Source organism: Camelina sativa, chromosome 16, assembly GCF_030686135.1.
Source record: "Camelina sativa cultivar CO46 ecotype springtype chromosome 16, ASM3068613v1".
Classification (NCBI taxonomy): domain Eukaryota; kingdom Viridiplantae; phylum Streptophyta; class Magnoliopsida; order Brassicales; family Brassicaceae; genus Camelina; species Camelina sativa.
In genome coordinates this window covers 24,423,374-24,948,611 of record NC_141895.1, presented here as the reverse complement: position 1 = coordinate 24,948,611, position 525,238 = coordinate 24,423,374, and the positions used below count along the sequence as shown (strand labels likewise).

General features: G+C 36.6%; 114 protein-coding genes, 5 long non-coding RNA genes, 8 other non-coding genes and 23 pseudogenes across 240 annotated transcripts; 78 read left to right on the top strand and 72 right to left on the bottom strand.

Moving 5' to 3' along the window:
- The first annotated feature begins 1,069 nt into the window (after positions 1 to 1,069).
- On the top strand, positions 1,070 to 3,658 carry LOC104751839 (putative ATP synthase 24 kDa subunit, mitochondrial). The gene is made up of 7 exons (XM_010473884.3): positions 1,070 to 1,351; positions 1,757 to 1,850; positions 2,153 to 2,297; positions 2,458 to 2,568; positions 2,852 to 2,998; positions 3,113 to 3,235; positions 3,328 to 3,658. Exons 1-7 carry the CDS (start codon positions 1,313 to 1,315, stop codon positions 3,389 to 3,391), a joined length of 723 nt encoding a protein of 240 aa, XP_010472186.1. The 5' UTR covers positions 1,070 to 1,312; the 3' UTR covers positions 3,392 to 3,658.
- A 133-nt stretch (positions 3,659 to 3,791) lies between these two features.
- LOC104751838 (uncharacterized) lies at positions 3,792 to 5,667 on the top strand. The gene is made up of 2 exons (XM_010473883.2): positions 3,792 to 4,136; positions 4,235 to 5,667. The coding sequence occupies exons 1-2, from the start codon at positions 3,831 to 3,833 to the stop codon at positions 5,510 to 5,512; spliced, it is 1,584 nt and encodes a 527-aa protein (XP_010472185.1). The 5' UTR covers positions 3,792 to 3,830; the 3' UTR covers positions 5,513 to 5,667.
- Positions 5,668 to 6,854: 1,187 nt separating this feature from the next.
- Positions 6,855 to 7,117, top strand: LOC104751836 (uncharacterized). Its single transcript, XM_010473882.3, has one exon. It carries the CDS (start codon positions 6,856 to 6,858, stop codon positions 7,090 to 7,092), a length of 237 nt encoding a protein of 78 aa, XP_010472184.1. The 5' UTR covers position 6,855; the 3' UTR covers positions 7,093 to 7,117.
- Positions 7,118 to 7,878: 761 nt separating this feature from the next.
- Positions 7,879 to 11,121, bottom strand: LOC104751835 (uncharacterized). Its single transcript, XM_010473881.3, has 4 exons — positions 9,986 to 11,121; positions 9,793 to 9,903; positions 8,075 to 9,220; positions 7,879 to 7,977 (listed from the first exon to the last, which is right to left on the bottom strand). Exons 1-4 carry the CDS (start codon positions 11,030 to 11,032, stop codon positions 7,879 to 7,881), a joined length of 2,403 nt encoding a protein of 800 aa, XP_010472183.2. The 5' UTR covers positions 11,033 to 11,121.
- Positions 11,122 to 12,319: 1,198 nt separating this feature from the next.
- Positions 12,320 to 15,532, top strand: LOC104751834 (uncharacterized). Its single transcript, XM_010473877.3, has 5 exons — positions 12,320 to 13,495; positions 13,604 to 13,720; positions 13,803 to 14,825; positions 14,924 to 15,030; positions 15,118 to 15,532. Exons 1-4 carry the CDS (start codon positions 12,419 to 12,421, stop codon positions 15,017 to 15,019), a joined length of 2,313 nt encoding a protein of 770 aa, XP_010472179.1. The 5' UTR covers positions 12,320 to 12,418; the 3' UTR covers positions 15,020 to 15,030; positions 15,118 to 15,532.
- A 66-nt stretch (positions 15,533 to 15,598) lies between these two features.
- Positions 15,599 to 21,259, bottom strand: LOC104751833 (crossover junction endonuclease EME1A-like). Of its 16 annotated transcripts, none has more exons than XM_087492380.1 (13): positions 20,106 to 21,259; positions 19,750 to 19,896; positions 19,525 to 19,589; positions 19,108 to 19,275; positions 18,876 to 19,023; positions 18,663 to 18,772; positions 18,028 to 18,203; positions 17,890 to 17,953; positions 17,683 to 17,801; positions 17,394 to 17,483; positions 17,193 to 17,307; positions 16,900 to 17,090; positions 15,599 to 16,554 (listed from the first exon to the last, which is right to left on the bottom strand). In XM_087492380.1, exons 1-12 carry the CDS (start codon positions 20,365 to 20,367, stop codon positions 16,902 to 16,904), a joined length of 1,653 nt encoding a protein of 550 aa, XP_087348506.1. In that variant the 5' UTR covers positions 20,368 to 21,259; the 3' UTR covers positions 15,599 to 16,554; positions 16,900 to 16,901. The 16 variants fall into 16 exon arrangements, 6 of the variants coding, with proteins under 6 accessions (XP_087348506.1, XP_010472176.1, XP_010472177.1 ...); XR_015584960.1 differs by having other exon boundaries at positions 16,327 to 16,554; positions 17,683 to 17,757; positions 18,014 to 18,203; XR_015584957.1 differs by having other exon boundaries at positions 16,519 to 16,554; positions 18,014 to 18,203; positions 18,663 to 18,781; positions 20,106 to 20,512.
- Positions 16,159 to 16,477, top strand: LOC104751832 (uncharacterized). Its single transcript, XM_010473871.3, has one exon. The coding sequence runs from the start codon at positions 16,159 to 16,161 to the stop codon at positions 16,393 to 16,395; it is 237 nt and encodes a 78-aa protein (XP_010472173.1). The 3' UTR covers positions 16,396 to 16,477.
- On the bottom strand, positions 20,818 to 20,942 carry LOC147925928 (small nucleolar RNA SNORD14). The gene has a single exon (XR_015585620.1). It is a non-coding gene; the product is annotated as a small nucleolar RNA SNORD14 (small nucleolar RNA).
- Positions 21,012 to 21,137, bottom strand: LOC147925927 (small nucleolar RNA SNORD14). Its single transcript, XR_015585609.1, has one exon. It is a non-coding gene; the product is annotated as a small nucleolar RNA SNORD14 (small nucleolar RNA).
- A 401-nt stretch (positions 21,260 to 21,660) lies between the features above and the next one.
- On the bottom strand, positions 21,661 to 26,341 carry LOC104751830 (ribonucleoside-diphosphate reductase large subunit). The gene is given in 18 exon segments (XM_010473869.3): positions 21,661 to 21,944; positions 21,947 to 22,004; positions 22,103 to 22,186; positions 22,307 to 22,454; positions 22,543 to 22,692; positions 22,771 to 22,973; positions 23,067 to 23,186; positions 23,268 to 23,432; positions 23,550 to 23,636; positions 23,734 to 23,883; positions 23,976 to 24,068; positions 24,160 to 24,330; positions 24,430 to 24,506; positions 24,592 to 24,832; positions 24,932 to 25,195; positions 25,298 to 25,385; positions 25,486 to 25,547; positions 25,786 to 26,341. Coding segments are annotated over 18 exon segments (2,424 nt in total). The 5' UTR covers positions 26,014 to 26,341; the 3' UTR covers positions 21,661 to 21,909.
- A 1,543-nt stretch (positions 26,342 to 27,884) lies between these two features.
- On the bottom strand, positions 27,885 to 28,662 carry LOC104751829 (uncharacterized). Its single transcript, XM_010473868.3, has one exon. It carries the CDS (start codon positions 28,477 to 28,479, stop codon positions 28,117 to 28,119), a length of 363 nt encoding a protein of 120 aa, XP_010472170.1. The 5' UTR covers positions 28,480 to 28,662; the 3' UTR covers positions 27,885 to 28,116.
- Positions 28,663 to 31,561: 2,899 nt separating this feature from the next.
- On the top strand, positions 31,562 to 31,951 carry LOC104753918 (egg cell-secreted protein 1.3 pseudogene; annotated as a pseudogene).
- Positions 31,952 to 36,112: 4,161 nt separating this feature from the next.
- LOC104751827 (egg cell-secreted protein 1.2 pseudogene) lies at positions 36,113 to 36,533 on the top strand (annotated as a pseudogene).
- Positions 36,534 to 36,703: 170 nt separating this feature from the next.
- LOC104751826 (cinnamyl alcohol dehydrogenase 3) lies at positions 36,704 to 38,722 on the bottom strand. Of its 2 annotated transcripts, XM_010473865.3 has the most exons (4): positions 38,480 to 38,722; positions 38,277 to 38,390; positions 37,252 to 37,913; positions 36,704 to 37,146 (listed from the first exon to the last, which is right to left on the bottom strand). In XM_010473865.3, the coding sequence occupies exons 1-4, from the start codon at positions 38,560 to 38,562 to the stop codon at positions 36,881 to 36,883; spliced, it is 1,125 nt and encodes a 374-aa protein (XP_010472167.1). In that variant the 5' UTR covers positions 38,563 to 38,722; the 3' UTR covers positions 36,704 to 36,880. The 2 variants fall into 2 exon arrangements, with proteins under 2 accessions (XP_010472167.1, XP_010472168.1); XM_010473866.3 differs by lacking the exon at positions 38,277 to 38,390 and having other exon boundaries at positions 38,480 to 38,719.
- A 1,029-nt stretch (positions 38,723 to 39,751) lies between these two features.
- LOC104751825 (protein DOWN-REGULATED IN DIF1 11-like) lies at positions 39,752 to 40,256 on the top strand. Its single transcript, XM_010473864.2, has one exon. The coding sequence runs from the start codon at positions 39,768 to 39,770 to the stop codon at positions 40,254 to 40,256; it is 489 nt and encodes a 162-aa protein (XP_010472166.1). The 5' UTR covers positions 39,752 to 39,767.
- A 2,029-nt stretch (positions 40,257 to 42,285) lies between these two features.
- Positions 42,286 to 47,026, bottom strand: LOC109129542 (putative defensin-like protein 79 pseudogene; annotated as a pseudogene).
- A 704-nt stretch (positions 47,027 to 47,730) lies between these two features.
- Positions 47,731 to 51,396, bottom strand: LOC104753917 (uncharacterized). Of its 2 annotated transcripts, none has more exons than XM_019237480.2 (10): positions 51,203 to 51,396; positions 50,793 to 51,030; positions 50,595 to 50,696; positions 50,336 to 50,505; positions 50,107 to 50,240; positions 49,812 to 49,989; positions 48,906 to 49,470; positions 48,554 to 48,666; positions 48,225 to 48,471; positions 47,731 to 48,130 (listed from the first exon to the last, which is right to left on the bottom strand). In XM_019237480.2, coding segments are annotated over exons 1-10 (1,968 nt in total). In that variant the 5' UTR covers positions 51,205 to 51,396; the 3' UTR covers positions 47,731 to 47,911. The 2 variants fall into 2 exon arrangements, with proteins under 2 accessions (XP_019093025.2, XP_019093024.2); XM_019237479.2 differs by having other exon boundaries at positions 51,232 to 51,387.
- Positions 51,397 to 51,663: 267 nt separating this feature from the next.
- Positions 51,664 to 55,614, top strand: LOC104751823 (phenylalanine--tRNA ligase alpha subunit, cytoplasmic-like; annotated as a pseudogene). The gene is made up of 18 exons (XR_015584950.1): positions 51,664 to 51,903; positions 52,164 to 52,289; positions 52,427 to 52,516; positions 52,750 to 52,806; positions 52,897 to 52,952; positions 53,027 to 53,119; positions 53,206 to 53,290; positions 53,452 to 53,489; positions 53,571 to 53,609; positions 53,807 to 53,883; positions 53,997 to 54,081; positions 54,169 to 54,265; positions 54,351 to 54,447; positions 54,548 to 54,619; positions 54,717 to 54,782; positions 54,862 to 54,987; positions 55,072 to 55,126; positions 55,208 to 55,614. The product of XR_015584950.1 is annotated as a phenylalanine--tRNA ligase alpha subunit, cytoplasmic-like (transcript).
- On the bottom strand, positions 55,475 to 58,354 carry LOC104751824 (transcription termination factor MTERF2, chloroplastic). 2 transcript variants are annotated; one of them, XM_010473863.3, is made up of 6 exons: positions 57,627 to 58,354; positions 56,971 to 57,379; positions 56,552 to 56,767; positions 56,349 to 56,456; positions 55,958 to 56,232; positions 55,475 to 55,866 (listed from the first exon to the last, which is right to left on the bottom strand). In XM_010473863.3, exons 1-6 carry the CDS (start codon positions 58,262 to 58,264, stop codon positions 55,605 to 55,607), a joined length of 1,908 nt encoding a protein of 635 aa, XP_010472165.1. In that variant the 5' UTR covers positions 58,265 to 58,354; the 3' UTR covers positions 55,475 to 55,604. The 2 variants fall into 2 exon arrangements, with proteins under 2 accessions (XP_010472165.1, XP_087348503.1); XM_087492377.1 differs by having other exon boundaries at positions 57,632 to 58,325.
- Positions 58,355 to 58,398: 44 nt separating this feature from the next.
- TRNAQ-CUG (transfer RNA glutamine (anticodon CUG)) lies at positions 58,399 to 58,470 on the top strand. Its single transcript has one exon. It is a non-coding gene; the product is annotated as a tRNA-Gln (tRNA).
- A 3,566-nt stretch (positions 58,471 to 62,036) lies between these two features.
- Positions 62,037 to 62,522, bottom strand: LOC147925926 (putative F-box/kelch-repeat protein At2g29800 pseudogene; annotated as a pseudogene).
- A 497-nt stretch (positions 62,523 to 63,019) lies between these two features.
- On the bottom strand, positions 63,020 to 63,521 carry LOC104753916 (putative F-box/kelch-repeat protein At2g21680 pseudogene; annotated as a pseudogene).
- Positions 63,522 to 66,881: 3,360 nt separating this feature from the next.
- Positions 66,882 to 66,962, top strand: TRNAL-AAG (transfer RNA leucine (anticodon AAG)). The gene has a single exon. It is a non-coding gene; the product is annotated as a tRNA-Leu (tRNA).
- Positions 66,963 to 67,413: 451 nt separating this feature from the next.
- LOC104751822 (glycine-rich RNA-binding protein GRP1A) lies at positions 67,414 to 68,536 on the top strand. Of its 2 annotated transcripts, none has more exons than XM_010473862.2 (2): positions 67,414 to 67,595; positions 67,901 to 68,536. In XM_010473862.2, the coding sequence occupies exons 1-2, from the start codon at positions 67,482 to 67,484 to the stop codon at positions 68,306 to 68,308; spliced, it is 522 nt and encodes a 173-aa protein (XP_010472164.1). In that variant the 5' UTR covers positions 67,414 to 67,481; the 3' UTR covers positions 68,309 to 68,536. The 2 variants fall into 2 exon arrangements, with proteins under 2 accessions (XP_010472164.1, XP_087348504.1); XM_087492378.1 differs by having other exon boundaries at positions 67,414 to 67,746.
- A 10,295-nt stretch (positions 68,537 to 78,831) lies between these two features.
- On the bottom strand, positions 78,832 to 79,602 carry LOC147925925 (uncharacterized). Its single transcript, XR_015583653.1, has 2 exons — positions 79,476 to 79,602; positions 78,832 to 79,127 (listed from the first exon to the last, which is right to left on the bottom strand). It is a non-coding gene; the product is annotated as an uncharacterized LOC147925925 (long non-coding RNA).
- A 1,444-nt stretch (positions 79,603 to 81,046) lies between these two features.
- Positions 81,047 to 82,186, top strand: LOC104751821 (protein RADIALIS-like 2). The gene is made up of 2 exons (XM_010473861.3): positions 81,047 to 81,421; positions 81,938 to 82,186. Exons 1-2 carry the CDS (start codon positions 81,135 to 81,137, stop codon positions 81,960 to 81,962), a joined length of 312 nt encoding a protein of 103 aa, XP_010472163.2. The 5' UTR covers positions 81,047 to 81,134; the 3' UTR covers positions 81,963 to 82,186.
- A 1,535-nt stretch (positions 82,187 to 83,721) lies between these two features.
- On the bottom strand, positions 83,722 to 84,921 carry LOC104751820 (uncharacterized). Its single transcript, XM_010473860.3, has 3 exons — positions 84,792 to 84,921; positions 84,220 to 84,437; positions 83,722 to 84,023 (listed from the first exon to the last, which is right to left on the bottom strand). The coding sequence occupies exons 2-3, from the start codon at positions 84,424 to 84,426 to the stop codon at positions 83,937 to 83,939; spliced, it is 294 nt and encodes a 97-aa protein (XP_010472162.1). The 5' UTR covers positions 84,427 to 84,437; positions 84,792 to 84,921; the 3' UTR covers positions 83,722 to 83,936.
- Positions 84,922 to 85,308: 387 nt separating this feature from the next.
- Positions 85,309 to 89,320, bottom strand: LOC104751818 (protein transport protein SEC23 C). Of its 4 annotated transcripts, none has more exons than XR_015584947.1 (11): positions 88,017 to 88,931; positions 87,777 to 87,938; positions 87,581 to 87,695; positions 87,364 to 87,439; positions 87,113 to 87,288; positions 86,947 to 87,028; positions 86,526 to 86,603; positions 86,280 to 86,441; positions 85,921 to 86,184; positions 85,725 to 85,829; positions 85,309 to 85,551 (listed from the first exon to the last, which is right to left on the bottom strand). XR_015584947.1 is itself a non-coding variant. In XM_010473858.3 (11 exons), exons 1-11 carry the CDS (start codon positions 88,929 to 88,931, stop codon positions 85,417 to 85,419), a joined length of 2,298 nt encoding a protein of 765 aa, XP_010472160.1. In that variant the 5' UTR covers positions 88,932 to 89,320; the 3' UTR covers positions 85,309 to 85,416. The 4 variants fall into 4 exon arrangements, 1 of the variants encoding a protein (XP_010472160.1); XR_015584948.1 differs by having other exon boundaries at positions 87,553 to 87,691; XR_015584949.1 differs by having other exon boundaries at positions 87,581 to 87,691.
- Positions 89,043 to 90,885, bottom strand: LOC104751819 (universal stress protein PHOS32). Its single transcript, XM_010473859.3, has 5 exons — positions 90,260 to 90,885; positions 90,085 to 90,164; positions 89,614 to 89,732; positions 89,428 to 89,504; positions 89,043 to 89,324 (listed from the first exon to the last, which is right to left on the bottom strand). Exons 1-5 carry the CDS (start codon positions 90,489 to 90,491, stop codon positions 89,269 to 89,271), a joined length of 564 nt encoding a protein of 187 aa, XP_010472161.1. The 5' UTR covers positions 90,492 to 90,885; the 3' UTR covers positions 89,043 to 89,268.
- Positions 90,886 to 92,006: 1,121 nt separating this feature from the next.
- On the top strand, positions 92,007 to 94,405 carry LOC104751817 (putative pectinesterase 11). Its single transcript, XM_010473857.2, has 5 exons — positions 92,007 to 92,428; positions 92,865 to 93,024; positions 93,347 to 93,535; positions 93,680 to 93,915; positions 94,008 to 94,405. The coding sequence occupies exons 1-5, from the start codon at positions 92,142 to 92,144 to the stop codon at positions 94,183 to 94,185; spliced, it is 1,050 nt and encodes a 349-aa protein (XP_010472159.1). The 5' UTR covers positions 92,007 to 92,141; the 3' UTR covers positions 94,186 to 94,405.
- An 89-nt stretch (positions 94,406 to 94,494) lies between these two features.
- On the bottom strand, positions 94,495 to 96,863 carry LOC104751816 (protein RER1B). Its single transcript, XM_087492376.1, has 4 exons — positions 96,631 to 96,863; positions 95,613 to 95,978; positions 95,067 to 95,247; positions 94,495 to 94,886 (listed from the first exon to the last, which is right to left on the bottom strand). Exons 2-4 carry the CDS (start codon positions 95,960 to 95,962, stop codon positions 94,830 to 94,832), a joined length of 588 nt encoding a protein of 195 aa, XP_087348502.1. The 5' UTR covers positions 95,963 to 95,978; positions 96,631 to 96,863; the 3' UTR covers positions 94,495 to 94,829.
- A 344-nt stretch (positions 96,864 to 97,207) lies between these two features.
- Positions 97,208 to 101,750, bottom strand: LOC104751815 (putative glucose-1-phosphate adenylyltransferase large subunit, chloroplastic). 4 transcript variants are annotated; one of them, XR_015584946.1, is made up of 15 exons: positions 101,379 to 101,633; positions 100,139 to 100,371; positions 99,854 to 99,976; positions 99,541 to 99,711; positions 99,366 to 99,458; positions 99,185 to 99,268; positions 99,046 to 99,101; positions 98,873 to 98,966; positions 98,597 to 98,745; positions 98,428 to 98,508; positions 98,263 to 98,349; positions 98,054 to 98,158; positions 97,860 to 97,966; positions 97,706 to 97,766; positions 97,208 to 97,610 (listed from the first exon to the last, which is right to left on the bottom strand). XR_015584946.1 is itself a non-coding variant. In XM_010473855.3 (15 exons), exons 2-15 carry the CDS (start codon positions 100,361 to 100,363, stop codon positions 97,509 to 97,511), a joined length of 1,575 nt encoding a protein of 524 aa, XP_010472157.1. In that variant the 5' UTR covers positions 100,364 to 100,371; positions 101,379 to 101,750; the 3' UTR covers positions 97,208 to 97,508. The 4 variants fall into 4 exon arrangements, 2 of the variants coding, with proteins under 2 accessions (XP_010472157.1, XP_010472156.1); XR_015584945.1 differs by lacking the exon at positions 101,379 to 101,633 and adding an exon at positions 100,644 to 101,073; XM_010473855.3 differs by having other exon boundaries at positions 98,597 to 98,782; positions 101,379 to 101,750.
- An 809-nt stretch (positions 101,751 to 102,559) lies between these two features.
- On the bottom strand, positions 102,560 to 103,782 carry LOC104751814 (small ribosomal subunit protein eS25y). Its single transcript, XM_010473853.3, has 4 exons — positions 103,631 to 103,782; positions 103,456 to 103,530; positions 102,991 to 103,125; positions 102,560 to 102,860 (listed from the first exon to the last, which is right to left on the bottom strand). The coding sequence occupies exons 1-4, from the start codon at positions 103,631 to 103,633 to the stop codon at positions 102,747 to 102,749; spliced, it is 327 nt and encodes a 108-aa protein (XP_010472155.1). The 5' UTR covers positions 103,634 to 103,782; the 3' UTR covers positions 102,560 to 102,746.
- A 3,006-nt stretch (positions 103,783 to 106,788) lies between these two features.
- TRNAY-GUA (transfer RNA tyrosine (anticodon GUA)) lies at positions 106,789 to 106,872 on the top strand. Its single transcript is given in 2 exon segments — positions 106,789 to 106,825; positions 106,837 to 106,872. It is a non-coding gene; the product is annotated as a tRNA-Tyr (tRNA).
- A 2,891-nt stretch (positions 106,873 to 109,763) lies between these two features.
- LOC104751813 (bifunctional dihydrofolate reductase-thymidylate synthase-like) lies at positions 109,764 to 114,172 on the bottom strand. Its single transcript, XM_010473850.3, has 11 exons — positions 113,514 to 114,172; positions 112,997 to 113,427; positions 112,428 to 112,791; positions 112,288 to 112,332; positions 112,111 to 112,176; positions 111,971 to 112,026; positions 111,834 to 111,899; positions 111,618 to 111,750; positions 111,362 to 111,485; positions 111,164 to 111,270; positions 109,764 to 111,052 (listed from the first exon to the last, which is right to left on the bottom strand). The coding sequence occupies exons 2-11, from the start codon at positions 113,422 to 113,424 to the stop codon at positions 110,978 to 110,980; spliced, it is 1,464 nt and encodes a 487-aa protein (XP_010472152.1). The 5' UTR covers positions 113,425 to 113,427; positions 113,514 to 114,172; the 3' UTR covers positions 109,764 to 110,977.
- On the top strand, positions 109,903 to 110,939 carry LOC104751812 (uncharacterized). Its single transcript, XM_010473848.3, has one exon. It carries the CDS (start codon positions 109,903 to 109,905, stop codon positions 110,728 to 110,730), a length of 828 nt encoding a protein of 275 aa, XP_010472150.2. The 3' UTR covers positions 110,731 to 110,939.
- A 2,732-nt stretch (positions 114,173 to 116,904) lies between the features above and the next one.
- On the top strand, positions 116,905 to 120,359 carry LOC104751811 (phosphatidylinositol/phosphatidylcholine transfer protein SFH3-like; annotated as a pseudogene). Its single transcript, XR_015584944.1, has 13 exons — positions 116,905 to 117,228; positions 117,567 to 117,629; positions 117,715 to 118,061; positions 118,147 to 118,413; positions 118,507 to 118,584; positions 118,679 to 118,780; positions 118,868 to 118,917; positions 119,010 to 119,109; positions 119,194 to 119,283; positions 119,386 to 119,403; positions 119,501 to 119,612; positions 119,774 to 120,123; positions 120,241 to 120,359. The product of XR_015584944.1 is annotated as a phosphatidylinositol/phosphatidylcholine transfer protein SFH3-like (transcript).
- On the bottom strand, positions 120,205 to 122,019 carry LOC104751808 (zeaxanthin epoxidase, chloroplastic). Of its 2 annotated transcripts, XM_087492375.1 has the most exons (6): positions 121,590 to 122,019; positions 121,430 to 121,494; positions 121,293 to 121,353; positions 120,969 to 121,115; positions 120,806 to 120,881; positions 120,205 to 120,280 (listed from the first exon to the last, which is right to left on the bottom strand). In XM_087492375.1, exons 1-6 carry the CDS (start codon positions 121,855 to 121,857, stop codon positions 120,220 to 120,222), a joined length of 678 nt encoding a protein of 225 aa, XP_087348501.1. In that variant the 5' UTR covers positions 121,858 to 122,019; the 3' UTR covers positions 120,205 to 120,219. The 2 variants fall into 2 exon arrangements, with proteins under 2 accessions (XP_087348501.1, XP_010472149.1); XM_010473847.3 differs by lacking the exon at positions 120,205 to 120,280 and having other exon boundaries at positions 120,652 to 120,881.
- An 85-nt stretch (positions 122,020 to 122,104) lies between these two features.
- LOC104751807 (phosphatidylinositol/phosphatidylcholine transfer protein SFH8) lies at positions 122,105 to 125,797 on the bottom strand. Of its 2 annotated transcripts, none has more exons than XM_010473846.3 (11): positions 125,366 to 125,797; positions 124,685 to 125,100; positions 124,332 to 124,598; positions 124,169 to 124,246; positions 123,964 to 124,065; positions 123,833 to 123,882; positions 123,634 to 123,733; positions 123,437 to 123,535; positions 123,237 to 123,350; positions 123,016 to 123,148; positions 122,105 to 122,841 (listed from the first exon to the last, which is right to left on the bottom strand). In XM_010473846.3, exons 1-11 carry the CDS (start codon positions 125,397 to 125,399, stop codon positions 122,300 to 122,302), a joined length of 1,935 nt encoding a protein of 644 aa, XP_010472148.2. In that variant the 5' UTR covers positions 125,400 to 125,797; the 3' UTR covers positions 122,105 to 122,299. The 2 variants fall into 2 exon arrangements, with proteins under 2 accessions (XP_010472148.2, XP_087348500.1); XM_087492374.1 differs by having other exon boundaries at positions 124,685 to 125,088; positions 125,366 to 125,740.
- Positions 125,798 to 129,331: 3,534 nt separating this feature from the next.
- Positions 129,332 to 131,892, top strand: LOC104751806 (chaperone protein dnaJ 10). Of its 4 annotated transcripts, none has more exons than XM_010473845.3 (10): positions 129,332 to 129,517; positions 129,791 to 129,888; positions 129,983 to 130,042; positions 130,190 to 130,272; positions 130,344 to 130,509; positions 130,609 to 130,738; positions 130,877 to 131,035; positions 131,143 to 131,321; positions 131,442 to 131,522; positions 131,652 to 131,892. In XM_010473845.3, exons 2-10 carry the CDS (start codon positions 129,802 to 129,804, stop codon positions 131,742 to 131,744), a joined length of 1,038 nt encoding a protein of 345 aa, XP_010472147.1. In that variant the 5' UTR covers positions 129,332 to 129,517; positions 129,791 to 129,801; the 3' UTR covers positions 131,745 to 131,892. The 4 variants fall into 4 exon arrangements, with proteins under 4 accessions (XP_010472147.1, XP_010472146.1, XP_087348499.1 ...); XM_010473844.3 differs by having other exon boundaries at positions 131,442 to 131,540; XM_087492373.1 differs by having other exon boundaries at positions 129,388 to 129,517; positions 129,678 to 129,888.
- A 942-nt stretch (positions 131,893 to 132,834) lies between these two features.
- Positions 132,835 to 136,118, top strand: LOC104702693 (uncharacterized). Of its 3 annotated transcripts, none has more exons than XM_019238586.2 (5): positions 133,243 to 133,446; positions 133,983 to 134,372; positions 134,642 to 134,688; positions 134,778 to 135,708; positions 135,815 to 136,118. In XM_019238586.2, the coding sequence occupies exons 2-4, from the start codon at positions 134,084 to 134,086 to the stop codon at positions 135,702 to 135,704; spliced, it is 1,263 nt and encodes a 420-aa protein (XP_019094131.1). In that variant the 5' UTR covers positions 133,243 to 133,446; positions 133,983 to 134,083; the 3' UTR covers positions 135,705 to 135,708; positions 135,815 to 136,118. The 3 variants fall into 3 exon arrangements, with proteins under 3 accessions (XP_019094132.1, XP_019094131.1, XP_087348497.1); XM_087492371.1 differs by having other exon boundaries at positions 133,276 to 133,446; positions 134,082 to 134,372; XM_019238587.2 differs by having other exon boundaries at positions 132,835 to 133,446; positions 134,082 to 134,372; positions 134,778 to 136,118.
- Positions 136,119 to 136,694: 576 nt separating this feature from the next.
- On the top strand, positions 136,695 to 137,883 carry LOC104751804 (putative dehydrin LEA). The gene is made up of 2 exons (XM_010473840.3): positions 136,695 to 137,204; positions 137,476 to 137,883. Exons 1-2 carry the CDS (start codon positions 136,809 to 136,811, stop codon positions 137,695 to 137,697), a joined length of 618 nt encoding a protein of 205 aa, XP_010472142.1. The 5' UTR covers positions 136,695 to 136,808; the 3' UTR covers positions 137,698 to 137,883.
- A 396-nt stretch (positions 137,884 to 138,279) lies between these two features.
- LOC104753915 (putative receptor-like protein kinase At2g21480 pseudogene) lies at positions 138,280 to 141,204 on the top strand (annotated as a pseudogene). Its single transcript, XR_015584943.1, has one exon. The product of XR_015584943.1 is annotated as a putative receptor-like protein kinase At2g21480 pseudogene (transcript).
- A 67-nt stretch (positions 141,205 to 141,271) lies between these two features.
- LOC104751803 (SUMO-activating enzyme subunit 2) lies at positions 141,272 to 145,303 on the bottom strand. Its single transcript, XM_087492370.1, has 11 exons — positions 145,049 to 145,303; positions 144,858 to 144,947; positions 144,219 to 144,302; positions 143,928 to 144,146; positions 143,673 to 143,774; positions 143,079 to 143,537; positions 142,758 to 142,987; positions 142,571 to 142,664; positions 142,306 to 142,488; positions 142,123 to 142,220; positions 141,272 to 141,907 (listed from the first exon to the last, which is right to left on the bottom strand). The coding sequence occupies exons 1-11, from the start codon at positions 145,079 to 145,081 to the stop codon at positions 141,622 to 141,624; spliced, it is 1,878 nt and encodes a 625-aa protein (XP_087348496.1). The 5' UTR covers positions 145,082 to 145,303; the 3' UTR covers positions 141,272 to 141,621.
- A 458-nt stretch (positions 145,304 to 145,761) lies between these two features.
- Positions 145,762 to 149,452, top strand: LOC104751802 (protein CHROMATIN REMODELING 35-like). Of its 2 annotated transcripts, XM_087492369.1 has the most exons (6): positions 145,801 to 146,031; positions 146,421 to 146,701; positions 146,819 to 147,130; positions 147,271 to 147,423; positions 147,512 to 148,040; positions 148,144 to 149,452. In XM_087492369.1, coding segments are annotated over exons 1-6 (1,323 nt in total). In that variant the 5' UTR covers positions 145,801 to 145,985; the 3' UTR covers positions 148,146 to 149,452. The 2 variants fall into 2 exon arrangements, with proteins under 2 accessions (XP_010472140.1, XP_087348495.1); XM_010473838.2 differs by having other exon boundaries at positions 145,762 to 146,031; positions 147,512 to 149,452.
- A 109-nt stretch (positions 149,453 to 149,561) lies between these two features.
- On the top strand, positions 149,562 to 155,302 carry LOC104751800 (uncharacterized). The gene is made up of 18 exons (XM_010473836.3): positions 149,562 to 149,822; positions 149,963 to 150,023; positions 150,112 to 150,148; positions 150,240 to 150,370; positions 150,464 to 150,535; positions 150,620 to 150,857; positions 151,032 to 151,165; positions 151,827 to 151,966; positions 152,066 to 152,116; positions 152,201 to 152,283; positions 152,367 to 152,421; positions 152,502 to 152,616; positions 152,786 to 153,311; positions 153,430 to 153,661; positions 153,767 to 153,837; positions 153,926 to 154,094; positions 154,171 to 154,300; positions 154,438 to 155,302. Exons 1-18 carry the CDS (start codon positions 149,715 to 149,717, stop codon positions 155,109 to 155,111), a joined length of 3,027 nt encoding a protein of 1,008 aa, XP_010472138.2. The 5' UTR covers positions 149,562 to 149,714; the 3' UTR covers positions 155,112 to 155,302.
- A 143-nt stretch (positions 155,303 to 155,445) lies between these two features.
- LOC104751801 (putative cysteine protease RD19B) lies at positions 155,446 to 156,245 on the top strand (annotated as a pseudogene). Its single transcript, XR_015584942.1, has 2 exons — positions 155,446 to 155,988; positions 156,091 to 156,245. The product of XR_015584942.1 is annotated as a putative cysteine protease RD19B (transcript).
- Positions 156,246 to 156,298: 53 nt separating this feature from the next.
- On the top strand, positions 156,299 to 156,706 carry LOC147925924 (putative cysteine protease RD19B pseudogene; annotated as a pseudogene). The gene has a single exon (XR_015584941.1). The product of XR_015584941.1 is annotated as a putative cysteine protease RD19B pseudogene (transcript).
- Positions 156,695 to 158,869, bottom strand: LOC104753914 (E3 ubiquitin-protein ligase RSL1-like). Its single transcript, XM_019237979.2, has 3 exons — positions 158,386 to 158,869; positions 157,225 to 157,973; positions 156,695 to 157,117 (listed from the first exon to the last, which is right to left on the bottom strand). The coding sequence occupies exons 1-2, from the start codon at positions 158,788 to 158,790 to the stop codon at positions 157,284 to 157,286; spliced, it is 1,095 nt and encodes a 364-aa protein (XP_019093524.1). The 5' UTR covers positions 158,791 to 158,869; the 3' UTR covers positions 156,695 to 157,117; positions 157,225 to 157,283.
- Positions 158,870 to 162,274: 3,405 nt separating this feature from the next.
- LOC104751799 (V-type proton ATPase subunit a2) lies at positions 162,275 to 168,998 on the bottom strand. Its single transcript, XM_087492368.1, has 19 exons — positions 168,623 to 168,998; positions 168,350 to 168,394; positions 168,077 to 168,199; positions 167,866 to 167,973; positions 167,464 to 167,571; positions 167,213 to 167,386; positions 166,796 to 166,933; positions 166,100 to 166,207; positions 165,887 to 165,994; positions 165,656 to 165,804; positions 165,135 to 165,288; positions 164,740 to 164,900; positions 164,448 to 164,654; positions 164,147 to 164,330; positions 163,980 to 164,063; positions 163,694 to 163,887; positions 163,426 to 163,485; positions 162,642 to 162,725; positions 162,275 to 162,470 (listed from the first exon to the last, which is right to left on the bottom strand). The coding sequence occupies exons 1-19, from the start codon at positions 168,767 to 168,769 to the stop codon at positions 162,347 to 162,349; spliced, it is 2,460 nt and encodes an 819-aa protein (XP_087348494.1). The 5' UTR covers positions 168,770 to 168,998; the 3' UTR covers positions 162,275 to 162,346.
- A 1,831-nt stretch (positions 168,999 to 170,829) lies between these two features.
- Positions 170,830 to 172,196, bottom strand: LOC104751797 (protein SHI RELATED SEQUENCE 3-like). Its single transcript, XM_010473828.3, has 2 exons — positions 171,924 to 172,196; positions 170,830 to 171,306 (listed from the first exon to the last, which is right to left on the bottom strand). Exons 1-2 carry the CDS (start codon positions 172,192 to 172,194, stop codon positions 170,975 to 170,977), a joined length of 603 nt encoding a protein of 200 aa, XP_010472130.1. The 5' UTR covers positions 172,195 to 172,196; the 3' UTR covers positions 170,830 to 170,974.
- A 730-nt stretch (positions 172,197 to 172,926) lies between these two features.
- On the bottom strand, positions 172,927 to 174,368 carry LOC147925923 (coatomer subunit alpha-2 pseudogene; annotated as a pseudogene). The gene has a single exon (XR_015583721.1). The product of XR_015583721.1 is annotated as a coatomer subunit alpha-2 pseudogene (transcript).
- Positions 172,927 to 177,423, bottom strand: LOC147925922 (coatomer subunit alpha-2-like). 2 transcript variants are annotated; one of them, XM_087490360.1, is made up of 4 exons: positions 177,348 to 177,423; positions 176,929 to 177,165; positions 176,195 to 176,647; positions 172,927 to 176,056 (listed from the first exon to the last, which is right to left on the bottom strand). In XM_087490360.1, the coding sequence occupies exons 2-4, from the start codon at positions 177,134 to 177,136 to the stop codon at positions 174,555 to 174,557; spliced, it is 2,163 nt and encodes a 720-aa protein (XP_087346486.1). In that variant the 5' UTR covers positions 177,137 to 177,165; positions 177,348 to 177,423; the 3' UTR covers positions 172,927 to 174,554. The 2 variants fall into 2 exon arrangements, with proteins under 2 accessions (XP_087346486.1, XP_087346487.1); XM_087490361.1 differs by having other exon boundaries at positions 176,929 to 177,139; positions 177,348 to 177,419.
- A 3,820-nt stretch (positions 177,424 to 181,243) lies between these two features.
- On the bottom strand, positions 181,244 to 185,226 carry LOC147925921 (coatomer subunit alpha-2 pseudogene; annotated as a pseudogene). Its single transcript, XR_015585046.1, has 3 exons — positions 185,217 to 185,226; positions 184,595 to 185,089; positions 181,244 to 184,509 (listed from the first exon to the last, which is right to left on the bottom strand). The product of XR_015585046.1 is annotated as a coatomer subunit alpha-2 pseudogene (transcript).
- A 2,599-nt stretch (positions 185,227 to 187,825) lies between these two features.
- On the top strand, positions 187,826 to 188,699 carry LOC147925920 (uncharacterized). The gene is made up of 3 exons (XR_015583730.1): positions 187,826 to 188,198; positions 188,280 to 188,366; positions 188,445 to 188,699. It is a non-coding gene; the product is annotated as an uncharacterized LOC147925920 (long non-coding RNA).
- A 1,766-nt stretch (positions 188,700 to 190,465) lies between these two features.
- Positions 190,466 to 195,441, bottom strand: LOC104751796 (coatomer subunit alpha-2). Its single transcript, XM_087492366.1, has 4 exons — positions 195,048 to 195,441; positions 194,613 to 194,852; positions 193,823 to 194,317; positions 190,466 to 193,737 (listed from the first exon to the last, which is right to left on the bottom strand). The coding sequence occupies exons 2-4, from the start codon at positions 194,818 to 194,820 to the stop codon at positions 190,775 to 190,777; spliced, it is 3,666 nt and encodes a 1,221-aa protein (XP_087348492.1). The 5' UTR covers positions 194,821 to 194,852; positions 195,048 to 195,441; the 3' UTR covers positions 190,466 to 190,774.
- Positions 195,442 to 195,979: 538 nt separating this feature from the next.
- LOC104751794 (uncharacterized) lies at positions 195,980 to 198,522 on the bottom strand. Of its 6 annotated transcripts, none has more exons than XR_015584940.1 (11): positions 198,362 to 198,522; positions 198,174 to 198,268; positions 197,918 to 198,023; positions 197,699 to 197,797; positions 197,553 to 197,618; positions 197,347 to 197,463; positions 197,088 to 197,162; positions 196,821 to 196,934; positions 196,652 to 196,699; positions 196,445 to 196,566; positions 195,980 to 196,317 (listed from the first exon to the last, which is right to left on the bottom strand). XR_015584940.1 is itself a non-coding variant. In XM_010473824.3 (11 exons), the coding sequence occupies exons 1-11, from the start codon at positions 198,428 to 198,430 to the stop codon at positions 196,291 to 196,293; spliced, it is 927 nt and encodes a 308-aa protein (XP_010472126.1). In that variant the 5' UTR covers positions 198,431 to 198,522; the 3' UTR covers positions 195,980 to 196,290. The 6 variants fall into 6 exon arrangements, 4 of the variants coding, with proteins under 4 accessions (XP_010472126.1, XP_010472124.1, XP_087348491.1 ...); XR_015584939.1 differs by having other exon boundaries at positions 195,980 to 196,202; XM_010473824.3 differs by having other exon boundaries at positions 196,821 to 196,923.
- Positions 198,523 to 198,891: 369 nt separating this feature from the next.
- On the bottom strand, positions 198,892 to 206,694 carry LOC104751793 (kinesin-like protein KIN-7M, chloroplastic). 8 transcript variants are annotated; one of them, XM_087492359.1, is made up of 25 exons: positions 205,842 to 206,694; positions 205,610 to 205,707; positions 205,408 to 205,497; positions 205,275 to 205,327; positions 204,989 to 205,054; positions 204,822 to 204,875; positions 204,577 to 204,636; positions 204,290 to 204,368; positions 204,138 to 204,205; positions 203,950 to 204,006; positions 203,764 to 203,868; positions 203,258 to 203,362; positions 202,941 to 203,048; positions 202,711 to 202,842; positions 202,439 to 202,621; positions 202,173 to 202,313; positions 201,837 to 201,974; positions 201,544 to 201,663; positions 201,383 to 201,433; positions 201,240 to 201,287; positions 200,985 to 201,122; positions 200,091 to 200,801; positions 199,502 to 199,631; positions 199,302 to 199,403; positions 198,892 to 199,191 (listed from the first exon to the last, which is right to left on the bottom strand). In XM_087492359.1, the coding sequence occupies exons 1-24, from the start codon at positions 206,186 to 206,188 to the stop codon at positions 199,318 to 199,320; spliced, it is 3,168 nt and encodes a 1,055-aa protein (XP_087348485.1). In that variant the 5' UTR covers positions 206,189 to 206,694; the 3' UTR covers positions 198,892 to 199,191; positions 199,302 to 199,317. The 8 variants fall into 8 exon arrangements, with proteins under 8 accessions (XP_087348485.1, XP_010472122.1, XP_010472123.1 ...); XM_010473820.3 differs by having other exon boundaries at positions 199,490 to 199,631; positions 205,842 to 206,688; XM_010473821.3 differs by having other exon boundaries at positions 199,490 to 199,631; positions 202,173 to 202,310; positions 205,842 to 206,631.
- Positions 206,695 to 207,746: 1,052 nt separating this feature from the next.
- On the top strand, positions 207,747 to 210,896 carry LOC104751792 (D-ribulose kinase). Of its 4 annotated transcripts, none has more exons than XM_010473816.3 (9): positions 207,747 to 208,053; positions 208,145 to 208,374; positions 208,721 to 208,860; positions 209,018 to 209,270; positions 209,365 to 209,497; positions 209,592 to 209,680; positions 209,805 to 210,082; positions 210,205 to 210,274; positions 210,512 to 210,896. In XM_010473816.3, the coding sequence occupies exons 1-9, from the start codon at positions 207,990 to 207,992 to the stop codon at positions 210,716 to 210,718; spliced, it is 1,464 nt and encodes a 487-aa protein (XP_010472118.1). In that variant the 5' UTR covers positions 207,747 to 207,989; the 3' UTR covers positions 210,719 to 210,896. The 4 variants fall into 4 exon arrangements, with proteins under 4 accessions (XP_010472118.1, XP_087348484.1, XP_010472117.1 ...); XM_087492358.1 differs by having other exon boundaries at positions 207,791 to 208,053; positions 208,717 to 208,860; XM_010473815.3 differs by having other exon boundaries at positions 207,842 to 208,053; positions 209,015 to 209,270.
- A 10-nt stretch (positions 210,897 to 210,906) lies between these two features.
- Positions 210,907 to 210,978, bottom strand: TRNAP-CGG (transfer RNA proline (anticodon CGG)). Its single transcript has one exon. It is a non-coding gene; the product is annotated as a tRNA-Pro (tRNA).
- Positions 210,979 to 210,984: 6 nt separating this feature from the next.
- LOC104751790 (uncharacterized) lies at positions 210,985 to 212,182 on the top strand. The gene is made up of 2 exons (XM_010473814.3): positions 210,985 to 211,644; positions 211,835 to 212,182. Exons 1-2 carry the CDS (start codon positions 211,078 to 211,080, stop codon positions 211,994 to 211,996), a joined length of 729 nt encoding a protein of 242 aa, XP_010472116.1. The 5' UTR covers positions 210,985 to 211,077; the 3' UTR covers positions 211,997 to 212,182.
- LOC104751789 (protein DETOXIFICATION 46, chloroplastic) lies at positions 212,059 to 216,334 on the bottom strand. Its single transcript, XM_010473813.3, has 14 exons — positions 215,480 to 216,334; positions 214,688 to 214,782; positions 214,448 to 214,556; positions 214,305 to 214,360; positions 213,986 to 214,041; positions 213,754 to 213,892; positions 213,491 to 213,628; positions 213,336 to 213,404; positions 213,137 to 213,247; positions 212,919 to 213,047; positions 212,734 to 212,811; positions 212,559 to 212,630; positions 212,406 to 212,468; positions 212,059 to 212,315 (listed from the first exon to the last, which is right to left on the bottom strand). The coding sequence occupies exons 1-14, from the start codon at positions 215,955 to 215,957 to the stop codon at positions 212,217 to 212,219; spliced, it is 1,692 nt and encodes a 563-aa protein (XP_010472115.1). The 5' UTR covers positions 215,958 to 216,334; the 3' UTR covers positions 212,059 to 212,216.
- An 856-nt stretch (positions 216,335 to 217,190) lies between these two features.
- LOC104751788 (fructose-bisphosphate aldolase 1, chloroplastic-like) lies at positions 217,191 to 219,315 on the top strand. Its single transcript, XM_010473812.2, has 6 exons — positions 217,191 to 217,481; positions 217,579 to 217,848; positions 218,097 to 218,206; positions 218,314 to 218,404; positions 218,497 to 218,766; positions 218,862 to 219,315. Exons 1-6 carry the CDS (start codon positions 217,302 to 217,304, stop codon positions 219,138 to 219,140), a joined length of 1,200 nt encoding a protein of 399 aa, XP_010472114.1. The 5' UTR covers positions 217,191 to 217,301; the 3' UTR covers positions 219,141 to 219,315.
- A 395-nt stretch (positions 219,316 to 219,710) lies between these two features.
- On the bottom strand, positions 219,711 to 221,494 carry LOC104751787 (B-box zinc finger protein 18). Its single transcript, XM_010473810.3, has 5 exons — positions 221,099 to 221,494; positions 220,598 to 220,694; positions 220,385 to 220,500; positions 220,132 to 220,296; positions 219,711 to 220,048 (listed from the first exon to the last, which is right to left on the bottom strand). The coding sequence occupies exons 1-5, from the start codon at positions 221,189 to 221,191 to the stop codon at positions 219,998 to 220,000; spliced, it is 522 nt and encodes a 173-aa protein (XP_010472112.2). The 5' UTR covers positions 221,192 to 221,494; the 3' UTR covers positions 219,711 to 219,997.
- A 3,569-nt stretch (positions 221,495 to 225,063) lies between these two features.
- On the bottom strand, positions 225,064 to 227,538 carry LOC109129573 (uncharacterized). The gene is made up of 3 exons (XR_015584025.1): positions 227,325 to 227,538; positions 226,590 to 226,651; positions 225,064 to 225,129 (listed from the first exon to the last, which is right to left on the bottom strand). It is a non-coding gene; the product is annotated as an uncharacterized LOC109129573 (long non-coding RNA).
- Positions 227,539 to 229,496: 1,958 nt separating this feature from the next.
- LOC109124795 (kinesin-like protein KIN-7E) lies at positions 229,497 to 235,497 on the top strand. Of its 4 annotated transcripts, XM_010473808.3 has the most exons (15): positions 229,497 to 229,773; positions 230,253 to 230,328; positions 231,402 to 231,627; positions 231,803 to 231,890; positions 231,972 to 232,072; positions 232,158 to 232,271; positions 232,364 to 232,445; positions 232,604 to 232,671; positions 232,755 to 232,820; positions 232,910 to 233,034; positions 233,192 to 233,528; positions 233,641 to 233,739; positions 233,839 to 234,489; positions 234,561 to 234,871; positions 234,936 to 235,497. In XM_010473808.3, the coding sequence occupies exons 3-15, from the start codon at positions 231,532 to 231,534 to the stop codon at positions 234,940 to 234,942; spliced, it is 2,145 nt and encodes a 714-aa protein (XP_010472110.2). In that variant the 5' UTR covers positions 229,497 to 229,773; positions 230,253 to 230,328; positions 231,402 to 231,531; the 3' UTR covers positions 234,943 to 235,497. The 4 variants fall into 4 exon arrangements, with proteins under 4 accessions (XP_010472110.2, XP_019093849.2, XP_010472111.2 ...); XM_019238304.2 differs by lacking the exons at positions 229,497 to 229,773; positions 230,253 to 230,328 and adding an exon at positions 230,847 to 231,014; XM_010473809.2 differs by lacking the exons at positions 229,497 to 229,773; positions 230,253 to 230,328 and adding an exon at positions 230,857 to 231,107.
- A 781-nt stretch (positions 235,498 to 236,278) lies between these two features.
- Positions 236,279 to 236,883, bottom strand: LOC104751785 (small ribosomal subunit protein bTHXm). Its single transcript, XM_010473806.2, has one exon. It carries the CDS (start codon positions 236,821 to 236,823, stop codon positions 236,524 to 236,526), a length of 300 nt encoding a protein of 99 aa, XP_010472108.1. The 5' UTR covers positions 236,824 to 236,883; the 3' UTR covers positions 236,279 to 236,523.
- An 89-nt stretch (positions 236,884 to 236,972) lies between these two features.
- On the top strand, positions 236,973 to 239,333 carry LOC104751784 (epimerase family protein SDR39U1 homolog, chloroplastic). Its single transcript, XM_010473805.3, has 12 exons — positions 236,973 to 237,091; positions 237,184 to 237,237; positions 237,323 to 237,389; positions 237,480 to 237,539; positions 237,652 to 237,770; positions 237,849 to 237,893; positions 238,000 to 238,078; positions 238,168 to 238,229; positions 238,385 to 238,487; positions 238,582 to 238,642; positions 238,731 to 238,801; positions 238,926 to 239,333. Exons 1-12 carry the CDS (start codon positions 237,008 to 237,010, stop codon positions 239,165 to 239,167), a joined length of 1,047 nt encoding a protein of 348 aa, XP_010472107.1. The 5' UTR covers positions 236,973 to 237,007; the 3' UTR covers positions 239,168 to 239,333.
- A 169-nt stretch (positions 239,334 to 239,502) lies between these two features.
- Positions 239,503 to 242,221, bottom strand: LOC104751783 (ubiquitin fusion degradation protein 1 B). Of its 3 annotated transcripts, none has more exons than XM_010473804.2 (10): positions 242,103 to 242,221; positions 241,568 to 241,620; positions 241,390 to 241,467; positions 241,178 to 241,202; positions 241,060 to 241,092; positions 240,847 to 240,968; positions 240,623 to 240,753; positions 240,199 to 240,419; positions 239,852 to 240,105; positions 239,503 to 239,764 (listed from the first exon to the last, which is right to left on the bottom strand). In XM_010473804.2, the coding sequence occupies exons 2-10, from the start codon at positions 241,568 to 241,570 to the stop codon at positions 239,666 to 239,668; spliced, it is 966 nt and encodes a 321-aa protein (XP_010472106.1). In that variant the 5' UTR covers positions 241,571 to 241,620; positions 242,103 to 242,221; the 3' UTR covers positions 239,503 to 239,665. The 3 variants fall into 3 exon arrangements, with proteins under 3 accessions (XP_010472106.1, XP_087348482.1, XP_087348481.1); XM_087492356.1 differs by having other exon boundaries at positions 241,938 to 242,148; XM_087492355.1 differs by lacking the exons at positions 241,568 to 241,620; positions 242,103 to 242,221 and having other exon boundaries at positions 241,390 to 241,473.
- Positions 242,222 to 242,264: 43 nt separating this feature from the next.
- On the top strand, positions 242,265 to 244,408 carry LOC104751780 (NADP-dependent D-sorbitol-6-phosphate dehydrogenase). The gene is made up of 6 exons (XM_010473803.3): positions 242,265 to 242,536; positions 242,957 to 243,051; positions 243,156 to 243,273; positions 243,467 to 243,599; positions 243,685 to 243,904; positions 244,009 to 244,408. Exons 1-6 carry the CDS (start codon positions 242,404 to 242,406, stop codon positions 244,237 to 244,239), a joined length of 930 nt encoding a protein of 309 aa, XP_010472105.1. The 5' UTR covers positions 242,265 to 242,403; the 3' UTR covers positions 244,240 to 244,408.
- Positions 244,409 to 244,556: 148 nt separating this feature from the next.
- LOC104751779 (protein BASIC PENTACYSTEINE4) lies at positions 244,557 to 246,455 on the top strand. Of its 2 annotated transcripts, XM_010473802.3 has the most exons (3): positions 244,557 to 244,684; positions 245,252 to 245,350; positions 245,446 to 246,455. In XM_010473802.3, the coding sequence occupies exons 2-3, from the start codon at positions 245,282 to 245,284 to the stop codon at positions 246,262 to 246,264; spliced, it is 888 nt and encodes a 295-aa protein (XP_010472104.1). In that variant the 5' UTR covers positions 244,557 to 244,684; positions 245,252 to 245,281; the 3' UTR covers positions 246,265 to 246,455. The 2 variants fall into 2 exon arrangements, with proteins under 2 accessions (XP_010472104.1, XP_019094018.1); XM_019238473.2 differs by lacking the exon at positions 245,252 to 245,350 and having other exon boundaries at positions 244,610 to 244,684; positions 245,410 to 246,455.
- Positions 246,456 to 246,499: 44 nt separating this feature from the next.
- Positions 246,500 to 247,310, top strand: LOC104751778 (uncharacterized). Its single transcript, XM_010473801.3, has one exon. It carries the CDS (start codon positions 246,645 to 246,647, stop codon positions 247,170 to 247,172), a length of 528 nt encoding a protein of 175 aa, XP_010472103.1. The 5' UTR covers positions 246,500 to 246,644; the 3' UTR covers positions 247,173 to 247,310.
- Positions 247,311 to 248,147: 837 nt separating this feature from the next.
- LOC147925919 (uncharacterized) lies at positions 248,148 to 251,980 on the top strand. Its single transcript, XM_087492352.1, has 5 exons — positions 248,148 to 248,294; positions 248,525 to 250,549; positions 250,649 to 250,781; positions 250,892 to 250,976; positions 251,208 to 251,980. The coding sequence occupies exons 2-5, from the start codon at positions 248,526 to 248,528 to the stop codon at positions 251,642 to 251,644; spliced, it is 2,679 nt and encodes an 892-aa protein (XP_087348478.1). The 5' UTR covers positions 248,148 to 248,294; position 248,525; the 3' UTR covers positions 251,645 to 251,980.
- Positions 251,961 to 254,835, top strand: LOC104751777 (bZIP transcription factor 30). The gene is made up of 5 exons (XM_010473800.3): positions 251,961 to 252,326; positions 252,439 to 253,573; positions 253,664 to 253,796; positions 253,870 to 253,954; positions 254,341 to 254,835. The coding sequence occupies exons 2-5, from the start codon at positions 252,456 to 252,458 to the stop codon at positions 254,562 to 254,564; spliced, it is 1,560 nt and encodes a 519-aa protein (XP_010472102.1). The 5' UTR covers positions 251,961 to 252,326; positions 252,439 to 252,455; the 3' UTR covers positions 254,565 to 254,835.
- A 1,368-nt stretch (positions 254,836 to 256,203) lies between these two features.
- On the bottom strand, positions 256,204 to 257,214 carry LOC147925918 (protein SMALL AUXIN UP-REGULATED RNA 12). Its single transcript, XM_087492351.1, has one exon. It carries the CDS (start codon positions 256,881 to 256,883, stop codon positions 256,566 to 256,568), a length of 318 nt encoding a protein of 105 aa, XP_087348477.1. The 5' UTR covers positions 256,884 to 257,214; the 3' UTR covers positions 256,204 to 256,565.
- Positions 257,215 to 260,154: 2,940 nt separating this feature from the next.
- Positions 260,155 to 260,731, top strand: LOC109129712 (auxin-responsive protein SAUR21-like). Its single transcript, XM_019238496.2, has one exon. The coding sequence runs from the start codon at positions 260,238 to 260,240 to the stop codon at positions 260,526 to 260,528; it is 291 nt and encodes a 96-aa protein (XP_019094041.1). The 5' UTR covers positions 260,155 to 260,237; the 3' UTR covers positions 260,529 to 260,731.
- A 1,545-nt stretch (positions 260,732 to 262,276) lies between these two features.
- Positions 262,277 to 263,138, bottom strand: LOC109129711 (uncharacterized). The gene is made up of 4 exons (XM_019238495.2): positions 262,991 to 263,138; positions 262,850 to 262,903; positions 262,727 to 262,778; positions 262,277 to 262,607 (listed from the first exon to the last, which is right to left on the bottom strand). Exons 1-4 carry the CDS (start codon positions 263,059 to 263,061, stop codon positions 262,494 to 262,496), a joined length of 291 nt encoding a protein of 96 aa, XP_019094040.1. The 5' UTR covers positions 263,062 to 263,138; the 3' UTR covers positions 262,277 to 262,493.
- Positions 263,139 to 263,333: 195 nt separating this feature from the next.
- LOC104751775 (uncharacterized) lies at positions 263,334 to 266,116 on the bottom strand. Its single transcript, XM_010473798.3, has 6 exons — positions 265,103 to 266,116; positions 264,686 to 264,885; positions 264,232 to 264,372; positions 264,070 to 264,150; positions 263,725 to 263,849; positions 263,334 to 263,643 (listed from the first exon to the last, which is right to left on the bottom strand). Exons 1-6 carry the CDS (start codon positions 265,323 to 265,325, stop codon positions 263,595 to 263,597), a joined length of 819 nt encoding a protein of 272 aa, XP_010472100.1. The 5' UTR covers positions 265,326 to 266,116; the 3' UTR covers positions 263,334 to 263,594.
- Positions 266,117 to 266,284: 168 nt separating this feature from the next.
- Positions 266,285 to 266,566, top strand: LOC104751773 (uncharacterized). The gene has a single exon (XM_087492350.1). The coding sequence runs from the start codon at positions 266,285 to 266,287 to the stop codon at positions 266,564 to 266,566; it is 282 nt and encodes a 93-aa protein (XP_087348476.1).
- Positions 266,567 to 267,848: 1,282 nt separating this feature from the next.
- On the top strand, positions 267,849 to 268,364 carry LOC104751774 (uncharacterized). Its single transcript, XM_010473796.3, has one exon. It carries the CDS (start codon positions 267,849 to 267,851, stop codon positions 268,248 to 268,250), a length of 402 nt encoding a protein of 133 aa, XP_010472098.1. The 3' UTR covers positions 268,251 to 268,364.
- A 421-nt stretch (positions 268,365 to 268,785) lies between these two features.
- LOC104751772 (triosephosphate isomerase, chloroplastic) lies at positions 268,786 to 272,807 on the top strand. The gene is made up of 9 exons (XM_087492349.1): positions 268,786 to 270,754; positions 271,143 to 271,169; positions 271,259 to 271,328; positions 271,453 to 271,576; positions 271,745 to 271,829; positions 271,922 to 272,054; positions 272,136 to 272,309; positions 272,377 to 272,459; positions 272,543 to 272,807. Exons 1-9 carry the CDS (start codon positions 270,563 to 270,565, stop codon positions 272,597 to 272,599), a joined length of 945 nt encoding a protein of 314 aa, XP_087348475.1. The 5' UTR covers positions 268,786 to 270,562; the 3' UTR covers positions 272,600 to 272,807.
- A 379-nt stretch (positions 272,808 to 273,186) lies between these two features.
- Positions 273,187 to 275,367, bottom strand: LOC104751771 (translocon-associated protein subunit alpha). Its single transcript, XM_010473792.3, has 8 exons — positions 275,098 to 275,367; positions 274,507 to 274,671; positions 274,363 to 274,413; positions 274,187 to 274,275; positions 274,020 to 274,097; positions 273,708 to 273,911; positions 273,555 to 273,626; positions 273,187 to 273,455 (listed from the first exon to the last, which is right to left on the bottom strand). Exons 1-8 carry the CDS (start codon positions 275,156 to 275,158, stop codon positions 273,402 to 273,404), a joined length of 774 nt encoding a protein of 257 aa, XP_010472094.1. The 5' UTR covers positions 275,159 to 275,367; the 3' UTR covers positions 273,187 to 273,401.
- A 174-nt stretch (positions 275,368 to 275,541) lies between these two features.
- LOC104751770 (protein XAP5 CIRCADIAN TIMEKEEPER) lies at positions 275,542 to 278,699 on the bottom strand. 2 transcript variants are annotated; one of them, XR_015584938.1, is made up of 12 exons: positions 278,216 to 278,699; positions 277,807 to 277,872; positions 277,661 to 277,725; positions 277,453 to 277,568; positions 276,902 to 276,980; positions 276,730 to 276,819; positions 276,580 to 276,641; positions 276,366 to 276,497; positions 276,224 to 276,277; positions 276,070 to 276,135; positions 275,895 to 275,969; positions 275,542 to 275,802 (listed from the first exon to the last, which is right to left on the bottom strand). XR_015584938.1 is itself a non-coding variant. In XM_010473791.3 (12 exons), the coding sequence occupies exons 1-12, from the start codon at positions 278,384 to 278,386 to the stop codon at positions 275,752 to 275,754; spliced, it is 1,014 nt and encodes a 337-aa protein (XP_010472093.1). In that variant the 5' UTR covers positions 278,387 to 278,699; the 3' UTR covers positions 275,542 to 275,751. The 2 variants fall into 2 exon arrangements, 1 of the variants encoding a protein (XP_010472093.1); XM_010473791.3 differs by having other exon boundaries at positions 276,730 to 276,806.
- Positions 278,700 to 280,698: 1,999 nt separating this feature from the next.
- Positions 280,699 to 282,344, top strand: LOC104751769 (proline-rich protein 2). Its single transcript, XM_010473790.3, has 2 exons — positions 280,699 to 281,086; positions 281,313 to 282,344. The coding sequence occupies exons 1-2, from the start codon at positions 280,924 to 280,926 to the stop codon at positions 282,134 to 282,136; spliced, it is 987 nt and encodes a 328-aa protein (XP_010472092.1). The 5' UTR covers positions 280,699 to 280,923; the 3' UTR covers positions 282,137 to 282,344.
- A 308-nt stretch (positions 282,345 to 282,652) lies between these two features.
- Positions 282,653 to 283,713, top strand: LOC104751768 (peptidyl-prolyl cis-trans isomerase CYP19-2). Its single transcript, XM_010473789.3, has one exon. The coding sequence runs from the start codon at positions 283,059 to 283,061 to the stop codon at positions 283,581 to 283,583; it is 525 nt and encodes a 174-aa protein (XP_010472091.1). The 5' UTR covers positions 282,653 to 283,058; the 3' UTR covers positions 283,584 to 283,713.
- Positions 283,714 to 284,516: 803 nt separating this feature from the next.
- On the top strand, positions 284,517 to 287,560 carry LOC104751767 (putative magnesium transporter NIPA6). 4 transcript variants are annotated; one of them, XM_010473787.3, is made up of 10 exons: positions 284,517 to 284,841; positions 285,107 to 285,248; positions 285,455 to 285,511; positions 285,607 to 285,697; positions 285,819 to 285,979; positions 286,078 to 286,205; positions 286,298 to 286,435; positions 286,770 to 286,862; positions 286,944 to 287,061; positions 287,154 to 287,560. In XM_010473787.3, exons 2-10 carry the CDS (start codon positions 285,128 to 285,130, stop codon positions 287,228 to 287,230), a joined length of 984 nt encoding a protein of 327 aa, XP_010472089.1. In that variant the 5' UTR covers positions 284,517 to 284,841; positions 285,107 to 285,127; the 3' UTR covers positions 287,231 to 287,560. The 4 variants fall into 4 exon arrangements, 2 of the variants coding, with proteins under 2 accessions (XP_010472089.1, XP_087348473.1); XM_087492347.1 differs by having other exon boundaries at positions 284,607 to 285,011; XR_015584936.1 differs by having other exon boundaries at positions 284,608 to 285,011; positions 286,298 to 286,504.
- A 324-nt stretch (positions 287,561 to 287,884) lies between these two features.
- LOC104753909 (dirigent protein 23) lies at positions 287,885 to 288,747 on the top strand. Its single transcript, XM_010476092.2, has 2 exons — positions 287,885 to 288,290; positions 288,387 to 288,747. The coding sequence occupies exons 1-2, from the start codon at positions 287,969 to 287,971 to the stop codon at positions 288,626 to 288,628; spliced, it is 564 nt and encodes a 187-aa protein (XP_010474394.2). The 5' UTR covers positions 287,885 to 287,968; the 3' UTR covers positions 288,629 to 288,747.
- Positions 288,748 to 288,876: 129 nt separating this feature from the next.
- Positions 288,877 to 291,180, top strand: LOC104751765 (pentatricopeptide repeat-containing protein At2g21090). The gene has a single exon (XM_087492891.1). It carries the CDS (start codon positions 289,153 to 289,155, stop codon positions 290,947 to 290,949), a length of 1,797 nt encoding a protein of 598 aa, XP_087349017.1. The 5' UTR covers positions 288,877 to 289,152; the 3' UTR covers positions 290,950 to 291,180.
- On the bottom strand, positions 291,181 to 292,940 carry LOC104751763 (uncharacterized; annotated as a pseudogene). The gene is made up of 3 exons (XR_015585055.1): positions 292,076 to 292,940; positions 291,760 to 291,990; positions 291,181 to 291,681 (listed from the first exon to the last, which is right to left on the bottom strand). The product of XR_015585055.1 is annotated as an uncharacterized LOC104751763 (transcript).
- A 23-nt stretch (positions 292,941 to 292,963) lies between these two features.
- On the bottom strand, positions 292,964 to 295,970 carry LOC104751764 (uncharacterized). 2 transcript variants are annotated; one of them, XM_010473783.3, is made up of 8 exons: positions 295,434 to 295,970; positions 295,134 to 295,336; positions 294,660 to 295,035; positions 294,380 to 294,587; positions 294,154 to 294,261; positions 293,866 to 294,015; positions 293,709 to 293,778; positions 292,964 to 293,536 (listed from the first exon to the last, which is right to left on the bottom strand). In XM_010473783.3, exons 1-8 carry the CDS (start codon positions 295,775 to 295,777, stop codon positions 293,475 to 293,477), a joined length of 1,521 nt encoding a protein of 506 aa, XP_010472085.2. In that variant the 5' UTR covers positions 295,778 to 295,970; the 3' UTR covers positions 292,964 to 293,474. The 2 variants fall into 2 exon arrangements, with proteins under 2 accessions (XP_010472085.2, XP_010472086.2); XM_010473784.3 differs by lacking the exon at positions 294,154 to 294,261.
- Positions 295,971 to 298,552: 2,582 nt separating this feature from the next.
- LOC147925917 (uncharacterized) lies at positions 298,553 to 300,222 on the top strand. The gene is made up of 2 exons (XR_015585367.1): positions 298,553 to 298,698; positions 299,891 to 300,222. It is a non-coding gene; the product is annotated as an uncharacterized LOC147925917 (long non-coding RNA).
- A 1,534-nt stretch (positions 300,223 to 301,756) lies between these two features.
- LOC104751762 (cold shock protein 2) lies at positions 301,757 to 302,774 on the top strand. The gene has a single exon (XM_010473782.3). The coding sequence runs from the start codon at positions 301,986 to 301,988 to the stop codon at positions 302,550 to 302,552; it is 567 nt and encodes a 188-aa protein (XP_010472084.1). The 5' UTR covers positions 301,757 to 301,985; the 3' UTR covers positions 302,553 to 302,774.
- Positions 302,775 to 303,981: 1,207 nt separating this feature from the next.
- LOC104751761 (auxin transporter-like protein 2) lies at positions 303,982 to 306,803 on the bottom strand. The gene is made up of 6 exons (XM_010473780.3): positions 306,251 to 306,803; positions 305,973 to 306,158; positions 305,772 to 305,884; positions 305,494 to 305,677; positions 305,110 to 305,207; positions 303,982 to 304,969 (listed from the first exon to the last, which is right to left on the bottom strand). Exons 1-6 carry the CDS (start codon positions 306,407 to 306,409, stop codon positions 304,249 to 304,251), a joined length of 1,461 nt encoding a protein of 486 aa, XP_010472082.1. The 5' UTR covers positions 306,410 to 306,803; the 3' UTR covers positions 303,982 to 304,248.
- Positions 306,804 to 310,382: 3,579 nt separating this feature from the next.
- LOC104751759 (protein HIGH ARSENIC CONTENT 1, mitochondrial-like) lies at positions 310,383 to 311,698 on the bottom strand. 2 transcript variants are annotated; one of them, XM_010473778.2, is made up of 6 exons: positions 311,548 to 311,698; positions 311,358 to 311,435; positions 311,191 to 311,264; positions 311,033 to 311,103; positions 310,846 to 310,899; positions 310,383 to 310,746 (listed from the first exon to the last, which is right to left on the bottom strand). In XM_010473778.2, the coding sequence occupies exons 1-6, from the start codon at positions 311,568 to 311,570 to the stop codon at positions 310,624 to 310,626; spliced, it is 423 nt and encodes a 140-aa protein (XP_010472080.2). In that variant the 5' UTR covers positions 311,571 to 311,698; the 3' UTR covers positions 310,383 to 310,623. The 2 variants fall into 2 exon arrangements, with proteins under 2 accessions (XP_010472080.2, XP_087345904.1); XM_087489778.1 differs by lacking the exon at positions 310,846 to 310,899 and having other exon boundaries at positions 310,445 to 310,768; positions 311,008 to 311,103.
- Positions 311,699 to 312,190: 492 nt separating this feature from the next.
- LOC104751758 (synaptotagmin-1) lies at positions 312,191 to 315,726 on the bottom strand. Its single transcript, XM_010473777.3, has 11 exons — positions 315,184 to 315,726; positions 314,832 to 314,930; positions 314,703 to 314,753; positions 314,471 to 314,594; positions 314,206 to 314,324; positions 313,998 to 314,099; positions 313,822 to 313,896; positions 313,431 to 313,507; positions 313,093 to 313,339; positions 312,531 to 313,016; positions 312,191 to 312,447 (listed from the first exon to the last, which is right to left on the bottom strand). The coding sequence occupies exons 1-11, from the start codon at positions 315,292 to 315,294 to the stop codon at positions 312,316 to 312,318; spliced, it is 1,623 nt and encodes a 540-aa protein (XP_010472079.2). The 5' UTR covers positions 315,295 to 315,726; the 3' UTR covers positions 312,191 to 312,315.
- Positions 315,727 to 317,267: 1,541 nt separating this feature from the next.
- Positions 317,268 to 319,890, top strand: LOC104751757 (uncharacterized; annotated as a pseudogene). The gene is made up of 11 exons (XR_015584935.1): positions 317,268 to 317,458; positions 317,703 to 317,889; positions 317,998 to 318,072; positions 318,161 to 318,398; positions 318,504 to 318,628; positions 318,710 to 318,743; positions 318,831 to 318,895; positions 318,968 to 319,105; positions 319,193 to 319,257; positions 319,337 to 319,397; positions 319,489 to 319,890. The product of XR_015584935.1 is annotated as an uncharacterized LOC104751757 (transcript).
- A 313-nt stretch (positions 319,891 to 320,203) lies between these two features.
- Positions 320,204 to 322,237, bottom strand: LOC104751756 (uncharacterized). The gene is made up of 3 exons (XM_010473776.3): positions 321,331 to 322,237; positions 321,014 to 321,239; positions 320,204 to 320,922 (listed from the first exon to the last, which is right to left on the bottom strand). The coding sequence occupies exons 1-3, from the start codon at positions 321,535 to 321,537 to the stop codon at positions 320,303 to 320,305; spliced, it is 1,053 nt and encodes a 350-aa protein (XP_010472078.2). The 5' UTR covers positions 321,538 to 322,237; the 3' UTR covers positions 320,204 to 320,302.
- A 105-nt stretch (positions 322,238 to 322,342) lies between these two features.
- Positions 322,343 to 323,021, top strand: LOC104751755 (transmembrane protein, putative (DUF1279)). The gene has a single exon (XM_010473775.3). The coding sequence runs from the start codon at positions 322,412 to 322,414 to the stop codon at positions 322,805 to 322,807; it is 396 nt and encodes a 131-aa protein (XP_010472077.1). The 5' UTR covers positions 322,343 to 322,411; the 3' UTR covers positions 322,808 to 323,021.
- Positions 323,022 to 323,222: 201 nt separating this feature from the next.
- Positions 323,223 to 324,611, top strand: LOC104751754 (uncharacterized). Its single transcript, XM_010473773.3, has 5 exons — positions 323,223 to 323,467; positions 323,547 to 323,643; positions 323,824 to 323,902; positions 323,988 to 324,069; positions 324,261 to 324,611. Exons 1-5 carry the CDS (start codon positions 323,297 to 323,299, stop codon positions 324,390 to 324,392), a joined length of 561 nt encoding a protein of 186 aa, XP_010472075.2. The 5' UTR covers positions 323,223 to 323,296; the 3' UTR covers positions 324,393 to 324,611.
- A 679-nt stretch (positions 324,612 to 325,290) lies between these two features.
- LOC104751753 (protein CHAPERONE-LIKE PROTEIN OF POR1, chloroplastic) lies at positions 325,291 to 326,935 on the bottom strand. Its single transcript, XM_010473772.2, has 3 exons — positions 326,284 to 326,935; positions 325,711 to 326,065; positions 325,291 to 325,618 (listed from the first exon to the last, which is right to left on the bottom strand). Exons 1-3 carry the CDS (start codon positions 326,620 to 326,622, stop codon positions 325,443 to 325,445), a joined length of 870 nt encoding a protein of 289 aa, XP_010472074.1. The 5' UTR covers positions 326,623 to 326,935; the 3' UTR covers positions 325,291 to 325,442.
- A 1,509-nt stretch (positions 326,936 to 328,444) lies between these two features.
- Positions 328,445 to 329,493, top strand: LOC147925916 (uncharacterized; annotated as a pseudogene).
- Positions 329,494 to 330,512: 1,019 nt separating this feature from the next.
- On the top strand, positions 330,513 to 333,081 carry LOC104751752 (V-type proton ATPase subunit B 2-like). Of its 3 annotated transcripts, none has more exons than XM_087492343.1 (9): positions 330,513 to 330,734; positions 330,980 to 331,108; positions 331,197 to 331,334; positions 331,408 to 331,557; positions 331,669 to 331,751; positions 331,827 to 331,874; positions 331,950 to 332,087; positions 332,197 to 332,472; positions 332,673 to 333,081. In XM_087492343.1, the coding sequence occupies exons 1-4, from the start codon at positions 330,567 to 330,569 to the stop codon at positions 331,540 to 331,542; spliced, it is 570 nt and encodes a 189-aa protein (XP_087348469.1). In that variant the 5' UTR covers positions 330,513 to 330,566; the 3' UTR covers positions 331,543 to 331,557; positions 331,669 to 331,751; positions 331,827 to 331,874; positions 331,950 to 332,087; positions 332,197 to 332,472; positions 332,673 to 333,081. The 3 variants fall into 3 exon arrangements, with proteins under 3 accessions (XP_087348469.1, XP_087348471.1, XP_087348472.1); XM_087492345.1 differs by having other exon boundaries at positions 330,514 to 330,734; positions 331,408 to 331,506; XM_087492346.1 differs by lacking the exon at positions 330,513 to 330,734 and having other exon boundaries at positions 330,986 to 331,108.
- A 133-nt stretch (positions 333,082 to 333,214) lies between these two features.
- LOC104753908 (serine/threonine-protein kinase ATR-like) lies at positions 333,215 to 344,034 on the bottom strand. 2 transcript variants are annotated; one of them, XM_087492342.1, is made up of 16 exons: positions 343,773 to 344,034; positions 343,378 to 343,522; positions 343,142 to 343,254; positions 342,566 to 342,897; positions 342,306 to 342,482; positions 341,930 to 342,074; positions 341,243 to 341,797; positions 341,088 to 341,163; positions 340,667 to 340,970; positions 339,300 to 340,544; positions 335,706 to 339,078; positions 335,052 to 335,621; positions 334,243 to 334,863; positions 333,955 to 334,149; positions 333,629 to 333,848; positions 333,215 to 333,441 (listed from the first exon to the last, which is right to left on the bottom strand). In XM_087492342.1, the coding sequence occupies exons 4-15, from the start codon at positions 342,574 to 342,576 to the stop codon at positions 333,699 to 333,701; spliced, it is 7,422 nt and encodes a 2,473-aa protein (XP_087348468.1). In that variant the 5' UTR covers positions 342,577 to 342,897; positions 343,142 to 343,254; positions 343,378 to 343,522; positions 343,773 to 344,034; the 3' UTR covers positions 333,215 to 333,441; positions 333,629 to 333,698. The 2 variants fall into 2 exon arrangements, with proteins under 2 accessions (XP_087348468.1, XP_087348467.1); XM_087492341.1 differs by having other exon boundaries at positions 342,306 to 342,430; positions 343,773 to 344,030.
- Positions 344,035 to 346,062: 2,028 nt separating this feature from the next.
- Positions 346,063 to 351,843, top strand: LOC147925914 (receptor-like serine/threonine-protein kinase At1g78530; annotated as a pseudogene). Its single transcript, XR_015584934.1, has 6 exons — positions 346,063 to 346,191; positions 350,256 to 350,421; positions 350,524 to 350,868; positions 350,962 to 351,218; positions 351,336 to 351,469; positions 351,558 to 351,843. The product of XR_015584934.1 is annotated as a receptor-like serine/threonine-protein kinase At1g78530 (transcript).
- LOC104704140 (uncharacterized) lies at positions 346,357 to 349,525 on the bottom strand. The gene is made up of 6 exons (XM_087492340.1): positions 349,463 to 349,525; positions 349,174 to 349,230; positions 347,004 to 349,076; positions 346,885 to 346,923; positions 346,497 to 346,796; positions 346,357 to 346,400 (listed from the first exon to the last, which is right to left on the bottom strand). The coding sequence occupies exons 2-3, from the start codon at positions 349,203 to 349,205 to the stop codon at positions 347,147 to 347,149; spliced, it is 1,962 nt and encodes a 653-aa protein (XP_087348466.1). The 5' UTR covers positions 349,206 to 349,230; positions 349,463 to 349,525; the 3' UTR covers positions 346,357 to 346,400; positions 346,497 to 346,796; positions 346,885 to 346,923; positions 347,004 to 347,146.
- LOC147925915 (receptor-like serine/threonine-protein kinase At1g78530 pseudogene) lies at positions 350,289 to 350,747 on the top strand (annotated as a pseudogene).
- Positions 351,844 to 352,639: 796 nt separating the features above from the next.
- On the top strand, positions 352,640 to 353,632 carry LOC104702635 (glucan endo-1,3-beta-glucosidase-like). Its single transcript, XM_010418528.3, has 4 exons — positions 352,640 to 352,814; positions 352,978 to 353,006; positions 353,095 to 353,332; positions 353,429 to 353,632. The coding sequence occupies exons 1-4, from the start codon at positions 352,760 to 352,762 to the stop codon at positions 353,458 to 353,460; spliced, it is 354 nt and encodes a 117-aa protein (XP_010416830.1). The 5' UTR covers positions 352,640 to 352,759; the 3' UTR covers positions 353,461 to 353,632.
- Positions 353,633 to 353,961: 329 nt separating this feature from the next.
- LOC104751747 (solanesyl diphosphate synthase 1, chloroplastic) lies at positions 353,962 to 356,319 on the top strand. 6 transcript variants are annotated; one of them, XM_087492334.1, is made up of 7 exons: positions 353,963 to 354,232; positions 354,323 to 354,513; positions 354,742 to 354,866; positions 354,956 to 355,083; positions 355,188 to 355,291; positions 355,378 to 355,505; positions 355,592 to 356,319. In XM_087492334.1, exons 2-7 carry the CDS (start codon positions 354,324 to 354,326, stop codon positions 356,138 to 356,140), a joined length of 1,224 nt encoding a protein of 407 aa, XP_087348460.1. In that variant the 5' UTR covers positions 353,963 to 354,232; position 354,323; the 3' UTR covers positions 356,141 to 356,319. The 6 variants fall into 6 exon arrangements, with proteins under 6 accessions (XP_087348463.1, XP_087348460.1, XP_087348461.1 ...); XM_087492338.1 differs by having other exon boundaries at positions 353,968 to 354,232; positions 355,170 to 355,291; XM_087492336.1 differs by having other exon boundaries at positions 353,971 to 354,232; positions 354,969 to 355,083.
- On the bottom strand, positions 356,152 to 360,321 carry LOC104751748 (seco-amyrin synthase). The gene is made up of 14 exons (XM_010473768.3): positions 360,082 to 360,321; positions 359,625 to 359,810; positions 359,427 to 359,516; positions 359,066 to 359,272; positions 358,875 to 358,959; positions 358,548 to 358,714; positions 358,273 to 358,464; positions 358,050 to 358,163; positions 357,690 to 357,944; positions 357,499 to 357,597; positions 357,369 to 357,425; positions 357,245 to 357,291; positions 356,648 to 357,134; positions 356,152 to 356,568 (listed from the first exon to the last, which is right to left on the bottom strand). The coding sequence occupies exons 1-14, from the start codon at positions 360,283 to 360,285 to the stop codon at positions 356,455 to 356,457; spliced, it is 2,304 nt and encodes a 767-aa protein (XP_010472070.1). The 5' UTR covers positions 360,286 to 360,321; the 3' UTR covers positions 356,152 to 356,454.
- A 4,072-nt stretch (positions 360,322 to 364,393) lies between these two features.
- Positions 364,394 to 367,190, top strand: LOC104751746 (cytochrome P450 708A2-like). The gene is made up of 7 exons (XM_010473764.3): positions 364,394 to 365,117; positions 365,217 to 365,544; positions 365,666 to 365,818; positions 365,901 to 366,149; positions 366,236 to 366,328; positions 366,456 to 366,534; positions 366,629 to 367,190. The coding sequence occupies exons 1-7, from the start codon at positions 364,909 to 364,911 to the stop codon at positions 366,952 to 366,954; spliced, it is 1,437 nt and encodes a 478-aa protein (XP_010472066.1). The 5' UTR covers positions 364,394 to 364,908; the 3' UTR covers positions 366,955 to 367,190.
- A 343-nt stretch (positions 367,191 to 367,533) lies between these two features.
- LOC104751745 (uncharacterized) lies at positions 367,534 to 368,697 on the top strand (annotated as a pseudogene). Its single transcript, XR_015584933.1, has 2 exons — positions 367,534 to 367,844; positions 368,057 to 368,697. The product of XR_015584933.1 is annotated as an uncharacterized LOC104751745 (transcript).
- Positions 368,698 to 369,314: 617 nt separating this feature from the next.
- Positions 369,315 to 371,300, top strand: LOC104753906 (F-box/LRR-repeat protein At5g38396-like; annotated as a pseudogene). The gene is made up of 3 exons (XR_015584932.1): positions 369,315 to 370,469; positions 370,611 to 370,754; positions 370,850 to 371,300. The product of XR_015584932.1 is annotated as an F-box/LRR-repeat protein At5g38396-like (transcript).
- Positions 371,301 to 373,022: 1,722 nt separating this feature from the next.
- LOC147925913 (5S ribosomal RNA) lies at positions 373,023 to 373,142 on the bottom strand (annotated as a pseudogene).
- An 8,310-nt stretch (positions 373,143 to 381,452) lies between these two features.
- LOC104751744 (gibberellin 2-beta-dioxygenase 1-like) lies at positions 381,453 to 382,985 on the top strand. Its single transcript, XM_010473763.3, has 3 exons — positions 381,453 to 381,919; positions 382,112 to 382,466; positions 382,562 to 382,985. Exons 1-3 carry the CDS (start codon positions 381,549 to 381,551, stop codon positions 382,838 to 382,840), a joined length of 1,005 nt encoding a protein of 334 aa, XP_010472065.1. The 5' UTR covers positions 381,453 to 381,548; the 3' UTR covers positions 382,841 to 382,985.
- Positions 382,986 to 384,383: 1,398 nt separating this feature from the next.
- LOC104751741 (interactor of constitutive active ROPs 4) lies at positions 384,384 to 386,481 on the bottom strand. Of its 2 annotated transcripts, XM_010473759.3 has the most exons (3): positions 386,042 to 386,469; positions 385,646 to 385,800; positions 384,384 to 385,533 (listed from the first exon to the last, which is right to left on the bottom strand). In XM_010473759.3, the coding sequence occupies exons 2-3, from the start codon at positions 385,657 to 385,659 to the stop codon at positions 384,564 to 384,566; spliced, it is 984 nt and encodes a 327-aa protein (XP_010472061.2). In that variant the 5' UTR covers positions 385,660 to 385,800; positions 386,042 to 386,469; the 3' UTR covers positions 384,384 to 384,563. The 2 variants fall into 2 exon arrangements, with proteins under 2 accessions (XP_010472061.2, XP_087348459.1); XM_087492333.1 differs by having other exon boundaries at positions 385,646 to 386,481.
- Positions 386,482 to 387,578: 1,097 nt separating this feature from the next.
- LOC104751740 (E3 ubiquitin-protein ligase DA2) lies at positions 387,579 to 390,853 on the bottom strand. Its single transcript, XM_010473756.3, has 9 exons — positions 390,367 to 390,853; positions 389,699 to 390,102; positions 389,550 to 389,601; positions 389,415 to 389,460; positions 389,216 to 389,297; positions 388,974 to 389,118; positions 388,784 to 388,877; positions 388,365 to 388,431; positions 387,579 to 388,282 (listed from the first exon to the last, which is right to left on the bottom strand). Exons 2-9 carry the CDS (start codon positions 389,888 to 389,890, stop codon positions 387,728 to 387,730), a joined length of 1,233 nt encoding a protein of 410 aa, XP_010472058.1. The 5' UTR covers positions 389,891 to 390,102; positions 390,367 to 390,853; the 3' UTR covers positions 387,579 to 387,727.
- Positions 390,854 to 391,843: 990 nt separating this feature from the next.
- On the bottom strand, positions 391,844 to 392,708 carry LOC104751739 (VQ motif-containing protein 10 pseudogene; annotated as a pseudogene). The gene has a single exon (XR_015585349.1). The product of XR_015585349.1 is annotated as a VQ motif-containing protein 10 pseudogene (transcript).
- Positions 392,709 to 395,315: 2,607 nt separating this feature from the next.
- On the top strand, positions 395,316 to 396,739 carry LOC104751738 (exopolygalacturonase-like). The gene is made up of 3 exons (XM_010473754.2): positions 395,316 to 395,474; positions 395,589 to 396,416; positions 396,496 to 396,739. Exons 1-3 carry the CDS (start codon positions 395,316 to 395,318, stop codon positions 396,724 to 396,726), a joined length of 1,218 nt encoding a protein of 405 aa, XP_010472056.1. The 3' UTR covers positions 396,727 to 396,739.
- A 7,660-nt stretch (positions 396,740 to 404,399) lies between these two features.
- On the top strand, positions 404,400 to 406,714 carry LOC104751736 (9-cis-epoxycarotenoid dioxygenase NCED9, chloroplastic). Its single transcript, XM_010473753.3, has one exon. It carries the CDS (start codon positions 404,592 to 404,594, stop codon positions 406,410 to 406,412), a length of 1,821 nt encoding a protein of 606 aa, XP_010472055.2. The 5' UTR covers positions 404,400 to 404,591; the 3' UTR covers positions 406,413 to 406,714.
- A 2,060-nt stretch (positions 406,715 to 408,774) lies between these two features.
- LOC104751735 (glycolate oxidase 1) lies at positions 408,775 to 411,445 on the bottom strand. Its single transcript, XM_010473752.3, has 11 exons — positions 411,101 to 411,445; positions 410,798 to 410,987; positions 410,563 to 410,687; positions 410,374 to 410,420; positions 410,225 to 410,302; positions 409,963 to 410,154; positions 409,829 to 409,891; positions 409,679 to 409,748; positions 409,448 to 409,548; positions 409,250 to 409,354; positions 408,775 to 409,139 (listed from the first exon to the last, which is right to left on the bottom strand). Exons 2-11 carry the CDS (start codon positions 410,932 to 410,934, stop codon positions 408,948 to 408,950), a joined length of 1,110 nt encoding a protein of 369 aa, XP_010472054.1. The 5' UTR covers positions 410,935 to 410,987; positions 411,101 to 411,445; the 3' UTR covers positions 408,775 to 408,947.
- A 1,922-nt stretch (positions 411,446 to 413,367) lies between these two features.
- LOC104751734 (glutathione S-transferase U19) lies at positions 413,368 to 414,756 on the top strand. Its single transcript, XM_010473751.2, has 2 exons — positions 413,368 to 413,903; positions 414,170 to 414,756. Exons 1-2 carry the CDS (start codon positions 413,589 to 413,591, stop codon positions 414,512 to 414,514), a joined length of 660 nt encoding a protein of 219 aa, XP_010472053.2. The 5' UTR covers positions 413,368 to 413,588; the 3' UTR covers positions 414,515 to 414,756.
- Positions 414,757 to 417,235: 2,479 nt separating this feature from the next.
- Positions 417,236 to 418,469, top strand: LOC104702623 (glutathione S-transferase U20). The gene is made up of 2 exons (XM_010473750.3): positions 417,236 to 417,737; positions 417,936 to 418,469. The coding sequence occupies exons 1-2, from the start codon at positions 417,423 to 417,425 to the stop codon at positions 418,281 to 418,283; spliced, it is 663 nt and encodes a 220-aa protein (XP_010472052.1). The 5' UTR covers positions 417,236 to 417,422; the 3' UTR covers positions 418,284 to 418,469.
- A 4,429-nt stretch (positions 418,470 to 422,898) lies between these two features.
- Positions 422,899 to 423,957, bottom strand: LOC147925912 (uncharacterized; annotated as a pseudogene).
- A 257-nt stretch (positions 423,958 to 424,214) lies between these two features.
- Positions 424,215 to 425,395, top strand: LOC104751732 (glutathione S-transferase U21-like). The gene is made up of 2 exons (XM_010473749.3): positions 424,215 to 424,790; positions 424,919 to 425,395. Exons 1-2 carry the CDS (start codon positions 424,470 to 424,472, stop codon positions 425,261 to 425,263), a joined length of 666 nt encoding a protein of 221 aa, XP_010472051.1. The 5' UTR covers positions 424,215 to 424,469; the 3' UTR covers positions 425,264 to 425,395.
- A 1,393-nt stretch (positions 425,396 to 426,788) lies between these two features.
- On the top strand, positions 426,789 to 427,832 carry LOC104751731 (glutathione S-transferase U22). The gene is made up of 2 exons (XM_010473748.2): positions 426,789 to 427,252; positions 427,346 to 427,832. Exons 1-2 carry the CDS (start codon positions 426,938 to 426,940, stop codon positions 427,685 to 427,687), a joined length of 657 nt encoding a protein of 218 aa, XP_010472050.1. The 5' UTR covers positions 426,789 to 426,937; the 3' UTR covers positions 427,688 to 427,832.
- A 301-nt stretch (positions 427,833 to 428,133) lies between these two features.
- Positions 428,134 to 429,254, top strand: LOC104751730 (glutathione S-transferase U23). Its single transcript, XM_010473747.2, has 2 exons — positions 428,134 to 428,582; positions 428,683 to 429,254. Exons 1-2 carry the CDS (start codon positions 428,268 to 428,270, stop codon positions 429,028 to 429,030), a joined length of 663 nt encoding a protein of 220 aa, XP_010472049.1. The 5' UTR covers positions 428,134 to 428,267; the 3' UTR covers positions 429,031 to 429,254.
- A 4,279-nt stretch (positions 429,255 to 433,533) lies between these two features.
- LOC104751728 (VQ motif-containing protein 9) lies at positions 433,534 to 435,067 on the top strand. The gene has a single exon (XM_087492330.1). The coding sequence runs from the start codon at positions 433,827 to 433,829 to the stop codon at positions 434,790 to 434,792; it is 966 nt and encodes a 321-aa protein (XP_087348456.1). The 5' UTR covers positions 433,534 to 433,826; the 3' UTR covers positions 434,793 to 435,067.
- Positions 435,068 to 435,453: 386 nt separating this feature from the next.
- On the bottom strand, positions 435,454 to 437,418 carry LOC104751729 (14-3-3-like protein GF14 omega). The gene is made up of 4 exons (XM_087492331.1): positions 436,488 to 437,418; positions 436,187 to 436,309; positions 435,909 to 436,025; positions 435,454 to 435,799 (listed from the first exon to the last, which is right to left on the bottom strand). Exons 1-4 carry the CDS (start codon positions 436,965 to 436,967, stop codon positions 435,731 to 435,733), a joined length of 789 nt encoding a protein of 262 aa, XP_087348457.1. The 5' UTR covers positions 436,968 to 437,418; the 3' UTR covers positions 435,454 to 435,730.
- A 3,231-nt stretch (positions 437,419 to 440,649) lies between these two features.
- LOC104751726 (serine/threonine-protein kinase SRK2C) lies at positions 440,650 to 444,518 on the top strand. 14 transcript variants are annotated; one of them, XM_010473738.3, is made up of 11 exons: positions 440,650 to 441,008; positions 441,422 to 441,486; positions 441,567 to 441,680; positions 441,767 to 441,840; positions 441,955 to 442,023; positions 442,849 to 442,972; positions 443,083 to 443,157; positions 443,250 to 443,351; positions 443,474 to 443,527; positions 443,631 to 444,020; positions 444,109 to 444,518. In XM_010473738.3, the coding sequence occupies exons 4-11, from the start codon at positions 441,815 to 441,817 to the stop codon at positions 444,385 to 444,387; spliced, it is 1,119 nt and encodes a 372-aa protein (XP_010472040.1). In that variant the 5' UTR covers positions 440,650 to 441,008; positions 441,422 to 441,486; positions 441,567 to 441,680; positions 441,767 to 441,814; the 3' UTR covers positions 444,388 to 444,518. The 14 variants fall into 14 exon arrangements, with proteins under 14 accessions (XP_010472040.1, XP_010472041.1, XP_087348447.1 ...); XM_010473739.3 differs by having other exon boundaries at positions 441,262 to 441,486; XM_087492321.1 differs by having other exon boundaries at positions 440,681 to 441,008; positions 441,571 to 441,680.
- A 132-nt stretch (positions 444,519 to 444,650) lies between these two features.
- LOC104751725 (lysine-specific demethylase JMJ21) lies at positions 444,651 to 449,634 on the bottom strand. Its single transcript, XM_010473737.3, has 16 exons — positions 449,043 to 449,634; positions 448,809 to 448,919; positions 448,628 to 448,680; positions 448,396 to 448,538; positions 448,060 to 448,257; positions 447,733 to 447,932; positions 447,458 to 447,557; positions 446,798 to 447,376; positions 446,584 to 446,706; positions 446,400 to 446,480; positions 445,989 to 446,320; positions 445,685 to 445,903; positions 445,506 to 445,593; positions 445,259 to 445,418; positions 444,976 to 445,162; positions 444,651 to 444,886 (listed from the first exon to the last, which is right to left on the bottom strand). The coding sequence occupies exons 1-16, from the start codon at positions 449,174 to 449,176 to the stop codon at positions 444,760 to 444,762; spliced, it is 2,835 nt and encodes a 944-aa protein (XP_010472039.2). The 5' UTR covers positions 449,177 to 449,634; the 3' UTR covers positions 444,651 to 444,759.
- Positions 449,635 to 450,591: 957 nt separating this feature from the next.
- Positions 450,592 to 453,951, top strand: LOC104751724 (methylthioalkylmalate synthase 1-2, chloroplastic). The gene is made up of 10 exons (XM_010473736.3): positions 450,592 to 451,120; positions 451,207 to 451,466; positions 451,670 to 451,883; positions 452,016 to 452,096; positions 452,625 to 452,717; positions 452,839 to 452,925; positions 453,028 to 453,128; positions 453,299 to 453,332; positions 453,448 to 453,522; positions 453,635 to 453,951. The coding sequence occupies exons 1-10, from the start codon at positions 450,698 to 450,700 to the stop codon at positions 453,671 to 453,673; spliced, it is 1,407 nt and encodes a 468-aa protein (XP_010472038.1). The 5' UTR covers positions 450,592 to 450,697; the 3' UTR covers positions 453,674 to 453,951.
- Positions 453,952 to 455,920: 1,969 nt separating this feature from the next.
- On the bottom strand, positions 455,921 to 459,641 carry LOC104751723 (uncharacterized). Of its 4 annotated transcripts, none has more exons than XM_010473734.3 (7): positions 458,912 to 459,641; positions 458,687 to 458,810; positions 458,277 to 458,394; positions 457,810 to 457,846; positions 457,306 to 457,591; positions 456,231 to 456,341; positions 455,921 to 456,121 (listed from the first exon to the last, which is right to left on the bottom strand). In XM_010473734.3, exons 1-7 carry the CDS (start codon positions 459,095 to 459,097, stop codon positions 456,114 to 456,116), a joined length of 870 nt encoding a protein of 289 aa, XP_010472036.2. In that variant the 5' UTR covers positions 459,098 to 459,641; the 3' UTR covers positions 455,921 to 456,113. The 4 variants fall into 4 exon arrangements, with proteins under 4 accessions (XP_010472036.2, XP_087348446.1, XP_010472035.2 ...); XM_087492320.1 differs by having other exon boundaries at positions 457,306 to 457,588; XM_010473733.3 differs by having other exon boundaries at positions 455,991 to 456,341.
- A 2,943-nt stretch (positions 459,642 to 462,584) lies between these two features.
- Positions 462,585 to 462,669, top strand: TRNAM-CAU (transfer RNA methionine (anticodon CAU)). Its single transcript is given in 2 exon segments — positions 462,585 to 462,622; positions 462,634 to 462,669. It is a non-coding gene; the product is annotated as a tRNA-Met (tRNA).
- Positions 462,670 to 467,587: 4,918 nt separating this feature from the next.
- On the top strand, positions 467,588 to 468,484 carry LOC104751722 (uncharacterized). The gene is made up of 2 exons (XR_761864.3): positions 467,588 to 467,912; positions 468,125 to 468,484. It is a non-coding gene; the product is annotated as an uncharacterized LOC104751722 (long non-coding RNA).
- A 2,693-nt stretch (positions 468,485 to 471,177) lies between these two features.
- Positions 471,178 to 475,349, top strand: LOC104751721 (putative pectin methyltransferase QUA2). 3 transcript variants are annotated; one of them, XM_010473732.3, is made up of 9 exons: positions 471,178 to 471,857; positions 472,283 to 473,015; positions 473,110 to 473,239; positions 473,333 to 473,573; positions 473,653 to 473,866; positions 473,982 to 474,157; positions 474,238 to 474,541; positions 474,630 to 474,774; positions 474,857 to 475,349. In XM_010473732.3, exons 2-9 carry the CDS (start codon positions 472,321 to 472,323, stop codon positions 475,016 to 475,018), a joined length of 2,067 nt encoding a protein of 688 aa, XP_010472034.2. In that variant the 5' UTR covers positions 471,178 to 471,857; positions 472,283 to 472,320; the 3' UTR covers positions 475,019 to 475,349. The 3 variants fall into 3 exon arrangements, with proteins under 3 accessions (XP_010472034.2, XP_087348443.1, XP_087348444.1); XM_087492317.1 differs by having other exon boundaries at positions 471,230 to 471,438; XM_087492318.1 differs by having other exon boundaries at positions 471,362 to 472,166.
- A 319-nt stretch (positions 475,350 to 475,668) lies between these two features.
- LOC104751720 (uncharacterized) lies at positions 475,669 to 478,658 on the bottom strand. The gene is made up of 4 exons (XM_010473731.3): positions 477,707 to 478,658; positions 476,548 to 477,622; positions 476,316 to 476,462; positions 475,669 to 476,238 (listed from the first exon to the last, which is right to left on the bottom strand). The coding sequence occupies exons 1-4, from the start codon at positions 477,755 to 477,757 to the stop codon at positions 475,727 to 475,729; spliced, it is 1,785 nt and encodes a 594-aa protein (XP_010472033.1). The 5' UTR covers positions 477,758 to 478,658; the 3' UTR covers positions 475,669 to 475,726.
- A 1,540-nt stretch (positions 478,659 to 480,198) lies between these two features.
- LOC104751719 (14-3-3-like protein GF14 epsilon) lies at positions 480,199 to 481,998 on the top strand. The gene is made up of 6 exons (XM_019238063.2): positions 480,199 to 480,453; positions 480,626 to 480,932; positions 481,021 to 481,108; positions 481,202 to 481,311; positions 481,479 to 481,627; positions 481,716 to 481,998. The coding sequence occupies exons 1-5, from the start codon at positions 480,387 to 480,389 to the stop codon at positions 481,561 to 481,563; spliced, it is 657 nt and encodes a 218-aa protein (XP_019093608.2). The 5' UTR covers positions 480,199 to 480,386; the 3' UTR covers positions 481,564 to 481,627; positions 481,716 to 481,998.
- A 970-nt stretch (positions 481,999 to 482,968) lies between these two features.
- On the top strand, positions 482,969 to 485,055 carry LOC104751718 (uncharacterized). Its single transcript, XM_010473729.3, has 3 exons — positions 482,969 to 484,090; positions 484,515 to 484,607; positions 484,703 to 485,055. Exons 1-3 carry the CDS (start codon positions 483,452 to 483,454, stop codon positions 484,916 to 484,918), a joined length of 948 nt encoding a protein of 315 aa, XP_010472031.2. The 5' UTR covers positions 482,969 to 483,451; the 3' UTR covers positions 484,919 to 485,055.
- Positions 485,056 to 485,820: 765 nt separating this feature from the next.
- LOC104751717 (putative protein phosphatase 2C 17) lies at positions 485,821 to 487,982 on the bottom strand. 4 transcript variants are annotated; one of them, XM_010473727.3, is made up of 6 exons: positions 487,663 to 487,982; positions 487,238 to 487,307; positions 486,882 to 487,118; positions 486,495 to 486,780; positions 486,244 to 486,398; positions 485,821 to 486,146 (listed from the first exon to the last, which is right to left on the bottom strand). In XM_010473727.3, exons 2-6 carry the CDS (start codon positions 487,271 to 487,273, stop codon positions 485,982 to 485,984), a joined length of 879 nt encoding a protein of 292 aa, XP_010472029.1. In that variant the 5' UTR covers positions 487,274 to 487,307; positions 487,663 to 487,982; the 3' UTR covers positions 485,821 to 485,981. The 4 variants fall into 4 exon arrangements, with proteins under 4 accessions (XP_010472029.1, XP_010472030.1, XP_010472028.1 ...); XM_010473728.3 differs by lacking the exon at positions 487,663 to 487,982 and adding an exon at positions 487,382 to 487,559; XM_010473726.3 differs by lacking the exon at positions 487,238 to 487,307.
- Positions 487,983 to 489,225: 1,243 nt separating this feature from the next.
- LOC104751715 (multifunctional methyltransferase subunit TRM112 homolog B pseudogene) lies at positions 489,226 to 489,734 on the top strand (annotated as a pseudogene). The gene has a single exon (XR_015584931.1). The product of XR_015584931.1 is annotated as a multifunctional methyltransferase subunit TRM112 homolog B pseudogene (transcript).
- LOC104751713 (putative mitochondrial adenine nucleotide transporter BTL2) lies at positions 489,683 to 491,511 on the bottom strand. The gene is made up of 4 exons (XM_010473723.3): positions 490,916 to 491,511; positions 490,481 to 490,784; positions 489,877 to 490,344; positions 489,683 to 489,789 (listed from the first exon to the last, which is right to left on the bottom strand). Exons 1-4 carry the CDS (start codon positions 491,323 to 491,325, stop codon positions 489,721 to 489,723), a joined length of 1,251 nt encoding a protein of 416 aa, XP_010472025.2. The 5' UTR covers positions 491,326 to 491,511; the 3' UTR covers positions 489,683 to 489,720.
- Positions 491,512 to 492,478: 967 nt separating this feature from the next.
- On the bottom strand, positions 492,479 to 493,522 carry LOC104751714 (uncharacterized). The gene is made up of 3 exons (XM_019237526.2): positions 493,431 to 493,522; positions 492,917 to 493,110; positions 492,479 to 492,808 (listed from the first exon to the last, which is right to left on the bottom strand). Exons 2-3 carry the CDS (start codon positions 493,025 to 493,027, stop codon positions 492,626 to 492,628), a joined length of 294 nt encoding a protein of 97 aa, XP_019093071.1. The 5' UTR covers positions 493,028 to 493,110; positions 493,431 to 493,522; the 3' UTR covers positions 492,479 to 492,625.
- A 600-nt stretch (positions 493,523 to 494,122) lies between these two features.
- LOC104751712 (uncharacterized) lies at positions 494,123 to 495,681 on the bottom strand. Its single transcript, XM_010473722.3, has 2 exons — positions 494,839 to 495,681; positions 494,123 to 494,717 (listed from the first exon to the last, which is right to left on the bottom strand). Exons 1-2 carry the CDS (start codon positions 495,055 to 495,057, stop codon positions 494,265 to 494,267), a joined length of 672 nt encoding a protein of 223 aa, XP_010472024.1. The 5' UTR covers positions 495,058 to 495,681; the 3' UTR covers positions 494,123 to 494,264.
- A 3,021-nt stretch (positions 495,682 to 498,702) lies between these two features.
- On the bottom strand, positions 498,703 to 501,677 carry LOC104751711 (putative pumilio homolog 7, chloroplastic). The gene is made up of 6 exons (XM_019238024.2): positions 501,474 to 501,677; positions 499,998 to 501,344; positions 499,763 to 499,925; positions 499,511 to 499,674; positions 499,179 to 499,434; positions 498,703 to 499,080 (listed from the first exon to the last, which is right to left on the bottom strand). Exons 2-6 carry the CDS (start codon positions 501,314 to 501,316, stop codon positions 498,976 to 498,978), a joined length of 2,007 nt encoding a protein of 668 aa, XP_019093569.1. The 5' UTR covers positions 501,317 to 501,344; positions 501,474 to 501,677; the 3' UTR covers positions 498,703 to 498,975.
- Positions 501,678 to 502,860: 1,183 nt separating this feature from the next.
- LOC104751710 (uncharacterized) lies at positions 502,861 to 504,517 on the bottom strand. Its single transcript, XM_010473720.2, has 5 exons — positions 504,241 to 504,517; positions 504,083 to 504,156; positions 503,809 to 503,908; positions 503,427 to 503,705; positions 502,861 to 503,345 (listed from the first exon to the last, which is right to left on the bottom strand). Exons 1-5 carry the CDS (start codon positions 504,361 to 504,363, stop codon positions 503,097 to 503,099), a joined length of 825 nt encoding a protein of 274 aa, XP_010472022.1. The 5' UTR covers positions 504,364 to 504,517; the 3' UTR covers positions 502,861 to 503,096.
- A 626-nt stretch (positions 504,518 to 505,143) lies between these two features.
- On the top strand, positions 505,144 to 507,297 carry LOC104751708 (putative methyltransferase At1g78140, chloroplastic). Of its 4 annotated transcripts, none has more exons than XR_015584930.1 (8): positions 505,144 to 505,422; positions 505,590 to 505,699; positions 505,810 to 505,956; positions 506,056 to 506,137; positions 506,275 to 506,502; positions 506,594 to 506,705; positions 506,793 to 506,900; positions 507,020 to 507,297. XR_015584930.1 is itself a non-coding variant. In XM_010473718.3 (8 exons), exons 1-8 carry the CDS (start codon positions 505,249 to 505,251, stop codon positions 507,158 to 507,160), a joined length of 1,071 nt encoding a protein of 356 aa, XP_010472020.1. In that variant the 5' UTR covers positions 505,144 to 505,248; the 3' UTR covers positions 507,161 to 507,297. The 4 variants fall into 4 exon arrangements, 2 of the variants coding, with proteins under 2 accessions (XP_010472020.1, XP_010472019.1); XM_010473718.3 differs by having other exon boundaries at positions 506,306 to 506,502; XM_010473717.3 differs by having other exon boundaries at positions 505,587 to 505,699; positions 506,306 to 506,502.
- On the bottom strand, positions 507,211 to 509,303 carry LOC104751709 (uncharacterized). Its single transcript, XR_015584928.1, has 3 exons — positions 508,660 to 509,303; positions 507,821 to 508,568; positions 507,211 to 507,732 (listed from the first exon to the last, which is right to left on the bottom strand). It is a non-coding gene; the product is annotated as an uncharacterized LOC104751709 (transcript).
- Positions 509,304 to 513,614: 4,311 nt separating this feature from the next.
- Positions 513,615 to 516,081, top strand: LOC104751707 (inactive TPR repeat-containing thioredoxin TTL3). 6 transcript variants are annotated; one of them, XR_015584927.1, is made up of 5 exons: positions 513,615 to 514,452; positions 514,574 to 514,769; positions 514,927 to 515,082; positions 515,234 to 515,567; positions 515,699 to 516,081. XR_015584927.1 is itself a non-coding variant. In XM_010473714.3 (5 exons), the coding sequence occupies exons 1-5, from the start codon at positions 513,737 to 513,739 to the stop codon at positions 515,783 to 515,785; spliced, it is 1,509 nt and encodes a 502-aa protein (XP_010472016.1). In that variant the 5' UTR covers positions 513,615 to 513,736; the 3' UTR covers positions 515,786 to 516,081. The 6 variants fall into 6 exon arrangements, 4 of the variants coding, with proteins under 4 accessions (XP_010472016.1, XP_010472018.1, XP_087348440.1 ...); XR_015584926.1 differs by having other exon boundaries at positions 515,684 to 516,081; XM_010473714.3 differs by having other exon boundaries at positions 514,927 to 515,102.
- Positions 516,082 to 516,820: 739 nt separating this feature from the next.
- LOC104751706 (uncharacterized) lies at positions 516,821 to 518,648 on the bottom strand. Its single transcript, XM_087492315.1, has one exon. The coding sequence runs from the start codon at positions 518,165 to 518,167 to the stop codon at positions 517,118 to 517,120; it is 1,050 nt and encodes a 349-aa protein (XP_087348441.1). The 5' UTR covers positions 518,168 to 518,648; the 3' UTR covers positions 516,821 to 517,117.
- A 2,851-nt stretch (positions 518,649 to 521,499) lies between these two features.
- LOC104751705 (F-box protein AUF1) lies at positions 521,500 to 523,231 on the bottom strand. The gene has a single exon (XM_010473709.3). It carries the CDS (start codon positions 522,676 to 522,678, stop codon positions 521,680 to 521,682), a length of 999 nt encoding a protein of 332 aa, XP_010472011.1. The 5' UTR covers positions 522,679 to 523,231; the 3' UTR covers positions 521,500 to 521,679.
- Positions 523,232 to 525,238: the final 2,007 nt, after the last annotated feature.

Below are 525,238 nucleotides of genomic sequence, written 5' to 3'. Positions count from 1 at the left end.
TAGAGGGCTAGACGACCAGAATATGTCTAATCATGGGTTCAATAATAATGATTACTAGAGAAAAAAAAATCCTTCTCCATAAAGAAGGGTTCGGATTTATAGAAAATATGTGCAGGTTCTCTAGTCAGATCAAGATTTAATTCAAATGGAAATGTGACACTTGAGTATTATCACATTTTTGTTATAGTTCGGCAGCTAGTTGGTAAACGAATATGAAAGTAAGTGCTTTAACAAAAATAGAATCATACGTAAGAATAATAACAATTGTTTACAAGGATGATATAATTGGTTGCATACTACTGTACTAATCAACTTTATGTTTCTATCCTTTCTAAAACTATGAGTTACTTGAGTAGATCGTATTTGTTTGTAACATAGTAACATGTGTGAAAGAACTAGATGATGTCCAATTCCTAAACACGAGACCTTACCTTTTTTAGGATTACCTTTGGTTCATTAGAGGACCATTTTAGGAGTAAACAGGATAGGCATTTGTCGTATATTTAAAGTTAAATTTTAAATATTTCTTAAAATAAAAGAACCCAATTTTAGGAAAAAATAATTTTATCAAGAGGTCTTACATTTTATTTTATTTTTAGTTTTGCCGAAGACCCTCCCCATACATTATAAAATATGTCTCTAGAGAGTGAGTTAATTTGGGGTAATAAAAAAAAATCTGAGTCTATTTGTATAGGTCATTGACCATTCTTATTTTGGATGTGAATAGTTGCAGCGGACAAATTCGTCGATAGATTAGACTACTATCTATTTACCATTTATCAAGCATAGTCTAAAAAACTGAAACAAAACCGCAGCAAGCCAACTGCATATCGTTTTTGCATACAAATAGAGTTGATCTGCATCAGTTTGTTGTCCGCCTTAAAAATAGAACGGTCCAGACAGATTTGGCCGTTTTGACCGCAGTTACCATTCAGACCCTTTATGTGTATATTCTATTTTTCTTTTACAACATCATATTAAAATATTTTTCTTGTTTTATTATTTTGAAAACAAATTAGCTATACAACTTTTTTTATAAGTATTATTACTACAAAAACTCAACAAAACTGAATTCAAATAATATATTTGTGAAGTGTTTGTAAATAATAATAAGACTACAACAATTCAGATATCCGGAATAAATCTGAGCCGTTGATGGTAATCAACGCTACAGAATGAAGCTGGACTCCGTAAAAGAGCGAGCGACTGGACTAGTTGTTACTTTCTTCTGCTCCGTCTCAGATAGGGATCTCAAAACACACCTCAAACCCTAATTTCGTCAACTCTTCACAGATTCGATTCGATCGAGCAAATGGCGTACGCTTCTCGCTTCCTCTCCAGATCTAAGCAGGTATTCATACTTTCTCCCTCGATTCTTCTCTTCTATCATCCAAATCCAAATGCGAACATCTGCTTATCTTTTCTTTTTGATTCTCCCTTCTTCGGTTTTTGTTTGATTTCTTCTGGGTTCTATACGCGTCTTCGATGCGATTATGTGATTTGTGTGAGATTATGGATTTTACGGTATCGATATCACCGAATCACATCTTATGGTGTCCCATTTCAATGTCATTGTCGAAACTTTTGTTATCTTCTAGAGTACAATCTCGCTCGATCGGAGAGTTTGTTTAATCGAATGATTAAGTTCCCAATAACGATGAGATGATTTGCAATTGCGAGAAGTCTGGTCATTTTGCAGCATCAGAATATCCTATTCCATTGATTAGCTGCAACTTATCTAACTCTCATTATGCAGCTACAGGGAAGTCTGGTCATTTTCCAGCAGCAGCATGCTATTCCAGTCAGAGCCTTTGCCAAGGAAGCTGCTCGTCCAACATTTAAAGGAGATGGTATTGTGATAAAACTGATATCTTTTGAGTTTAGCATCTCGAGATGAAATTGTGTAGAAAAACTATATTGGTCAATGTAATATAATCTTGTGAAACCCAGGCCGTGATTGGTAGGACTGTTGTTCTGCTTAGTTGTCTTGTGAAGAAGTTGATTTATCTCTTCCCTTCTCTGTTGAATTTATATGTATCTAGTTTTTATGATGGGTTATTTTCAATGTGTTACTGAAATTTGTAGTATGTGTTTAGAGTGGACAAGCACTTCTGTGTACTATTATTGACTCGAGTTTTACACTTTTTGACAGAGATGTTGAAGGGTGTCTTCTTTGATATCAAGAACAAATTCCAGGCTGCAGTTGATATTCTCCGAAAGGAAAAGATCACCCTTGCTCCAGAGGACCCAGCTGCGGTAAAACAGTACGCAAATGTTATGAAGACCATCAGGCAAAAGTAAGCCTCTTGCTGCTCCTTTCTTGGATGTTTGTTATTTAGCTTGGATGTATGTTGATGGGATTTTCCTGGTTTTACCTCTCTTATTTCGCTGAAGCGAATTTCACATATGTTTCAACCTTGTTAATTTGGTTCCTTTTCCTGTGTTTTTGGTATGCAGGGCAGACATGTTCTCAGAATCCCAACGCATTAAACATGACATTGATACCGAGACTCAAGATATTCCAGATGCTCGCGCATACTTGTTGAAGTTGCAGGACATCCGCACCAGGTTGGTGTTAGACTTCGAATTTGTTTCAGTCATTCTTTTGGTTGGTTTGCCCTCACCCGTAAAGTTGCACTTCTTGTGTTAATCAAAGTAATTCTATTATATTGGAAGAACAGAAGTATGATCCTCTAATATCTTCAATGTGATTGTTCAGCAAATTACTTTAAAATTGCGTCATCGTAACTATCTTCCTGTTTCCCTCTTTGTCCTGCTATTGTTTGCAACGTAATGAAAATTGCTAATAACAGTCTTTGAGTTATTCTTCTGCTTGTAATATATCTTGCAGGAGGGGGCTTACTGATGAGCTTGGTGCTGAGGCCATGATGTTCGAGGCTTTGGAGAAAGTTGAAAAGGACATAAAGAAGCCTCTCCTGAGAAGCGACAAGAAAGGAATGGATCTTTTGGTTGCAGAGTTTGAGAAAGGCAACAAAAAGTATGTAAACATTCGTCAACGACCCATACAAAACAAGAACAAATCTCAAGGCTCATTGTATTGATTTGCATATTATAACTAATGTGCATGTTTGCATCTCATTGATCTGAACAGGCTTGGGATTAGGAAAGAAGACCTTCCTAAATACGAGGAAAATTTGGAGATCAGCATGGCCAAAGCACAGTTGGATGAGCTGAAGAGTGATGCTGTTGAAGCTATGGAATCTCAGAAAAAGAAGTAAGTTTTCCTATTTGTTTCTCATTTATCAAATCTTTTTGATCTCAATCTATGTCATCATAACATGATGTGGGATTTGTGGAAATATTCAGGGAGGAATTCAAGGATGAGGAAATGCCCGATGTGAAGTCTTTGGACATCCGTAACTTCATCTAAGGTTTGAACCTGAGAAACATTTGATTTGTTGTAAGAAAAGGCAGAAGAAGATGTTTGCCTAGAAAGAGAAGATATCGTTCCCCTTACTGCTTCTGTTTTTGGTTTGGCAAAATTAATAAGGTCACACCATGGATTTGAATACCAAATACCTGTGGTTATATTTACGCTTTGAGATTTTTAGACACAAACGTGGTTTCATGTTTTTGATAATGGTGATAAATGATACTTTTTGAGAGATGCTTAAATAAAACAAAGTTTTATGACAAACCGAATCAAAAGTGTAATTTTGCTTAAACCAAGATTGGGATTTCTCTACTACTTTCTAAAATCTGGTTGAAGGAACACAAATTTTCAAACCAATCATAAGTAAACACGTGGCTTGTTTATGTATAATTAATAAAAGGGTGAGAGAGAGAGAGACCGTTAGTGTGTATTCGCCATGGCGATTTCTCTCCGAGCAACTTCTTTTCCCCGGACGAGAGAGTCTTCTCCTTTCCTCAACCGGTTTGTCACTCGTCGAGCTGCGTTCTTTAAAGTTAATTTCTTCCGGAAGTCTCATCCTTTGGGTTTAGATGACGCACCAGTGGGTTCCCGTTCGAAAACCATTGTTCGTTCGGTTTTGGAGACGGAGAAGAGTACGAAGACAGAGAAGTCTGAGCCTCCGGTGAAATTGATTGCTCTCGTCGGTAAAGGAGCAGTGAGCCCACTCAAATCCACCTCTTGGGAAGAAGTTATGCTCCACACTGTAAGTAATTTGTCTTCTTCTCTCCCTCGCTTAACAATTTGTGGTCAATTTGGTATAATTTTGATTACAATCTTTTTTTTTTTATCTTTCATTAATAGGCAAGAAGACTGAAATGGGTTGATGAAGGATATGAAATGCTTGTCTTTGATGATGAAATCTTGAGTTCAAATGATCAGAGAGCTTTGACTCTGAAACAGGAACTGAATCAGACTGATATCTTGGTTTTAGTTGCTGTTACTAACTCGGAATCTGTGAATTGGGTTAAGGAAAACTCTAAAAGCATAAACAACATGATTTGCTTTGAGTCTTCTTCAGATTTGATGAACAGGCTTGGAGGGACTGATATTGGAAGCGTTAACAATAAAGATAAAGAAGCAACAGAGGTAGTGAAGACGGTGGGAGATGCTTGGGAACGTCGTAACTCTGATGATATAAGATTCTGTCTGCTTGTCATCATCAACGCTTACATAAGACCAGTTCCTGTGTTGCAAAACTTGAGGTCTAAAGGGTTCTCGACGCTTACTTGTATGGTTAAAAACTGTGGACCTCAGATTTTGAACTGTCTTTTGGATCCGAATTGTCGGAAAGCGCTGCAGTGTTTGAACCAATGTAGTCCTGTGGATCAGGTGTGTAGCTACAGATGTATTGCTTCTTACGAGAGTCCATACTTTGAAGCTTTCTCTCTTTGTGTGCTACAGAAACACAATTGTCTCGAATTGGATGCAAAAATCCCTGATAAGCCTTATGTGCCTCCCATGAAGAGTTTCCGAGGGAAGGAGTTATGTCATGAGACCGCAGAAGACTTGTTTGTTGGATGGTTAGGGGAATTGGATTGGAGCTGGCGTGTCGTGGCTGGACAAAACCCGGCTTATGATCAGTTTCCATGTCAGTACCAGCTTTTCTACAGAGGGAAAGGGAAGTTGTCGTTTTGGTATGAGCCCGTGTTTCAGGTGAGGACACTTGAAGAGAAGCTAGTGTGGAGAAGGAGGAGATACTCGGTGAAGAGAGGAAAGGTCCCTGCAACATTTCGTTTCAGCGTTTTGGACAATGGTGTGGTGTCAAATGAGTTTTGGACTATAGTGGATGTGTGTGATGATCTAAGTTGGGGGCTGTTCCATTACAATGGAGCAGCTCGTGTAGCGGGACAGTCTTACACAGGGGCTGTGCTCGTGACACCGGATGGTTCGTACCCGGCAGAGAAAGAAAAAGAGAGATTGCAGTCAGCATTGGAGAAATGTGGGATTAAGGAGTGGGAACTCTTTTCTGTTGATAACTGTTCTTGTGAAAATGCGCCATTGGGGATTCCACAAGGTTCTAGACTACATTCAGAAATCAGCATCACTAAGGAACCAGACTCGCAAGAAAAATTGAACTAATTTTGCACTGTTTTTCTTGTAAATTCATGTGTCCTTAAGAATATCATCGAATCCAATATTGAGTTATGACGAAGATAGTAAGAAATCCGTGTTAAAAAAAATGCAAACGTTTTCGCAAAGTAGTAAACTGTATAAACAACTTAGAGAAAAACAGTGGTACAGGCACACCAGCATCAAACTTGGCAGTTGGCACTCTGACAAAAGTAAACACAAATCAAATAAAAAGACATAACCTCTTCAGATAAGGAAAGAGCCTTACTTAGTAGTTCATAGAGAGAGGGGTGCAGTCAAAACTAAAACGAATACCGTTTGTTTTCGGTCATCTTCTGTTGGAACAAAGATAAAAATTAAATGAGAAGAAGTTGATTTTCATAATTAACTTGAGAATAAACAGATGTTGCGTTACCAAACTAAGACTCACCTCCTATGTTTTAACCGCCTCAAGAGATCACGCTCAATGTACATAAGATAGATGTCTCCTAATTGATCCTCTTCTGTTGCAGCTTCACGGTCATCCTGTATGACACGGAAGAAAACATTAATTTTGAAAGTTGAAAATAAAACGGAAAGAAAAAGACACGGAAGAAAACAAGATGACTAATTAAATTTTACCGTGGACATTATGCATTTGAGGTGAAACACGCCCCTGCAGTGTTTGCATGAATAGTGCACATTGGAGTAGTTATCTCCTGATTTTCTCCTAATCCCAATACTTTCCCCACAAAGGACGCATGAATCATCCCCGGAAATACGACGATGTTCTTCCACGAGAGTATGCTGATGTTTTTGGCCCTTCACATGTGATGGAAACCCAATACATTCTGCATGGACGTTGCTCTGTATTACTCAAACCAGTAATGGGCCTGCTATAGTTGAGCTCAACAAGGGAAGAGAAGTGGGCCTTACGACCAAACCAGAGCCCACTAAGTCTGTCCCACAAACTCTGCATCAAGACAGAGGATCTCTGCAGAACTGTGACGCAAATACTGCTCCTCAAATCAAGCTGAACAACACGGTCAAGCCTGCTCCCCTAATCAAGCTGAACAACCGTTATGATTGTCTCCTATCGCAAGATGCCTTCAGCAACTAGTCATATGTGTTTTATGACAACTCATCAATTATGCTTTATGCTTTCTGTCTATATAAAACGAGTGTAAATGTAATCCTTCTTCCTCAAGTTGAATAAAGGTTTTTACCATTATCTTCTTCATCAAGCTTTTCTCAAGATCTTCAAAGATCTTTCACAAGGTAGGTCTAAACTTCTGAACGACTGCCACGTCTTGGCCAGGTAGCTTGAGGGTATAATTTAGTTATGGTGTGGAAAAAAGGGGAAAATGGTAACAATGTCGGGAGCACAAGGAGCAGAGCCTATGGGGTCAAGAACGGCGACAACGTATGAGTCGGTGGAAGGAGGACAGAACAAGACGAAGCTTGATATAAAGTCGAAGGAAGACGAAGGTGGGATTCTAGTTGACAAGCTTCATGAAAAGGTCTCTGATGCTGCTGGTCTTGGCGGACCTGTCTTTGGTGCTGGTAAAGATGGCAAGAAGCAGGATCTTGGTGTTACCGGTACCGGCTAGATCTCCGTAAAATATGTGCATATGCGGTCCCTTCTAGTAATGTAATGGTAAGACATGTTTCAAGTAAAAACTAATCAATAAAAGTCTTTTTGGGAAAACTAATCAGGTCACGACGCTTGAAGAGAAGTTGGTGTGGAGAAGGACGAGATAATCGGTTAAGAGAGGAAAGGTCCCTGCAACCTTTTTGTAGCGTTTCAGACAATGGTGTGGTGTCAAATGAGTTTTGAACTATAGTGGATGTGTGCGATGATCTAAGTTGGGTACTGTTCCATTACAATGAAGCAGGTCGAGTAGCGGGACAGTCTTACACTAAAGTCTTGGCCACGTCATATTTTTCCTCACGTTTGTGTCTCATCAGGTACCAGACTCGGAAGACAAATTCAACTAATTTTGCACTGTTTTTCTTTTAAACTCATGTGCCTTTAAGAATATCATCGAATCCAATATTGAGATATGACGAAGATTGTAAGAAATTGGTGTTAAAAATGCAAACGTTTTCGCAAAGTAGTAAACTGTAAAAACAACTTAGAGTAAAAAAGTGGTCAGGCACACCAGCATCAAACTTGGCAGTTGGCACTCTAACAAAAGTAAACACAAATCAAATAAAAGAGACATAACCTCAGATAAGGGAGGAAGTAGCGTTTCTTAGTTCATACAGGGAGGGGTAAAGGACAATACTACTACGAATACTGTCTTCAGTCATCATCTGTTGAAACAAAGATAAAAATAAAATGAGAAAAAGTTGATTTGCATAACTTGTGAATAGACGGATGTTGCGTTACCAAACTAAGACTCACCTTCTAGCAGCTCCACGAGATGACGCTCAAGATACATAAGATAGATATCTCCTAATTGATCCTCTACTGTTGCAGCTTCACGGTCATCCTGTATGACACAGAAGAAAACATTAATTTTGAAAGTTGAAATTAAAACGGAAAAAGACAATGGATAAAGTTCAACAGGATAACTAATTAAATTTTACCGTAGACATTATGCATTTGAGGTGAAACACGTCCCTACAGTGTGCGCATGAATAATTCACATTGAAGTAATTACTTCCTGATATTCTCCTAATCCCAATACTTTCTCCACAAAGGACACAGGAATTATTCCCGAAACGACGATGATGTTCTACCACGAGAGTATGCTGATGTTTTTGGTTCTTCACATTTGATGGAAACCCAATACACTCTGCATGGACATTGAAGTAACAACTAATACATCCGTAGAATGACACACCACAAGGTTTAGCGCACACACGACAAGTCTGAGTGATCGTCGAGTCAGAAATCCAAAATTCATAAAAATAGTGGCGGTGAGGCTTAGGCTTGATATTTGCTAGGGATCTCACCGCTTTGATGCATTTGATATGGAAACTGATTTCGCAAGTGGAACAATGATAGCCATTCTTTTTAATTTCCAGCTTGCAGACTCTGCACTTGGATCCACTTACAAATGAAACTCTAAGGTCGTGATCAGGGTGTATTGGAGGATAGAAGCTTTTTTGCCTTTCAACTTCAACACACAGAGGATGGTATACATCTTCACACTTCATACATGAAACAAGTGTGTTTTGAATGATCACACGCTCATCAAATGTTGAAAGATTAAGCGATGACATGTGCATGGCCTTTTCTTTTCCACACACCTTATCTTCACAGAGAGCACAATCCTTCGAATATGACTTTGAGAACATAATTAGATCCAAATAATGCGTTTTTTGAATGCATTCAGCCCCTTGCCATAAGATTCCTATGATTTTTTGCCCTCTTTGTGCCTCTGTAAATAAATGTTTACCCCTAAATATGCAATTGGTATGGATGACAAAATTGCATAGCCGACAAAAGAGATTGAACCCTTCTATTCCTTCTGTGCAAATGTTACATTTCATAGTGACCCCTGCACCTGCAGGGGCATTTGGCAAGAGTGTCAAAGGATGCTTATGAACCCGATGTTGTAATGGTCTCCCTAGCTCTGCGCAGAAATTATGAGCCTGGAAGCTGCATGTCTCGCATTTACATGGGCTACCAAGTATTTTTGTATTGCATATTTCGCAATTTGCACTTTCACCAAGTTCACTGAAATCAACCAATCTCATCACATGTATATGCCCCTTCATACTATTAACCTGAATCAATCAAGTGTAGAAACTAGGTTTCCACAATGAATTTGTTTAAGGGGGGAAACAAATTCAATAGAGTTATCTCTCTAGAAAGTAGATCTAAGCCTTGGAATTAAAAGTAAAGAAGTAGAACTCAAAAGAATTAGGGTTTATTGCTAAGAACAAGAGGAGAACTCGATTATTGTATTCGATTCTGGATGCCTTACAATGGAGAAGTCTCCCCTTATTTATACATGTTCTTAGATTGCACAATATATTAACTTTCCTTATCGGACGAAGTGAGATATGGAAAACTGCCTTATTGCTGGAGTCGGCCGCCGTGCCGAAGTAGAGGTCGGTTTCTTCTTCTTCAAGGCTACGCTTTGGCCGAACTGACTTCTTGTTGACCTAATCAAGCCCTTAACCGGTTTTCCGGTTAACTAATCAATTAGTATTTCTGGTTTAGCTCGGTATGTTGGGGGTGCTGAATCCCGCACCAACATCAAGTCAAGGGCAGTCAAAACCATTGAATGAAAAGAATTATTTGCACTTGTTGTGTTTCTTTCACTAGTCTATGAATTATAATGAAAAATCTTTACCATAAGTTTTTGTTTCAGTTCATTGGTACCATGGTCATCTTGCTCTATTGAACTTGTGTTGTCTTTACTCTTGCAGTAAAGATCTTTCAAGTATAATGGGGAAGGCGCTTGCTGTAGATTATAAGAATTAAGGAGTATATATCATTAGGGAAAAGAGAAAATAAAAACATAAGTGTAATGACATGTTAATTACCTTGCGTAAAATGCATTCAATGTGGCCTAGAAAATCACATTCTTCACAGGAATAAGCATGATGTCCCGCGGATACCATTGTCTCGCAAACGCCACAATACTCCAAAAAATCATCCTCATATGGGAGCAATTTGCATACAAGTGGGTGAATGTGATGGAATTTCTCGACCACAAACTCCGGTATCTCAAGACACTCGAAATGGAAAACCATACCACATTCCATGCAGAAAAAAGAGTAAAGAGATATATCATTACATCCTCTACATATTCCACACTGATGATCCTTTGTGAAACTTATGTGAGATTTAGTTCTATAAACCAACTTGTGCGGATGAGACTTGTGCATAAAACCTCGCAAAAAGGAATCTAAACACCTCAAATGAGCGTCAAAATTGCATTCTTGACAACCAAACGGGACACTGGCAATAATCTTCGTGCATATTTTACAATAACTAGTTCGGGTGTAATCAAGGCGTTTGAGAGGGTGTGCGGGATGCACAGGATGTACAATCTCTCTCGGAAATTCAATACAGTGTTCGTGAACGAATGAGTAACAATGAACGCAACCATAACATAATGAAGAGGGAGAGAGGGGAAGCTCACAGAGAAGGCAAGAACCGCTAGCGTCTGGTCCCGGTCTAGACCTCTTAAGCGAGTGGCAATGGCTGTAATGGAGCAGTTCTTTGTCATCCCATCCTCTGAAGATGTTCTCACTGAGCGCACAGCCCATGTCCAAGTAGATCTCACACTCTTGACACTTGTAGAAAGAACCAGAAGACATGTTGCCACACCCGTAGCAGAGGATGTGTCCAGGTTTCTGATTGTACTGATGTAGACAAAACTCTAGAGAATGATCCGGATGGAAATCGTGTGACACCTTCTGCGGCAGATGAGAGCAAGCTTTACAGAGATTAAAATCGCAAGGGCTACATGCCAACTCGACAAGTTCATCTTTGTAGCAAATGCTGCAAATGGCGTATGCGACGATCTTAGGCGAAGTCAACGGGCATTCATGGGAGAAATGCGGAGGCTCTGCAGCCTCTGCCATCCAAGTCAACGAGAGAAACGGGAGATGATGAGATCCAAAGTTTGTTTTTGTTAAAATTTAAGATAGTCACGAATCAAGAGTATTACTATTTTTTTTTTTGGACAAAAGTATTACATGTTTGTAATAATATTAACGGGAGTAGTAGTCACGAATTAGGAAGTACGTATTTGTAATAATACCTTTTCCTATTTCACTTATAAAAAATGTTTTTATGTTGTTCATTTTCAAAAATATCCTTCTACAACTTAAAAACTGAACTCTAAATCTTCAATAAAACTATATCTAAATGTAAAATATAAAACCTAAAATTTAAAAAAAAACTCTAAAAATTAATTTAGCATATTGTAATTGTATACAAAAAGATAAAAATGATAAAAAATGGATATTTTTGAAAAAAAATATCCAAAAGGGATATTTTTAACAAATTCTCTTTTAACATAATATGTAAGTGTAAACAACATGTAAGATGTAATTAATATTTATAATAACCACTATATATCTATTAAATAAACAGAAATTATCAAGTTTTATAATAATACCTAATTTCATCCATCTCAGAAAATATAATAATTTTTAATACATAAAAATGATTAGTTTTGAAGTATTTTTGGACAACCGAAGTGCAGGATTTTGTGAGAATTTTCCTTTCAAAAATGTTTTTAGTTAAATCTTAAAAGTTAATAAAGTTTTATATGATTTCAAAAATTACTTCTGGATCTATTACTCCAAGACACAATCTAAAATACTTCTAAAATTTTATAAGGTATTTTATAAAATTTTACAATGTAAATTATTAGATATTCATAAGATAGTTATAATGCTTTATACACACATAAATGTAGTTTGTGTATTGTCTTCAAAAGTTAAATACGTAAAGTTCAAAAGTAATGTTTGTTATACACACATAAATGTAGTGAAGTGACCTTAGTGCAGTGGCAGGAGATAATTTTATTTGTAGAAGGCACCATCACACCCGGGATCGAGTCCCGGCTTCTACGAATATAGAAATTTGCCTAATGGGCCGACCAGTTGTGGTACAATCGTTGACATAAAAAAAAGTTAAATACGTATTTGACTTTTAAGGATATTTTTGATTAAAAGAATTAGGACATTTTCAGAAATTGTATTTTTAAACCAAATTGAGATGGGAAAGCTCCAACATGGATCCCATCAATAAAATTCTTTACCGTTTTCTTGGTTGACTTTTACATTGGGATGGGAAAGCTCCAACATGGATCCCATGAATGCGATCTACTAAACTAAAACTGGAAAGTTGGAAATCGTTTTATTCTACTAAAGTTGGAAAATTGGAAAGTATGAAAAAAAAAAACAAAAAAAATTCTTCACGTATTCGTGTGTTGACTTTCTTGCTCTCTCCATATTGCCATGGGAAAGATCCAACATGGATCCCATGAATGCGAGTTGGCATCGCCGAAGATCGTCGGAAATGGGATCTGCAACATCTGCTTCAAAGATGAACCTGTCGAATTCGCCTGCGACCCTTGTAACTTCGATCTCTGCAAAGCGTGCTCGGATCTTCCCCTAAAGATGTCACACCATCTCCACCCGGAGCACCCTCTAGAGTTTCGTATTGGCGAGGATGACCGTAAAACCAAATACATGGTTTGCGTCGGGTGCGGGAACATGTCCTCTGGAACATACTACTACGAGTGTGACAAGTGTGAGGTGTATCTTGATTTGGGCTGTGCACTTCGGAAGAGCATAACAACGGGTTGGGAAGCCAAAGAAATGCTCCATTACAGCCATGAACACTTGCTCAAAAGGTGTAGGCCAGGACCAGATTCCAAAGGCTCTTGCCTTCTCTGTGAGCAACCTCTCTCTTTCACTGCAATATGTTACGGTTGCGTTCACTGTTACATGTTTCTTCACGAGCGCTGCCTTGATCTACCCACAGAGATTCAACATCCCATTCATTCTATCCACTCTCTCAAACGCCTTGATTATATACAAACTTTTGACTGGAAGAAAGTTTGTAATGCATGTCTTCGTCGATTTGTTGGTGTCCCATTTGGTTGCTTAGAATGTGAGTTTTACCTTCATCTGAGTTGTGCAGATGCCTTGTTGCGGGGTTTTTTGTACAAGTCTCATGAACACAGGCTGTTTTATGTAGAAAGTACTCGTCGTGTCGCTAATGAGAGAATAAAATCCCCATGTCTAATATGCAAGGAAACTGTTACCTATAACAAATTCTATTATTTGTGCGTCGTATGTGATTTAAAATGTCATACTGAATGTCTTGAGATACCTGAATATGTGGTCAAGAAAACCTATCACATCCATCAACTTAGATATAAAAGAGTCGGAGCCAGGGACGGGGACGAGGACGAGGACGATTTTTTGGAGTATTGTGGTGTTTGTGAGACGATGTTAATATTAGGATATCCTGCATACTCTTGTGAAGAATGTGATTTTCTCGGCCACATTGAATGCATTCTACGCGAGGTAATTAATATTTTATCACAACTATGTTTTTTTTCCTTATAATGTGATATGATGGTATATATATATTCACAAAAACGATGAGCCACTACTCTTACTCATAACCAACAGGAAGAGCCTTCCCCATTGTACTTGAAAGATTTGTACTCTTGCAGCAAATTAGGCTACACAAGATCCCAAAATCTCAATGACCTTGTAGGAACTAGTGAATTTGAAGATAGATTACTGGTATGACTATTTTTTATTAGTAATAATCAATAAACTAGTGAAACAATGTCTTCCCCTAAAAATTTTCAAATATATGCTCCAGGTTAATAGCTTCAATCATATTCATGTGATGAAACTGATCCACATGTGTGAGCTTGAGGAAGAAGGAAACTGCAACATGTGTGGTACAAAGATACATGATAATCCTTGCAAATGTGAGACATGTAGCTTCCAATCACATGATTTCTGTGCAGAGCTGGGGCGGCCATCTACGCATCAATTTCATCTGAACCATGCTTTGACCCTTCTACCAATTTCCCCAAGATGGATTCAAAGAAAGTGTGAGTCATGCAAAAAGGATGTAGAAGGGTTCAATCTCTTCTGTCGTACATGCAATTTTATCATCCACATCAAGTGCGTTTTGAAAGATAAAAAGATGCATGGTGCATTACGCATGGGTCAAAAAACCATTGGATCATTGGTAGGAATTTGCATACAAGGCATACATAACTTGTTTCAAGTTATGGTCTCAAGGTCAAATCCTATCGCTTGTTCTATTTGTGATGAGAAGTTGTCTGGAAAATCTTTGTCATGTGTGACGTGTGGAGATATATGTCACCCTCTCTGTGTCCAAGTTGGGAGAATAAAACTACTTGGTCATCCATTTCACTCTCATCACATACTAGCAATTTCACTTCAAGGCGGATCCAAGTGCACCGCCTGCCAACTAGATATTACAAAGTATGGCTATCATTGTTCCATTTGCGAAGTCGTTTTCCATATTGGTTGCATCAAAGCAGTGACACTCCCAAGCATGATCAAGTCTCATAGTCACTATCTCTATAACTTTTGGAACAATGATTTGAGGGTGGCTCGAGCTTGCAGTGTATGTACTAGGCCATGTGGTGTGTCGTTCTACGGATGTATTGACTGTATGTACAGTGCTCATGCAGAGTGTGTGGGGTTTCCATCTAATGTGAAGAATCAAAGACATCAGCATACTCTCACACAAATACACACTTCTGACTGGTATAATTGTTTTATCTGTAAATCACCCACCTATGGTGTATTATACACATGCTATCATTGCAAGGTCATATTTGAAAAAGAATGTTTCATGTCTACGGTAAAGAGTTAACCGATTATCTTATAGAACATAAACTATTTATTATTATTTTTTCTTTGCAGTTCCATCAATTAATTAATTTTTCTGGATTCATATAGGACGACCGTGAGGAAGCAACAGAAGAGGAACAACTTCAAGACATCTATCTTATGTACCTTGAGCGTGATCTCCTTGACCTTTTAAGAATACAATGAGTCTTTGTGAGGTTCTGCCTCTCTCTCTCTCTCTGAATTGACCACAAGTTCCATCATATTATGCTATGCCTCAAAATCCTCTCATTTTCTTCTTGTAGTATTATAACAGCAGAGGATGATCCAATTTAATCGAAGCCAGTGAGTCTTATCAGTTGTGTGTTCTCCTTCCCCTCTTTGGAATTGAATACTGAAAAACTTCTCATTTTCGAAACGTGTATACAATAGAAAGTCGGCAATTGAAAGACTACTCTGATGAAATCTTAATTTAGTATGCCTGCCTCTCTAAAATGCAACTTCAGTGAACTTAAGTTATGTTTTAAAATTCTGTCATCTTCTCCTTATGTTTATGATCCACCATTGTGTGGATTGAGTTCGCAACATGTTTATTTGTTCGATCTTGGATTTGTGGTTTTCATTATTCTGATTGTCAAGTTTGATTTCTCCTTGTACTGTATACCTGAATTAATGGTGATTTCTCCAATTGTTGGTATGGAATATATACAGTTGTTTTAATGTTGTTTTTTATTTTTACTCTTTCATTTCAAAATATAAAATGTTTTGAATAAAGTACGCAGATTAAAAAATTACTATTTTTAAAAAGTTTAAAAAATCACAAAAAAACTGCATAATATAAAGTGTTAAACTAATTTAAAAATTACTTAGAGAAAAACTTACATATCGCTACAACTTCGATTTTGAAGCAAATGTTGCATATGCCTTCAGCTACAGTCTCCAGCGAGGTTAGAGGGCATGAATGGAAGAAATGATCGAGTTTTCCCATCGTGATATGCTAGGTTGAAATCTTGACTAACCAGCTGAATTTGATCAATACTAGCATTAAATCAAAGAACCTCCATGATTCAAAACTAAAGCCCATAAGCAAGATAACTGGTGAGAGACAGATTAGTAAAGAAGAGTAATTCATGAACAAATCAAGAAGCGTAATTTAAACAGACGATAAGGGTCAAAGCCGAGTCCTTTTGAGTCACTTACGACACGTGACCAGCAAGATAGGGCTAAACTTCTGAAGAACTGCCACGTATTGGCCAGATGGCAGATTTCAAGACAATGGCTTGAGGGTATAAATTAGTTTTGGTGTGGAACAAAAGGGGAAATTGAGTTTGAGAGATCGGGTAACAATGTCGGGAGCACAAGGAGCAGAACCGATGGGGTCAAGAACTGTTACAACGTATGAGTCGGTGGAAGGAGGACAGAACAAGACGAAGCTTGATATAAAGTCAAAGGATGACGAAGGTGGGATTCAAGTTGACAAGCTTCAAGACAAGGTCTCTGATGCTGCTGGTCTTGGCGGACCTGTCTTTGGTGCTGGTAAAGATGACAAAAAGCAGGATCTAGGTGTCACCGGTACCGGCTAGATCTCTGTAAAATATGTGCATATGCGGTCCTTTCTAGTCATGTAATGTTAAAACTAATCAATAAAAGCGTTTTTTGAGACAACGATGAAACCTGACATATTCTGTGACTCTTTCTTGCGAATCAACTCAAATTGTGTCCTCTTACAAAGCTAAAAGGATCTGTGTATCAAGATACAGAGAAGCAAGATCAAATATGAGCTTCACAAAACCAAGAGTGGAACACCAAAACTTATAAAAACACCCGCAAAAGAAATAACACTCTTCCAACACTAATAGGCTGTTCGAGAAAACTAAGATGTGCAACATCAGAGACGGAACCAACAATACCTTTCTTTACTAACAAAATCAAGATATATAAAACGACTCAGGACACACACATTAAGGACTTCAGATAATACATAATGAACTTGCATACATATACAAAAGGAAAACAAATCTCAGACGCAATCATTCTTCTGTTTTGTCTGACAGAGAAAGTTATGAGACTTTTTAATGTTCTCTTACTTCTAGTCTAAGTCATATGGAGGAAGTGTGAAGGAAGCAGCACCATCTACGACGTCATCAGTCTTAAGGGTTCCATCTTTAGACATAAGCACTCTGTATATCCGCTTCGAACAGGCCTCACCTACCTTTCTGTCTTCTCCTACTAAATTTTCCACTTTCAAGTCTTTTAGTATAAACTCCTTGTCATGAACCTATTCCCCAATTGTTTTAACCAACAACACCACACAATTTGCATCAGAAGCCATAATTAGAAACAAACTGAGAAGTCAAACCCCTAGTACGTGTTTACTCACCGACATGTTAGGATTCATATAAACCTCAAGAAGAGACTTCAAGTATGGGTATCTCTTTGACACTGCTAAAGCGTGTCTTGGCGGTACCTTTGGTATTGCTACCAACACTTTTAACCTATTGACCCAATGCATACTTACTGATTAAACAAAGCAGGTGATTTAACAAATATTAAAATTGATAATGCATTTAGATTACTCTACCATAGGCTCTCTCTAATCAAGTGCTTATCAGCTCCCTTCTGGGACATTAATGTACTATCAGCGCATACTGACCACCGAGTTAACTTATCCCTGCGCATTAGACAGTTTACTTCAGAATCAAGGACGTCAGCACAGAGATAGTTTTTAGTTAATGTTGAGCTTCCGTATCTTCCATTTCGGTTTACATCAAGAGATTTTTTGTTGGATTTGTATGATAGGAGGAAAGGAAACGGAACTTTCAATGGGCATCATATCGAATCAAAACTGAAAATAGCATAGATATTAGCACCTGACTTGGTAATAGGCCAGATTACTTGTTAAACGAACAACATGTTCAGCCACCTCAGCCTCATCTACACAATGCCTGGAATGTATTCCAATATAGTGAGTAGTTAATTTTGCAATTGCCTGTAACACATCAGATCTTTTATTAAGGACATAGAAGGAGAGTTAAGGAGTTTTCCTCTAAACACATTTTGATTAGGAGCTGTAGTACCTCATCAATAGGAGGCTTACTCCAACCACTGCGATTTGCACGGTCATTGTAGTCAATCCTCTCCCTAGAAAATAGATTTTTCAGCTTCAGTCAGGATGGAAACATTAATGCAACAAAAAGTTACCTTCTCAAACGCACTTTTTGTTTACGTAGGACATTAACTTATTGGTGAGGTAGCATATTGTATAAGATGGGTATTCATCACGAACTCTGGAGACGTTTTCTAGAAGTTCTTTATTAGCAACAAGATTACAAAAGTCTTCAGCCTCATACACAAGTAAAACGTATGGAATCTTGGACCCTAGGGGCAAACTCTGCAATAGATAAAAGAAGATAAGAGAATAAGAAAATACTGATTCACATAATAATCTTCTAAGGCACAAGGGATTCATTTCTTTACTTAATTTATAATCTGTAACCCATCCATTTCAGGTTTTATGAAGTCATCTTTGATCAATAACTTTCTACACATGTCTCATTATTAAAGATGGAAGTTTATATTAAAAAAAAAGTTACAGGAAGAATAATTTGACAAACAATGCCCATATGCCTACATTTTAAACACACAGACCAGTTCACATTGAACTTTAAAGTTTAAATGTGTCATTTCAAACCTCATGACATTTGAAGAGAATTAAGAGGGCAAGAATCATAGCTCGACTTCCATCGCCAAGAGTAAGATGAAATGAAATTCTCAACACAGAAGAGTATGGTGCATAAGTCAGAGAAACAACATTGGCACATACAACAATTTTCCTGAGCTTTTATCATACCTGAGCAATATCCTCTGGAAGTGTAATTTCCCACACAATGGATCTCTCAATTGGATTAGAGGTTACACGGTATGTAATGCCTTTCTCTTGCAACCCCGAAACGAGACGTCCTGTATCAACTGAAGGAACTGAGTCTCCATACTTTAGTGATGAATTAGCCAAACCTTGAGGTATATGTTGAAGAATGATACGTAGAATGGAGAAAGTCCTTACCTCCAAAAGATTCTTCAATCAGTTTATTGTCAATCAAGGCGACAATAGATTTAAGGGCTTTGTCCTTTTCCCATTTCTTCTTTTCCTTCTCCAACTTTTTATGCTCAGCATCTTCAGCTTTCATGGCAGCTTTTTGTAATTTCTCTTGCTGAATGATTGTAAGCTAATTAACTATTATAGATCCAAGGAATACAAAATATATAAATTATGTTAAAATAAACATAAAGCTCACTTCATTTCTTAACTTCTTTTCCTCTGCCGCGCTTATCTTTTCATCTTTAGACATCTTCTTTTTAGGCAACGCATCAACAGAAAGATAGGTACTTTTGTAACTTTCAGCCTGCTTCTGTCGACCCATTTTCTCATCGCTTGTATCTTCTTTCTCATGGTCAGAATCGACCTGGTTTTTGCAAGTAAAGCAAAATAACAAAAGGTAAGCGATTTATATATTATACTGCTTGTAAAATTTAGTAGTAAGATCAAACAAAAGACAAAGGTAACCAGCAATGCCCAAAATAAACAAATAAAAATACTCCCAATCCTCTAAAAGAAAGCATTAGGAATCACAAATAGAGCCAACAAGTCCTTAATCATATACACCCATCACGAAGAATTTGGTATGAATGCAGAATGTTTTGCAGATAAGTACCTCAATAGCATCTTTAGACATTGTAGATCGAAAACCAGCGCTCTGCATCCAGCTAGTATCATCATCTGAAAGTAAACAGACACAAACCATTTATAAGTGAAGAAGAGACTACCCTTTTCAAATCACACACATGTTTTATAGTACATAACTAGTTAACTTGGTAAGCATAACTGCTTCAAATACTTGGCATAAATATTCTTGTATTCAGGTCATAGTTAGCCTCACCAGAATCAGCATCACTAGATCCAGATTCCAATCCACAACGTTGCTTCCAAGAATCATCAGCACCATGCACAGGTTCATACAACTTCTTTGCAGTTCCAGGTTCGGAATTGTCTTCAGAATCCGACTCAAGAGATATTACTCGTTTACCTAATCCGGTTTCGGAAAGAAAAAAAAAAACAAACTCAGCGGAAACAGTAAAACCCTAACAAAGAACTGAAAGATTCATCAGTAATCCCAAAAATTGAAAAAATAGAACAGTCTCCCCAATTATCAATTCCCCCTATAAATACGAAACCATTTCAGCATAACCGTCGGAGACGAACCGTACATACTCGATTCCGGAACGGTAAACTTACCGGAGAACGTGTGAGACTCACGGTGTGAAGAAACTCCGATTCCGGAAACAAAGGAAGAAGACTTGACAACAGTGACATCGTCAAAGAGAGGTGCCTCGTCGACGAGGACCAATGGAGTAGAAGCAGACCCCGGCGGTTGTTTCTGCGGTGAAGGATCGGTATCCAAGTTCAAAACCGTAGCAGTAGGATTCTTTCGAGCCCTTTTAGACGGTGGTGGAGTAGTTTCATCCTCGCTGTCAGATATCTGAATGAAATCGCTCATCCCTTGAAGAGAAATCGAATTTGAAATTCGGCTATGAAGGGCGGGACTATCGATAGAGAAAGAAGTCAGTGTCGTAAACGATTCGTCAGGGCTTTTTTTTTTTTTTTTTATGTATGATCCTCCTTAGTTTGGTTTTTAAAAAACTTGGGTGTGCTAAGTAAGTATTGTTGGGTTTAATATCACCTTGGCATCCTTTCATATTCTACTAAAACTTAATTGTGGGATTAATGTTAACAAATCATGTTCCAAAGCTTCGAAGTTGTCGTCACTCGTCAGGGTCATCCAAACTCTTCGCAACTGGTTCTAGATATTGTAGCAGTAACAACGTAATCTTCGAACCTTTTAAACACTTTCTCGTTCTTTTTTTGTGACACATTAAAAATTAACCAAGAAGGGTCGTTAAAAACAAACAAGACAGATCAAAAACAAAAGTAAAGAGAGAATAAGAGGGATCTCAGACATCCAAGGAAGGATAAAGAAGCAGCATGAGCTCTCAAGCCCGGCGAAAGGCGAAAGCTTTAGGCGGCCACTGCGAATGTTTTGAGAAACAAGCCTTGGTTTTACCCTCATCGATCCTAGTCCTAATCAATAGCAATTACACACAACTAACAAACCATAATAATAAACTGTATAGTATAGTAGAGAGTCTCAGACATCCAAGGAAGGATAAAAGAACAGCATTGGCTCTCAAGCCCGGCGAAAGGCGAAAGCCTTAGGCGGCCACTGCGAATGTTTTGAGAAACAAGCCTTCTCTTCTATCATCATCGACAACTACCACTAACTCTATCCTCTACAGTTTCAAACAATTTTACAAAAGCATTCAACGGTTTCTAATCAAAAACAAGAAACGTATGCAAGCAAAACATACTTGGATTAATAATTGGCGATTAACATGAACAATAAGAAAGAATGTTTTGGATACTACTAATATAGTCGGAGAAAGAGGCGGCGTTGGATGATGAGTTGTACACACTAGGGTTTATGTTTCCGATTACACACACGATGAACGGCTGAGATTTGTTTCATTTTTCCAAATGGGCTCTTCTTTAAAGTTAGCTCAGCCCGTTATTACGGCCCTACCCTACAATAGCAACAAAAACATGTCAAGTTTGAACTTTGAAGATTCACACATAAGCTAAAGGTGTGAGATGAACCCGGTAAGGACTAAGTAAAAATCTTGATGGTTAAGTTTCAATATTTGTACGAGTAATAATAACCTTTGAAGGACACCTTCCTAACCAAATGTGTAAAGCTCCCTTGTGAGTATATTATTTCAACTTTGAGATTAAAATCTACTTTAAGATTATATATATTTTCTCGTTATAAACCCATTGTTTCAAGGAAAAGGAAAAAACGAAATTGGATTACACAAAACTCGAAGCAACGTTAAGCATTCGGAAACTATTAACAACATACACACAGATCATCAACAAGCAAGTATATAGAAAAGACCCAAAGTCCACGACACATGCTTTTGCTTTCTTGCTTTTGAAAACCAAACTATATAGCAAAGAGCTTCAACTTCCGCAGGCTAAACATTCGTCAGGGTTTGTCAAGGAACATACCATCTGCGCCAACTTAGTTTCATTATCCTCTTCTTCTACTTCTTTACCTCCTTCTGCTACACTCGGCTTCTCCTACATCAAGTCCAACGACAACAACTCACAGGTAAAATGTCTGAATTCACTAGAAGAATCATTGCAAAGATTGTTGCATTGTTTTTTTTTTTTTTTACCTTGAGCATGGCTGTGTCAACTGTGAACTTTATCGCATCAGCTGCAGCACGAGATCGCAGGTAATACATCCCGGTTTTCAAGCCCTAAAGAGTGAGATTATGAGTATGAGTACTTACAAGATGATTGAGGACCAGATACTCTTTATAATCTCAAAACTATTTCACATTGAATATAAAAAGAGTTCAGATGTTTAAGGTTTGTACCTTTTTCCAAGCATAGAAGTGTAAGGAAGTGAGTTTTGCAAAGTTGGGTTTGTCCATGTGTATGTTTAAGCTTTGGCTTTGATCTATGTAGCATCCACGATCAACAGCCATGTCCACCACTGTCCTCTGTTTAATTTCCCAGACGGTTCTGTGTTTTATTGCAAGGGAAACAAATCAAATATCGGTACTAGACATAGTAGTAGTTAGTGGGATCACAAAATTAATGGGAGCTATACCTGTAAATAGCCTTCAAGTCGTCAGGTATCTCCGCAACATTTACTATAGAACCATTCTCATTAATTAATTTGTTCTTCAACGTTGGTGTCCAAAGTCCCATATCAGTTAAGTCATGGAGAAGATGCTTATTCACCACTACGAACTCACCACTGCACAACCCGACCCAATGAGTAAGCAGTATGTGGGAAAACCAGAAACATACTTTGTCAGATGATTTAATCACATACCTCAAGACTCTGCGGCTGTAGATGTTTGATGTGTATGGCTCAAAACATTCATTGTTCCCGAGAATCTGACTGGTTGAAGCAGTTGGCATAGGTGCTACTAAAAGAGAGTTCCTCACTCCATTCTTTGATATCATAGCTCTAAGATCAGCCCAGTCCCAGCGGTTTGATGGAATTACATTCCACATGTCAGGTTGAAGGATTCCCTAGAGATGGGATAAAGTCAGCCTAACAATTCACCATAATACCTTATGAAGTTGGAAGAAATTTTTTTAATAATTGATGGCTGAGATGCATACCTTACTCACAGGACTTCCTGCGTATGTTTCATAGGGGCCAACTCTTGCAGCAAGCTCTGCAGATGCTTTGAGTGCATGGTAGTATATGGTTTCAAATATATCCTTATTCAATTGTTGGGCCTGAGTAAGAAATTAAACTGCTTAAGAACAGAGAACAAAATTATTTTCCAAGGTTGATCATATAATGCAAAACAAGTCTACCTCTGGAGAATCAAATGGCATTCCAAGGAGGATAAATGCATCTGCAAGACCTTGTACACCGATACCAATAGGTCTGTGACGCATGTTTGAAGTTTTTGCAGTCTCCACAGGATAGTAATTCACATCTATTATCTTGTTGAGATTGATAGTAACAGTAGCAGTCACCTGGCCACACAGAAAATTAAAAAGTCAACATCGCATCAAAGACAGGGAAACTTCTCAAGAGATAATTCCTTCAGAGTCAGATTTTAGGTCAAATGAGGCAAGTACTTAGTATCTGACCTCTGCTAACTTGTCAAAATCAAAGTAACGATTCTTTGAGCCCAGACTGCCAGCAAGCTTAGATGGATGAGAGTCTAACGGGATGTCCTGTAGTGAGAGGAAGAAAGTTAGAGCTCTATGCATCGAGTGACAAAGTTAAAGAAAATTAAGAGAACACAGCTCTATGAATCAGTCTCCTACTCACCTTCTCCCTTACAAATCTGGGTAAAGCAATAGATGCAAGATTGCACACAGCAGTTTCTGTAGGACTAGTGTACTCAATGATTTCAGTGCATAAATTGGATGACTTTATTGTTCCCAGATTTTGCTGATTACTTTTTCTGTTACATGAATCCTACAGTAGAGTAACAAAAGTTACAGTAAGAACCGGTGGTTATAGGTCTATAACGTGTAGCCACAGAATTAGGACTGTTACTAGGTACTAACCTTGAAAAGCATGTATGGTGTTCCTGTTTCTACCTGGGATGTCAATATTTCATACCAAAGCTGCTGCGCCTGAACAACCTTCTTGGCTTTTCCCTAAAGATTTGAACAAACATAACTGATATTGAGATAACAGGAATTTAAGTTTCTAACGAAGCAGCATATACATAGATGAATAGGGATTCACCTCTCTTTCATACTTCGTGTACAGTGTCTCAAATTCAGCGCCCCAGCAATCTGCCAAACCCGGAGCTTCGTTTGGACAAAACAGTGACCACTTCCCATCGCTCTGGACCCTCTCCATGAAGAGATCTGGAATCCAGAGAGCATAGAACAAGTCTCTAGCCCTGTGTTCTTCCTATAATGGGAAAAATGTGTATTTAGAGGTTGCATCAGCCTGAATTGAAATTTACATATGAGGGGAATACATGGTGAAATATAGAGGTTGTAACTTTACCTTCCCATGGTTCTTACGCAGCTCCAGAAACTCAAAGACATCAGCATGCCATGGCTCCAGGTATACAGCAAAGGCTCCTTCACCAATGACAAAATATACATCAGATACACTAGAGACCATCTACTGCACAGATAATGATATCAAAGTAGGTGCTGAATGTACCCTTTCTCTTGCCTCCTCCTTGATCAACATAACGAGCAGTATCATTGAATACACGCAGCATTGGAACAATACCATTAGATGTTCCATTTGTGCCACGAATGTAACTTCCAGTTGCACGAATATTATGAATTGAAACACCAATACCCCCAGCTGATTTGCTTATAACAGCACACTCTTTGAGTGTTTCATATATGCCGTCAATGCTATCATCTTTCATGCACACCAGAAAGCAGCTGCTTAACTGCCATGTCAATTATTTTCGATAGCAGATCAGCACAGGCACATTTAAAAGTATTTCCCTTTTATAGATATAATAAAATATCAAACTACAGGTATTTACTTGAGGCCTAGGCGTTCCTGCATTGAAGAGTGTAGGAGATGCATGAGTGAACCATCTCTGAGACATCAGATGGTAAGTTTGGATTGCGGAATCAATATCATCCTTGTGAATGCCAACAGCTACCCTCATCAGCATGTGTTGAGGCCTTTCAACAACTTTCCCTTCGACTTTTAAGAGGTATGATCTCTCAAGAGTTTTAAATCCAAAGAAATCGTATTCAAAATCACGATCATAGATTATTTCACTGTCCAGACGAGCAGCGTTCTGAAGAAACCAGAGAAAAACCCTAGTCAGTAATCTACAAGTTACATATGTATCACACCAAGAAACATAATTGAATTGAGATCATAACAGAAGCTTTCATACCTGCATAATTATGTCAAATACATCATCAGCTAATAACGGGGACTTTAGTCCAGATCTCTCACTGACATGATTGAACATGTCCTTAACCCTGCAAAGTACCACACAGTACATCCAAGTCAAATCATATGAAACTTAAACTCAAATCAATTATATATACCAACTAGTAAAGAGTTCTTGATAACACGCACGTCTCAGAAAACGATTTCTTAGTGTTCTTGTGAAGATTTGAGACAGCAATCCTAGCAGCAAGCTGACATACAAACACAGAAAAAAAAAACATGTAAATCATACAGATCATGTCATCAAGAATCAAATCGATATTTAGAAGTACCTAATAATAGTACACAGTTCGAAACATCGCAATTGGCAAGGCACAGTTCAATTCAATTCTATCAAATGAAATACCAATCCAATCAGAGAGATGAAAGTCTCTGACTTTATCAAAATCAAGGAGTACCCAGAAAGAAAATGGAAGAGAAATAACTCACAGATGCATAATCAGGATGGTTACAGGTCATAGCAGCAGCAGTCTCAGCGGCCAACTCATCGAGTTGACTTGTGGTGACTCCCTTGTAGACACCAGCACAGACCTTCTGAGCAACGAGGACAGGGTCACAATGGTCACTGCTAAGCCCATAGCTAAGCTTCTTAAGCCGGGCAGTAATCTTATCGAAATGAACAGTTTCCTGCCTTCCGTCACGCTTCACCACATACATGTTTTTTTTTTGGTCAGAGGAGAAAGAAGAAAATTTTTTTAAAAGGGCTCAGAGGAATTTTATCGAACAGGTGATGGGCGTCTGATGATATAAGCAACGGTGTTGCAGGAAAGAAATGGTTTTTATAAAGAGATAAGAAGGAGGCTTAAAAGGGGATGCTTCGGTTTCGAAATATCTCTAGGGTTTCTACTTTCTTGTGATTTTGTCCTTTAATGGCCGAAATTTTTAATCCATTTTCCCGGGAAAAGATTTGGGATTTTCCCGCCAGCTTGTAAGAGAAGGTCAGAAGGAGCCATTGGGCTTTTTCACGTGGCGGGTTCATTCTTTCAAAATTTTTAATGGTTGAATGTGGACCTGGCCCATGAAGTTAATGTGTATAGTAATGGGGCCCAGCTCTTTTTTTTTAAAGAGGATTATTTAAGCTATGAATTTATTCATATTCTTTTATTGTTTAAACATTATAAATTTTTACTTAATACTAATGAATAAATTCATGCCAAGAGAATTTTTCCCAATTGGATATTGTAATGCTTTCAAAGTGGACAGCCTTTTGTAAATATTGTACAATACTTGAATGAATCTTTTTAACATAATTTCTATACTTTCAAACCTTTTAACAACTTTGACATTATTTTTTTATTTAATTTAAAGTTCCACCAATCACAACTAATACATCTTGAACAATAATTTCTAAAATGTGAGTTAACATCTAAACAGAAAAAAAAAACATTCTACATTACAAATTAAATCTTATTTTTTATAATACTTTAGTTGTGTATGTTATCAATTGGAACAACATTGTTTGGAAAGTAAGTAAGATTGTTTGTGATGAAAATAAATCAATTTTTGTAATATTATTTTTAGAGTTCGAACATGCGACCTTCGGCTTACTATGTGAGAGATCATTTTTTCTCTAATCAATACTTATTCATCAACATAATGAAAGTAATATCAATAATAATAACAAAATATGAACAATGAAAATTAATAAAATATGATATTATTGTTTTAAAATTTTAATTAGCTATTCATCAACAACATCGACAGTGGAACCAGCTACACGGTTGAGGTGGAACAATTCTAAAGCTCAAGGAGTAGATTCACAAAGCTTCCGACATTCCTCAAGCAATGAAGTAGTTGAGCTTTGGCGGGAAGGTACTCTCGGTCAACATGGATAAAACCATTTACGACTATAGCATATGGGATAAAGCGACTATCAAGATGAAGAAGCAGATGACGGGCGGGTAGGTAATGAAAGAGCGGCAAGTTGACAATTCCTAATAATAATCTCGATATAATAATGGTGTTTCTTGCTCGTCAAACAATCTCTCTAGTTTTTAATATTTTTATCGGGTTTCTTGTTAAAAGGAAAAAATTCCAATTAGCATCAATGTTGTGGGCTGTAAACTCTTTATATTTTTCCAAAAAATTGGTGGTCATGCATGCAAACTCTATTGGAATTATCAGTCAAGATTTTATCTAAGAAAACGTTGTATAATTTATCAAGGTACTAGCTAGAAAATTCTGATGAAAAAACTCCAAGAACAAAATAAAAGAGTGACCTGATTTTTATTGCAATAATAAGTAAAAACATTTATCACCAAAATTCAAAGATATATTACCAATTTACCATTATAAAACTTTTGAAAAGGTAAAAAATAGCAATGTTAGTTGGCACATCATAGAACTCAAATTTTTAAAATTCAAAACAAAATCATTTGCAAGTACGTTAAAAGATTTTTTTTAAAATTAAGGGAAAAAAATGAATGTACGATCAGATCCAAAAACACATATCAACAACACTTCTCCTTTCATCAACCCAAAGTTAAAATTTTATAATGTTTGTCAAGAATTGTCTAAGGAAAACAAAATTATAATAATAGATAGGATACCACACGTCTCATATCGGAACCAAAATGTTTACAATTTCCATCTGAAGATCTTCAAAAACTATTAGTATCACAGATTCTCAAGCTCCAACGTTAGATTAAGGACTAAACATATACACACAACAACAAAAACCATGGAACAGGTTACTAAACAAACGATTAACAAACGTAATTAACAAGCGATCGATATAATTAACCAGCTACGATCCATTAATTAACCCCTTATCTCTTTCGTCGCTCTGTAAATACTCTCGAGAGAACGAAACTTCTTCTCCTTCATCTTCGCCATCTCCCTCTTCCTCTTCAGGCCAAGATTAGAATAACAGCGTACGCCGTCGTTTTGCTCGTTTCCGATTCTCGAGCTAACAACATCTTCATGCCTTGTCTTATCTCCGCCTCCGCCTCCTCCTCTTCCGCCGCCATAATCTCCACCGGTGCTGCTGCTACAGCTCACCGTTTCTTCCTCGCTTAGCTGCATAAGCTGTTCCGCTGCCGCCATCTCCGTCTCAGAGAGCACGATCTCTGGCGCCGCCGATGATTCTCTAGAGAATCCTGTTTCCCCCATTCGATCGTTCATGTAGAAGAATGAATTAATCTGTAAGAAAAGAAAAAAAATAAACAAGAAGTTAAACAAATGCGAGAATCGATTTATTTATAAAAATTTTAAGTTTTTATTATTTTTTGTTTTTGTCTTGTCGTTTTTTCGTATTTGTGTAATGGAAAAAAGGAAGAAACTACAAAGTCGGTTTCGTAAGAAGAAGAACGTGTCTCCTGATATTATTTTTTAATTTTTTTTTAACTAAAGAGAGCGGGTAATGATCAAGTGCGATCGTGTGTATCGTATCTCTAGAATCTGATCAGTCGCAAGTTTTGGAACCTCAGATGAAGTTTTGCCTCGTTGATCCAACGGCTACGAAAGCTTTAGTATGTTACTTCTGCTATGAGGTTTACTTAAAGCTTGTATAGAGTCATAGAGAGAGAGATGCATGCGTTTGACTTATATTACACGATTTTGTTGGGTTCCACGTAAGCTAATTCCGATTCCAAATATGGGATTGTCACCTTTGTGGGCCCTTCATCCACGTGCTCAAGTTTTATTCGTTGGAGGATATTATTTTCCGGAATCTGTATTTTTTATTTGGCGATATTTGAGCGTAATGTATCTTCGTAATTAATGAATAATGATGATCATGATCACAACGAAGGATTCTGCAAACAAGTTTACAATAGAACAACAATAAAAAGTTTATGCATGTTGTGTCTCCTAATTTTTGGTGGTTTATGTAGCTTTTGGTCTTTACTCTTTCTTGTATTTTCTGTCAAAACAATTTGTGAAAAATAGTATAAACCTATAAATACCTAACAAGTAAAAAAAAAAACCACAAAAAAAAAATGTTTGCACCATATGTACTTAATTTCACTTGTTACCCATATAAATTACTATATAATAGTTTCTTTCATCAATAAGCTAAAATGATTTGTAACCAAACGTGTATATTAATTTATGTGGAAACAGTGGAATTCAACCAACAAATCTGATATTGATCCAGTAAAACATAAAAACGAAGGAATAGAAATAAACTTAAATTAAACTTTAGTAATCTAATTTTAGACAAACTTGATAACGGCGGTCGATAAATCTATTTACAGATTAAACTATTTTTTTTATTTATCATTCATCAAATATAGTCTATAGTTATGTCATCTAAAGGTGTGACAAAAAAAAAAAAAAATTATGCCATCTAAAGAAAATAATAACTACTCTTACAAATAGAAGTGGTCTACAACGGTTTGTTATCTACTCAAAAAATAAAACAAATTGAACCGCTAATGAATTTGACCGTATTGATCACCGTTACCATTCTTATATACCCTTATTATAATTAATTGATTATCATCTACAAAAATGCCATAACTGGTAACACTAAGAAAGAAAATGAAAAACACTAACTATGTATTACTTTTTAAAAAATTAAAAAATAAGGAAGAAAAGAGTTAAAAGAAAACGTAACACGTAAAACTGCACAGAGCTCTTTATGTCTACACATTACGTCATTACCCACAACCAAAAGAGCACACATCACCATCATCATCAATACATCATTATCATCATCACATGGCTTCATTCAATCGTTAAAACTCCGAGAGGAGATTCAAATCTCCGATCTTTCACCATGTTGACTGCAGCTTTCTTTCTTCTTATAGAAAAGGAACCCTTGTTTCTTTTTTATAAACAAAAGGATACCCTTGTTCTCATCAGTTTTTATCAGTCGAGACATTAGATCTCCAGGACTGGTCCGTCTGTGGACACAAACGGATTGACTCTAACCCACAAAAGAGCCAAGATCGAAGCAAGAAGAATCGCGAGCCAAAATAATGATTGGTACTCTATCTTGCTTCCAAGCAACGCCCCTTTGAGGAACAAATGAACACTTAACCCAAATTAGCGCAAAGAATAATCTCCCAAAAGGCAGTCCCCAAGATTCATATCCGTTATCAATCCCATGCGAAACGCCAAGAATGACTTCATGTCTCCAACGATGTTAATGATCAATAGAGTAGTAAGAGGAATCAACAAAGATATCCATTTAAAAATGTAAAGTTCTTAGCTCCATCATCTGCTACTTATATGTGACTGTAAAATTTGTGTTGAGTCCTGCAAGAACTTTAAGAGTTAAACCATGAAACAGAGCGCAAATATATGCGATGAGACTCCTTCGACGACCCAAAACTTCTTGGTTCTCCACCAATCATCGATTCCCACTTTGCCCCATTGCATTTGTATTATACATGTTACCGTAGACATGAACATTGCATGAAGAGTATAGAGTATAGACTGTATAGTTACTGATTTGTCAATATTGTAACAAACTAAAGAAACAACGTTACAGTTTTGATTTATCTATTTCATGATTTGCATATTTTGATTTTACACTATAACGACTCGATATTTTGATCCCCAAAAAAAAAAAGATTAGATCTTTTTGGTTCCAATATTATTATCTACATGCAACTAATTAATAATGATAATGGCTTGTTTACCTCACGGATGATAAATTTGCCAATGAGTATAGATCAAATGGCTGAAAGTGAGCAAATACGGGAAAGGATATCCAATGATAAACAACATAGTTCATGCATGTACCGGAATCTTTCTAACCAAATCAGATGATGCCTAAAAGTATACGTTTGAGTGTGAGTATGTACGTGCAAAAAATAAACGACGCATAAGACCTGGGATTCAAGCCCAGGTCTCCACGGCCACAACGTGGAATTCTAACCACTAAACTACAGCTACTTTGATGTTTTTTACTCCTTAATGTTTATATTTATCGAAGTAAAATAATTGACTCTTCGCTTGTAACTTTGCATAATTAAGATCGTTACAAATTACAGTAACGCCTATTATGGAGATTGTAACTTTCCTAATCGTTCGTTCTCTAAGTTCAATGATTTATTGAGATTAAGTATATTCATTAACTCTCAGCCCTCTCCCACTTCCCCCACTAAAACAACCTTTAATCTCAATTAAACCTCAAACTACTCTCACTAGACTACTAGAGTACTATATATATATATATATATATATATTGCAACAAGTCTTAGCAAGACCCCATCATCATCTCACAACACAACACAAAATCTATAAGGAAAACACAATGGCGTCTAACACAAGTTTCCTCTTCGTCACCGTCACTCTTCTCCTCATCCTCAACGTCTCCTGCAGGACACTGCCAGCAGCGTTGGCAGGCTCCACCAGCATTGCGGCGAGGCTTACGGGAGGAGGACTGATGCAGTGTTGGGATGCACTCTACGAGCTGAATCTTGCACTAACGAGATCGTTCTCTTCTTCCTCAACGGGGAGACCAAACTTGGCACCGGTTGCTGTAACGCCGTTGACGTCATTACCAACGATTGCTGGCCGGCGATGCTTACTTCTCTTGGCTTTACATCTGAGGAAACCAATGTCCTCCGTGGTTTCTGTCAATCTCCGACTTCCGGCGGTTCTTCTCCGGCTCCTTCCCCTGTCAACGTTTGATACATTTTCCTCCCTGATGTATGCGGACATTAGTAATGGTTTAATATGTAGTTTTTTGTTTAATGGTATGATGAGAATATGTCATTGTCAGTTGACTGATTTTGAGTTTGGAATAAAAACGTTTGCGTTAATTGGGATTACCATTGTCTTTTTACAGTGATAAAGATCCACCGAACTGGAAATAGCTTCAAACCGTTAAGAATCATAGCATATTAAACAACAGAAACAACCTCAGAGAAGTAAATTGTTGAATAAGATAATTACTTTATGCGTTTGGGCAACCTACCTTATATAAGTTATAATCTCTGTTTAGAACCATAATCGTTTGTAAGACACATTCGACACAAGCAAACTACTAGAAAACAACACATTCGTTATATTTGTATCGGAGTTTGCGAAGATTTGACCATATGCAACGATATATGTTTTAGACTATGGTATAGAATAGACAATGGCATACGTTTTGGACCCGGATAGTTTACACAATATATGATGGATAGTGATATTACCCTAGCAAAGAAGTTCAACTATATAATGTAATTAAGTTATTAAAAGTACATATTTTTACAAGAATACAATATTAAAAAAAGCAGGGACATATATATCGCCTGACACATTCCATTAAGTAATAACGCTTAACGAGTAGTAACAAAGTTCAATGAGTAGTAAAAGGACTGACGTACTATTTTCCCATCAGAATTATCATATTGGAACTATCATATTTTGCCAGTTCTCCATCGATCTTTGATATCTTACCAGTTCTCCTTTGGACTTATATGTTCGGTCTATATCCCCTCGAATTCATACTTCTCTGATTATTTTCCCATCGGATTGGGTTTACACGGTTTTGGTACAAAACCCGATAGAAATCTATGTTAAACCGATGTGAAACCAATTTAGAACCCGGGTAATACATACAACCCGGCCCGAGTTCTTCTTCTTCTATTTTAAAACGAAAACCCCCAAATTGGCAAATAAGAACCCTAAAAATCGAAATTGAAAAAGAAAACTCTCTCTATTTCTCTCAAAATCATGAGCAATATCTCTGGATCTTCGAGCTGTTCGACAAATGTCCGCGAAAGAGGAAGAGTTGTTGGTGTACCTAAGAGATGTTGGTGTGGAGAAGCAATTGTGGCCAAAACTTCCAAATCCGACCATAACCCAAATCGACGATACCTTCGGTGTGTGTATGCAGCTGGAAATAAGGTAATGATAATCACATTTATGGTGTAGCTTCTTATTATCTCGGTTCTAAACAATAACCAAATCAATTGTCTATGGTCTAGATTATGAATGACAATCACGTTTTTAAATGGGTCGATGAGGCTTTGTTGGATGAGGTGGATTCAATGAAAGAGTTGATATCAGAGACAATGAAGGTTGAGAAGAAGATGCAAATGGAGCTTGAGAAGAAGATGATAATGGAGCTTGAGAAAGAGATATTTGAGAGGATTGAAGATGTAAAAGCTGAATTCAAATCAAGGATGAATAGGATGATAATTGTTTTAGTATTTGGTTGTATGATCATCTTTGGTCTAGTTAAGCTAATATGATGACATTGTTAAGTTGTTAAGGTTCAATGTTAAGCTAATATGATGACATATTTGGTTTTTTATGAGACAAAATAATTCAAAAGAAGAGATGTTAGAATTGTTCAAAAGAGACCATACAAATTTGTTCAAAAGAGTAGAACATCAAGGATTAATAATAAGGTTCAAAAGACACATAGACCATACTAAGGCAGAACAACATATGTTCTGAAACAGGTCATAATACCAAAAAAAAAAAAAAAAACTTTGCCTTGTGCTAATCCTCCACAATCATCCATCAATTACTTCTCTTGAGTAAGACAACCTTGAGTAGATTCCACTTGAGTTCCACCCTACAAATTTAATCAAATATCAGAATCAATTGAATGAAACAAAGAACAACCATCACATTAGAAAGTATAACTAACCTGTGTTGTATTCTTCTTATTCTTCTTCTGGTGGTACCTACAATTATGATCAGTTGCACCACATATCCCACAATGCATGATTCTCTTCTTTTGTTTTGGTTTCTTCTTGGTAGGTGACTCATGAAGACATTTCTTCCTCTTCTTGTCTACCTTTTCATCATCCGGCCTTGGTGGTGGATGCACACTTTCACCTCCAGTGCAAGGCCAATAGCGTGGACCTCTTTGTGGAACAATCCCCTCCGTGTAATTTTCCTTCCACTTAAAAGTTCGGAACCATTCACACACGTAGTCTTCAGCTTCCAATTTCTTCTTGAGTATCAGTCCATAAGCATGTTCGCAGGGGATTCCACATATCTGAAACTTCATGCATTTACAAGTCCTTTCATTTAAATTGACTATGTGTTTGTCATATCCTAGGTAAACTTCATAAGCTCCATTTGTGTTGGGATGTACAAAGCACAGAGAAGCTGCCTTATGCTCTTCAGCCAAGAAACGTTTCACATATGGAGTGCATATCCCTGACAAATACATGAATACACATTAAACTTTAGAATTCAATACAAAATAAATGAAAGATAGAAGAAGTGTAATGTTACTAACCTTCGTGTGAATGAGAAAGTGCAGACCGCTTAGCAATTCGAACCATTGCAAGCCTTCGAACAGCCTCCAACATGGCCACAAATGGCTTCTCTCTTGCCTTGTTAATTGTACTGTTGAAGGACTCGACAAAGTTGTTTTCAACATCCTCACAGTAGCTACACTGGGGTCTTAAACATCTCACACTCTCCATTAGGTACACAAATATGCTTGTTCGTGTACAGGGTAATCCTCCACATCGACTCATTGTGAAGAGATGCAGCATATACCTTCCACATACATTTCCCCTTAGCACCAATACACTTAAAACCGATTCTATCTCTATCGTACTTGTACTGCTTCAGGTTACAACCGCATACCAGCGCATAGTCGAGAACACACTCCTTAAAAGCGATTCCATTGTAGAAGCTTTGGTCTTAAACACTTTCAACATCCTCACAGTAGCTACACTGGGGTCTTAAACATCTCACACTTTCCATTAGGTACACAAATATGCTTGTTCGTGTACAGGGTAATCCTCCACATCGACTCATTGTGAAGAGATGCAGCATATACCTTCCACATACATTTCCCCTTAGCACCAATACACTTAAAACCGATTCTATCTCTATCGTACCTGTACTGCTTCAGGTTACAACCGCTTACCAGCGCATAGTCGAGAACACACTCCTTAAAAGCGATTCCATTGTAGAAGCTTTGCCCTTTGAACATTGAACCGTCACCACAAACGATGGGTGTCCCCCTTCTCGCAGCACCACTACGAACATGTTCCTCAGCCTCATCGTCACTTTCTGGATACACGTTGTGACGAATCGATTCCTCCGCATCCGTGAAATCTGTCGCAAACTGGTTGATATGAAATTCATCTCGATCCTCAGCTTCTGCGTCGAAATCAAATCCAAGAGGCGGATTAATAGGCGGATTGGTAAAGAGAATTAACGCCATCGCAACCGGCAAGAGAGAAGAAACGAGAAGAAGAAATGTGAAAAAAATCTAGGGTTCGTCGAGGCTCGAGAGAGAAAAGGGGAAAAATCGATTTGGGGATTTTTTGATTTTTAGGTTTAGTTAGGTTTAATTATGTAATCGGGTTGTCATTCGGTTTAATTTGGTTTCATTTGGTTAATAAGGTCCGATTGTTGGGTTTGTTTGAACAGTAAACCATAAAAACCAAAACGATGGGAAAATAGACGAATAAGTTAAAGTCTGATGGGAAAATAAGCAGAGAAGTATAGATTCGGAAGAATATAAACCGAACATATAAGTCCGAAGGAGAACTGGTAAAATATCAAAGATCGATGGGGAAATAGTACGTCGGTCCGTAGTAAAAAATAATCTGTAACACGACGTTAAACCTTCATCTCCGATAGACCCGTTACTCACTTCCATTCAAGCCAATATTAAATACGTTTCCTCTCATCATGCTTTAAATTAAGTTCTATGCATGATCAAGTAAAACCATTCACCGTCGATCCTTTGACCTTTCCCATTCCTCCCACTAATCTACCTTTTAATTTACTCTTAAATCACCACTAAGATTTATATCCATACAAAAACCACACTATAATAACCGAACTATAACTCAACCATCACAACACGCCAAAACTCAAGATAAGAATAATGGCTTTTAATAAAAGTTTCCTCTTCGTCATCGTCACTCTTCTCCTTGTTCTCAACATCTCCGGCAGAACACTCCCTGAGACGGTGGATTCCACCAACATAGCGGCAAGGCTCAACGGAGGAGGACTAATGGAGTGTTGGGACGCACTGTATGAACTCAAATCATGCACCAACGAGATCGTTCTCTTCTTCCTTAACGTTGAGACCAAACTCGGCGTTGATTGCTGTCACGCCGTCGAAGTCATCACCACCGATTGTTGGCCGGCGATGCTAACTTCTCTTGGCTTCACCTCTGATGAAACCAACGTTCTTCGCGGTTTCTGTCAATCTCCAAATTCCAATGGTTCTTCTCCGGCGCCTTCCTCTGTGAAACTTTGATGTATACAAACTCCATTAATGGTTATAATACATAGTTTTATTATATGATGATATAATTAGCATCTGCATATCCCTTTGATATAATTTGTTTTTTTGTGTGTCCAGAACCGCGTTTATACCATTATTACAAAGAACCATCAAATTGAATTATTTTAGAACAAAACAGGGTTTGTCAAGAAAGAGAGCATAATAAGAAGTTAAGAACAAACAAAGTTTCTCAAACAAGTAGTAGATTCATGTTTTTGCAAAACCCTAATATGTACTATTATTAGGGTTTTGTAACAATTGTCTGACAAAACCATGAAACTGAGCATAGAAATAAAAGACAAGTAACAAGTCCAACAAGAAAGCGGGCGGATTCATGATTTTGTAACCATACACAGAATAGTCTCAGAATCTAGACATGACTGAGACTTCATGGTCTACATGTTCCTTTATATCACAGCTGATGACTGAAGCAGGACTCAAGGAGTTAGCCACATCGATCACGAATCGGTACCTGACATCAGATCTAGCCAAACGGTCCATAGCAGAGTTGATATCACTCATCTTTATGAGCTCAATATCCGAAACAATATTATGCTTAGCACAAAACTCAAGCATCTCTTGTGTCTCCTTCATCCCTCCAATCTGACTTCCTCCCACCATTTTCCTTCCTATATAAAAAAACACCAAAACCCTAACAGTTACCTCCACAACACGTAAAACATAGAATTACAGCTTATAAACCTAACATAAAAGGGTCATCATCTTTTCTTTACCGCTAACTAGAGGGAAGATTGGTAGCTCGAGTGGCTTCTCCGGTAAGCCTAACATCACAAGCTTTCCATTCACATTAAGCAAACTAAACAACGGTAATAGAGAATGTTCTGCAGACACCGTATCCATAATGAAATCCATAGTCCCAACTGCATCCTTCATCTTTTGAGAATCCGTTGTGACGAGAAACGCATCAGCACCGAGTCGATCGATTGCTTCTCTCTCTTTCTCCGATGACCTACTAATCACAGTAACTCTTAAACCAAAGGCTTTGCCAATCTTCACAGCTATATGACCAAGTCCACTCACACCTAAATGTTTCCCTGAATCTTCAGTCATACCGTAATACTTCATTGGACTGTACACAGTGATCCCAGCACAGAGCAGAGGCGCGCCTGCATCGCTTGGTAAACCATCGGGAAAGCGTAGCACAAAGCGGTGATCGACAACAATTACGTCGGAGTAACCACCTTGGTTTCTGGTTCCGTCAGAGGAACGAGAGTTGTATGTGAAAACGAGTTTAGAGCAGTAGTTTTCTAAGTCTTGGTTACATGATTCACATGATTGGCATGAACCGATTATTACGCCTACTCCTACTCGGTCTCCTTCTTTGAACTTTGTCACGTTCTTACCAACTTTTGTTGCGATTCCAACGATTTCATGCCTAGCAAATTAGCAAAATACATTAGCGGAAACATAACCAGTAAATCATAGTCGAATCCATTGTTCAAAAGTCAAAACTGCTAACCGTAATAGTAAGATTGTTAATATAATTTTCTTTTTGGATGAATGTAAAAATTGAAAATATGATGTTAAATCATTTTAGTATATCTATAGTTTTCCATTTAAAATATATTAATTTTAAAATTGAAAAGCCTAAACATTTTTTTATTCTATTATTATAGTATTATGTAATAAAATCTCCAGAATATTTTTCTTTATTTGCAATTCACCAAGATCTCCTACAAAGAAAAAAGAATATTTGGGACGATGAATACACGAAACGGTAACTAAGTAATGCGTATACCCAGGAACAATGGGGTAACGAGATATTCCCCAGTGGTTCTTGATGGTATGAAGATCAGAGTGGCAAACACCACAGAACAAGATCTTCACTGTTACATCGTTCTCACCATTTTCTCTGCAAAATAATAATATGATACCAAAACATACAAAAGTTGTGAAAGAGAAGAAGAGACGAGTGTGTCACAAGGTGAAAGGGAAAGGAACCTTCTAGAGAAATGAAATGGAGAGAGGACGCCGGATTCGTTTTTGGCCGCCCAACCAAATGCTTTATGTCCTCCATCTACCATATTTGTTTCTTCCCTCTCTCTCTCTCTCTCTCTCTCTCTCTCTCTCTCTCTCTCTCTCTCTCTCTCTCTCTCTCTCTGCTTCTGTGAATGATTGATTCGGTTCTGTTTTATGCCTGCATTGATAGGGTGGGCGACATAGTCACATAAAGATATGGTCAAAATAGTGGGGGAAAAAGTAAGTTACATTATTTGAAGATGATAAAATGAAGGATTTGTGGACGTAATTTAAAGAATTGTTGAAATATTTATAAGTTTTCTATCCAAGGTGATTTCTTTTTATATTTGCCCTACATATTGTCCCTGACTCAACAAATGTATAAATAAAAATTAGTTTTTTTTGTTTATATAATATTCATGAGAACATTTGCTTTAATTGAATAATTGATACAGTATATAATTAAAAAAAAAATTAATAACTTTTGGTTTGTTTGTTTGTTTGTTTGTTTTTGAACGAAGGTTTGTTTGTTTAGATATACTATAAAATCGGTTCAGCTCATAATATTTTAGATTCAGTTTTCATTTTTTTTTTTTTTTTGGAGTTAACAATTTATATAATTAAAACGATTGAGAGATCCAAACACTACGAGGAATAAAGTAATTCCATTACTTCTCGCAAACTCCTCCAACTGTGACGTGAATGAGAGTGTAGATCAATGTTTTCTGCTAGTTGATCATACATTGCCAGCTGGCCAGATCAATGTTTTCAGTTCGGAGTGTAGCGGCGAAAGACTTTTACTTAAGATTACGAGCTTTCGTAAGGTTTTTTAGTTATTTATTTACTTTTTAATTCTTTTTCTTCATCAATTTATTTACAGATTTCGTTCGAATACAAACAGTTTAATATATTATTTACTAATGAAGCTTAAAATGAAAATATGTAAAGAATTAAAGCCCAGTTTTCTATCAATGATATACGATTAGGACTTTTTATGCAACTTATTATAACTTATTTTCATAAACTGAAATGCATTAAACGAGCCATATTCTGAATGATTTAAAACGTCAAAACATATAAATTATGTTGATAACTGATAATATATCGTTGGGGAGAGATAAATAAACAAAGACGTTATTATCATTATTTGATAAAATGTAACTAATAATAACATTAATGAACATTCGACACTATAAATACGTACAAAATCCTCGTTTAGTGGCATAAAAACTAAGAGAACCCAGTTAAGAAGTATTCAATATATTTTAAAATGGAGAATAAAACTATTTTCATGATATTTTCTGTAGTCATGGTTTTGGTATTGCTTTCTCATCCAACTTTGGCTGTTGAAGAGGATAATGACGAGCTACCACTCATATCAAATGACGAGTTTGATACAGCGTTATATGCAACTTCACCAAGTTCGATCGAATATAATAACAATATCTATGGAAAAACTTCAGAAGAGGATATAAATAAACTTATGAAGTGCGGTAAAAAAACGGGATACAAAACTCGAAATTTCGCCTTTCTATGTTTTGAAGAAATGATAGCTGAAATTCTTGTGAACAAACGTGCTTCAAGGGATTTTTGTGTGGGGGTAGTGAAAGCTGGAAAGCAATGTCTAATGGAATTTATGAAATTATTTTTTCAAAGCTATTCACTCAAACGTTATAATTATAAAAGGTTTTCTAGAACTAATAAAGTATGGAACAGATGTTCTACTGAAATTGGTGCTCCTTCATCATATTCTGGTTAAAAAAATGTAACTAAACTTATTATTATTATTATTCTTATTATTATTATTATTATTATTATTATTATTATTATTATTATTATATAATGGTTTAAATTGCCTATATTATACCAACAATTTAAAATATTTGAAAAAAATACTACCTAATTCTATTAGATATTTTTTCAAACAAATAAAAATAATAAGAAAACAATTCGATTCATTGCTTAACGCTATCATTTGTTGTCGCATGCCCAAGAAATGTTTCATGCTAGATCTTGCAAAAATTCGGCTTCAGTTCAATTTGGCAGATTTTTTTGCGATTCAAAAACCGAGAACCGACGCGACTGAATGCTAACCACCAATCCAAAAACCCCAATTTACCAAAATACCCAACTCATTTAACTCGATTAACCCGTAATCGCATGCGTAATTTGACATGCCTAGCTAGCTAATGGAAATATGAGGAGTTTTGGAACACTTTAACATATAGGTACAAAGCATAATTTGGTAAAACAGCGGAAAACATGTGCGTAAACTCTATATAGAATCGTAAAATTATGATTTAATATTAAATGTGATTCGCTGAAAAAATACCTTAATATCAGATGGATCCCCTCTCGGCCTCTCCTAATGTCCACTCTTGGCATGCAAGACCACAAATTTTCTTATGATTGGTAGACCACTCTTGGCTCAGAATTTTTATCGATTGGCCAAGCATATCTCTACACAAAAAGTATTTATACTGTTTGTATACACACTCACATGATATTGGAATTAACTTTTTATAATAGATATGCTAATCAAATGTTAATTGTTAACGTATTAGTGAAATACATAGTGCTGGACACTAAAAAGTAGAACATTACTTGGGTTCACCCTCTTCTAGAATAAAGAAATAAAATCTGTATATATTATTATAAAATATACAACTTAAACCTTTTTTGTAAACCCAAACCGACATATAATTTCATTCTAATTGTAAAACTTAAACTCTAACCATCTCATTTGTAAACCCAAACTGACATATAATTTCATTCTAATTGTAAAATCTAAAACCTAACCATCTCATTTGTAAACTCAAACCGACATATAATTGCATTCTAATCGTAAAATCTAAACTCTAACCATCTCATTTGTAAACCCAAACCGACATATAGTTTCGTTTTAATTGTAAAATATAAACCCTAACCAACTCATTTGTAAACTCAAACTGACATATAGTTTCGTTCTAATTGTAAAATATAAACTTTAACCAACTCATTTGTAAATCCAAACCGACATATAATTTTGTTTTAATTGTAAAATCTAAACTCTAACCACCTCATTTGTAAACTCAAACCGATATATAATTTTGTTCTAATTGTGAAATCTTAACCCTAACCACCTCATTTGTAAACTCAAAACGACATATAGTTTTATTTTAATTGTAAATTCTAAACTCTAATTCTTATTTATAAACCCAAACAGATATATAACCTTGTTTAATTGTAAAATCTAAACTAAACTAATATTTAATTTTTTCTTAAATAAAAGTATACAGAATTTGTTTTGTTTTTTAATTTAATTTTGATTTATTTTTTAAATGAAATATTAGATATGACATTCTGATTGGTAATAGGGTAGGAGGTGAATACCAGTGAACCTTATTTTTCTAAAAAGTATATAATTTGACAGTAACATTTAGCGTTAATCTTTTTTTGACTCATGTTAAGGGAGTTTCTATGTACAATATGATTCATGCAAGATTACGTGGTGGAAGCGTGGTGGACCCATAACCCACATGTCCCAAGAACATAAACATTTTTCATCCTTATTAGTTAGATACAACGAACATAAACATTTTTCATCCTTATCTCTCCTTCTCCAACGTTCATCATCTTCACCATCTTCTTCGTTTCTGTTCGTTGACTCCAACTAATAACAAATACGATGGAAACAACTTTATTTTGTTGATTTTTCCCCTTTTAAAGGTAAAATCTGATATGCTGAACAAATATTCCAATATGATATTTCCACACATATGACATATTCAAGCATATGATATGAATGGTTATATTGAAGAAGGAGGGCTAGAATCATAATTTGATGGCGGAGGACTTTTTTTGCAACAACAAGTTTCATTTTTGAGACCTTCGTTTAAACATATCCCTCCATAACTTGTCTCGTCGCACTATTTTCTGCACTCGGCACATGATATATTTAAATCTAGACATTTTTTTTTGATAACTATGTGAATTTTCATTAACTTGAAGTTGCAGAAAGATTACAAAAGCCTTGATACATCCCTCATTCCTTGCCAAAAAAAATAAAAACAAGAGAGGAAAAGCTGAAGAAGTTGAGTAGGAATCTAGTCAAACTTTAACCAGACCAAAAGCAGATCCTTAAATTTCTTTCTCCTCTTTTTTGCCATAATGGCATCTCTGATTTGCCTGTCTAGACCATTGAATAAGATCTGAGCCTCCGTTGCAGAGTTGTTGTGATATCGGTTGTTTCGTTCCCTCCATATAGCGTACAGAGTTGCTTGGACCGCTAGACGATGCAAACATCGTGGTACAGTGTGATCGTTTATATCCAGCCAGGCGGTGAATGCTTCCCAGGTGTGAAAAGAAAACGGCCTGTAACCAAGCCTCCTAGTCACTGCAGACCAAATTTCCTCACTGACTTCACACCGAAGGAACAAATGCTCTCTTGTTTCTCGGTACAACCCACATAAGTAGCAGTTAGGCTCGATTTGAAGTCCCCATCTAACCAATCTATCTCTAGTTGGTAGCCTATCCTCGTGCGTTAGCCACATCATGAAAGCATGTCGAGTAATACCTCCTTTGAACCAAACCTGCTTAGTCCAATGAGGTGGATCCTGTCTTGATCGCAAAATTTCCCATGACTTTTTGGTAGAGAAAACTGAGAGTTCCTCTGTGCCGCAGACCCAAAAGTACCTGTCTGGTTCATCAGTGTCAGGTGGAACATTTATTGTTGTAAGAAAAATATGTAGTTCCTCAGCCCTTGGTGATCTTGCTGGTCTGAGATTACATCCCATCAGAGACCAAGCCTGCGCAACTTTTGCATGGATTGGAATTCCTGTTTGAGCAGGACCCGTGGGACCTAGATAATCAATTAGCGAGCCATATGGTGTCCAAGAGTCGTACCAGAAGCTAAGTGTCGAGCCATTACCCAGTCTCGCCTTTAAGAACTTTCCTGCAATGTGCCTGAGATTCAAGAGGGTCTTCCACGTCCAGGATGTAGTATTTCTTGCATCGATGGACCAGAAACTGACATCTTTTATTTTTGTGTTTCTCATCCATATAGCCCACAAAGAGTCTATTGCTGTAAAAAGTCTCCAGATCAATTTTAGACACAATCTTATTCCACTGGGATAAGCTTCGAAGCCCTAGACCATCTTCTTGCTTAGGGAGAGTAAGTTTGCACCAGGCGACTCTTGTTGTACCTTTTTTAGTTGCGTCCCCACCCCACAGGAAATTTATACAAAGACTTTCTATCTTCTTTATACAACCCTTAGGTAAGATGAAGGCAGACATCCAGAAGTTTAGGGTTCCATATATCACTGAAGAGAGGAGTTGGAGTCTACCCGCATAAGACAGAGCTCTGGCAGACCAGGAGGTGATGCGTTGCGTGATATTCTTAATCAGTTGCCTATATTCCGCAATTCTGAGCCTTCTGTGCATAAGTGGAAGCCCGAGATACCTGATAGGGAGTGAGCCAATGTTGAAACCAAGAGAACTCATCTGAGTGGTTTCAGCGTAGCTCACACCCGCTAAGTAGAGGTCAGTCTTGGACTTGTTCATTGTTAAACCTGAGGCGTCTGAGAACTTCTGTAAGACTGAAGCAATGTTTTCAAGCAAGGGTGTCTTACCATCGAAAAACACCATGATGTCATCCACGAATGCAAGGTGAGAGATCAACGGTTCTGAGGCATTAGGGTGAGCTCCAATCTGATTATTGATGTAGTCTTGCGATAACAACCGAGAAAACCCTTCCATGGCCAGTACAAAGAGGTATGGGGAGATAGAATCCCCTTGTCTCAGCCCCTTTTCCCCTCTAAAGTAGCCACATAATTCCCCATTGATGCATAAAGAGAAACTTGCAGTGGATATGCACTGCTCAATCAAACCGATGAATTGAGCCGGAAACTCCATCGTTGTGAGAACATTTAGTAGATAATCCCACTGAACCGAGTCAAAGGCTTTCCTGAGGACTACCTTGAGCATTCCCCTTGCAGATATGTTCTTCTGGTTATAGCCTTGGACCAGCTCTGTAGAAAGTAAGACATTTTCCACAAGAAGTCTTCCTTGAATGAACGCATACTGATTATTTGATATTAGCTCAGGGATCACCTTTTTAAGCTTGTTAGCTAAAATCTTGGAGAAAATCTTATACAGGGTGTTGCAGCAAGCTATTGGCCTGAAATCACCGATTTTCTGAGCATTCGGAGTCTTGGGGATCAAGGAGAGAATAGTCGCATTCCATTGCTTCAGCAACTTGCCAGATTGGAAGAATTCGAGCACTGCTTCCGTGACTTCCTGCCCTACTGTTACCCAATGAGATATGAAAAACTCTGCACAATAACCATCTGGACCCGGTGATTTGTTTCTGGGCAGGTTGAGCACAACATTTTTAATTTCCGCGGGTGTGACAGGTGCGTTAAGGATCTGCAGAGCAGTGATGGAGCACCTTTGCGGGATGAGTTCTGCTAGTTCAACAACAGTCGCTGCTGAAGAGGAACCCAAGTTTCCAAACAACTTTTTATAAAAATCCAGTGCAAGATCCAGGATACCTTTCTTTGTGTCCACCACCTGGCCATAATCATCAATGAGGAAGATCACTTCATTTTGGGATTGTCTGGAGAGCACCGCCATATGAAAGAATATGGAGTTCTTGTCCCCTTCTTCAAGCCAACAAATTCTAGATTTCTGCCTTAGAAACGACTCTTCTGCCAGTGCGAGAGTGCACCATGCCTGATGAGCTTCCTTTTCTTTGAGACACAACGAAGCAGAAGGATCTGCAAGGAGGTCTTGTTGGCACTGGAGAAGCATTGCATAAGCCTCCTGAGCCCTCTTCTCAATGCCTGAGTAGTTTTCCTTGCTAAACTCACGAATTACCGCTTTAAGAAATTTCAGCTTCTTTGATATTGCAAACATCTTGGTCCCATCAAATCGGAGAGCCTCCCACCACTGTTTGATTAAGGGTGCAAAATCAGGATGTTGATTCAGTAGCGATAAGAACTTGAATGGCTTCTTAGACTTTTGTTTGGTAGAGTCAAGAAACAGGCATCTCGGGTTGTGGTCTGAGAATGCAGGTTCACCAAAGACCGCCAGAGAGTCAGGGAACTCTATCCGCCAGAGGTCATTCACGACTATTCTGTCTAGCTTCTTAGCAGCAAGACCGATTGAGTGCTTATTCGTCCATGTGTATGTGTTCCCACAATAGGGAAGATCACATAAAGCAGTCAAGTCAAGACATTGTTGAAGATCACGCATACCAGGCTGAGAGGGATTAGCGAGCGGTGTGGAGTGTTCATGGGGGTAAAGTATTTGATTGAAGTCTCCTATGACAGCCCACGGTAAGCTCGCAACTGTCGCACTAGTTGCTAGACTCACAATTTCATTCCATAACAACTTTCTCGATGCACAACAGGTGGAGGATGCGTAAACAACTGAGATGACAATCTGCTGAGTAACATATGGTAACTTAAGGAGGCAAGTGATCATTTGCAACGATTTGCTTAAGATAGATACATGTACAGTAGGATGCCAGAGGATCCATATCTTACCGAGGTCGGAAAACTCGCAATTCCCTTCAAAATTCCAGCCTGGGAACCCGCGAGATACTATAGTTTGCGAGTTCTGTTGGCTGACATGGGTCTCTATAAGCCCACCAAAAAGCGGTTGATTTAGCTTCAACCATTTCCGAAAACTTCTTCTCTTTATTTTATCGTTAAACCCTCTTACATTCCAACAAAAAATATCCATAAAGGAATGAGGTTATTAGAGGTTTAAAGGGCCTCCCGCCCTGAACTGTCGCAGGTTCTTTCTCTGCATTCGCTTGGAGATAAATTTCAAAAAAAGATCTTCTTCCTCTTCTGGATTATCATCCTCCTCCGAGAGATTATCAGAAGCATTGTCTGAAGACAGCTCACCTACTGCAACTTGATTTGGAGATAGTTGAGCAAACATATTTTCCCGAAAGTCGATACAAAGCTCTCCGTCATCAAAACCAATAGCTTGTGTCCTTTTGACCGAAGAGACAGAAGGGTTCTTTGGGACCAAAGATTGAATCAAAGAGCCTCCTTCCCTAGTATTGGAAACCTGATCCCGAGTTACCTCAGCCACGAGAAGAACTTCTCCTATCTTAGATGGGTAAATGCTCTGCACTTGGGGTAACTTCTTTGGTACAACTGCCTCTTGAGCATCCGACGAATGGGCCTTGAGTGAAGGGACAAAGCTAATAGGGACATTGGAATCAGGTGCATCCACTAAAGGAAGTTGGCTTTCAATGGGACGTTTTCCTTGACTTTTTTCTTTTTTAGATCTAGACATATGAGCTTTTGGTACGAATTTGCTTGTTCTGTAATTGATTTAACAAAAAAGAAAAACAAAAATTAACCATACATTCAAAGATCACCATCATCACAAACAAAATAAAATAAAATAATTGGTTTTTGTATTTACAATTTATAAACCAGATGATGACTTACGTGAGAGGAAAAGCAAGAAAATGGTTGATATCAGAAGAAAATATGTTCCATAAGCATGTGAAGATTTTTTGCTTTCCATTTTCTGTAGAAACCTAACCTTTTTTTGGATGTTTTTGCTCACTTGGTCTTTACATAAGATCAGCCTCGTTATTTATACTCTCTAATGGGTGTCTTAACTTTCAATTAATAGTTGTCAAAAAAAAAAAGTAATTAATTTTAAAGTTAATACTAATTTAATATAAAAACTTCCACTAAATATTTAAACTAATCCTATACTGACGCATAAGGTGTCTCAATAGATTAAAATGTCTTTGGGAAGACATTGATCTTTACTTTAGATAAAAAAGATTCCATGTTTTCAATCTTTTAATAGTTAAAAATGCCACCATTTGTTCACTACTGTTGTTGGTATAAGCGTTATGATGATAGTCAAACTTAACAATTAATGAAACAACAGTCAAAACACACAAATTTCTTTCCTTACAAGAATAGTATTACGTAGTGATCTGACAAAATGTTGACTACAACCAACAATAAAACAAAGGTGCCAGTTGGTCAAAATAATTTAAGTTTAGTTATATATGTGTTTACATTTCAACCATTGAAGACTCTCTTAATAGAATTTGAGATTTTTCAAATTAACTTACCTCCAGATTCAATTCAACAATTTTATTTTGAGAACACTACTTTTTTTTTGTCCCAAAGCAGAAGAATATAAAACTGACGAGTAACTAGATCAACATGTTTATAACTTTTACTAGTTTCTAGAATAAGAATAAAATAAGTATATTAATACAATGTTTTATTTATTATCATAATAGCAGTAACGTATGCTTGAAATATTTTACAGAAGAAAACTGTTTTAAAAAAAACATTCTTTAATTCTCTATTAGCTTTTGATATAGGTAAAAGAAAAGGAGAAAAAAAGACTCGTCTTAGTAGTACCTCACACTAGGTGAAGAAACTACTTGGACGAAGCGTTAAGTACACGAACGGGGACAATGGGTATGGAATCCCACCACTCTTTCATTCTCCGGTTACTCTGATCGTTGCTCATGTATCTCCCCACACTTGATGTCATTACGAAGCAATATATTGTACTAAATATTATGAACAACTTGAACGGCACTACCGCGAAGAAGCTTGCCAACACTAGCATCGATGCCATCACCATGCTTGCATGCTACGACCAAGAGTTAGAGAGAACTCATTTTTTAAAACAGTAGACACTTCCCAATATAACTAAAACAATTTTTGCAAGAAGTGATGTAGGCTACCTTGCTAGCCTTGGAGGTATATATGGACTGCAACTTCATGATGGTGACATTAACATGTTGCATCAACTGGTGAAGTCTTATTAAGCCATACTGAGCCGACACAATACTCTCGGTCATTGTTTGGTCAGATTCTGTGCTCACTGTTACCTCATCCTCACTTTTTGTGTGGACAATCTTATGCCTAGTCTGAGCCATTTTAGCCACCATCCCTATTAAGCAAGCAGCTATAGCCTTACCAATCCACTCCCTGTGACGTGATAAAAAATTAGTTTATTGATTAATGGTATATATACCATAAAATTTACTCACATATGTTACTTTAAACTCACATGTAGACAGTTAAGATAGTAATGGCTAGAATGAACAGTGTACGAGACGGCCTTTCCCAATAAAGCACTTGTTGGAACCATGGTAATGCATCTTGCAACGGCCTCAGCAACTCCTGCAAGATAACCTCATCGTTGTCAGTTAGATAGACCAGTAATTAAATAAGCAATCACTTCTAGCATGGGCAGTCTAAAATAGCAATGGACCACATATTGAATCTCTAGGTGATCCAAGAAATTGGTTTTTTTTTTCCATGCATGTAAAACTGAACTTGAGACTATCCGATTTCTCAGTCTTACCTAAAGTTTATCCTACCACACTAGCCCAACAACACATCATAAAAAAACTTCTTACCATAAGAACTGCTACACTTTCACTAATCCCTTCTTCTTGGAGCTCCGTTGTTGTGGCTTTAGCCTTCTCAATCACCTTTCCCTCTTCTCTTGATTGATTCACTACACTTTCAAGAGATGCAAGCATTTCTTTTTTATCAGCCACTCCCCCCTTCTCCTTGCATGTATCGCCTCCTTCTTCTTTTACCATGTTACCAAGCTGATCCATGTTCATATTCTTCAATATGGAACTAGCACTACACGGGTTTCTAGTAGTGCCCACCTTTAGACTAATCTCTGCTAGCTCTTCCAGTACGTAGTCTCCCTTTGGAACTTCCTCAAATAAGCTAAATATTAAAAACTTTTTTGGATCCGGGGGAGATATTCTCAGCATTTTGCGGGCTGCGTGCAACCGTACTATTCCCAAGATTGTTCTCGATTGGACTTCCCATGCTTGCAAGGGAGATTCAACATTGAATTTTCTCAAGAACTTGTGCATTAATGTTATCTCCTTCACAAGCATAAGCCAATGATCTCGTCTTGTTGAGCTTGTCATCTCTGGAAACTCTATGACAATTCCATCCTCACTAATTATGCATAGAACAAAAATGTACACATAAATGAGGCATCATGTTCCATAAGTTTTGTGTTTCTACTTTCTACCAAGCAAAATTGATTTCAAATTAAGGAAATATGTACGCCAACTTCACAAAATACTGCCCCATCCGAGAAATGCCATATAGTCAATGGCACTATGGCAAAATGAAAGATTTGAAATATTAATCATCATATTATGGTATTATGATTCACTTTAAGAATTCTAAAGTAAAACTGTAGAAGAAACAAATTTAAGGGAATCAATATAGATATTTTAAACTAAAAGTAGTCAAACAGTGCATATCATCCTCAGTTATGCATAAATTCTTACAATTCTGGAGACTCGTAGACAATGGCCTTGTCGAAAAGAGGGGCACCCAATGGACCAGTTGACATAGGCTTTGCAGAGTTTTCACTGTCCTTGGAAAGATCTATCTTAATAGCATCTTCATAGTTTATAATTCCTGCGGCTTCGAAGTATAGTGCATAGTTTGTTAAAGTAAGTCTACCTACAAAAATTCAAGAAATTCCGATGAGAAATTAGTAGCCAATTAGTCCATGACTATGAATCAAACTTGACAAAAATATGCATATAATATTATTTCTTATGAATAGTGAAACCAAACCTGGCCAGCTTGTTTCTTTAATGTGGCGAACCACTCTCTGTGACGCCATTGTTCCTTCAACATGCAATATAATTTCATCTTCCGCCAATTCGATCCCTTTAGGTTTCGCTTGCTTTTGCAAATGCTTCATACACCTTGATCATACGAAAAAATAAGTTAGAAAGAAAAGACATGATTTACACTAAGCCTAGCTAGTAAACCAACTATTGGTATATATAAGAATAACTACTTGTGTATTTCTTTGACAAACATATCGTAAGCAGGAAAGTGAAGTTGGTGGCCGGTCGGAGCAGTTAGAGTCTCAAATGTGTATCTTCCGTTGATGACATCCACAGGGAGAGGAATGATTGAGCCTAAATAGACAAAGGCATCTTCACCCACACTTGGTTCATGATCAACCTAATTAATTCACATATAATAATTTAGACATATGATTAGTTAACCGGTGTCACATGCATACCTCAAACAACAGAAGCTAATTTGCTTACGAGAAGCGGCATCATGTCCGAATAAAAAAGAGAGATGTCATCTTGCTCTGGGGATAGGGTTGCTTGGATCCTCTTGTCTTCACTCTCTTTACCTACTGCTTCCTTTGAGCACAAGTAAAAAGTATGTATATATAAACGACTTGGTCAGAAGCAAGAAATTAAGAGATCATCATATCAAGTTTCAATTTAAGTACGTACCCTATAAGATTCCTTGTCATCTGCGTCAGGTTGTTGCCAGGCAAGCATCATATCGAACGTGAGACGGCTGAAAGAACCATCTTTTATTCTCTCAAGTATGTTTTCACAAACTCGACTTGTCACCTTTGAGTTGCAAAACTCCACAAACTTCTTCGAGTAAGTACCTCCGGAGGTAGTTCCTGGCTTCCATTGAAATTCAAACTCCTCCACCAATTTATCAATGGTTGTCTCTAGTTCCCTACAACATCATAAATCATCATTCATAAACGATGCTATATAACTGATTTTGCTATTCTTTTGGGCTATCAAGGAAACGAAATCCCATAGAACTGCACACAATTTTTGTAATGATCAACGTTTCAATTTCACTGTTAACATCTTAATTACACCTTCTTTAAATTAAAACATACATATATCAAGGGACAGAGAAGAAAAATACTGGGAACATCTCTGAACGACGTCGTTGGCAACGGTGGACAAGTGCTTCATCTTCCTCATCGTCTTCTTCCTCTCGTTATCTCTTTTGATTTTTTTCTTCTTTTCGGTTTCTGTTTTTAGTGCGGTTGAGGTGAAGAGAAGAACTCGTTACACTGGCAACTTCTCCACATGCCACGTAGCACTCCCATGCAAATAGCCGAAAACTGAGAATCTCATAACAAAACGGTGTCGTTACAATGAAACGGTAAAGGGAATAATATTTGCAATTCGAGGACACCGAATTTACCGTCATTGATTAGAAAAGCCCAATACTTTTAAAAGCTTTTAATTAGACATCACTTCTGGTTAACCCTAAACCGAAAATCTCTGTTTCAAACCACGGGTTCTTCGACCACATCTACTATATATATTTTCACTTTTTTCAGTTATACTTATTTCTCCGAGTGGAGTAGGGCAAAAATTGAAACTCGGAGCTCTTTAAAATTCACGGCGGACCTGGGGAGATACGAGCACCGGAAGAGAAAAAATGGCGGAGGAGGCGATTCTAGGTTTCCTGCAGAACAACGAAAATATCGCAGATTCCGGTCAATTCGCCGCCGAACATAACCTTAACCACGACGAACTCGTCAATGTCGTCAAGAGCTTACAAGCTTTTCGTTACATCGAGACTCAGGTACCACCACCAATTGCCACGTTCTATTCAAGTTGAATTTGGTCTGCGGAGAAGAAGAATTATGAATATATATGAGGATTTAGCTTTTTGTGTGAGGTTTAGATTGTAGGGTCTTAGTAGTGATTGATCTTATGGGAGATCATGAATGGCTAATTGGCTATGGACAATCACCTTATTGAGTCTCTGTTTTTCAGGGTTTAATGGTTGCATTGGTTACATAAGCATTATTGCAATGTGGTGTTTCATTGTTTTTTATGCAGGACATTAGACGAGAATCATTGGTTTTGACTGAGGAAGGGAAGAAATATGCTGTGGAAGGATCGCCCGAGGTACAGCTTTTCTTGGCTGTTCCTGCGGAAGGTAGCATATCGATGGATGAACTCAAGGTGTTTTTTTCTAATGGAAACAACATTCCCATACCTTGTGTTTCTTGATTCCTCTAATTTCCTTTATCATGATGACTTGTTGAGTCATGGATTCGATGTCATGTTGAAATGACGGGTGTGAAATTTTACTGTTTCAGAGAAAACTAGATCCTTCTGTCTTCAAGATTGGCCGTTCACAAGTTGGAAAACACAACTGGGTGCAACTGGGAAAGCAAGTTTCTAGGAAGGTAATTACAAGGCATCCTGTGCATATTTGGTTATGCAGTGCTTCTTGTTCGTTATGGTACTGAATTGGAATGGTTACTGTTGAATCTGCCAAGGATTTTAATATTATGGGTTGTTTTTCACTTTTTATTCGTACCTCCCTGCTTTGAAATGGCGTATTGAAATTGTATTATATGCAGTTTTAATTCTGCATCTATTTAGTCTGCATCGTTAGCTCTGAACCATTTTGTTGTAGGTTCAACACGTTGAAGATAAAGTGAAGAATTTGCTTTTACAAATACAGGAAGGAATGGTTTGTATTCATCTTCATTCAAAAGATTTTTGTAGAATTTGTATGCAGCTTTGTAATTCATATGACTAAGTTGATCTTTTTCCCCTCTAGGAACTTGACGAAGCAAGTCTCAATTCTCTCAAAACCCGAAGCCTTATAGAATCAAAGTAAATATCTGCGCTTTTCATATGTAGATTATTTCTTTTAGGGAATTAGTTCAACCTTCTCTCTTTCTTCTTAGGGAATGGAAGGGCTATTCCGTAAAGAAAGGTCCTAACTATGCTCCCAAAAGAAAGAAATTAGCCACCGACTTGACGCGAGAAAATCTACAAACGTATGTACTACTCCTTTCTTTTGCAACTTATTAATGATATTGGTGAGATAGAGCAAATAAGAGAGGAAATTGGTACTCCCCTGCAGCTGGAAAGAGCTACAATTCAAGGAGTATAATTTCAATGCTAAAGGACAGCCTCTTGATGCTGGGCATCTTCATCCCCTTCTCAAGGTACTCAAACGTTAACAAATTGTTGAATGCCTTTACTTTAAGCTCAACATGTCTTCGCGTTTTTGCATAACTCACACTGAAATATATTTTACGTGATAGTTATCTTTTCTGTCGCACAAAATGGATATACTATTAATTTTAAAATTTGTTATATGTTTCAGGTACGGAAGCAGTTGAAAGACATATTCCGCCAGATGGGGTGAGACTTTTACCAAGTTTCTAGTATTTCCATTTTTCTGCTATGGGGGAAAAAATGATTTTTAGCCTTATGTGGTCACAGATTTGAAGAGATGCCAACAAACAACTTTGTGGAGAGCAGGTATTTTATCACTTAGATGCGTATATCTCTTTTGATACTAGACAGCGAAGCACCTCATGCAATTCCATCGATCTTTTTCACAATCCATCTAGTTATCAAGGAATCATGTTTGGAGGCCTTCAGCTTTTCGTGATTAAAAAGATTATCCTCCTTTCTGTACATTAGTTGATCTTAACCTTTTTTCCTATGCCTTGTAGCTTCTGGAATTTTGATGCACTGTTCCAGCCTCAGCAGCATCCTGCTCGTGACTCTCATGACACCTTCTTTCTAAAAGGTTCGTTGTTTGAATGCTCAGTCACTGAGTTTATCTTTGGGACAGTTCTTCCCAGCTACTTAATGACATCTCAATGAAACTGTTAAGTTTAATCTGTGAATGTTTGACTGTAGCTCCTTCAACTACAAGGGAATTGCCAGAAGATTATGTTGAGAAGGTGAAACAAGTTCATGAGTCTGGTGGATATGGATCGAGAGGGTACCAACTCGTTTTGATGCTTACTACCTCTGATAGTCATAGTACTAAAATAATTTGCGATCTCTCATCATATTTTCCATTGTACAGGTATAACTATGATTGGAAAAGAGAGGAAGCAAACAAAAATCTCCTTCGTACCCACACAACGGCGGTCTCATCTAGGATGCTATATGCACTCGCAAAGGTCTGACTCAATATGACTTTGGCTTTCCATTTCTCAAAAGCTGTAGAATTATCCGGAGTTAATTTACTTTTATCCTTTTTCGTAGAAACCTTTCACTCCCAAGAAGTACTTTTCTATAGACCGTGTCTTCAGAAACGAGGCTGTTGACCGAACCCATCTGGCAGAGTTCCATCAGATTGAAGGTAATTGCCCTAGCTAATTAGTTTTGACATATGGGTTTGAAAGTTAGAAGGATGAAAATGCACCAAAACTTGCCATCAAATATTTCCCTCTTTTGCTCAGGTTTGGTCTGTGACCGTGGCCTTACGTTGGGTGATCTCATCGGTGTATTACATGACTTCTTCTCACGCTTAGGTAAATGCTTTATCACTTCTCCTTCTTTCACGTAATTTATGCTTCAAAAGTCGCTTAAGAAAAAACAAAGGGTTAAACTTAACTTTATGCTTTACAGGGATGTCCAAGCTGCGTTTCAAGCCTGCCTACAACCCTTCACCGAACCAAGCATGGAGATTTTCGGGTAAATTGGAACAAACCATCATCTCTTAAATACGAAAAAAATATACAGACACTAATATTGTATCTGTTGTCATTTCCAGCTACCATGAAGGTTTAGGGAAATGGGTAGAAGTGGGAAACTCTGGCATGTTCAGACCAGAGATGTTGCTACCTATGGGTCTCCCAGAGGATGTTAGAGTCATTGCATGGGGTGTCTCTCTTGAAAGGTACAGTAATAGATGGTATTAGATCAGGGACACATTTTGATTACGAACGAAAGTGCTGACTCTTCGAGTTTTGTTTCATAACAGACCAACAATGATTTTATACGACATCGACAACATCCGTGATCTGTTTGGACACAAGGTACAAGATCTTACTCTTGTTTATACTACAGTGGTTTTTGAGAAGTAATGTCTTATTGTTTTATTGTCATTTGTTATGCAGGTGGATCTTGATCTCATTGAACGGAATGCCATCTGCCGCATTGGAATCGAGTGAGATGGATTTGGATTGTGTTCGTGACGGTTTCTTTGATTCAGTTCTGCTCTGGGGGAGTAAACTTACTCAGCATGACATACAACATGGAATACACAAATCTAAGAACATGTAATTTCATACTATGACGTATTCTTGCGTGCCGACGTTGTGGACAAAGCAAAGACGGAGCCCATCTTTTTTTTTTTTTGAACAAAAAAAAAAAAAAAAAAAAAATTGAAAAATGAACTGTTTATTATATTAATATTTCTAAATTAAGACTAATTCAATTCACACATGTTATATCGTTTATATTGTGTTAAATGTACACTGACTATATACAGCTTTCATGGTACAAAACTAATCATTATGCTAAATCCTCTTCTTCCAAAGAGTCTGTCAAATCAAACTCCTCATCGGAGATGTTCTCATCCAAAAGTTGAGAATCCTCAGAGTCAGAGCCAAGACCAGCTTCGAACCTTTCTCTTCTCTCCACTTTCTCTTTTACTCTTCTCTCAAACTCTTCATCCGTACAAGCCAACATGTACCTGAGCTTGAAGTTAACTCTGTTCTGAACCATAATGGTATGCCTTGGGATTATCCGACGCTTCAATGAGTAGCTAAAGAATCTGTTAAAAAGTATCATGTCACTTCATGGATACTTAAAAGCTATATCTTGCAAGTCTTATATCATTTCATGTAAAAGTCTCTTAATGTTACCTGGGAAACTCAATGAGATCCTGAAGCGGACGGATCATTGTTCTTCGCAAGTAACGGTACTTTGGACGCAGATTATCAACGTTATATCGAAGTAGCATCGGGAAATCAGCAATCATTTCGCCTAGTTGATGAAATCGGATTCCCAATGATACATAGTATCTCATGTTGGGTTCTAGCTTCGTCCCTATGCTGCATCCAAGTAGAGCTGGATCCATTGCGATAACTTTACCGATATTCTTTTGGGTTACTCCGGCTCTGGTCAAGAGAAAAATCACCTGTAGAATCACAACTTATACAATATCAGATGCAGTTCCGGGATCATCATATGCTATGAGTAACACTAACATCACACTCTATGGAACATCTTTGGTTCAGAGGAAACAATACTAACCACAGGTCGGATTTTCTTGTAGAGGCTGTTTGTTAGGAAAGAAGGAAACTTTACTAACATGTTTCCAATGGCCTCATTAGGAATACCCATCTCCTGTAGAAATCTTACCTTTAAAAAATACAAGAGAAGCTGAGTTAATGAAATCTGCTGTGTATACGTATAGGGAGTTCAAACTTCATAGCATATTACTAAGTTTAAATTACTTTTGGTGCGATTGTCTTCTCCAAGTCAATGCAGTAAAGAATTGGTTTCACGACAAGAATTCTTCTCATTCCTTCTTTGGGGATTCCAAGGTAGTAGAAATATTTGACTAGAGGCTTCCATCGTTCTTCAATACTGCATCCCATGAGGTGTGGCTTGAAGGCTAATAGTCTCCCAACTTCTTCTGTGCTAAGGCCAAACTCTTTCAGGTAATTGATCTGGTTTAAGAGAAGCAACACATTTATGAATTCAAAAGACAATCCCTAACATTGGCGCATCAAAAGAAATATATATATATATATTTTTTTCGAAATATATATATATATATATATATTTTTTTTTTTCGAAATATATATATATATATATATATATATATATAACTTTCAGTACCTTTGGAAAAAGAAAATATAACTTTCAGTACCTTTTTCTCCATCTCTTCGAATGAGAAGTACCCAATTATCTTTGGATAATCATAGACCATCGTGCCAAAGTCATTCTGATTCATACCCATTTTCAAGAAGAAATCAACACGGCTTTTCACTTCATCCATGCTGAAAGACAGTAGTTCAGGACATCTTCCAACCACATATCCCATCCAATCCCTCCTGACACCATTACTCTCTAGATACTCAACAACCTCATCAAGCTCTTCACGACTACGTTGCAAAATGTTGTCCCCAGATCTCAAGAATGCAACTCCTATGAATTCACCCTTCACATGAATGGTCTTCAGCCATTCGATCATGATCCTTATGGAGTCAAGATTCCCCTTTGACATGCATATGATCTTGGCAATTCTATTATATGAAAACTCATGGTGCTTCAACCACCTGCACGGTTTAGAATCATAATGAAAAAACACTACTACTTTTCGAACTCCCCAAATAAAGCCAACAACATTGTAACTCACGTACCACAACACAAAGCATAAACAATTCTGGTATAAGCTTCCATAGAATTCAGTTTCGACTGAATTTATAATCTTAGATATACTCAAATCTCAGAAAGAGTTAAATTTTTATTTCTCAGAGACCAATCATCGAACACCTTGTGCACTAAAAAAAAAAGGAGCTTGACCTTACAAGAGGCACGAAATTGGAGTCTTCTATAACAGTCCTGACGCGAAGGTTAAACCTCGACTCTGAAAATTCCGGCAACTGCTTCAACGCGGCAGCTTCAATCATCACATGATCAACAAAATCACCCAAACGATCAGTCACATTAGTCGCATACGTAATCCCAAATCTACCTTTCCTCACCAAAGACTCTTTAATAATCTCTTTCGTCACTTTCCTTCTAATCTCAAGCGCCTTAACTATCATCTCCATCTCGCTCTCTCCTTCGTCATCAGAGCCGAGAAACTTACGAAGCGAAGGAAGAGAGGAAGCAACATCAGCATCAGAAGCAGATTGAGCGTAGATTGAACCAGGGAACTGCGGAGTTCTTCTGGTTACAAGAGAGAGCTCGAGCAGCTTCGATCGGTCATCACCGTCAACATCACGCCGCGGAGGAGGAGCGAAGGATTCTTGAGATTCGTTAGGGTTTTTGTTGAGCTTTGGGTCTCGATTATGACGGATGTATATAGAAAGGGATCTAGCATTGTGCCGGCGACGGATTACTGTGTCTTGTGATTCATCTGGATGGTCTTGACGGCGGAGAGAGGAGGAGATGACGGAGAACGATGAGGTGTAGCTAATGTTGCAGTGGAGAAGCATTAGAGCAGGTCGGAGAAGAACTGTGAGATTTACAGCGAACGGTGAAGTAAATGAGAAAAGAGATAGATAGAGCAACGGCTCGGTGAAGATGAAAGTGATGATAAATAACACAATATTTTAGATGTATAACAAATGGTTCTATGGTCTAGCGGTTAGGACATTGGACTCTGAATCCAGTAACCCGAGTTCAATTCTCGGTAGAACTTTTACTTTTTGTTTTTATTTATGAATAACTAGGTTTTTATTATTATTTATGAATAATAATATATTTGATATATTTTAACGAAAACTATATATGATTGATGAAGGTAATAAATATTATCTTATAAAAAAATTAAATTAGTATTAAGGAAAAATAAATAAAAACTATATATGATTGATGAAGGTAATAAATATTATCTTATAAAAAAATTAAATTAGTATTAAGGAAAAATATAGAAATCAGTTGTATTATAAAATCAAATCTGATAAAAAAAATCATGAATTTAACTCGACATCCAGGCGAGGCGAATTAAACTGATGACCTCACATATCCTAAACTATTTCTTTGACCACCAGAAAAACAAAACAATTTTATCATCATGAATTTAACTCGTTTTCATATTTAATTGATCACTACCACCTATGTTTTCGTGTTTTTATTCAATGTTTTCTTATTCTTCATATTCTTTCTTGTCATTTCTATTGTCAAATTTTGTGGTAATCGTCATCATTACTTTTACCATCTGGTTCTTGGCTGTACTCTTTTTCTTCTTCATCCTCGTCAACTTCTTCACATTCTTCCACTAAAAAACCTTTTTTTAGACTACCACACAACTTGTTAATCCATCAAACTCCAAGAACAAAATCATTTCTTTTCTCATAAAAATAAACATAAGATAAAAAAAAAAAAGTTAATGAAAGAATATCAACTCATCTATAAAATCATACACAAAAATATGTTTTACAGCTCATAAGAAATAAAAGGCACAAACGTAGATAAATAAGATAATTTATGTTTTACATAAATACTTATAATATTTTAAACTTTTAAAAGGTTTCGAAATATAATTTTTGAACCTTTTAAAAACTTTTTAAAAGCTAAGAACTTATAAAAGTTTCAATATTTATAATATTTAAACTTTTAAAAAGTTTCAATATTTATAATATTTTAAACTTTTAAAATTTATAAATTATAATATTTAAAAACTTTTTAAAAGCTAAAATTTTTTTAAAGTTTCAATATTTATAATATTAAAACTTTTAAAAATTTTAAATATTGTAATATATTTTTTTGAAACTTTTTAAAGTTTTAATTTGATTAAATAAAAACTTGGATCAAACCGAATATAATTTTAAACTTGGACGCCTGATAAATCAAGCTTTCCTGCTCATTCGTTGTTGGAAGCATATTAATCTTATTTATACTGGTTCTGAATCATTGTTTAAAAATTTTATAGCCGATGTGGGATATTGTACATAGTTCTTTTATTTCCATAAATTTAAAATTTTCCTTTTTCTAAAAAATTCTGGAAATTTAAAAAATGTTAATGAATGACATGTCAAATCCTGATAGGTTGTTTAAAATAATTTTTAATATAGAAAATTCTGGAAATTTTAAAAAGTTAATTAGTGAAGTGTCTAATCCCTATTGGTGGTTTAAAATCCTAGGTGGACGCCTTTAGAAGCTTATAATATTTAAACTTTTAAAAATTTTAAATATTGTAATATATTTTTTTGATCAAATAAAAAACTGGATCAAACCGAATAAAACTTATAATCTTGGACGCCTGATAAATCAAGTTTTCCTGCTCATTCATTGTTAGAAGCATATTAATCTTATTTATACTGGTTCTGAACCATTGTCTAAAAAAAATTCTAGCCGATGTGGGATATTGTATATAGTTCTTTTATTTTCATAAATTTTAAAGTTTTCTTTTTCTAAAAAATTCTGTAAATTTAAAAAATGTTAATGAATGACATATCAAATCCTTATAGGCTCTTTAAAACAATTCTTAATATAGAAAATTCTGGAGATATTTAAAAATGTTAATTAGTGAGGTGGCTAATCACTATTGGTGGTTTTAAAGCTTAGGTAAACGCCTTAAGAAGCTTATAACTTCTACTTTCTATTAGTATAGATTGTTTGGGCTGGGCCTTGTTTTGGTCTATGAAGAATCATCTTCTAAAGTTTATTGCTCCCACACATCTCTGAACCAAGACGCTTAGTATTATAATGTCTTCTCTTTGGACATAGATATAGCTTTAGGGCTTTGTATCAACTTGTCTCTATATCTTCTCAATTGGATATTGTAGAAGCACAGTTTTTAACTAAGTAATCCGGCTTGCTGATCTACATATCCTTAATTAAACCCAAAAATTCATATTTGCTGATATAGTAGAAGAAGCACATGAAGTTCTGTTATGTTTGTTTGTGATCACTACTAGCAAGGGATCATTAAATCTAAAAGCAAACGGAAAGAACTTGCAATAGTGAGACTCACAATCTCAAAAACATAGCTGACCAAAAGATGCATTTCAGCAAATTATTTTAGAAAGGCTAATAGAGAATGTAGCCTAATCAATCCTTTCTACAGCTTTAAGAATTCTATTAAAGGCTAATTGCGTGAAAAGACGAGTTACTCTTGAGGTGTCATCTTCTTAGCCAATTTGCTTCATACTTGCTGCTCAAAAGGTATAATATGTAAATAAAGATCCTTCCCTTGCAAAGTGTTATTAAAGCCATGAAGGTGTGTTTGGACGGTTGTGCTTATGTCAACTAATCTTCTTTGTATTTTGTCCACCATAACATCAAAACCACTGGTTAACTTAACCGGTTTGATTTGCTCACCTTTAAACCAAGAGTTTCATACTGCTCATATAATAGAAGCACATTGGGTTTTGTTATACCTACTCCTACATCTTCATCCTCTGTTTTGAGTCTTACACTTTCAATATCTGATTGTGACTACATGCAAAAGGAATTATTCATCTAAAAGCAAATAAAAAAAAATTGATATTAAAACGTAGATAAACTTGTTAGAACTCAAGAGATTTGTGGATAGAGAGACGTGAAGTACTTCTGTAGCTACAAACCAGGAACAGAGAATCAACTTAGTTATCTAGGGAAAACCCTGAAATGAAAAGAAGAAAACTAAAGACATTGACTTGGTCTTTAATTTAAATCGTGGCTTCCTCACACGAATTGCATTTCTACAAGTTTCGTGAAAAGCATTATATAAAGGCTAAAAGAGAAGATTGAGCCTTATTATAAATAGCTTCTCAAAAACACAGCTAACTTCAGATGCATGTGTTCATCTGTCTTCTTTTTCATATATCCTCTGTTTCTTGTGTTCTGTTTTGAGTCCTACACTTCCAATATCTGATTGTAATTACTTTTAGAGGAAGTCTATATCTAGAAGCAAACCGGAAGAAACTTGACACAATGTTACTCCAGAAAACTCTTAAGAAAAAATGGCTAACTAAAGTTGCATTTCAACAAATTTAGTAAGCATATTGTGCATAAAAGGCCAAAAGAATGGCGCCCTAACCCTTTTTACAACTTATTCTACAGAAGACTTATTCCGTAAGAGTAAAGATTACTCTTGAGCCTTCAGATAACAAGCTGTTATCATACCAACAAGCTTCTCAAACAGTAGATGTGATAAATCACAGATCCATCAGTACCTCCTGCAAGTTACATGAAAATCTAACTAAGCCTTTGAAGCTAGGAGAAGACTAAAAGAAGTAAAAGCAGAGTTATCACAGATCCATACCTGCATGCATGTTATCATCAAAGTGTAACAGTTCGACAAAGCTGAATGGAAGGAGTGTTGTTAAAGGTCGTAAGCACAACAGCAGCTGATTCAACATTCCCCCAAATCTCACCTATCCCCCGTATTTCAAAAGAGATCTCTACGCACCAAATCTCTTTTTTACCTTTATACTCACTAAACCAACTCTGATCAGAACCCAAAATCACCAAGTTCCCATCAAAATTCTCCATTCTAGACTCGCTGAGATTCATATTACCAGGAAAACCCTGTAAACCATTTACATGTCTCAACATATCCTGCTTTAGCTCATATAAGGCTATTGGACCTCCAACCAAAGGCAGTGTTGGATTAATACAAACCAACAAATCATCTACCACACAATACGACATGTGCCACACAGGACGCAAGTAATCCAATCCCAGTCCCTGATGGAACCATCTCATGTTTATGGGGTCGAAAGCACAACATAATACACCATCCATGAGGTAAATCTTCTTCTCCATCACCGCATACTTCCCAAACTCTTTATACGTATCAGGTAGGTTTGGAAACTCCAATCCACTCCAAGTCTGTTCCTTTATATTGAACACTTCTATCCAGTCATGTTGATGTATGAAATCGACAATATAATAATACGAATATCAAATGGGGATAAATCGGAACTGGTTCTTTACAGAAAATGACAATTAAGGAGCTAAGCGCAGTTAATACGAATATAAAAGCTCTTCTCTCTCTAATTGCCCCGAAAAATGGATTCAGAGCTCTGACAATGACCTCTGGTATTTATAGTGGGCCATTGACCTAGGGTTCCCTCTGCCTCTTCTGTAAAATGACGATTTTGCTCCTGCGGCCAGATGGGCCAGATCCAAGACTTCAGGCTCAAAACTCCCTAAGATCTTCTGTTTGGACTTCTGTAAATGTTGGGGGCAAAGCCCATATCCAACAAGTCACACAACTGCATCGAACAGCCTCCGATAACATAAATAAATCTTTCCGTCGATCAGGCGCGGAAGCGAGACATACGCATTCTCGGGAGCAAGCGACACCTGCTAGATTTGCAATCCATGAGAATCAAATTTGACGTTGGTCTTCCGCCGACGAGTCCACCGATTACGTAGATATCAGATCCGTTCGTGACGACAGCAGCTCCAAAAGGCATGGGAGGGAGTGATTCGATTAGGGTCAATCTCCAAGAAAGCGTGCTGGGCAAGTTTCGATAGGGTACACGTTGCAGAACGTACCAACTAGGCTTTTCTAACGGAATTAATCTGATCACGCGACCTGATGATATCTCGGAAGTTACTGCAGACGAGGGATAGTTTCTGGTAGTGACATCTCCGAACTAGCGCGAAGCAACTTAGCGTGAGATCGTATGGGATCGGTAGAGAATACGACAACTTTCCTTTCAGTTTCTTGTTTCGTCTATTCTCTTCTTCATCTTTACGTTTCTTGTTTGGATCGCCGCCATTAGAGCCGCCGGAAGTTTCAGAGATTATAACCATTGTGCCGTTTGTTTGAAGTCAGTCAGCACAACGAATTGATTCAAATCAAGTTCAAGTTTTTATGCAACAACGAAAATTGTTTGTATTTACTATTTATAACCCATAACCCATCAAATGTATCATTATTTTACTAATTAATTATTATAACGACCGGTTAAAAGTAAAGCAACTTGGTTTTACTCCCAGACTATTTTCACATATCTGAACCAAGATTTCATTAATTTGTTCATATTCAAGAAGCACAATAGGTCTTGTTAAGTCAGAATGTGATATTTAAACTTCGTTAAACGTACCTATAACTGAAGATTGCATTAGAACTATTTTACAGTTAACCCAGTTCGTTATCTTTTTTCTTTATTCATTTCATGATCTTGATTATAGATAAATTCAGGTTGCAGAGCTCTGCTTTTGTATCAACTTGATCTATGGTATAAAGTCACAAACACCGGTTAACTAAACCGATTTGTTCATCTGCAGATCCCTAAACCATGATTTCATATTTGCTAGAGCTACCACTGGGATCTGTTATGTTTGTTTGTGATCACTTGTAGAGGAGGATAATATATCTAAAAGCCAAGAAACAGTTGCCAAACCTAACCAAGCCTCTTTTACAGCTTAAGAGTTCTATAGAAGACTAATTCTGTAAGAGTATTTTTTATAAAAATGGTACCTTACATTGTGCAAAATGCAGAAAACTAGACCGAAGCAAATTACAATAGTTAGCCCAAAAAAACAAACCAAAATTCAATTGTAATATACATGTGGTTGAATAACTTGGGTGTGTGTAGGAGTCGTCATCATGACATGACGATTAAAGTTGATAAGATTACTTGGGTAGTTAATTAAGAAAAGTGTTGCTAAATATGAATATAATACCATCTATAGATATTATCATTACATGGTCGTCTGGGTTGTTTTGTTGTGCACAACCAATTTTACACCATACAATTTTACAACATCAAATTTGCATCATAAGACACTATGGTAGCAATCTGTGATCCGGCTAATGCACAACGACATCAAAGTTAAGAAGTTAACAACGACATCCAAGTCAGAGATCAAAATGATTTTGGAGAATGATATCTTATTGCAGTTGCATGCATCATATCTAGTTATGTAAAACTAAAACTACGTACGTGATGTGTTTAGCATTTTAAATGTGTTGTTCTCAGGACAAAAACAAGACCAAAACTGAAAGCATATAAAGAAACCTATGTAGGGCTAAGAGCTTACTCACATAACAAATTCATGTTAGAGGAAAAAGAAAAAAAAAAAAGACCATGGATCAGGAGCTTTGTGTTATGAGGATTGACGTAATAGTGGACGCAGCTGAAATGATCAAACAAGACAGATGGTTTGTTGGTGGAACCGAACAAACCACCAGCTGTTTCATGAGGTTGTGTCCGCTATTACCTCAATCTCATAACACAAAGCTCCTCATCCATGGCCTTCACCTTCGCCTTCCAGGCAGAATCTTCACGTGAGTAGGTTTGGTGGTTGTCTTCAAACCAGAAAGCTTGGTCACGACAACACTTGTTTCAGCTGGCTTTTCTCTCTTTGATGCTACAACAGGTTGGGGTTCCTCATCGGAAGAAGAGTCAGACTCTTCACCAGAAGAAGAACCAGATTCGTTTTCAGTGGAACCACACTCAACTTCTTCTTCTTCGGATGATGAAGAGTCAGAATCTTCACTAGAAGAAGAACCATATTCGTTTTCAGTGAAACCAGATTCTTTTTCTTCTTCATCTTCGGATGAAGAGTCAGACTCTTCACTAGAAAAAGAACCATATTCGTTTTCAGTGGAACCAAACTCTTCTTCTTCTTCGGATGAAGAAGCCATCGGAGGGTTCTCAATTTTTTCGGACTGCAAGACTCTTCCACTCCTCTCTTTGTCTCTATCAATTTTAGTTTGCTCTCTTGAGATCTTTTATAAAATGCGAGTGACGCTTTAGGATTCTTCTAATTATATATATATATATATATATATATATATTTTTTTTTTTTCTAGTGGTATTTTTAATTTGTTTAGTTGTATCCTTAGCCGTAAATCTAACCTTGAAAACAGAATTAACATTGATTAGCAAACAATTTTGAAAATGAAATTTTTTTAACGGCTGGGATTAAATCTAATTTTTTGTGTAAAAATTTTAAGGTTAGGATTAGATATCTTTTAATTAGCCTCTTCGGCTCCCTTCTTTATAGTTGACATTTATTTCCACTAAAATTTTGAAAATAAAGAAAGAAAAATCAAAAGCTTCGACCATCGTCATCGCCTTTCCGTCTACCACACCATATATCCAAAAGCAAGTTACAATTTTGTTTTTAATATATCTTTGCATGTCTTTATTGTCGTAGACCTCAATTTAATTGGTTTAGTTGTATATCCTTATTTCTTAGCCGTAAATCTAAACCATGGAAACAGAATTGACAATATTAGCAAACAATTTCGAAAATGAAAATTTATAAACAGCTGGGATTAAATATTGTTTTTGTGTAAGAATTTTAAGGGTTAAGATTAAGTATCTTTTAGCCTCTTTGGCATTTATTAGATTTTTTTTGTTATTCAATTTTATTTCCATTAAAATTTTGAAAAAATAAAGAAAAAATCACAAGCTTGCAGTCGTGCACCATCATAACATCATCATCCTCTTTCCGTCTACCATCACCATATCCAAAAGCTTGGACTTCCCAAAAGATCTTTCACCGGCAAGCAAGTTCACCGTACAATTTTATTTTATTTTATTTTAAAATCTTTGCATGTATTTATTGTCGTAGACCTCATGAATTTGATATTTGGCACAAATCTTTATATGGAGAAATTGGCTATTCATACTTTTTTGTTTTCAATATTTAAATAAAACGCACACATGCATCAACGTTATGATTACAAAGAGTGAGTTAATAACTGTTGTCGATATTTTTGGAATTGCTCATATACTTTGAATGTATTTTTATTCTTAGTGGAAACATACATTAAAACGTTCGACAAGATTTTGTGATTACGATATTGCAAAATGCAACTGTAAGTCCAACACACATTTGTATTAAAGATGCACTGCTCTTATAAAGAATGTTTTATGTTTTATTGTCGTTGTTTACCACGAACAGTTACAATATCATGTAACACTTTTGTATATATATATATATATATATAATTTGGTAGTCATATATGACATAATCATAGTAAACTAACGAAGATCAAAATTTTGTTTGCTTTAAATTTCTGGTAGGCAAAAAGACTTGAGTATTCAGAACACTTAGCAGAAAAATCAAAAATGGAACTATGTACAGGGTAGTTCTTTTAGAATTAGGGAATTTATTTTTATTCTAATATCATGCACATGATTCATGATCACAAAAGTTGATATGGCCGAGTTGGTCTAAGGCGCAGGATTAAGGTTCCTGTCCGAAAGGGCGTGGGATCAAATCCCACTGTCAACATTAATTTTTTTGTTTTTTAGTTTGCCTTTACTTTTTCTGGTCAATTATACCGACCCACTTCTACAAAGCCCACTTGTTCCGGCCCAGTGTGATGATGATGAATCATATATTCAACTTGAGACTTAAGGGGGGTAAAGTGTCATTTCCTGACATGAGATATTTTGCCTCTCCTCCACTGAGATATTTTTCTTTTCCTTGGGACAAAGAAAAATATCTTTTCTCGCATTGTCGTCGTCGTCGTCTTTTCCATTATTTTGCGCATTAAAACAAAAATGTGTCACGTGATATGTTCCCCAACCACTACGATTTTTTTTGTGTGTAAACCACACATTTAACCATGGTTAAACCAACATTTCATTAAACCCTAGAAAATATCTTAACCTTGGGTTAGTCATCATCTCAGCCTCCCTCCTCCCATTATAAAATGGAGACTTCGTCTTCTTCAATCTTCGCTCTTCACAAACCTCTTTCGTCCCTCACTGTTAAACCCTAGATCTTCTTCTTTCTCAAAGACTTTCAATGGCGTCCGCAGATGTTGAGTTCCGGTGCTTCGTTGGAGGTCTAGCCTGGGCCACCGATGACAGAGCTCTTGAGACAGCCTTCTCTCAATACGGCGACGTTGTTGATTCCAAGGTCTGTTACACGCCGAGATCGGACTCCGAGTGATCATCCTCGACGGATCTGTTCCGATCTTGTGTTTCTCTGTTACTTGATTCGATTACTCTGTTACTATTCGTTCGTTCTTTGTTACTACTACTACTGTTACTTGTTTTTTCTCTAATCGGTACGTTCATCTTCCTGCTTATATGAGCCCGGAGATCGATCGGTTTTTTAAATCTGTTTCTTCTGTAGATCTCATTTCTTTTTTTTTTCTGATGAACTTTGTTGGATTGTGTTGCTGATTTTGATTTTGTTTACTGTTGTGTTGAACTAAACAGATCATTAACGATCGTGAGACCGGAAGATCAAGGGGATTCGGATTCGTTACCTTCAAGGATGAGAAATCCATGAAGGATGCGATCGAGGGAATGAACGGACAAGAGCTCGATGGCCGTAGCATCACTGTCAACGAGGCTCAGTCTCGAGGAAGCGGTGGCGGAGGCGGCCGTGGTGGTGGTGGCGGTGGATACCGCAGCGGAGGCGGTGGTGGTTACAACAGCGGAGGTGGTGGCGGAGGATACGGTGGAGGAAGACGCGAGGGAGGATACAGCGGCGGTGGTGGCGGTGGATCTTACTCGAGAGGAGGTGGTGGCGGAGGTTACGGTGGTGGAAGACGTGAAGGTGGAGGAGGTTACGGTGGTGGTGAAGGAGGAAGTTACGGAGGAAGCGGTGGAGGAGGATGGTAATTCCTTTAATTAGATCGGGGATTATTCTGAAAACTCTCTTTATCACTCTCTCTCTCTCTCTTGTTATGCTTCTCTTTCGTTGAGTTTTGGTTTCTATCGTCTCCTTCGGTTCTCTGTTTCAGCTGCTTGGATTTGATGTAACAGTTTCGTGATTTAGGTATTTTGGTATCTGGAAGCGCAATGTTAAGTCACTCTTTGGTTCTCTAAATAACAAAATTTTCTCCGCTAGTTTATATCTTTTGGTCTGTGGTTAAATCCAAATCCATCTTTTGGGTTAATTCATAATGTTTTTGTTACGCTTGAGTACCCAATCATGTTTAAGTATATGTATAACCTTCAAGATCTTACAATTTCAAGTATCCTAGAATTCACCAAATAGACTAGAAATGCCCTTCATCGCCAATCTGTACATTCGTATATCTCTACTAGATTTAGCCACTTGTGTTCGAGCTATGACTCTAGCTATCATAATTACATTTATATATCTCGCTCATCTCTCTTAACACCCTATGAATCTCTCTGTTCTACAACTATAACGCGTGGAACTGTTAATGGAGAACTGTGTACCATCAAGTTCAGTCGTATACTCCTTGATAAGTTAATATCGTTACTGAAGATCCAGTTTAGACCAGTCACAAGAGAATTCTACTCCTTTCATTAAGAGGGTAAACAAATCCAATGAGATCTTTCCTTTTTTCCTCTACTATGTATGGTTTTATTCGATTTTTTGTCATTTTAGGTATTAGATCTCGAAAAAAAAGGAAGTAATAGATCTCGTCAACAAAGAGATTCAATACCATAAAAAAGAAAACGTTGATGAAATAAGAAGGAAGCCCAATTTGAAGTGGACCATTTTAGAAGCCTGCCAACCACCTTAGGAAGTCGAGGTGATCTGGGCCAGTGATTCATACAAATTCGGTTCATACATCCATAAATAATCATCTTAGTATTTGTAATCATCTTAGTATGTAGTTGATTGATTTACACGTTATCAACAATATTGTTCTAAAATTACTGAATACATACACTAGGACTTCTCAACATGTTATAAGAACTACTTTCGTGATTATTACTATTAAAAAAGAAAAGAAACAAGTATAACATTTGTTTGTTTTTGTGTGCATCTTCTTAATCTTAGAGCATAGCCATTGCACAACCTCAAATCAGTGTCTCTATCTTTTAATAATATTAAAAATAATATTAATCTCTTCACACACTTGTTTTTGATTTTTGTCCTCCTATTAGTCATCTTTGGGTGTCTAATTTTTTTTATTAAAAATGTGTTTAAAGTATATTTTATCAAACAGTCATTTGAATGGGAGGACAAAACACACATTAATTAGCCACAAGTTTCAGCACAAAGTTCCATCTGATCAGGTTTCGGACCGATCCTGCATCAGGTTGGTGGCACTAATCTTGATCTTGTTTTCAGTTTAGAGACTACTTCTCCCTCCCAAACAGACACAAATCCTGAAACCAACGGTTAGCAAAAAAAGGGACTGCAGCTTTTTTTATAGAGCTTGAGAAACAAAGAGCCATCAAGGTTGAAACAGGCTTTAACTTTATCATTCCTAAACAGAAACAATATCAAGATTTAGCATCAAGATTATACTCTGACAGTTCAAGATTTGCATGGACAGGTTTTTGGTAAAAGCACAATAATTGGACTGGTGTTAACATTCTTTGCTGGCGTATGTATCTCTTTAATCTCACCAGCAGTTAGTTTAGCGACAAATGATCAGTGGCACACTTTGAAAAATGGGGTTCCAAAACTTAATGTTTATACAGCCTATTTCTACTTCTCAGTTTCTGCATTTGTGATTGCTCTGATACTAAACATCAGATTTCTATATCAGTTTCGGTGTTTACGTAGATCAAACTCAGTGGTTTGTTCAAGGTTATGTTTAAGTCCTTCTATGTGTTTTTGCTTTGACATTCGTAAGCTTTTATCATCACTCTTCAATATCCCAAATCTTACTTATTATCATTAATCTTAAAACACATCAAGTTGTTTCACTATAGGTTAAGCCTAAGCTCAGTTGTTTTTGAAACTGCAAAAGTCATTAGTTGTTCATATATCTACAATAGAAGAAGCTCCATGGGTCTTATTCTTCTTCTCTAACACAAGAAAGAACAATCATTTAAAGCCCTTACCAGTACAATCAGCTTCTCTTTGTTAGACTCCAAAACAGATGTACCGGTAGCATCAGGCCTTCGCTGGTTCATCTTCTTTGATAATGGATTGTTGGATCGAATCTGGCCCCAGACGTAGGCTTTGTCACATCGACTTAGCTGAACTGGGTAAACAAACCTGTGTGTTCTTTGTTTCTCGTTTCTTGCTTTATCATTCGAATTCGTTCTGTTTCTCAAATCAATCGAGAACAGCAAGTACAAGAATAAGATTTCACAAAGGATTGGAGTTTGTTTGCAACAAATTGGTATCAGAGCCGTGGTTCTTAATCAGCGGTTTCGATGGCAATGACGACGAAGGTGGAGATTAAAGCGTTCAATGGAGATAGCGACTTTTCGCTATGGAAGATCAGGATAATGGCTCAGCTCGGAGTTCTTGGATTGAAGAATAGTCTACTCGATCCGTCTCTAACAAAGATCGTACCGCTTACCAAAGGAGAGTTGAAAAAACCATCTGGTGATGAAAGCGAGGGTACTGAGTTGCCGCAAACTAAAGAAGTTCCCGATCATATCAAGATTGATCAATCAGAGCAAGCTCTAAACATCATCATAAACCATATCGGCGACAAGGTAGTGAGAAAGGTGAATCACTGTAAATCCGCTGCGGAGATATGGTCTTTGTTGAACAAGTTATACATGGAAACGTCATTACCAAATCAAATCTATGTACAGCTTAAGTTTTACTCCTTCAAGATGGTTGATACACAATCTATAGATCAGAACGTTGATGATTTCTTAAAGATTGTTGATGAGTTAGGAAGCTTGGAGATAGAAGTCGTTGAGGAGGTTCAAGCTATCTTGATACTCAACTCTTTGCCTATTGGTTATAGTCAGTTGAAGCACACTCTGAAATATGGAAACAAGACTCTATATGTTCAAGATGTAGTTTCCTCTGCAAAGTCATTGGAGAGAGAGTTAGCTGAACTGAGGGAGTCGAAGAAAGGATCAGTCACAGCTTTGTATACATCTGACAGAGGAAGGCCTCAAGAACGGACTCAGAACAAGGGGTCTAAAGGCAAAAGTCGGAGCAGATCAACCTCCAAGACTCGAGTGACTTGCTGGTTCTGCAAGAAAGAAGGTCATGTTAAAAAGGACTGTTTTGCTAGGAAGAGAAAGCTAGAGAGTGAAGGTCAAGCCGAGGCAGGGGTCATTACAGAGAAGCTGCTGTTCTCAGAAGCACTAAACATACATGAGCAGAAAGCAAAAGATAAATGGGTAATTGATTCAGGATGCACATATCACATGACTTCACGCATGGATTGGTTTTCAGATTTTCAAGATAAGGATGCAACTATGATATTGTTGGGTGATGATCATACTGTGGAGTCGAAAGGATGTGGAACTATCAAGGTTAATACGCATGGTGGATCTATTAGGATGCTTAAAAATGTCAGGTATGTTCCGAATCTAAGGAGAAACTTGATCTCCACTGGTACACTTGACAGTCTCGGCTACAAACATGAAGGTGGAGATGGAAAACTACGTTTCTACAAGAATGGTAAGACAACTCTACAGGGAAGTCTTGAAAATGGTTTGTACGTGCTTGATGGTCATACTGTTGTTAATGAAATCTGCAATGTTGAAGACAGTCGGGACAAAACCGTTTGGTGGCATAGCAGACTCGCTCACATGAGCATTAACAATATGAGGATTCTATCTGGAAAAGGGTTGCTTGATAAGAAAGATGTCCAGGATCTGGAATTTTGTGAACATTGTGTGATGGGGAAATCTAAGAAATTGAGTTTTAATGTGGGAAAACATACCACAGAGGATATTCTTGGATATGTTCATGTTGATCTCTGGGGGTCTCCAAACGTGACACAATCCATCTTTGGGAAACAATATTTTCTCTCCATCATTGATGACAAGACAAGAAAAGTCTGGTTGATGTTTCTGAAGTCTAAGGATGAAACATTTGACAGGTTTTGTGAATGGAAAGAGCTGGTGGAAAATCAGATGGGTAAAAAGGTTAAGGTTTTAAGGACTGATAATGGACTTGAGTTTTGTAACTCAAGGTTCAATGATTTCTATGCAAAGAATGGTATTGAAAGGCATAGAACTTGCACATACACACCTCAACAGAATGGTGTTGTAGAGAGGATGAACAGAACAATGATGGAGAAAGTTCGCTGCATGTTAAATGAATCTGGTCTTAGAGAAGAATTTTGGGCTGAGGCAGCTGCTACTGCAACTTACTTGATCAACAGATCACCTGCCTCTACAATAGATCATAATGTGCCTAAGCAATTATGGTTGGGAAGAAAACCTGGTTACAGTCACTTGAGGAGGTTCGACTCAGTTGCTTATGTTCATCTAGATCAAGGTAAACTGAAGCCACATGCATTGAAAGGTGTATTTCTGGGTTATCCACAAGGTACTAAAGGTTTTAAGATTTGGTTGATTGAAGAACAGAAATGTGTTGTGAGTAGAAATGTTGTGTTTAATGAACAACAAGTATTCAAGGACTTATGTCCAGAAAAAGAGTCCACCGAAAAGGAGCAGATTACTCCACTTGTTGAAACGGTTACTAAGCTAAACAACGCTGGTGTTGAGGTTATCAAAACAACACAAGAAGGTGGAGCTGCAACAATGGAGTTGAGTGATTCTGAAGATGAGTATTTTGAGCCTAAAGGAAGTGTTCCTGACAATATTGGTTTGGGGAATTACAAACTGGCAAGGGATAGAGCCAGGAGAGTTATTAAGCCACCGGTTAGACTTTCTGATTACAGTCAATTTGCATTTGCATTATGTGTTGCTGAAGATATAGAGACAGAAGAACCAGGGTGTTATTACGATGCAATGTTGAGCAAAGACTGGAGAAGTGGAATGGTGGTATGTCTGAAGAGATGCAGTCTCAAATTAAAAGTGGAACTTGGGATATTGTTGACAGACCTAAGGATGAGAAGGTTCTAGGTTGTAGATGGTTATATAGGAAGAAGCCTGGAATTCCTAGAGTTGAACCAGAAAGATACAAGGCAAGATTGGTTGCTAGAGGTTTTACACAGAGAGAAGGCATTGATTACCAGGAGGTATTTGCACTAGTTGTCAAGCATATCTCCATTAGAGTACTGATGTCTTTGGTGGTTAAAGAAGATATGGAGTTGGAGCAGATGGATGTGAAACAGCTTTTCTGCATGGAGAGCTTGATCAACCTCTATACATGGAGCAACCAGAAGGTTTTGAGGTAAATCCTGGTAAAGATCAAGTTTGTCTGTTTAAGAAGTCTCTTTATGGGTTGAAGCAAGCCCCTAAACAGTGGAATAATAGGTTCAATGATTTCATGATCAGTCAGAAGTTTGATAGGAGCTTGTATGATTCGTGTGTCTATGTTAAGGAGGCAAATCCTGGTGAGTACGTCTATCTACTGTTATATGTAGATGATATGTTGATAGCAGCTAAGAACTTGTGCGAAGTTGATAAGGTGAAAGAGGTTCTTAGCTCTGAATTTGAAATGAAGGATTTAGGGGCAGCTAGCAGGATCCTAGGAATTGATATTAAGAGGGATAAAAAGAATGGAATTCTATATTTTTGTCTCAGTCCAGTTACTTAGAGAAGGTGTTACGTCGGTTCAACATGAGCGAAGCTCATTCCGTGGATACACCTAATGGAGGACATTTCAAGCTTTCTTCTGTTAAGTCAGTTCGAGAGTGTGTTGATACAGAGAAGACTCCATATGCTAGTGCTGTTGGCAGTATAATGTATGCCATGGTTGGTACACGACCTGACATAGCCTATGCTATTGGCTTGTTAAGTCGGTTTATGAGCAAACCTGGAGAAATGCATTGGGAAGCCATTAAGTGGCTTATGCGGTACTTGAAGGGATCTCCAGATTTGAATTTGGTTTACTCAAAAGGTAAGGACTTCAGAGTACAAGGGTTTTGTGACTCAGATTATGGAGGAGATCTCGATCGTAGAAGATCTCTAAATGGTTATGTGTTCACTGTGGGTGGAAATACGGTTAGTTGGAAGTCAAGTTTGCAGCAAGTAGTGGTTATGTCTTCTACAGAAGTAGAGTACATGGCGCTTACTGAAGCTGTTAAAGAAGCTTTATGGATCAAAGGTTTGCTCGAGGATATGAGACTTGGTCCTAAGGAAGCTACGGTATGGTGTGACTCTCAGTCAGCCATTTGTTTGTCAAAGAATAATGTGTTTCATGAGAGGACGAAGAACATCGCGGTCAAGCATTATTTCATCCGAGATGTTATTGAAGCAGAAGAAGTTGAGGTACATAAAATTCACACTTCTGTTAACCCTGCTGATATGCTTACCAAGGTTATTCAGGTGAACAAGTTTGAGGAAGCTTTAGACTTCCTTAAGCTTCTTCGGTGATCGTTGAAGTCACCATTGCCAGAGGTTACATCCATGTAGTGTAGTCCATTAGAAGAAGAGGAAAACTTGAATCAAGGTGGAGTGTTGAGGTTCTTAATTGTGATTCAGTTTTCTGGTTTGGTTTAAATCAGTTGGAATTGATTATGGTTGAGTTCCGGTTATCTCTGGTTATTGGATTGGGAGAAGATAAGAAGAAAAGGCAGAGACTCTAGTCGCGAAAGAGGTTATACCGTTATAAGCAACAAACTCTTCTTCGTCTTCTCTAGATTCTATTTTTCAAACTTTTGTAAAAAAAAAAAAGAGAGAGCGAGGGAAGCTATGAGACTCCATTGTTGTACAAGCTCGATCTTGAGCTGATTCATCTTCTTTTATAGTGGATTGCTGGATCGAATATGGCCCCAGACGTAGGCTTTGTCACATCGACTTAACTGAACTGGGTAAACAAACATGTGTGTTCTTTGTTTTTCGTTTCTTGCTTTATCATTCGAATTTGTTCTGTTTCTCAAATCAATCGAGAACAGCAAGTACAAGAATAAGATTTCACAAAGGATTGGAGTTTGTTTGCAACACATCTAAGCGTAATCGGAGAAGAAGAAGACGATGAGGAGAGATCAATTTGTCTGGAACCGATGAGAACTTCAATTGGGTTGTTCCAAAATCGATTCATGCTTTCGTTGTTTCCTTTGTCCTTCGAAAGAGAGAAGCAAATGAAGAAAAAACAAAAAAAAAAACAAAACGCAACCAATGGACTTTTGACATATGAAGGATTTCTTAGTATCTAAAATTATATGGGCAGAGACACAGATCTGTGCAAAATAACGATTAAAACTTTATTTTTTCTGATTTTATTATTAAAAAACACAAAGACATCCCAAGGGTATGACCGATAGGAATGCTCTTACACAAAATGTTTATGTATTAATTCACAAAAGATATGCAAAACTAGTAGTAACTCGAGAACTTTATAGATGAAATGAAGTTGTTTTGAGACGAGGTGTTTTGTTTGCAAGATATAGGTTTGTTATGATAGACATTCAAAATCTTCATCCATTCTGATATTTTCGTTGTAAAAACCAGGAAAAACACAATACTATTTCGAGAATTAGAACAAATCCAACAACTAAATATATGTTTTCGCGTTACCGTTTTACGGTTTGTTTGATTATATTGCCTGAGGTGCAAGTTGGTAATGGTAATGACTCCATGAGACTATTCGATTTTTTTGTCAAACGATATATCTTTGTCTATTGTTTGGGGACCTAACTTGTCTTAATTGGTCGACCACTCGTGGTTGAATCAAAGACCAAACAAGGGGATTTGGACTTTGTTGGTACCACGATCGGCTACTTCCGGATGTGGGCCCCAGCCCACATTCGACAAAAGATATGGGCCGAAGCCGCAACCAGGACCGGCCCATTAAGCGCCACCAGGAGAAGCGAAGTGGAGGAGAACGGCAAAACAAGTCACTTTGGAGCTCCGGAGGTGGTCAAAAATTCCTTTAATCGATTGTATTAAATAACGCGAGATTTGCGGGACAAATGGATACAACATTAATTGTAATTTAGCAGTACAAGTACGAGTGACGAGGAGATTGTAAAAGGGGTCGAAAAAATTATATGCAAGCAATAACACTAATTTTCACTTAGCAATAAGCAATCATATTTTACTTCAGTTCGGAACTAAACGGTGCTAAGCACCCTCGTTCAGAAAACACTCAGGAAAGAGAAGTTCTTCTACAGTTCTCACAAACTTGATTACTAAGAAAGAAATTGCTGAGTTTTACAATCCGTAGGCTCTTCAAGCCATGACCACAATTCGAGAAACAACCATTACGTACTGATTAACAAAAGAAAAGTATGAATATGTTTTGTGGTTTCTGCACGGTCGTCTTCTCATCTTCACTTAGAAGACAAACGATGGCATGACTGTTTCTCCCTTGAGATCTCCTTACCGCACCGGTACGAGAAAAGTGATGATGTTACTAGCTAATATAATGTGACTTTTTTTTTTCTGGTATCAATGTGAAACATATACAATGTTATATATCCATATAGTTGATTACATTTAACAGGAATTTTTTTTTTAAGACATTAATGTAAATGTATAAAAAAGCACAACAGTCTGATTTACACTTGGACCGCCAAGCGAATGCTTTTCTATTCAATTTAATTAACAAAATGTATCTTTTACAATTATACAATTTGTCTCTACCCTTACTCAATCTATTCCTCCAAATAGAATTGATTCCGACTAAGAATGAATCTAACCCTCTCTTTTTCAATCTAAACATACACCAATGTAAATCTAAGAGAATGAGAAAAATTCACTGTGCACTGAATCACCTCCCTGATTAACGTCACAAAGAACTGGGAACACCTTCTAAGCCTTATTTTTGTGGCTTCAACGTTTACAAACGTATCAATATTCTAGAGTGTTCAAATTGGCTCCTGGCCTATTCCTAAAATATATATACACGAGTTGAGAAACCCTAGAAAGCGAATCTCCAAGTATCAAGAGATTAAGAAACTGTTTGCTGCTCAACTCAAGTTTATCCTTTTCTTATTTGTTGTAGAGAATATTCTTTTATCTCTACCCAATCGTGTTTCTATCTTCAATGCCAAGTCAGCAACCTTCCTCGACACATCATCACATCCACTCATGTCTTGTCATGTCAGCTCACGCATCCCCGTCTGTGATATGATGTATCTTCCTGATCGGCACAAACTATTCAGTACATCGATTTATTCCTCACAGTGAGCTGTTCTAGAATCTGCATTTACAATTAACAGGGATTTAACTATATCCAAACATACGTTCTTTTTATGTAAGATTTGTAGCAATCAAATACATAGTTAATATTCACTAGTAGTTAATTAACTAATGTATACACCCACATTGTTGTTAACTTGTTATATTACCAAATGTAGTTAACTACATATAGCTACTACAATTTTTTGTTTCCCTTAATTTTTTGTCATTTTCGACAACTTATATATCTTGTTGTAATGAGTTTTAAGATCTTATTAATTGTAAACAGAGCAAAAGAAACAAGCTTTGTTCGTCAGAGAAGGTATTGAATTAATAGTTAGCAACAGAAGCAGGTTATTCAAGAACTTAGAGCAACAGTTTTATGTATACGATATATTGCTACAAACCTTACACAAAAAGAAATCATCACAAGAACACAGTTCTATGAATAAAGCTTGCTTCCATTTACACCGACTCAAAATATTAACATCAATTATTATGTTGAAAGCAAATATGTATAAATATTTATGTCCTTGCATGTTCTTTCATCAACCAATGAAAACCCCTGATCATGGAGATTCCCCATTTCCTAAGTTCTTTAATCAAATATTCCAAGAAACAACCAAAAGAGTATCTCTACTGTTATCGGCTACTATGACTGATGGCTGATTTAGGACCAGGCTTGTGTCTGTGGATACTTTTTTCCCTCAAATAGGAATGCCTCTTATGGATTCCTGGTGATAAAATGCCATTTCCTTCTTTTGTGTAAAGTTTGCCCGAATCCAATTTTGTAAAAGGGATCATTCTTTTGGTGATAATAATATCTCACCACTAGCCTCAAAAAAATCCTTGAAAACATAATATTGAGCTACAGAAACTTCCATTACAGTGATTACTTCAGGTTCGGGTTCTTCTCCAAGTTGCAAAAGCAGCAACCACTAGGAGAGGAATCAGAATACTTACTTCTTGTTTTTTTTGCAAGATTGAGGATAAGGATTCCATATATATATATCGACAGAGAATTTTGTTACAATATAATGCTTACTCTTTACTTTCCTTTTCATCCTGATTCCTTGTAAGCTACTCCGGGTAAATTCTCATCAATGATCACTTGGGCTAGAATCAAGCAAGACTATCACTTGGTATAGTATTGGAATCAAACCCTCGAGCCTTTACGGATGTTACTATCATCAGGGCTGGCTACCACAGTGAGAAAGTAAAAAAAAAAAAAGAATCTTACTATAATAAACAACCAATTGACCTTATGAACTCAAGATTATCGTTTTCACATTTAAAGATTTTACATCAACTTGAGACCTAAATGTGAGGAAAGTGTTTCTTTTTTACCATTTCAATAGCTAGGCAAAGAGAGTCGGTTTGAAGAATCGTGACGATGATGAGAATATAGGTAGTGCAATGCCTACTAGCAGAATTTCTTGGCAACTTGCAATCTATTATCTCGGGGATATATTGTGCCAAAAGTCTCTTAATTATTATTAAGATTCTTTTTCTGTTTAAAGTTTTCCTTCTTGAGAAGAAGTTTCGCCCCTACCTTGTAACCAAACCATGACATCTCAGCAACAGAACCACCCATATCATAAGTCATAACTAGAATCAAAATATCTACAATTTCAGATAATTTGGTGAAAGTATATATATACGTATTTTCATTTGGCTCGCAAAAAGAAAAATATCTTATATAAGTGCTTATATTGGCATATATCAAACAACAGGGCAGACTATAGCTAAGTATCATACGACCTCAAAAAGGGAATATCATCATATACTTTGCAAAGCTAATACCGTTTAGTGAATGGATAAACACTCTAACCAAGAAAGATCCAAGAAGACTATGTAGACACTAACTTTACATACTACTTGGGGTCTTTTGATAACTTACCTGAATAAGACTATGAGTATGGTCTTCCATCTCCCAAAGCACCTTGAATCACCTGTGTTTCCGAGAGAGGAAACTCTTGAGACTTTAAATGATCAATGAGTCAACTTTATTATGAGTAAAATCAAACAACAAGTGGATCACTAATGAACAAACCTTTGTTGCAGGACAAGAAAATCTGTAAAGAATGATATAACTATGAAACGAAATGCTCACTTTCTGAGTTAGAATCAAACAAGAACAAGTGGACTATTTACGTTTGTTTGTCTTTTTGCCAAGTATGTATATATCCCTATTGTGCATTATTTGGTGTTATCATTTTCGCAACCTAATTTAGTTACAAGACAATAATCTATATGCCCATCCCAACCCTGGATTCTTACCAAACAAGGTAATTAATTGATCATTTGAAAACATATATATATACAAGTGGTGATAATACGACAAACACACACACCATCATAACATGTGAATATTTAAGTCATGGGCTAGCTTTCTTAAAGAGTGGGTACAATCTCACCAACATCAACAATAACAACAACAAGAAAACTTACAGCTTAATGAAATTATTATAAAATCACATCAAGACTATAAGACAGCTGTAAAAATCTTTGGCTTGCCCATATTCAATAATTCAAACAACCAAAGAAGAGTTAACAAGAAAAAAAAAACAATTTGAATATCCCACCAAGAAAAGTGACTATTTAACAAATTAACCACCAAGAATCCATATTAGACAATATATGACCAAGAAAAACACAGTTGCCTAACTTCAAGGGAGATGGACCCAACAAGCCTAGAACCAAAAAAAAAAAAAAAAAAGGTAGGTAAACAATGTTGACCTTCTTTTTTCAACAACAAAATGTCGATGATTGTACGGATCAAAGATCTAATACAGCTAGGATAACTTGATATGGTGGTTTATATATGGCAGAGAATCTTAAGGTAAAGACCACATGAGAATATATGGTTTATGGTGAACACACGAAAAGCTAACTCTCTAATTCTTTTTTGTTTGTGGCTACAAATTGATCCTCACAATGTTTCAAAGATTTTTGATAAGAAGAAATCTGAATAGTCAGTGAAAAATAATCTGTTAAATAGACATGTCCCTAACTTTTAATCCATCCAAAAGACTTATAATTTTCCTCAGTTCCACGAGCACGTGAGCTTTGCGTTGTGATTAGAGACCAGACTGTTCCATGACTTATAATATATCATAGGCCTAACTAATTTACCTAAACTGTTTCTTTTGATAACAAGAGCTTAATCTATAGAGAATGACGTAAGAACCACTAATTTGGAAAGAAAAGTAAACATATTAGTTATAACATTTATAGAAAAGTGTCTCTACGGGATGTGGATGTGGATGGAGAAACGCAATCTTTAGGTGATTAGTATTGGATCTTTGATACTGATCTCTCCACAAATTTTTTTCCTCATATTCTCTTCTAGCTATAGCGACAAAGACTTTAAATTCTCTTTGTTTTTGGCAAAATATATTTTTCTTTTTAATTACTACTGGTCCTACCCCTACCTCAATCTCTTTATAAAGAGCAAGGACTCGACGACATCTGTGCAACACATCATTTCCTCAGAATCTCTCTTTCCTATAGGGTTTATAATTATTATTATTACACACACAAGTTTTAAACACTCACAATGGCGTCAGGCTCAATGTCTTCTTATGGCTCATCAGGCTCGTGGACTGTTAAGCAGAACAAAGCCTTTGAGCGTGCTCTAGCGGTCTACGACCAAGACACTCCTGACCGTTGGTACAATATTGCTAGAGCCGTTGGTGGTAAAACACCAGAGGAAGCTAAGAGACAATATGAACTTCTCGTGCGTGACATCGAAAGCATCGAGAATGGTCATGTCCCGTTCCCTGACTACAAGACTGCTGGAGCTACCAACAGAGGCGGCGGCAGGCTGCGTGATGAGGAAAAGAGGTATTGTTTTTGCAATCTAAATTGTACTAATTATGACTAATCAACTTAGTTTATCCATAATAATAGCCCACACTATAAGATACTTCTATAGACAAGTTATATTCCTGTGCCATGACAATATAACACAAGAAAGGGCATTGTCTGTTTCAGCATAAAGCTATTGTGTTACTTTACAAAGATTCTATTGACTTCTCTCTCTCTCTCTCTCTCTCTCTCTCTCTCTCTCTCTCTGTCCCTCATATTAAGTTATGAGAGGCTCTAAATCAGCCAAGTGTTCTTTAGACTTTATCACAACCAAACTTAATTTTGCTCCCACAAAAACATATGCCTAGAATTATTCCACAAAAAAAAAAAAAAAAAAAAAAAACTGATTGCCAAATCTTTCCCCTAAAGAAACTTCCAAAAACAAAAAAAAATCCTCATCATGGAAATAAATTTTATTTGACATGCAAAATTAAACCAAACAAATATGATTTTAATCTGTATATTAAGAACTTTTTTTTGTTGTTGTTGCAGGATGAGAAGCATGAAGCTGCAGTGAAAACAAGAAGAAGCAACCAAAGACCTAAAGTACTACGTAAGAAAATAAAAGAGAAGCAACGCCGAGAGATGTGTTTGTTTTTTTGTTTTTTCAATTAATGTTTTTAATTGGTATTTTCACGAAGCTTAGAAAGTTAAGCAATCTGTATTATATGTTTAGGGTTTCTTCGTAATGGAAAATCCTATGTCTCTGAATCAATTATAATGTTGATCATATTATTATCATTATTTATGCTTAATTAAACAAATCATTCGGTCACGGATCAGCAAAAAAACATAAAAATAAAATAATAACATCGAAATCAACGAACCAATCAACCAAACTGAATCTATATGCATGGTGCTTCGTAATGGAAAAATCCAAAGTCAGTTTATAATATTTTTGATTAGACTTAATAATTAATGGAGAATCCAATCCAATAATGCAAAATGATATGAGAACCGGACAAAGAAGAAGGTCTCGAAATCAACGCAACCAATGAATCTCTCTATATATGTATAGGGTTACGGTGGAAAAATTATCAAAATATTCAGAACGTTTTGATAATTGGTGAATCACTGTTTTTTTTTTGTTTGTCGTGGTGAATCACTGTTTTTAATGAGAAACTATAATAATGTCACGTGATCAAGAGAGAGGAAGAACTCACACCTCGAAATATCTGCAATATTTTCTGATTCGCAACCTTTCAAATTCCATCGAAATCAAAAGATCGAGAGTTAAGAGTTTCAAAGATTTTGGAATTTCATAGAAAAATACAAAAAATGGGCGGGGAAGGCTGATGCTTGGAAAAAGTATGTCACGTGAAATTATATGTTAATAATATAGACAGAATCACAGATAATATACTGTACAGATACAAATTTGTGCCCACGTATACGATATACGAATACATGCATGCATATGTCTCACCGTAAGCTTCTTTTTTTTTATCAACGTTTTTCCTTTCTGTAGAATGAAGTTGTTAAAACAAAAAATATGAAAAAGAATGAAGTAAATTAGCAACTAGAAACAAAAAAAAATTCAATGTCTAAAGTTGTCATACTGATCAACAAAAAAATATATTCTTGAGGGACAAGTATAAATCTGTTATGTTCTCAAAAAAATTTACCCTTTGATAACTAGATAATTTTTTTTTTACCAAAGGGAAATCGTTTCTCCGGTTCCCTATTCGACGGTTTTGTTCGTCGTTGCTGTGTTACCTTCGCATTTCTTGCTGAAGAGTTTGGTTCGAAGGGCTCTTTAATTAGAAGCCAAGGATGGGATCTGTTTTAGCTTGTTGTTAATTTAGTGACCTTTCGGCTTTGTTTAATTACTACTAAGGTTCCTAATACTAGTCTTTTGTTATTAATGATCCCTGTAGAGACAATTAATTCTCGTTTAATCTTTAAATGAAAGCGTAGCTTGATCAAATAGAGTCGGTTTCTATTGCAAAGACGACAAGTTTGTGCGAAATCCACATCAAGAGAGTTGCAGGTTCGTATACTTAGGTGATATTGAATATGATGACTAGATATGATTCTGAGCCTCATCAGGAGATATAGAGGTATATTTGTATCCAACATTGAAAAAAGTACCATTCTAACCGGATTTGGATAGGATATATGCAAATTGCTGCTAATTAAGATCTTATACATCTTTTCCCCTCAAGGTAAAATTTGTGTCTAGGATCCGCAGATTTCGAAGTCTTACAAAATAATTTACTTGGTAAGTTTGGTTGTCCATGGTCATGTGTTCATAAAAGTGTAATCATGATAAAGACTTGCATACTAAATGAAATTAGTATAGATAGATGATTAATGCAATTAATTGTCTAGAAACAAGTTATATGGTTTAGAAAGGATTAAAAAGATAGAAGCGGGTGCTAAGAGTATATCAACACCCACAGAAAAGTTAAAACAGCAAAAAAAAAAAAAAAACACTTCATAATCTTCATCTGAGCTCACTAGCTGTGAGTCTCTCTCTCTCTCTCTATACTTAGTTAGGGCTGCCCTGAAGAGGAGCGACGACTTCCTTAGCCTCAACTTGCTTCTCATCCGTCTTCCAAAAGGTCGTCTCGAATATCTAACAACAGATCCAACCACATAACACAAAATTGTATATTAGCATCCTTGAAGATAATAATCATCATGCATTCTAGTCAAATTATGAACAAAAGCATCCTTGAACATGTATCAGAACACACAAGGAGAGTTCCAGATTTTCAATATGAGTTTGTTAGTAGACTAAAGGTGATATAAATAGATAGAGAGGAAAGAACCTTGATCATGGTCTCTTTGAAACAAGTCTTGTGTTCATCCATAGAGGCATGGATGAATTCATCCATGTGATCCTTGAGGTTCTCAAAGAAAGTGGCACTCTCATCCTTCACCCTCTTCCTGCATGATGATAATGGCTCTTGAGGCTTCGGTGGGTTCTCTGTTTCCATGTTCTTCGTCTCCACGGTTTGATTTGTCTGTGAAGCCATTATTAGTTCTCCTGTTCCATAAACAAAGTTATGTTGTTAATCCAAAATAATCAAAAACCCTAAAGTCTCACAAACATAACATCAAACCAAAACCCATTCGAATTCTCAATCTCAACAACAACAATTCGAATCCATCACCCGCAATAAAAAGTAAAAACAAGATCATCAAAGATAAACAAACTTCACAAAAAAAAAAAAAGCAAAATACCCACCAAGTGTTCGACCAAATTCCTAACAGAGATTCAAAACAAATTTCTCTCTAAATTTTTTGCAGAGCGATGAATCTCGTAAAACAGAACTCACCACCAGCATCGTTATAAGCAGATAAATTAATGGAAGAAGAGATTCGAAACTAAGAAATTTACCTGAATCTCTTTGCTTTCTCTGCAAGTTCTTTCTCCTTCTCTCTTCTTCTTCTTCTTCTTCTTCTTCTGTTGTTCTTTTTTTGCTTTCTCTGCAAGCACAGAGCCTATGTATATATGTATAGAGAGTTTCTCGGTTAAGATCATGTGCGGATAGAACACGGTAGATGCCCTTGATGCGCAAGCAACCAAACGCAGCGTTTTAAGAAGCAATTTTTGTATCTTATTTTTACCCGTTTCTTCAGATTTGACCCCTTTCTTTTTAATTGTGCACAATGTATCCCTTGTTGTACACTGTATAAACATTCTTCTAAATTAAGTTTTGACCCTTTAACTTTTATGAATCTTTTATTTGTCGCTCATATAATTATTTTTCGATATGAATGACACCGAGTATGGTTTTTATTGCTTTTCCCTTTTTGAAATGTTAAGTTTGTTTTTGGTGATTTTCCTTATTGATTTAGGAGGTTTTAAACCTTTAAAGTACCTTTACTTTTCGGTTTAGGACACTCTTATGATCAATGTAAAAAGGTAACTTGCCTATAATTTTTTCTCACTTTCTCACGCAAACAACAATATCTATTACGAGTATGCAAAGTCGTTAGCTAAAATGGCGGGCTCATTATTATCACTGAACAATGAGTCGTCTAAGATGATCAAGAAACACAGACAAGCTAACATCATCTGTGAAAATATTACTTTCCCCAGAAAAGGGAGCATCGCCACCATCAGAAGGATTCAGTTTTGCTAGAAGGAACCGAGCCTGCAAAAAAATACACACAGGAAAAGAACGAATCAAAACAACAATAATAACCAACCAATGGACCAGTTGCTACATATAATTTGGTCAGGATATTGGCCCAAGGGAACCTCTAGCTCGGAACTAAAACCAACTTTGGTCGGAAAATGGAGGGATGTGCAAAGAAGGAGAGGCACCTGTGAACCATACTGATCACATATGACAAGACGCGGAGAGGGAAACCTTTCACTGATGATTGTGTCTGTGTAGTCACGAGGTGATTGCAACAGATGCTTAAATGCCTGGCACAAAGGAGACAAGTTTTTTGAACATCACACTATCAAAGACATCTTTTTCTCATATTCTCTTCTAAGGTGATAAATATGACAATACCTGGTGTTCAGGTTGATTATGGTATCCAGCTTTTCGCCATTGGGCGATGGCAGAACCGTGAAATATTACAAGGGTGAAGTATGAATCCAACAGTAGGATTCTGTCAGCTGCAATGGATGCTACATCTAGAAGAATTGGTTCTGGCTGTGAATGGAGTGAGAACGCAACCAGTGAAGGTTGAATCATTACGATTGAGTTAGAAACGTTCTCTCGGTACAGCAGCATTCGGAAATATGCCGTCTCATCTGGGCTGTTGTTAAAGACCTACAAAAGGGAAAGCCAATTGAGCTCAGAAGATAAATTTGTGTGTTTAAACTATATCACTCTATCATGCATATACGAGCAGTGCAAACGAGTACCTGGACAAACTGAGATCGACGCAAGTGAAACACAAACTGCGGGAAAAGTGATAACTGAGCAGACAAGCTAAAGGAAGAAGGATCTCCTTTCTGGTAATCTCCAAACCAGGTGCATAGATTTATCAAAGCTTTGTCAACCCACCTTTGGGGATTAAACTCAAGCTGCAACAGATAAAAAACCTAAGAAACACTAGAACATAATATCATCTAGCTTAAGAAATCTAACTAGCTCTCATCACCGAGTACCTGAGTCTCCATTTTGAAGGAAAGAAGTCGTGTTATGACTACAGCAGCTGCTTCTTGGTCAAAGCCATTGCTCAACTCCTATACTTCAGAAAGCAATTTCAAAGGAATAAATAGAGACCATAGTTTAATGAAGAGAGAAACAGGAACAGTCTAGCCATGTACCAAACAGCTGAAGATTTCTCAAACCTGGCTTCGTTTCACTACCTAGAATGGATTACTAAGAGCATAAGAAGAAGTAAACCTTAAAGTTCTACAATATAACAGGTGTGGCACCTCGTCGCTCATATATATATTATTACACCCACCAATCATACTGGAGTGGCAATATAAATATTGTCCTCTAAACGTTATAAGAATCTCTTTCCCCACTTCATCCAATTGACTCCCTATTTAAGACTGTAATATACTATGTGAAACTTGCCTGTAAGCTTTCGGTTCCCATTACCCATCTTCTTGAAAGAGTTGTTACCCGGAGTCTTGTTTGACCATTTGAGTGCTGATAGCTGCAGAAACATTAGTATTGTAAGCAGAAAGTGCATCCATAACTTGCAATAGTAATTTTAGATGGAAAACTTGAAATCCCTTACTATGTTAAAAATTGAAAGTAAAACTGATTGCTTTGCGATTGCAAAACAATTTCAGCTGTATCCCTTTTAGCAATTTCAAAAACCAAACATATGGAAGTGTTTTTGTCGAGGCCACACATCTTCCATGCACTTGTGTGTCCCTGACCGATGGCAATGTCAGAGCACAATGGTCCTTTCTGCCAACAATCATCAGAAAGTGATCACAAAAAGCTCAAGGAAAAAGGTAAACCTTTGACAGTTTCTTTTGATACCTTCTCAAGAGATGCGCATGGGCCAATAATTCCCTGAACTTTGATATCCTTTGAACAGTTAATTTCAAATATACCACTGTAAGAGAGAAACATATCATCAGAATCAACTCGCTGAAGATGAGTACAGCAGACAATAGGTTGTTTATTTTCGATAACGAAAACATGCATGAAAGTTAGGTAAGCCATTACCATGAGGACAAGCCTAGATCATTTTCACCTGACTGAAACACGCGTTTGAGAGAATCCCTAAAAACTGAGTGGCCAAAACTTTCAGCAAGCACGACAAATCCACCAGTCTGCTCAACTGCAACTTTGAGCTCAGCAATGCCTACCTAAGAGATACACATATAAAATAAAAATGGTAGCTGCGAGACAAGAAAGACTATTACCAACTATTTTCTCCACCCAATCACCTGATCAACGGAACATGCAAAAACATCAAGAACATGTCCCTGATGAACAAGTTGTTTCGCAAGCGTCTCATAGAACTCCACCGCTTTGTGGTAATACAAAGCAGAATCTTTATCAATGTCCTTATGAGAACGAATTGGATCAGAAACCTCCCGAGAAACAATCTACAGAACAAAGATCATCAGCTAACTTCGAGTTTCCCACCAAAGGGAGATGATAATAAAAGACAGGACGAGACTTACAGCTCCAGGGCCTTGAGTGGAAGGTCCTCCTATAAAAGCCATGATTCTAGCAGCAGAGCCAGGAAAGCAAGCTCCTAAGAGACCAGCAGCGATTCTGAGAGCAGCACCAGTGCACCTGACAGGGCGGTGATCAGCTGCAACGAGCCAAGGACTGCTTCCCAGCTCCTCAATAACAGAGTGAAGAGCAAACTGGCAATCCGAAACGGGTAACAGAAACCGTGCGATGTCGTCGGAAGAGAGACCATCTCTAACACCGGCGATAACACCTGAAGAAGGTTTAGGGTTCTTGACAAAGAAACTCAGCTGATCCAAGAGCTGATCTTTGGTAAAATCTTTCTTTCCATGGAAGAAGTAAGATTTAGTGCAGTGTGGGAACCCAAGCTCGTAAACACGGACTAACGAATCGAAGGTAACGAGACCGACGACGGAGTTGTCAGGAAGAAGATCAAGAGCTTGGAGGAGAGACGATTTGAGGAAATCGAGTTCTTCATAGATCAAGCAAGTATCAACGACGAAGACGTACACAGGAGGAGGAGGAGGAGGAGAAGAGAAGGAGTCGCAGAGATACTCAACAGTTGTGGCGTTAGGAAAAAGCTCCGGCGGGAGACTGTTATCGGCGATTGAAGAGTAGTTTCGCGGGAAAGGATTCCGATTAAAGCAGAAAGGACAACCCCAGATAGAGGCGGAGAAATCGACGACGGAGTAAGGGTTTAGAACGGAGCGACAGGTTCGGCAACGAAGAGGAGAGTAAGGTAAGAGAAGGGAGTGAGATCGAAGAGGTTTCAAGAGTGTGTAAATGGCGGAAACTGGAACTTCGGAGTCGATGGCTTGTTGTTCCTTCTTTGTTGCGACGGGGATGATGTTCCATGGCATTCGAACACCATCTTGAGCTTCGAGCTCTCCAAACTCCGCCATGGTTTGACCCTATCAAATCTCTCTATTGTTTTACAAAAGACGCACACCAAGTGTTCGATGAAATGCGTCAAAGAATTCCACAACAGATAATAATTTATACTAGAAGAAACGTAAAAGAAGCTTCGTTTACTTAAAACACATAACACACCATTACATACAATAATCTCATTCCTGAGCAAATGTTTTAATACACAAAACTTGAAACTACAAAACCCCAAATCAACACACACACACACACAAGAACCAAAAAACAACATACAAAGACTGCAACATACACTGAAAGATGGAAAACAAAACAGTCTTCGGTGGAAATACTTGTACGATCATCTTTATGGTTTTAGTCTTTTAGATCCCCTGATCGTTTCCAGTCTACAATCGACTCATCTCCAGCTTCTGCTTGATACAAAATAAGGTTATATAGTTATATACGAGAACGATTTGCGAAAATCACTCGGATGTTACGTTGATGGATTGAAAGATATATTAATGTATGTACCTGTCCCAGGAACAATAATGACGGGAGCGGATTTGCAATTGTGGAAACAATACTCGCTAACGCTTCCTTGTAGCACGCTGCAGACGAATTACAAAAGAGAATCATGGAATCAAGAAACTATAAGAAAAAAAACTCAAAAGATATATATAGATCACAACTAGTATTTTGGTCTTGTATATCTCTAACCTTCTTACTAAGCTCCGGCCTCGTGTACCCAAAATCACAGCCGCAGGCTTAAGTCTCTCTGCTTCCTTGCAAATTACTTTACCAGCATCGCCTTCAATGACACGAGCCACACACTTCACCTATAACATAACAAACCAGTATCAAGCCAAGTCAGTGTATGAAATGCATACATGGACACATGTATGTCCAATCTTATTATTCTCTTATCACAATGTCTTAAAGCAAAACCGCGCCAGAGATTTTGTATCTAAGCAAGAAACGACAACACTAAGCTGCCTACACAGCAACAACATATGACTACTACCATATTGATTCTAAGGTCCAAGTTAACATATTGTTTCTATAGCCAGCCACCTATTTTATTGGATTGTAATTCTCAGACCCTAACTTAGCAATCAAGAAACTGTTTCTCTTCTCCAAATATTATAGAGCAACGCAAAAAGAGAAACATTAGGTAAAGTAAGCTATAACCATGGCGACTTGATAAGCCTCAACAGCGAGTTTCTCCAGCAGCGCTTGGCTCGTCTCATACACAACATCGTTCTTAACACCTACGAAGAAAAAAAAACAGAGTTGGATCAAATCTCCAATTTCAGATCTGGAACACGAAACCGAACTATCAACAAGATTAAGAAAGAGGACGAACTTGAGACAGCGTGAACAAGGTGAAGGGTATCGGCGAGACGACAGAAATGAACAAGAGCCCAGTCAAAGGCGTGTTTGCTATTGGGACCATGATCAACGGATACGATTACATCTCTTCCTCTTCTCCTCTCTCCGCTCTCTCTCTCTAACTCCGGTTCGGGCACCACAGGAATCAACGACGGCAACACCACTTCCCTGAAAGTGTACTCTTCACCCTCCGGCAAAGCCTCCATTTCTAAAGAGGCAAACAAGAAAAAAATAAAGACTCAAACTTTCTAAAAATATCGATTAATGGGTTTGGTTGAGTTTTCGATTTTTAGGTCTCCTTATGGTCTTTGGCGGATTTAGAGAGTCTTTTTATATTTTGGTTTTGGGGGAGTTGGATGTTTTGGTTGCTTTTTGACGCATCGTGAGCCCACAGTTCTCTGTCGGCGGCTTTCCAGAAGTAATTAATACTTTAATTCAATTAAAGTCATAAATAATTTCGCTTATTTTGTTTGTTGTTAAGAGATTCACTCCATATTATTAGACCCAAAACCCTTCATGTGACTAGGAATGTTACAATACTGATGTTAAAGAACATGAGAGAATTCATCATATCATATTCATATGCATACAAACTAATTCAAGACCTAATATGCGATCAAAGCATATAAATTCAATTAGTAAAACAAAAATTCGTTGACTTTGGACAATGTTTCGTTTACCATTTTACCAATCGTGTCGTGTTCTACTTTGGTTTCTTCGTGTTACAGTGACACGCTCTAGAAAGTATACTATACGTGCATTGTTTATTTTGTATTCTTGTAGTTGCAATATAGACATGTATAGCTTAATAATATAGACCATGGGGTTTGATTGTCAAAAAAAAATAATGGAGGAGCATTTGCCATTTGTGATTGACAAAACTATTGTGAGTAAATATGTAAATAAAGAGAAGTATTGAGTCCATCTATAATTTTCTATAGAAGTGGTTTATATTATGGGCCTTTATTAGTTTTTTTTTTTTTTGCCCATTACTGTTTTTCAGTATCTATATTTGGTCTTTGACCTTAATCATACACATTTTTGTTTGGTTATTAGTTATTTACCCACTACAGTTTTCAATATATATTTGGCCTTTGACCTTAATCAGACACATTTTTGTTTTCTTACTTTTTAAACAATTCATAAGTACGCATTATGGATCTCTTTTTGATTGCTAATAGCCTAATACTAATGCAAGAAGCATGCAAGCCGCCAACCCAACACGTAAAGTATATCTCAAGTATTATCTAGCTTAGCTAGTTACTTCAGTTTTAAAAGATCTGGTAATCATTAATGATAACAACTTTTGTATTGAACCAAAACGTGTAATTTGTAACTAAGTGGTTTATTCAAATGGACTGAGGATTCATTTGTGGGTCAAGTTTAAAGATCGAACTTCAGTCCACCATTGTCGAACTGGTCACTATAGACATTGTACATGACAAGAAAATCCGGTTTATTCAAGTTTATGAGAGTAGATTAGGTTTCAACTTAGATGGAATATACCATAATACGATCTAGTGTGTATAGAATTTGTGTCCTAAGAGTTGAAAGTTTGAATCTGTTAATATAAAAATCTCTTTGGCAAAACGAAATGCAATCTTTCAACTTCGATCATAAGAATTCGGCCGCTAGCCAATCCCACCACGTCATCTAGACTTTTAGTTAGTCAACCCATTGGTATGTATATAAAAAGGCTCCTTTATGTGTAAACCAAACTTTTCCAAATTAAAATTTCTAATTCTCACACTCTTGCTTCACGAGTTGAATTGAATAGTTTTCGATTTTCGTTCTTGATTTCTATTTTCATTTGTTTTTTTTGTCATCTGCACAATCGCCAAGACGTGAAACCTCACATGGGTTATGCCAAGATGGCTCTTTATAAAACAAACTCCAAACGTTCAATTGCTAACTATTATCATATCATAATAATCACCAATATTTTCATTCTCTCTTCAATCATATCTTCATCCATGGCTTCTTCTTCTTCGTCTTCCATTGATTTTTCGACTGCTATTCTAATAAGGGTCGATCAATCTGGCAAAGGAGACTTCAATAAGATTCAAGAAGCAATTGAATCTATCCCTCCCAATCTAAACAACTCCCAACTCTATTACATATGGGTCAAGCCTGGAATTTACCGGTACGGTTAAAAATAAACTATGCTGTTAGATTTTATATATTTAATTCTTAAAGGTTAGGGTTTAAGACGTATGGTCAGGCTTTAGATTTCTAAACCTTAAGGTTTAGGATTCAGAATTGTTGTTTAGGGTTATTATTTATTATTTAAAAAGACTATTAACAGTTTAACTTTTACATAAAATTTGAGGGAATAGTCTTTTTAAATAAAAAAATAATAACATTTTAACTTTTTACATAAAATTATATGTTTGTGGATATGCTTCGACCTACTATTTATTATTTTTATGAATTCATTTTTGATACATATATGATATGATATATATTATTTAATAAATAGTTACAATTAAAATGTCTATGCTTGTTTAGATTTGGTGCTTACGTATATAGGTGCTTACGTATATAGGTATAATGCTAATAGGCGATTTAATTGAAAACAGAGAAAAAGTGGTGATTCCTGCGGATAAATCATACATAACATTGAGTGGAACACGAGCTTCCAACACATTTCTCATATGGAGCGATGGTGAAGACATTTTGGAATCACCCACTCTCACAATCTTCGCATCCGATTTCGTATGCCGATTTCTCACTATTCAGGTTAATCTTCATCATACATATATATATATATATATATATATATATATATGCATATTTTGTTTTCCAATTTCAATGTTATACGTTTTGTTTTATTGATAGGGTTTTTATGTTCTATTTTCGTTTCCACTTAAAATATGTTCTTACAATGCTCAAATATTAGTGGATTCATATACACAAAAAGTGTACGCACGTGTAAATGTATTGTAAGCCCAAACAAACAATATATAGAGACCAAAAGACCATATATAAAAATACGTAATTCATCTATAAGGAAAACTACAAGAGACTTATAGTGACGTGTTTTGTTTTGATGCAAGTATAGAATAAGTTTGGGACGGCCGGACGAGCGGTTGCGCTGCGCGTGGCCGCGGATAAAGCAGCATTCTACGGATGCGTGATAACGTCATACCAAGACACTCTCCTTGACGACAATGGAAACCATTACTTCAAGAACTGCTATATTGAAGGAGCCACCGATTTCATCTGTGGAAGCGCTTCTTCTCTCTATGAAGTACGTACTAACTACTAACTCATGTTCACAATTAATTATAATACAAACCATGCATGTACATAATAATTATACAATATATATATCCCATATATTAATCATTTTTTCTACTCTCATTAATTAATTTCTCTGTGTCCTCATGTGTAGAAGTGTCATTTGCACTCGTTGTCGCCTAATAATGGGTCGATAACGGCACAAATGAGAACGTCGGCAACGGAGAAATCAGGGTTTACATTCTTGGGATGCAAGATAACCGGATCAGGTTCCACTTTTTTGGGAAGACCCTGGGGAGCTTATTCTAGGGTTGTCTTTGCTTATTCCTTCTTCTCCAACGTCGTCGCACCTCAGGGATGGAACCAATGGGGAGACTCAACCAAACAAAAGTAACATTTTTATCTTTTTGGTTTATGATTAAGTTCTTATGATTTTTTTTGACTAATCTATACTAATATTGTTCTTTAACAATTTTGTTCAGTACTGTATATTATGGTGAATACAAATGTTATGGTCCCGGAGCAGACAGGGGACAAAGGGTGAAATGGTCGAAACAATTATCGGATGACGAAGCAACCGTCTTCTTGAGCAAGGACTTTATCGGCGGCAAAGACTGGCTCCGACCGGCGCCTTCTCACTTCAAAGTTGCAAATAAATAAATAAATTATTAATAATTCCATCATTTGATTGATATGTCTTCTTCCTTGTACAATTCCATTATAAATATCGCTTGTACAATTCCATTATAAATATCGCTTGTACAATTGTGTGTAGTATTGTGTATGTATAATTTATTTAAACCATATGAAAAACTCTTTGTAAATGAATTTCCATAACCACCAAATGGACTTTAAATCAGTAGAATATTTATTGTTCACAATATAGTTTTTTTTTTTTTTTGTTATAGAGCAACATAGTTTTGGGGACTCATCGAGAGACCGTCCCATGTAAATTCATAAGACTCGTTATAGCTCATTGTAAATGACTAAATTCAAGAGATTATCAAGTAGACAGAGACACAAATAAAAGGTTTTTTAAAAAAGAGAAAAGAAAAAGAATGAATCATATATACAGAAGAGGTACTTTGGGATTAAAGGGAACTAACAAAAAGAACAAATGTTCCTGCAACATATTAAAAACTAATCACCCTTTCTTTGTTTTTTTTTTTGTTTCCTTCTTCCACGTAGCTCTGCTTAACCATACTGGCAAATTGATTAAAATCATCACTACAAAACATTCCAAAATGGTTTAAAACCCATCTCTTTTCCCCCCCTTCTGCAGAGAACGTGGCTGACAGTCTAAATCAATCGGCACGAGAGCCGCCACCGCTGCTCGCAGAAGATCTCCGCCCGCTATATTTCTGTACCACAGATCATACGTATGAGATAAATTAGCAACTAATAACCTCAAACTCTACAACTAGAGATGTTAAAGACTTTGCAGGGATTCGATTAGACTCTAAGTAAGGAAATTCCAATGACTACTTATGTTACTTACTATATCGAAGACAACTAAAATCAAAGTTGTGAAAAACGGTTACCTGTTTTCCGATGCTGAAAGGAATGTACTTGTGCTTAATCATGTGGGCGATCTGGCGTCTCATGGTGAGGACAAAAAGAACAACCCAGTAGCAAAGTAATATGGGCCAGAAGACGGGAACGTCAAAGACCGAGAAGAACGTCATGAGAAAGGCTATGCAGAATGCCTTAGTCATGGAGTACCTGTCACAGATTCAATCATATCGTCACAAAAACGAAGCTACTGTGTACTTTACATGTGCAGTTGTTGAAAAGACAGATGTGTTTCCTTCCTATATGTATTATTCAGGATCGTATTAGAGTGACAAAAACTGAGCAATTTTACATCTAACTGCGATGGCATCACAATCACAACATGATTATGACACAGTGAATGCTCATTGCATTAGCAGCACACTTGGTTAGAAAATGTCATATAATGAAGCGCCTGAATGCTAAAAGATTTTGATGTCTTACTTATCAAGACGAACATGATATGCAATGAATATAATCCCACCACAAGTATTGATTTGCATAACCAGTTAGGAAACAGGCAATAGAGTAGTTACCAGAATTTGAACTCAGGCAGACGGCGGATAAATGGCTTGAACTCATCAGAACCTCGAGTAGGCAGAGTAGCTCCATCAGAGACCTCGAGCTCAGGGTCAACAAGAGGCGACAAGAATCCAATAAGCAGATTCAGGAGGTAGATTCCAAGACCATAGGAGATGATGTAGAAGCCCTGAATAGAGAAAACCCTCAAACAGTAGATAAGAAAGACAACAAGTGTTCCGATCCACCTGTAAGTTGAATGAGGTGTAGTCTTGTCCAGATAGTATTGGTAAACCCTCCATGCTTCATGTGCCTTTTTTTGTACAGGTGTAGCCAACGAACCACTCTCACCACCGCTTCCATCCATCGTGATTCTTGAAAACCTAAAAATGAGTAAAAACACAATACCGTCACATTACATTCTCTCAGACAATCAATGCCATGTTCTCAACCACATCTATTAAACCTCTGCAACTAACCTACCCAACTAATGCAAAGAAATTTTCAGCTTATAACATTTCAATACGCCCCAGATGTATAACCTTTGAACTCACATAGCTTCAACTTGTACCCAAACATTATAAGCAAAACCAAAGAAGAGTCTCCAAGAACATGAAACCATAACATTTCTCACGAAATCTTACTCATAAGACCCACACAACTCCAAGAAATAAAGAAAAAACAACCTAGCTACGATCTCTACAAGTGTTTCGCACAAATAATCTCGGCTAGTGAGTGAATCCAAAAACCCTAAGACTTATGAAATTCATATCTCTCTCTCTCTCTCTCTCTCTCTCTCTCTCTCTCTCTCTTTCTTTCGGATTTCAACAAATCGCGCAAAGGTAGATCTGGAATCGGAGAACTGAATCGTCCCCGGTGAATCGCAAATTCGTCGAAATCAGCATTAAATTAAACGAGAAGAGAAGTGTGAAAGGATTCTCGAGAATCTAAGAATCAATCGGAACAAGAAAAAGTTCGAAGATCAAAAGCATTAAGAGAAGCTTCTGGAAGAAGATGGAGAATCAAAAGACTTACGTATGGTGTGAGTTTAGGAATAGCTTCTTCTTCTTCTTCGTCTTGTTGCTGACCCAAATGAGAGAGACCTCGACGACGCAGCACACAGATCTGGCTAAGGACGACGAGACGACGCTACTCAACACCACCAATATCACAACTCACAAGACTCCGTTTTTCCCTTTTTTTTTTTTTTAATTAATTTAATTTAATTTCGTCGTGCGTTTTATATAATTACGCAAACACGCCACCAATAAAAAATTTGGTTTCGCTGTAAGTACCCCAACACTTATTTTACTTTTCACATTTCACCCCTTGATATTATTCTGTCATTTCTAAACCCAAACTTTTACGTTCATTTCATTAGTTGAAATTTTGGATTAACTGAAGGTTCCTATCTTAATTTATCTGAAGATTCAATCAACATAACACATTGGGTTACTGATTTTACCATTTGTATCAAGATCTTGTTTTAGTCATTCAATGGTTTAAGTATATTTAGTATTTGATTTCATAGTAAATTTTAACTAAAAGTTTGATTACTATTTTTGTAGTATGTAATGTAGGTGTGTGAATGTGGATTGTGACACAAGGACAGAAGATAAAATTGCTTATTTTCTTGGATAATAATCATCAAAAGATTCTAAATACAGAAGGTGTGAAAAGAGAAAGAGAGATCGAGTGATCAGACTTGAGCTCACTGTGTTCTCATTGTTCTCTACATTTCTATCTCTTATATAATAAAAAGTTTAGCTATAAGCTTGAAGCTCTTTCTAAATATACATACACTGCCGGAAAATAAGACCATAGCTGTTGGTCCTCTTTTGATCTCAGGCTTAACAGCCTCCGGCTTCATTGTTGCTCCGCGGTCTAAAAAGACTGCAACTTTGAAGCTTCGTTCATATGACAGTACCGTCTTGAATTGTCGCTTTTTCGACTATCACAGTGATTCCAGATCGAATGTAGAATCCTTCCTCTGGCCTATCCGCTTCTTGAACATCCTGAAAACATTAATATATTATATACTAATGTCTTAATGTTTCAGATCTGTCTTTTAACAGTCGACGAACCGAGAACAAATTCAAGAAAAGCTTACTCCTTTGTTCATGATGACCACGTTTTTACCGATCTTGGCATTCTTGTCAATGATGCATTTCCTACAAAAATCACACAAGTAAACTTTTTGTTTCACCACAAATCCATTCGAAGAGGATTTTGTTTTCTATGTTATGTGTTTTCTGAAAACTTACCTGATCTTTGTGTCTTTACCAATACCTATTGGAACCTTTCCTTCTGCTAATAGTGATGCAATCTCAGATTCAGTTTGGTAGTAATCTGCACCTAACATCAATGTATCCTTTGGAAAGAAGAAAATCAAACTCAGTTTGACTGCACATTGCCTAAAATCCCTAGGATTGTTTTAGATCAGAGATTGAAGATTCACCTGAAGCTCAACTCCATAGTCTAGACGTGACCTTTCACCAATGATGGAACGTTGAACGCTGCATTCTCGCAGGAAACATCCGTGTGAGATTATGGAATCTACCATCTACAAAATCATCAAACCGAAACATACCAAATCAGCAATCATAACCAAAGAAACAGCCACAACGAAATGGGAGTTTTCTCTTCGGAAAAGCTTGATATACATACACGGCATTTCTCAGTTTTGGTTGGTGGGAGGAACCGAGGAGATGTGTAGAATGGAGTGTCTGGATCATAGAACTCAAATTTTGGTCGCTGCGAAAACAAGAACAAAAGGTTGAGATGAAAACAAGAGACCATAATAAGGTGAAAAGGCTGGGAATATGCTTCTACCTCCTCAACAAGAGCTAAGTTAGCCTCATAGAATGTCTTTATAGTTCCAATATCCTCCCAGTAATCCCGGAATATGTATCCCTGACAAAAAGCAATAAAAAATTGTTAGAACACTCATTGTGTTAAACAGTTAAAAAGAGAAGTGGAAGCAAGTTTTCTAAAAGCTTACTTGAACATCATGATCTCTTATGGCTGCAGGAATAACTTCAGATCCAAAGTCATTGGAACTCGGATACTGTCTTGTTAGAAGGTTCAGCAAAGCTTCAGTTTTGAAACAATAAACTCCCATTGATGCTATGTATGGAGTATCTGTTGCTTCTTCATGGGACAGTCCAAGCATTGTTGTGTCAGTTTGCTATCAAAAGACAAGAAGAGAAGTTTTTGAAATGCTTTGTGACTTAATTGAGTTGATATGTAAAAAGAATCGTAAGAAAAAGAACTATACCATTGATTTTAGATCGATTCCTGTTGGTTTCTCGGAGAATTGGATAACACGCCCTCCTCTGCCCATCTTCACTAGACCAAAATTCGATGCACGGCTAACAAATTGACAAAAGACCTGTTTTTAGAACCAAAATTTCACATAGAAAAGGTGTAAAAGAGATTCAAGAAACTAACCTTTCACTGACTGGTGCGCACGAAAGAGTAACATCTGCGTTACTATCTACATGAGACTGTTTAACACATCGGGTTAACGAAACTATAAAGAGGTTTCATGATGAAAAAAAGATCTCTTTAGATTTAGATAAAGAAATACCTGAACAAAATCCATGTAGTTCATTCTATAGAGATGATCTCCAGACAAAATAAGTATGTTCTCAATGTTCCTGTTCTTGGCATCCTATTTAAGCCATCAATAGCTTTTAGACCACTTCAAAGATCACAATGGAACAGACTTGAATACAGATAAAGCATTAAAAGTGATCACAAGTTCATACCTCAAACACCCAGAGGAATTTTCTGACAGCATCAGCTGTTCCTTGAAACCACTTCTTCCCAGCTTCCCCTGGTGTTTGCGTAGCAGCAAGAACCTATTCAATAAGATTTTGCCATTTTCTTGTTCATCGAAAATCCAAAAAAGCTGAATTTTTTTTATTGTTATAGTGTTCATACCTCTACGAAACCACCTCCAAAGTTTATGCCATTCCCAAAATAAGTACGAGCTAAATGTCGATTGAGGGAAGCAGAGTTGAACTGTGTAAGCACAAAGATCTTGTTGATGCAGCTATTTATGCAGTTACTCATCGGGATATCAATCAACCTGTAACATCCACCAACAGGAACCTGCATAATTTGAAGTAGATATGAATCATAATCACATAAAAACATTGTTTATAGATAAGACCCTAGCTCGAGGTTCCTAATGTCCATAAATGTTGTTAACAGCTTTCTCGTAAAGAAAAAACAAAGAAAGATGAATACTTACAGCAGGTGTTGCGGCTCTCTTTGTAAGAGGGAAGAGTTTAGCTCCATTGCCTCCTCCTAGAATGATTGCAGCCACGTTTTTCGGGTCTGCCTTTCTTCTCTCAAACATCGAAGGCTTCACTACCTGAAATAACAAAGCAAACATTATCAAGAATTTTGGACTTTTGCAGGAAACCATTAAGCAGTCTGTTTGAGGCAAGTCTTAAGAAAAGTGTCTAAGGTACGATAAATCTGAGCGACAACACAAAGTAAGCCTAAAACTGAGTATAAAACTGATCAAACATACCATAGCCTCTTTTGGATTATTTGAAGTGGCAACAGCGTAAACAACACCGTGCTTGAACTTTCGATTCCCAAACTTCTTGGAGCCAAAATCTGATCTAAAACGTTTTAAAAAACCATTGTTGTTGTTGATCTTATCACCCCAAAATCTGTTTTCTACGTTCTTGAAACTGAGTTTTGGCAAAATAGAACTGCTTGTCCCCAAGGCAAAGGTGTAAGAAGAATCCATCTTTTTACCTGCAAAAACACACACAAAAATAAACAACAGAAACCTCGGAAAGTTAATAGCAGATACGATTTGCTCAGAAGAATAATAAAAGCTTCAAGTAAAGTGAATAACACACAAAGTGTTTCAGTTTCTATAACTTATTGATATAATCAAGATGGTAATAATAAAATAATCCAGAACCAATTGTTCAAATTTAAGCAAAGTGTTAAAGTGAAACCGACCAGAGAAAATTCTGAACAAAATTAAAAAAACTCAAATACAGTTCTTGAGAGGAGAGTACCCATTAGTTAAATCCTCGAAAGCTACGAACTTTCCACAAACCCAGATGTGAAATTTCTAAAATAGGCACGCAAACAAAAAAAACAAATTGGACTTCCCAGATGGTTCATCACAAACACAGATCTCCGAAATTCTCAAACACACAAAACTCTTGAAGTTTCAGGATACTTATATGCAGACAGCACAACTTTTATCAAAATCATTGTTGGGTTGGAAAGAAACATTCTATACAGAAAAAAGAACCAAATTTGGGATCATAAAGAGCTTGATCCTAAGACATATTGGTATATGCAAATCTCAAATTACTTTGATACTTTGAAACTTACATAGACCGAATTCATTTGAGTACTAATCTCCATTAGGCTTAAAAAGATCATTATACTATGAATGAAGTGGTACAAAGTTTCAATTTTTGTTTTCATCAGCAAACCAAAATAAAACATCCTAAAGGTTTGTTTTTTCTTTCTAGTGTACACTACACTGTGTTAAAAACCAAAACTTAAACACAGTGTTCATGTTGACAAGGCAAAATCGATAATGGGAATACCCAAAACATCGCAAGAGACAAACTTTATCATGTTCAGAAGCTAACAACAACGATCCAGATAGAAGAAGATCTAGAATATTTGAATTCGAAATTTGAAAACCGAGATAACCAAAAAAAAAAACACTAGTATGAAGGAACATTGAAAACATAAACAGCATTTATTAGCACTAGCAGAGTATAAAATCTCACCACTGCAAAGTTAAACTCTGTTTCTCTGATGTTTTGCTGTTCGTTTGAAATCGGAGGAGAAGAAGTCTGAATCAGTGAAGTGCGTGGTTGACGGAGGAAGCTGTTACTTTTTTCTTCTCTTTTTTGGTCCTCTCCTGTGATCGGCCCACGAGAAAGTAAACTTATTTTCTCCCCTCTTGAATCAATCTTTATAACCGAACCTTTCCATTCACATTAGTACATATCTGATTAGTTTGGTACAAGTTAAATATGCATATCATATCACATCAAATTTGTTACTCTTATAGTATAAATGTAGCATATATGTGTCGTTTTGTGCTAGAAAAATAAAATAAAAATGTATCATATTATTGAATTTTAATAAACATTTACAAAGAGGGAAAAAATGATTTGGCAATACATATTGATGTGAGTGAGTCACTCATGTGACTGTTACACTAAACGGACGGCTCTGGTTTGTCCCATATGCTCGCTCTAGTGTAACAACGACACGTTGAACTTGAACCCCCATACTCATCTACTACACGTTGTGTTGTGTTACACAGTCTTCTCACATTTGAATTGGTACCAATTGATGATTTTCAACGGCTATGGTTTCTACAAAGGGTACAATATAAAATATCTAAAACAGCTTTTTTCATGTGTTATGTCATGTGTAGGAAAGGGACGTTTTTTTGTAACCATTTGTATGACTCAAAAGTAGTTAAGCTTGATTGACGCTCAATGTGTTACATAGCTATTGTTTTTCTATTGGATGAATTAAGAAAATTTACAGCCGCACAATTGTCACAACACCATTTTCTATGAATCAAAAAGACCCTTTTAAGTTCATTTTTTTCTAACAAACAAAACTCCTATCATGATAATTAGCGAGAACCATTTAACTTAAACTATGATATTATAAACCGGATTTGTCCGCGCATTGGCAACTGCTTTTGGTGGTATCTAATCCAAAGTATCTATTGCAACTTCTAGATCAAAAGAACCTTGCACCGGAACAAAGTTTATCAAACGTTTTTTGATTTTGATGGATTTGATTCGTTAATCGAATTAATACGTTTAGCAGTTAAACAATTAAGTAACCACTTAATAATTCAGAATATTCACACTAGACCGCAAAAAGCAAAACCAAAACCGAATTGGATAACTCAATGTCATGTAAACGACTGTAAGAGGACAAAAATGAAACGCAAATTCGATTTTAAGTTCACATGATCATCTCAAAACAGCATTCTAAAGAGGTTCTCTGGAGGTACAAAAGAAACCCAAAAAAAAAAGAACTGTAAGAGCTCTGATGATTAATGTATACATCAAAGGACAAAACCCGAGAGGAGATTGGAGAACCAACCCATTAAAAAGTCAAGCTTTTTAAGTGTTGGTGGCACGAGTGTAGATCTGCTGGCTCGAGTGAGCAGAGACCATCCTGATCAAACCCTTAGCCATTAGCTCCCTTATTGCCCTCCTTGCTAGAGACCCATTAATCTGTATTTAGTTTCCCAACAATTCAGACCATAACAATATCAGAGACTTAACATTCAAATCATGTGGAAGTAAACAACACCAAACCATACGTTTCAAAGAATGCAACAGTGATAGAAGTATTGCAACATACCCTCATACGGTCAGAGAGAATCGATGGAGTAATGTGCTTGAACTTAGGTGCTTCAGTGAGAAGCTTGTCATAAGTGCCTTGATCAAACAAGACCATGTTGTTCACCTTCTCCTTTTGCTTTCCCTTGCTCCACTTCTGTTTTGGTTTAAACATAACATTCACAGGAAACAAAAAAAAAGATACACTTCAGCACAAAGATCATAAACAATGCAACATCAAACACAAAGAAAGACATTGTCTACAAAACCAGAGATGAATTACACCAGCTCCTTTTCAAGAAATGAATCTAAACATATACCCAAATCTACTAAAAATCTTCAGCAAATACATAAAATAAACCTTCATTTGCCCAAAAATCAGATAGATCAATCTCACAGGAGACGAAACCTAAATCAATTTCTCATTCTAACCGTAACTACACATTGATTAATCGTATAAAAATGGAGGAAACGAAACAAAACGAACCTTCTTCTTTTGCTTTCCACCTCCGGATTTAGCCGGCTTTGATGACGGCGGTGGAACCTTATCCTTCTTAGGCGCCTGGAAACACACAACATTTCAGATCAGATACTACAATCTCGCAAAGAGAAACAAGGCCACACAGATAATACAGAGACAGATAGAGGGAGAGTGAGTAAACCATGGTGGTGTCGACGGAGACGGAGTAACAATCGGCGGCGAGTAGAGAGTAGAGAGACGAAGACGAGGCTCAACGAGACGACAGTGAGAGCAAGGGTTTGGTTTTTGCGGTATATATATTAGGGTTTCTGAGTTCTCTGTGTTAACAGGCTCGAAAAAGCCCATTTCTGTTATATTTTTTTAACTCAAAAATCTTTTAGTTGAGCCCATACTAATATAATTATTATATAAAAAAAATATAATAATAATAAATAAAAAAAGTCAAAAACAAAACAAAAGCATATCTCTTAATTAATGTTTATGTTGTGATTATAAGTTTCGATCATCATCCCCATCGATCAGTTTCTTCTTCGTAAACAACCCTTTTGCTTTATAAATTGAAAACTCTCTCTTCTCAACCTATATATTATTAAGGTATGCCCAGTTTCATACCAGGCTACCAGCCGATAAGCTCCTTGACGGCGTCGAAGGAGAACACGACGATGGCTAAGGATCGGATGGATGCGAAAGCAGGAAAGAATAGAGTCAACTTGACCAAGGCTGCGGACATGCGGTGACATATTTTTTTTAATAAATATTTTAATCATTCTATGTTCTCAACTAAATTTTTTGAAATAATAAAATTATATTAACATAATTAAAAGAACTAAAATTACAACAAAAAAGTATGTAATAATTTATTATAATTTATCAATATAAGTATGTAACAAAAAAATAGTTTTCTATATTATAATTGATCCTAACTAGATATGATAAGATAAAAATCCCCAAAATCACAACGATCATTTACAATATAACAAGTTCTAAAAAAAAAAAAAAAAAAAAAAAAAAAAAAAAAAAAAACCAGTTGCCAAGCGTGATACACACTCTCATTAGTTAATGATACATGGCATGCGCGGACTCAAATTTTTTCCTTTCAATTTGTTGAATAAATTCAGCGTTACTTAATCCACATTGAATTTTTTTAGTTTTTTCAATCAATACAAAATACAATAAAACTTGTATGTTTTTCATATGACACATCAGTTTCAATATTCAAGCTGGTGTTGACACATCAGTTAACATCAATAGCCAATAAAAACATTTAAATTAATTATAGACCAATTAAAAAATTAGGTCTAATAAAAAAGAAAAAACATGGTCACTAAAGAAAAAAGGCCATTGGATCATTATTGTAAAAATCCATATGTGTGATAAAAATATTACAATAATAGACCATAAAAGATGTGTGATAAAAATATTTTCTGTTAGTCAAAAAACTTGTAGTTGAAACAACCGTTGCAAATGTCATCAAAATTTCCAACGGTACATCATTCACCACCTTCGGTTTGAGTTAGAAGCATATTATGATGTCGATATTGCATGACTCTCAACTTTAGAACGACATCATTACAATTTAGTTGGCAACAGATAAAATAATTATACTAAATTTAACTAGATAAATAAATAAAAAATAAGAATTCAAGAAGTGAAAATTACAAGTAAAGATAACTCATCAAATTCTAAAAAAAATATATGTTTTACAAATTATATTTATACTAAAAAAATATTCAAAATAGTATCCCGTTGTTTGTCATATTTTACATGTAAGAATGTAAAAATTTGTTGTCAAAAGAAAAAATGTAAAAATTTGATTTGTTTTTCTATTTTTTCTTTTAAGATGTTGCTAGATTAACATATATAGCTTGAAGAACTTAATCATAAGCTTGTCAAGTGACTAAGCTTCCAACATGATCCTAAGCTTTTCAAGTGATTAATGGTTTGTAATCACAAAATTTATTTGGTAATAAATTTAAAATATATTCAAAAACTAAATTTATGAAATAAAAAACTCAAGTATCATATGATGATTTAAATAATAATAACAAAAAAAATACTATTGAAATTATCAAAAACTTATGAATTGATGCTAAATAACATATTAAATTATTAAATCAAAAAAACAAACAAATATAAAAAAATAAAAATAAAAAATCAATTTCACGGCGTAGCACGGGTACCAACCTAGTACCCATAATAATGTGATGATTCAACTATTAGATTCAACAGCTGCAATGCAAATAGTCTAATAGGTGAACATTAGTGTATATGGTCTTTAATTCTATCTTTGTTATATAGAGTGTAAGTGTATGGTCTTTAATTCTCTCTTTGTTGGTGGTCTTTTTTCATCATACCCTTCTTGGGTTGGGGTCACATTCTCACATTCACCTTAAATTGCGTCATAATTACTATAAAATGTAAACAGCAATAAACACAAAAGTAAATACAACCTGCATGTTCTACTTTTCTATATCTAATTGCAATTGCAAACGAATAGATGAAGAGATATTTACAGCTCCTAAAACTATAAATATCTGGCTGTTCTTATCATAAGCTCAATCATACTATAATATCTAGATACTTATTTTACAAATACAAAGTTTTTTCCTAACAATAATATCTAAATATTTAAAATGTTTTTGTTTCTTTTATGTGCACACCAAGCTTATATTAAAATAACTCGAAAGTAATGATCATATTATTATAACTTTGTAATCATCAACGAAAAAAGAACTATATATATCTTTATTTCTCATACAATCTTGTACATCGATCAAACCCAAAAGTTACGATGATCCTTAGATCTTTTATTCTATAATTAAACAACAGACATTGATTTGACAATTAATACATTATTCATAATGGCATAATGCATGCAACGTAGATGGTCAGATAGCTAGTGCAAAAGCTACCGTTAAGGTATTCTTTGCAACCAATCTCCTTGCCTCCCATATCCTCATTTACTACATCCGTGAATGGCGATCGCAGTCGAACGTCTCTCTACACCTCCGCGGAAACATTCTGGTCATCAACTTCATGCATTTCTTAGCATCCACTTATGCATTTTTCAAAAGTTAGTTTATTCCACGAAGCCCACATCTTTTATCTTTGCATATCATCACAATCTTCTGAAAAAATCTTAGTTCGAGAAGCCACATTTTTTATGTCGAACTTTTCATCTGAAACCTTGTATTAAAAGAATTCGTAGACGATATATGATAGAAGTAGAACTTCATATGGATTATCCCTTCACTTAGTCCCATGATGGGCTATTGGGCTTGATATTTAATCTTAGTATTATAGGCTTTATATAAAATTATGATCATTAGGTTAGCAAACCCGACCTTAGCTCAGTTGGTAGAGCGGAAGACTGTAGTAGTTGCTGTAATCTTTAGGTCGCTGGTTCGATTCCGGCAGGTCGGATTTTTTGGAACAAAGTTAAAAAAAAAAAAAAAAATCTAAGGAAGGAGTATAGTACAGTAGTTCCTTGATAAATAAGCTCAGCTTAATTTGTGACACTGAATCAGCATGCACTCACATGCGAGGGGAGGAAATAAATGTTATAAAATGCACGTAAAAGATGTACACTACGAAAGTACGAATTTTAAACTAATCACTACAATCAACTTGAGAATTAATTATAGTATATATTAGGATACACAAAAGCCAGGTATGAATTATATATGAAACTCAGATTCTGGTTCTTTATAGATTTGCCACCATGAAAGGGGTCACACTAATTAATGAATAATATGAGATTTTGTTTTTTGGCTAAGGATACATTGTTTCTTCTCAGAATAACATATAAGAAGAATTTAATCAACTAATTTTATGAGTTAAGGTGTATATTATGTGTGCAGTAAAGCTCCATTATCTTTAAATCTAAGTTCAGATTATCGTTGATGATAAAAGAAAACAGTTCATAGATTTTAAAGTTCCCACATATACATTTTAATGTTAAAGAAGTGTTCTCTTGTGCCCCATGAGGTCCAATCATTTCTCTATATAAAGGGAATAATTATATTAAATTATCAATCAAATAACTCTAAAACGATTTCTGTTGTATTTATAGTTTCTAAAGTATTAATTATATACGTATGTATGTTGGCGTGATATTTCTTTCTACAAAACGAGATTTATTTACATTTGTGACAGTGAAAAACTTTTACTGTAATAGTTATGTTTTTGATGTGTTTGATCCAATAAATTAGAGCTTTTAGAGAGAAAAAATTGAATTTGATTTTTTAATTTGGTTGATATAGTCTTAGTATGATGTGTATCCACTTAGATAAAAAAAAAACTCAAACTATGACACATATTAATATGTACTACTACTGGAATTGGAACTGTAATAAACCAATTAATTTACATATAGTGTTAAACCATAAAACAGATTTACACGAACAGAAGTTATAGAATAATTGTAAATGACCATATCGGTCGGTCTTTCACAAATGAGAGTATGTGAATAACTGTTAGGTTCAGGTTCAGAAAACTTTTCGTTGACCATAACTCAAATTAAATTAGGATCTCTCGGTTGCTAATATGAAAATAAGTCGTAATTAAACAAATTATGGATAAGTGTCTAAGAACACGTAGACTATTGATACTTCACAATTTGCATATTGTTTGATTGAAGCATCGAATGACACGTTACACTTATAAGCAATTATGAAGATGTCTTTTAAAGAAACGAAAAAGAAGTGGGGCTTTAATTTTGTTCAAAGTGTATCCAATAACACAATTTGAAATTGAAATGAAACCACATATACATACTTTTTGGTTAGAAAGAGACAAGACATAAAGCAACACATTAACAAAGAGAAGTTGTGGAACTATAAGCCATTTCTCTCAATCTCTTAGTGAAGAAGTAATGGTTTCTTCTATACATTAAATTATGAATTTAAAATATGGGTGATTTGGAGAAGTAAGCATGTTTTAGGTGGAAAATAATTTTTTAAATTTCGTTAATATGCGATTATAATAGTATACTTTATATCCCACAGGCTACAGTACTATAATTTGGTACGATGGCCAAACTTTGTAAACTAACTAATCATTCAAGTCCTAAAAACTTTTGCAATAAAGTTTATTTAAATATGGTGATACGCATTATTTAAAGAGATTAATTCATTGTGATCGAAATCAAGAACATATTAAATGGACATATAAACCTAATGGCGTGCTGCTTTTATGACTCGGGTAAAATAATTACAAATGGATGAAGATAGTGCATGAAGCTAATTTACCAATGAAACTTAGTGAGAAATATCCCATAGACATACACAAAGTATCTATCGAATTTGCACCTACCTACTATAGAGAAAATTTTGCGTCATAAATTATAATGATGATACGTTTGTGTATATATTTTTTATAATTAAATTATTGAATATTGTTGCCTATAATATGACGACTTAGAGAGTTAATATTTATTCCTTCAATTTGTTTCATTTAAATGAAAAGTGTCATTTAACTTAGAAGTATAAAATATTTTATGTGGCATTGTTTGACAAGTGAGATTGTCTTTTTAGCTAACAAACCCTTTAGGAACTGCACACTTTCTAATTTCTATGATCAAATAGTATATATTCTAAGAAAGTAAGTATGTTACTTGTTTGATTGGCATACTATAAGACAGTGAACCAAAACTTTGAATCACCTACTAAATTATAAATAATTAATCATACATTATTTTCATAATTTTTTCCGGTTCAATCTCATTAGCTTCTCATCATCTGTTTTTTATTTTATATATGAATAAGTTTATTACTTTTGATTAGTGAAAGAGCTTCTCCATGTTTTAAACTTGATCTTTGTCCAAAAAGGATTATTTAGAAGTTTCTGTCAAAATTATGAATAGTAGTATATCATGAAAGATTACAGCACTATGCACTAATTGTTGTTTACAAGTTTTTTTTGTTTAAAACTTAAAAATGATCAAAATTGTAAACGCAAACAATACCATTTTGAGTTACATTCACAAATTCACCAAAAATATGACTAGACTATTCGAATTTTAATTGAAGATAAATTCTCTAACATATAAACGTAACTACAATCTCAAAGACAACAAGGAAATTGAGTCAAATGGAAGTATTATGACACAAGACTATGATTTTTATTGGGTTTGCAGTTGAAAGAGATTAATTTAGGGGTGAAAGCATAATTTTTTTTTTTTTCTCTTTGACATATAAGAACAAAGTATCTTTAATTCAATAGTTAAAAAAAAAAATGATTCCCTTTAAAATAAAGCAAATGCACTAATAAGTGACCCTTTATAAATACTCAACATTGTAATGTTACATTTTCTCAAGCTAAAACAAAACACACAAGAACAAAGAGAGAAAAACAGGCTCACTCACTCTCATCTGTTTTCTCTACAACATCTTTGTTCCATCATCAAAGACGATTTAGGCCAGAAGTTTCAAAACTCCACTCCTTTTAACGCCAATGGATCCGCCTAGTACTCAAAAGACTAAACCAAGAAAGATGAAGGTTGTTGTGAAGAAGTCTCGGGCTCAAATACTCTTAGATTTGTTATACCGGGTGATCGAGATAACTATAGTTATGGTAACTGTAGCCAAGCTCTTTTACCAACTAGTCATCACGTTCGAGGGCTCTGGTCTTGCGGGTTTACTCATCAACCGTCACCTTGCTTTCGTTTTGGGGAATGGGATAGTCATCGCCCTAGTCGCCAAGTGCGGTTTCTTTTTGAATCAAGAACCTGATGCTAGGAGAAACAGCAATGATTTTTACGATGAGTTTGTTCGGGAGAGCTCAAGAGGAGTTAGGAATTTGGAGACACAACTGGTATGCAGGGACAAACAGAGCGAATCAGAGACCGTGGCGAAACAGAGCATTGAAGAAAACAGAGCAAAGCAGAGCATTGAAGATAAGAAGAGACAAAGCAGAGCAAAACAGAGCATATCGGAGAAGAGGACGAAACAAAGCACTGAAGATAAGAGAGAGAAACAGAAGAAGACTGAGAACTGTTCAAAACAGAACACCGGTGAGGAGACAGAGAAGAAGGACATAACTGTGAAGAGACACAAAGAGATCATTGCTCAAAATCAGGAAAGCCCGAGGAAGAGTTACGAAAGGAGTCAGTCCGAGAATCTCGAGGGCTCAAAGAAGAGTACTTGTGGAAAACTGAAGAGATCGGAGACGGAGAGATCTGCTGATGTACTTGAATCCGACGATGAACTCCGATACAAGATTGAGTCTTTCATTGCGAGACAGAGGAGGAACCAAAAGGATGAAGAGTTTTGTATTATCTAAAAAAATACTAAAAAAAAAAAAGCAAAGAAAAAGAAAGAAAAACTTAAGTTTATGCAAAGCATTCACATATGTTTGTGAGTGTTTTTTTTGTATATATATACGGGCAAAAATATTTCAAAGCCCGAGCATAAAATGTTGTTTTTAGCTTTTCTTTGTATAATTTTGTTCATCTTATAAAATTTATGAAGTACTATATAAGCTTTCTGTAATATTGTTCTTATGATAAGCAATGAGAGTACAAGTAGAGTCACATCTCCAGGAGTTCCAAATCAGAAGCCTCAAAGTTATCGATCTTCTTTTTCTCAGGGTTGATTTTCAAAATCTGTTTTTTTTTTTTTTAACCATTAAGATACAAAAAAATGTAAATTTTGTTTCCTGAAATGAAAAAAAACAGAGGTAAATATATTGAACAAGTTAGTGTAGTACTACTGACCGGGAAGGGTGTTGGGGAGATTTGAAGCTGTTTTTGTATAGCCATGACGTGAGCTTTATTAACACGGGCTTGTCCAATCACATGGATGAAATCACCAGCTACGAGGTCTGTCAAACACAAGAAACATGAGCTAATGGTTCAAGTCTTATAGTCATCAAGACTCAAGATCTAATCAAAGTGTATAAAATGTATACGTACCGCAAACATGAGCGATGATGCGTGTCAAGAGAGAATATGCAGCGATACTGAAAGGAATCCAGAGGCTCGCTTCGGTTGAGTTCTGGTAGATTTGACAGGAAAGCTCACCATTTGCCACATAGAACTGGTGGTAACAACCAAGAAAACCAAAAACCATTTCAAATTTTATATATCATTATAGAACTTTGAAATGGTTTACAATGGAAATGTAACAAGTTTTCAGATGAGACCAAAACAGAATGAAACGCGTGCTAACCTGCGCGACTGTCTCACAAGGAGATACTGACAACTTGTAATCTAAGGGATTATAAGTTGAAAGCATGATCTTTTGATTATGAGGATTGTTCTTTATCTTGTTTATAACATCAGGGAGCTGATTGAATTCTTTGCTGGTAAATGTAAAACCAATCAGCCAAAGTAATAAAAAATATGAAGTTATGAACAATCATCAAAAGAAGAGGATATTACAAACCTAGCATCAGACCTTGTCCAGTGGAGTGGTTGGTTTCCATCTTCTTCTGTGGCATTCACTCCGAAGCTGGAAAACAAACATCAGTGTGAGTCTGGTTTCAGTACAACTACTTTCTAAATTCTCAATTCTATGCTTGCCTGTCAAGATATTCTTTAGCATCATCGCTGTCCCATATATGATTAGTGCCTTTTTCCTGAAAAAAAACATTATGAGATAATGTTGAACACAAGGATTTTGAACATGATCATTGTCTTGTGTCTGTCTCTTTTGGTATTACCTTAAGAATGGTTGAACCACGGATGAGTTGTAGGGTTTCCTCAACAACGCCTAGCCAGAACACTTTCTGCAAGACAACGGATTAACAGATAGACAAAATCAATCACTATAATCATCTAAATTAAGTTGGCTTCCTTGATAGAAGTTGTGACTTAAAGAAGATGATGAGAAGACATGCCTTGGTTGTGAGAAGCGGAAAAGTCTTGCGCAGATTGAACCGCATCTGTAAATGAACCAAGATAATTCCCAGGTCAACTACAAATACATGTAAGCTCAATTAAAGGAGAAAGACACTAACAAAGATGAAGCAAAGCTCACCTGACAGCCAAATGTAGAAAGAGTGTTATTGTCATTCATGTCCCCACTAGATATAATTTTTTGAACAAGATTCAAGTAACCAAACTCCTCATGCCTCTCGAAAACCATCTTAGGCAAGAACGAGTACTGTTTGAAATCTGACTCAGCAACACTTTTCTTTTCACCGGAACCAAAAATAGGATCTAATTTCCTTCGGACATAAGTGTTGAAGCTATACCGAATCGCATTTTCCACATTTGGAAATGATGAGTACCACGGATGGTATAGACATGTATCCACCCTCGGTGCAAATGCGTCGCATGGTACGCTTATTTCAATTTCGGTTAGGTGAATAGCATCACAGCCTGGTGCATTCATATAGTTCCTATAGAGAAACCACAAAACACATCAGCAGAAAGAGCCAAAATCTTGACATGTTACTAAACTTCAATAGTCTAACTTTAAGGCCACAAAAGAACTTCAACCATGGTACATCAATCACATCTAGACATCAAAACCTCAAGTTCTAAAGTCTCAACTATTATTAGAAAAAGAACAAAAGCCAATGTGGAAAGAGGCTGGATGCAAACCTTAGCAACTCGCCGCCTCCTATGACAAAGACCGTCTCAGTGGACAAAGAATAGGGTGCAGTGGCTAGAAGTTCAAGAGCCGATTCCATGCTACTACACACCAATACACTCTCATCAGCGGCAATGTCGAGACAGGTAGACTTTGTGAGAACAATGTTGAGGCGACCAGGAAAGGGACGAAACTCGAGAGGAGTAGAATCCCATGATTTTCTTCCCATAATAGTCGCATTCCTCTTCTTGGGATCGGATGTCCTAGTTGTTACACCCTGGAAAAACTCATATTCGAAAGGTAAATCCCAAGGAAGTTTCATGTCCATACCAAGACCCATGTCTCTAGTCGCTGCTATAACGACTTGGTAACTCCTTCTTGTAATTGAAGAAACTGTGCTTTCGGCATTGTTACACAGTGCTGCTTCACCAATAGCCATATGCTGAAACTTTCAAAATCCAATGAACTTTCAGAGAAAAAATGGAATGAGAAGATGAAAAATCAAAGATCCAAGAAAAGATTATGAACCTTGGATGGATCAAAAATCTGGAAATAAACTATAATAGTCAACGGCACGCATAGGAAGAAGAAGTCTAGAAGAAACAAGTGAATCTGATATCGAAGCGTTGTGTTTTTTCTATATTAGAAACAACTTGAATATTTTTTTTTTTGACCCCAAAAACAAATAACAACTTGAATAAGAAGCAACATTCTCTCAAGTCTGAACACAAAAAAGCATTGACCTTCCTTCCTCGAAAACTACTCGACAAGGAATTTCAAAATTTAATTAATAAACAAGCCAAAATCCATCTAGAACCAGATTAAAAACTGAATTATCAATGTATAGTGGTCCAAATCTCACTATAAGTAAATGTAAAAGGTGGTCCAAATATATAATTTTTTTAAAGTTTTGAAATATAAGACCAAAATTTTGATTGATGAACTGTAATTTTATGGAGTCATTAAGTGGATCCAACTAGTACATGGATTTTCCTTCTTCTATTATTATTTATATGACTCTTTTTTCCGGTAAAATCCAAAACATCAAACATCGAAAGTAAAATGAGTGAGAGAGAAACGTAGCTTTGTCTCTTTCCTACAAGTAGTCGATGCCAGAGAAGTCAACCTCCGCCGCCGTAGCCATCGGAATCGCCGTTATAGTACAAGTAACAAAGACAAAATAAAATAAAATAAGAATGTTTATTGAGCTATTTGATGCTTACATATGGGCCTTAACTAGGCCCGAAAGTTTTAAAATACTTAAAAACAATGAGTCCAAGGTAGTCGAACACATTTTTGGCCCAAATTGGTTCAATAACATAGTAATATTTAACTGGAACCCTATTTAACTTTCATTAGTTGACTTTTTTTTTTTTTTTTTTTTTTTTTTTTTTTTTATATATATATATATATATATCAAATCAAAGTTAACTTTTCTTAATTCGAATTTCTTTTCCTCCAATTAAGAAAATTTAGTACAATAATCATTCATGTCTCATAAATTCATAATATAAGATGTTTTCAAAAATTGTTAATTAATATTTTAAAATTTTAAACTTTGCGGTCTGTTTTTAATGATTGGTTGAATTATGCTTTTAACTAATTAAAAAAAAATTCTTAACTGCTATAAAAACATTCTTTATTTTTGTGTTTTTATCTAAAATATTCCCTCCGTTTCATAATATAGGATGTTTAGAGAAGTATTTTTGTTTCATAATATAGGATATTTTCAACTTTCTATGCAACTTTTAGATTAAATTTATATTTTATATTATGTACACTTGTTTATGATTAATTTAACTTTTTAAAAGTAACTATTTCTTAATATGCGTGTTTTCACTAAAATATCCTATATTTTGAAACGGAAGAAGTATTATTTAACAATAATGTTGCTTTGATTTGACAAACAATATATTTTTAAAAAATATATATTAGTCTTATAATTAATGTGAATATTATAAAGTCAATTAATATGGGAGCTGGAAGCTTGGGCAGATGATGATGATGGTCGGTCGGTCCATATAACAAGATTTTAAATACAGTTTATTGTTTTTCGCTGGATGAAATAAATGATACTATCTGTTTAATTTGATCAGTTCGCTTAATTTATTTGGGCAAAGCCTTTAAAGCCATCAGCCATCCCGTTCATAATTTATTATGTTGTCGGAAAATATGAAGAACCAGTAGAAAGAAACAACACAGCATGATTCTATTTCGTGATCGTATACTCTTTTTGTTTTTGTTTTTAATCTCATACTAGAACTTAACCCGTGGTACAATATTTTTAATTTTAAAATTTTAAAATTTATATTATATTTATTTATTATTTTATTAATTTTTTTAAAAATATAATATTTTACATGTATTTGATATAAGTATTCAAACTATAGGATTTTTATAGTGTTTTCAAGGTTTTAATCCGTGTGGTATATGTATAGTCTAGTAATATATTTATCTCCGGGTACACATCTAAAAGTGTTTAAATAAAAAACAATTCCACTTAACTCCCTATATGGGATTAATGCCAATCCGTCTCACCAAAATCAAAATAAGTTTTTGCGTAAAAATAAATAATCAAAATAAGTTTTTTATCAAGTTTAATTATGTTAATTATTTTACCAAATTAGCATACTTTTATAGTTTATAATTTTTCCATGTCAATATATATAGTTTATGATAATTAATAGAATTTTAATTTTTTGGTAATTCCTCAAAAGATAAAAAATAAACCAAATTATATGGGGGGTTTTTCAACATATTTCATGTGATATTTTATAATTGGATTTTCGGTTTAGGAAATTTATTAATGTTAATATAGTTATGGATATTAAAACTTTTGTTATGGAAAATCTGTTGTATATCAATTAAATTTGAGAGATTCTAGCATCCATAAAAATATTTTTGGAGATTTAATGGGTTAAAACTTTAATAGGTAGAGTTGTTTTTGGAAATATCGAATTGTATAGATGTTGTTAAGATTTTATGGCAATAAATGTAACAAATGTTGGTCAATTTAAGAAAGTTTAGAATTTGAGTTTTTCTGCAATATTATTTATGGAATTGTTTTAAGGGTTAATGTTGTAAAAAAAATTAAATAAGTAAAACTTAAAGGGCATAAACCAAAATGTACTCCAAAAATGTTAATATAGATACAAATATATAAAATTATTATTCTTATTAAATTATTGTTATAATTGCATCATACAACATATCAACAAAAATTCTACTCTTTGTCTAGTTAAAAGATAAAAGATCTTGAACTTCCTAAATCCTAATCCTAATCCTAATCAACCAATTTCTTTGTAGTTTTTATTTTCTTTTGTCATCAATTTTTTTTTGTTTTGTTCAATAAGGTTGGTTTTTGTTTGTTTCTTATTAATTGAAGTATCGTAGCATTTTATATTTAGATGTAATGAAAAGGACTATTAGTTAGTTAATTAACTCAAAAATATATTTATGAAGCTTTTAAATAGATGTTGCGAGTAAAACGTACTAATCAGTCAACAATTTACTTCACTCTAGTTTAAAAACAACGATGATCTACCATCAACAAAATTTATTTATAAGTAAAATCAGTATATTAATAAGAAAAAAATTTCTATTTTTTATCAGCATAATTATAAATTAAAATTTGATCGTTTTTTATTTATTATTCATCAAATATAGTTTCTAGTGATACGATCCAAAAAAAAATAAAAAAATAAAAACCACTCCAGACTAACTAAATAACACTTTTACATACAATCATAGTTGGTACACGATGATTTAGTTTCGTTGAATTTGTACATCCTAACCGCCATAACCATTCAAACCCGAAATCCAAACTAATTTTTCTACTCCAACCACCGTGGCCATTCTAACCCAACATTTTTCAGTTTGCTGACATAAATGGCAAAGCCCTCTTGAAAATACAAAAAATATAAAAATGACTTTTTTTTTTTTTTTTTTTCTCTCTCTCTCTCTCTCTGTTTCTACTCTTGTCTCTTAGAAATCACCACAATGTACTCCTCCTCCATTTATACTCATCATAATAATAAAAAGGTCAAACCTTTTTCAGAAACCCTTTTATTGGATTAAGCTAAAACTCTCTCTCTCTTGCTAGATTTGGTTCTCCTCTGAGATTTCGCATTCTAAATCTGGTGCCGTCCTTTATTTGGGGAGGGTAAAGATTGAGAGAGACTATATACACCTCTCTTTCTCTCTTCTTTCTCCTTTCCTTAGCTTTTTTTTGGATCTTGAATAGGTAAAGTAACAAAATCAACAAGAAGAACCCATTTTTTTTTATATATTTTCTTTCTCATTTGTTTCTATCCAACTTCATCCGCTAAATGTTTGATTTTTCCGATTGTTTCCAACCTCCTTGATTATTTTTTTCATCATCATCTGTTTCATCTTACAAACCAAAACAAAATATGTGGGTTTGATTTTGTTCTTTTGTCCCATGTTGTTACAGATTAGTATAATGCATTGAACCTGTTTGATCAAATGTCTAAACGAGAGTTCTTCTTTCTTTGATTGATTGTTTCCCAAGGAACAGAATATTTAATATTAGATTTGTGTTTTTGCTTTATGTGACCGCAGAGAAAAGCTTCAAAATCATGACGGATACCATGTCTGCTCATATGGATCGTAATAATAAGCTTGGTAAAGGGGATGCAACTTTTGTTCTATGGAGGAGAGATATATATCTTTCAGCGCAAAGGTTCTGAGGTTTTGTTTTGTTTTGCAGATACTGAGGGCTCAGAGGATGAAAAGAAGACAAAGCTTTGTTCCCTTAAGAAGAAAGCTATCAATGCCTCCAACAAATTCAAACACTCTTTCACCAAGAGAACTCGAAGGAACAGCCGTGTTATGTCTCTCTCCATCGTTGACGACATTGATCTTGAAGAGCTTCAGGCTGTTGACGCTTTCCGCCAGGCTCTTATCTTAGACGAGCTTCTTCCTTCCAAACACGATGACCATCACATGATGCTTAGGTTTCTCAGGGCTAGGAAGTTTGATATCGAGAAAGCTAAGCAAATGTGGTCTGATATGATTCATTGGAGGAAAGAGTTTGGTGTTGACACTATCATGGAGGTGAACAAAAAGATCATTCATCTCCTTTCTTTGTCTTCTCCTTTTTAATTAAAGTCTGATTCTTTCTTCTTCTTCTTTTTCAAAGGACTTTGATTTCAAGGAAATTGATGAAGTCCTCAAGTACTATCCTCAAGGTTACCATGGCGTTGACAAAGACGGAAGGCCTGTTTACATTGAGAGGCTAGGCCAAGTGGATGCCACAAAGCTCATGCAAGTCACTACCATCGATAGGTATGTCAAGTACCATGTGAGGGAGTTTGAGAAGACTTTCAATATCAAATTACCAGCTTGTTCCATTGCTGCCAAGAAGCATATTGATCAGAGCACCACCATTTTGGATGTGCAAGGCGTGGTATGCTCTCTTGCCACATTTCTTTCGGTTCATAAATCAAAGAAAAATAGAGAGAGAATGAGTTCATGATTTTGTTTTTATTTGGTTTCCTAGGGGTTGAAGAGCTTCAGTAAGGCTGCAAGGGATCTTCTTCAACGTATCCAGAAAATCGATAGTGATAACTACCCTGAGGTTACTATGATGTTTCTTAATGATTCTGACGTAGTTTGTTATCACTATCAATTCAAGACAGTACTGAACTGTGTTGTTTTTATGGATCATATAGACATTGAACCGTATGTTCATTATCAACGCTGGTTCTGGATTCAGGCTTCTGTGGAGCACTGTGAAATCTTTCCTTGACCCAAAGACCACCGCCAAGATTCACGTAAGCTTTTTTATCGTATCGTGCCACTCCAAAGATCCAAAATTTTAAGGTCAATTGTTATGGAAGTTTCATGTCCCTCATGTACAGGTTCTAGGCAACAAATACCAAAGCAAGCTGCTTGAGATTATCGACTCCAAGTAAGAGAGAAATAGAGCTCCACAACTCTGCATTTTAGCCACAAATTCATTATCTAAAGACTATCTATTCTTTTCTTTTTTTGTGTGCATAGTGAACTTCCAGAGTTCTTGGGTGGTAACTGCACTTGCGCAGACAAAGGTGGGTGCATGCGTTCAGACAAAGGTCCATGGAACGACCCTGACATCTTCAAGGTACTTTATAAAGTCATAGAGAATCTTTGAAACCCCGTTTAACGAAACGATGGACTGAGAAGCTGAATCTTAAACTATATACAGATGGTTCAGAACGGAGGAGGTAAGTGCCCAAGGAAGACATTGGCTAACATTGAAGAGAAGACAATCTCAGTGGACGAGAACACAACAATGGTAAAAAACAAAAAAAACTCATTAAGTATATTGGATCTTTGAATTTCAAAATCATAGATAAAATCTAACCTTTCTCTTATTTTTTTGCTTGAAACATTGAAGAAATGTGATTCCGTTGCTGTGAGTTTCTCCAATTGTCTAAAAAGATTACTTCTTTAGCTCTCTCTTTCTCTCCAAATTTTGTGTGTTTAACTGATTTAAAAATCCTATAATGCAGAAGAACAAATTGGATGTAGAGAACGCGAAATTAATACCAATTGTTGAGAAAGCTGTGAATGCTACTACTTGGCCTGCAAATCTCCACAAGTCAAACTTTCCTGAACCTGAAGGTACACTACACAGAAACATTGATTCTAAATTAAACATTTATTCGTGTTTTGAAAACATGATTCTGTTATATTTTGAAAAGTGTTTCCGCTATTTTACTATACCGCTACACTCTTCAACTAAACTTACCACTACTTACCTATATCTGTTTTCGCTTTCGAAGATATATACTCTGCCGTGAAGCCATCGTAGAGGAGGGGAGGAGAAGGATATTTGTTCGGCGGGGTGATGTCTCTGATGATGGGGTTAATGACAGTGGTGAGGCTAACGAAGAACATGCCACGGAAGCTTACTGAGGCGGCCATTTACGGCGGTGAAGGGGAGAAAGCAGAGACTACAATGGTGTCAAGCCAAGAGTATATGTCGATGGTGAAGAGAATGGCTGAGCTGGAGGAGAAATGCAGGTCTTTGGACAACCAGCCGGCGTCGTTCTCGCCTGAGAAAGAACAGATCCTCACAGCCGCTCTCAGCCGCGTCGACGAGCTTGAGCTTCAGTTGGCTCAGACCAAAAAGGTGCGGTTCAAGAGCCTCCATAACTAGCTTTCTTATTTATTTATCTAAATAATTGATCATATCTCAAAATTCTTTTAACATAAATAACTTAAGAGATCATTTGGTTAAATATATCAGACACTGGACGAAGCCATGGCTACGCAACATGAGATAATGGCTTATATCGAGAAGAGGAAAAAGAAGAAGAAGGTAACAAACCTACACAATTAAAACATACTCTTCGTCAAAGAGTACTATTCAAATTTGAGTTTACTTATATTTATACTTTTCTTTGGTTTTGTTTTCAGTTCTTTGGATTCTGAAAGACTTGATGATGCCCCAAGAATTTGAAGAACCCATGAAATATATAAATCCATATTTATTATATACATACAAATATAAATATATCTGTGAAGAGTATATAAAGATGATAAAAAAAAATGTGGAGATATGCTTTCTGTAAATGTTTTGTTGTTTTGTCTCTGGAAAAATCTGAAAGCTTATGTTTTTACCACTAATCTTTCTTTCACACCTAATTGTAACTACTAATAAAACAAAAATATCTATGTTATAAAAGTGCACAATTATATATAAAGTTATTGTTCATATATATATATATATATATACCCTCAAATCAACAATGTTGTAAACCAACTTAGGAATTGCAAAGCAAACATAAGCAATTTTCAGGTTTTGTGTTTACTCTGAGGTTGGTTTCTCGGTGGATACTTCACTATCTTGGAGCTTGAAAACACGGAAAATCGCAAGATTTGTGTCACCTACCAACACAGAAAGAGTTAATCTCATTGATGGATCCATCACATAGAAATGAAAAAATGTATAAGAAAAGATTGGTTGATTGTTACCAAAGGTGATTCGGGTTCCGGGAAAAGCAGGAGCAGCAACACCAGGAATCAGACGTTTGTCTTCGATGAATGTACCATTGGTGCTGTTCATATCTGTCACAAGAAGGTTGTCTTCATTTGTATTGATTGTCGCATGGACTCCTGACACTGAATAATACTAGGAGTGTTTAGTTTATCCATCCAAGACCAAGTAAATGAAACCAAGCAATAAACAATCTCAAAACCAAACTTAGTCCTAAACTGAAACCAAAGCTATACAAAGCTGATTCATATTAAATCCGTATATATATATCACTTTGTTTACAAACAAGAACAGAGAAGTACCGGTTGCCACAGGAATCACAACGTCAGCCTTTTCCGGTAGACGTCCAATGGTAACTTGGCCCTGCTCAAAACCCATTTTAATGATCAGCTCTTGAAAACAAAGATATAGCTAATGGGTCTGTTTGTTATTTTCTTACAGAGGAGATCTCAAAAGGAGCAGGCATTGCTACTTTGAAACCAATGTGTCTTGTGTCTCCATCACCTATTAAGTTTTCAGAACAAAATACTTTAAAGACTCAAAGAAAAGATTTAAGAGAAAGCTCAGTTATACTAATAACACTAAAGAAACAATCTGACCTACTGGTTGGAGAAGCCACCGTTCTCCTCCTGCACTGGGAGTTGGGGATTGATTCTCATCCGAGGAGGCGCGTGTTGTTCTCACCACCAGCGCGTGGCTTCTCGGTTTCTTTGCAGTGAAACTAACATTACTGATCTGTTTGATCTCTCTCAAGCAATTCACTGAAACAGCTCCAGTTAGATTCCTCTTCTTACTGTCTCCATTTAAACAGAACAGTGATGATGAAAACTTAACTGGAGAGCACAATTGGGATATTGTTATCTCCATTTTTTCTTCATACAAAAAGTATTGTGAAATTGATTGATCCTTAGAACAACAAAAAAAAAGAAGCAGCAGCTTTAGAGAAGCGTTAAGAGATAATCACTATATGGGATATGTGGTCACAATATCATGTATCTAGATTCTGGATAAAAAATAAAAATCCTGATTAATAAGTTCGATACTTTATATGATTTTGATTAACAAGTTTACGGTTTCAGATTTTAACGTTTTAAGGAGTAAAGGACTATTAAAATAGATAAAACATTCATAATTATAATGCGTGGCTCATAATCACAGAAGGAAACAGAGCTCTCTGTATTAACAGCTTTTAACATCAGAATCAGATAGAAGAGTTTCTTTGTTTTTTTTTTAACCTTAAAGAAGAACATCAAATTAAGAACGTGGTCTGAAGAAGAAGAGAGAGATTGTGATGCTGCATGGTGCTTAATTAAAAGCAAAAGAGATGTTTCTTCTTCTTCTTCTTCATCTTTTGGAATTGAGCTTCTTCTTGGCGATCAATGTAAGCAAGTAACTCTTCTTGTCTCATCAAAGCTTCGTAAAGCGCCTTTTTAGTAGCTATGAGCTCTGCTTCTAGTGCGTCTACTCTGCACACTGCTGCGTTCAACAGTTCTTCTTTCTCGTATGGCATCTCATTCGGCTTTGATTGGAGAGTTCCGATTTTACCTTCAAGCTCCGTCAGTTTCTTAGTCACAGAGTTCAGGAGATCGGTTTCCGTGATGTCTGGTACAGGAGAAGGAGGACGAAACTCCTCTTGTACTCCTTCACCATTAGTACTACCAAGTTCTATTGCGTTTCCTTGTGTTCCTGGTGGGGAAGTAGTAGTAGTAGTCGCTGGAAGAGTCTTGGTCACACGGTAAGATACTGTGCGGAAGAATGTGAAAACCGCCATCAAGATTGCCATGAACATGAATATACCTCTAGCTCGGATGCCTTCAGGATCGTTTGCAACGGTGGGAGACATTAAAGCCCCTGAAGGAAACAGATTGATAGAATTAGGATCGTCACACAAGGAAAACGAAAAGAAAAAAAAGCTTTGTTTTTATAACCCTAATAGAAAAAGAAATTGATACTCAATATTATTATATCAAACCCTAATAAAAGTCGGAGCCTACTTGTGCATAAAGTAAATTACAGGTAACTAACCTTTTGAGGCCACTCTTTGGATAGCGGGTTTCACCTTCCAGGTTGCGTCGACAGCTTTGTCAACCATTGGTACATACTCATCATACCCCGGAAAACTACCACCAGCCAAGCTTGTTTCACCAGCTATCTTTGCCTGCAAAGTCTCAAGAGAGCAAAAACGATAAACATCTGCACAGTTCAGACTCTGAATGTAACTAGACGGTGGAAAAACATAAGTTTACCTCTTCACGAACAGGTGTCAAGCGGAGATGAGAGAAACTCTTTATAGCCTTAGGAGACCCGATATCTTCGGCGTCAGATCCTGACTCTGCAGTGGAAGTGTCACTTCCCTTTATCTGTGTTTATGACACAGCCAGAGGTTTAGACACAATATGGTAAGTTACAAGTTATTGACTAGTTATAGGATTTAATAACTACATACCCATGGATATGACGGTTTTGCATAAGCAATGACCTTCCCCTCGCTGTTCAAAACTTTCACCACCTGCCTCGCTCGATGTGCTCCCCCATGAAGAACCATCTGAAATAATGTCAAGATAACCAACTTTCTCAGAATTCAACCTAATAGATGATTTATATAAAGTCCTAAAAAGAAAAGAGATGGGTCCTTTAAATGACCTTAACAATTTCAGGGTTTTTCCAAGGTCCCTTATCAGAAAGCATGCAACCACCTTGATCTGCGCAAGTACATGCACCTCCCAAGAACTCAGGCAACTCACTGTAAAAATGTGCAGACCAATTTATACATAAGCAAACGAACAATGCAGCTTTCGGTATAACAAACCAAACAGGAAAAAAAGGATCAAGGATCACATACTTGACATCAATGACTTCAAGCAATTTGGGTAGATACTTGTATCCAAGGACCTACACAACAATAAAATAGTCCATATAAAATAAATATTTCTTTTCAAAGAGATATAACCAGAGAACTTAAATCTCTCATACATGAATTTTAGCAGATGTTTTTGGGTCTAGAAAGCTCTTCACAGTGTTCCAGAGAAGCCTAAATCCAGGCCCTGCATTGATAATAAACATTTGGTGTAGAGTCTGCACGAAATAGCACAAAGCCAAGATTAGCATTTGATACCTGATGTCCCAGACACACAGAGGAGATCAACTAGTATTAGTAGAAGCTCCAACTAACTAATACCTCAGGATAATTGTCCCCATCGATCTTCTGCAATCGTGTGATAAGCTCTCGAGCAGACTTGGTAAAGTTTTTCAATCCCTGAATACAAAAATTATATAAGTACATGAGAAAAAACCCATTCCACAACACCCTGGAATGGAGAATCATAGAAAATAGTACTTACCACTCCCTGAACATCTAGAATAGTTGTACTGGAATCAATATGCCTCTTAGCAGCAATAGTACAGGAAGGAAACTTGATCATAAAGCACCTCTCAAACTCTTTTACATGATATCTTACATAACGATCCATGCTTGTTACTTGCATCAGTCTGTTAGGATCAACTTTCCCTAGTCTTTCAATGTAAATAGGTCTGCCTTCTTTGTCAACACCGTGATAACCGTGTGGGTAATGTCTCAAAACTTCATTAATCTCTTCGAAATCAAAATCCTATAATAGAGACAAATGAAACGTTTAAAAAGCAAGGGTTGACAGTAACAAACACTATCTTAGTGTTCAAAAAAGCTTTAACAAACCTGAATAATAGTGTCAGTACCAAACTCTTTCCTCCACTGAATCATATCAGCCCACATTTGCTTTGCTTTCTCAACATCGAATTTTCTCGCTTTCAAGAACCTCAACATCATGTGATAGTCGTCGTGTCTATCCGGAAGCAACTCGTCCATTAACAACGCTTGTCGGAACGCATCAACAGCTTGTAGCTCCTCGACATCTCTCACATCCTCAATGGATACAGAACTCACTCGACCATCACTCTTTCTTCTTCCGCTCTTCTTCTTAAGAGAATGCTTGAACTTGGTAGATGCATTGATGGCTTTCTTTTTCAAAGAACCAATCCTAGTTCTCCTCTCATCCTCAGAGTTCTCAAAATCTGACTTTCTTTCTTTTTTCTCATCACTGCTTAAGAATCCCTCAAAACCTGTAGTGAAAGCTGTTTTTGGATTTGAGATGAGACCTTATAAGATCATCTACTGAACTATTTGAATCTAAAGCAATTATGTTAAATCTAAGCTCAAGAACCTAAACTGAACAAACGAAAAAGCCAAAAAGACACAATTTTTTTTTTCTATTCTCAATTATTATATAAAGACCTCAAAGTTCATTCATTTCGAAGTTTAAGCTAAAGTAAACCCTAGAAAGAAAGAAAAGCTAGCCCAGAAACACAAAATTGTAGAGAAAGAGATCAGATCTCTTACATGGTCTGGCAAATCGATCAAGTGGACCTGACATGCTCTTCGACTAAAAAAACTCGAGTGATTCTTTTGATCTTTCCCCAAAATCTTTCGAGAAGGATGGCTGATCCACGAATCAAATGCACCAGCAAAAGAAAAAGCAAAAAAAAAAAAAAACCCTTTTTTCCCTGAGAATCTATCTATTTCTCACAATTACAAGAAACCCAGAAAAATCGCTAAAGAAAAATTGAAGGAGAGAGAAAAAAGAAAGAAAGAAACAAATTGAGAGAGAGAAAAGTGGAGTTGAATTCGGACCGAACACTATGGGACTTTCTCAGCTTCTTCTTACCTAAAATGCCTCTTTTTTAATCGTATTATTATAGTATTGTTTTGGTATATAAGTATAGAAGAAGGTTGTATTTAATGATAACCCAACTGTTACATTCGTTTTTCTTTGTGAACCCTACACTTTTTTTTGTCTTGCATTCTAACCCCAAAACTGACGGTGATATTTCGTGCCATGATTTTAGTTTTTTCAAAAATAAATTAAAACTCGGACGGATATTTCCAAATTATATATCATCAAACTGAATTTAAATACTATAATATTTTCGTATAAATCTATGAAATGTTGAATTTTTTTTTTGGTAAGGTATGAAATGTTGAATTAATAATATGATATATTGCATTTGACATAAAAGTAAAAAAAATTATAATTGAATATTAAGTTTAAGCATTGACAAAATATTTATAATCTGGGAAAATCGAATTGAAACTAATTTTAAAAAAAACAAAACTAAATTGAAGTTGTCAAAAAAAAACAAAACTAAATTGAACTCTGTCCTAGAAAAACTGATCTTAAACTTTTATATCTGAAGATATAAACCCAAACCAAACTTGAATATCTAAAATATCATACAATTTTATATCTAAGATAAACCTCTGGAAGCTGAAAGTAAAGCTCTCTTAACAGTGATGCAACAAACATGGATACAGGGAATAAAAAATGTTGTCTTTGAAGAGGATTGGGAGACATTAACTAAGATGCTGAACAAATCAGTATATATAGCTTTAATAGAAGGTGTCTATTAGAATATATTACACTGATCACAATTTTTTGAGTAAATCCAATTTGATTACACTCCAAGTACTTGTAATAATACAACTCATGTCTTAGCAAGGTTAGGATGCACAACAAACAATTTTTATTCTGCATGTTTTCATCCTTTTGTCTGGTTATCACATACTCTTTGTAAAGATTATAATTTATTATCAATATAATTTTTTTTGACGAAAAAAAGAAAAAAAAAACAATTGATAATTCCGCCAACAAAACAAAAAATATTAGTATTTAATGGGTTTTATTTTTGTTAGAAAAAAAAGAGACGACCAAAGAGAAGTAGAGAATGAAATATTCTTTTACATTATGACCCCACTTAATTTGGATCATTTTATAGATATTTCCAATTTTTATTTAGATTTGTTTTCTTTCAACATTGGTGCAAATATTATTTCGGAAGAGTGTGTCGTCCACTTCGACTAGATCGCTATGTTAAATATGGATTGATACAAAACCTAGATTGCATGGAAACAGAAACAGATACGCGGAAACGAAACATTTCGGAAACGAGAAACGGTTTTTTCAAAAATTAGGAAATGGAAACGTTTTAAAAACGTATGTACATATACATATATATATATATAGATTATATATTTATATCTATATCTATATATATAATAAAACACCAAACATAAAAACCATATCAAAAAGCTTCAAACAATAAAACTTCAAATATAAATATTAAATAGTTGAATTAAAACACTAATAATATTATATATTTATATCTATAATGAAGTTTTATATTTTTAAAATATTTATTTATTAAGTTTCAAATTAAAAAAGAAGTTTCCGTCGTGTTTCCAAAGCGGAAATGGAGTTTCCATCGTGTTTCCAAACAGAAATTTTGAGGAATCTTGTTTATGTGCCTTGTTTCCCAGTTTCCACGAGTTTCAGTTTCCGAAACGTTTCGAAAACGGGAAACGGACCTCGAAAAGAGTTTCCATGCAACATAGATACAAACAATGTGTGTTAATAATGTAATATAATTAGTAAATTTAAGTTTTAAATAATATTTTTATTATTCGAAAAGAATACCTTTTGAGAGTGTAAAGCTAAAATAAATTAGAATGCAATAACATACTGTTAGAAGATACTAATATTGAATATATATATATATATATATATATTTGTTTAACTTGTATGATTTTAATATTTTGATATGAGGCATGGGTTTTGTTAGCTTTGACAATTAGAAGAAGTTGGGAAATGTGAAATTTTCACAAAGTAAAGGGGGGGCAAAAGTAAATTTCCCATAACTGCCCGTATCGTGGACCCACACAACACGTGGCGAGTAGCGAAGGAGGATAGATTATTTCTTCAAATAAATACGGAGCAATTAAAGGAAGGGTGGTCAACGGTCGTTAGACCTTCCCAATTCTAGTTGGAATATTAATTAATTTTTTATACTATATATTTGTATACTTTGACAATAATAACACTGTATATACTTTCTAGAAACTAGAAAGATCATCATCTACAGAGAACTGAATTTTAATACAAAAATAAATTAATAATAATAGAAAATAGAGAAGGTTCATTAATTGAATAACAGCAAGAAATATTGACTTTCGGATTAGACTTCGTCGATCCAACAATGATCAGTTGAGTGATGATTGGTTAGTACGTTCTGGTTGAATTTTTACTCAATCATTGCTATTACAATTCCAACAACACACCAAATGTATTTAATTTTAATCAATAAAATTAAGTAACCACACAAGACACAATGCATCTAAAGTTCGGATAATAATTAAAAAAAAAATATGTATAGTAATGACTCTTTGATTCTCTTGGGTTATGAAGCTCATCGGGTCCATCCGAGTATAGAAGGGGCGTTCAAGAAACTGGCTACTCCATTCTTGTTTCCATCACTGCATATGGCGACCAAACATACATCCTTAATTATAATTGTGCGAGGGCTCTCTATCACTTTTATTTTCTAACCATTTGAGCAGATAATATGTTTAAACCTTTTATATACCTTGTCAAGCCGAAGTATTGTATTCATAAGCGTATTCGGTCTAATATGCTCAAATTTACCCTAGAACTACTCTTTTAAATAAGAGATCATTGTAGTATTTAGGGATCAAATCCACGTAGTTTATAGACTCACAAAATATATTTTTAAGTTCTTTAATTAAGTTAAACACGAATTGTTAATTAAAATATCAATGCAAAAGTTAAGAGTCTGATTTGTAACGTATAGAAAGCTATACAAAAAGTTGTAAGCTTTTCGGGAATAGTGCAAAATTGTAGTAAAAAAACTGCATATAAAAGCTGTAGAAAAAAGTTGAGAGTAAAGTTTTTGGTAAAGTTTTTAGTAAAGTTTTTATGATTGGTAAATATTAAAACTGAATATTTGTAAAGCTTTGTAAAGCTGTTATCAATCAAATTCTAAATAAAAAGCTTGTAAGATTTAGGTGGATAAAATGTTAGGCCTAGAAAATTATAGAAAATCAGATTAATTAATCAAACATGATTCAACAAGTTAAGCATCATTATTGAAGTTTAAATACAATTGTAAAATAAATCAGTTTTCATTGACAATATTATATAAGTTTAAAACCAGAAATCCAAATTTCTTTATAAAATCTAAGAATTAAATCAACAATAAAATCAAGTTTACATTCGGTAGACCCTCGCTTCAGGCAGGTGCGGGCAAACAATTGTAAGTGCTTTCGTATTAAACAGATTCCTCTAAGATTGACTCACAGCGTAGTGGTTTCGAATCTTTAGAGGCCGGGGTTCGACTCTCCATGGACTCATTTATTTATTTATCTTTTTCAAAATTATCCTCGAACGCGGTTCAGTCGGAGGATCCTCGGACACGTGTGCATTATTTATCGAGAGAGATGTGTGTGTACACGGTCACACGTTTCGAATATAAAAAAAAAGACCAAAACCGTAAACTCTGTCCACAAGGTTACACAGATCATTAGTATTCCTTTGCTTACTCGTCTCTTCGTCAGATAAAAAGACCAAACCTTTCTCAATTCCGCCAACTAGAATCGAGATATTATTGTCCCCTCTCTCTCATTTACATTTCTGCACGATCAGTAAGTTTCTGCCTTTTTTTCTCCTATGTTTTTTTTTTCTTATGTCTAGTTAGATTCATATGATCTCTCGCCACTCAAAAAATTGTTTCCCCAATTCTGGGTTTTTTTTTTCTTATAAGATCTGGAAGATCGATATTTATTCCCTTTCGAATGAATACAGGAAAATTGGGGAAATAAAAATCGTAAACAACATATTTCCGCATACATTTTGATATTGGGATGAAATTTAAAAACTTGGGGTCTTGATTTGTGTTTCGTTTCACATTTTTTTAGAAGAAAAAGGTATGGTGAAGGAGAATGAGTACTACGAGATCCTAGACGTCAAAACTGATGCTTCAGATGCTGACATTAAAAAGGCTTACTACTTAAAAGTACTGTCTTTTTTTTTTTTTTTTTTGTGTGTGTTTGGAAAAACTCTGCTTTTAGTTTGTTCGAATATCTCTTTGTTGTTCTTTTGCTCTTCAGGCGAGGAAAGTTCATCCGGACAAGAACCCTGGAGACCCTCAAGCTGCTAAAAACTTTCAGGTGAATCAAGACATTATAGAATAGTAGTGTTTTGTAAGATTGGTCTTTATCTGTTGTTTACTAGATATCTTGACAAAGTTTTCCCACAAATTGCTGGTGGGTGACTCTCATTTCTCATGTCTTTTGTTGCTTTCATGAATGCAAAAGGTTTTAGGCGAGGCTTATCAGGTTCTGAGCAATCCGGAGAAGCGAGCAGCTTATGACAAATATGGCAAAGAAGGGGTTCAACAGTATGTACTTATACAAACTTTATCATCTATTTGTGAACCATTGTAGCTTGATAACTTTTTCTTCTTTTCAGGGATACAATGGTTGATCCTGCAGCTGTATTTGGTATGCTTTTCGGAAGCGAAGTCTTTGAAGAATATATTGGGCAGCTTGCACTTGCTTATTTGGCATCAATCGAAGCTGACTTGGAATCATATGAGCCTGAAATCAGAAAGCAAATGCTTCAAGACAAGATCAAAGTACATTGTTTTTTTTTTTACCCTTCTATTCTATATAATTCGTCAATATGTTTAGTTACTTATCTCCATGTATTTAATTTATGTGGGAACTGTGTGCAGGCTCTACAAAAGGAGAGGGAAGACAAGCTCGCCGCTACATTGAAAAACAAACTTGAACCGTTTGTGGAAGGACGAACCGATGAATTTATCGAATGGGCTAACGAAGAGGCAAAGCGGCTGTCTTCTGCCGGTAAAAAAAAACAAATCCTTTTGCATTTTAGCTATGTAGGATAGAGTCTTTTGGCTGTTAAAAAACCAAGAAAGGTAGTGTTAGCTTTGTATAAACTGAAAATGATTTTTCATAAATCTTGCTTTGACACTGTTTAAGGTTTTGGAGAGGCGATGATGCATACAATTGGTTACATTTACACAAGAAAAGCTGCTAAAGAAATCGGTAAAGACAAGAGATTTATGAAAGTGCCGTTCTTAGCGGAATGGGTGCGTGACAAAGGCCACCATATGAAATCTCAAGTGATGGCTGCTTCTGGTATACAAAAAAATAGCAAATAAAGCAAAAAACCTCATGGTTTTCTAACCGAACAAAATCGTTATTTACTTACTCTGTCTGGATGACATTGTGTTTCGGATATGTAGGTGCGGTTTCGTTACTTCAGTTGCAGGATGAAGTGAATAGGTTGAATGAACACCAAGGAGAGAACAAAGAGGAGCATATTCAGAAAGCCATTGAAGCTAAAATGGATGCTTTGCTTCAATCTCTTTGGCAAATCAATGTCCTCGACATCGAATCCACTCTTTCTCGTGTTTGCAATTCTGTAAGATACTAAGATTCATCATATACTACATATATGACCATGTTTTTTTTAGGTAGTAATGATCAATTTCTCTTAAGTAATCATGTTATTTGTTTGTCTCTCTCTCACACACACATATAGGTGCTTAAAGATCCAAGTGTTTCCAAGGATGTTCTTCGAGCTCGTGCCATAGGATTGAAGAAACTTGGAACGATCTTCCAGGTGAGCAAGAACAAAAGGGTTCGTAACTTAACATAAAATAGAAACGATCATTGAGTTTATATATATATATATTTAAGATTCTGTGTTGCATTGAATCTTGAGACCCTACTCTATGTTTCTCTTTTAAAGGGTGCTAAGAAGCCGTACACGAGAGGAAGCAGCTTGCGTCGTGAACCCGCCGTGAAACAGGGCACCGGAGGTTCTTCAAAGGCGACGTCTTGAAACTATTACTTGAATACTCTGTTTCACTTATCTTTTTTATTTGGATGAAGTTGCATTTCTCCTTTCTTTTTTTACCTTCCCCAGTTTTGTAGAGATTGAATTGAACTTTTGCTTGTGTAGGTGAATTAATACATTGTTATTCTCATCAGATACTCGTTAAAATTATTAGTCCTGTCTAGGGCTAGGCATTCGGGTAACCCGTTCGGGTTCGGGTATTACCCATTCGGGTATAGGTAAACGGGTTTAGAAAAATAGAATTCATTGGATATTTTTAGATATATAGGTTCGATTCGGTTTGGGTACTATCGGGTTCGGGTAACAAATTTTAGAATCCGATTAATACCCGAACTACTGGTACCCGAAAAAATATAATTAAATTTAAATAAATTTAGTTAAATTTTGACTTACATAACAAAATATTTTAGATATTTTGATTATTTTTTATATTTAGGCATAAAACTAAATGAAATATTCAAAACTATAATCATAATTTTGAAGTAAAATGCATTATATTAATAATAAATATTATAAATATGTTTATATATTCGGGTTTAATGGATACCCAAACGGGTACTGGGTATTATCCGACCCTAACCCAAATCCACGGATATTAGAAAATAGAACCCAATAGAGTTTTATAGACAAACTCGTATCCAACCCGAACCCGATTTTTCGGATTGGGTTCCAAGTTAGATATTCGGGTATGGTTTTTATGCCGAGGCCTAGTTATGTCTCTTCTTTATTAATTATTTCCATATTGTTCACAACTCTCATAATTCAGATTCGAACTTAGCTATGACAAGATCTTAGAGGTGTTTGTTAGGTGATCTCATCAATCAAAAACCCCAACAACTTCTCCAAGATACAAAACTCGACATTTTAAAATTATTTTGTTTGTTGTTGGAACTTGGAACTGAGTGTTTTAGGCTTGACCGACAACAAAAGAGAGTATAAATAAGGCGTGTTTATGTGGACTTTTTATTCCCCTTTGATCCTTTACGTGTTGCCCTCACTAAGCTCCAAACGTACTTTTCTGTAAGAAAAACTCTAGATAAATCAATATCATACACTCTCTACAGAGGACTTTCATATATCTATTTTAGTCCTTCATAAAACTATAATGTTTCAATTTGGCAACCCAACCGTCCAAATTTACCGACGTCACTCCGTTAAAGTTGACGCCCCCTTCCAATTTTTTGTTGTCTTGCTAAAATGACGTGGCATCGTCTCTTACTTATGTTCCGCTAAAACTAACGGTTTCACAACAATAAGTCAAAACCATAAATGTTTGGTTAATTGGTTCTATCAAACCGAAGACCAATATCTAACTTGTCCTTTTTCCTAACCCAAAATTAAATACAAAATTGTACAAATGAAACTATAATGGAAAATTTTCCAAATTCACTAAAAAGCAAAGATTTAATCTAAACTAAAAAAGTAAATTACTCGATCTTTTAATTTGGTCCGGTTTACACGGGTCTAACCGGAATCAGACGGCGTTAATTAAAGACGTCAGAGAAGACTTGGAATCGTCTCTTTACCCTTCTCTCAATCAAGAGGGAGGGAGACAGAGAGAGAGAGAGCAGAACCTCGCAGTGCTTTAAGTTTTTTTCTCACTCTAAAAATTCCCACAGCACTCTCTCTCTCTAGCTATGTGAAATTGTATCTTCGTTTTTTTTTTCCCGGCGACTTCCGAGAGCAGGTTTGGTGTTCGTCACCTTTCTTCTCACATACTGAATTGTTTTTTTTTCTTTTTAGGGTTTTTGTTTCTATTTTAGGGTAATCTCAACTTGTTTTGCAAGTTCCTTGGCCCTAATCACGGATCTGTTTAGTTATGTGACTTGTTTGTTGATATTTTGCCCGATTCAATTGCTATTTTTTGTGTCCTGAGTAAAAAAATTTCCTTTTTTTTGGGAATTTTGTAGTGAAGGTAGTAGTAGTCATGTAAGCTCACTTACCTACAAGTTAGTGAGCAACGAATTTATCAATTTGATTTTATCTCAAACCTTGTATTTTGATTTGATGCTTCTTCTACTTCTAACTTTATATATCTTGGTCATGGGCCAGTTTTAAGTTACTGTGTGGATGAATGGTAAGCTCTTATCCATGGTGTGTTTTTGTGATTGGATTGATGTTTTGGGTTTTACTAGCTTTTCCTGTTAGACGTTTTAGGTTTTTAAGGATTTTATTAGTCATAATTGATTCTGATTGAGTTTCTTAAATTTTGTTTCTTGGAAGGTTTTGAGGTGGTTTTATGCACCAAAACATCTATCCGGGAGTGTCTTTTGTGCGGTGTGGTGCTTACTAGTTTTTTTTCTTTTCAACCATACGCTTCAGTTATGGGGAATGCTTGTTGTGTTGCTGCTCGAGACAAAATGGTGTTGCCTAATACATCAGCAGTTGAGAATTTGCAAAGAAACAATCTGAGGTATTCTCCTAACTGGAGCTTCCGGTGGGATAATAGAGGACGAGTGGCAGGTGAAGAGACCTCTGTCAGTTGGTTATCTGATGGGATCAGTCGTAACGATATGTCTGATGTCAAATCCGAATCTGCTTTCGTATCATCATCACAAGGCTCCCCTTTGGACAATTTTCAGGCGCAGTCATGGCAGAAATCTCCTGCTTCTGGTAAAAAAAGTTTCGACCCTTTAGACATGCTTATTGCGTTTGATTTGTCAAAAACTATAGACGACTTGAGAAGAAATTGTAGGCACCTTCTTGGAATTTAGGATTACTTTTCTACAGAAACTGTTAATGAGCGAAAAGGACATTGATGTTTTTGTTGACATAAAAAGTTCTCTTGTTTGCTTCTTCACTTGCTTTGATTGGTCTCCACCCATTTTTATCGTTAAGCTATGACATTTCCGTGTTATGACGTCATGTTATTGTTGTGGCAGATCAATCTTTTTCAGGAATTGCATCCATTGACACCGTCTCTGAACAGGTAAAAAACTAAAAGCCTTTGTTTCACTGCTAGCTATATATCATCTGCCATGTAGCTCTGTTAATATGACCTCTATTTTACTGTTGTAGACCACCCGGAAAAAAAATGATTCAACCAACCCTGCTTATTATCCATCTCCTGCAAAACGGTCTCTTTCATTGGCTTCTCAAGCATCATCCTTCTCAACGTCACCATTGTCATCCCAGAGCCACTTGTCAATGCCACCTCCTAGTTCATCGACATTAAAGCTGTCACCACGCCCTCATCTATCAAAGCAAGTCTCTGATGGTCAAATCCTTGGATTTACCTCACCGAGTAGAAGAAGCTCAGCAACTGAAGAGAGGCTGGGGAATGAATCTCAGTCTGATGGTTGGTCCATGCAAGCCTTTTCCGAAATGATGGCACATTCTCGCAGAGAGTCTTGCTCTTACGATAACGAGTTCTTTGGGCTTCGTCGTGACAAGATAGACCATCAAGGAAACAGAAAGTCCAGTGATCAGCAAAACTGTGGTGCTTGCTTGAGATCCTTGTCTGAAAAATCTTTGTTGAGTAGCCAGAAGATCTTTGCCACTAATGAGCTCTCTGTAGCTGCAATTCTAGCTTGTGGGCACGTCTATCATTCAGAGTGTTTAGAGCAGATGACACCTGAAGTTGACAAATTCGATCCTCATTGTCCCATTTGCACTCTGGGGGAGAAGAAAACATTCAAGTTGTCGGAAAAAGCGTTGAAGGCGGATTTGGATATGAAAGCTAGACAAAACAAGAGACTAAGGAACCGCGTTGTGGACAGCGATGACTTTGTCATGTTTGATCACAACCACAAGACGGTGGTGGCAGGATACAAAGGTAAAGCCCCAAAGCTAGTATCGAGTTCGAGCTTAAGAAACTATTCCCCAAAGCCTTTCCTTGCAAGACACTTCTCTTTCGGGTCCCGAAGTAACAGTGTTAAATCCCCAAAAGAGAATCAATCTCTCAGAAAGAAAGGCTTCTTCTGGACCAAATCTAGCAAACTTTGAAACTGTAAGCATCTCCCTACAAGCATCACCTTATGCACCTGAAGGTTATGGCTCAAACCAACGAGTCACACAAGTGAAAAAGCATTGATGATTGTTGAATCTTGTTGCAGATTCTAGGTGGTGTTTCTCTTCGTAAGCTAGGGCTATCAACGTTACGGATACTTTATCAAACGGTACACACTTGTTTGTGTGCACGTCATAGAATTTATCTTCCAAGTCTCAAGAAAAAACTTTCTTCTCCCTTTCTTTTTTGGTTTGGTGCATTCCCAAATTTTTACACATGTAAATATAATAATTATTATAGGATAAGGTAAAAGTTATCTGACTGTGGGTTAATTGGATCAAGGAATTCATATAATTATATATGCTGTATTATACGTTTTAAAAGAAGCAATACTATTCGTTAATGACTAACCGAATACTATTCCTCTGATTTTGTGGAAATGTTTGGTTACAATAAATTTTCTTCTAATGTAGTCTTCTTGTGTAGACCTTTTTTTTCTTTAATAGAAAAGTTTTAGTTTCCTAAAACTAAAAGTAGTTAGATAAAAAACAGAAAAACCTGGAACAAAATTTGTAGCAAAGCTAATATAATACGAAACTAAATGCGTATGATTGCATTGTGTATCCAAGGCTTTCCACCCATGTAGTAACATGTAACTGTAAGTCGGAAACTTGGAATCACCAATCAGCTAGCTCGTAACGTTTGGTCTTGAATATTTAAAACGCAGAACACCGACCTTCTTTAGCGGTACCAGGCCCGTGATCCAAATCATTTACATACCTGTCATTACAACATAGAAGACACGTACCTTACGAAGAAGATAACGTTGTTCTATCGAATTTATCAAAAAGAGAAGACGTTATTATGTCGGATTCGTGACGTATTCGAATTAAAGCACACACATGACACGTAGTACTCCTCTTCTAACCGTGCGTGTCAAAATATTTCACATTAAATACGCCACGTCTCATAACCACATGCAGGTTAACATTTTATATATATATGTACGCGCTTGTTCAACCGCAAACGTAGTATTCTAAGCAGCACTTGAGAATCTTGTAGTGCAAAATCACTTCAAAAGAAGGAACTACTTGTTGACAATGGCTGATTTGAGGGACGAAAGAGGAAACCCAATCCATCTAACCGACGAACATGGTAACCCGGTCCAGCTCACTGATGAGTTCGGTAACCCCATGCACCTAACCGGCGTTGCTACCTCCGCCCAACAACAACAGTATAAGGATAGTACCACCAGTGACATTGCAGAGCACCCTACTAGCACCGTTACCGGAACACATCCGGTCTCTACGGGAACGCACTCGGCAGTTGCTCCGGCAACTGCTGCCACTGCTGCCACCGCGACAGGAGTAGCCGCAGGTACCGGAGCAACCACCACAGGACAGCAACACCATGGCTCAACCACCACAGGGCAGCAACACCATGGCTCGCTTGAAGAGCATCTTCGTCGGTCTGGAAGTTCATCTAGCTCTAGCTCGGTGAGATTCTCATTCATATATCTATATGTAGATACTGATTTCCCGCACTCGTATTTGTATTCCCATCAGGGTTTTTAGTTTTGCTTTCCAAATATGTCATAATTGTTTTTGAAACACGAAAATATAGTACCAAAAGACCAAGTATGTACGTTAAGGGTTTTCATTTTTCAAACATTAAAAAGTGAACAAAAGCCTTCAAGCCTTTTCGTAAACACGGTTTCCTTTTCATGTATAAATAGTTAACGAGTTTATATACATGATGTTGGAATAGGAGGACGACGGGCAAGGAGGGAGGAGGAAGAAGAGCATAAAGGAGAAAATCAAAGAGAAATTTAGTAGCGGTAAGAACAAGGATGAACAGACATCGGCCACCGCCACGACCACCGGACCTACCACCACCACTACTACGACCACGGAACACCACGAGAAGAAGGGCATTCTCGAGAAGATCAAGGACAAACTTCCCGGCCACCACAACCACAACCACCCATGAACACCAATCCGATGAACTTAATTTTCATCATTTCATGAATAAAAAGGCCCATGGTCACTGGTCAGTCATATATATATATTATACATGTGGTCTAGTCAAGTTCAAATGTGTTTGCAGTTTGTGAATGTGACAATCGTATGATCATGTCTTTGTTTTATTTTATATAAAAGTGGATTGTATTTTGCATTTTTGCTTGCATTTTTCTCAATTGAAATGGGTCGAATCAAGATTCAAGAATTTTCAGAAAAAAAAAGAAAAACCCGTTCTGCCAAAAAAAAAATGCTATCTACAAGGACTTGGCAGTAGTCCCCTTGATATTACATGTGCAGTCTCATATACTGATGATATCTTTGCATGAGTTGCTCGATGATGGCCATGACCAAAAAGAACATCTACAAGGACTTGGCGATAGTCCCCTTGAAATCATAGTTTGTTTTGTATTGGCTTAATTGTGTTAACATCTTCATGAAGCCAATTTAACAGTTACCTAAAAATAAAACATTCACTAATTGTAACCAAAACACAAATAAGAAAACTAGCCACACATATAAACAACTACTCATCCTTTCTTTTTTCTCTCGCTCTTTCTTCAACCACAAGCATCCCAACAATCTCGTTTCCTTTCGTCGTTTCATTGTAGTCCTCATTCTTCTCTCTTCTCTTCTCTCTCTTCCCCCACGAAGGAGGGATAGAGGTAACAAAGAAACCAAATATACCAATGTGTCTTGTCTTAGATTCTTCTTCCAGGCCCTTCATGACTCTCCTGTTCACCGTCCTCCTATTCTTAACCGGCCTAGCTTCAGCGGCTCCCATCGGTGGTGGCCCAACCGCTAGTTTTAAACCGGCTGATGACATTCTCATTGATTGTGGGAGCAAGTCTTCAACCAAAACTCCTGAAGGTAGAGTCTTCAAGAGTGACTCAGAGACGGTTCAGTATATAGAAGCCAAAGATGATATTCAGGTCTCTGCCCCGCCTTCATATAAACTCACTTCTCATATCTACCTAACCGCTAGGATCTTTCGCGAAGAAGCAATTTACAAGTTCCATTTGACTAGACCTGGTTGGCATTGGGTTCGTCTCCATTTCTTTGCCTTTCCCAATGACAAGTTTGATCTCCAGCAGGCAACTTTCTCTGTTTTATCAGAGAAGTACGTCTTGCTTCACAACTTTAAACTTAGTAACAACAACAATAATGATAGCCAAGCCATTGTTCAGAAGGAGTACCTCGTAAACATGACCGATGCTCAGTTCGCCCTTAGGTTCAAACCTATGAAAGGTTCCGCAGCGTTCATCAACGGTATAGAACTTGTGTCAGCTCCAGACGAACTCATCTCTGATGCTGGCACTTCTCTTTTCCCTGTCAAGGGCTTTTCGGGTCTGTCTGAGTACGCGTACCAGTCGGTTTACAGGGTTAATGTTGGTGGTCCTTTGATTACACCACAGAATGACACACTAGGAAGAACCTGGACACCTGACAAAGACTACTTGAAAGATCCTAATCTGGCTCACGATGTCAAAACAACCCCTACAGCGATCAAGTATCCTCCTGAAGTTACACCTCTGATTGCGCCACAGACGGTTTACGCAACAGCTGCAGAGATGGCTGATTCTCAAACCATAGATCCTAACTTCAATGTCACATGGAACTTCCCATCAAACCCATCATTTCACTACTTCGTTCGTCTTCATTTCTGTGACATCATCAGCAAGTCACTTAATGACCTCTACTTCAACGTTTACATCAATGGAAAGACCGCCATCTCCGGGCTGGATTTGTCCACTCTAGCTGGCGATCTTTCTGCTCCTTACTACAAAGACATTGTGGTGAACTCGACTCTTATGAAATCTGAGCTTCAGGTCCAGATTGGTCCCATGGGAGAAGACACTGGGAGAAAGAACGCAATCTTGAACGGAGTCGAGGTCTTGAAGATGAGCAACTCCGTGAACAGTCTTGATGGAGAATTTGGAGTTGATGGTAAAAGAGCGAGTATGGGGAAGCAGGAAATGGTTGCAACTGCAGGTTTTGTGATGATGTTTGGAGCTTTCGTAGGTCTTGGAGCAATGGTTTACAAGTGGAAGAAGAAGCCACAAGATTGGCAGAAGAGAAACAGTTTCTCTTCTTGGTTACTACCAATACACTCCGGTGACAGTACCTTCATGACAAGCAAAACCGGTTCTCACAAATCCAACTTGTACAATTCCACGCTTGGCCTCGGACGCTTGTTCTCTCTCTCAGAGCTTCAAGAAGTAACAAAGAACTTCGATTCATCAGAGATCATCGGTGTTGGTGGATTTGGAAACGTTTACATCGGTACCATCGATGATGGAACTCAAGTCGCCATCAAACGAGGCAATCCACAGTCAGAGCAAGGGATCACAGAGTTCCACACAGAGATTCAAATGCTATCTAAGCTTAGACACAGACACTTAGTCTCCTTGATTGGATACTGCGACGAGAACTCAGAGATGATCCTCGTCTACGAATACATGTCCAATGGTCCTTTCAGAGACCATCTCTATGGGAAAAACCTTTCTCCTTTGACATGGAAACAACGACTAGAAATCTGCATAGGAGCTGCTCGAGGGCTTCACTATTTGCACACAGGAACTGCTCAAGGCATTATCCATCGTGACGTCAAATCCACTAACATTCTGCTTGATGAAGCTTTAGTTGCTAAAGTAGCTGACTTTGGTCTCTCCAAAGACGTTGCCTTTGGACAGAACCATGTCAGTACGGCCGTGAAAGGTAGTTTCGGGTATTTAGACCCGGAATACTTCAGGAGACAGCAACTCACAGACAAATCCGATGTTTATTCATTTGGTGTTGTTCTTCTAGAAGCTCTATGTGCAAGACCAGCCATTAATCCGCAGCTTCCAAGGGAACAGGTCAACTTAGCTGAATGGGCTATGCAATGGAAACAAAAAGGGTTGCTCGAAAAGATCATCGATCCTCATCTCCTTGGAACTGTGAATCCTGAATCTATGAAAAAGTTTGCAGAAGCTGCAGAGAAGTGTTTAGCAGATTACGGTGTTGATAGACCAACAATGGGAGATGTATTGTGGAACTTAGAATATGCTCTCCAGCTTCAGGAAGCTTTTTCTCAGGGAAAAGCTGAAGCTGAGGAGGTTGAGACCGCTAAGCCCATGGCTGCTGCTGCTACGCCGCCTTCACCTGCTGCCACCACCGCGGCAACAAGTGAACGTCCGGTTTCTCAGACTGAAGAGAAGGATGACTCAACAGTGGACCAACACTCTGGAACGGCCATGTTTACTCAGTTTGCTAGCCTCAACGGAAGATAAACTAAGCATTTCCACCAAACCAAACGGTGTGAAAAGTTAGAAAAAGAAAAAGGTAATCAGATTTGTTGAATGGTAATTTTTTAATTTTGTTTTGTAATTGAAATGTATTTAACGGTGGTGAATATGCATGTATCTACTCATGCTCCCATGTTATAGGCTGTTGATACTTAGGTTTCAAAATACAAAATTTTCAACGTTTTGTAAAACTGTATGCAAATCTCGTCTATTAGCATTTTATATTCGGAAGGTGCATGATAACAACAAAAGAGAGAATTGAAAAGTAGTTTTGAGATTTCTTCAGAGAAAAAGAAAAAAAAGAGAGAAAATTTGGTAAACAGAATTAAGATACAAGGGAGCTCTTACAGTTAGTGAAAACATTACAGAATCTCTGAAAGCAAAGATTGCTTCCTTATAGTGAGTTCCTGGGCTCCTCCTCCAAAGGATCCTGTCTTGTCCTAGTAAATATTTAACAATCTGAGTAGTTTCTTCTTCATCAAAGAATCCCTAAATCATACTTGTAATATTCTTGTGACATTTAATTCAAGAAGTAGAAAGTTAGATTGAAATCAAAAAGAAACTAAAAAGCAAGGATTTAGGGGTCGGATCTTAAGAAAAAGGCCGGCCTATTCAACTCTTATCTTCTTCTTGCTTGCTATCATGGGATTTTCAACCTCCATGATATCATCATCGTCACTCTCAACGTTCTCTGTTTCTTTCTTGTGATTACTGGGCTCGATCTCGGAGAGTCTTCTCTTCTTAGAAGCAGTCTCGGATCCTGAGGAACTCTCTGTGACATCCACGGGCTTCTCATTGTTTGATGTTGATGCGCTCTCGCCATTGGTAGCTGGAACTTGTGTCCATCCAGAGAGTACCATTCCTTCAGGTTCTTTTTCCTCATCAAATTCTTCCCTGTGAAAGAAACATAATAAGCAGAGAATGCATAAATCATCTGCCACTTCCAGCCATGGAAGTAACAATCTAAAGCTTCCAGGCAATACAAGAATCCTAGGATGATAGAGGAAAGCCTTTGTAATTTGAATGCAAAAGTTTAGGGGAAGTCGTTGGTAAGAATACCAGAAACCAAACTGTATTTGAAACAGGATTCAAAATGTAAGAAACAAAACCTGTGCTTGACATTTATCTTGCAAGATAGCTCTTGTTGAAGATCTTCGACTGTGAGAATGCTTCCGTTGACAATGGGTGAAGGAAGTTCTGATAAAGGCTGAAAATAAAACACGAGCATGTAAGAAATTGTGGTATCTAAACCTGTACTAAAAGTGCAGATGATAGAACAATCAAGACCAAACCTTCTCGAGATTCGCGTTGTAGTTTGCAACCATAATATCATCAAGATCATCACCAACTTCATAAAGAAGCGATGCCCCATGCATAATCAACGGTAGGTTCATTCCAAGCTTGGCTGTGACAATTCTATCAACTAGATCCCGCAGTTTCGATTTCCGAGTATTGATCTCAAGTACTAAAGGGGTCTGTTGAATAAAAAATGAACATCCAATGACTGGTAATACAAGACCGACAATGAAAGAAGGTTAGACAACAATAATGTTATACCTTGGAACAGACATAGCAAGCAGGATTAGGCTCATATGGCTCAATTGGCATAAGAAGCATCTTTCTGCTTGGGTGCTCTAAGCAATATGTCATTCTAGAGAGATTGAGAACAAAATTAATGTTAAAAAAATATCAAGGACAGTAAAATCTTATAAAATGAAGTGAATACAATTTCAAAGTTACAAACCTGTACTTGTCATCATCCTTTTTGAGCACTTTGATTGCTTCAATAACAATCAAACCAGCAATAATGGCATTTGTCGTAGCAACAGCATGAACAATGTTCCCAGCAATACCTTTCGCTTCAAAAAGGCTGTGCAAGGGAATTTCAAAAGACTCAGCACGGATATTTGCAGCAGCAGTGACAAATTCTACAGCTAACTGATCATCTTTGTCAAAAGTAAGGTGTCCTATTTCCTGTGGCAGCATATAGAAAACACCATGAATTAATCAGTACACCAAAACTTATATACACACAAGAAGAGTTTACAGAAAGGACTACACAGACCTTCTTTCTCTTGGCGAAGAACAACTTCAATGCTTCTATGAATACTAGAGAATTCTGCGTTAGACCCCACAATTCCTGTGGATTCTTCAGGCCAAGCGACGGCATGACAGAGATCGTTGAATCACCATCAGTAACAGAACAATTCTGAGTGCTTCCATTTTGTTGAGTCAGACTTTCAGGCAAGACGTCCTTACTGTATATAGGCCTTGGTCGTTTACGATTTTTCCATGTCTCTTCATTGGACAAAGCCGCTTCAATGTTAGAACCAAACACATGATCATATATCTTCCTACTATACTGCTCAATATCTTCATCTTCTGAACGTTCAAATACATCTTCTGTTTCTTTGGATGAGCTTGCAGCGTTGTTGGATCGCACATTAAGATCATTATCTTGATTCTTGTCGCCAAACAACTTTGCAAAGAGCAGGTCTTTTGCCCACACGATACAGTGCACAAACTGTAGAATCAATTCACAATTCATTGGCACATCAAAAACAAGCAATATGCTTAGGATAAGAATATACCAGCCAAGATAATTTAAAAGTTCCCCAAGGTTCACAAGAATTTGGAACAAAAAAGACACTGTTAATACCTTAGTTGGAGTGCTAGTTATTGTACACACAGGATAGGTCTTTGGAGCAGGTTTGGTTTGACACTCATAACATTCTGTTTTCCCCTTTATATGAACAGTTACCTGATTTGTACCATAAGCCAGTATTGCAAAGTGAGATAAGCTGGAAATGATAACAGTTACACCGTTCAAGCCTAACATTGTGGCGCATTGTAACTCAAGACTTTGCTTAGAGAAATAAAAAAAACTGCAAGACCAAAAGGCACGCAGAATAACCTGTCCTAGGAAGCCCGTTGTCCCGCTTTCTACAAGAGGAACATCAGCTGCAAGACAGAGACGATTCACATGACGCCTAGCGTCCAAGTTGTCCAGTCCATTCAGAACAACATCAAATTGCTTGAAAAAATCAACATCAAACTCGGGATTCTTCACATTTGCATGGTAGGAACTTATGTTAATGTGAGGTCTAAATCTCAAGACTGCATCTCTGGCAACCTGGCGATATGGTGAAAACATATTAACTATTATACACTGGGATCCCTTGGACTTTAGCTCAAGCAAAATTACCTTAGCCTTGGACTGCCCAACATGAGAACGACGGAATAGAAATTGCCTATTGAGGTTACTGACTTCAATAGTGTCCATGTCAATCTGTAACACAAAAGAACCAGTAACTCAATCACAGATACAAACTAATCTTATAAGTCACTGCTCAATTCCATTCCTGAATCCAGAAAACCAGAAGTACCTCAAGTAAAATCCGATGGTTTCTGATACAAAACATTAATCATGAATCTACAAAATCCCAAAATCAAAAGAGAAGAGTAGTTCATGCAAACGAAACTATACAATGTCTAACCAAAGTCTTTGAACTACACTGAACCTGGTAACAAAGACAGCTAAAGACAGAGTCCTCCTATAGACATCTAAGTCCATCTTCAACAAGTCAAACTTAACCCAGAGTTTGTGTTCAGTAGAATCCCGATGTGATCTATCTCATGAACCATGCAAATCAAATCAAAAAGCTGAAAGATGTAGAAACTACCTAAATCATCAATAACAGTAAAAAACCCTAAATCCCAAATCAAATCCTGTAACCTAACAGGGGATTAGAAATGCATGAACATTCGTCAGTGACCCCAGAATCTCAGAAGAGAAGAAGAAGAAGAAAAGTCAGGAATACTAAAAGTCCCAACAAAAACTTACAATATGAATGTCTTCAAACCCAGAAAGAGCAAGAGTCTTGAGTAACTCGCAGCCAATCCCACCAGCTCCAACCATAAGCACTTTCGCGCCCTAGAAAAAAAACCCAACACAGGGAAAATTTCAAAAGACTTCAATTTGAAAAACACCCCTCCAAAAAAGAAAGAAGCTTTAAGGGTACCTTGAGAGCTTACTTTAATGGCGGATTGTTGTTGCTGCGAAGCCATGGGGGCGGAGAAGTGACAATACGAAGCAATACGTTAAAACGACGGTTCAGAGCAGCAGATGGAGAAGTATGAGATTAGAGAAATGAAAGCTGTTTTCTCGGTTTAAGGAATTTGATATTCTAGGGTTTATGTGTGTGTGTGGAGGGATTTGGGGAAATTTTTGGAAGAAGAAAGGAGCGAAGAGTAAAGGAAAGAGACGGCTCCCTTGACAAAAAGTCACGTGGGGGGCTTTTTTTATTTATTATTTTATTTATTTTTGTGTATTACTGTTAATTAAATTAAATGACACTTTGGAATATTTTTAGTTTAGTTGACTTCATTATATATGTGCCGTATCAATTGGGTTTTTACTGTTGATGAAATTTTAGGTGATGTAAAGTTCTTTTGTGTAGATCATTAGATGTCGTTACACCTTCTTGGACAAATTAATTAGTAGTACATTGTACATATACATTAGATCTCCCGTTAAACGTTGATGATGTACAGAGAGACTTTATAATTGTAAGAGAGATGACATATACATTAGTCACATAACCATAAGCCCTTTGAAATCTTAGTAACATTTTTCGGATGCCATGGTATTGTTGTAGAGTGTAGTGTACGAGAGTGGGATGCTAGTTTAAAATGTATAGATATAATTATATGTATATATTGTTTTGTCGTATTGACATTCCCAAAACGTCCGTGTTCTTGTCTCTCTCCTTTGCCACTTTGCCACCATGACTAACTTCTATTATGGGAAACCAAAAAAATAAAAGCTTTTCAATTTTCGGAGCTGAAAAATCAAAAAGTAGATCTATTTCCTCTTCGTTTGCTTGAAATCTCTCTGTTTCCTGCATAAAAGCTTGCATCTTTGGGATTGTTTGTTGTCAATCAGTCATAGTTTTAACACTAAGGAGCTGACATGGTGGGTTCTGGTCACTTTCCGTTTTGGAAGCCGAGGGAGACGCGTACGTTTATTTTACTTACATCTCTTGTTGCTCCTTTTGTTTCTCAAAGTAATGGTGTGACTAACAAGGAGAAGAAGATTAGTCTCTGTTTATGAAAAGTTCAAAGATTCAGAATTTGAATGTGAAAAACTTAAAAAAGCCGTTTGCTTGATTTCTAGAGCTCACCCGAATCTGTTGATTGGGGTTTTTGCTTCAAAGATTTGTTTTTTTCTGTTTCCATGAGTTCATTTATGTCCGTAGCTTTCTTGCTGGATAAGACTGTGACCTAAAAATCGTTCCTTTTTTGGGTTTGTTTGAAGAAATTAAACTCCTTTTTAGTGAAAATGTTTGATTCCTTTTGTTTCTCCTTGTAATTCTTACTGGTGGTTTGGTTGATGATATATGTACAGCATGGAATTTGAGGTCGCGTACAAAAAGCATCACTCAAGAACAACTTGCCAAGCGTCCTGACCCATTCTCTCTACCATTTCTCCTTGATGGGCTTGATGAAGATGGTAAATACGGTTGGCTTTCTGATGATGTAAAGAGATTTTGTAAGCTGAGACAGTACTCTACGAATGGTTCTACCTCATTGGAAGATGCCGAAGCTAGAGGAGTGAAAAAAACAGCCAAGTCTGTTCAGATTCCTAACATTGATTCCGATGATGAGTTGCCTCAAGAATCAGTTACTGTAAGCTTTAATCGCAGATATTTAATGTTCATTGTTTGTTGAATGTTTGTGATAATCTCATATTCATCTTTTGTTGCCAAGTTAAAATCTTTATGATCTCGATTTGCATTTTTTCAGCTTCTAGATAAAAGGCAAAAGAAGCTCAAGGGAGTGGTTGTTGTGGATCATGATGATGGACGTCGGTTCTCTCCTACAGATAAGTTCACGAAGTGCTCAGATTCTTCACGCAATGCTCTTCGAAACAGTTCTAATGATGATGTTATGAGTGAGAATAGGTCAGGATCTGACACAAGTCTTCAAGGTTATGACGAGGAGGATTCATCGATGAATTCTATTGATAGTAGTGAAAATCAAAATCCTCTATATGTAGATGCAGAGGAAGAAGAAGAGCTTTGGAGGCAGATGGCATTTATTCAGGAATCAATTAAGGTTACTTCCAGTACATTTTCATTTAATCATAGAGCAAACTTTTCTCTAATCTGCATATATATATTCGAGTTCGGATCCAGTTATATGCTTCTCTTGCATTCTTATTTTTTTCAGCTGACTTTTGCCTTTCTTGGTTATAGGAAACGGTGGAGCATTCACAAATTAATGATCTCAAACAAGTCGAAGACTGTGACCATTCCTTCATCTGCAAGGACGATATTGGAGAAGTGTGTCGTGTTTGTGGACTCATCAAGAAACCAATTGAGAGCATGATCGAGGTTGTGTTCAACAAGGTTAGTGATCACTGATGAACTGTGTGTGGTGTGTCTTGACTTTGTTAGAGATATTCAGAACTTCAGTTTGCGTTCTTTCCTAATGTAGCCAAAGAGATCAAGACGAACTTATATGCATGAAAAAGAAAATGGGGAAACAAGCAGTACCTTCTCAATAAGCCGGCAGTCTTCTCAGACAAAAGTTTTGGGAGAAAAGATGTTCATCCACCCAAGACATGATCAGGCCATGAGACCTCACCAGACTGAAGGCTTCAGATTTTTATGCAACAACCTTGCAGCGGAAGAGCCAGGCGGATGCATATTAGCTCATGCACCGGGATCAGGCAAGACATTTCTGCTCATCAGCTTTCTACAGAGCTTCATGGCTATGGATCCGCAGGCTAGACCATTGATCGTCCTACCAAAGGGGATCATAGATTCATGGAAGAGAGAGTTTACTTCGTGGGCAGTTGAGAACGTCCCCCTTTTTGATTTCTACAGCGTGAAAGCAGAATCACGGAAACAACAGTTGAAGGTTTTGGGGCAATGGGTCGAACAGAGAAGCATTCTGTTTCTTGGGTACGAACAGTTTGCAAAGATCATCTGCGATGATAAATTTGAAGCAGCGTCAGAAAAATGTAAGCTGATATTGCTTGAGAAACCAACTTTGTTTATACTTGATGAAGGTCATACATCAAGGAATAAGGAGACAAACATGCTTATTTCGCTTGCTCGTGTCAGGACTCCTCGAAAGGTGGTTCTCACAGGTACTTTGTTCCAAAACAATGTTGAGGAAGTGTTTAACATTCTGAATCTTGTTCGTCCCAAGTTCTTGAAGCGTCCTGGAACTCGGGAGATTGTTAACCGTATCATGAGCAAGGCAGAGATACCGAGTGGCAAACAGATGAACCAGAGTAGTATTGAGGGAACTTTCTTCGCTGCAGTAGAGTTTACATTACAGAAGAGTACAAACTCTTCTGCCAAAGCCAGCTTGATAAAGGATCTACGCGAAATGACCCGTAACATCTTGCATTATCACAAAGCAGATTTCAGAGGCTTGCTCCCCGGACTTAGTGAGTTCACTATCATGCTCAACCTGAGCTCAATTCAGAGAGATGAAGTCGAGGGTCTGAGGAACATGGAACTGTTCAAGCAGATCTCTCTTGGTGCTGCTTTGTATATCCACCCAAAGCTCAAATCTTTCTTGGAGGAAAACCCGTCAAACAGTGAAAAGAGTTTTGATGATAACAATAACACAATGAGGAAGCTAGACAAGGTGCTGGAGAAGATCAATGTGAGAGACGGTGTGAAGATGAAGTTCTTTCTAAACCTCTTAGCTCTGTGTGAATCAACAGGAGAGAAGCTCTTGGTGTTCAGCCAATACATAGCTCCAATAAAGACTCTTGAGATACTCATGAGCTCAATGAAAGGATGGCATTTAGATAAAGAGATGTTCACAATCACAGGAGATTCGAGCAATGAGCAAAGAGAAAGTTCAATGGAGCGATTCAACAATTCTCCAGAGGCAAAAGTGTTTTTCGGATCGATAAGAGCTTGTGGGGAAGGAATATCACTGGTGGGAGCATCAAGGGTTCTGATACTTGATGTTCATCTGAACCCATCAGTGACTCAGCAAGCCGTGGCTCGAGCTTACAGGCCAGGACAGAAGAGGAAAGTGTATGCATACAGGCTCGTAGCTGCGGATTCACCAGAGGAAGAGAACTACAAAACAAGTACGCGCAAGGAGACGATGTCGAAGATGTGGTTCGAGTGGAATGTTGGATCGGTAAGAGAAGATTTTGGGTTTAGAGCCATTGATGTTGATCACTCCGGTGATGCGTTTCTTGAGACGCCCAAGTTAAAGGAAGACATCAAATGTTTATACACAAGGTAAACCGATTAGAGAACCGGTTCGAACCGGAAATAACATTGTAATATTTGCATTAATTTTATATTTTCTAGACATTTTGGTTTAAGTGATGAACCGAATTGAATTTGAATCTCTCTCATGGTTGTGTTTTTATTTATTTTGAAAGACTAAATTTGTTGATTACTGCTACTAAATAACACCATAGCCGAAAAACTGAACCGATCCAACCGGAATCGTACCATTCGGTTCGGCGTAATTTAATCTGATTTAGTCGGTTAACTTGGGTTTTAGTGGTTTAGTAAATAAAGTTAATAAACCCTAGATTTCTTCTTCTTCTTCAACAACATCCTCGGGCCTCTTCCTCAATCTCTTTAAGCTCTGCAAAACTCGAAAAAAACTGTGAAAAACCCTAATTTGAATCTCTCGTTCGCTAGAATCATCAATGGGGAAAAACTACAAGAAAGAGAGGAAAGATGGAGAAGAACAATCTCCACACTCTGTCGCCACTGTTTGCGTTTCAGGCTTGCCTTATTCCATCACCAATGCTCAGGTACCTTCTTCCTCGCTCTCTCTCTCTCTCTCTATATATATATATATATGTATTCATTGCCTTGGGTTTAGGTTTGAGTTTGTTAATTCGAGTTTTGATGTTCTTAGTAGTGAATTATTATTTTCTACGAATTGTTTCAGCTTGAAGAAGCCTTTAGTGAAGTTGGTCCCGTCAGGCGTTGCTTTCTCGTCACAAATAAAGGTGAGTGAATTTGAGGTCACAGTTGGAATTGAAGTTATCATGGCTTATATCTATCAAGGAGCTAACATGATCTTTTCTATTTATACAGGATCAAATGAACACCGAGGCTTTGCTTTTGTTATATTGTAAGCTTAGTCCACTTGTTGAAACTAAATTCTTACTGTACAAAGTTATATATTGGTTCTTACAATCCCAAGTTTCTTCTTCCCTTTGCAGTGCTTTACCAGAGGATGTTAAGCGTGCTATTGAGTTGAAGAACGGTTCTACTGTTGGAGGACGTAGGATTACTGTTAAACAGGCTACACCTCGCCCTTCTCTTCCAGAGCGTCGTATAAAAGCAGCTGAAGGTTGGTGTTTGGAATTTTAAGAGTTACGATTTTTATTCTTTGACATCAGTTTTCTTGTGCTAAATTTCTTGTATTATTCTTTTGTCGAATTAGGTACCTCTTTACCTGATAATTCCCAGGCACAGAGTGACAAGGGCACTTTGATCCCCGAGACTGACAAGAAAGGTATAAGCTTGCCTAGATTTGGTTTTGCAGTCTTGAGTAAGTTGGTTTGGTTATCGTTACTCATTAAGTTTGTATTTGCATCAGTTCTTCCACCCGAAGAAAAAGTAGATAAACCAATTGAGCGCAAAAAAGAAGCGAAGCCAATTAAGCGCAAGAAAGAAGAGAAACCAATTGAGCGCCAAAAAGAAGAGAAGCCAATTGAGCTCATGAAAGAAGAGAAGCCAATTGAGCGCCAAAAAGTAGAGAAGCCATTTGAGCGCAAAAGCAAAACAAAGCTTCATGTTGATTTACCAGATAAAGAAACATGTTCAGACAAGCAAAGGTATGATTTAATAACAATGTAGTGACTTTTTTTTATAGAGACATATACTGAATATTTATAAATTATAATAGCCTGTGTAAGGAAGACTAAACATAATATTTGCAATGCATAATCAAAACTGCGTCTCTCATTTTTTCTGCTTATATTTTTGTTCTCTTTTTCTATTTGTTGAAGAGTTGCAAGAACTGTAATCCTTGGTGGCCTTGTTAATCCTGAGATGGCAGAGGTAGTCCATAGTCGTGTCAAAGAGATTGGCACTGTGTGCTCTGTCAGATATCCCCTCCCTAAAGAGGAGCTCCAACAAAATGGTAAGAATAATGTTAAAAAAATTTGGGGACATGCCTGCTTGCATACCCCAACCAAAATTTTTTAGTTACATGGTTTTTTTTGGTAAATGATGTTAATATCTAAGTAAAGTGTCAAGTTATCGTTCAGAGCTGCTTGATCTATGAATCTTTGCATCAGAGAACGATATTGTTATTCTTGGCACGGCACAAAATGCCTAGTCTCAATGAGCACTATTGGGACATGAATCCCCATTGATTATGAGATGAAATTAGCTATAACAGGTTTCGTAAGATGTCTGGGAAGAGATTACGTATTAAGTGTAAACTGCATTGTTTGCTAGTCCAGGTTTATAGGGTTTACTTTTGAAATATTGCTGTAGGAATGAATCTACTGCTCATGGTTCCATTATAAAGTTTTTGTTTGGTGTTGGTTGCCTTACTTTTCTTTATCTTGAAGCTGAATTCTGGTTTGTTACTTGATATCTTTACCTAACTACATATAATTAAAGCCTGTGTGCGCATACCTTTTCTAGTATCTGAATAAATTTTGCAAGATGTTCCATCCACGTGTTAGTTACTTCTGTGGGCATGTAACTATTACCTTCTTTGGTTTCTTATAAGAACATGCCAGACTTTGTTCTCATGATGCATTTATTAAGCGTCAGAACTATAACTTTTCCAGGTCTTGCCCAAGACGGATGCAGGGAAGAAGCATCAGCTGTTCTCTTTACGAGTGTCAAATCTGCTTGTGCTGCGGTTGCAAAATTGCATCAAACTGAGATAAAGGGAAATTTCATTTGGGCTCGTCAGCTTGGTGGTGAGGTGAACATCATTTGCTTTTGACCATTGTATTTCTGTCGAGTAGTTAACTGATTAGCATGTGAATCAGGTCATAATTTATTCGTAATTTTTTGGATGCAGGGTTCAAAGGCTCAGAAGTGGAAACTAATTATCCGAAATCTTCCTTTCATGGTTTATAAGACCCGAATTTTTTTTTGTTAACTACAATCTCATATTAATTCGTTGCTCTTCTCATGGAGTTTTTGAAATTTGCAGGCTACACCTAGAGATATCAAGGAGGTCTTTTCAGCAGAAGGGTTTGTCTGGGATGTTTTTATTCCTATAAATTTTGATACTGGGTGTGTTCTAATTCGTCTGAGTGATTTTCTTGATTATGATAAGTCAATGTATATTATTCTCATTTGGTGTAATGTTTTGGCAGGCTATCTAAGGGTTTTGCATTTGTCAAGTTCACGTGTAAGAAAGATGCAGAGAGTGTAAGATCTTGAAACATGGGTATCTTAATTTGGTTATCCTCCATTTGGATCACTTGTCTTAATTATTTTTGCATCTTCAGGCGATTCAAAAGTTCAATGGGTACATGTTTAGTAAAAGGCCGATAGCTGTAGACTGGGCTGTACCTAAGAATCTTTACAACGGTGCTGCTGATGCCACTACTGCTTCAGCAAATGGTATGTTACCGTACATTTTGTTTTTACCGTTGGGTTTTTTAATAACTTGTTATTTATAAGAAACTTCTTGTACTCAACTTGTATATGAGGGAATCAGATGCAGTCAGTGGCGAATTTTTTTTATTATCTCCTCTTAACAGAGTCATGCTTTTTGACGCAACCTTGGCAGGTGACAAAGAAGGAAGTGACGGGGACAGTGATAACAGTAGTGTTGATTTGGAGGAGGTTGATGATGCTGTAGAAAGCCACCCACCTTCAGGAGATGATACTGATGATGATGATGAGGAGGACGGCAGTAGCAAACTGAGTGAATCAGATGCACTGGAGAGAGATGTTGGGACCGATGTGAATTTTGAAGAGGAAGCAGATGTTGCGAGAAAGGTTCTTAAGAACTTGCTTGCGTCTTCAAAAGATTCTATTGCTTCTCCTGATGGAGATACAGAGGACGCAGATAAAAGCAAACTTAAAAATTCAACAACTAAGGCAGTCGCTGACTCTTCTGGTGTCTCCGAACCTTTGAAATCTGGTAAAACGAAAGTGGTGGCCCCTAAAGAAAGGCAGGAAAATGAGGATTTTGAGAGAACGTTATTTATAAGAAACCTCCCATTTGATGTTACTAAGGAAGAAGTCAAACAGAGGTTTGCTGTATTTGGGGAAGTTGAATCTTTGTTCCTGGTTCTCCACAAAGTCACAAAGTATGCATCCTGATATGCTTTGAAATTCATTAAATCATAAAAAAAATCTTCAAGCTCTAATATCTCAATAAGCCCAAAGCCTCACATTTTTTTCTCTGTATGTGTTTTTGTTTCTCAGGCGGCCAGAAGGGACTGCTTTTCTCAAGTTCAAAACAGCAGATGCATCAGTTGCAGCCATTTCAGCTGCTAATACTCCCTCAGGTGCTAATACTCCCTCAGGTGTAGGTGTCCTTCTTAAAGGCAGGCAACTGAACATTATGAGAGCTGTGGGTAAGAAAGCTGCACAGGACATAGAGCTCAAAAAGACCGAGGAGAAGAATCTTGACCATCGGAATCTTTATCTTGCTAAGGTACACCACCGTACACACCTTTCTCAGTCCGCAAAAATCTCTGGAAATCGTAATCTCTGCATGCTATTCAAACATGCACTGATATTTCGGCTTTTAATTCCACAGGAAGGTCAGATCCTTGATGGTACACCTGCTGCTGAGGGTGTGTCTGCGGAAGATATGGACAGGCGACGAAGGTAAATAATTTCTTACCCTATCATATATGCATGGTACTGTTTAGTGATTTGGGATGAGAGAAGAGTGAGCATGTGATTATCCTCGCAGATTGCATGAAAACAAGATGAAAAAGCTTCAGTCTCCTAACTTCCATGTATCTCGAACAAGGCTTGTGATCTATAATTTGCCCAAGTCCATGAATAAAATGCAACTACACAAGCTCTTAGTTGATGCAGTTACCTCACGAGCTACAAAGCAGAAGCCATCTATTCGACAGGTCAGCTCTTCGCCGTTGTGCTACAATTCAAACACAGTTCTATAATCTGAACCTAGTTTCTTTGTTTTCTACGCAGATCAAGTTCTTACAGAATGAGAAGAAGGGTAAAGTTGATACTAAGAACTACTCCCGTGGTGTTGCCTTTGTCGAGTTCACGGAGCATGAACATGCTCTTGTAGCCCTGAGAGTACTTAACAACAATCCTGGTAATTGATCTTGCTGGAAGCCAACTTTCCATTAAACTTCAAGTACTTTTTTTGAACGGTTTGCAATTTGATGATGGTTATCGCACCTATCGGAAGTAAGATGAGACGAATATCATATTATTTTGTTATTTCTGCAGAGACATTTGGTCCTCAACACCGCCCTGTTATAGAATTTGCTGTTGATAACGTCCAGAAGCTTAAGATACGAGAAGCTAAGCAGCAGCAGTTTCAGCAACGGGATAAACACTACGAATCTGAACAGCAGCAACGCGATAAACACAACGAATCTGAGCAGCAGCAGTCGAATGGTGAAGCAGAGGCACCTGACAATAGATACAAAAGAAAAACGAGGGAATGGGATAACACTGGTCCAAGGAAAGAGAATGGAGCCAGGTTTAAGAAGGGACCTGTGCGCCCAAGTGAAGAGGGTAAAGAAGAAGCAAAATCCAATATAGCAGTAAAAGGTGATGCAGCAGAGAAGAATAGACCTAATATACGCACACAGGAAAAACAGTCTTCAAACCAGAAAGGGCAAAGGATGAGGGAGAAAGAGGCAAATGAGAAACCAAATCAGAAGAATTCCAAAGATATGAGCGATGATGTACCAAGAAAGAGGAAGCTTGAGGAGATGAGAGGTGAAGAGAGTAGAAATGGGCAGAGGAAGAAGAATAAGAAGCAAGGTGAAGGTCAAGGTGGTGCAGAGGAAGGTGACAAACTTGATATGTTGGTTGCGATATACAAGTCAAAGTTCTCCCAGAATTCAGCCAAAACGGGCCCACAAAAACCACTCAGGAGATGGTTCGAATCTTGAGACTTCTTGAATCATCAAATGTCAGTTTTGATCTTCTTAAGTTTCATCTGTACCTTTCTTTTTCTTTATTCTGTCTGAGAAATCTCCAAACACGTCCTTGTTATGTATTCGTATCCTTACAAACTAGACCGGATCAGAATCTTAAAGAGACCAGGATTTATTTTGTTGAACCGGATGGTTTGGTCAGCAAATTTATGGCATGTAGCCTTGTAACGACGGTTCATAACCTAACTCCCCAAGGTTTCGTGGGTGTGTGCCAACTAACATTCTGGGCTACAGCCCTACATTTATTCTTCTCTTATTCTTCTCTGTTAACCATAATTTGAAAAAACTGATGATGGATCATGTTAGGATTTTGTTCTGTGTTTCTCTTCTCTTTGCGTTCGTCTCTGTTTCTCTTTGCGTGGACGGAGAAGACGTATTGATCCGGCAAGTGGTTGACGATGCAGCGGAGGAGCCGAAAGTTTTGTCATCGGAGGACCATTTTACTCTATTCAAGAAGAGATTCGGAAAGGTCTACGCTTCTCACGAGGAGCATCAGTACAGGTTCTCTGTTTTTAAATCTAATCCACGGCGAGCGATGCGTCACCAGAAGTTGGATCCTGATGCTCGTCACGGCGTCACGCGGTTTTCTGATCTGACTCGTTCTGAGTTTTGGAGGAAGCATTTAGGGGTTAAAGGTGGGTTTAAGCTTCCTAAACACGCTAATGAAGCTCCCATTCTCCCCTACTCAGGATCTTCCAGAGGAGTTTGACTGGAGAGACCGCGGCGCCGTTACTCCCGTGAAAAATCAGGTATTTGATATCATGAATGGTTTTCTCAGTGGAACTAGACAATATATAATATGAACAAACAGCTCGTCGACTGTGATCACGAGGTATGAATGAGTCTTCTCTCTTGCTTATCTTTAGAAGAGTTACGTAGTGGAGTTCATAATCTCTCCTGTGTCTTATGAACTTGCTTGTTTGTTATCTTGCAGTGTGATCCAGAAGCAGCAGGTTCATGTAACTCTGGTTGCAACGGTGGGTTAATGAACAATGCCTTTGAGTACACGCTCAAAACGGGAGGGCTTATCCGCTTATGCGAGAGGAAGATTATCCTTACACCGGCACAGCACTGATGGAGGGAGGTGTCAGTTAGACAGGTCTAAGATCGTGGCCTCTGTCTCCAACTTCAGTGTTGTCTCTATGAACGAAGATCAAATAGCTGCAAACCTTGTCAAAAACGGTCCTCTAGCTGTGGGCATCAACGCAGCTTACATGCAAACCTACATTGGAGGAGTGTCGTGCCTTTACATATGCTGGTGGCAGCGGCTCAACCACGGTGTGCTATTGGTTGGTTATGGCTCGGCAAGGTTCAAGGCAAAACCGTATTGGATCATCAAGAACTCGTGGGGTGAATCTTGGGGTGAGAATTGTTTCTACAAGATTTGTAAAGGTCGAAACGTTTGCGGCGTTGACAGTTTGGTCTCCACCGTCACTGCTGCTGCCACTTGATGAGCTTTTTCATTATTCTGTTCTTACTCTCTCTACTGCAATGCTATATTAATTTTAAAATCTTTAAATAAAATTAATTAAAACACATTTCTTGGTGAATCCGAAACAGCTTAATAGTTCAAATAACATTACATGACTTATCTTATTATTTAAAATCCCAAAAGCAAAAGAAAAAGAAAAAGAAAAAAAAAAAACAGAGCAATTCAGTTTACTTCAGAAATGATCAGAGCAATTCAGTCTTTCTGCTCATTTGACATATTAAGGTAAATAGCCTAATAGGTTTGGTCGACACCAGACTCTTCGAAGTCGACATCACCATCCTCGCCACCATCCTCGTCCTCGTCCTCGTCCTCGCCACCATCCTCGTCCTCTTCCTCGTCATCGCCCTCGTCCTCGTCCTCGTCTTCAACATCAAAACCATCATAGTAACTCTCAACGCAACCAGAAGGGCATTTTCGTTGGAAAATCTTCCATTCGACCCCACAATCGAAGCAAAACTCATAGTGACATCTACAAAACAAAAACCAAAAAAAAAAAAAACCATTTTTAAATAATAGTAATATATATTCATATATATATGAAGTAGCTAATTAATCGGATTCGATTTATAGCTATACTTGCACTTGATTTTTATGCAGCCCCCAACGCGTTCAATAAAGAGCCTGCACTTGACGCATTAACGCCACATATTCTCCTTTGCCAGAGACGTGAGCTCCATCTCATCAACAAGAGTTTCAGGGGGAAGGTTCCTGTAATCAGCACAGGACAAACCAGAATGGGATGGTACTTTGCAATCAATGCAAAAGAGTCCACAGCATTTAACACAAGCATGGACATTGGACGGGTGGCCTTGAAGGGGAACAAGATTGGTTCTGGACATCACCGTTAAGCAGCTTGGGTATGGGCAACAGATTCTCTCTGCAGCGGGAATCAAGTCCTCTTTCATCCTTTGATTCCACAGCCCCTTCAGCTTTGGTGTGAACAACAAGAGCCAGCTTCCAAGGGTGAGCTTAGACATGCATCCATGCTCAATGCATGTGGGCAAGACTCCGCTGTGCAGCTTCACTTCCACATACCTTTTCACGCAGGTAAAGCAGTGACGGTGACCACAGTTGTTAGTAAATAACATGTGGTCGTCAGCATCGTCATAACAAATGGGACAAGTTACTACTCCCTGTGCTGCCTCCACATCAGCATTGCTGCTGATTTGAGAAGCTATCACATCTCTTGCAAGTCTATAAGCAAACTTAACAGCATTTGGTGCAACCAAGACAATCTCACTTGAAGCCAGTTTCTCTTTATAGTGTATGAATTCTCCCACCAGATCCTCCAACGTTTGCGTAGAAAAATCCCCTCTACCATTTATCTGCAATGAAAATAATTTAGTTCATTCTAGTTCTCATTTACAATCAAATTGTTTGGGACTATATATAAACTCTACCGATCTCTCCAAATGCAATTACTAAACGTAAGTCAGTGGTATGAAAGTTAGTTGTACAAAAAAACAAAATTGCATGGTAAAAGAGAATATGGTATTATAATAAATAAATAAAAGGGTCAATTGACCTCTGCCCATGCTATCAAATCAAACAAGTATTGAAACATATGGTAGATCAATTGATGAACTTTATTCAAACACTATATCTCTAAAGCAAGATTAATTAAAAAAAAAAAAAAAAAAAAAAAAAAGAAGCAAACAATAGCTACCATTCAGGATATTTTAGCCTCATTAATTCTTAAACTAACCAATAAAAATAACAGAGAAAAGAAGCACTTACCAATTGGTAAATTCGATAGTCATCACAATAAATCACCAAATTTTTAATCCCCAATTGAATTGAGTGATTTATGCCACAAATCGCTCCTAAAATCTCTACTCGGCTGAGAATCTTGGTGGCGTCCACCGATTCCTTCATTTCATACAACAAACTATCCGCATCATCGCAGATCGCAACTCCAATACCAGCAAATACCATCTTTTCATTATTCGTCGTCGTCTTATCACTCACCAAACCTTTGAAGTACAATCGGTAAATTGTACTATCAGCAAATTTTTTTGTCGTACAGATAGATTCGCCGACCTTAGAACTACCCTCGCCCTTAAGGTTTGAGATATCTTTGGTCATCGTATAATCTATCCGTCGTTTTTTTGAAATTGAAGAATCTAAATCACGTCTTTCCATGATTGTTTAGTCTCTGAATTTTCTCCACAAAATCTTCTTATATATATATAGGAAGAGAGTGGAATCCAGGCGGAGCTTGCAAAGTTGTGAAAGAATCTTTCATATATTGTTACCGTAGCTTTTACAAGGAAAGATTAAGCTGTGGGTCTGATCGGCGTGAATATTAATAAATGTATAGTTTGACTGAGATTTTTTATCATATTTAATTTTGTGAACATTAATTATTTTTAGTCTTTTATTATATTGTCAGCATTTATTTTTATAAAGCCGACAAAACAAAAATTTAAGGCAAATTTAACTTTAAGACTATTATTTTGTTTTCTTATAAAGTAATGCCTTTTTGCAAAATTAGTCATTTTGAAAAAAATTATTAAATATATAACATCATAGTGGGAAAATGAAATAAATAACACGTGTATATTAGAAAATGACTAATTAAGCCCTCTCTTAAAGGCATTAAAGAGAACTATATCCGTGAGTCAGAACTGATTGACCATTTCATCCTACCTCTAGCCCCCCTTTCTTCTCGTTAATTTCGCTAGACTCTTTCGCTAAAAACTCCATACAGAGACGTAGCTGATCGATTTTTAATAGGCTTAGAAAACATTGCAACTGTCGATCAGCGGAGACATAACTGGTGGATATCTTGCAAAATATGTTTTATATCCTTGTTCGAGATCGTGTAGCTCAACTTTAGTTTATGGTTCAACGCGTTCAATCCGTAGTCATCGAGAACCAACTTCATAAGCTTGTCATGCGTTTTTTCCGCATCAATCTCCATCACTCTACATGCTCTATCGTCGGTATTAAATACTTATTTTTTTTGTTTCTTTAACCAATTAACGGAAACAACAATTACTGGAACCGGATCCATCATATATCAGAGCAAGATGAACGAAAATGAAGAAGAATGAAGAATACGATAACAAATTGGATGTTCAAAAATAAAGTTCAGGATATCTCTATTGATATGAACAACAAGGTGAAGAACATGTAAATCCTTTTTGAACAAGGTGAAGAGCAAGACGAGTAGAAAAAAGACGTTTGTATTTCCTTTGATGATGATGACATGGAATGATGCATCCGACGTCATTTTTTAATTGATGAAATGGCAAGTAAGCCACCAAATTAAATCACCCTAATTAAACAAGCCCTCAAACAAAACTATAGTGCAATCGCAACATGAGTACTATTACAATAATTAAAAAACAAAAAAATAGCTGTCAAATTCAGCCGTTTCATGTCGTAACTCAACTGAAAATATTTAACTCAGTAGTACCGTTTAATAAGTCGGCCGTAATTCCATGCTATTCTGGTAATTAATCTTTTGCTAATAAGTCAGCCGTAAAATGACCGAGTTTTTTTTGTTATTCAGCTCTTTACGGCTGAATTATGACACTTAACCGTAAATCAGCTGTAACGATATCCCATAAGTAAGCGTCGTTAATAACTAAGCCAGCTTGAGAAAGTTAATTCAACCTTGTCGAAATCTTAACTCAGCCAAGTTTTTGATAGATTAACCATCAGATAAAAACTCAGCCGTAATTACGACTGAGTTATGCTCGAAACTCAGCCATTTTCTCATAATTTAGGCATATTTCATAAGTCAATGGTAACTCCAGGCTGGGTTATGGTCGTAATTCAGCCGTTTGCTCATAATTCAACCATTTTCCTTAAATTAGCCGCAACATACCGTAACTTAATCGTTATTGCCATTGTAGTGGTTTACAGCTGAACTTTTTTTTGTAAACCAAACAGTAATTAGAATACGACTCCACGATTAGTAGCCCAAACCAGAGGAAATAAATTTACAAAAGAAATTGCAGAAATTAACGATCTGGACGACCGAGCTTAACGTTCCCCCTTCAGATTCGAGGAGTGAGAAATCTTGGATATGGAGAAGAAAGGGAAGGAAGCCCGGAGCTGGTGAAAATTGTCTAGAGGAGTAGAGAATGCGGGCCAGTCTTCAAGGGCTTGAATCATCACGATTAGTTCTGCACTATTCGTCTCAAATTTCTAGCAGACGACTCCAGTGGAAAGAATACTCTCTATGGCCCAAAGCAGAGCTTCCAATTCCAAATGAAGTGGGGAAGGACTTCGTCTTAGACATCCAGCTCCCAACAATAAAGTATAAGCTTCATCATTACAACACCACCAACCCAAACCTAAATTGGGCTCATAAACTTTTCAAGATCCATCTATTTGACAACGGGGACCCTGACCCTGGCTCACCATAGGAACCAAAGAGTTCAATGGATTTAAGGAACCAGAAAAAGCCTCTGGCCGACACTGCACCTCTTTCCATAATTATTTTTTACTTACAGCCTGATTAACTGTGCCAACCGGCTCCAGCTGTGTGCCTTGAAAAACCTTCTTGTTCCTATCCTTCCAAAGCGACCATAATATCCAGGATAACTGATGAAGAGAATCTGGATATCCTGAAGGAGAAATTCCTCTCGAGTAGATACAATCCAAATTCGAATAGACTGACTCATAAAGAAAGCCTCCTGGTAATACTTGAATCAGAGACAAGTCCAAATTTGACGCGAGCTTGGACGCTCAAAAAGAGTCTGGTTAATTGTCTCACTCATTGAATTGCAGCTGAGTTAATTGTCTCACTCGATTTCTGACGTGGCTACGCGTTTTTTCTTATGTGGAATTAAAAAGTAATGACAGTCTTTGTAATTACGGTTTTTCCTATATCGTGTAACAAGGGCATACTGGTATGAAAAATATACCCAAAATGTGATAATGAAAAAAAAGAAATTTGTATGTAACTTGTAATATTATCTAATTTCTATAACATCTTAGTAAGTTCCCCATAATTAAATGAAAAAATATACCCTAGGGGTGAACCTTTGTATTCACCTCCTCCCCTCTCAACCAATCAAAATGTTTTATTTAAAAATAAATCAAAATTAAATTAAAAAACAAAACAAATTAAAGGAAACAAATTCTGTATAATTTATTTGAGAAAAGTTAAATATTAACTTGGTTTAGATTTACAATTAAACGAGGTTATATATCGGTTTGGGTTTATAAATGAGAATTATGGTTTAGATTTTACAATTAAAATGAAATTATATGTCGGTTTGAGTTTACAAATGAGGTGGTTAGGTTTTAGATTTTACAATTAGAACAAAATTATATGTCGGTTTGGGTTTACAAATGAGATGGTTAGAGTTTAGATTTTACAATTAGAACGAAATTATATATCAGTCTAGGTTTACGAATGAGATGGTTAGGGTTTAGATTTTACAATTAGAACGAAATTATACGTCGGTTTGGATTTATAAAAAAGCGGTTTAAATTTTTAATTTTATAATAATGTATACAGATTTTATTTCTTAATTTTATAAAGGGGTGAATGTCTATGTATTGTTCGAGAAAAGTTTTGATAGACCTTCGGGATTTCTTAACATACTAATGTGACTTTTGAAATTAGTGTTCGTCATGTCTAAAACGGCATGGTTCCACATAAACATGGGCGATAGAAAAATATAAATATATTTTCGAGTGAAACTTTCACGTTACATTCTTTTGTAAATATTATATGTTAACTCGTATAACCGTGTCGGGCGTTGTGTCTCCGATTACACTCGTACACATCTGAAATTCTGAATGCCTTCAGAAAAAAAGAGACAACTATTCGCCTGAAACTTGATTTTCTCCTCCAATGCCTCCAATTTGTTCACGAGTGGGAAAGATTTAAGTTCTAGTCGTTGTTTATGTATGAAAAGGATGCTCTAATAAAAACTATTATGTCCTCAGTTAACTAACTTAGTTATGTAATGAATTTCATTATCTTTATGACTTTAACTAGGTTATCAGATGTTCATACCCAATCATACCTTCTTTTTTTCTTCTCATTACTTGGTGTCGATTGATTCTTGACAAATTTTAAATTCCCATTAATACATAACGAAAATAGTGATCTGTGCAGAACAAACATGAGTAAGAAAATCATTAACAAAATAAAATTTGTTTAATCTTTTTAGGATCAATTCCCCTAAAAGAGATTCTATATAAGTGAAAATGTACCTATTTCTAATTCTATATAAGGTCGCCCACATAACACCAGCTTATTTTTCCCACAAACAAATCACAACAACAAATGGGTACTTTACCTTTAAACAATCCCATTCTTTCCCCCCCCCCCCCCCCCCCATTCCTCTTATATAAGTGAATAGGTTTGTTTGTTTGTTGTGATTTGTTTGTGGGAAAAATAAGCTGGTGTTATGTGGGCGACCTTATATAGAATTAGAAATAGGTACATTTTCACTTATATAGAATCTCTTTTAGGGGAATTGATCCTAAGAGAAATGGGGGGGGGGGGGGGGGGGGGGGGGGGGGGATCTCATTTTCACAACAAACAAACAAACCTTTAAACAATCCCATTCTTTCCCCCCCCCCCCCCCCCCCCCCCCCCCCCCCCCCCCCCCCCCCCCCCCCCCCCCCATTTCTCTTAGGATCAATTCCCCTAAAAGAGATTCTATATAAGTGAAAATGTACCTATTTCTAATTCTATATAAGGTCGCCCACATAACACCAGCTTATTTTTCCCACAAACAAACAAACCTAATAGTTGACATTTTGCAGAGACAGGTTAAAAGATTTGTAATTGCATTTGCTTACCCCCAAGCCATAAGGAGGACCTTCTCGTAGAAAACTGACGACAACTCAGAGTGGGCGAGACTGAATAAGAATGCCAGCAAAGCATAGAGATTAGTCATGACATAAGCAAGAAGTCAGAAACTAATAATTCAACATTAAACCATCAAAGAACCAATGGACTCAAATAGAATTGTACTGCACGATGATAGTGACAAGTGCTAGTTTTCATAGGACTTCTGTTAGATGAAAATCAGTACTATTTGGTGTCTTTGGAAGTTGTAGTTTGTACCTGAGGGCCCAAAGACGAAGATAAGAAGCAGTGTTGGAAACAGCTCCAAGCACAAACTCAATGGTGTGAATGAGTTGGTGCACAAAGATTTCGCTGAATTCAAACTCTTCGTGTCCATGTCCTCCCCCATTTGTTTCTACTTGAAGACTCTCATCTGTTTCATCAAGCTGTGCATATGACTGACCTTGATGTCTCTGGGAAAAAGCAAAAATCACCTTTCGGTAATGGTCAGCACAAATTTCAATAAAAGAAGCTTTTAAGGAAATCAACAAGGAAAGGGACTCACAGCTTCATGTTGTTTCTTCAGGATGAACGGCTTTGGCAGCAACATCCACGGAACAGAAACCAGAGCCAGAAAGAGGAATGTGAGCTGGAATAGGAAAGGTACGTATTATATGAGACTAAAGCATCTGATTTTTGACAGAGAGAGTGCAAAGTTAGGTCAATGCGAACCTGTACTATTTTCTGGTTAGGGAAAAGCTGATTCTCTCCTAAATCATCCATAGGGCTCAGAAACATGTATATCATTACGTGATATAAATCTGCCTGAGAACCAGTGCACCACTTAATGATGATGAGGACCGAAAGATAGCCAAACAAGCAGTTCAAGAATATCATCTGGGGAACGAACTGGAACCTAAAACCATGTAATATCAGAGACTTAACTACAGTTAAGACCACTTTATTTCCTAGGGAGTCGATCAACGAACTGGGAGGAGTACCTAATGATCAGGGAAGAGAATTGAAGACTCACCATACGTTTACAGCACTTTTGAAGAATTTTGCATTAAAGAAGCTCATTATGATTCCTAGGTTCATTTGTGCAACTCCAAGAAGAATCGACATTTTCATCTTAAGCGAATTCAGGAATGGTAGCTCACTGCGGGTACCATGCCACACAGGATCCACACCAAATGGGTAAGTGTCTCGGGTTTTGATAAGACCAATTGTAGTAGCCTCACTGAACAAGAGAGCAGAAGACAGAAACTCAGAGTCTTATAGATGTTCCTCTAATGCAAAAGGGGTTAGAGAACAAGTTGACATACCTGCAAGAAACATCACGGCATTCGTATGCTGAGCTGGCAAACAATGGATATGGTATAGAGAAGAACTCGTTGTAGATTAAACCAGTGTATATTGAGAAGAGTGACATCATAAAAATAACGTAACGACCACCAAAAGCCATTTCCATAATATCCCCAAGTTTCTGTTGTCAAAAAGCAAGGATTGATGGGTTAGCATCAAGAACTTGCAAGAAAGACAAAGATTGACGACTAATTAAAGTAACAACTCTTAAGTGAATTCTGTTTAACATGACATTTTCACACAAGTCTTAATACATCAACATGCAACAAAACCAATTTGCGGGTTTTGCTGAAACAGATACCAATCTTATACTGTGCTCAGTCGGAAAATAGATGCTGTCAATTAAGGATATTACCTGGCTGGAAAGTTTCTTTTCTCTCAATATTAAATACATAGTTGCAAGCAGCAGGCAGATTCCATGACCCCAGTCACCAAACATAACAGCAAACAGGAAGGGGAAGGTAACAATTGTGAAGACACTAGGATTGGCCTCTTGATATTTCGCCACACTGCAATGTAGTGATCAAAGAAGATCCATGGAATTCAAGAGACGAACACATGAGAAAATCCATGGACATTGCATGAGTGAAAAAGATAAAGAAACAAGAAAGGTTGTTTCTACCAACTGAATTGATAATTGAAAACACAGCTTATAGAAATATTCAGGGGTATTCCATATTGAGTAAAAAACGGAAGCTAATACAAATCAGAAACAGTTGAAACCAAAACATAATTTTATATCTTAACGAGTGTATAAGAGGCAAAATCATATTACTCAAGTATCCACTAATCCTAAGAATATGTTAGTTATTATCAATCCAATTTCCGATTTCCTCTTTCCTAAACAGCAGATGAAGTTCCAGAAAAGATGCTTACCCGTATGCATCAACAATTTCCTGGAAAGCTGTAGTAAATTTGTTTGTGCGGAAAAAAGTCGGAGGCATCTCTTTGGTCCTCAGGACTTGGAAAATTGATCCAACTTGAGAATTAGAGTCAACCGCAGCACGCTGCAACGCATCTTGAAGCTGCAGGTGCAAAAATTTAAACTCACTGTGGCACGAGTAACATATGCAATAATTTTAACTATATGCAAGTAAAGTAACTCACTTCTGTTGCAGCAAAGACAGGACTCCAGCCCTCACCCACAAGGCACTTCTTAGTCACATCAAGACTAAGCATGTTCAAGGTGTGATAGATGGCTTTTTCTTTGCGAACCTGCGTAGGTAAAGATTTGTGATGATAACTGATCTTACCTGACACTGATATTGAGCACCAACTGGCACTCTACTAGAGAAAACAAAGCTCCAAATAAGATAATACCTTGAGGTTCCATTGCTCAAATTTTTCTCCGATGGTCTCCAAAAGAATGTTGCGGTGATCCAACCCAGCACCTATGGTAGTTTTAAGTTCTGATAACCGACCTGAAACCTGAAACAGTATGAGAAAACTAAACAAGGTTAATAGTTTCTGGGGATATAATATCATCAATATAGTGAAACGTGAAATCAGATAAATCACTGGCCTAAGATGTACTCTCACATGGATGCTAACCATGTGTGCACAAACATATTCCACCCAAATAAAGCTCCCAAATTAACATGGACCACAAAAAAGGTACAAGGAAGGTCCGTAACATGCTTTTCTCCTCCTTAACAAAAAAAAAACTCTCTGAGACCTATTAACCGCTACTCCCAAGATATACAGCAACTGTTCAACTTAGAAACGCTGACCTTCCCATCACAAGCTATTACTGCGAGGATATAATCCACAATGACTATAAACTAAAATTAGTCTATACAACCCTCAATAAGCATTATGCAGAGGAAATATATAAATCCATCGTTACCTGTTGGTTATTATACAAAACAATTGACTAAAGCTTCATATGGTGATCATCTATAACTCATGCCCAGAAATAAAGCTAAAAGTTGTACAGATAAATGCACAGAAATATATGACTAATGATAGAAAAATAGCGGAATCACTCATATATCATAAGAATAAGAATATACATACCTCAGTCATCATTTGAGCTTGTCTGCCCAGGTCTTCGCTGAAAGGATAGCGATTGGCCCCAAAAGCTTCACATATCTTAAGAATTTTGCTTTTTGCTCTTTCCCCAGAATAGAAGACAACAAATACATTTTTCTCAGCCTGTAACATTATTTTAGATAAAGTCAACTCCTGGCAGAGGCAAACAGAATGAGTATATTTTTCCAAAATAACAGGATTCCATGTAGAACAATATATTTTATAGGTAGATCGGCAAAAGAAAGATAAAACCATAGAGGCAGTTCAAATGACGTATAATAGCATGTGCATATGAGGAACGTAGAAAGTACATAAAGAATTTAAAATTTTAATCTGCATGCGCCTATGAGGAAAGAGACATTATGCTTAAGAGAACCTACGAGCAGAACATAAGCAGCTAACCTTCTCCCCAGAGTTGGGATCAACAACGGACTCTTCAATGACAGACTGTCGTATGAAGATGTTTCCCCTAGTTGCACGAAATAGGATCCTCTCGAACACCATAGACTTTTCACGAGGCACTAGCCCAGTGAGGAATCCAAGCTTTACTTGCTTTGTTGGATCAACAGACTTCTCCTGTTAAAAGGGAGAGTTTGTAAGGCTATTTTGAGAAAACAAAACTCGACGAAGAAAAACAGTCGCAGCTTTCATACTTCCTGCAACAAAGGAGCCTCAAGGAGGTCTTCACCAGCTTCCTGTGTTTCTATCTCACTCTGTTGTGCGGTAGCACTTCTATGGGCTGAAGCAAAAAACTCACCAGCCTAAAAACAATAACATCCACATGAATATAGCACGAGATGCACATCCAACGCTATAACCATAATAGTGTAAATATGCATTTTGCACTATAGAAGACCCTTTACACTCACTAAAACACTGTGGAACAAACATTATATATAGTGTGGTGGCATTAGTATCGAATTTTCTCCTCAGGTAAATATATTTACAGAACCAGAAAACTGTCAAACGAGTTTAAATCCAAGTAAGAAAAATTATAGGACTCTACATGTAAGGCGGCAAAAAATGTGATTTAAGTAGAATGAAAAGACATTTACCTTCTCAAGAACAAGCTTGTACTCCACAAGTTCATTATAAGACCGCTGCAACTTGTCATTATTAGCATTGATTTCAACAAGTTCAGCTTCTAGCTCTCCAAGCTTTACCTGAATAAAGGAGGAAGAAGAAAAAAGTATAAGCAAGAAGAAACGGGAAGCATAAAGTACCAAAAAAAAAAAAAAAAAAAGCAGGCATCTGGATTCGATTCACCTCAACATCATCCAAATCAATATCATTTTCTTTGTCTAGGAAATCTTTGGGAGTAACTCCTGCCTTTGACATTTGGTCCTTGAAGAAACGTATCTTTCGTGCCATCTCTCCACATCTTTTTATCTTCATCCATCAACGACAACAACAAAGAGAAAACCAATTTTTACCATTATACGATAAAACTTTCTTTCATTTCTTTCTACACACACACACACACACAAAAAAAAAAAAAAAAAAAAAAAAAAGAGGTGTAACTGTAAACAAAGAACTTACCTGAGCAGCATAAGTCCGTTGGAATGGGCTCTTGTCAGAATTAAGCTGGAATCAACATCAAAAATAGCCATATAAGAACAACAGAAGATCTCAAATAGTGAAATCGAAGGCCAAAATTCAAAAGACAATGCTTCAACAGATCAACAACATATTGCAATGGATGATCGAACACGCCTACTAAATGAAATCATCAATCAAAAGGTAGACAGAGTCACAGAGATGAATGATCATAGAGAGAGAGAGAGGGAGAGAGAGTAAAAGTGTATAACGCACGTCTTTGAACTGGACGAGGCCGAGATCGCCAAGATAAGAGACGGTAAGATGAGCGGATTCCATGGGAACAATGACTCGAACGAGTTGCATAGGCTCGGAACGCATCAGATCCATCGGCGGACAGCAACCACCGTGAGTTTCCGCCATATCTTCGATCGGAATTCCGAATCTCGCGGAGGAGGAAGATCTCGGATTCGTGATCTCTCTCTCTCTCTCTCACAGTGGATCGATGAGCCTTAAGGGGGACAGTTTTGATTTTTGAGCGACAAGAGAGAGAGAGGCGATTTTGTTGTCGTCTCGTGTTGTTTGTTACTGCCACGTATTTCTTTTTTGTATTTTGTTGTTTATTATTATTATTATATGATTATGTTGTCCCAGATAGAGAGAGAGATGAGACCCATATGAATATGAATCATGATTTATATTGTCGGGAATTACGTTTTTGTCCTGGTTTACTAAATCTTATTTAAGTATGGGTTCTCTTTGTGACGGCCCATATTGAAGTCGGGCTTTTTCGAACATTTCTAGCCCGATAAACATTGTGGTTAGCTAGCACACACAGTAAACAATATGTATTCAACTTTTTGATTTTCGTTACTACGATTAAATTTATCATTATTCTGATGAAAACAAATTCGTTATAGAGAATTAAAAACTTTGATGGGACTAAATTTGAAATTAAAAATAAAATATGTGTTAACTAATGTTATTTAATAATCTATATTGCAACATCGAGGATGGATCGTATCAACAATTGGACACATTTTATGAATCACAAATTTTGATTTAATCGTCAAGAATAATTATATATAAAAAAATTTAATCTTCTCGGAGGTCCTCCATCCAAACCATGTTATATTGTTATGTCTCAAGCAAAGACATCCGATGAGGATCTTAACATCCACAATGATACTCAATATTTGTTTGTTGATTTTTAATTTATATGAATTGGTCTTTTTATAATACAAGCAAGAAATAATAGTATTAATCTATATTGAACTTGTGGGTGGTGGCTTTAGCTTTACATGCATGCATAGGCTAGGCTACACCATATAGGGTGTGATTCCCATTAACGCCTTTAACTAAATTTAAAATCTTAAGTTTGTTTGTTACAAATACTTTTTAGGGGGAGCGAATAATTCCAAAAAGCTAATGCTAAAAGGAGATCGCATCTTATAATGTACGATACCGACACCTGTTTAAGGAAACTTATCTTTGATATACTTGTATATAAAAAGGCTTCCTAAAGAAAAAGAATGATTCACGGATATAACTATAACACATATAATCGAATCTTTAAAATCCAAAGCAAGAACATCTAACTTTACTTGCAAACACACTCATATACGACGTAGCCTTTTTATAAATGCAAAATTGTGATGCAAGCTTGATTATTCTCATCGCTAGATAACTAACTCTTTTCTACAGTTTTGCCTTATTAGAAATTTAGAATCCATTAGATGAGACTCAATTCAAGGTAGGCCGATAAAAATTGTTATCGAGTCTCACTTATGAAATTGACATAAGATATGAATATATGATGGATATTTTGTTCATTTATTTACTCATAATTAATTTTTGAGCTGAAAATTTATGATTATTCACAATATACGTGGTCATGTATGATACGATTATGGTTTTTAACTATTATTATTGTGGATATGTTAGTTATTGGTGTTGACAATTAGATTATAAACAGGTAGATAGATCAGTTTGATTATTGATGTAACCATTAAAAAAACGTAAACACTTTTGAAGTATCTATGCACCATTAAATAGAACTATAATAGTATGGAATTGATGAGTAAATAAAGCAGGCTAGTAGGTAAAGACACAGAAGTTAATCCCCCTCTCAACGGCCACCTGTTAACATACTCATTTGTCTATGACTATAATATTATGGACACAAATCATTTAGTTACGACTTTGGAAGATGCTCTAAATTTATCCTCATCATCATCATATGTATACTAAATTTATTTTTTGTGCAACTCATATGTATACTAAATCTATCTTCTGTTTTTTTTGGAGCTAGATCCTAGATTTTGTTTTTCTTTTCATGATTAGCTAGATAAGATTTACGTGGTTCTTTTCAACTTCTTATTTCTTTCCCTAGAGTGTTAGATTGTTGTGTGTAGATATAAGTTCATTAAAAACAAAATGGTTTATGCATACAACAATGAAGCTATTATATGAAATGCGCTAACAAGAAAAAAGTGTTAATTAGATATATGACTGTAAATGAATTAACGTAATATGTAGGAGCGAGAGAAGTAGCAATATGTGAGAGCCCTAACTTGAAGTAGCACACCATTTCATTAGATTACAAGAAGTATACCAATTAAAAACTATCTATCTTCTTAGGACTGAAGAATATTGGTTGCTGCCGGACATGAAATCGGTAAAATGACTAGTGATCATCAATGGATATGAAGAAGTTGAAGGTGGAAGTAACGTCTCTTGACGATTATTACAATTTCTATTATTATGATGATCTACCATCACTTTTTCGGGTCCTTGATCGTGAAGAATCCCTCTGAAAATGTGTCCGCCAATGTTCACCGTCGTCTGATAAGCGTATTGCTCTTTTCCGTCGTGGATCGAACTCACTTTTAGGCAGCGAAAATCTGCCGGAAAATTCAACTCTGCCGGTAAATGTTCCGGAGTGGTGCGGATTTGTACACCTAATATCGGAAAGAATGTTTCAATATCACATGCTTTGATTCACGATCGAGTATTGTTCAATAAATTTGTTTTTGTACGTAGCAATATTTTTTTCTATTGGAACTTTAAAGAACAAGTGACATACACAAGATTGCTACATTTCAAGATATTGTCAATGATCATTATGGTGCTTTATATTTACTAATTAATCTAGTTCTTAAAATAATCAAGAATAAACACACACACAAAAATGGAAGAAAACAAAAAATCAAGAATCATAAGCAAACCGGCTTGTGATCATTTTTAGTTTTTACATCAAATAGTAAACCTAATTCATCATGGATCTTCATACAGTCGAATTCAAGAAAAAAAAACATGGATTTTATATATATATATGTGTGCATCTTGATTTAAGCGTCATCATATGTGCATGAAGAATCGACATGTATTCTATATGGTTTTAGGTTTATGACTCATGAGATCCAATTTTCCAAATTTTCAATCTTCAGGTCAAATACAATTAACTCAAAAAGTCAAAGAAATTCGAAAATGCTAAAAATCAAGATGTGATCTGGTGAGATTTATATAAACTCTTATACAAGAGAGCATTAAGTAGGAGAGAAAAGAAGGTAAGAACCTGATGATGATGAAGGAGAAGAATCTGGAAGTCGTTGTAGTTCTCTCAGACGTTTAATGTTACTACTAGTAGTAAAGAGTGGTTGCGGTTGCCTTTGGTGTTGGTGTTGTTGGTGATGAGATCTTCGATAGGCAGGAACCCAAGTGCTCTTGATGTGAGTTTGGCAATGAAAGGCTTTGGATTTGCAGCACGTTCTGCATCTCATATACACACACTCTTTCTTGGCTTGATTCCCACAGTCTTCACACCTTCTCCCCATTATCATCATCATCACCTCTTCCTTAACACCATATATATATATATTATGTACATATAATTATCAGGAGAGGCCTTGCTCTCTTGGTTTTGTTTTTTAAAACGTTTTTATTTTCTTTTTATAAATAAATGGTATTTTTGTTTTTTATTTATTAGGTTCCATTGGTAACTAAAGTTTAGGCTTTTAGCACTCTCTATCTTTTGTGCATAGAAACCACATTATGAAATTCAACTAAAAAAAACTAAAACATCCATAACGTTACAATAAGATTACTAGCTCATGCAATGATTTGTTTAGTAGCAATTAAAAGCTTTTGGGGTTTTCTCTACCTATTTACAACAATGACATAATTCTATTTGGTTATTATACTCATGTATCTATGCCACATATCTTAATTATAATGATGGGTGGGAAACTTTTTTTTTTTTTTTTTTTTGGTTCACCAATGGGTGGGAAACTTATGGTATGTTTCTTATCTATACTTTATTTTATGAATTTTTATATATGATCGATGCTTTGTACTATTGTCGGCCGTAATTTTATTCATATTCCTTGTGAATTGCAAAGCATAATGACGATTGTGGTTTTCACATTTTTTCAACTCGATTGCAAAATATTTTATATGCAGAATCATGTTCTTATATAATCCATCCACCATATAGAAATAACATAAGAAAATATATGTGAGAGTTGTTGCCGAACGTTGTTGAGTTGTTTTCCAACTCTTTCCTAAAATGAGAAGAGAACTTTGAAGGCCGACGAAAGGACAATAAAACAGAGAGAAGCATTGTCCTTCTAAATGTAATGGACAACCAAAATTCCAAGAAACAAGAAACAAAAGTACTGTAGTTATATAACTTTGGCAAACAAATTATTTTGTATTTTATGGTCTACTGATGTCAGAGGACCTCAGGAGGAACCTCTCCAAGATATAATTCTGAGTATATATGTCACCGTAATTGAGACGGAGAGCATAGCAAACCAGATGCATCTGCACCAATAACTGCAAGATCGCAGACCGCGCAGATGTTTCCTTCCTGGCTTGGTACAAACCAGGCTGTACAGTACGGACAAGAAACGCGTTTATGTCCTCTGTATATCGGGACATAAGTGGACCCGCATATCACAAACGGGTTTCTATAGTCGTAGTTAAGATTGGTCGCATCTGTCATGTTGCCTCGGCAGGCTTGCTCAACTTTTATAGCCATCATATTATGGCTCTCCACAGCTGAGTGTGTGTCCAGATATCTAGTGGCGAAGATACAAGCTGTTGCAAAGTTCTCTGACCTGTAGCAGACGCTCATTGCAGTAATCAGCGCTAGGCGTACGTGAGGGATTCGGAGGTTGCAGTGAGTGAAGTAAGCCGCAAGCTCTTGCTGCCTCACTGGATCATCTGTCATTTCTCTCCTCTTGATCTCCATTCGAAGACCGAGAACATATTCTTTAACATTGTAGATCAGTTCATTGACGCAATCAACGTCTTCTCTTGACTCGACTACCACCAATGGGATGGTTTGGAGAATAGAGAGAAAGACACCGAGAGCCTCAGTTAATTTCCCAGCTGTTGTGAACCTGTAACCGGTATTGAACTTCTCTTGTAGCTGAGAGAAGTTAAAAACAAGAGCTGGCGGGCCACGGACGTTAGGACTGGAAGACTCGCTCCATCCACGCTCAATGGAAAGAGGAACCACAGGAGATGAAGAAAAGGCACGGAGATAGCTATGGCTCCCAATGAAAAGATCAAGAAACATCGATTTTAAAGGCGCAAAGTTCCTAATGCCAAGCTGTCTGTGGAGCAAACGCATTGCAGTGTCGAAGCTTCCTGCTGCAGCCTCCTCAGCAGCAAGGGAAGATTTCTGGCTCCAAATCTGACTTACGGGCATACCTTGAGTAGGTGTCACAAATACCGATGAATGAGCGTTAGCAGAGGCTTTAGGAGTGTCAAGCTCTGGTAGGAGCTCCAAGTCTTCAAGTCTCCCCCATCCACCTTCTTCGTCGTCTTCGTCAGCTGCTTCTTCACCATCCAATATGGCTTCGATGTCAAGTCTCTCACCCCAATCTCCTTCACCTTCTTCCTCTTCATCACCAGCCCCTCCTCTGTTTGCACTCTCAAGCCCTCCTTCAAAAATTCCTTTCATCACCCTCAGAAGTGGCCAATCACCACCACACATGATGGGAGTTTGAGGCATTAGAAGCGATGGAGTTTTCCCTTCAGGCAAAGAGGGCACGTTGTCTCCTAGCTCAGTTGCCAGCCGCTCAGCAACATCATTTAAACCATGAACCGAAGCTGTGATATAGGCTAGAGGCAAATGACCCGCATTCTCTAGTATCTTAACACGCTCCTTAACATCTCCTAGGTAGAGAGCATTGTGAAACTAACCCATTACATTGTTCTTCACCTCAGCAATCTTCATTAACTTTGATAGCTTGTCTAAATTGCCAGTAATGAGATAAAGAAAAGATAACCTCTCAAAGTTCTTTGTTTGCTGGTAGGCAAACTCAACAATTCTAGAGTTTCCTTGACGAAGAGCCTCCACTCCGAGTCTATACCAGTGGTCTTTCTCATTAATCTCTGTAGCGGATGCAACAGCAACACTGATGTTTCCACTTTCAAGAGCCAAATTGAATCGAATCCTCTCGTCTTCAACAAAGTGGAGGGCAACTTCAGGAAATCCTTTCTGCTGAAGATAAGCAATCATAGCCTGTCCACATAGCTGGGAGTTCTTTATCATGCTCATGACGTGATCATATTTCTTTCTCAGCAGTGCAAGCTTGAAAATGTACTCAGTTGCATTAATGGTGATAGCCCTGTTTTTCCCATCCCGGTCCAAGCAAAAGATTGTATTTCCAGAAACCTTGGTGATATAGATTGGGACATCCAGGGTTTGGATGATTCCACTATCTCCATTAGGAAGACAGTACTTGATGTGGTTCAGAGTTGTGTAGATGAAGACACCATTGTCGTCCCAGGCTCCACTTTTCACACGTATTGTCTCATTAAGCGTGCACTGGAGGACAAGCTTCTTGCTTGCAATAATGATAGTATGTTTACTGAGCAAAGCAACACTCTCCATGTCGTTAGACCAAACAACGTACCTAACAAAAGGTGTCTGAAGCTCACCAAGAACAAGCCTTTGTTGAAGGTCAAATATAACCACTTTATCCTCAGATCTACAAAGCAAATTTCGAGTCCCAGCATAAAAGATAGCATCTGTGGGAATAGGCAAAGGAATCTGTTTAACCACCTCATTCTTTAGATTCTTCACTAGAACCTGGCCGGTGCTTTTCTCAAGAACAGCAAACCGATTGCGAGCAATGAACACCGCAGAACCCCCTGTCCCCCTCTTTGCATCTTGCACAACGTCACTCCTCCCAACGCTATCTTTCGGTATGATGTACAACTCGTAAGAACCACCATCCAGATCTGAGCAGATTAGGACTGCATTTTCTGTCGGACTGTACGATAAAGTCCTATAACTTTGTTTCAAGCTTGGGGTAAGACGAGGCCGTATAGGAATAAATTGGGAATATGTTTGAGTTGAATACTCATAGCGCCGCAAAAATCTAGCCTTGGCATAGCATAAAGAATCACCACTCAAAGCAAATGCAGGACGTTCTCTCTCAAGTTTGAAGACAATCATACCATTGTCATGTCCCGCTGCCAGCAAATTAATCTCAGGGTGAACTGCAAGAATCCAGAATCGATCATGTTCACGGCGAAAGACTTGGATTGCAGTTCCCTCGTCACCATCCCAGGTACGGATGCTCTTATCCTCAGAGCTTGACACAATTATGTCCTGTTTTGGATGGAACATAACGGATGTAACATTATTCATATGACCTCGCCATGTACCCCACGGATCCGAAGTTCTGAGATCTGCAATAAAGTTGAAGAGAACGCAATACTACCTTAACTCCAATAAGGCATACACAAATTTTACAAACAAGTATGTCACTAACGATTGATAGCAGATAAGTTTTGGAAGCAGAAACGTATAACATAAAAATGAGTTACCATTCATACGCCAGACCTTGACTTCGCAGTCATCTGCAGCGGAGACGATAAGACGACGGTCGGGGTGAAAAGCAGCCCAGTTCACACCTCTCTCATGAGCTTTAACGACGTATTTGACAGTAGAAGCAACACCACCAGCAGGAGACTCTGTCATCCGCCTAAGAGCACCAATATTCCAAACACGAACAGTCTTATCTGAGGAAGCTGATAAGACTAAGTATTCTTCTGGGTGGAAAGAAGCACACATGACATAGTGATTGTGACCAGTCAAGACAGACACACAAGTCCGGGATTTCCAGTTCCAAATGCGGATAGTCTTATCGTCACTGGCACTCACAATCCATGGGTGCTCGTGATGGAACTGAACCGTGCGGATATGATCATGATGGCCAAGAGGAGTGAAAAGACACCTCCGTGTTTCGTAGTTCCAAACTTTAATCTTGTAATCATCCCCTGCAAGATTACGATGTTAGACAAGAAACTTTAATCTTGTAATGTAATGAAGAAGAATGCAAAGCCTCTTCCTTTTACAATATCAACCAAACCAAAATTGCAAAGCCTCTTCCTTTTACAATATCAACCAAACCAAAATTGCAAAGCCTCTTCCTTTTACAATATTAAGATACTAGACAAAGCATTAAGACTTCTTTTTCAACGTCAATGAGAGAAATCGAACAAGGAAGAAACTTTATGTTAAATTCTAGATGAACAGAAGAAAGCATATATATGTATACCTCCGGAGACGAATAGAGGCTGAGAAGTGTGAAAATGAACACCACGAACAGGTCCTTCGTGCTCGTTAAAACTATCGATCAAAGTACCCATATGATAATCCCAGAGCTGGATCACACCACTATGCAAACTGGAGAGAATCCATGGCCTTTTAGAGTGAAAGCTTAGACCTTTAACTCTGTCACTCTTGGTCTCGAACTTGGTCAACATAATCTCCGATAACGAAACAGAAACAAACTCTACATAAACCAAATTCACATATAGAATATGAACAATTTATTTAACTCAAAAAACAAGAAAAAAAACACGCAAACTAATCCATATATGATATTGCAGATAGATCAAATTGCAGCACTAGAGTTAGATTGAAACATAGAGTTGAATAGTAAGTTAGAAAAAAACTTATGATCAGCAGCGTTACCGGAGAGAGAAGCTAAGGGTTTTAGAATGATGAGAATAAGAAGATGAGTTCAACTTTGAATCCTCCTATCGCAACTGGGATTTGGGACAAAGATGAAGTTTATAAAGAAGTGAACACTAAATAACGGACTCATTGGTCTAATGATGCCACATGTTATTTTTTTCATCCATTTCTTAGGAATTATAATAATTTTCATTAGATTCTTTTGACCAAAAAAAAATATATATAAGGTTACCTTTTCTCACTCCTCGTGCTGCCACATCAGCAACTCATTCTTTTTATTTGGGCCTAATCCTAAACACTAATCCACTATATAGCTTCTAATCTATTCATTCATAACACTTTAAAAACCCATATTAAACCCAAATGTTTTAAATAAATTAACATTTTAAAATAGTAAAATAATACTATTGATTTATTTTAGTAATAATATTATTATTCAAATTTTAACCAAAAATGATCATATTCCAAAATTTAGAATGGATTAATAAGTTTTAAAATATAAGTAAGATTTTAATGCATGGTGGAGTAAAAATAATAATTTATGTAATTGTATTTATAAAATTCTAAACATAAAAATAAATTGAAGTGAAACATTAGTTTCTAAGGAACAATTTCACGTATAGAAAAATAAAAGATTAATTACTCAACTCAACTTAAAAATTTTGATCTAAAACGAAGACATTGTAAGGGTCACAAAATTTTTTTTTTTGGAAAAAACTATGAAACAGAATCTTGAAAAATTAATTCATCTAAAAAAAACACAAAATCAATGGTCACAAAATAAAGAAAAAATGATATGTAAGTCGTTACAAAAAAAGTGACATGTATAGCATATCTCAGAGTGCATATTATCAACCGGAGCTACAATTCTGTAACATGATAAAAAATAAAATATAAAACAGGCTTGAGATTTTATCAATTTATGATCAAATGCTTTTAACCAAAAAAATTGCCAGAAATAACATGTTATTAAAGTATTCCATGTTTTTTTTAGAAGACGAAGGTAAGGTTACATCACAAAATTAACATATGAAAATAACATATGAGGGTTTTAGACATATATGTAACTTGGATTAGTGAACGGATGTCGGGTTTAATCATTTCACCATTTAAGCATTCTTGACTTGGTCGGAAATTCTATTATGGCAGGTGATGCATTTGGATAACTCCGTTGTAGCGACATAACATTAAAAATATTCATGAAACTTTGGATATTTGCATTTAATGTGGAATATCGATATGTTTACATGATCTCTATAATTAGGTCAATGATCGACCTTTGGCGTTAGGTCAATGATCTCTATAATTAGGTCAATGATCTCTATAATGTGGAATATCGTTAGAAATTTTAAATTGATGTTTTCATTGGATATAAATATGGAATGTACTCTTCGAGGGAGATTCTTAAGTCATTTTTTGTTACTACGTGATATATTATTGATTTACCAGAAAAACATTATTGCGACACTAGACAATATATATATTATATATATAGATTAGTAAAGTAAGTATGACTTTTATTTGGATTTATCTTTTAAACTTCAAATGATTAATTATATTTATATTTAATGACTCTTATTCCTAAAATTATTTAAATTAAAATCCCTCTCAAATAAATATAACAAATAAACATTATCTTCAATAATATATATGTTGTATGTTACTTAGTAAAATAAGTTTAATGTTAATATAGATTTATACTTAAAAATTTCAATAAATATATTTGAACTCAACAATTTATATTGATAAAAAATATTTTAAATTAAAATCCCGCGCGTGCGCGGGGTTAAAATTCTAGTAAAATATAAAGTTAACTTTTCACACTTCTCCTTACTCCACATTAGCATCCACCTAATCAATCTTTTTTTTTTGCATAAAAAAAAAACTATTTTTAATATTCATTCATTGCATATTTATTACTTATAATTAATAATAGTTAAAATAAATAAAAAATTAATTAAATTTTAATATAGTATAAACAATAATATAATTTTTAAGTAAATAATAAAAATAATAACTATCTAAAAATGAAATAAGTAAAATAAATGAAAATTTTAAAATAGTAAATAATACTATAAATTTGTTTTAGTAATAGTGTTATTATTAAAATTATAACCAAAAAAATGATTATATTTCAAAATTTAGAATGGGTTAATAGTTTCAGAATGTAAGTAAGATTTTAATGCATGGTGGAGTAAAAAAACAAGTTATGTAATTATAAAAATCTAAAAATAAAAATAAAATTGAAGTGAAACATTTGTTTCGAAGAAACATATACCATAAAGATTTCTTATTAAATTTTACTTATAATAAAGAAAAGATCAATTACTTAACTTAAAAGTTTTGATCTAAAACAAAGACATTGTAAGGACCATACTTTTTTTTTTGGGAAAACTATGAAAAAGAATTTTGAAAAAATAATCTATCTAAAAAAACAAAATCAATGGTGAGGAAATATAGAAAAAACGATATGTAAGCCGTTACAAAAAGTGGCATGTGATTTGTGAAGCATATCTCATAAAGTATATTATCAATTGGAGCTACAATTTTATAACATGATAGAAAACATATATAACAAATATAACATATATATATATATATATTATCAAATGCTTTTAACCCAAAACATAGGCAAAAACAACATATTCAAAGTACACTATGTTTTTTTTGAGAAGACGAAGCTGGGGTTGCATCACAAAATTAACATCTGCAAATAACATATGAGATTTTAGAAAAATATATAACTTGGATTAATGAATATATATTCATTGTGGGGTTTAAACGTTATCATTTAAGCATTCTTGACTTTGTCGGAAATTTTATTATGGCAGATGATGCATTTGGACAACCTCATTGTAGCGACATAGCTCTAAAACTGTTCATGAAACTTTGTATATTCGCATTTAATGTAGGATATCGATATGTTTAAATGGTCTCTATAATTAGGTCAACGATCGATATTGACGTTAGAATTTTTTAAATTATGTTTTCATGGGATATGAATATGGAATGAACTCTTTTAAAGATAAAATGTCAGAAGATTGTCGACAATATCATTGCAACACTAGACAGTATATGTTATATATAGATTAGTAAAATAAGTATAACATTTATATAGATTTCTTTTTTAATCTTCAAATTCATATTCAATGATTCTTACTGATAAAAAAATTTAACTAAAATCTCACCTAAAATCGCAAATAGATATAACAAATAAATATTATCTTCAAAAATATATATATGTTGTATATTACTGAGTAAAGTAAGTTTAATATTTATTTAGATTTATACTCAAAAATTGAAATGATTATATTTGAGCTCAACAAATTTTATGATAGGAAATATTTGAAAGTAAAATCCCGCGCGTGCGCGGGTACAAATTCTAGTAGTCTTAAAAAATAAAAATCTTCCTTTTCTGAAAATTTAAACAACTGTATTATATGATAAGGTTTTTAGTTGATCCGAACCAAACCAGATAACAGAATAAAACCCAAAGATTGTTAAAACCCAAACAAAAACCAAAATGAACCAAACCGAAACACATCTATTGAGATTTGAACTTGCATATATCATCATCATCTATTCATCTGTATCTATACCATTAGTTCCTAACAAGTTTGTTATATCGTTTCGTGTTTGGGACGACAACTTGAGATTCGTCGAACGACTATTAACTCAGATATGGATGGTGTTCAATGTTCATAATCGAACTCAGTTTTGTGGAAAGCAGTTTGACCACTGAGGGAGTAGACATATAAATCTTATCATTCATTCATTTTTGTGCCGGAGGACGGTTCCAAGACATGACTGGCATAAATATCGCGGTCATGTTTAGCTAGGAGGTGTTTTGTTTCATAATTATAAGCACAACGGGAAATTTACCCCCAAAACAATGGAAACAAAAAGATTACGTCTATATTTCTCATCATAGTGATCGAGTTTAGAATCCAATAGGCCTAAATGAAATTGTCCTGAGAATGTAAAATATAAAATCAAACAAAAAGAAATATAACGCAAGAAGATAAAGGTTCTCATGCTGTTGTTACTAATATAAGAAACAACTTAAAAGAGTAGCAGAAGGCGCAGCAGAACAAATTCACAAACCTGACTTTTTTTTAAGTAGACATCACAAACACCAAAAGCTCAACACTCTCTTCTTCCATAAAAAAAAGAGCATCTCGTACTTACCTCACGATTGAAGCACATAATATCAATCTTACTTATTCACCGGACGGACTTGAGAAGCCGAGCATAAACAAACCAGGTGCGTCTGCGCCAATGACTGAAAGATCACAAACCGTGCAGATGTTACCTTCCTGGCTTGGTACAAACCGGGCAGTGCAGTAAGGACATGAAACGTCTTTCTGCCCTCTGTAGATTGGCACATAAGTCGACCCGCATATCACAAAAGGGTTTCTATAGTCGTAGTTAAGCGTGGTTGCATCTGTCATGCCTAGCTTAACTTTTTCAGCTTGCTAAATTTTTTCTTCCTGGCTCTCAATAGATGGGTTTGTAGCCAAGTATTCTTCGGCAAAGTGAGCAGCAGTAGCTTTGTTGTTTGACTTGTAGCATTCGGTCATTGCACGATAGTACGCAATCCGTCGGTGAGGCGTTTGGAGTTTACACTCAGCGAAGTAAGCAGCGAGCTCTTGCTGCCTCACCGGATCAACTTTCATCTCTCTCCTCTTGAGCTCCATTTGAAGACCGAGGACATATTCTTTTACATGTATGACCAGTTCCTTAACGTCGTCGACTTCTCTGCTTGACTCGACTACCACCAATGGGATGGTTTGGAGAATAGAGAGGAAGACACGGAGAGCCTCAGTTAATTTGTTAGCTGTTGTAGCTTTGTAACCGGATTTGAGCTTCTCTTGTAGCTGATAGAATTCAAAAATAAGAGCTGGACGGCCACGGACGTCAGGACTGGAGGACTCGCTCCATCCACGCTCAATCGCAAGAGGAACCACAGGAGATGAAGAAAAGGCACGGAGATAGCTATGGCTCCCACTGAAAAGATCAAGAAACTTGGATTTTAAAGGCGCAAAGTTCTTAATGCCAAGCTGTGTGTGGAGCAAACGCATTGCAGTGTCGAAGTTTCCTGCTGCAGCCTGCTCAGCAGCAAGGAGCGGATTCTGGCTCCAAATCTGACTTACGGGCATACCTTGAGTAGGTGTCACAAAAACCGATGAACGAGCGTTAGCAGAGGCTTTAGGAGTGTCAAGATCTGGTGGGAGCTCCAAGTCTTCAAGTCCCCCCCATCCACCATCCTCGTCGTCTTCGTCAGCTGCTTCTTCACCATCCAATATGGCATCGACCATGTCAAGTTCCTCACCCCAATCTCCTTCAACATCTTCTTCTTCTTCTTCATCAACAGCCCCTCCTCTGTTTGCACTCTCAAGCCCTCCTTCAAATATTCCTTTCATCACCCTCAGAAGAGGCCAATCACCACCACACATGATGGGAGTTGGAGGCATTAGAAGCGATGGAGTTTTCCCTTCAGGCAAAGTGGGCACGTTGTCTCCTAGCTCAGTTGCCAGTCGCTCAGCAACATCATTTAAACCATGAACCGAAGCTGTGATATAGGCTAGAGGCAGATGACCCGCATTCTCTAGTATCTTAACACGCTCTTTAACATCTCCTAGGTAGAGAGCATTGTGAAACTGACCCATTACATTGTTCTTCACCTCAGCAATCTTCATTAACTTTGATAGCTTGTCTAAATTGCCAGTAATGAGATAAAGAAAAGATAACCTCTCAAAGTTCTTTGTTTGCTGGTAGGCAAACTCAACAATTCTAGAGTTTCCTTGACGAAGAGCCTCCACTCCGAGTCTATACCAGTGGTCTTTCTCATTAATCTCTGTAGCGGATGCAACAGCAACACTGATGTTTCCACTTTCAAGAGCCAAATTGAATCGAATCCTCTCGTCTTCAACAAAGTGGAGGGCAACTTCAGGAAATCCTATCTGCTGAAGATAAGCAATCATAGCCTGTCCACATAGCTGGGAGTCCTTTATCATGCTCATGACGTGATCATATTTCTTTCTCAGCAAGGCAAGCTTGAAAATGTATTCAGTTGCATTAATGGTGATAGCCCTGTTTTTCCCATCCCGGTCCAAGCAAAAGATTGTATTTCTAGAAACCTTGGTGATATAGATTGGGACATCCAGGGTTTGGATGATTCCACTATCTCCATTAGGAAGACAGTACTTGATGTGGTTCAGAGTTGTGTAAATGAAGACACCATTGTCGTCCCAGGCTCCACTTTTCACACGTATTGTCTCATGAAGCGTGCACTGGAGGACGAGCTTTTTGCTTGCAATAATGATAGTATGTTTACTGAGCAAAGCAACACTCTCCATATCGTTAGACCAAACAACGTACCTAACAAAAGGTGTCTGAAGCTCACCGAGAACAAGCATTTGTTGAAGGTCAAATATAACCACTTTATCCTCAGACCTACAAAGCAAATTTCGAGTCCCAGCATAAAAGATAGCATCTGTGGGAATAGGCAAAGAACTCTTTTTAACCACCTCATTCTTTAGATTCTTCACTAGCACCTGGCCGGTGCTTTTATCGAGAACAGCAAACCGATTGCGAGCAATGAACACCGCAGAACCCCCTGTCCCCTTCTTGGCATCTTGCACAACGTCACTCCTCCCAACGCTATCTTTCGGTATGATGTACAGCTCGTAAGAACCACCATCCAGATCTGAGCAGATTAGGACTGCATTTTCTGTGGGACTGTACGATAAAGTCCTAGGGCTTTGATTCAAGCTTGGGGTACCAGGACGCCGTATAGGAATAACTTGGGAATCTTTTTGAGTTGAATACTCATAGTACCGCAAAAATCTAGCCTTGGCATAGCATAAAGAATCACCACTCAAAGCAAATGCAGGACGTTCTCTCTCAAGTTTGAAGACAATCATACCATTGTCATGTCCCGCTGCCAGCAAATTAATCTCAGGGTGAACTGCAAGAATCCAGAATCGATCATGCTCACGGCGAAAGGTTTGGATTCCAGTTTGCTTGGTAGCATCCCAGACACGGATGCTTTTATCCTCAGAGTTTGATACAATTATGTCCTGTTTTGCATGGAACATAACGGATGAAACGTTATTCATATGACCTCGCAATGTATCCACCTCCCAAGCTTTGGTTTCTGCAATAAAAATTGAAGGCATCAGTCAGTACCTCAGTGATTCATAAAATTTAACTTTATGTGAAAAAGAAGACATAAGAAATACCATTCATACGCCACAGCTTTACTTGGCGGTCATCAGCACCAGAGACAATGAGAGGAAGGGTAGGATGGAAAGAAGCCCAGTTTACTCCTCTATCATGACCTTCAAGGACGTACTTAACTATAGCATCAACCCCACCAAAAAGATCAGAATTCATCTGACTAAATCGCATGAGGTCGTCAGCAGGAGATGCAGACTTCTTCTTAAGAGCACCAATGTCCCAAACACGGACAGTCGGATCCAGTGATGCTGAGACAACAAGGTCTTCCTTAGGATGGAAAGAGGCACACATAACATAATGATTGTGGCCAGTCAACACGGAAATACAAGTCCGTGACTGCCAGTTACATATGCGGATAGTCTGATCATCACTAGCACTCACAATCCACGGGTTCTCGTGGTGAAATTGAACAGTGCGGATATAATCAAGATGCCCGAGAAGTGTGAAAAGACACCTGTGAGTTTTGTAGTTCCACACTTTAATCTTGTAATCATCCCCTGCAAACACCCAACGTAATCAATGACATCAACTACATATGAGTAATGTTCTGGAAGTGCATTAGGATATATAACTGTAATGAAGAAGAAATCCCAAGCCATTTGCATTTATGTCCAAAGACAATACTATGCAACATGTACCATAAGATCTACTTTTAGTGTGTACTAGGCTCAATCCGCAAGAGAGAAGGGAAAGAGCTTGCACTTCAGAAAGTCTGGCGGTATCCCATTTGAACCAGTAGTGCTACATATCTCCTCAAAATTCTCGATGTGGTCCATCGGAATCTCAGCTGGGAGACCGTGAAATAGGTGCTGCTTCACTAGAGAGATCATCTGTGGCTTGATCTCAAAATCTTGTCTTGGGATGGTGGGAGGAACAATCGCCGCTCGGTTGGTGTAGAACACATGCGGGTTGTCCTTGTCCCCAATGGACGGTTGTGGCGGCGCGGCTCTTTCGTGTTGAGCACGGAGCAACTGCCCCAACTGTTGTCGAAGTTGCTGCAACTCGGCAGCCATATCCTCATTGTTTCTATTGTCACCCATGTTGACGGATTGAAACTTTCTGTTCTTGCGGTTTGTTCTTTCTGCCAAAGAGAGCTCTGCGGCTGACAAAGCAACTAGTTCTTCGGTGTTGTTTCTTCTTGTAGATCTTCTTGACATGCACCTGAAACACACGCAAAGAAGAAGCAGAAAGACAAATCAGTAAGGTCTTAGTCTAGTAATTTCGCCGAAAACCAAAGGTAAAAATTTGGTCCCCGGCAACGGCGCCAAAAACTTGATACACAGAGTTTTAAACCCTATTTTCCTACTGCAAGTGCACATCAAAGAAATAGTACTTAGGGGTCGAATCCCACGAAGACCAAGTTTTACTCTATGGTTCTATTGGTTCAATTTCAAGCTAAGACAATTCAAAGTTGGGTTTGTTTGGTACCAGTAACGCGATTAAAACGGTATAAAAAGGCAATAAGCAAAACACTAGATCAGGGATAATTCTCGGGAATTTCAGAGATAGCAACTAAACAACTATTCAGGGCATAGATTAAGTACCAGTCTAGAACTCAAACATAAATATAAACTGATCCACTGTCGTGGTATCAATAACTCTATCTGGTCGATTCTGTGTGGAAACGCGGAGCACATGCTCAGACATCCGGAGCACATGCTCAGCGGTCCATAAACCCTAAACTGTCGTTTGAGCCCAGAATCGCAGACAAGCATTAAAGAACAGGAATGATAAGTTCACAAATCACCTACACATCAACTTTCGCAGGTCTAGGATAATTTGCCCACTAATGTCTTTTCTAGCAACCTTTTACACTTTTGATGAATAGATAAACCTAGAATCATAGATTGGGTGATCAAATCAACCTAAGCATTAAGTCTAACAATAGTGAAGACAATCGATTATATAAAGCCCTATTTGTGTTCTGTTGTTAACCCATGAAACCCCTTTTGAAACTCCTAATCTAGCAAAGAAAACTACTCAGACATAGAGAAATGAATCATAGCAAAAGATGAGAAATTCAATGACATAAAAATAAAAAGGGTTCAGAGAATGCTTCACAAGGTAGCCGCCCTTCTCCCTCTCACAAAAGCGTCGCTCAAAAACAAAAGAAAAGGTATCTTATCTCTCATAAAAACCCTAGGTTAAATAGCATACAAGTAGAGAAAAATAAGGAAAGATTCCAAATTCAAATCTCCCTATTAAAAAGCGATCTCAACCCTCTTTCTCTCACAAAGGATCGCCTAAAATAAGGGGAATTAGGCAGGGAATCGGCGCCTAGATGCTTGCCACGTGTCGTCATGAAACCGTAGAGTTAGGAGCATGTGCTCGGAAATCGGGAGCATGTGCTCCTGGGTCTAAAATCAGCTTTTCTGCTCTAATTCAACTCCTTTCTGCTCCGATTGCTCATGCTGTTCCAATCCTTGCTTTTAGCTTCCTAGCCTCTTATTATAACCTGAAAAGGACTCAAACAACTACAAAACTATCAAATGAACGGGGTCAAAGTGAGTCAAAACCGTAACATATCAATGTTATCATATAAAACACAAGTTTTTTTAATCCTTTATGGTATAAAACACAAGTCATCTGAATAATTAAGTCTTGCCATATCATATATATATTTTTTTATCCTTTATCGTATAAAACACAAGTCATCCAGCCAATTAATTCTTGCCACATCAGATTTTTTTTTCTAATCCTTTACATATAAAACACAAGTCATCCAGCCAATTAAGTCTTGCCACATCATATATATATTTTTTTATCCTTTATCATATAAAACACAAGTCATCCGGCCAAATTAAGTATTGCCACATCAGATTTTTTTTCTCTAATCCTTTACATATAAAACACAATTCATCCAGCCAATTAAGTCTTGCCACATCAGATTTTTTTTTCTACTCCTTTATTTTATTATTTTATAAGACACAAGTCATCTGGCCAATTAAGTCTTGCCACATTAGATTTTTGTTTTTTCTAATCCTTTATCATATAAACACAAGTCATCTAGCCAATTAGTCCTGTCACATCCGATTTTTGTTTTTTTAATTTAAACAAAAAACAAACAAAAAAATCTTTTACCCCAAATTGGAAAAAGAATAAAAAACAAGAAAAAAAAAACTGAACCAAATTAAAGGTTCCCCACGATCTCAATTCTTTGTTGCCACGATCGTCTAAAAAACTTCTCAAACTCTTTCATCAACTGACCTTCAAATCAATATATATATATATCAAAATCAAGCTTTCACTAACATTTCATTCTTTCTTTGGTCCTTTGCAGCCTGTTCGTCAAAGGTTTTATTCAAAATGCTCAGAGACAGACCTCATCAAGACCAATGTCATCGGATCATAGGCAACCGGTAGTAGAAAAGAGAAAGTTTCACGTGACATCGCCACCCCGAATGATACCAAAACAATCAGTGCCTAACTCGAAACACCAAGTATCATGATCGTGATCATGATCTTTCACATCTCTCTCTTATGTATTTTCTCTAGCAGGACACAAATTTTTCAAGTAATATGCACAAATGATGAGTAAACCAGCGCCCAACATGCTGCAATAAGTTCAGAGGATGAAGAAGCTTTCAACATGCTTAGATATTTGTTGTAAGTACTACTCTTCCTACTCTCAAATCCATTACTAATATGTCTCCTGATACTTATATGGGTTTTATGTTTCCATTTCAGACCCAGCAAGCGTTTTTCTAGGTACGACGATGATGACATAAACATGAAAGCAGGCTTTGAAGATATCCAAAAGGAAGAGAGATGAAGGTACATAAGTATTCTGATTTTCATTAATTTGTTTGTTTGATATTCCTTAACGATTCATGTGGAATTGTTTAAATGTAGTGCAAGAATCGCAAGGGAGAAAGATGAAAGAGAACTTCAACTCTTAGAGGAAGAAGAAAGGAGAGAAAGATTGCGAAAGAATGGAAGATGAGCCGTTAACAAACAAAAAAAGTTGAAAGAATCTTGCTATTTTGTCTTCTTTTAAGACTTCATATTTTTTTTTGGTACTCAAAAATGCCCCTTTTTCAATGCCTCTTTTTTTTTAATACATTTTCATGTTGACTATTTTTAAAACGACCCCTTTTATGTTTAAAATGACAAAATTACCTTTTCTTTGAGTGAAAGCAAAAATGTACAGTCATCAAAATCGAAAAACATTTCTCGCCAAAAAATAAAAAAATTTCCCGCTAAAAAATGAAAAAAAAATTCAGCCAAAATCGAAAAAAAATTCCGTCAAAAACAAAAAAAATCCCGCCAAAATGTTTTTTCCCGCCAAAATTTTTGAAATTTATATTTTATAAAAAATTGTAAACGCTTTTTAAAACCTTGTAAAGGCTTTTAAAAATAAAAACCTTGTAAAAACGTTTACAAAATGTTTAAAAACCTTTTAAAAACCTTGTAAACGCTTTTAAAATTAAAAACCTTGTAAAAGCGTTTACAAGGTGTTTAAAAACCTTGTAAAACAGTTTTTACAAGGTGTTTAAAAAATTTTTAAAAACCTTTTTAAAAATATTTTGAAAACTTTTTGAAAACCTTTTAAAAACTTTGTAAATTTTTTTTTGCGGGAAAATTTTTGGCGGAAAACTTTTTTGTCGAAAATTTTTGGTGGGAATTTTTTTCGTAAATCTTTTGGCGGGAAAATATGTCAGAAATTTTTTTGACGGGAAAATTATGTTTTCCTTTTTATTGAATAAAACATTTTTCATTTAAGGGTAAAATGGTCATTAAAAATTAAAAAGGACAAAAATTAAAATGACCAAATAATGAAGTATTTTTGAAAAAAATATATCAAAAAAAAGTAATTTTAACAAATTCATTTTTTTTTAGTATTCCCCTCATTTAAATCTCTTTGACCACTTGAGGAAAAAGAGAGTTTTAATTAATCTCTGAATTGAATCTTTATTCAATTGAATCTCTAAATTTTGCGAAGTAGTAAAAGACAACTAAAATTTGGCTAGAAAAGAGCAACTAAAATTCTTTTATTTGTTAAGAGCAGTGTTTGTGTTTTTGAAAAGATAAACACATAAAAAATCAATTATGTACTTACAATTCGTGTAGTATTGTTTAGTTGTTTATTTTTATTAAAATCATACGAATCTTATTCTCTCCATTTATATATGAGAGTATTAATAACAGTAAAATTATATTTTAGAAATTAAAATAATATGAGCTTATGTGCCTACTAAAAAAAAGGGATGATTGGAAAATTGGAAGGCTAAGCATAATCGTTGTTGGGTCTTTTTCTTTTCTGATTTGCTCCACAAAATTACCAACTTTATTTTCTCATTTTAACGTTGCTATAAAAAATGACTTCACAAAATACATTTACTTTTAACACAAAAATTTGCTAACATTCAACCAATAAATTATATTGTAAACTACTTAAAAGTTAAAACTATATTACTTATTACAAATTAATATGTAGTTATATATTATTTAACCACAAATAATAATTCGTGCGTATGCACGGGTCAAATTACTAGAAACAGAATAAAACCCAAACAAAAACCAAAATGAACCAAACCAAAACACATCTAACATGAGATTTGAACTTGTATATATCATCATTATCATCTGTATCTATATCATTAGTTTTTAACAAGTTTGGTATATCGTTTAGTGTTTGGGACGATAACTTGAGATTCGTCGAACTCAGATATGGATCGTGTTCAATGTTCATAATAGAACTCAGTTTTGTGGAAAGCAGTTTGACCACTGGGGGAGTAGACATAACTCTTTATCATTTGTGTGCCCGGAGGACGGTCCATGACATGACTGGCATAACTATCGCGGTCATGTTTAGGTAGGAAGTGTTTTGTTTCATTATCATAAGCACAACTGGAAATTTACCCCCAAAACAATGGAAACAAAACAAAAAAGATTACGTCTATATTTCTCATCATAGTGATCGAGTTTGGAATCCAATAAGGCCTAAATGAAATTGTCATGAGAATGTAAAATATAAAAAGAAAAAGGTTCTCATGCTGTTGTTACTAATATAAGAAACAACTTAAAAGAGTAGCAGAAGGCGCAGCAGAAAAAATTCACAAACCTGATTTTTTTTAAGTAGACATCACAAACACCAAAAGCTCAACACTCTCTTCTTCCATAAAAAAAGAGCATCTCGTACTTACCTCACGATTGAAGCACATAATATCAATCTGACTTATTCACCGGACTTGAGAAGCCGAGCATAGCAAACCAGATGCGTCTGCGCCAATGACTGAGAGATCACAAACCGTGCAGATGTTACCTTCCTGGCTTGGTACAAACCGGGCAGTGCAGTAAGGACATGAAACGTCTTTGTGCCCTCCGTAGATTGGCACATAAGTAGACCCGCATATCACAAAAGGGTTTCTATAGTCGTAGTTAAGCGTGGTTGCATCTGTCATGTTGCGTTCTGCGGCTTGCAAAACTTGTCTAGCCGTCCTTGCCTGGCTCTCAATAGTTGGGTTTGTATCCAACAATCCTCTGGCAAAGTGAGCAGCAGTAGCCATGTTCCTTGACTTGTAGCAGACGGTCATTGCACTAAAGTACGCAAGCCGTAGGTGAGGCGTTTGGAGTTTACAGTGAGTGAAGTAAGCAGCGAGCTCTTGCTGCCTCACCGGATCATCTTTTATCTCTCTCCTCTTGAGCTCCATTTGAAGACCTAGGACATATTCTTTTACAATGATGACCAGTTCTTTAACTTCGTCGACTTCTCTTCTTGACTCGACTACCACCAATGGGATGGTTTGGAGAATAGAGAGGAAGACACGGAGAGCCTCAGTTAATCTCCCAGCTGTTGTGGCTTTGTAACCGGATTTGAGCTTCTCTTCTAGCTGAGAGAATTCAAAAACAAGAGCTGGCCGGCCACGGACGTCAGGACTGGAGGACTCGCTCCATCCACGCTCAATCGCAAGAGGAACCACAGGAGATGAAGAAAAGGCACGGAGATAGCTATGGCTCCCACTGAAAAGATCAAGAAACTTGGATTTTAAAGGCGCAAAGTTCTTAATGCCAAGCTGTCTATGGAGCAAACGCATTGCAGTGTCGAAGCTTCCTGCTGCAGCCTGTTCAGCAGCAAGCAACGGATTCTGGCTCCAAATCTGACTTATCGGCATACCTTGAGTAGGTGTCACAAAAACCGATGAACGAGCGCTAGCAGAGGCTTTAGGAGTGTCAAGCTCTGGTGGGAGCTCCAAGTCTTCAAGTCCCCCCCATCCACCTTCCTCGTCGTCTTCGTCAGCTGCTTCTTCACCATCCAATATGGCTTCGATGTCTCTGTTCTCCATTCCATCAACATTGACCATGTCAAGTTCCTCACCCCAATCTCCTTCAACATCTTCTTCTTCTTCTTCATCAACAGCCCCTCCTCTGTTTGCACTCTCAAGCCCTCCTTCAAATATTCCTTTCATCACCCTCAGAAGTGGCCAATCACCACCACACATAATGGGAGTTGGAGGCATTAGAAGCGATGGAGTTTTCCCTTCAGGCAAAGAGGGCACGTTGTCTCCTAGCTCAGTTGCCAGTCGCTCAGCAACATCATTTAAACCATGAACCGAAGCTGTGATATAGGCTAGAGGCAAATGACCCGCATTCTCTAGTATCTTAACACGCTCTTTAACATCTCCTAGGTAGAGAGCATTGTGAAACTGACCCATTACATTGTTCTTCACCTCAGCAATCTTCATTAACTTTGATAGCTTGTCTAAATTGCCAGTAATGAGATAAAGAAAAGATAACCTCTCAAAGTTCTTTGTTTGCTGGTACGCAAACTCAACAATTCTAGAGTTTCCCTGACGAAGAGCCTCCACTCCGAGTCTATACCAGTGGTCTTTCTCATTAATCTCTGTAGCGGATGCAACAGCAACACTGATGTTTCCACTTTCAAGAGCCAAATTGAATCGGATCCTCTCGTCTTCAACAAAGTGGAGGGCAACTTCAGGAAATCCTTTCTGCTGAAGATAAGCAATCATAGCCTGTCCACATAGCTGGGAGTTCTTTATCATGCTCATGACGTGATCATATTTCTTTCTCAGCAGTGCAAGCTTGAAAATGTACTCAGTTGCATTAATAGTGATAGCCCTGTTCTTCCCATCCCGGTCCAAGCAAAAGATTGTATTTCCAGAAACCTTGGTGATATAGATTGGGACATCTAGGGTTTGGATGATTCCGCTATCTCCATTAGGAAGACAGTACTTGATGTGGTTCAGAGTTGTGTAAATGAAGACACCATTGTCGTCCCAGGCTCCACTTTTCACACGTATTGTCTCATGAAGCGTGCACTGGAGGACGAGCTTTTTGCTTGCAATAATGATAGTATGTTTACTGAGCAAAGCAACACTCTCCATATCGTTAGACCAAACAACGTACCTAACAAAAGGTGTCTGAAGCTCACCGAGAACAAGCCTTTGTTGAAGGTCAAATATAATCACTTTATCCTCAGATCTACAAAGCAAATTTCCAGACCCAGCATAAAAGATAGCATCTGTGGGAATAGGCAAATAACTCTTTTTAACCACCTCATTCTTTAGATTCTTCACTAACACCTGGCCGGTGCTTTTCTCAAGAACAGCAAACCGATTGCGAGCAATGAACACCGCAGAACCCCCTGTCCCCCTCTTGGCATCTTGCACAACGTCACTCCTCCCAACGCTATCTTTCGGTATGATGTACAACTCGTAAGAACCACCATCCAGATCTGAGCAGATAAGGACTGCATTTTCTGTCGGACTGTACGATAAAGTCCTAGGACTTTGATTCAAGCTTGGGGTACCAGGACGCCGTATAGGAATAACTTGGGAATCTTTTTGAGTTGAATACTCATAGTACCGCAAAAATCTATCCTTGGCATAGAATAAAGAATCACCACTCAAAGCAAATGCAGGACGTTCTCTCTCAAGTTTGAAGACAATCATACCATTGTCATGTCCCGCTGCCAGCAAATTAATCTCAGGGTGAACTGCAAGAATCCAGAATCGATCATGTTCACGGCGAAAGGTTTGGATTCCAGTTCGCTTGGTAGCATCCCAGACACGGATGCTTTTATCCTCAGAGTTTGATACAATTATGTCCTGTTTTGCATGGAACATAACGGATGAAACGTTATTCATATGACCTCGCAATGTATCCACCTCCCAAGCTTTGGTTTCTGCAATGAAAATTGAAGGCATCAGTCAGTACCTCAGTGATTCATAAAATTTAACTTTATGTGAAAAAGAAGACATAAGAAATACCATTCATACGCCACAGCTTTACTTGGCGGTCATCAGCACCAGAGACAATGAGAGGAAGGGTAGGATGGAAAGAAGCCCAGTTTACTCCTCTATCATGACCTTCAAGGACGTACTTAACTATAGCGTCAACCCCACCAAAAAGATCAGAATTCATCTGACTAAATCGCATGAGGTCGTCAGCAGGAGATGGTGACTTCTTCTTAAGAGCACCAATGTCCCAAACACGGACAGTCTGATCCAGTGATGCTGATACAACAAGGTCTTCCTTAGGATGGAAAGAGGCACACATAACATAATGATTGTGGCCAGTCAACACGGAAATACAAGTCCGTGACTGCCAGTTCCATATGCGGATAGTCTGATCATCACTAGCACTCACAATCCACGGGTTTTCGTGGTGAAATTGAACAGTGCGGATATAATCAAGATGCCCGAGAAGCGTGAAAAGACACCTGTGAGTTTTGTAGTTCCACACTTTAATCTTGTAATCATCCCCTGCAACACCCAACGTAATCAATGACATCAACTACATATGAGTAATGTTCTGGAAGTGCATTAGGATAACTGTAATGATGAAGAAATCCCAAGCCATTTGCAGTACTACAAGATCTGCTTTCAGTGTGTACTAGGTTCAATCAACTTAAACACAAATTAAAACTCTAGCTTGGACGACAAGAGCTCAAGTCATCCATCAAACCCAAGCTAGATCTAGAAACTGGCGACGCTAAGAGTTAATCAGATCGTGAAAATGTATCAAACAGGACTTGTTGGACCTAAAAAGAAAGCATACCTCCAGAGACGAATAAAGGCTGAGATTTGTGGAAATGAACACCACGAACAGGTCCTTCGTGCTCGTCAAATCTATCGATCAAAGTACCCATACGATAATCCCAGAGCTGGATCACACCACTGTGCAAACTGGCGAGAATCCATGGTCGTTGAGGGTGGAAACTCAGACCCTTAACTCGGTTACTCTTGGTCTCGAACTTGGTCAGCATATTCTTCACAGATTACGAAACAGAAACAAACTCTACACAAAAAAAAAAACCCAGATCACAGCGAATGAGAGAAATCACGGGAAAAAAATCAGTCCATCGAAACCGGGAAGAAAAAAAAAAAGTAATCGACGTCAAAATTTCAAACAGATCTAAGGAAACGAAGCAGTAAGATCCGCGAAATCGAGATTCGTAAAATGAAGAAGAAGGAGAAGAAATAGAAGATTCACCTCAGATCAGATCAGATCAGATCAGTTCACAAGGGGAAGCGATCAAGCACAGCTTCACGGTGACGATCAGTAGAATTACCAGAGAAGCGTAGATGCGAGAAGAAGAGAAACACACGAGGGATCTTCGAGAAGAAGACGGTGAGATTCAGTTTCGTGGGGTGTATAGATCTGAATCCCTCCGCTCAGTTATCTCTGTCTCCAATTCGCGTCTCCACTCCTAATTTAATTGTCATGATTTTTTTTTTTTTCTTTCTTATATATTTAATTTTTAATTTTATTTGGAAAGCATTTACTTCACTCTCTTTTTATTACAAACTAGTGTTTTAGGTCCGTACCTTGCCCAGCCTCAATTTGGCTGCAAATGCTCGCATAAAATTGAAAAAATGAGTTGAACAAAATTAAGTTGGAAAATATTCAACCCATTCATTTCCAAAATAGTGGTTAAACAAGTTGAACATTTTTTCTGTAGGATTAGTTTATTTTTCCAAATTTTGAAGTTGAATGGGTTGAATAGATTTTTCCAACTTTTTCAACCTCTTCCAATCAAATGGTGAAACTTGATTGAATAATTTTTTTCAACTCCTTCAACCTTTTTCAATTGTGCAACCATTTGCACCATTTAATTTAATTTGTTTGCTAACAATTAGTTGATATTTATAGGATCGTGGCTCGTGGGCAAGATTTTTGGATATATTTTCTTTTTTGTAATATTAAAAGAAGATGTGGAGCAGTTTCGTAGAAGAAGTTAATTTTTTTTTTCTGTAAAATGAATTAAGTTAGAGAAAATCAATAGAGTTAAAATTTGGGAGACATATCAGCAAAATACAGATGTCAAAAGGAGAAGGTTGCAGTTTCTTGTGAATTTACTTGTGACTTATTAGATAAAGATCATTAAAATCTGTAAAAAAAATTGACTATACTAGAGCTTCTTATTTTTAAATCAGATTAACATTTGAAATGCAAAATCAAAATTATTTTGTGAGAGGAAAAAATATAACAAATGTCGTTAACTCGAGTTATGAAAATAAAATTGGATATGTATAAATACATAGATTTACGTAATTAACCCTGCAGTAATTTTGTAATTTCATCTGCCCTCGACTCGATTCCTTTGAGATACTCAGTCAAGATCCGCTGCTGGTATGAACCTCCTTCCTGGTATAATCAACATATAATTCCATCGGTTAGGATGATCAATTTCGGAAAACCGTTTCGGTTAAACCGAACCCGGATAGCCTCACATTTACTTTGAAGAGATAAATAGTGCAAACTGCAAACAAATGTTTCATGGTGAGCAAAAGGCAACGCAGACAAGAGAGGAGGGGAAAAGTAAACGAATGTTTCAAGGTGTTTAGTTTGTAATGTTGCTTTGTTTTAGAGAGTTTCCCGTTACTTACAGTTCGAATCAGTGTGCGCTCGATTCGTTTCTTGATAACAGCAGATAGCTCATCAGGTGTGATATCTCCTTTTCCGATTGTTAACCCGTCTACGAAAAGCTTGTTCCATTGTTCCTCAGGAGCTGAAACACACACATATAATATAAACCAATGTGAAGTCTCGCTGGGGTCTAGTGCATGGAAAATAAAATAGGTTGCAGAAGAGACCTTTTATCAGGGTTTCGAGAAAATGCTCGGCTTTTACAACTTCGTTCCCTGTGACAAGTGACAACAACCAGAAGCTCTAATTGGTAAGTTTATCTGAATAAGACTATGATGAGATTTTCTTTGTAGAAAATGGAAGCATATAGTAACTTTGCAAAATAGAGCAAATTACCTTTCTTTGCATAGCTACGCTTGGAGAGAATGGTGGCAGAATAGAGTTGAAGAACTTTTTGCAGCATAGCTAATAGCCCTGGTTTGTCTCTATCTTCTTTTGCCTGAAAACAACCTTCAGCCTCAAACATTCAAAAAAATACATCTAAACACTGAGGAAAGACCCTTTTTTCTTTACTAGGAGATCCGTGTTACATAAATGTCAATTATCTATGAATGAAATTTGCAACGATCTTACAAGTGAAACAAAACAAATTGTTGAACTTACCTGCCGGAGTTGAGCACTAACTTCTGAAAGAAATCCTTCATCTAATTGCCCTTCCTTTTCCCTTTGTATTATTTCCTGTTAACACATTGACATGAGTAACCATCCATATGACTACATCACATCAAGAAATCCAAAACCCTTTTTGATGGAACCCGGGTCACATCACTTTTGGATATCCGTGGCAGCAGGTTGTATACATAACAAAAGTGTAGATGTCTTATTCAAAGGAAAGTGAAGAGGAACTATAATCTATATATACCTTTTCCATTAGATTGATGGCTTCAGGGTCTCTAGGAGGCCATGATATCTCTTCCACTCCATCTATAGCAGGTCTTAGAATCCCTTTCAGAATATCAGTAGACGTTTCTATCTTTTCCTACATGGATATAATGAGCTCTCAATTATCTATCTTGTAAACGAAACATTGAAGAAGAAGAGACATGGAACAACAAAAAGAAGAGAAACCCGAGTCTTATTCACAACGCAGTCAACTATAGTCATCACAGTTGTAGCTAACTCCTCATAGTCCTTCTGCAAGAACCAAACCATCCCCCGAAATCAGAGCTCGAAAGTAATGTTCTATCATTAACATAAACAATGGATACAGGTACCTTGTCATCATCTGATTTGCATGTATCTGACCTAGCTGCAAGTCTTATCCAAAAACCCTCATCAAAAGCAAGGATATTTTCAAGAACAAGCTTCTCAACCTGTTCAATGCATATGGCAGCAACAACAGACCAAAAAAAAAAAAAACCCAATTACTCAAGAAAAGATAACAAAACAGAGTCAAAGGACTCAAGCTAAAGGAACTATAGTAGCAGACTAACTTCTCTAGGGTTTGCATCTCTAAGAGCATCAATCATCCTATCGATTTCGACAGTCTTCTTAAACGCTTCTTCTGGATCTCCCTTGACTGCACAGATCAAAGTTCTCCTGTTTTTATTAGACCCAAAAAAGATGCAATCATTATCTCATATCTCTAATTACATTACACAGAACCATACCTTCAAAGGGACTTAAATTTATTTTTTCCAAGTTACACGAATTACAAAATTAAGAAATCGTAGACCAAGACATAATCACCTTCGCTTCGAATCGACTCCAGAGAACAGAGAAAGCTTCCATATACTCGAAGATACAAAAACCCTAGAACCACCCAATCTACAAAGCGACCCACTCTGCTTGAAAATAACGGAGGAATAAAGTCATAACAAGATAGTGTTTTTTTGCTATTGCTGAAGAAGTGAGGACAGAGAGATTAGAAATTTCACCTGCTCGCGTTGAAGATGATGAGAATTGCAAGATAATAAGCAATGAACAGAGGAGGATATTGCCGCCATTAGAGTGAAGAAGGCACAGAGAAGGGGAACTTACACTGACGACCGTTCAAACCCTCGGTAACCAAATCCTCGTTCGGCCCCTAAACAATAAAACAAAAAAACTCTTATATGGTCGTATCATTTTAGCTCACTAGATCCATTATTGGGCCGTAACAATTACTCTTCGGTCCATTAGTATATACTGTATTCCCTTGATTTTATCCCTTTATTTAGTTTTTTTTTTTTGTATTTTGAAAAGGGTTTTACTGTATTTATTTTATTTGAAAAAATTATTTTTATTTCTAAAAACATGAAATTTTAAAGCGTTTTCAACCATGCGATAATACCAAAACAAATTTGGCCCAACTGCTGCATCCGTAGTACATTATTAGAGATGGTCTAACTGATGCATCCATCCGTAGTACATTATTAGAGATGGTCTAACTGATGCATCCGTATATCAGCTAAAAAAGCATCGGAACAGATTAACCCATTCTTTTTATACGCTATAAGATGAAGTACAACATATAAGTCAGTCTATAATATATACTTTACCCTTCCTTAAACGCATTATGATATGTTTCTTTTTTTTCTTTTTTTTTTTTTTTTTTCTGTTAGCATCTTTCTTCTTTCTTTACCACCTTTTTGAATTGAAACTTGAAAGATATAACAACAAACACGTTACATACAAGAAAAAAAAGCCAACATGTAATAAAAGAATCCGAGCCTGCCGTTCTGGAAAATTTTAGCAAACAAACAGACTTCCATATACTTCTTGATACCTGCAAATTCACATACAATCTGTCTTTCAATAACGGATTGCCTAATGTTTTCGAACTAGTGTATTTCGGATTTTAAAGATTTTGTGATGGTGGGTAAATAATGGAATTACCTTATATTGTCGTGGGTCAAGACGGGAACGCGAACAGGCGATCAGAGATCTTGGTTCGGCATATTGGGCATTCAGAGCAGGCAAGTGAACAAGATTTACAAACTGCATAAAAAGAGATATTGTGATCGTTTTAGGTTTACTTTAGTACTCAATGTAAGGATACTCAGAATAGTGAGAGTGAGACTTACGGCAGAAATGACGGCAAGGGAGGAGAATTGTGGCGGTCGGCGACTCAAAACAGACTTTACATATATGTGAGTTTGCATCAGCATTAGCTGCTGCAGCCGCCTGCGATTTCATCTCCTTCTCCTTCATCTCTTGCATTCTTGCCTATTATGTTATATAAATCATTAAATGCAGACCAAAAAACTATTTGATTTTGTGTTAAAGCTTATATTGTTTGAATGTGCGAGATGACTCATGGTTTTCATTACCCGTACAAAGTTTAGATGATCACACACGGGTACAAAAGTTACATATCCCCAAAAATCCAGAAGACATATTCAATACCCACAAGTAACTTGTCTTTATCAGTAAAAATCACTTGTATTATAGATATTTAGGACATGATATTTGAATATATTGGATCAGGCAAAGCAATTTACATATGTTGAACCATATTTTCTTTGGGTGTTTTGAAGGTCTTAATATCTGTTACCCGATCAGAAGGGCATAGCATAAAGGATAAGGAACGAACAGGTGATCAGAATGTAGGTTTGCCTATAGCTAGACTGGGTGACAGCTAAGAATGCTGAAAGAAAAGAAAAGGCAAATTTGAAAAAGATTTACCTTAAGACGAGCAACAAGGGGTTCCTCCTTTGGCGTCTCTTCAGCCTTAGCAACTATTACTTCTTCATGTCCATTCACAACTTGTATTTCTTTCAAAATCGCACTGTGTTTACTCTTATTATCAAATCCTGTCGCTTCATCTTCCTTTGCAGGCTCGATTTCGTCCCTATTTGGTATAGACAAGGCTCCACTACTGGCTTTCTTCAACTTGGCAACAAGTACCCACATGTTGGCTAAATCGTTTTCGAGGGCCTCTTCTCTTCTCTTTGCCTCTTCCGCTTTTTTCTTATACTCTTCTTCTATGTATTGTTTCTCAGCTAACGTAGCCTCTAGTACTGCTTCTCGCTCTTTCCTTGCGTGCAATTCCATTGTGAGATTTTCTTGGTTGAGGTTCCATGAGTCTGAGATCCTTGCCTTTCTCCCTGGCCTTGTTCCATTGCGGTTCGCTACGCTGTTCATGGAGTTATTGTTACGTTTCTGAGCTGCAGCTGCTAAGTCTCTTGCAGCTACTAATTCTTTTTCTAGCTTTGCGTTTTGAAGCGAGAGCTTTGTAACTTCATCAGCTAGATTCTTCAGCTCAATAGCAGCTGCAGAGGCCAATTCCTTTGCGTATGAAGCTTCTTCCGCCAATTTTTGATTTTGCACTCGTAATCCACTCTTCTCCTCCACACTCAGCGCACTCTCTAACTTCAACTTTTCGTTCTCAATCTCCTGAAGTATAAAAACATCAACACTCATGTAAATATAATCAAAGGTTCGGTAAACATATACTGTATATTGTTGTGTGTTTTTCACAATCTCCTTGCAACCAGAGCAGATACTTATCAGGCATAGTTGTGAGAATGATGCGTGATTGCAAATTTGACAAAAAGGCTTGAGATTTTGATAAATTACCTGAGACTGTACTTTCTTTTTCAGCTCGTCTACATACTCTTCAGTCACAGCATCAGAACAAGACAGTGTGGACTTTTGACTCGATAATCGTTGCTCTAGAAGATGCACCTTTTCGTGTAATTCATTGTTCTCAGTACACTGCAGTTGTTAGAGCATGTGTATTTTTTAGTAAGGATGAGTAATGAGATAATAGCCAAAAAAAAAATTGATGTGAAGAATGAAAAAGAGAAAAGGAGTCTGTGACTTAGAAGTGACCTTTTTCTGTAGTTGTTCTTGGAGAATACGATTATCTGCTGATATAATCTGATCCATATAGAACACAATTAGATATGTATTGACTTTAAGAAATCTTCCATTTTCGTTATAGAGAAAGCAATTATTCTAGAGAAACGTTTTACCTCCAGCTCAAAGCTCTTCTCATTGCATTGTGTCATCAATCTCACAACTTTCTGAAAACAACAAAATAATTGAAATACCTTTAGCTGATCCACTTTGTGTGCACAACTGAAGACATTAACAGGGTAAAGGATCATGATAATAAGATGATAGATTAAATTACCTGTTGCATTTCAATCGATGATGCATTAGCAATTGAAGCTTCACCACTCTCAGTTATTCGCTGTTCCAAGGATTTCATTTGTCTTTGCTTTTCTTGAATCTCTCTTTCTAGATTCTGGATCTGCACGCCAGAATATAATGTGTTCCATAAATATGCTTAAAGGTAAATGAATGGCTTAAAGTGGAATGCTAATTAAGTTTAGCAGATGGTCTGGAGATGCATTTTCTGATTTTCAGAGTTAAAACTTGAAATTAGGTATATAAAAATCTAGAAAGATAAATAAGAATCTTTACTTGGGTCTTCGAGTTTTCAGGATCATTTATGGACTGATCCACCATACGCTTTAGTGTGCTTGTGCTGAAGGCTATCTCACCAGCAAGCATCTTAACTTGTTCAACGAGGAGATCCATTTCATCCGGAGTCATAATGCCCTACAATATCCACAACTATCAAATGTTATTTTCTGTCAAGAACGCAGTGAAAAAACATACTCATGGGTTATGAAAGGTTTAGTGGGTACATGCGACACTGAATCATTAAACACCCTTTTCTGTAACCATTTCTCTAACCATCTTCAAATAAATCAAATTCGATGTAAAAAAGATTAGGCTAAGAATTCCATAACTCACTTGAGTTAATTCTGCACCAGAACCAACCGGAGAGTTTTCATCCTTAAACTTGCTGGAAGACCGCCGCGCATCTGATGCAAGAGAGAGAGTCGAAGATGGAGATGCCAGATTATCACTATCCAAGAGCAGAGAGTCCAACTTCTGAAGAGCAAAAAAGAAAAGAGAATGAGTCAATCTAGTATCAAATGTCTTGTGCAGTGAGGTACCAACAGTTAAAAAAGGATTACAGGAACACAGTGGTAATCAGATCTGAATTCCAAACTTACATCATCTTTACCAGCAGAAATGCTGCGCTGGTGAGCTGGTGTATCACCTAAATATCCAGGGATAGAATTCTTGGTAGAGACGAGTATGAGCTTTGTAAGCTTTTGGATTCTACTCATTAGAGCTGCTTTAGCTTCTTCTTCTTCTTCCAGTCTTGATTGCATCTTCACTTGACCTTCTTGTAGCTGTTAATAGAGTGATAGTTCTATTTATTCACCATTTAGAAATAAACTCAAACATTCATGAAATAACAAGGTCTCGGGGAAGTTAGAACCTGTTGCTTTAGGCTCAACAACTCTTCGTGACTGACACCAACAAGCACACCCCTTCTTAGCTGATCAAGTTCAACTTTGAGGGTCGAGATTTCTTTCTGATATTTCTTAATCAATGACTTCTCATCTATGATCTGTTTCAAAATATATAAAAATATATATTTTAGCCGAGGTTTAGGTTATGCCTTAGAGAAAAGCCATGTACTTCATGACCAGAAGCATAAGAAATCACCTTATTGCGTGAGGCATTAATTTCTATTCTCTTGGCCCTGCTGGCAAACTTCAATGTATTATGAGTTTCCTCCGTACTGCTTGACGCAGGAGTAACTGTACATATGAGCTATACCAGTTTATGGAAATAAAATCTTAATTAGCTTCTGATCATTGCAATCTTAGATTAACATCAGCATGCAGCGTATAACAAATAGCCAATATAAACAAACCAACATTGCCTTAAATATGCTAATGGAGACATCACAATAAACAATCAACAGTGCGAAACCACTACAGTGAAATGGGAAATATTCACCAGATACAGAAGAGTCGTACCGATACATGCCCATGCCCACTCAGTGAAGATTGCAGAAGACGAGTTAGCTTAGAGTCCCGAAATGGGACATGAGTTGTCTTGCCCTCAGTTAATTTTCCAATCACCTACATATTGAAACCATAAGAAATAGTTTATAATCAATACATCCTAAAAATCCATTTGAAAGGTTTGGTGACTAGAGCTGTTATCCTTGACATAAGAACACAAAAAGGGAACAGATTTCTCAGAAAATAAAGGCATTGATAATAAAGATACAGTAGCACTACAAGATCAGTGCACTGAAGAATAAATTGAACAATAGCCCAAAATCTAATTTCAAAGCAACTGAAAATCCTTTCTGAGCCTCTAGTGCCACCAAATCGGATGTGGTAGCAAACCAGGTTATTCTTCTAAGTCAGTTTTTCATTATACTGTCATAGAAATTCTGATTTACATCATATAATTATTGAAAAGGAAACATCTGACAAATTAAAAGAAAGCTCAAACAGAAGAGAGAGACACCTACAGTTCCAAGAGTCAGAAGACTCTTGTTGATGTATGCACCCTCTTTCCTCCTCAGTCCAGTTGTCTCAGTTTTGGAACTCTCCGATCCAGCTAAGTCAATCAAATTCTAAGCAAGAAAGAGACACACTAAGAGAGCTTCCCATAAGACGAGCGATCTTATGCAATGAAAGAAGAAAGAAGCCCTTACTAGCTGAGAAAAAATTACTCCATCATATTGGTCTCCGTGAGCACTACTTTCAATCATCTGCAAACAAACAATAGTTGAAATTGACACTTTAAATGCACAGCAAGGAAATTTGTAAGAGCGAAAGTATCTAAAGGACATTGAGAGGATCAAGAATAAATAATTGGATGTTCACCAAATTAAGGATGTACCAGTGTAAATATTGTGTGACTTCTACTGCTCATCAGGTTGAAATTATTTGAACCAACATGACGATGTTCTGCCATTGAAGATCAAAACAGTAATAAGGAGAGGCAACTATGAATATTTGAAAACATGTTTCAGCTGTAATTCTCCCAATTACCTTCCCCAGCTGCAATGAAAGATAATGCATGGCCTGGAGATAATACAACTTCTTCCTTAATACCCTCAACATAGGTTCCCTAGAAACAATACCCACTCTTGATCAAACCAAGGTAATTTATAAAAAAATAAAGAAATGAGGATGGATGCAACGTGAGGAATTCATCAAATGTGTTCACCATCCTCATCCTTTTCAGAGAAAAACTAATCTAATCAGACAAACAAGTGACTGCTCATGTCTGATACATTCGTAATTCATGTGCGAGAGAAAGAGAACAAGGTGGAAACCTGGGAATCCTCTCTAACACGTAAATTTTGTCCTGTTGGATCCAGTAAGTCATTTATCACCTGATACAAGTAAAAAAGTAAGCACTCATATAAAACAAAAGACAATGATGAGTTATCACACATGTTACCAACACAAGGAGAGATATTCTTCAAAGAAAGTAAATTCGAGGCTAAAAGCCTTAACTCCAGGGTTTGTTTACAGTTTCAGTAATGCTATTATATTATGAATGAAAACTTTTGTATACCTCATTGTATATTTCAAGATATGAAACACGGAGCAGGAACTCTCTTCCGGTGGTCTGATATTTAAAATGATGTAAGAAATTAGCAGATATGACACTGTAATAGGTGCATGAAGAACTGTAAATCAATAAAGGACCATATAAGTTATAAGTAGAAGAAGATCCCTTACTTCCTGGATGATACTGAACACATCTTTTATTGCCAATGGTATGATTCCAGGATATTCTTGATCACCCTGTGTATATTGCAAATGAAGGAATGGTCAACTATAAAATTCATATCTCAACAATCTTAATCAAGATCTTCTCAACTTCTTATTAACACAAGCATGTAAATCAAACATTTATGAGCAACTATAATCACTCCATCTTTGTGTGATAACTCATATCTTTCACAACCCAGTAAACGTTGTATGAAGCCAGTATAACCAAGTGGTGTATCCCGAAAACACTTACATGCATTGTATGCGTCTTTCCACTGCTTGTAACACCATAAGCAAAAACGGTTCCTGTCAAATTGCCAATACATAGAGGTATCTCAATGACAATACAAATCTAGTTTAATTGATCACCCGGCTATACTCCTTACCATTAACACCTTCCATTGCTGCCTTGACTACAGGTTTTGCAGCTACATCATATACCTCTGGAGTTGTTGCTTGTGGTCCAAAAACTTTATCTGGTATCAACAAATACGGAAGAACATTCATTGAACAAACCTAGGCGACAAAATCTATAATCAATGAACAATAATTTGAATTTTATCTCCGGCAATAAATTCAGATCAATACCAAATGCGTAAGCTGTGAGCGGATTATATTCATTCCTGACCATCTTATCCGCGTCAGGATACCAAACAATCTCATCCCCTCTTTGATATTCCCTCTCACTGCAATCAAACCGGAGATTTTCAAAATCGACAAGAGTATGAATTCACATTTCATCAATCCCAAACTTGTAAAGCAAAATAATCGTGAAATTGCATCCAACAGATCTGCTATTCCGCTTCCAGATCTACCGTACCTCATCGGACGAAACCTAACGGTGACGGAGATGCTATCTCGCTCAGAGGTAATACTCTGCACAGACTCGCCAATTTCCGATGGGTAAGAGACAGACGGTTGGGCTCCATAAGTCCCGGAGACGCCGATTGGACCGGAATCGGAAGTAGTACGAGTAATCGACATAGATCGGGAGCCGCTCACAGAGCCGGAATTGTAAACGGAAGAAGTAGGCGTAGAAGAAGAGCGAGGTAATAGACGGTTGTTTATATGAGAGGAAGAAGTAGACGAAGCCGAAGAGTACGGACTCGGAGGTCTACGGTGCGAGAAAGGAGAACGACTCCTAGTTCTAGATGACGATGAAGCCATTCACTTACTCAAAGAGGAGGGAATTAACTCGTTTAAAAACTCGGTGACTCGGTTTTCGAATCGGTGAGGGAATTAACTCGTTTAAACTCGGTGACTCGGTTTGCGAATCGGTGAAAGAAGAAAGAATCAAGCAAAAAAAAACCACCAAATGTGAAGACGCAGAGAATGTGTCAGTGGAAGCTCACATGGCTGGGGTCAGAAAAAGCAAATATAGTCTTCATCTTCTTCTTCTTCTCTCTCTTTTCTCTTTCTTTACTTTTCCATGGTTAAGCGACGCGATGGTGAGAAAAAGGAGAGTGAGACCACAAGGAGAGAGCGATTGTTTCGTCTTCTTCACGCGACGGTGGTGAAGAGAGAGAGAGAGAGAAATTGAGAGATCGATTGAGAGATATTTTCTTTTGGTGAAAGCGTTTTTTTTTTCTTTTTTGGGTCTTTCAGATTTTGAATTTTGGATTAAACAAATTACTATTTTTTACACTGTGTGCTGACGTGGCTTGCTCAAAGGTAATTTTTGAGGTTTGAAACGTGGTTGAGGATTTAAATAACCGCGAACCGGAATCAAAAAGGTTTTCGAATTTTTAAAGAAACCGAACGAGCGGGAGGAACGATAGGTCAGTAAAAATAGTGATTTCTCCTTTTTGCCCTTTAGTTCTTCAATGTTTTGTTCCGGTTCATCCTAAACCAGCCAAATTGAAATTCTAGTGAAAAACCAATCAAATTTCAACCGTATGTATATATATTTTAGGAATCTTTTCCAACACCAAGATTAAAAAAATCTAGTGCTAATAATTTTTTGTTGGGATTATTTTCAAATAGTCTTTTCATCAAGTTCTAATACAAAATGGAACATTATGTTAGATTCTACATAAGTGCAAGAATGCAACATGTCCAATAGATTCAGTACTGAATTTAATAAATGGCTAAATGAAAGGAAACATAATCCTTAAATAGATGGTGTACTATTAAATCCTGCAAATTGCAAAAGACAAAATATTTACGTTTAAAAAAAAAATTGATAATCCAACAAAATGGAGTTATTACAAGCACGTATATCTCATTTCTTCTGTATAATATAATATGCTTATGTTACACATCTATTGAATTGAATATGTGGGTCCTCAAGTTAAATTAATGATACTAATTTAAATTAGTGAGAGTGTTTTGCTTCTCGAAGGTGGTTGTCATATCTCTCCCACTTCTTGAGCTCCACCGCACATCTGTCTCACACGTGCATGCTTTTTCTCCCTCACGTGTCATGTGATGTGATGTTGTTATTATGTGAATTTAGTGCTATCAATATGATATCATCTCTTAATATATATGTAAATAACAAGTATGCATTATAAATTTTAAATAGCATATGCATGTACATTTTAATTTTTTTTTTGTTTAGAGAATTTTGGTGCTAAATAATAAATAATACTAGTAATGAAGAAGATGTCATCATTATTAGTCGTGGGCCGAAGCTAAAGTAGGCCTACAAGGGTCCATTTTTGAATATGCCAAACGAAAACCGCACGCATTGAGAACGTGCAGCCCAACCGTTTGGTTGAGTACTACTGGAGTGTAAATTAAATAACACGGAAGGCTACAATGGTAAATGTACTGACAAAATTAGGAAAGAAAAAAAGTTTATTGTTTTTCAAATGGAGCAATCCCAATCCAACGGTCACGACGAACTTGCAAGCTCCCCCCTTATCTATAGAGTTTGGAAGAAAGGAAAAAAAAACAGCCTCAGAAACAAAGAAGGAGAAGAGAGCCACAGAGAGAGAGAGAGAGAGAGAGAGAGAGAGAGTGAGAGATGCTGGTGCTTGGTCAGTTTCAGATATCTTCGTTTGAGCTCTTCAGATCTCCGAAACAATCAGGTAAACATGATGATCCTTCGATTTAACGGCGTTTGGGAAGGTATTATTTAATCTAGGAGATCCTGAATCGTGATGATTTTTTAATCTCCAGGGTGTTACTCTAGTTCAAGGAGTGTTCCTCTACCCAGAACTCGTTTTTATTGTAATTTAGGCAGGAGCTCTGATTTCAGAGTTATGGCTGACATGAGCGGCGATAAAGGAACCAACTTTGAAAAACTTTATCTGGGTATGGATTTTGGTACTTCTGGAGCTCGATTTACAGTTATTGATGAGCAAGGATGGATTAAAGCTGAAGGAAAAAGAGAATATCCTCCTTTCATGGTAAACTCATTTCGAAACTATAGCTAATTGCCACTGGTTCACTTGATTGGTTCTTTGTCAAAGCCAAACTAATTGCTGGTTTCTTGTGTCATCATCATTTCTTGGTTGGGTCAATCTGATTTTTTTACTCATCCAAGATCTTTTGTCTACATATAAAGAAGTGGGAGAGTTACCAGAATTCTAATCCTCGACTACTTAGAACCTTCAGTAGTCTTTTGATTTTGCTGTCTTGTTTATACCAAATGAGGATTTGGGAATCTTTCTACGTATATTATTTACAAGTTCTGAGCTAATCTATGAAAGAAAAAAACTATGGACTGAGACGTTTGTTTTGTTATCTAGATAGAAAGAAGAAAGCATGGATTGGGTAAGCTCATGGAAAGCAACTCTTTTTTCGCTGCTAGAGGACATTCCGGCTACCGTTCGCTCCCTCGTCTCATCTATTTCGCTTGATGGAACTTCCGCAACAACTTTCATCTTAAACAGGCATGTGCTTCATCACATTAGAGGATTTGGTTTTCAGTATTCTCATTGTTGTTACTAATTTATCTAGTATCCTTAAGCATCATCAGTCACCATAGCTAAATGAAATCATTAAACTGTTGTTTTATATCCCCTTTGCTTGTTCACTTATGTGTAGCAGTGAAAATGGGGAAGTTCTGTGTCAACCTTTCCTCTACAACCAGAGCTGTCCTGATGCTCTGCCAGAGGTTAAGTCTATAGCGCCAGAGAACCACACAGTCTGCTCTGGTTCTTCTACATTGTGCAAACTTGTCTCATGGTGGAACACTGAGGTGCCGAACAGAGAATCAGCTGTATTGCTGCATCAGGCAGATTGGTTGTTATGGTTACTTCATGGCAGACTCGGAGTGTCAGATTACAATAACGCCTTGAAGGTGACATCGTCAAGTATTTTCTGCATTTAAGCAAGAAATTGTAGAAGAAAATGTAACTCACAAAAGTGTTGTCCTATCTTGGATTTGAGTGCAGGTGGGCTATGACCCCGAGAGTGAATCATATCCATCATGGTTGCTAAGTCAGCCTTATTCTCAGTTATTACCTATGGTGCAAGCTCCTGGAACATCAACAGGCCTTCTGAAAGAAAGCCTCAGAAGACAATTCGGTAAAAATTTCTTACATCTAACAAAAAAAAACCAGTGAAAAGAAACCAAGGATTTGATCAGGATTTGTTTCAATCTTCTTTTTGGCTTGATCAGGATTTCCGGATGATTGCATTGTCTGCACCGGTACAACTGATAGTATAGCTGCATTTCTTGCAGCACGTGCGACTGAACCTGGGAAAGCAGTGAGAACTCTGCAATACTCTTTGAATATTGTTTATCTCTCAGCTATACTCTTGACCTTTCTGTGCGCCACATATTGATCTTTGTATTACGAAATGATTCTTTTGTTCTAATTCTTTGCCAAAGGTAACTTCATTGGGTTCAACCTTAGCCATCAAACTTCTCAGCACCAAAAGAGTTGATGATGCGAGGTATGGAGTCTACAGCCACCGCCTGGATGACAAATGGTTGGTCGGAGGAGCTTCCAACACTGGTGGAGCAGTTCTCAGACAGCTCTTTAGTGACGAACAGTTAGAAAGACTGAGCCAAGAAATTAATCCTATGGTCGCATCTTCTCTAGATTACTATCCTCTTCAAAGCAGTGGTGAAAGATTTCCCATAGCTGATCCTAACTTGGCTCCAAGGTTTGTCCTTTCTAATGCTCTCACAAAGTGCTTCCGTATATGTAACAAGGAAGGTTTCTACTAATCTTCCCTCAAAGCATTAGTATAGATCTACTTACAAAACATGTCTTTACATATTGCAGATTACTTCCACGCCCAGAAAGCAACGTTGAATATTTGCATGGTATATTTGAATCAATCGCACGTATTGAGGTACTAACAACCATCTCTATGTGGTTGCTACTGAGTTCCACATGACTCATGGCAACATTCGGAACAAAATGGTTGTGAAACTACTGCAATATTGTTTTTTATTTCGAACTCCACATCTGAGCATATTTTCAGGCTTTATATAGTTTTTGGTTAGCCATAACGATCAAGCAAGTTTGGTTTACCGATGATGATTCAGTAATAGTGTCTCACTATGGTGTCGGATGTTAACAATATCAGGGGAAAGGCTACAAGTTGTTGAAAGAGTTGGGAGCAACGGAAGCCGAGGAAGTTTTCACAGCAGGAGGTGGAGCCAAGAACGACAAGTGGATAAGAATAAGGCAGCGAGTTCTAGGTTTGCCTGTGAAAAAAGCTGTCCACACGGAAGCGTCTTATGGAGCTTCTCTTCTTGCATTGAAGGGCGCAAAACAGAACAGTAATCTGTAAAACAGAACACATTTTGAAGACCAGAGCATGTGAACAAAGAGTTTGTGAATAGAACACATTTTCTTGTTAGTATTCTTCGGCTGTTCGGCATATATACCAAATAAGTGTATTGTAGTGTCTTGTTATCGAACATACAAATTCTCATGCAATTTTGTCAACTTCAATGTTTTTGACAAAATTTAATGTAAGGGGTGTTCCGAGAATCGAACTCGGGACCTCTCGCACCCGAAGCGAGAATCATACCACTAGACCAAACACCCATTTTGTTCATTTTTAACAGAACATAGATTAATCAAAAGGATATTATAAACCCCATAAAACTCACAGACCAGAAGAGGAGGAGACCATAGACGGCTGCAATGGCGACTCTAAAATCATCGACTTTGACTAACTTGATCCACCATCTTCTCCGACATCCTAAACCAACATCTCCTCTTTGTCTGTTCCTTAGACCCTTTCCTTTGTCTGTATTAACTTGTAAATCCAATCACCATGACAAGGGTTGCTTCCCGTCGATCTCCTCCTCTTCTTTACCTCTTCCACGTCCTTATATCTCACACTCTCACTCCTTCTCTACTCTCCTCGTACCTAAATCATTCTCTTCAGTTGTAGAATCAGAAAAAGATGAAGACAACGTGTCTGTAGCCTCTTTTATCGAGAATAACGATGATGAAGAAGAAGATGGGTCAGAGTCAAGGAGTACAATGGTTTCCATAAAAGAAAGTGGAAGAAGCTCTATAATATCTCAAGAGATGATGCCCGAGATCTCGTCTTTGAAATTGTCGGCGAAGGAGAAGAAAAAGCTTGCTTCTTACGCGCACAGTTTGGGTGACAAACTCAAGTCTCAACTCGTAGGCAAGTCCGGCGTTACGGATTCAGTCGGCCTCTCCTTCTTGGAGACGCTGGAGAAGAACGAGCTCTTAAAGGTATAAACTTTATTGTTACTACTATAGTACTATGTAATATACCAGGATTCGGATTGGGTAGTTTAACTGTAGTTTCCGTTGGAAGAGTTAACTGTTTTTGATCAAATGAATTGGATTGAAGTCCAATTTCAAACTCAAGTCTCAACTCACTGTGGTGACTTGACTTAAGCTTGACTGATTCCATGAATAGGTGAAAATACACAGAACATGCCCTGGAGAGCTAGAGGACATACTTCTGCATTTGGAGGAAGCCACTGGTTCAATAATAGTCGGGCAAATTGCGCGTACTGTTATATTGTATCGTCCTAGTCCCACCAAATTGAAAGCTGAGGAGGAGAAAACGAAGAGGTAGAAGAGTTGCACCAGATTGAATATTTTAGCTACATACGAATCTCAGGACTCCAAGGCAAGGCCTTTTTATGCCAACACTTTTCCATTTCAATAAAAATATATATTTTCCTGTTCTTCCAAGAATACAATTAAAGACTCTGTTTTCCATTGATCTACAACTGAATGAAGCTCTTCTCTATTCCTTAGACTTTTTCTTGTGGTGTATACGGTGACTTACTGAGCTACGCAGCTTTCACTTTCTCAGCATTTTGGCCTGTATCTTCCGAGTAAAGTACACCGTCCCGCGATAGAAGGCGGAAAAGAGATAAAGAAAACCGAGCCTGAAATAACATTCATGTTAGATATAAGACGAGCAAAAGATATGTGAAGTTTGGGTTAAAGTGGCTTAGTAAAGGTGTAGCAATTTATACCCATTGGAATCCCACAAGCGCGTACCAGCATCCTCTCAAGCCAAATCCTCCGTTGCTCAGGAGCTATATATTGTAAACAATGCGACGAGGAGAGAGTTACGTAAACCTATTTTTGGAATTCAGGAGAGTGATGGAGATTGAGGATTTGAGTACCATAAGTAGAAGCCCAGCAACCACAAAGCATCCAGTCATTGACAAGCTGATATATCTAAGATCTCTTCCCGCCTTCATTTTATAGACAACAATTTTAGTTCTTTTGGATCAGTGTTGCAGGTGTATATATCTTTTACAAGGATATTCTGAGACACAAAAAGTATTATTTATTTACCAATAAGGTGCCTTCGAGACTGTGAGTACTCGCTGTGATGGATAAAGCAAGGAAATATGGTATTATGACCTTGTGCATCTGTCACAATACCGAATGAAAAAATGTCTTTGAAACTTGTCATTCTTGAAAATGTGTGACTGGGAGAACATATGAGACAATTTCTAAAGAAAAGGGAAACGAAATACCTCGACTGTGACAACCTTGTCATGTGTGAAGATGTCAGGGAACAGCCATGGAACTGCTGTGCCAACGGTTCCGACTACTATTCCTAGCGTAGCGCCAATAATAACAAGGGACTTCAGAAGCATTCTAGCCTACATAGAGACAACAACAGTAAAATCAGAGTTGCTTCAGGCAATAGTAAAAGCTGACAATGGTTTTGACTCTCGAATTTTTCACCTACCTTAGGCAAATTGCGATTGACTCCGAATAATAACTCAGGCATGAAGGACTGTGCAGTTTGAGAGAGTGGCTCCCCCCAAACCGTACTCATGGAATATGTCTGAAGCATAACCTAGAGACCAAAAGAGCCAAAGACATTAGTATGGAGAAAACTCAAATCATGAAATATCGTTGAGGTGAGATATAAACGGACATATCACCTGATGAGCAGCTATGACGCTTGTACCCATTGATGTAGCAAAGTACACAAGGAGCGTATAAAACAAAACCTAAGGGGACAAAACAAAAATCACAGATAAGAAAGAGGAGATCCTGTGGCAAATGAGTGTCCCTATAGAGATAAGAGAAGTAGAACCTTTGACATCATAGTTATAAAGACTGGGGCAGCGAGCCCAAAGATCGTCAAAAGTTCACTTGGAGAAGGAACAGAGAATGAGAAAGCACTGTATCCTTTCTTGTTTAATGCGTCCATCATCATATAAGCTGCAACAACCTAAAACATATCGCATTAAGACTATAGTGTTAAGTGTTAACTAGCTGATATGATATGACCAGACAAGAATATTTCAGTTCCAAAATCAGAACTTTCCCATTGGAATCTAACAGATTTCAGCTTACTTGTGACACCATAGTTGCCCAAGCTGCACCTGCTATACCGTATCCTAGAAAGGTGCATAAGACCACATCACCAACACCGTTTATTACACTAGCAACTGCCAATGCCTTTAGAGGTCCCCATGAGTCTTTCATACCAAGACTAAGACAAAAACAAAAAAAGAATGTCACACCAGAGTATCAGTGAAACACATTCCTAGCGGTATGTAAAAACGCAAATAGGGTATATAGGAACCTTGCACTTTGAGCAACCCATCCAATGAGAACAGCTGGCCATGCTAAACCACGAATCTGAAAATGGAAAATTAATATCTTCAAAACAATATAAGAAAGAGGAAGTAATGTAAACTAAATTTTTCGCAAAGAATTAACAAAATTCAAGGCTATTAGCATGGATCGAACTTAGTCTAACATGTGCATCTTCAGACAGATTCACATGGAACAACCATACTTTTTGTCTGTACGCATACAGTCAACGCACTCACCAAAGCTCACAAGACATTACAATCTGAAAATTCACAACACAAAAGGGTTTACCAAGATAGAGTATTAACCTGAACATATGTATTGGCCGCCGGGACAATATCAGCATTCTTTACCCCTGTAAAAGCTGAAAGAAGACTAAACAGTCAACAGTCTGTTGATTTACTACTAGTCACAAACTTGCTACTGGTCAAATATAAATATCACTTGTTACCAGTTAATGCCCGGGTACCAAACAGTCTTGTAAACAACATCATTGTGACTCCACAAGCCAACCCGATGAAAAGCAAGATCGATATCTGATGTTGTACTTCATCTTTATCCTACATAAGCACTATTCTATTAGGATTTGCTAATAAAGTGCACTTGGAAATACTTGATTTTGCTTATGAATAATGACAATAAGGTATTAATATTATAGGCCAAATTCATAGTTCAAGAACGATAAACTGACCCGCCGAGCAAGAGAGGTGGCAACAAGATTTGAAGTAGCAACCGAGAGGAACATGAACGTATAACACAAATAATCACAGATTACGGTTGCAGGACCTGTTACATCCATAGTGAAACTGGAATTACTGCTACTTGAACCAGTAACCCCAGCGTGGAACATAACAAAGGGAAGAACAATCGGATGTTCCCAGTTTGAGTAATTACATTCAAGGTTTAATATAAATCAAAAGTTTTGAGAAATCAAAGCCATGACTGAAATCTGAAACTTACATTCATCTTTGTTTCCAAATTGACAATCAAACAAGAGAGTTACCTTGCTTTATGGAACCTAAAGATCCTATTTTCCCCTCAATAGTCTTAAACTAATCAGACAGAAAACAAGAGAAAGCTAAAGCAGCAACTTTTGGTAAGTTCAACAAACACAAAATTAAGCACCATTCAAACACGTCATTAAAGAAAGGTTAGTGCTTTTCCAGCACATCACAAGAGATAAACACATACAGGCCCACTTAAGATTTCAAGGTTACACACAGATGATGAAAAGAGAGTAAAACTCCTCAGTCCTCACTAATTAGACAGAGACAAGCAAAATCTGAAGAAAAAAGGCTAAAAGAATTGTTCTTTTTGTGTGGTTAAAATTGATAAAACAATGTTTATCAGAATATATAACAAAGAGCAAAGAGACTCATTTCAAACTTCACCACTTTTTTCCAGTTAAAGTTGAGGAACCAACATTTTATGAAATCCAGTCAAGCAAACTCAGAGTCTATGGTGGGTATTGTATAGTCATTACCTAAAGCAGCGAGCTCGAGTGAGCTTCCTTGACCAATCACCGCCGTATCAATGAGACTCATCAACGGCCCACATAGCCACAGTCCGGCTGCAGGTCCGGTAAACATGACGATCTCTTTCATCTGTCCCCAAATGCTCTGATTAGCCAAGTCATCTACCTTCACTGCTTCTACTTCCACTTCAACAGGATAAATCGAACCATTTCCATCTCCTTGAAGCTCAGTCACTTCTTCCTCCGTAATCGACCCATTTCCGCTTTCTCCATCAACAACAAGCTCCTGATTGGGACTTGCACAGTTTCTTATAAATCTGTTAAACTCCAAGGACTTTGCTCCGGAAACAGAGGAGCTCCTCCTGAAACTCGGGAGTGGAGGCTTCCATGACCTTAAACTGATTATTGAAGATCGGAATGGTAGCTTTGGGTTACATGAGGAAATCGAAGAAACTGTGAAAGATAAGGTTTTGCATTGGATTTGCATCGTTTCTTGATGCTCAAAATCAAAGGCAAACAAATAAAAATTGCGGCTTTGAAAAGCTTCCGGGCGTTTGATAAATAAAACAGATAGAAAACAACACAACTCTCCTCAAGTCTCTCATCATTTTTTTTTTTGGAAGCATTCAGTCTAATGATTGGTACAGCAAACCGGTTAACCAAATTGAGATCAAACCACAATTATTGATTTTTATATATTCGGTCCTCTCCTCTGTCTCAATGTAAACCAAAATTTGACGGTCCAAAAACAAAGAAGAGGACCAAAATAAAGTGGGGAAATTGATAAGGCAATGTGTGACTGTAAAACAAGTCGTCCAAGTGTTGTTTTCATGTTGGAGACAGAGGACAAGAAAATCTTATTATGCAATTGCATCGAGTCACCCTTGACCCTACTTTGTAATCCTAGACCTAGAAAGTAGAAACTATACGCAATTTGCAAGCAACTGTTTGTAATGTAGTAGTGTACATATTTCACTTCCGACGTGAAATATACTATGGGCTTTGTTTAAAAGAACGAATGGGCCTTTTAGTATCTGTTCAAGGCCCAATGTTTAAGAAGCCCAAACAAGTAAACCTGCTACGTTTCTTTTCCACGTGGCACGATAATTAGGGACGGGAGCTGATTTGGCAGTCCATGGATCGTTGATGAGACTTGACAATATATCTCTGATGATAATCTCCAAAACATAACCTCAGCCTTAAAAACCACTGCGAACTCATCAACACCTCACAAACTCAAACTCATCCATCTCCCATTGTAGTAAATTTACGGTTATTTTATGGTTCTCTTCTCTAGTTGTGAGTTTTGTTAGAAATTTGTCGATTTCTCTAGTGAAACATGTGGACCTCAGCCTCAATTAAGCAACGATACATGGAAATATTTATGTCAAGAAATCAATGTTCATACATTCTTAATACAAATTCAATCATATATATAGTCACCAATGAATTTGTCAAAAATTATTACAAAGAAGCCAATAAATCTAAAATTTTGGGAAATTTTAGATTTAGCTTCTGCTTGGTTTAATTTTATAAACACGTAGTCTGATAAGCTTTTTATCATATGTATAAGTCTTGTTTTTTTTTTTTTTTGTTAATTTTTTGGTCATTCAAAGATATTATCGTCCACGTGGCAAATCCTCGTCAGCCGGCTCACGAGAACCTCAATTATCCAATCTTTTGTTTATGTCTCTTCAGTCTCTCTATATATTAAAACCACTGAAACGCACGATTGCTGTACTAGTGTGTTGTGTGTGTGTTAAGAGCGTTTGTTTTTTTTGTAATCTAAGCTCTCTCTATAGAAGAAGATAGTAGTAGCAAAGCAACAACAATGGCGACAAGCACTGCGACTATGCTCAAAGCCTCACCGGTCAAATCTGATTGGGTGAAGGGACAGAGTATCCTCCTCCGTCAACCTTCCTCCGTCTCAGCTATCCGTAGCAACGTCACACCTTCCTCTCTCACCGTTCGTGCCGCTTCTTCTTACGCCGACGAGCTCATCAAAACTGCTGTAATTATTCTTAATTAATCCAAAATAAAAACAAATCATTTTATAACTTCATTTGTTGATGATTTAAATATTAAAAAAATATATATATGGTGTGCAGAAAACAATCGCGTCTCCGGGACGCGGGATTTTGGCGATGGACGAGTCAAACGCGACTTGCGGGAAACGTTTGGCCTCGATTGGGCTAGAGAACACGGAGGCTAACCGTCAAGCTTACAGGACGTTGCTTGTGTCGGCTCCTGGACTGGGACAGTACATCTCCGGTGCTATCCTCTTCGAGGAGACTCTCTACCAATCCACCACCGACGGCAAGAAAATGGTTGATGTTCTCGTCGAGCAGAACATCGTCCCTGGCATCAAAGTTGACAAGGTATGTATTGTATTGTTGTACTAGTAAAACCTAGCTAGGTTTATGCCATCGATAGCTTTTAGGTCTGTCTGATATATCTTAACCGGGTTATACTTTAGTTTGTTTTGGTTTGGTCTATTCTTCGATTTGAGAAATCTTTAGTCCGGTTTGAGATTCGGTTCAGGTTGGGTTCAGTTTTAAAGTAATCTATGACTATGAGTGTTGTTACTTATGAAAGTGGATAATGAGTTTGTATATATTATAAACAGGGTTTGGTGCCACTTACTGGGTCTAACGACGAGTCCTGGTGCCAAGGACTCGACGGGTTAGCCTCTCGCACCGCTGCTTACTACCAACAAGGTGCTCGTTTCGCCAAATGGTACGTTCATATATACTCTCATTGCAGAATCAATGGACTGAATTAGTTATCACTGATCTTGAATGTGCAAATGGTGTTTTGATTGAACTCTCCTCATGTATGATTAGGCGTACTGTTGTGAGCATTCCAAATGGACCCTCTGCTTTGGCTGTTAAAGAAGCAGCTTGGGGACTTGCCCGTTACGCTGCTATTTCTCAGGTACTATATATAACTCTAATCGCACCGGTCTTTTTCATGTACATTAACACTGTATTGAATATACTTATGCGTTTTGAGTTTGTGTTCTGCAGGACAGCGGTCTGGTGCCAATTGTGGAGCCAGAGATTATGTTGGACGGAGAACACAACATTGACAGGACATATGATGTTGCAGAGAAGGTCTGGGCTGAGGTTTTCTTCTACCTGGCTCAGAACAACGTCATGTTCGAAGGTATTCTCCTGAAGCCGAGCATGGTTACGCCAGGAGCTGAGGCCAAAGACAGAGCTACTCCCGAGCAGGTTGCTTCCTACACTCTCAAGCTTCTTCGCAACAGAATCCCTCCTGCTGTCCCTGGAATTATGGCAAGTTTTCTCTTTTACTGTCATTTTTTTTGCAGCTGAAGAAACACTATGCTTTACAATTGAAACAGGGATTTGATGTTACCTATTGTATGCAGTTCTTGTCTGGTGGACAGTCTGAATTGGAGGCTACCTTGAACTTAAATGCCATGAACCAGGCACCAAACCCATGGCATGTGTCCTTCTCCTACGCACGTGCCTTGCAGAACACTTGCTTGAAGACATGGGGAGGCAGAGAAGAGAACGTGAAGGCAGCTCAGGACACTCTCTTGGCCAGAGCCAAAGCCAATTCGTCGGCTCAGCTCGGGAAATACACAGGAGAAGGCGAGTCCGAGGACGCCAAGGAGGGGATGTTTGTAAAAGGCTACACCTATTAAGCTATTTGTAATAATGGTTCCATGGGTCAAAACTCATAAACTTGAGAGCTTGAGAGCTTGATTCTGGTGTTTTGAGTTATCATTATACTCTTCTTCATTATAAGCGGTATAAAAGTCAATTCGTCTGTTATCTATCATCTGAGACAGTTTTTTTAATATATGATCGTTTCTACTATCTTTGTACCTACTCGTTACTACGTCTGTTTTAACCATTGTTATAAAGACATTCAAACTCTGGCATTACTAGTTATGAAACTGTTATAATGATACGTTTTCTGAGCTAAAAAATCACATCATCTAATACAAGAAAATGACATTACAAAAGACCAAGCATTATGTTCATGATGAATCCTAGGTTTGTATCCAAGAAAAATGGAGCAAGAAACATCAAAACACAATATTGAAACTTGAATAATGAGAGATTGCATTTCAAGGTCATGTGACTCTCAACTCAACCCACTCATCTTTTTATAAGACAAAAATCCAAAAACAGAGTGAGTTCAGAGTAAACAAAACTAGACATAGAGAGAGAGAGAAGAAGAAGAAGAAAATAATAGCAATCGCTCACGGTGATCACTTAAACTGAGCCAAGAAGGCATCTTCTTTAATGGCTTTTTTCATAGTTTTTATTTGAGATTTAACTCTGAAGATTCGTCATTATACAATAATCTCTTTCAAGCTTTGCTATCTAATTGACCATTTCGCAAAGGAAAGAAAAAGAGAAGAAATCCAGAAAACAACTTATTGGTCTACGCTAAGCCATTTAATCTGATTTCCTCAAAACCAAATGAGAGATTTCCCTATAAAGATAGTGTTCTTGCATAGGTTGGTTCTTACTTGATCTTGTGTATCTATGATCAATGTTCAGGCCCATGATTGTTTGCGTTATTTACATCAATACCCTCCTCCTTGAAACAAACAAAACAGTTTTAGAGAACTGTAGAAAAATTGAGGCAACAGTATTACGTTCATCAAGATAAGATACACGTACTTGGTGATTCGATCCAGGCTCGTGTACTCTTTGAGGGTTGGAATTGAGATCAATCATATTGTGATCATGATCACCATTTCCATTTGATTCTTGACCGCGACCAGAAGAACCTTTTTGACAACGTAATCCCAATTGGTCAGCGTGATTAGGCTTATCGCCTGGGAACTACAAGACACAAACATTGTAAAGCAGAATCAATATCACAAAATCAAGAATGCTTCAAGATCCTAATAACTAGTCTCAAGATTCAAACCTCAATCCTCTGTCTCAGCAATAGAAAACGCCTGTGTGTTCTCTTCCCACCAACATGTACAACCATGTCACATTGTAGACAAAGGGAACTACCATCTATCTCACAGTAAAAGAATGCTGCTCATCGAGTTAACACAAAAACATGTCAAAAAAAACCGAACTTTTCCTTTTTCTACACACCAAAGAAAGGCAAAGGAATCATATTCATTCATACCGGGTGCATTTTCGCATATGTCACAGCTCGGGGCATTGCTTGGATCAGCTAAGCCTACACGTACATGTCGACTAGCTAGCTTGTTGCACTTATGAACCTAAACACACAAACAAAAATGTTTCATATCATCACTTCCTATACTTATCACCATTCTCCTCAAAACAAAACTAATCAGAGCTCTTACAGCTGCAATAGAGTGACTGTAAAGTGTATCACCAGAGACAATGCTATAAGCAAAGTTCAAATTCTGACTAAGCTAAAATCAGTACATGATCATCCCTAAACAATCAAAACACACGCCTGCTTTTGATAAAGAAATTGGTACTATACTTTTATAGGACAGCTTCGAGTTACAACAATAACCTCAAAATCCACAAATTAAGCACTGCAACTAGAAATTGCCTCAAAAATTATCCAACTTTATCAGCATTGGTTGAGATACAATAGTGTTAAACTAAGAAGAAGAAGAAAAAAATGGCTTTTTCAGATAAAGATGGTTACTTTTTCGTCGCAGGAGCAGCAAAGAGCAGCTTCGTCGGCGGCGCAAAATACAATTGCGGCGGCGCTCTCACAAGCATCACACAGAATTCGCATGTTTTTCTTCTCAAACGATCAGTTTCAAAGTTTGCATCTTTCTCACCAAACCCAAATTCCCATTGCTATGAAGCAGATGGAGAGATAGAGATATGAAGGGTTTAGGAAAAGAAGATGATTGAGATATTTTTGAGTCAAACACTATCTCAGAGAGCGAGCGAGAGAGAGAGAGAGAGAGAGAGAAGGAGCAGAGAAAATATGATAATTTTTTTGCAGAATGCTGCGAGTAGAGATTTTTATATATATGCAATAATAGTATACTCGCTCTCTGAGATAGTGTTTATTTGATTTCTCCCTTCTGATTTCTCCATTCTTTTTTCTCATTAAATTTACAGTTTTTTACGGTTATCTCTTAATTTTAACCATTTTTTACTGTTTACTATTCTTTATTAGATCTATAGATTTTAAGAATCAATTATGAGAAACCATTATTTGAAATGGTATTTGTTGATTATAACACTTTTTTGAATAATACGTAGATTTTTGTCATTGTTAAAATTATCAAAATGTGATTTAACATACGTTTTATCTGTCATGTTTGGGTTTAATCAGAGTTCTATTTGTTCTTATGATTTAGTATTTGATGTAAAGTACATACTGTATTGTAAAAACAAAAAATCAAAAATACATATCTTTTAACTTCTCAAAAGTGGTAAAATCTATAAACTATTTAACTAGTAGTATTTTCATAAGATTTTTTTTTTTTAAAGTAAAGTTTTTAACAAGTATTGCTTTTTAAAAAATTTATAAATAGTAAAATGTGAAAAGTCAATCAGTAGAAATCGTTTTTGTGAGTAGATGACTTATCAGTTATGTGGTAGTAATTAGTAAAATGCCCATTTGTTTCTTGAGAAGAGATGGTAAACATGAATCTATATTTATATGCATGTACGATTATTATTACATGCATCATGTGGGTAAGGTTCGGTGATTCAGAAAAAGAAAAAAAAGAAAAAAAAAATCAAAAGCTTGACTCAAAGTAATGCATTTAAAAAAAAAATATGTTTCATAAGTGAAAAGTCAATCGACGGACAAAAAGAAAATGATAGATTAGAAACGAACTAAGGGTCAGAGTCTATGGACCCAGTGACGAATTAATGAGAAACTACATTAGACCAAACGACTTGTTGTTGTAACTTGTAAGAGCTGTTTCTTTCTTTTTGTCAAGTTTGTAGAATGTTCGAGCTCGTGTAATCTCGTCCATGGAAATCAAAATGTCTGTCTTTTTTTTTTTGGTTAAATCGTAATCAATTCCACGTTAGTTTTTATCATTTGTTGAACAAAAACAGGTGTAGTACTTTGACAAAAAAAAACAGGTGTAGTACGATAGGCTAGTTTTAGTAATAGTAGTAGTGAAAACTTTAAACATGAGGAAGGAAAAATAAGGGCCACACGAAGGAATGAAAACAGAAATGGTAGGGTCGAAACTATCAACAGCCACTGGAACTGGTAGTCAACAAGTAATGATCGTACGTTTCCAAGTAGGTTTGTTTTTTTTTTGTTTTTTTTTTTTTTTGCATTTTCTCTACTATGTCCCAAATTATTCGATTTTGGACAAAAATATACTGCAAATGTTTCTGCGTCGGTCCAATCAATGATCTTAGATATTTATAGAGTTCAATAGATTTTTTAGACAGATTGATCATTTGCTTTTTCTTTTTTTTTTTTTTTTTTTTTGCTCTCTTGTAAACTATAAACAAACACATACAGTCTATCTATGTCATATTCGTTCTAAGTTTGCCATATGTTACCAGCCATAAACAAACGTTCTAGAGGGAAGTTTTACTATGATATTGTTAGTACAAGCTAATTGTTATTGAATTGAAAACTAGATAACAAAAGTTGGTATGATTCATAAGTCATAACAATGTACAAAAAGTCAAGTATATGTTGAATTGTTTGATATGACATTAGACTATTCTCATTAGTGTGTTTTTTAGTTATTTCTTAAGACAATTTTTAATAATAAAAAGGGGAGAAGAAACTTTGTTAAGAGAAAAAGAAAATTTTGTTGATTATTGGTAGAACCAAGTTTAGGTGTTTTCTAGTAATAAATATAGTAAAATAATAATTAATAACTTAAATATTCAAAATTATTTTATATATCATAGAAACATATTTTAATAATAAAAACATAAAATAACATATAACATTTAAAATTAAAATACAAAACATTAAAAAACAAAAACATAACACACAACATGAAATAAAACATAAAAACATATTTAATTAAACATGAAACAAATTTAATACCCAAATTTAGTCCATAAATGTCCAACTAAATCATGTTTCAATTGGTGATGCACTTCTCTATCACGAATTATTGTTTGACCATTCAGCACATTGCTGATATTTGAAGCCATATTGATAGAATATGAAAGATCCACACCATCTCTTTGTGGGAAATCAGAAACGTCAGCTTGAGTGTATCCATCTCGTTCATTTTCCACAATCATATTGTGAAGTATGATACACGCCCTCATAATCAATCCCACTTTGTCTTTATCCCATAAAAGACATGGATTTTTGATTACGGCGAATCTAGCTTGTAGGACACCGAAAGCACGCTCAACATCTTTTCGGGCACTTTCTTGGCGTTCAGCAAATAAAGATGCTTTTGGACTCTGTGGTAGTGGTATGGATTGAATAAAAGTTGGCCATTTCGGATAAATATCGTCTGTCAGATAGTAAGTCAAATTGTACTCTTTGCCGTTAACGTAGTAGGTAACTTGTGGAGCTTGACCATAAAGTATATCATCAAAGACGGGAGATCGATCAAGAACATTAATATCGTTAAAAGTACCTGGAGATCCAAAAAAGCGTGCCATATCCAGAGATCATATGACGCGACCGCCTCTAAAACAATTGTTGGTTTGCCGGATCCTCGTGTATACATGCCTTTCCAAGCTGTTGGGCAATTCTTCCAAACCTAATGCATACAGTCGATGCTCCCAACCATCCCGGGAAATCCACGTTCTTCTGCAACATATAGTAATCTTTGAAGATCCTCTGGTGTGGGATTTCTTAGATATTCATCGCCAAAGAAATTGACAACTCCACTGACAAAATGTTGCAAACATTTTCGAGCAGTTGTTTCACCAAGTCGGACATATTCGTCCACCGTATCACACCTGCCACCATATGCTAGTAGCCTAATTGCTGCAGTACATTTTTGGATCGGAGAAAGACCAAGCCTTCCTGTGGCATCTCTTCTTTGTCGGAAATAAGGATCTTCTGCAGTAAGACGGTCGACAATACGCAAGAATAATAGCTTGTTCATTCTAAAACATCGTCGGAATATATGGGGAGGGTATGTCGGAGATTCACTGAAATAATCATTCCACAAACGGTTGTGGCCTTCTTCCCGATTTTTTTCAATGAATTCCCGTTTCTTTTTCTTTTTCACAAAAGCTTGTCCATGAATATCATGGTTATCAAAAAAATTTGCAAAACAGGACTCAAAAAGTGGATCATCGTCCTTTGCAAAATTAAAATGTGAATGAGAAGAAGAACCCATTGAAAAAAAAAATTAAATGACTATAGTAAGAATTTTGAGAAGTTACTTGTGAATGATTTGAATGAGTAGAAGAGATGTTCTATATATAGAAGTAAATTGTGTATCTTGTGATTCTTTTCTTACAGTTCCCGTGAGACTTTGTTGTAGTTATATATGTTGTATTTTTGTGTTAGTTATTTGTTCTCATATATCTTGTGATCCTTGTTGTATTCTTGTGTAGGAAAAAAACAATATCATGTGATATGTTCACATGTGAACAATTGATGGTTATTGAACGAGTAGCAAAAAACAAAAGCATGTGATATATACAATACCGAGTAAGAAAAATGTTATCATATAGCCGATGGCTAGATTCTTCGTCAACCAGATAACCATTACTTCCCGAGAAAGCAGAGCCATATATATATCGCCCCATGTGTTCCTTGTTCAGTTAACAAAAGCATTAGACAAACAAGAAATTAGACATTCGCTTACACATCAACTTATAATCAAACAAGACTTAACTTATAATCAAACAAGACTCAACAAGACTCAACAAGACTCAACTAGCCTCAACAGACTCAACAGACGCAAACAGGACACTTCTCGACCAGATTTGTTCTAAAACTAATCATCCACTAAGTCAAGCAGCTTCTCTTTCATAGCTTCTTCTTTCGGAGTAAGAGGTCCACTTTTGGCCAGCAAACTGTCAAGAATTTGCATTTTTGACAATCTCTCTTTCAGCACCAATTCTTCCTTCTTTATTTCCCACATGCTTTGGTACTCCTTCAAAGCCTTCTCTTCCTTCGCTTCTGTATGAGTCTTCCTCTGTTTGGCCTTACTAGCGTCTCTACCAGTAGGCCTTGTGTTTGTTGGCTCATCTATGTTACCGTCGGTCTGAGAAGCTGAAGATTGTGCAGGATCATCAAAGAGTCTTTTCTTGTTGCTTACTTCAGGTGCTTTACCATTAACACTCTCACACCATTTCTGGTCATAGCGTAACTCTAACCAACAATGCTCAAGAACGAATTTTTTCTGATAAATGTTGTAGTACATATCATACGCTATCTTCATTATATCATCCTCATTCTGACCACTAGTTTTAGCCCTCACCGCAGCAGCATACGTTCCACAAAACTTCCCGACCGTATCACCAATCTTAGCCCATTTCTGTTTACACTGAATTGGCCCTATCTTCTCATTGCCATCAGAAAGTGAACTATCTGAAAATTAATCAGCAACCCTTTTCCAGAAAGTTCTGCCCTTCTGATCATTGCCTTTCACAGCATCCTTGCTGGTGTTTAACCACCCGCTAATGAGAATCCGGTCATCAGAAGGTGTCCATTTCCTTCTTTCCCTACGACTTGCAGTTGTGTCTTCACTTGGGGAAGCTGCATAACTGACTTGGGAACTAAAGAGAGGCACTGGTGACGAAAGAGTATGTATATTTGGGTAGAGGGAATCAAAAGAAATGGTTTGAGGATAGCCACTCCCCTGCTGACTATTCATAAGTCCCACAAAATTTGTGGACTGATTTAGATCATGGTCAGACCCCATAGTAGCAAATGGGATTTAGAAGAATATGGAAAGAAAAGAAAAACGGTTTATGCTTGGAAGATATTCGGGTTTGTGGTTTAAAGATCAAGAAAAGCTTAGTTTATAAGGTGAAGTATATTGGAGTTACAATTAATTTTCGACACCAAACACACAATGAATACACTACCTAGTCACTTCCATTAATGACAGAACAACCACCAATTAAGACTAATGACAACCTAGTCACAAAGAAGTACACATAGGAGCACAAATAAACAGTCATGCTATAACTCACTACCCCAAAATAGATACTACCAAACAAACAAAGCAATCAATTGGTTTCTAACCAGTTAGGTGTATATTTACCTTTTTCGGTTGGTTGAAATGTTGTTTCCTTGTCTCCTTAACTGTGACTTGCTTGAGCTCAACTAAAAGAAACTCACAAAACAAGAAACAAGAAATGGTTAGTAATGAAACTAACTGTGTAATGAAACTAACTGTGTAAAGACATCCATTAAAGCATAAATACAAGTACATGAGTCTTAATACCAATTGTGTAAAGACATCCATTAAAGACACAACAACCAACAACCAACTACTAACTCAATCCGACTATGAAAAAACAATTTACAGTTTGCTTATGAACCACATAGGCTGGTAATGAACCACAGAGGCTGGTTTACAGAGTTTGAATACATATCAAAACAATGAAACTATAACTCATAAAATCAAAACAATGAACCACAAAGTCTGATATATATCAAAACAATGAAACTATAACTCATAATACTCATAAAGCACTCGGACTATTACATAGATCAACTCATAACACTCATAAAACAAACACAAAAACTCAGAATCAACCAACCATCTAACCAAATACAGAGTTCTACACTCTTGACTAATCGGATCATATGCATCATTTCTCACTTTTTCAATTACTTCCAAGCAGACTTATATGGACTCAAAACCCATGAAATTTAAACAAAAACGAATCCTATATCCATGATTTATAAACATACAAAACAAACAATTGATGAAACTCTTCTAACTCGCAAATAACGCGCAAATACATAAATAAATTAAGATTGAGTCAATTACCTAACGCAATCGAAGTGCTTGAATCTTCCCCAAATATTAGGGTTTCGACAGATCGATCTTTACCAGAATCAAATGCCGTCTGCTTCACCGGAACCAAATCGACGCCGAATCCATGGAGAATCAGACGTGGGAATCAATTGGAAGAGAAGAAAAAAATCTATTGGAAGAGAAGAAAAAATTCAATGGAAATTGCCTTTGCCTTTGACAGAGCGAGAGAGAGAAGAGAGAACACACGAAAAAGAAAGAGAAATGCCAAATAAAATTTACCAAATTAATCTCATCGCACCACCTGTCCACCAAAAAACGTTTCTTTTGATCCTAAAATAAGAATCGTTTCTTTCAATCCTTAAGCTTTTGTTTCATTAACAATTAAAAACTATACCTAAGAAATTTACTAAGAAACATCTAAGGACTACCAATACCAATGAGGATAGTCTTAGTTCCTTTGGTTTCCCCACTCTGCTCTCAAGTTTTAACGTTGTTTAACAACCCAATTTTCGATGTCTATGTTTTGGATCTTCTTGTTCTTAGCCGAATACCTATTATATTGGGCTTTATGTGTAAGCCCACGTAATGTTCCTTTTTCCTTCATTGACACTTTTTTTTTTGTTGGTGCCAAACCCAAACCACCTGCAAGGCTGCAAAACATATGAGTTTCGTCGAATCACTTATCTTATCTTATCTTCGGTCAGTGTAATTAAAGCCACTGACTGATGTTTCCAGATAGGAAGTAATTTAATTACAAGAAAATTAACGTTGTGTTCAAGCTTTACCAATTTGACAATGGATTTGAGGTCAAAGTTATGTTACCAACTTCACTCATTTGTATGTAAACTAGGTCATCGATTAACACATTGTATTAAAGGAGTATACAAATACATTGGTTTGACCGTTTGAGAGTTAAATTACCCCATAAACTTATGTTATAAATTGAGGTTTGAGGATACAATTAAAATGGAGTTATGTTTGTAATTTATTACATGGAGCATTAATTACAGTTAATAAGGGTTTATGACTTGTGGGGAAAAAAGAAGAAGATATGGACTGATAGTTACTAGTGTGCCTTAAATGGCTTTTTTGACTTTATCATTTTCTCTTGTTTATTTAATTATCTGGTAAAATAAAGATAAAAAACTTGTGTAAGATAAATGGACCGACAAAAAAAACAAAAAAAGCGATCCGTGATTTTCGCCGTTTAACTAATTTCACGTTTGTTCGGTAAACTGAGTATGAGGAAAATAGTAGAAAAAGTTGTAAAATAAAATGTTTGGTATATAAATAATAGTAATAAAAAGAGAGTCTCAAGAAACACCTTTGGGCTCCGTACCTCTCTCTCAACGGCTATAAAAAGCAGTGGTCTTCGTGTCACGTGTCTTAGTTAGTAACTGAGAAGAATATATATATCGCGCATTAAATTTAAGGAATAGAAATTAGTATCTATATATAATAGGAAATCGGAGGAAATTACACCAAAAATTGTGTTTTTTTTCAATTGTACATTTTAAATAATTTTAAAAAAAAATTGTAAAAAATTTAAATAGTGTATTTTATAAAAATTATGATTGTTCGTTGTAACAGTTTTTTTTTTTTTGTAAAGTTGCAACTGTTCATTGTTGAGTTGTGTCTTTTCGAATATTCATATCTTCTGAAATCTATATATATTTTTCTGTTTGAACTGTTTTCATTTATTTGTCATGACACAAAATAATATAAAATTTCACTCTCAACGGTTTTTACAACTATCCAAATTATATAAAATTATATTTATTCATTACAACATTAGTTCAATATTCTCAGTTAGAATCACTTTTTTTTTTAATTGTAGCTCTTTACCATAATTCTTCATAAAAATATTTTATATTTATAATACTTTAAACAATATGTTTTGCAAAGTTACATCTATTCTACATAGTATTTTTTATAAATTTTTTTTTGATGGTTGTGCTTTTAATAACAGTTTATATATTCAAACTATTCTATTACATTTATATATTTTTATAATATATAATATATAATTTTAAATTTTAAATTTAGTTTTTTTTCTAAAATACTTTATCCGGTACATTGCGAAAGTATGAATCCTAGTTATATTAAAATATAAAAGAGGAATTAAAAAAAAAAAGCCAACGTGGCAAGAAGGGGCTTTAATCAGATTCCCGACAACGTTCTAGAGGGTAAATTTGGTATTTCAGTTGGTATCTTCCTTCCACCGCACACACTCTCTCCATCGGTTCAACAAATAGAGAGAAGAGAGAGAGAGAGAGGCGCTTGGCTACGAGATTTGCGGGACCAAATCAGTGCTCATTGGTCCCTCCTCCTTCACACGCAGAGAGAGAGCCGAACCAAAACAAATGGCAATTTTTTAGAGAAAGAGATAGACGACGACGACGACAAAAAGCAGCATGAGAAAGATGGAGTAGAGCAGACGACGAAGAAGAAGAAGAAGAAGGTGACTTTACTGTGATTCTCTTTATCTCTCTATGTATCTCTATTTCTCTCCGTATTCTTCGCACTAGTGATATATATATAGAGAGAGAGATCAATGGTTAGCTTTTGATTCCACTGTTTTATTATCCCATACATACCCTATATAGATTTCTCCTCCGATTTTTGATTTTTTTGACAAGATTGAAGCTTAGAGGAATTTATTTGGGTCAAGTGTTTCCTCTTTCCCTATTTTTTAGATCGAGATTGCTATTTTTGGTATATTTTTTAATTTTATGTGGAGAACGATTCTGCGTTTTTTCTTTTTTTCTTTTTTTTTTTTTTTTTTTTTTTTTTAATTTTAAGATTCGCTTGATAGATTCAGAACACTATACGGTGCCCACCCCTCCTAGGGTTTATTTAATTTTTCGATTCCACTCTCAAAATCACTTCTCTGTGTGTGTGTGTTTTTAATGCTCAAATCTTCTGTGGTGGATGTTTCAGATTAGAGGTCTGTGAAGAAGAAACGGCGTCACTTTGAGGAAGAAAGACAACAAACTATATACTTTCACTTGGTCAGGTATAAAAAGCCCTCTCTTCTTTAACACATATCCAACATCTAGCACACAGTTTGTTTACTCACATTGTATATGAATGAAAGATTGAAGATTTTAGGGTTTAGTCTCAAGATGTGGGGTATTTTGATTGCATTCTAGTCAAATTCATATATTATTTATTATATTCAATTAGTCCTACTCCTACCCATTGTTTAATGTTAAACTCAGGCTTTTTTTTTTTTTTTTTGTTTTTCCTTTACTTGCATTATTATGAAAACTCAAGTGCATTGGTGAGAGAAAGACTTGTGAATACAACAACTATTTCTATATTAATTTTTTCTATCCTTTCTTCTTTCTTCTGTCTCCTTTTGCGTGTGTAAGATTGCAAATCAAAGTACTTTGAATATGATGATAACTTTTCCTTTTTTGAGTTCCTCTCTTTGCTATTAAAATATAGAGATGCGTTTTAACACAGAATGTGTGCTTCTGTGGGACCTTTTCTTTACTTGTATTTCTATTAAAGAAACTTTAGATCGATGATACATTACTTCGTTTTCAAGCATAGTGGGTGACCACTAATGAATAAAAGTCGGTACTCTTTTTTTTTTTTTTTCGTTTGTTTCTTCTTCTAACAGTTAAAAGCTTGATCACCTTCTAAGTAAACTCTCTTTTGTTTTTTCTAATTACAATATCCCATCCCTATTAATAAGTAATAAGTCATCTCTCTTTCGCTCTTCTTTTTCTTTCTTTCTGTTTAAGCAGTGTGTTGCAGAAATTTTGAACTCTGGTGTTTAGTTGCAGTGTAATTGACTTTACTCTGATACTATTGAGTTTGCTTTGTTGAACTGTTCTAGTTTTCTCTATTTTTTTTTTAAGGTTCTTCTTCTGGTAAGATGAGATGTCTGGGCTTTAACATTTTTTTTATGGTTGTGTTAGTTGGAAAATAATGACTTTTTTTTGTCTCTTCTTAGATCTGTTATGTTCTTGAAAGCTTTCAGCACTTGTTAAAATATGAATGAAATGCATCAAACTTCAAAAATGTAACGAGCTTCCTCTGTTTAAAAAGCTCATTGTGTATTATTGTTGATTTGACCAGTGAGCAATGGGAGCTATTGCTGGAGAAGAGCTGAAAAAAATGGAGAAGACACAGGTGCATGTTGCCCGGGAAGAGAAGATATTGGTTCTGGTTAGACTTAGACCTCTGAACGAGAAAGAGATCTTGGCTAATGAAGCTGCAGATTGGGAATGCATCAACGACACTACTGTGTTATACAGAAACACATTGCGTGAGGGCTCAACTTTTCCTTCTGCATACTCATTTGGTAAGAATCGCCATGGTGTACTTGAATTAACTTCAGTTTTTGTTTTCTTTGAACCGTTCCAACCTCTTCTATTAACTTTATTCTACCTGGGCTTGTCCCTGTGAATTTCACACCTGTATATCACATCCATGAGTTGATTTGAATGCCCATTTCTCTTTAAACATTTTGGTGACAGATAGTGTACCGAGGTGAATGCCCAACCAGACAAGTTTACGAAGATGGCCCTAAGGAAGTTGCTCTCTCGGTTGTCAAAGGAATTAACTGTAAGCTTCCTTTATTGTTGTAATGATGTAGACATCAATGACATGGAAAGCTAAAATGATGCATTAATTATTGTTTCTCAGCTAGTATTTTCGCGTACGGTCAGACTAGCAGTGGAAAGACATACACTATGTCTGGAATTACCGAGTTTGCTGTGGCTGACATATTTGATTATATATTTAAGGTACTGCCAAAAATTAAGTCTGATTTTCTCGCACACTACTTTGATTTGTATTTCTCGTTTTCGCTAATTGCACTGGGCGCTGCAGAATGAAGATAGGGCATTTGTTGTGAAATTTTCGGCTATAGAGATCTACAATGAGGCCATCCGAGATCTTCTCAGCCCGGATAGTACACCACTGAGGCTACGAGATGACCCTGAGGTGAAACATTGCTGTTTTCTCCTTACTGTAAGTGCTTTTTGTTAATAATGGTGTGTGACTTTCTTCTCGTGTTTTTTTTTTCTTCAATTTAGAAAGGGGCCGTCGTTGAAAAAGCCACAGAGGAAACCCTGAGAGATTGGAACCATTTGAAGGATCTTATCTCTGTTTGTGAAGGTAATATTCTCATATAGTCCACCTATTTTCCATTACTACAAACGAGCTGATAGTTATGTAGTTTGCTCCAGATTTGCAACTCAGGTTATTCTGCACAAATTGTTGTGTAAAAAATATCTCTCACTACGTGTCTGTACTTCTTGATGTTCTTATTGCAGCACAGCGGAAGATTGGTGAAACCTCATTAAATGAGAGAAGTTCAAGATCGCATCAAATTATCAAACTAGTTAAGCTCTTTTCTAGTACTGGATCTAAATGATTTCCCTTTTTTTTTATCTTCGCATAATCTAAATTATTAACTTTTTGTAGACAGTTGAAAGCTCTGCTCGTGAGTTCTTAGGCAAAGAGAACTCAACCACTCTCATGGCGAGTGTGGTATGTTATTATCTACTTTATTTATATGCGTCTCAAGGTTCTAAGCTTTGCCGATCATCTTGTTTGTGCTCATTGTTTCTTATGTGCAGAATTTTATTGATTTGGCGGGGAGCGAGCGCGCATCACAGGCCTTATCAGCTGGGGCAAGACTTAAGGAGGGTTGTCATATCAATAGAAGTTTGTTGACCCTAGGAACCGTGATACGTAAACTCAGGTGTGGAAGTGATACTTCGGCTGACACTGTAACCTTACAATTTGTAGCATGTGCTGTTGATCAATATTAACAAACACAATTCGAACTCTACAAGCATCTTTATTTATCTTTTTGAAACTTAATGTGCTTTGATATAAAGACTGTCAACATGATGCAGCAATGGAAGACAAGGACACATCAATTATAGAGACTCCAAGCTCACACGTATTCTTCAGCCATGCTTGGGGGGCAATGCCAGAACAGCCATAGTCTGCACGCTGAGTCCAGCGAGGAGTCATGTAGAGCAGACTAGAAACACTCTTCTGTTTGCCTGCTGTGCCAAGGAAGTTACAACAAAGGCACAGATCAATGTTGTCATGTCAGACAAGGCTTTGGTGAAGCAGCTACAGCGTGAGCTAGCCAGGCTCGAGAGCGAGCTGAGAAACCCAGCCCCTGCCACCTTAAGCTGCGATTGTGGGGTTGCGCTGAGAAAGAAAGATCTTCAGATACAGAAGGTTTGTGCTATTGTGGAAACCCAGTAGTAGTTTTAACAGATCCGTTGGCAGGGGTGGTTGGTTTACTTTTGGATAGTTGGGTTTATTCTGATTAAGGTTTGATATCATGCAGATGGAGAAGCAGCTTGCAGAAATGACAAAACGGCGGGATATTGCCCAATCTCGGCTTGACGATTTTATGAAGATGGTGGAACACGATGAGTCTTCAAAGGTATCTCAGTTCAATCGACAGTTTATCAAATAATCTTTTACAGTTTGATAGCATTTCTAGTTTCATCCATTTGTTTTTTTTCTTTTCAAATTTTGAAAGGCTGGGGCTCCGCATAATCGTAACCGTACCAACAAGTGGGAGGATGGTTCAGTGTCAGAGACATCAGGCGTGGTTGATCCAGATAGGACCAGTTTCATATCAGATGGGACATCTACGCCTCTGTCAACTGCAAGAGCTCATGTTAGGTCTCACTCTGATGATCTGGAGGAGGAATTGTCATCTGGGCGTTTAGGAGATCAATCAGAAGAATACTGCAAAGAAGTACAATGCATTGAGATGGACGATGAATCAACCAGTGACATTAATAACAACAGTGAAGAAAGGACAGATGCAGAAACAATTCTGGGCCACAACACAGAGGCAAACGGTGGAACAGGTCATGCTCAAAACAGTACCCCGTCAAGTGTTAGAAGTGTCAGGAGGAGGCAGAGTTGGAGCCGTGGAGAAACCATGCCGGGCACAAGCACTCCTCCTGATGCCCTGGAGATGGACTACCCTGGAAGACCGGAGGTTCATGGTATCGTGTTTCCTGATTTAGAGTTCGGTTCTGGTGGGAAATTGTTGAGGGAAGATTCAATGTCCTCCCGCGGAAGTGATTCCACTGAGGCTCACAGTGTTGGAACACCGTTGGTGGGAGACGGTGGAGGTATCACCAGCATTCGGTCATTTGTTGAAGGGCTGAAGGAGATGGTAAAAACCGTTATAGCCGTCTCTATCCTTTCTACAAAGAAGCAACTTCTTATGTGGAGCTCTCTTTTCAGGTTTCGGACACTGAGAATTCAGGGAAGATGGGGAAGGACATTGGTGTGGACGCTATGGAGGAAGAGGTGTCTGGGACGATGACAAACTGGTCGGACGAATTTGAGAGACAGAGAGAACAGATTCTGGGGCTGTGGCAAACATGTCATGTCTCGCTGGTGCATAGAACATACTTCTTCTTGCTCTTCACGGGAGATCAAGCGGATTCAATATACATTGGAGTAGAGCTAAGAAGACTTTCATTTATGAAAGAAAGCTTCTCTCAGGGAAACCATGCCTTTGAAAGAGGACAAACACTAACAGTAGCTTCAAGGTTAGTACTTTTAGCGTTTGATTTTGTATCCGCTGCAAAAAGCTAATGCTCGGTTTTGCTGTAGCCTATAGGCGCTTCATAGGGAGAGACGGATGCTAAGCAAGCTTGTCGGGAAGAGGTTTACTGGAGAGGAAAGGAAGAGACTTTACCAGAAGTTTGGAATTGCTGTGAACTCGAAACGCCGGAGGTTGCAGCTAGCGAACCAGCTCTGGAGTAAACCCAACGACATAACCCACGTGGTTGAAAGCGCAGCGGTTGTAGCGAAGCTTGTTAGGTTCGTGGAGCAAGGAAGAGCTATGAAGGAGATGTTTAGTCTGAGCTTCACGCCTCCGCTTCCAACAACACGGAGATCACTTAACTGGAGAAAAAGCATGGCCACGCTTTTCTAATTCTAATAGAGAGTTCAAACACGTTCATATAATGGTTTTTGAGGTTGTATGTGTAAATCTTCTAGGCGCTGGTGTTTGATGAAAAATTTCATGTTTCTACAGCTTAAGATGGATCTGTCTCTATTTTTATTGTTGGTTTCATGGGGATTTTGATTTGTAAGCTGACATCAACACATTCTGATGTTTTTTCTTTAACTGGTAAGGCTTTTGGGTAATATGATATCGACCCTTGTCCTATTTTAGCGCAACGAAACATAGTTTTCAAAATGTGCGTGACATTTGTCCAACATCGATACGAATTCGTTGAACAAGACCGATCAATTCTGCTAACTACAATTCCGAAGCCCAAATGAATGCTCAGGTTCTAAACACTGTCGTTTTTGTCTAAAATGTTTTTAGTTTTAGTTTCTACAATGTAAAACAACAGTAAAGGCCAAAATTGAAAGAAGAGTAAAAATAACAACTAAAAAAAACAGAGATATTGAGCAATCTATGATCATCACCAGGAACTACAAAACATAAAGGCTAACATCACTCAAACCGTCTAAATATGCAGAGAGCAACCATAATTATAGTGAGCACGTTACTCAATATGATATCTTGGAACTAGATCTTCAACCAACAAAACTGCAAACTCGAACAGGAAACTGTCTGACCTCTCGTCCTATTCAAATCAATGAATACAAACAAGTTCTCGCCATTTGAAAGTGTGATATGCAACAAGGCGGGTTTTCAAAAATCTTATACAACTCCAAATCTGAGAGTCACTAGTAGTCTCTTAGGCCAAAATTTGCTATCCTACATTCAGCCATCCATTCATACCAAACAAAACACTATACTACACAGTTACACACACATTCATACCAAAGCATCAAACGTGGTTCAGTTGCATAATCTTCCTATAACCACCTAATCCAAAAGTTAAAGGCTCTCGGTGAAACACTCTAAACACTCTCATTAATTCACACACGCTTTTAAGCTTGAACCAATCAACAAATCTTGTGTATAAATAAGCGACTGCAAAATCAAAACTTATTAATTTCAGTATAATTTGGATTCAGATCCCAAATGAAGCCACAAGGGGAAACATCTAAGCCTCTAAAATCGCAAATGAGGTGGAAACAACACAAATCATGAACAGAGACGAGTTTTATACTCAAATGATTCATGATGAGAAGAAGTATACAGACAACACCATTAAAGGCGACATTTTTTTGGTTGGCAAACAAGAAAAAAAAAACCCTAAAAAAGAAGAGAAAAGTTTCAGATGAGTTTGAAAGGGAGAGGCCAAGGAGTAGACCTGGGAACCTCAAGCTTGTCTTTGATTCGCTCAATCATCTTCTGCTTCTTCCCTCTCGAGTTCCCGTACGATCCTTTGAATCTCTTCCCTTTCTTCGTCTTCTTATCTCCTCTCCCGCACAAATCCATTCCCGATACCGCCGGAGCTGCAGACGCCGGAGATAAAGATGAATATTTCGCCGCCGAACAGTTCAATGCTGCAGATGTTCGCTGCGTCATCATAATCCGTCGCGCCATCGCGCCGCACCACTGCATCGCCGCCATCTCGCTCTCTCTCACACTCACTCTTTCGTCCTCTGAAACTTCAGAGAGACTAAAACACACATTGGGTTCACTCATGGGCCTTTAGTAAAGCCCATTAAAGGCCTTTTGAGTGGTCTTGGTGCAAGACGTTATATATGTGTCTCCACCACAGTCACAGAGTTAACGATCATATCAGCGAAACACCATGGAGCTTTTCTGCTCAACAACGTCTCTTTCCTCCTCCTTCGCTCTCTCTTCTGCTCTTTTCGTTCCTACTTCATCTTTCCCCGTACGCAATTTTGGGTTTTTGAATTGTTATTTTCTGAAAGTTTTGTTCTTTCAGCCTCTAATTCGTTGCGGGAAATTTTGGATTTTTTTTAGGTGCCAGGGAGCAGGAGACTCATGGTTCTGTGTAGTTCCGAGAAATCTCAGAAGGTACTTTCATTCAAACCCATTGCATTGATTATACAATTGAAGCTATTAAAAAATGTGGTCTTTGTTGTTTTCCCTGGAAAATCAGATGACAGTTTCAGTAACTGGAGCAACTGGATTCATAGGGAGACGACTGGTTCAGAGACTTCGTGCTGGTAAGATGATAATGATACACTGATCACACTCGTTCGACTTAGTTATGATTCAAATCTGTACTTTAACTTTTTCAAATGTTCGTTCTGCAGATAATCACTCTATCCGTGTCTTAACACGTTCTAAATCCAAAGCTGAGCAAATATTTCCTGGTAAGAAGGTAATGACTGTTCATTCATTCTGCTTAGGATCATATGTGATTTGATTAATCATATTACCAGTCTTTTGATCTGATTCATCTTGTTCTTAATGGTCTCCTTTCAGCCAAGGATTTCCCAGGTATTGTGATTGCAGAAGAACCGGATTGGAAAAAATGCGTACAAGGATCCACTGCTGTTGTGAACTTGGCAGGACTGCCTATTAGTACAAGGTGGTCTCCCGAGGTCAGTTTTCTTCTTACACCTTTCTCTAAAGTTTGATCCTTTTTCGTTTCTCCACTGATATCTTTGCTTGCTTTGCAGATCAAGAAAGAGATTAAGGACAGCCGGATCCGTGTCACCTCTAAAGTTAGTGATTATACTGTCTTTTGTCATTTGATTGTGGTTCCAAGCTTTCACATATTAAGGAGATTTCCTAATGAAAAGGTTACAATTTTTTTTTAACTACATGAAGGTTGTTGAGTTGATGAATAATTCACCAGCAGAAGCCAGGCCTACCGTTCTAGTTAGCGCCACGGCTGTTGGTTACTATGGTTTGTTACAATCCTATATGCGGGAGCCATCAAAGTTTGGATTCGTGAATCATGTCAACAAGAATTCTAACCCTCTTTTTAACTGCCAGGTACTAGTGAGACCGGAGTATTCGACGAAAATAGTCCATCAGGGAAGGATTATCTCTCAGAGGTAAATGTCCTAGAATATATTCCTTTTGCAAATTCTGAATCTTTTTCTAGTTTAGATCCTGAAATAACTGTTTGTACTTAGCGGTGATAGATGTCGATCTAACTCCATGTTCTCCAAATTTGCTTCTTAAATAAAACATGTACTTGTGAACTTAGGTTTGCAGAGAATGGGAAGGAACTGCACTGAAAGCGAATAAGGATGTTAGAGTGGCACTTATCCGCATTGGTGTTGTTCTTGGCAAAGATGGTGGAGCTTTGGGTGCGTATTCTCTCTCGCTCTCACACGCTAATGAAATTTGTTTGTGAAGGACTTAGATACTCTGATGATAAAGTATTTTTTTTGTGCATTGTAGCCATGATGATACCCTTTTTCCAAATGTTTGCTGGAGGACCTCTTGGTTCAGGACAACAATGGTAAAAGTTGAGTTGGATACTTTTCTGGTTATCTCTTGATGGCTCTCTGCGATTTTTGAAGATCGTTCTTAAACAATTCATTGTGTAGGTTCTCTTGGATTCACGTTGATGACTTGGTGAACTTAATTTACGAGGCCCTCAGTAATCCATCCTACAAAGGTAACAACAAACATACATATCCTTTATGTTTCGTCTTAAGAATAGGTAACGGAGTTTGTCCCAAAAAAAAAACGGAATAGGTCAAGGGCTAAAGCATAGTGCTATTGGTGCTGGTTGTTGGCAGGAGTTATTAATGGGACTGCGCCGAATCCGGTTAGACTTGGGGAAATGTGCCAGCAGCTAGGCAGCGTTCTTAGCCGACCATCGTGGCTACCAGTTCCTGACTTTGCACTCAAAGCTTTGCTCGGAGAAGGTGCCACTGTGGTTCTGGAGGGACAGAAGGTTTTACCTGCAAGAGCCAAAGAGCTTGGCTTTGAATTCAAGTACAAATACGTGAAAGATGCACTCAAAGCCATTATGCAATAAGGTGACACATACAGCACCGTTGTAGCATTGGATTTGTCACAGAAAAACAAGAGATTCTTTTCTTTTCGTCTCTAATATTTTCTTTTTCCGAGGGATATATCATGTATGTATGTATCTATCAGATGTGTTGAGAGGATATTATTACTGAGACATAGGATTTTTCTCATATACTGTTCTTATTCATAGGGTAATTTAGCCAACTCACAGGTCCTCTTCAGGCTTCAGCCAATGACTTCACCTATAAAGCGCCAAACTTTGCTATTCACGAAAAAATTATGTGAATGACGTGCTCAGACTTATATCATGCAGTAAGAATATATAGAAGAGCAGGGAACTGTATGAAATGGGATTGAATCTGATAAAGAAAACAAATCTAGTCAAGACAAGCCAGAGATTTATTAACTTATTTGTTTTCCTTTTAATTCGAGGCACTAGTCTTTATAATACACAACATGAGGGGATCATAAATAAACTGAGCACACTCATTGTGTGAGTTGGTCAACCCCTCAATGAATACTTCTTCCCAGTGAAAGCTTGGAACTTAGGCTCTTCTTTCTTCTCCTGTTCTTCTTGCTTTGTCTCTTTTCCAGCTCCAACCTAGAAAAGGTCAATCATAGGCATTTGTCTCTCAGTTCCACTCCAATATCTGTTTTGCCATTAATCAAAAAAAGTTTTTATAACTACCTTAGGAGGAGTAGCCTCTTTTGGAGCACGGTTGGCATTGGACCCAAACACAAGTTTTCCATGTGCCTGTCGCGCAGCTTTCTCTGAGCTACTTGCTGCAGATGACTGTCCATTACCATTAGCAACAACTGGCTGTTTGTCTTTTGGGCTAGAGGCAGGCGGTGGCTCATAGGCAAGAGGTCTCCCATCTAACCGTCTTCCAGATCCCGTGAAAGGGTTGAACTTTGGTTCAGGTTCATCCACAACCTCCTCAGCTGAAAAAAAAAAACACACATGAAATCCAACAACTTGAAGCTAATAGACTAAAAGAATATCCATCTTATGATTCCATGTCCATGAATACATACCTTTTGCCGGACCCTTAGCTGCAGCAGGTGCTGTGGTACGTTCAGGCTCCTTGTAGTCAAGGGGAGTTGCGAAATCAACCTCACAGTCTGTTTCTATGATACTGATTCCATTAGCAGGCTTAGTTTCAACTATATCTATAAAGTACTTCTTGTTGTTGTATGGAACCATAATGCTATCCCCAGTGGTTAGGCATGAGTAATTTCTCAGAGCAGTCTCCAAGCTGCAAGGTTCACTCATTCATCAGAAAGCCACAAGGAAATATAGATAACAAACAGAAACAAATGAAATCATCTAACTACGGGCCAGAAGACAAGAAGAACTTCAATATAATACATTTTTTTCTAAGTAAAAACCAACATGATATGGGCAAAAGATAATTAAATAAGGACTAATACGAGAGGGTTCGAAATAAGATGGACTCACATGGCTTTCGGGTTGGAGATATCGAGGAAGTCTTTTGTGTGAGGCTGTAGTTTAACGTAAGTTCCCTTTGGAAGAGTGACATTTCTAACTCTCACAATGTCTCCTTCTTGCAGGAGCAGATTCTGCATCATCTGGATTAGATAAAAGTAGCAAACAATTAGTTTGGTAAAGCTGCAAAATCCCGAGAATATCAACCGATAACCAAAAAGGAGGCTGATACGAACCCAATATGGCATGTAGATCATGCCTTCTTCTGCAATGAACTCAAGGACTCCACAGTGAGAAACACGTTCAATTCCAGCATTACGAAGCTCAAACAGCATTGGATAGTCAATATGCAAAGAAGCTGTAAAGTTTCCCCAATATTAGAGCTATGATATTTTCCCAAGTTTAACATAATAAATCAAACTCAAAAGAGCAAATCAGTGGGAGCATACCTAGACGATCAAGGGCTGATGGTGGCATTATAACTGAAAAAGAATAAACACAAATCAAACTTCAAGCTTGAACAATATGGATGAAAACAAACAATGGCGTCTAGATAGAAGGACTTACTCTTGTCACCACTTTCAATTTGTGGCTGCAAGACGAGAAAAGGGAATACAAATTAGAAACAAGAAAATAGAAATCAAGTATGCAGAATTCTGAGTCTGAATCTGAGAATTGTTACAGATTTCAGCAAGTAGAACCTGTAATGTTACAACAAAATAGAACTCCTCGATTCACTTATCAGGGTATTAACTTAAAGAAGAGACATGAAACCAAACCTTATCGATAAAAGATGCCGGATAGCAGCGATAACTCTGCTCAAAGGTCGTTCCATGATAATGGTATCCATCGAAAAACTGCATCGTGTTAAGTTCCAAAGGTTAAGACAAAACAACATGTAAGTGATTACTAAACTAGCATTAATGGTTAAAAAATGAAACCTTTGAAGACACTTACCATAGTTTGTTTTTGGTGGTTGATAAAGAGAATAAGTTAACTCAGGCAATCAACTGTCAACATACCGCAAAAAGAAACGTCACACAACTCAAATTAGAAGAGATCCAAATCAGACAAGATATATAAAAATAAATATTAGGGTTTCAAATCGTCAATCGTGGGCAACAATTCCAAGCAGCAAAGAACATCAAAGTCGGTGACTTTGACAAACGTTAATCAAAAAAAAAAAAAAAAAAACCCTAAGACTTCAATTTCGAATCTCAGAAAACCTAAAAAAGTTCGAAGAAACCATCTCTATAACCCGCAAAAATCAAACCTTTTCAAACAAAACCAAGTAAGATCCTTGGAAACCTATCCCAATACGACTCACCAGGAATCCCCAAGAGAGGATAATCCAATCACAAATCCAAGAGTGAGATCGATACAAACAAAACCAAAGCTTTACAAAATTGAAAGCTCGCCTTGAGATTATCAGAGATTGTACAAGAAAACCAGAAAAAACTACCGATTGAGCTACCCCGACCATTAAATTTACCTGTGAGAGAGTTTTATTCGATTCCGGACACAAACAAGTAACGATTGGTGTTGGTGACCTGTGTGATAGCGTTTCCTTGTATTGTATACATACCATACGGTGCGTATTGAGTCTATGTCAACATAAACAATATTGAGCCTAATAAAATAAAAAGCCCATTAGTTATGATTGGCCCATTGGTGGCTTTTTTAAATAAACGTGTGCGTTACCAAATACACACAGTGAGAAACTCTCAATCTGAGCAGATATTTTACCCAATCAGGAGGATTCAGGGAGAGAAGCAGAAGAAGAAGAAGAAGAAATGGAGATAACACTGAACAGTGGCTTCAAGATGCCGATCGTCGGCTTAGGAGTATGGAGGATGGAGAAAGAAGGGATCCGAGACCTTATCATCAGTGCTATCAAGATCGGCTATCGCCATCTCGACTGTGCTGGTAACTATCTCTCTCTCAGTCAGAGCTAGACCTTTTGTGGTTGCTTCGGGTTCGTTTGAAGATGTGAATTTATTGGGTTTGTTATAACTTGTCTAAAGCTTAAAACTTTATTAAAGATGGTCTAAGATTTGGGAGCTGAAGTGAATACTCTCTGTAGATCTTTATTTGCATTTGATGCTTCAGTATTTGGAATCATAGAATGATCTAAAAGTTTTTGCTCTGTAGATGATTATTTTGTGGTAGCTTTTTAGCTGTTACTTGTAATAGACATGGTTCATTTTGACTTTTGACTTTTTTTTTTTTTTTTTTAATGTGAATTGCTTGGTAGGTTTCTATGTCTTGATTTTGGGAGTCTTTTTTTCATCCCTTTTGTTTATGCTAACATCTTTTGGCGTGTTCGTGTTCCATTCCATGCTGCAGCTGATTATAGGAACGAGACCGAAGTTGGTGAAGCTCTTACAGAAGCATTCAAGACTGGTCTGGTTAAGAGGGAGGATCTCTTCATTACAACCAAGGTCAAACGAAACCACATAGCTGTGATTAGAAATATATCTATTTTTAGTTTGGATGATTAAGAAGTGAGAAAGCTCTGCGTTCTGAATCCTTTTTGTTATTGCAGCTATGGAATTCAGACCACGGCCATGTTATTGAGGCGTGCAAAGACAGTCTCAAGAAACTTCAACTTGATTATCTTGACCTTTTCCTCGTTCACTTTCCCGTAGCAACGAAACACACTGGTGAGGGCCTGGCTGTTGCCTTATCCACGTTATTTAGTCTTGACTAAAGACCTTTGCATTTTGTTTTTATTATACATCCTCCTTTTTCTCTGGCTGAAATAGCCAAGTTTCCTCAAGTCTTTCGCAATTGGTACAAACAATATAATAATAAGCTGTAACATGTGAGCCGTCCCCTGTCCATATGTGCTTACAGGAGTTGGAACAACCAATAGTGCTTTGGGTGATGATGGGGTATTGGACATAGATACAACAATCTCTCTGGAAACTACATGGCATGACATGGAAAAGCTTGTTTCTATGGGTTTGGTCCGCAGCATTGGAATCAGGTTCAACATTTCTCACCAACTTAACTAGTCCTTTTGTTTTCCAGGCTAATTTCTGACTTTTTTTTTACCATTTGGCTGTTTCCAGTAACTATGACGTTTTTCTAACGAGAGATTGCTTGGCTTACTCCAAGATCAAGCCTGCAGTGAATCAGATCGAGACACACCCTTACTTCCAACGTGATTCTCTTGTCAAATTCTGCCAGAAGCACGGGATTTGTGTCACCGCACATACTCCTCTAGGAGGTGCCACAGCCAATGCCGAGTGGTTTGGAACCGTGTCATGTCTGGATGACCCAGTTCTCAAAGTAAGTCCCATCCCCTACACCTTAAAAATTTTGGTTTGAAACAGTGAAAGAGTGTACCTTTTGACAGTTGATTAAATTGGACTGATATAATCTGAAATCCTTAGGGTGTGGCCGAGAAGTACAAAAAGACAGTGGCACAGGTAGTGCTGAGGTGGGGAATCCAGAGAAACACAGTGGTGATACCAAAGACATCGAAGCCTGGGAGATTGGATGAGAATTTCCAAGTATTCGATTTCGAGCTGTCGAAAGAAGACATGGAACTGATCAAGACCATGGACAGGAAGTACCGTACGAACCAACCAGCCAAGTTTTGGGGCATCGATCTCTACGCTTGATCACAAGCACACACACTCTCACTCTATCTATCTATATGAATAAATGAAGCTGAAGAAGTAAGCCCTTATTAGCTTGACTGCAATATTCTCAAATATTGTGAGCCTATCTATTTTATAAAACTCATGTCAAACAGATTCTGATTTCTTTTAAGTCCCCCTCTCATCTCTATATTTTTTTATATGCTAATCCTCAATAGAAAAAAAAAATGAAAAACATTCGAAACGCACCACTGCAAGAAGGAGATGTGAAAGGACGATAATGACCTTGTTCAATAGAATTTGAGAGGAGGGTATTTTGGTAAATTCGATCTTCTTCTGCTTCGTCTACAGACATCTCTCTCTCTCTCTCTCTCTCTCTCTCTCTCTCTCTCTCTTCAATTAGATAGATCCTTTCGTCTCGATCGATCAATATCCATTGTTTCTTCCTCAGAAGCTCCGAAAACTCGTAAGCTTTCGCGCCATTGTGTTCACTTTGATTTCGATGTTAAATTCAGTCTTCTTTCTCTAGGGTTTGTAATTTTCAATTCAAGCTCTTCCTTTGTTTATTTTTTTTTATTTCGCGGAGTTTGTATGTTTTACTTATAAGCTTCAGATTGATTCGACCTTATTGTTGATCGTGGTGACCTAATACGATATATATATATATATAGGATATATATATATATATATATATATGTATATTTGGTAATTGTTCATTGAAGTTCTGTATCTGACGAGTTTGTATTGATTTTGGTATCTATTATTATTCTGATTACGGAACCCTAACTGGGAAATCAACTATACAGATTTTGAATCCGAGAATCATAAATTAAGTTGAGAATTGTTTAGTTTTGTTTTTATATGGAATCTTGATTCTAGATGAGTGTGATGATTTAAGGTTTAGAAGAGTTCCAGAGTGATTGCTTTATAAATCACCAATGTTTTTGAAATTTGGTTTCACTATATTGCTGAGTGTCTTCGACGACAAGCTTGAGAAGTTTTATTTTTTCTCGGTGTTTTTCTCTTCTTGAAGATATATATATATATATACATATATAAGAGGATGGAGAATGGTGGTCAGTATGATAATGGGAGGTTCAAACCCGATTACTTGAAAGGTGCACAATCTATGGTAAGCCATTATTGATTTTTTTTGGTTTCCCTCTTATGTTTTTGTTGTTGTGATTGTAGTAGGCTAACAAGCAATGAATGTGTTTGTTAACACAGTGGAATATGATGCCTCAGCATCAGATTAAGGAACAACATAATGCCTTGGTGATGAATAAGAAGATCATGTCCATCCTTGCTGAGAGGGATGCAGCTATACACGAAAGAAACCAAGCTGTCTCTGCCAAAAAAGAAGCAGTTGCGGCCAGGGATGAAGCGCTTCAGCAACGGGACAAAGCTCTTTCTGAGAGAGATAAAGCCTTGATAGAGAGAGACAATGCTTATGCTGCGCTTCAACACCATGAGAATAGTCTCAACTTTGCTTTGTCCGGTGGGAAACGCGGTGACGGAGATGATTGTGTCGGTGTTGAACCCCACAAACTTGCAGTCTTCCCGTTATCAACTATTCCCCCCGAGGTGACCAGCACTACTAAGGTGGCCAAAAGGAAGAAGGAGAGCAAGCAGGGGCAAGTAAAGATGAAAAAAGTTGGTGAAGATCTGAACCGTCGAGTTGCTGCTCCTGGAAAAAAATCTAGAAAAGATTGGGACAGCCTAGATGTCGGTTTAAATTTAGTCACCTTTGATGAGACGATAATGCCAGTACCGATGTGCACATGCACAGGCTCTGCACGTCAGTGTTACAAGTGGGGAAACGGCGGCTGGCAATCATCTTGTTGCACAACCACTTTATCTCTTTATCCTTTACCGCAGATGCCAAACAAGAGGCATTCTCGGATGGGCGGTAGGAAAATGAGCGGAAACGTCTTCTCGAGATTACTCAGCCGTTTAGCAGCAGAAGGGTATGACCTCTCTTGTCCTGTTGATCTTAAAGACTATTGGGCTAGACACGGGACAAACCGCTACATCACTATCAAGTAGCCTCTATATATGGTCTATCTACAGAAGCCAAGTATGTTTCTCTCTTTTTCTTTCTACTTTAAGGTTAGGTGTTGTCTTTTGTCTCTATTGTTCATAGTTCGTTGTTGTGTATGTTACAATATTATTATGTTAACTATCTTTTGAATGGGCAAAAATGGTTTGGCATAAGGAAATATATTTTGACTTTAAAACTTTAAATCGTAACAGTTAGGATTACGAAATCTTTTGACCCCCCTTTTATTAACAGTGAGAGAGAATATCTCAAAGTTCTCAACAGCTTTAACGTTGAAAACTCACATCAGTGATTTGGTCATTCATTTACACTATTTAGTCTTATATTTTTACGGAGAACAAAAACAGAAAAACAAAACAATCGAAGCATGAACAAAGTGCCGGAGAAAGTCACAGTGGAAACCCAGTCGCAGCAAAAGCCATCAAAGATGCGTTGGCTCGCCGCCTCCAGAGCATTCTTGCAAATTCCAAATCCGGCGATTGTCAAAGTTTTCGTCCTAAGCAGCGTGGCTACGTTCACCTCAGGAATTGCCTTAGTCATTGAATGGATCTGTCACGGAAAGAGCCACAGCGGATTTGGGTGGATCATCTACTATGCGTTGTTCTTGGTGTGTCTTCCTCTTCTCATCTTGATCGGTCTTCATATCCTCATGGCGATCTCTTCTTCTAGCCGGAGCTCAAAAGTTCAGATTGTAGATACAGCTTCAAGCAAAGAGCCGTGCGTTGTGCAGCAGAACCAGTGTACCGAGACGAATCAACGAACTGAAGAAACGGAGAAAAACAGCTGCCGAAGTTTAGCCGTTGTGGTTGCTTCGGATAACGAGAAGGTGCCGAGGATAAAACGCGCCGTGTCATTCCCGTCGCATGGCGAAGTAAGATCATGTCGTACTCGTTAGCAAAACAAAGTACACTAGATATGGTTTTAGTAATCATGAACCTAATAATCTCTTTGTGATATGTTCTTCAGCATTTTGTCTTTTTTTCATTGATCCAACGATAATGATTTCTGAAAATCGAATTACAACCTTTTTTCATATGATAGATTAGATATTGCCACAAAGTTCCATTTTCTTATATAAATGGATAAAGATAGGTTTAGGAACGTGCACTTGTAGCAAGGAAGTCCTCTTGTTCATTTCTCCGCCCTAAGCGCTAACTCGTAGACTGACTGACACTCGTAGTCCGGACTTGTTCACTAAGACACAACGGTTCTCACTTGTGTCATACACCTGTGTCGGGCCTTTTGGTTATGTTTTATTACACTTCCAAACAGGGACCCATTTATCACTTTACCGGACATGATTGCTACATTGTACTTTGTGTTCATGGCCCAAAATGAGAATGTTTCAAAAATTTATCTTGAGTTGTATAAAGCTTTTTATAAAACCAGTCACAAAAAGAAAACCAAAGAGACAAAAGTAGTAAATGACAGTGATTTACCCAAAATAGGTGCTATGCGATTGGTCTAAGATATAGTATTACTTTTTGAAGTGATTTACCCCAAATTTAATAATATTTTGCCCAAATGTGGTAAATATCATTTATAGAGAAATTGTGGACCTTTATTCTGTTGAGTAGCTGCGTGAGCTTTGTGCAAATCATTATATACAATAATTGTTAAAGACCAAAAATAGATTTTGCTATATATAAAAAAGTATAGATTAATTGAAAAACGACAATTAATTAATGTGTGCTCGACAAATGTGGTCCATAAAAATTCATATTAGCTTCAAATTTGAAAGGTATCTCTTAATTAGTGAAGACTAATATAAGGACATAAAGGAGTGAGGCTTTATATTTTATAGAAGGAAGGAAATATATAAAAAGTTAAAAAACAAATAAAATAATCATAAAACTCAAAAAAATGGTGTACGGTGAAAAACATGGGAATCTTTGTCGTAACCAGGTCGTTACCACTATAAAAGGAGGCTTCTTGCAATCTATCAAATCCAGACAACACCAATCATATCCTCAAAGGTTCTTTTTATCAACTGTCCTAGTCCATTGTTGCAGCTCAGGTCCTTTACTCTCTACTCTTTTTATTTCTTACTCAAAAGTTTTAATCTCTTGTCTCCCTTATCCATAATCTGAAAATCTCCATTGAGAAACAGAGATCTTTGATTAGCTTTGAACTATCAACTTTTTATTTTTTTTTCCAATTTTATGGATTTCTTTGTTGTTTGATATATTATCTGTAAGAAAAAAACGAGTGACGTGTATCTTTTTCCATTGTCTAAATCTTTTAAAGGATGGATGGACAAGGCGATATGAGTCCTTTAAACATCCAATACTACCAGGATCTACTTAGCAATGATGACAGTGACAAGAGAACCGCTGTGTCACCTGTTTCGCCATATTCTCAGGTCCCCCCACTGACCCGTTACCCAGCCGGGTCGCCGCACTTCAGCCCCGGACCAAGGAGTACTCAGCCGTTAACTACCTTCTCTTACATGCCCCAAATGAGTCCTTCATCAACGTCGTTCCATACTTCATTGGCACAAGTGCAACGGTCTTCTCCATCGGTGTCCCGTCCGCCGATGTGTCCTTCTCAGTCGTCGTCCTCTCTTTCAGGGTCGTTGTTCCGTCGCGATTCTTTTAATCATTCCAACCATGGACCACGGTCGGTAATGCAGCCAGCGCCTATTCTCTCGTCCTTACAGCCATCGCCTGTTTACTACTCATGTCCGCCTGCACCTATGTTCTCATCCCAACAGTTGTCGCCTGTCTACTACTCATGTCCACAGGTGACTGATCAGCCTTCGCTTTTGTTCTCGTCCCAACAGTTGTCGCCTGTCTACTACTCATGTCCACAGGTGACTGATCAGCCTTCGCCTGTGTTCTCGTCTCAACAGTCGTCGCCTGTCTACTACTCATGTTCGCAGATAACTCAGCCGGAGCCTGTGTTCTCGTCTTCGCTTATGCATTCATCATTCACGCCGGAGACTCAACCGGCGCCTGTCTACCCATCTTATTCGCAGGTGACTCAACCGGCGCCTGGCTACTCCCCATTTACGCCGATTGATCTGGCACCTGTCTACTCATCTTTTACGCCGGGGACTCAGCCTGCGCCGGATGACTCCTCATTTACGCTGGTGACTCAGCCTGCACTGGACAACTCCTCATTTTTGCAGCCTACGCCGGAAAACTCCTCATTTACGCCTGTGACTCAGCTTGAGCCGGGAAACTCCTCATTTATGCCGGTGACTCAGCCAGAGCCGGAAAACTTCTCAGTTGCACCGGTGACTCAGCTTGAGCCGGGAAACTCCTCATTTTCGCCGGTGACTCAGCCTGCGCCGGAAAACTCCTCATTTACGCCGGTGACTCAGCTAGAGCCGGGAAACTCCTCATTATCACCGATGACTCGGCCTGCTTCGGACAATTCCTCATTTACGTTGGTGACTCAGCATGAGCCGTTCAACTCCTCATTTACGCCGGTGACCGAGCTCTCCTCCTCATCGGTGCTTGTGTCCTTACCGTCGTCGACTGTCTGCTCCTTGGTGCCGTCATTGACCCATTCTCCGTCTTTATCCCTTGGTAAGCCGCCGAGATACCCTACCTCTCCGTCAGCACAAGTGCAGAAGAAAGACTCTTCCAATGAATTCAACCAAAACCCTTCTCCTTTACAGACGGCACCTGTGTCCTCGTCCTTACCGCCGTCGTCTGTCTACTCCTCGTTGCCACCAAAGTACCCTACTTCTCCGTCATCACATGTGGGGAATTCTTCTTGGTCTAGCCGAAAACCTCCTCGGGTTCCGGTCAAGGCGTCTACTACTAACTCCATGAGTGCATCCGGCAGCAACACTCAGCCACGGAAAAAGTCTCATAAACGGACCGACAGTGGGATCAATTCAAGGATCCTTCCGCCGCTACCAGATCTTATGAAGGAAGGCGCTGTAGAGTGGACATATGATAACAATGGCAGCAATGAGTTTATGATTTTGGATAACACTAATCATAATGATGCTAGCCGTAGTGGTAGTGAGAATGGTAGCCATTCGGAGGGTGGAAGCAATGATAATGAGAACAGGTTTAAGACTGGACCGACTACTTCGGGTGTGAAGAGAAAAGCAGGCAAAGACATTGATCCTTTCTACCAACGTGTTCCAGTGGATGGTTGTTTTAATGACATGATAAAACAGAAATCTCGGTCTCCTGCTGCACGGAATCTTCGGAATCTTCCGGTTGCTGAAAAACGCCAGCATACTTCTTCTGGATTGAGGATCGCCAGCGACATTAGTGAGGTTGAATCTCCTGAAGCTAAGAGAAAGAGAAGGTAACCAATGATTTTTTTATTTATTTTTTATGATCACATATCTATGATGTATATATGATTTTGTGATATTTTTCCATATTGTGGATATGCTCTTTTTAGAATCTTGGCAAACCGAGCGGCAGCTGCACGTTCAAAGCAGAGGAAGGATCTTCACACTCTTAATATGGAAAACAAAAAAAAGGCTCTCGAAAGCCAACATGATACAATGTCTCGTAAAGTCGCGGATTTGGAGGTGATCGATCGAGACATATATATATATATAGCACATTAACAATCATCTATTTTGTCATGTCTAAGTGGTTCCTATAAGAATTTTTGTGTTGTTTGTTGCATATGCTGCAGAAAGAGAATATGATGATGACGTACGAGAATAAGGAAATGAATATTCGCATTTTCTTTAGGGAGAGAGAGGAACAATTTCGTGATGGTACGTCATCTTCATTTTTTTTAATTAATATCGATGCTTTAACCACTTAATTCTTTCTGCAATATATCTATAAGAAGTGTTATGAATTTCCATATGCATATAGATTTTTGGATGAGATTATTGTTTTAAACTGGCCACTTTTTTTATAAAACTGCGGAAATTGGACTGGAATCTATGCTTTGATTTCCTATGTTGTCACTGCAGGCTTGACTGAACAATAATTGTGTGCAGAAATCTCAAAGCTGAAGGCGGCATTAGCCTTGCACGGACAAGCTAGTGTAGTTGACGACGCTCAACGGCTAAAGGAGCCATTAGCCTTGAACGGGCAAGCTAGTGTAGACGACGATACTCAACGGCGGCTAAAAGAGGCATCAGCCATGAACAAACAGTTGTGTGCTGAAATCAAGCTGCTGAAGTTGGCAGCAGGTGAGACGTTGTATCAGCAGGTGAAGCCAAACGAGGCCCAAGTCGAGGGATCAAACATGCAGCAGCCGCAAGACCAAAATATGAAGCAGCCATTGGACCAAAACATGCAGCAACCACTGGAACAAAACATGCAGCAGCTTCAGGACCAAAACATATTCCAGCAACTCAACATCAACCAGTTCAATCAGGTCAACGAGTTCAATCAGCAGCAGTCAAACTTTGGTTTGGATAAACAGACCTAAAGAAGTTGAGGTGGCTTTGACAAAATCCTATATCATCTTTAAAAAAAAAAAAAAAAAAAAAAAAAAATTAAATCCTATATCATCGGATCAAAGATTTTAAGTTCTAATTTTCTTTAAAGTTTTTATTTTCAGTTTTATCTTAATTGATTTGTTTAAGGGTCAAGTTGAGAGTAACAAATCTATCTCACTAGAGAGTAATAGATATGATTGTAATCGTGTGAGGAGGTGAGGGTTGAGACTTGAGACTAAACAAAGTGACCTTTGTCAATTTCTGTTTTGTATGATCCAGTTCTCTGTTTCAATAAAGCTGTGTCCTTTTTAATTTATAAAAAAAAATTATAATGTTATCCAAATTTTTTTTTGATGAAATTTAATTATATACTAGTAGTAGTATTTTTGATAAAATAGACGAAAGTGGTCTTCTCGGATGTTCCTTTTTTCCGACCAGTCGATGATGATTGCTTTGGTCAACGTTTAAAAAGAGTCGTGTTCTTCTACTTCCTTATTTGCGCCATTGATTTTGGCTGAAAGAAAGAAAGAAATATACAGAGAGAGATACCCTTCTATCTTTACTCCTTTGCTGGTCGATTTCTTTCCTTTCTCTTCTTCGATTCTTGGCTATATATCAATTCAATCTTTTTGCTTCAAAGCCTCCATTTTTATAAGTCTCCGAGCTCCAAAGGTTCCACTTTTTTTTTTTTTTTTTTTTTTTTATCTATTAGGGTTTTTGATTCTCCAAAGTTTGTGTCTTTTTTACATTTTAATCGAATCTGTTTTTTTTTGTTTTTGGTCAGAAATCGAAGAAGTAAAAATGGGTGATACAGATACCAATATGATGCAGAGAGTGAATTCATCTTCTGGTACATCGTCTTCTTCGATCCCTAAACAGGTAAAGCCTAATCTTCTTCACTTGAATCCTGCTCTTCTCCGCTCTCAGCACCACCAATTCCGTCAGCCTTTCTCCGGACCTCCTCCGCTGCCCATTCCTCCTGTTTCTCCTTACTCTCAGATCCCCGCTACTTTACAACTTAAGCATTCTCGCTCTCTGTCTCAGCCTTCGTCTTACTTCTCCTTTGATTCGTTCTCGCCGTTCAATCCTTCTCCCCCGCCGGTTTCGGTGTCGGTGGAGGAGAAAACCGGTGCCGGGTTCACTCCTTCCCTGCCTCCGTCGCCGTTCACGATGTGTCATTCTTCCAGCTCTAGGAACGCCGGAGATGGGGAGAATCTGCCGCCGAGGAAGTCTCATAGGCGTTCGAGTAGTGATGTTACTTTTGGGTTTAGTTCAACGGTGGCTCAGAATCAAAAGTCTCCACCTTTGGCCCCTTCCAGGTCTCTGGAGAGATCCATCTCTGGTGGTGAGGTTTCAGATCGGTCTAGTTTGGTGAAGGAAGAACCAAGAGAAGGCTTCGTCAAGGCAAGAAAATCAGAGGGTGAAGCAGCAGCAGCTATGGACGATGTTTTCACGGCTTACATGAACCTTGATAACATTGATGTCTTGAATTCTTTTGGGGGCGAAGATGGGAAGAATGGTAACGGGAATGTGGAGGAGATGGAGAGCAGTAGAGGTAGCGGGACGAAGAAGACAAATGGGGGAAGTAGTAGTGATTCCGAAGGAGAAAGCAGTGCGAGTGGGAATGTGAAAGCTGCAGCGAGTTCTTCTTCAGGGGTGAAGAGAAGAGCCGGTGGAGACATTGGACATAACCGGAGTGTTTCTATGGATAGTAGTTTCATGGGGAAGTTGAGTTTTGGTGATGAAAAGCTTCCACCTTCATCCGCTAAAGTTTCCCCAACCAATTCAGCTGAAGGGAATTCAAGTGCTTACAGTGTCGAATTTGGAAACAGTGAGTTTACTGCAGCTGAAATGAAAAAGATTGCAGCTGATGAGAAACTCGCTGAGATTGTTATGGCTGACCCTAAGCGTGTGAAAAGGTACTAAGACATAGTGGTGCTTCATTAAATGTTTTGGAGTTGTTGTTGTTGTTGTTGTGACATGAATAATTGATTTAACCATTTCATTAGAATCTTGGCGAATCGTGTGTCTGCTGCACGCTCAAAGGAGCGGAAGACGCGATATATGGCAGAGTTAGAACACAAGGTGCAGACTCTTCAGACGGAAGCCACTACCATATCGGCTCAGCTCACGCATTTGCAGGTGAGTAAAGGCAACACAAACTTTCCGGTTTGAATAAGTCTCTAGTCTTATATTGTTTCCTGTGTGTGTTCAGAGAGATTCAATGGGGTTGACGAACCAAAACAGTGAGCTGAAGTTTCGTCTTCAAGCTATGGAGCAGCAGGCACAACTCCGCGATGGTACGCACATTATATCATCAAAATTCTTCATTCTCTGTATTAGGGTGGTTGAGTCGCATTAGGGTTGTTTTGTATTCGAACTCTATGGAACCAAGTCAGTATCATGTCCTTCACCAAATTGTTCGTTTTCGGGTTTCCGCAGCCCTAAGTAGGAACAATGTTTTTTTGTCTATGTATGGAAAACCTTGACTTAGTCCTTGGAAAATTAGCTCTTGGCCCTAAGTTTTTGTTTATCCTTGAGGCTCAATATATATGTCTTGTTTCATTCACTCTATGAAAAGCTTTGATCTTTCTTCTAAGAGTCGATCTACTACATTTATTGATCCTTAGTTCATTTCTCAGTTTATCCTAGAGAGAGGTAAATTACATTTTTCCATGTTTGGCAGCTCTGTCTGAGAAACTGACTGAAGAAGTCCAGCGCTTGAAACGGGTGATTGGGGAGCTGAACCGCAGGCAAAGTGGCAGCAGCGAATCTAACATATCAAAGACGTCACTAAACCCAGAGATGTTTCAGCAGCTTAGCATCAGCCAGTTACAACACCAGCAGATGCATCATCATTTCAATCAGAATAATAGCACCATGAAAGCAAAGCACACCTCAAACGAATAGGGTAAGTAGTGCAATCTGCAGCTTCAGTTACATATATGACAATAAACTTATGTGCAGAGTCTGTTTTGGCAATTTTATAGAACATATATAAAGATCATGTCCGGGAAATTGGATTGTAATTTCCTGAAACATACACATATATATGTATAGTGGTCATATATATGGAGGCTCTCTTCCTGGACTAAGTGTTATTCTTCTGTTGTCAGTTAGGATTTTGTTTCCCTTTGGATTTTGGATTTCTATGAGACAGAGTTGTTTTAAGGTTTCTAAATATTACTGAATCTAGTCTTATATTTGATCTATCAGCAGAATCAAACGACTTGAAACTAAACTGATTCTCTTGCTTAGCCACTCTCCAGCCTCATATCCTCCTTTGTCTTTGAACATGATACTACGGGAGGTGATGGCTCAAAAGAGATTTAGAAAAGAGTGTCAGGCCGGCCACAACACCAAGCTAATACAAATTGTGAAATAATTGAAGTCGAGGTTTACAATGATGAAGAAGCTCAACAGTAAGTTAGAACATGCCAAATTGACCATCATTGAAGAGCAACAATAATAACAAACAAATGTGTGAGATGTATATAAGATTATATACGCACATATATGAAATTAAAAACCTATACCAACAAATCTTACTCCATACTGTAGTAAATGATGATACGCGTGCATGTTAAATTCAAACGTTATAGCATGACAGTAATATACGTCTATATTATTACTATATCTGCTTTTCATTAGAAGTGATATTGTCCGAACAACTTACATTTGTGAAACTCTGCAAACAGTTTCTTATTTGTAGCCAAACTAATAAAATCTCACTTTTTGGCTAAATCACGAAATTATCGCAATATATCTAAACCCAACAAGATTTGGATATAGATATTCAAATCCATTTAGATACAAACTAAGATACTTATTAGAGGAGTATCCGGTCAGTAACATTGTAACAACTTATATTGGAAGGTCCACCTTCAAAGGAAAATAAAATAAAATTAACTCACAAAAACACAAACAAGAAAGAAAATTAAAAAAAAAACAAAAAAACGTGTACGGAAGGGGACGAAAACGATAGATTCTGCAGATTTATTTGGTAGCTACATCCATCTTTGTCCTATCTACAGCTTTTCTTCTGTCCATTCATATTCCAGTTTCATCATTATATGTTTTTTATATATCAGCCAATATTAATTCCTGAGAGAGAGATTGAAAAAAAGAAAGTATGTATGCTTAATTAAGCAGACTAGTTGCTATCCTATATACAAACACCACTTGTGGCTAGTAGAGAAAGGCAAAGAGGGAAGCTAAGTGCATTGAATTATATATTTTTGATATATACTGAATTTGTCGATATAACTATGTAGTGATAGATGCACCGAGTAATTACTAACTAGAGACAATGTTTTGCTTCACCTACGTCTTCTTAAAATTTTGCTTTCTCACTTAGTGACAATCAAATTTAAAAACTCTTTGTTCATTAATTCAAATGGTCCCATATGTTATCACCTATAGGTATTAATTAGAGTCTATCGATAATAGGAAGCATTCCAAGTTTTGTAGTAAATGCTTATGTATACTACTTACTTTTGCAAAAATAAAGTTTTTTTTGATTGGCTCCAATTGGAGGTTGAAAAAGATATTTGATCGATAAATTTATTCCATTGAACAAGAATATGAACTAGCTAGTATTAACCATATCTACTATAGTTCTTATTAGCCGGCCAAGCCATCACTCCGATTTATTACAGCTTGCGGAAAATAAATTAGGTTTACATCTCAAACCCTTGAATGCGAAACAAACATAGGGCGCTACACTTAGGAATTAACAAACTATAACCCATGTCTGACATAATCCACACACTAAAAGGGTCATTTTACGCGGATCATCATAGGTTTATAGTTCGGAAAAACACTTTGGATACAATGTTCATCCAAAGGTAACTAAAAGCTTGATTTATATTATATAAAAAAAAAAGCTCTCTCTCTCTTTCTCTCACCCTCTTAACATCCAATCATGGATGTTAGAGAGCGGAAAACAACTTCTTCACAAGGAATAGTGAGTCCCATGTCATGATTGAACCCAAACTCTTCCTCTGCCTGTTGAAGCAAACTCTTGAACTTGGGATGAGTCAAGAAGGAGATGGGTACGATGTAACGGCTCCTCTTTTCGCCTACATAGACGGCAAAATGACCCTTTGGTACGTCAACAGGCAGGCCATCCTCGTCATAGCATTGATTCTTGGCCAAACTCGAGCACCTCTTGAGGATTTGCTTCAGCATTGCCGTTTGTGCTAGCTTTGAAGATCTCTTAATCGCCATGGCGCTAGCTTGTTATTTGTTTCTTGAGAGAAGAAGAGGAAGAAGAAGAAGAAGAAGTTGAGGTGTGGATGGCGGAGAGATGGTGAAAGGGCTATTTATGGCGGAGAATGAGGATGGGGATGGGATGCTAGCTTACACCAATATTTCAATATCTTCATTATTCAAAAATATCAGATTTGGATGGATTCGTCTACTAGTGATGGAAAAAAAAAAACTATAGAGTAATGTCGTTAACTCAAATAGTCATGAATTTAATTAATATTTTCATGGATGCTACTATGTTTTAGACCTTATGCGTTTTGTTTTATTGATTTATCTGTGGCGGATTTACCAAAACTTTTTGACATATGATCAGATCCTACGAAAACTACACTAAACATTGGTCAAATAACTAAAATGTAAAATATACTTTTCAAACAATATGGATATTGCCGTTTAAGACGACCATCTTTTAAAAACCCTAATAAAGAATGGTCTACCCCGCAATAAAATTTCAACAAACCCATCAATTATTTGAGAGTAAGTAATGATACTATCATTCTAGTTTTTAAAGATTCATATTGCGTATGTATATATCATCAATCAACTAATTTTGGTCCTCCCTTCATCTCTTCTCTCTCCTAATTTATATTTTACATTAGAAATAAGAAAAATGATATAACCATCATTTGCTAACTAGATTTCATAATGAAATGAGGATATACGTACCAAAGAGTACAAAGTGTATGTACTTGCAAAGATTCCTTATATTGCACTTTTTTTTTCATTACGTGCATAGTTAAAGAGCTGACGCCAAAGCATGCAATTTATTATATTAATTACCTTTAGCTTATGATATAAGTCTTTTGTGGTCCAATATGCATTCAAAAAACCTCTAACAACACACATTACTTGTAAACAAATTAAAAAAAAAAAACAAAAAAAAACGCAAAGATTCTCCTTAATAACCATGTAATGTCACCATGTTCTAAACATAATGTGTGTTTTGTATTAAACAATACGATTAGAAAAAGACATTAGACTTTATCCAAAATCATAAAAAGAACCCACACTGCTTAGCTTATTGGCTTATTTCTCAAGAAATCAAGCACTCTTCATTATTCTTCATCCTTCTTCACTTCAAATCCTTTAAAAACTTTCGAGCATTTAGCTCTCACGATTACGTCAACAGACAATAGAGAAACTAGAGCTATGGGGAGAGAGAGAGAGAGAGAGAGAGAGAAATAAAGAGAGAGACTCGTCGTTGTCAAGAGGAAGAAGCTTGCATGTTCTGTGAAGGAGATTGGTCATATGATATTGAAAATGAGAAAACTAAAAAGAGTCGTTAGGATAGATAAAATTGCCTAGAGCTAAAGACTAAGACATGTCTCATATATGTAACCACATGAACTCCATGTTACTATTGTCCTACCTCTATCCTTGAGCTGTCTTGTGTCTCTTACAAACTTTCCTCTTTCTTACATAACCGTTAAAAAAGAAGGAAAATATGTATATATAACCTATCTTCCGGAGCATAGGAGTCGTTCTCAAACGTTTTGTGTAGCCCCAGACATCTCACCTCCCAAAATCCATGTCTGCTTCTTTTTATGGAAATCTCTATTTTTTAATTCGACCACGTGAAAGAGGAATCTATTAAAACTCTTGACTTGTCCTGTTCTTTTGTACTACTCTGTTTTTTCTTTTTTAATTTTCATTCACAAAGAAAGAACAGAGCAGATCCTATCAATGACCCTTCACCCTTGACCAAGACATCTCATCTTCCCAAAAACCCCATTTCTACTTAGAGAAGAACAACTCTGATTTATGTTCTTCAACCACGTGAAAGATAATCTGACATTTCCTCAACTGTCTTCTTCTTATAATATAACTCTATCTTCTCTATTCATAAACCACACGGTAGATGCAAATCATCTTCAATCTCCCCAAAACTCGTTTTGTCTTAGTCAAGAAAAGAGAGCTGGTTACAGTCTAGCGAAATACACACAAACATATAAATGTAAAGTCTTTTCATCACATGGGGTTTGCAGGAAATTAGCAAAGAACGTGGACCCCAAAAAACAACTGCAAATAGTAAGATACTATTCCATGTTATAATCAGCTGCTAATATGAACATGGGCATATATGTACGATGAATCAACAGTTGAATAGTGAACTGAAAATGACAACATGAGTCTTTGAGTAAACAAAAAAGGAAAAGAGAAAAGAAAAAGAAAAAACAGATTGGTACCTCGAGAATGAGACGGCACTATAAGAATAGCTAGAAGCTTTTTCTAAATACATCGGTGGTCAATTTTTCTTCCAAATAAGGAGGTTCAAAGGTTTGACGTTTAACGCCTTTGTCGGTTTTTCATTGATCATATTACACGGAATCATGCATACATGTAAGTCACGGTTTTAAATACTAAAATAACCTATGTATCCAATATAACATGTCTTAAGTACTTAAACGATACGTGCCTAATGGCTCTCTGCTCACATCCGTTCTCAACATAGTCACATACTCGCATGGAATCAACTATAGAACTGTTTGAGTGTGGACGTTCGGCTTTAGCAGCGTAGTAGTATTCCCTGTTCACTGAAGCTGAGCCGAATCCTTTTTGAAGTGCAGATAGGCTAACTCACTCAGGCCCATGACACGAAAGGCCCAAAAAAATCGAAAAACAGAGCATTATTCTCTTCTTCTTCTTGCTTATGTGTTTGTAACAACTGAGTAAAATGCAGAATATTGTTATGTGAATTTAGAAAAATAGTTTTGGACTGAAGATGTTTAGCCAAGTGGACTTAATCCATAAAATGGCGGGTTTATTGAAAATGTTGTTATTGTCTACATTAGGAGCTAGATTGTTATCTTGAGCGATATCACATGTTCTTTGTCTATGAACATGCCCTTATAGCTAATATCACAACGTCCCTGCTCATAAGTAAAGCAGGTCTTCTCAGCGATTTGAAAAGACAGGATTACGGTGGTCTTCTCAGTGATTTCAAAAGACAGGACCACATGACTAAGTTATCATACCGATACCTATCGTTCAACATTTATGTGGCAAGAATTGAATTCACATAAAGGTAGCCTATCTAATATTGAATCATATGTGGTTTGTGTATCATCATATCAACATCGTGGAGATGATCATTAGACAAAGCCATGTGCTTGTTGATGCTAATGATCTTAATTATGATATTCTGTAAACCAACCAATGGGCAATGGGGTTATCTTCAAGTAGTTTTCTTTTCTATAAATAGCCATCACTCTTTTTCTTGAGCTCTCCAAAGTTCTCTCACTTCTTTTCTAGTAAAAAGCAATAAACTTTCACTTGCAATAATCTTTCTGATTACAGAACATCAAACTAACAATGGCTATCAGAATTTCTCGTGTGCTGCAATCATCAAAGCAACTTTTAAAATCGTTCTCACACTCATCAAACAATGCCGACGTTCCAAAAGGATACCTTGCGGTTTACGTAGGAGAGAGGATGCAGAAGAAGAGATTCGTGGTTCCACTGACGTACTTGAGCCACCCTTGTTTTCAAAAACTTCTAAGAAAAGCAGAAGAGGAGTTTGGGTTTGATCACCCAATGGGTGGCCTCACTATTCCCTGCACTGAACAAATCTTCATCGATCTTGCATCTCGCCTCAGAACTTGATCGTGATTCACGTGAACCAGTAGATCTAACCCATTAATTTCCATGCGTTTTCTTCAAGACAAAAGAAGAGATGATCTCTCTCTCCCTTGAAAGTGAAACAGAGCTAAGATGTCTTTTTTTGACTGATGTAACATTCCATTTCTTCCTCACATTTTAGTGAGTTGTTAAAATATAAAACAAACTCAAGAATTCTTCTGTTGACACTTGAGTTATCATTTAGCACATCTCCACTTACTCTGACTACAAGGTTTTTCATCTGAACAAAGAAAGATTTTGGTTCATCCTCCATATACTGAATACGAAGAAACCAACACACACATTGCACATCCGTGGAAGCTCTACAGAGAAATATAAGATTTTGATATTACAACGTAAAGCTTGAGATCTTTGTATACCACTCTCCAATGCCAGATTAATCAGGATTTTGTCTAAGCGACCACATATACTCTTTGGTTTCCTCGTTTTCCAAGTTGTGACTCCAAAAGGGGTAGATTGATCCTCTCCAAAAGGGGTAGATTCATCAGTTACCACAGACATACTCTGCACACCCCACACTAAGAGCTTGATTTGTGTAACTGTCATTGTGCCGCTTTCAGTTACCGAACTCATGCCGTTTAGTTTTACAGCATCAGAAAGCTGGCCATTTCTCTCTGGCATGACATTCTCCCTGTTTTAATGTTCAAAAGTGCACGACGTCCCGTTCTTTTGCTTTTAATCGGTGGACAACGAGTGTCGTTGTTCCTCGGCTCACACTGATCGTCATGCTGTCTCATTCTTGGTTATGTGGACTGCTGTATGTCGCTATTGTCAATGCTGATTATGAGAAATCAGCAACCGCAAGTTAGCTCCACAGTCCTAAGGTAGCAATCTTAATCTCTAATCAATAAAGGAGTTTCAGCAAGGTGTGTCCATAACACTCACCTAATAGCACATGGCTTTGCCTCTCTTGACTTGATCGTTTGTGAATTTGGCAGACCAAGACGGACCCTCCCATTCAAATAGAGCTGCTGCAGTTTCTACCCTCAGACAAATCCATGTTAAGACCAGTGTGACAGTGAGTTCTTGATTCGTCCTGTTCAACAACTTCAAAGTCTCCCTGTGCTGCTTCAATGTCCCACCAATACCATTGTGAACTCTGCCCATACATGTCCACACCTCTTGTAGGCCACAGAACAATCTTCTCATTGATTTATATATACGGAGACAGAGAACACTTAGTTTCTCATCTCAAAACAAAACCAAATCAAAATCAACAATTCAGAACTAGGACAGTAATTTCCCTGATCCATCTGCAGAAACTTTGAGAGAGAAATGACACTGATGTGAGATCTTTTGGCTGCAAAGAAGATTCCAACAAACAAACAGCTTTGACACCAAAAGGAAGTCTAGGGGAGAGCAAGAAGAAGGAGATATGTGGGAGCCGGTTTCGTTCTTGAACCAGCCTTCATTCGAAGCTCTGTTGAGTTAGGCCGAAGAAGAGTTCCGGTGTATGATCATCCCATGGGGAACTTGACAATCCCTCGTCCTGAAGATACTTTCGTCGCTATAGCTTCTTAGCTGAGACAGCAGTAGAACCAAACAGAGAATACAATTTTGAACTTCCTATTTTCTTTAACTAGAGAACTAGAATCCAATGTAAATATAGACATAACTTTTTCCTATTTCTTGTTGAAAGAGTTGTACCAAAGGACAGAAATTTAAAGGAAACACCATATTGGTATTTGCCTCACATCATTTCATAATTCATATAGATAAAGATATTAGATTATACATATGCTTCTAAATCATTACACACAAAACTATAGGATTCACAAGGGAAAGAATATTCATATAATCTCACAATGTCTTCCTTGGCTGTCTTGTGACGAACACAAGCAAAAAAAAAGACTTTCAACAAAGTACATAGATGAGATCTAGCCGTATAATCCCAACAATAAACACAAGTACATGTCAATCCAACACATCTCATTCTGACCTTGAGTCTGCACTAGTAGTGTCTACGATACTAGATTTTGGGTTGTGCATAGGATTTGACAATTTTTGAAGCTTCATATCCAGAAAATTTACAGCCGAGCTAATCTGTAAGAAGAGGTAGGTAAAACCAAACCCGAGCAAAATATGATTAAAGGTCGGAACTTTTTATTTCTTACATTATTCGGATTACGAATTAATGGAATTGGGAAGTAGAGAAAGCTTACTGATTGTGAAGCTGTCTGAAACAGAGTTTTCGTCAAGGGAACTACACAAAACCTGTTCCAACAGATACTTGAGTTTCAAAGAAGAAAACTTTCCAATGTAAAAAGGGTTTTTGTTGGACTTACATTCCTCGGCCGCCGGCGAGAGCTTCTTCCGATGGGTCCTTCCAGTCGTCGACCCTACGTTATAAGCCAACACAGTGTCATAATTTTATCTCCTCAATAAATTGGAAAAACGGAATTGACTGCTGAAGTTAGAAAATTTACACCCAGCCGTAACGGCGGTCAAAGAGGAGCCGTCTGGAGGAGCGGTAGGAGGCGGTGGCCGGTGGTTCCATCTCTTTCGTCTTTCGGTGTCTAAAACTCGAAAGACAGAGAACAAGGAACAACGGTTCAGATTATTTAAATTGGGCCTATTCGCAATTATTCGGCCCATTTACATATGTTTCTAATATTAGCCCATCTAGTTAAAATGCTGCTGAAATCTTGAAAACAAGAAAGAACTCAAACCATTTTGTGAGTGTAATATACTATAACAATCTTAAGACGAGCAACGGTCTTGCGTTAGATATTCAATGTTTTGTCCATAACTATGCTGCAACGAACACTATGAAAATAAAAGGAGGATTAAGCACAAAAGTGAAGTGACAAAATCATGTCAATAATATCCAAGGGACTGTCTAAGATGACCCACAAAAATATACAACACAGTTCAAAGAATTAGGATTTGGCCCGAGGGAGTAACTTTTGAGAGCAGCCTGGGGCTACTCAGACACACAAAGCTGAGATCTATTTTCGTGTTACAAATGCCATCAAAGTATCTATCTTTTTTTCTTTTTTCTTTTTTTTTCTTTTCCTTTCTCTTTGTTACTTAAACAACCCCAGATGGGAGCCGTAAAACAAGCTGGCCTCCGAACACACTGCACAAGAAAGAAATATGGATCAAAGAGGTGAAGCCAAAAAAGACTGAAGAAGCTTGTGGATGAAGAAAAGGAATGTACCTTTTCACGTAGTAGTAACAGAAATCTGCCAAGATGAATGTTTGGACGATTTCTGAGATTATCACCATTGATGGCCACAGTCCATAACCCAGTGCTACTAGCAGGCGTCCACGGGTGTCCATAATCTGTTTCGACAAGGAAGACCAAATCAAATTTACGCCTTCAGTTTAGAAATATCACAAAGTCTTGAGAAGACCTTATGATTAAATACTACTGTAGAGTTGATCACTTGCTGAGTGAAATAAGCTTAGGATGTTATATATGCACACTGATTTTTGCGAAACAAGGAAAGAACAAATTAAAGCAAGTAAATCTTCACTTTCTCTTGAAGATCAGAATCTATACCTGTAAGACCCAGTGTGCACAGCTAAGGAATCTAGCTACTCCAAGTGCAAAAACATAATGAGCGGTGAACGGTTCGACAATCTGAATGAACAAAACATATCAGGAATTGGAATTGTTTTTAGTTCTCAAGTTTCAAAAAGCAACCTTATAAAAAGTGCATACCTTTGTGTTCTGCATCACTCTTAACTGTGGCAGTACGGACACAGCTTCGAGGTAAACACAGAGTGCCCAGGAAATTCTATTCAGTATATTGTGTGAAGTTGATGGATGGATCATTACAGCTAACACAACGCAGGGTATGAGCTGTCAAAAGGACAAAGAAACCAATATATTTATATGAATCCTCAATACCATACAATGTTCTGAATAGAAAGTAATATGCAGAATAACCAAATGTGATACCGATGCAAAATACGAAGGAACGCTGACTATAACTAATGACTTGAAAGAATCTAGTTACAGGAGGCTACCAATTAAACGCAACATTTTTATCTGACCGTAAGGTAAGCTTTAACTAAAAATCAAAAGATTTTCAACTGCTGATATAACCATCATGACTAGCAAGCACAGAATCCAAGTAAAAAAGATCAATACCGAGAATGACAGACTCACTTACCACATAATAGAGAGCAAAGTTGTCTTTGTCCTCCATGTAACTAGCTTTAAGCTTAAAACGGATCATATATATAACCCAGAGAGTTGTTCCCAAAGTAGCCAAGTCCAGAATGGTATGTATATCATATTCCATTACAAAACTGCAATAGAGCCTAACAGCTAGAAATATCGCCGTAAGCTCCTGAGATTTCAGGGACAATCCTGACAAACACACCAAAGATCAATGATTAGAGGTTAATTCTGATTTCTGTAATGAGGATACTGAAATGTTGAATAAAGGCTACATTTTTATATCTTAACACAGATCCAAAATTCTCATGTTCAAGCAAAAAAACAACTGTTTCCTAAATTAAGAACCCTAAATTGGATGTGATACTAGTACAAACAACGAAGTCAAAGCAGGGATTGAGGTTGGTACCAGCGCAAGTCTTTTCCTTCATGAGTTTATAGATAAGAACAGAGATTCCAATTGAATGAACAGCTTCGGCGGCAACGAAGAGGTTGTCGTGATCGTGAACGATGAATCTGAGGAGAACAAGAGCCGCCATGCCTGATACGACTGCAAGGAAAGCTTTCACCTTTGGTGGCTGCCTCCTCACCCATCTCGACACCGCGTGGATCGGAGCCGTCGTTAACTTCATAATTCGATTCCTTGGTTCTCTTCTTCTTCTTCTTCTTCTTCTTGTCTTGCTTTCTCGGTAAAGTGACGACGATTAGAGTTTTTTCTACAGGTTAAATGTGTCAAATATACGATAAACCCATCGATACCAAAATGACTACAACACCCTTTCGCACGTGACTCATTAATACAATTATACTCAAACTCATTGGGCCGGATCACTATAAAACCCGTTTTAGGCCCTAAAGAAAGTATTATACGGCTATTTTTTAAAACATGCCATATATTATTTGTTAAGCTTTTTTTTTGTGTCGAAATAAAAAATCTTATTTATTTTTAAAAATACATAACATATTATCTCTTTAATAGTATAATAATGGATCAATATTGTTGTCCATGGAAAAAGATCAATGATATTAAATCCTTGGAAATGACATACAAATACATTAGGCAGAACATGTAAATTATGTTATAAAGCGAGGCGATATGAGTGGAACAAGGTGAAGTGAGTGTCTTTTTCATGGTAGGCCACTAAGATAAGCTTCCTCCTTGTTCTCATCTACCTAACCACCAATCACTCATATCTCACACAAATCCCATCAGAATTTAAAGATCTGTCTGTTGTTTTTGGATATTGAGTTCATTGCTAATCGCCTAATCCGTATGGCGAACTATAATTCTTTCGAAATTAGACAAAAATTATGGTATGACTAATCCACAAAATTACATAATGTAAATGACAACATAAACTCCTAGGTTACCCCACTAGCTAGTAGTACTAATGATATTCCTAAAAATAGTGAGTGGTATCATCATTCATCATCGACCATAATAATAATAGTATACCTAACAAACCATTATCTCTCTTTCTCTTTTCTCACTTTGTTTTATTAGCTGCCGTGTATACATAAAATAGCATTGCACTACGAAACAACTAAACAAAAAAAACCAAAGAAAACACAACAAAGTGGGGGGAGCTAGATGCATTACCACGGCTGCTGCTGCGGACGATGCAGAGTATCTACGTCGCCGTTGCCGGTAATAGTCATGATCACGGTGGCCCTCGTCCTCTTAGCCCTTTCCTCCGTCGTGAAATTCGAGGTAGCCGTCTCCTCAGGAGAAGATGTGCTGAGCTGGCTCCTTCTCGCCGTGGTTCCATTGGCTCTGCTCTTCGCCGTTAGATGTCTCTCTTGCCTTGAAACGTCGAGGCGATCTACTTACTACTGTCCATGTGGTCGCTGGAGATGCGTTTGCTACTACTAGACGTTTGTTTGATCGCGCGGTTAGTATTTTATTGCGTTTGCGTTTTATGTAAATCATCAATTATATATTTTGTAAATGTGTTAGGTATTCTCTCTTGATGTTTACGTGAAGCATATATGATATATGTAACGTGAAGCACCGATTTTGGTGGATTTTGACGACTGTGATTTAGATTACAATATTCATTTTTAACCTTAACCTTAATTTCTTATATTTGTGTGATCGATCTAATTGCTACATCTTCTTCAATCATAGCGATCAATTTTTTGTTTTCTTGTATTTTTCTTCTTTTCACAATGAAAATCTACGGAATCGAGTAGTAAAGTTTGTAAATATATTTATGAATTACTGGATAATAGAATAATGAAATGATGAAAAGTTTTGTATGATTTTTGTTTGATTAACGTAATTAGTAAAGAAAACTGTGAACGGTAGTATAACAGATTAATTATGTCATTTTGTGATTAGGGAGATTAGAGTTAATTAAAGATGGTTACTGGTTAGGGTAAAAGGTCAAATCATTTTTTCGTCATCTTTGAATTTTGTGTTGCTTATCGAAGAGGTGATAATTAATGACAACAGTTAAAGCAAAGGAAAATTAGGAAAATTGATAACGACGCTCCACCTACACAATTTTATAGGTGTTAGTGAGGAGCCCATTACGAAAGAGAAAGCAACATAAATTTCATATTTAATCAGGAAATGGCCAATATATATTTTTCAACATAAACCCATGTATCAAATTCATACGTTTCAAATTCTAAGAGAAAAAGAAACAAAAAACGCTCGGATACATGAAAATATATAAACACTAAATTATAAACCTTTATTCTTAACAAATCGAGCTCAATATTATTTATGTAATTTAATATGTTCTTATTTACGAAAAATTTGGAAAAGCAAAGATCTCCAAAGTTAAAAACCTATTAATTTGGTACGTGTATAGTATAGTTAAATTCGTTATAACTATGTTATCCAATATATAAAGGTTTTTCTCCTTTCTCAATATTAGAATTTGGCTTGAGGATCTATATTAATCGAAATAAATTGTAGTCCACTAATTTTTAATTAGTTTTAATGAAATATGAAATATGAAATAAAACCTAAACATTATATAATCTTTCATCTGTCGGTCAAAAGTCAAAACTATAATATTATAACCTAGAGGCGGTTTCTATAAGTTTTTCTTCTTTTTGTTTTGCTACATCCCATAAAAGCAAGAAGAGCATCTCTCATCATCATCATCATTTATCAACTATCATCTTTATTAGTATAGGAAACTATGGCTTATGGAGAGAGAAGATCATCGATCTTGGACTCATTCTCGCTCTCGCCTCTACCGTATCCGGTTCTTTTAATCCTAGCCGTGGCTTCGGTGTTCTTGTTGACGTCATGGTACTTCAGCTTGGAAGATGCAGCCGAGTCAGCGGAAGAGCATATGAATCTTGCTCTTCTCTTGATCCCTCTGTTTCTCATAGTCTTGGTACGTTGGTTATCTTCCATGGAGAACCCTGACGCTATTCTTGGGATGTTTTCGAACAGTCAACGCGGGGCTACGACTTACGTGAGTCCCGCTGCCGGAGATGGCGGTGGAAGCTCGCCGTGGGGAGTGGCGGCAGTTATAGTTTTGTTGCTAGTTTTGCTTCAGTATCAGTCAAGTTTCTTGGAGATGTGGTCTGGTTAATGTTATTGATATTGATAGATAGGCTTCTTCACATGTTTTGTTGTTGTCGTCTTGTGGTCACTATGACGTCACTCAATATTACTATTAAAAAAAGGATATGATAATTTTTCAAAATGCGTTAATTTGAATAATTAATTTGTACATATATATACATGAAGCATGAAGTATGATGGACTATGCTGTAGATATTTTCCATTTTCAAGAATTTTATACCAATATTCAAAATTTGACAAAAGATCCCTTCAAGAAAAGATAAGTGATAGAATTCAATACACATCCGTAATAAATGCATGATATTAATAAAGTTGTCACCGCTGTATTTGTTATGTATCGTGATTAGTATAAACAAATAATTCATCGACGTATAGAGTGATTGCAATATACTTTTGCTTTAAAACATTTGGACTGTTTCGTATCGTTTACTGTTGTTTTCCGTTTAACCTTTTCGTTTTTAAAATTATTATATTTACATATATTATCACCACCATTCACCAATCGGATATATATGTTCTTCTTCAAAATAACTTTTTTCTATGTGAAAAACAAATAATTCATCAAATGAATCATTGACCTTGATCACACAGAAAAATCCTTGTACCAACGTAACAAAAAAGCTTTCTTCTCTCTGAGTTCGTCCTAGCCGCCGCCCAAAAAATCAAATCGCCGTTTGCCCTCACCGGTTACCGGTGTTCTTCGTCGTAGCTGTGAGAAGTCCCTCGCTGCTATGTAGTTTTTTTGTTCTTTTGTTTTTGCTTCCGTTTGTATCGATTCGGCTAGATCTAGTGGATCGATGGTGTGGTTAGTGTGCTCAGAGAAGGAGACGGTCTTCACGGTGAGGCTTGTTCGTCCTCCCCCGCTGGTTTCAGGAGAAACCTCTCTTGCCTTTGTCAGATCCGGTGTTGTCCTGATCTTGTAGGTGATGCTTCTCGTCTTTGTGACTTGGGTTTTTGTTATCTCTTGTTTTGGGTAAGCTGGTTGTCCCGTCTTTCTTTTGTACTGTTTTAGCTAGGGTAGGTGTTTAGCGTTGTTTGCAGTCTTGTTGAACCTTCGTTTGGGGAACCTTGTTGGAGGATTCATGGTATGAATTGTGATTGTGTTGAGTAAGCTTTTAGAGCAGTCATTTCTGGGAAAGTTACTGATTACAAGTAAAGTTAATGATGCCGAATTTATATCAACGATTGGTTTGAAGAATAATTGCCATTGGGGTTTGCTTGTTCCTGTCTCAGATGTTGTTGCTGGTCCTGTGCCTATTTTCATTACTAAACCGCATATATGGAATGGTTTGTCAGCTCGAGCCATTGCCTTTTCTCCCAATCCTTGTCTCTTTGTTTGAGCTTGTGGTTCCCTTTAGGCTCGGCTTCTTTCTTAGCAGAAGTTTCGTGCTTATTGTTTGGTTGGTAGTCTTCAAAACTTTCAGAGATTTCTTACCTTTTGTGTTCATGTTGTGTGTTAACTTAGTGAAGTTTTGCCTTGATCCTTGCCCCTGCGTTCATGATCTGTTTAGATATGATTGCTTTCTGGAAGGATTCTAGTTAGACGTAAGGAGACACATTAGTCGTCGTCATCCCATCTGGGAGTGTGTGTGAGTCTCTATGAACTTTTATGAGTGCTCTTTGCTTGCCGGGTTATGATGTCCTTGGTTCTCGAGAGATTGGCTCTCAATATGATAGGAGGAGGTAGTTGTTATCTACAGTTAGCCGAGGGCATATGTGATAAATCACATGCGCAGATGTTTCAGAAGAAAAGGAATCTATGTTTTTTCCGTTTTACCATTTTTAAGGTGTTTGCCTAGTTATTTCTGCTTATAGGGTAAGGAGTTGTCCTCCTTCAATTTGGTTTCAATATGATCTGTTTGTATTTCTTGTCCAGTTTCTTTTGTCTCCCTTTGTTAGGGTTTAGTTTCCAGAGATTTCTTTTTTCTTTCTGGCGTTTGTCTCTGGAAACTTCCAGTTGTCTGTCGGCTTAAGTTATTTCTGTTTGGGCGTTTGTAATCTTACCTTGATTGTTGAACCAAGTTTTAAGTTTTAATAAAATTTAAGTTGACCAAAAAAAGAAAAGAATCATTGACCATTTTGGGCACCACCTGAAATGAAGCGCGTGAGAATCAGATGTGACTTAGGCGCGTGAAAAGTTGATTGTATGAGAAAGACAAAATTAGCCTTGAGAGAGCAGAACCGACCAACCCTCATCGCCGCTCTATCTCCTCTCCTCTGCTACAACCTTAAGCTGAGAGAGAAGAAGTCACAGTCTCGTCTCTATCTCCTTTTTTTTTGCCTTTTCCACTCACTCACTACACGCCAAACCCGAACGACATGGCTGCTGCTACCTCCACCTCTCTCACTTTCTCCGGCCTCCGCTGCATTTCTCCCAAGCTCGACTCCGCCGCCGTCTCCTCCCACCAATCCTTCGTCTACCGCGTCAATTCCTCTATCCGTCTCGTTTCTTCCTCTTCTTCTTCTCACCGCTCTCCTAGAGGCGTTGTCGCCATGGCTGGATCCGGAAAGGTTCCACCTTTAACTCTATTCAAATGCTAGATTCTCACTGTTTAGGATTGAGTGATATAAAAGTTATTCCTTTTTGTTGCATGATTAGAATCTCAAATCTCTTGAATGGATTCAATGCTTAACTTTGGGTCTTAGTTTGCTTGCACACACAGTGTGTTGAATGCTAGAGATTCATGGATCATGGTTTAGGATTGAGGTGCAAAGTTATTCCTTTTAGAGGAGATCAAGAATCTCATTTCTCTTCATTTTATTCAATGCTTTAACTTAGGTTTTGTTTGCTACTTCGCCATATGTGTTGAATGCTAGATTCAGGGTCTGGGATTTCGACTGTCTTTTGAGTCGTTGTCTAAACTCTAATCACTTGCTTTGTTCTCTGTTATGCTTGCAGTTTTTCGTTGGAGGAAACTGGAAGTGTGTAAGTACAATGCCCAAAGTCTTTTCTTTTCTTCTGTAGCTTGTTTCTCATCATCCTCAAACTAATGTCTCTTGTGGCATGTGTTTTAGAATGGGACTAAGGACTCCATAGCCAAGCTTGTTTCTGATCTCAACAGTGCAACCTTGGAAGCTGATGTAGGTGAGTTTCTTCTACTCTTCCTATTTAGATTTTCTACCAACAGTCTAGACTTACTTTTGAATGCGAAGGACCTCTTGCTTACCATTTGTTCTTAATGATCCGTTTTTTTGTATGCTCTGTGTAGATGTTGTTGTGTCACCTCCATTTGTCTACATCGACCAGGTCAAGTCTTCATTGACAGACCGTATTGAAATATCGGGTCAGAACTCTTGGATTGGAAAAGGAGGAGCCTTCACTGGTGAAATCAGGTTATGACATCTCTTATACACTTACACTATATCTCGCTGTTTATATTGTTGAAAATTTGCTAAACGAGCTTTGCAACTCGCCCCCCCCCCCCCCCCCCCCCTAAAGACGTTCTTGATTCTATATATGAGTGTTTGTCTGAACTTAAAGTCACCTGTTTCACCATACAGCGTGGAACAGCTCAAAGACCTCGGTTGCAAATGGGTCATTCTTGGGCACTCCGAACGGAGACATGTCATCGGAGAAAAGGATGAGGTCAGTTAATGAAATACTCAATAAGAACTAGTGAGTTGTTAAGAAAGGTTTGTTGTGAAGACATGTTTACTCTGTTCTCAACACAACCACAGTTTATCGGGAAGAAAGCTGCTTACGCGTTGAATGAGGGTCTTGGAGTAATAGCTTGTATTGGGGAAAAGCTAGAAGAGAGGGAAGCAGGCAAGACATTTGATGTTTGCTTCGAGCAACTGAAGGCGTTTGCTGGTAACACTCTTGTATTACGATCTCATGTTCCAAATCATGTCTGCACTCATTTAACTGCAGTGAGTTATTTTGTATTTCCAGATGCTGTCCCTAGCTGGGACAATATAGTTGTTGCATACGAACCTGTATGGGCAATTGGAACTGGCAAAGTTGCATCTCCTCAGCAAGCACAGGAAGTCCATGTAGCTGTCCGTGGTTGGCTCAAAAAGAATGTCTCTGAGGAAGTCGCTTCCAAAACGAGAATCATATATGGAGGTGCGTTAGATTAGTTATCCACCGCAAAATCAGACTTTATGTTGATTATTTCCTTCTGAATTGCCAGGTTCTGTCAACGGAGGCAACAGTGCAGAGCTTGCCAAAGAAGAAGACATTGATGGATTTCTTGTTGGTGGTGCCTCCTTGAAGGTAAGAAGTAACTTTAGACGTTTGTGGATATGTTCTTTATAAAAAGAAGTAAAGCTCACACCCACCTTTGATGTGAACTTTAGGGTCCTGAGTTTGCAACCATTGTGAACTCAGTCACGTCAAAGAAAGTTGCTGCTTGATTATGAACTATCAGTAACGGAAATCGCTAGTCCTCCATGGAACAGATGAGATCAGAAATAAAAGGGAGGTTAGCGATCTTGTTGTTGTTGTTTGTGTTCTTACTTCTTCTTCTTGAACTAATAATGTAAAACAAAAAAATTGATTCATGAGCTCTGGTTTGACGGAGAAAGAGAAAAAGGGTCTTTGATTAAGATCTTTGTAACTAAAGCTGTGATCCTCTACATTTACTTGGGAGTAAGCTTAACTCAAGAGTTTCTTCTGTATAATTATCTAAATCAAATCTCGAGCCACACTTAAAGCAACTCATTAGCAACTCACAATGAGTTGCTGATAGACTACGTTAGAAGGTTTTTCATGCCTAGTTTGAAGCGACCGCTCCCTCAAGTCTGTTGTCCACCTTCTAGGACCCATCTTTTTAAGATAACCTCATCGCTCGTCTCTTCTGATTAAATCATCAACTCGACTATTATATAGTATAATATATATTGCAACTATTATAACAATCGTATAAAGATGTTAATGTACTGCTCAAAAAGGTTACTGATGTGTCATCCGTGGACATGCCGTGTTATAGAAGATTAACAACAACAAAAAACGCAGATCTAAACCATTATAAGTTAAGTTGTTTCATGAGGAGAATGTTTATGACAAGAAGTAAAGATTGTCTAAAGAGTACAATGCTGGAACCAAAAAGAGAAACGTTTAAAACCCTAAATATCCTCAATACTGAACTTAAACTTGGAAACTCTTTCAAAACGTCGAAGCCGAGTCTATGACAACTAGAAAGAGCAAAAGGCTCCTTTAGTTCTTCTTGTTCTTCGATTTCCCAGACAATGTCTTCCTCAGAGTAGTTCCCTGGAGGTAATAACACAAATTTCAATCAGATTCAATCATAATGTAGAGGAAAGAAGCGTAACGAGAGAGAGAGAGAGAGAGAGAGAGAGATAAGCGAACCTCGAGCCATTCGTCAAGTGATGCGTCAGTAGACCTGGTTCCTACTTCAACCTTGGACACCTTTTTGGTTTTCTATTAAGAGAGGAAATTATCAAATGAATATTTAACTGTACAAATGGTTCACAAGAAAGAAAAATAAATCCAATTGTTTACCTTAGTGAGACGCTGTACTTGGCTGTATGCCCATAGACCGAGGAGAAGGAGGAGACCGATTCCAAGTGTAATAAGGAAGACAGATTCGCCGCTGATGAGCCCTCCAGATTCAACTACCTCTATAGTTCCATTGTAGAAGACACTCTGGAATGGCTTTCCTTCCACGTCGTAAATGATATAACCCACCAGATCAAATGCTCCAGGCTGTGAAAGACAAGAGAAACACCAAGTAAGATCAGATAATATCGATTACCCGGTTGTAGTTTTAGAATGAATGAGAATGATATGTCGTCTATGGTAGGATATGTGTACCTGCAGGTAATGACTGACTGCAAAGATGTAAGAGAATGTAGCTTGACGAGACGTTGGGATGGATGCATTGTTGAATCTCTGTAATATAAAGAGAGTATGAGACCATCAGAAAATAATAAAATCATAACACAAATTTTTAAAAAATGGTTTTCTAGTAAAATGCTTACCAGCATGGTTAGATTCTGAACCAACAACTTGTGATCATAAGGAAGATGAACGCTGGCCCTAATTCCCATTACCCCGACGTTAGTTTTCCCTGTTTATGTCACAGTGAGATATTTAGATTTAAAAACCAACAGAAAACACAAGCCCAAAGAGACAGCTAAAAGAGGTGTTTAGCTACCATCATTCTTCAAAGCAACAAGGAGCTCAGTCTCTTCTCCAGCTGGAACCACTGCAGGAAAACAAAGAGCATTCATGAATCATGATGACAAACAATGGATATAGATATAAATACGTGAAGAAGAAGAAAGGAGAAAACACAAACATTTGGCAGTGTTTTTGGGGAAGACACAAACAGTCTCAACTCCTGGAGCAGAGGTCAAGTTATCCAAATCCTGGTCATCTTCCTCAACGGCATCATCACTGTGTTCTCCCACAACATCGTCAACAAGACTGGAATGATCCTCGGCATCAGATTGACATCTAGCAACTGACAAAAGAAACCAAAAAATTACCCATCAGGCCACATGTTACTACAGTGTTCAAACATAACGTCTTCTTCTGAAAAAAGGTTACAATCTGGGAATTATCCTCTAATCAAAAGACATGCAAAGCAGACACTATCGAAGAACATTCGATCTACATTTGAAAGTTTGTCTATTTGTGAAACCACATTGCACAATTTGGATAACGAACTCAATTTCACTCGGATCGATGAATAAAGAACGTAACTTTGATCGAAAACAGGACTAGATCCCTATCGAAGAAACCCAGATCGGATACAGAGATCAAAAATATATGAAATCTGTAAATTGGGGAAACGCACGCGATGAAAACAAATGGATCTAGATCTACAGATTCCAGGTCAACAACACAAAGGAAGGGAGAGAGAGATAGAGAAAGAGGGATTGCGAACCTTGAAGAAGAGGAGATGCGAGTAGAAGGAGAGCGAGGAACAAAACCCTAAGATTCATCATCGCTGTCGTTATCGCGGCTTCTATCAAATTTGGTCAACCAATACAGTGTCTCTCCGATGCTATTTATGCTTTGCTTTGCTTTGCTCCTCCTCCTCTTTCACAATTAGTGAATTATTTTATCTCTGAATAAAAACAAAAAAAGAGATAACAAACACGAGTTATATACAAGTACACAACCATAGAAACTCGTAAAACGACAGCGTTTTTGTCTGGTCTCTCATTTTGATTTTTATACTTGATTTTGTTACCATTTGTATTTTATATACATCAGGAGGATTCACAAATTACTTTCTTAAAACATTCTTAATTTCTGTGCCCTCCTTATTATTACTATCAGAAGATCTCATACAAAAAATTTCATATGAGAATTTCACAAAAATAACTGGGAAAAACTATATAGATTAAAAAGATATATATTTCCATGATTCCAAGTAATTAAAACAAAACGAGAGTATAATAATGGTACATTGAGGGACTGATAATAAAGCATTAAAAAAATCCATGAACATTCCACTACTGCTAATACACCAAATCTCATCAATCATGTCAACTAGATTCCATGCATGTAACAAAAGCATCTTCTGCTCCAAAAATCAATCCCCATGGACTGTGTACCGCTCCCACTTCTTTGTCGGGTCGTAAATCTGCCCAAAGATAAATGCGGAAGAAATCTTTAATTCCTAAAATGATAGATTGAGAAAAGTGCAGAGAAAGGGATGGATTTGGGAGTATTTACCTCCCATCTGGAAGCAGGGAATATATGCTTGTTCTTCTCGTACCAATGCCTCTCCACAACTTTACCCGCATGCGACTTCAATAACACCACATTTTACAAAACCTTTAGAAACAACTTCCTTCTCATCATCAAACTACTCTCTTTTCTGAATGCAACTGGGTTAAGGGACACATACCTCGTCTTTCTCTATCGTTGCATCTGCTATTGTTCTCACATCTTCATGCACATCAAAGTGAAACAGCTGTTAACAAGAACATTGCAGGAGTGGGTGAGTCTCAGTCACGATTTTTTTATATAAACTGAATTCAGAAATTTTCGACAAGGCATACCGGGCCACTCTTCCCCCTAGCTTTGTTAATGATCAGCTCATAGAAACTGTGTTGCTGCATTTGCAATAAACATTTTCATGTTATCGTTAAGTTCTAGATAGTGTGAGGGGATAATAACTTGATAAGTGTAATGGGTTCTCACATGCGGGATGATAAGATCTTCCTTGACATATAGCAGATTCTCAACTGATGTCGTCCGAATCTCCCGGAAGTCAGGGGCAAGCTGCTGCTGAACAGCCCGCAGAAAATTCCCAATTGCATCACCCTTGCGGACCTGTAAAAAGCGTTAATCATACAGGTGAGTATATGATCAGACTTAATCTCCAACAGCAGTATAAGATGTAGCTTGTGCTTGCCTGGATAACTCGTCTATGGCCCGTCCCATCCCAGTAACTGTAAGTAATCTGAAGAGGCTCGTCTGAAAAGCAAAAAAACTAGTTAGTTAGACAATCTTCCTTAAATCAAGTGTTAGTACTGAAATTAGAAGCAACTGGGAAGTGGACAACTTTTAATCTGCTCTTGTTCACGAAGCCACTGCTTCTTCAGCCTTTCACGTTCAGCTTGTTCTTCCGCCTCCCGCTCACTGAAACAGCAACCTCAAAACACCACAGCTAAAGTTGAGACTTACTGCAAAAGCAGACAGGGACGATAAATGTAAACAAGAGAGCTAGAGATCACCTGTCAGGCAGGAAATTAGTTTCCACTGAGGGGTCCTTGCCAAGTTTTCCGCAACGTAAGTTCATTGTCCCAGAACTCTCTGCATAAATAGTGTACATGATAGAAGTTACAAAGAGGAAAACACTCGAACAGGTGATGATATCTTGAAATTTCTATGCTAGTAAGCTATTTGCATTTTAAAAGCTCCAACAACCAAGCAAGATTCCAACTACAGTTATAAAATTAATGTCTCTAATACATGTTGAGATTCATTATATCTGCAAAAGATAGAGATTCTACTTTTTCAACTTCCACACATAAAAAGGGATTCATCATTTCTGAAAAAGACAGACATTATACTTTTCAACTTCTATACAAAAAGGGAAAAACAATTATGTGGTTTAATTGAACGACACATGTATCACACCTAATCTTAAGTTCTTAACTATACTACACAAATCACCACTGATGTAACAACAGCATTTTCCGGAATCAAGGTAATAATACTTAACAAAGTCTAAGAAGTATGGCCCAGGTAAACTAATTGCAATCTAGGAGATCAATCCACTTACTGTTTTCTCCATCATCTTCATCACTGCCATTCTCAAGATCTTCAGCAAAAGATAAGAGGGAAGATCCCTTAATCTTTCTCTTCTTGTTACGCTTCTCTAGCTGCAACTCCTCTTCCCTGAAGTTTAGAAACAAAGTCGATCAAGCTTAATCCAGAAAAACAACATCAATAACTAGGAAAAATGAACTTGAAAGAAAAACCAAACTCACTCTTGTTGTAGCTTCTGCAGTTTCTCTTTCTCTTCTTCCTCGAACTTATTACGAATATTAACCCTCTACAGATATCCCAGACACAATTAACACCATCATCTAGATAACTATAAAAATTGAAGGATAAAGTCCATGACTCCAATTACCTTCTCCACATATTCCTCTCTTGTAACCAAACCGACTGTTTCTTTCTTGAAAGCAGTGTCAAGAATCTATAAACAGAAAACAAAAAAATGTTATAAACAATTAAGAAAACAATTTGGGATTTTGTCAATACTTCAGACACCAAAGCTGCAATTTCTCAAGTACTGATGATCTAATTTTGTTCTGTACTTGAGAAATTGCAGCTTTCATACAAATACCACTGATAACTGAACCTTGTACTCAAGCTAACCCCTAAGTATTGCGGAAAACTCCTAATTCAGAGCCAGAACAAAGTTCTAAATCTAATATTCCTACAACAATTCACCATTGAAACAAACTCTCGAAACCTAGAAATTGGAAAGTAGTATGTATATACAGTTGGAGATCAGATGGGATCTTGATTGGTCGAACCTCGCAAGAACTGGTTCCGAATTGGAGAAGGCCAGATTGGTCTTTGCCTGAGGCAGTCTTGCTCTTTAGCTCTTGGATTTTTTTGCGTTCGGCCTCTCTTTGCTTCTGAAGCCGCCGTATCCTCACAGCATCTTGAGCCGTACCAACGTAGCCGTCACCCATACCCGACATCTTTCTTCTCCCGCTTCGTTTCGCTCAAAAATCGGAATCGAATTCACAAGATTCTTCCGACCGCCATTGTTGAGAGAGAGAGAGAGAGCTCTTTTATGCAGTAGACGCATGTGTTCGTTTTGGGCTTTTAAATGTTTTATTATGGGCCTTTAAATAATATCATCAGGCTTAAATTTCGGCCTCTCTCAAACGAAACAAAAACTTCTCAAGTGATGATACTAAATGAGTGTCTGTATTGTGCAGGCCATAGGAGTGTGTCTGCACTCTGCACAATACAGAAACATTTCTCTTGAACGTACGAAACATTAAACACGGTCCACACTACATGTATATATTATATATATATACAAGCACCTAGCTAGTGAAGAGGGGATTGGCTTCTCCGATGACTTTTAATAACTCCTATGAAAGATATATAGTGTCTTGTCTTCCATGATGCAAATCCAGCATTGGTTTGGTTTGGATAAATTAGGTTCATAATCGGTGGTTTAACCGTTTTAACTCAATCCACTTTAAAGTTGATTTTACTCAATCAGTTGAATCTTTCTATTGAACAATCTTTTCACCACCACATCCACATTGTATAAAAGTTAGACTAATGGTGTCACAGTCTCCTTTATATGTCACTTCTAAGCATTATATAAATACAAACTTATAAAAAACAACCTATCTAATTTATTAGAGATTTAATGACTGATTTATATAGGTTGTCCCTTTTAAAAAAGTAATGAACAATATATACATAGAAGTCATAGTCGCTATAGCCTATATAGATGACACACCATCTACAAAAGTGTGCTATTTATGTTTTATTTAGTCATATTTCTCGTTGTATAATTAATAAGTTTTATAAATGCGATCAATGCATACAAACAGTCGGAAGAAAGGCTATTTCTTGATTCTACACTACTGAAATCGCTTTGCTCTGTTAGAGTTAAGGATCGTCGGGAAACATTTAATTATAAGGATTGGTTACATATTTTACCAGTTAGAAACAAATCGGATCGACATGAAATATTAGACACTGATGGTGATCAGTTAGATTTTGAATGGTTACAACATATATCATCAGATAATGTAGAATAAGTGTGCTATATACAATTTATATATGTGAATATGGATGTTTAAAGTAGTTGAGAGAAGAATAACAGACAGTGTGTTTGAGAGCTGGCTTTTTCTATAATAGTCAGGAATTGTGGCTGAGGGGCCTTGCCAGCTTCGATAGATAACAAGAAGTAATGTCATAAATTATTAGTTCGATTCTGCCTTCTAACCAATAACCATATATTTTTAATTTATCACAAATTTCCCTACTAGCCAATTCAACAATATATGTATAAATATACTTTTAAACCTATATATGTTTTTTTTTTTGGGCATAAATTATGTTCTATAAATTTTTGGCATAAATTATGTTGTTTGTTACCTTTGTTACTTAGATCATGCGCCTTGCATGCATGCCGTACTTTAGCCATAGTGGTAAATACATGACTTGTTAATTCAAGCATTTGAGACGTGGACGTATTACCAACTACGTTATTCTCAATTTCTATTACTATATATAGCCTTGTGATAAGGTAAACTTTATAATTTTGTGTCGTATATTAATGTGGTCGAATTTGGTCACCGACTTTTACTTAAATACACAGATTTCAGATTTAACCATCACCGAATGTACGTGACTGAGCTAGCTATAAAACTCGAAACTAAATATATATATGTTTTTTTTTTTTGCTTGGATAATCAACAAATTATGGAAGTACGAAGCTAGTGAGGTGTACTAGGTTCAGACATATATAGTATCATCGGGTTAAGATTATTGTCTTTTCTTACATCTAGTAGACTTGGTAGTTGGTTTATCTTGAACGATATAAAATTGTATTCTTCTTTTCTTTTTTTTCCTCCACATATTTAGGTGATTAGAATAAACGTGAACCCTCCCTATCTGTTTTTGGGAGCAAATAAACTAAAGTCTATCCTCTAAAGACTAAGGCTCTCATGTGAAACGATTTAATTTGGGGTCGGTGGTACTCGATTATATACGATCTCATTTATTTATTCATCTATTTATTTATTCATCTACGTACGTTAATGTTTATGAGTAGTTTATGTATTAACATGTTTATTCCGGATCAATGTATTCCAATTACAATTAAACATGTTTGGAACTCGAATAAAAACCAACTCGATATGATCATATCAAAATCCATCCATATTAATTTCAGTTAATTATGTTGGTTCTCATTCTTTTTAAATGAAAAAGTTGAACCAATGATTATATTGTGCATATGTATCGAACGATAAGCAGAACTGACTAAAGTTTAAAGAAGAAGAAAATGACACTCGTACATTCACGTGGCTACGGTACCACCAAGTAACCGTAACTTTAAAATAAAACAGACTAAAGAAATAAACCAATGAATTTATGAAAAATAATAGCCGTAAGCGACCTATAAATATACACGAGAGGCGATCTCAGTAGAATCATATCTTCTTTCTCCTCTACTAGTCACATCTACCTTCAACAAGAGAATCTGATGAGGATATTACCTAAAAACGGAGGTGCTTACTGCATCCTCTTAGTCTTTGCTCTCTGTTCGGTGGCTCATTCCCTTAACCGTGACATCAAGGTCGTTGGCGATGTCGAGGTCGTTGGCTACGCAGAAAGCAGCAAAATCAAGATCCCCAACGCATTCTCAGGTAATATTGTAATATATGCTTTAAAATCTTATACTCGATCAAGTCCATGCATGTTGTACACACTTTTACTTATATGTAATGTTCCGGTCGAGAAGTGTCGGGATACTTCTCGGTCCATATATAATTTGACTGATTACACATGGAATAAAGCACTTTCTCATATATAACTAACTTATGTTTTTGGTTTCGTTACGACTTTCAAACTAACGCTTTTGTTTAAAAATAGGACTCCGAGTAACGATAAAATGCAAGGCGGCCGATTCAAAAGGCCCTTTCGTTAAGAAAGGAAGCGGGGAAATTGACGAAACAGGAAAATTTAATCTCAATATTCCTAATCATGACATTGTCGGAGACGATGGAGCGCTAAAGGAAGCTTGTTATGCTCATCTATATAGCGCCTCAGGCAACCCTTGTCCGGCCCACGACGGTCTTGAAGCCTCCAAGGTCGTGTTTCTATCGAAATCCGGCGAAACCCATGTTTTGGGTCTCAAACAAAGTCTTAAATTCTCACCGGAAGTTTGCATGTCAAAGTTCTTTTGGCATATGCCTAAGTTCCCTTTGCCTGCGTTAACGTTTCCTAAGATCAAGAAGCCTTGTCCCCCATTTTACAAACCACCGGTTGTGATCCCAAAGAAGCCGTGTCCACCAAAGATTGCACATAAGCCCATCTACAAGCCGCCGGTGCCTATCTACAAGCCTCCGGTGCCTATTTACAAGCCACCAGTGGTGATCCCCAAGAAACCTTGTCCACCAAAGATTGCACATAAGCCCATCTACAAGCCACCCGTACCTATTTACAAGCCTCCGGTGGTGATCCCAAAGAAGCCATACCCGCCACTTCACAAGCCGATCGACAAGCCCTCGGTGCCTATCTACAAACCCATCTACAAGCCACCGGTTCCCATCTACAAACCGATATACAAGCCACCAGTAGTGGTGATTCCAAAGAAGCCATGTCCACCACTTCCCAAGTTTCCGTCCTTCCCACCTAAATACATTATTCCCCACCCTAAGTTCGGGAAATGGCCTCCTTTCCCTTCTCATCCTTGATTGAGAGAGTTACAAAACAAATATAACTCTCTCTTTCTTATTTCAAAGAAAAGTGAGTGACGCCAAAAAAGTAATATTGCTTTGTTGCTTTGTTTAATAATTGAATTCTCTATGTAGATGTTTGATGTTTCTATACCTTTAAATTAATCCCTGCAGCCAATAATATTTTGTATTTTTTTTCTTGTTAAATAAAGTCTGTGATTTGATATTTTCTCTTTAACTTCTTTTAAAAGATCTAGCTAATATAATACGAGAAATGTCAATTCCTCGTAAATATCCTTAACCTCAGTAAAATTTTAAATTTGACAAAATGTAAACTAATCGCAATAATTAGGGATAACAAAATTATCGCGTTTAAGTAGGATTGATGATCAAAGAGAGCATGGAGTTAAACCAAACCTAAAACCGTTGAGATCTCGGCACGTGTCTCAGTCCGAAGGGCCTAGTATTATTTTCTCACTTACATTTCACATGTCGTTATAAATATTTCACCTCTTGGCCCAGTACCACAGCATTATTCATATAGCATCACACCAGTGTGATCTTATTGAGTCTACTACATGTAAAGCTAAACAATATTTCACAGAATATTAATATTTATTTCCGGTTTTCTATTAATAATTTCCGTTCCTTTTCTAGTTTTCCTTATTATTATTTTTGTCAACCTTATTTGAAAATTGGAAAATTTCTGGTTTTCTTTTCGTTATTTTTTTAGATAATCATTATTTAGATTTGTAATACTACCATAACACGTACATCCGTTTTATTTTAAAAGTGACAATTTCTCTTATTTTCCATATTGCTTTCGGTACAATATTTCCCTTTCATAATTTAATAGGTCCCCAAGAGCTCCTTCACAAAAATTCTCTCTCTAGGTCACAAACTTTAATTCCTTGCCCCAAATCAATCGGAACAAACAACAATGGCGTCGCATCCCAAAGTTTTCTTCGACATGACCATCGGCGGTGCACCGGCGGGAAAGATCGTGATGGAGCTTTACACCGACAAGACCCCGAAGACGGCTGAGAATTTCAGAGCACTCTGCACCGGAGAGAAAGGCGTCGGACGTAGCGGAAAGCCACTGCACTTCAAAGCCTCTGCGTTCCACCGCGTGATCCCTGATTTCATGTGCCAAGGAGGGGATTTCACCGTCGGGAACGGTACGGGCGGCGAATCGATCTACGGAAACAAGTTTGAGGATGAGAACTTCGAGAGGAAGCACACGGGACCTGGGATTCTGTCGATGGCGAACGCTGGAGCCAACACCAACGGATCTCAGTTCTTTATCTGTACGGTGAAGACTGATTGGCTCGATGGGAAGCATGTGGTGTTTGGTCAGGTGATTGAAGGCTTGGACGTTGTTAAGGCTATTGAGAAGGTCGGATCTTCTTCTGGAAAGCCGACGAAGGCGGTTGTGATCGCCGATTGTGGTGAGATCTCTTCTTAGATATGGATCTAGGGTTTTCTTAGCGGCGGTGGTTTCCAGTGTTTCTAGAAGTTTCTTCTTAGCTTAATGGGATTGTGATTTCTCTGCTTTGATATTTTCCTATTATTAATAAAGTTTTTTTTTTTTTTAATTTTAATTGTGGCTTTTTATTTGGCGTTTAGTCAATAATAATAGATCGTAATAAAAACAAAATCAGAAATGGATATTTTCTAAAATTAGAAAAAGCATCTTATTATATAAGAGTTTATCGATGGGAACATATAAGCGAATAAGAGACAAAAGTAAGATAAATAAAATTCAAAATTGTGGTGGAACACGACTGGGGGCCTTTTGGAATAGGCCCAACAAAAGTTGAATAGTGACTGTTGAGCCCAATGTCGTATAATTTTTTTTGAATACACGAACGTCGGAGCAGCCTCGTCGTAATTCACATGATTGAAGCCATTAATTTATAAATAATATAGGGGAGTGGACGATGATGAGTAGTAAATGTCTCGAGAGTTGAGTTATAGTCATGGTCATGGACGACTGGTTTAAATAAAAACATGGAATGGTGGTCTCAGTCTATTTACAGCAAATTCATATACTAGTAGACTAGTAGATAAAATTTGACCCAAAAAAAATATATCAGTATATTGTTGGTTGGCTATTTTTTTTTTATAAAAGGAAATAGTATTAGTAGTCTAGTAAACATGATGATAATAATATAAATACGCAGCATCAGCATGTGCTAAATTTGTTTCCTCCTACACACAAAAATGAATAGAGAGAGAGAGAGAGAGGCAAGCGAAGACTCTACGTGCTTTTTAAACATATCTCTCTCATTCTTTTGTTTGATTTGAACCGTTAAAATTTGTATTAGGTGAAAAATGGTTACTATGGTTACCAAATAATGAAGAATATACATACATACAATACAACCAGTAACTGTGTGTGGATTGAAAATTCTAAAGAGCCGGCCGACGCTGCTGGAATAGTGCTTGATGGCTATTAATTAACACGATATAGCGATTGATGAAAACTCACTCTCTAATGTACAATAATAATAATTAAACCGAAACGCGTACCGGAGCCGGTTAAGACTCGGCAAGACCCACGAATTTTCCTGAGCTGTCGTCTCGCCAGAGGTAAACACAGAAGAGAGCTTATAGAAATCGAACCAGATCTCTCTCTCTTTTGATTTTGAATTTTCAGCAGCAAAGCAAAGCAAATCGCAGAAGTCGTCTGAGAGAGAGAGAGAGACGACCGCGTTACATCGGTGAGCACCACCACTTGTGCGATTCTCTTTCGTCATCCGTCATCCATCATCCTCTCTTTTTTTTTTTCTCTCCGTTCAAAATTCTTCAGTTTTGCCTGCTAATAACCGCCGGATTAGATTGATTGTGATCGGAAATAACACATCCCGGAGATAGGATTATAGGGTCTGGGGTGAGACCAGAGATTGACTTCAATTTGTCTTTCCGATTAATCACAGAGATTATAATTTAGGGTCCCTTATTGTATTTTTTTTTTTGTGTGGGTAGTAAGTAATCCGATTAGGGGGAATGGAGTCGGACAATGGCAAGGGGTTGATACTAGCTGTAGCCTCTAGTGTTTTCATTGGTTCCAGCTTCATTCTTAAGAAGAAAGGTCTCAAACGCGCTGCTGCTTTTGGCACCCGCGCAGGTCTCTTTCTCCTTCTCTCATTATTATTATCACCTTTTTACACTCTTGCTTGCTTACAATATTGTTTCACTCCCGATATGTAACGTCTTCAGAAACTTATTAGCTTTGATGGATTCCATCAATAACAGTTACAGATTAGTTTTTTTTTTTTTATAGCTTTCAAGAAACCCCACTATATGATATCTCTCATGGGATTGTATTTGCAGGTTATGGAGGTTATACATACTTATTAGAGCCTCTTTGGTGGGCGGGCATGGTCACAAGTTAGTTTTTTTTTTCCTTCTTCATGTTTTATTTAGTCTTTTTACTCCATATATCTTATTAGGCTGCGTTGCGTTCTCCCTATTCATTTGTTTAGTGATTGTTGGAGAAGCTGCAAACTTTGTGGCTTATATTTATGCACCGGCTGTACTTGTTACTCCTCTTGGTGCTTTAAGTATTATCATCAGGTATATATATGTTTATGTCATTGCCATCATTGCTCTCTTTTGTTACTCACTTTTGGATCTTCTGTGTCTGTGTTATATTCATTCATTCTCTGACTGACTAACCCTCTCATTTGCTTGCTAGTGCTGTTTTGGCACATTTCCTATTAAAAGAAAAACTTAAGAAAATGGGGGTCCTCGGATGTGTTTCTTGCATCGTCGGCTCCGTTGTTATTGTCATCCACGCACCAAAGGAGCAGACTCCCAATTCCGTTGAAGAAATTTGGAATCTCGCTACTCAGCCAGGTACCTCTCTCTCTCTCCCCGTTACTCAGTACTCACACACATTGTGCCTTTTGTTTATCTGAGAGAAACACAATTTTCCTTTCTTGTGTATGAAACAGCTTTTCTAATCTACGTAGCCATAACCATGTCCATTGTCCTTGCTTTAATTCTGCATTTTGAACCCCTGTGCGGCCAAACGAACATTCTTGTTTATATCGGAATATGTTCGTTAATGGGTGCTCTCACTGTAAGTTGCTTCTTCTGACCATCATCTTGGATTTTACTTTTGGACTCTATTTCTATATTTTCTTGTAATTTCTCGTTGGTGTCTTGAAACAGGTTATGAGCATAAAAGCTATTGGGATTGCGATAAAATTAACAATGGAGGGAGTAAGCCAGATAGGGTATCCACAGACGTGGCTTTTTGCCATGGTTGCAGGAACCTGTGTAGTTACACAATTGATTTACCTAAACAAGGTAAACCCTCTACACCAGATATATGTTTGGCATTGGCAAGCCTTTGCATACATATTCTGGACTCGATAGGTTAGTATGCAAGTGAAAGTAGAACAGTTATCTTGTTAATGCCTGCAAACAAATATCCATCAGTAGATCATTCCTTAATTTTCCTTAGGAAATGAATAGCTGCACATGTAGCATTGAAGGTCTCTTTTTGTTTTTTTTTCCAGCAAACATAAGAACTTAAGAATTTCTCTTTGCATTGTTGATACTTTTACGTTTTTCTATTTGGCATACCATTCCTGTCTCGACTTAAGGCCTAAGATTGTTACTGTTATATTATTTTCTGCAGGCTTTGGACACATTCAATGCAGCAATTGTTTCTCCAGTATATTATGTAATGTTTACAACCCTCACAATTGTTGCTAGTGCAATTATGTTCAAGGTAGGTTCAACTAGATAACGTGTAGATTCCCAAAAGATCAGTTAAAGGAAACACTTAACATTAAAAATCGGGTTTTCACAGGATTGGTCTGGGCAAAACGCAGCCAGCATAGCCTCTGAATTATGTGGATTCATCACTGTGCTCACAGGCACAATGATACTCCATGGTACGAGAGAAGAGGAACAACAAGCTTCTTCAGGTAAAAAACTCTGCATTTTCCATCATCGTTCATATCGGCATCTTGTGTTGCCATTATCAATCATAATGCTGGTATCATCTTTCGGTCTTCAGAACAAGTAAGATGGTACGAGTCAAGAAAGAGCACGAACGAAGAACATCTGATAAGTCTGTACAGCCCTGAATACTAGGAAGAAGAAGAAGGTGCCATCTCTAGACTCCCAATAGAATGAAAGAATTTTGCCAAGAACAAGCCTCAGGGATCTTATAACTGATCAATCAACATATCTGAGGGAAAATGAAGTCGGGTTCGTTTCTGTATTTTTTGTTTGTGGTCTCTGTACAGACAAAAGTTTGTCTAGTTACACTTCATATATTCTTTAGTTTTGATCACTGTGTCTCTTCTTAGTTCATATATTCTGTTATATATATTTATATCATGTATCTTCATTTTTCTAGGATGAAATATTCTTTACTGTACTCGACTGAACGAAAAAAATAAAGTAAATGTTTGATTAGAATTGACTACTTGAGAAAATAACAAGAACCTTTGTTCCATTTCTTCATAATCGCTAATAAATTGGCCGAATTCACCAGCGCCATTACATGGCCGAATTCAGAGTCATTAGGTTCACCAGTTCAATAACATAGAGTTAATTATATTATTGTTAATCCAAACCATTTAAATTATTAGGTGAACCATTACGCCACCACATACTGACTTTCTCACATTTCTTTTCATACTTTTTCTAAGAACCTTTTTCAGTTTGGTTGAGCTAATTTGGACTGAGAGTGAGTCACGTGGGATGTTGGTTCCCTATAAATACAAATTATACCATATCACATGGAGAAACTCATTTTATTTTCACAATTACAAACACTCTGTTACAATTTAGAGACCCCATCAGAAGAAAAAAAAAAGACTGAAAATGGCAAAACTGGAAGATGTATCAAGAATGCTAGTTTTGTTGATAACAATACTGCCACTGGCTGCTCAAGGATCCAGACTGTACAGCTGGGCTAATCGGCTCGAGGAAACAGAGAAGGAGAAGGTAACAAACCTTCAGTTCTATTTCCATGACACCTTGAGCGGCAAGAATCCGACCGCCGTGAAGGTGGCTCAGGGAACCGACACCGAAAAATCCCCAACACTGTTCGGTGCTGTTTTTATGGTCGACGACGCTCTCACCGAGACAGCTGATCCCAAATCCAAACTCGTTGGCCGGGCGCAAGGCCTTTACGGTTCTTCATGTACGTATATATTAATTTTTGTTTCTTTACGATAACCGGATCTAGGATATAAAACAGGTTTAGTACATCAATGATAACCGGCTTTGATTGGGACAGGTAAAGAAGAGGTAGGTCTAATAATGGCCATGAGCTTCTGTTTCGAGGACGGTCCATACAAGGACAGCACCATAAGCATGATCGGGAAGAACTCGGCCATGAACCCAATCCGAGAAATGCCTATTGTTGGTGGCACGGGAATGTTCAGGATGGCTCGTGGCTACGCTATTGCTCAGACCAATTGGTTCGATCCCAAGACTGGTGATGCCATCGTTGGTTATAACGTTACCGTTGTTCATTAAAAAAAAGGCTTTTGTTTCATCATCATACAGTATATTACAGAGCGACATTTTAGCTATGCTAATGCCTATTGCATGTAACATTTCTCTACTTTTTTTTACATACTGGGAGATTTAATTAATATTGATGATCTACGATATATATATAGATATATATATATATATATATATATATTTTTTCCATCCAAATTTTGTTAGTTTTAGAGCACTAAAACATTAAGCTAGTCATGTAACCAAATCAGAAGTTAAAAAAAAAAAAAGAGGGGTTAAATCGGAGATCATATAGAACAAGTGGGCCGTGATGGGCTGCAAACCTAAGCCCAAAAGTGAAATAAGAATAGTCTTTGTTTGTATGATCCATACCAAAACCAAAAACCAGATCCGGTTTCTAAACCCATTCCGACGGCGTATGATTTCTTACCGGCGAAACTCGCCGGCGCAAACCCTTTTTTCAGAGTTGAGTCCGCCGGGAACATCAGGAGGAACCAAATCATTAAAATCTCCTCCCATGGTGGTTTCTCCATCCAATGCCCATCAGTAACCCTAGGAAACGGCCAATCTGTGTCGCCCGATCGTTTCTCAGCAGACACGCAACAACCAAAGAAGAGCTCTCTCAGGCCGTATCGCGTCTCGAGTCCTTGACGAAACAAGGGATTCGTTTACCCTTTGAGCTCCTAGCGACGCTGCTCCAGCGGTGTGGAGATACCAAGTCGTTGAAACAAGGCAAATGGATTCATCGCCACTTGAAGATTACTGGATTCAAGAGACCCAACACGCTTTTGTCCAATCATTTAATCGGAATGTACATGAAATGCGGTAAACCTATCGATGCGTGTAAAGTGTTCGATCAAATGCATCTCAGGAATTTGTATTCGTGGAACAATATGGTCTCTGGGTTTGTCAAATCGGGCATGTTGGCGCGTGCACGGGTGGTGTTCGATAGTATGCCTGAGAGGGACGTTGTGTCCTGGAACACCATGGTCATTGGGTACGCTCAGAATGGGAACCTACACGAAGCACTTTGGTTTTATAAAGAGTTGAGGAGATCTGGAATCAAGTACAACGACTTCAGCTTCGCTGGCCTTTTGACGGCATGTGCCAAATCTAGGCAGCTCCAGCTCAATCGGCAAGCTCACGGGCAGGTTCTGGTTGCTGGGTTACTGTCAAATGTGGTGCTTTCGTGTTCTCTCATCGATGCTTATGCGAAATGTGGTCAGATGGAGAGTGCTAAAAGATGTTTTGATGAGATGGCAGTGAAGGATGTTCATCTTTGGACTACTCTCATCTCTGGATACGCCAAACTCGGGGATATGGAAGCGGCTGACAAGTTATTCTGTGAGATGCCAGAGAAAACTCCAGTCTCTTGGACTGCATTAATTGCTGGATATGTTAGGCAAGGCTCAGGGCACCAAGCTCTTGACTTGTTTAGAAAAATGGTTGCTTTGAGGGTTAAACCAGAGCAATTTACTTTCAGTAGCTGTCTGTGTGCCTCTGCGAGCATTGCCTCTCTTAGACATGGGAAGCAAATTCATGGCTACATGATTCGCTCCAATGTCAGACCCAATCCGATTGTTATCAGTTCTTTGATCGATATGTACTCCAAATCAGGGAGTTTAAAAGCCAGTGAGCAGGTTTTCAGTCTTTGCGATGACAGGCAAGACTGCGTTTTGTGGAATACGATGATTTCTGCATTGGCACAGCACGGGCTTGGCCACAAGGCCTTGCGCTTGCTTGATGAAATGATCAAATTCAGAGTCCATCCTAACCGGACCACTCTGGTTGTGATTCTTAATGCCTGCAGTCATTCAGGTCTGATAGAGGAAGGAGTGAGGTGGTTTAACTCAATGACTGTCCAGCACGGGATTGTTCCCGACCAAGAGCATTACGCATGTCTGATAGATCTCCTAGGTCGTGCCGGTTGTTTCAAAGAGCTGATGTGCAAGATCGAGGAAATGCCTTTCGAACCCGACGAACAAATCTGGAACGCAATCCTAGGAGTATCCAAAATCCATGGAAACGTAGAGCTAGGAAAGAAAGCGGCTGAAGAGCTGATCAAACTGGACCCTGAGTCGTCTGCGCCATACATATTGCTCTCTGGCATTTATGCAGATCATGGGAAGTGGGAATCAGTAGAGAAGCTGAGAGGGATTATGAAGAAGAGAAGGGTGAATAAAGAAAAAGCTGTTAGTTGGATTGAAATCGAGAAGAAAGTTGAAGCTTTCACTGTCTCAGACGGGTCTCATGCTCATGCTCGGAAAGGAGAGATCTACTTCATTCTGCATAATCTGGCTGCACTTATGGAAGAAGAAGCTTCAAGAACATGATGATCTCATTCATACAAGAGAAGCACTATTGAAACACCTGCATTTTTTCTTCCCAGGATTGTACACTGTTAAAGCCTGCAAAAGTAGGGATTTTATACGTGTTGTGATGAATTTGATTTAGCTTTAGAAGTTTTGTCACTGTAACAGAGCTAAGAACTAGAGTCTTCGAATTCTTTGTTTCTTCTTCTTCTTCCAGATTTATTGGTTAATAAAGAAGCAAAATCAAACTAATTGATGGATTTTTCTGGTTTGTTCCAAAACCAAAATCAGAGCTAAGTTATTAATAGTTATTAGAACACGATGGACATGGCAGGTGAGAGAAAGGGACAATTACAAAAATGAAGAAAAAGCAATGCAGTTGGAGCAACCAATATTTATGATGTCTATCAAACATTCAAACCCAACAATGTCACATGAGAATACCCTGGTTCTCTATCTTAAACCGGTGACCAAGTATTGTGCATCAATCAGAGCTTTTAGTTCCTGTGTATATTCACAATCCAGTTGAACTCTCTCTCTCTTGCATCTATTGTTGAAAGCTTTAATTGAAGCTTTCACAGCATCTTTTGTTGTCTCATAGATACCTTAGTGAGTTCTAAGATAGAACCACAACCTTGCTCAGAATCCACATCACCAGTGAGAATTCAAATGCAAAAAGCGTATGGAGCAATCCCCTGTCGAGTGCATAACCATAGAGCGTAATTCCCTTGTTGTTATGTCGCAGGTATTCCACTGCAATGTAACTCCTATCAATTGTTTGAAAGTTATTTGAAAAAAAAAACAAGACCTTGCAATCTCAATGTAACGCACCTAGAGCTTGTCTAGCCTGAAAGAAGGAAGATAGATCCAGTGACGGTGACACTTGATGTATATGTTGTCGGATGAGTCAGTGTCAGTCTCGGGTGATACGGCTTCAGAAGCGCATGTCAAAGCCATGTGCCACCTCGTTGCAATGCACACTACTCCTTGAGCTCTGTGTGTGATTCTTGCAGCACCCAACAAGCACAAGAAGAATCCGCTTAGCTGTACAGCAGAACATACCTTGAGATAGAAGAATATGTATGCTTCATTAAACGCAGAGCGCTGAAACTTGGAGAATTATTACAACAAAGCTTTAGAGAATTACCACCAAATCACCGGAGCTGAGGAAGCTCTTGTCATACTTTGAGGCAAGAACCAACAGTAAGGCCACAAACTGACTGGTACTTATCACAACAAAGGCCGCGATTATGAAGAACCTGTACCTGTGACTTGTAGCCGACAACTGTTTCCTGATCCTCACATGTTCCTTACACACATCTTCTATGGTGTCTGATCCACATCTATCGAACATCTTGTGAAGCCCTCGAAACCTCAGTATCTGCAGCTCACAGGTCAACCAGAAAAGGACACAAACAAGCAAGAACACTCCTGTCCGGTAAACCCATGAAAATAAGACAAGCAAGAACATCACAAAGTTCAATGCAGCACAAGATGACTTTATGAAAGGAATGAGACTTCGGCGGAAGAGAAAAATATGCTCTTGTGCACAAGTTCCACAAGGAAAGAAGGTACAAGTATGGAGGCTAGGTAACGTAAAGCCCTGTCAAGTTCAAACGAATATCCAAGCCTCACCAAGGTTGAATCATCAAGAAACAGAAGTTGTGTGAGACTATACACCCTGAAGAAACATATTAGAGTCAAGAAACCAATGACGGCAAGTCCAGACTCTGGAAATTGGACGAGCACATTAAATGAGTTGGCGTCCATAACTGATGAAGGCCGGGTTCTAGGAGTTTTGATGAACAGACAATTTATGAGAGGGACTAGTAAGGTGAAGACTACAAATATCATATACGACATAGCTTTACCAGAAGGGTTGGAGTGATCCAACGCACACCACTTCAGAAGAAGATGGAAGTTGCGCAAATCATCAGAAAGCAAAGATTTTGAAGGTTGTTAGGGTGGATGGGAAGGTGATCGAGAAAGTATTCATCTTCACAAGGATTCATTGCTTTCCAGATGAATCAAAGGGTTGAGGATCACCTAAGCTATATATAGAAAGTGACAATTTCAAAATAACAACATCCGCATGCTCTGCAAGATGTATATAGGTATCTGGTAGAGGTCTTACATTTTTCATCACAAGCGATGACTGATCAAAAAAGAGAAACTTGAGAGAAAAGCAAAAGTAGCTTGCTTTATCCCGTGAAGTAAAAAGAGTCCTCTCTGGCTCTCTCTATCTCTCCTGTACTACTTTAGGGTACTCCTACTTGGCCGTGTGTATCTTTCCCCGTAATGTAAGCCTTTTCAAGTCATCAGTTGAAAAGCACGAGCCGTCTGCTATGCAACATTTTCGCTGATCCACAACAAGATTTCGCTGATACATTTCTGCTTGCCTCTGTCGGGAGGAACTGTATAGGTGAGTTTACGCAGAAATTAAACCAAGGCTTGTGTTTTGTGTGTAAGAACATGTGCTTTGTATCCATTTCATCCAGTTTCAGTCAGATGCCATTCTTCAAGTCGGAACAGTGCCCTGGGACTCGTTATCGACAAAATTTGGACTTCATACTTTCTTCCAACGAACCAAACACTACTGAGAACAATCCTGCAGATACATATTTAAATGAAAAATTCAGTTGTCTTCACGTTGGTAAGTTATGATACTTCACAATTTTTGTGAGATCAGACGAATAGAATCAAAGCTTTTCCAAATTCATGAATAAAGTAGTAATATTGTTTTCCAGCATAATTTGGGGAAACCGAGAAAAATGACTAACCTGAGAGGGGGATATCTTTCTGCTGTAATGATCCTTTTATAAGCAACGTTCCTGGCATCTGTTGGAATACCTGTAACAGAAGTTTCTCCATCATACACCAATTTTAAATTGGTGATATGCAATTGTTAGGGATATTTAAAATCAAATCCAAACATACCGAGATGCGAAAAGATAGGTTATCTTCAGGGACTTGCAAACTGGAGCCATCCAGTGACTGTTTTTGTTCATATCCGTGGCTTCTCGCACTATCAACATTGGTAATACCATTCTTTAAGATTGTATTGCACTGGTCATCAGACGCAACAATCTGCACAACAATAGAAGGAAACACCGTTGAGCTTGAGATACTGTAGAAACAAGATTAGATGGCTCTTAAAAAATCTGCACTGGTCATCAGACAATCTGCACTGGTCATCAGACAAAACAACACATGTAGTGCACTTACGTCAACAGAAAATGTAGAAGAGTTTAATTTGCACGATGCACCACAGCTCTTAAAAAATTCTTCAACTGATTGCAGCACATCTACGGCACTGTACTGCCGTTTAATGCGCTACAAGACACAAGTCCACCATGAAAAATGTAAGGCTCAAGTAAAGCCTGAGACTTTATATATAGTTACATTGCAGATATATGTTACAGGAACATGTAAAAGATGACGAATAGATTACCTCAAGCATAAAAGAAAGAATGTTCTTTTTGACTACAGGAGGTGCTAAAATCTTCCTAGCTGTGGGCATGAAGGACCAAGCGAGGCCCCAACGGGATGTATGCCCTTGGGCAAATTCAGTGGTCTTCACAACTGTAACACCCACTTCCCAAAGCTTAGATATTAAGAGCTTGAGGGTAGCCTTCTTCCCAAGCATTGAGGTGTACCACCTAATGATCGCAAAAGCTAAGTCCTGGTGGATGGGAAACCAGAAAGCGAAAGTAACAAATATATAGATTTACCTGAATCTTTGCCTCAGAACAGCACTATCTTGGATGATACGGGACACAAAAGCTTGCTCTCCACCACTGCAAACCATCTCCTCAGGAGTTCCTCCGCATGAAGTTTTAGGGTTAAGGCCTGATTCTTCAAAAGTCTCAAAAAATGGAGGATTGGACATACAGAAGTCAAACGTTTCATTTTCTTTGACAACACCGACTAGTACAGCTGGTTCAATAGAGCAGCTCTTGTTGTCATCTACAGACTGAACCGTGGTGGCGGCTTCCTCGGAACACTGTGGAAGAAGAACTTTAGAGTCTCTGATTTCGATAAGGTCTGAAATATGGGGATTACTTTTAACATTCTTCTCCGCCCAATCCAGAGCTACAAGAGTAAAATCTGCGTATAACAACAACAAGTCAACAACAACATTGGCACCAAATAGAGTAAACTAGGAAGCTACCGAATGGAGTAAAAATGATAAAGAAGAATGAAACCTGAGGCAACAAAAGTCCAACCAAAGAGGGAAGCACCAAGGAGAGGGTAAATGCAATTGGCACCTGTACCAATGTCAAAGCCCTTAACTTTGCTGCTTCCATCACCACCACCAAAACTCTCAGAGGACAAAAGATCATTGATCCAATGAATGTAATTCGATCTATTAGGCACAGTTGGACAAAGCTGTCCATCCGGAATCCACCTAAAATAATATATAACAATATCATCATTGAGAGCAAAAAAAAAAAAAAAAAAAAAAAAAAAAGTAAGTTCCTTTGTACAAATTGAAACATACATACCAGTTGACGCCATGATCATGTAAAAGGAGGATACGAGTGAGCTCTCGGGTGGCGTTGTAATCGGTCCAGTCGATGCGGGGTCGACCACCACCGGAGAAGAAAACAAAGGGCTTGAAAGAAGGGTAAAGAGAAGCCAAGTTTGCAAAATCGGGTGGGTTATCAGAGTATTTGTTTCGGGGTTGCTTAGTGGATCCGGGTTCTGACCGAGCTCTCTTCTTCCCGTTCCGCATCGAAAACCTTAGCCGCCGGGAAAAGTGGGTGAAAGAAGACAAACGGCGGTGAATTGAAACGAAGACGTCAAAAACTTGAAACCCTCCGACAGTCGTAGCGGCTTTGATCAGCATCCCGCGAGTTTTGATAAAGCGACGCCGTTTGGCAGAAAGAATTTACCACTTGCGTCACTCATGTGTTTTTTTTTTTTTTTGTTTTTTATTCAAATATGTTTTGGCTCAGGTTTTATGTACCCCTCAGATTCATATTCAAGTATTCTTTCGTTGAACGAGACCAAAAAAAAATGTATTTTCTTTAGCTCAAAATGAACATAACCGATAGAACATTAATTGTTTATATGTATTTGGAGTATAACAAAATGAAGATATATCGTACGCATGCATTGCGTGCAAGTTCATGTTTATCTGTTTTCATATTAGCAAGTATCATTTAGATTTTCAATTTTTTATCTTATTATATTTCTTATAATTTAAATAAATTTTTAAGTTCTATATATCCTGTTAATATAAATTAATTAACTAATATAAAATTAATGCAATATAGTAATGAGAAGTCCAAATGAAATTTAATTATAATTTAAGTTTAAACTGTTCATTTTTTTTCCACAAATCAATTATATTGATATCAAAAATCTTTAAAAAATATAGAACCATTCTAATACAACCGGTATACGCAAATACATGAAATTGATACAATTTCAATGAAGGAGTGGAAGTAACCCTGCTGTTAATTAGTCTTACAGGCAACAGATAAAATCTATTAAGTCCCCCCTTCACACACTTTTTAAAGGCTATCAGCTTGCTGCTGAAACTCCAAAATGTCATCTACATCATTTTTATTAGAAGAAATAGATCTAATGTTGTTGAAAATGATTCTAAATCTTGTCGCCTTCTTGAGATCGATATACTTGATAATTTCGGCAAAGTTTCACTATGATCGTTTGTAAAGATCCATTGTCTTCTCATCCATGGTTGTTTCCATAACAGATTATGTTTCCAGTGTCTCCAAAGACTACTTGGAACTCTGCCTAGCCAAATAAAATCCAATTGGAACGTTGGGTTTGGCCAATATTGAAGCGCATTGACAGTTGAAAGGAACAACGAGACCAACCCTTCATCTTCTTCTCCATCAAATATCAGACCAAGAGGGTAATGGACACGTTCATGTCTTGAGTTGTTTTCAAACGTGACTGTCTTTCCTTCAGTCACACTAACGACTTGAAACTCAATCTTGTCCATAGATTCCATTGTATATCTCGATGACCACCAAAAACAGTCAATATAAATCAGAACGTCTTGCCAATGCTTCTCTATGTCTATAGAGAACTCAATCTGATTATAAAAAAATTGTTGTCTATGTAAATTCAACAGATAAACAACATAGTAGCAAAAGAGTATTCCAGGATCCCATATCCAGAATTCAGTCCCAATTCCTGAATCGGAAAGAAACGTTCGAGGAACACAAACTCTATTGTAATTAAAATGAAACGTTTCAATGAAGAAACGACGGACACCGTTTGAAGACGGAAAGAAGCCAACACCATAAACCTTGGGTTAAAACCAAAATCGGGTCGGAAATACGCTCCCACAGAAAGAGAGAAAAAGGCCAAGACTGTGAGAATGAATTTGGACGCAACAATCACGATCCGCAACATCATCTATTCTCGAAACCACCGTCTGCAAACAGGGCGATGGAATCTGGATATTATGGAACGACACCCAAGTCGAGAGAGTAGACAAGATGGTGATTGAGGGTCTTAGATTTAGTAACAACACAGTAAGAAGACAAAGAACATGAATAATAAAGACAATAATTGTTATACCAAATACCTCTATACAAGTTTACAAGGTATATACATGCCTAATGGGTATATACGTTATCTCTCGACACAACATTATTCATACCAACCTCATTCAATATTCAAAACCATAATCGTTGCCATGATTGAATTGTAATGTTTATGTGCATGCAAAAAAAGTTTTAAGTATTTCAAAGTGACCAACAAAAATAATTTAACAATGCTCATGGCTAAACAAGGAAAATTCGAACTACACTACATATTATTCATGGAATATATTTAGAATATATTTCATGCTTGTATATTCTAAAACGGTAGTAAGGGTAGATATAGGTTGGACATACTTCCAAGGTAATAATTTAACGACCACTCAATGGTACATACTTCCAGGTTAGTGAGGTTCGACTTCAGCTATGTTATCTCTTTCAAAATGTATTACACTGATATAGGTGTTTGCCGATTATAATTCTTTCTTGCATTTAATCATTATTTACATAGACCGGTTAACAGACATCTAAAGAAATATAATATTTGAAATTTGTACATCATTAATACTTAGCGGTATGTAATCTTCGTTCTAATTGTATTGCTATGTTCTTGTGCACATAATACAAGTAATTGGATTGTAATAGTACTATTGAAATTATTATTTTCAAATTACTATATAAAAAATAATTCAACAATAACTGTAAAATCTATGTGTAGATATATGTATTTATTCAGCAATAATGACTTAAAATCAAATATATCTACACATCAATTTTACTGTTATTGTTGAACCATTTTTTATACTAAATTAGGTCTACAACAAGTCAACATGATTACACATCATTTACTTAGTAAAAGATGAATATGTCTAGAGAATTTTGCACTCACACCTACTTTCTCCAAAACTATTCACCATTACACCTACTTTCTACTACTCATGTACTTTTCTCAAGTTTAATTACATTTTACCCCTCACTCATTCTTTCCCATATATTTTTATTTTTACACATAATTCTCTTTTTAAAACATAAAATATATAAAAATAAAAAAAAACCTAAAACAAAAAAGCTGCTATATATTTTTTTTTAAACATCAATTTGCTATCTTCTTCTTCTTTTCTCTTTTTCTCCGCCATCAAAAGAAACTCCTCTCTCACTCTCCCCATTTAACGCATCAATTGAAGATCTACAGAAAATTTTCAAAAAAAGCTGATAACAAGAACCATTTCGACAAGGGTGGAGATCCAAAGTAAGAGAAATCTTTAGATCATGCGAAATTCGATATGGGGTTTCTTAGTTTGATTGTCATTTTACTGATTGATTGTTGTCTTGTGAGTTTTTCATATTAAATTTCGATCCGTCAGAAAAAATTGAGTGTTTGGGTTTACATAATTAATCGAGTTTGATTCTTGGAATTTTCAGAATTTATGCTTTTTCAAGATTATATGTACGTAATTGTGATATTTGGTATCAAGTGTTGAAAATCATAAGCTTGTGTGGACGCGATTACTTACAAATTTCAAGGTTTATATGTTTTGTTCAAGCTTTTCTTGATTAACGAGGATTGGGGTTGCTGCTTCTTCTTTAAAATTGAGGGGTTAAAGTTGTTTTCTTTGTGAAATTGAGGGGTTAAAGTTGTTTTCTTTGAGGGATTCACGAGGAGTGTTTGATTTTAATTTTAGAAGTTACTTATAACTATGTTCGTGGTCAAGTCTAAGTGAACATATTATTATGGATACAAACTATCATTAACTACTTGATTATAACAAAGATGTTCATAGTTACAAACTATCATTAGTGATCCCATGAACATAATTTAAAGGATGTTCTAAGTTTTAACATTTTTATAACTTTCTATTTGCACTCTACATACTTTCTGTTTATAATTATGTTTGTGGTCAAGTCTAAGTGGACATATTAATATGGATACAAACTATCATTAACTACTTGATTAGAACAAAGATGTTCATAGTTACAAACTATCATTAGCGGTATCCATTGCTTATCATCCACATGGCTTTTGTCGATCGGTATCCATTGCTTATAATCCACATGGTCATATCCATAGCCACCGTTCAACCACTGAAACTCTCGTTTGATTCAAAAAGATGTGTTTGTGCTTGTTCCATGGTCCTTTTTGTTTGTAGAACAAGTCTATCATTCCAAAGGCTGAAATGTGGGGAAGATTTTTGCTTGAGAATTAGTGTCAAACAAGGAGGAGTTTGGATGCAAAAAGAAATGCATAAGATAGCTCTATTACTCATATCCATATCCATTAGTGCATATCCATTAGTGGTGAGGTTGTAGTGTTGTTTAAGTAGGGTACGGTTGAGCTAATTAAGAAAAAAGAAGATTCCAAGCTATTGTTTGTGAGAGGTATAAATCTCTAAATTCTCTAATTAAGTTGTCTGATTGTTAAGTTATCAATGGTGAATTTGTAGGTTGATGTTGAATCAGAGGAAAGAAGTTTGACTTCATAAGAGTAGTTCTCGATGCCTTCTTTGCCGGAGTCGCACCATACCAGATCTATCTTAAATCAGGCTGACGCATTTATCGGATGTGGTCCGCGGCGGAATCTGGGAAAGAGAGATTTTTTTATGATGGGCGATGAAGGAGAAACTAATAGGACTTTGATCGTGTGTGTTGATTGTGAGATAATGATCTTACAATTTTTATTTTGTAGAAAAAGAGAAAAAACAATCGATTAATTAGGAAATAGAGAAAATAATATATAAGAAGAAGGAAGAGACAACAAAAGATTTTTTTGATGGTTTTTTGTTTGTTTGTTACAGGTTATCCACATTAATTTTAGGGCAGTTTTGCAATAAATAAAGACACCTAAGCTAATAAGTTGGAAAAGTATAATAAGAGTTGAAAGTAGGTGTAAATGAAAGAAGAGCGAGTAAAAGTAGGTATAAGTGCTAATCTCTCATATCTCTAATGATCATCTCTAATCAATATCTCTAAAGATGAATATCGTTAATACTTCTTTTTAAGAGTTTTTTCTTTACTTTTGTGGATTGGATCATCTAAAAAATGTTCAAATATAGTGAAAGATTGGTAGGATATTTCTCAAAATTTTGCTCCCAAAAATATCTCTAATGGTCAAGTTTTTATTTTTATTTTTATGTATGAAATATGAATCATAAATTTCTCTATAGAGAGACTAAGACCATACCGTCTAATTCCCAAAGATCAAGTATGTGACTATAATAAAGTCGTAGAGCTAACCAGATTTAATGCATAGTTGTATGCATGATGATAGTATTATAAAAAAAAAAAAAAAAACAAGTTAATTAGTTATCAAACTTAGATGAAATAAACAGAACCTCGAAGATCCCATATTCCCATTCCCATAGATAAAATGTAAGCATTTAACAAACTCTGCCAATTGAAGTTTCATATCCAAACAAAAACAAATTCCGTAACTAACTTATCCTAAATTTTGAAAGCTCAATTACCATTTTTTTAATATACAGTAGGTAAATAGATATAATCATACTAATTGATACAAATTAACTCCCCTCGTTGTATGATGAATCAAACGACTCATATTTTCATTGAATTATTTTCAAAATGGATAAATAAGTTTGGGCAAGTGAAGGGAGTGAAAGTGCGCATTGACAAGTCCCATCGTCATGTCATTCAGATTTCAGACTATCGACGTTACTCTTTTGACCAACTCTTTTTTCGACTGAAGGTGAATAATAAATAATAATACACAAGAAAATTACAAGAAAACAAAAAAACAAACTTTGGGGTTAACTCTGTAAATACTCTAACAAACGGCACGCAGTTTGCGTTCCCAAAAATGTGGGACGAGTCAAAATATCTGCTTACGTCCGTCAACTTTAATGTTGACTGAACCAGAAATTAAAAAAATATATATATATAAAAGGGATATGCCTATTTCCCATTGTACCCCTTCAGCACTCTGTTAGATCTTTTCGGGAGAAGAAGATGGATAAGCTTCGAAGGATCTTGTTTTTTAAAAATTACAAAAAATTCAACTCTTTTAGATTATTAGAGTTTGAAATCTAACGGCTGAGAAGCATCCTTGCAAAGCATCCCTAACCGTCCAGATCAAAGCTGGCCCATCGCTTCCTTTAGTTTCCCGAAAAGGAAAAAATAATACAAATCTCGAACATTATAGCATGGGCCCATTTTTATTTTATTTTTTTATTCTCCACTTTAAAAGAAAAATAAATTTGTCAATTTTACTGGTCAAACAAATTCGTATTCTCATTAATTTTTTTAAGTAAAATTGCTCAAATATATTGGAAAAAGTCAAGAAATCATGCAGGGAAAATAGAAATTGCGAAATTAATAAGGAAAATACGTAAGAGAAAATTGGGAATATTAAAATTAGAAAAAAAGAAAGAATTTAGGGGAATAAATAAGAAATATATGACGTGGCAGTGATACCCATAGCACACATATATCTCGCAGATATAAAACAGCGTCTCCCTCACGCCAAAGGAGAGAAGAGAGAGAGAAAGATCTGATCGGTATTTTGGTTCGTCGGAGATCAGAAGAATGAGCGGAGGCGACGAAAACATGAGTGGTGGAGAGAGACGTAAGGGATCGGTGAAGTGGTTTGACACACAGAAAGGGTTTGGTTTCATCACACCAGACGACGGTGGTGACGATCTCTTCGTTCATCAGTCTTCCATCAGATCTGAAGGCTTTCGTAGCCTTGCCGCCGATGAATCTGTTGAGTTCGATGTTGAGGTTGACAACACGGGGCGTCCCAAGGCTGTTGAAGTCTCTGGACCCAACGGTGCTCCCGTTCAGGGAAACAGCGGCGGTTCATATGGCGGTGGACGCGGTGGTTTTGGCGGTGGAAGAGGTGGTGGACGTGGTGGAGGCTACGGAGGGGGTGGTTATGGTGGTAGAGGAGGAGGAGGCGGTGGACGTGGTGGTGCCGATGGTACTTGCTTTAAGTGCGGTGAACCAGGTCACATGGCGAGAAACTGTTCTCAAGGTGGCGGAGGGGGTGGCTACGGAGGAGGTGGCGGTGGTAGAGGTGTCGGAGGCTGCTACAGCTGTGGCGAGTCGGGACATTTTGCAAGGGATTGCACTAGCGGTGGTGGTGGTCGTTGAAGCAAAACAAGACAAGCCGGGTGTAGAAGGGTAAATTGGTCATCTCACACATGAAAAACGATCCTCTTCTTCTAATCACAGCTGCCTTCTATCAAAATATATTATTATTATCTATCTTTTGTTATCAAACTCTTCATGTTTTCCGATTTTTATTAATTTAGGACTTGTGGTTAATTATGATGCTTTGTGATTTGAGTAAGAAAGAGGCTCGATTGGTTTTTATTGCAATGTTTACTAATCTATTTTGAGATAAATGTCAAAAAAAATCCGTAACTTTCAAATTATGGTAAAATAAAAGCATTAACTTATGAAATGTCATTTAAATCATCAAGTTTTTGTTGATTTTTTTTTTTAAATAGCTAATTTTTGTTGATTAGACTATTTAAGGTAAATTTTCAGTTACACAACCATGATGAAGTTAACTTCCGTCAGAATTACCGTTAAATCTAAACAACGTCGTTTCATTAAAAGAATAAGATAAAAATAATTTGAGTCTAGCAAAAATCGAATTACCTATCTTTGAAACTCAAAACAAGCTCTTTACCATTGAGCCACAATAACATTATGATATTATACCTATCACACATATATATATATATAGACAATCAGCAAAACACAAAATAATGTTATATTTATGTAATGTATTTACAAAATATATGTTATTATATCATTACTCTTTTTATATATATATATATATATTAAATTTTAGTGTATAATATATCTATAATATAAATATTAAAAACTAAATATTTTACAAATACCAAATAAAATGTATGATCAATATGTCTTCTTTGGTATATATATGCAAAAAGCCATATTTAAAATTTACACTCTTTATCCTGATGAATAAGATATTAATTTAAATATATGCACACTATAAATATATTTTATTTAGTATTTAATAATAAATAAAAATATAGCAAAGATAAAATTTATATTAGTTTTTGCTCTTTATATTTTATATCTATTATATTCTAAAACGTTAATATAAATATATATATATATATATGTGTATATATATATATGTATATATATAAATTAATGATATGATAACATATATATTATACATGCATTACATATAACCGATTGTTTATGTATAAATATATTTCTGTTTGTAAGGATATATAGAAATGTGATTGTGGCTCAATGGTAGAGAAGATTCTTGCTAGGCTCAAATTATTTTTGTCTTAGTCAATGAAAGTTAGCTATTTTTAAAAAAATTCAACAAAAACTTAGTAATTTAAATGACATTTGATAAGTTGATGCTTTTTTTTGCCACAATTTTAAAGTTGACATTTTTCCCCATCTATTTTCGTAAGTTCCAAATTGATTTTTGACGTCGTCTCTTAACTTATATATATATATATATCGTGGTTTTTTGATGTTAATATTGCTCTATGATGATGAAGACGTACTACAAGGATTGATCTCCATGAAAGATTGATTTGTTGAGGTTATTCCTAAAGTTTGTTTGTTTTCTTCTTTTGATTTCCAAAGATTAGAAGAGACAATAAAAATTACACAATACTATAGAAGAAGCAAATCGAACACAAAAACACACTACGGCGCCTTGGTGTTTTGATCTAAACGAACCCATATATAAAGTCTCTGTAATCTTTCTGATCCGTGGAAAAACGCCAACTTCCCTGGCAGCTGATCTTGGGGGCCGTCATGTCTCTAGATTGGTGCTTCAAATTTAAAGGACACGAGTGTGGTTGTGGTTGAAGTGAGGATGGCTGATCGGAGGAGGCGACGAGGCCATAACCGGTGGAGGGCACTGGTAACATTTTGTGAAGAGGCCAAACGTGTCAATCTGGTGAACGAAATTGATCATGCTGGCCCAACCACCAAACCCGAATCCAACTATGAAAACCCACACAACTATGAAGGCGTTGATGGTGAAGGCCCCTGTCCAACGTCCTAGAAACCTCGGCGGCTGCTCCACGGCGTTCTCACGTGCGGCGGATGAGCGGAAGGTGAAGATGTGAGCTAGTGCAGGGATGATGTAGACAGTGAAGCTGACGAGAAGAGATCCGACGGTCGAGTTAATGGGACCAAAGAAAGGGAATATGATGGCAAGAAACCATATGGGTATAACGACCGGAAGCCTAGCGGCGGCTCGTTTACACATGCTCCGGCACTCATGCATCCCTATAAGCTTCTCCCACACGAAGTAGAGTGGCGTGCAAGCAAAACCAAATGTAATGAACTGATGGATGAGCATAAGCACAACTGCAAAGTCACGGTAAAGATTCTTTGGGAGGAGAGCAAATGCGTTGGAATGGTTTAGAAGCAAATCACCAAACGCCCAGTAGACCGCAGAAGCAGAAGGCAGCGTCAGCGTCAGCACGTACAGTGTTGCAAACAGGTATATCGATTTGAACTTCTGAGGCTTCCACATCGCATGCATTATCTCTCTGCCCAACAACACAAACAATGAAAGTGAGTGGTCATTTTCATTCATCTGTATAATTCCAGTTCTACCCCTTGCGATGTGTGAATCGTGATGGGGTTAAAAATGGTTAAAAAAAGAGAGAGAGAAGGAACATTAACATACACAGTAACAGCATGTCCACCGAATGTGTAAAGAATGTTTGTGGCCCCTGTGAAGTATAAGACCAGCTTGCTCGGTCCTGAATGCTTCACTCCTTCTACCTATTCATTTATTATTCCAAACATTACATTTTATTACTATTATGTATTATCTACAAGTCTACAAGTATCGTTTATGCATTAATAAACTATGTCTGACACCAACGTTATAGGTTTGGGTAAAGTGGTCCCAACCCCATGTTAGCTTGAAACAGAAGTGCCAAAAAGACATAAGAAAGAAGACAACTTTGTTTATGTTTTTGAGTTCCCTTAAGCCACAACATCACCAGCTATTCTAATCTTAACCAATGAATTTAATTATAAAGGAGAGGATTTAGTAATCTTTTACCTGTCCATGGAGGATGGAGGCAATGGTGAGGTACCAAGCAGTGTAAGTGGTCATCACGAGTCCAAGAAAAGACCAGATCCTGTAGTTGTGGAAGGAAGGGATGAAGACTGTGGTTGCACAACATGCTCCAAATATGTATGTCCATGTCCTCTTGTCCAGATTGTCATTTATGTAGTATATGTTGCTGCAACATTCATCATTAACCATTAAACCACACCATCATCAGCCTCAGTTTCATATATATTACTGATCCTAATCTCTTCATCAAGAAAGCATACCTTGCACAGGCTATGAGTTGAATGACAGATCCGAAGAGAAGGAAGGTGCAGTTAAATGCTAACCCAACATTCCTCCAGTGCTTCCCAAGCAATCCATCAAGAACCTCAAACCACTTGACATTGTTTCAAAACCCAACATGTCAACAACATGTACTCAAAACAACAAAGGGATAGATTAAAAGAGTAATATTTGAAAGAAACCTGAATGACATGGTTTCTGAAGTTAACTTTCTCTCTCTCCTTTCTGGTTCTGTATTCAACATAGAGAATGCTGATGAGGTAAGCAGTCCAGCTACCTAAGATTCCATAAAAGAGCTGAAACAGGATCCCCGAGAGCATCCCCAGCTGTGAGAACGAGTATGGTAGTGTCAACAGCACTTGCGCCACCTATATAACACAACACATCCATCAGAGAGACCATATAGTAAAAAAAAACTTGTTCATTTTCATGTGAGAGGACATATATATAGAAACCTTACCTGGTTGGAAGCGCAGCTGAACCAAGCATCGTAGGCAGAACCACCATGCCAAAACATGTCAGATAACTTAGATTTGAGGTCTGAAGCTTTACCTTCCCTCTCCATCTCAACATAGTTCCCAACAACAACAGTCTCAGCTGCTTTCTCAAAGTTCTCCATTTCTCTCTCTCTCTCTCTTTAATTGTGATGAATCAATCAAGTGAGAGTGAAAGGAGAAGAGATAAGAATATATATAGAGAATTAGAGAGAATATAATATAAAGAGAGAAGAGTGTGTAGACAGAGAGGGAGACACGGAAGTAGTTTTTCAAGGCAGGATGATGAGAAGCTTACTCTCTTTGTTTTCTTGATAGCTACTTGTGAGAGTTTATGTTTCGGGAGTGACAACAACATCGAATCAATTCATACATACATACTTGATACTTCTACTGTATCCAATAAAGTAAAATATTTATTGTAACCAGTATTGTAACAATTTATTATCAAACCTAACAACAAATAAAAGTTCTACATCGCATCAATTCATATACATACTACTTATCTCCTACATAGTTATTTTTTTTTTTAATACATGAAAAGTGTATATATTGTGTTGAACAAGGACGAAATTAAGTGTGATTTTAATTTCCATTAGAGTGAGTCCATTTTTATTACTAGTAAAGTATTACTATTAACTTTGTTTTTCGCCGGCAAATATATATTTGTACTACAGTACTAAATATATAAGTACTGATTTGTTGTTTTTTTTCAATGTCTAACTCTTAAGTACTGTTTTTGTTGTTTTTAACAACAGCAAGGTAATTTTTTATACACTAATAAATTAGCGTAATCACATGGTTTATTTAGCGGCGAGTCACGTTTTGCTCGCACGAGTGGGCTTTCGTTTCTCGAGCAAATTATTCGTTTACACTATATAGTATTGATTTTTAAACAAAATATTTTGTTTTTTCACTTGGGGCTATAAGTTGAGCATATAAAATGTATGTATAAAATGCTCTCTAGCATGATCATAACTCTTCTGGTATCTCAATGATACGAAAGGAACTTTTAGGAAGAACAAAAAAAAAAGAAAAAAAGAATTAGTAGTATTTGATAACAAGACAAAACTTCGAATGAAAAATCTGCTATATAGTACATTAATATTCTCCCATGATTCGAACAAAACATTTTGTAAATCTCGATGTTGCTTATAGAAGAAGTACTTGTATTTATTGATCTAGATTTTCTTTTACCCGTTTGATGATTTCTTTTACACTTTTACATGCAGCTGTAATTTTTTTGAGCTGTCAAAAGAAAAAAGAAAAAAAAAAGAGAAAAATGGTTACCATTACGAATTTAATATTTAAAATGAACTAAGTTTGATACTAGTAGAAGATTAGTAGTGTGTTTACCATACTAATCAAAATGAAACGAAACTTTTAGGATAGATAAATCCTGCTCATATATGATCATACATACACATTTGAGGTAAATCATCTTTTTATAATAATACTGTATAAGAGGATCATACTACATGTAATACAACATTGCATTATATTAACTTCGATGTCTATATTTTTATTTAACATGTTAGATTATCAATTGTAGTGACATGTTACTGGCCTGTAACATAACTTAATAACTATCCCAAATTAGCATATTTAACGGTTAACGAATCTTTTTAAATTAGCAGATGAATACATTTTGCAAAATTAGCATAGTGAAGAAGATCATGGGAAGACCCAAGATATATCGCATTCGTATAATTCAAAATATAGAAAAATGTAATAATTTGTTTTTAATAGTAATAATAAGATAGGGTAAAATATATATAAAGAAAAAAATAATAATAATAAGAAAGTAGACCGAATCATTGCAAGAAAACAAGCGTGGTCGCTTTTATAATAATAAGAGGTAAGCTCTCTCTCGCTTTTATCACATGCCCCCATTCCATTCATGTCTCTCTCTCTAAAATTTGTGCACCGTTTCTTATTATTCTCGAATTTATACACTCTTTTTACAATGACATTGATCTTATAAACAAATGTTAGTAGCACGACAAAAAATAAAAATAAAAAACAAATGTTAGTAATTGATCTATGATGGTGTGCAAATAAGTAAAGTAGGTGAATAACATACTGACGCGCGCTCAAATTGGTTGTTTGCTAACTCTAGAGGGGGTATTCCGAAGTGCACTGATCTTTCTATACACTTCAAAATTTGGTTTAGAGCATCTCCATCTCTACTATATTTTAGAGTTAGATCTTTACTATAGATCAACATTTGCTATAATCCTATTCTATTTTTTATTCTAAAATAGAAAAAATCATAGGACTTTATTCTCACCTCTATTTTTTTACAGTACTTCTATTTTGTAAATAGAATAATACATTGGAGTAAAACAATGCTCTATTTTTTAGTTACTCTATTTTAAAGAAAAAAATAGAAATATTTAATGGAGATGATCTTATATCTGAGGACTTGGGTGAAGAAAATGTGCCGTTTTAGAATTTGTTTTTTTCACGTAAATTTTATTTTATACATGATCATTATATTATGTTAGTTTGTTATTTTAAAATATTTTTAAGTAAATCCTTAAGGCAAATCAATACAAACAAAGTCGACAACCACAAAACTAAAACCAATTATTCTTTTTTTTATAAGATCATGTGGTCTCAAAAACAGACATCTTTTGTTTGTTAATGCCTATACTATTCATGTTCTCATTCAAATGCATTGACTCAAAACAAAAATATAGAGTATATATACAAACCGCAACTCATTTTTATTTCAAGTCTACTGTCTTTTTCCAAGTGAACGTTGTTTCTTTCTTTAGATTCTCCTCCTCATGAGTCTGAGTAATAAGCCTAAAACAAAAATATTTACTACTTTTTCTTGTGCTTTTTATTTTGTTTTTTCTAACTAAGAGGTTTAACCTCTTCATGACCTCATTGAGGTGCTTTTCTGATGCTAATATTATGTGAGATACTAAATAACTTCCCAAATAAATAATCATGATGGTGAATTTATGATACTATGCAATCATCATATTAAAACAAAATAGTTGAAATTAGGAGTCACTTGTTGCATCTTTTCATATACATATAGACATATTTATGATTTACGACCCTATCATCTCATAATGGGTTTGTCTTTTCAATAAATATTATTATATAAACCAAAAAAATAACATTGTTAGAAATAATGACAAAAGAGCATGCATGAGCTAGTCTCTAAGCTCTTATTATGTTACTGTCATAAATCTTTGAAAGTATTAAGAAAAATGAAAAAGGACATTTCCTGACAAATCTTCTTCTATTCAGTCAAGAACCCCGCCTCAAAATTAATCAATCTCAAATGGATCTAGTGATTGGTAATTTACAAGAGTAACTAATATCAAAAACCACTTTGGTAATATATATTTAGATATAATTACATTTTAGAGCAATGAAATCATGTGTTTCTATCTTCATATAAAAATATCAAAAACACGGCTATAATTACACAAGTAATATAATGTGGGATTGTTAAGTAAAATATTGGGTGTAAGTGGAAAATGCCTGAGGCACGCTTCCTTCTCTGTTTTCTACTCAAAATTACTTAAGAGATTCAGAGAGATAATTTCAAATTAATACTCTTGTTTTTTGTTCTGCTCTCTTTGTCTCCTCATCGTAACTACATTTAATATTCTTACCAATACTTATTTATTGCTATTTCATGAACAAAAGCCCTATATTTTATTTATATGTACCTGAAAGAAAAAAGAAAAAAATAAAGCTGAGTGTATTATTAACTTTAGCTAATAAAAGTAAAAACTTTTTCTTGTGTTAGCAGTAAATACGAAATACTTTATGAGTTTGTTTGTTCTCTTTGGTCTGAAACTGATTAGACCTGGTCAAACCAAAAGCTCCTTTTTAATCAAAATCTTATGAAAAAAAAAAGAAAAATGTTAATGTTGCCTCCTGAGCCACGCCTTTTACCACTACTTATCATAAAGACAGAGAGAAGAACCAACATATGGTTTCGTTTCCATCATATTTTAGATTCCCATTGTTTTGTCATCATCGACCACAATCATTTTCAGTTTCCCTTTGTTTTCTCTGTTTTACCAGACATTTTCCAGGGAAGATTAATCTTTAAGCATTCTAATAGTTAGTTCTTTTTTATTTGTTTTGTTTTGTTTCTTCTCGGAGTCGGATCAGAACCATCCATTATATTTTTTTCCAAAAGAAAATTACTTTTATACCTTGTGATATGATTAACGGCCCATAGAGTTAAAACTCGTCGAGCTCGAACCGTTCTGAGACTTTATTACACACAAGACACAACACAACCACAACATCACTATATATCAAGTTTTCAAGTGTTTTCTTTTTGCGTCAAACCGGAACCAGTTTAGTTATCCTTGGCGCGGAACTTGCAAGCAATCTTGAGGTCCTCCGGAGGTTTGTCGCCGGCGAATCCAGCGTCAACCCAAGCCGAGTAGCCTCCCCCCATGTTAGCCACATGCTCGTACCCCTACCACGACATACACATAAGTCTATATATATATTTGAATGAATAGGATTAGGATATATATATAATACTTAAATGGAATGTATGAATGTATAAACTCACGGCATTGAGAAGGTCAACACAAGCACGGCTTGCTCTTCCTCCAGAGTTACAAGCCTTCACCGTATAATCAATTACACATGAGGAAACGGTCTAACTAATATCTAAAATCTATAAGATATGAAAGTTTCTTCAACCGATGGGTGATTAACAGCAAGTAATTACTACTCAATTGATATTAGATACTAACCACGATCAAATGTTCATCTTTCTTGCAAACCGATGCCACTTGAGGAAGGAAATCAGGATTTATAACCCTACCTACGTACACACCAAATTACAGTTTTATTATTTGTGATCAACTTTAAAAAAAAAAAAAATGAAACTCTTGCAAAAATTTGAGATCACCTTGATCTGTTTTGAACATATAAGGAATGTTCAAGGCCTCCTCAGCGTGACTCTTTGCGAATTCTTCATTTGTCCTACAATTACCAACAAATATATCAATAAGATTAAACATGCCTATATGTTAACAAGAAGAATTTAAACGAAATGATAAGTTTTTGTATGTTTACCTTACATCGAGATATCGATGACCAGTACTAAGCAAACCTTTTGCTGTGTAAACATCAACGGTCTCAACATTTTCAACTCTGTAAAAAAACAAGTCAGACAATAGAAACCTAATACAATATACATACAGAATTGTTCATAAAAATCAATATACTCAGGATATAAATTTTGTTTTTGTATTTTATCACTCACGTCTTTGTTTTTGTTTCCTCCATAAGAAAGCCTTCGGTCGTTTGATCTTATTTCCTCTTTCGTCTTCTGCTATGATAAAGGTTCAAGAATCAAGAGAGAATATGTATACTTACAAACAGCATACATACAACTGTTCAACTTTATCATCATATATATTAACTTAATCAAGTTGACATTGTATAAAGCGTCGTAACATGTAAGTTGACCAACTATTATTTATCACGTATTGATCGTGCAACTTGAAGCTAAAGACAGTAGATTTTTTTAAAAAATACTCAAATATTTAAATTTATTAGACTCATACAAAATTGATAAGCATTAAGTTCATTACATAGTATTAGTTGACCCCAACACCAAAACTGTTAATGTCAAGAAGCACATCTTACGATTTATACGGTATATAATTTTTAAAGTCAATATTTAAGCATAAGAATCCAAGAACATATTTTGGCTCGCAGGGAGCAATGTCAACAACTAACTACATTTCGGTTTCGACTATGCGTTGTTCTTCGATCATTTATGGTACTTGTCCAGTGCAAATAACTCTTGAGACATCTTCTCACTTAAAAGATGAGAGTGGAAACAGAGTCACACACTACCGAATGTCATAAGAGGAGAGAAGTGGAAGACACACAAATCCAAATAAAAGAAGGCTCTGCAAATCTCATGTTTTTAAAAAGTTAAAGCCCATTTTGTACAACAACACAGAGTTTTTAACATCATCAGACAAATTATCTCTTTTCTTTGTTCTTGAATCAAATTCAGAAATCAAGAGGCAGTTCGCCACTCCAGCTCGATTTGGATCTTTCCGTTCTTAGAATCGATAAGGTGAAACTTCTGATTCATCCTTTTGTTGTTCACCACGTCCACCACCGGAATATCCACGTACCCCAATGTTTCCTGCCGATCAAGAACCATTTTTTAGATTATATCAATACACAACAATTGTTAATGTTACTGTGCGAGTACAACGAGTGTGTTACCTTGGGATGCAATAGACCTATCCTGGATGAGGTGCTCAGGACTTCCACATGCAGCTTCTCACGGATGGGAGGCTCCTCGAGCATGAAGGAGAACTCCTCATTCCACCTTGGGTCTCTGTTCTTCTTCACGTGCTTTGTTTTCCTCTCCTCCCCTTTGAAATAGATGCGTACATAAGGATTGGTATGGTGCTTTCCTTCAACATCCTCAGCCGAATGCACAATCACCACAAGCATTCCTCCAGCAGCCGGTGTGCCTTCTGGAGCTTTCTGCACAGATTGCGTTTCTTCAAAGCCTTTGGGCATTTCTTCCTCCGTGAATGGCTTATACAAGAGTTCAATCTCCAGCTTCCCCCTATACTTCTCTGGCTGCCCTTCTTCACCGCCATCCAGAGTCTTACGCAGTTCCAAGGTGAAGCCTTTATGTTCGTCAGGCACCATTTCTTTCAGAGCTAACACATTCATACCCATCTTATCGTGCTTCCCAACCTGCATTGCATAATAAACAAAAATTATACATATATCCTGCTCCATGCCACATGTCACCCATTGGATAGCTTGTTACCTGTTCCCAGTCGTACACATTGAACTCTAGGACCTGAGTCTGGGGATCTCTGACAGAGAATTTAAACTCCTCATTCCATTCAGGATTCAAATTCTTGTGCTTAACAGTGGTCTTCTTAGACGGAATCTTATCTTCAGATAGCTTGATTTTCACGTATGGATCTGCCCCACCCATCAGATCTTTTTTCCTCAGTCCAACAGCCTTCACAACTTTCACATGGACGATTCCAACAGGCCTTCTGAACGCTCTGCAGAATGAAAATTAAGATTCGGTCAGCAAAAATGAAGGTTTAAGGTATGGACTGATTGCTCAAAAGAAAAAGGTGGAATATGGCATACTTCGCAGGGTCAAGGATTGGAACTACAAGGGTCTTAGGCCAGAGATACATGTTCGCAACTTGATCCTTGATTTGCTCCTGAAAAATCAACGCAGCAGTGTAACTACAAATGAATATTTGATCCAGCAGAAACGCAACTGCTATAAGACCAAACCAATTCCACCAAATAAGAGACTGAATACACACATATATATATACTGATTATACAGGATGTCACAGTTTCATCAGCACATTCTGTCTGATAAGATTGAAACGAATCCTTTTCATAAAGCTAGAAGACTAAATAGAGTAAGTAGCTCCCTAAATTGATCAATTTCGTACCGCTCCCTAAAAAATCAATTTCTAAGTCATACAAGCCAGGGATCTAAATGATGTAAAAGAAAGATATCAACCTGAACAAATCTGTAGAGGCCAGGGATTGACATAAGATCGGCTCCACCAAGCTTCAGCCCAAAATCAACGTGTGGCTGCCATAGTAGCAAGAGACAGTCAACAACAGAAAAACTCTACCAAAGATCTGGTACACACAAAAAAATGTCCTTATAAAGAAAAAGATTGTATCACAGACCTTGTCCATAAGAGAGACATAGATGTTGGCAAAACACGGAAAACTTGGGACCAGTGGCTTGAGAGTGATACGAGGCTGAGCAAAGACTTGCAGATCGACCACCTGAAAAAAATTTCTTAGTTACGAGGGACAATCATGATTGCTAATCATAAGTAGGCTGCTTCTTGTTTTAGGTTTGGTTTGCACATAGAAGGATATATCTTATAACCTGAACTGTTGCCTTCAACCCAAATGCTTTGATGGCAACCAAGATATTTGGATTTGCGGCCCATTTCAGACATGGTTCCATAATCAACTCTTTCTCGTCTGTGAGATAAACTTTCATCCCTGAGAAAAAAAAAAAAAAAAAACAAAACTTGTAAGTCTTGGAACGATTCGTAATCATTTTTAGCATGTGGTCTTAGTTTCAACATGGGAACGGGATACTCAAGGAGAAGATTGAGTAAGAGAAGAAGAAAGGATGATTAACCGACCTTGAAATGTAGGGGGTAAAGAACCTAGTGTAAGAGTTTCAAATTCAACAGAGTCAATCTTGTACTTAGGTATCTGCTCCTCGATGATCGGCTTTGCTATATTCTTTGCAGTCTTACATATGGCCTAGAAAGACGATTGGGAGAAAAACAAAAAAAAATCCAAAAATATGAGAAAATGAAAGGTAAAGAAACTGTAGTATCACCAAAAACGAGAAAGGCCAGGTAATGTAACCTTGTCGAGATAAGGCCACATGTACTCGATAAATTTGTTTATCCAGTCAACCTAAATTCATAAGAAGATAGAACATCAGAGACTGAAAAAAGGAAGGAACTCGTGATGTGAATGGAGAAGATGACATACACGATCGAAATCGGGATTTTTGACCCAAAGAGGTATCTCAGGAAGCATCCGTAGCATATCTTTGGGGTCTTGGTCAGCTATGGCACGGATTTCAGGATCCTACAAGTGCAAAGCAAATTGAAGCCATCAACAAACTGACTTGACTTGTATCACCACCACCAGCAAAAAACAAAAAAAAAAGTGTACCCTAACTCATCAAACCCCCGGTACATACACAGTAACAATGTCAATTCGTAGAGGGCAAACAAAGTAAATTGATTCCATTTTGCAAATGTAAGCTTCTAAAAATGTGGAATCTAACAAAAGTACTCAAAATCATCAAATCGCTGAAAGAAAAGAAAAAGAAACGAACCTTGACGTCATTGGGCAGCAAGTAGACGAAAAGAACGTAACCAATAACAAGTCCCAAGGAAATCCCAACTCCAAATCCACAGAACCCTAGTATCGTACTAAAAAAACCCATCGGGGCGTTTTAGATCCAACAACAGAACACACCCTAAGATTTATCGTAAGCACAGATCAAGACGAAAACCCCCTTTCGGGTCGGTTTCGAGAAGCGGACGAAAGAGACGGAGGAGGGAGGAGCACAAGGATACTACGAAGACAGTTCTCCGCCGTCGGAACCGATCAGGGGGAATTTTTGACTAATCGATAGAGATGAAAGAGCATTGACTGAGATCCATGGACGTGGTAATCGGAGAAGATAAACAGATGTCGTGAGAATGAGAATCGTGTTTCCCCCAGCAGGCAAGCAAAGTGTGTGCGCTGCTCTGCTAAAAGACACGGCCTCCTTTTTTTTTATTTTTTTTTTATTCCCTTTTAATTAATTACTATTATTATCTATTTATCTCTCTTCGAATAATAATTGTAATTCAATAACATCGCTTTGGGAATTAAACCAATCTTTTTCATGATTTACGTTTCTTATGGTATGTGATACTTTTACTCTATAATGATTTAAAGAAAATCCCATACCTATTTCTACATTAAGCATGTTTTATTATTGTTTTTGATCCTATCGCAATCACTTATACATACAGATGCTTGTATCAAATCAATCAATAATAATAATTATACATCAATATTTTGGTTAATTAATATGAAATTTATAATGAGCATCTTATATTGGGCCATCTCACTGAAGAGCCCAACTGATTATGAAACGTGGCTAACTCTTATTGGATGTTATTGGCAATCGTGTTTGGACCACGCAGAGAGTCTTTGTATACATCTGATCTGACTTCGTTACGAGACAAAAAAATGCCGTGCCGACACAATCGTCACGCAAAATTAAATTATTCGGTTTACCCAACGTGATTTTTATCGAGTTAATTGGAGTTCGGATACGTTTTTAAAACATAATTATCAAAATGATACACTCATTATTTATAATTAGAAAAATCCACATTTGATATTGTTTCTCTATTTTTCTTTTCCTTTTTTGCTATTCAACAGTTTTATTAATTACATTTACTGCTATTGTATTTTTCCTTTTCTCTCTATTTCTTGATTTCTCAAATAATTATTGATATAATTTTTTATAGAAAACTTTATAGATACACAAAATATATATATTTTTTTTATAATTTGATATGAAATTTGTTTAATAATTTTTAAATATATTATATACATTTTTCATATCCGTATACATTTTTAAGTGTACAAATGTCTATACACCTTATTAAGTGTACAAATGTTTGTACATATTATTAAGTGTACTGATATCTGTACACCTTTTAAGTGTACTGATGTCTGTACACCTTTTAAGTGTATAGATGTTTAGACACAAGTGTACAGATGTATGTACACATTATTAAGTATACATATGTAATTTTTACAAAATCATTGCAGTAAACACATTTGAAACTCTAAGTATTAAACAAATTACATCTATACACTTAATAATGTGTACATGCATCTGTACACTTAATAAGGTGTATAAACATCTGTACACTTAAAAAAGTGTACGGATACAAAGATATAAAAAAATATTTAATATTGTCAAATAAAATCATCAAACAAAATGCATATCAAATTATCAAGAAAAAAACATAGATTTTTTTTATGTGGAAAAAATTTGGAAAGAAAATATATATTAATAAATATTTGAATAATTAGAAAAAAATGAATGTGATGAAAAAAAGGAAAAAAACAAATCTAAAAACAAGGAGACCCTTACTTGTAATTTTGCATATTTGGACCCAATACTATATTTTTTCTATCTCACATTATCTCTATTACATACAGTACATACGAGGGATTTTTCTAGTTTTAAATAGTAACTGTACTATAAAACCTATTTTGTTTTCAAAATGTATTGTTTTGGTAAGAAAACCATTTTTTATTTTATTTTGCGAACCGGCTAAACCCATAAACGACGCCGGTTTAGCGTTTCGGCGGGTAACGGAATCAGTCTCCCGCTCAGAGGAAGAGAGATGTACACTAGGTTTTTTTTTTTTTTTTTTTTGTGTCTGCTTCGCGGCGATTGGAATCCGAGGAAAATTTAGAAAAAATAATAATGGGAAGCCACCAAGAGGATCTTGATCTGCTTTTGTCTCTTGACGATAGGGTTCTCGAAACTCCTCCGGGTTCTCCTTCTTCTTCTGCTGCTGCTGCTGCACCACCCGGTGACCTTTTTCTCTCCCTCTCTTCACATTTTTCTAGATTCCCCATTTTTAGGGTTTTGTACGCGGAGATTCCGATTTGTATATCTGATTCGATCAAATTCATTGCATAGTTAGAAACTAAAATTAATTATCTTGGTTTCCGCCATATTCGCTCCAACCTGCGTAATAAGGTTTGATGCTTGTTTTTTTTTTCTTCTTCTAATTGTTGTTGTTGCCCTTGAATGCAATGGGCATGTTTGTGCAGGTTATCTCACGGATGATGAATCCCCAAAACGTAGGGGTCACTCTGACTTATCTGACTTCAAAAGTGTTGTTCAAGATTGCATTGACTACGATCCTAAACCACCACTCCCAAAAAACACTAAACCCAAAGCCTCTTCTAACAACTCCTTTGCCAACGACATTGACAAGTTTTCTGGCTTGCGTATTAGGTCTCATTGACCAAATGTTTGTTATATATAGTTCGCATATTGTTTTTTATTTTATTTTTCCATCTCAATCCATTGTTGAATTAGCCAATCTTTTTTGACATCTTGTAGGAATCAATTACTTAGCCCTGCTGAGATCAGTGATCACTTTTCTGATATTCGTTTCGTCAGGTTACCAACGATAAAGTAAGTTCACTTTCTAGATAGGTGAGCACTACTAACTAACTTTTGGGTAGCAGAGGAGTTTTTCACTGAAACAAGTTTCTCTCTACAGGAACTTACTTATGGGTGACAAACTCTCTGGCTGCTGGGCGACAATTGGAGTGCTAACAGAGAAAGGACAACCCAAAAAAAGCTCCATTGGTCAGCCTTATGGCATTTGGAAGATCAGTTGCTTAAATGATAACACTGTCTCCTTGTTCTTGTTCGGCGATGCTTATAAAAACAATCAGACAGAAAAAGCAGGAACGGTTTTCGGTCTCTTTAATTGCTCAGTTCGCAAGGACAAAGTGGTAAGCATATAACATTAGCTTATTGCACGTGAGTAGTAAGTAGCCTGGTGGCTTTAACTAGATCTCCTTTGATAAAAATAAAAAGAATTTGTGTTTGTTGGGCAGGGATGTGAGTTCTCATTGAGTGTCAACTCAGCTAAACAAATGGTAAAACTTGGAGTTTCGGCTGATTATGGAGTCTGCACAGCCAAGCGGAAAGATGGAACAACTTGTACATCTGTTGTAAACAAGTAAGTTACTTTAGCCATGCATCATCTCACAGTGTGTATTGTTTCTGAATGTTAGAGTTACAACTTTGAATTTGGTTTCAGACGCCAAGGAGCATTCTGCAAGATTCATAAACTGGTACATTTTGGTAATACCTTGGTCTTGTTTTCTGATGCGTCAATGCAATGAATCATGCTTTTCACTAACTGCCAAATTTTTGCACAGAATGCATCGGACAAATTTGCTACAATGAGAACTGAGCTCAAAGGAGGATATGCTACTTGTACCTAGTTGTTAATTCGTAGATTGGTCATACCACGAGTTGGAATATTTCACAATTCTTGGGAGCTTGTCTATTTCAGGAACATGAGAACAGCTTTCAGAGATCCAAAATCGCAAGGGATTTACACAGTTGAGCCACCAGCAGATAGAAGCGGAAACAAAAAGGCCACTCACCCTGTCCGAGTATTATCAGTGGAAGGTCTCCGAAAGGCTCTAAGGTTGGAAACTCTCAACAAGTGTTTTACTTTTGACATAACGAACAGAATCCGATTTTCAGATTCTAAAAACCAACAATGATTACGCAGTGGCGCGGATAAAGTGACCCCTAACGTACACTCACAAGGAATACGTTTCCTGAATGAGATGGCCAGTATGCTTCTTCCTTCTCATTTTGATACAATACAAATTAAAGCTTATAAGGTGAAATGTGACTGATCTTGGACTTACAGGACAAACAGCTTCAAAGAACGTAAACAAGAAATCTGAAGTGAATACTTCTACAGAGAAGAGGTACCATCCTCCTGAGTTGTTATTTTTTTTTTGAGTTGTGTTAATGTAAAAATGTTATCTCAAAGGAGATGTTCTGGAATTTCCTCTTCAGGAAAGGATCGACAAAAGAAACACAAGTAAAGGATGAGCCTAAGAGAAAGAAAATAGAGCACAGGAGGGAAAAGCCTGAGATTTCCACCGGAAAAATGATGGTCCTAGATTTCTGCAGCTCTGACGAAGAATGACTCCTCAACAGCCATACATTGTCAAACAGGTACTCAGGTCTTCAACTTTGGGCCAAACTCTGCCGTTATATGAAACCATAGACTTTGACCTTGATCCGAACAATATCCCAATTTTGTGGTTTTAGCCGAATGTAGAGCGTCTCGTTTATTCGATGTTGAGATAGATTTTTGTGGTTCTCAAAATTAGTCTTGAGACCGGCAAAACAAATACCACTCATGCAAAAAGGTTACATTTTAACCAAAATATATAGATTTTCACATTTGTTTAACGCATCGAGCAGTACCACGTATATGTTTATTGACATTGTTGAGGACCTATAACTCAATATTGGCATTGTTGTTGAACTATGTCTCAGAAAATGGCTGGAACTGCAACTGTTTTATCCTCTAATCATCTGAATAGTAGTGTTGTTGGAACTGCATTCCTTGCAGGCATAACTAAACTGGACCTTACCAAAAAACACTCCCATTTTAAAAATTGCAGACACTTTTTTGGTAAGATTTATTTAGTTGAGATACATGCCTAGCTATATCAAACTACCTATGGTTATAAGTAAAGTAATTGGAGGAAGAAATAAGCAATGAAGAAAACAAGGGTTATCCAAGTAGAATCTAGTTATCAAGTGCACAAAATAAAGACTGCAAGAAAAGGCAGAGACAATAGAATTTAACGAATACTTATTAGTTACGATTGAGATACATGAGAGGGAGGGAGGCGAGATAGTCGAAGTTGTCATCCTCCCATTGCTGGATCCCTGCCTCCACCAACTCCACCGTTACACGTGAGAGCTCTTCTGCAGCAATCTCAGCCTCCACTGCCATTCTCTGCACTTGCTCCCTGAGCTCGGCAAATCCCTCAACGTCATCTCCTCTTATCACCCGTCGGTTTGTTTGGTCGATAAGGTAGGTCTCGTAGGCCTTGGCTTCTTTGGTAGTTTCCTCCATGGCAAGGTAGGTCTCACGGAGTTGGTCGGCCATAGATTTGATACCTTTGTTAAGATCTTGTCGTGAAGCTTTGACATTCTCGTCGACTTTAGACCTCATCTCATCTCGGAGCTTTTGCCATACCTCGTCAACATTGAGGCGCATGTTTTCTCTCAGAGTTCCAATTTGTGCGCAGATCATACCATCCAATTTCGACATGGTCTTCTTCCCATCTTTGCTCAACTCATCAAGAAACTCCCCCCACTCTTTTCTTTGAGTTTCAAGACTTGAATGGATCATATTCTCCATATATGTCACCATCTTCTTCCCATCTTCGACTAACTCATTCATCTTCTCCACTTGCTTGCTCACATCACCTTCATTTCAAAATTAAACAGAGACGGCGTATCTTAGTATAAAGAAACATATAATTATAGAGACAATAACTAGATCGGTTTAAATAATTACCGGGAGTCTTATCATAATTCTTAGATTGAGGTGAAGTAGATGGTACGGTTTGATGAGATCTAAGGAGATACTCGACGATGTAAATGGAGTGGATCACGAAGGAGAGGACAATGGTGAGACGCCAAAGGAAGGTGAGGTCAAAGCCTCCAGCCAATAGTTTATAATACTGAAAGGCTAAGTAAAACGTAGAGCGGTCCAATATATACAGCCAGATTCCTCCAATACCCTAATCAAACAGATCAACACGTCAAGTTAGGCTTTTGTGTTTCCCCATACAGTTAAGAACTGTGAAGAGACTTTGTTATATATATACTTACAGATGATCCTACTGAATAGAGATTGCGGCAAAGGAAGAAGAAGGGTATTCCATAAAGAGTAGTGAAGAGAATGATTGGGATGGTAAGATCTAAGAGGTATGTTGGGAAGATGATAAGTAGAAAGAGAAACAAACGCTCTATCCAAAACAATACATATGGTTCTAGTCTCATCTCTATTTCTTCTCGTTTAACATTATTTATCTTCATCAGATCGTCTTCAAAAATACTTTCTTCTTGCTATGTTTGTGTTGTGGGTATAAAATCTATTAACAAGAATTCAAGCTGGAACTAAATTTCCTAAGAATCCCACCTATTTACTTTAAAATCCTATAAACTTGGGATTTTATTAGGATTTAGGTTTTTTTTGGTTATTTGGATAATTATTATATACAAAAGAAAATAAAATATCCAAAACAAACCAATTATAATTTTTGCGGGTATCAAGATGAAGAAAAGAATATTCGAAGTAAATTGGTTGGTCAGAAGATGCCTTGAAGAAGGGGTTTCCCCTGAAACTTGTCGACCATGGAGATCAGAAATGTGAAGCTTTTAAGTAGAAGAGCTCGCCTCTTTCTCATATCAATATATCCCTTTATATTCTCCTCCAGGACAGGCTTGAGCCAATCTGCTTTGATTTTCGGGGACTCTTTAACAGTAATGGCTACCATTTCCACCAGGGCTGAGATGCTTAATTTAGAGTTCAAAAAACCACCGAGGTCGAGGTAGTAGCAGTAGGAGGGTGTGAGTGTGGCAAGTGATTTCAGTTTGGAAGCGGACGCAATGTCACCGTGATGCTGGAGGATGTGCTGCAGAGTGGTCGAGACACCATCTCTCTAATCTTTGTAGTCTTCCACATACAGAAACGTCAGACTCAGATAGAATGGAGACTGACTTGGTCAATTTCGGCAACCTTTCTCTCTCTCTCTCTCTCTAATATGAAGGCCTTAAAAAAAACAAATGGGCCAAAATAGGCCCAAGATGGGTTTTTAATCAAAGAAGAAGAGATAAACCCTAAGTTTCTCTTCTCTGTCAATGTGGGTCTGGTGTCGGCTTCGTTTCTGGAAAAAAATCTCCGATTACGATGGCGACGCGGCTAAAGGAGATTGTGAAGAAGTACGGAAAAGTGGCGCTAGGAGTCCATTTCTCGGTGTCCGGCGTCTCGATTAGTGGGTTTTACATCGCGATCAAGAACAACGTCGATGTCGAGTCGCTCTTGGACAAGTACCAAATCCCTTGGTTCTCCTCCAACAAGGAAAACCCTAACCACCCTAGCCTCGATTTGAAGCCGGAAGAGCAAGGCTTGGTCACGCCCGACAACAAGACCAAACAGCTTGCCAAATCTGCTGGTGGAGCCTTAGCGCTGGCGGTTTTGTGCAATAAGGCGCTGTTTCCGATCAGAGTCCCGATCACCATGGCGTTGACTCCTCCAATCGCTAGATTCCTCAGGCAGAGGAAGATCCTCAAATCCGGCCAATGACTCTCTCTCTCTCTCTCTCTCTATTACATTTTGGGTCTATCTGTCTTTTCACCATCTGTATCGGTTCCATTTTTTTTTTGTTTGTTGAAAAATTTCGAATGTAATGATGCTTCTGCTGATAGGAAGAGAATGAGAAAATTGTGGTAGAGGTTATAGTATTGTTTGATCATCTTTTTACTCTTTTGCTTATTATTAATAAGGTTTGAATCCAGAATTGCCGATATTGAAGTGGGCTTCTTCTTCTTCACACTAGATGCCAAACAATAATATAGAAATGATGATGCTAAGAAGATTGCCAAAACTTTTTTTTTGTCGAATGAAAGCAACTTCTCATGGAAAGATTGATGAACTTCTTGACGACATGACGATGATAACAAAAAAACTATATATACTTGTCTGATAAATTGGGAAAATTAGCGGGTGTCCTTATAAAGAAATAAGGAATTCAGGGATCAGTTGGAAAAATTTCCATCAGAAAGCCCAATAGTTATGGATAATAAAGCCCGGCCCATAAAACATGACTCTTCTTTGACTGTTTTCGGAATCTCAAGTGATCGATCGATCGTCGGAACTTTTTTCTTTCTTTCTCAGTTTCGAGATTCGGAGGAGATCTGCAAAGGAGAGAAGATGATTGTTTGCGTCGCCGTCGTCGGCCACCAGGTGACTTTTACATTCTGATTCTCTGATTTTTTTCATGTGGATCTTCCTGTGTCTTGACTTGTGGATCCAAAAACAACAGAACAATCCGCTTTACATACAGAGCTTCACGGATGCTGACGATGCCCTCAAGCTCCACCACATCGTTCATTGCTCCCTCGATGTCATCGAAGAGCGAGGTCCTTTTCTCCAAATCCTATCTCTTTCTTGATTTTTTTTCCCAAATTCTGGAGGCTTTCCGAGTTTTTCCCCCTTTTGTTTTTTTTCTTTTTGCTCTGTGTTTGTTCCTCTTACAGATCACACAACTTGGGTATATATATAAAGAGTGTAATGTGGTTTTTTTTCTGTTGTATCTTCAGTGAATAATCCGAAAAAGTCTGGTACGACTCTGAACGAGGCTTTTCTTGGCCTGCTCTATCCTACTGTGAACTACAAAGTGTATGCACGGGACATTCCCACTCTCTCTGATGAATTTTTTCTTGTTTAGAATAACTCCTTTTAACGGGTTCTTCTTCTCCTGCAGCTATGGTTACTTGACTAATACCAAAGTTAAGTTTATTTTGGTCACTACTGATTTGGATGTTAGAGACACCGATGTGAGAAGTGTAAGTATCCCTCATCTGCTCATAATTTTGCATTTAAACCAAGGTCTTTCCACTTACTAGTTCCTTAGCTAAGCCAAAAGCTCCGATAGTAACAGTTTGTTCTTCTACTTCTTTTGTTCGTTAGTTCTTCTTAGCAACCAAACTATGAACAAGTGTTTCATTCTGTGTTTTTTTTTTTTTTTTTTGCTCAGTTCTTCAGGAAGTTTCATGCTGCCTACGTGGATGCAGTCTCGAACCCCTTCCATGTCCCTGGCAAAAAGATAACCTCAAGAACCTTTGCACAAACTGTAAGCAACATCGTTGGATCGTACGGTTTGAACTGACCCTCTCATTAGTTGCTTTTTGTACCTCAAACTTGTGTTTTATGGAACTGTCAGGAAATATCATTTCTTTATCATCATATGTTGTTAATATCTACACTGAAATTGCTGTAAGATGCCTTGTTGGTTCACATGTTAGTATGTTTACCTTGCTGAGCTGATGTACTTGCCGAATAATTATGTAGTTTCCAACGCCAATCAGCTCACCACGTTTTCTTATCACACATATGGTGCAAAAATTCAACAACTTGATGATGCTCAAGTGTCCGGATACATTCAGTGCTGCTGTTTTTATTTATTTGTTGGAAAACAACCTTAATTTTCGCATCTCTCTATTTAAAACGCACAAGGCAGATGACAATTGTGTAGCCCAATCGCTTTACTCGGTTCGACTTCTCCGCAGTTGGTTTTTGTGGGTTTGGTCTTGTCTGGATGTCTAGGGAGAGAGAAGACGCAAGGAAATATACAATTACTACCATTTGTAGAGTGTGAGAGAGAGAGGGAGAGTAAGAGGACATAAAAAGAGAATGTATTATATACACAACTTGGATGGTAAATGGAATTCAGGGAATTGCAAAGCGGCTGGTGAAAACTGTGCTACAAGAAGCAGCAAAGAAGCAAGAGATGAGATGCTCTGATCTGAAGTAGATTGACCAAGGGGTCTGCTGCCACTTCCAAGAGCTGAGTCAGAGGGCCTTGCATCATGCCAACAGAAACTACCCTTGGCTCCTGAGTCAATTATCCCGAGTCCATATTCATTCTAAAATCTGTAACTAGTCTATATGCTAGTTTTGTTTGTTAACTGTGTTAGTAGGCGTCAACTGGAAAAATAATGATGACAAGCGTAATTATTCTTGTTTTTTTGTCGACGCCCTTTTGATTTGGTTTACGCAACAGAAACTTCAAAAATCCAAGGAATCGAATATGAGCATGAAGAGTGATGTCTAGGAGTTGTTTACTTTTGAGTGTTCTGTACAAAATGAATATAAACAGAGTACATATACCAGCGTGACAAGGTTGAGCCAATTTTGCAGAAGCCCAATGTACAAAGTTCTACCTTAAGCATAGAGACACCAAGAACTGAGAGAAGACAATGAATTCACTCACCACTGCAGCTGGGGAATGGAGACCAAGGAAAGGGACCACATCAACGTGGAGCCAGGTCTCTACGGCTGATCCCACCACTGCACCAGCCACTAATCCTCCTGCTGTTAACGCAGCTGCTTTTCCTGTAACAACACAGATAACAACAACATGAGAGGTGCTCTCTCGCTTATGGTGAGGAGGCTCAGAAGAAGATGCAATGGAAGTTTATCAGTACCTAGCTTGACCTTCTTCTTGGTCATGAAGTATAGGGAAGCTCCAAAGCTACTGGCCAGTATGAGTCCGGGAACATCGGCACCGGCATAAGGCATCCCAGAAGACTCCAAGGAACTACCGTTAACGTAAGTCAAAACCATCATGGCTCCATAGACTCCAGCTTGTATACCCAGATCGCTAGTGGATGGCGTATCAACAGAGACAGGGGGATTCTTGATCCACTGAGACACGGTACCTGTTCCCAGAGGGTTACTACTAGATTTAACATCAGCGTAGCGTATGTTGTTGCTAACAACTTTTCCTGCTCGGCGTTGGTTAAGGCTCTGCATCAGCAGCATGTCATATGCAGCCTCAGCCTGAGAAACAAGGATTAGATAGTGAGGCTCAAGAACAAGAAACACGAAACTATACATTTCCATGATTCATGAGCCCAAAGCTAGAGCCTTGGAAGCTAAAAACTCAACTCTCGAGTAGCAGTAGTAATGGAAAAAAAAAAACCTAAACAAAATTAGCAAAATTGGTTGAAACTAAAAGCTGAAATTGAGAAAATTCTTCGAATTGAAAACAGTGTCACCTGCGAGATGGCGCTGGGGTCATCCTTACGAGAAGCAAGGATCGATTTCTTGGCGCGAAGTATTTCGTCGAAGGAAGCTCCTTCAGAGACACCGAGAACCTTAAGCGCCGTCTCTACAGACATATCGAACGGCGGCGGAGAATCGTCGGCGCGAGAACTAGCTCTTGGCGCAGCGCATCGCCGCCGTGGAGGTAGGAGAATCGCGGTGGAGCGCCACAGCTGAGTCTTACCGGAAGGAAATTGGAGTTTGGTAGGGAGATATAGCGGATGGAGAGGGACATCGGAGGAGACTGAGTTAAGGCGGTTGGGTCGGGCGGCGGAGAGAGCTGCGGTAGCCATTTCTTTCTTCTTCTCTTCTCTCTATCGAAGAAAGAAAAAAACAAAAAAAACAAAAAAACAACTTGAGAGGTAAACACTACTACTATCCGATTTGAGGGATTTAATTATGATCTTTCTGTTTACACCGTTAGATTGAGTCTAAGTTTGTACGGCTCGTACGATAGCCGTCAGATTGGAACGGCGGACGGTAGATACCTTTTTAGTTACTAACGATTATCTATCTTTGCGTCAAATTTTACACAATTAGAAGCGTGGAAGCAAAAGAATTCATCATTTTTTTTTTTTTCGGTACTTACCTAAATTATTTCATTCTTGGTATGTATAACAAATTTTTTATTTTATTTTTGGCATGTATTTTTATTTGTGGTCCATGTCTTTCTGTTTCTATTATTGCTTGTGAGAGAAAAATAAATAATGTTAATTCATACTATATGAGTAATATAGAAAAATTAAAATACTTGGGTTTACCTCCTTTTTTTTTCAACTAATAAAAGAAAAAAAAATGAAAATATTAAGGTTACTCTTTCTGTTTCAAAATATAAGATCTTTTAGCTAAAAACACGCATAATAAGAAATATTTATTTTTAAAAGTTTAATCAATCATAAATAAGACATCATAAAATAAATTATAAAAAATAGAAAATTAATCTAAAAGTTGTCTAGAAGTGAAAAACATCTTATATTATGAAACAAAAATAGACCACTAAAATATCATATATTATGAAAGAGAGAGAGTATTTAATAAAAGAAAGAAACATTTTTTAACGTTATTTATATATTTGAGTTTTGATTTACAAGGTTATATGTCGTTTGAATTTATAAATATGATTTATATTTTACATTTAAATGATATGATATGTCAGTTTGAGTTTAGAAATGAATACTTTTTTTTTGTCAAACATAAACATAAAAGAAGATTAGAGTTTAGATTTTACAATTAAATAAAATTATATGTCGGTCTAGATTTATAAAAGATGATTAGAGGTTGGATTTGACAATTAAATGAAATTTTAGGTCAGTTTGGGTTGACAAATGAGAATTAGGATTTAGATTTACAATTAAAAAAAATTATATATCGGTTTGGGTTGACAAATGAGAATTAGTATCGGTTTGGGTTGACAAATGAGAATCAGTGTTTAGATTTTACAATTAAACGGAATTATATATTGGCTTAGGTTTATAGATAAGAATTAAAGTTTAAATTTTATAATTAAACAAGATTATGTGTCGATTTGGATTTACTGAAGTTAATATTTTCTATTTTTTGTTAATGATTTTAAAAATATCTATTCATATTATTTTATTTAATATGATATGACATAATTTGATTGGTTTAAATAAGAGAGGTGAATGAAAAGGTGAACCCAAGTATAGTCTCTATATAAAAAATAAATCTGCATACAATTAAGAAAAATGAATGCTAACATATTTTAGGGTAAAAAACAATAATACAAAATTTGGTGTATGATGTCTATGTTTGTGGCCATGGCATTACCCACACATCTCTTTACATACACCCACAAGTGCAAAAACCATAGCGAAACAAAAGAAGCTACTAGCTAGGTTGTGAGGCAGTAAAGATGGTGTGGGCTGAAGCCAATAATAATACAAGGTCCCTTGCGCCGCGAAGAGACTGTGATTGCAGCTGATTTCGTAAAGTTTGTTAAACTAAAACAGTACAACGCCAAGGAGCTAATGGGAACCACCGAACCACAAATGAAAATATAGTAAAAAAAGCCATCAAAAACAACATATCAAATTGCATCAAGATTTGAAAATTTCATTAAAACATTATTTGAGGTATATATTGCTTTACCGGCAGATGCAATATGACTATGCTGACGGTAATTTCATTTAAATGAGGTAATTTTTTCCAACCAAAAATGGTGATGTGTTAAATAACTAATGAAATATAGATGAGATATATCATCGATATCTCATCCGGTCAGGCTCGTTGTGGTCTGAGAAAGGCAACTCATATACGGGTTCTTGGATTTGGAGGAAGCTCCTTAAATATTGATCTCTAGCTAAACAGTTCTTTCGGGTTGACGTGAGAAATGGTAAATCCACCTCTTTTTGGTTTGATGATTGGAGCACATTGGGTTGCATCTATGACAAGCTTGGAGATAGGGGACCTATAGCTCTAGGTATCCCGCTTTCTAGCTCTGTGGCTGATGTTTTGGAAATGCCGAGGAGACGGGATCATAGACAGCCGACGCTTAATCTCGTCGAAGAGGAAATACGGAAGTGTCAATCATCACGAACAGGGGAGGCCGACATAGCACTTTGGAAAGGTAAGAATGATTGCTATCAGAGTAAGTTCTTAACGAAGGACACATGGTCACATATACGTGAAGCTAAACCAGTTTTGGACTCTCACAAAGCCATCTGGTTTCCCTATGCGACCCCAAAGTTTGCTTTCATCACCTGGTTAGTGGTGAAAAACAAGATCTCTACTGGGGAGAGAATGCAGGTCTGGAACCAAAATATCGACCCAAAATGTGTCTTCTGCAGTCATCCGCTAGAAACAAGAGAGCATTTGTTTTTCCATTGCCCCTTCTCTCAACGGGTCTGGGAAAAGCTTGTTAAAGGCCTTCTACTGAACAGGTGTACAACAAGTTGGTTGGAGGTGCTGACTTTAGTTAGTGGCAACGTTTTGGACAAGTCCACAAGGTTCCTTTTGGGTTATACGTTTCAGAACACGATCCATTCTTTGTGGAGGGAGAGGAACGACCGTCGACATGGAGAGCCACCTGCTACGGTAGACAAACTTACCAAACTGATTGATAAGAATGTTCGCAACCGACTTAGTACGATCGGTGGTGGCCACAGTATTCAAGCTTGGTTTGCAACAATGTCCTATTAAGTATTCTGTATTACTCTTTAAGAAAAGCTCTGTTATAGCCATGTAAAATGTTTATTTGTTTTGAATATAATTTAACATTTAATCAAAAAAAAAATAGATGAGATATATTTTCAGTTTTTTTAATCTTGCTAAAATTTAACGACGTTTACTGATTTTGTAACGCTTATTAACATGTGTTAAGTGGCGGATTCAAATCCACCAACAATTCAAAGATGAAGTATATATATTTAGGCCACATATAACAACAGGTGTAGTGTATTAGATAATTATTAAATGAAATTAGACAATACTATATTTTTGTATTATTAAATGAAATTAGATATATATTTACAGCAATTTGATATGTTGTTTAATTACCTCATTTAAATGAAATATTTATTGCCTAATTGATGACATATTTTTGTATAGATAATTATTTTTCGAGTATTTTCCCAAACTATTGCTGTAAATATGTATGAAAAAATTGTCACCCATTTACAGTTTGGATTTTGTTGTTGTCCAAATAAAATAAATTTTATTGGATCGGAAGTGAAGTGACCTCTGGTGTTACGTTTTTTGTTGGATGCCGCCAGGGACCTAAATACCAAGAAATTGTTAACATTCGTCTTGGGGATGGAACTACTCGACGTGGTCAAGTTCTTGAAGTTGATGGGGAGAAAGCTGTCGTTCAGGTTTTTTACAATTTTTTATTTTTCCCCCTGAATGAATCAAAAATGCAACTTTTAGTTCATGAAGTTGATGGGGGGAGAAAGTTTATATATGTCTTCTTCGCCTTTGATTGTCCAGGTCTTTGAGGGAACATCTGGAATTGACAATAAGTACACCACTGTGCAATTTACAGGGGAGGTATGTTATGTTACTCTCTTGTTCCTACATATATAATGTTTCGAGTGTCACTTTTGTTGCCCATCTCTTTTTTCCATAGGTTTTAAAAACACCCGTCTCTTTGGATATGCTTGGACGCATATTTAATGGGTCAGGGAAGCCCATTGACAATGGTCCACCTATCTTGCCTGAGGCTTACTTGGATATTTCTTGAAGTTCTATCAATCCTAGCGAGAGATCCTATCCTGAAGAGATGATTCAGACAGGGATATCAACCATTGATGTCATGAACTCCATTGCTAGAGGACAGAAAATTCCCCTCTTTTCTGCCGCAGGTCTCCCTCACAATGAAATTGCTGCTCAGATCTGTCGTCAGGCTGGTTTGGTTAAGCGTTTAGAGAAGTCAGATAACCTCCTTGAGGTATTTGCTTTACCCGCAGATGCAAATATGACTATGCTGCCTGACGGTTATAACATTGTCCACTCATTTTCTCCAAATTTAGAGGCCTGATCTGAACAAGTTATTATTATTATTATTTTTTCCCAGAGTGAAGCTTGTGCAACGATTTATCTAATCCAAACCAAAACTATACTGTAATTTTTGAAGCTGTAGGTTGTGTAACGCTATTGACGTTAACGTATCAACTTTGTTTGTGAATTTCCAAGGACCAGGAAGATGATAACTTTGCCATTGTGTTTGCGGCCATGGGTGTGAACATGGAGACTGCACAATTTTTTAAACGTGATTTTGAGGAGAATGGCTCGATGGAAAGAGTGACACTTTTCCTTAACTTGGCAAGTATCTCAATCAAGGTTTATATATATGCCTTGAATATATTACATACATCTCTAACGTTTCTTTGACTTCATGTTTTATCTACAGGCAAACGACCCCACTATTGAACGTATCATCACTCCTCGTATTGCTCTCACTACAGCTGAGTATCTGGCATATGAATGTGGGAAGCATGTCCTTGTTATTCTCACAGACATGAGTTCGTATGCTGATGCCCTTCGTGAGGTGACAACCGATATAGATATCCTCTTAGAGTCTTAGTGATACAAGGGCCTAATGTAGTTGATAACTGCACTAGGTTTCTGCTGCTCGTGAAGAAGTACCCGGTAGGCGTGGGTACCCAGGTTACATGTACACTGACTTGGCCACCATATACGAGAGAGCTGGACGAATTGAGGTAGAAAAGGTTCCATTACTCAGATTCCAATTCTAACCATGCCTAACGATGGTAATTTCTTCGTAGTAGTTCTAACCATATATGCCAAACGAATTTAGGGGTTTTTGTACTAGTCTTTTGATGTTCCAGAATTACAAATATTCTTACTTCTTCGTCGATCAGATATCACACATCCCACACCAGATCTAACCGGATACATCACAGAAGGACAAATTTATATTGACAGGCAACTTCACAATAGACAGGTAAAATGTTGCGGACGATAAAATTTTCTTCAAGAGAGTTGTGGGCTAAATACAGCTGATGTTTGTGTTCCACAGATATACCCACCGATCAATGTCCTTCCTTCTCTATCTCGGCTCATGAAGGTAATGGAAAGTCTTGTAAGATCGGATTGGAAACGGATATATCGATTTGGTTGATCAATCTGGTGTGTTGTGCAGAGTGCCATTGGTGAGGGGATGACTCGCAGGGACCACTCTGATGTTTCTAATCAGTTGTATGCAAACTATGCAATTGGAAAGGACGTACAGGCAATGAAAGCCGTGGTTGGAGAAGAAGCACTCTCGTCCGAGGATCTGGTTTCTCTCTCTCTCTCTCTCTCTCTCTCTCTCTCTCTCTCTTTCTGCTCAGCGTTTCTTCGTCACTCGCACTCAAAAAATGAAAATTAATTTGGTGTGCATGCAACAGCTTTATCTGGAGTTCTTGGACAAATTTGAAAGGAATTTTGTGGCACAAGGAGCGTATGATACACGTAACATCTTCCAGTCGCTGGACCTGGCATGGACACTCCTCAGGATCTTCCCCCGTGAGTTGCTTCACCGCATACCGGCAAAAACTCTCGACCAGTTCTACAGCCGAGACACCACCAACTGATCATCCCATGCTCTTCTCCAAATTGCATCTCTTTTTTGTTTTGCTCCTTTGCGCTTTGGTTTGCACCTCTCTGTCCTCTTCCAATAAAAGGTGACTGACCCAATCGCCGGCTATTCTTTTTTGAACATACTTGTATCATTTATTTATCATATTTTCAAAATTAAAAAAAAAAAAAAAAAAAAAAAAAAAAAAAAAAACGTTGGAGATGAATTAAACTACCAGTTTCACTTTCAACTCAATTTTTGATTAAATTTTTCATTGACTCTGTCAACACGATTTTTGTGTAATAGGTTTTCTGCAGAAGGAGACGTTTCCTCGTTTTTGTACTGTTTGGATCTTCCGACACACTTCACTTTTTCGTATAATTTTTTTTTCTTTTTTTTTTAAACTTCCCTTCACTCTGCCAAATGAGGCAAGTCGTTATATAAATTGGCATACCAATTTAACAGAACTAGATAAGAAAGTTTGAAGGCTGGCGCCTCGCGTGACAATCCTGGTTGTACTACAGGCTACAGCTCGGGGATTTATTCAGAATAGTGTGGGGCCATCCTGGTGGGTCCATGATTTTGCGCTCAACTTAGGACATTGTACGGCTCCTTTAGCGGATTTGTGTTGGGGGGGGGGGGGGGGGGGGGCTGTACTTAATCTCCTAATATGAATAATTCTTTTGTTTAAGTTTATATATATTTTTAATTTGACTAACTATTTGATATTTTACTTAAATACACACCTGTAACATGATCATGATAGCACGATCATTAAAATAGATATCACAGCTATCATTTTAATATTATATGTATTATATTTTGGTGCCATACTTTCTAATTTTAGATTTTAGAGAAAGAACAGCAATAGTTGCAGATTATGCTTTTATGCAATCTTATGTAGCCACATGTCATCAAACCTGGTTAATCAAAAAGTTTTTTTGTACAGCAAAATAAATAAAAAACACTATAATAATTAGAATTAGCCTAGCTACATGAACTCTCCGTTCGGGAAGGTGTTTCTACTCAAATACTCCTAGGATCATATACTCCTGATTTCCATGGGTCACTGCAACTGCAATTCGAGTAATATAAGTTACACTCAAAAAGATTTGTAGCCACCCATGTATTCATAGGCGGCCCATAAAGTATTAACTGAAGTCTATTGTGATCTACGATTAGGAGGCACATATTTCACTTTCAGAATACTGTTGAAATAATTTAGGGTCTCATAGGATGGTTATATCTGCATATCAACTTACTGTATTAACATAAGTGGTATTATGCAAACTGGTGTAGCGTGCAACCAACAGCGGGGTTCAGAGATTTTCATCAGAACCAGGGCATCCACCAGATGTACATCTTCCCAAGATTCTCAAGTGAGACTGCATCAGCAATCAACCGGTGAGCCTGACCTTCTACCGGTAGTGGAACACCAACAACCACGCCCTGCAACCGGGCTTCAATGCTGCTTATGGCCCGCTATAATTGCCAAATCATGTGGTTGTCTCAAGCAATTAGAAAGAAAAAGAAAAAGAAAGGGCAAAAGAACTGACACGAAAGAGAATCATTAGATGATTATGCAAACCTGAGCATGTGGGTTCTGAACTTCTACTCCGCTTGATTTGTGTGTTTTTGTCCACTCCACAAGAGGATCATGGATGAATGTCTCCAGTATGCTCATCAATGTCTCCCTATGTGTCCTCAACACTGTGAGAGTGATTTCACATACCCTCATGAAGATGCCCTCATATCCAGTGATGCCCAAACCATCGATCATGTTCTGTGGTTGGAAAATAACAGTTCATTGTTATGACAAACAAAAACAAAATACCAACAGAATACACACAAAACAATTTTGCAGTTTCTTTCTTGCCTGGGTCAATCTGAATGGCACCAACTCAGGCTTCTCCAGTTGTAAGCCTTTGTCAAATAAGCAACTGAAGTCTACATGAACACAATCACCTGAAGTAGAGTCAAAGAGGATATTTTCTCCATGACGGTCACCAAGTCCAACAATGTGCCCAACCATGGACCAAACTGCTGTGGTGTGAGCATAAGCTACACGTGACCTAAACCAAGCAGCTGGTTCAGAAAACGTCGTCAAGAACCATTTATGGAAAACCGGAGGGAACATAGGGAGGATCTTGGTCTTCAGCATTTCATACTCTTTTTTAACAGCGCATTGATCATATATTCTTTTAATTTGCGGATTTGTTTTCTGCCGGTCAAACTTTCCACAAGAAATGTATATATCTTGTAAAATATGGCGGAGTCCACGTGTATGTGGAACCCACTCCACCAGACCACAGTCTTCAGTCAGAGGAGCTACTGCAAAGGTGCGGATATATAGCTTCCTTCGCCTGCTTTCGGGATATTTGGATAGTAAGCGGTTTATCATCGCAGTAAATTCCATCATCCGAGCATCTTTCCTGAGATCATCCTTGGGCTTGCAGAGGAATGGATACTCAATACCATCATTTCCCAGCAGAATGATCTGAATACAAAATATAATCTATTGGTAAGGCATATTTTGTAGGACTGATTCTCAAAGATAAAATGATTTTATGCTATGGTATAATGCCCATACTGGGAGATATATAAAAGAAGCTAAAGCAGAACGCAGTGCAGAGAATCGTATACTATGGATGACGCTTTCAATCCGTGAAAAAAGGAAAAACATACCTTCTTTGGGCGCTGAAGGGATGAAAGTATCTCGGCTTCATCAGCTATACCAGAAATAGTTGGTAGATCTGAATCAGAAAATACACTGGCAGAGTGTCGTTCATTGTTGTTCATATCAAATGCTGGTAGGCTAATGGTAAGAGATTGTTGAACTGGCATGATGATATCCAGCGGCATCATTCTTTTCAAGGCACTGAATTCAGTCGCTATATTGATAACCTTGGATCTTGGTTGTCCTCCATGGAAGCACAGTTTAATGAAATGATCAGTCACACTAGCAAACTGAATGAACAAATTGTGGCCTCTGTCACCTTGGTTAAAACCTTTTCGTGCACCTTGTATGATTTCTGCAGCTGCTTCCCTCCTAGCAGGAACAGTAGATTTTGAAACAGCTGCCATAATCCAGAGCCCTTGCTGAGGAAATTGATGTAGAACAGAGGTGATGATATTTTTAACCATGAGTACTGTATCCCCATTCTGGTGACAAATTCTAGAAACCAACTGAGGCAACACAGTTAACCACTGATAGGTTGGTAGATCCTTTAAGCAGCCTCTCATTAAACTCATTATCTGCGAAAATAATAAAACATATTATATATGCAATAAGAAGTATTAAATAGTGAACAGCCATGAGAAAGAGTCCACAATCACCACCTTCATATGAGTACTTTTCAATTCTTTATTTCCCGCTGAGCCACTTGTTTTATAGATAGTACCAAAGTCAAACCATAGTGTTAACAACCTCGGAAGTGCTTGAAAGAGATTCTTGTGCCCACTGTGAAGTGCCTTGGCATAGAAGTACATTCCCTTAAATAGGTAATCCCACCCTGCTTTCTCAGTGCTTAAGTTCGACGAGACAGATCCCTTTTTACTGCCTGCAGAGCTCAATAAAGAGCTCTCTTGGTGACACTTTCTTGCATCAACATATAGTTCATCATAATACTTAGCCAAATGGAAATATCCCTTCTCCCAGGGCAGCAAGTCCTTGACTTGGGTGTAAAGATTTAAAACATCTTTCTTTTGTTTCTGCCCACTGTGATGGATCCATTTGGAATACAAAAGAAGAGTCTTTGCAACATCTTTTTTTTCTTTGAAAGATTGTGTGTTACGAACTGTAGGCTCTTGATTCGGGGGAGCCATCAGTAAGCTTTTGATAGAAGAAATTACAGTCGAGTCAACAACTCCCTCATGCATATTCAGGAGAGACTGTTGTAGCTCTATAATGGCACTGTCAGAACGCCTAGTGATCCAAAGAAGTTTCGCCTTTTCCATGTGAACATTAGGTGCACCAGAAGCCTGAGCTTCCAAAATTGCCCTGTGAGCTGTCTCATAGTGTCCAGCTAAACGGCAAAGCTTTGCATATTGAAGCCAACAGTTCCCAACTTGAGCACCAAGCCCACAGGCACCAAAGACGAGTCTTCGGAAAGCTAAGAGAGGTTCCCTTGTCCACAACGATGATTGAGTAAACCTGAGTCGGTTCTCCCAGTTATCTACTACTTTCGAAAACACCGGATCACTTGTACAAAATGATTTTTCCAGATATGAATCCCCATTAAGAACCGCCTGGAAGTCCTCTAGCTCCCTTAGCAAGTGCAGTTTGACAACAAAAGGATATGCTCGTGTATAGGAGTCCATGCCTGCAGCAGCTAGAGGAGCAATGAGAGCTTGTTTGGAAATTGCTATTCTCTCAGCTACAGAGTATTGATCTTTCTTCATCATTGCTTGGAGAATCTTTGCTACATCTCTGTCGAAGGAGGCATTACTTTCTGAGCTACTGAATAGTAAACCTTCTGCATCAGCTCCACCAAGATACTCATCCATCAATTCCCACTTTCCAAGTCTCCATGCAGCTTGTACACCTTGTGTGCACCACGTTTTCTTGTACTCAGGTACTCTGGAAATTAGTCCGTCAACATGAGTGACCATTGTCTGATGGTGGCACATGTTAAGCAAGCAATTAAGAACATCAGAATGTCTTTGAACTGATGTTGGTTCCATCTGAAGGGCTTGTTCACATGCAGTGAAAACTTCTGCCCAATTACCAGATTTCTTATTTATCAACAATTGGTCTTGCAAACTTAACGATTTGCTTAAACTTGCAAAGCCCGAAAGACCATCAGGCTCGTCAAGGCAGCTGTATATTCCCATCAGAGAAGAGACATCAGCATTTTCAAAGATGCCTGTCTTCTCTGCTGCGGGATTTAAGGAGCCTGACTTTCCACGTACATGGGATTCGAGGTACATCAATGACCTGGCATAAGCTTGGCACCTGAAAGAAGCCCTAGCAAGGGTCACCTTGGGAATAGCAAGCAAAAGCTCCAACACATATTTACATTGTACAAGAAGATGATCTTGTTCTGTTGTTAAGGTTGAAACCTGGTCTTTCAATTTGGGTGCTACTTGCCTACCACCTGATAACTGCATAGACGATGAGAGTGCTACTCCCTGTTTCACGTCGTCAACCCATTGCCCAAGGTTATCAAGAAGCGTGAAAACAGCTTGAACACAAACTTCACTCTGACCAACACCAAAGCTGTTTATTGTCACTCCACTATTTTCTGATGCAGCAGCATCAAGAACAGAAAGGATCTCTTCTGAAATGCTAAGCCGTGCTGCCTCAGTCCCATGGCAAACAACATTCAGAACTAAGTATGGTAAGAGATACGTAGCTGTCTGCATATCGTGACGCACTATGCCACGGCAAGCAGCAAATATGCTTACACGGGATCCAGTTGCATGTGCTGTCAATTTCCTTATCCAGTAGGATAGCCACCTTCTGAATGACATAGAAGGCTGATAAATTGGTCCAGCTGATCCAGGGTCAGACACATTTGGAAGCTGAAACCTTGAAGTCAAGCAGGGAGCTATTAGTTCTTTAACATAGTTTGAGAAGCGATCCCATAGTTTTTCCCCCCTATCCTTCACTTCACTGTTACTTCCACATCTTCTAGAACCAGATACATTGACTTGTACACACTCCTGGGGGGTAAACAGAACAACATTCCCAGCTAATGATGGCTCACAACCAGCAATCTTTAGTAATTCCTGTATGGCAAGAGCAGCTGAGTCTTGTATGATTGTATCCTGTGCAGCTCTAAAAGCTCTTGCCAAGTGTTTATCAATGAGCTCAAAGATAAGATCATCATCTGAGCATTGGATTTTAAAACGACTGCATGAAGCAACTCTCACTTTGGCAGGGTCAATAGCACCTATTGCTCCAAGACAATCTGCACAGACTAACTTAAACCTCTGACCCACTGTAGTTCGAGATTCTTCTGCACATCCCTGTAGCAAAGATGTGATTAAGGAATTCACGATTTCCATGTCTGAGACAAGTTCACCAGCAATTAGTGCAGCAACATCTTCATTTCTGTGATACAGCAATTTGCTTAGCTCACATGCCACCATGTATCTAACATTCAGGTTCTCATGTTTCATACCATTTACAATATCCCGGAACTGATCTTTCAGGCTCATTAATCCACGTGCTTCTTGTATAGCATTGTTCAATTCTCCTAAAGACGGTATGCTAGGTAAGAGGGGAAACTCACAAATGCGCTGCTTTAGTATATCTCTATTCTTCAAAACAAGTTCTTCAAGAATATTTACCACTTCCTCCAAATGAACATGAGGACCTTCCTTCTCTTTCTCCAAGAAGGGGATGAGTGCCGCAAATACCTGAGAAATCACATAATTTATGCTAGATGGCGATACAGCAACCAACTTTCTTGCAAAAAAATGCAAGACCAAGAGACCCTCGCTCTGAAGTGCATCTTTGTCAATGGCATGCATAAGGAGAACCATAAGCTTAGGCACATATGTGCTGAGATAATGGCCCATCATCTCAATGAGCAGCTTAATACGCTTCAGCGCTTGTTTCTGAAGAAAAATATCATCTGCATGGAGCATTTTTCTGTCAATACTGTTAAGGAGTCCAACAAAATGATTTTGTAAGAATCCAGGAAGATCTTCGGTATTTGTTAAAACTTTTGAGATCTTCTTTATTGCCTCAGGCAGTCTCTGTAGCCTGCAAAACAAAGTACTAAAATCAAACGTCATAAAAAGTAAACAACAAACAAACATCAGGACGTTCAGTTATTTGTTTAAAATGATGAATGCATTTTCCTCTGGCGACTAAGAAAAACAACCTCTAGCCATTTCTGTTGACATGTAAATTTAAGAAACTTTCATGCTACTTCCAACTAGCAATTTCTGCTCAAAAGTACGAAGCTACGCGAGTATATATACCGTCTATCTGTCTCAGGTATATCAGCAATGTCCACAAAGCATACAAGCTCATCTAAGAGTGCAGGCAACGCAGCAGCAAAAATTTCTTGGTTGTCAGAACCAATCCGTGAGTGATACAATTGCAAAACTGAGAGCAGATTCTTGTCCTCTTTTTGATTCAGAGCAAATGCAAGAACTCTGGGTAACCAAATAACTATTAGCGGTACCACATCTGTGTGTAATAACCTTGCCAGTTCGTTCAAGGTATTGGCTGCTTCAGCATTTTCCTGCCAGTATACCAAGAGCTTAGGAAGAACAACAGGGACCATTTTCCTCACAAGTTCTTCAGTTTCAACACCTAAAACAGCCTCTGCGAATTCTCTTACTACATTTGAACGGCTGGTCAGCCTGGCAGATAGATTATCAAACAACTCATTTTGAATATGAGCAACTCTGGAAAGTAGGGTCGCAAATCCCCCTTTCACAAGGATGTAGGATGACCGATTTATTAACCTTGAAGCATTTATTCGGATGATCAAGTTTGGATGATCAAGCTGATCAATCAGCAGGAAAAGGCAAAACAAGAAAAGCTCACTGGTAACATCAACAGCTACCATAACTTCAGCTGTCGTTTCCAGTAGAGTCTGGATGACAAGAAGATCCTTCGCTGTTGCTAGAGAATGTTCAATCAAACTAAAAAACTTTTGTTCGCAACTTTGTTCCATAGCATCTTCACCATGAAACAAACAGCCCAAAATAGGATGCTGTACAAAGATACCAATCTGAGCACAGAATGCTTCCCTTACATCTGTATTAACATGAAGTAACAGATATTCAAGGCATTCTATCCATTGAGACCTTGTTCTGACCAGAACATCTGGGGGTGTGTGGCCAAGAATTCTCCTTATTACTTCTACGCAGGCTAGCTGAGTCTCTTCAGAAGACTCGTCATTGAGAAGATTAAAATATAATTGAAGGTTAAAGTAATCACGATGATGGTCCATTTCCAATTTCACCATCTCTGGAGGCTCTATGATTATGAAATGCTTCTCATCTTTACTTTCGATAAATTTATCACACTTTGAACATTGGAACCCTTGAAGTAGACAATTCAGAGTCTCATCTTTCTTCAAATCTTCATGTAGGAATAAATGGCATGCAGTTTTCTCTGAGCGGGTTGTACTTGACCCATAAAGACAAGATAAGAAGCCAAGGGACTGAGGAATGACCTTCTTAACCATCAATTGTTTTTCTTTCAACAAATCCCTATGAATAAAAGACAAAGGAACAGTTAAGCTATGTCATTAAGAGTATCTTGAAAAGGACTAGTAAGCAAAAACAGCCATATGAACTTCGTTTATTATGTCGTTTTTATCTCATCTACTTACTCCAGTCTTGGGAATATATGAAGAAGGGTATCAAGACCAGAGAAAAGAACTTTGAGGGGCATAGAGATAACAGCAACAGCTCGCACTTGTTCAAAATCATCAGAAAGAGCCCGATTGAAAATATCAAAACCACTCCCATCTTGTAAACCAAGCTTTGTCCATATTCCCACAGATAAACACTTAGACTTTACTAGAGAGCTAGGCTTCTTAAACAGCATGCAGTGCGTCCAAGGAAGCTTCAGCAGGAATTGTATGGCAACCAGATCATTCCCTTTACTTGTATATTCATACCGTGAATCCAAATCTGATTAAAGGGGAACACATTAACAGATGATAAATCCCAAACGGGTATAGAGCAAAAGGTCAACACATTATTTAGCATGGAAAAACATGTCAAGACTTCATGGAAAAGGAGACTTACCAGGCACGAGCAGCACATTGTGAATTCCTTCCAAGTAAATAGAAATGTCGAACATTATAGGATTTTCTTTCTCAACCTACATACATACCGTTTAAAATAAAATCAGGAATCGAAAATGCTAGTAAAAGAATCGGGACTGGGGTGTTTCTGGTTACCTGCTCAGCTATCCAGGGAATCCAGGCATACATCTGGTGAAACAAGCGATGAGTCATGTCAGTCCAGGGAGAGAAACAAAATGCATTGCTGAGCATGGTAAGTGCCACAATTGAAATTTCAGTCTGTAACAGACTAGGTCCAGCAGGTGGAGGCTTTAAAGATTCTACAGTTGAAATAAGCATCTCACGCAGACTAACAGCATCTTTTCCATCAGTCTCACTGGAAAATTCAGGATCCAAGTAAACCCCTCGTTGAATATCATCACCAACCTTTTGGCGCTTCCTTTTGTAAGCACGTCCATCCTTAATATGCCTTTTTTTTCCAACGTTAATTTCTAGGACAGGTGTATCACTTGCTGTTGATGTATGACTACCACATTTGGTTGTCTTACGTCGAACACAACCAGGTCCAAGAACTACAAGAACTGCTTTAAAACATTCTATCAATTGATAACAAGGTTTTGAAAGATGAAGCAACTCTGGAAGGCAATGTAGCTTCCATATACGAGGAGGACAAGATTTCACAATCCGTGCATATGCTCCGCACAGGGAAGCCTACATACATAAATATCCCACGTGATTTCCCATAAAGTTGTTGAAAGAGTACCAGTGAAAATAAAATAAAAAATTGATCAGAAATTCATTGGAGTGGAACATGTGTATAAGAAGAAACAGATCCAAATATACCTTAAGCTCCTCACTGTTTGTTCTCTGTAAAGCATGAGGGAAGACCAACACTAAACTTTCTGCAGTTAGTTTGATAGCGACATCAGAACAGCTGGAATATAATGCCGTAAGGAAACGCCCAATAGTAGCATCGTAAATCGCATTTCTGTTACACAAACCCAGAATTAAAGTTCAAAGTGAAGGTAGATCTATATTCTGAAACTTCATCGGAGAAGATTAACTGAACCAGTGGGGAAAAGAGCAATCTAACAAATATATTTTTTCCACACTCAAATGTGAGGAAGGTAAACAGAAACTTAAATTCACAATCTGACAATCATGTTGACAATCATGTCAAAATAAAACAAAAGAGATGTTTTGATATGTGGGAACACACCTGTACACAGGAAGTCCTTCTTCATCTGCACTTAAAAGGAGGATGATTGACTGTATCAAGCCCACATGAGGGAGGATGTTGAAAGTAAGGATTGATCCGACAAGAGAAGCAACTTCAAAGCATGCCTTCCATATAAAATCAGATATCAGATTAATGTCCCAAAAATCATCACATCCCCTATAAAAATTAAATGCACCAGTGACACTATCAATCGATCTGATAAACCAAATCACCAAGCTTATGAACAAATAGTTACTCACCATCTGCACATCTGCACCACCACCGCATAGTAGAGAACAAGCAGCTTTGACAAATGATGTATGGATGAGACCGTGGACGTAGAGTGTCCCCTCAGTTAGGCATTTACAGATGAGCTTAAGGATACAAGTAGCAAAAGGTTGCCATCGTTCGGCTCCCAATAAGTTCAACACAAGGCCATCCCCATCTCTGGGCTTATTAGCATCTGGCAGATCACAGAGATGACAAGTATCACCCCAAATTCCAGAAAAGGACATACAGAAACACCTAAATGGGATGTGAGATTCACAGATTTCTGGTTCATTTGAGTGACGTGATGCAATAGGTTGCATATCTGGACACAGAAAAGGAACGTTAGTTCAGTATAAGTTAAAGAACTTTGGAGCCATAGTACGTATTATTAACATTCACGGAGTCGGATTTACAAGCAACAAACTCCAATTATATAGTGGGTCCTTCTAACATGATTTGCATCGAACAAAACGATACTTGTGGGGTACATAAAGTTCTTATCAGTTGGATAACGACGCCGAATCATTATGATAAGCAAGGAAGAAAGTCCTAAATCTTAGTATCACCTTCAATGGCCTGCAAAGAGTCATGGAAGAACATCCGGTACGCCTTCCTTGAGTTGGAACGCAGCAACATTAAGAGAGAGCCAACAGTTTCAAGTAGTAATCCATGCGCAGGACTGCAAATGATATACCAAAGAAAGCATTAGAGGAAAACTCTTGAGGAGTGACACCCAGTTCAGGAGGAGATATGACCTAGATAAGGAACTAGGCACACCCAATTTCCAAGCGAAACAACTTACACAAAGTCTGGTTCAGCAAAGAAGGGGATAATACGAGCAATCACAGGGAGAATAGCCGCTGGGCTTCCGTGATAGAAAACTCCTGGAATGTTCCTTGCTGTATGACCAACAAGCTTCAGAACAGCTGTAACTTTCCTCCCGTTACCTGTCCACGCACAAGGAACTATGAAATTGCGTTTCTAAAAAAAAGTAGCTAATTCGAGAGAAATTGGAACTCAATCGATAAACTGGAGTCCAAAATCAGTAGTGAAACAAACAGATGTAGGAGGAGCCACATGAAACCACCGTAAACATCCTAGGTTAACCCTAAACGAATTCCAGCAAAATCCAATCCAAGCTAAGAAATTATGCAAGGGAACAGAAACAAAAGAGAGAGAGAGAGAGACAGTAATTACCGAGAGAAGGAACAAGGTAGGTATTCAAAAGATTGGGCATGACTACCCGAAATCGAATCACTAGAGCATCATCTTCTTCTCCGGAAGAGTTGTTGTTAGCCGGAGTGGACGAGGATGCGGCGACCCGTTCACGGAGTTCGTGAGCCAAGCTGGAGAGATTATTGTCGTTGGCCATTTCAGATTCGCTGGAGCTACGCTCGCTCCCGTCTCCGCCTTTCCCCCTTCCCTCCCAATTTTTAAAAGGAAAAAAAAAAAAAAGTGTGCAAGGAAATTAGTCTCTTTTCACTCTTGAACTAGCATTTAATCAGCGGGACAATATTTTTAATTTAAAAATTTTAAATTTATATTGTATTATTTATTATTTTATTATTGTTTTATTAATTTAAAAAATATAAAATTTTACAGGTATTTAATAATTTTAATTTAAAATATTATTGTGGTGTTTTCAAGATTTCAATATGTGTAGTATATGTATAGTCTAGTAATACATTTATTTCCTGGTACAAATTTAAAAGTGTTTAAAAAAAACAATTCCACTTAACTCCCTATATAAGATTAATGTCAACCCGTCTCACCAAAATCAAAATAAATTTTTGCGTAAAAAAAATAATCAAAATAAATTTTTTTCTCAAGTTTAATTATGTTAATTGTTTTACCAAATTAGCATACTTATATAGTTTATAATTTTTTCATGTCGATATATATAGTTTATAATAATTAATAGAATTTTAATTTTTTTGGTAATTCCTCAAAAAATAAAAAAATAAACCAAATTATATGGGGGTTTTCAACATATTTAATGTGACATTTTATAATTGGATTTTCGGTTTAGGAAATTTATTAATGTTAATATAATTATGGATATTGTAAACTTTTGTTAAGGAAAATCTGTTATATATCATTTAAATTTGAGAGATTTTAGCATCCATAAAAATAGTTTTGGAGATTTAATGGGTTAAAACTTTAATGAGTAGAGTTGTTTTTGGAAAAATCGGAATGTATAGATGTTGTTAAAATTTTATGGCAATAAATGTAACAAATGTTGGTCAATTTAAGAATGTAGTATTTGAGTTTATCTGCAATGTTATTTATGGAATTGTTTTAGGGGTTAATGTTGTAAAAAAAAATTAAATAATTAAAACTTAAAACAGCATAAACAAAAATATACTTTCAAAAATGTTAATATAGAAATGTTAATATAGACGTTCAAATAATCACATACAACCACCTCCGTGTGTCCATAAAATTTACTAGAAAATAAAATAAAATAATACATCAGATGATTGGGTTATTGTTCTAAAGAGATGGATGCTTCGGCCTCCTCCGCATTCCTTGCAGTTTCCTACCCTTCTACTTGTGGGTCCAAATTCGTAACATTCCCATAAACTATATATTATACGAAAGAGGCAATCATTCTACTAGAGGAGCTAGTAGGACAGGTCACTGAGGTTGTCTTCGACCTTGACCAACACCATTAGTCGGGGGGGTTTTGTTCGGGTTAAAAATCAGATTTGATGTGTCCAAGCCCCTCCGGAAATCGAAAGTCATCAACCTCCCTTTATGGTCAGTCCACTATAGTCCGCTGGTACCATTATGAAAAAGTGCACAAGAGATGTTACCATTGCCAGAGGCTTACTCACGAGATGGAAGCTTGTCCTTTCCTACTTAAGATCAACTAAGATCTAGCTACATAAACGTGTTTTGGTAAGGCAAGAGAAAAAAAACCTCCACCTTTGGTTGGAGTACTACGGGAGAGGATCAAGTGGGGGTATTCCGTATTCATAAGAAGCCATTGAATGATATGTGAAGGTTTCTACCTTTTGCCAGTTCCAGCATACAGATACAGATGCTAAATCTCTCATAGAGTTAATATAATTTGAGACCGGGAACTGAATCAGACTTAATGTTATAGAGTACCAATTTGCATGGTTTTTTTTGAATATATTAGTGATGTGCTTTTAGATTGGTGAGCACAAATATTGTAAAAATCTTAGAGGGCAAAGTCGGCTCAATTAAAATTGCAATTCGCAAGGGTTTTTTTTTTTTTGTATTATTATTACTGATCATCTGCTTGATCAATTCGTTCACATGTAGTCAACGACAAAAACAAGGTAATAGCTGGTAAGGTACGTACCCTACTTTCACGAGTACTTGTACATTTTTTTCATAAAGTGTTACACATCTCATTTAATTTTTTCAACAAAAGCGGATGAATTTTTACGTTCAAAATCAGTTTCGTTTCATACGTGATAGTAATACAAATATGAATTTTATGAGGCGTGTCCAAATTGTTGGTGAGGATAACCAAAAAAGGTCCTAAACCTACTTCCTTTTTCTGTCTATCTCCGTTTTCATGTAACCAACTTTGTTGTCTTCTCTTCTTCATGTAACCAACATAGATGCAGATTTGGCCTGCGATGCAGCCTTTGAAGCTGTTGCTGAAGTTTTGGACTCTGTAGCAGACTTAGAAGCTGTGGCTGCAGACTTGGCCTTTGATGCAGACAAAGAAGCATGTGATGTAGCATTCTGACCAGTTGGAGTTGAGGGATTTTCAAAATCAACCTTACTCAGGGGCCAAGATAAATCCTTAGACAAATCCAATAGTTTACATTTGTTTCCTTGTATACCCTGTTAAACACAATCAGTAAACAAATCCAATATAATTAATTAGCATTATAGACAGGGGTAATACATTGCTAACACATTGCTAGAAATTATAAATACCATAGGGGCAATGTCTTCCATTTGGATGTTGTTGTCTACCAGTCTACACTTATCAGTTGGCCATGCGATTATATGTCCAACAGCTTCTTTCATATGAAAGATCTTTTGTGCAGGTCTCCATAGAAATGCATCTGGTTTATATGCAGCTTCAACTAACACTTTGAGATCATAAGGGCCAAGACGACAGTCATTCACTATGTCATCCGGATCAGAAGAAAGAATCCGACCCTCACCAACATTTTCATCAATGTCAGACCAATCAACAAACACACACTTAGGATGTGCTCTTTTGTTTACACTCTGCAACAATTTCATGAGCAACTAAGAATCATAAACGACACTAAGAAGAATCACTTAGCTGATATGAAAAGAAGTAAGAATATGTTACTCTTGCAGCTGAGTTTTCATCCATTTCAGCTTCTGGTCTCTGTAACATAAACAAAAATAACATCAATTTATATTACTCTAACTGGCTGATGAATAGTAGAGAACTCTTAAGTATCTAACCTGATTCTTGATTCTGCCAAGTTCACTTTCCAAGGCATTGACCTGTTTTACTAATTTTACTTGCCGTTTGCAAACGATTTTTTGCATACCTAACTGGAAGAAAGTGAGTCCAGATCTTAAAAAGAGCACATCCTAAGTGTGTGTTAAAGGTTAGTAAAAGGTTTGCAAAAAATCTTCTTCTCATTCTTGGACAAAGACCAAGGTGCTGCTGGAAGATATGTTCTCTTTCCTTTTGTGGTAGGATGCAACTCTTTTCTTAGACCAAGATGTTGAAGATCCTTACGAGCATTAAGACCATCCTTAGATTTTCCACAATGCAACAATGTGGATACAATGCTGTGAGTCACATTCTTTTCTATGTGCATTACATCCAAATTATGCCGTACTGGTAGATCCTCCCAATAAGGCAGAGTAAATAAAATGGATCTTTTCTTCCACCTTGATAACTCATCTTCATCTACTTCTACTTCCTCATCTTCATCGGATTCACTTTCATCATCATCACTGTCAAACACTGGTTCTTTATAGACAGTTCTCTTTCTCTTCATCCCAGCCTTTTTCACATTTCCGAAATCATTTTGGAAGTTTTTCAGATTCTGATGAACTTCATGACCAGTTAAAATTCTTGACTTTCTCCTATGCTCAACTTTTCCATCAAACCAAGTCTTCTTTTCCCTATATCTGTGTGTTGGAGCCAAACCTTTTCTATGACACATGTAGACATGTTTCCTGCTAAACTTCAACCACATACTATCAGTATTTTTCCCACACATAGGACATCCCATTTTACCTTTTACTTTACAACCAGCAAGATTTCCATACGCAGGAAAATCACTAATGGTCCAGAGAAGCATTGCCTTTAGAGTAAATGTACTTTTACTAAAAGCATCATACGTTAGCTCTCCATTCTTCCACAGATGATTCAAATCCTCAATAAGAGGTTCTAGGTAGACATCAATATTATTACCTGGTTGTTGTGGACCAGGAATCAATAATGTCAACATTATATTCTCCTTCTTCATACAAAGGTGAGGAGGCAAATTGTAGTTTACCAATAGCACAGGCCAGCTACTATAATTACTATTCTTCATGTTGAATGGATTAAATCCATCTGTGGACAGCCCAAGCCGTATGTTCCTTTCTTCAACTGCAAATGAAGGATACTTCTCATTCATCTGAGCCCATGTAACAGAATCTACTGGATGTCGAAGTTTTCCATCAGTGCTCTTGTTAGTGTAATGCCACCGTAAGTCCTTAGCCATGTCCTCTGATCTGAACATTCTCTTCAGCCTTGGTATAATTGGAAAATATCTTAATACTTTCTGTGGGACACCTTTCTTTACCTCATTAGTCCGCTTATTAGTCTTCCACCGTGAAGCATTACATTTGGGACATTTATCAAGCTTCTTTAACTTCTTTCTGAAGAGGCAGCAATCATTAACACATGCGTCGATCTTTTCATATCCCATATGAAAGCTCTTTAAAAATTTCTTGACATCATACAATGATGTGTGAAAGACATTACCATCTGGCAACATGCTTGGCAATGTCTGAAGCAGTTCATTGAAGCTCTTATCCGACCAGCCATTATGTGTCTTAATCCTAAACAAAGTCACAATAGCCGATAACTTGCTGTGGTTTGAACAGCTAGGGTATAGTGGGGTTTCAGCATCCCGGATCTTTGCAAGGAACTCATCCTCTTGTTGGTCCTCACCCTCTGCAATCTCACTTAAGTCGCCCACAGGTTGGTCAGCTAAGTCACCTCTAAAAGCCAACTCTTGATCAAAAAATTCAGCAGCTTTATATAACTCAAAAACTTCCTCATTCCACTGAGTTGGTTTACTTTGAAATTCATCTACTGACTTCACATCTCCATGATGATACCAATCACTATGCACCTTGTATGCCTCATCCATCCCTCTTATTACAAGATGCTCAACCACAACACTGTTTAACTGTCGTACTACATTACGACAGTCTTTACAAGGACATATTATCATTTCTATGTCACCTAAAGCCGCAGACACATCCCTTACAAATTTCCAAGCTCCACTTTTATAACCAGGATCAGCTCTTCAATGGATAATTAAAGAAAAAAATCATAACTAAAAGAACATCTTAAAGTATCCAAACCCAAAATAAAACCTAATTATGAAATATAATTCCTTACCTGCATAGATGCACCCATGCCTTGTCCAACATTATATGTTATAATATAAATTTTAACCTTTATAGATAAAATAGAGATACATATTATACAAAGCTCACATTAAGCAACAATTCAGACAATACTGCACTACTTCAGACACATACAGATGCTCTTAAACCAATATCTAACTGTGTAAAATCTCACTAATCTAATCACTATTTATACGAATCAGACTCAAAGGACAAAACATAGCAATCACCAATATTCGTGTGTAATAATAATGTTTAACTATTGGTTGAGTGATACTAACCTGTTGTGTGAGTACAGAGAAATGAGAAGCTTCAGTTCCCCAACATTTCAATCACCAACACTTGGGAAAAAAAAAAAATCGTTCAGTTTATGAAGGCGCAAATACTCAAATCCAAAAGCTATTTTTGAGTCAAATCTGTAAATAATCGAACCCTAACAAAACAGATGGATTCGAAACTCCACATTCTCAAAATCTGTAAATAATCGAACCCTAAAAAACAGATAACGAAATAAATCTAGATAAATCGAACCCTAACAAAACAGATAACTAAATCTGACCCTTATCGAAATCAAAAGCTGTTTGAAATCACAAATAATCGAAACAAATAACGAAATTAGGAGGAAGAAGAAAGACATGCCTCAAAAATGGATTCGAGCTATCAATTGCGATGGATATGGAGATTTAGGGCGAAATTGGGGCTTTTCACAAACGGCGAAATTGGGGCTTTTCACAAACGGCGATAAAACTGAAGAATTGATAAGAAATTTAGAAGAATTTGAGCACACACAGAGAATTTAGAAGAAGAAATCTTCTTAGGTTGAGCTTAGGTTGTAACGAGAGAGAGAGAGAGAGTGTGTCGAGTTTTTGGGTTTTTTTTTTATTTGGCGATTAAGTGAATAATTTCACTAAGTATTGGCGGACAAAAGTCACTTTTGTTTCCCGCTACATAATTTTCCTATCATAGCGTTAATAAGATGCTATTAAAAAGTAAGCGAAAAAAAATCTCATCTTTCATAGCAGTGACGGAAAATGAGCTATATCCGTCTGCTATCAATGTACATATTTGTTGTAGTCGAACTTGCAACTTTATGTTCAGAGAAAAACGATGGCTAATGCAAAGGAAACAACTTTTTACATAACAATCTCTGTGGTTGCTTTTGTCATTGGTAAAATCGTAATCGCTCTTCTCTACAAGAGATGGAAAAGAAAAAGCACAGTTTATGAAAACGGATTCCCAGGTAAGCAATAATCAAAGCTTTTTTTTTTGTTTTAGCTATGTGAAATTTTCACATCATGTCGTCTCGTTTTATGTTTTGATTCATGTTCTTATGATCTTGCAGTCAAAGGAGGAGGAAAAATGGTGATGTTCAAATCTCCATTACTTAACTCTGTTTCCTCCGACATGTTTATGAAGAAGACACATAAGCTAAGCAACAAAGACATTCTCGGTTCTGGAGGGTTCGGAACTGTTTACAGAGTAGTCATTGATGATTCAACTACTTTTGCTGTCAAGAGACTAAACAGAGGAACCTCTGAGAGAGACAGAGGGTTTCATAGAGAGTAAGCAATGGCTGATATAAAACACAGGAACATTGTAACTCTCCATGGCTACTTCACTTCTCCACATTATAATCTTCTCATCTATGAGCTCATGCCTAATGGAAGCTTGGATTCTTTTCTACACGGTACCCCAAAAAAAAATTAACAGAGCATTCATTTAGCACAAAAACGTGTTTTTTATCTAGTTTCTCCAACCGCAAGCTTTTTTTTATTCGCAGGAAAAAAATCAGGAGATAGAAAAGTTTTGGATTGAAATCGAGATACAAAATCGCGGTTGGAGCGGCTAGAGGGGTGTCTTACCTTCATCATGATTGCATCCCTCACATAATCCATAGAGACATCAAATCTAGTAACATACTTCTTGATCAGAACATGGAAGCTAGGGTTTCTGATTTTGGTTTAGCCACTTTAATGGAGCCGGACAAGACTCATGTTTCGACGTTTGTAGCTGGAACATTTGGATACTTAGCTCCTGGTTTGTACAACGAACACGTAGTTCGCTTTAGATACATATTCAAAATTCACATTCCACTACAATAGAGAAGGTAGATTGATTTTTGATTTTGTTTAATGTGTGTTTTAAAAAAAACAGAGTATTTCGATACGGGTAAAGCGACAATGAAAGGAGATGTTTACAGTTTCGGGGTTGTTCTTTTGGAGCTTCTAACTGGAAGAAGACCAACAGATGATGAGTTTTTTGAAGAAGGAACAAAGCTTGTTACTTGGGTATCAGTTTATCTATCTCTTGTCCTTGTTCAAGTTATTATTACTCTGCTTTGGTTTTAAAACGTCGTCTGTAATTGTTTACTATCAGGTAAAAGGAGTGGTAAGAGACCAAAGAGAAGAAGTGGTGATAGATAACCGGCTAAGAGGATCACCGGTTCAAGAGTTGAACGATGTGTTTGGTATAGCGATGATGTGTCTTGAACCGGAGCCGATCGTTAGACCGACTATGGCAGAGGTTGTCAAATTGCTCGAATACATCAAACTTTCCAAGCGTTCTTCCTTTTGATGTCTCTTGTGTCAATATTGCTTGCTCGCATCAAAGCACGTGAGTAATGTTCTGTAAGAAAACTTAATTAGTTAATTTCTTGAAATAATCAAATAATTCTTTTAACAAAAAAAAATAATCAAATAATTCAGTTCCAATATAGAGTTTGGCCGAAGAAAAAAGACTTCGAGATTCGCTTCTTTGATAACTGAACTGGAAAGCTAAAACTGTAGTTTAATATAGTGGAGTAAAAAAGTTTATTTCTCATCTTTTTTTTTGTTCATGGAATAAAGGATTATACACAAAAAGGCTTAATATCAACTATTCTTTTCATAAGATTCTCGTACAAAGTGGGCATTGGATCTAAACAATTGCCCTAATTTACAGCTCAGGTCACGTTTTGATGTCTCGTTATTTGACGGTGAGATCCCAAATGTTCTCACTACACTAAACCTTATGAAACAATTAGCTACTCTTTTTAAAAATTTTCTGTTTTGACTTAGCAAAACGAAAAAATAATACAAAAGTGGAATACAATACAAACCCTAAATGACGTCAGATTTTTTTTTTGAAACGTTTTCATTATATAATAATACAAAAAGTGAATATCATGGTGAAATACGCTTTTAGAATCCTAAACCGGCGGAAATGAATGATATTTTTCATAAGCTTTAAGCATGCGGAAAACACAACGTAAAACACTAAATCCAAAAGAGAAGTTCCAAATAACGACTGACATCAGGTTATTAAGATTGAATTTCAAACCAAAGTGTACGTTTATAAAACGACACTTTGGCTAAAACACTTACTTTTCATTTAAGCAAGTTCCTGGATTATTCACCTAAAGCCTGAAAACATTAATTAATTTGTATTACATGTCAAAAACAAGAGTTAGTTTTTTTTTTGAATAGTTTATTCTTATAAAAAGAAAAGAAAAAAAGTAATCACTGATTCCCTTGCTCATCTTTTATATATATCACCAAAGATTGTACAAGAGTTCTAAGTACTCAAACAAAATTCCAACAATGGCTAAAGCATGGATGTGCATTTCTTTCCTCATCTTCCTCTACCTCTCCTCAGGTAATCAAATTACAATTCACTAAAACCATATCCTAGTTTAATTACTTATAGAAATTTACATGAAATGCCACACAAAGTTTTAACTTAAACCTTAGATTCATCATGTTGAAGTATAATAATTTTACTTAACAGTATCATTTTGATGTTTTTTTCTTTCTCACAGAAAGAAACTTCACCAAAGTCAACGCAGAGGTAAAATGCGTAGACCAACTATCAAATTAATGCAAATCTGATTTATTTTTACTTAGTGAGTTTAATTTGTTCTAAGTTGTTGTTATAGATGAAGACTTGGTGTGTGGCTAAACCTTCTTCAGATCAAGCAACACTTCTTGATAACATAAACTTCGCGTGCTCTCATGTCGACTGTCGCGTTCTCTCGAGTGGATGTCCATGTTACTCCCCTGGTAACCTCATCAACCATGCTTCAATCGCCATGAATCTTTATTACCAAGCTAATGGAAGAAACTACTGGAACTGCAATTTCAAGAACTCTGGACTCATTGTCATAACTAATCCTAGTAAGTTTACTCTTTCTCTTCCTCTTCTTATATATAAAACAGTTTTATTTATTAAAAAAAAAGTCAGATTAAAGTTTCATTTTTTTATATATGTAGGCTATGGAAACTGCTACTATCAATACACATGAGGGGGAAGAAAAAAAAACCATTTGTTAGAAGAAAACAGAGGAGGAGCATGTTTATGGGTGTTTAATTCAAGTTTACAGAATTTGACTAATCATATGTTAAATCGAATGTTTAAATCCTGAATCATTGCTTCTGTTACAATCAAATTTGATATCATAAAAAAACAAAAACAAAGTATCCATTACTTATCAATCAAACTCAATTCAGTATGCAATATTATAAACCAAACCTAATTACATAAGTAAACATATAGTTTACAGTAAGCTTCAATAATTGAATCCTTCACCACACTTACAGCAAACAATTGGAAATATACCCAAGAAAAGTAACGTACAATATTCTTTTTTTTTTTGTTTTGGTTCTTTGGCGTCAGAAAGTAACGCATTGTAAAGAAGAAGAAAAATAATCAAAAACCATTGGATGAGTGACACGTGGTGAGATCACAGCCTCAGATTAGATAAGCGGAGACTAATTTAATCGTTTCCCTCTTCTCTCCCTTTCCCTTTGGTATTGAGCGAAAACAGAACAACAACAACACACTCGTCACTTTCGTCCTCGGAGTGATCGATGATCTCAATCTCATGTGGGCTTGTCTCGTCCACCCAAGCAAATATTATAGAATAAAAAATAAACTCCATCGGCTACAACTAAATCAACCACTTGATTTTGTATACCTTTTTTTTTATTATTATTTGTTGTAATTTTTTCATACACCCAATCTCCCGTGTTGGAGAAAAAAAGGAGTTAGCTTTTTTCTTTAATTTGCTTTTAAAGGTTGAATCTTTTTACAGACCCTTCTCTAGTTTCATAACCTCCCCTTATTAGTTAGTTCTCAAGCTTACTGAGTTTTTTTTTTTTTGTGAGAATGATGACGTCATCTCGAAACATAGATTTAGGTACGATGATGATGGCATGTGGTTGCGGCCGTCGTCAGTTTCTTCCGTTTGGCAAGACTGTTTGTAAGTTTGGTAACAGCAGCTACTATGGCGGTGTGAATCTTGTTGGGAGTTGCAAAGCCGTGCCGACAAAACCAAAGGAGATCTCTTTGCTCAATGGTATATGATTCTCTCTTGTCTTAAAAACTTTTTTGGTTCCATGTGATTGGTTGCTTTGGGTTGGATTTAGTTTGAGTTGTGTTCTTGTCCCTTATTCTGGTCTCAATTACAAATCTTGAATTGGGTTTATTGCTATGAATTGATTGTCTCGTAGGAGTGTTCTGTACATAAATATAGTTTTATTTTTGTTAAGAATCTGTGGAGTTTATGCCTCATGAGATCCTGTAGGTATTGGTCAAGCTCAAACAGTGACTTTTGATTTGAAGCCAGAACCAAAACAGCCAATTTCGTTGACAAATCTGTTTGAGGTAGTAGCTGATGATCTGCAGACTTTGAATGACAATCTTTTATCGGTTAGTATCCATCACAAGAAACTCTTTTTTTTTTGGCATTGTCTTCTTCTATTGCACTAGGGGATATAAACAGTATCGTTCTTTATTAGATTGTTGGTGCAGAAAACCCGGTTTTAATATCTGCGGCTGAGCAGATTTTTGGAGCTGGTGGTAAAAGAATGAGACCGGGTTTGGTATTCCTTGTCTCACGTGCCACAGCAGAGTTGGCTGGCCTCAAGTAAGTAATCTCTAGACTTTTTTCTTGTATTCATTTGATTCAATTGGGTATATATCCCATCCTTTGCATGAAATGATCATATTCAGATTGTGTCTTTGATGCAGGGAACTTACAACTGAACACCGGCGTTTGGGTGAGATCATTGAGATGATTCACACGGCAAGCTTGATACACGACGATGTGTTAGATGAGAGTGATATGCGTAGAGGTGAGTTTCATTCTTGGTTTATGATGATTCTATCTCTTAACTCTTGAAAATGTTTAGTTTGGTTTAAACTCTGTGTGTAATTGCAGGAAAGGAAACAGTTCACGAGCTTTTCGGTACAAGAGTAGCAGTGTTAGCTGGTGATTTCATGTTTGCTCAAGCGTCATGGTACTTAGCAAATCTTGAGAATCTTGAAGTTATTAAGCTCATCAGTCAGGTACTTAATTACTCTTTTATGAAGTTATGCTCTGAATCACATCTCACTGAATAATGCCATGCCCCAAACTTATGTTATGTTTTCAGGTGATCAAAGACTTTGCAAGCGGAGAGATAAAACAGGCGTCGAGTTTATTTGACTGTGACACTAAGCTCGACGACTACTTACTCAAGAGTTTTTACAAGACAGCATCTTTAGTGGCTGCAAGTACCAAAGGAGCTGCCATCTTCAGCAGAGTCGAGAACAATGTGACAGAGCAAATGTATGAGTTTGGGAAGAATCTCGGCCTCTCTTTCCAGGTAGTTGATGACATATTGGACTTCACTCAGTCTACAGAGCAGCTTGGGAAGCCAGCAGGGAGTGATTTGGCTAAAGGTAACTTAACCGCTCCTGTGATTTTTGCTCTGGAGAAGGAGCCAAGGCTGAGAGAGATCATTGAGTCTGAGTTTTGTGAGGTGGGTTCACTGGAAGAAGCAATTGGATTGGTGAGTGAAGGCGGGGGAATCAGGAGAGCACAAGAGTTGGCTAGGGAGAAAGCTGATGACGCGATAAAGAGTCTGCAGTGCCTGCCTCCAAGTGACTTCAGGTCAGCTCTAGAACAAATGGTGATGTATAATCTCGAAAGAATTGATTAGCTTTTCCAAAAGAAGTTAGAAAGATTGAGAGACATGCTTATTATAGACTTATAGTACAGTAAAGCACACACAAAAGATGATTTGGTTGGCTGCCATATACAGAGATTGTAACGTGGTGAAATCCTAAAATCTTGTTTCAAAAGCAATAACACATGATTTCGATTGGACTTTTTTTAAAATCAGATAAACCTCAACCTTATTTTGGAAAGATGTTTTGACTGACAAGCTGCACTTAGCAGAAAATGATGAGTGTTAGGTCATCATTACATTACAGAAGCTGTTTCATAGAATAAGCTTTGGATGTGAAGTCTTCATCAGAGGAGCAGGCGCAGGGCGTTTGTGTAGTATGCGAGTGCCCAAAGAGTGAAAATATTTCTATAGGTTGCAAAATTGACCATCACATTCATCTTGAACACTCCCATTATTTCCTGCATTTTTTTGTGGCATATACAGTTATCAAGGAATCAGATTGAAGTGTAACTTGGTAAAAAGAAATATGACAATTACCTCTTGCGGGAAATCGCCATTATCCATCTGGGAGTTGATCAACAGTTTAGCTGCGCGATGAATAGGCAAAGGGTCTCTCTCCATCTGATTACACATAATCAAAACCATCAGTGCTTGTCCTGTATTCACCACATTGCTCCTGTTTCCCTCTAGAGGCGTATATTTCTTGTTGGGGCAAGCCAGATAACTCTCACCCCAACCGCCTTCAACGTTTTGTGTCTTTAAAAGGAACTGAACCGCTCTACGAATTGGCTCACAGTTCTGGTAAGTCTTGCCTGCAGCCACTAGACCTCTTACAGCGAAAAAGGTTCCATACATGAAACAGACACCCCAGTTTCCATACCAAGAACCATCCGGCATTTGAAATCTTTCTATGTATTTGACACCATTCTTGATAGACCTTTCAATCTCTTCCCTTCTGTGCTCCGGATACTCTTTAATGAACCGAGCCAGTACCACTATCGCTGACCCCGTACATTCTACATACCTAAACAAAGCTCCATGTATTCCATAGTATAAATTAAATTAATTTTTTACAGTAGCAAAAGAAAACAAAACAAAAAGATTTTGATTGATGTGGTAAAGATATAATAGTACTCATGCTCGAGCATTGCGTCTTCCATAAACTCCACCGGACTAAGCCACTGCATTTTATTTTGAGGCATTACTATAAGAGACACTAAATATACGAAATAGTAAGATGACTTAGATAAGTAAGTACCTCTAGCCAAGATCGTCCACGAGCTGCCTCCCATACTGCTACGCCTCCATTTTCGCTCTGTTTAAGTATTATTTAACAAATCAATATCATTAGTCACTAGCCGTTGTGGAGTTTTCGTTATAATACGTACCTGATAATAAAGAAGCAAATTAACGGCATCATAGATCCTCTCTACATCCATTTTCTCGCCAATTAACTCCGATGGCATGCTTCCAAAGATAAGGCAACACTGGCCGGCCAAGTGTCATCAACCTCAAAAGTTAAATGATCGTAAAACAAGGTTACTCAATAAAGAAGTAGTAACTATTAATGGAGTCGAACCTCTAAACTCTCAGAAGTACAATCCGAAGTAGGCCAGCCTTGGTCTTGGTCCGAAAATGTCCATCCTCCTTTCCCAATATCTTTCAACATTTTCTTATGGTCACCAGGAGGATCTCTTGTAAGCTGAGATTTTTGCAAGTAACTGTACCCTTTAATCAGCGTTGATTTAATATCATCATCATCGTCATCAACATCATGAGAAGCTAAGATGGCTTGAAGTGAGAGTGCTGTATCCCACAATTGGCTACCAAAAGACTGCACCACCAAAATAACATTCTCTAAAGTCTAAATTAAACTCAACAATTTTTCGTGAGTCAGAGTTCTTAAAAACAGAGTAAATATATGAAAAATAACACTAACTTGGATTTTGAGACCATCCTCCCCAAGCCATATGTAATCGGGGATTCGAGCAAGATGTTTCTTAAAATAATCACCATCTGGGTCTTCTACCCAACAAGCAAGCATATGAAGCGGCTATCAAACAAAAATGGAAATCATTAATATAATAATACTTTATATTATTATGATTAGTACTAATAATCAATACGTAGGTGGGTATATTGATGAGGAAAATATAAATAACCTTTGGGACGCATCCACCAGTAATGTATCGACTGGCTTCATTTTGATAATGAAGGAGTTCCATTGTCTTTCGAAGAGCTTTTTCCCTGATGAGCTTGTTGAAAGGCCATCGACTCACGATGTTCTCTGACAATATATGAACACCTTTCCAAAACAACTCTTGTAAAAATGATTGTGGATAGTAGAGATCTTCCTGCATCATGCCATTTTTATTCGTATTATCATCATTATGTGAAGTCATTAATAGATCTCATATATATGTAAACTTTTTTTTACCTTTGCGCACAGATTGCGAGCTTGACTCCATAAGATTTTTTCATAAGATTGAGGATAAAGCTCTTCCCGAAGCTGTAATATGAGAGGTGTTGGTGTAGCTACAAACTTCTTACCATACAAGTATGATATGGCCATGAAAATCTCCCGGAAATAAATCCACAAAATACCTGTTTACAGTACATATATATACATATAGAGACATGCCTTGGACCGATCAATTTCGATTATGATATATAAGTAAGAACTCAAATACTCTAGCAAGCAAATGTAAAACATAACCATATAACAATTTATATATATCGTATTCGTAGAATGTGGGAGACGAACCTCCGTTGAAAGGCAAAAAAGAAGGGAGCATCCACAGCTCAGGCGGTATGGGTTTGCAACCGGACCAATCATACACTCCGAGGATCTGTGTGAAGAAAAGCACAATACAAATTACACTGTAGGTGATAAAACTGCAAGCAGTCCCTCTCTAGTACTCAAAAATAATGGAGGCAATATGTATGCATAAATACCGATAGCCAAGCTTTTCCGATCAAGGGCGTATACGTAGCACCACCTTGATCAAGGATCCACTTACGAGCCCTTGCACAACCACTACTTCCTTGGATATCATCAAGATCTGCCTCTTCTCCCAAAATCCGTAGGCATATGTAATTGATGACCGTGCAGAACATAGCACTTTGGCCTTCTACGTGTATTCCCCACCCACCATCTTCATTCTACGTACAAACCAATAATTATCATAGTTAACGTCAGAGAACTAGCGATGATCATATAGTTAAGACCAGAGAGCTAGGGGGCTGCCTTATCAATAAAAAAAATTATTAATCTATTTCTACACAGGAAATTTGTTACATAATTAAGATACGCTACCTGATGGTTATACATGTAGCGCAATAGTTCCTTGCAATGTTCCAAACTCAAGATTTTCTCCAGATGTCCAGTAACGTACAAGCATATGACCTAAAATATTTTATAATTACATTTTACACGTATATGTATGTATATTTGATGAATAGAAAACAAAAGAATAATTAATATAGTAGCTAGAGAGAGTGAAGGATAGCTCACAAAGGGAGCTTCGAAGAACAAGCAGCCAGAGTTTTCAGCAGGCCAATGTCCATCCTCAGCTTGCAACGCCGTGAAATAGAGTAGCCCTCTTCTCAGTGCCGTCTTCGCGTCTTTGTACGTTATATTTTCCGCATCTTTTATCTCCACTCTCGGAATCTTCTGCTCGAACTTCTTTTCCCTTAGAAACTATTATAATAATCCATACCAAAAATAGTAAGTTTTGAAAATGTACTATTTTGCAAACACACACCAAAAAAAAGAAAAACGAACTTAATATCTCTCTACTTCAGTATGTCATCAAAAAAAGTAAGAATTCCACCAAATTAGAGTTTTTTTTTTCTTTTTTTTTTCCTTCAGAAACGAGTTTTACATGCCACTGCAACTAACATAGCAGACTCCAAAGAGATTAAGGTTCGAATGTTCTAGTTATCACCATATATAGTTTTAAAACCTCCACCTGCATTCGCCAAAGGAGATCACCACTGATCTTGAAACGTGACCGGTTTATTAAGAAATTATGGCGAGCTTCATTGACCTCAGCGAGTTCCTCTGGACAGCATGCATCGGCATCAAACTCCCAAGTCTGCCTTCCGGTGTAGTTGTTGGTGCTGAACAAGTGAGTCTCATCTCCGTCCCTAGCTCCGATCCTCAGCCTCCACATTTTGTTCAAACCTTGTTAGCAAGTCCTCAAGAACATGATCTTTTGATCATATTATATAGCAGTAGTACTGGACCAAGTCTGAATAATGCTATATTTAAATTTTCATATGATGCGATCTTTTTAATTGTTTCGTTCTTTTCTGTTTCACATTGCGGTAATTTACTTTTAAGTTTGCTTAATTAAGAAATCGATCATGGGAGTAATTCGAAAAATGACTTTAAAAGCTGTAAATGTTTTTTTAAAGCAAAATATCGTCATTATGTGATATAGGGTGCAAATGGATGACATAAATTAATGGGTTGAATAGGTTGAATGATCATTTATCCAATTTTTTACCATTTGAGATGAATAACTTGGAAAACTTATTCAACTCATTCAACCAAAAAAGCTAGAGAAATGAACAAATTATAAAGGAAATTTGTTCAACTCTTTCATCTCATATTTAGTTGATGAATGAGTTGAATGCTATTCAACCAATTTTATTCAACTCATTCATCTTTACCCAACCATTTTCATAGTCATTATTTTAACTGGGGCACATATTGACCATGATTAATTATTAAAGTTACAATTCTAAGTTAACGTTAATTACAATTATATACTGTATTAAATATATTGTACTAAATAGTAGCTTTTAAATTTATAAACTACAATATTACACAGTTATATGTTTTTTTAATACACAGATAACACATATATATATATATAATAGCACATAAAGTTAAAGTCAAAATATTTATAAAAACTAAAACTTATATTTAATTTACTATACTTTAGACTAAATAGTTTTATCTATTTATGAAGATTTAAAATATGTCATAAGTAAATCAGAAAGGGAGAGCCAGGATGGAAAAAGCAAAATTTCATTATTTGATATATATTTTTTAAGTAAAATAATGCAACTAATCTTTACAAAACATGTAGGAAGATGGAGAAAATAAATGTGGCAAACAAAAAAACAATTTAAAAAAAAAAGAGTAATAAAAAGCAAGTGGGTATCACTCCACTCAACAATTTGAGGGGGGTTAATTACCAAATATATACATTAACAAAGATTCAATAGAGTGATTTTATAAATTACTCTTTTTGTCATGCTAATAGATTGATGTTTCAACACTATCACACATATTAAGAAAAGTTTAATTTTTATTTATAAATTAATTTACAATTATTTTTTGGTAGATAAAGAAACCATAAACTAATTGATAAATGATATGTGTCAAAAAGCATAATATAATATGATTGTTTTAGCTTTTTAATCTACAAAATTAATCTAAGATGGACAAAAATAATTTTTATAACATCAATCTATTAAGAATAGAGGGAGTAGTACAGAGCATGAAATTTCTTAAGTATTTACGATTCCTTTATTATTAAAATATAGAAAACAAAAATTAAGAGAGGGAAATGAGAAACTCATAGTGGAGTCATTCATTTGGAAAACTTATAATCAAATGACTTAGTGGCGTAATATTTTATTAGAGATAAAGTATTACTATGAACGACTCCACTATGAGTTTAACATGTAGTAGTAATATTTTATTAGAGATAAAGTTGGTGACAAAATTCTGATTTCTAAATTATTAATAACACTATATTTTAGCTTATAAGCACTATTTTATATATATATTCTTATCACTATTTTTATATATACATCTATTTTAGTAATTCTTAGAGCAAGTTCATCCCACATTGGATGATGTCTGTCTTTTTAATAAAAAAAAAGGAAAAAGTGAGGAGAGAGAGATTTCGTGTATAAGAGTAGAGGTATTGAGACACTAGTATGACTCTCTTGCTGATCTGTCATCATATGATTGACCAGTTAAATTAGATAATAATATTATATTAAAATATTAATAAAATTAATATAAGATCTCAAATTTGATGGGTTGACGGATAGAAATGCCCTTATAAATTTTTGGTGCTAGATCACTCTAAAATTATATTGTTCGGTCCAATATAATTATTCGTATGAGTTTTGGTAACAATATAGCATTCACAACTCATCAAATATCTGGCAAAAAAAACTCCTCGAATAATCTAATACCACGAGATATCTCGTGCTTAAACCATTGTTCAACATTAAAAAAATAATTTCTACTATAATAATAAAAATTATTCTAATTTGAAATACGAAATCTTCGAAATTTAGTAAAATCTTAGTTTTTGAAATTCTGATTGGTTTATATTTTTAAAAATATATATTTAGTAATTTTCGTTCACAATTTATTAGCGAGGGAAAATATTTTTTTTTATTTTTCTAGATTTTTTAATATTTGATCTGTGTTTTTTATTTTTTTAATTAATTATCTTTATTTAATTAATTAACTAAGCTTAATTAAGTTTTTCTAATAGCAATTGAATGTAATTTTTTACACATTCATATATGTATTTCCCAATTAATATAGTAGGATTAAAACCTCGTTCCTAACCAAAACTCATATGAATACTATATTGTTACATATTTTGTTTTATTCTTTCATAAATCACAATTACAAAACAAAAACAAAATCATCAAACTGGTGATACTTACATTATAAACAAATTCATATTCATATATACGATTAATGTTTTTACAAATTTTAACCATGTCCGAGACGAATGGGTCTGCAGCTAATATATAATTAAAAGCCTAATATGTCTGTTTTTTTTAAAGCCTATTGTGTTAGTGCTAACTGCTTGAAATAAGTAGAATAATGTTTGGATCACGTTAAAATCAGCTAAACAACAAATGGTTAGCTGACTGTCATGCAGTATTAGAGAGCAGTTAAACATTAAACAACAAATGGTTAGTTGAGTCATATTAATAAATGGGAAAACGTCACATTTCCTCATCAAAACTATCGCATCATACTAAATAGAACTTTGACCTCGTCTTAAATATATCATATGTCTCTCATCCTATATCTCTCCAAATCCAAAATTTTATTTCTAAATGTCCCTATATCCACAATTCTCATCAATTTCTCCATAAATATAGGTTTAATTGGTTTATTATTGGTTTATTGGTTGTCTAACCAACTAACAAAAGTTGTAAACCGATTTCAACCTGATTTCGTTCGACCCGTTTATATAATTAAATCACCAATTCTTTTTTTTTTTTAATCTCTTTTCCTAACCTCGACGAACACTATATCATACTTACATTAACGTTTAACCAGATCATCTACATCAAATAATCCAGAGAGAAAAAGAATTTGACAAATCCATTTAAACAAATATGACCAGATCTCAAAAATTTTAAAGCTCGATACAAACAAAGATAAATCAACTGTGAACTTCTAAAAACCCGAAAAAAAAAAACAGCTTCTGCTTTTGAATGCTAATGAAGGCTGCTCGGATGAATGGTCCATCCAACCCAGAAAATCCACTGCATCCAAGAAAAATCAAATAAACAATTCAACCAAATTGACATAAAAGATCAATCATAATTGTTGTATATAATGGAGATTCACGTGGTCCCGTTTTAATAGAAAAATTGGCTGGGTTTATGTATCCACCTGAAACATATTGTCCCACTGCAAGAAACGGTGTTCATAATTTTAGAAAATGATGATTTTATGGTTCTTAGATTTGAGAATTTCTGATCGGGTTATAAAAATTCTTAGACCGAATCGGATTTATAAGGTCAATTGGGTTTTAAACTATGTTTTATATCTGGTTTAACTGGTTTTTTAGTGATTTAATTTGTAAATCGATTAAACCAAAAAATATGGAGAAGTAAATGAGAACTTTAGATTTGGAGAGATATAGGTATAGGTTGAGAGATATAGGTACTCTTGACCGGCCAAATTTCTGTAGTTTTAAAATTAAATGTTTCAAAATATAGTTTCGAGTGGCGGTGATACAGATTATTCCCACATGTGTGGTTGACGACAAAATTAAACAGAGAAATATTTATATTATTAGTCCACTCCCACGGCGTGATACAGATTATTCCCATATGTGTAGTTGACGACAAAGCAAAGAAATACATTAGTCCCAACCATACTTTTTTTTTTTTGTTTAAATTGTCCACTCACCATATAATAACTAACTAACTGTGAATGGATTAATTTTTAATTGTCCACTCTATAAATTATCTTCTTTTTAAAAAAATTGTCTACTCAAATATAGATAGTTCCCAATTTCCCATATTCGGGAAATCTAGTCCACCGTTGCCACTAAATGGAAATATCTGGCTGCTTCGGAATTTCAAAATATATATTTTTTAATTTTAAACAATGTTTTGAACCCCTGCTGGCCTCGAAAGAACCAGAGTCTTTTACTACCTGAATCATCATTTCATTGGCTTCATTCGGCTTACGTTTAATTTGAAATTAAAGAATTGAATATAACAGTAATTTCTTCAATAGGGTGAGAATGTGCCTTCCATATAAATAATTCCGGAGGGGGTACATCTACATGACAGCTAAAGTACTGTATGTTATTTAACTAATATATATTCCTCAAGTTGCCGATTATTCTATTGAGTGAATTTACTGCAACCCCCAAAACATGATGGAAAATTATCGCTTTGGAGCTGATAGATGAATACTAGAATCACTATAACGTCAGACTTTCTTCAGTAAATCTAAAAAAGAGTTGTAGAACTAGTGGTCAACACTTGAGATAGAGTACAGTATGAGCTTCATGTGGACCGTTGCGATGCTGATTATAGCCTTAGTGGTTGTGAGGATCAGCCACTGGCTTTTCCGATGGTCAAACCCTAAGTGCAATGGCAAGTTACCACCGGGATCCATGGGTTTTCCGATCATCGGAGAGTCAATGGACTTTTGCAAGCCTCATAGGTTTGATGAGATCTCGCCCTTTTTGAAAAAGAGGATGTTAAAGTCAGATTTCAATCTCTCTCTCTCTAATCTATTAATTCTTTCCTTACCGTTAGCAAGATTAAACCATGTGATGTGTATATGTGCTTGTGAATGTTTCAGGTACGGACCGTTGTTTCGGACAAACATTTTCGGATCCCAAACCATAGTTTCCACGGACTCGGATGTGAACTTTGAGATTTTACGGCAGGAGAACAAGTCTTTCATTTTAAGTTATCCGGAGGTTCTTGTGAAGCGATTGGGAAAAGATAGCTTGGTGTCCAAGGACGGAAACATCCACAAGCACATGAAAAATTTCACTCATCAACATCTTCTTGGCTCAGAGGGTTTGAAGCAAAAGATGATAAGAGATATGGACCGAGTGACCCGCGAACATCTTGAATCTAAGGCTGACAGTGGAATATTAGACGTTAGGGATTCAGTGGCAAGCGTAAGTAAAATTCACACATAATTTATCTTGACCAAATTTTAGTATTAGACAATCTACCTATACGGCTATACGTGTACTACTCTGATTCACCCTCTCTTCTTGCCTGGCGGCTTCTTTGTAGTTGGTAGTCGCGCTCATGGCACCAAAGATGATAAGTAGCCTCAAACCGGAGACTCAAACAAAGTTTATGGAAGATATCAAGGCCTTCAATTTTGACTGGTTCCAGCTATCCTTTACTCTCTCTGGTTGGAAGTTTCTCTACATAGCATTTAGGGTGAGAATTTTCTATTTAGTCGAAGAATTGTCCCCCCCCATATGTAACATGATTTCTATAAGTGTTTATATATTGTATATAGGCACACAGAAATGGGACGAAGTTGATCAAAGATGTTTTGACGAAGAGGAAAATAGTGGGAGAGAAGTACGGAGACTTCCTTGACACAATGTTAGAAGAGTTGGAGAAAGAAGGCTGCTTTTGGAATCAAGATTCAGCTGCAAATCACATCTTCTTTATGTCCTTCGCTGCTCAAGAAACTACCCCGAAGGCCACTTGCTTGGCTGTGAAGTTCTTATCCGAAAATCCAAAAGTGGTCGCAGAGCTCAAGGTAATATAAGTATCTGGATTGGATCAAGTAGCTGAAAACTTTTATCTCAGATTTTAGGAAGAGGCTCATATATAATATTGTGGCAGAGAGAGCATGAGGCGATCCTTGAGAGCAGAGAAGATAAGGAATCTGGGATCACTTGGGAAGAATACAGACAGAAGATGAGTTTTACAAACATGGTAACTTCATATATAGCTCGCCTTAATTAGTTCCTCAATGTCAATATATAGTAGTTAAAACGTAACACTCTTTAGATGCCGCGCGCGAGATCTATTCACATGTTGTCCTTAAATTTACACTTTGTAGGTTATTAATGAGACGCTTCGGTTGATCAACTTTGTTCCATTCTTGTTTAGAAAGGCTGTGACCGATGTCGAGATAAAAGGCAAGTATAACTCTTGTATACAATGACATATATACGGAAAATAAAAATAAAATTAATAACTTGTGTGTGGCAAACACTGGTAACAAACAAACAGGATACACGATTCCCGCGGGTTGGATAGTTTTTGTTGCAGCTCAAGTGGTACATTATGATCCTAAGACCTACGAAAACCCTTTTGAGTTTAATCCATGGAGATGGGAAAGGCAAGATCTGCGTTCTGGTTCTAAAATGTTCATGGGGTTTGGAGGTGGAGTGAGACAATGCGTAGGAGCAGAGTTTGCAAGGCTTCAGATGGCAATCTTCCTTCACTATCTTGTCACCACTTACGACTTCTCAATGGCCGAAGACTGTGCGGTGTTACGGAAACCAGGGCTCCTCTTCCACAAGGACCTCTCTATAAACATCTCTCGCTTGAAGTGAACCTTGTAGTTTCCAAATTTCAACAGTCTGATATTAAAAAAAAAATAGGCAACAAGATTCCGCAGAATGTACGAGTCTTTTATAAAAATCAGTTACAAGCTATATAAATAGTTGTGACAAGTATCTACGTATGGTCTGGTTGATGAATGAGCTCAAAAGTCAACCCCATAATCGCTTATTGATGTCTTGGACTGTTTTTCATATATATACTTTGGATACTTTTCAATTTTTACTCATTCAATTAATCTTGTGCCTGTAAAAAAATATATATATATTTGGAAATCCTAATTTGTGCCTTTAAACAAAAAGAAATAGAAGTCCTAATTTGTTTCTGGTATATAAATTTTGCTGACACAAATCTCTGCTAAACTTGGCAAACATTTATTGAATCCCACTTTCAATCCCTCGAAGCATTTCATAATAGTCTTTGCCATATCTGAATCCAAATTAGAGGTCAAACTTAGTTCTAAGTTTAACTAGTCAAATGTATTAATAACTTGTAATCTATTCTTATCATCTCATTGCCCAAAAATCTATCTATATATAAATACTCTCCATTACGCAAGACATTCCAATTAGTAATCTAAACAAAACCAGAATATATTCATTTAAATATTCTATTCAATCATGGAAACCGGTTTCAGCATTTTAAAGCTATCTCTTTGCCTCGGCCTAGTCGTGGTTGTCTCATGTGCCCAGGCTCCCGCACCATGGAATCCATCTAATGGGATGCGTCCGGGAACATGTGACCACTACGAGTGCCCCACCTATAAATTGGTAGAGGCAGGATACGCCTATGAGATCCGCATGTATGACACTGCGGTATGGATGTCCACTAGTCCTATCTCTGCAAAATCCATGACTCAAGCCACCAAAACCGGTTTCCAACGGTAACTTATCAATCTATTATAATCTTTGTTATATATAGGTGTATCTAATCTGACTAAGTTACTCCACAATATTAGAAAAGAAACAAACCCAAAATTGAATAATTAACCGAATAAGATTTTTTGTTTTTTCGGGTCTCTACATATCATAAACCGAACGTAAGTAATTTTTGTAAACTAGTGAAACCGAAACTGATGTTGTTTTGGTATTGCAGATTATTTAGTTACATACAAGGTCAAAACAAGGACAAGGTGAAGATGAACATGACATCTCCGGTGATCACACAAGCAACACCAGGACAATCAGTCTAAACAGTCTCCTTCTACATTCCTAAAAAGAACCAACAGAACCCACCTCAGGCCGATGACCTCCACGTGCAGACATGGAAACCATCCTACGTAGCCGTAAGGCAGTTGGGCGGGTACGTGTCTGACAATGATGCCAAGATAGAAGCTGCGGCTCTAATGGATAGTCTCAAGGGCACTCAATGGGTTTTGCCTATCGAGAAAAGCAAAGGAAAGTCACCGGCGTATTTGGTGGCTGATTATAACCCGCCGTCCCAAACCACAGCTAGGGTTAATGAGATATTGGTTCCGTTTACCATGTAAATGAATAAATCATGTTACATCCTCACAATCGGATTAGAAGAGGGTGGTTTAGAACCGAGACTCTAATTGCAGCCTCTGGTTTAACCGGTTTCATAAATATTTCTGGTTATTTATTAATATTGTTCTTTTGGTTTTCGTTTTCTCCCTACCAAAGAATATTAGTAATTAAAGGTGGGGAAAAAAAACTGTAACCATAAAGCTTGTAATGGAAACTGAAATTAAATTTTCACAAACGTAACTAATTAAATTGTAATGGTTTTATTTTAGTTTCGGTTTCTAGACAGAATTAAAATAAAAAAAATGATCGAAACCATGAAAAAAAAATACCGGGAAATATAAACTTAATGGGTAATTTAATTTATGTCACTATGGGAGTTTGTAATGCAATTTGTTTTTTGTCGGCAAAATTGTTGTATTAAATCATGTGTTTATAATGCAACTTAATCCTATCCTAAGATGAACCACAAACACAAACCTTATCTGTTACATTTTTTTTTTTGCTAAGTGTATAAAACCTTTATTCTGTAACGTTGCATCATGCATGGCCGTAACAAAGAAAAGACCGTAACAAAGAAAGGATTAGTAAGAAAGGTGAAGAAGATAAAAGATACAGTATATAATAAAAGAAAGAAGCTACAGCGTGAGAAGAGGAGAAGAAGCGTCGAGATAGTAAAGGAGGAAGCAGATGACGTGTTTTTTTTTGTGTGTGTTAAATTGAGAAGGGCTTTGGGCCATAAATCATGTTTGGCCCAAAAAATATTAATGGGTTTGTTTAAGGTTATATATATAATGAATTTTACCCAATAGAGATTATTAAGCTAAAAGACAATGGCTAAACCTAATTAATACGACAAAATTGGAGTCGTATTATCCAAGAGAGCTCGTCGAGTTTTAGGGTATTTGAAACTTTAGGATCTTGCACAAGATTCATGGAGTCGTCATCAAGGGCTACTATGATTGGAGAGAAAGAAATTTGCAGTATTTGTTCTTCTTGCGGAAAACTTGGACACCTGAAGAAAGATTGTAAGAGCATACGAGATCAAGATAGGCAGATACAACAACCTATTGAAGAAGAGGTTGTTAACAATATTCTCCCAGACGAGGTTCTTTGTCATGTCTCACAACCTATTGATGAAGATTGTAAGAACAGACGAGATCCTCAGGATTGTCTTAGCATTCTCCCTGACGAGCTTCTTTGTCATGTCTTGTCTTTCCTTACGACGAAGGAGGCTGCCTTGACATCAGTAATCTCCAAGAGGTGGCGCAATCTGTTTGCATTTGTCCATAACCTTGACATTGATGAATCTGTCTTTCTTCATCCCGGCCGGTAAGCGTCAATGTAACATAACTCGACGGAGGTTCCAGAATTTTGTTAATAGAGTATTGGCTCTGCAGGGTACAACTCCCATTAAGAAATTCTCCCTCAAATGTACTGATGTTTATACAACAAATTTAGTGGATGGTTGGATAAGTAATGTGTTGGCCCGTGGTGTTTCCGAACTTGATCTAAAAATCAGTTTGCATTTGTACTATGAGTATCTGCTATCTTCAAAAAATTTCCAGAGCAACAATCTAGTTAAGCTGAAATTAGACAGTCTTTATATTGATGGGTTGCCTGGAGGCATATTCTTACCAATGCCTAAGCTGGAGGAATTAGTCCTGGTTGATATAATCTCGAGAAAGGAGGATATCAACGTGTCTAATGCAAGCCTCAAGAGCCTAACAATCGATAACAGTTTTCATTCTGGCACTTATTCATTTGATACACCTAGTCTTATTTACTTCTCTTACACTGGTTTTGTTGTCAATGACTACACCCTAGTTAATATGGAAAACTTATCTGAAGCCCAAATCAGACTTTTGGCTACTCGTTATGAAGTTAAGAGAGCAAGAGCAGCGCCAAACAATGATCATTTACCTATTATAGAGGGTTTTTTATCCCGATTTACAAATTTGGGGAAGCTGATGAATGGCATACGAAATGTTCGGTATCTGGACTTGTCTGGCGAGACTCTCGAGGTCAGTTTTCTTATTTGCTCTCTTGTAATATCTTTTCTGTCTACGTTCATGTACCATGGCGGTCATGTTTGTTTTTAAAGGTCTTGTTTTTAAACATGTAACTGCAAAACTCCTAATTGTGGCTCCTTTTCTTGTTATCAGGTGCTTTCTCTATGCTGTGAATCAATCATGCCAGTTTTTACCAACCTCAAATCGTTAACTATTAAGAGTGACGCAAGTCGAGGATGGCAAGCATTGCCAGTTCTTATAAGGAACTGTCCGCATTTAGGAACTCTAGTCATTGAGGTACAAAAACAACTCATTTTCAAACGTGTACGTACAAAGATAGAGTCCATGCATCTATACTTCGAATCTCTAAATTCTCTCCTTTATGCTTCCAGGGTCTCTTGCACCAAGTTACATATAAATGCGGGGATGCTTGTGACTGCGTTTCTCGAGAGGATAAGGGTCGGTCACTCACATCTTGTCCAGTAAAATTGTTAGAGATCAAAGCGTTTCAAGGAAGAATCGAAGAGATGCACATGATAAAGCATTTCTTGGACTATTTTCCATGTTTGAAGGAGATAAAGATCTATATGGAAAGGAATGGTTCTACACAGCTCAAAGACCCCGAAACGTCCGAAGTCATCATCATAGAGAAGATGAAACTCTACAACACGCTATACAGTTGCAACGTCCAGCTTCTAGTCACTGGTAACTTGTATAAGAAATAATGTAGACTCCACAATGAAGCCTCTAAATACAAAAGTTGATCAAAAGCAGCTCCGAGTAGGTTTATGGGATCTAAAACCTTGGATGGAAGGGACTTCTCGGTTTCATTACGTTTCCCGGTTGGTAATGCCTTTCATAGTCTTCTTTTCTGTCATAATCACGATGATTCAACCTGAGAAACATCCAGTTCAAGAATGGTGAAATTTTTGTATCTGAAATTAAGAATTGGAAGTTGGTAGGGAAAAAAATATAGTTGTTTCAACCTCATGTATAACAACATATAAGCTCCTTCGGACATCACTTGGCTCATATGCACTCGATGGATATGCGAATTTGTTTAACCAAAAGTAAAAGTTTTTTAAGTATTGGTCCACAAATTATTTCATAAACAATCATAACAAGTACAAAAAAAAATTGTTGTTTTGCACATACATTTATTTCCTTCTATATATATGTGGGATGACTTAAAAAAACTTAATTTCAGATTTGTTGGTGTCAAAATTTGGTTTGGTCTTGTAGGTTCTAAAGATCTTTTAAGGATGTCTATATAAATAATCAGTTCTCAAAACTTTTGATGTTAACATGAGAATGAGAGAGTAAAGACTGTAAGATTTTCTGATTTATTATAAAGAGACAAATATCCCACAGAGTTTTTCAAAATTTGGTGAGAAATGTCATAATGCAAAAAGGTTTGAAAATGACACTACAATACATATATATATATATATATATATATATATATATATATATATATATATATATATATTTCATACACACATGCACTCTAATAATTATCTTCTTCTTTTGCAAACACTATGATAGATTTAAGAAAAAATTAAGACTTCAACGGTGTGCTATATTATTAAGCAAAACTAAGTTTGATTTAGTGAAAACTCTCTGTCTATATATTTCAGTTTTTATCCTATAGATCGTGTTCTTTCAGCGTTACTACGGGTCGTTAATAAAAATTTCATTTCTTAAATTTCTTTAGTTAATTCACTTTTTTTAATCAATAAAATATAATTCAAACGAGTTAACGGAAAAGAAAATTATTTACATATAAAATATTAAGTGGAGATATACGTGCATGCCAAGCTAAATGATCCGTTTTAACATTTGCATTTCTAAGAGTAAAAGACAAAGAACAAAAAGAAAATTTCTATCGGTCAATTTTCAGATCGTGAAGGTAAGTCGAGAACGCCGGTTAGTCATGTGGCGAATACACCATATTTACTAATCTGAACAGTTTGAATAGAAAGTTATATCGTGATAGTCATATTCGAACATACACCGCATAGTCCAAATAAAAACTTCGACTTGGCATACAAGGAAATACTCCGCCAGAAATTAGTAATTCCAAATGGTTGATGGTTGGCCTGCAATCGTGAAACTGGGAAATTAGTAACTCACTCTTTTTTGGAACAAATTAATAAAAAAATATCCGTTGGAATATAGGGACGTGGCATGTAAACAATCTCCACGTGTCTCAAAGTCAGTTGATAAGAAACATGTCTGAATGTGGGATCCTCTTCTTTTGTACCATTCTTCTTGATTTTTGTAAAACATCTCTCTGTTCCTTCCTTCCACCGTTGGATCTAATATGATCAAGACCTTTTACGATTTCGAAAAAAAAACTTGGTGCGACCCGTTTCTTTCTATAAACTAAAATAGGTTGTGATCGTTTGTGTTGTCACTTGATAGTATTTTCAATTCCTTACATAACAAGTTGAACCACTTCTTAAGTTTGTGTTGGATTGACTCACTTCTAAAATTTGATCAAATTGAATGGTTTAATAAGTTGGTTGTGATTTTTTTGATAAAAGGGCGCATAAAAAAGAGGAAGGGATGCAACACGAGGACTTCCTAGAAGGTTCACCCATCCTAATACTATTCTCGCCCAAGCATGCTTAACTGCGGAGTTCTGATGGGATTCAGTACATTAATGCTGATATGATCGCATCCGGTGCATTAGTCGGTTGTGGTTGGACCATGTTTTTGTCATGTCATATCCCAACTTTTGATGTTGAAGTTTTTTTCTCTTCTATATTGTGAATCTGTGATGCTTATTTATCTATTCATTTTAAAGGAAATTAGAGGGCTTTTCTTGAAACACATAATTAGAAATCTTTAAGAAAGGAATATGAAAGTTTAAAATAAGAATCATATAAATCAAACTGGCGAACAAGAACAATTGATTATATTTAAGAACAACCCGTTATTCTTATCGCATTAAGAAAACACATAAACGAAGAAACGTATAGTTATAACATCTATATAGCCAAATATCCCCAACATAGGCCCATCGTCGTTCTGCTATGCTATGTTAAGGGTTCGTGCTTCATTCCAAATCGTTGGAGTACGTTGCAGTGTTTTTTTTTTCTTTCTATTTAACAACCGCTGTAGGGTTTTCTATTTACAGAAAGTAATAGTTTTTATCGGAATAGTAAATAAAAATTTGAAAAAGACACAAAAATATCAGAATAAAGTTTAACCAATGGGGTTGCATCTCGAGTGTCATTTTTGGCCCGACATCACCCACAGAATTAAAGCAACCAGACACCCCAAAATGTCGAAACCACTTGAAACCACCCTTAGATATATATTGTCCATACATATTTTCTTCCTCCCCCACATGAAATCTTTCCTGTAATTTTCTTTTGTGGGATATTTTCACTATGTTTAGTGTTTAAAAAAATCAAGACCATTATTATTTTTCTTTTCTTTACATATATAACATCAAAATTTGGAGCCAAAACATGTATATCCTTGGAACCTCGAAGTTTTGGGTTAAAGAATTGATCCATAGGCGCCGTTTCTCATGTTATTGATGATTAAAGGGCATTTACTTCTATGGGCATTTACTTTTAAAATTCGCCTCAAGCCACTATACACCTTGGCGTGGCATTGCATATAGGGTATTCGTAAAACCGAAACTAAACGGTTAATAGTTACATGACAAAATTGTAAATTATCCATTCCAACAGAAAGAAAAGAAAAGAAAAAATCATAAGTAGGGCACAAATAAATCTTTTTTTTTCCTTTTCCACATTTTTTCACGTTAAACATTAACCACCATTTAAAAAAACATCTTAATAAATTATTAAGTAGTAATCTGTTATATTAACAATATAACCACCTATAGTTTTTTACACAAGCAAGATAACAAACTTTGGTTTGGTATTTATAGTCTAAATCGTTCAGTTAAAGAAATATAAATGAACCGACATAATAGTTTTGTTTTGGCTATGTATACAGAAATTAATGTTATACGGGGTTTAACCACACGATTTTTTTTTTTTATTTATTTAAAAAAGACATATAGTTTTTGTTGTGTCCGTACTTGTCGGGTCTTGCTTCGCAGGCTGTCTTTCGATGGCTATCCAATCGCTTGTATTGACACACAAACTCAACAAGAAAATCACTTCTTCTTATTAAACTCTCTTTAGGTAAAATAACTCAAACTCTTACATCATTTAAGCATTATCACAATTCAATATATATACTTTGTTAAAGACACAAAAATAGAAAATTTCTAACAAAAAGAAATTTAATATATAACTCGTAATTTCATATTTTTCTTATTAGTGTATATTTAGATTGCTCCTAAATATAATCTACTTGAGCCCCAATCTACTTCAAGATTACTCAACATTCTCTCCCTTAAGCTTGAAGTTAACTTCTTCCACATCTTGAACTCCAATCAGATCTCTCATCTCTTCAAACTTAGTTCTTCCAAGCGCCTTAGTTAGAATGTCTGCCTTTTGTTCACTACCAGGAACATACTCAACCTCCACTTGCTCATTTTCAACACATTCCCTTATAAAATGGAATCTGGTATGAATGTGTTTGCTTCGTCCATGAAACATTGGATTCTTGGTGAATGCAATCGCAGATTTGTTGTCAACACGTATTGTAGCCTTTCTTCCTGTTTCTCCAACAATTTCTCCGTGAAGGTCTTGGAGCCATATTGCTTGTTTAACAGCTTCTGTAGCTGCCATGAACTCAGCCTCACAAGAAGATAGCGCAAATGTCTCTTGCTTTTGCGAACACCAAGTAATTGGACAACCTTTAAGATAAAAAACGTGCCCAGTGGTACTCTTCCCATCATCTACGTCGACATTATGTGAACTGTCGCTATAGCCTACTAAGCCGCTTGCTACTGATCGTTTGAAGAAGAGTCCAAGAGAGGTAGTTCCACGCAAGTACCTTAAAACTTGTTTCAAGACAGCTCCGTGAGATTCTTTAGGATCTTGCATATATCTGCTCAACACTCCAACACTATAAGACAAGTCAGGTCGTGTATTCAACAGATACCGAAGACAACTGATAGTCTTCCTGTATTCCGTCACATTTATTCCTTTCTCCTTTAGCGATTTGGACAGCTTCAAATTGAAATCCATTAGCACTTGTGCTGAGTTACAGTCGGCCATTCCAGTTTCACACAATATCTTGTGTGCATATCCATCTTGTTTCAAGCTAATCCCACCTTCTTGTTGTTTCACTTCAATCCCGAGATAATAAGTAAGCCTTCCGAGATCACTCATCTCAAATTTTGTTGCCATTTCTTCCTTGAATTCCTTGATCGAGCTTAATAGGGAACCTGTTACTAACAGATCATCAACATATACCGCCACTATAAGGAGATTCTCCCCATCACTCCTTTGATACAGAGAAGGTTCCTTTAAGCATCGATGAAACCTCAGTTCCTTAAGTACTTTATTGAGCTTTGCATTCCAAGCTCTGGGAGCTTGTTTTAAGCCATAAAGAGCTTTCTCCAACTTTTAAATCTTATGTTCGCTTCCTGAGATCGTAAAACCTTCAGGCTGACTGACATAGACTTCCTCCTTTAATTCTCCATGTAGAAATGCGGTCTTAACATCCAGATGATGAATTTCCCAGCCTCTTGAAGCCGCTAGAGCAATGATGAAACAAACAGTTTCCATTCTTGCTACCGAAGCAAATATCTCATCATAGTCAATTCCATGCTTTTGAACATATCTTTTTGCTACTAACCGCGCCTTGTGTTTGTTGATGCTACCATCAGAATTGCGTTTTACCTTAAAGACCCACTTTAAACCAATGGGTTTAACTCCTTGAGGAAGATCAGTTAGGTTCCATGTTTTGTTCTTCTTGATGGAAGTAAGCTCGTTTTCACATGCCTCTATCCAAACTCTGTGATCTTTGGCTTCTGTAAAATCCCATGGTTCATCATTAATCACGGTTAGGAGCTTCCCGCCTTCTATTTCAGCCATCAAAACGTAATCATTCATCCAAGCTGGTTTTACTTTTGGTCTTGTTGATCTTTTTAGTGAAATAACATCACTGTTATCTTCATTTCTTCCACCGTTTTCTGAATTAGCATCATTTCCTTCTTCTGGATCATTTCTGCTCTCCACATCATCACTAACAAGTTCCTCTGTTTTGGTAGTAGTATGCTCTGTTTCGTTACCTCCAGTTTCTCCAAGGATAATGAATGTGCCAGATTCTTTAACAAGTCCTTCTTCCTTGTCGTTCCAGAACTAACTTTTGCTTTCATCAAAAACCACATCACGTGACACACAAATTTTCTTGGTTGTGGGATCTAGAAGACGATATGCTTTCGAACCGGGTTCTGTGCCTAGATGAACCAGAACTCTTGATCTATCATCGAGTTTCTTTCTTCCAATTGTTTCAGTTCTTGCATAACTCAAACACCCAAAAGTTCTGAGATGTTCAACATTCGGCTTCCTTCCTTTAAATGCTTTGTATGGTGTCTTCACAATCACTGATCTTGTTCCAATCCTATTGATTAAGTAAGTAGCGTGTCTCATAGCTTCTCCCCAGAAGTAGTTAGGTAAGTTCATGTGTTTCAAGATGCTTCGAGTCATCTCCATAAGTGTTCTATTGCGTCTTTCTACTACGCCATTTTGTTGAGGAGAGTATGGTGCAGTCAGATGTCTTTGAATCCCAAACTTATCACAGAAACTCTGAAACTCATGAGAGACAAATTCTCCACCTCTATCAGTTCGAAATACCTTAACCGTAGCTCCAGTTTCTTGTTCGGCGAGCTTCTTGAACGCCTTGAATTATTCTAGTGCTTCACTTCTCTCCTTCAACAAAGCAGTCCACATATATCGAGAATGATCATCAATAATCACGAATATATACCTTTTGTGAGAAGGATTCGGCGGCGTGATTGGACCACAGAGATCACCATGAATCAGTTCAAGAATTGCAGAGGCTCTATATGAAGTAGATTGTGGGAAAGATTGTCTTGCTTGCTTTCCAAGCAAGCACGATGCACAAGTCTCTCTCTCGACTACGATGTTTGGTATGTCAAATACTAGCTGCTTATTGATCATTGTCCTCATTGTTTCAACATTTACATGTCCCAACCTTGCATGCCATTTGGTGGACTCTGTAGAAGATGCTAACTGCAGGCACCTAACGGTTTCGACTTCAAGAAAGACTTTGTATAAACGATTCCTTGACCTTCTAGTCTCTATCAGCAAGCCTCCTAACCGATCATAAATTCTCAACAAATCTTCTTTCATTCGCACCTCACACCCAACTTCAGTAGCTTACCAAGACTAATGATATTATTCTTTAGATCCGGAATGAAATATACATTGTTTAGCACATTCCTTACTCCATTCTCGAACACAAAACGGATTGAGCCTTTACCTCGTATATTGATTCGTGAATCATCTCTAAACCTCACCATTCTCGTAATCCCTTCATCTAGTTTTAGAAAGAAGTGTTGGTTTCCACTCATGTGATTACTAGCTCCATTGTCGAGATACCACACATTCTTTGTGTCCAGGTCAGACTCAAACACACTTGGTTTCACCTTCTTCTCATTAAGATAAACAACCTCATGCACCATTAATTCATCAGCATCCTGAGTCTCATCAGCAGTTCTCTTCTCTTGAGTTTCTTGGAGTTTTAGCAGTCTATCACGACAGTTAGAGGCATAATGTCCCAATTTATCACATCGAAAACATGTTATCAATGATGCATCTTTCTCCTTATCTTGAGATCCATTACCATACCCGTAACAACCTCAACCTCTTCCTCTCCAACCTGAGCGACCTCCTCGTCCTCTTCCTCTGAAACCACCGTTTCTTTCTTGGTAATAGCCTTGAGATTTGGAATTTGCGTACATTAATTTGTCTTGACTCTCGGTTTGTTCCTCATCTTCTTCATAGATCCTTTCCTCATATACTTTGAGTCTCCCAACATTCTCTTTAAAGGTAATATGATTTAGATCAAGTACTTGTTCGAGTGAGGCAACAATGTGTATGTATTTCTTCCTTGGCAAGCTCTTCAAAAACTTCTTCACGAGCTTCAGTTCTTCGATAGTTTCTCCAAGAGATGCAGATTTGGAAGAAATTGATGAGAGTTTTCCAACGAATACATCGATGGTGTCGGTTTCTTTCATCTTGAGTCTGTCAAATTTGTTCATCAAGGTTTGTAACCTGGCCTCTTTTACTCTGTCAGCTCCCATATGTCTTGACTTGATTGCTTCCCAGACTCCTTTAGATGTATCGTGGTCTCCTACTTGCATTGTCAACGCCTCCGTTATAGATTGGAACAACAGGGCGATTGCCATGTTATTCTTCTCCTCATCCTTCGAACCTGGATCAATTGTCTCCCATACCTTGTTGACTTTTAGAGCAATCTTCATCTTCATCGTCCATACGGTGTAGTTGGTGTCATTCAACATCGGACACTTGATGGAAGAAGGTGAGATCTCCTTGGACTTCAACTCGCCTTCGTCAGCTGGCTTCATGTCAACCATGGTGAGCTTCTAAGGTTTCTCCTAAGCTCTGATACCAATTATTGACACACAAACTCAACAAGAATATATCTTCTTTTTATTAAACTCTTTTTAGGTAAAATAACTCAAACCCTTATATCATTTAAGCATTATCACAATTCAATATATATGCTTTGCTCAAGACACAAAAATAGAAGACTTCTAACAAAAGAAAATTTAACATAACTCGTAACTTCCTATTCTTTTTGTTAGTGTATATTTAGATTGCTCAAAAATATATTTTGCTTGAGCCTTAATTTACTTCAAGATTTGCGTCATTCACATCGAATATATAATAGTAATAATAATACTATTATGTTAGTCGTTATTGTATAGTAAAAAGCTAAACATTATTATTTTTGGTAAGGAATCTAACATTATTAGTTCACATCAAGCTTGAAAAGGGTGGACATGCGAGGAACCTACATACGAAGCTGTGAGTTCTTTCAAATACTTTTTTCTCTCCTCGAATAGCCTCCTACGTGGCTTTTCATGTACCCTTCACCTTCAACGTATCCCTTTTCGTTATACCCTCACACGTATCTTATAAAAAGAAATATTTCGTTAGATATGTTTATCAACTGTAGATTATATCAACTAGCTATAGCTTTGTACACTCAATTATGTACATATAGTATTTAACGATTATATATTTTCTATGCCTAACAAATGATTATATATGTTCAATAATCGTAAATATTAATAATGCGTCGTATGACAAAAGATTAAGGTGTGAACCGAAACGATATAAGACATAAAAGTTATTGACGCAATGATGTAATTGCGTAATTGCGTATGTGTATATCATATAACTTTATAAGCATACCTCCCCCGGTCTAAACACTATGATGTTATGTCGAAAAAAAAAAAAAAAGTAGTATATGTTAGTTATATCTCCAAGAAAAGAAAAAAACATTTTGTCTGCGATGAAGTCTTGTTGAAAAAAATACAGGAGATCCACCCTAGTAATTAAAGTCGATGACATACGCACCAACAATACCGAACCACGAATTATTGATGAATTGATCCATTGTTTTTCCTCTCTAATAATGAACAATACTTGTAAAAGATTCACCAAATATTATTGCTGAACAGCAAAACAATCTGTGGTTCGGTATATCGATATTAAAATTTTCGATGTATGTAATAATGAAATTTAATTCGAGATTGTCCTGATAAGAGTCGTCATGTATGTTAGGTAGAAATTTCACATTGAAAAGAAGAAACTTAAAATATATGAATTAATTTTACTTATTTTCAATTAAAGTTGAAATTAAAACCTATGAAACTTAAACATGTACCATTAAATAATTGTCACGTAACTAATTAATACGATTATATGGACTACGCCACTATGGTATATTTCCATTGTATGAATGGCAAAAAATATTTATACGGTTTTAGTTAGTTGTCTTCTCTGGACCACAAGTCTAATTTTATGTGGATCTTATAGTGTTTATATATGTCTTTTGATAATACTCGTGTGACGGATCCAAAAACGTAAATTTCGATCCTGTAAATGTAGCACTCTGGACTTTAATTCAAGTTTGGTAGCACTGAAATAACAGGTTGAACCAATTACACTTGGTGTGGTAGACATATATATATATATATAATTCTTTTTTTTTGTGGTGACAAAGAGAAACACTCGGATCCATTCCAAGCCATAGCGTACGTCTCTTCTCTGAAATTGTTGGTAACTAACAACTAACAAGAATCAAAACAAATCTTAAATCTCTAGAGATCGTTATTTGTTACGAACATTGAAGGACATATAAAGAAGGAATTATTTAGTCTAACTAGATTCATCGTACGTACCGCGTGATGACGTCATGGGTCGGTGTTGGATATGGACCTTTTTCACGTCAGTACTTTCATCAGTTTCATGAGAAGTTATAATCACCAAAAGGGTGATGAATACATTATTAGATAGAGGAGGTAAATCATTTTTTTAGTTATTTTTGATTTTTTTTTTAAAGAAGCTTATCGTTTTTTTTAGGTTTTCAAGTGGATACGCACCTTTTCTGAGGGTAGAAACTAGAAACTATGATTATTAACAAATCTTGGATGTCCTGTTTATAATGATTATTGGGGAATACGAAAATAATGATTATATCAGCCAACGAACATTCATTAAATTCTTTCCGCTCTTAAATACTTCTATGTTTATTTATCTCGACTCTTTTTTTCAAAACACTTTGCCCTCCATGATACATTGCAAAAAAAAAAAAAAACTGTAGTCACTATTTATGTTACAGATTACTAATAACGATGTAAAAGTTTATTTAGCAAATAATAAATAACATATGTCGACGATGGAGGGTTTCAAAAAATATTGTCCCGATAATCAATACCCAAAAGAGAAATAATTGATTTAGCTTTAGATTTTGAACTGTTTGGTCGTACGGCATTGTAAGATCTTTTTTTATCATCTCTCCATCTGCTTATATATATATACACACGCCTTCGAGTACATTACTCGATGTCTCAGCCTTCAAAGCTAATCGAAAGTGACCCCTAATAGAATAATTTTTTCTTACGCAAATTACATCTATATTTTTTATATATCAATGGCGGTCTTGTCTAAACCGATCATAGAACCGAAATCTGAGCTTTCGCTTATCCCGGTTATAGATATCTCTGACCCAGAGTCCAAGTATGCCATCGTCAAAGCCTGCGAAGACTTTGGCTTCTTCAAGGTGATCAACCATGGTGTTTCCACAGAGTTAGTTTCTGTTTTAGAACACGAGACGGTCGAGTTCTTCTCGTTGCCCAAGTCAGAGAAAACCCAACTCGCAGGTTATCCCTTTGGATACGGGAGCCGTAAGATTGGTCGGAATGGTGATGTGGGTTGGGTTGAGTATTTGCTCATGAATGCTAATCTTGATTCCGGTTCCGCTCCACTCTTTCCGGATCTATCGAAAAACCCGGCAACTTTTAGGTTCGGTTTTTATATGTCCTTTTGTTTTTGTTTTTTTAACACTCTCTCATACTCTGTTTTCGTGCTCTGTGTTTGTTTAAATACTTCGTCTTCTGTCTCTTTCTATGCTTTTATGTCTTCTTTTACTGTAGTTACTTGTGACTTTTGTGATTCCATTTATTTATCTCCAATTTTGTTCTTTTAATCTTACAGAGACGTACTGGAAGAGTACATAGCATCAGTGAGAAAAATGACATGCCATGTCTTGGAGATGATTACAGATGGGTTAGGTATTAAACATACAAACACACTTAGCAAGCTCGTGTCTGACCAAAACACGGATTCGATATTGAGACTTAATCACTATCCACCATGTCCTCTTATCAAAAAGAAGAACAATGGTGGGAAAAATGTGATCGGTTTTGGTGAACACACAGATCCTCAAATAATCTCTGTCTTGAGATCTAACAACACTTGTGGTCTCCAAATCAATCTAGCTGATGGCTCTTGGATCTCTGTCCCTCCCGATCACTCTTCCTTCTTCTTCAACGTTGGTGACTCTCTCCAGGTTCGTCTTAATCGTTATGTATATATGAATATCTGGTTTATGTTTCAGACCAGAGGATCTAATGAAGCTTCTTTATATATGTATTTACTGTGTAGGTAATGACGAATGGGAGGTTCAAGAGCGTGAGGCATAGGGTTTTAGCCAACTGTAAGAAATCTAGGGTTTCTATGATTTACTTCGCTGGACCTTCGTTGACGCAAAGAATCGCTCCGCTGACTTGTCTTATGGACAAAGAAGACGAGATGTTGTACGAAGAGTTCACTTGGTCTGAGTACAGATCCTCTGCCTACAACTCTAGATTGTCAGATAATAGGCTTCAACAATTCGAAAGGAAGACTATCAACCATAATAAATTACTGTTAAAATATGATTAATGATTTCTATATTTTTCGTGATTCATAAATTATCTAAGTGTGTGTTTGTTATTCCCTATATAATTATTATGTGTATGATTGAAGTTAACGTTGATCCAATAATTGTAATACTCCCTCCGTTTCATAACATAGGATGTTTAGAGAAGTATTTTTGTTTCATAATATAGGATGTTTCCAACTTTCTATACAACTTTTAGATTAATTTTATATTTTATATTATACAGTCTTGTTTATAATTGGTTAAACTTTTTAAAAGTAATTATTTTTTAATATGCGTTTTTAACTAAAACATCATATATTTTGAAACAGATGGATTATAATGCAATAGCTATATTTTCTCTAACATCAGTATCACTTTGAAAACTTTGTGATATCAAGTTGTTTTATGTAAACACTTTAAATAAGCTGTTTTAATGAATTTTTCTCCTTTTCAGGTTCTTAAAAAAAAAAAGTTGATGAAAGAATTCGTATCTAATATTTTTAAACGATTACATATGCAATTCTTTGGTGACATAGTAACTATACTGAAAGAACATATTTAGAATTCGTGTGTATAAAAAAAAAACTAAGCTGAAAATACATGACTGGTTAAGGACTTAAGGCCGTACGTATATACTCTCCAGTCTCCCACATTAAACTTATTTTTACACCAATAAAACCATACATTGACATTCCGACATTACATTGTTGGATCAAAGCTTTTAACACTCTATGGCTAACAACTTTATAATACTCCAGTATTTAAGATATCGATAAAGACATTACAACCAAAAAATCTCGATTCTTACACGTTGAATGTGGTCCGAGTATTTGTTTTTGGGCACCAATATGTTTAGTGATCTAGGTAAGATAGGCATATATATTAATATGATAATTTAGACAGCGTATCGTGTACTTAATTAGAGTTTTGTAAACCATTTTTTTCTGTTTTCAAGGAAAGAAGTGACTTGTCCAATTCACTGTATTGTTATTTTCACTTGGGCCAACTTGGATATCTGAAAGTTATACTTTTTTAACGTTGGTGTCTCTATAAGTTTTCTATAACGACTTCTCCTTTCTTTCTTGTTTTAATAATTCCTTATCATGTTGGTTGGTACCCAGGTGGTTTTCAAGTTTAAACGACGGTTTTTTAAAGAAGAAAACGCCAAAACTAGTCATTTGTTCTTTCTGTGCAAAACAGAGAAACCTATGAGTCTATAACCACAAGGTCTCTTCCAATGGCAATTACTTCAAATACTTTATGAGCATTGTTTCAACTTATTCCAAAACATTGCCGACATCGATGAGTCCCTTTCTATGAGAGCCATTAGCCCCTAGCAAACTTTTAAACATTGCAAAACAATGTCAGATCTGGTTACAATTTGAGTTTTTTTTGAGGTTTTTTTCGAGTTATTGGGCAATTGGAATCTTGCACTGATTAGGATTGTGACTACTTCAATAATAGAGACCTAAGTTCCAAACTTGCTCTCTAAATGCTTTTGGGGAAATCTGAATGCAGAAACTAATTCAAGTGATCAAGAGAAGTGCAGACGAACCATCAGAATTTGGCAATTGAATCAGAATTCTGATAAATTAGCTTTTTGGTGAAGCAGCACAATCATTCTCTAAATGATCATCACTAGAAATCATTTTACATAATTCGAAATGATGAGCTCGTCATTTCGTAGACAATCAGACCATCCCACACTTCCTTGAATCACACGCTAGTGTTTGTTCTATCACTTCATTTTTGCCCTTTCTTCTTCCACAGGTCACCGAACATCTTCATCCCTGAACCTTTCCTCTTCCCAAACCCTAACCCGTCATCCGAATCATCAGCCATTCCCGGTGATCCTACAAATATGCCTACAAAATGCGTCTCCATTGACCCGCACCGCTCTGAGAACCGACCATTCATCTCAACCCCTCCAGATAAAACCGCAGCTGCAGCGTCTGCTGCTTTCCTCCACTGCTCGGTTTGTACTTTAAGCTTCTTCATCTCGACTTCTAGACTCTCTTTTGCGTCTTCCATGGATTCAAGCTTCTTCTTTAGCTCTGCCGTGGTCTCGTTGCTTTCTTCCAGCTCTTCCTCAATCTGACTCACCTTTGAAGCTATCTCATCCTCTTTCGCCTTTGCAGTGGACATTTCTGAACCCGTCCTCTTCAACTGATCCTTCAAGCTTGCGTTCTCCTCGCCAAGTGATACCTTTTCTTTCTCCAAGTCGTATAGTCTAGCTTTCAGTACATTGATTTGCTCTTCCTTTGAAGCCAACTCATCACTCTTCACCTTCTCACCTTCTTTTGCTTCCTCAACAAGAACCTCGAAAACATCAGTCTCTTGATTTCCATCACCAGGAATCTCGTCTCTCTCCGGAACAGAAGGGTTTGGTTTCTTGGATTTCTTCTTATGATGAAGCTCTTCTTGAGCACGTTTCTTGGCAGCCTCAGCTCTAGCCAATTGCTGTTTGAGCAATCTCAACTCCTCCTGGGCTTGACCTAGCTGTGACTCTAAGCCAGAGATGCGACTCCCAAGCTTCTTCTGAGTCAGCGGATCCGTGTGAGGTCCACAACTCCTCGGAGATCTACGGTCAAGACCGAGCTTTGGACTCCGGTCTGTAATTGGACGGTTGAGATGCTTCGGCTCAGAGGAAAAGGACGATGATGATGTCCTTAACCTTGGAGATTGTCTCTGAGGCAACTCTGAACCTCTAATACTATTCAAATCACAACAAGACACAAGGATTTGCAATTTCACTCGTATCAGTCTATCAGATCGTAGAGAGACTAATAACAACAAAAACCAATTCCAAAAATAAATCGCATTACCTTGGTTTTGGCATTCTGCTTTACGCAAAGCTGTTGAGGCTATCTCCAGTCTCCAGAGGTTGTATGATCTGATGCAAATCAAAGCACATACATGAGCTTGTTTCGGACGCAAGACTTACTCTAATAAGAGTTGGGAGACACGCGCCACGCGCCACCTGAGTCAAACCAGACAAGTGAGACTGAGAGAGAGAGAACACATTGCTTTTGCTTTTCCACTCAAACACTTTAGAAGATTCAACAAGATCACAAACTTCAATCATTCACCAAACCCATTATAGAAAAAGAAGAAAAAAACAGAATTCTCAAGACTCTGAGAAATAGTTTTTAAGTTCCATGTTCACATGAATCACATACACACTACACACATGCGGTAGTCTAATAAAGACTGAAACTAACTTTGAAGGAGATCAAGACAATGTAGACAAGCTGACTACTTTCTCGGTTTCTCTTTTGCAATTGAATACGAAGGAGTGATTGAGATAAATACTAAAACAGAGGAAATAAATTTTGAATCTGTTGATGAGATTAATTGGGTTAATAGAAGAAACAAGAGCACAAAGACAAGAAAGCCCAAAAATGTGGAGAAAGGAGAAGTTTTTAGCTTTTGTCCAGAAAGAAAGAGAGAGACTCTCAATTCAAGAAGCAGAGAGAGAGAGAGATATTAAAAAGAGACGTTGGGGGAGATTTGAAATAAAGCTGATGATGAAAATGGGAATGACCCTTTGAGAGAGAGGAGAAGAAAAAGGACAAAAGTGTAATTTAACTCAGGTCCCACGTTTACATGTAACCATAATGTTTTTTTCTTTTTTTTTTAGATTTAAGATTCTCTGAATGATCTGATCTGAGTGATACAAATATGATCGAATGCTATACATCGTGTAATAAGTTGCCAAATTATAGCAAATTCTTCGGTTCATAAGTAAGAGATGAGTTTATTTCTATTTTAAATCACATCTTCGTATGTCTTTTTATTACATATGCAAAATTATACAAAACAGAATGATGTACTTATAATATTATACCCACATGTGTGTACCCTTATCAATCGGTCTGACATTGTTTCTTTCCTTTTGTCGGTTTCCACAAAGTTCAAACTCTTTTGTTTCAGTTTAGTTTCTCTTTCATTTTGGATATATGTTAAGCTTCACATTTTCATTTCAATTCCTTTAGTAGATTAAGTTATGTTTATATTTTTCTACTTTACATACGAAAATTGAAACAATGTACATTCGAGATTCCATACACAATGTTGAGAAGCAAACCACATAAAGTGTTACTACATTCTAGTTTTTATATTCAGGATAGAACCATAAAATCAGTACTATATTTAAATGAGTTTTATTGTGAAGACAAAAGATATAAGTAAAAGTTGACATTTGAAAAATTGTACACATCATCAAAACTCTTAAGTAAATTCAGTGCCACTATGATTTTATGATTGTAAGTTGCATCTAACCAACCAGTAACAACCACCTTTAACTTTTTGGTTCTTTTATGATGATGTTGGTAATAATAATTCTAGTCATTTTGGAATATTACATTTCAAAAATAATTTTGGGAGTTGTGAAACTATATAGGCCCATTTTTCAAATTAATCAGGTTCTCAAAGAAGACCATTAAGACACTAAACCACAAACAAAAGTTGCTCAAATCAAGATATGAAATGGTGAAATTTGGTGAGTTGCTGCTACTTGCTAGTCATATCTTTACGAACCCATAGACTTTATAAAAAATTACTCTAAATCAATATACAAATGCGAAGCTAAAAACCCTATACCCACTACCCACTAACATTATTTTGGTCAACACTCTCCAACTTTGACTTTCTCTTCTGATTCATTTGCTATCAAATAGACAAAACCTGTGCTCTTTCACTTTTTGTCGATGCTGACGGTATGGAGAAGAAATTATGGAAATAAAACATAAAGAAGACTGAACACAACCCAACCTTTTCTATTAAAACTGGAAATTATCTCATCTGTTTTACTTTTCTTTTCTTTTCTTCCTATAGGAACAAGACATTTATATGAATGAAGGTAATCATTAGATCCAGAACCCATGAAGTTTCCATTATTACCCTATTTATTGCCAAGTAACTTCAGTTGGTGCACTTGTTGTCGTGGCATGAACCTCTGCTAAAGACACAGCCATAGCCATCATCATCTGCTCATCAAAACTCTCTGGAACAATGACAAGAGGAGGAGGAGTGGGAAAGTTGTGGAAGCTCTCGCTGGTCATGTAAGAACTTACATAGTTGTTGCTGCTTCCTGTTTCTCCCATCTCGGTGTTGTTATGGTAATGTTGTTGTTGTTGATGGTGGTGATGGTTGTCAACGTCATCTACCTCTTGTTCTATGTCATAGTAACTGTCACAATTTCCAGGAAGCATACTGTATGAAGAAACGTTGACATTGTGATTGTGATTGTGAATTTGATTGGAGGTTTCTCCAACCATTTGGCGTTCAGCAAGTGCGGAGATTGCACAAGTAAGCCCACCAGATGATGATGAAGACGGCATTGCTGGTTCTACAGTTGAAGCCATTCGTGGTAGTGAAGAAACATAACTATGATCTTCTGTTTCATACTGCCTAGAAGAAGTCATTTCCTCTGAAGCTGAATTTTGCTGCGCCCCTGTTTCCTGTTAGAATAAGTTTAAAATGCCATGAGAATTTTGAAAATTGTCATTAGAAGTAAGAAGTTACACAAACAATTGTATATACCTGAATGGAGAGCCATATTGCTTCCATTACCATTAATTCTTCTAGGTCAACGTCAACCTCGTCATCCCTGTAGAGTTTACCGACAAATCACATATATAGTCAGTCAAATATGAATCACTCAGATTATAGTTTCATCAGAGTGCATTTAGCTAATTTAACCATTAAAACATGGTGTTTGTGAAAATGAGGTTATATTGTTGTTGTTGGACATAGTAGAAGCATAACAAACTTTAACTCACAACTTCCACTTGTAAGAGGAAGCACAATGGTACTCACTTCATTCCTTAGTAAAATTGTGTCCAAATCACTTGGTTCCCCAAAATACGACTAAAGTCTAATAAACACTATGATTTCATGGTTACAACTACTACATTAATCCATAGAATAATTAATACAGAGCAGCCAGTGAAAAAACAGACCTGTTACCCCGAGGGCCAGAATGCTGTCTACCTACTGATGAGTTCTGCGATGGAACGATTTCCCCATCGTCCATGGGGGAATTATAAGATACAGCTGCAAACCAAGGGACAAAAAACGAAGTCTGTCAAAAACTGCCTTTGTGACACCATATTTGTTCCGGATACGTTGTGGCAGGACAAATAAACCGACCTGAAGCTGAACCATATTCCATCTCGCCAGTCATTGCGCTTGTGCTAGAGGAACATGATTCCAGACGTTTCTGCATTTTCTCTTCATCATCCTGCATTTCCTTCTGCCTCATCCTTATTTTGGCTTCTATAACCCGTTGCTCTTCCTGCAAAAGTATACAGTTTCCAGATATGTGAAAAGCAGCATCCCCATCAAACTTATCGACACAAAGAGTTACTGTACACATTTGAGTTTTGACTTACAACTTGTTCAATGCCTTTTTCCTCCTTTGTCTTTACTCCACGGTACTCGACAGCATAATTGGGTGTTTTACAAAATGGGCACCTCAGAAACGTCAAGGAAGACATAAAAGAGACGATCCATCAAATAACAAGAAATACTCTCTCGAACATTATTCCAAATGTAAACTAATAAAAGCACAGAAATTAAGGTGAAGGATACTGAGTAGGCCGAGCTGAATTAGGATTCTTCATTTGTAAAAAACACTCTGCAGCAAAATTAAAAAGATAGCAATGTCAAATGAAATGTAAACATGAATAGAACAAAGAGGCCCAAAATGTTAAATGAATAGTTCACCTGTACAGATGCTTTTCATGCAACATCTTGATCTATTGAGGCTAGGATAATACTAGAAACACACAAAAAAAACAGCAGAGTTAGGCTCAACAAAAACATTGACGAGAACGTAATTAAAATTACAGAGACTGAGAAGAAATTAAACAAACCAGAAAACAAATAGGACACTCTTCAAGATCATGACAGCTCTCATCGTCTCCAGGGTAGCAAGGAGCAAGCTTAGATTCTACAATCAGTTTTCTGAGCTTTTTAATGTCGACATCTTTATTAACATACAAACCTTGTGGTTTCGTATACCTTTCTTCCACAACTTGCCTCTTCCTTCCCAACTTATTACCCATCACACAAAAGTTTTAATCTTTTTTAAAAACCCTTTCTTCTACTAAAACCCTATCCTACCACCTTTACAAGAGTAGAGATTATGTTACTCTAATCTCACAATTAACACCTAAAGTCAATTCCTTTTTACAGTTACACCCACTGGAGAAACAAACAAGCCTAATCTTTATCCTAAAGGTACAAGCTTTAAACTGGAAACAATCTTCACCATAACCTGCACAAATGGTAAAACTCAATTTCAGCACACAATTCGGGTTAATAAAAAACCCTAATTTTATAGCATACATAAAATAAAAACCCCAACTTTGAAACCTTTTGAATTGGGGGGGGGGGGGGGGGGAGCAATTACAGAAGACACAGTATATAACCCTTAATAACGAAGACCTAATTAAAACATTCCAAACAGAAGAGAGAAAGAAACCCTACAAATTCTGATAAAAACAAGTACAGATAGAAATCGGAGGATGGAAAGAAAAACCTGAAAACTTGGGGAGGAGGAAACAAAATCTTGGAGGGGCAGAAGAAAACAAGAAGAGATCAAAACAAAGGGTTTTTGGGTAAACGATAAGAGACACGATCAGAAACTTTACTCTGTAGAGAGAGAGAAGAAAGAAAGAAGAAGAGAGAAGCAACAAAGATAATACAGTGTTTGTGTTATGTGTGTGTGTGTCTCTTTCGTTATTATATAAAATTCATAGAAGAAAATAAAACAGAGAGAGATTAGAACGAGTTCTGTAATCTGATTTTTTTTTTTTTTTTTTTTTTTTTTTTTGTCAAAGAGTTCTGTAATCTGAATATGTATTTTGTTTGTTGCTTTTTTTAATATAAAATATATATATATATATATATATATATATATATATATTTGACGAGAGGGAGAGAGAGAGAGATGAATGATGGATGATGATGAGGTGGAGAAGCAAAAGGGGAACAGGAAACGATGGAGTAAGAGACGAGCCAAAGAATCATCCATCCATCATCCCATCACTCTTGTGTCTTCCTCTCTTCGCGCGTGCTCTTCACTTTCTTCTGTAAACGTCGTCGTTGCGTTTCTTTACTACATTATTATTTTAGTTTGTTGACCATGAAAAAAAGCTTAGAATATACGAAATCTTGTGAAGGCGGTTTTGTCTTAAGCACCGAGTTGGGTTAGAATAATGTCTTTCTTTCTTTCTTTCTTTCTTTTTAATCCATTTCTTTCTTTAATTGCATCTTTGTTTGTCGCATTTGCACTAAATATTCGTAATTTTTACCATCAAAAATATATATTAACTAATGGAAGAAAAAAAGAAGAATCAGTTGTTATCTTTGGGGTTGTACGACGACTCATCATTATTTGTTCAAAGTTTGGTGATATTTCAAAACTAGATTAGCCGGCGTTAATGTTGTAGTAGTGTTTCAATGAACTTTAAAGGTGTTGTTCTTGTTTACGATTTTATTAGCTTACGATTTTAAAATAACAAAATACGTATATTTAATGTTGACGTATACTAATGTTTCTAATAATCGTTGAATCAACCCAACTAAATACCAGAAAAAAACCTGAAATTAACTGCCAAAAAGCTAAACTAATAATTAATGATAAATGAAACAAGACTTGTAGATGGGACGATTAAACTCGTGTGTTTGTATATATGTTTCGGGTTGATGAAAAAGAAATGGTTCACCCAACACAAAATTGGTTAAGGTTGGTTAGAGAAGGTCAACCATGAGTTTTGTTGCTATTTGCTTCAGCCATTTACGCACTTACACAACCCTCTTTTTTTATATATATATAAACACAAGAAGGTTAGTTAGTTCATATTATGCTTGATTTGGTTGTTGTGAACTATATATAACATGTTGGATTTAATTAATTGTGAATTTTATCCGGATAATATTATGGTACCCTTACCTATTTGGTTTTTTTTGGTTGGTAGACTGACATGTGTTTACACTTTACACTAATGCAATAGTTTGTTGTACTATAAAATTAAAATCCCAACATTTTGGAAATTTTTATTCTATAGGCTGACCAAACACATCAACAAAAGCAAATACTTGGGCTTTTATTGGGCCTTGAAACCAACATATGAAAACTATAAGACCGTGTAAAATTCAGAGAAATGGGCCATACTGTTTTTATGTAACTCACGTTATACTTGGCAAGGCAAATTATACTTGGATCTAATTTTAGTGTGACGATCAACTTAAAGATGATTAAATGATTTAATCAAATCAATGATTTAATCAAATCAATCACAAAACATAATCTTAGTGGATAAAAAAAGAAAGATTCGATTTCAAGAAGAAAAAGAATAATATAATTTTACGACTCAATTTTCTGACCATAGTTTATACAACTCCTCCATGGCAGGCATCTCCTTGAAAAATCTATCAAACTCCGTCGTCGACCCTACTTGTCCTCCTCCTCCTCCGCCGTAGAGCTGTCTAGTATCTTCACCGTTTTTACTACCGCCACCGTAACAACGGCTGTCGGAAGCGCAGGAGGGGGACTCAAAAGGACCGGCGGCGACGATGGCGTCCTTACCGGTGAGTTCTTGAACAACGGTTTTGAAGCTACGAGCATCTGTCTCAACGTACTGCGTGTTTATGAACACAACCTTCATCGGCTCCGATTTCACTTTCCCTCTTCCAGACATTACTATTAAAATTAATTGATTTAAAAAGACAAAAAACAAAGAGTTTTTAAAGATTTGTGGTGTTGATGAAGATGATGAAATGAGATCTTTAGTGACTAGAGTGAGTATATATTAGCAGCTTTAGCTCTTCCTGTGTCTTTGGGTGCTCAGATGTTTGTATATTTTTATATGGATAGTTGGCATACTTGGGGTATTTATAGAGATTAGAGAGAGAGAGAGAGAGAGATGAATCATATGATATAATATTCTTTGTGGGGGTGGGGCACTAGAGTGAGTCGTTTAAGTAAAAATTTCGTATTGGTTTGAAACGACTTATTATTATATCTCTCGTGTCATCGTCCTACTTGAAATATACATAGATGACGACCTAGTTTTTTGTTTCCAATGACGTCATATTACATCCCCGACGACCAACTTTTTTATCGTCGAATACATGTAATTGTGATCATATTTCGTTGAATTCCCTAATTGTTTTATATAGGTCGAACGATATTTGTGATTCTAGTTCTAGAAATTAAAACTTACCAATGAAGTTACGATTGAATGGGTGTTTTCGACTTATCTTTTTTATAGCTGTATAAAAAGAAGCACAATATTACGGACTAGACTAGCTAAAAACTACAAAGATAACGATTCTACATGACTATATAATCAATCATTCTACCATTAATGAGATCAATTACAAATCACATGGCTTTTCTTATGCGTAAATAGGAAGAGCTCATTCATTGATCGTTGAGACATGTTGACCGTTAATAAAAAAACACCAGCAGCCTAGACGGACCAAACATTTAATTTTTTATATCGCTATTATGTGTACTCTATCATCTTTCATGATCTTTTCTTGGGTCAAAGTATGCCTTCTTTGATGTAATCCCCATCACATCACTTGAATGAAACAGCCTACGAATTTTTTTTGTCGAGAAACTTAGAAAGTATTTGCACGTGTGGAGAATTTGCACGTCTGAAATACTGTTTTCATCATAACAAAATAAAGTCGATCGATCGTCTTCGGCTCATGCTTCTTCTAGAAAGTAATGATGTGTCTCAATGATTATATTATATTTTGGGTTAATAATCTTGTTTCCCGTTTTAGAACAGCATAAACTGTGCTATATGAAACATAATCGTATATTTTACTTACGAAATCGATATAAATTAAAATTGTGAAGTAAATGTTGATTATATGCATCTTCTATTTACAAATCCATCGTTAATAGACATGATTAGTTAATCAAGTATTTTTTGTATATATATATTACTATTTTTGTAAAAGAGTTTTATGTTGTCTTACCTCTTATATTTTGTAAAAGAGATTAGAAATGATACAAGAAGTCAAGGATAGTTACATACGATGTTTCATGGAAAGTTTCATAAGAAGGGACCATCATTCATTATTTATGGTTTTTTTTGACTCATCTTCTATTCATTATTCCTAAAACTCTTTTCACAAATTGCAAATAAGTTCCTAGTACGAAAAAAAAAGTTCCTAGTACGGTTGTACCACACACACAAAAATCCCATCATATTCAAATTAGTTATTTTCTTTCTTAATTTGTGTTTTTATTGACGGGATTAGTTTTTTTTTTCCTTTTTCAAAGGGTTGATATATGGGATTAGTTGAAGGTCATACATTTATAATCAGTCAGATATCATTACAAAATTTTAAAAGTATTTATGCGCCACGAATAAGTACTGTGTAAGTTTGTATATCATTAATTTTCATCGACACATATATATGGATGAGAACAGAGGCAAAGTCAAGTTTGGCTATAAAAGTTCAGAGTAAGCTTTTGACTAAAAAACTTGACTCAGAAATGTTTCCTTTTTGAATTGATCGACCTTTTTACATGAACGTATTTTATATATCAATTATACAGTTTCGGCAGATAACGTATTAAAATTCAGCTTTCCATATAGAATTGTAATTAAACCATCTTTCAAGTCTAGATTATATTGTTTTCTCATCCGTTTTTCGTTATAAAACGGTTTAATCTTAAAAGTTTTACATGCAAAACTTGTGGGTTTTTGCAGATAATACTCGCTGATTTGTGGTTATATTTACTTATTAACATGCCAAACGGTTTCAATTTCAAAGTATTTCAAAAACTTTCTTAAAAAATAAAGATATGTAATATATAATTTATTATTAAATTAATAATGTAAAATCATAAATATGGTCCACGAGGCTCACTATTGTGAGGCATGGAAGTCCAGCAGATCTTGCGGGATGGGCTTCTTCTGCCGTACAAGTATTTATCGTTTTGACGATTTTGATTCAAATATTTAATACGATTGGGATATTTTCCATGCTAACTATATGTTAATTAACCTGTTTTTGGTAAGTGATACCTAATAACCCGAGAACTAAATTATTGCAAAATATTTATAGTTAAACCGTACGGAATCAATTTATTGATAATATTGATCCCACAATTAATCGACAAGATTGGAACAATTTACCATATTTACTTATATTCTGTTCATATATAAGGAATTACAAAAATATAACCATCTATAATCAGAAATAAATCGATTTGTACTATTAAAGAAACACATTAATTTGGACGATTAATAGAGAAAAAGAATCATTTTTTTACCAAAAAACGGTACCAAGGATCAAGCCACACTGATATAGCGGTCTCTAGAGATCCACTAGTATATATTGAGACGCATACTATCATCAGTTCACCACTCTCAAGTCTTTACGAAAAGGCACTACAACTCTTTTTTTTATAGATTTCAATTCCAAAAACGTAAGGCAACTTCAGAATAGAAGAAAGAAATGATTTCCACTGTTTGTAGTTTTATAAGGTTAATTTTACTCATAGCTGCCGTCGCAAGTAGCATTGCAGCAGCCGCTTCTATCCCTCTCCCCGGAAGAAAGATCTTTGATGTTCGAAGCTATGGCGCTCGCGGTGACGGCAAAACCGACAATGCTATGGTAGTGAAATTTCTCGTTTTTTGTTTTGATCCAACTAATTCGACATTGATGTTTGTATTTCTTGATGAATTCTAACACGTGTTTGATTTTTTTTTTGGTGTCTTGGTATCGTAGGCGTTTACAAAGGCGTGGAAAGAAGCGTGCGAATGGAACGGATTCTCTAGAGTCTACGTACCATTTGGAACCTTCTACCTCGGTGGCGTAATCTTCACGGGACCATGTAAAAGTCGGATTAGTTTCATCATCAAAGGAACTTTGTTAGCACCTAAAGAAGCTAACGCCATAAAAGAAGAGACGTGGATTATTTTCAGGTACGTTGACTATCTCACAGTCTCAGGCGGCGGTATCCTTGATGGACAAGGAAGCTACTCTTGGCCACTGAACAATTGCCGCGAAACCCCTAATTGCCGGGCTCTACCTATGAACATGGGGTTCCAATTCGTGAGATTCTCAAGAATCAGCCACATCAGATCGATCAATAGCAAAATGGGTCACCTCAACTTCTTCGGAGTGCAAAACTTTGACATCTCACGCATGAGCATTAGGGCCCCCGGAGATAGCCCTAACACCGACGGAATCAAGATAGGTTTATCAAGCAACATGAAGATCGACGATGTTGACATCGGAACTGGCGACGACTGCATCGCGATCTTGTCGGGAACCACTAATTTGGATATCTCCAATGTCAACTGTGGACCGGGACATGGAATCAGCGTTGGAAGTCTTGGAAGGTATAAAGGTGAGAAGAGCGTTCAGGGAATAACTGTTAGGGATTCCATCTTTAACGGTTCGACTAATGGAGTACGGATCAAGACATGGGGTTCGACGAGTACACCGAACTTAGTTTCTAATTTCCTTTACAAGAATCTCCAGATGATTAATGTCGGAAACCCAATCAACATAGATCAACAATACTGTCCAAACTCAAACTGCAACTATGAGGTAACTTTAATCACAACAAAACTAATTTTTAGTTTTCTTGACATGACCTAATTTTTTAATTTTATTATTATTATTGTAGTCTGCTTCACAGATTCAGATACAAGACGTGAGGTACAATAACATTTGGGGGACGTCTACGGACAAAGTGGCCGTAAAGTTACAATGTAGCAAGAATGTTCCTTGCAAAGGGGTTGAGCTCACCGATGTTAGCTTAGTACACAGTGGACCCGACGGTCCAGCCACCGCTTTCTGTGAGAATGTTGGCGGTAGGACACTTGGCAAGATAGCTCCTCCGTCTTGCATTCGTTGATCCGCATTTTGGCTTCATCCTAATTAGTTCGCTGTAGCTTTTTTATATATAAAAAAAAATTAATGGTTTTTGTAACTCTTGGCGCCACTCTGATCATATTCACTCGTTTAGTTTAAGTTAGTCAATTTGGGCCAATTCTAAAGGGTAGTGAATTGAAAGGTTTGGGAAAAGGAATAAGTATTCTAATGAATCCCTTTGTTTACGTCATAATTTTATAGTTTGCAATTGTAATCTTTTTTTTTTTTAATAAAAAGGTTCTCTTTTGTTAAAGTAAAAGGTTTTTTTTTTTTTTTTCTGTCCTCTGAAAAATTCCAAAACAAAGCGAGAGTTATACATAAAGAGAAGAAAATAAAGATAAACTCAAACGATTATGCTGTCTCATTTCTCACTTGATGCTGAAGCCAAGAAGGCCCTCCAAGTGATAGATAAGACTGTAATCTGTCATCCCTTGAAACACTTTTTGCTATTGCCTCTGCGACTGAATTTACAGTACTTGCGACTGATGTGGCCTTCCAAGTCACAAATTTAGAGAGGTTCTCATGAATGTTGCTTAACAAGATACTGAACCGTGGCCAGGCTGATGGATTCTTGATCGCTTCAATGACCATAACGCTGTCCATAGCAAATTCTACTTTAGTAATCTGAAGAATACTCAAAGCTTCTATCGCCCAAGATAAGCAGTGAAGATCCGCTAAGAATTGTGAAGCATGTCCTGGACGTGCATCTCTCGCATGATATAGAACCTGTCCAGCCTCGTCCCGTACAATCCACGCACCGCCTGACAAGTGAGATTGACCATGCCACGAGGAACCTACATTGCATTTAACAAATCCCGGTAAAAGTTTACTTCATTTTCGCTCCAGAATCCCTTGTGAACGAGAGTGACGCAAAGTATCCTCAACGGGTACAACTTGGAGTGCTTGCCATTGATTCCAATCCTCATATGCCTTGGAAACTAAAGCACGAACATCACCACTCTTCCCCTCAAACACAACTGTGTTACGGTGTTTCCATATCCCCCATAGTATCCAAGGGATCGGAGCTCGGATCATATGTGGGATCGTGTCATCCTGTAGCACCATTAACAGATGTTCCCAATTTTTACCCAAATTCACAGTAGAAAAACCCCCAACTGGACTCGGGACGCTAGCTAAGGCAAAAGCATGTCTCGCTATTGGACACACAAACAAAATATGGCAAATGGTTTCTGCATCGAAGCCACACCGCAAACAAGATACATCCCTACTACAGCCACGCGATGCCAAACGCTCCGAAACCGCCAATGCTCCAGACAACATGCGCCGAAGAAACGTTTTAATCTTAGGAACCGTTTTCACATTCCAGACCGTTGCCTTTAGCTCATTGTGTTTGCGACTATTATCATCACTTGGAGTATACAAAGTGGATAAAGATTGCACCAGCCAGTATCCACTCTTTACAGAATACGACCCAGACTTAGTGTACGGCCAAATGAAACGGTCGCCATGTCCATCCTTTAATTTCATTGCTAGAATCCGTTTTGCATCTTCTGGTGGGAATAAAGACTGAACTTTTCCAACATCCCATGTAGCTTGTCCTGGTTCACGCAATGCAGCCACTTTCAGGTTTACCTCAAAGAAAATCTGGGACCGATATGGAGCACGGGGGTGTGTATCAAAAACCCATTTGTCCCGCCACACCAACGTGTTATGACCATCACCCACAGACGTCATCAGTCCTGCTTTCAATAATTCTCGACCATAAAGCAGACTCCTCCACGCATATGATGGTCTAGAACCATTACCATAATCTAAAATATTTGTCTTCCGGAAATATCTACTCTTGTAGAATCTTGCAATCAATGATCCCGGATTACTCAACATCCTCCATGCTTGTTTCGCTAACAGTGCTTGGTTGAAATCTCCCAAATCCTTAAATGCTAAGCCACCTTCTGATTTAGATTTACATAACTTTTTCCAGGCCACCCAGGCAATCTTCCTCTTCCCTTGACAATTACTCCACCAGAATTCACACATAGCACTAGTCAGTTTCCTACATAGATTTTTGCTTAGACAGTAGCAAGACATGGCGTACACCGGAAGCGCCATCGCCACAGCCTTCAAAAGCACCTCTTTACCAGCCAGGGAGAGAGACTTGGCAAACCATCCTTGAAGCCGGTTTTGAAGTTTGTCGCCAATAAAACTTAGAAGAGCTTGCTTGGAACCACTAAAGCATTCCGGCAATCCCAAATACGTCCCGTACCACCTTCTACATGAATATTGAGTGTCTGTTTTACCATGTCTTTGATTGCCTCATCTGTTTTCTTCCCAAAAGTCACCGCTGACTTTGAAAAGTTAATCACTTGGCCTGATGACTTTCCATACAGTTGAAGGCAGTGTATAAGCTCCTCACATTCCTCTCTATTTGACCTGCATATGAACAAGCTATCATCAGCGAAAAGCAGGTTTTGTATCGATGGACAGGACTCGTTAAAACTGAAGCCCGTAATTCGACCTTGCTGTTGACTTCTCCTTAATGCAAACACTAAGGCTTCTGCACAGAGAATGAAAAGAAAGGGAGACATTAGATCTCCCTGTCTAATCCCACGCCCTGGTTTGATAAACCCAAAATCACATCCATTGATCAAAACCGAGAAGGTGACTGATCTCACACATGTCATAATCCATTGAATCCACTGAGGGTGAAATCCCATTTTACAGAACAGCTGCTCTAAGAAGTCCCATTCCACCCGGTCGTATGCTTTCGACATGTCTGTCTTCACCGCAATGAAATCCTTGTCAAACTTCGCATTCGTTTGAAGCGCATGCACAATCTCATGAGCTATTAGGATATTGTCCGATATCAACCTCCCAACTACAAAGGTACTTTGAGTTTCAGACACTAAAGACGGTAGAAACCGTTTCAAACGAGTACACAACACCTTCGAAACAATCTTGTAAAGTACAGAACACAAGCTTATAGGCCTCATATCTGACATTTGCGTGGCATTTATCTTTTTTGGGATCAAACAGAGTTGAGTGTGGTTCCAATCTTGTGGCATAACACTTGAAGAGAAAAAACCTTGCACCTCCGTAATAATGTCAGCGCCAACCACCGACCAGTAACTGGTTGTGTAAAAAAAAAAAAAAAAACCTTGCACCTCCGTAAAAAAAAAAAATATCAAAGTAAAAGGTTTATTTTGTTCTTCTTTCAACCAAACCAAACTACTGTAATAAGTGAATTACACGTGTTGGATAGAATCTGTGCCACTAGACGTTATATCTACTAGGACTGGCTGGTTTTGATATTTTATTGGGTTATATCATTAAGCTCATTGCGGCCCATTATTAATATTATCAATCTACCGTCAAAGTAAAAGAAAAAAAAAGTTTTTATTTGATTGGAGATTTTGCTTTAATTAGTTAGACTCATTTTAGTAAAACAGTGTTTTGGGAACTTAGGGTAATCATTGACTTGGTTTAACAGTTGAATCTGATCTGTATATATGTTGTTATTTTGTATTGCTATTTGCTAGTGTGTGCGTGCGAATATCTTTGCTCTGTCTTTGAGCCCTTAAATCTTCTAATTACATAGAAACAAATTTAGCCTACAATGGGTTGGTCCAAGTTATACAAGGAACTTTACTATAACATCAACTTATTGAGAAACTTAAATAATAAATTACAAAAAAACACTATGATAGGAACTAACTAAATATTGAATATAGTCATTGGTTTGGTCATTATATATTCTATAAATTAGACTTATTTTCTTATTATTAAAAATTACAATACACATACACTCACCTATCTCACGTACGACAATCAAAAGATTTAGAAAAAATAAATTAAATACTTTTTCAAACAAAAGAAAAACAAAGAAACTAAATAAGTAAATATCGGATGTGCCTGAGTGTCTATTACACTAATACCTTTTTACGTTCGCTAGCACTGCAGCATGGTTTGGTGACGTTCGGATCAATTCGGGTCTAATCCAATCATGAAGTGGTTTGAAGATATTTATCTGATTTTTTTCAAGATTACTAAACTTTCGTAACAGCAACTTCATTATTTTTGAATTAAAAATATTCGGGAATTCTAGATTGTGAAAAAATGAAAAACTAATTTTCTCTACATAAATAACAAAAAGCTTTTGGTTGAAACTGTATTTCAGCGAGACAAAACAAGTCCCATTTTTTAAAAATCGACACATAATTTTTCGAACTTACAAAACTGAACTTGTTTTTGGACGACTATTTTTTGTTTGAAGTGTATTCTATATATAATTCCCCGTATATAAATGTATATGTATAAACTATAGTGCCATAAGGAGATATTTATGTGAGTCTATCAGTCCATGTGAGTAGTTTCAACCACAAAATGATGGACATGATGATCACCTTATGGATGAACGGGCCATCACTCATGACGAAGTTTTCACGTTTTAATTTACACTGCCTGACGAATATATATCTCCATGCACCAATTATTGCTTGTCTTATCAAATCTTAATTCCATGCTATGACTATAATCGTAATTACAAAACTAAACTTGTTTTTGGGCGACTATCATTTAGTCACTGGACAAAGACCCTTGGACCAACTTGTTACTTCAGTTACTTAATCATTGGCTTCTATCATTTCAGTTTTGTTTTTGTCCCAATCATCAACTGATTAATTTATGAATGAAGAGGAGTGCAGATGGAACCGTTTACGTAAACCATATGCTTTATATCCAATAAATGTGCTAGATATATAGTGTTGTTCATTAATCAGAAGATCTGATACGCAGCCGACCTTTGATTTAATTAAGTTGCTAATTATGACATTATTTGGTTTCTTGTATAATACTATTAATTATTGAACAAGACAAACTATTGTTAACTAAACTAATTTGGGTTATGATGTGAATTTAATTATTTAATCAAAATTATCGCAAGAACGCATGTTTCAGATCATTTTATAATTAAAATAAGAGCAATTTGCAACCAAAGATCCGTTAGGTCATAATGGCTTTGGCAGTTTTTTCAGGTGAAGTCGGTTGGTCAAAACTCTCGAATCCTTATAAGACCATAGCCCTATAATACATAGACCTATAATACACATTTTTAGTGTATTATAATAAAATATTACTATATATTTCTATTTTTTATTTTGAATTCAGAAAAATTGTGTATATATATTATTTATTATATACATGCTGTTTTTTTTTTCTGTGTGGAATCTCAATTTTCCACAAAAAATTACCAAAATTTTGTAAACATATATATATATATATATATATATATTATATATGACAATCGAATTTCAGATAAATTTAGTTACTACATTATTTAGCCGCGAAGAACTATATAATTGTGGGCATTATATTAAGTGTTTCATAAAAAAGGTTTAGTAGGTTCAATTAAATAAACAAATAACAAGCAACGACCATGTTACTCATAATAATGGTCTTGCGAGCCAATCATAAAGTTTTTATTGATAACCAAGCCAATCATAAAGTTTGTTAGTTACTAGTTGGATTTATTAATGTTAGACTGTTGGACCGACCGTATCCTACCTTTCAATGGATCTCAGTAAACCCAAAGCAACTATTCATCTATAAACCATTATTTATTTTGTTTTGTCATTTATATATGTGCACTTTTTTCTCATTGGACAATAATAGGTATATATGAATCTTGGGGAAATGGCAGGGTGACTTGGTTTAAGCATGTGCTTCCATGTGGTCACATGAATTGAACCATAATGCATATATATGTACATAACATATTGTAACTCGATAAGATTAATGCGCGTATATACACATACTATATAGTTCAAACTTCAAACCATCCTGATTAGGGAAAACACATATGGTTACTTTTTTCAAAGTACAGCCATAAAGAAGAATAGAGTTTGGTGCTCGAGGTAGTCAAATTACAATTAGTCTAATCACTATCTTTAAACAGAAGATAGTTTCAATTCAAACCTGAGATCCAGTTTAGAATTTGAATGTGGTAAATATTAAAGATCCATGTGTTATTTGTTAGCGAGAAGGTCTTCTCATATATTAGTCTTATCTTTTCATTCATATCCAAAATTTTGTACCAACGATGTTACGAGCAATTACAATATAACTTAAATGATATGTTCTGTTAACTAAGAATGGATTAAAAATGGTTGGTTGATTAATGGTGTAATTAGTGGACTGTGATGCATCTACGATTGCTTCATTTCAAATTTTCAAGTGGATGTTTACTCAACAGATAATGATCCCAACCAACCAACTTAATCTAATCACTCAACCTATTTTTATATAATCGAATCTCTTGTTAGAATATTTCATGTATATATAAGACTTTGTTCTGCATTACCCAATAGTATACACAACAATTAATTTTTTAAAATCCCATTTTTCACTTTAAGACCTGCATTGGTTTTCTTTCTTATCTCGAATATTACAAAATTCATTATAAAATAATTATATAATTACTGGATTCTTAAAACAATACAAAATTTCATTAGAAAATTTAGCGATAACACCATCCACGATGGATTCGGAACTGGAGTGCAGATGAGTTATGGCTACAAAATATGATCAGTCGAAGGAAGAACAACCGAACAAAGCTTTAGCAGTAAACAGAGCGATTCATTAGAAAAGGAATTTATTAAAACATGAAAAACATATTCTCGCTCATTGTGTGTTTAACAAATCATGTAGTATCATAATATCAATTTCTGTAGTCTCACTTAAGCGTGCGAGGAACATTATACATTTTTGAAAAACGATTATAACTTGAATCGTGTTTGGGCACATTATTCAAAACAAGTAACTTGGATCGTGTTTGAGCACATTATTTTACGTAATTCGGTGCTTGTTGTTCTATATTCTTCGGTGAGAACGCAAACATTTCGAAAATTGTTTATGTATGTCACGACAACTGGGAAGACGCCACGTGGTAATGCAACGTAAATCGATTTGATTTGGAGGCGACAACCAATCATCGCCACACTTCCATCAGCAGTGGAACGCTACTATATATAGTTTCCTATTTGTATATTAATCTCCGATGATATTCATATGTATGCATTGTATTGTTGATAAATTAAAAGAATCGATTATCTATATATATATATAATATATTGTTCGCGTGGTTGTTCTCTAACCGGATTAAAGTTTCACCATTGCCGGTCAAAGCAGACAAAAAACACAGGAGACTTTTAGTAATCACACATATTTTGAAAATTAAAATCATAAATAATCACCTGAAACAGTCAAAGTAAAAACTAACACTTCTTTAACCCCCCCAAAAAAAAAACAACTACACTAGTAGAATACGCAAGTTCTTATAACGAAAGATTTCACTTTGTCTTTATCAGCATCTCAGTTGTTATATTTGTTTGTCTTATGTTAAGTGACATAATTACTAACTACACACTTTTCTAAAGAATACAATTGATCTCGAATATTTTCTTACCCTCCAAGCGGTAGATACTCCTTCCATTTCAAGTTGGTTACAAGGCCATTAAAACTAAATATCTCTTAAACTAGTTTAACTTTTCTAAGCAAAATTATCAAACTTGTACAACTAAATTAACGAAAGCAAACTGGGGAAGATAAAGAAGAAAAAAAAAAAAGAAGCTGAAAAGTAAAAACAAATACAAGTCTAGTCTAATCAGATAATTACGACACATGTTAAAAAAAAAAATGACTCATAAAAGACCATGATACCCTTCCATCATCCTTGTATAAATAGAACCTCCTGTCCGAATACTCCCCATCTCTTACAACACAATTATGGGGCAAAGCTTATAATACTTGGTCTCTTGAAGCAGTAAACCAATAATATTACTCAACCCAAAACTAAATAAAACGCAGCGTTTTTAAAAGAAACATCCATCAACCATGGCTTCTACTTCTACAACCTTACTAATTCCTTCTACTTCGACTTATCAATTTCTTGATCCAACTTTCTCAGATTCTTCTTCTTCTTCTTCAAGACTATCGTTTTCTTCAACACTCGGCAACAAGAAACTAACCCGTTGCTCTGTTTCATCCTCATTCAACAAAACATCTCCCATCTCATCTTCTCTCCAATCTCCGACGACATTCAAACCACCGTCTTGGAAGAAACTATGCAGCGATGTGGTCGCCAACCTAATCCCCAAAACTACCAATCACAATCCAAAACTAAACCCTGTACAGAGAACCGCCGCCACGATCTTAGACGCGGTTGAGAACGCCATGGTTTCTCACGAACGCCGCCGTCATCCGCTCCCTAAAACGGCGGATCCCACCGTCCAAATATCCGGAAACTTCTTCCCGGTGCCGGAGAAACCAGTCGTGCATAACCTTCCAGTGACTGGAACATTACCAGAGTGCATTCAAGGAGTTTACGTCAGAAACGGAGCGAATCCGCTTCACAAACCAGTCTCCGGCCACCATTTGTTCGACGGTGACGGTATGATTCACTCCGTCCAGTTCGATAACGGTTCGGTTAGCTACGCTTGCCGGTTCACCGAAACAAACCGGTTGGTTCAAGAGCGAGAATCTGGTCGCCCTGTTTTCCCAAAAGCAATTGGAGAGCTTCACGGACACTTAGGTATCGCCAAGCTTATGCTCTTCAACACCCGTGGACTATTCGGATTAGTCGAGCCGACCCGAGGACTCGGTGTCGCTAATGCCGGTTTAGTCTATTTCAACGGTCATCTCTTAGCCATGTCCGAAGATGATTTACCGTACCATGTCAAAGTCACTCAAACCGGAGATTTAGAAACTTCGGGTCGGTACGATTTCGACGGTCAGCTACAATCAACAATGATAGCCCACCCGAAAATCGACCCGGAAACCCGAGAACTGTTCGCTTTAAGCTACGACGTCGTTTCGAAGCCTTACCTAAAATACTTCAGATTCACATCGGACGGTGAGAAATCACCGGACGTCGAGATTCCTCTTGATCAGCCGACGATGATCCACGATTTCGCGATCACTGAGAACTTCGTAGTGATCCCTGACCAGCAAGTGGTTTTCAGATTACCGGAGATGATCAGAGGTGGTTCTCCGGTGGTTTACGACGAGAACAAGAAATCAAGATTTGGTATCTTGAATAAATACGCCAAAGATGCTTCGTCGATCCATTGGATCGAAGTGCCTGATTGTTTCTGTTTCCATCTATGGAACGCTTGGGAAGAACTAGAAACAGACGAGGTTGTCGTGATCGGATCATGTATGACGCCACCTGATTCAATATTCAACGAACACGACGAAACACTTGAGAGTGTTTTGTCGGAGATAAGACTAAACCTGAAAACAGGGGAATCAACACGTCGACCGGTTATCTCCGAACAAGTTAACCTCGAAGCCGGTATGGTAAACCGGAATTTATTAGGTAGAAAAACCCGGTTTGTTTACTTGGCTTTAACCGAACCGTGGCCTAAAGTGTCCGGTTTCGCGAAAGTGGATATATCCACCGGAGAGATTCAAAAGTATATTTATGGAGACGGGAAATACGGAGGAGAGCCTCTTTTTTTGCCGTCCGGTGACGGAGAAGAAGACGATGGTTACATCATGGTGTTTGTTCACGACGAGGAGAAGGTGAAGTCGGAACTTCAAATCATTAACGCCGTTAACTTGAAGCTTGAAGCGACCGTTACGCTTCCGTCGAGAGTGCCTTACGGTTTCCACGGAACGTTCATTAGTAAGGAAGATCTATTGAAGCAAGCTTAGAGCTAGTTTTAGGTTTTTGCATTTTTTAGGGTTTTATAAATGTTAATATAAGTGATAAGTGAGAGGGAGATCTTGTTGCCTGAGGGATTGTTGTGTATTAGTCCCCGGGAACGAGTCTATTGAATTTTTTAGTTATATGTTAACCCAATTAGAGGATTGACTACAAGATTAGAAAGAAAGACATAAAAATAGTAAATTAATATACTGGTATTTGGTAGATTTGTGTTCATAAATTTGTTACTTGAGCGTTATTATGATCTTGATGTATTGGCGTTATTAACAATATACATACTTTTGTACGAGATCTAATGATACAAACTTTTGTAGCGAAGTTTTTTTGTTTTGTTTTATTTATATATTCACAAAAGGACATTGTTTCGTATGACAAAATGTATCATATAGAAGCTAATGACCCTCAAAATAGCCTAATTAGTTGACAAGAAAACATTAGTTGCAGAAATAGTCAATTAGTTTCAGCAGTAAACAAAGTTATCTAGGTAGATTTATAGTTATATATTCTACTAAAATATAGTATAAATTTAAAGGAAGCTCTAAATTTAGAAGGATTCACAAATATCTCTGTGAGCGGTGTGTGGTAGAGAGAAGCTTCTAAGAAGGAATTTTACATAAGGAAAGTGGAAACCCCAAAAAATATCTCATGTGATCTCTGTTCCTATGAGTGAGAATGGGTCCTATCTTGTTATTTCTGTGCTCGTTCTTTGTCCTCTTGCAATTATCAGCCACTTCTATTTGACTATTTCGGTTCGTTTTTCTTCTGCTTGCAATAATTGGTATTACAAATCATGAAATATAAGAATATACTGTATAAATGTTTAAATGTTATTTATTTGTCTTCTTTAAATGTTTTTTTTTTAATTGTCGCTATCTATTTTTAAAGAAAATTAAACTTTAGAAGCTAGAACACTTTTAATTTAACTATAATTTTTCCTAGTTAAGAAACTGCATTTATGGATCTTATTTTATTTGCCTTTACTTTATTCATGGATTTACGTCGAGGTTGTTGCGCTTTCTAATTTTGGCGCACTGGATACATCTCATAATTTTGACTTTGTGTGATCTTTTATCCTACTTCTATTGGTTCTGAAGCACGTACACGTAAGCGTATGCATAAGCACTCGCGGTTCACAATAGCCAATCAATTGATTCTACTCTTCTAATGCGCAAATGCCTATCTATGTCAAAGAAAAAGAAAAAGAAAAAAAAAATCTATCTTTCGTATATTATGACTTGTTTGGGTTTTGCCGACAAAGAAAAAGACTGATCTCGGTTTAAAATTTTATTATGGATTTATAATTATAACGTGTAAACCGTGTCTTTGTAAAGTAGTTTTTTTTTACACAAAACTTTTTTTAATCATAATACAAATTTTTTGATTGTTAAACAAAATCGCATCAAGATATACAGATTCATACCAATTTCTATAGTATACAGTTTATCTTTAGTTAGTATATTTGCCAAAAATACGTTAGAGTTGCCTCGGAACTTGACGCCTCAAAAAATATTAGAATATAGAAAATCAAGCAATGAGTTTGTAGATAAAAGCTAACCTCACATGCCACGGTGCATATATAGAACGTAAATTCGTTCGATGTTTCTAGATCAAACTCCATTGACTATGGAGACTCTAGAAACATATTCTAACAAACTTCAAATAAAAATAACAATTGTTTCTATCTATCTAGTTTTCTTAATGTGTGGGTGCTTTTTTTGTCAACTATGATGTGTCTATATATATGATGATGTATTATGTTATGATTATAGCATGTTGCTACGTGTCATGAGATATGGAACACAACGCAAGCAAATCCAGGTTGAGTCTTGCGCTATATTCTTCTCTATAAAAACAATATAATGGATAGATCAAGTTATCAGCACTATTGTTTGAGTGACAAATTCCTAATTTAGCTATTATTGATTTATACATACTTACGCTTAGCTATATTATTTACAACTTTGACATGAATACGTACGTTCGAATTACATTTGCTTGTGACATTGATAATATATAGCTACAACAGTTGTTTTTTTGGTGCGAGTTTATACTTGTTTTTGAATTTAAAAGAAAATATGAGGCGTTATTATAAAAGGAAAAAAAAGAAAAAAATAGTTTGGCCATAGGAGTTCTGAAAGGTCAGGTATGGATTGCAAAAGAAAAATAAAAATCAAAAGGACTAATTGCAACTACTATTATAAAAATGATCAGATGGAATTGTTTATAATATGATAAATCTATTATAATTTAAATGCATATAAAAAAAACATTTTATCAAGTTATGATCTTATATATAAAAGTTATATACTGACAGAGATGATAAAAGTAAGGGTTACATTGTTGCAATGATTAGATTTTAAATTAATTTTATAATTAACTAAAGTAAAACAAACGATATACAGTATTTGATTAACAACAGGCATCAACAAAGATACGCAAATAGTACTAAGGATCGAATACGCGGAAGAGTATAAATGGCCATTGAAATTTTACATTTACACGAAATCAAAGGAGCATACAGACTAGAGCTTTGGGACTAATCGTGCCTGAGGAGCATCCCAATCAGTGACAATGTGGTTGCGTGTGATCTCCTTTAAACTAGTGCATCCACTTAGTGCCATTGTGAGTTCGAATTCTTCTCTCATCATCTGTAGCACTTTCCTCACCCCGGCCTCTCCTTCCGCCGCTAAAGAGAACACCACCGGCCGTCCGATCTGTTTCTCAACAAAAGATTAAGAAATCGACGAGAATGAAGAAAATTGGGTTTCTTGTATTCCAAGAATAGTGAATGATACAAAAAAAACTTTTGGTTCTTAGCACTTACAAATATGCCGGAGGCTCCAAGCGCGAGGGCTTTGAAGACATCGGTTCCACGGCGAACCCCACCGTCTAAGAACACTGGAATCTTCCCCTCAGCTGCTTTAACAACCTGAGAACCAGAATAGCAGAATCATCAAGAGGTAAATTACAATAGTAAACTTCATAAATTTGGAAAAGAAGTTGATTTTTAGTTCTAGTTAACCTCTTCAAGGGCTATGATTGTGGCTGGTACGTAATCTAGCTGGCGAGCACCATGGTTAGACACGATGATACCAGCTGCTCCTGCTTGTACTGCCATCCTTGCTGCAGACAAAAGAAAAAGGTAACTTACATTTTTATGGGATTTTGTTTTGTTCCACAAAATGCAAAACACATGAAACTAGTGAAAAAGATGAATGAGGATTTTGTTTTGTTGAGTTTAGGGTTTTCTCACCATCCTCAGCTGTAAGCACACCTTTCACCAGAATAGGCAGCTTCGTGATTGTCTGAAGCCACTGCACATCCTGTATCATGTATCCCAAAGACGATCAATCACTTTATTGATCTGTAATTGTTTCCAAGTGATTGAGATGTATTGCTTTACCTTCCAGCTCAAGGTACGATCAATTTGTCCAGCCACGTAGGATGCTAGTCCTGAGTCATTTGCCTGCAGAATCCACCGAGCATGTTTAGGAAATACTCAACTCACATATAAATTATATAGATGTCGTTAGTTACCTCATCCATCTTGCCAAGGTCAAGACCTTCAAAATTCTTCAAAGTCAAGTAAGGTGGCAATGTAAACCTGTTCTTGATATCAGATTCTCTGCGACCAAGCCTCGGTGTATCGACAGTGAGAGCGATTGCTTTGAAACCGGCTCTCTCTGCCCTTCTCACAAGCTGAGCCACAACGTTCCTGTCCTTGTAGACCTATAAAAACAACTGAATCTTGAAGCTTCTTGATTCATAAGAGAGTAATACAGTGCGGGATGGAGCTTACGTAAAGCTGAAAAAAGCGGATTCCTGGTCCTGTCGAAGCAACCTCTTCAACGCTAGAAGTAGCCCATGAAGATAGTGTCTGCAACAAGAGCTTAATGTCACAACCTCACAGTAGTGGGTGTCCAAACAAGAAAGGTTAAGAGTTCAAACCATGATAGTTCCTGCTGCGGATGCAGCTCTAGCCGTAGCATACTCACCTGAAAAAAACGATAAACGTAAAGATGAGAAACTAGCATGCTCTGTTATTTACTCTGTTCTGTTTCTTGAATTCTTATTATTTACTCTGTTCTGTTTCTTGAATTCTTATTATTTACTATGTTCTGTTTCTTGAATTCTTACCTTCGGGATGAGCCATCTTCTGCATAGCAGTTGGAGCAACCATGATAGGCATAGATATCTTGAATCCCAAGACAGTAGTAGTCATATCAATCTTGCTTACATCAAGTAAAATCCGAGGCCGAAACCTTAAATTACAAGGGATAAAGAAACATGGTTTGGTTTTGATCAGAGAAGCTTTTCTTGATGAAACAGAACAATGGATTAGAGTAAAAAAAAACTATCATCAAAAGCTCACAAGATTCGAGAGAAAGCATTTCTGTTCTCTTGTAGAGTCCACTGATCTTCTGCACCAGAAGCGTAGTAATCGTAGACCATCTTTGGTAATTTCTCCTTAGCGATAGCTTCATACTCGTTAACGTTAGTGATCTCCATCTCCTCTAAAAGTTCTGATCTTCAACTCTCTTAGCTAATCTCCTTTAAAGTATCTGCGAAGATCACAGGGAATAGAGCAAAAGACAATATCAATATTTATATACATCTGAGCAGTTTTGCAGGCATACATGTGTAAGTAAGGAAAAGGATCTGTGAGAAAGCTGACCATGTTGAGGAATAGAAGAAACTTTGGACTTTGGACTTTGGATTAAGCTGCGTTTGTAAACAGAAACTATTTCATATAATGTGAATTTTTCTGCATGAGGACAAAAAATGCTCATTTCTGTGTACTTATTAGATTTTTGAAGAGGATGAGAAATTGGAGGTGAGGATTTGGAAAGGAAACAGAACCACTCGAATTAAGAGAGTTCTTATCCAAAACCAAAACAAACCTTTTCTCTGTTTGTGTGTGTGTAGTTTATTTCCTTTTTCAATATCATTTTGATTCATTTCTCATCCACAGAAGAAAAGTTGAGACCATTTGTAATTTTTTTTCCTTCTTGAATTATGTGATTTTATGATTGACTTTCCATTAATAGTGATATAGGAAAATAGTTATTTTTGAAAATCTTATGATCGTACGAGCATATTAATAAAATATGTGTATTTGAGAGAACACGGTTTTATTTTAGTGCAACTAGACCTGGGCATTCGGTTAATCATTCGGTTTCGGTTTGGTTGTAGTCGGTTTCGGTTATTTTAGATATAGTAATATAGTAACCATTTGGATATTTTAGAAATTTTGGTTCGGTTCGGTTTCTTTCGGTTCAGTTAGTTAAATAGGTAACCATAACTAACATAAATTATATTAAAATTAACCAAATTAACCTAATATAACCAAAACTAACCGAACATAACTAAAATTAACCAAATATACAATAACAAAAATATAAAAAAGGAAAAATTTTGATTCAATTTTACAAAATAGTGTTTAACTTTGTAAATTCAAAATAATAACATTTAAATATATTGATTATTTAAAATATTTAATTGTTTTGAATATAGAAATAATTTATATTTTAAGTTTATTTTATAGTTTTGCATAATATTTGGTATCTTCTAGGTTTTCGGATATTTTGGTTAACCGTTTAATTGTCGGTTCAGTTCGGTTCAGTTTCGGTTAGTTTGGATATAGATTTTACTAACCATTCGGATATTTGAAGAATTTCGGTTCGGTTCAGTTTCGATCGGTTATTCAGTTATCGGTTATTTTGTCCAGTCCTAAGTGCAACAAAGAGAGAAAGGGTGCGAGTGACCATTGGAGGCTTTTAAAAAATATATGAAAAATTTAAAGAGATAATTCATCTTTTTAAAACAGCTACTAAACAAAATCAATATAGAATTCGAAAAACATACTTATTTTCACATTTATTTATTACTACTGGGGTTATGCAGAAAGAAGAAGACTGTGTTTACAAATTACAACTCCGGTCCAGACCCATTATGTAAATTAAGCCCACATCAAATAACCAAAACAAATTCAAGATGTAAGTATGTAACTAAACTAACTAATACAGGAAATGACATAATTTAGAGTTGGGAACGGGGAACCCATATCATATCAGTATGGGATCTCTGTCGCCGTTGTGATCATTGTCGACTGTCGTTGATCTCCAGATAGTAGTAAGCACACGTAAATACAAACAGCTTTACACACTCCCAGTCACATCCACATGTATCTGAGTATCTCGAGAGTCCAATTGAATCCGCCAATGTACGTGTACGTTATTCTACCACCTTCTTCTACCTAGCTAGTGTCTAGAATTTTAGCTCACTTTTCTAAATTCTTGTGGAGTTTTTTGTTTAGTTAGCACGTTTTTCAACTATTTGGACTAGTATGATTTTGAAAAAATAATTCATCGGCTAAACTATTGTGTTGAAAAAGAAAAAATATATCTATTTAAAAAAGCAAATAAATTTGCTATTAAAAGAAAACAGATAAATTTGCTATTATAATACCAAACAAAATCCATTGACGTTTGAAATCCAGATTTGGTACTATGATAATAGAGTCCAAACGAATATTTGCAACTTATATCAGCCTCGACTAACAATCCCATATTCAGTGCACCGCTTAAAATCAAGTCTTTTTTTTTGTTTAACTACACTTAAAATCAACAACAACAATAAAAACAAAAGAAAAGGAATGAAAATCGTAGTATAAAACTACTACTCTCTCTTTCTCTAAATTCATATTTTGAGATATTTTTTTGTCTTACAAAAAATTGATGTTTTATAAACTTTAAAAAATAATTATTAAAAATATTTAAAATTTTGAATTGTTATTAATTTAAAATTAAATAATATTTTTTAATTAAAGAAAAATATATATTTAAATTCAGTAATTATTGTTTTTTAAAATGTGTAAAAATTTGTAAATATGAACATAGAGGAAGAGGAAGTATATACTATTACTTAATAAAATCTGGCCACATGTTTTGTTTTAAAGAGGTGTGTGACGTAACGACTAGAGTAAGCAAAAGATCCTCTTTGGTATCATCATCTATAAATAAATATCTAGAACCCTCTACACTCTCTCTTCTTCATTATCTCTACCCACCAACAAACAATCGAGAAAGACGTACTGTAAAAAAACCTCTCTTTCTTTCTTTCTTTCTTTTTGTGAGAGAAGCTTTAGGGGATCTTCGTAACAAATGGCGAATGAGGTGGTTCTTCTTGATTTCTGGCCGAGTATGTTCGGGATGAGGACGAGGATCGCACTGAGGGAGAAAGGTGTCGAATTTGAGTACAGAGAAGAAGATCTGAGGAACAAGAGCCCGCTGTTGATCCAGATGAACCCGATCCACAAGAAGATTCCGGTTCTCATCCACAATGGTAAACCGGTTGTCGAATCCAGCATTCAGGTTCAGTACATTGATGAGGTCTGGTCTCACAAAAACCCTATCCTTCCTTCTGATCCTTACCACAGAGCTCAGGCTAGATTCTGGGCTGATTTCATCGACAAAAAGGTACCAACTTTTACCTGTTCCCTTTCTAAAAACTGAAACTTGATTCGAGTCTTTTTTTTTGCAAGTGATAATGCTTTGCCCAAATTTTAGGGTTTTGTTACTTCTGCGATTTGGGGATTTTGAAATACTGAATCTTGATTTGAGTTTGTTGTAGTTGAAATCCAAAGTTTAGGTTTTTTTTTTCTTGTTGGACTCATCTTTTGAGCTTTGTTTGGGTCTGAGGTCTGACTTAGTTTGTGGTTTACTTACTCTGTGGAATGGATCAGATGTACGATGCTCAGAGGAAGGTGTGGGCGACCAAAGGTGAGGAACAAGAGACAGGCAAGAAGGATTTCATTGAGATACTCAAGACCCTTGAGTCTGAGCTTGGAGACAAGCCTTACTTTGGTGGAGATGACTTTGGCTTTGTAGACATTGCATTGATTGGTTTCTACACCTGGTTTCCAGCATACGAGAAGTTTGGTAACTTCAGCATCGAACAAGAGTGTCCGAAACTGATTGCTTGGGTCAAGAAGTGTTTGCAGAGGGACAGCGTGGCTAAGTCCTTGCCTGATCCTGAGAAGGTTACCGAATTCGTCTCCATGCTCAGGAGCAAATTTGTACCAGAGTAGATCTTATTTCTCTTTGTCGTTTGGTTCTGATGCTCTCTGTTTTATTACTTTCGTGTGTAATATCTATCTTTAAATAATGCAGAGCATCTGTGAGATGATTTGGGGTGTAGAGAATGTTTGTCTCTGCTTGATTGAGCAGTTTCGTGTGTTTTTATGGGCCTAAGGGTTTGTCCTTAGTGTGTATGCAACTTGATTTAAAAAAGTAAACGGTTTTATTAATGATACGTTAAAATCTTGTGATTTATGTGCCTCTGTAAAGATTGTGTCAACCTATCATAGTTGTCTCTTGTCGTTGTTAAGCTGTGTTCTCTTGTCTTTTTAACTTTGATTTTCTGTTTTCACTAATAACACGAGAGAGAGCATCAGGGTGTGACTCTATGGTGGTCTATGCATCATAAGTTTTGAATTAAGAGTCAATATGAACAGGTTTTTTTTTTTTTTTTAAATTGACTTTTTGTGAACAGGCTTTAAAAAAAAAAACAAATTGACTCTGAAACGACACCATTGATTTTAAGTACTGTACTGGGTTTTTGAGCTTTGATTAAAATTTAAAACGATCGTTAATATCTTGTGATTTCAGTGATTGCGGTATATATAGATTGCAGGATAAACCAGTATTTATTGTACATGATGGGCCTTAATCGTATGGGATGGAAATAAAAGGCCCAAATTAATTGTTGTAACTTGTAAGTCAGTTGGAATCTATGTACATTTACATAAATCTGTAATAGTCACGTTTTTAAAATACTAAAATTAGGGCTGGGCATTCGGCTAACCCGTTCGGGTTCGGGTATTACCCATTCGGGTTCGGGTATTACCTATTCGGGTAAACGGGTTTAGAAAATAGAATCCATTAAGTATTTTTAGATATATGGGTTCAGTTCGGTTTGGGTACTATCGGGTTCGGGTCAGTTTGGGTTACAAATTTTAGAACCCGATTAGTATCCGAACTACCGGATACCCGAAAAAATATAATTAAATTTAAATAAATTTAGTTAAATTTTGACTTACATAACAAAATATTTTAGATATTTTGATTATTTTTGATATTTAGGTATAAAACTAAATGAAATATTCAAAATTATAATCATAATTTTGGGATAATTGCATTATATTAATGATAAATATTATAAATATGTTTATATGTTCGGGTTTGGTATTACCCGACCCTAACTCAGACCCACGAATATTAGAAAATAGAACCCAATAAGGTTTTATAGGTAAACCCGTACTCAACCCGAACCCAGTTTTTTGGATCGGGTTCTGGATTAGGTATTCGGGTACGGTTTTTATGTCCAGGCTTAACTAAAATCAATGAGATATACATCTACCTAACTGAAAGTGAAGTCTGACTGAGTGAGTCTTCAAATAAATCGAGTAGGTGGCCACGTTAATAGTGAGTGACTCAGCAACGAATCAATTACTGGTTTTAACATTTCTCTAAACTCTAAAAATGAGTCTATAGAGAAATTTGATTTTTTTTTATTACTTTTTATGTTTATTGGGTGATAAACCCAATAAATTTCTCATCCATACAATTTTCAATGTGATTTAATATTTTAATATAAATTTATTTGAATACTTGTTTTGTTACTTTGTTTTTGTATATTATCATAAAATTATTAATATTTTTTAGGCAAATTAAATTACTTATTAAATATATTTAACTTGGTTAATTAGTTATATCTTATACTATAGCATATTATCAATAATGTTTTAAAAAAATTATGAATAATAATTATAAATACCAATATAGTTAGTTTCATAATATTAATATTTTTCCAATTCTCATAATTTGTTTAATCATATTAATATTTTATTATATAAGTTAATATTAATTTAAAATAATATGAATATACAATTTATAATTATGCATAATAAAATTTGTTAAATAGATTATTTTATTTTATGATTTATAAAAAAAACAAAGCAACTATTTAATTAAGATTTTATGTTTTTATAGAGCTAATTTATTATAACAAATTATTATAACTTAGGAAGTGACATGTGTCATATGATGAGAGATATCACATAAATTTATATGAAAAAATAATTTTTTTGTTTTTTTTTAATTGTTAAAAAACTCTTTTACATACTGTCTACCACTACACATGGTCTAATTAGTCCATTATTATTTCATTTGATCTACTTGTAATTTACTACCTTATCCAAATTTAACTTGATTTCTATGTTTATAAAAACATTACATTCTAATTTTATATATTAACGTAGAACTTTAATGAGAATTTGTTAGAAATACGTTTTGAAATACCTCTTTATAAAAATACTTTTTTTTAACATTTTAATTTTTGTCCTCTTTTACATAAATACAATATGTTAAATTAATTTTTAGAATTTTTTATTTAGGCTTGTGTTCTTTATTTTTTATTTAGTCATTTTATATATTAAAAATTAGTATTTTTGAAAATGAATACAATGAAATGGTATTTTTGAAAAGTGAGATATAAAAAAAGGTATTTTTGAAAATACCCCAACTTTAACCATGAAAAATAAAATAAAAGATACGTATATGTTTCTAACATCTTCGCTATTAAAATTGTAATGATTGTTCAAGTTCATACGGAATTAATATTAAGTTCAAAATTAATATGCTAGTAGAAAATGTATTTTTATCAACGAGAAATTTAAATGAAATTTTATTTATTAATTTGTAAATGCTTTATTCTTGTACGAAAATACTTTTTTAAAAGTTGATGCGACGTGAGGGAAAGCAATATTCTTTACGTGACGCATGCTTATTTCCATCCCTCTCTATAAACGACCGTTACTCACACCGTCACACCTCTTCTTTATATCCACACACTCACCTGTTCACTTAAGTTAAAAAAAAAAAAAAGAAAAAAAAAATCAAGAACATATCATCTGTGAGCTTCAGATATCGAAATCAATGGCGAACAAACCGATTCTTCTGGATTACTGGCCGAGTATGTTCGGTATGAGGGCTAGAGTTGCGTTGAGGGAGAAAGGTGTTGATTTCGAGTACAGAGAGGAGGATTTCAGCAACAAGAGCCCTTTGCTCCTCCAGAGTAATCCCGTTCACAAGAAAATCCCGGTTCTCATCCACAACGGTAAACCGGTCTGTGAATCTCTCAACGTCGTCCATTACGTTGACGAGGCCTGGCCCGACAAGAACCCATTCTTCCCTTCCGATCCTTACGGGAGATCTCAGGCTCGTTTCTGGGCCGATTTCGTGGACAAGAAGGTACCTTATCCCTTCTCTGTTCCTATATTTTCGTAATTTTTGTCTGAAACAGGATACAAGGTTAATTTTAGGGTTTTGTTTGTAGATATGTAAGCTTGTTTGATGTCTACTACTTTGGATTTGATTTGAACTTTTTTTTTGTGTGTTCATCTGAAACAAAGTTTGATGTTATTATGTTGCAATGTGTAATGGATTCAGTTCACCGAAGCACAAGTGAAGATCTGGATGAAGAAAGGTGAGGAGCAAGAGGCAGGGAAGAAGGAGTTTATTGAAGCACTCAAGATTCTTGAAACTGAGCTTGGAGACAAACCATACTTTGGTGGAGATAGCTTTGGCTATGTAGACATTTCCTTGATTACATTCTACAGTTGGTTCCAAGCATACGAGAAGTTTGGTAACATCAACATCGAATCAGAGAGTCCCAAACTAGTCGCTTGGGGAAAGAGGTGCATGGAGAAAGAGAGTGTGTCTAAGTCTCTCCCTGACTCTGAGAAGATTGTTGGATACGTCGCCGAGTTTAGGAAGAACAATCTCGGATCTGAGTGAGTAGAAATTGTTGTTCTTTTGTCGTCTTATCTACGTTCTGTTCTGTTCTGTTCTGTTTTTATCTTTGGTTTTCTGTGTTCCTTAATAATAATGCGAGAGACGGAGGGAGCATTAGTGATTGTGTGGTGGTATGTATGCATCCTAATTGCTAAGTATGGATTTTAAATAAACTTTGTTTTGATTTAAGCGTCTAAATGTGAAGTCGTATTCACGAAGGAGAGATTACTAGATTAGTAAAATCGTTTGGAACCAATAAAAGAAAAGTTCTCAAAAAACAAGAATCACGAGAAGATATATTGTAGATTTCTATGTCACTTTCACTACAGAATGACAGTTTTTGTTTTTCCTCCCTCACGAGACGCATTCTCCGCTGACGCTTGTACGAAAATAGTGTATAATAGAGGGCTATTATTAGTAGAGCTGGTGACCACGTTTCCATCATGCAAGTATAGTGGCCATACAAAAACAAAATTATAAAAAGTGTGTTGGGTTCTCAACCGATTTTGGGAGGACATGGCAGCCTAAAGCACTAAAAACACCTCCATCATCAGCTCAGTTCCCTCACTTTGAGGTTTGAGTGGAGACTCCACTACGGTCGAGTACACATGCATTATCTTCTTCTTCTTTTTTTGTCATTATTCTTTTTTTTAATGAATGTAAAATTTTATTCATCAAAAAAACATGTTCTTTACAGCAAGTGTAACAAATGCTATTGATTTTTTAAAATACTACCAACTTTATGTTCTAGTGGAAAACCAGAGTGCAAGAACGTCTTCATAATGGTGGTTGCCGGATTTCAGAAGGAAGAGCAGCTTTGTTCGAATGGTCTTATCAATCCAATTTTCAAGTCGAGGTGCAGAGGACGGGTCTTCACCATGCCTACGATTGTTGCGCTCTCGCCATAGTAAATATACCGTTGTCTGAAAGGTGTATCGCAAAAACAATAGGGTGTGCTTACCAAGTGTAGTATCAGTAATTAGCCTCTGAATAGTGTACCAGTCCGAAGTAGAGTAGGTACCAAGGAAACCAGTTGTGAGTTTGGACCAAATCTGATGTGAGAAGGGACAGTGGAAGAAAAGATGATTCCTTGTTTCCAGTGAAGATTTGCAGAAAGAGCATATGGAATCTGCATTTCTATTCTACTTCAACATACGGTCTCCCGTCGAGAGTCTGTTCAGCATACCAAGCCAAGTTATAAAAGCATACTTTGGGGTGGCCTAGCAAAATCATACACCGATGCCCAAGGACAGGTTGGTTTCTCTGTACGTATCTGCTGCCAAGTATCTCGGGTTAAGAACCGAGGCTTGAAACCTGTTTTTCCTTTCCAGAGATGCAAACCCTCTATACCCGGTTCCCGCTTTGCTCTGACACTTGTGATTTTGGCTTCAACGCGGTTTAACGCCGCACCCCTGCGTCGCCGTGGTTGATGTGTTGTCATTACAGTTGCGACAGTCGTATGTTTCGGGATCCCCAAATCGATACAACCCCTGTCGCCTAACAGATCATGTAACGTGCCCAACGAAGACCATTGATCGTACCAGAATGATGTTGATTCACCATTGCGTATGTCCTTGCGGTGAAAGTTCTTTGCCAATCCTCTGAGTTTGAGCAACTTACGCCACATCCACGAACCTTGAGTAAGCGTGTCACCAATATCCCAAAAAGAACTCTGACGAATGAGGTAGGTGTGAATCCACTTTCCCCACAATGAGTCTTTAGATAGTAACCTCCAAATGAGCTTTAGTCCACAAACAATGTTTGTTTCTTTTAATGACCGTAAACCTAACCCGCCCTCGCAATGCGGGGAGCAAATATCTTGCCAAGCAACCTTTGCCTTATGAGTATTTAGATCTGGTCCACTCCAGAGGAAAGCAGAGCAAAGCTTCTCGATCTCTTTCAAGCATTTACCGGGTAGGCGAAATGCAGAGGACCAAAATTTTGCAATGATCATAAGAACCGACTTGATAAGCTGTAATCGTCCACCATAGGACAAGAATCTACCTGTCCAAGTACCAATACGATGTTGAATTTTAGCGAGGAGCGGTGCATAGTCATGACTGGCCATAGATTTGGTTAAGAGTGGAAGGCCATGGTAACGGACTGGTAATGTGCCAACTTCAAAAGGGAAGTTTGATTGGATAGCTTCTTGTGTAGATGGAGATATCCCAGCCATATAAAGGGTCGACTTCTCGAGACTAATCTTCAGATCCGAGATTGTTGCAAACTCATCAAAAATTTGGATCACACCTTCTACTGATCGTGTAGTGCCCTCTGCGAAAACCATAAGATCATCCGCAAAGCATTGGTGCGTGAGAAATAGGTTGTGACATCTAGGGTGATAGCCAAACCTATTCTCCGCAGCTGCTTTATTTATCAAGTGAGATAAAACATTCATACAGATGACGAACAGATACGGCAAGAGAGAGCAGCCCTGCCGTAGTCCACGGGCACTACCAAAGAAATCTGCTAGCTCGCCGTTGACCTGCACCGAGAAAGTAGCTGTGGAAATGCATAGTCGAATCCAATGAATGAATTGTGCATGGAAGTGTAAGGCATGAAGCATATTAAGCAGAAAAGACCATTGAACCGAGTCAAAAGCCTTAGATATATATATATATCTTCATGGCACAACGAGGGGAGATGTCTTCTTTATGGTAGTCTTTTACGAGTTCTGATGCTAGGAGAACGTTCTCCATGACTAACATGTCCTTCACAAAATCTGATTGGTTAGGAGAGATAATCTCAGGGAGTAGGCCTTTAAGAAGATTAGCAAGGATTTTCGAAATCACTTTGTAGATAACATTACAACATGAGATTGGCATGTATTCTTTCATGACTCTAGCAGCATTGGTTTTTGGAATCAGAGCGAGAATAATGGAATTTGCACCCTTTAGCAAGAAACCTTTTTGAAAAAAAGATTGTACCGCCACCGTAAAATCATTACCAATAACAGACCATGCACTCTTATAGAACTCGCTTGTGTAACCATCCGGTCCCGGACTTTTATTTGCAGGCATGGAGAACAGAACACTCCTAATCTCCGCTGCAGAAACTTCTCTGATCAACATGGCTGAGTGACTGTCACTGCAGCGAAAAGGCAGCAAAGATTCAAGCAATTCCACAGTCGTACCTGCATAATCACTTGGAGATTGACCAAGAAAATCAGAGAAAAACCAGACTGTCTCCTGTTTAATGGTCGCTTGCGTATTTGCAATAGAGCCATCTGCACAGTGAACCTCACGGATAGCATTGTGGATTTCTCTTATTTTAACTGCGTTGTGAAAAACACGGTTATTCTGATCCCCCACAAGGAGCCAGTGTAATTTTGATCGTTGTTTCAAGAATTCTTCTTCAAGACCAACAACACATTGCCATCTCTCAAAAGCCTCTGCCTCCTCCTGCACAGCAGCAACAGTTGGATTTGTCAAGGTCGCAACTTGCTTAGTACATAACACAGCATGAGCTTCACTAGTTCTTTTGACCAAGTCACCCAATCGATCCTTTGTCAAAGCATGAATCTCCTGTTTCAGGTCCTTAAGTTTCTTCATAAGTCTGAACATTGCAAATGTGGAAGGAAATAGAGCCTCTGTTTTATCCCAATATGACCTCACGAGAGTCAGAAAATCAGCCAGATTTGCGACTGAGTTCACAAACTTAAACGGCTTTTTCAGAGCAGGAGTACCAACGTACAACTATACTCGACTACGAAGGTAATCCGAGCATCCTCCAGCCTCAAAAGTACAGTAAGCACGTGGGAATCGTTACAGCCAGACATCATTGATGAGGACACGATCTAGTTTCTTACATATGAGGCCATGATCACCCTTGTTACACCAGGTAAACAACGGACCATGACATCCTATATCCGTCAAGTTGCAGTGACTCACAACAGCTTGAAATTCACACATACCCGGAGGCAAAACAGGAGAATGAGAATAATCAGAGTGCTCCTGACCATCCAGTATTTCATTAAAATCACCCATTAGTAACCATCGCTTGTTACGGAAGAGTGGAGAATCATGATGGTGTCGCATATCGTCCCATAACGCCCTTCTCTCTTCCATCGTGTTCTTTACATAGATAAAAGAACAGAAAAACTCCTCTGCTTCACCAGGAAGCAAAACAGAGCAAGTGGCAATTTGATCAGTCTTAAAAATCGGAGTCAACCGCACATTTGGTCTCCAAAAAACCCAAATGCGACCTAGACGATGATATTCATAATTAGCCAAAAAAGACCAGGTGGGAAAAACCGATGATATGATTACAGTTGCCTTTGTTTTCATGACTCGCGTCTCCAAAAGGCAGCCAAATTGCATCTCAGAATTTCTTGTCCAGTCACGAACCACGAAATGTTTAATAGTTTTGTTGAAGCCGCGAACATTCCATGAGAAACACATCATTTAAACATTACGGCGAAGAAGCTTCTTTGAAGCAACCGAGGCAGCATCCTTGGTTGCAAGCGCTGAAGTTTCCACATTGTCCTTTTGTTTCTTTTGGATAGACGTGCCAATGGTGGTCTTCCGCCCCTACCAGCATCAATAATCTCAACCTGAGCAGTAGTACGAACTTGCTCAGTTTGCTTAGCAATTGCAGCAGCAGGTGATTCCACAGGAGCCTAACCCACAACATCAACTTTTTCAGTTATTTCCCCATCCTCTTCCTCATCCGGACTGAGGACTGCAAACTTTGATGTCGATACTATAGGGATACTGGAATCAGAGCCAGAGAGCTTATGAGGACTCCGACCAGTTTTTGATGGTGAGACAGCAGACCATTATCCCAAATCCTCCGTCAAGTCCACAACCTTTTGACCCACCTCTTCAGACGTACCCTCAACCAACTGCTTATCCTGCGGTGAAAACAGAATAGAGGTTATAGTGGTGGATGCTTGGACAACGCCACTCACTACTGTGCTTACTGGTTCGGTTACTGTTTGTGAAAGAGTTTCAGTTTATCCCACTTTCGCGGCTTCAACACACCTAGCTGCCAGATGTCCCCATTTCTCACAAACAGTGCATCTTGGTGGCAACCAAGGATAGTGAAAATGAACACAAAAATCTGATCCGCTTTTAGTATAACAGATATTTTTAGGTGGTACTTTTGATAGGTCCACATTCACAAAAACCTTTGCAACATCAAATTTAGAACAAGCCAAAGTATCAGGATGCAACCGTATTGGTGTTCCCACCGCACTCGCACTGTTTATGAAACTTAGTCCTTCCCAAGAGTACATATGCAACGGAACCTTCTTCAAATGAACCCAAAGTGGGATCGACTTTTCCTCCAGTGGAGTCTTTTCAACGACTGGAGACCTCTTCGAGACCACCATCGGCACTTCTGCAATATTCCACATACCACGCTTTAGAATCCTAGTTCGAATGAGTGGATCAGGGACCTTAAAACGCAGAGTAGTGGCGTTTACTTCATAAACATCGATCCCGTGGAACTCTGGACCCTACTTCCATATCTTGTTTAAGATCACATGAACTTTTCCGATGTGGGGAGCATTATCCAAGAATTTGCCGACAAGGAAATCCTCCCAAAGCGGCGTAACATTGTTAAGAACTTCATCCGGAATCTCCATAGAACATTTTCCCTCTGAATTTTTTAGATCGACATCAAACTTGTGCAGAACTTGTTTATTTTTGACCATTGAGACCCATGACTCCTTCACTTTAGGACGAGGGATCTCCAAAACACCCTCAGATTTCTCTGACATCCCCCTCCGAGCAGCCTAACGGCGCCGGCAGGCAAAACTTGTCAAACACGAAAACCAAACCCTAATCGCCAATTTTTCCGCCTCCTTACCAAAATGCACCGTTTAACCAAACTCTAATCGCTCTTTTGTCACTATTCAACCAATAATATCAACTAGACGTGTAGAGTTTAAAGTTTAAACAACAAAAAAAAGAGTTACAATAATCCACACTTAGGATGCTTTACAATTCATGGAGAACTTTTCATCCGCCCTGCTGTAGTTGATACGCCACTAACAGTAATTAAAATACGAGATATTGTTAAGTTACTATAAGACTAGTGATAGAAATTATATAGTTACCACACTTTGATTTTTCTTAAACCGTTTCATATGGTTGGCCACCAAAGTTTTAATAATTTTGAATGACACCCTAACAAGGCTACAGGTAAAAGTCGAATCGAGAAGAAGAGCTTCACCGATCGCAAACAATGGCAGACGAAGTGATCCTTATGAGTTACTGGCCGAGCATGTTCGGAATGAGGACAGTGATCGCGTTAGAGGAGAAAGGAGTGAAGTACGAGTATAGAGAAGAAGAGGATGTGATCAATAACAAGAGTCCCTTGCTTCTAAAGATGAATCCGATTCACAAAAAGATCCTGGTTCTCATCCACAATGGTAAACCGGTTTCTGAATCCATCATCCAAATCCAATACATAGACGAAGTCTGGTCCGACAAGAACCCATTCCTTCCTACTGATCCATACCAAAGATCTCAAGCCTTATTTTGGGCCGATTTCATCGAAAAGAAGGTAAAAACATTAATGTGTCTTCAAATTTCACTTTATTAATTTAGCAATTAAAAAGATTTCAGATCAGACTCTAGGGTTTTGCTTGTAACTCATGTGTATGTGTATGTTCCTTGTTGTACAATGAACAGTTGTTCCTTTGTGGGAGGAATACTTGGGCAACGAAAGGTGAGGAGCTAGAAGCAGCCAAGAAGGAGCTTATTGAAATACTCAAGACTCTTCAATCTGAGCTAGGAGATAAACTTTACTTTGGCGGCGATACATTCGGGTTTGTAGACATTGTGTTGATTGGGTTCTATAGTTGGTTTCCAGCATATCAAAAGTTTGGTAACTTCAGCATTGAAACAGAGTGTTCGAAACGGATGACTTGGGGAAAGAGGTGTATGCAAAGAGACAGTGTGGCTAAGGTTTTGCCTGATTCTGAGAAAGTTTTTGGTTACGTTTTACAGCTTAAGAAGGTATATGGGATTGAGTAAGAGAAGATCTCTTTGTTTAGCTATATAAGTTGTGTTTATCTGGAGGTTTTCGTGTTTAAATTGTGTTCTGTTTAAACTAATGATTTATTGAAACAACTAGTTGAAAAAACCTTGTGTTAAATTTAAAATACGTTGAAAACATGTTGAATTTATACACCAAACTAACGGATCTGTCGGATGTGACGTGATGTTAAGTCCAGTTTGTTTTCAACGTACTTAAATTTTTAACATTTAAGTTTTAAAAACATTCTTTATTAAATTTTTTGTTTTTTAAAGCTGTTTATTAAAACTAGTTGAAATATACGGTATACCTCTGTTTTTTAAATAGGCTTTGCTTTTTGTTGGGCTGAAGATGAATGGGATTTGCAATCCAACACACACACCCCTTGATTGATGTCGTCTCCAAGCAAACGTGACTGATGATGAGAAACGCAGAAGCTAAAAAAGCGCATCTCTTCTTCTTCATCATAATACCCCCCATTAACCATCACACACAAAGGCTATAGATAGTCATAGTCTCGAAATATATACACTAGGAGTGTAAAAATAAAAACTTTTCACAACGAGCATTATTAACCTGAGCACCCGGTTCGGTGGCTGATCTTAACTCAGAACCATGAAGTGACCTTATATGTTGGATCCCTGAACGGTTACTTAGAATCTCCTTGAGCCTTTTCCTACAACATATCAAATCAGCATCATCAATACTTCGACTTGGGAGTTTAAAAACAGAAGCGAGAACTGCTAAAATCAGGAGGAGACTTCAAAATTCAACACGGTTTCCATCGATCACAAAAAAAAAAATCAGTAATCGCAGAAATTGTGTTTGTGATGTTTCATTTTTTTATAAACGATTATATAAACTGATCAAGTTTCCATTTTTTTTAACTCTCGGAGTGAAAACCAAACTTTAGGTTCAATGATAAATCTAGCCGTTATTTAGGTTCGGTTAAACTTTTCTATTTTTCTACTTAGTTACTGATTTATTTCCCTTTTTTTTTTTAACCTTTTGCATTTAAGTTCGGGTAAAAACTAAAAACCATTACTAGTTCTGATTTATCTAACATAGTGTGCTGTCTCCTTTGTAATTTTTTGGATCTTGTTACTTATCTTTAGGTGATCAAAATTGTACGGTAGTACCACCAACCATTGTATCATATAATCATAATCTGAACTTGAATTCAATAGTGTACTACATGTAAACGAAAAAAAAAAATCTAGGATAAGTTTATATATGGTGTCTGAGTCTGACGATATATGTTTTAACTTTTAAGTTAGAAAGTTGTACGGATTGTGGAATTGATTAAGCATAAGCAAAAGATTACTGTCGTGTATTTTTGTTATTATAACATGAAAACAAGAATAGATAAGCATAATGACGTAAGCAGTGGCCTAAGCATTTTTTAAACTCCATTTAAAAAATCATATCTAATTCAATAACATTAAGTTGACTTGCTTAACAACGTTCACACCTTGCTTGCTACGTGTCTTAACCTTTAAGATTCAATTAAATTTTCTCATTTTTATTCACAGTCAAATAATATATACATCAGCAGCGCATACAAAACTGAAAACTCCTTATATAATTGATAATTCCACTATTTCATACGAATTAGCCATTAAGAGTATAGGAAAAAGTTTTAACAAATATCTATCAGAGTAGAGATCACAATAATGGCTGATGAAGTGATCCTTCTTGATTACTGGCCGAGTCCATTCGGAATAAGAGCAAGAATCGCGCTAAGAGAGAAAGGAGTTGAGTTTGAGTCCAGAGAAGAGAATCTGAGAGACAAGAGCCCTTTGCTTCTCCAGATGAATCCGGTTCACAAGAAGATCCCGGTTCTCATCCACAATGGTAAACCGGTTTGTGAATCCATGAACGTTGTCCAGTACATCGACGAGGTCTGGTCCGACAGAAACCCTATCCTCCCTTCCGATCCTTACCAGAGAGCTCAAGCCAGGTTCTGGGTCGATTTCGTTGACACCAAGGTACCAAATCCAAAATCTCTGTTTTAAAGGTTTTGTTTACGTAGACTTGTAAATTGAGAATGTTTTGGATTTTGATCTTTTAAACGGAAGCAGTTGTTCAAGCCGGCGGATCAACTCTGGCAAACGAAAGGTGAGGAGCAAGAAACAGCAAAGAAAGAGTATATTGAAGCACTCAAGATTCTTGAATCTGAGCTTGGAGACAAACCTTACTTTGGTGGAGATACCTTCGGGTTTGTAGACATTGCCATGACTGGATATTACAGCTGGTTCGAAGCATCAGAGAAATTAGGTAACTTCAGCATCGAACCAGAGTGTCCCATACTGATGGCTTCTGCCAAGAGGTGTTTGCAGAGAGAAAGCGTGGTTAAGTCTCTCCATGATTCTGAGAAGATCCTTGAGCTCGCCTATAAGCTTAGGAAGATATATTGTGTCTAATAATAGTCTTATTCATTCCACCATCTCACGTTTCTATGTTCTCTATCTTTTTTTAAGTTTATTGTTTGTGTTCTGTGAATATTGTCCCCTTTCTTTTTTATTTCACCAAATAAGATCTGTTCCTCGATTTAAATAGGACTAAAATGTTGTGCCTAGGCTTATAAAAAATCTTAAGGCAATTTTATAAGTCTAGCACTTGTTATAAAAGTGAAAAAAGGTTTCAGAACATATGAAACAGTGATAATGAAAACTAACCAAGTCAGTCACTCACTAAATCATTCAACCTCTCTTGTGACATACAAATAGGAATATCTCTTAACAAATAAAATATAAAAAAAAAACCCAAAACACATAATATAAACTAATTACATTAACCCTAGTTTTGCTTTTGAACCAAATTGTCATTTTATTATGGCTATAAGAGCATATTACCTTTTTGCCAAAGCAGGTCCACTTACTCTCTTATCTTTCGTACAAAAGTTGATTGAAGTGGACAAAAAGATTCGAAACCTTTCTTTGTATAGGCTCTATAATTACCACTCTCTCTCTTCTTCACTCAGCCTCACCGACAACTTAAAAAATGGCAGAAGAGGTTATTCTATTGGATTACTGGGCAAGCATGTTCGGTATGAGGACGAGGATTGCTTTGGATGAGAAAGGAGTGAAATATGAGTATAGAGAAGAAGATCTGAGTAACAAAAGCCCTTTACTTCTTGAGATGAACCCTATTCACAAGAAGATTCCGGTTTTGATCCATAAAGGTAAACCGATCTGTGAATCCGTAATCCAGGTTCAGTACATCGACGAGCTCTGGCCCAACACAAACCCTATTCTTCCTTCGGATCCTTACCAGAGAGCTCAAGCTAGGTTCTGGGTAGATTACATTGACAAGAAGGTTACATTTTCTCTTTTATGTTTTTTTTTTTTCTTGAGTTCTTTGCACTATGATCCGTTGATGTGTTGCTAAATGTTGTTTTGGGCAAAATTGGGATCAGACTTACGGACCATGCAAGGCTTTATGGTCAGAAACAGGGGAGAAACAAGAGGCAGCGAAGGTGGAGTTCATCGAAGTACTCACGACCCTTGACTCGGAGCTTGGAGACAAATCTTTCTTTGGAGGAAACGAATTTGGACTTGTGGACATTGCCTTTATCGGATTCTACAGTTGGTTCCGTACGTACGAGGAGGTAGCGAATCTCAGCATCGTAGCAAAGTTTCCTAAGCTAATCTCGTGGGCACAGAGGTGTTTGAAGAGAGAGAGTGTGGCTAAGGCCTTGCCTGATTCAGATAAGGTTCTGAAGTCTGTCTCTGATCATCGGAAGATTGTTTTAGGACTCGACTAGATTCCCCTGTTCTGCTGTGCTCTGTTTTTGTCATGATGTGGTGTGTGGGATTTGCTCTGTTTTCCCCCTGTTCTGCTTTGCTCTATTTTACATGTTTTTCAATAAGTCGAGTATAGCTCGATGTATGTTTGTGTTCGGTGGGATTTGAGTGAAGCTATGATCTATTTTTATTTTGGTTACTACTTTTTCAATAACAAGCATCAACGGTCGCTTAATTTGATCAACAAGGCCTTTTTTGGATACTATTTTATTTATAATCTTTTTTTGGATACTATTTTATTTATAATCTTTTTCGAGTACACACAGAAAACAAATCAAATGGTAAACCGTAAACATAAAACATTGTATTAAAAAAAATGGATACTATTTTATTTATAATCTTTTTCGAGTACACACAGAAAACAAATCAAATGGTAAACATAAAACATTGTATTAAAAAAATCTTAAAAGAATTTAAGTTGTAAAAGTCTTTTGATGTAATAATAGTTGCAAAATACGTAGTGCTTTTACACTATGTATATGGAGTTCGATTTTTCGAAATTTAATTTATTATAAAGATCAATAAAGATAGTGAAGATATCTGTCGTAATATAATCTCGTTCGTTGTTGTCTCGTATTTTAAAGTAAAACTGTTCATTGTAAACATGTTATAAGTATCACACTTGCGAAATTGTCAAATATGTTGGCAGTTGCATAAGTTATATTTTGTTGTGTGAAATATATATTATTATTTGTAATAGCATAAAACCAAATGAGTTCTCTTATAATGATGTAACATATCTTTATATAGAAACCGAGTTTCACACAATGAATTTGTTTAAAGGGGGAAACAAATTCAATAAAACTATCTCTCTAAGAATCGGATCAAAACTGAAGAATGAAAAAGGATTTAGATCTCTTGAAAAACAAATTAGAGTTTTGCTCAAAAATGAAGAAAAATTTATGGTTTCTGTATTAATTGCTCGATGGATTACAAAGAGGGGAACCCCGTTATTTATATGCTCTACTATATTACAAAATATGTCTACTTTCCTAATAAATAAACTATGATTAGGAAAGTTTATTTTTTCTTTCCAGGTTGGCTACTAGGTGAGCTGGGAAGTCGGCTTCACACTTTCGGGCTGAGCCTATTAGATCTCGCTAGACCCTAATTAAGGGTTGAATTCAACGTTATCTTTGAATTCCCAGTTTCGATTAACCGGTTCGATTTATGGTTTAGACCGGTATGTTGGGGATGCTAATTCCCGCACGAACACTTTATAAAAAAATGATGATGAAATGATATATGATACTATATAAATATATAAATTCATAGATTAAAAAAGAACCCAAAATCAGTCTTCTTATCATTTGATATTGCATGTAATGTAGACCATGTACTTAGTAGTACAGTTGGGTGTGTATAACGTGGACTTTTTAGGTAGTCTTTTTTTTGGTTCAAGATTGAGGGCTCGGACGCAACTCATAGTCCAAAGTAAAAGTAAGATGTGAGAGCCGTTCGTTTGGGGAAATCATTCTGGCCCAAACGGTTACTCTTGTGACTTGTCGACCATCACAATCCGCAAGGGAAAAAAAACTCAAAACAAACTTCTCTATTGTAATGTTAAAGTTTACATGAAACCAAACCAAAAAAAAAACTCAAAACACTCTTCGTTGGAATAATAAACAAACAAAAAATCGTTGTGGCTAACGTTATTGTCAAAATTTGAAAATAAATGTCAAACTCAAACAGAGAGTACAAAAGAAAAAATAAGAGCCACGGCACCAACGACGAGAGTACGTTTAACATGGGGACTTGTACTATGATTCTTTTATTATACTAATGAGTCCCACATTATGTTTTTACCTTTATCCAATAACCTTTTTTTGTTGTACAATGTATATAGAGCGTTAATGCACTAAAGCTTACTACTAAATATTCAACGTATAGAACAAACAAAATGTTAAATTTCTTACTTTATACGAGTCCACTTTATAGCATCCAGTAATAGTTTCGAATAAGATTGGACATTACTCGAAAGAAGAAAAATCAAATTCACATGGATATTGTAGAAATTTACAATGTATGGATCATAGATTCCAAATCTTATATTATTATACAAGTTACGAATTTCTTAACCGTTTTACTTTTCTGATAAATATCATAATAAGCACACACGACTTTTTTGCCGTCAATTGTTGGGTAAAATGAAACAATCAGAACTTTATCTTTTGTTAATAACCATAAAATCTATTGACAAAGTTTATTCTAAAGTTAAAGATGTTGTAACCATATATATATATATATATATATATATATATATATATATATATATATATATATATACAGTAAAACCTCTATAAATTAATAATGTCGAGACCATGAAATTCTATTAATTTATAGAGGTTTTAATTTCTCGATAATTATTAATTTATAAAGAGATTTTCTTAATTTGGTAAAAAAAATTTAAAAATAAAATTTAATCGTTATAATTAATATTTTTATAAAACCAATTAAAATGAAAATAGCAATTATCATGTTTTGAAGATAGTACCCAAAGCTTTTAATAGAGCAAAAATATTAAAAATGAACTCAAATAAAAGTTAATGTGTATATATACATATATTTAAATAATTTTATATAATTATTAATTTATATTATTGATAGGACCATATATTTACAAAAGATTTTCAAAAATATTATTATTTTATTATATTATCGAATTATGTTCAAAATTACACTAGTTTCAAGTTGGAGCCGAATAAATTTATTAATTTATAGAGATTATTAATTTAACGAGTATTAATTTATAGAGGTTTTACTGTATATATATATTCTTATTATAACTGCAAAAATAATCAACCAGATTGATCGAGTCAAAATAATTTATACACATATATACTATATTTTAAATACAAGGTATCACAATTGATCAGCTATGTATTTATATATTCTAATATAACAAAAATTGTAGAAGATGAATATGGAGTTGTACCGAACCCTCGGAAATATTAAATATAACAACCCCCCCCGCATAGTATTTACTTGAAATAGGTACTGTATTTATTATTTAGTCACAGAAAACTTAGAAAACATACTGTTACGAAATAACGTTTCTGATTATAATACTAATTTAAAACCAATTTATTGAATGATACGTTTCAGTGTAATGCTTTACCAATGCAAGAATATTTCAAAACATTATTTTATATTTAACGAGAAAAATATAAAAGAAGAAGAGAATAATTCAAACATTCCTGCACCCAGAAAAAGACATTTTGGCCAAAACCCATTCATATCAATTACATGTTGATCACTACTACTAATTAGAAATCAACAGTAAATTACTAGTACTAATCAGACATTAACAGTGTAATAAGTAAATAACTAATACTAAGTGTTAATTTTTGAGGAAAATTAAAAAATTTAAAGGCTTAAGAGTCACGTGATAGCTGTCTGTCTCGTGCTAATGACACAGCCGTTGGATAAGTCGTTTGCTGAGTCGGATCGAAGGTTTCGGTGGAATGCGAAGTATGTGATAATTACCAATTAGATTAAAAGGCTGTACGAATGTCGTTTTCGGTAAATACTTTTAGGGCTTTTGACCAAAATGGGCGTTGAATAACCCGACCCGTTAACCCAAACGTATATATTTTTATAATAACATAAAGGATTAATTATTTGTATAGCATTGACGTTAGAACGATAATGTTTTTGGGAATAAAAGAATTACAGAGGTTTGTTTGTGTGTTTTCAGGAATAAAATAAATTTACAGATTTTTTTTTTGTATATTATTTGATTTATTTAAGAGTTTGAATTTTAAATTATACACTATATATACTTAAAACAATTCGAAAGAACATAGTTTACATAAAAATTGTTGTACATACATTTTTCTTGCCAATTTAACTGTTTTTTTACGTATGCACATTTGTTAAATTAAAAATATATCAATCTCCTTGAGATATATTTAGTAAAGCATGATTGCCTTGACTAACTAAAAATGATATATTTTATTTCAAAATTACTATGTTTAGCATCATCATTTTCATAGATTGAAGAAAACATTTTTTACAAATTGGGTATTTTTTTTTTTTGAAAGAATGAACAATGAAACACTAGTCAGAAGAATCTGTATATTCTCCTGCTCTATATTAAGAGTATTTGCAAGCCATTTGATTAACTCAAAACGAAAATAAAGAAGAGAACTACAACAACAACCCCCTTTTGTTTTTAGATGTGGATAATATTTCCATACTAAATTACAACTCACAACATCTAATTTTCTTCAATAAAAACAGTTACAACGGAACTAAATGCAGTAAACAATAAAAGGATTATACAATTACAATTTGGGGTCACGAATAGAATATAATTAAAGGTACATGTTCATATACATATTACACGCATTAATTTTTTTTAATAATCAGCATTATATAGGCTTATGTAGAAGAGAGAATCCATAGATAAAAAACAATAGAGACAAATTATTTCCTTTTTATCTTATTCTAGAAAATTCCAATTAAAGCTTAACTTATTATTATTTGAGCCTTTGGAGTCGTATATAGCGTATAGTTAGTTTATTACAAACATATCTCTTTTCTCCCTAATAATTTTTTTTTTAAATTATAAATATCTTTAATATACAGTATTAGTGAAAACAAAACAAACAAACAAAAAAAAAAAGAGAAAGAGAAAAAGCCATTTTCATCACCATCGTCTTCTCTCCATTATCTCTCTACCAAATCTGGCAGAGAAAAATAACAAAAAAAAAAAAAAAACAAAATCGAAGGAAGAAATCTTGAAGGTTTTTGAATGGATAAGAGCTGTAACTCTTCCGGCGATTCCTCCGCCGTATCCGCCTCCACTACGAGTAGTACCGGTAACACCAACAACAACAACAGTACGAACAGAGATCATTACCTGAGACAACTCAATAAGCTTTCTCATAAGATATCAAAACCGACAACAAACTCATCCTCCTCCGCACCCGCACCTGCCGTGAACCGTGAAATTGATCATCATCCTCCTCCACCGCTTCCTCCGCCGCCGATAAATCAAGGGAATCTCCACCAGCACCAGCCTCCTGTTTACAATATCAACAAGAACGATTTCAGAGATGTTGTTCAGAAACTCACAGGCTCACCTGCACATGAACGGATCTCTGCTCCGCCGCAACAACCGATTCATCACCCTAAGCCTCAGCAGAGTTCGCGTTTACACAGGATCCGTCCTCCTCCTCTCGCTCAAGTTATCAATCGTCCTCCTGGTTCGCTAAACGACGCTCTCATCCCTCACATGAATCAAAACTGGACCGGCGGTGGGTTTAACCTTCGACCGACGGCGCCGCTTTCTCCTCTCCCGCCTCTTCCTCCCGTTCACGCGGCGGCGGAATCTCCGGTCTCTTCGTACATGCGTTACCTTCAGAACTCCATGTTCGCGATCGATTCGAATCGTAAAGACTTCTCTGGGTTATCTCCGTTAGCTCCTTTGGTCTCACCTCGTTGGTACCAACAACAGCAGCAGGAAAACGCTCCGCCGTCGCAAAACAGTCTCCCGCGACCACGTCCTCCTCCACCTTCCGCCGCTTCCGGAATAGTCTCGCAGACGACGCCGACATCGATTCCTGCGCCTCCACCGTTTGGGTGTTTGAATTCGCCTAAATCGCCATACGGATTACTCTCACCGAGCATACTTCTATCGCCAACGTCAGGTCAATTAGGGTTCCCGGTGTCTCCGACGACGGTGCCGCTTCCTAGTCCTAAATACAAAGGTCGCTGATCAGAAAAACGTCGGAAACCCTCTTGTCGGTCAACTTGACAAACGTCGTCGTTTTGACCATCACGACAAAATTCCCTTTGTTCTTTTTGTACATCATTAGTGGAGTGGTGTGAATCATTTGTTTTTTTTTTTTTTTTTTTTAATTAACTCCAAATTACTTAAATCTGTATTTCTTTTTAAACTTTCTATTGTTGTTCATGTTGGAAACAAAGAGTAGGAAAAAGAAAGGTATACACATTTGCAACTCTATTGAAAATTCTCTTACAAGTTCGCCATTATCATGATCAAAATTGCATACACATGTTTGTTTCATATTTAATAGTTTTTTGATTGATTTGCTCACTGGTAACGCCATTGGATAGCTATACCGATCACTGAACTGTTTCTTTCGTTGAATATTTGTTTTTGGCTCTGATGCTTTCATTTTCAGTTGAAACTTCAAACTCTGACGAGATCATTAATTTTCAACCTGTATTAATAGTGTAAATGACTAAAAGAGTGTCTATACTTAAATAGTTCTTTTGAAAGGTATTCTTTAGATAAATCAAGTTGATGATTGATCTTCAGACCAGGTAAAGTAATTGGCTTTTATACAGTCCAATCAACTAGTCTGCTTTTAAGAATGAGGACAATCTACGCCACAAGATAAGAGACAAGAGACTGACTTCATGATCTTCAAATTGATGAGAAAACAAAGAAAAAGGTTTCAATTGCATAGACATTGAAAACGATAACAACCAAAAATAAAAAGAGAAAGAAAATCAAGCAAAAGAGATAATAAAAAAAGAAGATGATTGATGATGGGTTCGGACTTGCCACAAATATGATGAATGAATAATAAGCTTTTGAAGATAAGCGAAATGGCAAGAGCGACCATTTAGATGATTAAGAAAAAAACATATGGACGAGAAAAGAAGAAATTCCAAACACTCAAAAGATCACTGCTGTTCCTCGGTCGGTTTTGGAGCTGCTGCTGCTGCTTCCTTGATCTCATCCGCAGCATCATCCTAATGTGATCATATCCCCCCCAAATTACAGAATTTAGTCAATGAAATACGGAATCATCCATTTACTAAAAAACAAAAAGAACAACCAAGGATTGTAAAGACAACAAACCTGCATATCGGATGTCCAGAGAGTAAGGTTATCACGAAGAAGCTGCATGATCAAGGTACTGTCTTTGTATGATTCTTCACCAAGAGTGTCCAACTCCGCTATGGCTTCATCAAAGGCCTTGATAGAACAACAACAAAAAACCAGTCACATTCATTTCCTTGAGATAAACAGAAACAAATGATATATAAAGCACGGATCCATGAGGTCAACTTTTATGGCAATTCCCAAATTCCACATTAGAAAAAAAAAAATGAAAGATGAGTAGCGGATTCAAATACCTGTTTGGCGAGGTTGCAAGCACGATCAGGAGAATTGAGGATCTCGTAATAGAACACAGAGAAGTTCAATGCAAGACCGAGACGAATTGGGTGAGTTGGAGCAAGCTCTGCATTGGCAATATCCTGCAATAATAGAGAGTATCATCACATTATAATAAGATCAAAACCAATTCAATCTCAAGATCTTATTCTAACCTAATCCCGAAATCAGAGTAATCTAATGAATCAACATCAACAGATCAGAGGCACAATTCAATTAAACACTAGATCTGAGATTGAGAAGAGAAAGAAAGAAAGGAACCTGAGCGGATTTGTAAGCGGAGAGAGTGTGTTCAGCGGCGTCTTTCCTCTCTTGAGCAGTCTTGAACTCAGCCAAGTACCTGTGGTAATCACCCTTCATCTTGAGGTAAAAGACCTTGGAATCGCCAGAAGCAGCGGCAGGGATGAGCCTAGAGTCAAGCAACTTGAGGATACCGTCGCAGATCCCGGTGAGCTCCGTCTCGATCTTAGACCTGTAATCACGGATCGCCAAGACGTGGTCGTCGTTACCGCGGCTCTCTTCCTTCTGCTCGATCGATGAGATAATACGCCACGACGCACGGCGAGCACCGATCACGTTCTTGTAAGCGACGGAGAGAAGATTACGCTCTTCGACGGTTAGTTCATCTCCGTCGACGGCGGCGGAGACTTTCTCCATGAACTCTACCATCTCTTCGTACCTCTCCGCTTGTTCAGCGAGCTTGGCCATGTATACGAACTCTTCACGCGCAGAAACCGCCATTGTTGTTGTTCCTTGAGAGATCTGAGATCTGAGATCAAAAGAGAGAGAGGGGACGGTTTGGATTTGAGGATCTGTGTGTTGTAGGTCAAGAGCGAGAGAGAGAGAGAGAGAGAGGACGATGAGAATGAATTGGGGTGTGGTGTGTTTAATGAGGGGGAAAAAAGTGATTTAATGTTAATGCGTTTTAGAGGAAAAGAGTGAAACTTGGAACCAAGATTTAATCTGGCCCGTTGGATTCGTTTCTTCTAATATTGTGTGGCCGGTCCTGCTTTTTAAAGGCAACTTTATTTGTTTGAAGCCCACCTTTTTTTAAAAAAAAAACCTCAAATTAAGAAAAACTTAAAAATACTTTTATGAAACAAAAAAAATGGTAAATATAATGTGATTGTTATGGAAATTTTGGGGAAATCTATAAAATAAATGGTATTGTAAATTTGATACAATTAGTAGTAGTATATGCATTTCTAAATGGGTCTAAGAGTTAAAATAAATAAAGGCTAGATTTTGTTGAGTTGAAAAGAAAAAAAAAAATTACTGTTATTATCTCTACCAATTAGAAAAGAAAAAAAAAATTAATATTCCTTCTATATCATAATAGACGATGTTTTAGGATTTTTACATAAATTTAAAAAATTTATAATGTTTAGATATAAATATATTATTTATTTATAATAACATATTTCATAATTATTAATATATAGTAATTCATCAAACTTTTAAATACTTATTTAATAATTTTGATAATTAAGATTTGGATACAATAATGGAAGCAAGTTGGGTTAACAAAAATTGAGATAGAACACAGCTAAGAGGGGTACACATGTGTTGTGAGCATGTGAGGGGATCCAAAGGACTCTCTCTCTCTCTTTCTTCTTCACATTTTCGTGGCGCTCCTCTCTAAAGCGTTACGTTTTCTTTCTATTTTTTTTTTGTATACGTTACTGAAATATAAATATGAATCGAATCATTTAACGGAAGTCAATCGTATTTGGATACCTCCTCGAAATTATTTATCGGTTTATCAGTTTACGCTTTACACGAAAGTCTTTTTTAAGATTTGTTTTACAGTTTTTGTTTATTAGTCTAGTGCTTATCCTTATCCATGATTATGTTTTTTTTCATATTCATAATCTAATTACTTCTTCGTAAAGGTTGTTTTATTTTCCTTGATGATGATTTATATTCAATAAATAAATTAAAGTCGGTTACTCTCTCTCTTTCTAGCATAAAATGTTAAAATATACAATGAAAATACGTTAAAACAGTTCGAGATTTATGGCTAGTCCATCTACATATGGTGATAAGAAGGTGAGAGAGAATGAGGCAAGCGCAAAAGGCTACTTCGCAAAAGAGATCACAAGTTTATAAAAAAAGAGTCGGATCAGTTAAACGACTATTTTGATCCGACGTGTGAGGGGGGGGAAAGGGACAACAAGAATAGTTGCGTAGGTTTTGCCCCCAAAAAAGAAAAAAGAATAGTTGAATAGGTATCGATGCTAAGTGGTTTAAACCATCGAAATATCCAATCCCTAATTTAAAATGTCTTGCTTGCACGTTCTCTACATAAAAATAAGGGTTTAGAAGCCAGACTCTTGGTAGATGAACATTTGATCTTCTTCTGGTGTTTTGGTAAGGATCGGGAGACGTGACATTAATTTGTGCCTCTCTATATAGTTCAACCTATCAATGACATGCCGTTTTCTAAGTATTTAAGGAGGAATGGTGACTCCCACAATGTATGTCGTTCGAGATCCCCGTAAGGTTTTGACATCATGATCAATCTAAAGTTTAATTAGTTGCCATCCCCTTATTCTTGGACATATAAGGGTATATATATATATATTTATTGACAAAGATTACATGAGCAGATTCGTAAACCGGATTTCCGAGTGGTCAAGGGTTCGATCACGCCTAGCAGAGGATCGGAATGGGTGATTGACTATTGTATATTGTTTATTTATATGTTTTCCAAACAAAGCATAAAACTAATATATATAAGTTGAGATGAAGATAAATGGATGGAAACTAACAACAAAATTATGGCAAAAGGAAAACGGTGTGCCCCTGATTTATGATTCGTTAGTTTGATGAATGATCCACCAACCTTAGCCATACAAAATTCACTTACAGGCCCACCAACCAATGAGAGAAAGTACGGTCCAAACTTAGAGTATGAATGATAACTGCAGTCAGGGCGGACAAATCTGTCTGCAGATCAGACCGTTCTGTTTTAAGTGTGGATAATGGACCGCTGCGGTCCAACTCTATTTGTAAGGAAAAACGATCTGCAATTGGACCGCTACAATTTTGTTTCTGTTTTTTGTAGACCACACCACTGCGGACTATTCATAATGAATGGTAAATAAAAAGCGGTCTAATCCATAGATAAATTTGTTCACTCCAACCGATACAACCATTCACACCCTTAGAATACTGTCTTTGTAGAGAAGACTTTTAATTTAAAAAAAATATTAGGCAAAGCACTGATCATATGGCTAAGTTTCCTTAGGAGAACGCTTTCGAGCTCCATCTGTAAATAATGATATCCCCGAGGCTCCCCTGCCAATAATTCTAGTTATCTTCTTTTCTTTGACTATTCTTAATAAACTAGTAAAAGAAACTTTCGTCTTGTTGAGATCGATGAGTCTATCTTGTAATCATGTTGATAAACTCTTTTTTCTTTCTGTTTGTCGGTGAAGACAAAAGAGCTTACAATACTGTTATGGTTTTACTTACACAAAACTTTAGGGTAATTTCTTACTTTATATATTTTCCAAATACCTAACGATCAAATACTTAAAACTCTTCCAAAACAGTAATTAATCATTAGTTAACTTTCTTATATTAGCAAAATCAAGAAAGAACCACGAACTTTGACACTAGTTATTAGACTATCAAAACTACTAAATACAAGTTAACTTATATATAGTAAATACAAGCTTATGATGGACAGATCTAACTAAACAAAAATCTTGGACTTGAGAAACCTCCAACAGTCATCACAACAAGCTAATGATAAGACTAATTATTATCTCAACTGTTGTCGAGCATTGCACAGTAATCGTTTTCATCTTATTATTTCATAAGGCCAAGAAAAATGGAATTCTTTGTGATGAGAAAAAAAAAAGACAAACACGTATTAGAAAAAAAATTGGAATTCTTTAATAGATACTAGAATATACTATATACAATTCACATTCCTTTGTTACTAAGATTCCGATTTTTTTTTTTAATTATTATGAGAACTAAAAACAATTTCTACGACGCAGAAAACCGACCACATGTGTAATAGAAACCCCACGACACGACATTCTTTAAAAATCTCTTTTATTTATAAAAATATACTACTACTATTTTGTGAAATTGTTGTTATACAAAAATTTTATATTCTCTCTATTTCATGTTTCATAATGTTTCATAATATAAGATGTTTACAACTTTCTATGCAATTTTTTGATTAATTTTATATTTTTTTATTATACGGTTTTGTTTATGATTGGTTAAACTTTGTAAAAGTAACAATTCTTTAATATGCGTGTTTTATTACACTATATTTTGAAACGGAGGGAATAGTACGAGAGCAAATCCAATGGAATAACCAATACCCTTACTCAATCTTTTTAAGGCCCAAAAATAAATCAAAAACCTTAAAATATGTCCAATTTTCAGAGAATCGATTCTTATGAAGGCAACGGAAGAACCCAATAAGACACGGTACGTGTCAATTTTGCATTGGATAATGAGTAAATAGAAAAACAATTTTTTTTTCCAATTTCTTCTTTTCTCTTTCCCGACTCTCTCTCTCTCTTTTCTCTCGTGATACTTCCCTCTCTCTCAAATCCATAGAAATCATTGAACAAATCCATAGAAATCATTGGATTCAAGGCGATTACGAAGGTCATGCCTCTTTACGGTCCTAATTCTCAAGGTGGCCGTCGTGTGGGAGGTTTCTCCTCTGGTCGCGGTGGTGCTCATCCTGGTGGAGGGCGCGGCGGTGGTGGTAGTCGTGGCGGTCGTGGGAAACAGCGATGGTGGTATCATGTAATTTTTTCCTTTCTCTTTTCCCCTAAATTTGAGTTTCTAGGTAACTCTTGAGTTTTGAGCTTGAATTGTGTGTCTGTGTGGTCATGTTGATACTTTTTATACTTGATTTGAATCGATGTAGCTGCTGTAGTTAGCTTTGATTTCTTCGAATTGTATTGTATCCGGTTGCAAGAAGATGAAGAAGCTAGAGATTAGGTGATATGTGTAGTTCGATTTTATATATGTTTTGTTTGGTTTTGTTTCCTTTTAGGATATAGTTGTTGGGGAGACTTGCGTTGAGTTCCGGCATTAGGATATACCTTGTGGCTCTAAGACAATGATGATCGGATCCATCTATGCAGTGCATTAATCATCTTATTATGAATCAAATTTGATAGATTCTCAAGCATTCATAAGTTTTTTTTTTGCAGCGATTTTGTATCTCAAGCGACGTTGTTGAAAGATTTCGTTTTTTGTCCTTGAGGAGGATGAAGAAGTAAGGTTTTTTTTTTCTCTTTTCAATACCATATGCTTGGTAAGTGATTTAGGATTTTATGTGTTTTGATTTTGTTTTAGGTAGATTGAAGAGCAACATAGGAAAGCATTAGAGGAGTATCCTTCTGATTTTGCATAAGATGAGGTTAATATAGACTACTGATTAGTGATTGCTTTGAAAGATGTCTTCAACAGGTCCATGAGCTCTCTCTCTCTATTACAGTCTCTTATATGTCTCCCTCTTTGTTTTCTTCTGATTTCTTTGACTTAAACCTTGGTAGAGTAAAGAGGCTGGTAGGTAAACATGATGGCATACGGTCAGAACTTCGATGATGGAAGAGACAATTACAATTAGGTAGATGATGGTTACAATAAGCATCACTTTAGTCTCTATTTACTTACAATTTTTGATTCCATAAAACTTAGAAACGATTCTAACTAGTTGAAGATGTTCACTGTGTTCTGCCAGGAACAATAGGCGACTGACATTGGCTGATTTCATTGATCATCCAGATTGTGGAGAATGTTTTAAATCCAGGTACATTATGATCTTTTCATGTAGGTTGTCACATGTTCTCGGCTTGGGAGCAAGCGATTGTTGTTTATTTTGATTTGAAAAATAGTACTTTGGTCCTATTTGAAAAAGAAGATTCTCTGCTTAGTGGGTTTCTCTAGTGGAATGATGAATTTTGATAAGTATTTAGTGGGTTGTTTTGATTAGATTAATAATAATTATATGATTAATTTATTTGTGAGTAACCTATATAGGTTACTCCACTGCCCTTGCTCTGAGATATTTAAGGAAAACAATAATAATTCTGCTACTAGTTGGCAAATTTTAAAACTCTCACGACATTTTAACACGTGTCTAATTCTAGATCGATACTTGCTCTCTCACAAGTCATAAACACACAAAACAGAGTCAAAAGCAATGACTGCTCTGTTCCAAAAATCAAAGCTGGTTCCCAATAAGATCAAATTCCCGAAATAATGTGCGATCCATCTTTAATCGCTTTGTGTTATTACATCACTTCCTAAAATTCCGGTGAAATCTTTTATTTCCGGGGAGGTATACTTCCAAAAAAAGTTGGTTCCTTTTTCTTGAAGTTATCTCTTCACTTCGATTAATTTAATTGGTTCTTCTGTCTTCTGAACAAGAGAACAGAGGAGCTCTGTCTCGTTTCCGTCTTATTTATTTCCTATTCTCAAACATACACAGACGACACATGTGTATGTGTGTTTGATTTCAATCTTTGTTTTTTGTCTCTGAAAAAGTTATATTCTGTTTTTACCTAAATTGACTTTTGGGACAACAGAGTATATATATATATACAAACAGAGCAGCTCTGTTTTTTTTTTGTAGAGTTATGGAGAGGTACGAGATAGTGAAGGATATTGGTTCTGGTAATTTCGGAGTAGCAAAGCTTGTTCGTGACAAATTCTCCAAAGAGCTCTTCGCTATTAAGTTCATCGAGAGAGGCCAAAAGGTCGGTATTTTTTTTAGCTCTCTGAGCTACTACTAATGCAAGATTATATTATATTATGTTAGTTTCTCTGAGTTTCTTAAATATGTTTGTTTTGTGATTTGTTTATGAAGATTGATGAACATGTACAAAGAGAAATCATGAACCATAGGTCACTCATCCATCCCAATATAATAAGATTCAAGGAGGTATATATATGTATATATATATAACAATGTCTTCTCTTGTGGGTTAATTTATTTATTTCATCTTAAAGTGACATAAAAATTGAAAAAAATAGGTTTTGTTGACGGCAACACATTTGGCGCTAGTAATGGAATACGCCGCCGGAGGAGAACTGTTTGGAAGAATCTGCAGCGCCGGAAGATTCAGCGAAGACGAGGTCATTCTTGTTTTGATAATACTGATTTTGTTGTCATCATGATCTTAACAAAATATTCTTGAAAAGAAAATAAAAAAATCTCAAGTGTGTATGATTGTATGAATGATTGTTTGTTTTTTCAGGCAAGGTTCTTCTTTCAGCAGCTCATATCAGGAGTTCATTATTGTCACAGTCTTGTAAGCAACATCACATTTTGCTCTCTTTTGTTGTTTTTGCAATGAAAACTTTACAATTAAAAAGTGTTTGTTATTTCTTTATTTTGGTATGGGGAAAATGAAGGAGATATGCCATAGAGATCTAAAGCTAGAGAACACATTACTGGATGGAAGTGAAGCGCCGCGGGTGAAGATATGCGACTTTGGATATTCGAAATCAGGAGTTCTTCATTCGCAGCCAAAGACAACAGTAGGAACACCTGCTTACATTGCACCTGAAGTGCTCTCCAAGAAAGAGTATGACGGCAAAATCGCTGATGTTTGGTCTTGTGGAGTCACTTTGTATGTTATGCTTGTTGGTGCTTACCCTTTTGAAGATCCTTCCAATCCTAAAGACTTTCGTAAAACCATCGCTCGGATTCTCAGAGCTCAGTATTCCATTCCTAATTACGTCCGAGTTTCAGATGAATCCAGGCATCTTCTCTCTCGCATTTTCGTCGCCAACACTGAAAAGGTATGTAATGTTGTGTTCTCTTTCAACTGTGGAGATGGGAACATATCTAACCTCAAATTCCTCAACTATTTCGATTTGGATGTGACAGAGAATAACAATAGAGGAAATAAAGAATCATCCTTGGTTTCTCAAGAATTTGCCGGTGGAGATGTCGGAAGAATCATTGAGGATGAATGGTCCATCGACTCAAACAGTGGAAGAGATAGTTTGGATCATTGAGGAAGCTCGGAGACCGATCACTGTAGCTGGTGGACTCACCGGTGGAAGCAGTGGGTGCGCCATTGGATGTAGCAGTATGGATCTTGATGACTTGGACACAGATTTTGAGTACGATATCGATACCGCTGATCTCCTTTCCCCTTTGTGAACTGTTTTATCACCCAAACAAAAGCCAAAGATTTCATGTTTCTGAAGCTGATATACATTGATCATTGATGATACACACAGACGTGAATATAATTGTTCTTTAGAGTTTTGCTTATTGAAAAACTTTAATCATTTGAGTGTGAAACATTCTATGTGATTCTTTTTATATTACAACAATGTTAATTAATCATATACATACACTAATTAGGCAGCATGATACGTATAGAAAAAGTAAAAAATAGATTCATTAATATAAATAAAATATTTTTTACGGTAATAGCTTTTAATTAATCAAATATGAGTTGAGTTTTCTATAATTTGCCAAATACAACAACAAAAATTAAGAACTTAAATCGAAAGAAAAAAAACGATATCAGTAGTTGTTAAGTAGATTCCAAACAGTTTGCTCAACTTGCTCCCATGATTCAGCTGTCCGAAGTTCATCCCAAATACTGAACATTGCACCCAACACATTCTCTTCATGTAATATACAGTAACACCTGCAACCAATCACAATCACAGATCATTCAGCACAAGAAGCCTTCAAAGGCTTTTCTTTAATCATGTTTATAACAGCTTTATTACTTACATTGTGCGGTAGGACGGACGCAATACTTTCTTCCTTGTACTACTGTCTGTTGATTTTGTAGTTACATTCTCCGGTGACCTACTTCTGATTAATGGAAGCCCGTAACTCTCTAGAAGCTTCTTGAAAAGATCAGTGTCTCCTCTGAAGACGTCCAAGTATATTGGTATTAAGTCGTAGATGGGATCTCCTACAATTTCCTCACTCTTTCAGAAAACTCTCCAAGAATGCCCAACAAAACTCCAAATTTGGGAATATAGTTTATGAATTTGGAAGTAAAACGTACCAATGGATAAATCGCTGAAGTCTAGAATATGACTGGGACGCCATGACTTTTGTTGGCCATCAACTGAATCATCTGCGTACGGTTCCATATGAATGTTGTCATCCATGACGTCTGAATGTATCCAGGTGCAGCGCTTGATTTCGTCTCCACCATTTGTGTCCTGTGATCCCAGAAAAAGGTTATGTTAATTCGATTTTAAGAAGGTCTAGATTCCTGATAAGAAAAAGAGAGAGATAAGAGCAGCAACCTTGAAAACATTGAGTAAATCTACAAAAAATTCATCAGGAATGTATTCGTCTATACTGTTCATCAGAGCCCGCGGAATAGGATTTCCCCTGAGAGGTTCAGACCAAATAATCACAATAAGCTTTTTATAGAGAAAAAGCAAATGGAAGCAGAGTCAATGAGTCAATTCAAGAAATGCACCAGTTTTCCAGACGGCTAGTCACGTCTTTCTTCTTTTGGGACAGAGCATCGACAAAAACTTTCCATTCTGCTGGAATATTCAACTCCTCATGAACAGCATTTACATTCAACAACTCAGGACAAGTGACTGGTGGATACGGCAATAGATGAAGGTTGCGTAGTTGTTGTCCCAGAAAGGAGGCCAAGTTCTGAGCATCGTTCCACGTCAGATCATCTCTTCTGCAACAACAGTTTTAAGTTAGAGATACTTGGTGTAAAAAATGAGTCACAAGCAGATACAAATAAGGAGAAAAAGAGCACTCACAATTGGGCAAATATCTTCCCTTTGCATCTTTTTGTTATAATATACGGCCAAACATGTGAACTCAATGTACCAAAAGAATCGGGTGCTGGCTTCCCCTGGTTTCTATGTTCACGTAGCGTTTTGTTCCAAATTCCAAATGGAAATTCGCTGTTCAACATTGATGCGTCAAAATCCACATTGGAGCTAGAGATTATGTCTGGGATTCTCTTGCCATCCCAAGGGACAACTTTGTAAGATCCGTTTTCGAAGAAAAGAATCCCGCTTGCTAGAACATCAGGAATATGTGATTTCAAAGGAGAATCAGCCCGGCCAAGAATGTCATAAAACTCAAGCTGCACAAATGAAGACAAAGAGTTACAATCATAACAATTCCCATGGGGTGCTCAAAATTATTGTATAAATATTACTTGCCTCAGTTCCAAGACCGTACATAGATTGTTCCAGCCCTCCTTCAACAAACAATTTAATGGCGTAGTCAGAGAACAGATAAACCTGACAGAAAAAATAAGAGATGTCAGAAGCAGATTAGTGAAAAAATTAGGAATATTGAGGAACATTTTTTGAGAAACTTTTCTAATAGAGACAATCAACTCACAGGGTTACTGCCAGTTCCAACTGGAAGCTTTTCTTCTTCGGTAACTGACGGCAGGTTGTGGAAAGTGCATACTTCCTCTAGACATCGCAACCATTTCTCAGCATTTAAAGCAATGCATGCTCCCTAACACGGCAATACAGAGGACACGTTAAGAAATGATGATGGAGAGATACTTATAAAGCTATAAAACTAAAATTTCAAATATGAGGTTTACCTTCCATATTAGTTCTCTCATCTCAGGCTTCAGAACCCAGAGCTTGGATAGCCAGGCTCTCATTTCTCGTTGACCTACAGAGTTTCCCATAGACCAGGGGAAATTGTAATGGTCTCTTTCTTTATCAAGAAACGAGGCAAGGAAATCAATATCATACGAGAATCCATTCTTCCACATATTGTATCTCTTCGATAATCCATTCGCATTCTCTTTGTGTTTTTCAGTGCCTGTCCCTCCATTCATTCGTGTTCTCTTCTCTTTCCTGGTAAGGTCTGAGTAGCTCAAAGTATTGTCGTCTTCATCGTGTGTTTCGTTTTCTGAATCTTCAGAATTTCCATCATCAAGAGCAAGAAGGCCAGCACGACAAACCCCTTTGTGATGGTAACCAGGCGCCATATCCAAACACACGTACCCGAAGTTTTCTTTGTTCACATAATTCTGGGTAACAGCCACTGTTGGTTCAAGATTAAGGATACAGTGCCACCAACCACTTGGAACATAAATCGTTTCGCCAGCTAGTAGTGTGCACTCAATCGGTTTGTCTTCGTCCGCAAGGAGGGGATAATAGTCTAGCCACCACTGTTTATGGATAGAAATTTTTTAACGTGATACAGTAAAGAACAATCAAAATGACAATGCTTAAACAATTCAGCAATATACCTGCAGAGATGAGGGGGTATCGATACTGACATCACCATCATCTTCATTTACATGAACTGTAACACCTAGAGGCACTTTTCCAGGGGGATACAATGCCCACCTATTTATAACATAATGACATCATCCTCAGAATATATATATATATTGGACAAACTCATCCTCAGAATATAGTATCACCCAATTCCAGCGAAGCAATGGAGAGTAATATTGCAGGAAACAAGAACTTAGCGCAGAAAAAGGAAAAAAAATGTATTTATGTCCTCAAAAGTGTCTACCTTTTCCGGCCACAAAGCAGGGTATTCCAGGCACTGGTAAGAGCTGGATCGACATGCCAAGATGCACCAGACCTCTCCGGACCAACTATAAGCCATCTGTATGGTGGACGACTTTCTTTGTCTAAGATCTCAAACCAATCTTCTTGAAACAAATGAGGCACACTATAGTCTTTCAATAATTCAGGAGCAGCATCTCCGAACTACATGAAATGTTGAACCCTTAAATCCAAGTGCCAAATATTTTCACTAAGAAGTTTGGGTTATGCTACAACTCTATCCCTGATGAGAAGAAAGTTTTGTATAAAGTTACAAAACTGTTTCTCGTACCTTGTCGTCAAAAACGTATAGAGGATCTTCATCCCGCTGGAGTTTCATATATGAGATGTAATCCTTAAACTTCATGGAGATTTTGTTGGGACTCCTCTGAGATATTCTAAACGGGACTTCACCATATTTCTCTACTAGTTGGTCGACCGTCCACGTATTACTGGCTGGCCAAGAATCAGCAAGGCCAGAAAGCAAAACCTAAACCATAGACAGTAACAACATCACAAAAAAATTTACATATCTGGATATTTCTAAAAAGATCAAAATCTCTTTTACTAGCCACAACAAGACATAACCTTTGCATATATACACATGACTCAAAAGATTAAAACTTACAGGTTTCTTGGCGTCGTATTCCTTGGAAAACTCATCCAAAGAGATATCTCTCCTACGTTCCACATTGCCATCATCAAAAGAGAACCCATCAAGAGATGTATTACACCTATAGAATCGTTTATACAAGTACAACGAATTGAATCCTGCACAAGAGCAGAACCAAAATGAGATCATCACGTGAGCATATAAACAGAAAAATCTTGAAGGAGTAAAGTATGCATCAAGCAATTACCATCAAAATGCAAAGGTCTCTTGTATGCCTCATTTTCTGGAGCAACTCCTTCTCTGTAATATCAGAAAAACCAATCAATCAACACTTTTTCACATAAGCACAAAAACTCCAGGGAGAGAGTCTGAAACTTTCAACATTAGCCAAATTGTTTCATTGAACATAAATTCCAAAAAGCACTTACAGATGCAATGTAGTTTTTTTCCAAGAACCTTTGTAGTCAAGAGGACCTTTAGCTCTTCTGAGACACAAGCTCATCCATAATGGTTCTTCGTTACACAGAATATACATAACACTACCAAAATCAAACATATACACATAAACAACACTATTATTATTTATTAATCACAATTTCTCATAAACGTCCTGAAATCAAAATCCTGACTAATTAGTTGCTCAGAACGCGAATTATTCTAACCTGCTGACGCAAGCGAGGTGAGCGATGTCTCGGGGAGCAAGGTATTCGAGAAGAACACAGATGGTTTCATCTGGGAGGACACTGAGACTACCGAGAGCCTCTGGTCGACGATCTCTCTGTCCCAACGTCGTCATTTCATACAACACAGCTTCAACAAAATTTCGAATTCTCTCTGAAGATCTGATTCTTTTCTTCCTTCCTCTCGAGTCTCAGACCGCGGTGGCGCGTGATGATTCCGATTCCCGAGTCTCGTCGTCGTCGTGGTGTGGGTCACCGAGTGCGCGTAAAGGCCTTGGCGCACGTTTAACGATATCGAACTACTACTTACGGCGTCGTTTGAACGATCGAATCTGATGACTGATGAGAGAAGAAGGTTTATCGCGTTTAGCTTACGCAAAATCGTTTTGTAAAGGGATAAAACGCGGAAACGCGTTTTTTTAATCTACAAAATGGGCTTTGTGTTGTGGGCCTTGTGGCCTTTTAAATAGTATGTGTCAGGATTCACGATATTGAAAATTAAATGGGCTTTTACGAGAAACAGCAATAATCGCGTTTCTTAAGAAGAGTAGTTTAAAAAAAGAGAGGGGATCCTGCTGTAATCATAGTTAGTCAAGGATAATTAATAAAAAAAAATAGAGGATCCACAATTTGAAAACATTTTCTGAAAATAAAAAAGAACAATGAATTTATTTTATTAAAGGAGCTTTTTCACACAGAGAATGCTAATATTTTAATACACTTCACCTACTTGGAGATGCTTACAACGTGCTTTTTTATATGTGCTCTCTGTAAATAGATAGAGTCTTCAATTTTTAACTCTTTCTTTTATTCTGGGGTCGTTGATAGATGTTGTTACATTTTCCACAATTAGATAATATTTTATTCGTTGTGAGGACTCTTTTTTAGGTAAGTGCTTTCAATTTTTTAGGAACAGTCTTGCCCATAATTTATTTACATCACCGATCTTAAACATTGAGATTAGATCGACGGTGTATTGATGAGAGATTGCCATTGTTTTTTTTTTTTTTTTTTTTTTCATTCTTTTCCATATGCTATGATTCGCGATCTTTTTATATTTGTCCTTTGCGGTCCACCAACTTATACATTTGTTAATTACATTCATATTGAAAAATGTATATATAAAAAAAAAAAAGAAGATATAACTAATTTGATAAGATAACTTAACACATAGAAAACATGAGAATTAACATTTGCGTGTATATATATATATATATATATATTTTTTTTTTTCTGACAACAAAGTACCAGATCAACTCAAGTATGTTATATATATATTTATTATGATTATTATACGCAAAATAGTATTAACTATCTTTAGAATTCAATATACTCCTGATAAATTACCAAAAATGTTGCAAATTCTCATAATTAAAATTATATGTCCGGATAGCTAGTGACAAAGCGTAAGCCATCACTCCATAAAAATATCAAATGTTTTGTAATCACATAAGAAAATTCAAGAATATAATTGTGCTTTAATTTGCAAACCTGTTTCAAAAAAAAGATATATTTTACGCCAAATAGAGATATGTATTCCATCAACATTGTGCAACAACTCCCCTCACTATCTGTTCTCCAATACTCCAAACCAAATCAAAATCTCTCTTTCTCTCTCTCTTCTACTCCATATAGTTATGGCTTCCCCACCTCTGTCACCTTCTCGTACGATCCCCACCACTGCGGTTGCCCGATCAGTGTTACCCATTGGATCTTCCTTGCCCTCTGTCAGCCTGACACGTCCATACAACAAGCCGACAAGCTGCTCCCTTGTGTCCAAAAATGATGCGGCAACTAGTGCTACTGTCAAACCTATCGTGAAACGGTGTGCAGAGTACATTCCGAACAAGCTACCCGACAGTAAATATGTGCGGATATTTGACACGACGCTCCGTGACGGGGAACAATCTCCCGGTGCAGCCCTTACTCCACCGCAAAAGATAGAGATTGCCCGGCAACTCGCTAAACTCCGAGTAGACATCATGGAAGCTGGTTTCCCGGGGTCTTCTGAGGAAGAGGTAGAAACCATCAAAACCATCGCCAAGACTGTTGGGAACGAGGTTTGTGTCTTTGTTTTCCTTCACTTCAAAAATTAAATGATTGTAAAATGATTTTATGCTCAAACTATATTGTTGTTTTGCTTTAGGTGGATGAGGAGACAGGTTACGTCCCGGTGATATGCGGCCTCTCACGATGCAAAGATACAGACATCAAGGCGGCTTGGGAGGCGTTGCAGTATGCGAAGAGGCCGAGGCTAGGCTTATTCATATCTACTAGTGACATTCACATGAAATATAAGTTGAAAAAGACTAGAGAAGAAGTTATCGAGATGGCCACGACTAGTATTAGGTTCGCTAAAAGCTTAGGCTTCACTGACATCCAATTCGGTTCCGAAGACGGCGGCAGGTCCGTTTTCTTTAAAACCTTTATAATACATACATATATCGTTTGTTTACACTTTTTTTTTTTTTTGTTAATAAAAAATGAAAATTTTGTACTTATGACATCTTATTTCTTTTAATTATAACAACTTTTTACATGCACATGAGCTCACCATAAAATCATGTCATATATATGGATTTTAAAATACTGGTGTTCATGTGATTCAGAACGGATAAGGACTTTCTATGTAAGCTTTTGGAAGTAGCAATAAAAGAGGGTGCAGCTACGGTGGGCTTCGCGGACACGGTAGGGGTTAACATGCCGCAAGAAATGGCAGAACTAGTGACATATGTCAAAGAAAACACTCCTGGAATTGAAAATGTTATCTACGGTGTTCATTGTCACAACGACCTTGGTGTTGCTACCGCCAACACAATCGCTGTACGTAATTAACTCTCTTTTATATTTGTATTAGATTCATTTACACAAATTCCGTACAAATATACGATTCTCAATTGGTGACAAAAACATGTTGAACAATGAGTTTAATTTATTCTATACATATATATATAGGCCATATGTGCCGGAGCAAGACATGTCGAAGTAACAATCAACGGAATAGGTGAAAGAAGTGGGAATGCGCCGCTTGAAGAGGTAAGATCATCATCATCGTTATCAACATGAGTTGTGTTGTGTGTGTGTGTTTAAAATTCTTTTTTACTATAGTCCAACTTAACAATTAGTCGTATAGTTTTTATCTTGCATTCTTCTCACTGATTTTTATTGGTATCCTCTTTTATATAAATAACGTAATCTGTCTAGAAAATTTTAAATCATGACTTATATAGTTTATTAGCTTTAAATATAGCATACAAAAATTAACGATTATTGAGAACTGTAGTTTTTGGCGAGACGACCTTTTTCCTCTATATTGTAAACGATAAAAAAAATTATACTATTTTTTGGTCTAATAATCTTAATTTTCTAAACATAAAATAATTTATATGTTTAATTTACGTAATACACAATTATATTTGATATTTTTAAGACTAAAATTATATTAGGACTTCCGTAAAAATAATATGGTCTGCCACTGCTGCTGGCTGTGTATCGTGATGGCTTTATCCAAACGGTCTTATCTTTGATCCATGATTCATCACTCACACAAAAGGTTATATGTAGGTCGTGATGGCATTGAAATGTCGAGGACCATATGTGATGGATGGTGTTTACACAAATATAGACACACGCCAAATTATGGCTACTAGCAAGATGGTAAGTTTCCGTATACAAATTGAAACTTACCCTCTTACTTGTCATGTAAAGAATAATTTTGCTAGTTTTGTTGGCCTTTATGATGATAATACTAGTGTTGATTATGTAAATTCGTGGGCAGGTTCAAGAACATACCGGCATGTATGTTCAAGCACATAAGCCCATAGTTGGAGACAACTGCTTTGTTCATGAAAGCGGCATTCACCAGGTTACTTTGTGTTCTTTTTTTACATAAGAGATTTATTAAATATTATATATATTTGACATAAGATAATTAGATACAAGAATGATTTGTTCAAAACATTTGCAGGACGGAATATTAAAAAATCGGAGTACATATGAGATTTTATCACCAGAAGATATTGGGATCGTCAAATCTAAAAATTCTGGCCTTGTTCTTGGAAAGCTTAGGTACCTATATTTGTTTTTTTTATATAATTTATTTTGGTCAAGAGATAATTATTCTATTACGTGATTCTTATGTTTATATAACTTCTTTGACATCAAGTTATATAAGTAGAGTAATAACGTTATTTTACCACAATGACTGATCGTTGTCTAATTCTGTCTTTTATATGTAGTGGACGCCATGCTATTAAAGATAGGCTAAAAGAGGTATCCTATATGATTGAATCGTTTAATTATATACTTATATAAAATGATCATGTATATCAAATAAGATATCAATATTAATTTGATGAACCATTGTGTTAATTTATTATTCTCACAGTTGGGATATGACATCGGTGATGAGAAGTTGAAGGACATCTTCTCACGATTCAGGGATTTAACCAAGCAGAAAAAGGTTTCTATTTTAAACTTTTTTTCATATAACATGTCCGCTATGATTTAACTTCCAAATAATTTTTTTTGTTGTGTATGATGTAATAACATAAAATGCAAATTAAAATTTTCAGAGAGTCACAGACGATGATTTGAAGGCACTGGTGGTGTGAGGCGCTAGGGGGGGATCCGTTTATAAAGTGGAAATTAAGAAGACTACGTATGACGAATAATAAGTGCTTGCTTTATTAAAGATATTGCAACTTTTCTGTGGTGTTTTTTAATTTCGTATGTTAAATGTATGTTTAGCTTTTTTAAGTGTGTGTTGTTTGTGTATTACGATGATAACGTCGTCTATGAAAATTGTTGTTTTCACTTAAGCGTATGTAATAATACTGTAAAATGAGTATATTTCCTGATAGGAATAAATACTGTTGTGGCTGTTTGTGTATATTACTGAAAGAGTAACGACTAAGGAGCTCTTGATACATATAGCAAGTGTCACCTCGGTTCCTTCAGGCTTCCATTATAAATACTGTTGAAAGCCTAATGGATCAAGTATAATTATTGGATCCATCCAAAAAACTTGATTTAATCTAGAAATTATATATCGATAATCATCTTTTAGTTTAGTATATAAAAGAAACGCTCATTTGAAATTAACTATTCGATACAATTGCCGACAATAACAATCAAACTTGTCAATTTGGCTAAATGAGTGGAAAACAAATCAAATCAATTCAAAATACAAAACTACTCCCCACTTTTGAACGTTATATCAAAAACAAAACAAGAGTTCTACTGAGAGCCGGCCACAAATACAAGCGAAGCAAGCACTTGTTTGCGGCCGCTTATTTATTAAACATATTTCGGCTGTACAATTTGGTAAAGTATACGTAGTCTAGTGGTAGTGTTTAGTTAATTCTCATCTTCATTTCCTCTGTTCGAGTCCCATAACACAAAATATCAATTAACCCTAGCGGTCATCCGTTCTTTCTCTAGCCTCTCTACTCACATCCTTTATCTCCTTGTTCAATATTATTTATTTCTTTCTCTGGTTCTGGATTCACCATTTTTTTGTTCTCAAATCATTGATTTTGCCTATAAATCTTATACCTATTTTGATTTTATTAGGTAAACTTTTTAACTTTTTCTCTTTGTTGTGATTCTCTATAACATATATAGTTTTAAAGTTGTTCTTCTTATTTACATTATTCTCCATATATCTTTTGTTTATGCTAATATTTGATATTTTTTTTAGTAAGATGTCTTTTTCAAAGGAATGAGTTTGCAAGTAAAAATGCAAGAAGAATCATTTTCACAAAATTAAAAAATAACGATCTTTGATATTTTAGAACTTTTAGTGCTTTTGTTAAATAAATCCAATTTTATTATTTAATTTGAAAAAAAAAATAGTATAAACATGTGCAAAGCAGCTTTTTTTTTGGGTTCGCTTGTAGCCAAGTAAAACATAGCGCCGGCTCTGGTTCTACTGTCGTTTAGAAAATGAAAACTGCAGAAAAAAACAAAAACAAAGTGATATGAGAGAAAAACTGGCATAATATGTTATGGATAAGGACATTTTTACTTTCAGAATATATATAAATGTGGCATTGAAACATTATATATACATAAAACGTATACCATACGGTCCATATATACCATTACCAACAACAACGTTGTAGTAAAACAAACAAAAGATCAAATTAAAGAAAATTATCATGAACCTGCTTGTGGTACAAAAAGCGAAGACTTGTTATTCACGAAAGTGTACTCAATTGCCCATTCATTCATTCACCTTCAGAAGTCGACTCAATTATTGGATCGGGATAACATCATCTTCTTGTCAAATTGGGGGAGACGGAGAAGTACAACAAAAAAAAACGTCAGCGTTTTCTCACGAGTTCTCTGATTCACAGCAACTAACTCTTTTAGAATCGGGGGTTCCCAGAATTAATTCAGGAAACGTGAGACACGAAACAGGAGTATAGCTCGCGAAGAGAAGAAGAAGCTAACCGTTATGAGAGATCCGAAGAGGGCTCCGTCTTCTTCTTGTCAGACTCAAACATTACTACGCGAGTAAGTGAAGAGGGACAGGAGTGGAGGCGGTCGTTAAGAAACTTATGGTGGACGGAGAGAAGGTGGTTCATGGTTGAGTGGCGGCCTTTCGCGGAAGTCGCTTCGGAGCCACGCACCGTTGGGGATCATCGTACGGTGGTTGATCGATGTAATTGGGCTTTAACGTATTCTTAGGCCCAAGTTTCTATGTATCGTGGGCTGTAAATGAAATTAACCAAATACAGTAGTAGTATACAATTTCAGAAAATGTGCTTGTAATTTATATTGTTCTTTTTTTCTCACTTGGATCCTATAATTTAACTATATCCACATTGAAACTCCCAAGAAAACGAGGATAAAAAGGTGTAAAAAAAGATATATAGCATAAAGTTAAGATTATTATAAATAAAATACATGAGTAAAAAAAGAATATGAAGAAACTCAATTTTATATATGTTCCGTCAGAAAAGAGAAAAACAAAAATAGGACAAGAGATAGAGCCGTCTTTTTGAGTTTTTGACAGTCTTGAGTCGGTCTTCATGGTTGGGGCTCAAGTCATAGCTCTGGTTGAGAAATAAATGAATTAGCTGTTTTTTCTTGTTTTCTCAGAGATAGAGAGGTAAAAATGTGAAGATTGTACAAATTGGGAAATGAGAGAGAAAGATCAAGAACTTGAAATAGGTTCTTTGGTGTTGCTGCTGGCTGTAATTTCAGGAGCAGTTGTTGTTGCTTCGCCTTCTGCTGATGATGTTGATACTTGTTGTTGTGGTACTGCTTCAGATTCTAGTGAAAAAGAAAAGGCCATAAAAAATATAATTATATCTCCGAATAAAGTCTGAAAACTATATTGAATGTTGTTATACAGTACTAATATTGCAACTTAATTTGATTTAGCTCAAAATAAATATGTAGTTTGAGTAGAATTATTCAGCTAAATCAATCAATAATACTGAAAATGGTGACAAATGCAATGATCAAATGTTGGATTTTAGAGACACACAGCACACAGAGAGTGTCCAAAACGAAAATGCATATACATTATACGTTAGTGTAGTAGTAGATGTTGTCAGTGTATGGTGGCTTCACTGGCATGTCAATTGGCGACCAAATTGACAGATGATAGAAGAGACACATATACCAATGTAATTGAAATAGACAGCTCACTCCACATGCTATCCTTTATTCACTGTTCTCTACAATCATTCACTCTCTCCTTTTCTTTTCCATTTCAACCCAATATCCCCTTTCTTTTTTCTTTTCTCTTAAGAGTGCATAACTTCTTTTTTTTTTGGTTTATTTTTCGAGTTTAAGACAGCATGAAGGATCAATTACGTGCAGTGCATGAATGATTAATGCAATTACACGTGATGACTGATGATATACATGTCGTTCGATCATTTATACAAACAATTTAATAACGTTAAGTTGCTAATCAATTGATGATCTATCTATGTCACATATTTACTACTGTAGATCGCAAGTTATTTAAGATGTGCGATTTCTAACATGTATTTTGGAATATGATGGTTCTTCTAATCATCTCGAGCTGAATGACATTTTTTTGGACTGACAATCTAGGGTTTTGAAATGATATACATGTTTATATGAGTTTCTATTACTAATTAGTATGAGTGGACTAACACATGTTACATATGTTCACGTACTATCTTATTTTTGATGTACGTAAGATTCCTAAGAAAACATTTTAATAAAAAAAGAGAAAAATTCGAAGGAGGCAAGTACGTACCGGTGGAAGAAGAGAGTAGTCCTTGGAGAGGAGGGGCAAAAGAGGAATTGGATGGGTAAACGAAGAAAGAAGGAGAAGAAAACCGTTGATGATGATTATATGGTTGAGGAAGATGATGATGATGTTGGTATGGTACTCTAGGGGCTTGAAGAGAATAGCCGTAATAGTAAGGAGAAGGCATGATGGTTGCTCCTGATGATGATGGTGATGTTGCTCCCCCTCCATATAGTTGCTGTTGCTGCTGATAGTACTGAGCTTGCTGCAACTGTGTATTGTACAGTGCCTGCTGCATGTATATATGATCATCATAATGGATGTCTATGTTTACAACAAACATGCATGTGCTAGTGTTTTTCATGCATTATGTAAGTGGTCGACATGTGCAAGATACGTTTTGTACGTAAAATCTATTATTAATTTCATATCTTGCACTTCATGATTAAATTCGGTTTTGCTTTTCATGCTGCGTATGTATATATGTCAGTAAGAGAAAGAGAGACTTACTTGGTGGTACCCAAACTGATCAGGGTTATAGGTGTACCTGAAAAAAAAAAACGAAGAATTGAATGATTCTCTGTAAAAACAAAAATAAAAAAATTTATGATTTTCCTCAGGACATACAAATTCTACTTGTTTATTATTAAACTTCAAACATATTTAATTATAAATAAAACCTTCATTTTAGTATTACAGTCTTGCACGATAAGGGTTTTCTCAACATATATATGCGACGACTATAATTTTGAAGACAAACAATTATAAAATTCATTGCAAGGATTTTTTTTTTTTAATGTACATATTTATGTTATCATATTTACAGCCTGACAACAAGTGGCCCGATTGACGCATTAAATCGTCTCCTACCATTTCTATCGTAATGGACCATGTCCTTATCTATGCGAAACATTTATAAAGTATCTCTTAACTAAATCCTTGGGGTTTTAAATAATTGGAGCCATTAATTAGCTTACCCGTAGGACGGATACATGAGCTGGCCAGCTGCAGCCGGTGGCAGCGGTGCAGCCATCCCCGTATAGGCTGATGGTCCTCCACTTTGGTATTGACTCGGACTTCCTGTTTGTCCTCGTCCTATACAGAGAAATAGTAAACCAAACGATTGAAAACTAAGTACATTGCTGACTGATCAAGTTTCAAAAACTAGTACGTAATTCACGACCTCAAAAATGGGATTTTAGTGGTTAACACTACGCAGATAACATAATTGAGAAATGTACAACTAATGTTTTAGCCTTTAGATTGTCTAGGCCGTCCAAAAGATGCAATACCTTAAAGAAAATATTGATAACTTACCAAACCAATAATATATCATGATCATATTAAAACTCAATAAAAGAAAAAAATATTATGGACTATTACAAACCTCGAGGCGGCGATGGTCTAGGCCGTCCAAAAGATGCAATATTACAATTAGCTTTTCTCCCATCGATCACCGGATTTGGATCAGCGACGGCTCTTGTCGCAGAATCTGCCTCCCGGAAGGTCACCTAATTAAATTAACGATGATCGTGAGGAATTTAGCAAATAAAACCCTTAATTTCAAAACGTGAAACAAAAGAAAGATAGAGAAAAAAAAAAAGGAACTTACGAATCCGTAGCCTTTAGATTTGCCGGTGTTTTTATCGGTGATGATGACGGCTTCAAGAATCTCCCCGAACTGATCGAAGTAACGACGCATTTCTTCCGTAGGAGTTTCCCATGCTAATCCTCCAACGAACACTTTGGTGTAAGTCGTGTCTCCGAACGGTGATCGGTAATAGCTCGTTTGAGACATTTATTTTAATTAATATCACGATCAACAAATATGGAGTTCTCCGATGATGATGATGATGATGATATATACCCCAAAAACAAATAGAAATTAATAAAATAATTAAATATGGAAAGTGGGATTGTCTAAAACATTAGGGGAAAAAAAGGAAAGAGATTTGGAATGGACAAAGTTGGCTGATCTTTATATCATCAAAGGTTGTTTTTGGTTGGGCAAAGAGAAGAGAGACCAATCAAAAGGTTGCAAATTGCAACCCTTAAAACAGTGTCGTATTTGACTCCGACCCTACACATACGGAGAGGGAGAGAGAAGTGAGACAGAGAGAGATAAAGATTGTTTTGGGGAAGTATAAGAATTGGGATTGGAGAGGGTTTTGTAAGAAGAAGAAGAAGGAGAGAGAGAGAGAGAGAGAGAGAGAGAGAGAGAAAGAGTGTGACAAGGCAGCACTTGAGTATGTATGTCTTCGCTGTCTAATTTGCCAGGTTTTAACATGATAGCTCCTCCACAACTTTTCTTCTCCATATTTTGATATCTTCTTTTTAGTTATAACGACGTTACTCTGGTGTATCTAATTATTTATGTAATAATCAAAGATTTAGATATATCTTAACTATACAATATCTTATCAAGGTATATATAGTTAACCAGATAGTGTGATTGATTTCTATTAAGTTTTAGTTAGTATAATGGTTGATTTTAAAGAATCTCAAAAAATGTTTTGATTGTATTAGAAATGAACTTTTATTTAATACTGAATCTTACATTTTCAATCAAATTTTTAAAAAAAAATATATTTAATACTGTCTTCTGTCATCATTAGAATTATATATTCGATATTTTAATGTTTTTTTATCTGTCACTCAAAATTTGAATGATTTAAAGATAAATTATCTTAATTCCCTAGAGTACATTTAATAATATGCAGATTATGTCAAAACTATACAGTTGTTTGATAAGTTTCATACAGTTTGTTTTATCATTTCCCATGTTCTCTTTTGAGTTGGTCTCTTGTTCTCTTCCTCCTGCTTGTCTCTGTAGGTTTCGTGTGATTCATATACACTGCTGACAGTTTTATATCTTTTCACAATGAAATTAATTAATATATACTTTCAGTATCAACTTAAATGCATATATCTATATTTTTACTTATTAAATAATGGGACTTATTCCTTATTCTCACATGCTAACATGTATTTAACCTTTCCTTTAATCATTAGCTTACTGGAAAGCTATGGACGGACGGACAAAAGAACAGTCTGGATTTTAGAATTACATTCTTTTACAATTTAGTTTTTTCATATACTTATATAATTCTAAATTCGAAGATTTATTTCCGAATAATTATTGGGCATAATTTCGTGATTCCATAATCTTATTTGGGTATATTATCATAAAGAATGACATGTATATAGCTAACTGACAACCCGATCTTCATATTCCACAAATAAATATATATAGGCACTCAATCATATTGTCAAAAACGATGTAAAGTGTGTATGTGTGTCAAATATCATATATTTATTTTAATGATTAAGCCAAACAGATTTTGTTAATGAGTCTTCATGATTAGTGGAAGTCCATTATTCTTTCCACCAAACCATATAAGAAAAATTAATCAAAATATTGACGAAGACGCTCTTGACTTTCGGATAGATCCCTTTACAGATTTCTCATCCTCCATATTTACAACTATGAAACTATGATTGTTTTGATCATGTAGTCATGTTATATATCCGCCATAATATATATCATGTCTAGTGCAATATTAAATACATGGTCTTTACTTATTCCTTATATAAATGCTTATATATGGTTTCAAGCCACGTTAGTTGGTGTATATAGAATCCAAATTTTACATTCTCAGATTATATGAGACGACTCTAATCACACTAATCTTCTCTATCCTATATAGAATGTTTTCTCTTAACATGACCTCATATATACATATCACCCGGGGATTATATGACTATAATAAAATATAAACGTTTGACATAGATAAAATGTTGACATTGTTGTTATAACTTCTGAGTTATCTAATTTGTTTATTAATAAAAATACTTTGGCTTGTAAAATATATTATGGCTGAGAAATTAAACGATGCAAACAAAACCTTGCCATTTCCATATTCGTCACATAATGAAGACATGATATTGTTGTTACAAAAGTAATATGCAGAACTATAAAAACATTTGACGCCGTCAGAAAAAAATAATAATAAAAACATTAAACTCTATATTTAGTCGAATATCCTAGACCCCCTAGCTAAAAAAGAATCATATATTTGTAGTAACGCTTTCTATTAACATTTTTCTTCTCGAGCAGCGCTTTCTATTAAACATATCGATTGAATTGTCTAACTATTTTGGTCTTCAAAATAGTACATTCTATATATGTGCTAATATAAGATATATGAATGTAAGTATATATATATGGGTGTAATGTAGTTTGAACAGGAAGATAGAAGTCATAAATTACATGTTGTAAAGTATTATTCTCTCCATTTCAAAATATAAGATGTTTGGAATGAAAACATGCGGATTAAGAAATAACCACTTTAAAAAAGTTCAACTAATTATAAACAAAACTGTATAAAATAAATAATAAAAAAATAAAAAAGTAATATAAAAGTTATTAAAAAAGTTGAAAACATCTTATATTATGAAACAAAAAAAACCTCTAAAACATCCTATATTATAGAACGGAAGGAGTACCTGAGATGAGCTGATTGCACAGCAGCTTTGATAGACGCACGCACGCACGACCATCCTTATTCGTCATCATCATTTTAAAACTTTTCCGCTTTTCTATATATATCCACTAAGTCCACCCTACTATATGTTGAACTTTTATCCTTATAATTAATTGGTATAATATATAGAACTATGCGATTTTATGTGTATGTGATCACCAAGTTAGAGAAGGCTTTTCTTATACATCCACAAGCTAATATATATTGCTTAAAATGTGTACCAGCGCGAGCACACAAATATCCATGCCTGCTTATTCATACAAATATAGACTTCTTGCAAGTCTTTGGATATTCTTGAAAGGTTATGAACCAATAAATATTTAAAACGAAAACACATATTGTTGTTTTGTTTATTGTTTCTATAAACTGGGGTTAATAAAAAAAAATCAAAAAAAAGGAGACAGAGTGGAGCCAAGGCAACGTGGCAAAGAGGAGAGACAGTTAGAGAGATTCCGATGAACTGTCTTGAGCTCCCCTTCCACGTGGACTTACTGTCACGCTTCAACTGCTTTCTACTTCGTTGTCTTCTCTTGACTTGTGTTTGCAAAAAATAGCCTCGTCCGTCGATCACTGATTTTAAAAATACCAACTTTACAAACATTCCAATTTATTTGGATTCAATCGTATATAAATAACATAGGCGTGATAAAGAAAAGCAAATAAACCTTGAGAAGACAAAAAAATATAACCTAACTAAATTTTGATAAATTATTTATATAGAGTTTGGAAGAAAAGACATCTGGGGTGGTGGCGCAGTTGGCTAGCGCGTAGGTCTCATAGCTACTGAGTAATCCTGAGGTCGAGAGTTCGAGCCTCTCTCACCCCATTCCCTTTTTATATCAAGCCCCACTGATTTTTTTCCCATGTGTACTTACTTATCACTACACAAAGGGCCTAAATTTTGGGTTTTCTTTTTCATTAAACGAAAAAACCCATTGATTATATTTTAAAATTGGGCCTCTCAGAAGCCCACCAGGTTCGAAGGTTTTTTTTATTCTCTTCACAAATGACGAAGTGGCGCTTATCCATCAGTCATGTCATGGTCACGAAGACGTCCCAAAGCGATTATGCAAAATTATTCGAGAGAGATAAAGTTTAGTACAATTATAAAAATGAAAGAAAGATTAAAAATGAATGTACTGCGTCTTGCCCTTTATGCAGTGAGCCGCAAGAAACGCGTAATCACCTATTTTTTACATGCTCGGTTTCGGCTGAAGTGTGGACTGGTCTCACATCCAAACTTCTAGCAACTAAATTCACCACAGACTGGGACACCATTCAGACTCTGCTCACAGACAACACATTGGGGAAATCTGCTCTGTTTCTGGTTCGCTACACCTTTCAAGCTTCGATGCATTCTATTTGGAGGGAAAGAAACAACCGTCGACATGGAGAACCGGTTGTATCACCAGCTCTCCTCGTCAAAAGACTGGATAGGAAAATTCGGGATCGCCTCCTCTCCCTTCAAGACGACAACAGAGGCGTTGGATGCATGGAACTATGGCTAGCAACGCGTTGAGTCAGGCTCTTTTACTCAATTAGTCTCTCAAATGTAAAATCAGACATACTATCAGACATTTAACTCTAGGCTGCACTTAATGTAAAACAGTTTTTTCGAATAAATTTTACATTTTATTAAAAAAAAAAAAGATATTGGTACCCATCTAAATCACTTGAAAACTCCAGTTCATTAGTTCATTAGTTATTATCTCTCTCTTCAATTCTCTCACATGTTCGTTCCCCTAAGTTTTCCATACGCATAAATTCGTCCCTACAACTTATTATACTCGTATAAAGGGAAAAGCCGTCACACCCCAAACTGGTCAAAAATTTCAATCCTCGGTGTATAAATCCATACAAAAACAAATCTTCAATAATTCATTCACTCTAAATTTTCATCATCTTGAGTGTTTAACAATCATCATCAATGGTCGGGTTTTTTAGATAGAAAAGGGTTTCTTTTTGATGATTTATAATAACACATGCAATGGGCATGTGTGCACATGACATGAGGAACTTAAGAGGGAGTGATATTTGTGGAAAATGCCTTTTTTATGGTCGGGTTTTAGAGATAGAAAAGGGTTTATAACATTTGACGTGAAAGAAAGAGAGGGGGAGAAGAAGGGAGGAGCCCCCACGGCCCCACCAACCCAGTGTTAAAAGAAATCACATGGAATTTCTTTTTGTTGATATTATTTATTTATTTTACTATTCATTTCATAATTATTCCTTTGAGAATTTTGCAAAAGCCCCTTTTCTCTAATTTGGTCCATATCTCATTCTCTCCCATTTGATCATTTATGATTTGTGCTTTATATCGTTATCTTACGATAATAATTTTCTCCCATTTGATCATTTTTATGATCTGTGCATCTATTTAAATGCATAAAAATTAAAATAAATCATTTCATAGTGGTCTAACAGTTAAAAATGATTTACCTTATAATGCAAGAACCAGCGTCGAATCTTCTTATTACGATTTCAGTCATAGACTCATTCATATAGCTGAGAATTCTTGGCGTCTTAAATGACAAGAGTCAAGACACAAGTCTCGCCATAAAACGGGTTTAAGTTTCAATGCAATTTTGGTTTTACATATCTAATTTCTCCAAAAGAAAACAAAACTAAATAATCTCAACATGAGGGGACAAAACATGGATAGCCATCAACTTCTGGAAAACGAAATGTCGACTTTGAGTTACAACTCTTGGATTCGAGTGGACAATAATGAAGCCTTTGTTCTGGCCGCTGTAGATTCTAAATCTTATATGCTTTACATCGAATAGTTTTTACTAATGATAAGTCTGATCTTGTCGCCACTAAAACAAAATAATCCAATCTCTTCTTATCCACTGAAATCATTTATTCCTCACACGAATTGTAATATTTATAAAGGAATATTAATATTTCTATATCGCCGGTAATATATGTATTCATTATTTTTTGGTATATTTGTATATATATTTTTGAAGTTTCTCTTTAAAATGAAATATTTATCGATGTTACAATGCGATTCCATTGGTTTTACATATATATATATATATATATCGTAACAGAAATTTGATGTATAGTTACGTTAAATAATATAAAGAGTGGTGGATTTGGTAGCCCTTAAGGTCAAGTTAGTTGAGAAAATTAGGTGCAAGTTTCTATCAATATGTTTTTTTTATATATATATTAAGAATGCGAAATTCCTTTTGTTCCATGCAATTGGGATTTTTAAAAAAATTCGTTTGTTGATATCCAATATTGATGTATATATATATATATTTTGGAGATATATCAAGAACATAGTTTTCAAGTCCCCGGCCGAAACTTTGTCAATTATAATATCATATATTGAAAAAAATTTATCACATTTTTTTTTTTGAACTAAAATCACTTGAATTTATAATGTTTTCAAATTTTCACTTCACTTGTTACTTGTTGGTATCTCTGTGGGTTTGTACTACGCGTCATGAACTCATGATTAACCGACTTTTCTGCTGTAAATAAAGATATATCCTTTTACGAGGTATTGTCACATAATAATAAACCTGGGAGGCTGGGACGTGCATGCAATATAGTCCATAACTGTGGACAATTTATCATAACTCTGAAAAGTGATGCAAACCAAGACAAAATGACCCATATTATGTCGTCCAGATCTACCGTCACACACAGACGAATATCTTATGTAGTTATAATATACTATATGGTACACAAGAGCAACTTCGTATTTTGTAAAATATCCCGTGATTAAAAAGGTAAAAGGTTTTTAAAAAGACACATGGACGATTATGATTTTTTGTTTTTGACTTAGGAACATTAGAAAACGTCAATCATTAGTCAGTTTAAGTATACAATTGGTTTTGATATAAATTCACAAGGTAACAAAAACGCGTATAAAGCACCATTTTTATGCTTACGCTTATGATTTAGTTCATTGACATTTAAAGAAAAGTTCATCTGAAAAATACCGACATAAATAATTTAATAATGGAGGAAAAAAACAAAATAAAACAGAGTAGAGTAAAACCGACAAAATTCAAAAAAAGTACTTGAAAAAAATACAAAAGTGTAATTAAAAAGTTGCGTATATACATAATTTAGTTCCGACAGCTTGTATGAATTGGCAAAATACGTAACGTAGCGAAGTCGTTTGACTTTTGTCCCCAACTACGGTTACTAGTTACGAATTATGATCGCCTTTTGTTGGTACTTTAATAGTAGTATACAAAAGTTGTAATTCAAATTATTTAAGCACTGAACCAAAGTCCACTTGTGCTATATAACTTATAATTAAAATAAAATCAATTCGTGCTAAAATGTAGGGAAAAAAATACAGTAATACTAATATCGAGTAAGAAAGAGCGTAGTGAGGTTAGGAAATAGGGTAGGGCACTGACATTAATGGAAGGACAACGACTCCACATTAACCTACAAATAAGTAAGTTCTAGATCCACTCTATGTCGTCGAATTGTGATCATTCATTTTTAAATTGTTTCAGCTAGTCAAATGTTGGGTTGAGATCCACGACACACGGTTATGTAATGTGGAACAATTTTTGACTTATTTATCGTTTGTTTATTGGACCACTTAACAAGAGTAGATAATCAACTAACAAATTGCTTTGACGATAGTTGTTTCATCTGTGAATGTTATTATAAATGATTTAAAAAAATTATTGATTTTTTTTTTCAGATATCCAATTTCCTAGTTAATAAGTTTCATTAATAAGAATGAAAACTGAAATTTATTCAAAGATCTGCACTAAAAATACAACTTTTATGCTTTTTTTGTATTTATGTAATCAAATTGTGGTAACTCATTACTTATGTAATTAATAGTACAAAAAAGTCAACGAATGCACACGAGTATTTTTATTTGTAAAATAATTAGACTACTAATTAAATAGTCGGAGTTATTCACAAATCACAGTTATAATATGACACGGAGTAATATGCATTACGTTTTCCTCTTTTGCCGGTGAAAAGCAATTTTCCGTTAATAACATCTTTGACAAAAACTTATCTAGTAACATCGATCTGGACCAGAAAAAGTCTTTTTTGTTAATATTATTATTTTTGTTTCTACGTTTTGTAAACTCAAGCTATGATGACTTTTCATGCAAAAAGACTGTAGCCATGTCGATATAACGGAAGAGATGATGGAATGGAATGAAAGGTAGTGAAAAAGTAACTTTATTTGCGTATCTTTTGTAACGTTTGGACCGTTTTGTCTCTAATATATATTTGTTTTATTCTGAGTTGTCATCTAATACATCTCTTCATCTTACGTCTTCATAATACTTTCCCCAAAACTATTTTGTAAATCATGCATTAAGAAAAAGAACCACAGGAACAAAGATGTTACTCTCATGGATTAATTACACTTATCTGTTTGTTAATTTAACCATCTCATCTCATGTATTAATTACATTTTTTGTTAAAGTCATAGTATATTTTGACCCAAAAAAATAAAATAGTATGTGTTATGCATATTGACAATGGCGTTACAAAATTACAATATTCCTCGGTCAGTCGACATCGGTTTATACAAAAGTTCAAACTATGTCGGTGTCTATTCCATCTTATCACTTTTAAAGCACAGGAAACAAAATAAGTCGCATGTGACGACTTGAATCAAATAAATCATTATTTTTTAAGTAAGAAAATTAAAAGATTTCATTGAAAACAAAATTAGGTAAACAATTGACGACTACCCTCGGTGGTTTAAGTTTAGCTATCTGTATCTACTCTTTAATTTTTCTAATCAGCAAAGCTAAAATTTTCGTCGTTATAAATTTCAATCAGCAAAGCCAAAGGATATGTATGTTATCGCCGCTTCGAGAAATGGGGATTGGGTACTACCGCCTGCTCGATCAGATAGCTCTCAAGCGCTTTTGATTGCTCTTACTGAACTCTCTGCTCCCCTGGATAGTAAAGGCCGGGATTCCTACCTTTGGCGTAACGCTGCAGGATTATATTGCCCTGTTTCTCTGCCAAAGAGACATGGGAGCAGCTAAGGATTCATTATCCGGTCGTCCCTTGGGCTAAGGCTGTGTGGTTCAAAGAGCATGTGCCAAGGTTTGCCTTTATTACATGGTTGGCTATTCTCTCTCGCCTTCCAACAAGAGATAGGCTGCGTAGCTGGGGGTTGAATATCTTTGCATCTTGTGTTCTTTGTTTCAATGGGATTGAGACACAAGAGCACATTTTCTTCACTTGTCCGTTCTCCACAAACCTCTGGGGGTTCTTTGCTGCTAAGTTCTTTCCTAATCCTCTTCTTACTCTTTCAGATATTCCTGCATGGATTCTCAATCTCCGTCAACCGCATGTCGCCAAGGCAATCACCATCATCAAGCTTCTGTTTCAGACCGTGGTTTATCACATCTGGAAGGAACGAAATGCCAGGATCTTCTCATCTGCCGAATGCTCCGCCACATATCTCCGCCTCTCCATTGATCGTACGTTACGAAGTCGCCTCCTCTCATTTCCTGGGACTGTCTCGCAGCCAACCTCTCTCCTGGAAGTTTACTTTAGTCGTCTCTCTTATCTCCTTTAGTAAAATTTTATGTTAGTTTTTCTCTTTGTTCTTGTGGTAATGGGTTATTTTTGTAATCGGTATCTAAATATGTAAACTCTAATTTGAAATGGAATCTTCACGTTAAGACCAAGAAAAAATAAAAAAAAATTTCAATCTTTTTCCTCATCAACCATGAATGTCAAATTTGTAAGATTCGTTTTTATTTTACAATTTTCAAGCGTCGGCATAATATTATCCTGGTAAAGTAAAACTCTGCTACTGATAATCTATACATACTTTTAGATTCATAATCTCTGAAACGTCACTGGTCCATTTTGACCTATGGACAAAAAATTACATGTAGAATTCCAAAATTAAATCTATCACACGATCATCACGTGTTTTAGTTCCTCAAAGCCAAAAATGTGTCTGTGTACACACACAAAAAACAAAATTCTGATTAATAACAACACGTCGGTAAAGAAATCCTAAAGGATACATTGCACGTCGCCTAAAGATTCACATAACCATAGAAATTTCCAGAGAGACTCGAGTTAACTAACCATTTACCAATTCTGTTTTTGTTTTGTTTTGTGTGCATAAGTTTTGAATAAAAGCTTTTGCATAAATGTTGAATCAAGAAAAATTTGGGAAATAGTTAAACATCACATGTGATCCAGAATTAAACGATCCGTGAAGTTTTCCTTTGTCACGGTCCGCCACAACACAAGAAAACTCGAATACCGTGCAACACTAAAACTTATCCACGTTTATTATTATCTTTGTAACCAAACATAGTCTTGTAATCGCCTCCATACGGGTGTACGTTTACAAACACCGTCACATATGCCACGTCAGATATATGGAGCCACCGACATATTACCTCGTTTCAAAATGGGACCCACAACTCCCCGTTTTATCTACTACTATTTCAGTTCTCAAAAAAGAAAGAAAAAAAAACCAATTTCTTTATTCTGATCAGTTTATAATTATATATATATATATATATGGTGATGCACTGATCCAATAAATTCTGTTCAGACATAAGAATGCAAGAACGAATATAATTATTTTGCAGTCTTGATATAATCACTAATCATTATTTTAATCACATATGGTTAATTTTGTTGAATTTACTAACTCCATTTGCTCTTTAAAAAAAAATATTTTCAGAAGTTAATTTTCATATAAATTAAAAATATATATTCATATTTAGTAATTATATATGCACTACATTTTCACACTAAACACCTTTTTATGATTATACTAATAGTAATTTAATAAGTTTTAAATAATCTCAATTATGATTTTTCTTAGAATATAAAGATTTTTTTTAGGTTATAAAAATATATAAAAACGTAAAAATCAATCTCTCTGAAACGAAAAAAAAAGTTATTAAAAAAATAATAGTATATACTACAAACAAATAGGTACACACTACGATGGCATAGGATACAGGCAATACGGCAACGGAAGCCATAAATTCTGTAACTACGGAGTAGTTAACCTCTAATCTTTTGGCTGATAAAAAAACTTTAATGATTAATTGGCATTTATGAGCTAAAAGTGATTATAACTATGGGTCTTACTTGTGTTTTTCTTTTGCGTGTGAATAAACAGGTCCAGTTTTAAATGGGTGATAACTTAATTTTTCATCACATATGATTTGTTTTACTTTTACCATGCATGCATGTTTAAAATGTTCAGTCTTTTGATGTACCATCTCGTTTTACCCAAATGTCAGTATTACTTATCTCTTCGTTTGTTTGTTTTGTTAGTATAGATTCTATAGAATCATACATTTCCCCAAACACAATAAAATTATAAATTATGGAAGGATGCTTGGTGTGTGGTGTCTCTTTGCATATTGGAAATTTGTGAAACAACCTGATCCCGTTCTCTATCATGGGATTTAACTGGTATTTCATCGTCGACGGAAAAAACTTAGATAATCATTATTTGTCTTCTTACTTGTCAAACAATTATTATGCAAAAAGGGAAATAATAATTAATTTTAGGGGTTCTTGATTGTATTTTCTGTTTAAAATGAAGGTTAGAGACAAACGGAGAGGGTTGCTATGAGAAATACTTCAATTTCTATCGTCTAAATTCTAAAGGCTAAACTATAGACATTCGTACAAAAGCATGGCTAGTTTTGTGTTACGCATTAATCATCCAAACTATGTATACAATGTGGCTGACTATATATTACATTCTTACGGTAACATTCATATTTAACGTTGCTTATATATATATATATATATATATTCGCACGTCGTTGTTTTATGTGATGTTATGTCAAATCATCCGTAGTATCTTTCTTTTTGATAAGTACAAACATATACTAACAAAATTGCAAATATAGTTTAACAAGAAGAATTGCAAAAATATCACCATCCTCTCCCACTTTATTTACGTACATGCAGGTTTATAATCCTACTATATATGCATGAAACAACTCACTCGTCTTAAATAATACAATATATAAGAAAATTTCAAATGAAAAAATTGTGTATATAATAAAAGATCAAATATAGAAAAAGATAAAATAAAAAAGTAAAAAATATCTAGGAAAATACATGATGGTGTGAGTGGAAATTTTGAAAAGTACAAAATTATTAAGCATCTTCTATTTTTGTTTTTGGGTTTATTTTTGTTAACTACTAGTAGTAGTGTTGTTATCCCGTTAAGCATCTTCTAATTTTTTTTCAGTCGAAATTGGGATTAAAAAGAGTCAATAAATACAATTTGTTTTTATGCACCGCCAAGACCTGTCATCATGGAGAAGAAAGAAAGAAAGAAAGAAAGAAAGAGAGAGAGAAAGGTGAAGAAAAATTTAAAAATAGAAAGAAAACAGAGCGTGAATTAATACGATTATGTAGTTAATTAGACATCTACCCATGGGAAGCTTCTCTTCTTTGCTCCCTTAAATACGCTCTCACACCCAAACAAACAACACTTATTATTTTTAAACCCCAAAATATAAAATAAAGTAACAAATTATTTATTCAAGGCGAGAGAGAGAGAGAGTTAAGATTCCTCTAATTTTTCTCTCTTTCTTAAATTTTTACAAAAAAAAAAAAGAAGGTAATATAATAGAAATCGAGCTTGCTAACGGAAGTGTTTCTTTAATTCATCATTCATATACAATTTTTTTTTTTTAAATTATAATTTCCGTTCTCTCACGAGCTGTGTCGAGATTTGGATCCATACAAAATCTCCACGACGCTCTGCTTCTTCTTCTTCACTCTCTCTCTCTCCCTCCCACTGTTCTCTCCTCCAAACTCTTTTAGAAAAAATACATAGAGAGATAAAAGATCTCTCCCAGCCCATCGCAGAGAAGAGAAAGCCACGAAGAAGACAATCTGATTTAGAGGATTCTCAAAAATTCCATATTTTTTTTCTTGAGGGAAAAGAAAAAAAAACGAGATTTTTAATCTGGTCGTTGTGTGCGTATCTGCCGCACCAAGAACACTACTCTAAAAAAAGGAAAAAAAAAAACAAAGGTTTATTTTTTTTTCTTTCTCTTACTCGGTTCTTTTTTTCTCTTGATTGGGTGTTTCTTCCCCCTTGATTTCTGGATTAATCTATGGGGGTTGGTCGGGTTTTTTCTCCAATTTTTCTGGGTTGTCCTTCGATTTCGATTTCTACGTTGCTTGATCTTTATCTGATATCGAGTTACTTGGATTCCTCGAGCTGATTCTGATTCCATATGTGCTCAACACTTTGCTCATAATTCGTGGATCTGTTTATGTAAAGTTGGAGTCTTTTTTTGTTTCAATTCGAAACGCGTGATGAGATCGTTGATTACAATAGTTATATACTCAGCTCAATCTTAATTTATTCCTAAAGCTTCAATTTTTATTTTTCCAGGTACTAACCTCTCTAATACGAGTTTAAAACTGGGTGTTTGTTTTTTTTTTTTTTACAGGGATCTTAGATTTACAGCTAAAGAGAAAAGAAAAGAAAATGTCGATGCCACTACAGCGTGGCATCTCTGGAGTACGAGTTTCTGATAGCAGTGATGATCTAAGAGACTCTCAAATGAAAGACAAAACTGATAAAGAAGATTTGATTCGTGGTCGTTCTACTACAGATTCCCACTTAACCTTGAGGTTTCCTTTTGCTTTCCTCTTTACTAGTAACCACAAGCACGGCGGCGATAACGCTTTCCCTCCTGATCCTTATACTGCAAGGACCAGACACAGATTGATGCTCATGTTTCTTAAGATCAGTTTGGTTCTTATTGTTGTTTTTGCTCTTGCTGGATCTTTCTGGTGGACCATTTCTATTTCCACTTCTTCCAGAGGTCATGTATATCACAACTATAGGAGGTTACAGGAGCAGCTTGTTTCTGACTTGTTGGATATTGAGGAGATTTCTCTTGGTCCTAATCGGTGGAAGGACTTGGATTACTGTAATATAGATGATTCTGAGAATTTTGTTCCTTGCTTTAATGCTTCTGAGAATCTTGCTCTTGGTTACTCCAACGGTGATGAGATTGATCGCTTTTGTGGCCCTGGATCAAAGCAAGAATGTTTGGTTTTGCCACCGGTGAAATATCGTGTTCCTCTTAGGTGGCCCACTGGTAAAGATGTCATCTGGTTAGCTAATGTTAAGATTAGTGCTCAAGAAGTTGTCTCTTCTGGTAGTATAACCAAGAGGTGATGGTTTGTTGCTTCTTTGGGTCTCTCTCTTGCTAAAGTTTGACTTGTTCCATTGTTAAGGCTTCGTTATTTTTTTTGGCCTTTTTTACAGAATGATGATGATGGAAGATGACCAGATATCTTTTCGTTCAGCATCTCTTATGTCTGATGAGGTTGAAGATTATTCCCATCAGATCGCCCAAATGATTGGGATTAAAAATGATAACTTCATAGAAGCTGGTGTAAGTCACAAATTTGAAAGAGTTGATCTTTTTATCTTTCTCAGTCAGATCAGTTTCTTATTCGCTATTTTCTTCTTAATGTCCTCGTTTCAGGTGAGAACTATCTTGGATATTGGATGTGGTTATGGTAGCTTTGGTGCACATCTACTCTCCAAACAACTTTTAACCATGTGCATAGCAAACTACGAAGCCTCGGGTAGCCAAGTTCAGCTAACCCTCGAAAGGGGTCTCCCTGCAATGATTGGTTCTTTTATATCAAAGCAATTGCCATATCCTTCTCTTTCCTTTGATATGTTGCATTGCTTAAGATGTGGCATTGATTGGGACCAGAAAGGTAACAATTTGATGAACATCCAACAATCTTTCCTTTGATATGTTGCATTGCTTTACAGTGCTGTTAATATGCTTTGCAGATGGCCTTCTCCTTGTGGAAGTCGACAGGGTTCTGAAACCCGGAGGTTACTTTGTTTGGACATCTCCGCTCACAAACGCTCGTAGCAAAGAGAATCTTAAAAGATGGAACTTTATTCATGATTTTGCTGAAAGCATCTGTTGGACTATTTTACCTCAGCAAGACGAAACAGTTGTCTGGAGAAAGACAATCAAAACCAAATGTTATAGTTCCCGGTCAGTGACGCACACACCAATATTGTATTACAGAATCTGCATATGGATTACATTACATTACATATATGGCTATTTTATCAAGTCTTCTAAATATGGATGCTTTTCCTATAAACAGGAAACCTGGGGTAGGCCCTTCTGTGTGTACCAAAGGGCACGACGTTGAGTCTCCTTATTACAGGCCACTTCAGATGTGTATTGGTGGAACACGTAGCCGGAGGTGGATTCCCATTGAAGGCAGGACAAGATGGCCTAGCCGATCTAACATGAACAAGACTGAACTTTCACTATATGGTTAGTCTCCTTAGTTGCACCATTGCTTCTGAATCCATATTGTCTGCAGTTTTTGATTCCTGGGGTTGGTTTTTGTTCAGGTCTTCACCCCGAGGTGCTTGGAGAGGATGCTGAGAACTGGAAAATAACAGTAAGAGAATACTGGTCTCTCTTGTCTCCTCTGATATTCTCTGATCATCCCAAGAGACCAGGCGATGAAGATCCATCACCGCCTTACAACATGCTCAGAAACGTATTGGATATGAACGCTCAATACGGTGGTCTCAATTCCGCATTGTTGGAAGCAAAGAAATCAGTATGGGTGATGAACGTGGTCCCAACAGCTGGACCTAACCACCTCCCCATGATCCTTGACCGTGGCTTAGTCGGAGTTTTGCACGACTGGTGAGTCCGTCCTAAAGTCTGTTGGGACAAAACAAAATTTGGTCATGAATGTTTCTGAACATGATGAACATCTCTTTTTATTCTTCAGGTGTGAGCCATTCCCGACTTACCCGAGAACATATGATCTGGTGCACGCAGACAATCTCTTGTCGCTTCAGACAACTCAGCGCCGCAGAAGTCCATGTTCGCTCATGGCTATCTTCACAGAGATTGACAGATTACTTCGTCCAGAGGTACGAAATTTGTATACTTTTTGGAAAGAAAGATTATTAATCGTTTCTTGAGGTGGTTTCTAATGAAAGAACTTTGGTGCAGGGATGGGTGATCATCCGTGACACGGCACTTCTGGTGGAAAAGGCGAGAGCTATGATAACGCAGTTGAAGTGGGAGGCTCGAGTGATAGAGGTTGAAAGCAGCAGTGAACAGAGACTTCTCATCTGCCAAAAGCCTTTGACCAAAAGACAACAATCACTCTAAAGAAGAAGAAGAACATAGACACAGGTGTTTCTCTCCACTTTTTAATTTTTTGTTCCAAGCCTCACAATTTTTGGAATCAATCAAAACTGTGTTGGTGATACGGGGAAGAAAGGAGAAAGAGAATGAAAATATATCCCGCCGGGGACGTAAGACCGCCGGTGAAATTTCTTTATCTGGTTTCGTGAGTTCCCATTTTACAGAATCTAGATTTTTTTCTTTTTCTTTTACTATATAACTTTGGTTCTATAACTTTTATTATACAACGAAAAGAATATGATTCATATTTGTGAAGAAGTTGTTTATGAAATAAGTTGGAAAGCTTTCTAGTAAATTTTTCACTTGCTTGTTTGGTTAACCGAATCCGATATATTTTTATCCAATATTGTACCGTACCGGAACTGAGAGTATATATACTCTTGTCAAACCGACGAAATTAGCTACGATTAAGTTGAACCGGACGGTATATATTTGGTTAGTAATTACATGTTACACGAACCGGATCAACTCAATGAGTGTAAAACAGAATGAAAACGAACCGGAAACATTTTTTGTTTGTTTGTTAGAAAACAGATTTTGTATTTCAAAGAACAGAGATGACTTGGTTTAAGCTACAAATGTGATTTGTGAAGATATGGACTCGGGAGCTGCTATGGTGGAGATCTATTTGCATTGGCCAATTCATAAGTTTCATACAAAAAAATGAGATTTTCAATGTGATGGTGTCTCTGCAGCTGAAGTTTTCCTTAGCTGATGTTGGCTCCTTCTGCTTTTGGATCCACGTCCCTTTCCAATATTGCCTCGGTGGTGAATGCTAGGGGAGGCTGTTCCCACAGCTTTCTTGGTGGATGTTCTTTTGCGCCGGTGGTGCAAAGAATCTCCGCCACCAAACGCAGCTCTCGCTACACTATCTTTGAGAACTTCCCTGGCTCGTTGTGGCTTAATGAGCTGCTTGTTAAGATAAACCAGCTTAGGGAGAAGGCCAGAGACAGTCTTACGCAGCTGGTCCTCACCGATATTGTTCTGAATCGGGTTTCCAAGAATGTTCAGAGCGACGAGAGAGTTGTAGTTGGCAACGAGCTGGCCTATTGCTTTGGTGGTGGCGATCTTGTTGAAGCTAAGATCAAGAACAATGAGTTTCAGCAATCTGTGTAAGCCTTCTACATTGCTGATCTTGTTCCCGGCGAGGTATAGTTCTTTGATCAGTGTACAGTTCGATAAACCTGATCAATAGCTTTTGGTTAAGACAGAGAAGCAAACAAGCATTGTATGGATTCTATTTAATGACTTCAAAACTTACCTTGTCCTATGCGCGAAATACGATTGTAACTGAGATCGAGCACTCTTAGGCGTGACAAATCTCTCAGTCCCTCGATAACACTGATCTTGTTCTTGGACAGGTTCAATGCGTGGAGTCCCTTTGGAAGTGATGCAGGAGTAATTTGAACTGCAATGAACAGAACAATGTTTAGTAATCATCATCACACACACACACACACACTTCAAAAAACTTGTAACCATGAGTGTCTAACCTATGAAGTTGTTTGATAGATCAATGGACTTGAGGCTGGTGAAATGTGAGATACTTGGGATCGCTTTCAAGCCTATGCTCGAGATGTGAGCCACGCTCGAGGATTTGCTCAGCGATTGGATTAGGCTGTTTGCATGCACTATAGCCTCCGTGACATTACCGGACTGAACTACATTTCGTGAGGGTGATCTCTCTGTATTAGGAGAAGTAGGGAAGCTGGCCAAGACATTCTTATCCTCGTTGTCTAGAAGAACTGTGGCTTCGATATCGAGGCCTCTTACCCACTCGTCCACTCGTTTCATCGAAGAGGATTCAGCAGAGAAGGCTACCCACTGATTATGACGAGGCCATAAGTTTGATGATTGGTTTGTGAACTCAGCGCAATTGTTTGTAGATTCTTCATCATGGCTCGATTGGTTGTGCTCAGCAAAGTCAGAGGTATATCCAGACTGATGGTTCTTGTTCAAAGGCTGTGACTTTAAGGAAACACGGTGTTTGTGAAGGTTCCTATGGCTCCATAAGAACAGCTTCCACCAGAGCCGACGGCTCCCAGAGGGAAGTATTTGCATGGACGAGTGTTTCTTGAGCATCACTCTATCTGCACTTCTATGAGACCTCACTGATCCAGTACCAACCGGAACGGTCTCTCTTAGGTCATGGAGATCAGAACCTTGGAACCGGCCATTGAACTTGCTGAGGGTGGAGCAGGATCGTTTAAGCTTAGGAGAAGCTACCCAAGCCGTGGCTCTGCCTAATCCTGGATCACTAACGTGTCCACCTTCCTCATCATCATCATCACCATTTTCAGAAGTATCTGTTACTTCCTTGACAATCTCCTTGCTTTTAAGAGATTGAACAGCTCTGGCTCGTTCTTGATCTTCGAATTTAGGAAACTCACGGTCCGTTGAATCCTTGTCGTCGCGTTCATCTTCGCCGTCATAAGACTCTTGCTTGATAGGACTGTCCTTGTCGTAACCTGCGATGTTAGGCTCGTCATTCTCCAGAGGCTTCACTGGCTCCTCCAGCCTGATCTGAAGGATTCTCTGTGTTTTCGGTGGCAGAGGTTTTGAATTCCCCTGTTTCAGTCAACAGAACGAGTTCAACAACGCAAAAATTAATTCGCCGGGAAAAAAATTCAACAAGAATACTAAATACGTTACCTTATGTTTCTTCCTATTGATCAATCCAGCAAAGCAGTGTAACATCTTCATTATCTGAAAACTAAGACTTAGCCGTAATCTATTGGAAGTTGCGAGAGCACCAAATCGATGACTATAGAAGAAAGAATGACGCCGGAAAAAAAGGAAACACTTCTTGATCCGACCAACGCCGAATCCGCGTATGTGTAGGCCAGAGTTAAAAATCGCCCTACTTGTTTCTGTTTGACCAATACAAACGACCACAGCCACTAAACAGAGAAGAAGAAGAAGAACAACAACAACAACAACAAAAGAAACACAGAGGATAGCTAGACGAAAGAGAGAGGAGGATGAAGTGGACGGGTTAATGACAGAACATGCAAGAGAGACACAGTGACTAAAATCTATGGTGTTTTCGCTAACTCTTAAAAGACAGAAAAAGATGTGTACGTATTTTATATTATTCCTTCTTCACTTTCAATTTTCAACCAAATAACATTTTTATTCATATCCTTACGTTTCTAGGATTTTAATGTATTCCAATTATATGTGTTTTTTAATGCATTTAGGATTAGTATGAAACTATGAATCCGCGGCTAATACACGGAGTTTCTTTTTAATATATTTTTCGTATAATAATGGTAGAATAATAATCTTAATGCATTGAGGAAACATGATTAGTTGGTGAGGAAAAAAAAATAATTAAAAACAAATAAACTGAAAGATATGCGGATTTTCTAAGATTTTTTTCCTTTTCTAGGTTATGGTAATGCTGCGTCAATCAGTGTTTTGAAAGTTTGAATATTAAAATACGAACTAATCCTTTTTTTTACAGAATTCGAACTAATCTAAGTGCATATCATTTGGATTAAACACATATATAGAAATAAAATAAAAATATATTTTCTACTATATATCTTACTACAAGATTTTAAAGTATTTTATCAATATTTGTGTGCTGATTTTTTTGTAAGATTTTTGAAATAAATTCTGCTGGATATGTAAGCATCAGGTCCGGTTTGTTGCGTCCGGTAGCCGCAAGTAACGGCGACCATCGAACTCTCTCCTGCTATGTAGTCCACCCAATCTCATATGGACTCTCCTTGGTTCCACTCAATGGTAACCGTCGATGTCAGATATCTATGGATCCCACCATCACACAAGCAGCTGTTTTGATGACGTGGTTAGATATCATTGGTAGGGACTATATACAAGTAATGGTCCCTTATGTCGTGTCACATGCTCCTAAAAGGACCAAAAACACTCTCTAATCAGTCAGTTTTGTTTTGGGCACAAAATTAAAAATACTAAAACTCATACATGACAATACTTTTATCCAACATCATTATTGCAATAATATAAAGTACTTTTAGGAGATTTATATATTATATGGTTTATGCAGTATACATTATACAACCACACTTATTAATAATGATATTAGTGATAGCAACGTAAAATTACTGTAATTCCGTTCGATTTAAGACATGAAAATCAAGTTCCAGTTAATATATATATATACACTCTATTATTGTACGAGGACAAAAGAATCAGATACATTTAATTAATTTAAAAAATGTTAGTGCTTTTTCGTTTTATAGGATTCCCCCTTTCACTTTCTTACGAACTAAAAACTCATGAAACTTGGCACATATCATCAATTTCTTCACACAATCTCCACCAACTTATTAATTCAAAACAATTCCAAACGGTTGTAACTTGTAAGAAAATTACAAAGTGGACGTAAGCGATATGAGGTTTTAAAAACATGTTGCCCTTGTTTTCGATTATACGTGTCGTTACAAGTTACGTTAACATACCAAAGAAAATATCTCCACTTTGTTATATATGTGTTATCTCCACAAATTAAATCTTATTAGATTTTGGAGGAATGACGCAACTTATACTAAACAAAATTTAAAGAATGGGTCCATTCCAAATATAACGATACTTCCGACGACTTGCCCCATCGATTATGTTGGTTAAGAAATATAAAATATTGTTTTTATTATTTTTTTTTAAATGTCGTTCCTCGTTAGGCCGTGAGGGAGATTGAAACGGTATCACACAGAGAAAAAGCATTGCGATTTCGTTAAATCTCTTCTATTGGGTCATAAGTTTGGGCTTTTAAAAAAGCCCATATTATCATGCGCAGGTACATCAGCATATGGACTTCTCCACCTACCTTTATTTCTGCCTAATCTTCTTTTTACTTATGTTTGTATACAAGCATAATAATGATTAATTTCATCTACATTTTATCTTAATATATTTTTTCTAAAATATTCAATTTACATTTATTGAAAACAAATATAACATATATTTAATCTAAATTTAATTAGCAAAACAAATGTATAAATATTGTTCATTTTACAGATATATACCTATCTTTCTTATAAAGACAAATATCTAGAGATAATAAATTTAAATTTACTTAGTAAAACAAATGTAGATATATTGCTTTTTTTACAACAACAAAAATATATCTTTCTATCTCCCTTATTTTTTTTCCTTTATTACAAACTTAGGTGTATCTTTTTTTTTTTTCTTTCTTTCTAGTATAACTAGATCTGCGACTACGCATAACTGGTTTCAACAGTCCCTATATATATTATCACTAACCATATATTATATATTTTTTTTTATCAAAGCATCCCTTAATTCACATAAGAAACAAAGACCGAGAGAAATAGGAGATCAAGTTATGGAGAACGAAAGAGAAAAACTCATTTACTTGGCTAAGCTCGCCTGCCAAACTGAAAGATATGATGGTATACATGTTCTCACATATTTGTCCTTTTCAAACAAAAATATCGTCGCATGTTTTTTTTTATTATTATTTTTTTTATTATTTTTTTTTTATCGTAGCATGTTTAGTTACTTTTATACATGTTTCCGTGAAAATAGTATTGATTTTTTTAAAAATTTAAATTGTCGTGGTAGATATGATAAAATCGATGCGAAAAGTGTGTGAGTATGATATAGAGCTAAGCAAAGAGGAAATAGACCTATTAACAACTGGGTACAAGAAAGTGATGGAGACTAAGAGAGATTCATTGAAAGTAATATCAACCATTGGAGAAGTGGAAGACCTGAAAGGAAACGAGCAGAAAGTGAAATTGATAAAAGGAAAACAAGAAATGGTTAAAGATGAGTTTTCCAATGTTTGTAATGACATTTTGTTTCTCATCGATGCTCATCTCATCCCATCAACTACCAATGTGGAATCAACTATCTTTTTCCTCAGAATGTAAGTCACATCCCATCACCATCATCATTTTATTTTCTTCTACTTTTTGTTTTGTTATCTATTTGTAAGTTTCTTGGTATATACGTAGCAAAGGAGATTATTATCGATACATGGCAGCGTTTGGTTCTGATGCTGAACGTAAAGAAACTGCTGACAATTCTCTTGAGGCATATAAGGTCATCATCACTCCATCGTGTTTGTTATCCTTAACTTTTGTCTTTTCTTCGATATATAAGTTTGGGACAATGGTGGTATATTATACTTTGTAGGTTGCAATGGAAATGGCAGAGAAAAGTTTAGCACCCACCAATCTGGTTAGACTCGGTTTGGCTTTGAACTTCTCTGTGTTCAGTTACGACATCCTTAATTCCACTGAAAGGTAATATATAAACCTTTGCTTTAAAAAATAATTAAGAGCGGTGTTTAGAAAAATCTATCATGAAAATTATGTATATATTATATACTTTTATTGCTTGTTAATTTGGAAAATGCATACTTTCTTAGAGCTATAAGTAATAATAGTGGTATAACCATTTGAATATACAGAGCATCTAAATTAGCTAAACAAGCTTACGATGAAGCAATCACCGAACTCGATGGCCTTGATGACAAGCAAAAATACAAAGAGTAGAAAGTTATCATAGATATGCTGAAATATAATCTTTCCGTGTGGACTTCATATCACGATCACGATGGTAATACATACTACTTTTTAGTTTGGGATGAAAGTTTTCAATTTTATTTTTATGAACAATACTAATTAACTAAAACTGAATTTTGCAGAACATTCTGGAATCCCGAAAAACAAGAAAGACGAGTAGAACATGTCTTTCGGATTATGAAGTCGATGAGGTTTGCGTATGAGATTAGGAGTCTTCTTGTTAACTCCTATAAACGCTAATAAATACTATTCTGGTTTTAAAGTCTCCTATAGCTTTTTGTGCTATAGGCTTTTTTGTGCTTTTGGTTAAATATGTTTTTATATCATATCTTAATAATGTTGAACAAGTATGCATTGGCTATGATTAACTTGTTAGTAGACAATAAAATCTTAGATATAGATAAAGGTGGAATCTTACGATTAAAATTTCCATTGATTGATTCCTCAGAATAAATTTGAATAAAACAAAAACAAAAATCCATTATGAAATTTTGTTCCATTATTATAGTTTTATGAAGAACTAGTGATCAGTGGAGCAAAAATATTCATCCATCATTTTCATTCCATTCATTTCCATTTTATTCATAATTATTCCATGCAAACACAATTTTAGTTAATCATTAACTAATTATACTTATAAATCAACGTAAAAATATAAAGCATAACATACTTATTCCGAGTATATAAAAGTACACACATGATTGCCACGCATAACTTACTTAATACATGCAAATTACATCTACAAATACTGTATTCATAAGTTAGCTACCAACATATATCTACCAATTTGGTTTTAATTGGTTGTCCTCGTAACCTGTCCTAAACTCTAATTAAAATTAGGTTATCCATTAACATATAATATAACCAATTTAAACTGAGGAAATGAACGTTTTTCTTTCTTCTCAACTCTCAAGTTTTTTTTTTCAAATTAAGAACGCTAAAATTCAAATACTTTATGTGTAAAATTCAAATAGTCTTTTCTTTCTCTTCTTCTAGAGAATATATTGGCATATTTAAGAAGACTCTTCAACTTTGACAAAGAAAAGACTCTTATAACCAAAATTGACGAATACTTTCTTCTGTCTTTGTCTAAGTCAAATACTTTTCGTTTTCTAGAAAAATAATAATATTGAAAATTATAGTTAGATACTCGAATTTAATTTCCCAACCTACACACTGTCACAACCTTATATGTTCACATTAAAGACTAACTCCCCCCTACGACCCACGTGCCTCTCGATTTCGGGGTACAAAGATTTTTGTAATCACATTGATGCCATCTACTTTTTCTCACAAATAAAATACTAAGATTTGAATTGTACCACCAAATTAAAGCCTCTCTATACAAATACATAAGGTAACGTCGAGACACAATACATTTTCGCGCATAATTGACATTCAGTTTTTCCTCAAGATATAATTTGAAAATGTTTAATAATCCCTTTTTACCAATAAAATATACGTTGCATATTTTTGCTTTTACCATAAAACTTTAAGAACTAGACGAAATACAAATAGATACATGAATATGATTAAAACACATAACTTAACAACAATTTACGAGGAACGATAAAAACGTTTTATAAAAAAGAAATTCGTAAATTATATGATGTGCTGATTCGTAATAAAAATCTCCTTAAATTATTAACTTATAACCACATTTCAATTTTAGAGACTACTTCAATTTATTTAATACTACTTAATAAAAATGTGCTGATTCGTAATAAATCCCTCAACCAATACCAGAGAGAGAACCAAAACACAACACAACACAAAACAACATCTTTCAACTCAAAAAAAACACTTGGTTCTTTTTCTTTTGTATCCCATCCTCTCACTACATTTTTATTCTTCTGTAATGACAGGTTGCTTTAGCTTGTCCGAAGCAATAGAACGAACTTACAAATCCGGTTTCAAAAGATCCGGTCTACGACCCGTAACCATCGATTTGAAAGACGGAACCATAGTCAACTTCTGGGTATCCAAAACCCGACCCGACTCCAAACCAAAACCCAACCTCCTCCTCATCCACGGCCTCGAAGCTACTGCCATTTGGCAATGGTACGACGTCGCTCGACGTCTCTCCCGTCATTTCAACCTCTACATCCCGGACCTCGTCTTCTTCGGTGGATCCTCAACAACCCGACCCGAAAGATCCGATATTTTCCAGGCCCAAGCGCTCATGCGGGCCTTAGAAGCCCTATCCGTCAAAAAATTCAGCCTCGTCGGTCTTAGCTACGGCGGGTTCGTTGGCTATCGGATGGCGGCGATGTTCGGAGACGCCGTGGAGAGGGTTGTAATATGCTGCGCCGCCGTTTGCGTGGAGGAGAAAGACATGAAAGCCGGCGTTTTGAAGGTGTCGGATCTTGACGAAGCTTCGAAGATTCTTGTGCCGGAGTCAGTGAAAAAGCTAAGGGAACTTATGGGTTACATCTTCTACAAACCTGCGTTGGCGAGACTGGTTCCTACTTGTCTCCTCCATGACTTCATCGAACATGTGAGCTACTTTCCTACTTTTTACTTCTTGAATCGAATCATGTTACGACACGTGTCCAGATGTCTTAAAAGAACCCTGGAGAAAGTTTCTATAATGGTGAAAAATCTAGTCAGTGCGAGAATATAGTTTTAAAAAACTAAAGAGAGATTTGAACTTTTAAAGATTCTTGAACTGTTTGTTTGAAGATAATGTACTTAAATTGTCAACTTGATCGGTCTTTTCAGATTATATGGTGGATTCATTAGATCTATCAACATAATTCCATTTTTAGATCTTATATAGAATAAATAAAATTTGTTTGGTAGTTCTTTGTCGAATATGATGAGACGGTAAAAAACGAGTAATGTTTTATTGGTTTTTCCAATAAATATTAATTGTTAGTAAATTATTCGGAATTAGTGACAAAAAATGTGAAATGAAACAGGCATTGACCAAGGATAATATGGAAGAGAAGAGGGAAATGATCAAAGCCATACCAAAAGACAGAATAATCTCAGAGATTCCAAAGCTCACACAGGTTCTGTTCTTCTCTTTTACAAATTTGTCTTTAAATTTCACTCATATAAATGGGTAATTAATGGGGTTTAAATTTTTTGAATTAATGGATTGCAGCCAACATTGATCATATGGGGAGAGCATGATCAAGTGTTCCCATTGGATATGGGGAAGAGACTTGAGAAGCATATAGGAGATAATGGAAGACTCGTTATTATCAAAAGAACTGGTCATATCTTCAACTTCGAAAGACCCAAAACGTTTGTCAAACTTCTCAAATCTTTTCTCATCGAGACTAAACCAGAGATTCCTGTCTCTAATGCAAGTGTTTGACTCCTTAAGTAATCATCTCTGGTTATGTTTTATCTTTCTCAATGTTCTTTATAAGGATTAACAAATGTATCATTTCCACATATTACCCCTTTCTTACTTATTTGTATCAATATATGACTCAAATTTTGAAATTTTAATTTCATGTCCAGTAGATAACACCCAGAAAAAAAGTTGGAATCTTTATTATACACATGGAGTCGAAAATTATCAGTAAACATTGGTTTACTGGGACAAGAAATACGTGAAAAACTTTGTTAACGTTGGAAATGGTCATGAACATACTAAGTTTTTGACGTTTTCCTTGTCCCAGTAAACCAATGTTTACATGCTCATGACAACGTTTAGGTCATCTAATCAGTCGCATGATTGTTAATCTTATCTCCAAATCTTTTTTTTTTACAACATGTAAGAAAGAAGGAAGATATAAATTATGTACCAAAGAGAGAGATAAACAGCAGAGAGGAAGAAAACATCTCTGCAAATTAGGATCCCTCTCATAATGGCAAATTGATATGTGCCTCCAGAACAAAGCTAACAAGAATGGATCTTGCTGCTGAAAGAAGAGGCATCTTTTTTTTTTCTCCTAACAAAACATCAACCCAGAAAACAAACAAAGAACCCCTAATTTCTTAAACTAAACGAGAGAACGAATCGACTATGAGAACCATCAAGAGCACGATTTTGTTAACAGGGAAGAGCATTGGTATATATACTATATAGAATAGAGGCCGCCACCAAGTTTCCTGGCTTCAGAAACCCTAGTTTTCCCTTTAGGTCTAACGTTTTTTGGGCCATTATGGGCTTTTTTAATAAAGCCTGCCAAACTTGTAAGCCTGCTAACATATGAATGCAACTGAATGAATTGATTTTGTTTATGTTCTTCGGTTAGCATACAGATAAAATAGAGATAAATGTTTCCAATTTAACTAAATTGTAACAATTTAAAATCGGCTGTATCTAGTTTTGATGTATTCTTATATGATAAATCATCTGGTTTGTCAAACAAACTAAGTATAATAGTCCTATTTTAAAATCCTATTAGATCAAACTAGACCCAAAAGAATCATATACGTGAAGCAAAGCTCGACTCGAGTCTAAATCGGATAACGATGCAAGATATGTCATCCTTACTGTTTCTTTTCAATGCTTCAGCTATTAGTTGCTTCGCTGCTTCCTTTGGATCTCTAACCTTCTTAACTACATCAACTGCTTCTTGGTTTGTCATCACCTGTTCAAGATAAGTTTCAACATATGTTAATTCTATTCACTTCAAAACAACAGCTCCAGACTAATATAAGTAAGTACCCTTTAACCGCAATTCTTACCTTGGAAATACCATCACTAGCCAGAATAAGAAACTCTGTGTGACTTTCAATGGTAACATCCTTAATGTCAGGCTCTGAATTCAGATATGCTTTGAGGTTTTTGTCTCCAAAGACCCGAGAGACAGCTAACAAACCGTTCACTTGAGGAACATCTCCTGTTCAATTCACAACTCATCAGAATAATCCTTATAAATATATTATAAAAAAATCTTATACAATAACAGATCATTAAAAAGGCTCTTGTCGTTAACCTGGTCTGTTGGTAACAAATCCACCTTTACTCTCAATCATACTCCTCTCACTATCATCATCAGGATCATGATCTACACTCAACTGTTTTGCTTTACCTCTACGAGAAAGAATTGCTCGAGAATCTCCAACATTAGCTATCCACAAAACTTTCCCATTAATCAAAATCGCAGTCACAGCTGTCGAACCACCACTATCTAAATCAGAACCAGTATCTGATAAAATCATTTGGTCTGTATTCTCATAAGCTTTCGCAATCGCTCTTCGTGGACCCACCAAGAACTCTCCCTAGGGAAAAAAAATCAACACATCCTATATGTTTATCACACTGCTCATAACAACATACACAAAAACAAGAAAAGCAACAATCTTTTTCCATAAAAACTTACATCTTTGAGGATGTTAGGGAAGAGATGCTTCTGCAAATAAGCAGGTACACTATCACCTTTATGACCATCAAAGATAGCAAAAATCCCCAATTCATTGTCGTTGAGATTGATAAACTTAGCAACGTGGTAATCCTCCATTGAATGATTAGACTTCCCTTTTATCAAACTAAATCCATACTTGATTCCTCCTTCACCGTTTCTTCCTTTACCCGAGTTAGTCTTTTGTGCTACCACAACCTATAACCACATTAAACAACGATCACACAAACAAAAAAAAAAAAAAAAAAAAAAAATCTCAAAAAACCCCAAATCTTAAATCCCACAAAACCCAAATCTTAAAAAGTTTGCATTTTTACTCGTGTAGAAGAACGAGAACAGCAGAACTTGGGCATTTGATTGTGAAAAATTGAAATTGAACAAAACAATCTGCAAAATTTACGAGTACTGAGTTAAGAAACAAAATTGAAAGAGAGAAATGGAATAGAAGTTTAGAAGTAAACCCTAAGTTGATCAGAATTGGAGCTTTCGATCTCCTTCGTTAATGTCGTTTTCTTGAGAGAAATTTTTAAATCCACTGAAAATTTATTAGTAAATAGTATCCTCTGTTTCTGTTCTGTTCTTCTGGTATAGTTTTCTTTCATGAATTATTATTTTTAATTCACGCCAAAATCTAACGTTATTAACTCTAATAATGTATTTTGCATGCCTTTTTTACATTGGTAGCTGCATTAACCCAAAATGTATTTAATTAAATCCCTATTCATAATATCTAGCAACTTACCAATCCAATAGAGTTGATAAATCGGGTCGCTAAACTCATGGGTCAAAACTGAATCATCCGATTGATAGCACCATCAGCTCCATAGATAAACCCAATTGATTCGACTAATTGGAACTTCTCTCCTTTTTGGAATTTTTAATTTTCTCTTCGAGATTTGGTGGATTGAAGAAGTACTGAATTTGATTTTACCCTATTTTCTGAAAAATTGATCGTGAGAAGATGGAGATGAAACGATGGATCGAATCCAAAATGGAGATGAAACGATGGAATATGAGAATTTGGGTACAATAATTGTTTAACAAACCTACAAGTTTCTAGATAATAAGACAGCGGTTTGAAAAAAAAACCTTAATAGAAAGCCCACCGAAACCCAAATCATAAATGTCAAAAAAAAAGTTAAACACATACCCAATTTTGTAGGTGGACCAATTTAAAATACAACCCAATTCAATTACTTACAAATTTGAATACATTTGACAGAACCACATTTAAAAGTCATAAAGTAAAAGTAATTATATACACTATGGTGAGCACATTGGCGAATACATTTCGCATATATACGATCCATAAAAAAATAAATACATATTACTATTATGTACAACTTCGTATTAATAAAGACAGACATGGGAAATAATATTTCAGTAATCGTGTTTCCAAACCACGTGTTAAGTAAAATGTTATTTCATTCTATTTATATCTTATCCTATGTTGTGTTTATTAACATCTTTTTCCTTTTAATTGTATATCATCCTTTTAAACAAATGGTATACAAAATCTAAAAGAGTCACAAAGAAAGTTTTGTTTAAATTAATTATTCCAAAAAAAATAATGGCAAATATGACAAACATAGACAATATAATAAACCGATACTATAACATCTTCTAAATTGTTATTCGTTTTAACAATATTAAAATATTTCATTGTGCTGTAACGCGGGTCGGGTTCTAGTTTTTGGTAATATAATAACATCTTAGTCCAACTAAAGATTTGGAACCAAATTTAGGTATACTATTGTTTTTTTCTTTTTTTTTCTTTTTTTGTCGACAGGTATACTATTGTTTTCATGTATTTTTAATAATTTCTTACATTTACCTTCTTCTTTCTATTACATTCTTGATTTAATATCAACATTAAATTCAATGATACACAACATATCTCCATGGAATTCTCCAAATATTAAAAACTTCATTACATAATCCAATTGTTTCTATCAATATATTTGAACTCTTTTTTTTTTTTTTGAACTTGAACAAATTTATTTATTTTCTGTCACATTTTCAAACTAGTTATATCGACAAATATCGGATTAATTTACAAATCCTGGAATAAACGAACGAAATCCATAGATGGTCAACGGTTGACTTTAAAGTCAAGACTTGAAGACTTGACTGATCTTCCCGTATCAAGTTATGGGCCTCATATGGATAAAGCCCATTTACACAAGTGAATCATACATACTCCTAAACAGGCTCGCAAGTCCATTAGGGTACTATCGTCGACAGCGCTATCAAGACACTTCCGTCTTCCTCGTTGCAGAGAGCGATAGAGAGGGAGAGAGAGAAGATGAGGTTGATAGTACACAACATGTTGTCTTGCAACATTAGAGGAGTGGCTAACAAGTTTCCTCTGCGTATCGAACCCAAGAAGATAATCGTCAAAGAGGTCGATTTCAACCCGGACTTTCTCAAGCACATGATCGCCAAGATTGATTGGAAGGCTCTCGTGGACGGTGCACGTTCTATGGGTTACACCGAACTTCCCGATCACGCACCGGACACAACGACGCTTGAATCTGACGAATCCTTTCTCAGGAAATTTCACCACTCGTTGCTCGAGCTACACCTCGAAGAAGGCTCACTCGTCTGCTCAGAAACCGGTAGGAAGTTTCCGGTTAACAAAGGAATCCCCAATATGCTTCTCCACGAGGACGAGGTTTAAATTAAGCATTGTGTTATACTTATCGACTGATTCATCTTTCATTACGTGTTATGATGGATTGATGGGTGATTCTTTTAAGCTATTTTAGAACACTTCCAAAATCTTAATCTTGAAAACTTGTCATTCTACTTTAAGTACTATCTTCATACACTCGTAGACAAAGTAACTTATTGAAGCCGAAGGCAATACCTGGAGATATGAAACGGAGAACATATCAAGCTTTTGGCAAAATAGACACTGATTCAGTCTAGTAATGAAAGAACTATTATGACAAACCTGGAGCAAGCTAGGTAAAAGTCCAGCGTATAAAGCTGGGATCCCTCCTCTCTCAATGATATTGAATCCCATAGCTAAAGCATTGAGCTTGTTTTTACCCATCTGCATCTGAAGCTGCCGTCTCACTACTTCGAACGGATAAGTGGCTACTTCAGTACAGGCACCAGCAACAGCACCGTACATGAGAGTTCTGATGGGTCCTAACTCGAGCCGGTCTAGAGCATTGATTTCTTGTCCCTGCTGCTTCATGTCTTTCAGTCTTTTCAGGCCTTCTGGTGTATGCAGATAAGATGATTTAAGGATGTCGTAAACGCCATAGAAAACTGCACCTGACAAAGCCATGCTTGCTATGGAAGGAACTAGACCCTTGTAGAGTGAAAACAACCCTTCGTTTTGGATCATATACCGGAAAGCTCCAGCGATTCCGCCCAAGGTTTCTCCACCCCGAGCAACTAGTTTGGTTCGTATCTGTAAGAGTAGTAGAAAAACACATTTCAGTCAAAATGGTTCCACATGTTTGTATCGTCCTGTCTTATGTCAACTCTAAAGCAGAGACCTTTATCTCATCTTTGATCTAAAATGGTTAAAAGAAATAAGAACCTACAGTGTCAAGTGGCAAGCAGAGTACAGTAGCAGTAATCCCAGCAGCAGCTCCAGCAACGAATCTTTCAAAGTTGGTAGCTTCTTGATTCCCAGCGATTCTAAGCAATTGCTTTCTATACGTATCGTAGGCACAAAAATTGACGGCTTTGAAAGGAGCGGTTCGGAGAACATTGAGCAAATTACCTTTCCAGAATCCTGTCAAACCCTGCGTGGTCGCAATTGACTTAGCCACCACAAACAAACTCCTTTGCTCACCACGAACTGTATATTCAAGCTTTAGTCTCTCAAGTGGTGCTAAGAATGTTCTGCCATCATCAGCAGCAACAACAACATTAGTATACCAATCAATACTAATATCAAGGTCACAATTATAGTTATTGGTTCAGGCATTTGATCAAACAAGTTATATGCGCTCTCTAATCAACAGTATATATACTTAGAAACCATGGCAGCTACAGCACCAGCCCAGAGATGCTTCCTTGTGTTCATGGTCCCGCGTCTCCTCACTCCACCGATAACATTTCGCTTTCCATTATCCTTGCCGGGAATTTCCGCCAAAGCAGTCTTACATTGCTGCTCAGATCTGTCTTTGCTCAAGCTCACGGACAAGAACACCAAGTTCTTACCGGAGCGGAGATGGGTTTTGTTTTTCCAGTAACCGGGAAAATGAACGGGCTCTGAGTCGGAGCATTTGGAGGAGATCGAGTTGAAGAAGGAAGAGGACACACCTGGTAGGTCGAGAAACAAACCACCGGTGCTAAAGAAAGCTTCATCGGATAGATCGCTAAACGAAGAAGAAGAAGAAGAAGAAGAGGGATCGTGAGGATAGATATGGAGTCCTGACATTTGGATAACGAGGTTGCAAAGTAAATTAGAATTTGTACTACACAAGAGAAGAATTTGGAAATTGTCCAATTGTGAGTTGGTTGGACCGCTCGAACCGTTTTTGTCCCTTTAGGCCTTTATATTTTTATTTAATTTTCTTATGGCTCCAAATTGCAAAAACTAAAAAGTAAAGAGAAAGCATGAGACATCCTTAGTACTGAAAAGGAAAAGGTATATACTAGCAGAATCTTATGATTCTAAGCAATTGATCATGGCTCAGTGATGTTTTTGGTCCTGATTTCTGGTTGGAAAGGGTTATCAAAGAAATATGACTAAATACTCAGATTGTAAAGTCGAATCAAATCAGTATTTTGTTGACCATTCAAGAAGACCATGCTTCTCTGGTATAGTTATCTCCACATAAACCCATGTATCTGAACATGACCAAGCATGAATAAGCTTTATACATTTGCTAGAAAAGGGATTTTCTAAGAGTTTAACCCTTCTTAATTATATAGGTTTAGTAGCAGAAGATGCAGATATCTGAAAATCAAAGTCCCCTATTCTATTTGGAAGTTTATGTACTTACCAGAATTTTGACTAGCAAATAAGCTGATAGCAGGGAGTTAAAATCACAAAGCCAAGCACGATGAGGAACTCTGATTCAGGCTGAAACTGAATTGAAACAGTTACTAACAGACATAGTAATTTGATAGCTCGATAAAGCTTCTTGTTCCGGAGATACTCACTATCCAGGAGGAATACACACACACAAAAAAAAAGGGAGTTCAACCTCAACGCCAAGCACGATGAGCACTGAGTTTAAGAACTAAGAATCAGGTTGAAATATAGAATTCAAAAGAGGTATGAACGGATATCATCATAACACATTAACACACACAGTCATTACTCCAGAGGCCAAAAGTCAAAGTGTTTATAAGATAGATTCATTCATTATAAAATGCAAACGTCAAGGTTTAAGCCTAACGACTGAGTTATCCAATTCTCAAGCTGATCAATTGATCCCTATGCACTTGAGTGATCAACCAAGTACAATCTAGCACACAAAGCTCGACGTCTAAAAAATCGGTTTCCCTAACTCTTAAGATCTCAGCTACACTATGACGATGCTGCATCAACCCTATAAATTGATGGCTCTTGAAATCCTTGAACATTCCAACACAAACGTAGCTGATTTGGTTAAAAATTGTTTTTAGCAATTACAGATGATAAGCAACCGAGATTTACATAAGAAATTGATTGTGTTGGAACTGGAAATAGCAAAAAAAAAGCTGATGATTCTAATCGATAAAGGAGGAGATCAAGTAGATCTGAGGAAGAAGAAGACGAGGAAGAAAGTGGAAAGCAAGAGTACCAGAAGGACGTGAAGAAGCAGCTCCATCAAACCGCAAAGCTTAATCCGATTCGTCTTCTTCTTCTCAATGGTAAGCTTTCTCTTCAGCTCCTCTATCTCTTCTCTGCGCGTCTCTCCTTCCTCCTCCTGCTTCATTCGATTTCGCATTGCAATTTCGTAATTACGGATACATTGTAGCAAATTAAAAAAAAAAAAAAAAAAAAAAAAAAACAAATCGATTCGAAAAGGATCTAAAACCTCGCCGGCGGTATCGATTTTGGGAGACGATGCGAGTGAATAGAGGAGCATCGTAGCTCTGACGCAGCGAATCGCAACTCGATCTCGAGAAAACTCGTCTTTGCTTGTCATCGTCTCCTTCGTCTCTCTCTGCTTCTTTCTGTTTTTGATTTTTGAGTTTCAAAAACTTGTTTTTACTCCAGAATGTTTTTTTCCTGTTAATGGAGGGGGTGGGTTCAATTTGACAGGTGTCATTACATGATTAGTTGAAACTACAGAATAATGAAAATATCCACTTTTTATTTTCGAGGTTTTCCCTCCATTTGCCCAAAAAATTAAATAAATAAAGGTTTTCCCACTAAAAAGTTTTTCTTGTCCATGAAATTGCAATGTTTAAGCATTGTCAAACAACTAGATTTCTAAGTTTGGAGTCAAATTAGAGCTTTCCATATTTCAATAATTACCAAAGACTTGTCACAATAGTGGCCAGCTACTACTGTATGTACAAAGTTTCAAATTAACACTTTTTTTTTACCTGCGGTTTCTTTTAAACTCGAGTATATCTTGTAAGAAAGTTGATGAGAGAAGAACACCTTAGTGTTTAAGAAATAGTATATTGACTCTCATAATCATAAGCTTTAGGTTATATAGAATTATATAGTACAAGAGTTTCCTAAACTATAATGATTGTAAATATATAAAACATCTAAATAATAAATAAAAAATATATTGTTATTAATCTTGTGATCTTCTAGATCTCTCTATACCCTTCCTCAAGCTCAAGGTGTCATGAGTGAAGCGGAAGTGATGGCTTGAGATTGACCATAGATGATGTTGTATTTGATTGGAGTTATGAAGCGTTGTGCTTAAACCATGTGGTTGACGGATCTACCGTAGTGTGCCATAGTTAAATGACACATGAAAACACTTTGGACAATACTTGTTTGTGAAAGTAAGGAAGCCTATAGCTTTGAAGAAGTCTTTTGGACATCTTGAAGACGAGATCAACTTGGATCTGAAATAACACTTGTTGTGTAGAAGCAAATAGCTTAGGGATGATGCGATAGACTTGACCACAGGTCGACCTTGGAGGTGGTCGATCTTGTGATCTTCTAGATCTCTCTATATATCTTACCTTGAATAAAGCTTACCCATTAATGTTTTAGTGCTATACTATAGTCTCAGTTGTACAATTCAATGCAAATACTAATAGGTTGAGAGTTTAAAGATCTAAAAGCATGCATGATCGTTCATAGAAGCATAAAATAACAACTTTTGGTACTTGGTAGTATATACATAACTTTTTGTCCATATCTAATTCATATTCTTCCGTACAAATTCCATAGATCCAGATAACCCTGAAAAGAGCCTAGCATAGGAGCCTAAGCAAATTTGATGGTGGTTTAAACAGCTTTGTTGAGCTGTGATCGTGTGGGTGCATGAACTTGCAGTTGGGACAAACTGGAGTTGATGTGCACAGCATAACCAACATGTGACATTTCATGCAAACTGTTGTTACCATCTCTTGCTCCTTGTGATCAACATCATCATCGTCACCACCTTCAAACGCAAGCCAGGATGGAGATCGGCTTAATCCTGCCCCAGTTATATTGCTCATGATCATACTTGGGTTTGTAAGACTTTTAACCTTTGGTGTCACTGTTTCATTGTGGTTTGAGGATTCCTCTTTCTTCGTTGTGGTTCGTGAAGGTGAACCCGAAGGTGAAAGGTTCAACTCAAGGTCTAGGCTCATCTTAGGTCGTCCAACAATCACCGGATCTTTAGGAAATGTCCTATGATCTTCAGATGTTCTTGAATTTCCCTGAAAATATATGAGTATTTATGTTTTAGTTGCATGTTTATCCTAATATTTTAACGCATACATGTTTGTCATATTGATACGAATATAAGTAAGATACGTCACTATATTTACGAATATATACCTTAGCTTGCCAATCTGAAGGTAGAGGAGTGTGGAGATGAAGTTCGAAATCAAAGGTGATTGATCTCATACTCTCTGAGTTTGGTCTTTCATTGAACAGAGTGCTCTGTGATTGATCTTCTTGCTTGCTCTTCTTGAAAGAATTTTGCAAATCTTCTTCATAGATTGTTGTGAAATCCCTCTTTCTAGAATAGAGGGTTCCTTCTTGTCGAGAAACCATTAGCCTCAGTCTTGGATTCCTCTGAGTGATTTATGCTTTAAAGGAAAGTTTTAAACTCTTTGATCCTGTGAGGAAATGAACAGATAGACTTAAAAGTGAATGTGAAGATCATCACTATATATATACATGTAGGAAAAATCTCCAGGGGAGTTATTGTCTTCACCGGTTCATATGGAGTAATTGAATTAGATACCATTATAATAATAAAAAAAATTGGTTTGATAATTTATATAATCGAAAGTATTTCATTTTAATTTCGATATTTTTTTTTCTTTTTTGGGAGGAATTAATAAAGAAAAGAGAGGGAAGTAATGTGAAACATGATGTGTGAGTTCCAAGTTGGGTGTCTTCAATAACTCCAAACAGTCTCATTTAAATGCTTAGATGTGAAGTGCTAACCAACTTTTCTTTCTAATTTCGCTTTCTCCTCTACCATATCATATTTGGTCATCTAGACGTATGATGCATGCATGTACAACTGTATTATGATGCATGTAGGTGGTTCATGTCTCGTGTTCTTCGTAAGATTGTTGATGAAGTCATACACATATGGATGGATGGATCATGCATGTGTATGTGTCATGAATGATGATGAAGATGGAGGATGTGTAGTGAAGAAGAGTTGGGAAATAGAGGGAGAGAGGAGGTCAATAAATGGAGAAAACAATAAAGAGAATTAAAGATGGGAGAAGGGAAGGTTGATGAATTGATGAATGCAGATGCAACTTTAATACTCACATTAACTCCTAGTCCCATTTTTGGTTATAGAACACAAATATATACTCCTAACATTACTAACCAACCTCCTTCCACAACTCTATTATTATTATTTTATCTTCTAGTATTACAAATTTTTTTAAAAACTAGTATATTCGAATTGAAAATTCTAAACAAATGTCTTATAGTTAAAGCCTTTCAACGGCCTCCTATCTCAAGTCATGTCGTGACTCATGCACTCATGAGCATCATATCGTTTCCTCGTTTTATACTTCCGTCTCTTTTGGCTACTTTCCTCATAAATACACCCAACCTTTATTTTCTCCCTTTTTTTAAATAAGATGACTCCATATGACCCATATCTTACTGTGTTTTTGTGTATATACTGAAACTTTATTTTAGGATGCCATTCACCATTTATACTTTACTTTTTCCATAAAAATATATTTGTGAGTCACCACTTTACTAATAATAACGACGATTGGAGGATATTGGAACTTGGTCTAGTGATTATTTCGATAAATTGTCGGTCTAGTGAGGATGAAGAACAACGACTAACAAAGCCGCGAAACCGAAAGAAGGATCAAGGATGTAACATCTATGAAATTGCTTCTTTTTTTTTCCCCTGAAGAACACAAAAAAACTCGGGATATGCATAATGTCTAAGTATACCAAAACAATGTAATGAAGGAAATGTCTATATAGTTCCACTTATAATTGCGAATCTCAATCATAGCTAAGAAAATAAAGATTATTAAATTGACTTGTATTTTGTTCAAATTAAGGTGCTCAGGTGTTTTTAAAATTAGGAATCAATTACGTATAAGCCATATTTTTCATTAACGGTTTGATAATTTGTTTTTGTTTATTTTCCCTCAAACAAACATAACACTTTACTGTGAGATTATACGATATACGACATGCTAACTACATTGCATGTTTATGTTTGGATAAATCGGTCCTTTCAAATTTGTAATTCATGCATATATAGAACCTAATTTTCATGAAGACAAATGTAAATATATTCTTTATAAAAAAGATTGAAAATATTAGAAAAACAAGCTATTAAAGCTCCCAACATCCCTTCCTCCATGCATGCATACAATAAAGATTCATGTCTCTACATTTTTCTTTTTTTGCCAACCTCTCTCCAACTTATTTAAAGGTTGTACTATATCTTTTTAAATTTCATAAATTAAATATTATATAATAAATAGAACAATTGTGTTTGAAAGCTACAACGAATTATATATAAAAAAAATATAAGTTAATATAGTTATTTTCTGAAATAAATTAGTTGTAATTTCCTGGTGGAAGAATTAAATATTCGGTACTTGTCTACCCGTTTCCATTGAATAATTTTTGAACGATTATAGATGCAAATTCAATTACATGCATTAAAGTTGAACCAAAAAATAAATAAAGTCTATGCATTGAAGTATATATCTACATGTCAATGATGTCATAGGAAAATAAACCAACTGAATTATCTATTGAACCATCTGAATTATATACATGTTTAAGACTATTTTCGTGTGTGTCTGTGTGTATAAGAAATGCATGTTTTCAACCTAAATTTCAGTTTTATCCTTAGTATAATTCTCTTAAATTTATTAACTGAACCATTTTAGTTATACGTACATAACTGTGTAAGCAGTTGACAAAAAAAAATCAATTTCTTAACTAGAAAGATAAACTTCTATAGTGTATAATAAATGGTGTATCAGAAACTCACTCCAACATTTTCTTGTCTGTATGCAAAATTTTAAAAGAACAAATTAACACGAGACGGAATAAGTAACAAAAGTACTAGAGTATATTTTACTGGAATCTGAAATGGTATACTGTTTGTAAACTTTCAATGTTAACGTTTGTGCGAGTGGTTCCATGCAATTCAATGACACGATATATTCACGTGCGGTTTGCGTTATTTTTTAAGTCGTCGTCTCAACTCTGTTACTGGTTAACCTATTAGGATCGGCTTTTGTTATGAAAATAGTCAACAACATAGACTATAAAATAACATCCAATAATGTAAAGTTTTTTATAATACGAGTAACAATTTTGTTGGAAACAAAATGCATGCATGTGACGATGAACATTAAATATGGTTATATGTTCTTATTAATTACGGTCGATTTGCCCAAGAATTAGGTTTGAGAAGATGTATTGATCATGTGAAATAAATGCATTACCCATAAATTATGTCAAATAAGTTTTAAATGCAATAGAAATATGTACATGTTCGAGTTTTGAATTGTCACCCGGAAAAACATAGATACCTATAAATATTTAATAATACTCCTATTTTTGTTTATCCTTATCATCATTTTTTTTCTTCTTTCAAAATTTCAAAATCCTTATCATCTATGTGTAATCAAAAAGGTGCATAAATGGCATATTATAAAACAACATATTTAGGTTGAAAATATGACTCAAATAGTAATAGGTCTTCATCTTTACAAGCTGCTAATTAATGTAACCCCATAACATTAATATGGACCATTTTTCTGTAATGCCTTTTAAATACTCCCTCCATTTCATAATATAAGATGTTTTAAGGTTTTTCATTGTTTCATAATATAAAATGTTTTCAACTTTTTAAGTAACTTTTAGATTACTTTTCTATTATTTATTATTTATTTTATGCAGTCTTGTTTATGATTGGTTGAATTTTTTTAAAGTGGTTATTTCTTAATCTGCGTTCTTTTACTCAAAACATCTTATATTTTGAAACGGATGGAGTATAATATTCACAACTGATTGTCAAATAATGAAAACCGAAAAAATGGGCTTGATTGATTAGATTAAAACAGAAACAAAGCCCATATAAATCTTGGGGCGTTAGTAATGTCGAAAGTGAGATTAGTGTAAATGAACTGTGAATTAGTCGAAGTCTAATGTCGCTCAGTAAGAAGTAAAGTTATGTTTTTCGAAGACTTTTTATTCAATGACAAAAACGGGTTAATAACCCGATCTTTTACAACATGAAACTCGATTCCCAAAACCCAAAATTAGCAGAGAGACAAAAACAACAACAAAACAATACAGAAGAAACAAACACTAAGCTCTTCGTCTCTGGATCTAGACCACTGTCCAGTGTCCAAAGATTTATTCAAAATAAACAGAATAAGCTTGGGGGAAGAAACAGAAACACACAACAACATAAAAATTACAGACTCAGCAAATCATCATCATCCTTCACTTCTTCAATAGGTTCCTTGAGAAAATTCTCTTGCAATAAGGATTATTACGTAGAATCGAATGTGGCCTTATGACTTCCACAAGTGAAGCATGAAGTGGACCCTGTTACAAAATTTCATAGACCGATATAACCGAACCGATAAAACCGGATTGGAGTGTAATTCATAAAGGGAACATGTACGTAAAAATTAGTTATATACCTTAGTGGCAGCAAGAGCGGCTTGGATGACGAAATTGGCGTAAGGGTCTTGAAGAAGCTGATCAAAGTGAGGAACAGAGACGAGCTCACGCACGATTTGTGGACGACTCTCAGGACAATGCATGAGACATCGTTCCACCATATGGCTACTGAACTTTTGCGTCGAAAGCTGAACGTAATGCCCTTTTAACTGAGCTAACATCATCGCCACCGCAGATGGAATCCTCAGTTCTATAACGAATTGTACTGCGTAGTTCCTGCCGAAAAAAAAAGTTTTGGTTTTAGATTCTTTCAAATAAAAGTTATATGTTTTGTTAAATCAATTCTCTTTACCCAAAGGGGTCTTGAGCAAGAAGTAGACTGTTTCTAGAGATCTCAGCGATCAGCTTCTCTCGTTGTTTTCTCATTGAATACGCAATGCATTTTTGAAGCACACAACATCCATGTCGATGCGTTGCTATTTCAGTGCAGTACTTTGTAGCCGCGTCAAAGATAAACTGTAGGTAAAAAAAAAAAACAGAACAAGATTTAGCTATATTTATTTACTAATCTAATGATCAAGAAAGTGAGGTTAATTTATTTGACCTTGTTATCTTCAGTGCTAAGGCATTGCAAGCAACGTTGAATCACATGGTTTCCATTCAAATCTTTAATCAAATCAAGAAAACCGGGTCTCAGCGCCGATTTCACCAGAGAAATCTGTTTTCCGGTTCTGATTGTTTCCACTAATCTTTGGACAACCCTAGTACTACAAAACAAAACATGTTTGTTAAAGCATATGATATAACAAGATGATCTCTTGAGAATGTAATCTTTTTACCCGTATGCATTGAGAGATATCCTGATAAGCTGACCAGGCTCAGCGGTTGCCACGAGCACGATCTGAGTCCTCTGTTCTTCAGTACAAACATCTAAAAGCTTCTGCATCAAGTAATTTCCAAAAGGATCCATCATAAGCTCAACTACATGAGCAATGACTTCGTTGAATATGATCATCGCATCAACAGAAGTGCCTTCATCGAATATCCTCTGCAGGAATCTACATCCATGTTGATCTTTAGCCATTAAGTATATATATCCTTGAATGTCACACATGTTAGGCAGACTCGGTTGACATATCTCTGTAGTAGTTCCATTATCAGACATCACTGCTCGAGTAGTACTGGTTCTCTGATGATCCAAGCTTTTATGACCATCCATGAAGAAACTATCATCAGAGCTAAATGGCTCTGAGCATTTAGAAACCATAGGAACTTGAGTTCCTTGGCAGAACAATGGTAACATGTCTGATGTTGTTCTGTAGCTTTGATGATTATACGAAATCTCGTGTTGTTGTGGTTGCGCCGAGTACTCTCTCATTCCGCCTCGATTTGAACCCATTCCGAAAATCTCCTGACCGTTGATGTAAGGACTAGTGCCACCGTTACTGCTTGAGTAGTAGCTAGGCCATCCAACTTGTTGAGAATTGGCTATGGAGGAATCTTGAACTTTAGGATTATTCTCAGACTTTTTTCTTTGATCGAATCCAGTGTTGTTTTGAGTGTTGTTAAACCATGAGTCATGGTTAACACTAGGCTCCTTTGTTGGATTGAAGAATCCACATGGAAAGCTTCGAGAGACAAAACCACCATCAAGAATGACTCCATTAATGTTAGATTCGTAGTGTTTAGGTGTAAAGTTGTAGAGTGGATCTACCGTATTAGGAATCGAACCGAGATGATCACCGTGAGTCTCGGTTCGTCCGTAACGTACTTGATCTTCTTCAACATCCTCTTTGATATTCATACGGTAGAGATCTTCACACAAACCTAAATCATCACCATTAACAACAGTACTCTTTTCGTGATCATTACGAAACAATAAATCATTATGATGGTAAGAGACTGGTGATGAAGTGTGGTTGTGTTTAGGAAGGATCCCGTTAAACGGAGGAGAAGCGAACGGAGAAGAACTGTCCTCGGGAGAACAGAACCCATTAGAGAAAGAACTCGACAGAGAATAATCTGATGAAGAGTTGAAAGAGAATCTGTTGCTGTAAGAGAAGTCTTCATGGAAGAGGGTAGGAGAATGTAACGGTGTTCGTACTGGAGTTGAAGGAGACGAAGAGACAGAACCTTCACGAAACTCATCCATCTTCATTATATAACAAAAATCTATAACAACAACACTGAAGACAAATTTACTAAGAATTAGTTTGTTTTTTTCTGTGTATATCCCATGAGAAGAAACGTAATCAAAACATCATATACGTCAGAAAAAGTTTTACAAGCTATAGAAGAAAACAATGAATCTTTACCTTAAAAAGGAGAAAACGTACAAAACTTCGTTTACGCCATTAAAATGAAAAAGAAAGGTTTTAAAATATCACACAAAGGTTGAGAAGGTGTATCTAGAGAGAGTGTAGATTCTCTCGTTTATCTTTAACTTATTATCTTCTTCATCTTCTTTTTCTCTAACGGTTTCGGCTATAAGTAAATGATTTAATTTTCTAAGAGAGACCACGCATTATTCTGCGTGATTTTCTACGTTATAATCGTTTTCTAATTTTTACTGATTTTTATGTAAGACTAAATCAACCTTATAATCCTTACAAACTTTTAAGTTTTGAATGGGTAAACGTTACTTATTTTAGATGTTTTTAAGAAAACCATTTGTTCAACTCAATTAAAGTGACAAAGTCTACTAAACATAGAGAGAGATGGAGTATTAAGGGAGCGTAGATTCCACTGTATTGTTTTTCTTTGAACTTCAAAATATTTATTTGTTTTATATATTTTCTATAACAATATTATTATCTTTTAGGATATTTTAAGGATTTTCTAATTATGAGGTTAAGTACCGTTTAAGACTAATTCTGATACTAAACATAAGCGAGATAAATGGGTTGGCTTGGTTGCACAAAGTATCTCTAGTTTTTTTTTTTTTTTTTCTTAACAAGGTTCTCTTAAAGTGACAAAAAAAAAATTCATTCATAGTAATTATCATTTTTTTGAACTTTCAATCCACTAAAATCTATTTAATTGTTGTACGGTGTAATATCTCAAGCTTACGTATAATTTCATATTGATTTTGCGGTTTATTTGGTTTGGTCTGATTTTAAGGTTGGATATCACTACAACATATTATCAGAAAAAAAAAATATCAAAATATATGTAAACTGTAAAGGCAATAGCGATGTCAAAGTGACTTGGTTTTCCAAAGCACAATTGTGGAAGTTAACGAAGAGGGTCCATCACATCTGTATCTCACTTTTTTCTTGGAAACTACTTACTCGTTCCTTTTTTCTTTAGATGCATCTTCTTTGTTTTCAAAGAGGCAAAGGCATCACCAACACTTCTTTCTTTTTCTTTTCTTATTTCTCTTTTCTCAACGATATTGCTTTTACGTAGTCAATTACTAGTAGATCGCAAACTAAATTTATAACTTTTTCATCTAAGTGTGGGTCAGATGTAAATCACGTGTAACATGCTAACTCGACATAGCAATATCAATCAATACTAAGACATACTCATAACTTTTGTGTCATGATGCCAACTCAATTTTGTGATATAAAATTAGGATACTTTTTGGCTACAAACGATTACATATCAAATTACTTTGGTTCACCAGCTTAGGAAGACCTGGACAATGAAAACAATTACTTCTGACCCAAGCAAATATCCTCTGTCTCGCAGTCGCAGTAATGCTAATAATCTCCCAACAGTTTAAAAGCTCGAACTTGTTATATCCATTACAGGAGATACATTAGAAAGCCCTAAACGGCTTAAAAACACAACTGAATAATAATATTAATAAACCATCATAACCGAGGAAAAACTGCAAAATACAAATCACACTTTGAGCTGAAAGTGTATGGGATACGACAAGAACACACAACGATCAATCACGGTTTCAAAGAGTTAAGTTATTGCCGGTTTTTTTAAACAAGGGCGATGCTAGTCTCACCACCTGGTGGTTTACGGACGCCTCCAAGATAGTCTCTTGCCTCTACCTTCCCATCTGCAAATATGTTGTTTCCTCCTATCTCCTTTAGCTTCGCTTGACTCAGATGCTTTTCAACAGAAGATGACGCTGCATCTCCTTTGAATATGTTGTTCCCTGAAAGTTCTGCGAATTTCTTGTCATAAATCTTCTTTGCCGTCTTCACAGATGAGTCTTCTTCCGCAGACTGCAGAGTAGTAAATATTTCTCTGATTAGTCTATACACAACAACGAGTGCTTAGAAATGCAACATGGAAAAAAGTCTTACTTGTGATTCAGCACCGAGGTTGAAATTATCCTTAAGAGCCAATGCACGATTAGTTCCAGATCGAGGTTTGATCTCAGGCGGAGGTGCAAAGATGTTCTGTCCACTGATCTCTTTGTACTTAGCATCAGAGAGCTGCTTCTTCAGCTTTGAAGCTGAGTCATTCTCCATAGTCCCACTGAGCTCACGCTGTTTGGCAACTTCAGGTAAAGTAGACGGCTTTCTAGGAGATAGATCATCCTCTTCACCAAATGATATATGACTTATACCACTAAGTGCTTGCTGTCAAAAGTAATCAAGTGTTTTTTAGGATTACAGAAGAATTCAAACGCTCTTTAACATGATGATGAATATATATATATATATATATATAAAAAGCTGAAACCTGATAAACAGGTAATGGCTCTGATGCATCATCATCTTCGTGACGAGAAAAGATCCCACTACCAGTAATCTCCTTCATTTTATGTTCTGAGCATGGTTTCCTATTGACATTTTATAAAACATATTCACAAGTTTTGATATCAGGATCGATCACTAACTCCAAAGCACCTCTCAATTCAGAACAGAACAAATTCATATTATTTGCGAGTTCCTAAGACAAAATTGGAAACTAAATTCAAAACTAGAAATAGCGATGGAAGAGGTAAAGGTATCACCTTTTGTTCAAGCTCTCAACTTCTTCATCCGTCACTTGACCTCCGAACACCACTTTGCTAATCCCATCCGACGGCTACCACCAAAATGCAAAATTTTGAAATAAAGATTACTACCAGATTGCTCGAATTGAATTTTTAGTTAACAAACAGTGTCGTACCTGGTGAGAACGAACGGCGGAGCGAGAAGCGGAGGAAGGAGAATCCTGCGGCGGAACTTCCGACCAAGTGAGTAGATCTGCGGTTGATGTGTGTGTCTTTCTCACCGGAGTGTTTCTCTCCATACTCTCTCTCTCTCTCTCTCTATGAAGCAAAGCAAATCGAAGCCAATGGGGAAAAAAAAAAAAATACAGAGAAGAATGAAGAATTTGAAAGAAGATTAGTATCAGCTTCCTTTTTCTTAACTCTCACCCCCACTTAAGTTGTTTTTAATCGATTGACGCTTTTACCCTTTTCTTATGTTCATATGATGTGTGGTCTGGAAGCTTCTTCTCTACGCTGCCACGTGTAACTCACAAGTGGTTATGATGATCATTAAATTCAAATATCTTCCGTATATTTAAAATTTTCTAATCACAAAATTGTTTCTTTTTTTCTTAAGTGTATGGTCAATCATACAATGGTTCTCTCTGACACAAGACCATGTGAAGCCATCAAAACTAGCCAAGACTTTTACCAACGTTTTTTTTTTTTTTTTTTTTTTTTAAGCAGCCATCACGTGATGCCCACCTCTTTTTTTATCTATCACTACTAGCATTTTTTTAGCATTACAACATGTAATTTTGATTAAAAGGGTAATTAATGCAAAAAAGCCGAGATTTTATCCTCTCAATTAGGCCTTAATCGTTGTTTTCCGCAATCTCTGAGCTTGATTATTCGTAACGAAAGAGATACAAAATATGGTTAGAGATGATTATATAATGAATAATGATATTAAAAAAAAAAATCCAAGCTGAAAAAAAGAAAGGGAAAAATATAAAGCCCAAAACTTTAGGTCTATTGGGCTTTAGTGAATGATCCATCATCGCTCTTTCACAAATTTCAATCAATTTCAAATTTGCTTTAAGTCACGTATTTTGTGTGTGTGATTTTTTCTTTGCTTTATTAAAACAAACTGCTTCGTGCTCAATAGGCAGCCACGGACACGGAGAGAGGCCTGAAAAAAGAAAATGCCGATGACGGTTGTTTCCGGTCGATTCTCGACGGCGTTTCTCCCCACTGTTTCTTTTTCCTTGTCGAGGTTGCGTTCCTTCAAGTACGCAGCTCAAAGACGCGTTGTTATCGTTTCCAAATCAGCTCACGCTTCTTCTTCTGTCTCTGTCTCCGTCGAGACGAATTCGAATGTACGCTTCTCTTCCTTCTTCTCCATTTTTTCTTCTTCTATAGGAACAGATTCGACTTACGATTACGGAATCAGTATTTGGTTTTTAATATTTTTGGTACTGTGCTGTGATGTGGTTTCCGTTGATGATCTCCAATTTCAGCTGATTCAATTGGATTGATGTAGCAGGTGGATTCTGTTATCGAGAAGGAGACGAAGAACAGAGGAGAGAAGAAGATTCTAGCTTGTCCCATCTGTTATAACTCCTTAGCATGGATTAGTCAGCCTAATGGTTTTGTGTGAGTCTCATCAGGACTCTTCACTAGTTTGTCCAGAAATTAGGATTGAGAAATAAAGCCAATGCTCAATTTTTCTTGAGATGTAAGTTTTTATATTTTCTTGGCTACAGAGAATCTACTGCCTCCTCTGGTACTCAATTACAATGCAATACCTGTAAAAGGGGTTACTCCGGTAATGAGACGCATCTTGATTTGGCTGTCGCTAGTGGAACCAAGCAATACAGTGAGCCAATGCCTCTTTCCACTGAGTTGTTCAGGTGGCTTATATGCTTTAACTGCTTCCTTGTCTATCTTAAGCTTTTATCTTTTCTTTCGAATCAACTTCCCGACATTTTTTTGGCCTTGTTGTTTTGTAGGACTCCATTAGTCTCTTTCCTTTATGAGAGGGGTTGGCGTCAGAATTTCATATGGGGTGGTTTTCCAGGACCAGAGAAAGAGGTGAGACGAAAACTCTCAAAGGCCTCTTCTTTTCGCTGCAATTATTTTTAAAAGAAATGTGTTAAATTTCTGCTTATACTTGGTTATAAAACTGATGGTTTCTGTTATATGTTCTTCATGTTCCAATCTATGGCCAGAGCCAAACACTGCTAACGTTGTATTCCACAGTTTGAAATGGCTAAAGACTACCTGAAGCCTGTTTTGGGAGGCAATATTATTGATGCCAGTTGCGGAAGTGGGATGTTCTCGAGGTTATTCGCTAGAAGCCAGCTATTTTCTCTGGTTGTTGCCCTTGATTACTCAGAGAATATGCTGCGACAGTGCTATGAACTCTTAAATCAAGAAGAAAACTTTCCCAACAAAGAGTTTGTACTTTCACCTTTAGCTTCTTCCATTATTGTCTTAAGATCTTGGGTAACAAGATATGTTAAATTTACTCCGCTGTCACAATTCTAGGAAACTTGTCCTAGTCCGAGCAGACATTGCTAGACTCCCTTTCCTTTCTGGTTCAGTTGACGCTGTCCATGCTGGTGCTGCTCTTCATTGTTGGCCTTCACCTTCCTCAGCCGTAAAGCTTTTCTCCTAATTCATCATTTTACAAAAACCACACATACAATAATACATTGTGTGCTTATGTTCCCTTTGGTTCGTCTAGGTTGCTGAGATAAGCCGTGTTCTTAGACCTGGAGGAGTATTTGTTGCCACCACATTCATCTATGACGGTCCTTTTAGTTTTATCCCGTTCTTGAAGAATTTTCGTCAGGTGTGTGCATATGTTACTTCTAAGTCTTAACACATTCAATTGATGTCTTGCAATTTCTCCTCGTTTGCTCCCTTGTGTGATCTGTGGCTGATTATACATTCTGGTCATGCCAATGGTAGGAAATAATGAGATATTCAGGTGCTCACGTCTTTCTGAGTGAACGCGAGCTTGAAGATCTCTGCACAGCCTGTGGACTCGTTGGCTTCACTCGGGTTAGAAACGGGCCATTTATAATGCTCTCCGCCACAAAACCCAGATAAGCTGACACTCTTATAGCTACTTCTAAATTTCTAATCCATAGTATATACACTTTTCTGTGAAAATTTGGTGTAAACTTATAAACATTAGAACAACTCGAAAGAGCATACAATACCTATTTTGTAAAGGTTTTTGCAAATTTTCCTATCTACTAGGTTGTAAATTGGTTTTAACTTGGTTCACTAAAGGGTCTTCTTGTGAAAACTGGATGTCTCTATTGGAACTTTCCGGAAGCAGTTCACGCATCTCAGAATCTATGTAAGCTTCCATCCGAGCACGATCTCTGTCTAGAGGATAGGTACGGTAAAGAAAGGAGTAGATGAAGCAGCACGCTGCCATTGGGATTCCTATAGATGTATAAAGAGCTTTTGCTAGAGATGCTGCATTCTCTCTATCCGTGGCTATCTCTGCTGACCTCGATGACCCTTCAGGGATTGGCTTATAACCATAAACATGCTGCGCCAGGATTCCAACTATAGGAGGAGCAAACGATGACAAGATTGACTCAAACGATTTATCCAGTGCATAGACACTTGTCCTTGATTTCTCTGGAACAATCTCTGCAAAGATCGGGCTGCATTTGTTTCACCAAGGTCAGCAACAACAGTGAAACGATAGAGAGTAACGCGTCATTAGGCATAGTAAAGAGAGAGAAACTTTACTTGTTGGTAGCAGGAGCATTCCAAGAAACAAACAGCCCCAATAGGACTAAGATCAGACCATGGATTGCAGCCGTGGATGGATCATCTGGTAAGACCAACAAGAGAATTGCAGCAAGCGGAATCGCTGAGGCTGAAATGCAAGCATGATTCTTCCAGAATTAGGAAGGCGGGTAGACAGAAAATCTCCCATTTTGCCTCCAAATAAGCCTCCTAGAGAAGATGCAGCCACGAAAAGACCCATCAAGAATGCAGTTGTCCCGTGTGAGAAGCCGATGAGTTCCAACCACATGGGTGCAAAAGAAAGAGCAGACCAAGGAAACGACCCTGTTACTCCCTGAGTCACAATTATCTGAAAAGACCGAATCTTTATGACAGTATCAGCTTCCCGGACCAAATCCTTCACCTCTGTACAAAAAGGTTTCCTCGAACCTCGTTGATTCGAAACATCAACACCATCCTTCACAAAATGTGGGTCATTGGCGAATAGTCTGACTAACACACCAACGAAAACGCTGATCACACCTACGATATGGAAAGCAACTCTCCAACCAGGTATGCCCATGAAGGTTAGTGGAGCTATTAAGACAGAGCATAGCCCCCCTAGGATCGAACCGATGTTTGCTGTTAGTTGTAACCATCCAAATGCAGTGCCACGGTTGGCATCATCAGTTGAGTCAGCAACAAGAGATTGAATAGCTGGAGCCACTAGAGCAAGACCAATTCCATTCAGAGCTCTAGACACTGCCACCTGCTCGATCAGAAATGTCACAAGAGGTTATGCATCTCACTAAACCAAACCATAAACCCAAAAAACCTTAATTGTGGAAAAAGCACAGAACCTGGAAAAAAGTGGAAGAGAAGGCAACAAGGAAAGTAGCAGCGGACCAGAGAAATGCACCGAGAGCTATAACGTGAGCTCGGTTATGTCTAATGGCCATGTAAACAGCCAAGGGATAACAAACGGCTTGAACCATGGATCGCAGCAATGTCAACGACCCGAGTCCGGTTGGATCAGTGTGGAGAGCCAAACCGACCTCTTTGTATACACCTGGAAGCAGAGATTCGTCGGCTCTCTCCATTATTCCAGCTAGATTAATCAGAATCAGCGTCACCGTCTCCGCCTTCATCTTTCCTGATTATAAACAAAAAACCTGAACTTTTGGGTTTTTGATGGGTTTCGATCGGATTTTTGTTTTCTTTGAGTCAATTTCGTAAAAAAATTGGGATGCGAATCATCAATGTTTACGGTGAGGACGTGTCAGCTTATTACATACGTGGTCGCTACGGTGGCGCGTGAGAATTGTCAAAGAAGGCGATGACTTTTCCCGGTGATCCCGAAATGGGTCCCACTGCTGTCGTGTTTACGCTTATTACTGTTTTCTAGTACACGACTACAAGTTATGGGCTTTAAGCCCATATTTTCATAAGTGATAGATAAAAACCAAAAATATTCTTTTTAGGCCCATATTCGGTAATGGTTTTGGTTAAACACTAATGTTAGCTAATAGTGATGATCTGATGATAAAATATAACTACAAAAGCTAAAAACACATTAATAGAAATGACTACTACTAATCTATGTTCCTCACGAGTCAAATTGTTGAGTTTTTTCTTTAAAACATCTACTTGCTAGTGTTGTGGGGAAAAGAAAAACAATTTCTCGACCAACAGAGTGTAATTGTAACTTTGTAAGTTTGCAACACTCAGTTCAATACAGTATACTTGGCTTGGGGGTTAATCATGGGCTAATGTGGACCCTGAATCGCATAATTGATTATTTTTCGGTAAGGACCGTACATGGGCCTAGTCTACCACTTAGAGCATCTTTACTCGAGTAACCCCCTAATCGTTCCTCAAAAAATAAAAATAAATTAACTTTTTTACAAATTATTATTATTTATTTATCTTTTAAATCTGCTCCACTAAACAGATGACACCTGTTTTGTTTGTTGAGAGTATCGGTTCTCAGATTACTCTGCCAAGGAACGTTTCTCTCTTTTATCCTCTTCTCTCTCTTCTTTTTATTATTTTTTAATAAGAGTATCGATAAAAGAACTGCCAGTAATGATGGTCTTACTGCTGTTTGAACAAATCTTATATTCCAAGTTCCAGCCACTGATGATATTCGTGTTATAAGCAACGAACGGCCCGTGTTTAGTAAAAGAGTTTATACAAAAGCTAAAACCCTAAGTGAAGATATATCCAAAAATAGCAAGTCTTCTTCTTTTATTTCTTTTTCCCTTCTAAGCCAAGTATATATATATATGGTAGTCCCAATGTGCCTTTGGATCATGTGCCTATACATTTCTCCCTCTTATCAATTATTTTTTTTTCTTTTTTCTTTAATTGCTTTTATATTTGGATATTCATTTCGTTTTTAATTAGCTTCTTCAATGCATGTATGAGTAAGAAATTATATTCAATTAAACTTATTTTGGCAAATTATGATATAATTTCTTCTTCAAAGATCTTTAACAAAACAAAATTATATGAGAAAATGATGGCCTTTCTGCATATTTAATCTTTAACCCAAAGCCACCTTTATATTTTTCATATATTATTTTCCGTTTACAACGTCCACACGCCATAGATTCAATCATATTGTTTGCCATCTTTAACATTATATGACTATGATTTGGTGGTAATTTAGTGTTCAAAATCCATGCTACGAAGAAAAAACCAACTGTAATGGTTCTTTTTACATGCATATAATGAATTATACAATGAACACTATCATACAAGCATGATGACTTCAAGTATTTAATATATCGCAATCATTATATCACCTACAGTAGAACCTCTATAAATTAATATTCGATAAATTAATAACCTCTATAAATTAATAAATTTTTTTGGTCCCAAGTTGGGACTAGTGTAATTTTGGATACTATTTGATAAAATAATAAATAAACAATTTTTTTGAAAATCTCATATAAAAATATGGTCCATCAATATCATATATTAATAATCAAATAAACTAGTATATATATATATCTAAGAAATATATATATATATATATATATATATAAGAAAATCTAGTGAAATATGAATCTATTGTTATTTGTTTGTTCTTGAATTTGCATTCTTGTTGGAGAGCATCTCTAATCTTTCTGATTGCATCAAAAATTTCTGGTGTTGTGTTCTCAAATCGCATCTAAAAATTATAGAGAGTTCTTGACGCGATAATTGCTTCCTTACGTGTAACTGGTTCTAAAGGTACCGTCATATCTTCTTCAACTATATCATCACCTTGAAAAATAGTAATAGCAATTTCTTCTAAACTCTGAATTTCTGATAAAAAAATTCTCTTTATAAATTAATATTTTATTAATTTATCGATAAATTTAAACTTCTATAAATTAATAAAATTTCATAGTCCCGACCTTATTAATTTATAGAGGTTCTACTGTATTTTCTCTTTAGTTTCGTTTCGTAGTGTATTTCTTAGAAAAGAAAGTATATGTATTCTTTAATTATATCAAATTTTTGTACTCATGGGGATTGCATACAAAAGAATGTATGCACTTTGAGTATAGTAGAGGTTTATCGAGTGACTTTATTAAATACATATTCCTTTAGGTATATATATTCTATATCAATCCTCTTTTTTTGGTCTTTATTTAATGCATATATACTCCAAAAAAATTGAATCAATATGTATCATATGTGAATAAAATAGAGAAAAAAAATAGAACATAGTTGAATACATTCAAGAACGATACACTAGTATTAAAGATGCATATCTAGAGAAATTGACTACCTTTACTTATTTGTGAAACAAGCAGTTTTTTATTATATTGATCGTTAACTTATTATTTTTTTGTAGCGGAATTTAAATCAATACTGTTTTGTTGTTGGATAAAGCTTTTATATGTGAAGACTAGTCGTATATGGTCCATATACAGCCACATTATGATGAATAGTATGTTGGAAGTATGTTTGCGTTCTTAGAGGAAAGAAATCTTGAAACAAGAAGACTACTATTCGATTATAATCGTTGGTTTTTGACTACTTTTGTTGTTTTTGATGATTTCTTTTTTGAAAAAGATAGATTTAAGAGAATCTATTTACGTGGCTAGTTTTGGGTTCATTATAACTTTGGTCATAGCTTTAATTATCCGTCTTCCCCTCTTCTTTAATTTTTTTTGCTAGCACGAGTTTTCTAAGTTGTCGGCAGGCAAATATAAGCACGTTCATTCCATGATTTAGAACAAAAACGAAAACTACGCTTATCATTCCAATTTGCTGAAAACATCTATCATTGATTGATAGGTCATGAACTAGATTTTGAATCTGTTAAAAACTGTCATAGTCAAATAATCGTATCAAATATCTAAGCATAAGCACTATGTAGATGAGCCTTTTGATTTTTTTTGGCTCTGGCTTCTCTTCAGTACGAATTTTTAGTGAAATCTATTAAAGAAAGATTTGGAGGCATACGTGTAGGTGGGAGGACAAAAAAATGAAAAAGTAGTCAAAGCCAAATCAAACATACAACAACAGACAAAGAAGGAAGCCGTATGAGACAGAAGGTCCCCAACAAAGCCGGCACCGACGGCTCGCACGAACGAACAAGCTCTTTTGACAGTGTATGAACACAATAAATTCTGTTTATCTCAACTAGAAAAATGTATACATATCAAAATGAGTTATCACTTTAACGAACGTACAAGTCGCAAGTTAAAGAAAAAAGGTTTCTGTTTAATATAAGTTAATGGTTTAAGCGTAATTTCAGCAGAATCTGTTCATGATAATAATTTGGTGGTTAGTATCAATCCATTATGGATGCTTTGGCGTTTAAGGGGATAGACTTAAATATTCCAATACTTAACTTTAATAAAGCACTACTATCAAGCATTGACCCGTTGGTTCTTAACTTTTTTTGTTAGTGTACCACAGGCTAATGCCATTATCATAAGTTGGTAAAAAGAGAAAAATCTTACTTCCATCCATATCACAAAATCATTATAAAACAAAAATTTCAGTCAAAATCACATCTTATAACACGAAATAAGCGTTGAATATATCACTTGTCACATTCGTACCATACTAGCTAAATGTTAAACATTTGATTGGTAATTTAATATATATGTTTTACAAATCATCGTAGGATACTTACATCAATTGGAGTCATCATTGGATCCATATGTTTAAATACAATTTTGATGTTTACCTAAAATTGCTGTTGCTAAGAATCTAAGATTAGTTGTAATAAAAAAAAGTTTGAAATTAGAAATATGAGATAGAATTATTCAAAACAAACAACCACAAAACTATATAAATTATAGGGCACAACAACTACTAACAGAATTGCTTAGTTTATTATGAATCTATTGCTAGTGCTCGTAACTAATTGTCCAACTAAAGGTTTTGAGTTTTGTGCTCTATGACTATGATGATAATTGTCTATGTGAAAAAGTTCCGTGTTCCTGGTAGTATTAATCATGACCGTAAATGTCTGAAATAATGATACTAACAACAAATATTAATATTTCGCTAGGGTCCAAAGATACATTTGAACAAACTATTTGCATTTTTCGTCTTTATTAATTAAGACAATAAAACAATCAAACGATAGGGTCAGCCGATTCATATATAATTATTTCAATAACAGGAATGTTTTAACGAATCGACCCCATTAAATCAAATAAGATCTTAATTTTGGATTTTTAGAAAACGAAAGCAAGATTTTTGTGTTACAGCAAAAGGCAGACAAATCAAAAAGTTGGTTTCTTGGAAAGTACTCCACTGTAACTCTTTTCTTAGACTTATATATATAATACATAAACACCTTTCACCTTCAACTAGAAAAGAAGAAGAAAAAAAAAACTCTTACTCCTCTGTTTCATCGAACTCTTCACATTGCTTCTTTATCTTCTTCAAAGCTTCCAACTTTTTTTTGTTTCTTTCTTAAAAATGGCGAAACTGAAGAAGTTATCCACAGGTCAAAAAATGGGTTGTGAGAGTGTCCTTGGATGTATTTTCCAAAGCTGGAGCCCTAGCCGGAGAAAACCCTCTTTACCGGAAAAAGATCACAGGGTAAAAGATAACTTGCTTGCCAAGTCAACATCCACCATTACAGACCCTAAAATCCTCCCTAGAGTGTCCACCGATACTTCTTCTCAACCAAAGAAATCTGATTCCCAGAAACCCCAACAAAAGCCAAATTCCGACGAGAGCCACCCGAGGAAATCATCAGATTCCGCAAGAAAATCATCAGATTCCGCAAAGAAATCGATTTCATCGGGCTCGTCAAGAACAGAGAGCAAGAGATTCTCTCTTAACGGCGTCATGGGAAACATCATCGTGAAACCACAGCCCGCCGTTAAACCTGACGTCTCGCAGACGAAAAGCCGGTGGGAGGGCAAGCCTGTAAATTACAGACTCGATCCAGAGGCTCTCAAGAGAATGGGAAACGAAGAGTATTGTCGTGGGAGGTTTGCACAAGCTCTTGTGTTTTACGAGAGAGCCATCTCAGCTGACCCCAAAACGCCGACGTATTGGTGTAACAAATCAGCCGCTTTGATCAGTCTCGGTCGTCTTCTTGAAGCTTCTGATGCTTGTGAAGAAGCTTTAAGACTAAACCCAACCTATGAGAGAGCCCATCAGAGACTCGCTTCCCTCCAACTCAGGTAGAGTCTTCACATTTTTTCTATAATTAGTTCCTGTAAGTTTCTGATTATTACTCTGTGGTACCATATACTTATTAAGTATAAAATTGCACCCTGGATTTTGATTTTTTTTTATGACCAGATTGGGTGAGGTTGAAAAAGCTTTGTGTCATTATAACGAAGCTGGAAAATATACAGAGACAAAACATATAGAACAAGTTGAAGATGTTATAAAATGCTTAAAGAGATGCGATGAAGCTCGAAGATCAAAGGAATGGAATGTTGCGTTGAAAGAGACTCTTTTTGCGATATCATATGGAGCCGATTCTTCTCCTCGGGTTAGCTTTCATTTCTTGTTCTTGTGTTATTTCTTGTGTTAATAAAGAGCCAAATATAGTATGTTTATGTTCTGTTTAATCGGCCAATTGTGTCGGTTTAGCTAACCGGGTATAATAAAAGTGACTAATTAAATCCATAATCCTCAATCTCTTCAAGGTCTATGCGCTACAAACCGAGGCTTTGTTGCATCTTCAGCGACATGAGGAAGCGTACAGCGTGTACCAGAAAGGAACAAAACGCTTCGAGATCGATAGTTTCATAAAGATTTTTGGTCTTTCCATCACTTCTTACCTCTTAATGGTCGGAGCTCAGGTATACATTGCAGTAGGAAGGTCAGTATTTTAGTACCATCACCTCCTTATTGTCGGAGCTCAGGGCTAAATGGGATGTAAAATCTTGCCGGCTTTTAACTTGTAAAATGTGAGGAGTACTTACTCATGTCTTGCTTTTCTTTCAATGACAGATTTGAAGATGCAGTAACCGCGTCAAGGCAAGCGGCTCGACTGGATCCAAGCAGCGAAGAAGTAAACGTGGTAGCTAAAACAGCAAGAGCGGTTGCTTCAGCGAGACTGAGCGGAAACTTGCTTTTCAACGCGTCAAAATTCGAAGGGGCTTGCGTGGTTTACACGGAAGGACTCGAGAAAGATCCCTATAATGCCCTCTTGCTATGTAACAGAGCTGCCTCAAGATTCAAGCTTGGTCTGTTCGAGAAAGCCATTGAAGATTGCACATTGGCTCTCAGTCTCCAGCCCTCCTACAGAAAGGCGAGACGGCGCAGGGCTGATTCTTATGCCAAGGTATTTAAAAGCTCAATTTAACCGGTCCAAACCGATTTTGAAATGACATTTGCATTTTTATTGGTTTGATGTAATTTTGTATTTGTGATGAATGTTTGAATTGGATTTAACCTCAGCCAAGGCTCTTCTAGTCTCTTCATCTCCAGGTGTCTCCATCAACAACAACTCATATTCTTGAATCGCGTGTTGCCATTTCTCCAACTACATATCCGGTTTAGGAAGCAGACCGGCAGAAATGTCCAGTTTAAAGGAATCGGCTCGGATTTAGTTGTGGTTAATTGAAATGGGAGATAAATTGGCTAAGCCAAAATTTGTAGAGTTTTAAGAGATTTTTAAATGATTTTGTTGTGTTTGCGTGTTTGTTTGCCTCTTTTGGGTTTTTGCTAATCTCAAAATTTTCTCATTTCAGGAGATTTTTAAGAAAGTTTGTTTTTACCAATCAAAATTTTGTATCAATTGGTCAAGACTAACACAAAATTACATCATAAGGGAAAAAGTCTTGTGATTTCTCTAATATATTTTCATAAACCCATTATTAAAGCTTTGAATTTTGTGATTTTTGAGACCTCTGTTCATAGATTTGTCTTATGTCAATACTCAATAGCCTTGTCTCGAGAACTTATCGATATGTGGGCATAGTTGAAACTTAAAAGGGGTTTATTCGAAACTTATGTGTGATCTAGTGATTTGGAACCAAACAGGTGTAAATAATTAAAGTGATCAAAAATTAGACTAGCCATCAAATAGATTAACTAGGGTATGAAACTTTGATTTATTTTTACTATTAGTTAAAATTTGCAGAAACATGTTATAAAATTGTAACACAATAACATATACAAAGTTGTTTGCCTAATTGTTAGCAAAAGGTGGTCAGCGAATTGAAAAAAAGAACATGGAAGAAACTTTGTTCATGGACATTTGACAATGATTGTAGGTTCGTTTGTAGTGACCATAGTGATCATACCTGATAGTGAGTGTTGTGCTTCTCTATAGCATTTAGAGAACTCAGACAAAGTTGGCTGATGTGGCTTATTCGTTTGATGTTATTGTCAGGATGAAGAGAAGAGAGCTAACTTGCTTGTTATTGCTTGCCGTGTTCAAAGTATATATATAACCTTCAATTTGGTTCTATTTATATTAGGATTGAACTCGTGACATAGCAAGCAAGTTGAAATGTTTGTTTTCCTTTGATTTTTTATTATATTAAACTCCTCGATGGTTTACAAAAAGAACGTATTATCAAGGGAAACATATAATACAATAAAATGATATATTAAGCAACTTCGTGTAACATATAAAAGCCTGTACATATTTGCATTACATTACAAACGTTGTGATGAAACACACGAAACAAAGAAGGTAAACAAACAAAAAAACCTTTTGAGATACAAAACAGAGGAACCATGGAAACTCAAGAAACCAAAAAAAAAAAAAAAACAGTATCAAAACTAATTAACAGATAATCAAAAATGATAGGATTATAAAAAACGCTTAATTAGATTTTAAAATACGATGATTAATGATGAGTAACGGTGGATACGTAAAAAAAATCAGCTTTTCCAGCTTCGACTCCGAGACAGAGGATCCTGAATCCCGCCGACAACCCAAGTTTCCTTAGCGATGTCTGAAGAGAGTCTGTAAAACTCAGTATCGTATCTCATCAACACCAGTTCCATCTTCTCTTCCTCCATTAGTGATCTCAAATCCTTCTTCGTCTTCTTCGTATTCATTTCTTTATCCTCTGTTTCTTCTTCTTCTTCTTCTTCTTCTTCTTCTCTGTTATCTTGCTCTGTTTTTGCTTTCATTCTCTCTTCTAACCAACTCTTCGCTGGAGCTGATCTACACCGCATCAGCAACAGCGCGTTTGGCGGCGGAACCGCCGGTTCTGCGTCTGAGTTTTCAAGATCGCGTTTCTTCTCATCACCATCTACGGCGTCACACTTGTTGTTCTTGTCGTCGTCGTTGTTGCTCTGTTCCTCTTGTAAAACCATAAACCATTTGGAGAAAACATTCTTTGAGTTCTCTTCTTCTTGTTCTCCTTCTTCTTCCTCATCTTCATCATCATCTTCGTCTTCTTCGTCGTCGCTTGTGACATCAGCATGTCGGAAATCACCAAAACACCTGAAGTCGAATCTGATGTTTCTGAGACAAGTCAAGAAACCCATCACATCTTTCTTCAACCCTAAAAACTTGCTTTGCGATCTACTATCATGTATCCTCTCGATCTCTTCCATCACCGATTGCCAATTCTTTCCTTTTCCTCCGCCGCATTTGCTCGGCCGGACTTTGATCTGACCGGCGCAAGTGACTTTAGGCGATGTAGGTTCAGCTATTTCGTTGCCTCCCATATTCTTACTGCTCGCTTGTTTAGCCCACAAAGCAGGACTCCCATGTCCTCCTCCTCCACCGCCGCCGGAGAGTTTACTTAGCTGGCGACGGTGGTGGGGACGACGGTTAGTGGAGGAGTCGGAAGGACGAGATGGGCTACAAATGGGCTTAGGAGTAAGAGCTAGGTGGGCTCTGGAAGGGAAACAAACCAACAAATCTGCAGAGTAACCAGAAGAAGAAGATCCTCTGTTTCCATTGCTTCCTTTGATCATACCTTTTCTTTTGCTTTTGTTTTTCTTTGGGTTTGTTTTTTTGGATCGATCTCTTTCTTAATGGGAAGGGTTCAGCTTTTTATGTCTGGATTTATAAAATTATTCTTCTTTTTTTCTTTATAAAAATTTTCTTGTTAGGCTTTGATATTCCTGTGTTGTGACAGCTTTACATGCTTTTTGCTTTTGCGGGGGAAAAAAAAAACTTTCTTTTTCACTTAAACCCTTTTTCAAAAAGTGAAAAAAAATCGGTGGTGCACCTTCGCCAAATTGTCTTCGTAAAAATGTAATTGATGGATAAATATGGAGAAGAAGAAGAAGAAGAAGTGATGGGGTCAAAGGAGTGAAGTGGGTTCATTACAACTTTATTCAATCGTAATTCGTAAACAAGAAGCTTCTTGACTGAATCATTCACTTTCAGTGGTCGTCACCACTTTTTGTTCTTGTTTTTGAATAGATTCATCATTCATGTATAAGTTATTCAGTTTTCATTTTGAGATTTATATATAAGCCAATACCAAATTTCAAAGTGTATGCGGTGAGTGTATGCAATACTAAATACTTACTAGTTACTGTACTAAATGTGAAACCCATATCGTCGTCAGTATAGAACTCGTGTTTAATAGAAGTTAGTCTAGATTTCATCTCTATGAACTCGATTAACAAAAAATAAATGCATTGGTTATAGTTCTTACATCTATCGATAAGCTATCCACAATCATATTTAAAAGGTTTGGTGATTTTTTATAATTCATTCATATTATTTTTTTTAAAGTATATTATAACATGTGAATGTGACAAGGGTGATGATGGGTTATAGTCGAATTGCTCAATAGATTAAAGTTGGAAAGGTTTCGTGGGCTTTACTTTTGCAAATTCAATATAAACTGATAATATTATTATATATGATAGAAAAAGAAAGACAATTGTATAAAGAAGAATAAAAAAGGAAAAGATTGGAAGGGCACGAGGCTTGTTTCTTAATCCAATGCTATTGATCACAAGCTGTGTGGTCACATTTCCCTTTCTTGTTGTTATCTTCAACCATACAATCATCAATTTTCAATTGCTATCTTACGATTTAACTACCTTCTAACTATATTTCCAAACTATATAGCTAGTACCAAATGACAACGATATTCAGGAGTGCAAAACGATCTAGGGATGTTAATGATGTGATGATCACGTACTGAAATAGTGTATGGTGAGGTTATTGTGTGACATGAGGCATGAATTGTTTGATATGATTGTTTTGCTAAATCGAAAAGCATCATTGCGGATTTCTGAAAACTAACCAAACAAAAAGTTGTGGTTTCCACTCAAACAGTTTTGTTGCTCTACTATTCTACAGTTTATTATCACAATGGTTATGGACATTATGGTAATAAAACTTGAACTCAACATTAAGTAAACTTGGTGACGTCGCAGTGAACTAGTTTCTTTAATCATCCAATACATTTGTTGCATGATTTAGACAAGTTTCAATTCTTGAATAAGAGGTTTTCCCTTTATGCTAGCTGGTCTTGTTCTTCTTTACCTTTGGCAAACAGAAAACGAGAAAATGATTTTCTAACACAATATTTTGATTTAATGCCATGCTTCTCACACAATATATTGCTTCCTTAGCTTAACTGAATTTTCACATGTACAGTTGCGTTTCTTTGGTTAAGATATAGCTCTCGTTCGTTCCAGCAATTTTCATGAAACTCTTGCTTTAACCGTTAATTCCCATTTTAATTAAAACATGTATAACATGGACGTTTTGGATCTTTGGTGAGAGAAATAATGAGTAAAACTCAAACTAGTATTACAAATTTTTGTAACTGGCTTTACTTTTTTTACATTCCTTTTTAGTTACACAACAGCTTTATCTGGGCAAAAATCTGAAATTCGATTTTTTTCACGCTAATTCACGTGATATGGGTAAATAAGCATATATATACTCGATTTCCGGTTCCGGCTTTCACTCTAAATAAGCTAAATTTAACCTTTGGCGCTAATTGCGTCAGTTGTACAGAGAACTGTTGGAATGATATATATGCTCTCCAAGAAATAATTCAATACAAAGAAACTAGCAGACCCCAAAATCAAATTAAAGGATGAAAAAAAAAAGTTAGGTATTATATGTTTAATCATTTGACAAAAAAAAAAGGGTATGTTTTATCATGATAAGTTTGCATCAACATTGAGGTAGGCCTTTAGCACTAGCAAAATACTTTTAAAAATAGATTATTGAAATGGAAGATATCATTTTTATAATCAATATTCATAAAGCTAAAATTATGTAGATTGAAGATACTGTTTGATTTAGTTGTACCCCAATCCTTGTGAATGAGAGCGACAATGTTGAGAAATCATGTGGGTAGGCCTTTCTTAAGACTCTCACTCGAAAAAAAGTTAGGCAAATTACATTTTACGCTTTTTTCCACAAATCTAATAAGTCTTTTTTTTCTTTGTCAAAATCACAATGCATAATTGAGGGAAACTCTCTATATATGATAATAATAATATGTGACAAAAGTAAAGCCTGATAAGTATGAAGTATGAAAATTGTATTGCCTAAAACTTTAAACTTGCAATCAAAGTTATGGATTGAAGCATCATTCACATCTATAGGCTAATCAAGTTTACATATATGTGAGATATTCTGTTTTATTAGTCTTTATTTGATTATAAAGCACAAATATTTGTCATTGAAATGTATAGCAAGGACCACATATCTTTTGTTTGGTAATATGGTTTAATAATTTCTCCGCACTCTATAGCCTTTTTGCAAATGTATAATAATGTAAAGGAACATGTTAGTGACCTAATCAATATAACATCCTTTTTTTATCATGATATGAGATGATCATGATACCACTCAATGGAATACTAACAATGTGTTCATAATGATATCAGATCAATTAATATATAAGATTTTTATGTGCTCAAGAAAGAGACATTGAAAAAGTCGAACTAGAAGAAGAAGAGCTCATAAACTGAAAGTTGAAAGAGGGTTTAGTTTTCTCCTGTGATTGTGAAGAGCGGGCCTTGATGGGCTTCAAACTGGATCCGATAGGCTTGAACTTGCAATTTGCGTAATTATATAATAAATGCCTTTATTCCATGTTATATCCACCACATGAACATAGGCAATCACAAAAATTAATGTCAGATTTCGAAAGTAATTGCTATTGAATAAAAATAGCTGTAATTTTTTCTTAACATATTCATTAGATATGGGTGAGATCACTGAAGATACTTTGACAGCATTTTTTATATAAACTATTGCTATTAATTAATTCGTTCGAATCATATCAGTAATATTATATTAGATGCTGCCACGCAATTAATGTTGGTAATCATATCATATTAGAGGAATAATAATTCAGATTTGATGTCATTTGACCAAAGTCGTACGCCAATAGTACAATCGGCTTTGTACGACTCGAATTTTTATATACAAAAGAAAAAAGGCCGAACAAATGACAGCCCAAAAAAAGCCCATTTGGCCTTTTAAAAAAGTCAAATTTTTAGAAAGAATTCATCTCTAACACATTCCTCCTACGCTTGAGCAACGCCGTAACGGCTTCCCCGTACATACAATCGCCGCCATCTCCGGCGAAAGCCTCCGTTACCAGCTCAGCGTCATTATCATCGGAAGCTAAACCAGTCGGCCTTACGACCACAAGCGTCGCGGCTTCGAGACAAATCCCGCTCTTCAGCATCAGCGACGGCGCGTGTCTCATACTCATCCTCACGCTAGGAACCACGGTGCGTTCCCCCACGCGCTCAATTCCTTTATCATCCTCACGCGCCTCCGTCTCTCTGTATTCTTTCATCCCCGCAGCGTCCATCACCACCGTACCTTCACCTTCTCTGTCACGCACAGTCAATTTCTCCATGTCCTTGTGATCTTTCACCAAATCTCTCATCAGGTAATGGCGCGTCGAAGCCGCCATCAACGCGCTGATGGTCCACACCACGCGCGTTTTCAACCCACAGACGAACTCAGAATCAGACTCCACAGCACCGTCGACGACGGCGGCGGTAGTTGCTGGAGTAGTATTAACCGTGGCGGAACGGAAAGCAACGATGACGCAGCTCTTGAGTGTTTTCCCGAACTCAGCCTTCCACTTAACGGCGGCGCCTTTCTCTAGCTTGACATCGCCGCCGTATAACTCCACCTCCAGGTTCCGGATCCGTTCAAACCCGACGAGAATCTGAGCCGGAGTTTTCGGAGATCGGGTTAGGATCTCGGCCGGGTCAGCTGGCTTGGGGAAGATAGGGAGGAAGCCGTGAATTGATTTGAACAGAGATCGGAAAAAGCCAGCGATCGGGGAATAGATCTCGGGGTCAGAATCGGTGGTTCCGAGGATCTGATCGAGTTGGAGAAGGAGCGAGTCGGACTGAGTGGCTAACGAGTTGAATCGTTTAGAAACAGAACGGCACCGTATCAACGTTTTGACGTCACCGACTTTATTTAAAATGTCGATGACCACAGGATCTGGAATCGCATCAAAAGCGTCCATGCTGATTTGACTAAAATACCCTTTTAAAACCTTTCGGGATTGGTTAGAGAGAGACTCACTTTTGTTTCTGTGTTCTGTAATGAGTTGTGTGTGTAGGAGAGGAGAGTTATGTATAAATAAGGGAAATGGGGTAAGGGAGATATAATGATTATTTTAATCTCCGGCATGTAGGGTCATTATTGCCGTCGGTATAATGATAGTTAAATTAATAAAGAATAATAAGTACGGCTTTTTGCAAATTTTTTAATTGGTCTTTGATAATTAAATAGGAGACATCAACGATTGAGATGCTCTCCTATCCGGCGACACCGTCCTGAATCAACGGTCCAGTCTTGCTTTAACTTTTCTATCAAAATCATCACGGTCCATACCGGGGGAGAAATCATAATTGATCATTTGGATGGATACCATAGCTTTAAATAAACTTTTTTGAAAATTTTCGTGAAACTATTGTTATTATGACTGATGAATAATTCAATAATACCTATACCATGATAGTGAATCTGAAAAGAGAGTAAATGGTGTTAACTTTTCTAGCTATTAGAACTACTCCAACAAGGCAGACCGGAAACATCAATTATAGTGCAAAAGCACTCCAATCCAATGTGTAATAAACACTATCCTATTTTTTTTAGTGTTTTGTGAACAGTGTTGCATTATATTTGGTGTAACACTATTCATAAAACACTAAAAAAAAATTATTTTATTTGTATTTTTAATTTAAATATATATTTAACCTATTGTTTATCCATTGAAAGCCAAATATATCATCAATATTATTAAAATTATTTTATTACAATTAATCATATGAACTATTAACTATATTTGATATAATATAAAATAATTAATTTAGACAAAATTTTAAAATAAATACCAAACTGATTAAAATTAATAATTTATAATAAAGTTTAATAAACTAGTGGAAACATAATATTATAAAAATAAAACATACAAAAAATTAATGCTTATTAAAAATATTTAATCTTAAATTGAATAATATAATAATCAAAAGTTTTGTTTTTAATGTGAAATTTAGTGTTGTGGTTGGAGATGAAAAAAAATTTGGGACACCAAAACACTAAATTTGGTGTCAAAGTGTTTTATGGTTGGAGTTGCTCAGGTCTAAAATATTGTTTTCTAGTAGTGCGAATATAAACGACTTTAAACTCGAAAGTCTATCTCCTCAAATAAATATGTTAATAAACTACGTATGATTTATATTTGGTTCAGTGTCGACGAACAATGCCAAATTTTAGTTCGAACAGCCTTTGTAAATTGAGTTGTTCATTTCCAAAGACTTTTGACAAAACAAAAAAAGTTTCACAATAACTAAATTTTGTCTTTGGTTCGCATTTACATGTAGAAAATAAGTTCACCAAAAAAAAAACCATTTTGTGTGTTGTAGAATATATTTGAAAACTGCAAATGTAAACATCTCATATCTACGTTAAATATATGAACAACCAATCAAAACCTTCTTTTACAACACCCGTGGTGGTTCACGGTCACGGGGAATCATCAGCAGCCTTGGTACGCTCCCGTTGCATTTGTACGGAAAGTTGTACTGCTCCACAAGCCAACCCTGTAAGGCGGCACCCTCTCTCTCTCCGCTTTAGCATTGATGGATCATATCATGGTGTTAACATAAGGGAACATAGAAGAAACACTGTATTGTCTTGTTTTAGTCTCCTCGTCGATGACTTATTAGGTGAAAAATATATTTAAACATTCACTAAACCGAATTCTGAAGACTTTTTAAGACATTACGATTATATATGTCTAGGTTCATCATGACCTTATTGGTTTGAGGCAACGATTTTTTTTTTTAAATGTATAATTAGTGTTCTCTATGTTACAGTTACTTAATCCATTTATATACTTACTATATTATTTCAATATGTAAAGCTCGAGTGATGATGAGGTTAAAGTTGGGACAGGTTGTATTAATGCACTTTTTGTCTTCTGAAATAATGCATGGATTTGGGAGTTGTTGTGGCGGATCTTGTCACACGTCCTTCTATGGAGATCCATACATCATATGCATGATCTAGTGGCTGAGTAGAAAATGTCTTACTCACGAGAGTAATGACTCTCGACAATAATTTAGACTGGTCTTGAATCAGTTATGGCAATTCAGTTAATATGACAACAACGTCCTAATAGAGGTAGCCCTGGGCATAGCATATTATCCAAACCTGAACCTGACTCGAAGTAGGTGGTTCGGCTCAGGTTTAGGTTGTGTGTAAAACCCGATCAGGTTCAGTACCTCTGAGGTTCGGATACCCGATCAGGTTCCAGTAATATCCGAACCCGAAATAAAACCCGAACTAATCCGAATTAAATGTAAAAATGCATCTACGGGGTGCATATTAAACCATTTTGCCAACTTAGTTTTTTTGTTATAATGTGAAACGTTAAATATATATATATAGGTGTGTTCTGAAATTTATATAAAAAAAAATATTTTTTTAGTTCATGATTTGTTTGAGTTCGGGTATAATCCGAACCCGACCCGAAAGTACAAAAAACTTGAACGGGTTCTATATGCTTAAACCCGAAA

Coding starts and splice junctions, on each gene's coding strand:
- LOC104751839 (XM_010473884.3), top strand. CDS start 1,313: ATGGCGTACGCTTCTCGCTTCCTCTCCAGATCTAAGCAG. Junction 2,569..2,851: donor TTGCAGGACATCCGCACCAG/GTTGGTGTTAGA, acceptor TATATCTTGCAG/GAGGGGGCTTACTGATGAGC. Junction 2,999..3,112: donor TTTGAGAAAGGCAACAAAAA/GTATGTAAACAT, acceptor TGATCTGAACAG/GCTTGGGATTAGGAAAGAAG.
- LOC104751838 (XM_010473883.2), top strand. CDS start 3,831: ATGGCGATTTCTCTCCGAGCAACTTCTTTTCCCCGGACGAGAGAGTCT. Junction 4,137..4,234: donor AAGAAGTTATGCTCCACACT/GTAAGTAATTTG, acceptor TTTCATTAATAG/GCAAGAAGACTGAAATGGGT.
- LOC104751836 (XM_010473882.3), top strand. CDS start 6,856: ATGTCGGGAGCACAAGGAGCAGAGCCTATGGGGTCAAGAACGGCGACA.
- LOC104751835 (XM_010473881.3), bottom strand. CDS start 11,032: ATGGCAGAGGCTGCAGAGCCTCCGCATTTCTCCCATGAATGCCCGTTG. Junction 9,904..9,985: donor TTGAATGCATTTTACGCAAG/GTAATTAACATG, acceptor TATAATCTACAG/CAAGCGCCTTCCCCATTATA. Junction 9,221..9,792: donor AACTGAAACAAAAACTTATG/GTAAAGATTTTT, acceptor TGATTGATTCAG/GTTAATAGTATGAAGGGGCA.
- LOC104751834 (XM_010473877.3), top strand. CDS start 12,419: ATGGGAAAGATCCAACATGGATCCCATGAATGCGAGTTGGCATCGCCG. Junction 13,721..13,802: donor AATTTGAAGATAGATTACTG/GTATGACTATTT, acceptor TATATGCTCCAG/GTTAATAGCTTCAATCATAT. Junction 14,826..14,923: donor AAGAATGTTTCATGTCTACG/GTAAAGAGTTAA, acceptor GGATTCATATAG/GACGACCGTGAGGAAGCAAC.
- LOC104751832 (XM_010473871.3), top strand. CDS start 16,159: ATGTCGGGAGCACAAGGAGCAGAACCGATGGGGTCAAGAACTGTTACA.
- LOC104751833 (XM_010473874.3), bottom strand. CDS start 20,367: ATGAGCGATTTCATTCAGATATCTGACAGCGAGGATGAAACTACTCCA. Junction 19,024..19,107: donor AAAAGAAGTTAAGAAATGAA/GTGAGCTTTATG, acceptor ACAATCATTCAG/CAAGAGAAATTACAAAAAGC. Junction 17,308..17,393: donor TTGATTAGAGAGAGCCTATG/GTAGAGTAATCT, acceptor TTGGGTCAATAG/GTTAAAAGTGTTGGTAGCAA.
- LOC104751829 (XM_010473868.3), bottom strand. CDS start 28,479: ATGAACGATCGAATGGGGGAAACAGGATTCTCTAGAGAATCATCGGCG.
- LOC104751826 (XM_010473865.3), bottom strand. CDS start 38,562: ATGGTAGATGGAGGACATAAAGCATTTGGTTGGGCGGCCAAAAACGAA. Junction 38,391..38,479: donor CCATTTCATTTCTCTAGAAG/GTTCCTTTCCCT, acceptor ATTATTTTGCAG/AGAAAATGGTGAGAACGATG. Junction 37,914..38,276: donor CGTTACCCCATTGTTCCTGG/GTATACGCATTA, acceptor CTAATTTGCTAG/GCATGAAATCGTTGGAATCG.
- LOC104751825 (XM_010473864.2), top strand. CDS start 39,768: ATGGAGAATAAAACTATTTTCATGATATTTTCTGTAGTCATGGTTTTG.
- LOC104753917 (XM_019237479.2), bottom strand. CDS start 51,290: ATGAGGAAGATGAAGCACTTGTCCACCGTTGCCAACGACGTCGTTCAG. Junction 49,471..49,811: donor GTCTACGAGTCTCCAGAATT/GTAAGAATTTAT, acceptor ATGCATAATTAG/TGAGGATGGAATTGTCATAG. Junction 48,131..48,224: donor ATACCTCCAAGGCTAGCAAG/GTAGCCTACATC, acceptor TCTTGGTCGTAG/CATGCAAGCATGGTGATGGC.
- LOC104751824 (XM_010473863.3), bottom strand. CDS start 58,264: ATGCTTCTCCACTGCAACATTAGCTACACCTCATCGTTCTCCGTCATC. Junction 56,768..56,970: donor TCGAAGAGATGGAGAAAAAG/GTACTGAAAGTT, acceptor CTCTTAAACCAG/ATCAATTACCTGAAAGAGTT. Junction 55,867..55,957: donor GATCTCATTGAGTTTCCCAG/GTAACATTAAGA, acceptor ACTTTTTAACAG/ATTCTTTAGCTACTCATTGA.
- LOC104751822 (XM_010473862.2), top strand. CDS start 67,482: ATGGCGTCCGCAGATGTTGAGTTCCGGTGCTTCGTTGGAGGTCTAGCC. Junction 67,596..67,900: donor GCGACGTTGTTGATTCCAAG/GTCTGTTACACG, acceptor TGAACTAAACAG/ATCATTAACGATCGTGAGAC.
- LOC104751821 (XM_010473861.3), top strand. CDS start 81,135: ATGGCGTCAGGCTCAATGTCTTCTTATGGCTCATCAGGCTCGTGGACT. Junction 81,422..81,937: donor CTGCGTGATGAGGAAAAGAG/GTATTGTTTTTG, acceptor TTGTTGTTGCAG/GATGAGAAGCATGAAGCTGC.
- LOC104751820 (XM_010473860.3), bottom strand. CDS start 84,426: ATGGCTTCACAGACAAATCAAACCGTGGAGACGAAGAACATGGAAACA. Junction 84,024..84,219: donor TCAAAGAGACCATGATCAAG/GTTCTTTCCTCT, acceptor ATCTGTTGTTAG/ATATTCGAGACGACCTTTTG.
- LOC104751818 (XM_010473858.3), bottom strand. CDS start 88,931: ATGGCGGAGTTTGGAGAGCTCGAAGCTCAAGATGGTGTTCGAATGCCA. Junction 87,939..88,016: donor CCACTCAAGGCCCTGGAGCT/GTAAGTCTCGTC, acceptor TTTGTTCTGTAG/ATTGTTTCTCGGGAGGTTTC. Junction 87,440..87,552: donor GATCTAGGCTTGTCCTCATG/GTAATGGCTTAC, acceptor TCTCTCTTACAG/TGGTATATTTGAAATTAACT.
- LOC104751819 (XM_010473859.3), bottom strand. CDS start 90,491: ATGGAGGCTTTGCCGGAGGGTGAAGAGTACACTTTCAGGGAAGTGGTG. Junction 90,165..90,259: donor CCTTGTTCACGCTGTCTCAA/GTTCGTCCTCTT, acceptor TTTTCTTCGTAG/GTGTTAAGAACGATGTTGTG. Junction 89,505..89,613: donor GGCCGGAGCTTAGTAAGAAG/GTTAGAGATATA, acceptor ATTCGTCTGCAG/CGTGCTACAAGGAAGCGTTA.
- LOC104751817 (XM_010473857.2), top strand. CDS start 92,142: ATGGGTTATGCCAAGATGGCTCTTTATAAAACAAACTCCAAACGTTCA. Junction 92,429..92,864: donor GTCAAGCCTGGAATTTACCG/GTACGGTTAAAA, acceptor AATTGAAAACAG/AGAAAAAGTGGTGATTCCTG. Junction 93,536..93,679: donor GCGCTTCTTCTCTCTATGAA/GTACGTACTAAC, acceptor CCTCATGTGTAG/AAGTGTCATTTGCACTCGTT.
- LOC104751816 (XM_087492376.1), bottom strand. CDS start 95,962: ATGGATGGAAGCGGTGGTGAGAGTGGTTCGTTGGCTACACCTGTACAA. Junction 95,248..95,612: donor CTGCCTGAGTTCAAATTCTG/GTAACTACTCTA, acceptor AATCTGTGACAG/GTACTCCATGACTAAGGCAT. Junction 94,887..95,066: donor CTTTCAGCATCGGAAAACAG/GTAACCGTTTTT, acceptor TCTGTGGTACAG/AAATATAGCGGGCGGAGATC.
- LOC104751815 (XM_010473854.3), bottom strand. Junction 99,977..100,138: donor ATAATCCAAAAGAGGCTATG/GTATGTTTGATC, acceptor TTGTTATTTCAG/GTAGTGAAGCCTTCGATGTT. Junction 97,967..98,053: donor ACTATGGAGTTGAGCTTCAG/GTGAATCTTCAA, acceptor TTCTTTCCAAAG/GATACATTGATGTTAGGTGC.
- LOC104751814 (XM_010473853.3), bottom strand. Junction 103,126..103,455: donor GTGGAAAGCAAAAGAAGAAG/GTTCGTTTTGTT, acceptor AAACCAAAACAG/AAGTGGAGCAAGGGAAAGCA. Junction 102,861..102,990: donor TTCTCTCTGACCGTATGAGG/GTATGTTGCAAT, acceptor AACTAAATACAG/ATTAATGGGTCTCTAGCAAG.
- LOC104751812 (XM_010473848.3), top strand. CDS start 109,903: ATGGATCCGCCTAGTACTCAAAAGACTAAACCAAGAAAGATGAAGGTT.
- LOC104751813 (XM_010473850.3), bottom strand. CDS start 113,424: ATGGCTATTGGTGAAGCAGCACTGTGTAACAATGCCGAAAGCACAGTT. Junction 112,792..112,996: donor GGAGGCGGCGAGTTGCTAAG/GTTTGCATCCAG, acceptor GTTTCTCTATAG/GAACTATATGAATGCACCAG. Junction 111,486..111,617: donor CTTGTGAGACAGTCGCGCAG/GTTAGCACGCGT, acceptor TGTTACCACCAG/TTCTATGTGGCAAATGGTGA.
- LOC104751808 (XM_087492375.1), bottom strand. CDS start 121,857: ATGGAGATAACAATATCCCAATTGTGCTCTCCAGTTAAGTTTTCATCA. Junction 121,354..121,429: donor CTCCTTTTGAGATCTCCTCT/GTAAGAAAATAA, acceptor GGTTTTGAGCAG/GGCCAAGTTACCATTGGACG. Junction 120,882..120,968: donor CGGAACCCGAATCACCTTTG/GTAACAATCAAC, acceptor CTGTGTTGGTAG/GTGACACAAATCTTGCGATT.
- LOC104751807 (XM_010473846.3), bottom strand. CDS start 125,399: ATGTCAGGTCCACTTGATCGATTTGCCAGACCAT. Junction 124,247..124,331: donor TTCTAGATGTTCAGGGAGTG/GTAAGTACTATT, acceptor TTTTGTATTCAG/GGATTGAAAAACTTTACCAA. Junction 123,351..123,436: donor CAAAACCGTCATATCCATGG/GTATGTAGTTAT, acceptor TCATAAACACAG/ATAAAGGGAAGTGACACTTC.
- LOC104751806 (XM_010473844.3), top strand. CDS start 129,802: ATGGTGAAGGAGAATGAGTACTACGAGATCCTAGACGTCAAAACTGAT. Junction 129,889..129,982: donor AAAAGGCTTACTACTTAAAA/GTACTGTCTTTT, acceptor TTTGCTCTTCAG/GCGAGGAAAGTTCATCCGGA. Junction 130,739..130,876: donor AAAGCGGCTGTCTTCTGCCG/GTAAAAAAAAAC, acceptor ACACTGTTTAAG/GTTTTGGAGAGGCGATGATG.
- LOC104702693 (XM_019238587.2), top strand. CDS start 134,084: ATGGGGAATGCTTGTTGTGTTGCTGCTCGAGACAAAATGGTGTTGCCT. Junction 134,373..134,641: donor GCAGAAATCTCCTGCTTCTG/GTAAAAAAAGTT, acceptor TTGTTGTGGCAG/ATCAATCTTTTTCAGGAATT. Junction 134,689..134,777: donor TTGACACCGTCTCTGAACAG/GTAAAAAACTAA, acceptor TTACTGTTGTAG/ACCACCCGGAAAAAAAATGA.
- LOC104751804 (XM_010473840.3), top strand. CDS start 136,809: ATGGCTGATTTGAGGGACGAAAGAGGAAACCCAATCCATCTAACCGAC. Junction 137,205..137,475: donor GTTCATCTAGCTCTAGCTCG/GTGAGATTCTCA, acceptor ATGTTGGAATAG/GAGGACGACGGGCAAGGAGG.
- LOC104751803 (XM_087492370.1), bottom strand. CDS start 145,081: ATGGCTTCGCAGCAACAACAATCCGCCATTAAA. Junction 142,988..143,078: donor TCTTCGCCAAGAGAAAGAAG/GTCTGTGTAGTC, acceptor ATGCTGCCACAG/GAAATAGGACACCTTACTTT. Junction 141,908..142,122: donor AAGATAAATGTCAAGCACAG/GTTTTGTTTCTT, acceptor TTTCTTTCACAG/GGAAGAATTTGATGAGGAAA.
- LOC104751802 (XM_010473838.2), top strand. CDS start 145,986: ATGGTGGGTTCTGGTCACTTTCCGTTTTGGAAGCCGAGGGAGACGC. Junction 146,032..146,420: donor TTGGAAGCCGAGGGAGACGC/GTACGTTTATTT, acceptor ATATATGTACAG/CATGGAATTTGAGGTCGCGT. Junction 147,424..147,511: donor TCGAGGTTGTGTTCAACAAG/GTTAGTGATCAC, acceptor TTCCTAATGTAG/CCAAAGAGATCAAGACGAAC.
- LOC104751800 (XM_010473836.3), top strand. CDS start 149,715: ATGGGGAAAAACTACAAGAAAGAGAGGAAAGATGGAGAAGAACAATCT. Junction 152,284..152,366: donor CCTATAAATTTTGATACTGG/GTGTGTTCTAAT, acceptor ATGTTTTGGCAG/GCTATCTAAGGGTTTTGCAT. Junction 153,662..153,766: donor GGAATCTTTATCTTGCTAAG/GTACACCACCGT, acceptor TTAATTCCACAG/GAAGGTCAGATCCTTGATGG.
- LOC104753914 (XM_019237979.2), bottom strand. CDS start 158,790: ATGGAAAGACGTGATTTAGATTCTTCAATTTCAAAAAAACGACGGATA. Junction 157,974..158,385: donor ACTATCGAATTTACCAATTG/GTAAGTGCTTCT, acceptor TTTTCATTGCAG/ATAAATGGTAGAGGGGATTT.
- LOC104751799 (XM_087492368.1), bottom strand. CDS start 168,769: ATGGCGGAAACTCACGGTGGTTGCTGTCCGCCGATGGATCTGATGCGT. Junction 165,289..165,655: donor GAAATTGTTGATGCATACGG/GTAAGCATCTTT, acceptor ACTACATTGCAG/TGTGGCGAAATATCAAGAGG. Junction 164,331..164,447: donor AAAAGTGCTGTAAACGTATG/GTGAGTCTTCAA, acceptor ACATGGTTTTAG/GTTCCAGTTCGTTCCCCAGA.
- LOC104751797 (XM_010473828.3), bottom strand. CDS start 172,194: ATGATGATGATAATGGGGAGAAGGTGTGAAGACTGTGGGAATCAAGCC. Junction 171,307..171,923: donor TTCTCCTTCATCATCATCAG/GTTCTTACCTTC, acceptor TTCCGATATTAG/GTGTACAAATCCGCACCACT.
- LOC147925922 (XM_087490360.1), bottom strand. CDS start 177,136: ATGTTGACCAAGTTCGAGACCAAGAGTGACAGAGTTAAAGGTCTAAGC. Junction 176,648..176,928: donor GCCTCTATTCGTCTCCGGAG/GTATACATATAT, acceptor GTAATCTTGCAG/GGGATGATTACAAGATTAAA. Junction 176,057..176,194: donor CAAGGTCTGGCGTATGAATG/GTAACTCATTTT, acceptor ACTTTATTGCAG/ATCTCAGAACTTCGGATCCG.
- LOC104751796 (XM_087492366.1), bottom strand. CDS start 194,820: ATGCTGACCAAGTTCGAGACCAAGAGTAACCGAGTTAAGGGTCTGAGT. Junction 194,318..194,612: donor GCCTTTATTCGTCTCTGGAG/GTATGCTTTCTT, acceptor TGGGTGTTGCAG/GGGATGATTACAAGATTAAA. Junction 193,738..193,822: donor AAAGCTGTGGCGTATGAATG/GTATTTCTTATG, acceptor TTTTCATTGCAG/AAACCAAAGCTTGGGAGGTG.
- LOC104751794 (XM_010473822.3), bottom strand. CDS start 198,430: ATGGCGGCAATATCCTCCTCTGTTCATTGCTTATTATCTTGCAATTCT. Junction 196,924..197,087: donor TTAGTGCTCAACTCCGGCAG/GTAAGTTCAACA, acceptor GGTTGTTTTCAG/GCAAAAGAAGATAGAGACAA. Junction 196,700..196,820: donor GCGTAGCTATGCAAAGAAAG/GTAATTTGCTCT, acceptor CACTTGTCACAG/GGAACGAAGTTGTAAAAGCC.
- LOC104751793 (XM_010473820.3), bottom strand. CDS start 206,188: ATGGCTTCATCGTCATCTAGAACTAGGAGTCGTTCTCCTTTCTCGCAC. Junction 201,975..202,172: donor CTGGTGCAGAATTAACTCAA/GTGAGTTATGGA, acceptor TGGATATTGTAG/GGCATTATGACTCCGGATGA. Junction 201,288..201,382: donor AGAAGAGCTTTGAGCTGGAG/GTAAAACGTTTC, acceptor TATATGGATCAG/ATTATATCAGCAGATAATCG.
- LOC104751792 (XM_010473815.3), top strand. CDS start 207,990: ATGCTGGTGCTTGGTCAGTTTCAGATATCTTCGTTTGAGCTCTTCAGA. Junction 208,054..208,144: donor CAGATCTCCGAAACAATCAG/GTAAACATGATG, acceptor TTTAATCTCCAG/GGTGTTACTCTAGTTCAAGG. Junction 210,275..210,511: donor AATCAATCGCACGTATTGAG/GTACTAACAACC, acceptor TAACAATATCAG/GGGAAAGGCTACAAGTTGTT.
- LOC104751790 (XM_010473814.3), top strand. CDS start 211,078: ATGGCGACTCTAAAATCATCGACTTTGACTAACTTGATCCACCATCTT. Junction 211,645..211,834: donor AGAAGAACGAGCTCTTAAAG/GTATAAACTTTA, acceptor TTCCATGAATAG/GTGAAAATACACAGAACATG.
- LOC104751789 (XM_010473813.3), bottom strand. CDS start 215,957: ATGCAAATCCAATGCAAAACCTTATCTTTCACAGTTTCTTCGATTTCC. Junction 214,042..214,304: donor CGGCCAATACATATGTTCAG/GTTAATACTCTA, acceptor TTCCATTTTCAG/ATTCGTGGTTTAGCATGGCC. Junction 213,248..213,335: donor GCGTCATAGCTGCTCATCAG/GTGATATGTCCG, acceptor TTTGGTCTCTAG/GTTATGCTTCAGACATATTC.
- LOC104751788 (XM_010473812.2), top strand. CDS start 217,302: ATGGCGACAAGCACTGCGACTATGCTCAAAGCCTCACCGGTCAAATCT. Junction 217,482..217,578: donor ACGAGCTCATCAAAACTGCT/GTAATTATTCTT, acceptor TATGGTGTGCAG/AAAACAATCGCGTCTCCGGG. Junction 217,849..218,096: donor CTGGCATCAAAGTTGACAAG/GTATGTATTGTA, acceptor TATTATAAACAG/GGTTTGGTGCCACTTACTGG.
- LOC104751787 (XM_010473810.3), bottom strand. CDS start 221,191: ATGCGAATTCTGTGTGATGCTTGTGAGAGCGCCGCCGCAATTGTATTT. Junction 220,695..221,098: donor GCTGCTCCTGCGACGAAAAA/GTAACCATCTTT, acceptor TTGTGTGTTTAG/GTTCATAAGTGCAACAAGCT. Junction 220,501..220,597: donor CATATGCGAAAATGCACCCG/GTATGAATGAAT, acceptor CTCGATGAGCAG/CATTCTTTTACTGTGAGATA.
- LOC109124795 (XM_010473808.3), top strand. CDS start 231,532: ATGAAGCTGCAGATTGGGAATGCATCAACGACACTACTGTGTTATACA. Junction 231,628..231,802: donor TCCTTCTGCATACTCATTTG/GTAAGAATCGCC, acceptor TTTTGGTGACAG/ATAGTGTACCGAGGTGAATG. Junction 232,446..232,603: donor TCTTATCTCTGTTTGTGAAG/GTAATATTCTCA, acceptor TTCTTATTGCAG/CACAGCGGAAGATTGGTGAA.
- LOC104751785 (XM_010473806.2), bottom strand. CDS start 236,823: ATGGCGGCGATGCAGTGGTGCGGCGCGATGGCGCGACGGATTATGATG.
- LOC104751784 (XM_010473805.3), top strand. CDS start 237,008: ATGGAGCTTTTCTGCTCAACAACGTCTCTTTCCTCCTCCTTCGCTCTC. Junction 237,771..237,848: donor GTACAAGGTGGTCTCCCGAG/GTCAGTTTTCTT, acceptor CTTGCTTTGCAG/ATCAAGAAAGAGATTAAGGA. Junction 238,079..238,167: donor CACGGCTGTTGGTTACTATG/GTTTGTTACAAT, acceptor TTTAACTGCCAG/GTACTAGTGAGACCGGAGTA.
- LOC104751783 (XM_087492355.1), bottom strand. CDS start 241,473: ATGCAGTTTTTCGATGGATACCATTATCATGGAACGACCTTTGAGCAG. Junction 240,420..240,622: donor ATCTCCAACCCGAAAGCCAT/GTGAGTCCATCT, acceptor TGAACCTTGCAG/CTTGGAGACTGCTCTGAGAA. Junction 239,765..239,851: donor AAGAGGCTACTCCTCCTAAG/GTAGTTATAAAA, acceptor GACCTTTTCTAG/GTTGGAGCTGGAAAAGAGAC.
- LOC104751780 (XM_010473803.3), top strand. CDS start 242,404: ATGGAGATAACACTGAACAGTGGCTTCAAGATGCCGATCGTCGGCTTA. Junction 242,537..242,956: donor TCGCCATCTCGACTGTGCTG/GTAACTATCTCT, acceptor TCCATGCTGCAG/CTGATTATAGGAACGAGACC. Junction 243,052..243,155: donor ATCTCTTCATTACAACCAAG/GTCAAACGAAAC, acceptor TTGTTATTGCAG/CTATGGAATTCAGACCACGG.
- LOC104751779 (XM_010473802.3), top strand. CDS start 245,282: ATGGAGAATGGTGGTCAGTATGATAATGGGAGGTTCAAACCCGATTAC. Junction 245,351..245,445: donor TGAAAGGTGCACAATCTATG/GTAAGCCATTAT, acceptor TTGTTAACACAG/TGGAATATGATGCCTCAGCA.
- LOC104751778 (XM_010473801.3), top strand. CDS start 246,645: ATGAACAAAGTGCCGGAGAAAGTCACAGTGGAAACCCAGTCGCAGCAA.
- LOC147925919 (XM_087492352.1), top strand. CDS start 248,526: ATGGATGGACAAGGCGATATGAGTCCTTTAAACATCCAATACTACCAG. Junction 250,550..250,648: donor GAAGCTAAGAGAAAGAGAAG/GTAACCAATGAT, acceptor TGCTCTTTTTAG/AATCTTGGCAAACCGAGCGG. Junction 250,782..250,891: donor GTAAAGTCGCGGATTTGGAG/GTGATCGATCGA, acceptor CATATGCTGCAG/AAAGAGAATATGATGATGAC.
- LOC104751777 (XM_010473800.3), top strand. CDS start 252,456: ATGGGTGATACAGATACCAATATGATGCAGAGAGTGAATTCATCTTCT. Junction 253,574..253,663: donor GACCCTAAGCGTGTGAAAAG/GTACTAAGACAT, acceptor CCATTTCATTAG/AATCTTGGCGAATCGTGTGT. Junction 253,797..253,869: donor CTCAGCTCACGCATTTGCAG/GTGAGTAAAGGC, acceptor GTGTGTGTTCAG/AGAGATTCAATGGGGTTGAC.
- LOC147925918 (XM_087492351.1), bottom strand. CDS start 256,883: ATGGCGATTAAGAGATCTTCAAAGCTAGCACAAACGGCAATGCTGAAG.
- LOC109129712 (XM_019238496.2), top strand. CDS start 260,238: ATGGCTATCAGAATTTCTCGTGTGCTGCAATCATCAAAGCAACTTTTA.
- LOC109129711 (XM_019238495.2), bottom strand. CDS start 263,061: ATGGAACCACCGGCCACCGCCTCCTACCGCTCCTCCAGACGGCTCCTC. Junction 262,904..262,990: donor GACCGCCGTTACGGCTGGGT/GTAAATTTTCTA, acceptor CTTATAACGTAG/GGTCGACGACTGGAAGGACC. Junction 262,779..262,849: donor CTCGCCGGCGGCCGAGGAAT/GTAAGTCCAACA, acceptor CTGTTGGAACAG/GTTTTGTGTAGTTCCCTTGA.
- LOC104751775 (XM_010473798.3), bottom strand. CDS start 265,325: ATGAAGTTAACGACGGCTCCGATCCACGCGGTGTCGAGATGGGTGAGG. Junction 264,886..265,102: donor GAAGGAAAAGACTTGCGCTG/GTACCAACCTCA, acceptor TGTGTTTGTCAG/GATTGTCCCTGAAATCTCAG. Junction 263,644..263,724: donor TGTTACTACTACGTGAAAAG/GTACATTCCTTT, acceptor TTTCTTGTGCAG/TGTGTTCGGAGGCCAGCTTG.
- LOC104751773 (XM_087492350.1), top strand. CDS start 266,285: ATGCATTACCACGGCTGCTGCTGCGGACGATGCAGAGTATCTACGTCG.
- LOC104751774 (XM_010473796.3), top strand. CDS start 267,849: ATGGCTTATGGAGAGAGAAGATCATCGATCTTGGACTCATTCTCGCTC.
- LOC104751772 (XM_087492349.1), top strand. CDS start 270,563: ATGGCTGCTGCTACCTCCACCTCTCTCACTTTCTCCGGCCTCCGCTGC. Junction 270,755..271,142: donor CCATGGCTGGATCCGGAAAG/GTTCCACCTTTA, acceptor TTATGCTTGCAG/TTTTTCGTTGGAGGAAACTG. Junction 271,170..271,258: donor TTGGAGGAAACTGGAAGTGT/GTAAGTACAATG, acceptor CATGTGTTTTAG/AATGGGACTAAGGACTCCAT.
- LOC104751771 (XM_010473792.3), bottom strand. CDS start 275,158: ATGATGAATCTTAGGGTTTTGTTCCTCGCTCTCCTTCTACTCGCATCT. Junction 274,098..274,186: donor TTCAGAATCTAACCATGCTG/GTAAGCATTTTA, acceptor TTTATATTACAG/AGATTCAACAATGCATCCAT. Junction 273,456..273,554: donor CACTTGACGAATGGCTCGAG/GTTCGCTTATCT, acceptor TATTACCTCCAG/GGAACTACTCTGAGGAAGAC.
- LOC104751770 (XM_010473791.3), bottom strand. CDS start 278,386: ATGTCGGGTATGGGTGACGGCTACGTTGGTACGGCTCAAGATGCTGTG. Junction 277,726..277,806: donor GAGAGGAATATGTGGAGAAG/GTAATTGGAGTC, acceptor GGATATCTGTAG/AGGGTTAATATTCGTAATAA. Junction 277,569..277,660: donor CTGCAGAAGCTACAACAAGA/GTGAGTTTGGTT, acceptor TCTAAACTTCAG/GGAAGAGGAGTTGCAGCTAG.
- LOC104751769 (XM_010473790.3), top strand. CDS start 280,924: ATGAGGATATTACCTAAAAACGGAGGTGCTTACTGCATCCTCTTAGTC. Junction 281,087..281,312: donor GATCCCCAACGCATTCTCAG/GTAATATTGTAA, acceptor GTTTAAAAATAG/GACTCCGAGTAACGATAAAA.
- LOC104751768 (XM_010473789.3), top strand. CDS start 283,059: ATGGCGTCGCATCCCAAAGTTTTCTTCGACATGACCATCGGCGGTGCA.
- LOC104751767 (XM_010473787.3), top strand. CDS start 285,128: ATGGAGTCGGACAATGGCAAGGGGTTGATACTAGCTGTAGCCTCTAGT. Junction 286,206..286,297: donor CGTTAATGGGTGCTCTCACT/GTAAGTTGCTTC, acceptor GTCTTGAAACAG/GTTATGAGCATAAAAGCTAT. Junction 287,062..287,153: donor GGAACAACAAGCTTCTTCAG/GTAAAAAACTCT, acceptor TTCGGTCTTCAG/AACAAGTAAGATGGTACGAG.
- LOC104753909 (XM_010476092.2), top strand. CDS start 287,969: ATGGCAAAACTGGAAGATGTATCAAGAATGCTAGTTTTGTTGATAACA. Junction 288,291..288,386: donor AGGCCTTTACGGTTCTTCAT/GTACGTATATAT, acceptor TGATTGGGACAG/GTAAAGAAGAGGTAGGTCTA.
- LOC104751765 (XM_087492891.1), top strand. CDS start 289,153: ATGCCCATCAGTAACCCTAGGAAACGGCCAATCTGTGTCGCCCGATCG.
- LOC104751764 (XM_010473783.3), bottom strand. CDS start 295,777: ATGCTGATCAAAGCCGCTACGACTGTCGGAGGGTTTCAAGTTTTTGAC. Junction 295,337..295,433: donor CATGATCATGGCGTCAACTG/GTATGTATGTTT, acceptor ATATTATTTTAG/GTGGATTCCGGATGGACAGC. Junction 295,036..295,133: donor TTGGACTTTTGTTGCCTCAG/GTTTCATTCTTC, acceptor TGTTATACGCAG/ATTTTACTCTTGTAGCTCTG.
- LOC104751762 (XM_010473782.3), top strand. CDS start 301,986: ATGAGCGGAGGCGACGAAAACATGAGTGGTGGAGAGAGACGTAAGGGA.
- LOC104751761 (XM_010473780.3), bottom strand. CDS start 306,409: ATGGAGAACTTTGAGAAAGCAGCTGAGACTGTTGTTGTTGGGAACTAT. Junction 306,159..306,250: donor TCAGCTGCGCTTCCAACCAG/GTAAGGTTTCTA, acceptor TGTGTTATATAG/GTGGCGCAAGTGCTGTTGAC. Junction 305,885..305,972: donor TCAGAAACCATGTCATTCAG/GTTTCTTTCAAA, acceptor AACAATGTCAAG/TGGTTTGAGGTTCTTGATGG.
- LOC104751759 (XM_010473778.2), bottom strand. CDS start 311,570: ATGGAGGAAACAAAAACAAAGAC. Junction 311,436..311,547: donor GAGGAAACAAAAACAAAGAC/GTGAGTGATAAA, acceptor GTTTTTTTACAG/AGTTGAAAATGTTGAGACCG. Junction 311,265..311,357: donor CATCGATATCTCGATGTAAG/GTAAACATACAA, acceptor TGGTAATTGTAG/GACAAATGAAGAATTCGCAA.
- LOC104751758 (XM_010473777.3), bottom strand. CDS start 315,294: ATGGGTTTTTTTAGTACGATACTAGGGTTCTGTGGATTTGGAGTTGGG. Junction 314,595..314,702: donor TGTGGCCTTATCTCGACAAG/GTTACATTACCT, acceptor TCGTCTTTCTAG/GCCATATGTAAGACTGCAAA. Junction 313,897..313,997: donor ATGTCTCTCTTATGGACAAG/GTCTGTGATACA, acceptor CTACTATGGCAG/CCACACGTTGATTTTGGGCT.
- LOC104751756 (XM_010473776.3), bottom strand. CDS start 321,537: ATGAAGATAAATAATGTTAAACGAGAAGAAATAGAGATGAGACTAGAA. Junction 321,240..321,330: donor TCTATTCAGTAGGATCATCT/GTAAGTATATAT, acceptor CTGTTTGATTAG/GGTATTGGAGGAATCTGGCT. Junction 320,923..321,013: donor GAATTATGATAAGACTCCCG/GTAATTATTTAA, acceptor TTTGAAATGAAG/GTGATGTGAGCAAGCAAGTG.
- LOC104751755 (XM_010473775.3), top strand. CDS start 322,412: ATGGCGACGCGGCTAAAGGAGATTGTGAAGAAGTACGGAAAAGTGGCG.
- LOC104751754 (XM_010473773.3), top strand. CDS start 323,297: ATGGATAATAAAGCCCGGCCCATAAAACATGACTCTTCTTTGACTGTT. Junction 323,468..323,546: donor TCGCCGTCGTCGGCCACCAG/GTGACTTTTACA, acceptor CAAAAACAACAG/AACAATCCGCTTTACATACA. Junction 323,903..323,987: donor CCTACTGTGAACTACAAAGT/GTATGCACGGGA, acceptor CTTCTCCTGCAG/CTATGGTTACTTGACTAATA.
- LOC104751753 (XM_010473772.2), bottom strand. CDS start 326,622: ATGGCTACCGCAGCTCTCTCCGCCGCCCGACCCAACCGCCTTAACTCA. Junction 326,066..326,283: donor ACCCCAGCGCCATCTCGCAG/GTGACACTGTTT, acceptor CTTGTTTCTCAG/GCTGAGGCTGCATATGACAT. Junction 325,619..325,710: donor CAAGAAGAAGGTCAAGCTAG/GTACTGATAAAC, acceptor GTGTTGTTACAG/GAAAAGCAGCTGCGTTAACA.
- LOC104751752 (XM_087492343.1), top strand. CDS start 330,567: ATGATTCAGACAGGGATATCAACCATTGATGTCATGAACTCCATTGCT. Junction 330,735..330,979: donor AGTCAGATAACCTCCTTGAG/GTATTTGCTTTA, acceptor TGAATTTCCAAG/GACCAGGAAGATGATAACTT. Junction 331,109..331,196: donor TGACACTTTTCCTTAACTTG/GCAAGTATCTCA, acceptor TTTTATCTACAG/GCAAACGACCCCACTATTGA.
- LOC104753908 (XM_087492341.1), bottom strand. CDS start 343,947: ATGGCCAACGACAATAATCTCTCCAGCTTGGCTCACGAACTCCGTGAA. Junction 343,255..343,377: donor TTTGCTGAACCAGACTTTGT/GTAAGTTGTTTC, acceptor TATCATTTGCAG/TCCTGCGCATGGATTACTAC. Junction 334,864..335,051: donor CCCTTCAGCGCCCAAAGAAG/GTATGTTTTTCC, acceptor TTTTGTATTCAG/ATCATTCTGCTGGGAAATGA.
- LOC104704140 (XM_087492340.1), bottom strand. CDS start 349,205: ATGTTGGACAAGGCATGGGTGCATCTATGCAG. Junction 349,077..349,173: donor GCATGGGTGCATCTATGCAG/GTAAGGAATTAT, acceptor TATCCATTGAAG/AGCTGATCCTGGTTATAAAA.
- LOC104702635 (XM_010418528.3), top strand. CDS start 352,760: ATGGCTAAAGCATGGATGTGCATTTCTTTCCTCATCTTCCTCTACCTC. Junction 352,815..352,977: donor CTTCCTCTACCTCTCCTCAG/GTAATCAAATTA, acceptor TCTTTCTCACAG/AAAGAAACTTCACCAAAGTC. Junction 353,007..353,094: donor TCACCAAAGTCAACGCAGAG/GTAAAATGCGTA, acceptor TTGTTGTTATAG/ATGAAGACTTGGTGTGTGGC.
- LOC104751747 (XM_087492334.1), top strand. CDS start 354,324: ATGATGACGTCATCTCGAAACATAGATTTAGGTACGATGATGATGGCA. Junction 355,292..355,377: donor TGAGAGTGATATGCGTAGAG/GTGAGTTTCATT, acceptor GTGTAATTGCAG/GAAAGGAAACAGTTCACGAG. Junction 355,506..355,591: donor TTATTAAGCTCATCAGTCAG/GTACTTAATTAC, acceptor TTATGTTTTCAG/GTGATCAAAGACTTTGCAAG.
- LOC104751748 (XM_010473768.3), bottom strand. CDS start 360,285: ATGTGGAGGCTGAGGATCGGAGCTAGGGACGGAGATGAGACTCACTTG. Junction 359,517..359,624: donor TGTTCTTCGAAGCTCCCTTT/GTGAGCTATCCT, acceptor AAAATATTTTAG/GTCATATGCTTGTACGTTAC. Junction 357,945..358,049: donor AGGATGGTCTCAAAATCCAA/GTTAGTGTTATT, acceptor TTGGTGGTGCAG/TCTTTTGGTAGCCAATTGTG.
- LOC104751746 (XM_010473764.3), top strand. CDS start 364,909: ATGAGCTTCATGTGGACCGTTGCGATGCTGATTATAGCCTTAGTGGTT. Junction 365,545..365,665: donor TTAGGGATTCAGTGGCAAGC/GTAAGTAAAATT, acceptor GCTTCTTTGTAG/TTGGTAGTCGCGCTCATGGC. Junction 365,819..365,900: donor TTCTCTACATAGCATTTAGG/GTGAGAATTTTC, acceptor TATTGTATATAG/GCACACAGAAATGGGACGAA.
- LOC104751744 (XM_010473763.3), top strand. CDS start 381,549: ATGGCGGTCTTGTCTAAACCGATCATAGAACCGAAATCTGAGCTTTCG. Junction 381,920..382,111: donor AAAAACCCGGCAACTTTTAG/GTTCGGTTTTTA, acceptor TTAATCTTACAG/AGACGTACTGGAAGAGTACA. Junction 382,467..382,561: donor ACGTTGGTGACTCTCTCCAG/GTTCGTCTTAAT, acceptor TTTACTGTGTAG/GTAATGACGAATGGGAGGTT.
- LOC104751740 (XM_010473756.3), bottom strand. CDS start 389,890: ATGGGTAATAAGTTGGGAAGGAAGAGGCAAGTTGTGGAAGAAAGGTAT. Junction 389,602..389,698: donor AGTGTCCTATTTGTTTTCTG/GTTTGTTTAATT, acceptor GTGTGTTTCTAG/TATTATCCTAGCCTCAATAG. Junction 388,878..388,973: donor GGAATATGGTTCAGCTTCAG/GTCGGTTTATTT, acceptor CTTGGTTTGCAG/CTGTATCTTATAATTCCCCC.
- LOC104751738 (XM_010473754.2), top strand. CDS start 395,316: ATGATTTCCACTGTTTGTAGTTTTATAAGGTTAATTTTACTCATAGCT. Junction 395,475..395,588: donor GCAAAACCGACAATGCTATG/GTAGTGAAATTT, acceptor TTGGTATCGTAG/GCGTTTACAAAGGCGTGGAA. Junction 396,417..396,495: donor ACTCAAACTGCAACTATGAG/GTAACTTTAATC, acceptor TTATTATTGTAG/TCTGCTTCACAGATTCAGAT.
- LOC104751736 (XM_010473753.3), top strand. CDS start 404,592: ATGGCTTCTACTTCTACAACCTTACTAATTCCTTCTACTTCGACTTAT.
- LOC104751735 (XM_010473752.3), bottom strand. CDS start 410,934: ATGGAGATCACTAACGTTAACGAGTATGAAGCTATCGCTAAGGAGAAA. Junction 410,688..410,797: donor AATGCTTTCTCTCGAATCTT/GTGAGCTTTTGA, acceptor TTGTAATTTAAG/GTTTCGGCCTCGGATTTTAC. Junction 410,421..410,562: donor GAAGATGGCTCATCCCGAAG/GTAAGAATTCAA, acceptor CGTTTTTTTCAG/GTGAGTATGCTACGGCTAGA.
- LOC104751734 (XM_010473751.2), top strand. CDS start 413,589: ATGGCGAATGAGGTGGTTCTTCTTGATTTCTGGCCGAGTATGTTCGGG. Junction 413,904..414,169: donor CTGATTTCATCGACAAAAAG/GTACCAACTTTT, acceptor GGAATGGATCAG/ATGTACGATGCTCAGAGGAA.
- LOC104702623 (XM_010473750.3), top strand. CDS start 417,423: ATGGCGAACAAACCGATTCTTCTGGATTACTGGCCGAGTATGTTCGGT. Junction 417,738..417,935: donor CCGATTTCGTGGACAAGAAG/GTACCTTATCCC, acceptor TAATGGATTCAG/TTCACCGAAGCACAAGTGAA.
- LOC104751732 (XM_010473749.3), top strand. CDS start 424,470: ATGGCAGACGAAGTGATCCTTATGAGTTACTGGCCGAGCATGTTCGGA. Junction 424,791..424,918: donor CCGATTTCATCGAAAAGAAG/GTAAAAACATTA, acceptor TACAATGAACAG/TTGTTCCTTTGTGGGAGGAA.
- LOC104751731 (XM_010473748.2), top strand. CDS start 426,938: ATGGCTGATGAAGTGATCCTTCTTGATTACTGGCCGAGTCCATTCGGA. Junction 427,253..427,345: donor TCGATTTCGTTGACACCAAG/GTACCAAATCCA, acceptor AAACGGAAGCAG/TTGTTCAAGCCGGCGGATCA.
- LOC104751730 (XM_010473747.2), top strand. CDS start 428,268: ATGGCAGAAGAGGTTATTCTATTGGATTACTGGGCAAGCATGTTCGGT. Junction 428,583..428,682: donor TAGATTACATTGACAAGAAG/GTTACATTTTCT, acceptor AATTGGGATCAG/ACTTACGGACCATGCAAGGC.
- LOC104751728 (XM_087492330.1), top strand. CDS start 433,827: ATGGATAAGAGCTGTAACTCTTCCGGCGATTCCTCCGCCGTATCCGCC.
- LOC104751729 (XM_087492331.1), bottom strand. CDS start 436,967: ATGGCGGTTTCTGCGCGTGAAGAGTTCGTATACATGGCCAAGCTCGCT. Junction 436,310..436,487: donor CCGCTTACAAATCCGCTCAG/GTTCCTTTCTTT, acceptor CTATTATTGCAG/GATATTGCCAATGCAGAGCT. Junction 435,800..435,908: donor TCTGGACATCCGATATGCAG/GTTTGTTGTCTT, acceptor TGATCACATTAG/GATGATGCTGCGGATGAGAT.
- LOC104751726 (XM_010473738.3), top strand. CDS start 441,815: ATGATGGAAGAGACAATTACAATTAG. Junction 442,973..443,082: donor TCATCGAGAGAGGCCAAAAG/GTCGGTATTTTT, acceptor TTGTTTATGAAG/ATTGATGAACATGTACAAAG. Junction 443,352..443,473: donor GAAGATTCAGCGAAGACGAG/GTCATTCTTGTT, acceptor TTGTTTTTTCAG/GCAAGGTTCTTCTTTCAGCA.
- LOC104751725 (XM_010473737.3), bottom strand. CDS start 449,176: ATGACGACGTTGGGACAGAGAGATCGTCGACCAGAGGCTCTCGGTAGT. Junction 446,707..446,797: donor TGAGAGAACTAATATGGAAG/GTAAACCTCATA, acceptor TTGCCGTGTTAG/GGAGCATGCATTGCTTTAAA. Junction 445,163..445,258: donor CTTCAGCGATTTATCCATTG/GTACGTTTTACT, acceptor AGGAAATTGTAG/GAGATCCCATCTACGACTTA.
- LOC104751724 (XM_010473736.3), top strand. CDS start 450,698: ATGGCTTCCCCACCTCTGTCACCTTCTCGTACGATCCCCACCACTGCG. Junction 451,121..451,206: donor CCAAGACTGTTGGGAACGAG/GTTTGTGTCTTT, acceptor GTTTTGCTTTAG/GTGGATGAGGAGACAGGTTA. Junction 453,523..453,634: donor ATTTAACCAAGCAGAAAAAG/GTTTCTATTTTA, acceptor TAAAATTTTCAG/AGAGTCACAGACGATGATTT.
- LOC104751723 (XM_010473734.3), bottom strand. CDS start 459,097: ATGTCTCAAACGAGCTATTACCGATCACCGTTCGGAGACACGACTTAC. Junction 458,811..458,911: donor AATCTAAAGGCTACGGATTC/GTAAGTTCCTTT, acceptor TAATTTAATTAG/GTGACCTTCCGGGAGGCAGA. Junction 456,342..457,305: donor ACTACTCTCTTCTTCCACCG/GTACGTACTTGC, acceptor CTTTTTCACTAG/AATCTGAAGCAGTACCACAA.
- LOC104751721 (XM_010473732.3), top strand. CDS start 472,321: ATGTCGATGCCACTACAGCGTGGCATCTCTGGAGTACGAGTTTCTGAT. Junction 473,240..473,332: donor ATAACTTCATAGAAGCTGGT/GTAAGTCACAAA, acceptor TCCTCGTTTCAG/GTGAGAACTATCTTGGATAT. Junction 474,158..474,237: donor GACTGAACTTTCACTATATG/GTTAGTCTCCTT, acceptor GTTTTTGTTCAG/GTCTTCACCCCGAGGTGCTT.
- LOC104751720 (XM_010473731.3), bottom strand. CDS start 477,757: ATGAAGATGTTACACTGCTTTGCTGGATTGATCAATAGGAAGAAACAT. Junction 477,623..477,706: donor TCAATAGGAAGAAACATAAG/GTAACGTATTTA, acceptor TGACTGAAACAG/GGGAATTCAAAACCTCTGCC. Junction 476,463..476,547: donor TCTATCAAACAACTTCATAG/GTTAGACACTCA, acceptor TGTTCATTGCAG/TTCAAATTACTCCTGCATCA.
- LOC104751719 (XM_019238063.2), top strand. CDS start 480,387: ATGGAGAACGAAAGAGAAAAACTCATTTACTTGGCTAAGCTCGCCTGC. Junction 480,454..480,625: donor CCAAACTGAAAGATATGATG/GTATACATGTTC, acceptor TTGTCGTGGTAG/ATATGATAAAATCGATGCGA. Junction 481,109..481,201: donor ATTCTCTTGAGGCATATAAG/GTCATCATCACT, acceptor TATACTTTGTAG/GTTGCAATGGAAATGGCAGA.
- LOC104751718 (XM_010473729.3), top strand. CDS start 483,452: ATGACAGGTTGCTTTAGCTTGTCCGAAGCAATAGAACGAACTTACAAA. Junction 484,091..484,514: donor TCCATGACTTCATCGAACAT/GTGAGCTACTTT, acceptor GAAATGAAACAG/GCATTGACCAAGGATAATAT. Junction 484,608..484,702: donor AGATTCCAAAGCTCACACAG/GTTCTGTTCTTC, acceptor AATGGATTGCAG/CCAACATTGATCATATGGGG.
- LOC104751717 (XM_010473726.3), bottom strand. CDS start 487,701: ATGAGTTTAGCGACCCGATTTATCAACTCTATTGGATTG. Junction 487,119..487,662: donor TTATCAACTCTATTGGATTG/GTAAGTTGCTAG, acceptor ATGTGGTTATAG/GTTGTGGTAGCACAAAAGAC. Junction 486,147..486,243: donor CTAGTGATGGTATTTCCAAG/GTAAGAATTGCG, acceptor TATCTTGAACAG/GTGATGACAAACCAAGAAGC.
- LOC104751713 (XM_010473723.3), bottom strand. CDS start 491,325: ATGTCAGGACTCCATATCTATCCTCACGATCCCTCTTCTTCTTCTTCT. Junction 490,785..490,915: donor GTAGCTGCCATGGTTTCTAA/GTATATATACTG, acceptor TGATGATGGCAG/AACATTCTTAGCACCACTTG. Junction 490,345..490,480: donor TCTGCTTGCCACTTGACACT/GTAGGTTCTTAT, acceptor CTACTCTTACAG/ATACGAACCAAACTAGTTGC.
- LOC104751714 (XM_019237526.2), bottom strand. CDS start 493,027: ATGACAAGCAAAGACGAGTTTTCTCGAGATCGAGTTGCGATTCGCTGC. Junction 492,809..492,916: donor AAATCGATACCGCCGGCGAG/GTTTTAGATCCT, acceptor AATCGAATGAAG/CAGGAGGAGGAAGGAGAGAC.
- LOC104751712 (XM_010473722.3), bottom strand. CDS start 495,057: ATGGTTTCTCGACAAGAAGGAACCCTCTATTCTAGAAAGAGGGATTTC. Junction 494,718..494,838: donor CTTCAGATTGGCAAGCTAAG/GTATATATTCGT, acceptor ATATATTTTCAG/GGAAATTCAAGAACATCTGA.
- LOC104751711 (XM_019238024.2), bottom strand. CDS start 501,316: ATGAAGATGGATGAGTTTCGTGAAGGTTCTGTCTCTTCGTCTCCTTCA. Junction 499,435..499,510: donor CTTGCTCAAGACCCCTTTGG/GTAAAGAGAATT, acceptor TTTTTTCGGCAG/GAACTACGCAGTACAATTCG. Junction 499,081..499,178: donor CCGCTCTTGCTGCCACTAAG/GTATATAACTAA, acceptor ATTTTGTAACAG/GGTCCACTTCATGCTTCACT.
- LOC104751710 (XM_010473720.2), bottom strand. CDS start 504,363: ATGGAGAGAAACACTCCGGTGAGAAAGACACACACATCAACCGCAGAT. Junction 504,157..504,240: donor CCGCCGTTCGTTCTCACCAG/GTACGACACTGT, acceptor TTTTGGTGGTAG/CCGTCGGATGGGATTAGCAA. Junction 503,706..503,808: donor AGCCATTACCTGTTTATCAG/GTTTCAGCTTTT, acceptor TACTTTTGACAG/CAAGCACTTAGTGGTATAAG.
- LOC104751708 (XM_010473717.3), top strand. CDS start 505,249: ATGCCGATGACGGTTGTTTCCGGTCGATTCTCGACGGCGTTTCTCCCC. Junction 505,700..505,809: donor AGTCAGCCTAATGGTTTTGT/GTGAGTCTCATC, acceptor TCTTGGCTACAG/AGAATCTACTGCCTCCTCTG. Junction 506,503..506,593: donor GAAAACTTTCCCAACAAAGA/GTTTGTACTTTC, acceptor TCACAATTCTAG/GAAACTTGTCCTAGTCCGAG.
- LOC104751707 (XM_087492314.1), top strand. CDS start 513,737: ATGGCGAAACTGAAGAAGTTATCCACAGGTCAAAAAATGGGTTGTGAG. Junction 514,453..514,573: donor CTCGCTTCCCTCCAACTCAG/GTAGAGTCTTCA, acceptor TTTTATGACCAG/ATTGGGTGAGGTTGAAAAAG. Junction 514,770..514,926: donor GAGCCGATTCTTCTCCTCGG/GTTAGCTTTCAT, acceptor AATCTCTTCAAG/GTCTATGCGCTACAAACCGA.
- LOC104751706 (XM_087492315.1), bottom strand. CDS start 518,167: ATGATCAAAGGAAGCAATGGAAACAGAGGATCTTCTTCTTCTGGTTAC.
- LOC104751705 (XM_010473709.3), bottom strand. CDS start 522,678: ATGGACGCTTTTGATGCGATTCCAGATCCTGTGGTCATCGACATTTTA.